This window comes from Puma concolor, chromosome A2 (genome assembly GCF_028749965.1).
Source record: "Puma concolor isolate L17-30 chromosome A2, mPumCon1.1.hap2, whole genome shotgun sequence".
Taxonomy (NCBI): Eukaryota; Metazoa; Chordata; class Mammalia; order Carnivora; family Felidae; genus Puma; species Puma concolor.
The window spans coordinates 137,691,731-138,252,702 of record NC_141668.1 but is presented as its reverse complement, the minus strand read 5'-3'; the positions used below and the strand labels follow the sequence as shown (position 1 = coordinate 138,252,702).

Here is a 560,972-nt window from a genome sequence, read left to right as displayed (position 1 = left end):
TGAACCTTGGGATCAGGACCTGAGCCGAAATCAAGAGTCTGACCCTCGGCGTGTCTGACTTGGGCTCAAGTCATGATCTTGTAGTTTGCGACTTTGAGCCCTGCGTGGGGCTCTCTACTGTCAGCACAGAACTCGCTAGCAGTCCTGTGTCCTCCTCTCTCTCTGCCCCTCCCCCCCAAATAAATAAACATAAAAAAAAAAAAGAGTCCGACCCCCATTGACTGAACCACCCAGGCGCCCCAAGGCAACATTTTAACTACACACTTTAACTTATTGTGTATACTTCCTTTGAGATTCTGTACATAGATCTCCCTTTTTGTGTACAAAATGCTGTTGCGTGCTGTCAGCCTCTTGCTCAGAAATATATCCCAGGGTTTGTTCCATATCAGGAAAATATTTGAGCTGCTTCTTAAATATGGCAACATGGCTAGGATTTTTTTTTTTTTTTTCATTTCATTGCTACCTGCAAACAGGCGGAGTAATTAGGTTTGTTTAGTCAGTGTCGTAAAGCGACAGCAGCAAACCTTCACAGGCTTCTGAGGAAAACCATTTACAATTACTAAACAGCTCCAAACTATTCCATGTTTTTGGTTCTCTAATTTATTTAACCAAGCTCCTACAGAGAGTTATTTAGGCTGTGACCTTTAGCTGTCTTACACAAAGCTGCAACAAATTTTGCTATGTATGCTCCTTTGTTTGAAAGCTGTGTAAAATGTTCTCAACGACAGGCTATATAAATCTAGGCTGTTGAACCAAAAGTTTTAAATTTGGGACCCTGAGCAAAAGAATTCAAAATCTGGTTGTTGTGGGCTTTTTTCCCTCTTTCTTTCTTTTATTTTTGGCATTTAACCCTCCCCCCCCCCCCCCCCCCCCATAGATGACCTCCTCTTTTTCATTCGTTGGCTCATCCGTTCGTTTATTCAACAAATACTTAGTAAGCACTCGCTATTTGCCCGGGAATATTTTGGGTCCTCACCTCAAAGCCCTAACATAACATGTTCATTTAAGAAGAAGGTGGAAGGAGCAATGAATATACAATCCTCTGTGGTTATTGAGACATAATAATATCTAAGGGATTTGGGTCGTTAACGGCTTCACACTTCAGTACAAACCAACTCATTCTTGGACCTGCATCAGAAGGCGTCATTTCTGTGCTAGATTATTCAGTATTTCTAAGAAAAAAGGCAAGGAAGCAGCAGTGCCTTTCTAAACAGAGCCTTCCACGTGATCCCTCCCTGCAAAACAACAGCCCCAGGCCATTCATTAAGCTTGAATGCCCTTGAGGCTTCTCTGTAGCTCTAGCTCTCTGGCCAAGGCTGATTGGATCAGGGGAAAGCACAGGACCTAAGGGCAGCCACTTTATAGGTTGGCTGGTGGCCCTTGAGCCGGCCCGGCTCTAGAGCTTTGTCCAATAGGAATGGTGGTAACAACATTGCACCAATCAGATTCTCTCTTTGAGTTGAGCTACGGAGAAAACAGAATAAATGTTTAGCTAAGGAAGCAAAACCCCGAAGAGAGTAGTGACCAATCAGGTGACTGTTGAGGTCCTGTAGTCAAGGTTTTCAAACCCAGTCGTTGCCCAAAACTAACCAGAGCAGGTGTCTGCCTTAATTCTAGGGCAATAGTTCTCACACTTGAGCAGGTCAGCCTTGAGTCCGGACTATTCCATTAACTAAGCCCGTGTGTTCTGTTTATTGTTTCAATGGAAACTTGTGGCTGGGAGCCAAATCATCCAGTGTGGTAAGGTTGATGGAAATCCAGAAACAATTTTCTGTCCTCACCTGGAGGGCCTGTTAAAACACAGGGCCTGTTCCACCACCGAAATTTCTCACTCAGTGGATCTAGGGGTTGATGCCGAGAATTTACATTTCCACCAAATTCCTGATTGGTGCTGATGCTGGTGATCCAAGGACCACACTCTGAGAACCACTGCTCCATAGAAAAACTTCCATCCGTTTAAGTCTCTGTAAAGTATATGGGTCCTGTTCTTACCGCTAGGCCAGAGCATTCCATGCTCTGGATTTCTGTTATATCATTGTCCCACAGAGCTGAAATTCCTGATTGCCTTATTTTTTTTTGCAGGTCCTTAAAACATCTCCACATTATCTGAGCTAATATGAGTGAATCCTTACCACGATATGAGCCGAACACCTAGAATATAGTAACAGTTATCATTTATTGAGTCCTAACTCTGTACACACAGAAATCATTCCATAAATGATAACTAAATGTTCTCTCAGGAATCGCAATGAGTCCTATAAATATTTTGTCTCTAAATTCATTATTGCACTGTTATTTATTTTGTACTTAAAAATGTTTAATTTCCTCTTGATTCTTACCATCAAGTACATAAGAAGCAATTTTGTCTCACCATTTGCAATTTTCTCTACACGTGCAATGTTCCATTCCATCATATCCTCAGAAAATATTAAAACTCGGAGAAAATAAGAAGCAATGATAACAAAATGACACTGAATTCTTCAAAATGAATTCAAAATGAGACCTAGATACACTGTTTCCGACAATAAGTATGTTATTAAAATGTCTTACCAATGAGGAAATCTGAGATCACATTTATTACAAACAGTAGGAGGAAGATTTATCAGAAGTTAGTTGATATCAGGCCTCATCCTTATGATCCCAGGTATCATCATTTACTTTCTGTGTATGTTTTTTGTCAAACTTGAAAGGGGAATGTTTGGGGGCACTGGGATGGCTCAGTTGGTTAGGCATCTGACTCTTGGTTTTGGCTCAGGTCATGGTCTCACAGCTATGTGGGTTCGAGCCCCACATTGGGCTCTGTGCTGAGAGTATGGAGCCTGCTGGGGATTCTCTCTCTCCCTCTCTCTCTGCCCCTCCTCCACTTATGCTGTCTCTGTCTCTCTCAAATAAATGAAGTAAAAAAAAATTTAAAAAATGAAAGGAAATACTTATTTTATGATTATTTCTTGTATTTTTCCCTCCCCTGGACTTGGAACTTCATGAGATCAGCAAGAAGGTCCATTTGTCTGTCAGGTTTTTTTCTCAGTGCCTCAAACACATGACAGGTATACAATAAATATTGGTAGATGTTATGGACTCAGTGTTTGTGTTCTCTCAAAATCCTAACTCCCAATGTCATGGAATTCAGAGGTGAAAACTTTGGGAGGTAATTAGGTCATGGGGTAGAGCCCCCATGAGTGGAATTAGTGTCCTTGTAAGAGGCCAGATTGCTCCCATGCCTACTTTTTACCATGTGCAAGATACCATGAGAAGAGAGCAGTCTACAACCTAGAAGGGGGCACTCACCAGAACCCAACCATGCTGGCACTCTGATCTTGGACGCCCAGGTTCCAAGACTCTGAGAAATAAATTTCTGTTGTTTATAAGCCACCCGGTTATGGTACTTTGTTTCAGCAGCCCAAGCAAGACTAAGACTGGAATTGAATTCATCCAGCCATATATCTATTATGAAAATGTACTAAGGCAGGAATAGCAAAGTAGTAAAACAATGACATGAAAATAATTAAACTAAATTAATAAATTGAAAATTAGAGGCTCCTGGGTGGCTCAGTCGGTTAAGCGTCCAACTTCAGCTCAGGTCACGATCTCACAGTTTGTGAGTTCAGGCTCTGTGTCCGGCTCTGTGCTGACAGCTCAGAGCCTGGAGCCTGCTTTGGATTCTGTGTCCTCCTCTCTGCCCCCTCCCCCACCACCACCCCCCAAAATAAATATTAAAAAATTTTTTTAAAGAAAATTAAAAAGATCATTTAGTAATGATTGGATTTAGTAATCCAATGAAAACGAAGGAGAAGCAACATGGCAAGGAATTTATTATTATTATTATTATTTTTTTAATGTTTATTCATTTTTGAGAGAGAGACAGAGCACGAACAGGGGAGGGTCAGAGAGAGGGAGACACAGAATCTGAAACAGGCTCCAGGCTCTGAGCTGCCAGCACAGAGCCCGATGCAGGGCTCGAACTCATGGACCACGAGATCATGACCTGAGCTTAAGTCAGCTGCTTAACCGACTGAGCCACCCAGGCGCCCCAAGGAATTTCTTTATTCATTCTGTTGATAGGAATACTACCTGTGGTCAAGGGCAAATTATTTGGTTTGTTTAATCAGTTGAAGTAAGGCAGCCACCTTCACAGACTTCTGTGGAAACAATACATTTAAAATGATTGTGTTCTATATCCTATAAAAGAAATCTAAGAGAGCCCATAATAAAAATGACAGTCTGATACACCAAAATGGCTCCTTTCATCTAAAGACCTTGAGGTATTTTGCAAATGATAATTATCTCTTACATCATCCCCTCTGAGGTAAGAATTATTTTCCCCATTTATAACTGAGCTACATAAAATTATTTCTCCCAGACGCCCAAGTCATGACGGCTCTTTGAATCCTTTACCTCCTGAGATATGTGTAAGTTAGCCCATAAATCACATTGGTAAAGAAAACTTTAAATCAGGGCAAAGCTAATGTTTGCACTATCAAGAGACTAAGCTCATTAGGGATTTTAGATTTCAAGTAAAAATTCCCAGTGCCGAGTGGAAATGGGAATGGACTGGCAGAATTTCAAGGCAAAAATCGTTTTAGTTCTTCATATTTTAATGACATTTTCAATATTTGGATGGCCTAAGAGATGAATGGACTTCAAAACACATTCTGAAATTGTGGGTGACCTGGAGCCAACATAAAGAATATCTGACCAAGTATACATTCTCAAAGGAATGATAATAAAATCCTAGACTGGGAGAATGTGCCATTTTCTTGCCCAAATCCAGAGAAATTCACCATGGCGGATCAAACTTTTAATATCTGGTCACAACAGGACATCATTCTTAATGATACCCAGCTGCCGAGAGTATGTGCTTGGAATTTACATCCTTACCTTTGTGCTGTGACAGACGCTACGATTTAGATTTGTAAAATTTTAAATTTTATTTGCAAAGAAATACAACTGTCAAGAAAAAGTCTTAAGGATATACAAAAAACTTCACACATCCCTTCCCTAGATTCACCAATTGTTCATGTTTTGACCATTTATTTGGTCATTTTCATTTCTATAATTTTCTCCCTCGCCATTTGCAAGTAAGTTGCATTCATCATGTTCTCTTACCCTTAAATTCTTCAGTATGTGTTTTCTAAGAACAAGGACATTCTCTTACATAACCCACTACAGCTATGTACTTCATGTAATTAAATATTGATCAATACTTTTATTTAATCCACTGTCTATATTCCAATTTTTGTTGACTGGTCCAATATACGAATCATTATTGCATTTTTTTTCCCTCCAGTGCAGTATTCAGACCAAAACTGCATGTTACATTTTGTTATTATGTCTTGTTTAATTTTGATCAGTTCTTCCGCCTTTCTTGTCTTTCGTGACAATGACATTTTTGAAGAACACAGGTCCATTTTTTATTAATGTTTATTTATCTTTGAGAAATAGAGTGTGAGCTGGGGAGGGGCAGAGAGAGAGGGAGACACAGAATCTGAAGCAGGCTCCACGCTCTGAGCTGTCAGCACAGAGCCAGATTCAGGGCTCGAACCCACAAACAGCGAGATCATGACCTGAGCCGAAGTCGGACGCTTAACCGACTGAGCCACCCAGGTGCCCCAACACAGGTCCATTTTAAAATATATTACATAGAAAAAATTTTTTCAGCAATGTAGCTTTTGCAGTTCTTACTACTATTTTCTTTGTTCATTCCTTCTCTCCACAATATCGGATACTGAAAACTCATTAACTTAAATTCTGCTAAATTGAAATTTGTGACGTTTTTGAAATGTTCTCTGTCATCTCAATGCACTAAGCAAATTTTTAAAAACTAGAGAGTTGTAAGGGTGCCCATTTACCTTACTTAAGGAAATCAATAGTACCTTGCTTAGGCACTATTTATATACAAGGGATGGGTTCATTGCAAATAGCTGCATATTATTTATTTAGTTATTTAGTTAAATGTAGGGGATTGTGTTTCTGTTTACTTGTTGTTATCCCCACACAACCACGTTTCAGCTGCAGACAAGGTGACTGATGCTCATGGAGAAGGAATTAGCCCCCAGTCACACAGCTATTAAGTGGCACAGCAGGGATTTGAATCTGTCTCTAAGTTTCACCTTGACTAGGCTACCGTGTGCCAGACTGGTTTGCATGGTATGCGTCCTTACAGTGCCGAATTTCTGGTAGGCAAAATAAACGTAGTCAGACCCAAGCAAATCAGCTTCTCTAAAAAAAAATCTTTAAGTATTAAAAAAATGCTATTTCAAGGAAATCAGCAATGCAGTATTTGTGGGGAAAGTAGAACTTTGGACTTCTTTTCACTTGCCTTTTAAGGTTGTTTTTATTTTGAAATGCTAGATGGGGTGTGGGATGGAGCCTTCATAATCTTTCCTATCCTCGAAGCCTCTTAAAATTCTAAATCCAGCCCTGAGTCCTTTAAAGGTAAGAAAACATCATTTCATTTAAAAGTATTCTTCTTATTATTTTAAACTTTTTAAAAGTTTGTTTATTTATTTTGAGAGAGAAAGCACAATTGGGGAAGGGCAGAAAGAGAGTGAGCGAGAGAGAGAATCCCCAGCCGGATCTGTACTGTCAGGGCAGAGCCAGATGCGGGGCTCAAACCCACGAACAGTGAGATCCTGACCTGTGCTGAAGTCAGACACTCAACTGACTAACTCACCTAGGCACCCCACTTTTTATTGTTTTAGAGAAAACTTCCCTCACGCTGAGTTAATGAACTTTTCCTGCAAAATACAGTTGTGAGAGAATTTGCTTTAGAATTATCCAACTCAGAGCACATACTGAATGTATGTACATTCCTAAGATAAAAGGAATTGCCTAATAGAAAATACACACGTTTCTGTTATGAGAAAGTTACAATGGAGATTGTAGGGTAGCATCCCTTTCTGATGTGTCATTGTTTTTCTTTGGTCAGCTAAGGATTAAATTCTTTCTTCATATCCTGATGAAGTGCCCATCTGAACACTTAATAGCCCACTCTACTTACAGTTGATTTTTATTTCCTTAAATACTTTTTTATGTTTTGTTTTATATTGGGGTCCATAGAGGGATGATAGTTTTGGGAAGGGTCTGTTAAGAGTATGAAAGGAATTGTATTAACTTGCTTAAAGGAAGAATCATGAAATTGTCCAGCCACTCATATTTTTTTTTTAAATCTTTAAAAAATGTTTGTTTATTTTTGAGAGAGAGAGAGAAACAGAGCATGAGTGGGGGAGGGTCAGAGAGAGAGGGAGACACAGAATCCGAAGCAGGCTCCAGGCTCTGGGCTGTCAACACAGAGCCCGATGCGGGGCTTGAACTCATGGACTGGGATATCATGACCTGAGCTGAAGTCGGAAGCTTAAGTGACTGAGCCACCCAGGCACCAAGCCACTCGTATTTTAAATATTCCTTTCACATGTGTGATTTAAGTGTTCATAAGTACAATTGGTTTCATTTAAGTTACATGCATTTTCACCCAATTGTCCTGGACTCAAAACTTATGGGAAAGAAAAGAAAAGAAAATGTCAAACTCCTTTTGCACTTTATATAAACGGATGAGTGTGGTATAACAAACGTGCGTGTTTGCAATAACTGGCATGAAGTTGTGCTAAGTGGCTGCCTGGTGGACGGGGTAAGTGGTATTAGTAAGTACAGCTAATAAGTATTGCCCTATTGCTATTTGTGGGCACAGAGGGAAGCAATTCACTTTCACTTAATCCCCACCTGAAACCTCCCAGGCAGTGACTATTATGATCAGGTTTTTAAAAAATATTTTATTTACTCTTTTTGAGTAAAGCCTTGCCCAGTATGGGGCGTAAATGTACGACCCTGAGATCAGGAGTCACATGCTCTACTGGGCGAGCCAGCCAGGCGTCCCTGCTATGATCAGTTTTATAGACGAAGACAGTGAGCCTCAGAAAGGCTGAGAATGATTGAAAGCTCCACAGCTAATGATCCCCTTCAGTGTGACTCTAGAGGCCACACTTGGCTGTGGACAGATCTCACTGGCAGTTGTCAGCAGGGGAAAGTGGAAGGGCATAGAATGGATTCAGCAAACTAGAGAAGGAATGGTCCAGGTAAGAGGTAATGGTAGTTGGTGCTAGACTTTTTTTTTTTTAGTTTTTTTTGAATGTTTATTTATTTTTGAGAGAGATTGAGAGCATGAGTGGGGAAGGGGCAGAGAGAGGGGGGATACAGAACATCTGAAGCGGGCTCTGTACTGGCAACAGAGAGTCCGATGCAGGACTCAAACTCACGAACTATGAGATCATGACCTGAGCCGAAGTCGGATGCTTAATGGAACTAGAATTTTTAAGTTTCTTTTTTCTTTTTCTTAACCCATTTTTCCCACCCTCCACCCCTTACCTCTCACAACCACCATTTTGTTCTTTGTATTTATGAGCCTGGTGTGCGTGCGTGTGTGTGTGTGTGTGTGTGTGTGTGTGTGTGTGTGTGTGTTTTAGACTCCATATATAAAAGAGATAATATGGTATTTGTCTTTCTCTGCCAGACTTATTTCACTTCCCATAATGCCCTCGAGGTCCATGCATGTCATTGCAAATGTCAAGGCTTCATTCTTCTTTATGGATGCATAATATTCCATTGTAGAAATATACCATGTCTTCTCTATTCATTCATCCTACAATGGACACTTAGGCTGTTTCTATATCTTGGCACTGCAACGAGATAGGAATGTTTTGTATCGTAATTCTGCAGTGAGCAGGGGGATGCATATTTTTTTTAGTGTTTTTGATTTCTTCAGATTAATACCCAGAAGTGAAATTGCTGGATCATATGGTAGTTCTATTTTTAATTTTGAGGGACCCTCCATACTGGTTTCCAGAGTGGCTGCAAAAGTTTTTTGCATTCTCACCAATAGTGAGTAGGGGTTGCCTTTTCTCCACATCCTCACCAACATTTGTTATTTCTTGCCTCTTTGATACTAGCCATTATTTTTAATTTTTTAAATGTTTCTTTATTTTTGAGAGAGACACAGAGTGTGAGCAGCAGAGGGCCAGAGAGAGAGAGGGAGACACAGAATCCGAAACAGGCTCCAGGTTACCAGCTGTCAGCATAGAGCCTGATGCAGGGCTCGAACTCAAGGATCACAAGACCATGTTTTGTTCTTTTGTCAAGATTGCTTCGGCTATTTGGGGTCTTTTGTGGCTCCATAGGAATTTTAGGATTATTTGTTCTGTTTCTTTGACAAATGCCATTGGATTTTTGATAGGGATTACAATGAATCTGGAGATTGCTTTGGGCAGTATGGAGATTTTAGCAATATTCTTTCAACCTCTGAGCACAGAATATCTTTTTATTAATTTGTGTCTTCTTAAATTTCTTTCGTGAATGTCTTATAGTTTTCAATATATAGATTTTTACCTCCTTTGTTAAATGTATTCCTATTCCTATTCATGATACAATTTTATTTTATTTTTTTTTTTCAACGTTTATTTATTTTTTTGGGACAGAGAGAGACAGAGCATGAATGGGGGAGGGGCAGAGAGAGAGGGAGACACAGAATCGGAAACAGGCTCCAGGCTCTGAGCCATCAGCCCAGAGCCCGACGCGGGGCTCGAACTCACGGACCGCGAGATCGTGACCTGGCTGAAGTCAGACGCTCAACCGACTACGCCACCCAGGCGCCCCATGATGCAATTTTAAATGGGATTGTTTTCTTAACTTCTCTTTCTGATAGTTCATTATTAGGGTATAGAAACACAACTGATTTTGCATATTGGTTTTGTATCCTGCAACTTTACTGAATTCATTTATTAGTTCTAACAGGTTTTTTTTTTTAATGGAATCTTTACAGTTTTCTATACATAGTGACGTCATCTGCAAATAGTGATGGTTTTACTTTTTTCTTTCCAATTTGGATGCTTTTTATTTCTTTTTCTTGCCCAATTGCTCTGGCTAAGACTCCCAACACTAAATTGAATAAAAGTGAGAGTAGGCATTGTTGTCTTTTTCTGGATCTTAGAGGAAAAGCTTTCATTTTTTTCACCATTGAGTTTGATGTTAGATGTGGGTTTGTCATTCATATGAGGCCTTTATTATGTTGAATTATGTTCCTTCTGTATGCACTTTGTGGAAGGTTTTTATCATAAGTGGATGTTAGGGACTAGAATTTAGAGGGTGAAAATAGAAGAAAGTGGATGGAGATGGTCAGGTCTTAGTGGATTTGTTAGGTACATGCAGGAGAGGGTAGTATTGAAAATAAACCCCGAATTTTTCCCTGGCATGGTGTGAACTATATATTTGGCCTTTTCCCCTGTTTCTGGCTCAGAGCTTCTAAAACTTTCAGTATTTCCTAAGTGATGAGAACAAACAAAGGTGTCTTGTTATATTTAAGAGATGATTTTTGGACCCACCTAAGGATGAGGTCTAGTTGCTAGGGGAGCCAACCACGTGACTAGAGAGTTGGAACTTTCAGTCCCATCCCCTGACCTCTAGGGATGCAAGAGGCTGAATCCATTGCCAATGGCCAGTGATTTTAGTCGATCGTGACTATCATGACACCCCAAAAGGATGGTGTTCAGAAAGCTTCTGGATTAGTGAACACATGGGAGGTGCTGAGAAAGTGGTGTTCCTAGAGAAGGCCTGGAAACTCCCCATGCTTTCCCCGGGCCTTGCCCTGTGCATATCTTCCATCTGGCTGTTCCTGAGTTATATCCTGTTAAAATAAGCCTGTATTCTCGTAAGTAAAATGTTTCTCTGGGTTCTGTGGCCATCTCTAGCAAATTAATCTAATTCAAGGAAGAGATCATGGGAATCTCTGACTTAGGCCAGTTGGTCCATAGTACAGGTAACAACCTGGACTTTGGCATCCTGAACTGGAGGGCATCATTAGAACCTCCATTCTGGCCAGTAAGAAGCACAGGTTTGTGGCTGGCATCTGAAGTGGAGGAGAGGTGGGCAGTCCTGGGGGACTGAATCCTTAACTTGTGGAACCGATGCTATCTCCTGATAGATACTGTCAGAATTGAGTTGCAGTTTTTAAAAAAATGTGTTTAATGTTTATTTCTTGAGAGAGAGACAGAGCATGAGCAGGGAAGGGGAGAGAGAGGCGGAGACACAGAATCTGAAGCAGGCTCCAGGCTCTGAGCTGTCTGCACGGAGCCTGACACGGGGCTCAAACCCACGAAAGGCAAGATCATGACCTGAGTGGAAGCCGGAAGCTCAACTGACTGAGCCACCCAGGTGCCCCAGAATTGGGTTGAATTTTAAGGCACCCAGCTGGTGTCCAGGAAATGCTTGGTAGTATGGGGGACCCTCCTCTCTAAACACACACCCATACATTGGAATTGGTCCAGGAACTCAAAAATACATGGCGATTATAGGTGGTCTAGGAGCAACTCTGGAGGAAAAGATCCATCAAACCCTAGTCATCTGACTCCTTGTCAGAGGAAAGCCAGTCAGAATTAGTGGAAGGTCAGAATGATGAAATATTTTAAAGGAAACAGATTCAGTGTTTTCAGGAAGTAGAACCAGGTTTTAGAATTTTTCCCTTGTCCGCCGCAAGCACTTGTTTAATAAATAAATAGAAATAGTTTGTGATTCACAAATTGGTTGGGCTGCAAATGGTGCTGCTCAAGTGTTTGAAGGTGATTAAAAGCAGTTTGTTTTGGGGGCGCCTGGGTGGCGCAGTCGGTTAAGCGTCTGACTTCAGCCAGGTCACGATCTCACGGTCTGTGAGTTCGAGCCCCGCGTCGGGCTCTGGGCTGATGGCTCGGAGTCTGGAGCCTGTTTCCGATTCTGTGTCTCCCTCTCTCTCTGCCCCTCCCCCATTCATGCTCTGTCTCTCTCTGTCCCAAAAATAAATAAAACGTTGAAAAAAAAAAAAGCAGTTTGTTTTTCTAAGTAGTTTAAATATTCCCTCTGGAAATCTTGTTAAACTCTTCATTTGCTTTCCAAACTCTTTCTGTTTAAAAAGAGGAAAACACAAACTTCTGTTGAGCCTCTGTCCCAATTAATGATGCTTTACTCAATTAGGAAACATTGACCTGCTGCATTAGCCTGTGTCTTCCTCTGTGGTCAATAGAGGCACTTTACACGAAGTGCTTAAGCCTTAGCTGGCTGGTGTTAGAGATTATTTTAACGACCACTTCAGTTAGCATTTTGCATTCTGCCAAACTGACCGATAAGGGCTGGGGTGGGGATACGGTGCAGGGTCTCCTAGCATGCCTTGCCTGGGAACCAAATGCCAGATCATGGAACTAGGGAGTGGTGGAACGCTTTTTCTCTAATCTCTGTAGAATACCTACGCATGCCAGGCTTCCACATACACCATCTTCTTTAGTCCTCACAACTACCAGACATGGAATATTTTATTCTGTCCATTTCGCAAATGACAGAACCAAAACTTTACATCCAACAGCCTGCGGCCATATATCCATATATCCATATCCTGGGATATCCATATATCCCAGGAGTAGCTACCCAAACAACTCATTCTTTTCCCCACCTGCTCCTTTTATTGGTATCGATAGGGGGCACCTGGGTGGCTCAGTCGGTTGAGCAACCGACTTTCGCTCAGGTCAGGATCTCAGGGCGAGGGCTTTGGAGCCCTGCCTGGGGTGCTGTGCTGACAGCTCAGAGCTGGAGCCTACTTCAGATTCCTGTCCACCTCTTTCTCTGCCCCTCCCTGACTCATGCTGTCTCTCTCCCTCTCAAAAATAAATAAACATTAAACAAAATTGTAATTGGTATCAATGCTATCCATCTATGATTAGAAATCTAGACTCATCTTGGGGTGCCTGGGTGGCTCAGTCGGTTAAGCATCCGACTTCAGCTCAAGGTCATGATCTCATGGTTTCTGGGCTTGAGCCCCGTGTTGGGCTCTGTGCTGACAGCTCAGAGCCTGGAACCTGCTTGGGATTCTGTGTCTCCCTCTCTCTCTGCCCCTCCCCTGCTCATGCTCTGTCTCTCAAAAATAAATAAACTTAAAAAAATTTTTTTTGCTATTTTTATTTATTTTTTGTTAACATTTATTTTTGAGAGAGACAGACAGACAGACAGAGAATCCAAAGCAGGCTCCTGGCTCTGAGCTGTCAGCACAGAGCCAGATGTGGGGCTCAAACTCATGAACTGTGAGATCATGACCTGAGCCAAAGTTGGAGCACTTAACCAACTAGCCACCCAGGCGCCCCTAAAAAAATTTTTTTTAAAAAGAAATTTGGACTCATCTTGATTCCTCCTTCTCTCTCCCTTTTTTTATTCTACCTTGTATATCCTGTCACTTACCAAATCCTAATGTTTTCACATCTACATATTTCTGTATTCGTTTTTTTAATAAGATTTTCTTTTTATTATTTTTAAGTAGCTCTATGCCCCAAGAAGGGCTCAAACTTACAACCCCTCAATCAAGAGTCACATGCTCTACTGGCTGAGCCAGCCAGGCACCTCTGTATTAGTTTCTTACCTGCTGTAGCAGATAACAACAAATAAAAAAATTAGTGGCTTAAAACAACACAAAAGTATTCTCTTATAATTCTGGAGATCAGAAATCTGAAATGAGGCTTCTAGGTCTAAAATCAAGGTGCCAGGGGGCTGGCTCATTTGGTGGAGCATGTGACTCTTGATCTCGGGGTTGAGTTCAAGTCTCATGTTGGGTGTAGAGATTACTTAAAAATAAAATCTTTTAAACAAAATTAAAAAAAAAAAAATCAAGTTGCCAGTGGTTGCTTCGGGAGGTTCTAGGATGGAGTCCATTCCCTGCCTTGTCTAGTTTCAGGAAGACCCCTGCGTTACTTGGCTTATGGCTGCTTCCTCCAAGGCCATTACCTTTTCTCCTCCTACATCCATAGTCATGTTGTCTTCCTCCCTGTTCTGAAGTTAAATCTCCTTCCCCTTCCCTGGTGAAGGTATACTGTGATTACATTTAGGACACACCCAGATAAACCAAGTTCATCTCCCCCCCCGTCAACATCCTTAATCACACCTGCAGAGTCCTTTCGACCACCTTGGGTAACACTCAAAGGTTCAGGGATTAGAACATGCAAATCTGAGGAGGCTTTCAGTCCATCACACCCTCCTACCTCATCTGTGTCCTCATCTCTTACCACCGAGCTGATCTTTTCACCTTTAGTTTAACCCATCCCCCTTCCCTGCCACCCAGGACTTAGTGCACTGGTTCTCAAAAGCGGGTAATCTGAGTCTCAGGAAAGTTGTTAAACATAGAGATGCCTGGGCTCTATCCTTGGAGATTCTGATTCAGATAGATTCAGGACAACTAGTGGATCTGTATTTTATAAATGCACTACTGTAGTGACTTAAATAAGTCAATGAGCAAAGATGGATGTTTTGATGACAGCTCCAAATTTTCTAAGCTGGGGGAACTCAGGGTAGGAGTTGGTTTGGGGCAGTGAGGCCCTGAGGCAATTCCCTGAGCATGTGTTTGCACAATAAGCTGATGCTTTTCATTGACTCCCAATCACACATCAATGAAAATAGCAAAATTCCTGACTGTCCAGGATCTGGCCCACGTCACTGGGCAAGATACTAGAGGGATGAAAGAATAGGCCCTGAATTCATGTTCTAGTTGGGTAGAAAAGGCACAGGCAACCTCTTGAGACTGTGACAAAGAATTCAGTACAAATTCACTTGTCCCCTGAAGTCTTAAGAACTTAAGGAGAGCAAGTGACTTGTTTAAGGTCATGCTAATAAATGGCAGTTCAGACTGGAATCTATGTGTGTCTGAGACTAAATCCAAGTAGTTGGAATTGTGATGAGGCTTTCTAAAGTAAATGTCAAGACAAGGTATCGCAAGGACACTTTATTAAATCTCAGGCTGAGAAAAGCCCGCTATTATTATTTTTTATTATAAAATTTAATAATTTTTATTAAATTTACTAAGTTGTATAATTAGCACCAAAATGCAATCTAGAACATTCTCGTCACCCCGCTAAGATCTCCCATTCCCATTTACAGTTAATTTCCATTTCTGCCCTCAGCCATGGACAACCACTAGTCTACCTTCTGTCTTTATAGGTTTGCTTTTTTCTGGAAATTTCACATAAATGGAATCACACAACATATGATCTTTTGTGTTGGCTTTCTTGTAGCATAATGTTTCTTTAGCTTTATCCACAGTGCAGCATTCATTAGTACTTCTTGCCTTTTTACAGCTGAATAATATTCCACTGTAGGTCTATACTACATTGCGTTTATCCACTTACCAGTTGATTAATCTTTGGCTGTTTTCTGCTTTTTTGCTCTTATGAATAATGTTGGTATGAACATTCATGTACAAGGTTTTGTGTAGACATATGTTTTCATTTGCCTTGGTCACATGCCTGGAAATGTAATTGCTCCGTTGTATGGTAAGTTTATTTAATTTTGCTTATGCTTAATTTTCAAGAAACTATGGCCTGACGTTTAAGCCAAGATCAGATGGCTAAAAAAAGAAAGAGCCAAAGGAGAGGGAAGGGACAGTGTTATAGGCAGTGGGAAAAGCACTAATTTCTTTGTTCCATATGTGGTACCTATAAGGTAACAATTATTATTTTTTGTATCTTAAACCCAAGGGGGAAACTGTCAGTTTCTTGAAGGTAATAAATGTGCCTGCATCATAGCAAAGTTGCCTTTTCTCAGTTGTTTTTTTTTTTTTTTTAAAGATTTTAGACATTTATTTTAAGTACAATCTGGTACAGTCTGCCCCCCCCCCCCCGCACCAATGTGGGGCTCGAACTCGCAACCCCAAGATCAAGAGTCACATGCTCTATCAACCAAGACAGCCAGGTGCCCTAATCCTTTCTTAGTTTGAATTGAACTGTAAGAAAACTCTCTTCCTCCCTCTCTCCCTCCCTCTCTCTCTCTCCCTTTCTCTCTCTCTTCCTCTCTCTCTCTTTCTCTCTCTTTCTCCCTCTGTCTCTGTCTCTGTCTCTCTCTCTGTCTCTCTCTCTCTTACACACACGTGCACCAAACAAAGAAAACACCCTAACTAAAAACAAAACAAAGCAAGCAAAAACGCAAAGAGCCAAACTCTGGCTCTGATAATCTGGTAATATGAGAAGGGCATATGCCAAAACAATGTATTTTTGCTATTCCTTACATTCTGTCCTTTTCGATGTTTCAGCTAGTTAATCTCTTCACATGCACAGCACTAATATTTGCAAAGCTTGAAAGTCACGGCTCTGTTTGCACTGCTTCCCAGAAGACAAATGGTGTTCAGCAAAATGCGGGAAAATAATCATACCCGAGCCATATTTCTCCAATATTCTTTCTTCCTTTTTTGTCAGATTTAGTCAAAGTTGTTTTTGAGTGAGTGTGTGTTTTCCCGGGCTGTGTGCTTTTCGGTGCAAGACAGAGCCAGTATTCATGACTCCAGCAGTTTGGCCAATCAGAGCACAGGACACATAGGTTAATTCAAGGTGACCTGCTGGTTTCAACTTTGTTTGCAAAGGCAGCTGCCGTAGAACCAGGGAGGCAATTATGACATTACAAAAAAGTTGGAGAGATGATTTCTAAAAGGCCCAAAGAGAGTTTTTACTTCTTAGGCTTATGACCAGAAGTTCATGGCACATTAAGTTTTCCATCTGAAAGCTAAGAAAATCCCCTGCCACAGCTTCTAACTTCTAAAAGCGATCAGAGGGAGAAAATGTCAGGATTTCTCCCGATGAAAGTATTCTCCAAGTGTGATAGAACACCAGCTTTCTCTCTGTACCTTAAGTCTGAGTAGGAGGTGGGGCACCTGGGTGGCGCAGTCGGTTGAACATCCGACTTCAGCTCAGGTCATGATCTCACAGTTCGTGAGTTCGAGCCCCACGTCAGGCTCTGTGCTGACAGCTCAGAGCCTGGAGCCTGCTTTGGGTTCTGTGTCTCCCTCTCTCTCTGACCCTCCCCTGCTCTTGCTCTGTCTCATTCTCTCTCTCAAAAATAAATAAACATTTAAAAAAATTTTTTTTAAAAGAGAGATTGAGTAGGAAATAGGGATTGGTGGTATATCTGGACAGAGGTCATAAGTGGCCATTTTTCCCCTTGTCTACTCAACATTCTTGCCCCTAACTTTTGGAAATGACCCCTATATTTTCCTTTGTGAAATAATGTCATTCTCAGGTTCATGTAGTTTGGTTGATCTGACACCATCTATCTCTCTTTTCCAGGGGGGTAGGCACATGATCCAAACTTGCCCAGTGGAGCAGTGCTTACCCCTGGTCACGGTGATTGGCTCAGGAATGGGCATGTGACCCAAGCAGGGATAATGAGAAGCCTGGTACTTTTGCTGAAACGATCAGGAAAGAGGTGCCCTCTTTCCTCTGGGTTGTTAGGCTAGGAGAATTTGGGTCTACAGGTGCTGCTGAATTAATCTCTTCTCTGGCTGCAAAGAGGGTTCCTGTCTACAACAGAAGAGAATGAAGTCAACAGAGAGGAAAGTTGAACCCAGAAATGGAGGAAGACAAGTTATCATAGCATGGTCTCAGCACCCAGAGCTGGCTACCCTGAAACCTATACGGACCCCAGCTGAATCCACTCACTTGAACCATTAGTTTCTTTTCTTTCTTTTTTTTTTTTTTCAACGTTTATTTATATTTGGGACAGAGAGAGACAGAGCATGAACAGGGGAGGGGCAGAGAGAGAGGGAGACACAGAATCGGAAACAGGCTCCAGGCTCTGAGCCATCAGCCCAGAGCCTGACGCGGGGCTCGAACTCACGGACCGCGAGATCGTGACCTGGCTGAAGTCGGATGCCCAACCGACTGCGCCACCCAGGCGCCCCCATTAGTTTCTTTTCTGTGTCTTTGGATGGAAGGAGGATTTTGCTGCATGTGATCAAAAGAATTGTTCTGATTGATTTAGGGGCCACCCAAGGCTGTGTTTTTAGTACTGGAGGAAAACGGATTTTTCTCCCTTTAACCCAACTCTGAATCAACATAGAAATTTGAAAATAGTCTCAGCACATGAAGATGGTTTGGGCATATATTGCTTTATCTTTATACAGGTGCCATCCATGAAAATCTCAGCAAGTTAAGACTGGAAGAAACCTGGAATGTTTGTGACCTAAAGGAGGTGAAGTGACCATCCCAGGGCCATATGTTGTACATACGTACATATGTACAACTGTGTGTAGTACAGTTGAAGTGCCATGGTGTCTGAGTCTTTCAGTCTCTTTCGTTACCTTTTAGTGAAATGAATTTCAAAATATAAGATCTTACACATAAGTGGATGTAATAATACCAGTTTACTGGGTAAGGGTCAGCTATTTAAAAAAAATTTTTTTAATGTTTATTCAGTTTTGAGAGAGAGAGAGAGCACGAGAAGGAGAGGGGCAGGGAGAGAGGGAGACACAGAATCTGAAGCAGGCTCCAGGCTCTGAGCTGTCAGCCCAGAGCCTGACACAGAGCTGGAACCCATGAGGACATGAGCTGAAGTCAGACACTTAACTGACTGAGCCACCCAGGCATCCCGAGGTCAGCTTTTTAAAATAAATGAAATAGAATAATAACATCAGAATACGTCACATATAAGAAGGACAGATAATACTTTGTGAAGTTTTATCTCAGTTGCATATAACAATAAATATATATCCACATATACATAAAATCAGGGTAGAGAGTCTGACATGAACTATGTACGTTTACTGCGTGGTTCTTGGTCAGTTTGAAAGCCTCTTTACTGCATGCTTAGCTTTCTTTTTATTTTTTCTTCCTTTCTCTATTTTTTTTAACGTTTGTTTATTTTTGAGACAGAAACAAAGCATGAATGGGGGAGGGTCAGAGAGAGAGGGAGACAGAATCCGAAGCAGGCTCCAGGCTCTGAGCTGTCAGCACAGAGCCCGACGTGGGACTCGAACTCACAAACAGTGAGATCATGACCTGAGCTGAAGTCATCGCCTAACTGACTGAGCCACCCAGGCTCCCCCTTACATTTCTTTTATGAGCCCATTTACATGTGAAAGTGTGTGTGTGTGTGTGTGTGTGTGTGTGTGTGTGTGTGTGTATTTTTTCATAACGGGAGAGGGTCACCTGGCATCCCTTCTGGCTGGCAGAGATTCTAATGACGGTTCTGAGCCTAAGTTACAAATACATTTTCCCTGTTTGTCTTCCACATCACTGAGCTACCAGTAACAAGAGCATGCTTTTGGAATTCTTTGGGGGATGAAAGTGCTGCATAAAATCAAGTCTGGTCTGTTTATGGATGTAATTCCCTGTGCCCAGAGATCAGGACGAGCACTGCAGTCGGAATTACACTGCATCTGATTCTCATTAACTGCTCGTGATTTCCCCCCTGGATCTGGCCGCCCTGCCCTCTCTGAATGACTGCGCACATGGCTGGCTTCTGCAGATTGCTCGGCCCCGGTCATCTGCAATCGAGTCCGCTGCTCTGTTACAACCCACACTGCAATTTGAGTGGACCCATATCAGGAATCTCATAGACATAAAAATTCAGTCTAATGATTAAAGAAACTCCCTGAGCTGAATGCTGCTGACTTTACAGAATTTATGACCAAAGACTGTAGAGAAGGGGTAGATTTGATTCCTTAGGCTTAGAGAAAGAAAACTGGGCAATAAATGTTTATTACCAAAACTTGGCCAGCAAACGAAGCCCATGTCAATCCCTTTTTAGCACTAGAAGAGTGCAGTGCCCATCTCCTTCACCTAATAAATACTGATGTAGTGCCTCCTGTGTGCCAGGCATGTATGTCCTCCAGGCTTAACAGTTGTTAACTCATGAAACTTTGTTACAACTGTGGATCAGGGCAAGCTAAGTTATGCCGCAGTAATAAACAGCTCTCAGATCTCAGCATTTACAACTGCAGGTGTTTATTTCTCCCTCACACTTAGGTCTTCCTTGGGTGGGTGTGTGTCTGTCCAGAGGGCTCTGCTCCCCGTAGTCCACTCTCAGGAGCCGTGACCACACCTCGAAAATAGCAGGCCACTGCGGCAGGGGAACGGAGGTCAGCAAACTAGGCGCAACGCATCCGTTTTTGTTTTGTAATTTGTAAAATGTCCCCGATCGGCTCAATTTTATTATTAGGCACCAGTTCTTAAAGGCTTCTACTTGGAAGCGGTACATTCCTTCTGCTCACTTTTCGGTGGCTACATCAAGGGTAGGCCTCACCTAGCTTGAGGACAAAGAAGTGTTATCCTGTTATCCTTTCACGTCTCTGGAAGGAAGAGAAGCAGACTTAGTTCTTGAACAACAACAACAAAATGTCTACTGCAGGCCACCGGGCTGGCTCAGTCGGTGAAGTGTGCGATTCTTGATCTCAGGACTGTGAGTTCAAGCCCCATGTTGGTCATGGAGCCTACTTAAAAAGTAAATAAATAGGGACACCGGGGTGGCTCAGTCACTTAAGCGTTCAACTCTTGACTTGAGTTCAACTCATGATCTCACAGTTCATGAGTTCAAGTCCCACATTGGGCTCTCTGCTGTCAGCGTGGAGTCAGCCTTGGATCTTCTCTCTCTCTCTCTCTCTCTCTCTCTCCCCCCCCCCCGCCTCTCAAAAATAAATAAGCATTTAAAAAAAGTCAATAAGTAAAAATTGAAATAAATAAATACTTGTTTAAAATGACAGTTGAAACTGTCCCCTGAAGACTGTGCGTTTACAATTCCTATTTTATGGGTGAGAAAACCAAAACACAGAGAGGTTACATAAATTGCCCTATGTCACAAAACTAGTCAATGGAGTAGGGATGCCATGTTTAGCAAAGAAAAATACAGGATGCTCAGTTAAATTTGAATTTCAGACATACGCATAGTTTTTAGAATAAATATATTGGATACGCAGATTTGGAACATATTTTTGCTCAAAATGTATTTGTGATGCATCTGAAATTTAAATGTAACTAGGTGTCCTGTGTTTTATCTGGCCACCCTAAAATGGAGCAGTCAGGATTTGAACCCAACTCCTCTGGCTCCAGAGAGGAGTATTCTATTCATGCCAGTCTCCTGCTTCTGTGACTTTCTGTTGTTACTCTGCCAGTGTTCATTTTTTTCCCCTTAGCCATATGAATAAGGCTGATAATAAATTCGAAGACTTCTCTAACAAAGAAGTAACAGCATTCTAGAAATGTTATTTCTCTGGTAGTTTTGCTAGAGTCCTAGGGACGGAGGGGGTGGGGGTGGCGAATAAAGGTGGGCAGAGACAGAAGGGGGAGGTGCAGGAGAATAAGAGGGAATGAGAATCTGCTGTAAAAATGAATCTGTCCAGAGGCACCTGGCTGGGTCAGTTAAGCATCTGGCTTCAGCTCAGGTCATGATCTTGCAGTTCATGAGTTGGAGCCCCCCATCAGGCTCTGAGTGGACAGCTCAGAGCCTGGAGCCCCCTTTGGATTCTGTCTCCCTCTCTGTCTCTCCCCCATTTGCTCTCTTTCTCTCTCTCTCTCTAAAAAGAAATAAACATCAAGAAGAAAAAAAAAAATCTGTCCACTTTCAGACATATCTAGTGATCTGCCCCCTGATGTTCTTAGCTAATGGAAGGGGAAATGTGGGCAGGAAATCAAAATAACGGCCAATCCCCAAAAGTTTCCTGGGTGACTTTGAAATGTGGCATATTGCCTTTTTAATTATGAAGCACTTAGGCTGATAATGAAATTAGTTTGCATTTTCCAACCACAGTAATTAAGGATACAGGCTTGAGGAGTTGGATTCCCACCAGTGGTAGCGGGCTTATGGTGGTGCGTGTGGGTGGGTGTGGGTTTGGGAGGGGAGTAGAAGCCAGCCTAAAACTCCAAACTTTTCAGACACTTCCCACAAGATGGATACTTGGTATGCAAATCATTAAGCATGGATTATAACAATAGCCAACACGTGATTGGCTTTTAATAAATGCTTACTAATTGCCTGGCATATAATTAAAATTATATGTCTGTTGAATCAGTAAACGATTGAGTCCCTAATAAAATAGATGCCTTTGCTTGCCTTATTTTAGAAATGAGGGAGTGAAAGTTTAGAGGAGCTCAATGACCATCGATTAAAGTCAGGCCACTTTGTGTTTTTTTGTTTTTTTTTTTTTCAACGTTTATTTATTTTTGGGACAGAGAGAGACAGAGCATGAACGGGGGAGGGGCAGAGAGAGAGGGAGACACAGAATCGGAAACAGGCTCCAGGCTCTGAGCCATCAGCCCAGAGCCTGACGCGGGGCTCGAACTCACGGACCGCGAGATCGTGACCTGGCTGAAGTCGGACGCTTAACCGACTGCGCCACCCAGGCGCCCCAAAGTCAGGTCACTTTGTGAAGAGCTTTTGGGCTAGGCAAGAGCTTTGACTTTACAGATAGTTTTGCAAAGCTCCACATTACTACTCCCTTTGATATCATCTGGCCTTCTAAGGCCTTGTGGCAAGCAGCTGAACTTGGTGACTCATGGCTCCTATTAGGAGTAATGACAAACAAACAATTAGGAAGTGTTGATGAGTTTGCCTGAGCCCTTGGATTAAAAAAAAAAAAAAAAAAAAAAAAAGCCAAGTGCAGAAGATTAGCATTTCCTGGCTGGTAAATGGTCTGAGTTTCCCTCTCTTAATCCCCTGCAAAAGGAAACAAAATCTTTCCCTAGGCAAGGTTTTAAACCAAGATTTCTTGTGGTTTGATGATCTCACCAACTGAGCTACCTTTCTTTAAATCTTGTCTCGGGAAGACGCAACCTAAGTGTTCCTTGGTCTAAGAAAAGCTGCTGGTGTGCAAGAACACATAGTGCTTTGTTTAAATCTTGCTACCTCGCTTGCTGTTCAAAGAAGCTACCTGCTCAGGGAGGCCTATCCCGCTAATCTCAGTTCTGAGCAATGGACAGACCCCTCCGTATCCTCTGATTCTGTGCCTTGGTGTAGGAGCCAGGGAAAAGGAAAGTAAAATGCAAGTCTGAGGAATTGGTTCTTGATCGGGAAACTACTCAATATCGATGCGTATCCTGGGCTATTTACCACAATTGGGCTGGGCACTAGGGGAATATCAATAAGCTGGAACACATGTACCTTAAAGACCTCACTAGGGGGAGCGTCTGGGTGACTCGGTTGGGCATCCATCTTCGGCTCAGGTCATGACCTTGCGATCATGGCTTTACGCATCAGGCTCTGTGCTAACAACTCAGAGCCTGGAGCCTGCTTCAGATTCTGTGTCTGGCTCTCTCTCTCTCTGCCCTTCTCCTGCTTGCGCTCTCTGTCTCAAAAATAAATAAAAACATTAAAAATTAAAAAAAAAAACACTTCACTAGTGTAAACAGGAAATAACACTCAACATTAATTTCTGTGGAGAATACTGACTTGTATTTTATCATTACTGTGTCCCAGGCCCTGTCCTATGTTCTTTATCATGACTGTATTTTACCCTCAAAACAGTCTGATGGAATATTCTAACGCTGCTGATGGGTATTCAGCTTGGTAAAGCCACTTTGGAAAGCTCTCTGGCAGTATCTCCCAAGCTGCACACATGTAAACCCTATGACCCAACGATTGTGCTTCTCAGTGTGTACCCAACACAAGTGTGTACGTGTGTTTACCTAGAATGTTGACAGTGGCCCTGTTAATAATAGTCCCGAGGTAGGAACTACCCAAATGCCCATCAACTTCTCACTGAGTAAATTAATTGTGCTGTATTCACACCTGACACCGTGCAAATGAACCATCTGCAACCACATGCAGAAGAATGAGTGTATTTTACGAACAAAGTTGAGCCAAAGAAGGCAGACACAAGAGACATACTGTGTGATTCTATTTTTATAAAGTTCAAAATTAGGGAAAACTCCTCTGATGGACATCAGACACTGGTTTCCTGCAGAGGAGGGTATGGTGGGCAGAATCCTAAGGTAGCCACATCATTTCTGCCAGTGGTGTCTCTCCCTCGTATGATTGCTGCCCCCTGAATACAAGTGGAGCCTGTGACTGGATGGAATATTACTCCTGTAATTAGGAGCTCTGATCACTTAGATTGTGCTGGTTGTGCCTGACCTAATCAGATGAGCTCTTGAAAGAGCATTTAGAGGTCAAGAGACAGAAGTCAGAGAGCCCAAGCAATGGATGGGCTAGAAGGACGCAGTAGTGTGAACTGCCCATGGAGGCCATGTGGCCAGAACTATGGGGAGCCTATAGGAGCTGAGAGTGGGGTCTGGCCGACAAGTAGCAAAAACTGGGGACCTCAGTTACATGGCCATAAGGAACTGAATGAGCTTAAGCCGCAGATGAGACCTGAGTCTTAGCTGACACCTTGATGGCCACCTTGTGAGATCTGAGCAGAGAATCTAGCCGAGCTATGCTCAGACTCCCGACCTATGGAAGCCGAGACAATAAATCCGTATTGTTTTAATCCACTAAGTTTGTTTGAGGCATACAGATGGTAGGTGATGAGGGAAACAAAGGCAAGAGAAATGTGACGTAAACTAAATATCCTTACAGCTTGCAGCCCACTGCTAGACGCCTGAAACATACAGAGCGTGACCTTGTTCAAGGAACTCATGGCTGCCTTACTTCCTTTATTTTTTATGTTATTAAAGACTTAAAGTAACTTTATCTTAACAGCAGCTAGCTCCTCAAGGTCCTGCAAGCCTTGCTTTCAAATTCCTTAGAGACTTATGCTATCCCTAACCCCCCACTAACTTACAAGTATATAATCAGTCACTCCTTATGACCCCAGTGCAGCTCTCTCTGCCCACAGGTCCTGTCCCTGTGCTTTAATAAAATCACCCTTTGCACCAAAGATGTTTCAAGAATTCTTTCTTAGCCTTTTGCTCAAGAACCCCATCAGTAGGGACTACAAGGAAACTACTGAGACACCTGATATAGGTGATGCTATATTTATATCTCTATATCTATACCTATATCTATATCTATATCTATATCTATATCTATATATCTATATCTATATCTATATCTATCTATCTATCTATCTATCTATCTATCTATCTATCTATCTATCTATAGAGAAGAAGCAGGAGGGGAGGACAGAGAGGGACACAGAGAATCCCAAGCAGGCACCATGCTGTCAGCACAGAGCCTGATGCAAGGCTCAATCCCATGAACCATGAGATCATGACCAGAGCCCAAGAGTCAGATACCTAACCAACTGAGCCACCCAAACATCCCGGCGATGCTATATTTTTAATTTGTAAAGATTCACTGTCCTTTACACTTAGGATATATGCATTTTTTCTCTTTTTAAAAAAAAATTTTTTTAATGTTTATTTATTTTTGAGAAGAGAGAGACAGAGCATTGGGGGGGAAGAGAGAGAAAGAGGGAGACACAGAATCTGAAACAGGCTCCAGGCTCTGAGCTGTCAGCACAGAGCCCGACGCGGGGCTCAAAGTCACAGACCACGAGATGGTGACCTGAGCTGAAGTCGGATGCTTAACTGACTGAGCAACCCAGGTGCCCCTGTGCTTTTTCTCTTGTATAGGATGCTTGATACAAAATTGTCAACTCAGTATTATGAAGTATTCACAAGATTATAATACAGTCTTATGAAGTAAGTTGTATATTATGATTTCTACTTTACGGGTGAGGAAATGGAAGCCCAGAGACACATATATCCAGGCCCACCTGATTACTCTGTGCTACAATGTCTACACTGCAGCCTGTCCTTCTCGTTGACGAGCAGGCAATGAAAATATCCTCTTGCTGGCACTGCCACAAAAGGGGGGTGGGGAGAGGAGAAGTAATTCTTTAGAATCAGTCACACCTTTGAGATGTGTCATGTTGATTATTCAGAGAAGCTTGATGATAATTCCAGTCACTGATCTCTGACAAGTGTGTGCTTTTAAGGACATCTCACTGCCAGTCCTTCTTCCAGGGATGAGCAAAAGTCAGAACTATTGGAGATTCTGACTCTTGACCTCTCCTGTCAACCGTGGAGAATGAAAGACATAAGGACGAGAGGTAAGGGTTCACTCAAGTTGTGCTTGTTCAGAAAAAGGCATTTTTTTTTATAGTATTTTATTTTATTTTATTTTCTAAGTAGGCTCCATGCCCAATGTGGGGCTTGAACTGATGACCCTGAGATCAAGAATCATATGCTCTATTGACTTAGCTAACCAGGCACCCCAAAAATGCATCCCTTAGAGCAGTGGTTTCTTGAAACAAAACCCCCAACAACAGTCTTTTAAAGATTACTGATAGAAAACACAATCATTGTAAGAGAATGAAATAACTTTCGAAATTAAAAACCTGTAGGGGCACCTGGGTGGCTCAGTCAGTTAAGCGGCCGACTTCGGCTCAGGTCATGATCTTGCGGTCCGTGAGTTCAAGCCCCGCGTCGGGCTCTGTGCTGACAGCTCGGAGCCTGGAGCCTGTTTCAGATTCTGTGTCTCCCTCTCTCTGACCCTCCCCAGTTCATACTTTGTCTCTCCCGGTCTCAAAAATAAATAAATGTTATAAAAATAAATTAAAAAAAAAAAGAAATTAAAAACCTGTAAATTAAACACTCTCTTCCTGAAAATAACCACTGTTAACTTTTGGCCATGTCTTTCCTTTGCTTTTTGTTTTTTGTTGCTGCTGTTAAATGATTTAAGGATCTGTCTGACCTAAAAAAGTAAGTGGAAAGTTACCCCAAAACAGAATTGGCTACCCTATTATTATGCAGAAAGATGGCACACGGGTATCTGAAACCACACTGTCCAATACAGTTAGTCACAAGCCATATTGAAATGTGCTATGTAAAATATACAGAGGATTTCAAAGAGAAAAAAAAAAGAGAATGTAAATATCACAGTGGTATTATATTGATTATATGTTAAAATTAGAATCTTTTGGATATATTGGGTTAAGTAAAATGTATTTTTACTAGAATAATTTTTCCCTTATTTTGTTTGAGTACAGTAAAACACTAGAATAAAATTTTATCTTTGGTTCATATTCTATTCCTTTGGATAGGCTAATCTAGCACATTATAGCTTCTCACAAATTTACCTATAAAGGAAAAGACTGCAGATTTAATCCCATGGCATCAGTATTTGTTTCTTTTTATTTTTTTTAAGTTTATTTATTTGTAAGTAATTTCTATACCCAACTTGGAGCCCAAACTCATGACCCCGAGATCAAGAGTCACATGCCAGCCAAGGTGCCCCCATTTGTTTCCTAATAATCTTTTTTTTTCTGATTATAAAGGCACCATAATACAGTTTTTAAGAGAATCAGATATACAGAATATGCATATATACAGAATAATATAGTTTTTAAGAGAGTCAGATATACAGAAAAGAATTAGTCTGAATCATCATTTTTGTTAACATTATATCTTATACCCTTACAGACTGTATTTAGTCTGTTCTGTAAACATTTTTTCACTTACTCTATGATGGACTTCTTTACATAATAATATATAGGTAGATATTTTGCTCTGTGAATGTACCACAAGATTAATGTTCAATACGATACATTTTTCATGGGAAAAAATTTAGCGTCATCTACTAGAACTCTAATAGTACTTTTATTATTAATTCATAGCAGTTTTAGGGTGTTAACTATTTTTATTTAAAATTTTTTTTAAGTTTATTATTTTGACAGAGAGAGAGAAAGAGTAAGTGAGCAGGGGAGGGGCAGAGAGAGAGAGAGAGAGGGAGAGAAAGAGTCCCAAGCAGGCTCCGCACAGTCAGTGTAGAGCCCGATACAGGGCTCAGTTTCACAAACCACAAGATCATGACCGGAGCTGAGATCAAGAGTCAGACACTTAGCCCACTGAGCCACCCAGGCGCCCCTGTTTGAATCTCTTTAAAGGATCCCATTCTGAAGAAGAGTGCGGGCGAGTGGCAGTATGGGCTGTACCACCATAACAGGTCGTGGGGTGTGTGTGGGGGGGAGGGGGCAATCACATAAGCTGTGGGTGGACCAAGGAAATAGGACACTGTCGTAAGTTCCTAGTTTTGGGGCAGGAAAGGAGGAAGGGAGTCTCTAAAGAACATGAAACAGCCCCATAAGAGAAGGAGCCAGTGTTTGGGATTTTCTGTCACCAGTTCTATAAGACCATATTGTCCCCTTCCCTAAGTTCTTCTCTCTATCCCTGCCCCAGCCCTATGGGGTTCAGAAGTAGCCCAAAGGAGTGACAATTGGAGGCAGCACAGAGAAACAAGAAATCATTCTGCTGTCCCACCTGGAGTGAGGTCTGAGCTGCTGGTGAGAAAAGTTTGAACTGGATGAGAAACTGAAGTTTTGATATTAAAACTACATTGGACATTTAATACCTAAAAATGAGATTGTTCATACCTGAAGATTCCTAAACAAGCCATGGAATCTGCCCTAGGTAATGCCTTGAAGTAGCGGAGAAAGAAAAAAAAAGATGGAGAAAACGGGAAGATAGCAGTGGGAAAAATGAATTTGCTTCCCTCTGTGTCTTACCAAATCCAATTTATTTCCTTAGATGGTTTTCCCCCTAAATCTTCACTCCTGTATGAACTGTGTCTCAGTTTTTAACAACCCGAGATAACCTGATTGACACAAGGGTCATATGTGACTTGTTAGTAGGGGCTCCGGTGAAGATTCTCCACCGGAACCAGATGGTTCTCTTTTGACTAAACAGAGGACTGATCCACGGATCAGCAGCATTAATGCCACCTGGGAGCAGTTAGAAATGCAGAAATGCAGGCTCCATCTCAGACACAGGTAATAGGAATCTGTCTTTAACAAGATCCCCAGGTGATTCATATGCACATTTACAGTTTGAGAAGCATTGATTAGAGGGCTCAGTATGTTTTGGATTATCTGCTAGACAGGGAATTGCTCATTTTGATCTCAGGGTTGTGGGATAATGAGTTAGAAGGAGCTTAGAATTATGAGACCCGGCCCTAGCTCCTTTACCCTGGGCATATCATTTCTAGCACTCTCCTGCTTTCTCATAGTTGTTTGATCAGATGTATTGTAAGGTCCCATCTGGCTCTGACAGTCTGTAAATCTGAGAATTTTCAGTTGAAGCCAAAGAAAAAAAATAAAACCCCGTTGAAATGTAATAAACGTTGTAATACGTTGATTAAAGAGCCCCTGCTGCCTTTCCATGTTGTTGTGTAACAGTGATGGAGGGTATCGTCCATGCATCTAAGCTTGTCACACAGTCCTTTGTGCTAGCCCACACAAAAAGTAATTTCCTGTTTAATAACAATTATCCCTTCTTCACTGAAGAGGAAGCATATTTGATGGGAAAAGAAGATTCTTGCTAAAACAAAATGATATTTAGAGTGGCAGGCTGCCAGGAGCTTCTGAATCATTTGTATTGGAATGATTAGTAAATTCTTTATTTGAAAAACAGAGCTAATTAGGATCATTTTGGTGTGTACGGGTTTCTTTTGAAGAAAAGAAGAACGACTCTGGTGAGAAACAGAACAGAACCACATATGCACACGCACACACACAAAACAAGCTCGTACTTGACTTTCTGAGTGCAAGTTACGTGGCTGTAGATAGAGGTCAGTCCTGGGGTTCAGGACTTAGGAATGTGTTTGAGGTCCATAGTCCCTTCACTGTGGGACCATGGCAATCTCCTTCCCCTTCTGTGATTCAGTCCTGTTATCTGTAAAGTGACTGGATGGAACTATTCTATCCCACACGTTCATTGCTGCTACTTAATAGAAGTTGCCTAGAACTTTGGGCTGAAAAGTACAGCAAGACCTCAAGCAAGCTCAGTGGGAAAGAGTTGGTCAATTGGTAATGTCTGCTATGGGTGAGGGGTCAGGCAGAGGCCGAGTAAGTTCCCTTTGTCTGCAAATTCCTTAGCTAGTGGCTCTCTGAGGATATTGACAATTTTAAATATTTCCTCCTGAAAACATTTCTAAAAAGATCTTATTATAAGAAAACAAAAGAGAAATCGAATGATTACTAGGTTTGCTATTGCTGTCTTGGAGTCTTTTAAGAGCTCGAAGTGTGTGTGTGTGTGTTTTTGGTCTTGACAACAACATGCGGGTCAACCTCTGAGGAAAAGAAAAGTAGGGCTGGATTTAAAAGACATTCAGTGTGAGATATGTGATAGGTTGGAAGTGATTTATGAAATGAGTCCTCTGTTTTGTTAGAATATGGATTGTTGTTTCATACAGGGTCCTTTATATGAAACAGATGCCCAATCTATAAATCAGGCACCCTGGAGTAGGGAGATGGCATTTTTGTATAAATTATTGTGGATCCAGGAAGTAAAAAGTGTGGATGAACAAATTTTTATTGGTTTCTTGGCATACAAGTCATTTTATCAGTCATCTGTCTGGGGTGATCAACCCCCACCCCCATTCTGCCTAGGGAGTTGGTGAAGGAAAGGGTTCAAAGTTCTGGGGAGAAACGTGTTCTTTGACCTAACAGGTTTGACATGTTGGGGTAGCTAACTGCCTCTTTCCCAGCCTGTTGAGCGAACTTTGGTGTTGTATTTGGCTTTCAGTTTCAAATGTAAATCCCCCAAAGGAAGCTGGATCAAAGTATTCCATGGAGTTCAGAGAAGAAATACATTTATAGTTCTCTTCCCCACCTCCCCCCCCCCCCCTTTTTTAGGTCACTGAGCTCTTATTTCAGTGGTCTTTCTGTTTCCTATTCTTACAATGAAAATTTCATTGTTTTCCTGTCATCCCTTGGTTCTTGGATAGTATTTGGTAGAGTCAGCTAATGATCATTCTTTCCATACTTGAAAGCAGCAAGCTCATTCATTTATTGATGGGTTCAGGTAAAAATCATGCATTTAACTCTCTGTCTGAGGTATGATACACAGCCACGTAGGTTACAGTGCTGCCTAAGACGTGTCCTGTCCTCAAGGTTCACAACCCAGCATGGGGCCATAAATATATTCAAGATGACAGAGAATCCAAGTATGGGTTCTAACCGATTTTGGAAGTGCTTATTCGTTTTAAAAGATGTTAATTATTTTCTTTATTCTGAGTGTATTCTTTGAATTGGTCATTGGTTCACATGGCTCGAAAATAAAAATAAAATTTAAAAAAGTCTTGTTCTAATTCCTAATCCCACCTACCCACTCTCGCACCTTTACCCTTCTTTGTGTAATTTATTGTTAACTTCTTATATCACCCACTGTTGTTTACTTTCAGGCAAATATAAACAACAATAAATATAATCTTATTTCCCCCATTCTTACAGAGAAATTGGGATACTATATAGATGATTTTGCATTCTAACTTTTTCACTTAAGAGATTCCCTGAGGTTTTTCCACAGCGCATGGAGAACGCCATTCTCTTTTTCACAGCTGTGTAATATTGTGTGGAAGTGCCATGGTTTATTTATCCGTTCCTCTCAAGACGGACACTTGGGTATTTCCAGCCTCTTGCTCATGCATGCGCACAGCGCTGCAATCAATAATGGAGTTTATCTGTCACTTTACTTCACGCTGGCTTAAGTGTAGCTGTAAAAATAATTCTCAGGAGTGAAATTGCCGAGTAAAAAAGTAAATGCATTTATAATTTTGATAGGGATTGCCAATGAGCTCCCCAAAGGGTTGTACCATTTTGTGCTCTTGCCAGCAATGTAGGAGAGTGCCTAATTCCACTATTTATTACAGAGCATGTTGTAAAATTTTTGAATTGGACCTTTGCCAACTTGATAGGTGAAAAATGACATCCTTGTGCAGTTTTGACTTGCATTTTTCTTATTACAAGTGAGGTCAAACTTCTTTTCATATGGGTAAGAGCCATTTATATTTATTTTTCTGTGACCTATCTGTTAATGTTTCTTGTTCACATTTCTGTTGCACTATTGATATTTTTCCCCACAATTTCTGGGTGGAAACTTTATTTCTATTCATGAACATGTATTCTAACGATCTGAGCTAAGTCTTCTTTATAGACACACTTATTTAATCCTTACAGCAAGCCTGGGAGTTGGGTATTGCCACCTCATTTTCAAAATGAGGAAACTGAGGTTCAGAATTGCTAAGTAACTGACTGCAGGCCGTACAGCCAGTAAGAAGCAAAGTGATGTTGAGATCCAAGTTTGTCTTACTGCTCAAGTCTTTCCTCTTCATTACACAGTATTACTATTTTTCTTAGGCAGAGACCAGTCAGTCAATTTAAACGGACTTTCATTTCCCAGGAACACAAGATGACAGAGGAGGGTTTTGCTGAGATCATCCTGGGTGGGATGTGAAAGCCCAGCTGGGATTAGATACATGCCCTGTATCAATCCCCCCAGTGAATAATCCGCAGGGAGATTGATTGTATGCCACCCTCCCCGCCTTCCCACAAAGCCTTGCCATGATGCGTCTGAAGCCAAGAGGAACCAGGAAAAAGTGGCTGAAATTACCCAGGAAAAGGATTGCACTGAGTTAGACATCAAAGAGTATGTGTGGCCACTGTGACCCACGAACACAAAACAAACTTTACCAAGAATGACTTTCCATTAGGAATCCAGAAAAAAATTTTTTTAATGTTTATTTATTTATTTTTGAGAGAGAGAGGGAGAGAGAGTGAGCACGAGTGGGGGAGGGCCAGAGAGAGAGAGAGAGGCTTCAGGGAATCTTGGGTTATATATAGGCTGTGTCTGAAGCCCCTTGCCTAGTTCTTTCTCAAACAGCTGGGCCAGCGCTGGGAGCTCAGGACTTCTCGAGAAGGACAATTTCCCTTCCCACCTGTCCTCTCTGTTTAAAGTTGCTGGGACTGTGGACGAACAATAGAGCTGGCCCCAAGAGAAAAAAAAAAAAAAAAAAAAAAAAGATAAAACTGTGGTTCATTTATGGCATTTGACAAATCTGCAAGATTCACTGAAAGCACATTACCAAATGATTAAAACCCTGGGCTCTCCCCTCGGAGAATATGTGTGTGAGGACATCACATTACTCGTTGAATAATGTAATCACTGCAGTTTCCTGCCAGTTCAAGAATATAGCCAAGATGCTCTTTTTCACTCTATTTACCAATTGCATTCTAAAAACCATCTTCCTCACGGCAAGTTTCCCCATGTTCGTTCACTTTAGTTTATTGTGACTTGATAGAACATGAATCCAGTGAATTTAAACTTAATTAAAGCTACAGTCATGTTTTTAAGCCAAGTAGCAGGCGCACGAGGGGAGGGCGGGCACTAACATGGCTCAGCAGGTGCCTCCTGGTACATAGACTGCTCATTCGTGCACGGCAGGGGGTCCAAGTGGCTTTGTTTGTGCTAAGCATTTTTTTTTCTTCTGTTTTAAATTTGAGTGTACTTGGCACACAATGTTACGTTCGTTTCAGGTGTAAAACGTAGCTATTCAACAAGTTTGTACTTTATGTGGTTTTGCTGAGTATTTGATTCAAGTTTTCATTAGGATACAGAGGTCTGGCATTTGCCTTGAATGTGTATGTTCACAAGTAGAAAAAAAATCCTGGAAATGGATTTTTTGTGTGTTCTTACCGATGTTTTCAAGCCAGGTAATCACTGGCTTTACTGTCATAGGAGAGCTGGTACCATGTAACTAGGAGATCTGTGAGTGGTAGCTACACCATAGAGCAGAGTTTGGCCAACTTTTCCATAGAGAACCAGATAGTAAATACTTAAGGCATTTTTTTAAAGTTTTTAGAATTTTATTTTATTTAAAAAAATTTTGTTTTTTAGCATTTATTTATTGTTGAGAGACAGAGCGCAAGTGGGGGAGGGGCAGAGAGAGAAGGAGACACAGAATCCGAAGCAGGCTCCAGGCTCTGAGATGTCAGCACAGAGCCCAACCCGGTGCCCGAACCCATGAACCGTGAGTTCATGACCTGAGCAGAAGTTGGACATTTAACCGACTGAGCCACCCAGGTGCCCCTAGAATTTTATTTTAGAGAAAGAGACAGCCTGAGCAGGTGAGAGGGGCAGACAGAGAAAGAGAGAATCTCAAGCAGGCTCAGGGTGGACACCCATGCTGGGCTTGATCCCACAACCCTAGGATCATGACCTGAACTGAAATCAAGAGTCAAGCACTCAAGTGACTAAGCCACCCAAGGTGCCCCAAGTACTTAAGGCTACTCACCTTTGCCATTGAAGTGCAGAAGCAGCCATAGTAACACATAAATGAAAGGAGTGGCTGTGTGCCAATAAAACTTTATTTAAAAAAAAAAAAAAGCAGACAGTGGGCAAGACTTGGCCCTAGAGCCATACCTAAGTTTGCCATAGAGCAAAGCATTAGTACTTTCTTCCCTAACTAGGGAATCCCACTCTGGGCAGTGCTTTCAGGTTATAAAAATGTGTAAATATGATTGCCTCCAGCCCCCAAAATAGAAATAGACACTACCAAGAGGGCCATGGAGGTGGATCTTCTACCAATTCTTTATTTTCATCATTCTTCTTGTTCTTGTCTCTATTTATTCATAAACCATTTATTTAACAGGGCTTCCTGTCATATGTGTCTCTGTCTTTTCTGTTTACTTTCCCCACTTTCCCACTGACCTTAAAGATAGTTTGAGGAAGGGGTTGGGGATTTGGGCTAGTGGCTTGCTCATAGCTGGGTTTAAATCTTGGCTATCATGTTTTTGAGCAAGTACTTGACTACCGGGTTTGTTTGTTTGTCTTTTGAATGAGAGTTGAAGTAGATAATCCATAAAGTTACTGTAATGTTTATAAATGAGTATAAAGGAAGCTTCACAAATTAGAACACAATAAGTACTTTTAAAAAATATTTATAGGGGCGCCTGGGTGGCTCAGTCAGTCAAGTATCTGATTTTGGCTCAGGTCATGATTTCGCGGTTCGTGGGTTTGAGCCCTGTGACAGGCTCTGTGCTGACAGCTCAGAGCCTGGAGCATCCTTCGGATTCTGTGTGTCTCTCTCTGCCCCTCCCCAGTCGCACTCTGTCTCTCTCTCTCTCTCTGAAAAACAAACATTTTAAAAAATTAAATAAAAAATATATAAAATACACACATTTTTACAGGTTCGTCGTCTCTGCCATTTTGTCTGTAGTCTCTATTCGTTCTCTCTTTCATGAATCAAATCCTGAATTTCTTCCAGACTTCCATGTTAATAAGGCTGAAAGCAGAAATGTTGTCAGAAGAGAGTGAGTAATGATGTTGGTTACTATGAAAATTGGCTAGGGGCGCCTGGGTGGCTCAGTCGGTTAAGCGTCCAACTTCAGCTCAGGTCACGATCTTGCAGTCCGTAAGTTCGAGCCCCGCGTCGGGCTCTGGGCTGATGGCTCAGAGCCTGGAGCCTGCTTCCGATTCTGTGTCTCCCTCTCTCTCTGACCCTCCCCTGTTCATGCTCTGTCTCTCTCTGTCTCAAAAAACAAACAAAAAAAAACACATTAAAAAAAAAAAAGAAAATTGGCTATCAGCGACACAAAAACACAAAATAACAGTGGCTTATGCGGGACCAGCTGGTGCCGAGTGGACCCTAGGATCCAGGCCCCTTCCAGCTTGTGCCCCTGGCTTCTGTGCTATTATCCAATGTGGCTACTCTGGCCCTGTCAGGAGTTCAGCAGTCAGAAAGGTCAGGGCAGAAAGGGCAAGGAGCAGGAGGCTTTGCAAAATCAATCGCGGCTTCCTCAGGTCCTCCAGATCACATAAACCTCCTTTCCTTTCTCCATTAACTCTAAACATCTTGTGTCTTTGTGTCATGGTTGTTTATTGTCTGTTTCCTCCCAATAGAATATAAACCTCAGGAGTTTGGGGACTTAGTTTTATTTGCCACTGTTTCCCCCACACCTGATACAATGGCTGGCACGTTGTAGATGTACATCGAGTATCTTTAGAATGAATTCCAGAGTAAAATGGTTTCATTTGGACACGCCGAAAGGATTAATCTTTGTATCCCTCAGAGTGCTTTGTGCATAGCAGGTCCTCCGCAGAAATACCTGGAGTGAACACTTGAACAATAAATAGAATATCAGTCAGCTTGGATTCGTGCTACCTCATTTACCTCCTTAAAACCCAAGGTATTAGGTGGTGGTATTATGGTGGTAGTCGTCTCATTTTAATGATAAGGAAAGCAGATTTCAAGGACGTTAAATAAGTTGCCCAAGGTCATGTCACTGAAAATGACAGAGCCAGGACCCGACCCTGGTGTATCAGATTTGAAGGTTTGTAGCCTTAAGCACCAGATCCTATTGGTCACAGAGGAGTGAGCTAACTCCGTGTATATTTTGAGATGATCTCAGGCTTCCGGGACTAATTGGAATAAGACAAGTCTGAGGTGCCGTAGACCCATCTCTAATACGTGTGGCAGAGAGATACAAAAAAAGCACTTCACGAAGGAATTAATTAGTCATTATCCGTTGACTTGACCATGAGTCTGTCTGAACTTGTTCTATTATTTTATTATGATTAGTGAAAGGCATTCAACTTAAATTCAAGGGAAAGTTAATGAAGTGAAGTCCAAAAGCTAGCAAAAGGAGAAAAACGAATCAACGGATAAAAAGCTCAACTCGAAGGATCTCTTCCAAACCTCTGAAGTCACATTTCTTCATTGAACAGTTAAGAGGCCAAACTTTTCTTTAATTAGGCTTTTTTTTTTTTTAATTTGATTGAATACAGCTAAAAATCGTGACCACCTACAGGCTTTAACAACGATAACTACAAAATGACTTAGAATTCATTTTTTTAAAACTACAAGTCCAAATCGTCCTATTTGAGGCGGTCCTAGGCTCAGTAGTAGACACACATGGCTTTGAAATGCTGGCATTGCAGTTTCTACCTGGTTTTCCAGTTTGGGCTGGTTGTGAGGAAGACTGCGTTGGTCCTTCTCTTGCATGTGCATGCACACATCTCTCTTGGAATTCCCAGGAGCAAAACTCTGAGGTCACAGGAGAAGTTTTGCTTTCGTAGAGCCTATCAGAGTCTCCAAGTGTTTGTACCCATTTACACTCATGTATGAGACTGCCAGTCGTTCCACAGCCTGACAGCATTTGATCCTGTCTGTCTTTTAAGCTGCCTTAAAAGTAAAGAAAGGAAAAAAGAAAAACCTGGCATGACATAAGTTCTTCTTCTTGAGTCTCAGGAGCAACTTCCAAAGGAAGGGAAAGGCAAAGGAAAAGGAAAAAAAAAGAAAACAAAAGAATAGGAAGAATAAAGAAAGGAAGAAGGAAAGAAGGAAAAGAAAGAAGGAAAAAAGCAGTTCCATTTTCCAACATACTAACAACTTATTCATAGTGGTGATGAATGATTCAGTTGGATAGAAACATCTAAAAAAGCAATTACTAGTCTAGATTCAGTGTAGCTGACAGTTGTCTACTCAAAAGCCATGTTCCGGGGCGCCTGGGTGGCTCAGTCAGTTAAGTGTCCAACTCTTTTTTTTTTTTACGTTTACTTCAAGAGAAAGAGCGCACGTGTGTGCACATGAGCAGGGGAGGGGCAGAGAGAGGGAGAAAGAGAATCCCAAGCAGGCTCTGTGCTGTCAGCTGGGGCTCCATCCCATGACGCTGTAATCATGACCTGAGGGGAAATCAAGAGTTGGACACTTAACCCACTGAGCCACCCAGGCGCCCCAAGAGTTCAGCTCTTGATTTCAGCTCAGGACATGATCTCAAGGGGTCATGAGATCAAGCACCACGTGGGGCTCTGCACTAACTGCACGGAGTTGGGATTCTCTCTCCCTCCCTCTCTCTCTCTCTGCCCACCCCTCCCCACCCCGCTCACATGCTCTCTCTTGCTTTCTCTCCCTAAATAAATAAATGAACATGTTCTCTCTTCCTCCACACCAACAGGGCTTCAGTTTTGCTCAGCACCCATCCTTCAGGGAAGGTGAACCTATTTCCAGCTCAAGAGGGAATTCTGATTGATCAGTCTCAGCTAATCATGGTTTCTCTATTCCTCTCATCAAGTAATTAGCTAAAGACTGGACATGTGAGCCGGGTCTAGCCAATGAGACATTGGTAAGAGGACAGCTCTTAGGACAGGTTTTCTTACTGTCAACGAGATTCCAGAAGAAATGGTCCCTTTTTGCTTTTGGATGTGGTATATCTGGATGGATATGGAACTGTACCAGCTAGCTCACTGACTGCCAGGCTGAAGATGAAGCATCCACACGAAAGAATTACAGAAAATGGAGATGGAGCCTGTATTCTGGAACCTGCTCTAAGTTTATGTAAAGCCATAAATTCATTTATTGTTGGGGCACCTGGGTGGCTCAGTCGGTTGAGCGTCCAACCTCAGCTCAGGTCGTGATCTCACGGTCCATGGGTTCGAGCCCCACATCAGGCTCTGTGCTGACAGCTCAGGGCCTGGAGCCTGCTTCGGATTCTGTGTCTCCCTCTCTCTCTGCCCCTTCCCCATTCATGCTCTGTCTCTCTCTGTCGCAAAAATAAATAAATGTTGAAAAAAAAATTAAAAAAAAAAATTTTTTTTTAATTCATTTATTACTTAAGACCATTTGGGCTAGGTTTTTCGGTTACTGACCACTGTAACTAATAATCCTGATATTGGACTGTGTTCAGATAACAAAGGGGAAACCGAGCTCTTATTCGTCCCTTATGTATAACAACCTCCTCTTTTTTTCTAGACCAGTGGTTCTCAGTCTTTAGAGTACATTAGGATCACCTGGAGGACTCATTAAAATGGGCTGCTGGGATCCACTAAAAAAGTGTCTGATTCAGCAGTCCTGGGGTGGAGTCAGGAATCTGCATTTTCCCAAGTGATGCTGATGCTGCTGGCCACTTTGAGAACACCACTGTCCTAGAATATAGGTACCATCTTAGTCTCCAGAAACACACTTTTAAAAAGCTCACATGGGGCGCCTGGGTGGCTCAGTCGGTTGGGCGGCTGACTTCACCTCAGGTCATGATCTCGCGGTCCGTGAGTTTGAGCCCCGCGTCGGTCGGGCTCTGTGCTGACAGCTCAGAGCCTGGAGCCTGTTTCAGATTCTGTGTCTCCCTCTCTCTGACCCTCCCCCGTTCATGCTCTGTCTCAAAAATAAATAAATGTTAAAAAAATTTTTTTAAACAATTTTTTTTTTAAATAAAAAGTTCACATCTTGGGGCACCTGGGTGGCTCAGTGGCTCAGTCGGTTACGTGTCTGACTTTGGTTCAGGTCATGATCTCACGGTTTGTGAGTTTGAGGTCCACGTTGGACTCTGTGCTGACAGCTCAGAGTCTGGAGCCTGCTTCGGATTCTGTGTGTGTCTCTCTCTGCCCCTCCTCCCCTTTCTCTCAAAAAGAAATAAACATTAAAAAATTTTTTAAAAAATCCTTGCTTTAAAAAAATAAAAATAAAAAGCTCACATCTTGGGGAGCCTGGGGGCTCAGTTGGTTGAGAGTGTGACGCTTCATCTCAGCTCAGGTCATGATCTCACAGTGGTGAGATCAAGCCCCACATCAGACTGTGCATTGGGCATGGAGCCTGCTTAAGATTCTCTCTGTCTCTATCTGCCCCTTTCCCTCCCTCTCTCTCTCTCTCTAACATAAAATAAAAATAAAAAGCTTACATCTTTCAGGGACTCCTTTCTCATGTTAAGAAATACAAACCTTTTTTCATCATTTCAAGTGACTACCTAGTATTGTATCACAAATATACACCAGGATTTGCAAAGCCACATTACAAACCATCGGGTATTTGGGGGTTTTGTAATATCACATTAACACAAACAATCCTGCCATAAACAGCACTTTATGGTAAGCCTGACTAACCATTTAGTAATGTCCTCAAGGTAAATTCCTAGAAGTACAATTGCTGATCAAAGGGAGATGTCTGGATTTTTTCCCTTCTCATAACATGTTCACAATCCTTCTAATCTTTACTTCCAGACACATTGTCCTTAGGTTTAGGTATTTTGCCGGAGGACTTTGGGTTGATCCTGCCTCAGCAGGGCAAGACCTTAGCCATTTGCCTTGTAGTGCTCTGTCTTTCATGTTAAAGGGCTTTGAACAGAAAAGGCCATGGCAATGCCTGGCACAGGCTATTACATCCCTAAGGGTTAATTTACTAATTTTTCCTAGGGGAAGTGAGTGGAAGCCTGAGAGCTTCTTAAGCCTTTTTGTCTTTCTCTATACCCTGATAATTTGAGCATGCTTTTTATCTTTGTCGTATCTTTATTTGAGAATAAAGGAAACCAGCGCTCACTGCTCCAAAGATCGATGCCTGCGTTTGGATGTCATCTGTCAATCATCTTAGAACATAAAAGATGGTCACCCTGCAAGGGGAAAACCTGGCTCCAAGTTTTGGCCGTGATGCCTGGCCGTGGAAGCATTTAATTTCAGATGTAAATGCCTTCCTAAGTCTGAGTAGCACCTTTACAGTTCAGCCAGGACATTTAGTATAATTCAAGGCAAGAGGGCTCACCAGAACATACCTGGCAAACTAAATGCAGATAATACCTGATTATTACTGGTCTCAGCTTAAGTTCTTTAGAAAGTAGAGCTTGAGGCAAAGATGGAAGCATCTAATGCATTTTAACTTTATGTATAGAAATTTATTCCTCTCTCCCTTGAAAACTCAGTGATAGATGGTTCTATAGTGGCATGGTAGGTCATTGATTTGTAGGCTCCAAAATTACCCCAATTATCGCTACTTCCCACCCAGTGTGGGGGGAGGGAGGAAGGATGATGGAAATCAGAGAGAGGAAGAGGGGAGGAAGGGAAGTGTGTACTCAGTTGTTTTAAGTGCAAGTATGGTATTTCGGGTATATACCACTTCCGCTCACATTCCGTTGGGAAAAACAGATGGCCACACCCAGCTCCAAGGGTTTGGTCTTTAGCTGTACACCCATGTGTAAGGCACTGAAACTCTGATTTGGGAGGTTCAAACCCAGGGAGGTGATGGTGAGGGAAAAGGAAGCCAGGCAAAGAAAGATGGGAAATCACGCGATGCTTTATCTTATGTGCCAGTCAGAAAGAGACATGTGGACTACACACCAGGCTTGTTTGCTTTGTACGCGGTACTTTTCTGCTAGGATTGCAAGGAAGAAGTGTCCCTAGAAGTAGCCCATGGAAGAGGGAAAGGAAGGGAAATTTGTCTTTCCCGCTCTCTCCCAGCTCCTGTTCCCATTGGTGAAAGCTTACCCTGCCAGGGCCAAGGGTGGCATAATTCTCTTCTCTTTATGTTATATAATCCAACCCCTTGGCAATTGCACAAGAAGCAGATCCCCTGCCCCAGAAGTAGAAGGCTGACCCCATGGGAGTGAGGCGCTGACCAGAGAGGAAGTCTCAGTCAGGAGAATCTGACAGCATGTACAAGATCTGTGTCCCAACACATTACTCACTGGGATTTTGAATGGAAGGTAATAGGGGCTTTGTTGAAAATTTAGCTCTAACTGAACTCTCTTGAAGTTCTGAGTCTGTTGGTCAGTACCTTACAAAATGAGCTCATTGGTCAGAGACTGGTAGGGAGAAGGGAGTTTCTCTTCATCTTTGACCAAGAATTCTAATATAACGATGTTTTTCACAGGCATCTCAGAAACCTGATGGAGGATTTCCTCTCGCTGCTTCCCCCCACCCCAGGGATGTTGATTAGGACACTGTGAGAGTTTTTCCCCTTTCCTTCCCCCTTCCTTCCTCCCTTCCCCCCTTCTGGCTGGCCTTCCTTCCTTCCTTCCTTCCTTCCTTCCTTCCTTCCTTCCTTCTTTCCTTCCAGAAGGGAGATTTATTATGATTATCTTTGTTTTGTTAAGAAGTTTAAATTCCATCCTGGCTTTTCTCCTGAAAAAAAAAAAAAAAAAAAAAAAAACAGTAAAATTCAAATGGCATGAAACATGAACAATTAGCCAGCCAAATTAGTATATACTTTAGGTTGTCTTTGAGCTTGACATGTTTGTTTACTGTGAATCTGTGAATTTAGAAATACAACCTAATCGAAACATAATTGAAAGAACCCCTTCTCCAGGAAGAAACAGGCTCAGTGGATTTTGAAACACCTAAGTCTGTTTTTAGAGGATCTTTAAAACCAGGAGTCTGATCCTATTGGCACAAATGCTCTTTAACAGACAGTGCTTACGTTCACTTCCTCTAGAATCAGAAGATTTATAATTAAGTATCTTGGTGACCTCGGACATACTTAGAATTCTTAGACTCTTAGTTTTATTTTCTGTACAATGGGGATCATCTAGTATCCTAACAGTGTCTATTCGTATACTACTATCTACCTCACAGGGATATCATCATAACCAAATGAGGTAAAACTTGTCAAGCTCCTGGCACATAATGTGCTCTCAATAAGTGGCAGAAGCTGTCACGTCATCACTGGCATCATCACCATCATCATCATTGTATTGTATGATGATGCTCCGTTTGTTGACAAATTGTCCTATATTGATGACATATAAGGGTTTTTTTAAATTTTTTTTATTTAAAAAAATTTTTTTAAGTTTATTTATTTTTGAGACAGAGAGAGACAGAGCATGAACGGGGGAGGGGCAGAGAGAGAGGGAGACACAGAATCGGAAGCAGGCTCCAGGCTCTGAGCCATCAGCCCAGAGCCCGACACAGGGCTCAAACTCACGGACCGCGAGATCGTGACCCGAGTTGAAGTCGGACGCTTAACCGACTGAGCCACCCAGGTGCCCCGACATATAAGGGTTTTTAGTGACCCTCCATTTCAGTAAAGGGTTAATGACAGTTGTCATAAGGCATGAAGCCAAGTAAGGGTGGTGCTTGAGTGTCTCTCCTTCAATTGTTGGTTTGTTACAGATTATACAGCCATCGTGTTAAACTTCCTTTTATTTTTTATTTTATTTATTTATTTATTTTTTATTATTTATTTTTGGGACAGAGCATGAACGGGGGAGGGGCAGAGAGAGAGGGAGACACAGAATCGGAAACAGGCTCCAGGCTCCGAGCCATCAGCCCAGAGCCTGACGCGGGGCTCGAACTCACGGACCGCGAGATCGTGACCTGGCTGAAGTCGGACGCTTAACCGACTGCGCCACCCAGGCGCCCCTAAACTTCCTTTTAAAGTCGTTTTAACTCTCACATTAAAGGGCAAGTGTATCTACCTCATTTATCTCCCATTGTCTTCATAGGAAGCCTTACAAATTGTGCTTGGGATAGTTGAAAACCCTGTGGAGAGTCCTCATCTTACCTGCACATGGAAAGGTTTTCCTTGTCAATGGAAGCTCTTTAAAATATTTTTTTAATTTTTAAAAATAATCTCTACCCCCATCGTGAGGCTTGAGCTCATGACCCCAAGGTCAAGAGTCACATGCTCCACCCACTAAGCCAGCCAGGTGGCCCTTGATGGAAGGTTTCTGATGCTCTGGTTCTAAAGGATCACATGTATCATTCAAATTCCATCCTTTGTCTTACTGAAAAAAACAAATAAAACAAAAAACCTCTACCTCACGTTAACAGAGTTTGTTAGGGTAATAATCCAGTGGACTTTCTAATTGCTACCAAGCATCGTTAATCAATTCGTTTACACTTGGCTTACTGTGATTTGGCACTTATAAAGTCTATTCACTGGTTTCTAATAGAAACCAAGAGCTTATCCCAAAAATCCGGCAGCTGTGGAACTAAGAACATTAGGGTTCTCCCTTCATATTTCAGAGCATATATCAGCACAGTGGCTCCGCAACCCCTCCACTCCACAATAGATGTATTACCGGTGGAGTGTATGTCCCATAAAGCAAAGTGTCATATTTTCTTGACTCAGCAATTCTTAGCTGCAAAGAAAATACTTCATCTGGTCAATGCCAACCTCCAAATGAGAAGGAAGAAAAGAAAGAGCATTAGGAAGATTCATCCATAAACTCTCTCTTATCATCTCTTCAACAAGCCTTTGGATCTGGCCTTTCTAGCTCTCAACCCTCAAAGAAAACAAAAGTGAAACCAGAGCGAGTCCTTGAAAAGGATCCTGGGGAAGATGAGGTCAGAGAAGGAGGCAGCTACGGACAAATGAACATGCTTTTGCTTCTCTTGGCTCATGCAGTTCCTTCCCCACCCCCCGCCCCCTTCCAGTCCATCCACGCTGATCTTACGATTCCTCCAATATGCAAGTTCTTCCAAGATTCTAGAAGGTCAGAGCAGAAAGAAATGTTAAGATAGAGTCAAGTGGGGTTTTTGGGGTTTTTTTGCTTTTTTGTCTTGGCTTTCTGGAGTTCCGGGGTTTTCTTGGAGGCCCCCTTGGAATTTCACAGTGGTAGAGGACAATAGCGAGGAAAGCGAGGCTGAATTGACAGGAATCAAGACCCTCCTCCTCTAAATTAGTCAGATCATCTCCATCTTGTGCTTTCCATATTGTTTCAGAAGCTAGTTATCTGTTGCTCCGTAGTCATCCCGTTTCTTCCTTCCTGCATCTTGATTTTGTGTGCAGTGGCAACGGGCCCCACTCCAAGCTGTGGCCTATGATCAAAGTCATTCACAACAACGCTGTCCCTCAATTTCCCAGTCTTGTTGGCAGTTGTGGCCTGGCATATGACCCATTGTTGTCCCATGACACACGAGAAGTCCCTGACGCTCAAAGTTTTGTGAAACTTTGATTCCCTTATTAAAAACACGCTTACGTGGCTGGTACTGACCTTCCCTTTCTTCCTCCCTTCAATGCCGGTGTCATGTCAGTAACCTTGCGACCATGAGCATGATGGGAATGTCTGAAATCATTGGAAACATTGGATCAGACCTCGAGGAGCCACTGAACCAAATCTAGCAACCATCTAGCCCCAGAATTCTTGCCACATATGGAAAGGAAACTACTATTGCTTAAACTATTTTAATTGGGTTTTTGTCACTTGCATCCAAAAAAAAGCATTCTTAGCAGATACATACATATTATGCTTCTAGATAAAATTTTGTTTAGATCGAGGATTTTGAGGCTAAGAAGAATTTGTGAGGGGCACCTGAGTGGCTCAGTCAGTTAAGTGTCCGACTCTTGATATTGGCTCAGGTCATGATCTCACAGTTTGTGAGATTGAGCCCTGTTTGGGGCTCTGGACCGAGGGCGTGGATCCTGCTCGGGATGCTGTCCATCTCTCTCTGTCTCTCTCTCTTCCCCTCCCTAACTTGTGTGCATACAAATACACACATGGACTCTCTCTCAACATCAATAAATAAGCATAAAAAACAAAAATAAATAAATAAAAATAAAAAGAATTTGTGATATCATGATCTTGTCCCATCATCTCATTTTCAAGAAAATAAAAAGGTTTTAAAAAATATTTATTTATTTTGAGAGAGAGGGAGAGCATGCGTATGTGCAAACGGGGGAGGGGCAGAGAGAGCGGGAGAGACAGAATCCCAAGCAGGCTCCGTGCTGTCAGCACAGAGTCTGACGTGGGGCTTGATCTACTGAACCCTGAGATCATGACCTGACCTGAAATCCAGGGATACGTCGCTGACGGAGACACCCAGGTGCCCGAAAATAGAAGCGGTTGTAATTGTCTATTGCCGTGTAAATAACTACCTCAAAACACAGTGGCTTAAAACAACAGCCTTTTTGTTATCTCTTCCAATTCTGTGAGTGGCCTGGGCTCAGACAGGCAGGACTTCTGTCCTCTGTGGTCTACCCTGGTGCTGCAGGTATCTGCAGGCTCGACAGGTTCTCTTGCCTAATGCCTGGCAGGAACGGCTGGAAGGCTGGGCTGGGCTGGCATACTTGGCCTTTCTCTCTCTCTCTCTCTCTCTCTCTCTCTCTCTCTTTCTGTCCCTCACTCCATCTCTGTCTCTCCCCACCGCCCTGTCTCTCTGATTGTCTGTCTGTCTCTCTGTAATTTCAGAGCCTCTCCTTGTCCATATGTCCTTTCCACGTAGCCTCTCTATTTGGTCTCCTTAGCCAGGTAGTTGACTTCTTGTCTTACACGGCACCTCAGAGCTGTCCAACGCACCCAAGCAGAAGCCCCCAGGCTCTCCTCAGCCAGAGCGTCACGTTGGTGACATTCCACGGGTTAGAGTGAGTCACAGCGCCGTTGAGATTCAAGAGTGGAGGACTGCATGAGGGTGTGAATACCAGGAGGTGTGCCTCATGGGTGGCAATCTTCGCAGATTAGCTGCTTCAGAAACCCACACCCGGACTGTGAAAGCTAGTTGTCTAAGTTGCTAGAGCCGTAACTGTTTAATTCAGATCATTGCAGCGAAGAGAGATCCACATGGGATGCGGTTGAGGGGTGGAGATAGGGAAAGAAGGTACTTACCCCTGGCCCAGGATTTTTCACTCTCAGCACCCTTGACATTTGGGGCCAGGTGATTCTTTGTCGTGGGGGCCGTTCTTTGTATTATAGGATGTTTAGCAGCGTCCCTGGCCTCTACCCACTAAGCACTGCTCGCACCCCCCACCCCGAGTTGTGACAATCAAGAATGTGTCCAGACATTGCCAAATGTCCCTGGAGACAAAAGAGCCCTAGCTGAGAACAATGGCCCTAACCTTCTTTAGAGGTTCTGTTACTTCCCAGAAATCCAGCTGGGCTGGACAGCCTGCTCTTACATGTGGGCCAGCAGAGCACATTTGCATTCTTAAATTCTTCCAGTGGGAAATATCTCTACGTAGTAGAAAAAGATAGGATAATCAATTTCACACTCTGGGCCACTTGTTCTATGTAGAGTCTTTACTTTGGATAAAGGCTGTTTAATTTCTGCTCTAAGTTCACCAAAGAGTGCTTTAAAGATTGTGCCCCCAAGTGAAATCTGAACTAGTACCCTCCTTCACTGCCATTGCACAGTACTAAGCAATTCCCTTGCTGTTTTTTTCTTTTGTTTTTTCCAAGAGTTGTGCATAAAGAGGTAGATTTTAAAGCCATGGGACAAGGTGAGATCAGCTGGAGAAATAGGTAAATGAAAAAAGAAGAAAAGACAGTTGTCTAGGCCAGTCCCTTCACCATTTAGAGGAAGACAGAAAAGGAAGAAATGTTACGCACACACACACACATATACAAATGTACAACTGGGGCCGGGGCGCCTGGCTGGCTCAGTAAGTAAAGGCATGTAACTCTTAATCTCGAGTTCAAGTCCCATATTGGGCATGAAGATTACTTAAAAAAATAAATAAATGCAATTAAAACCACACACACACAAATATATAACTAGGGACCACCCTTATAGCTCAAACCCTAAGAAATTATTCAAATTTGGCAATCCTAAACTATTTACCCTGCCCTGCCCTGCTTTCCCTGCAGAAAGCACTGTAAAAGCTCTGGCCTAGATTTCCCCCCATCTTCCTGTCTCCTTCCCCTGACCAAAACCTGGTGTTCCTCATATGGCCCTGTGTGGCCTGTCACACTTCCTGCTTCTAGGATCTCTGAGCATAATAAACCTTGTTTTTCTGAGCTTTTCCTGTGTCTCTTCTGGCGGCCACCCCTGACTGCCCATCACATAAAAGAACACAGATCATGGATACATTCTGATGGTACAGCCAACAGGATTTCCTGGTGGATAGGGTATGGAAAGTGAGACAAAGAGAGAAGGCGAGGATGAATCTAGGGTTTTTGGCGAGAGCAATTGAACAGAGGGAGTTGACACTTGGTGGGCTACAGGAGACTGCCTATAGAACAAGCCGTGCAGGCGTGGAATGACATGAGTGAAGTGTAGCCACGTTAATGCCAACATTTCCCCTAGATGTCCCCAAATTGAGTAAGTGGTTGAATAAGTAGACAAAAGTCTGGGCTAGAGAGAGGATTTGGGAGTGATCGGTGTATGACGATGTTTAAGGACATGGAACTGAAGTAATTGCCGGGGGAGGGAGGGGTGCCTGGCTGACTCAGTCAGTAGAACGTGAAACTCTTGATCTCAGGGTAATGAGTTCAAGTCCCATGTTGGGTGTACGGCTTACTTAAAAATAATAATAATAATTACCAGGGCAGAGAGCATTTATCAGAGAGCAGAGGACCAAGGACTGAGCCCTGGAACCACCAAACTTGAAAGCAAAAAGCTGGTCTAATGGTTTTTTAAGATTCATTTGCATTGCCTAATTCTGTGATCCTCAGGGGGTAATAAGTTTCCCGGTCTTTCCCCAAACCTACAAATTCAGTGGATTTCCTTTTAATTATTCATCATTTGAATCAAATTGTTACTGTTCCACTTCTCCATTTGCATAACAAACTTCACTGAAACACCATGCCATGAAATACCAACATTATATGATATCTCCTGATTTGTGGGTACAGAGTGTGGGCTGGGCTGTGTGATTCTTCAGACCCATTTGGAATAACTGGAAGTTTAGCAGTGGTATTCAGCTACTGGATGTACTAATACAGTTGCCTCTTGAACAACATGGGGGTTAGGAGTTAGTCAAAAATCCGTGTATAAATTTTTGTCTCCCCTGAAACTTACCCATTAATTGCTTGCCGTTGACCAGAATCCTTACTGATACAGAAACAGTCGATTAACACATATTTTGTTTTTTACATGTATTATATACACTGTATTGTTACGATAAAGTAAGGCAAAGAAAAGAACATGTTAAGGAAATTGTAAGGAAAACACACTTATATTACTGCAGTGTATTTATTGAAAATAACCCATGTGCAGGTGGACCCGTGTAATGCAAACCCGGGTTGTTCTAGGGTTAACTGTATATTCAGTGAGGAGAGATGTGAACTGAATCTTGCAGCCAAGGGTCTAAGAGCAGGTGGGAGAAGTTACACTGTGTTGCACAGGAAGAGAGGGTTGGGTATTCCTGGGGAGCAGCCTTCAGCCTTCTCAGCCCCCCAGGCTATTGCAGAAGTTGAGGGGAAAGAGGCGAGGAGTTTGGTAAATTGCAGAGTAAATAAGAAGCGACAACTTTACTAGTGTACAGAGAAAACAGAATCCCATCAGAGCGTGAGCTTTCCTCTAGCTCATGGCTCTCATTTCATCTAAGACTTGAGCCTTGACCTCATGAGTGACGGATCTTTGTGCTGGAAGCTGCTGTTCTACACACGTCTCCGGGAATGCTTTCCAGACTCCTCCAGGCACAAATGCTCATGTTGTCGGCTGTGTTCTTGCCGTGGTTTGCACCCGCGGGAGGTCCTCACCATCTGAGGAAAACTGGCACTGGATAAAGGCCGGGAACAAGGAGCAACCTCGGTGCATAGGGTGGATGTGTGTTTGGAGCAAGAAATGACCTTGGCAGAAAATGAAAACATTATAAAATCATAAAAAGAAATCATTTCTTATTCAAGAGAATGTTACTATTGCAACTACACGCAAGAGGCAAGGAATGAACCAAGTGTTTATTGTTTGGTTTGGCATAAAGCTTAATAAATAAAAACTTTATGATAAACAGCATGAGAAGGAATCGTCTTTTACTTAGGCATCACTTCTTTGGCCTAATGAAAAAAGATCCGGGGTGCTTGGGTGGCTTAGTCAGTTGGGCATCCATCTCTTGTTTTTGGCTCAGGTCATGAGCTCATGGTTCATGGGGTTGAGCCCTGCATTGAGCTCTGTGCTGAATGTGGAGCCTGCTTGAGATTCTCTCTCTCTCTCTCTCTCTCTCTCTCTCTTTCCCTCTTCTCTGCCCCTCCTCCACTCATGCTCACGCTCTCTCTGTCAAAATAAATAAATAAACTTTTAAAAAAAGATCTGGTTTTTTCATTTATATATACATACCTGTTGTGTGTATGTATGTATAATGTTCTGAAGCTTCAGCATGTAAAATATTCTTTCAGTATATTTACTGTATATTTAAGTAAACTTAAAACTCCTTTAAGTTTATTTGTTTTGAGAGAGAGAGCGAGCACACACACACAAGTGGGGAAGGGACAGAATGAGAGAGAGAGAGAGAGAGAGAGAGAGAGAGAGAGAGAAAACCCCAAGCAGGCTGTACAGAGCCCTGTGCAGGGCTTGAACTCATGAACTATGAGATCATGACCTGAGCTGAAGCCAGACACTTAACCGACTAAGCCAACCAGGTGCCCTAGTATTTAAAAATTTTTTTAATGTTTATTTATTCATTTATTTTCAACGTTTTTTATTTATTTTTGGGACAGAGAGAGACAGAGCATGAACGGGGGAGGGGCAGAGAGAGAGGGAGACACAGAATCGGAAACAGGCTCCAGGCTCTGAGCCATCAGCCCAGAGCCTGACGTGGGGCTGGAACTCACGGACCGTGAGATCGTGACCTGGCTGAAGTTGGACGCTTAACCAACTGTGCCACCCAGGCGCCCCTATTTATTCATTTTGAGAGAGACAGCATAAGTGGGGGAAAGAGCAGAGAGAGAGGGTGAGAGAGAATCCCAAACTGACAGCATGGAGCCCAAAGCAGGACTCAATCCCCAACCCTGGGATCAAGACCTCTGCTGAAATCAAGAGTCAGACACTCAACTGACTGAGCTATCCAGGTGCCCCAGTATTTAAAATTTTTTGATCTATAATATCCTTACAGAAAAGTGCACAACTCAGAAGCGTGCTGTTCAATAAATCGCCATTTTCATAAATTGCTCACACCCAGGTGCTCAGCACCTAGCTTCAGAAACAGAACATTGTCGACACCTGGATGTTCTTCTCTTGCCCAGACCCAGTTATTATCCATCCCTTCCCCAAGTCGTAACTCTCCTGACTTCTAACAGCATAGATGGGTTTTGCTTATTCTTGAACTTCCTATAAAGAGAATTATATTTTGATTGTGGCTTCTTTTTCTCCATGATGTGTCAGTGAGGTTTATATATGTTGTTGCTTGTGCTGGCTTATTCATTTTCATTGCTGTGTACTCCATGGTATGTGCCTGCCAAAATGTATCCATTCTACTACTGATGGGTATTTGGGAAGTTTCCAGTTTGAGGCTCTTGGTGATAGGGTTACTATGCACGTTCTATTCTTTTTTTTTTTTTTTTAAGTAGGCTTCATGGTCAGTGTGGAGCCCAACACAGGGCTTGAACTCACAACCCTGAGATCGAGACCTGAGCTGAGATCAAGAGTCGGACCCTACCCACCTGAGCCACCCAGACACTCCTTTATTCTTTTTTTTTTAACTATTAACATTGTGTGTTTGTTTTTTTTTTTTTTTTAATGTTCATCTTTGAGCGAGAGAGAGGCAGACAGAGAGAGAGGGAGACAGAGGATCCAAAGTGGGCTCTGTGCTGACAGCAATGAGCCCAATGTGGGGCTTAAACTCACAAACCGTGAGATCATGACCTAAGCTGAAGTCAGATACTCAACGGACTGGGTCAACCAGGTGCCTCTCAACTATGAACATTCTAGCACATGAGTGTTGGTGCACACGTGTATTCCTTTCTGTTAGGTCATGATTGTTCTCACCTGTGAATCTGTTAACTTGGTCATACCTGTTCAACATTGTTGTTTCCAGAACATTTTGCACTTTGTTGGAGTTATACGTGTGGGATTTAAGTGACATTTGATATACTTTATGAAAGAGTACACAATGATTCAGCATTGAACTGAAAAGTCATTATATCCACACTTTGTGGATGCAGAAACAGAGTAGCAGGGTGCAAATGATATTATTGAAACAGATATTCGTCGAGGGAGGAACACATCAATTCTTCTAAACGTTTGTGGAAGGAACCTCAGAAGACGAGGCATCCTCAAGGAAATGAAGCTGCCAATTATTCTTGACTTCACACTGTTTCTCAGATACGCATAAAAGTACTTCTGATCACAACATCAAGCCATGCAGCTGAAGGAGGGAGAAATGGCCAAATGCCTTGAAACAGACGAAAGAGATTTCAGAAAAGCGAGACACTGATATGTCTTATTCATGCGTCATGCAGGACTGTCATTAAGGCCTAGTGTCCTACTTCAATTGCATTTTTTTAAATTTTTCCTTGGAGGGAGATAAATAACAACGGATTACTAACACGAGAGTCTTCCATTTGATGAAATATGGTAATTAGAATGATAATATTACAGCTGTAATTTATTGGTCCAAGCATTGCACTCAGCAATTTACAAACATTCTTTCATTTAATTTGGTCTTCACGGCAGCTCTACCCGGGAGGTAATATTTTTAGCCCTGGAGAAATGAGGCACCTTGTGCAAAGCTACATTAGCAGTAAGCAGGGGGAGCTGGGACTCAGACCCAGGTGTGGGTAACTTCCTGAGTGCTGAGTCTGCCCAGTGCTGGGCACTGTGAGGTTTTCCAGCTCTCTACTAGGAGGATAAATTCATTCGAGGTGAACAGGGACAAGAAGATAATTTTGGCACTGTGTCTAGGCAGTGTTCTTCGCTCCAGCTTTAACAAAAGCTACTGTTCCGATGCAAGCTCTCATCATCTATTACCTGCATCCGTTGGAAGAATTTCCTAAGTCTTCCTGCTTCAACATTATCCCCCTACAATCTGTTCTCAACACAGCAGCTGGAGCGAGCATTCAAAACGTAAGTCAGAGCGCGTCACTCCACCGCAAACCCTCCCCTCCGTTGGCGGCACATCTCACTTGGGGTGAGAGATGAAATCTCCAGCATCCCACGGGCTTTGTGCTCCGTGACCTCATGTCACAATGTGACTTCCTGCCTTCCCACTCCCCTCCCCCTCTCTCCAGCCCTCAGCTACAGCAATGCTGGCCTCCTGACACGCCCCTCTCAGTTCGTGTCCCCCCCCCCCCCCCCCCCCCAGGAATAGACTTGGAGAAGAGGATTTTGAATGTCAATCATTTGTCTGGAAAGTGAAGGAAATACCCCTGGGTCATTGGGAAGGGAAACAGGAAGGGGGAGGCTCCTAATAAAGGTGTGCTACCACACCAGCTACCACTCTGGGCCCCTGATATCAATTCTGGGAGCCAAACTCAGGGAGCCAGTGGACAACGTGCACCTCGGCGTTCGCCCTCCAGAGAGGCCCGGGGCCTGGGGTGTTTATACACCAGCAACTCCTGTCTCCACTCAGCGTTAATCTTAACACTACCAGCCAGCTGTATGCGTGGGCAGAGCAGGCTTCAGTGCCCAGAGAAAACCCTCTGGCAAAAAAGATGTGGATGCTGGTAATTGACATCTGACGTCAGGCTGGCACTGAGATGGTGAAGCCCGAGGCGCACGTTAAGTGTCCACTCCAGGCCTGTGCATTTGCCCGTTCCCCTGCCTGGGACTCGACTCCCTCTGATATTCGCGTGTGACTCTTTTAGGTCTATGCTCGGATGACGCCTCAGGGAGGCCTTTTCTGATCACCTTCTTTATTGTTTTTATTACTTTTTAATTTTTTTTTTTAATTTTTTTTCAACGTTTATTTATATTTTGGGACAGAGAGAGACAGAGCATGAACGGGGGAGGGGCAGAGAGCAAGGGAGACACAGAATCGGAAACAGGCTCCAGGCTCCGAGCCATCAGCCCAGAGCCTGACGCGGGGCTCGAACTCACGGACCGCGAGATCGTGACCTGGCTGAAGTCGGACACTTAACCGACTGCGCCACCCAGGCGCCCTATTTTTTAAGTTTTTAAAAAGATGTTTATTTATTTTTGAGAGAGAGAGCGCGAGAGAGCGCTCAGGGGAAGGGCAGAGAGAGAGGGAGACAGAGAACCTGAATGAGGCTCTCCACTGACAGCAGACAGTCGATGCGGAGCTTGAACTCACAAACCATGAAATGGTGAGCTGAGTCGAAATCGGATACTTAACTGACTGAGCCACCCAGGAGCCCCTCTGATCACTTTCTTTAAATTGCTCCCCAACTTCTAACATGGATACATATGTTGTTTATTGCCTTTCTTCCCTGACCAAATAAAGGCACCAGGAGGGCAGGGATTTGGTTCTGCTTGTTGCTTTATCCCCAATTCCCAGCATGATGTCTAGCACATAGTAGGAGCTCAAGAAATATTGAGTGAATACACGAAGGGTCATTTTATTTTATTTTATTTGCTTTTTAAAATTTATTTATTTTTAAATCTACATCCAAGTTAGCATATAGTGCAACAATGATTTCAGGAGTAGATTCCTTAATGCTTGTTACCCATTTAGCCCATCCCCCCTCCCCACAACTCCTCCAGCAACCCTCTGTTTATTCTCCATATTTAAGAGTCTCTTATGTTTTGTCCCTCTCCCAGTTTTTATATTATTTTTGCTTGATGAAGGGTCATTTAAAAAAAAAGTCTCTATCTTCTGTGTCTGTTTGTCAATTGACTTAACAATCCTCAGGGTTGAAAAATACGATTAATTGGCATCTACAAAGGCAAACACAGTCGTGTTAGGACCTGATAGGATGGCTTTAAATGGCCCACCTTCTCTTCCTTTCATAAAGCTTGAATGTCTACCATGTGCCAGGCACTGTTCAAAGTATACTGGGAGCATTATTGTATATCACTAGGAATGACTTTTGGCAGGAAGTGACCGAAACATCAAACGCGATGGCTTACACCAAGTAAGGGTTTTATTTTTCTCACATAATTAGAAGTCTAGACATAGGCAGTGCATTGCTCATACAGTGGCTCCAAGAGGCCATCAGGGACCCTGTCTGCTTCTACCTTTGTGGTCCCAAGCTTGCTGCTCCCTCTCAAGCAGTGTCTGCATTCCAGGCAGGAAGGGGGGAATGACAAAAGGAAAAATGTGTGTTCCAGAGGACTCCTCACCCGATGACCATGCTTTGCTGAAAAGCTCCACTCAGCAATTCCTGTCTCTCTGTCCCCACGGTGTCTTGGCTGCCTAGCAGCAAGGGAGCTAAGAAATGTAACGGTTTTTGTTTATTTGTTTTCTTGGGTGTGCCTCTTGCTTCCATAAAACAAAATTAGGAAGAAGGGCACAATTAAATGCATCCCTTGAGTAAGCAACGTGGGGTACCTGCTGCCCTGAGACTCAAAAGGACTGTGCTCTGGGAGTGTCACTGTTGTCGGAGCAAATAGAAAGCAAACACACACCCACTCACTATGCGCACATACCCACTTGCCAAAAATGACAAATAGCCAAGAGTGCTGTGCAAAGTAGCAAAAGAAGGGGAGGAGTTAGGGGCACCTGGGTGGTTCAGTCGGTTAAGCTCCGACTTTGGCTCATGTCACCATCTCACGGTTTCATGGGTTTGAGCCCCCCGTGGGGCTCTGTGCTGACAGCTCGGAGCCCGGAGCCTGCTTTGAATTCTGTGTCTCCCTCTCTCTCTGCTCCTCCCCCACTCATGCTCTGTCTCTGTCTCTGTCTCTCAAAAAAAAAAAAAAAGTTAAAAAAAAGAAGAGGACGAGTTAGTGACGCAGATTCTGTATTATACCTAGAAGTCAGGGAAGCAACTCTCCTGAGAAGCTCAACTCTGAATGACAAAACAGAAGCAATCTTGCCAAGATCAATTGCAATTTTACTGATCCTTTGTTGGTTATAATTTAATCCAGGACAAGAAAGCAGTATAATCATGTCTGCCCAGTTCTATAACATCCAGTTTTCAAGATTTGGGATAAATCTTATTTTTCCTAAACATTCTCTCCAAGCTGTGATGAGGGCCTTTTCTTCTTCTGAGACTTCTGGGTTTTTTGGGTTTTTTTTGGGTTTTTTTTTGTTGTTGTTTTTTTCCCCTTCTGTCCTCTCCTCTCCCTCACGCATGGCAAAAGTTGACATGGTTCCTTGGCTTTAAGGGTAAATGATCATGGGATGGAGCAGTGGGAGGGAGTTTTGGGTTTTTTTTTAAGCCTGGCAAAGCTGAATGGCAGAAAAAAAAATTTTTCAGCAAAATAAGCCAGATGTGGGCAATTTATAAGAGGGGAACTAATTCTAGAGAAATTCTCTCCAACCCATAAGCCAGTCTGGTGAATGTCGGTGTTATTAAAGAAGATGCATTTTTTAAATGTGTGTTTTTAATTAATTAATTTATTTATTTATTTATTTTGAGAAAGAGGGAGAGAGAGAGAGAGAGAGAGAGAACACTAGCAGGGGAGGGGCAGAGAGAGAGAGGGAGACACAGATTCTGAAGCAGGCTCCAGGCTCTGAGCACAGAGCCTGACGAGGGGCTTGAACTCACCAGTCGGCTGCTTAACCAGCTGAGCCACCCAGGCACCCCAAAGAAGATGCATTTTGAGAGTTCCATGCTTTGTCTTTAAGAAGCCAGCTGTGGTGTTGGGCCAAACTGTGTACATTACATTCTACTTCACACACAGCCTTAGAAGGGTTCCCGTCTGCTCCCATGTTGTAAGTCGGTTATTAAGTACAAATGTGATTTTTTACATCTAGGAGGTTTGCTCGTCTCAGTAAGGGATTCAGATGTCATTGGATTTGTTTTTTCTTGAGACTCTGCTGGTACATGGTCTCTTGCTGCCAGTTTTTTCCCCCCAGTACCTTTATGCTAAAATTATCTACTTTATCTACTTTATCTACTATGTGCTACAGAGGAGACATTGATACAAGTTGACAACTACAGGCTCCAAAAAATCCTGGCTAGACTCATACAGCAGCTGTATTCAAGTCCACCCCCAAGAAAATCAAGGGAGGAGGTTGGGAAAATGTCAGTGAACATTGTGGATACAACCTGGATATAACGTACTATCTTACGTTCCATTTACAAGTAACTTTTCATGTTCCAGGTAGAAATGGTTAAAACATCTTCTGGCACATGTCATTTTTAGGTTGTGTTGTTTTATGGTTTTCCTCCTGTTATTTTAAAGATAGAGTACTCAGGGGCGCCTGGGTGGCTCAGTCGGTTAAGCGTTTGGCTTCGGCTCAGGTCATGATCTTGAGGTCCGTGAGTTCAAGCCCCACATTGGGCTCTGTGCTGACAGCTCAGTTGGAGCCTGTTTCAGATTCTGTGTCTTCCTCTCTCTTTGACCCTCCCCTGTTCATGGTCTGTCTCTCTCTGTCTCAAAAATAAATAAACGTTAAAAAAAATTAAAAAAAAAAAAAGAGAGTAAGGATGCCTGGGTGGCTTAGTCAGATAAGCATCCAACTTTGCAGTCAGATGCTCTACCACTGAGCTATACCCCCATAAGCAACTGACTTTGGGCCAGGTCATGATCTTACAATTCTTGAGTTCGAGCCCAACACTGACTGTCTTCATTACACATAATTTTTTTGGTAATGATCTTCTCTATGTAGGGAGTCCCTGCTGCCTACACTGTTGCCCTTGCAACTGATGATGAAAAAAACTATGTTCTTAATTTTTGAATTCTATCACTTGTTTCTGTAATAATTCCACTTATGGAATAAGCATCTAAGATGAAAGATTTTGATAACCAAAATTGTATTAAAATGTTACTCGAAGAGTTTAACTGGTACATCAATATAAAGGACTCATTTGCAATGACCAGCAGCCATGTTGTTAAATTTTTTTGTAATGTTTATTTATTTTTGAGAGAGACAGAGCATGAGTGGGGCAAAGGCAGAGAGAGAGGGCCACAGAATCTGAAGTAGGCTCCAGGTTCTGAGCTGTCCCCAGAGCCCGAAGCTGGGCTCGGAATCACGAACCGTGAGGCCATGACCTGAGCCCAAGTCAGACACTTAACAGACGGAGCCATCCAGGTGTCAGCAGCCATATTCTTAAAACAGTTGATAAGAAATTGTCGTCGGGGTGCCTGGGTAGCTCAGTCAGTTAAGCATCAGACTTTGGCTCAGGTCACGATCTTGCAGTTTCTTGAGTCCAAGCCCCGCATTGGGCTCTGTGCGTTGACAATGCAGGTAGAGCCTACTTGGGATTCTCTCTCTCTCTCTGCCCTTCCCCACTCGCACTCTGTGTCTCTCAAAAATAAATAAATAATTTAAAAAAAAAGGAAATGACATTAATATGTTGAATAAAAATAAGAAAGATACAGAAACATGTAATTCCTGGATGATTCCAACTTTGTTAAATTGCATTAAAAAAATGTAAAACACTGTATCTAAAAATTAACTGCTATATGGTGGGCATTTGAATAATTTTTACTTTCTTATTTTGCATTTTACCATATAGTTTGAATAATTTTTAGAATGAACCTGTAAAATCAATCTTAAAAGGAATACAAAATTATTTTTCAGTTAGAAGGCAAGGCACAAGGGAGAAAGAACATCAGCTTAGGAACGGAATCGATGTGGGTTCCAATCCAACTGACCGTTTATTACATATGCAGCCTAAACCTCTCTAAGGTCCAGTGTCTTTCATCTGTAAGTGAAAGAGACAGAGAGGGATGAGTGGTTCTCCAAAGACATGCCACTTTCAAAATATAGCTGAAGCATTGTTAGGGGTGCCTGGCTGGCTCAGTCAGTACAGCATGCAACTCTTGATCTCAGGGTTGTGGGTTCAAGCCCCATGTTGGGTGTAGGGATTACTTAAAAATAAAATCTTTTTTTTTTTTTTTAAAGAAATGATGGTAATTGGAATCACCATAGACAATGGGGGAATCTGTGAGAAAGCAGATCATGAGATGAGAGGCATAGAGATGGTCAAAGTGAAGCCTTGCTGACATACATGTTCCCCAAACAGCCATCAACACAGGCTCATTGGCCCTGTTTCCAGAAGCTTCTAGAGCCTCAGTACCGTCTTTCTCTAAGTTGGGAGTGAAAATGTGTGCCAAAGATGGATCAGGAGAAGATGCCAGTAAAATATTACACATTGCAGGTACTCACATAAAATAGTTACACTCTCGTGTTGGCCTCTGTCCCTCAGAATTGGAAGGAAAGAAGGAATCCGGACATTAAATGGACTGTCTGTGCTGAGATTGCAGCTTTAGACATTTAGAAGTCTATTTCAGCAGACTTCCCTCCAGCTGGAAAACAAAACAGGGATAGCTGGCTTGACTTTGTCTCTTTATCTCTTTCCATTTAAACACAGATATCCTGTTGTGATAACCTTTGACACTTTATTACATGGCTATGGTAAATAACAACTGCCCCGTTTTGTAATGTCTTTCTGGTTAACCAGTGCCATTAATTTACTGAACATAAAAGTTGAAGTTTTTGTGAATAGAAGGAAATGTCGTTGGGATTCCTTTGCTTTGCTCACTAAATTTATTTGAGGGTTTGGGTGGTTTAAATAGCGAAGAGACAAACACTCAGTTGTTGAGCTGTCGCTGAGAACTGCCCCTCTACTGACAATAAGAACCAACTAATTTGGGGGCAGCAGGGAAATGTCAAAAGACTTACGACCTTCCCTGTTCCGTCTTTGCCATGAATGAGATGATTACTGGAACGCTGGTGATAATTTGTCTTATTTTTTTATTTTTATTTACTTATTTTTTAAAGTTTATTTACCTATTTTGAGAGCGAGTGAGAGGGGGAGGGGCAGAAAGAAAGGCAGAGAGAAAATCACAAGCAGGCTCTGCTCTATCTTTGTGGAGCCTGATGCAGGGCTCGAGCTCACAAACCGTGAAATCATGACCTGAGCCCAAATCAAGAGTCAGACGCTTAACTGACTGAGTCACCCAGGAGCCCCTAAAAGATTTCTTTTTGGGGGCACCTGTGTGGCTCCGTGGATTAAATGGCTGACTCTTGATTTCAGCTCAGGTCATGAACTCACAGTCATGAGATCAAGCCCCACATCAGGGTCTGTGCTAAGCGTGCAGCCTGCTGAAGATTCTCTCTCTCTCTTCTCTGCCCCTCCCCTGCTCGCACACTCTCTCTCTCTCAAAAAAAAAATTTCTTCTTCACGTTGCAGTTGTTACTGATGTTGCAAAGTAATGATTTGTTATCCAAAAAACAAAAACAAAAAAACATATTCCCATAATCTTGAGATTCATGGTTGCAAAATTAGATTTATATCATCTTTGACCTCAGTCTTGTCTTCTAACTGCTAGGTTTCCCTGTTCTACTTTGGCTGGAGTATTCATCTTGTTTTGAATCACGTAATCATATTTCTGAAAGCCCTGATTGGTGTCATGTAAGGTATTCATTAAATTGCATACATAGGTCCTCCTTTCCTTTGAGTCCTGGTGCAGACCTTCTGATTACGTGCAGAGGACCTCAGTGAGGTGCTAGTGTGTCTTTAACATATCTCTCATACTTGCTGCTCTGCTTTTTTTTTTTTTTTTTTTTTAATTTTTTTTTCAACGTTTATTTATTTTTGGGACAGAGAGAGACAGAGCATGAACGGGGGAGGGGCAGAGAGAGAGGGAGACACAGAATCGGAAACAGGCTCCAGGCTCTGAGCCATCAGCCCAGAGCCCGATGCGGGGCTCGAACTCACGGACCGCGAGATCGTGACCTGGCTGAAGTCGGACGCTTAACCGACTGTGCCACCCAGGCGCCCCCGCTTTTTATCACAAAAGAGAGAGCTTCAGAGCCTTCCCAGCAAAGTCAGCAAATAATTTGTTTTTACTGTGCTTATTTAATGCTTATCTTTTATTTATGGATAATAATTCCAATTTGCATTTACGTTAGTGGTATAAAGCTTCTTTTAAGATAAATTTCAGTTGGGATTCCTGGCTGGCTTAGTTGGAAGAGTATGCAACTCTTGATCTTGGGGTCATGAGTTCGAGCCCCATGTTGGGTATAGAGATTACCAAAAAAAAAAAAATAATAATAATAATAAACTTAAAAGAAAGATAAATTTCATTTCAAGATATGTTGATATAAAGAAAAGATTAAATAACTCACATAATAGTTATGAGCTAGCAGATGGCAAAAATTATGACTCTTATTGATGACTCAAATTTGGGAAGGAGGAGAATCTTTGGAAGTGAAAATCCAGGGCAATTCCAGTCAGCTATGTAATAGTTAAGTGGCCCGGGGTCACTTACCTATGGGAACTTACCTGTCAAACTCAAGAGAATACTGTCTGTCTCAGGGTCATATGAACAATACAAGTCATTGGACAGACAATAAGGACATAAGATGGTGTAAGTGACTATAAGCTTCCTGAGGTCATGGAATAATAGCTAGCCAAATAGCTTCTCTCTTCTCTTACAGCTTCTCACATAGTCCTTAGCACATAGGATTCAATAAGAACTCACTTTCTTCTTTCCTTCTGGGGTGCTACTTAGTGTGGTCACATGAACATTTCCCATGGGATTATAAAGAAGAGAGTATTCTACACAAGCACAGAAAGTATACATAAGCATTTACAATCTTTTATTTTTCACTGTGACTATAAAGCTGTATATATTCAATTATATACTGCATACAGCATATACATTTGAAATATAGAAATACATGATAAAGCATAAAACATGGCGGTCGGTAGGTCAGGTGACTCTTGGTCTTGGGGTGGTGAGTTCAAGACCCATGTTGGGTGTACAGCTTACTTAAAAAAAAATGGCAAGAAACAAAATCATCCCTCACATCCCACATCCCCAGGCACACACATCATGCCTCAAATTCAACCATTGTTAATTTTAACAGCTTCTATTTTTTCCTATGATTAAAAAAAAAAAAAAAAAAAAAAGCTCTGGGGCACCTGGCTGGCTAAGTCACTAGAGCATGCAATCCCATTTGCAGGGATACAATTTACTTAAAAATAAAAAAAAATGGGGCACCTGGGTGGCTCAGTCGGTCAAGCGTCCAACTTCGGCTCAGGTCATGATCTCGCGGTTTGTGAATTCGAGCCCCGCGTTAGGCTCTGTGCTGACAGCTCAGAGCCTGAAGCCTGCTTAGGGTTCTGTGTCTCCCTCTCTTTGCACCTCCCCCGCTTGTGTTCTGTGTTTCTCTGTGTCTCAAAAATAAATAAATGTAAATAAAAAATGTCAAAAAACAAAACAAAACAGAAAACTCGGGGGTAGCCCCTTGGTGGCTTAGTCTGTTAAGCGTCTGACTCTTGGTTTTGGCTCAGGTCATGATCTCATGGTTCCTGAGAATGAGTCCCACGTCCGGCTCCACACTGACAGCAAGGAGCCTGGTTGGGATTCTCTCTCTCTCTGCTTTTCTCTCTGCTCCTCCCCACTCACTCACTCCCTCTCTCAAAATAAATAAAATAAACTTCAGAAAAAACAAAGTCTGGAAAAACAAGCTTTATATACCCCAGATACGACTACATGTGCAGTTGTGTAACTTGGTGTTTTCACTTACCATTAGATCTGAAGCATTCAAAATTCTTTCATTCAGCATGGTTTTTAACGTTTGACCCACTTTGGGGCATGCCTCATCCCTCATGGAATCTGCCAACAAGAATGTCAACCTGTAAACTCTTCAGTAAAATGTTTCCAAATGACCAGACAATTTGGGTAGGAGGAGCAGGGCTGTGCAGGGGCAGATAGGAAAAGAGAAGCAGATGAAGGGAGGTGGGTAGGGAAAGAGGCAATGGGGACAGTCACCTTCACGCACCGGATTGGGAGGTCCCGAACACGGAGGATGGTTCTCTTGGTAGATCCTGGAACCCACCCATTAATCTCGAACTCCCTCTGCTGGCTTTGCCGGAAACACATCCACGGCATGATTAACGTGGACAGTGGCTACAGAGGAGCCGAGCCCATTGACACCACCTGAGACGGACAGAAAAGAGACGCAGCACCCTTTCTGCGATTTTTATAAGACCAAAGTTTACATCAACATTGCCAGAGTGATTGGTTGGTCATGCTTACTCAGTTGAAACAAATCAGCCTTCCCCGCCCTTGTCGCGTTGTTTTTCTTGATCCAGGAGAATGAAATTCTAAAGGTCTCAGCTGTTCTTTTCAAGATGCTTCTTCCTCTCCTTCCAGGTCTCTGGTGATCTCCTTGGTTGTTTCCCTGAACTGTATCTTGCGGTGGCTTTCTCTCCTTGCGCACAGTCTGTGCCTTGCTGGTGCCGTTCATGAATGAAAGCGTAATGGTAAAACCCTGCCTTTCCCTTGCAGAGCAGTGCTGTTAGCGCCTCTGATTATGCAGCCTCTTACTTCTTCATTTGTGCTTAATTCAAAGCTGTAAAAAGCTTTTCAAAATAGGTGTATGCTCTGCTTGACGGTTGTGATAAAACAATGCCTCCAATAAAGAGAAAGCAAGACGCATTGGCAATTTCCTCTTCCATAATTTATAGTGATTTAGCTCTCCCCCCCCCCCCCCATCAGGAGGTAAGAATTTCTTTGGGAACAGTTTTCTTTTAATAGCACCATCTGAGGCAGCAAACATTTCTCGTGCAGTCATTAGAGCTCCTAGCCTACGAAACAGTGACTGAAGATTGAATTAGGATTTAGAGAGAGGCTGCCTGCATCATATAAATAAACAATGAGGGCCCCCGCCTTTTTATTATGGAACTTAAATAAGCAGTACAGACTGTCAGCTGCAGCACGGCACATGCATAACCTCTTTAAAAGAGCACGTTACAGGGTCAGAGGCATTAATGTACTCGCAGTGCCGTTCATTTACTCTACTTGAGATTCCTCCTTTACCCTAAGCATCAGAGCCGTGGGTCAGGCAAATTATTGCAGGCGGTAGTTCAGATGAACGAGAAGATGAGAAAATTGCTGAATGATGAGAGGACAAATAATAAATTCGCTTAAGGATTTATGGCCCCACGTGTAACCTAGTAAATGTTATTTGCCACTGATCCTTCTCACTGAGGTCCAAGTGACAAGCCATGCATAAATAAATAAACAAACTCAGATTCATTTAGGTACACACAAAAAGTAGTTTATCCTCTTATTAGTTCATGTGATTGGTAAGTTCAGAGCTTCAGGTATAGCTGGTTCAAGATGCTCATGTAGAACTGTCAGGTCTTCTCTCTTCCATGTTGGCTTCATATACAGCATGCTTGCCCTGCTGGTGTTCACTGATGCTCTCTGTCTTCAGATGAGTACTTTCAAGTCCATTGGAAAAGTACCCTTTGTCCTAATCATTCTGGCAAGAGATCAGGGATTACATCTCTGTGACCAGTTTTGAGTGTGTATATTTTCTGAACTAATTGTTTTGTCCACAGGGATGGAATGTGTTGATTGAGTCATGGGCTCATCCTGTGAGCCATGAGTGTGTGTTGGGGGTTGGGGGGAGGTGGGAGGTTTATGGATAGCACCACCAAAGCAACTAGATCAGGAGAGGAGATGAGCAGCCCCCCAAAGGGAAATGTACATGCCAATAGTAGAAGATGGTGGGATGGATGCCAAGTAGGCAAAAATGAGATGTCTAATCCTTCAACCAATATCATTTAGAAAAGAGTATTCACTAGAATCTTCAAATGAACTCATAATTAACACACAAAAGACCCTACAGTAAGCACTGAAAGTGTCTTTATGTCTGTTAGTTCTCCTGAGGTTCTAGTTCCAATTACATATTAGCAGGCTGAACTAACAAGTTTTATTCGTAACTAAAAACAAACTAATTGGCATCTTTTTTAGGCTACCACTCAATGTTTGTCAACTTTTATGTTGCCTATTTTCTCAAATGACAGAATAAAGTCTTACTGTACCGCGTCCCTCAGATTGTTGAACTGAACAGAATACTGCAGCCCTTCTAAGAACCATGGTGCTGAAAGGGTCAAGTGTATATAAAAGGCATGGTTGAACTAACAGGTTCCAGACTGCTAAGCCCCTGCCACTACTTTAGAAATACTTCTTTCTTTTAACTTGTATTTGGAACCATTTACTTGTGGTTACTCTGGTGGTGCCACAATCTCTCTGGAATTCTTACTAGATAACAGACTACAGTACTAAAAGGAACTATTGTTCTACTTCAATATGAAAGCAGGACACACACACACACACACACACACACACACACACACACACAAATGAGTACATGTAAAACCACTGAAATCTGATGGAGTTAGATGGATTATTTTCAATGTCAGTTTCCTGGTTGTGATGCTATCCTCTAGCTTTGCAAGATGGTACCATTGGGGGAAACTGGGGAGAAAGGAACACGGGATCTCTCTGTATACTTTTTTACAACGGCACATGCATCTACAACTATCTCAAAAATATTTTTTTTAATAAAAATAGCATGAGACCAACAAACGAAAACAATACCCAAAGAAGTAGTCATAGGGTTAGCGTTATGATAATAATAATGTCCTGTGTCACCTTGTTGGAAGCAAATGTTTCAAATGTTTTTCCAAATAATGGTGTAAATGTGTTCTTATCTTCATACAGACTCAAAGCTTTGAACTGAAATTGTTGAAGCCCCAGACTAGGTTAAGAATACTCTGGGCTTAGTCATGGAAAGAGTTCTGAAACAAGTTTTGTAGTTTTGTAACTTTCTTTTTCAGTCTTCTTTTTTTTAAATTGAGGTAAAATTTATACAACATAAAATTAATCATTTTTAAACACATAATGAGCCATTTTATTTTATTTTTCAAAGTTTTATTTATTTAAGTAATCTCTACATCCAACATGGACTCGAACTCATAACCCCAAGATCAAGAGTCACTTGTTCCCCCGACTGAGCCAGCTAGGCGCTCCATAATTAACCATTTTAGAGTGAATGATTCAGCAGCATTTAATATATTCCCACTGTTGTGCAACCACCATCGCTATCCAGTTCCAAGCAGCAGTAGCACCCCAAAATAAAATTCCATATACATTAAGCAGCCTCTTCTTCCTCTTTTGCCCCTCCCAGCCTCTGGCAGCCACCAGTTTGATTCCTATCTTTAGGAATTTTGCCTGTGCTGGTTATTTCATAAAAGCAGAATTATATAACATGTCACCTTTTGTGTCTGACTTATTTAACATAATATTTTAACTAAGGCAAATGTTCATCTGTGTTGTAGCATGTATCAGTACTTCATTCCTTTTCATGGCTGAATAATATTCCATTGTATGGCCATACCACATTTTGTTTGTCCCCTCATCAGTTGATGGACATTCATGTTGTTTCCACCTTCGGGTTATGGTAAATAGTGCCACTCTAAGACTTGTGTACAAGTGTTTGAGCACCTGTTTTCAATTCTCTTGGTTATATACCTGGGAATAAAATAGCTGGGTCATATGATAATCGCATGGTTAACTTTTTAACACATATTTATTGGGCACCTGTGATATTCCCTACAGTGCTGGTAACACAATATGGAAGCAAAGAGAGAAGATCCCTGTTCTCCTAGGGCGTATACTCTATTAGCAAAGAAACAGTGAGGAAAAAAAAAAGCATTTTGTACCTAATTTTTTTTTTAATTTTTTTTTTCAACGTTTATTTATTTTTGGGACAGAGAGAGACAGAGCATGAACAGGGGAGGGGCAGAGAGAGAGGGAGACACAGAATCGGAAACAGGCTCCAGGCTCCGAGCCATCAGCCCAGAGCCCGACGCGGGGCTCGAACTCACGGACTGCGAGATCGTGACCTGGCTGAAGTCGGACACTTAACCGACTGCACCACCCAGGTGCCCCTTAATTTTTTTTTTTTAACGTTTATTTATTTTTGAGACAGAGAGAGACAGAGCATGAACAGGGGAGGGGCAGAGAGAGAGGGAGACACAGAATCAGAAGCAGGCTCCAGGATCTGAGCCATCAGCCCAGAGCCCGACGTGGGGCTTGAACTCACAGACCGTGAGATCATGATCTGAGCTGAAGTCGGACGCTTAACCGACTGAGCCACCCAGGCGCCCCAGCATTTTGTACCTAAGATGCAAAATGAAAATGCAGGTCTCCAGGGGAAGATAAAAACCATTAAAAATTTCATGATGGCAACAGGAGAGCATTAAACCCCATGGAGCGTGCTTCAAAGTGTGGAGATGTGAGAGACTACATGTTACTCACCCTGAAACCAACCTTAACAGTAAGCATATAAATATGGTAACTTGCCAAGCACCCACAGATACACAAAATGGGGCAACATGCCAGAGAGCAACTGGAAATGCATGAGGTACTTCGGACAGGTGGTTGGGAAGGTCATGTTCAAACTCAGACCTGGATGATACAAGAGAAACAGCAATATCAAGATCTATGGGGAGGGTATCCAAGTAGCGTGGACAGTTTGAGCAAAGCCTCTGGGACGTGAATGCACTTGGTGTGGTCGAGAAACCAAAACAGTGAAACCAGGCTAGTGTGGCGGGAGCCTAGTTATCCATTCTAACGTTCTAACAGAAGGCACCAAGTTTTTACACCGCTAATCAGTATGAATTTCGGTCTGTTCTTTGGAATGAAGCTGGTAAAACTGTCTCGGTAACTTCAGGCTCTGGACCCGTGGTTCTCAACGAGCAGGACATGGCACGCTGGGGTTCCCCAGGTACTTCTCAGGTGGGCCCCAGATATGCCTAACGTGTACAATTTATTCTGCTTCGATGGAGAACATACCCGTGGGAACAGTGTAGTAGAAATAGGAATATGAAGAGTATCTGTAGCAATGCTGAGCTGCAGGATGGCCGGATGTGGTGTGTGTGGAGGGCAGCTCGATGCTAACAAATGATAAGAAGCATACCATCATGTCAACACAGTGCCAAAGGCTGTCTTCTGGGATCTGCGGAGAATGTGGGTTTCTGAGAGCAAAGTCCCGGAAGTAAAGGGGGCTGACGTGAGGCCAGGAGGATAGAAGGATTTTTGTGCACACTCTCATGGATACCACCAGAGAGTGTTCAACTGGAGTGGACTCTGCACTGTCCTCACTGCTAACTGTTCCAGCATCTTTTCATCACTTTAAGAAAATCTTCAAGAGCTCTAATATTCTGTAAGTTCTGGCAACCGGAAAAACTGTGGACGACCCTGCTCCAGCCAGCGTTCACAAAGACCGTGGAGATTCGAGAGTCAGACGTCTGGCTGACCTAGCAGTTCTGTTTGCAGCTGGGAAAGGCCAACGCCAAGAAGGAGGGTTTACAACATGCCAACACTTGTCTGGAGCCATGAGGTGACTGACAGGGATGATGCAGTCTGGAAGGAATCCCCTAGGATTTACTATAAAGTCAACGATTTAGAAAACTGAATTAATGAGCATGGAGACAACTGTCTCTTAGCAAGGGAGAAAAATCTGTATTTTCTGTGTCTTCCCTAAACAGTATTAGAAACTATGAGAGATGGGCAATCAATTTCACCTTAAAGAAGAAGGTGAAGATACCAGATCATGGAAATGGTTGAGTGTGAATTTGAATGCTCCAGAAGGTTTGTATGAGTAAATGTTTACCACAAATGTGGTCATATTCCTTTTAAAGGACATTATCTTAGTCATTTGGGGCTGCTGTAATGAACTGCCACAGATGGGGCAGCTTAAATGACGAATATTTATTTCTCACAGTTCTGGAGTTCTGGAGTGTGAGACCAGGGTACCAGCATGGTTGGTTCTGGTGCGGACCCTTTTCCAGGCTGCAGAGAGCCAGCTTCTCATTGTACCCTCACATGGCAAAGAGACAGCAAGAGAGATCTCAGGGGTCCCTTTTATAAGGGCATGAATCCCATTCCCCAGGGCTCCACCCTCTTGAACTAATTACCTCTCAAAGCCCCCCACCTAATACCATCACGTTGAGGGTTAGGATTTCAACATATGAATCTTGGGGGTCGCAAACATTCATTCCACTGCAGCCCGTGTCGGGTTCTGATGTGGCCTTCCTCTTCATTGCATCTGAGGAACTACCAGTTGGTGAGGACATTTGTGAGTGGTATCAGCCATGCCTGGGGGCCAGCTATAGGACAGATTTTGGCAGGGTACAGAGGCCCAAATCCTTCCTGTTTAATAGGCATTGCCGAATCAGCATTCCATTCAGATTGTGCAGTATGTAACTTTTGTGTTTTTAAAATTACTCATCATCATGGGGTGCCTGGGTGGCTCAGTTGGTTAAGTGTTCAACTCTTGATTTTGGCTCGTGATCTCACTGTTTGTGGGTTCGAGCCCCACACCGGGCTCTGTGCTGACAGCATGGATCCTGCTTTGAATTCTCTTTCTCTCACTCTCTCTCTGCCTTTCCCCCACTCTCTCTCTCTGCCCTTCCCCTGCTCTCTCTCTCTTAAAATGAAATAAAATAAAATAAAAATAAAAATAAAATAAAATAAAATAAAATAAAATAAAATAAAAACTCATCGTTACTGGGAAAATTTTTTTATTCTTCCAAAGTGAAATACCTAGGGAGAATGTTATACGCTATTTAAAGCTAAATATAACAACTACAGATGGAAATAGGAATTAGAAAATGTCCCATTTCCTTTCAATTCTTCCTTTTTTTTCTCTACTATGATAGCATGAGAAATTCACAGAAACGTAGTCAAATCAAAAAATATTCCCCACATTGAATTTTCCCAGCCTGAGTAAAATTTGAAAGTTCAGGCACTTCTTTATGAGAGAGAACTCTCAAAATACAGTTGTTTTGAAAAAGGTGAAATTATAATCATCACCATAAAATTCTACAGCCATTAAGTTAATTTTTAAATGATTGAAGTTGAATCTGAAAACATTACCTTCCTAATTACCTGTTTTAACAGGAAAGGAAGCTATTTTACACTCTTTTTTTGCTTTTGAGATTTTTTTCATTTAAACATCTAACCATCACTGCACTTCTGTTAAAAAAAAATCTGTATTTAAGATGCAAAGAATAAAATATGAAAGGGTATATCCCAAAATGTAATTGTCACATCTAGGGGTAAGATTAGGTATAAATTTTCTTTTCTTTTTTGTATTTTCATATTCTGCAATGACATATATTTGTATAATAATATGGGAGGGGTGAGAGAGGACAAATGAAGGCAAACTATGAGAGTCTTGGCTGTAAACAGATGGCATGCCCAAGAGTTGAATCAAGTTGAGTCACTTTGTGGAGAGGAGTTGGGCAGGGTTACTGAACCAACAGGGCCTGGGAAGCACCCACACACTAGCACAGTGGGAAGCTGTTAGCAGTCTTACAAAAGGCCAAAGGGATGTGAACATGATTCCGGAGCCTGGAGAGAGCTTGAGACTCACAGGACTTTGGCAAGGCAGACCGTAGGGGAGACAGTCACCTTAATCTTGCTTTCTTCCCCCACTCAGTCTGAGCCCAGTGGAGCCCAGGTGAGGCACTCCTGAGAGATGGGTCTCAAGACCCAGAGCAGCTCTCAGAGCAGAGGATAATGGGTGTGCTGCAGCAAAGGGGGGAAGCGGCTGTAGTTCCTGGAGGTTTCCACCATGGTGGAAAAAAAGTTATTTTTCTTTTTAGCCATTATTTTCTTCTCCTTGGCTCTTCATGGAATGGAAATAAATTTTGTGTGCTCTGTCAGAGGCCATGATGGAGCCATGAATCAAGGGCAAGGGCACCTGTTTCCCTTACTGTGTGGTGGACATGTGACCCCGGGCAGGCCATTAGGCATGCTTCCTGTCCCTGGACGTGGGGATAAGTGGGCCCACGGTTGGGGCCGCTCAGATTCCTTTTCCAAAGACTGGTGTGAACACGGGGAGACAGAAGATCTTTCTCCTTCTCAAATCAAAAACTCCAGGGGTGCCTGGGTGGCTCAGTCAGTTAAGTGTCCGACTTCAGCTCAGGTCATGATATCATGGTTCATGAGTTCGAGCCTTGCATCAGGTTCTGTGATGACAGCTTGGAGCTTAGAGCCTGCTTTGGATTCTCTGTCTCCCTCTCTGTCTGTCCCTCCCTCCCTCACTCTCTGTCTTTCTCTCTCTCTTGAAAATAAATAAATATTACACACACACACACACACACACACAAGTACCTGAACCCCTGCAGCACCTGAAGCTAGGAACCCCCCGGACAGCTCAGTTTTATGTTTAGCTTTTCTTTTCAGCTTATTTTACTTTGAGGTGTATTTCCCACACTTGAAACTCAAACATAGCCTGGAAAATAGTCTCCAATGACAAAGATGAGGGGGGGGATAACAGCCTCTGTTCATTGTGTTCTTGCCTATATTTTCATTTATTCCTATAATGACTCTTTGAGGAAAATATTATCATTGCCATTTTCTGCTTAAACAGAGGTACAGAGAGGTTCAGTAACTTGCTAACAACACTCAGGGACTAAATTATCATTCAAATCCTAGTTGGTTTAACCGCAAAACCCATGTTTGTTTGTTTGTTTGTTTAAGATTTATTTTTTTAAGTAATTTCTCTACCCAACACAGGGCTTGAACTCACAAACCTGAGATCACGAGTCTCATGCTGTACGGATTGAGCCAGCCAGGCATCCTGCAAAACCCATGTTCTTAATGAAACAACTATGTAATTTATCAGCTGTGTCAGGGCATTTTTATAGTGACACTAGAATAATCCACAGAAAACGAGGACTGTCCCAGGCAAACCGGGGCACCTACTTCCTTACCTTTCTACCATGACTCTTCTGATCCCTCCTGGACCGCGGAGGAAACTGACATGTAGACTGGTTAAGTAATTTATCCAAGGTCACATACTAGCACATGTTAGAGCTCTGGGGTGGGGAGGAGAAGGATTAGGGAAGGTGACAATCAGCCACAACTGTGACTAGGCTGTGACCCCTCTCCCCCACCACGAGGCTTTCCAAGGTCCATAGACACCTCATTCACACATCAGTACAAAGGCACAGGAGACCAAAGTTCAGCCTTTGACCAAGGCGTGTCTCTAAAGCAGAGGAACTTGAAGTACGAAGGTGAATTTGTTAAAAAAGTAGGTACTGAGTTGCTTGAACAATAAAGGTATGAACTTTAAAAAATATATGGTATGGGGGCGCCTGGGTGGCGCAGTCGGTTAAGCGTCCGACTTCAGCCAGGTCACGATCTCGCGGTCCGTGAGTTCGAGCCCCGCGTCAGGCTCTGGGCTGATGGCTCAGAGCCTGGGGCCTGTTTCCGATTCTGTGTCTCCCTCTCTCTCTGCCCCTCCCCCATTCATGCTCTGTCTCCCTCTGTCCCAAAAAATAAATAAACGTTGAAAAAAAAAAAATTTTAAAAAAAATATATGGTATGGCACCTAGAAGAGTAACAATTAACAGGATGAATTTGAGACTGTCTCAGAAACTTTGAGATAGTAGTAAATAAGGACATCTCCTTTTCTCCATCACTCACAACACCACCTGGATTGTTCAGTAGTTATTTGATATTTAATAGACCCCTTGTTTTATTTATTTATTTATTTATTTATTTATTTATTTATTTATTTATCTATTTATTTATTTACTTATTTTAAAAGTTCATTTCTTTATTTATTTTAAGTAATCTCTACACCCAACATGGGGTTCGAACTCAAGACCCCAAGGTCAAGAGTCTCATAGTCTTCTGGCTGAGCCAGCCTGGCGTCCCCAGACCCTTTGTTTTAAATTGCGATAGCTGGTGGTGGGAACCAGCAGGTCACACTGTCTCCCTTTTGGAATCCCTTTTGGGTGTGTGTGTATGTTTGTGTGTGTGTGTGTGTGTGTGTGTGAGAGAGAGAGAGAGAGACGTGTGTGCACGTGCATGCGTGTGGGCCAGGTAGGGGAAACCTAGCATGTGTTTTGCACTGTACTTGTAGGGTCACCTCTCTCACAAATCCCTTGGAAGCTGTTTTTATCATCCCATTTTACCTGAGCTGGGCCATTCATCCAACAGGTATTTATTACTCCCTTCTCTGGGCCAGGGTGTCCGGTAGAGTGCTGGAGTCCTGATGACAGCGTGGTCACTGCCATTGTGGCATGCAAAGCCAAGAAGATGTGGAAACTGGTTTAATCCAAGTCAGCCGACCCATTGCTCCATTCTGCCTGTCAGCCCCACTTAATAAGCGTGGTGTGAACATGCCACGCTGTGGTGGTCTACTCTGCTGGGCTATGAGGAAAGAGAAAAAAGATGAGCAAAAGGTGTTGGGAGAAGATTGTAGATTATTCTCAACCAATGAGCTGTGCCATGCTGGAAAGTGCTATATTGAAGAAGTGTCAGTGACCATCTGCAGAGCAAGGAAACCACCAACAGAGTCAAAAAGTATTCTATGGAATGGGAAAAAGTATTGCAAACCATATATCCATTGAGAGTTTAATCTCTAAAATATATAGGGAACTCCTACAACTCAATGGCAAAAAAAAAAAAAAAAAAAACCCAAAACAACTAATAACCTGATTAAATGCATAAAGGTCTTGAAAAGACCTTTCTCCAAAGAGGACAAAGGGCTGAGAACTGTATGAAAAATGCTCAGCCTTACTATTTATTAGCAACATGCTACTCAAGACCGCAATAAGATACTACCTCACGCTTGTCAAGATGGCTGGTATCAGAAAAGACAACAAGGGGAAGTGAAGACATGGAAACATTGGAACCTTTGTGCATTGTTAATGGAAAATGGTGTGGAGGTTCCTCAAAAGATTAAAAATAAAGCTGCCCTGTGATCCAGCAGTCCCGCTTCTGGGTACGTATCCAAAAGAATTGCAGTGAGGATGTGGAAGAGATATTAGTGTTCCCATGTTCACTGCGGGATTATTCACTATAGCCAAGTTGTGACAACAATCTGAATGTCCGCTGACAGATGAACGAATAAAGAAAACGTGGTAGATGTACACAATGGAATACTAAACAACCTTACACAAGAACTAAATCCTGCAACATGCCACAATGTGGATGGAGCTTGAGGACATTACTGTAGTGAAATAAGCCAGTCACAGGAAGACAAATACTACACGATTCTGCTTATATGAGGTGTCTAAAATAGTCAGATTCAAATCAAATAAAGAGTGGAATAGCGGTTGCCAGGAGCTAGAGGGAGAGTGAAAAGGGGAGGTACTAATCAAGGGGCATAACGTGTCAGTTAAAGAAGATGAATACGCTCTAGAGATCTGCTGTATAATATCGTCAACATACAGTCAACGATAACAAATTGTACACTAAAAAAATTTATTCACTAAGATAAAACACAATTTAAAATAAAGTAAAATGCACTAGTGGCTTTCTGTTGCTTGAGGATCGAGGGGGAAAACTCCCCAACATGGGTTTTAAACTGTTATATGGCCTGGCCATTGGCCACCTCTCCATGCTCACTATGAACCTCTCTGTTCCCAGCAGCTCTCTTTCCTGGGATTTCTATCCTCTGGCAGCTCATTGAGTTCACCCTGCTTCTTCCCACATGGACTGGCTTATGCATTGTCCTTTCCTTTCGTTTTGGGTATTCGCTTTACCCGTCCCTCCTTCTCAACTCACTCTTCAGATGTCTTTAGGGCATCCTTGCCACATCACATGATCAGATCAAATCTCCCCCATGTACCTCTCCAGGGTAGTACTTACATAACTGGCACCTTATCATCTTTTGTATGATTAGGTAATATCTGTGTTCTCAAATAGATGAGTTGCTTAAGGGCAGAGACTGCCTCCTCTCTCTTCTTCGCTCACTTTTTAATATTTTTGTTAAATTTCTAGACATGGTGCTAAATAAATATTTGTTGATTGGATAAAAGGATGAATGAATCAATGAAGTTGAGGTGTTGGGTAGTATAAAACAGGGCATCTAACCTACTCTGAGAAGCCCAGTAACCTTGCTTGTTTTTTGCTTTTCATTGTCTCTCTATCACCTTGCCCAGTGCTTTGGAGATCAGTTATCTAAGCCAGTGATTTATTTATTTATTTATTTATTTATTTATTTATTTATTTTTTATTATTTTATTTTATTTTATTTTATTTTGAGAGAGATTGAGAGCATGAATGGCTGGGGGAGGATCAAAGAGAGAAGGAGAGAGAGAGAGTTCCAAGCAGGCTCCACCCTTAGCATAGAGCCTGATGTGGGGCTCAATCCCACGAACCGTGAGATCATGACCTGAGCTGAAAACAAGAGTCGGACACTTAACCGACTAAGCCATCCAAGCACCCTGCTTAAGAATCTTTTTCTTGGATTGTCTCTTTTTTTTTTTTCCTTTGCTCATTTGTTTGGTTTCTTAAATTCCACACATGAGTGAAATCCTGTGGTATTTGTCTTTCTCTGACTGATTTGTTTTACTTAGCATAATATACTCTAACTCCATCATGTCGTTTCACATGGCAAGATTTCATTCTTTTTCGTGGCTGAATAATATTCCAGTGTGTGTGTGTGTGTGTGTGTATACTACATCTTTTTTCTTAAGTTTATTTATTTTGAGAGAGACAGAGACAGTGCAAGTGGGGCAGGGCAGAGAGAGAGAGCGAGAGAAAGAGAGAGAGAGAGAGAGATAGGGAATCCCAAGCAGGTCCCGTGCTGCCAGTGCAGAGCTCCATGCAGGGCTTGAATTCACAGACTGTGAGATCATGATCTGAGCCAAAACCAGGAGTCGGATGCTTAACTGACTGAGCCAACCAGGCGACCCTATACCACATCTTCTTGATCCATTCATCATTTGTTGGACACTCGGGCAGCTTCCATATCTTTGCTATTGTAAATAATGCTGCAATAAACATAGGAGTGCATGTATCCCCTTGAATTAGTGTTTTCGTATCCCTTGGGTAAACAGCCGGTATCCTACCTGAAATATTGATTCATCCGGTTTGGAGTGGGGCCTAGTCGTCTCGTCTTAACAATTATTTTGATACAGTTGATTTGAATGCAGGTGTTTCACAGGCCATGCTTTGAGAAACACAGTCACAGAATGCACACTTAATGTTGTGCTCTCAGCCGGGAGCCCGGGCTGAGTGTAGAAACAGCCTCATGAAAGGTGATGGCTGTGACCTGTGAGTAATGTGAGGTAAGAAGGGAGGAAAATAAGACCCTCACGGTGGGGTGGGGGGGACAGTTTAGTTGAGTCCTTGAATGCAATTGTGATGAGCCTTATTGGAGTGTCAGTGCGTATCGTCGTCTCCCTGTGGTGCCTAAACACGCAGCCGGGCTCCCAGACCCTGAGACGTTTGGGGAAGGGACTGCCTCATAAACTTGAGCCTAGGGGGCCCCCCCCCCCCGGGGCTCTATCGGGTCTGGCGCTGCAAGCAGACCCGCTAAGATCCCCTCTGTAGCAGCTTCAGCAGAGAGAGCTGACTTCTCTCTTTGCCTCTTCTCTTTGCTGCTTGCATTGTTTTGGCAGAGTTTATCCTAAAAATAGTACCGCTGAGCCCCGCCCGGAGGCCTTGTGCCCTGAGTTTCTGCAGGGCTATACAGTGTGTTTGGTTCTTGCACACTTGCCGTCTCACAGAAGAGGCAACATTTTGTAGGAGGGCAAAAAGGAAAAACACAGAGTTGTGGGGACAGAAGACAGCAGTTAATAATCTGCCTCTGCCTCTGACTAGTCTCACTGACTTTAAGTCACTTAACCCTTTTGGGGCTCAGTTGTAGAGACTTGCCTGTAAGACAGGCATCTTCTAAGACGAATCTCATGGAAGCAGCCTGAGGGTCCAATCAGATAGAATATGTGTCACTTTTTGCTAAAGGACAATATGAGGGTTCTTCCTTCCGAGTGGACTGTGGTCCCCTTAATATCAACGATGACTTAGGTGTCTGCATAACCCAGCGCCATTCCTGATATATACCAGTCAGGGTCTGATGTCAAGTTGAACTCACTGTTCCTCTCCTTGTCTTCATTCTATTAATTGCCGTCTCCTTGCCAGAATCCCACAAGGGCAGGGGCGGTGTCTACTTTTTGCACACCTGTTTGCCTCTGTCTTCTAGCCCAGTACCTGGCTCAATAAATACGTGTCGAGTAAGTGAGTAAATGAATAAGTGGAAAATGAATTTATGTCAACGGAGGGTTTGAGGATGCCTCCTATATGCTAGGACTTTGCAGTCAGGAATGGTTTGTGTGCAAGAAATAGAACCCCAGCCAAACTAATTGTGAACTGAAAGAAATAACCAAGGCTGTGACTGAGGAAGTACAGCCAGGTCTCCAGGGACTAGGTGAGCACTGAAAAGTCAGCACATTCGGATCAGCCAGTCCACCTGCCCGGACTCTGTCTCCTTCTGTCTCTACTGCCATCCTCTCTCATCTCCTCACTTCCTCTCTGCGGGTAGTTTTATCCTCTTTGCTGCATACTGGCTCCTTCTGCTTTGATCAGACTTGAGACCAGAACACTCCAGCCTCTCATTGTAAGCACCAACTCTTATTAAAAAGAGTCTCTGAGTGCCAAACCCAAATTTCCAAGAAAGAAATGGTGAGTGTCTTAGTTAGGGACGGAGTCTACTCCAGTTGCGGTCAGCTATGATATCATGAGGTGGTGTCAGAGAGAGAGAGACCTTCCAGCTCGTCCCGCATTGTGCAGGGGCCTCAGAAGCAGGTGCTGATGGGGGGGGGGGCATGGACAGGTTCCCCCAGAAGGGGAGAATGGAGACTGAGAGATTATCACCGGTAGAGGCCTGTCGAGAACAGAGGCACTATGCCGAGTGCTGGGGTGAACACCATTTACTTATTCCAGAACTATTCACTGGATGCTTATTTTTTTGTGCTAGGCACTGTTCCAGGTGCTGAGGATACAGCAGTGACAAGAAGGACAAGAACCATGCCCTCCTGGAAGCCTCGTTCTACATACAAAAATTCTACGTCCCAGCAAACAAGAACATGAGCAAGAGAACTTCAGATAGTGGTAAGTGCGCAGAGAAATTGGCAATTCGATACACGGTGATGGGTCAAATGGCGGGAAAGTTATTTTCAATTGCCATTTAGAGTGTCCTATTCTGTCATACTGGCCAAAAATACCAAAAATAGTGCCCAGATCTAGTTGTTCTGTTTATAAAGGAGGAAGTGAAATAGAGTTCAGGATGTTCTTTGCAGTTCTCTCTCTGCTTGTCATGTTGTGGGGGACGAATGGGGACACAGCATCTAGCTTGGGCCGGATTAGGGACAGCCAGGCCCTGGAGTCACCCTCCCTGACCCTCTTTTGCAACTTACTAATGCAGCCCCGAGAGGCTCAGGACATGCCACATTCCAAGAGCCACCTGCCTCTGCTTGAGTTGGGGGCTTGCCCAAAACAGGCTTCAGGGGGAGTACAGGGAATGTAGTGGGAGAGCAAGGTCACCTCATTACCTCAATGTCAAGCCTCTTGGACTTTCCCCAACAGTCTTCCACGGAAAGGATACAGCAAAAGGTAGGGCTGTTCTCTAGCCAGTTGTAGAAATAACAACAAGCTGAGGCTTATTGAACACTTAGCATACGCCAGACATGTTCTAAAAGCTCTGTGGGTGTGCACTTACTGAATTTCTGCAGTGATCCTGTGAGGTAGGTACTGCTAGTATCCCTCTATTACGGGTGAGGACATCAAGGCCAGAAAGTTTATAGAACTTGCTTAAAGTCACGTGGTAGAACTAGACTTCAAGTTGTGGCGTTCTGGCTTCCCAAATTCATGGTTTTTATGAACAATGCGTGGGCCTAGCCAACTCAGATACTTGTCTCTGGCTTCTCTCAAAGTAAGTATTAAATCAACTAAGCGACTACGTCATGCTCACTATTTTCATCGAATTTTCTACTAAATAAGAGCCACATGCGTATCCGAGATCTTTCAAAGCTCCTATTCAAATGTAGAATAGGAGAGCGAAAAATCTGGGATTTCAGGTCAAACGTAGAATGATTTGTGTAGGCGTGTTTTCTTTTGTTTTGTTTTTGCAACCTTTCCATCAAACCATTATCGTTGGATACCCAGTGAGGGGGTAAGTACTGTTTTATGCTTATCTTCATTTAGAGACAAGATTGGTCCCACAGATGGCTTCACAAATGTGGAGAGCAGGAAAGTATTAAGATACTCAGATGAAAAGAAGCTCCACGGAATTGTTTCAGGCATCAGCAAGCAGGTGGGGGAAGTATGTGGGGGCAGGCCAGCTTTTTGAAGCTTTTAACTGCAGTCCTCAGTAAGGATAGTGGAATGTATCAGCTCAGCCCAGGTCCGATTTTGCTAGAAGGAATTGGGGAGCTGGTGACTCTTTTTTCCGATTCCTCAGCTTTAAAAAATCTTTTCAAATTGAGATGTCACTCACATACTATAAAATGAACATTTCAGAGCATAGAATATTCACAACGTTTACCAACCATCACCACTCTCTAATTCCAGAACATTCTCTTCACCCCAAAAAGATACCCATACCTATTAGTCATTCCCTATTCCCCCTTCCCTTAATCCCTGGTGACTACCAATCTACTTTCTGGCTCTATGAATTTACCTATTCTGGACATTTCAAGTGAATGGAATCAGACAGTATGTGTCTTTGTGCTTCTCTCACTGAACACAGTATGTTTATGGTTCATCCATGTTGTAGCGTGTTTCTGTATGTACTTCATTGCTTTTTATAGGTTAATAAAATTCTCTTGTATAGCTATACCTTATTTTATGTATCCATTCATCATTTGATGGGCATTTGGGTTGCTTTTATTACTTGAGTATTATGAATAATGTTGCTATCAACATGACTGTACTAGCTTTTGTGTGGATTTTTAATTATTTTTATTATTATTTTAATTTAGTTATTTAATTCTCTCAAGTACATACCTAGGATGGAATTGCTGGGTCATGTGGTAACTCCGTGTTTAATATTTTAGGAAATGCCAAACTCTTTCCCAAAGTGGCTGTACCATTTTACATTTACAGTAGTGTGTGAGGGTTCCAGTTTCCCCACAACCTCACCAACACTTGTGGCCATCCCTCTTTTTGGTTATAGTCTGGAGATTCTTGTAGATATTTGGTTCATAAATGGTTCTATTAGGTGACTTTGTTTTTTTTGCTTTTTGTTTTTTTAATTTTTATTTATTTATTTATTTATTTATTTATTTATTTATTTATTGAGAGAGGGAAAGAGACAGTGGGGAAGGGGAGAGGGAGAGAGAGTCTTAAGCAGGCTCAACATCCAGCCTGGAGCCCAAAACAAGGCTCGATCTCACAACCAGGAGATCATGACCTGGGCCAAAATCAAGAGTCAGGGGCTTAATCAGCTGAGCCACCCAGGCACCCCTAGGTGGCTTTGGTTGTACTGGCTGAAGGAAAGTGAGGATTTATTTATGTATTTGTGTGTGGAGAGGCAGGGGAAAATGGGGAGACATGCACAATAGAGAGTTTTGTCACCCAACCTTGTCTAGTGAATTTATCTTGAGACTCAGGGAAGAGAGGAGACAACTCAGAGCCCAAGAAGTTCCTGAAAGAGCTTCTAAGACTCTGTACACCAGCAGGATACTTTGGGACCCAGGGACCAGGTTCATGAGTGTAGGGACTTTTCCCCATTGACTGATGCTGGAATGTGGGACAGCATAGGGGCGGGGGTGCTGAGGGACACGAGCCCATTGTTGGCAGAGTGGTCAATGTTCACTAAGGGCGCTGGGGAGGAAGCAGGGTCTGAAAGCCATCCTCACACAGCTGATGGCAGTGGCTTCCATGAGGAGACCAGGGTACAAAAACATACCGTGACATGGTGAGTCAAGTCCTGCCTTAGAAGGTCAGAGTCAACATGACCTGGGAGTGAAACTGAGCCACAGGCTGGCAAACTCGGGTACCATGTACCTACTGCCCTGCCTCAGAGGCCCTATACAAACCCACACCTTTTTACTTTTTTGCCTTCTAGGGAATTCTAGGCCTGACAGGTATCAGTAGCTTTGACCCTAACAAAGAAAAGGAAGACAGAAACATCCATGACCTTTTAAATCCTCAAATCCTCATTTTTCTGCCCAGCCTGGTGTTTCTCATTACCATTTTACAGACTGGAAGGAAATAGATTTTGTGCCATGTAAATTATTTTGAGTTTATGGTCTCTGGCTGGAAAGCCAGGGTTGATTCCTCAGAGGATGTTTTATGCCAGCCCATTAGCGTGAGCTTCTTATTGACGAACCAATAAAGCATGACCTGCCTGAGCCTGGTAATGGAATCTCCCAACTCATAATTAATATTCAGGTAAAGTGCCGCCACATTAATCCACTTTCCCTCCCATGGTAATTGGTGTTTAATTTCTATTTTATTAACCAGGATTGGTAAATCTTGGGAAGTTCTGGTTCCAGGCATTTACTGTAAGAGGCTTCTATGTTCTTCACAGATACTTTCTGGTACACACAGAAGCCTGTAATGCCTTAACTTGTGGTGTACATTAAACTTTAAGAAGCCCTTCTACAATCTCACTTGGGCCCCATGCCAATTCTGGACGGTAGAGTGAGGTAGAGATCACAAAGCCCCATTTTAATGCATGAGGAAACTGAGGTTCGAGAATGGTCCTAAATGGCAAAAAAAAAAGAATCTTGATTCTCTCAGCTCTATACAAGTCCTGTGCTGCATTTATAAAGTTTTAATAATGAAACTTATAAGCTGGCTTTATTGACTTGATTTATCAAATCAGTTCTGTCTTCCATTTCTCCGGGTATAATACTTCAGAAGCTAATGCTTGGAGCTAAAACGCTGTCAGGATGACTGATGTATTCAGTTAAAATAAAATAAAGTTCTGCCCCAGCAAAACAATTTTAAAAATCAGATACAAATGTTTAAGGAGATGCGTTTATTTCCCAAAACACTTGGCCTCTCCTCCCCTCCAATGCCGTACAATGGATTCTCCTACATGCACAATAATCTGTGACAAACTTGAATTGGCATATTGGGTTAATAAACTGTTATGAAAATCAATAGTAATTAAAGGGAACACTTGACTGACAAAGTTGAGAAAACTGAATGTATTTGTGAGCTCTTAATTTTCTTTTCCCCTTTAATTGTTCCCTCTGGCTGTCATGGCTTTCAGTTGTTTGCTATCCAAATACCAAAAAAACTGAGCTAGCCTGGGTATTACTGGGTAATTTCAATTACTAAAAGCACGAATTGGTATTCCACTGGAAAAAAAATTTTTTTTAATTTATTTTTGAGAGAGACAGAGTGCAAGCAGGGGAGGGGCAAAGAGAGAGGCAGAATCTGAAGCAGGATCCTGGCTCTGAGCTGTCAGCACAGAGCCTGACGCGGGGCTCAAATGCACGCCCCGTGAGATCATGACCTGAGCTGAAATCGGATGCTGAGCCGACTGAGCCATCCAGCCGCCCCTGATATTCCACTTTTTAAAAGAACTTCTCTAATCTCGAACTTACGCCTTTAAACTCTGTCAGTGTGCACTATGATTGATGGTTACATGGAAAATGGTGATGAGCTCCTTTCCTGTGGAATTAGTATAAATGGATTGAGCTTGTAGGAGGTACCAACTTTAGTTACTTGACAGTTTCCTAATTGTGGATTCCTAATTACTCAAAGAATCTTTCTTATCTCTTCTATCTTCCCCATCCTGACTCCTATGGGGAGTGTGATACAGAAATGGTGAGACACAGAACCAAGATACGTAATGGAAAACCCACCAGAAAATTTCCTTTCACTACTAACAGTTCTAGGACTATGACATCATAGGTCCAGTGAGGTGTAGATACTTTGATTAGAAGTTAGGGAATTTAGGTAAACCGCCAAGAAAAACGCAGCTCTAAATCCGTGCCTGGTCTTCAATGAGCATTTTCGTTTGCCTAAATCATCTGGAAAACTGACAGGATATTTTTTCATTCATTTCCATCCACCTATGGAAAACATACTCCATGTCTCCTATATGCATCTGGGCAATCCGGTCGGTCTTGATGATGCAGAGACACGTGATCCCTGACCTCAAGACCTTTAGTCATCTACCTACTCCTCAAGACATTTCATCAACCAACAGAAACCCACCCACCTTAAAAGGACGATGGAACAGAGAGGCTGTAGCAGCTGAGCTCTACCCACCTTCGAGTGCGGCAAGTAGGAGGAAGCTAATTGCAGTGAGTGGCGAGGAGGACATGGTGATTGGCCTCCTGCTGGGCGGCACAGAGGAGCTTAACAAGAGCCATCATCCTAATTCCCTGGTGGTGGAGAAGGACACAAGCATCAGTGAGATCAAAGACGCTTGCCAGCAGTTTCTAACTGGGATGACAACATGGCCTCATGTTCATCCACCAGTACCTCCCAGAGATGGTGTGGTAATGTGCTGGACACCTGCCAGTGCATCATTCCAGCTGTAATGGGCATCCTGTCCGAGGGGCACCCCCATGACACTGCCGAGGACTCCATGCTCTGCAGGGCCAGGGGCATGTTCACAGCCAAAGACCTGTGCGAGGGCCCTGCCCACAGCGACGCAGCCTCTCCTCAGGCTTACCATCAGCCCTTCTCTAAGTGTTGAGCCTCAGATTTCCACTTCCCTGCCCCTTCCCCCTCCATCGAGAGGCTAGGTGCGGTGCCACCAGGTTGCTGGGGCCCTGCCGTTCAAGTCAAGGCTGGTTAGGGAACAGGAAGCCTGAGTGTCTTGTCTCCACTACCTTTCCTGTGCTGTTACACAGGTCATTGTTGATGTTGAATTAAAGTAACGTTCTTGTTTCTCTCCCCTCACACACAAAAAAGGGGGGGAGCTAGAATGTAAAAAGGAGATAAGTCCATATGATAAGTGTTTTTTTCAAATGTCGATTTATTTCTTGACAGAGAGACAGAGTACAAGCGTGGGAGGGGCAGGGAGAGAGGGAGACACAAAATCTGCAGCAGGCTCCAGGCTCTGAGCTGTCAGCACAGAGCCTGACGCAGGGCTCGAACTCACAAACTGTGAGATCATGACCTGAGCCAAAGTTAGACACACTTAACCGACTGAGCCGCCCAGGCGCCCCTTGAATTATCCATTTCAAAGCCCTGTCTCCAAACACATTCTGAGGTACTGGGGGTTAGGGCTTCTACGTACGGATCTGAACGGGGACACAATTTAGCCCACAACACAAGGGAAGTGAATTTCAAACTGGGACTTGAAGAAAAAGTAGGATTTAGTCAAGTCAGGAGCTGGGGAAGAGGGAGAATTTTCTGTGCCAAAGGTGCTCATGCCTCAGGTCTTGGAAGCCAGAGGAAGTCACGTATGCAGCACACGGCAGGCACTGTGGGATGGCCCCAGCCTAGACGGAACATGCAAAGCACCATGATCGGAGGCTGAGGATGAGGAGGGCTGGATTGTCGCGGTCCCTGCCATCCAAGTTATGGCTGGGACAAGGGGGCTCTTGGAAGAACTTTAAGCAAGAGATTGAGGATCAGATGTGCATTAACCCAATACCTAAAGGCCCCTGATGGGCGCATGAACACATAGCACGAGCCCTCCATAAGCCAGCAGTAGACTTTTGACCCCTCACAGAGAGATGGGAGTTGTGGAGGTCATGAGGATAACCATCCTTGCGGATCCTGGTGCAGTTAAGGAAGCTCTTTCTTGTAGATGACCTTTTGTGATCCTGCCAACTCCAAGCTGGGAAAACGAGGGCTCAGAGAGGCGAAGGGCGCTGCCTGAGGAAGGTCACAGAGCTTAGCACGGGGCGAGTCTGGATCGGAGCTCCATCCTTTCACGTCTTTGCTGCAGCCCTTTTGAGGAAATCAGCGTCCTTTCTGAGTGATGAACGGCATTCTCTAGCCTCTCTACCAAGAAAAGCCCTGCAGCACATAGTTCTTTGTGGTCTACTTGACATCCTTGTTAAAACGCTCACTCTTCTAAGGAGGGAAAAAAGCTGTCATTTGAGAGGCATTTACTGCCATAATTACAGCCACCGTTTGGTGAAGTTGAGCGAGAAAACCCCAGTGACTTAAAAGGCAAACCACCATATGCCACAATCTGTCAGGGGCCAGCATTTGACAGAAAACAGTTTGATGGAAACTTTTCTGTTGTATTTTCAAAAGAGACAGGCACGGTACAGAGAACCACCCTGATACATTCATACAGTTTTCTCAGCATTGGGTTGTGGGTTTCCAACCTTTATGTGCTATCTTCTCATCCCACCCTATCCTTTATCAAACTCTTTGCCCCAAAGGGCTACAGCCTCCCTGAGCTCTCTGGGTACCACTGGCAAGATCACATTTCTTTCTTTTCTTCATTGTCATCTGGCTCTCTGTGGTCCCCAGGAATGTTTTGCCTAAGACACAGTCAAAGAAACTTTTCTCATTATGCTCCAATAACTTCTCCATACCAAAAAGGACCAGAAGAGGAGGGTGGTCATGTTTATCCCTGCCAGCTTCAGACCCAGCTGAGATTTCTAGGGTGGCCACCTCCCTCCTCTTCCTTTGTCCTTGGGATCCCATGTAGCCTTCTCAGGGTCTCACCGTCCTCAAGGCCTCTCTGCCGTGACTACAGTTTGGACCCCATGATGAACCTGAAGTTTTGCATAATAAGTAATCTTCACTAGAAATTAATATCCTAAGAATCAGGATATAAGAATTAGACTAGTGGTTCTCAACCCAGAAGTGATTTTTGTCCCTCAGGGAATATTTGAAAATGTTTGGGAACATTTTTGTTTATCGCAACGTGGAGGAAGGTGTGTAAGCAACATCTAGTGGGTGAAGGCAAGGGATGCTGCTGAACATCCTCCTACAACGCACAGGACAGGCCCCCTAAGACAAGAAGTTATCTGGCCCCAAATGTCAATAGTGCTGGAGTAGAGAAACTATGACCTAGACAACCACCAATACTTAAGGCTTTATTCTATGGCAGATCTGAGAGTAGAAATAGGGATTCTGTGAGAATCATAGATTTTGACCCCTCAAAACTCAGTCTAGAGGGGCACCTGGGTGGCTCAGTCAGTTAAGCAGCTGACTTCAGCTCAGGTCATGATCTCACGGCTCATGGGTTCAAGCCCCGCATTGGGCCTCTGTGCTGAGAGCTCACAGCCTGGAGCCTGCTTCAGATTCTGTGTCTCCCTCTCTCTCTGCTTCTCACTGCTCATTCTCTCTCTCTCTCTCTCTCTCTCTCTCTCAAAAATTAACATTAAAAAACAAACCTCAGTCTAGAGGGGGGTATATATAATTTAGAATGTTCTCAGTTACAAGTGACAAAATTCCCAAAGAAGGCCTTAAAGATAGTTGCACGTTTCTCATGTAACAAAACTCTGGGAGTAGACTGTTTTGGGATTAGTCAAGTGAACAGTTCAACAATGTCAGGTGTCTGGGTCAGCTTCTCCAGAACACTTTTGGCTTACCCCTCATGGTGGCAAAATGGCTGTCACACAGCCATTCTCACCAGATAGCCCTCAAGGCAGGATGGATGAAAGGTGTAAGGGATCTCCTCTCATGTATCCATTCTTATGAGGGAGCAAAATTATTTCCAGAAGCCCCCCAATGTCCAGTACCTTTTTTTTGTACCCTTCATGTCAAAATTGGGACCTGCCTGATTTATTTTATTTTATTTTTTTTTAAATTTTTTTTTCAACATTTATTTATTTTTGGGACAGAGAGAGACAGAGCATGAACGGGGGAGGGGCAGAGAGAGAGGGAGACACAGAATTGGAAACAGGCTCCAGGCTCCGAGCTATCAGCCCAGAGCCTGACGCGGGGCTCGAACTCATGGACCGCGAGATCATGACCTGGCTGAAGTCGGACGCTCAACCGACTGCGCCACCCAGGCGCCCCTGGGACCTGCCTGATTTAAACTCTGCAGAGAAAGTTGGGAATGGGGTTACCATGGGTAACTTAGACCAGGGCTTAGCATACATTTTTGGTAAAGTACCGTGTAGCAAGTATTTTAGGCTTTGTGTACAATATGATCTATGTTGTACATTCTTCTTTTAATTTTTATAACCTTTAAAAATGTTAAAACTATTCTGAGCTCAGGGTTGCACAAAACAGGCCATGGACCACAGTTTGCTGATGCCTGGAAAAAGTGCTTTCCAATACCTGCTCAAAGTCAGGATTCTATTAGCAAGGAGAATGGGGATAATGGCTGTTGGTAGGCAGATAACTGTATCTGCCACAGCATAGTGCGAATAAAATGTAATTTCCCTAAATGTTTATTTTTTGAGAGAGACAGAGTATGAGAGCAGGGGAGGAGCAGAGAAAGAGGGAGACCCAGAATCTGAAGCAGGCGCCAGGCTCTGAGCTGTCAGTACAGAGCCAGATGCAGGGCTTGAACCCACGAATCATGAGATTGTGACCTGAGCCAAAGTCGGACGCTTAATCGACTGAGCCACCCAGGCGCCCCTAAAATGTAATTAGAATACAGTGGTTCAAGTGCTGTGAGAATGCACACAAGCGGCTGTGGGAGCCAGCCTCACAGATGGCCCTCAATGGTCCGTGCCTCCTGGTATTCACACTCTTGTGCCAGCTTAGTTTGCTGGGCTGATGCAAGTGATAGTGTATGACTTTAGAGGCTAAGTCATAAAAGACATTGTCATTTCTACCTTAGTCTCTTGGAGTGGCCATTCCGGGGGAAGTCAGCTGCTACATTTTAAGATACTCGACTGTTGAGAGGCCCACATAGTGAGCTGAGGCTTTCCACCCACCACCAACACCAGCTCGCCTGCCATGTGATGAACCACCTTGCCAACGGTCCTGGCCCCAAACAATCCTCCAGTTGACTGAAGCTTGGGCTGATACCTTTACTGCAACCGCATGAGAGAGGCTGAGCCAGAACTTCTCAGCTCATCTCCTTCTGAATTCCCAACTCACAGGAACTGTTAAATAGTACATATTGGTTTTAGGTCCCTTAGTTTGGGGCTGATTTATTATGCAGATGCAGACAACAAATACACAGGCATCTAAGAGGGGTGGCCATGCCTTGGCCTTACGACTCTTAGAATGGAATTTTCAAATATCAGTGACACAGTAAGGTGTGTGAGGGAGGGCAGAGGAGGGAAGGATGCACCAGATGAGGATTTAGGAAACCTGGGACCTCTGGTTCATTTGGGAACTTGGGGCAAATCGATTCACTTCTTTGGACAGCATAAGCAAATCCTGGGGAGGAAAGGGTAAATGTCAGACATATGAGAGAACGATCAAAAGTTTTTGATGCAAGGCTCACTTCTGTTTTCTCTGAGGTAGTAAATAACATATCTTTTCCCCCATCCATCTTGAAAATAAACATACAGGAAAACCCACTGCAGCAGGAGAGAGTGGGCAGGATTGCAAGTGTCCAACATCACGAAAAGAGACTCTGTGGGGAGTAGTGGTTCAGAACCAAGGACAGTAGCCTACATACCTCTACTGCTTCCCCCCACAGAACACTTAGGGCTTGCTATGCATTTTATGGCATCCATTCTTTGATATATAAAATTAGAAGAGTTGAATCATATGCTATTTAAAACTCAGCTCTAATCTGTAAATTCATGATTCCAGGTTATGTGCACTGCTTTCAAATCCCTGTCAAATCCTCTGCTCAGTTGCTGCCAATGCAGAAGGTCAGTCTTGTCTCTCAGATGGACATAGCATTAAAGGTGATATATTGAACTCACATCAATTTACCGAGGAAATGAGGACAAGCAAAGGGTGTTAATTTATTTCTCTTTATTCAGCTCACATTTACTGCTATTTGCTATCATTTGCCAAGCCCTGCAGGGGATAAAGGAGGGAAGTCACAGATTCTTTCTTCAAGAAGTCTGCAGTCTAGAGGGGAAATGACAAGGACTCAAATAACTTTCCTTTCTGCATTTCTCCTTCCTCCTTTATATATACACTGTGCTCATCTCCTTAAATAAGACTGACTCTCAGAGAACGATCTTATAACATTTTTGCTTTCATGTGGGTTTAACTCACTGTGTTACTGTGCACTTTAAACCTCATCTATCTCATGGAATGGAAGATTTAATCTTCTGGTAAAGAAATTTGAGGCCATCATTGGCAGACTTTTTTAATTTGGTCAAGTCCACGGTTAAAATTCCTTAATCTGCAAAATGGAGCTAACAATATTGACACTGACTATTTGCATCTTTTGTCAGCTTAGCACTCCTCTTCATTCCACTGCTGAGATAGGAGCCCCAACCCCGATTCCATGTGGCTGTGGCTGGGCTTTCAATCAAAACCACTGGCTGGCCACTGGAGTAGCCTTAGCTCCATTCTTCATAGAGATTGGTTCAAGGGATGGGTACATGGCCTAAGCAGGGCCATTAAAAATCTCTACACATGGTCTGATTTCTGCTTCATCTGGAATTGCAACCTACAAGGATGATGTAAGCTTTAGCTGTTTGTACGAAGCCGTCTACAATAAGAGAAGATGCTGCTGACATGTTGGAAAAATGAAGCCAAGATACAGAGAGGGAAGGGGCAAGAGAGAATGAAAGAGACTAATGAGAGAGGTAGAGAGAGGTTGTTTGGTCTCTGGACCTAGACAGGCCTGAACGTAGCACATTTTACATAAGCCAATACATTCTCTTTCATGCTTACGCGTATTTAAGATATGTGTCTTTCATTTATAGCCTACAAGAATCCTAACATGCTGATTATAAGCGTTATTATGAGGATCAAGTAAAATGTTTGAAAGCCCTTTGTCAAACACAAAATATAAAAACTGCAGTAACGTTCTCTGGAGCTAACCCTTTAATCTCGCCATATGTTTCCAAATGCTTAATAGATACTATTCCATTCAGTTCCGTCCTGCAGCCTTGATGCAGTGATGATGGGGCAGATCTTCAATTCTTCTTCCTTTGATATCAAGCTAATGTGTTTCATTTATTAAATTTCTCCATGAACTAAATAATAACCTGAAAAGATCTCTGTGTTCTTTCAATACAGGTTAAAAATGCAGAGCTACTCAAAGTTAAGTGCAACCAGCTTTTGGCATTACTTTATAACAAGAACCTTCAGGGACTCACTGCTCCCTTGATGTTTTGCTTAAATTGCAGTGAAATGGCTGCTGCTCTGGGTGATAGAATTCTCCACCATCCACTGCCCTTGATTTCATCTGTGCTAAGAGGAATCCATCACAGTGACATTCCTGAAATTCTGAGGCAGGGCAAAAACTTCGGCAGATGTTTTCTCCAGTTAAGTTCCTATTTCTCTCTCTCTCTCTCTCTCTCTCTCTCTCTCTCTCCTGTGGGGGCACAATCTCTTTAGAAAAACCTTAACCTTGGGACACCTGGGTGGTTTAGCCAGTTAACCGTCCGACCTCGGCTCAGGTCATGATCTTATGGTTCATGAGTTCAAACCCCATGTCAGATTCTGTGCTGACAGCTCAGAGCCTGGAGCCTGCTTCAGATTCTGTGTGTGTGTGTGTGTGTCTCTCTCTGCCCCTCCCCTGCTCACGCTCTGCCTCTCAAAAATAAATAAACATTAAAAAAAATTAAAAAGATGGGGCGCCTGGGTGGCGCAGTCAGTTGAGCGTCCGACTTCAGCCAGGTCACGATCTCGCGGTCCGGGAGTTCGAGCCCCGCGTCAGGCTCTGGGCTGATGGCTCAGAGCCTGGAGCCTGTTTCCGATTCTGTGTCTCCCTCTTTCTCTGCCCCTCCCCCGTTCATGCTCTGTCTCTCTCTGTCCCAAAAATAAATAAACGTTGAAAAAAAAATTTAAAAAAAAAAAGAAGAAAAGAAAAATCTTCACCTTTCTAAAGTACTTGTAGGAAGTCCTTTTGGAGCTTTGACTTATAGTCAGAACTGTAATTTTATTTTTGCTCCCAAACTGGAATGATATCTGCTGGACACATGGGACTTGGCCTTTTCTCCCAAAGTAGGTAGGTACATATTTGGAAATCATTCAGACATGTTAAATATTTGAGGGTTGAAGTAAAAGTAGGCATTGAAGTGGGGGGTCTCAGAGGTTGACGGGTCTGAGCTTCCCCCCAATAGGGGTGGTTTTGAGCCCACCAGGAGCCATCTAGCTCAGCAATTCCTAAAACTTGATCTGTAGCCCATAGGTCTTCCTGATACGGTGTTTAATAATTGAAAAAAAAGTGCTGGTTTTCTAGATTTTCATGATTACACACAGTCTCTTCCTAAAAACCCCTTAGTTACTAAGTAATTATTGATGCTTATTCACATTTGACACCCAGAATCTAGACTTAGTGCACTGTCACAGTTACTGAGGCCTCAAATTCAGTGTTAACCCTGTGCCAGCTACTCCCGTCCTGTCTCTATTCCTCCTTATTCCAGTAAGGCCAACTTCATGACCTACTTTGGGCCTTTGCACTTGTTATTTCCTCTGCCTTGGAATGCAGCTTCTTAATTTTCCACACAGTTGGCTCTGTGTGGGCACTCAGGTATCAGCCCCGATGACTCCTCAGGGATATCTTCCCTGCTCACCTGATTAAAATAGCCACCCACCAGTCACTCCTGGTCACCTTATCCTATTTCGTTTCATACCTTGCCTTTTATATTCATTGTCAGTCTCATCCCTGGAATCTCCCTGAGAACAAGGGCCTTGTTCTTCTTGTTCACATCTATATCACCAGCTTCTAGAAACGATGCCCAAATGCATGGTGGACACTCCATAAGTATTTGCTGGATGAAAAAATGTGGTTTCCACGCAAGTTTACATAGTAGCAAGCAGATATTCGATTCCTTCTGGACCACTGGGAGGTGGTACAGGTGGATTATGGTGTTTTTTTTGCTGCACTAAAAAAATGACAGCAGGCTATTTATTTATTTATTTATTTATTTATTTATTTATTTATTTATAATCTCTACACCCAAGGTGGGGCTTGAATTCACAACCCCAAGATCATGCTCCACTGACTAAGGCCAGCCAGGCACCCTGACTGCAGGCTTTTTAAAAGGTTTGGAGACACTGATCAAGAAGGGTTCTTCACCTGGAATTCAGAAATGGGGTCTAGTGGCCTATGAACCCTCTGAAATTTTATACACATTTTTCTGGGAAGAAAGGCAATAATGTTCTTCATGTTCCCAGTGGGATGGGCAGCACTGGCCGAAGCTGACTTGTCACTAATCTAGACAGGGTCCAACGCGATTCTGCTGCACCAAAGCACATACCTGTGTGAAGAGCATTTCTGCCTCTCCAGCTCAGACATTCTGCGTTCAGCCTCCAAGCAACTTGCAAACTGATTACTTTTATTGACCTTTATGAGCTTTAAAACTTTTTATAATTTTTTAATGTTTATTTATTTTTGATTGGGACAGGAGGGGCAGAGAGAGAGGGAGACACAGAATCCAAAGCAGGTTCCAGGTTCTGAGCTGTCAGCACAGAGCCCGATGCGGGGCCCGAACCCACAAACCATGAGATCATGACCTGAGCCGAAGTTGGATGCTTAACTGAGCCACCCACATGCCCCTAAAACAATTTTGAGTTTATGTATTTAGAGAGAGACAGAGACAGCTGAGCGGGGGAGGGGCAGAGAGAGAGGGAGAAGAGAGAGAATCCCAAGCAGGCTCTGTGTTGCCAGGTCGAGCCCAAGTCAGAGGGTGGAGTGAGGGGGGCTGGAACTCAGGAAACCACGATATCATGACCTGAGCTGAAATGAAGAATCAGATGCTTAACGGACTGAACCACTCAGGTGCCCCTGCCTTTATGGGCTTTTAAAAATTGATCGTATCTGAAAGAAATACTTAAAACTACTGAAGTTCCAGGGGTACCTGGGTGACTCAGTCGGTCAAGTGTCCCACTCTTGATTTCGGCTGGGATCATGATTCCACGGTTCATGAGTCTAGCCCTCCACTGGGCTGTGAACTGATTCCACTGAACCTGCTTGGGATTCTCTATCTCCCTCTCTGACTCTCTTTCTCTCTTTCTCAAAATAAATAAATGAACTTTAAAAAAAATTTAAAAATACTACTGAAGTTCCTAAGAACTTGGTGAACAGATGTGCAAAACTAAGCAGAAAATATGTTTTGAAAACTCTGATAATTTCTTTGTTGCCCCCAATTCTCTGTGCTTTTATACCATAGGTATAACTGAAGCACTTCAACATAGTTTGCTTCTACTGTCAATCTTGTGAATGTCTAGGATTTCAGGCTCTGGAGTCAGATGTACTTCTGTTCCAGTGCGGACTCAACCACTCTGTGTCATCACGCACAGGTTACACTTTGGTTTCCGCATCACAAAATGGCACATCAGCCTTGTAGAATTGGGATGGGGGTATTATATGCCTAGCATCTTTCTAGCTACTTTATATACATTAGTTCAGCAAGATAAGATAAGAAATCCTCCTAAGAATCTGTAAAGTAGGTCATTTAAAAATCATTGCCACGGGGCGCCTGGGTGGCGCAGTCGGTTGAGCGTCCGACTTCAGCCAGGTCACGATCTCGCGGTCCGTGAGTTCGAGCCCCGCGTCGGGCTCTGGGCTGATGGCTCAGAGCCTGGAGCCTGTTTCCGATTCTGTGTCTCCCTCTCTCTCTGCCCCTCCCCCGTTCATGCTCTGTCTCTCTCTCTGTCCCAAAAATAAATAAACGTTGAAAAAAAAAAAATCATTGCCACTTTATAGACTGGGAGACTGAGGCACAGAGGAGGTAAGGAACTTGACCAAAGACACACAGCTATTAAACGTCCCATACACATACGATCCCACAGTGCCTGACACATTGTGCGCGTATCATAGCGTCTCTGGAGTTGCTGGAATGACTAAATGGGAAGAGGAATGTCTTACATGGAGCCCAGCACAAAGCAAGCATGTAATCGATGTTACTGTTTCCTTGAAAGCCGTCCTCCTTGTTGGAATCACTGGCAGCAGAAGTACCCCACATGTAGCCCAGTCCCTGAAGACATTGTGAATATTTGCTTTTGTGGACCACAGTGTATGGGCAAACCCAGCGTGAGCTGCGAAGTGTCTGTAGAACATTTCTCTGTCCTTGGTGACAAGTGACACCTGTAGCCCAGAGTGTGATGCGCAGTATTCAGGGCAGCGGCTGCACAGTCCTCTCACATCTCGTTGTGCACACGGTTTCGATTATGGTCTGGCTGCTTGTTTCAGTCAGGTTCTCTGGGAAGCCCTGCAATCACTTGGTTTATGTAATATTCTTGGAATAACCTTTGCGCCAACTTCTTTTTGTCAACCGTGTTCTATTGCTTATCACTCAGGATGCTTGAGATTTTCATTGCATTTGTTCATCAAGCATTTAAAAAAAATTTTTTTTTAATGTTTATTTATTTTTGGGACAGAGAGAGACAGAGCATAAATAGGGGAGGGGCAGAGAGAGAGGGAGACACAGCACCGGAAGCAGGCTCCAGGCTCCGAGCCGTCAGCCCAGAGGCCGACGCGGGGCTCGAACTCACGGACCGCGAGATCGTGACCCGAGCTGAAGTCGGACGCTTAACCGACTGCGCCACCCAGGCGCCCCTGTTCATCAAACATTTATAGAGCTGCTACTATCTGACAGGCACTGGGCACAGTGAGAGGCATATAGAAACTTTTCTGCTCTCAAAGGAGCTTCTGTGAAAATAGCCTTACTCTTCGTTTCCTTCCTTTCTGCAAGTGGTCATTCTGCTGGTAAAATAGCCCCAGCCTCCTTCAATCTTTCCTAGGTAACAAGTTTTAGTTCTATCACCATCCTGGTCCCCATCCCTCATGCTCTGTAAGTTGACGGAGTATTTGTGAGGAATCTTCCATAGCAAGTGCCAGAAACTCAATCAAATTGGATTAAGGAAAAAAAAAAAATACACACACACACACACACACACACACACACACACACACACACACATTGGTTCAGGAAACTGAAAATTCCAGGGTGAATTAACTTCAGGCTGGTCGGTGACTCTGTACTGATATTGTCTGTGTTTTGGAGGCTAGAAGTTCTGGAGGAAGGTGTGGGCAGGATTGGGTTGTTGCCCTCTGAGACGGTGAGAGAGAATGTGTTCCATGCCTCTCTCCTAGCTTCTGGTGGTTTGCTGGCCATCTTTGGCATTCCTTGAAATGAACCTGCTTAAGATATTAAGTAGCAGAGAACAGACAGTATGCCTCATTCAGTAGTCCACAAAATGAGACTTATTTAATTCTTCCATGATAGAAGGTTCCTGGCTGATGAACGGCTCTCCTCAGAAAACAGGGTCTCCTTAGTCTCCTCATTAGAAATAAGCAATAGTTCCCGAAGATGCACCTAAGTTACGGAGCCCAGAGCACTCACGCCTCCCCACTTTAGCATTTATATCCACATTTCCATTTTGAACCAAACTTTCTGGAAGCTCACTCACTCATGTGACAAGGCTCTCACAAGAAAAGACACTGTGCCTTGAGCGCTTATTAATATTCATCATTATTTCTAAATGAAGACCAAAATGAGATGATGTTGTCAGGCTTATAAAAATGCCTTATGAAAAGTCACCAAATATTGCTATGCAGAGGACGCCGCCTAAAGCTTTAAAGATATACTCAGCACTGGGGTGCCAGCGTGGCTCAGTTGGTAAAGTGTCCGACTCTTGATTTCAGCTCAGATCATGACCTCACCCATCTACGGTGACAGCAAGGAGCCTGATGAGAATTCTCTCTCCCCTCTCTCTGCCCCTCCCCCCCACTTGTGCACTCTCTCGCTGAAAATAAACAAACATTAAAAAAAAAAAAGATAGATCAGTACATTCCAGTCTACCTCGAATCACACTTTGGTTAATCCAGAAAGTGGGTAGATTGCATGTGGGTTAATTTTATTTTATTTTTATTTTTTTTAATATTTATTTATTTTTGAGAGAGAGAGAGAGAGAGAGAAACTGTGAGTGAGGGAGGGGTAGAGAGAGAGGGAGACACAGAGTCCGAAGCAGGCTCCAGGCTCCGTGCCGTCAGCAGAGAGCCCGACGCAAGGCTCAAACCCACGAACTGTGATATCATGACTTGAGCTGTAGTCGGGCCCTTAACCGACTGAGCCACCCAGGTGCCCTGAATTGTTTTTAATCTTGAAACACATACCCTATCATGCTGCAAAAGGAGTGTTTCGTTGTATATTTAGTCTGCAGTAGAAGAGTAAGTTATGCCTCTAAGTAACTGTTTTGAAATCCATCTATGTATACATACAGTGCAGAGTTCTTTAAGAAAAAAACTGGAGCAAATATTCTGGCATCTTCCATGGAAACTGAGAGAAGTGTTGAGATGTTATATAAGCATAAAGGACTAGGGATGATGGACGCTGTTACAGCCAGAAGGGGAAAAACAGAGGGAGTTTGTGGATGGTGGCGTCCTTTACAAGTGACAGTCCTGGTTTCCTACACTATGCCGCTGTAATATAAATTCAGAGGACGTCTTGGAGCCTAGTAAATCAAAAATACATTTGAACCTTATTGATTAAATAAAAAAATCAAATCAGTCTTCTCCTGAAACCTATTTGCAGTTACAGGATATTACCTGAATTTTGAGGCCATTGAGGGAAAAAATGCCAACTAAAAACACGATGTTAGAATTTAGAAAGTAGTAGACTTTTGTATTTACTTGACTCACCTTTTCAAAGTCTAACATCACATTAACCTAACCAACAAAGTAAGTGTTATCACTGGGGGGACAGGAATCAAAGGATACCTGACACTGTCCTTTTTCTTAAGGACCCCTCATAATTTTGGAGGATCTGACGAGCATTTCATTTTTGGTTGCCTTAATTGGGGAGGAGTAAAAGGTGATGAGATGGGCTGAAAGGGAACATGGTAGGAGATCTGTCCCCCTTACCCACGAAGTATGAGAGGGAAGAGGTGTCTGGTCTCTTTTTATACCACACACTTGACCCTCTTATTCTTATGATTAATGACCCGAGATTTCTTTCTAGCCCTGTAATTTTGTAATTCCAAGAATAAAGTCTCTCTTTAGCTATCAAGGCAATTAAGGTAAGCCTCACACTCAGGCAAAAGTGAGATTATGGCCAGAGTGATCCAGATACTTATCATAATCCTCTGCTTCCTTTTGTCATTGGCAGCCTGGTATGTTTAATCGAAAGAAAGGCCCTCGGGTGCCTGGGGGGCTCAGCCGTGGAGCGTCTGACTCTTGGTTTCACCTCAGGTCGGGATCTCACATTTTGTGAGTTTGAGTCCTACATCGGGCTCTGTGCTGATAGTGCCAAATCTGCTTGGGATTGTCTCTCTCTCTCCCTCTCAAAATAGTAAATAAATGAGAAGGAAAGGAAGGAAGGAAGGAAGGAAGGAAGGAAGGAAGGAAGGAAGGAAGGAAGGAAGGAAGGAAGGAAGGAAGGGCAAGCAAAGCCAAGCCAGGCCCCCTTGAGTGACCAAATGGATGGTTAGTTGGGCTCACTGAGAACTGCAGATACCCTGGGTACCACAGCAAATGTTAGCTGATATGGTCTCTGCCCCGCAGAATTTGCAAAGTGCTCATGTAGCTGGACTGAACACAGTAGAGAGTCTTGGAGGTTTGGGCAATCTTAATGATAATGGAAAGTAACAAGAAGGTTCTGAAGAAAGAAGTTATTCCAAAAGCCACTGGAATACATTGCCTTTGCACGTAAGGAGAAACATAGTGGGTGCCTAGCAAAATTGTGAAGACACAGAAAATTCTGTCCAGCCACAATTTACAACTTTCTTAGTTTCACCCTCTTTCCTTTTGAGCTACTCTCTTCCCTTGCAAGCATCTCTTCTTCCCTCCAACTCACCCTGAATCCCTGCTCTTGCCTTTTGCCCTATGAGGAACCTATACTATGACCCCTTCTTTCTCAGATGTGTCCATCCTCTCTCCTAGGACTGCCCAGGGGACATGAATGAGTAGGGTCACCTGGAGAACTGGATGGTGTCTAAAAGCCCCTCAGATTATGGACTCATCCCTTGAAGAGTAATGCTAAGGAAAGCTGGAATTTTAGGCACAAGGTGAGGTCCACAGTTCCCAGTCATTTACTGAGTATCTACTGTGTGCTAGAGTTTCACAGATACCGGTGGCCCATTCTTTTTCACTGTAGTCTGGTACAGGCCAGTGAGGAAACTGTGGTTGACTTTGTCACACTACAGGGCAGCATTTTCTCATTCTAAGCATGGGGAGGAAAGTGGTGAAGTAGGGTGGTGTAGACAGTTGATGTTTCGGGTTGCCTTTAGGCTATAGGACATGGGTGACTTCAGTGATGGTGACTGCTCCTTTGGAATTTTCTGACGGAGACAACTCTTGAGGACTGCCTTTCCTGTCATTTGCTGAATTTGAGGAACCAAGCCAAGCCCATTCTGTGTAGTCAGATTGGATTCATTTGTAAGAAAGAAAGAGGCCTGCCAATAGCTCTTGTGTAGCCAATATGGCCCCAGCTGGAGGCCAAGAGGTCCGGGTGAGCTCAGATCCACCCCAGCTGGCCATGTCCCACTCAAGTGCGCACTGTGGACCCTTCTTTTCTGCTTTGGATCCTTTTCTGATGCCCTCATGGCCCGCGGATGGTATAGCCCAAAATTGTGGGTGAGACTAATCCCCTGGGGGCCATCTCCATCCAATGGGGCAGTGGAGCTTATAGATGAATCTTCCAGCCTGCCTTCCTTTTAGGCAGACAGTTCTGGGCAGCATTTCATGTGCTTTTCAAGACGTCCTGGTGGAACAGAGCCCCTGTTGCTTCCTCCCCACCAACGGCAGTTTCTCTAATGCACAGTTATGCTGGCTTTCTGACCCCCACACTTCGTTACTCTTTGCTTCCTGGTTTTCTCCCAATAGATTAATTACACTCAAGTCCTTGTCTTAGGGGTTCCCCAAGAAAGAAATAAGGGGAGTGGCATTTTCTAATAATATTCTGTGCAGTGTTGGGACTGTAGGTATCCCTCAAATACTTGAACGTAATTAGAGTTATGATATGTCTTATCCTGCTAATTAAAGTCAAAAATGTAAATTTTTTTTTTTTTTAATTTTTTTTTTCAACGTTTATTTTTGGGACAGAGAGAGACAGAGCATGAACGGGGGAGGGGCAGAGAGAGAGGGAGACACAGAATCGGAAACAGGCTCCAGGCTCTGAGCCATCAGCCCAGAGCCTGACGTGGGGCTCGAACTCCCAGACCGCGAGATCGTGACCTGGCTGAAGTCGGACGCTTAACTGACTGCGCCACCCAGGCGCCCCAAAAATGTAAATTTTTAAAGAAGCAATAAATATTTTTTAAATGCCAGCAAGTAACACAGGAGGAAAGCTTTCAAGAAAGCATGATGAGATGAAAAATTAAGTTGAAGAATGATTCATTAAGATTCTTACATAACTGTTTAAAGTCACACAAAATAACATCTTATGTAATTGATGGCTACTTATATTTGTGGCTGAAGGACACATTCCAATTTGTGGTGGTAGGAAGTTAACCAGAGAATGGGGCTTCCAAGGAGTACACAGAGGATTTCAACTCTGTTACTTTTGTCATATGTTTTATTTTTTTATTTACTTATTTTTGAAGATTTTTTTTAAAGTAATCTCTACACCCAATGTGGGGCTCGAAATCACAACCCCGAGATCAAGAGTCACATGCTCATCCGACCGAGCAGGCCAGGCGCCCCTGTCATATATTTTATTTTTTTTTTTTAATTTTTTTTTCAATGTTTTTTATTTATTTTTGGGACAGAGAGAGACAGAGCATGAACGGGGGAGGGGCAGAGAGAGAGGGAGACACAGAATCGGACACAGGCTCCAGGCTCCGAGCCATCAGCCCAGAGCCTGACGCGGGGCTCGAACTCACGGACCGCGAGATCGTGACCTGGTTGAAGTCGGACGCTTAACCGACTGCGCCACCCAGGCGCCCCATGTCATATATTTTAAAGAAAATAGTTGAAGAGAAGTTTACAAAATGTTAACATTTGTTCACTTGGGGTGGAAAGTACACAAGCATTTGTTATATTTTTCTCTATCACACATTTAAAATTTTTCCCAAATTCAAAAGTTAAGGCAGTTTTAAATTTTCTAATGAAATTCAGTGAATGCAAACCCTTGGAAAAGAACAAAGATGACCATACAAACTCGATCCCAAACCATAACAGGTATTGCCAATTTGAAATATGTTCCTCCAGGTGTTTTGTTTTTTTTTTTCCCTAAGTTAATATCATTGACTTAAAATGCAACTTTTAGTCTTGTTGTCCTCAGAAGCTCAGACCTTCTATTGCTGACTATGGTGACCAGGGAGAAAGCATTGATAACAGAGGAATTTTAAAAATTTATTCATTTCTTTCCCAAAAAATGTGAGATTAGCCCTATGAGATTAACTGTCACAGCCCTATGGGATGTGACATTTCATGGTCACACAGAGAAGGTTCCCAGTGTAAAGAATGTTTGTTTTTGCCCCACATGGCTGAATACCCAATCCAGAATTTTTATCAGGAATAAATCAAGTTCCACCCTATTTCTATCTTTCCTCTGCCACCCATCTATAGAAACAATTCCATACAAGCTTTATTCTGTCTTCCAGAAGAACTTCCGGTTCCTGGGCTGTTTTTTTTTGTTTTTTTTTTTTTTGTCTTTTTATGATTACAAATAGCCTCCACTAAATTTGCAAACCAAACCTACAGAATCTCGTGCATGGCTGCCACTTGGTATTATTTAGTATTATTTTTATTAATACATGTGTTGGGAGACAAGAGAACATTTTGATAAATACTCATGAAATGTGCCAGATCGATGCATATTTAGACCATCTATTTGCACAAAGCAATAATGTGAACATATGGCTCACAAGTTCTGACGCCTGATACTGTTAGAGAGATTGATGCTGGTAATTTATCATGTACTGTTAGAAGCAGAGGGATGAATTGTAAAACCCTTTAATGGCTTCTGGCATCCAGGCCACAAACCTTTCTGGCCTTTCCGTCTGTGCCCTCAGACTCATCAGTATCTCTGTGTAGGAGGATTCAGGGATGAAGTCAGTATGAAACTTTTCCTCTAAGTTTTCAGGAACAGACCAAGGACTCGGTTATGAACAGACCTAAACACAAAACACCAGAGGAATCAAACCACAATTCATTTTCCTCTGAGGCTTTATAAGGAGACTTACGCCTTTGCGTGCTGCAAATCTTTCTCTTTGTTTCTCCTCTCCCCAGACCCTGACCGGGGAACCAGGAATAATAGTTTCTAATGCCTGGTAGGGAGCACCCGGCAAGGGTAGGGAAGTGATTTGAAAACTCTTGACTCTTTCAGACCCTCCAGGGCCAGAAACTATAAATAGGAATGCTTGGCAAGAGGGGAAGAAGGGACAGAACTTTCACTTCTTCAGAATGCTCTCGAGCAGGAGGGAGACAGTGGGAACATTTTAAATATTTTGTACAAAACCCACCTCATTCCTTTACGGGAGAGCTGCTTGGCCTTATGGGAGAGTAATCGTCTCAGCAGGATTCAGAGCAGAGAAATTTTGCTGCAGTGGCTGCTGTTGACCTGATGGGATTTTTAAAAACCCTTCTTTGAGGGAGAAAAAGTAAACAACTTTTTTTATTTTGGGGAGTATTTGTCAATGACATGCGTGTTGGTGACTGAATTATGCCCCTCCCGCAGTTCACATATTGATACTCTATTCCCCGCCCCCCCCCCCCCCCCCCCCAGCAATGTGAGATAGGGCTTTAAAGGAGGTGAATTAGTGTTAAAAGAGCTCCTAAGGGTGAGGCCCTTATAAGAAGAGGAAGAGACAGCAGAGATCGCGCTCTCTTACCTCAAGCACAGGGAAAAAGCCATGTGAAGACACAGCAAGAAGCAGCGGGAAGAGAGGCCACCCCAGACACTAACCCTACCAGGACCTTAATCTGGGACTTCTAGCCTCAGAACTGTGAGAAAAGACATTTCTGCTATTTAAGCCATCCAGTCTGTGGTTTTCAGTCATGGCAGACAATGTTGCTTAACACGGGGAGGCAGATTTCGTTTCGTTTCCATCTATGAAAGTCACTGGATACATATCAAGGTCTGAGCGGGAGCAGAGTGCTTAAGAGAATTGGCTGTTGGGGGGCTTGGGTGGCTCAGAGGGTGAAGAGTCTGACGTTTGATCTCAGCAGGTCATGATCTCAGGGTCGTGAGTTCAAGCTCCGTGTTGAGCCCTGCACTGGGCGTGAAGCCTACTTAAATTAAGAGAGAGAGAAAGAGGAGAGAGGAGAGAGAGAGAATTGGCTGTTGTACTCCAGCAGGCCTTGTTCAAATCCCATTACTAGGTGTGTGACCTCTAGCAAATGACTGGCCCTCAGTAGGTTTCTTCACGTGTAGAAGAGGAATAATATCTTCTACTGCAAGATTGTCGAGAGGTTAAGTCCTTCCATGCACGTAGAGCGTGCCATAGCGGCTGGCAGCCAGCACTCTGCAGAATGCTAGCTCTCACCCTGGTGCTGGGGGCCTCACTTGTGCATAGTATGTTCCACTTGCAAAGTACTTACATCACCATCATTACATTTGATTTTGACAGCAATCTTAGGAGATTCGTTGGGAAGGAAACATTACACCCACTTGAGGGAAGAGGAAACCCAAATTCAGAGAGGCCAAGAAACTTGCCCAAGCTCAAGTTCCTAATAAATCTAATAAGTCAAGGAGAGCTAGCCTTCAAATGAAGGTCCCCTGACTCTCCATTCAGTGCTTTCCTCATCAATTTCCTGTCTCTCTCAACTCCTCCCTTCCCCCCAGTTCCCTTTCTTCTTATCTTCTTTTCCCTTTACCAAACACTCATCAAGTTTCTAGCATGTTCTAGGCATTTCCCCTTCTTCCCCAGGATTCCTGTGTTGCTTTTCTCTTTATTCATTTCGACCTGGATGCTATATGTGTGTGTCCCTGCATGGCTGTGTGCAGGAGTGCGCCTGCGTGCCCACACTCCTGCGTCCTGGGCTGTCATTCTCACTGGGGATGACCCTCTGCCTTGTGTCTCCTCTCCTTACCTGCCAGTTTTTTCAGCTCAAAGAAGTCAGCACTCAGCCTTCAAGGACATATTATAAATAGAGCCTTAACAGCCAACTCTCCTTCCTTATCTGAAAACTGACACCAAGCACAGGCAACCAGGACAAAAAGAAAGGCAACAGGGTCAGTGGTGGAGCAGATAATCAATATCTTTAAGTGATATGAGAGCAGAGATTCCCAAAGGGGAGGTGGGGAGAGACCTGAAAATGACAGCCTGAGAAAGCCTGCTGGGCTCTCCCAGGGAGGGGGCGGGGGCAGGCATTGTTTCCAACAGCAGACTCCATGTTACATTTTTTTTTAATTAAAAAATCTAATTGGTTTTATTCAGTGATTCATGAACTGGGCGGCATCCCATCTAACAAACAGAAGGGTGCTCCCCATATTACAATTCTTATATTTGGCGGTGGGGGGGGGGACCCAAAATCTCTTATTCTCACAGTACAAATGACTGAAATTGCAACTCTGCAGAATCTTGACCTCTGGAGCTGTGTAGAGTTGTAGCAGGTCCCAATGGGACAGGAGGTGGGCTCTGAATTCTGAGGTGAGATCATTACCCTGCAGTTTTGGCCATTTGAGACATGAATTCTAAAAGCAGAGAAATGCTTTAATGCAGAGTCTTCAGAAGAGAAGTAGGGCCAGGCAGTTGGAAGGAGTCAGTGCCCAAAAGGTTCCCATAGAGTTTAAAAAGACCATCAAATCCAACCCTTCTGTTTTTCTGTTTTACAGACAAGGCAGCTGAGGCACAGAGAGAAGTCACTGGCATGAGGGCTAATAGGGCCATACCCAGCACTTGCTTTGCCTTGAAGGTGGGGGGGTATAATGAAAGATCAGGCACTCTCTGAGAAATCATCTTCTAATTCTAATAGAGAATTAAAACTTGCCTTTAGGAGGCTGGGACCAACCCCAGGGTGCTGGCTCAACAGGCTTGAAGGAAGAGACAGGGAAGGCTACAAGGAACACAAAAGCAGATTCCTCCTGCTGTTCTTTGTGGCTTCTATGTGGTTCCTCAAGTAGGTCCTTCCAAAGACCTGAGGTAGTGGGTTAGACAGGAAGGGATGTGGGGAATCCCAAAGCAGCTGTTGGCTTCCGTGCAAATAAAACAACCCCCCTCTAGGGAATAGAGTTTTTATCGATCCTACACAATAAAACACACCAACAGTGATGGTAACCTTCATTCTCACACTTCTGTCATCTCTGACCCACACCCTGACCTTTAGCCTGAAGCTGAACCTCATCCTTTCTTTGGCCCTGACCCTAAACCTGCCTCTGATCTTTACCATGTCTCTGAGCCTGACACGCTCACCCTCATCGAGAACATGGCCCTGATTATGAGCCTCACATTGAATGAGATCCTCAACCTGACTTTGACTCTGGTTTTCACTCTGACAGAACATGACCCAGTCCTTCACCCTGTCCTGACACTACCTTGCGCCTTAGCCTGATGCTTGCCCAGACTTTGGCTCTAACTGACATTGACATGGACTGACTCTCATCTTTACCCTCATATTAAAATTGTCCTCTATACTGACTCTGATACTGAGGCTGAGCCTAATCTTGATCCCACAAATGACCTGACCCCCAACTTTCTCCCTGACCCTCACCATATTCCTGCACCTGACTACAGCCCTCACACTGACACTGATCCTTAACCTGGTGATGATTCTAAATATTTCCTCATATTCCCTCTGAATCTGATCCTAATCTTCACTCTGATGCTCACAAAGACTCAGATTCTGAACCTGACCCTCACCAAGATCCTAACCCTAACCTTGATACTCCCAGATACTCAACCAAACTCTTTTCATGACTGAATCTGACCCTTAACTTGAATGTCACATTGACTCTTATCATAACTCCAAGTCTGACCCTGAACCTGATTCTGAATAAGCTCCTGACCTTAAACCCAGCTCTCACCCTGACCCTACTTTCATCTTGACCTTCATCCTCACCCTGTCTCTGAACCTTACTTTGAACCTGACACTGATCTAACCTTGATCATAGCCTTCATTTTGACCGTGACTCTTACCTAGACCCTATTAAGACTCTTATCTTGATTCAAATCCTTATACTCACTCTAACTCTGACACTGACCTTCCTTTTCGCTTTGACCCTGATTTTGACCCATACCCTTACCATGATCCTTACTCTACATTTCACAGTGATCTTGAACTTGACCCTGAATCTTACCCTCACTTTGACCCTAATATTGATCCTAACTCTGACCATCACCCTAATCTTTACTCCAAAAAATTCACCCTGAATCTCTCTCTAACCTTTGACCCTGTTTGTTTGTTTATTTATTTATTTATTTATTTATTTAAATTTACATCCAAGTTACTTAGCATATAGTGCAACAATGATTTCAGGAGTAGATTCCTTAATGCCCCTTACTCATTTAGCCCATCCCCCCTCCCACCACCCCTGTAATAACCCTCTGTTTGTTCTCCATGTTTACGAGTCTCTTATGTTTTGTCCCCCTCCCTGTTTTTATATTATTTTTGCTTCCCTTCCCTTATGTTCATCTACTTTGTATCTTAAATTCCCCATATGAGTGAAGTCGTATGATTTTTGTCTTTCTCTGACTAATTTTGCTTAGCAAATACTCTCTAGTTCCATCCACGTAGTTGCAAATGGCAAGATTTCATTCTTTTTCATTGCCAAGTAACACTCTATTGTATATATATACCACATCTTCTTTACAGCATTCATCTGTTGATGGACATTTGGGCTCTTTCCATACTTTGGCTATTGTTGATAGTGCTGCTATAAACAATGGGGTGCATGTGCCCCCTTCAAAACAGCATACCTGCATCCCTTGGATAAATACCTAGTAGTGCAATTGCTGTGACCCTAATTATAACAATGGCAATGTCACTGACCCTCATTCTTTCATATAACTTAACTCTGACCATAACCCTCACCCTCATATACATTCTGAACCTGACCTTTACCGTGGTCCTTACCTCCTATTCTTGGTACCCTGACTGGTCACCTTTATACTTTTATGAACTTATACTAAACATTATCCTGACCCTGATCTTAATCCTAAGTCTCACAATTACCTTGTCCCAAAAGCTTACCTGACAATGACCCTCAACCTGACCATCACCATGAACCTCATCTCAAACTCTCCATGATCATCTCCCCAAACTGACTCTGATGTCACCCTAACACTGGTTTTGACTTTCTCACCCCTGACCTTTACTTGAACTTGATTCTCACCTGGCTTCTACCTTTAACATGACCCCAATTATCACCCTACATTGAAAGCCCTGAACCAATAATCCTGAAGCAGACCCTGACCAAGACACTACTCTCACACTGACTCAGATCCTGAACTTGACCCTAAGCCTTACCTTATTCTAAACTTTACCCTGATTTTCACTATGTTTTCAATCTGACAGTGATTATGACCATCAAACTCACCCTTACTCTGACCAGTTACTTCTGTAATTTGCCCTTAGCCCTTACTCTGACTTAACCCTTAACCCTGACCCTCTCCCTGAATTCTTATTCTCACCATGTTTACATCCTTGTCCTTTACCCACACATGTACACAGAACCTTCCCTTCATTAAACAGACACTAAGTCTCTACTTGACCCTGACCTTCCCTTATTCTGATCTGACCCTGACTCTGACCCTAATATTGACATTTACCCTGTTCCAGACCCTCATTCTAAGCATGCACTTGACTTTGACCCTCACTTTAGAGTGAATCTCATCCATACAATCACCTGACTCTGACCCTAACACCTTGCCTGACATTGATTCCAACCTCACTTTTATCTTTTTTTTCAATCTCACTTTAAACCTTAATTAAACCTCACTCTAATTCTGAAGATTAACCTGACCATGATTGTCACCCCGACACTGATCATTATCCTGACTCTCACATAATGCTAACCAACCCTGATTGACTTTGACCCTGAAATTGACTCTTACCTTGACTGTCACCTTGATTATGTTAACCTGTCCCTGAGACTTATCCTGCCCATGACCCTTACATTGACCCTCACCCTAAATGTGACTGTCATCTTGACACTGACTGGACTTTAGCTGAACCAACTGTGAACATCACCATGACCCAACTCTCACCTTCACCCTGAACCTATCCCTCACCATATGCCTGATGCTGTGGCCCTAACAATGACCCAGACCCTTATGCTGTCTCTGACCCTCACTATTACCATGACTTTGACCTTGACCTAGAACTTTACTTTCATGACTGAATTTGAGCCTGAAACTCATATGACCCCAACTTTCAGTATTAGCCTGATCCTATCCTTCACCATAATCTTGATGGTGACTCTCACCTGCACCCTTAAACCTTATTCTGATCCTCACCATGTCCCTGATCCTGCACTTGACCTTGATTTTCACTGGGAACTTGAACCTCAGTCTCAACATGACCATCACCCTTATTCTGATTTGGATGCTCACCTTGACATGAAATCTGATTCTTACTCCTACCTTGACACTTCCCAGATAGTGACCTTCACTTCTGCCCTGTCCCTGAGGTTGACCATGACTGTTAATACCATGACACTCTGATTCTGACTTCTACTTTGATCCATACCTTGACCCAGACTGTCATCTTGTTCTTGACCCTATGAAGCTGACATGATGCTGACCCTCACCCTGGCTGTCTTTAACTGTGACTATGACTCTGCATCCGACTTTGAATCTGACCCTCACTCTGATCCTTATGCTCATTATTTACCTTCTTCACAACACTTATCCTCAATGTGACATTAACTTTGATGTTACCCTGACACTGTATCTGACTTCCTTATTCCTCGAATATTACACTGTCCTCAATGATCAACCTGACCCTGAGTCTGTTCATCATTCTGAAACTAACCAACACCCTGACTTTGACCCTTACATTACTCTCACCCTGAGAGCGAATCTGATTAGAATCCTCACCCTGACCGAGATCCTCATGCCATCACTCCCCTAAACAATGACTATTACCCTGAGCCTCATCTTTACTTTCACCTTGACCCTGATCCTAACTTTCACCGGGACCCGGAACTTCTTTCAGATGTTTGTCCTCACTCTTGACATGACCCATACATGGAATCTCACCCTGACTCTGACAGTGACCTTGATCCTCAACCTGACCCTCACCCTGACCATCGCCTTGACACTGATCCTTAAATCTACACTCACTGTCACTTGGCCCTATATCAGACCTTCTCTTCTCCCTCATCCTAACAATAATCCCTTCCCTGACCATGACCCTCAAGTTGGTCCCAACATACAATCTGACCCAGATCTTTTTTTTAAGATTTTATTTTTAAGTAATCTCTACACCCAACATGGAGCTCAAATCCACAACCCGAAGATCAAAAGTCGCATGCTCCACTAACTGAGCCAGACAGGTGCCCCTCACTCTGACCCAGATCTTGATCCTAACACTGATCCTGACCCCACCATGATCCTAGAACTCACTGTCATCATGACCCTGACCCTCAATCTCACCCTATGACTATCTCTCTGATCTTCAATATGATCCTGACTCTCATAATGGTTCTTATCATGGTTCTGACATTAAAAATGACCTAAGCATTACCACATTGAGTTTGAACATGAAATTTTGTACATTTACATGCTAGTTTCAACTAGATTTCTTACAACTAGTGTATTGCTATACTTTTGAAATCTACATATAATTCTGAACTTGTTTATACTTGTACAGCATGTTTTTAAACATGCTGTGTTGACTGGTCTTCATATGGTCTACCTCAAAGTAAGAAAGTGTCTGAGAACATGTGGTTCTCATTGATCTGCCTCATCGATCTGCCTCAGATAAAGCATGGGTTAATTTTAGCCATCAATAAAAAGTTTCTGGGGGCGCCTGGGTGGCGCAGTCGGTTAAGCGTCCGGCTTCAGCCAGGTCACGATCTCGCGGTCCGTGATTTCGAGCCCCGCGTCAGGCTCTGGGCTGATGGCTCGGAGCCTGGAGCCTGTTTCCGATTCTGTGTCTCCCTCTCTCTCTGCCCCTCCCCCGTTCGTGCTCCGTCTCTCTCTGTCCCAACAATAAATAAAAACGTTGAAAAAAAAAATTTAAAAAAAAAAAAGTTTCTGGAGAGACTAATGTCTGATTTCTTCTTTACTGTTAGTCTGTTCATGCAAATATGATTTTCAATGATGTTTGCTTTAACTCACAATTAGAAGTTACTGTGTGAAGAATACCGTGTAAATCTGGCCTCCTTTTCACATATATGGCTTGAGTTCCTCTTGTTCTAACTCACAGGAAGAAAATGCAGTGAATGTGCAGATGAATGCAGATAAATGTAAGTGTCTGAGGTTTCTCGGGTCATGCCATACACACATCTCTGTGTAGGCAAACAGAAGTGGAACTGAAAAACATGTGTGTTAGAGCAAAGAGGCTTCATCTCAAGATATTTCTCTCAAAATAAAGTCCTTAGTGCTTCTTAGAGTACATGGAGATGAACAGAGGCATGGATGAATGTGTGCCTTTCATCTCCAAGGCACAGCCTTACTGTGAGGTTACAGCAAGCAAGGAAGAGTCCAGGAGTGGTAGTGAAAAGAATCTGTACTGATATAGACAACCTCAGTGTCAGACTTCCCTCTCAAAAATAAACCCTTATTGCATCTCAGAGTAAAGCAAGATAAACACAAGGACAGAAAACACATTTCAAAACACATTATTCTTAAAAAGAGAAAAATAGATAAAAACATAGTTTTAATTGACTCTTTGTTCTTAAAATATCTGTGGACTGGCAAAATATGCAAATGACTTTGGGTAGTAATACATATGAAGTTGTATTTGCCTTCTCAAAGCTTTATTATTTATTTAAATAATCTTTATACCCAATGTGGGGCTTGAACTCACAACGCCAAGATCAAGAGTTAAACACTCTGCCGACTAAGCCAGCCCTTCAAAGCTTTTGATTAATGTGAAATAAATGCTCATAAAAATTACCTGGTGGTTTTTAACCTTTTGTACTCTAGGTGTCTCTTGTGTCTAGAGAAAAAAAAAATGGTTAAAAAAAGTGTTTGCTGTAGGTAGTTGATTATTCTGGGTACAAACACTACAGAGAGATACAGGTCTAAGTACAGGATTTGATTTTCTGTTTCTTTTTAACAGTTATGCAGTTCACCCACATAATAAATTTCAGATGATATACTGCTTTATTTATGAGACTGACAACTGTATTTTAAAGCTATAGTTTAAGGGGCACCTGGCGGGCTCAGTCCATGGGCATGCAACTCTTGATCTTGGGGTTGTGGGTTTGAGCCCCATGTTGGGTGTGGAGGTTGCTTAAAAATAAAATCTTAGGGGTGCCTGGGTGGCTCAGTCGGTTGAGCGGCCGACTTCGGCTCAGGTCATGATCTCGTGGTCCGTGAGTTCAAGCCCCGCGTCGGGCTCTGTGCTGACAGCTCAGAGCCTGGAGCCTATTTCAGATTCTGTGTCTCCCTCTCTCTGATCCTCCCCCGTTCATGCTGTGTCTCTCTCTGTCTCAAAAATAAATAAACATTAAAAAAAAAATTAAAAAAAAATTAAATCTTAAAAAAAATAAAGCTATAGTTTAAATTATCTATATGTCTTATATCTATATATGTCTTTTTTTAGGTAAGCTCTTTACCCACTGTGGGGCTTAAACTCACAACCTCAAGGTCAAGCACTGCATGCTCTACTGACTGAACCAGCCAAGTACCCCACATATCTATATATGTCTGGAGGCAGACAATTTGTTACATAAGTAATGTACCAAAAGAGTAAAATTAGGATTTGAGGCTTTTGTGTAAAATGACTTATTTTATGCCCAGATCAGAAGTTCCTTTTTGTCACCAGCTATTAATTATTGGTTAATATTAATGCTCATGCTTTTTGCATACTCTTTAATCATTTTCTTAGTGATTCAGATACTCTTAATCAAATTTTATTTAATAAAAAGATTTTTTTTTAATATTTATTATTTTTGAGAGACAGAGACAGAGCACGAGGGGCGGAGGGGCAGAGAGAGAGAGGGAGACACAGATTCCGAAGCAGGCTCCAGGCTCCTGAGCTGTCAGCACAGAGCCCAGGGCAGGGCTCAAACCCACAAACCATGAGATCATGACCTGAGCTGACGTCTGACACTTAACTGATTGAGCGACCCAGGCATCCCTAATTTTATGTTTTTAAAGTTGAAAATGTTATCACATAGTTAAGTTCACCCTTTGGACATAGACAAATTCCAGAAATTAAGTCACTTCAGGTGACTAGCATAAATCCCCTTACCGGGGGTTGCCAGGTTACAAAAAATAAAAGTACAAATATTTATACTGATTGAAAATGTGCTTTTGAGGTAGTCCACAAATTCAGAAATCCGATATAAATTGGGCATTAAAGAACTTTTAGAAAATTTGCTATGACCTAAGAAAAGAGCTATAATAAAAATAAAAGGTCAAAGCTAAAGACCAGTATTCTCACAGTAATTCTCTGTCTGACCACTACGTTAGTGTTAACCCAGATAGATACCTTATAAACAAATGGACAAGACAAGTCTTGGAGAAATTCAAAGAGGCTGTTACTAACTGTCAGAAAGAAGTCTCCAACTCAGTTTCAGGTATTCATTGCATCTCAGGATGGCTGATTATACCAAGACACTTGAAAATGGAGTTTAACAAAAGTTCTTCATGATGTTACTCCTAAAACAAAGGTAAATCAGCAACAATATTCAGCTAACACTGGTGGCCTCGTTTTAGGTGTAGATGCCAAAGATGTTTCCAAAGCAAGTCTTACCTGGCAACTGCACAGTCCTGACAAAATAATCAAGGTGGGTCATGGACAGGAACCAAGGGCCCTATGGTCTTATGAACACCTCCACATGGACTTCATACAAATACTTTTTGCAGTGTATTAGAAATTGTTCCATTTATTGTGTATTTATTCTCAGCGCGCAATGAAGTTTTACCTTGCTGGAAAGCTACACCCATACATGGGGTGAGGGGTGTAGGGGATGGCTTGGTTTTGCTTTCGCACCTGGCAAATTCTCACTCACAGGGGAGGGGCAGAGAGAGAGGCAGACACAGATTCCGAAGCAGGCTCCAGGCTCTGAGTTGTTAGCACAAAGCCCGGCGCCGGGCTCAAACTCACAAACCGTGAGATCATCACCTAAGCAAGTCTGACGCTTAACCGACTGAGCCACCCAGGTGCCCCGATTAAGTACTTTTTACATAGAAACTTCACTGTCCCTGGTATCTCCAAGTTCTCAAGAATTATAGAGAGAACAGAATTTTAAAGTAAAATCAACAAAGCTCTCAGAAATCCTCAAAATCCCACCACCCCAACTCCCATGAGCTTTCCAATCTGTGAGATCAACCCCTTCCGGGATCCACACATTTTCTCCTTATTCTGCAGGGGCGAAACTTCCTCAAAGGGTCAAGTGGTTGGGCCCATTCCTCTCTTGGGTGGAAGGGAGCAAGCAGCAACAGATCTCTGCTTGCTTCTTTCCCACTTCCTTTACCTGTGGCCCAGTGACAGATTGCAAGTTTTACACCATCCAACGTCCTTTTGCAGTTTAATTTTTGTGGGCCTCCACGCATGCTCGCTGGCAGGAAGTACCACTGTTGGCAAAGTTTGCAGAGAGGAGCAGCAGCCCCTGCACGCTCCTCAGAACCCCGGGCGGTCAGCACTCACTGTTGCTAGGGAACGCGCGCGGCAATCCCCTTGACCCTGTCAATTACTGACCTTTGGGGAAAAGCCGCCTGGCTGACTATCAAGCATGCTCCGACTACTCCGGGTGCTTTGGCTGCCAGATTGCTGTTCTGGAAGAGGGAGAGCTAGGGAGAGCCGTCAGCACCCGCCAGGACCGCCTGCTGCGGCGGCCGGGGGAGCACAGGGGTTAGTGGGGAGGTCTGTTGCATCCCCCTCTTTCCTCAAAAGGAAGAACGACACAGGAGGCCGTGGCGGGACTCAGATAAACATCGGATTCCACTTGCTCCTTCAAGAAAGTGCGCTTGCGCTGGGCAGGCCCCTAGGCACGCGCTGAAACCAAGGGCAGCGGGGCCGGAGCGCCGGCTCGGAGTCTCCACCTGCTGGTGATGTGGTCCGTATTTCAGGGTGAACCGATGTCTCTGATGGCATTTTAGAATAGGAACAAATAAAACTAGGTCAGGGCTATCCCAGGGAGTCGTAAAAGAATAGTTAAAAGGTATGTAAACCGCATGATAATTCGGTGACAAAAGGAACTTCTATTGATCTGGGCATAAAATAACTCAGTAATTTTTACATGAAAAACCTAAATCCTAATTTATTCTTTTGGCACATTATTTATGTAACAAATTTTAGGAGATGATCTATTGATATGCATTTGTTTGTATGAATTTAGGAATTCATTCATATACAAACATAAATAGGTGATAATTTAGTTTTTGATTTTGACTTTAAAATACATTTATCCCGAAATCTCTATCAAAATAACACCAGCATTCTTCACGGAGCTGGAACAGACAATCCTCAAATTGCTATGGAACCAGAAAAGACCCCGAAGAGCCAAAGCAATCTTGAAAAAGAAAACCAAAGCTGGAGACATCACAATCCCAGACTTCAAGATGTATTACAAAGCTGTAATCATCAAGACAGAATGGTCCTGGCACAAAAACAGACACTCAGATCAATGGAACAGAATAGAAAACCCAGAAATGGACCCACAAACATATGGCCAACTAATCTTTGACAAAGTAGGAAAGACTATTCAACGGACTAAAGACAGTCTCTTCAGCAAATGGTGCTGGGAAAACTGGACAGCGACATGCAGAAAAATGAACCTGGACCACTTTCCTATACCATACACAAAAATAAACTCATAATGGATGAAAGACCTGCACGTAAGACAGGAAGCCATCAAAATCCTAGAGGAGAAAGCAGGCAAAAAACCTCTTTGACCTCAATCGCAGCAACTTCTTATTCAACGTGTCTCCAGAGGCAAGGGAAACAAAAGCGAAAATGAACTATTGGGACCTCATCAAAAGAAAAAGCTTCTGCACAGTGAAGGAAACAATCAGCAAAACTAAAAGGCAACTGACAGAATGGGACAAGATATTTGCAAAAGACATATCAGATAATGGGTTAGTATCCAAAATCTGTGAAGAACTTATCAAACTCAACACCCAAAACAAAATAATCCAGTGAAGAAATGGGCAAAAGACATGAATAGACACTTCTCCAAAGAAGACATCCAGAGGGCCAACAGACACATGAAAAGATGCTCAACATCACTCATCATCAGGGAAATACAAATCAAAACCACAATGAGATACCACCTCACACCTGTCAGAATGGCAAACATTAACAACTCAGGCAACAACAGATGGTGAGGATGTGGAGAAAGTGGACGGCCCTCTTTTGCATTGCTGGTGGGAATGCAAAGTGGTGCAGCCACTCTGGAGAACAGTATGGAGGTTCCTCAACAAATTAAAGATAGAACTACCCTACGACCCAGCAATTGCACTACTAGGTATTTATCCAAGGGACACAGGTGTGCTGTTTCGGAGGGGCACATGCACCCCCATGTTCATAGCAGTGCTATCTACAATAGCCAAAGTATGGAAAAAGCCCAAATGTCTATCGATGGATGAATGGATAAAGAAGAAGATGTGGTATATATATATATATATATATATATATATATATATATATATATATATACACACACACACACACACACACACACACACACACACATACATACACACACACAATGGAGTATTACTTGGCAATCAGAAAGAATGAAATCTTGCCATGTGCAACATGGATGGAACTAGAGGGTATTATGCTAAGTGAAATTAGTCAGAGAAAGACAAATATCACAAGACTTCACTCATATGAGGAATTTAAGATACAAAACAGATGAACATAAGGGAAGCAAAAATAATGTAAAAACAGGAAGGAGGACAAAATATAAAAGACTCTTAAATGCAGAGAACAAACATAGGGTTGCTGGAGGGGTTGTGGGAGTGGGGGATGGGCTAAATGGGTAAGGGGCATTAAGGAAGCTACTCCTGAAATCATTATTGCGCTATATGCTAACTAACTTGGATGTAAATTAAAAAATAAATTGATTTATTAATTTAAAAAACACAATTATCCTCAGGTGCCTGGGTGGCTCACTCAGTTGGGCTTCTGACTTTGGCTTAGGTCATGATCTCACAGTTGGTGAGTTTGAGCCCCGCATCAGGCTCTGTGCTGGGAGCCTGGAGCCAGCTTCAAATTTTGTGTCTCCTCTCTCTGCCCCTTCCCCGCTCAGGCTCTCTCTCTCTCTCTCTCAAAAATAAATTAACATTAAAAAAAATTAAAATACAATAATCCTATACATAGGCCTGTGTATCTCTGCAATCCTTATAGCTACTATGAATAACATTTATATTAATTAGGACCTTTAATTAATCAACCCTCCTTTTGTTCCCCCTATAGACATAAAACCACCCAGAGAAGAGAAATTTTAAAACCATCCAATGTTTTATTACTTTAAAATTTGAAAAGGTAAAAACAAGGTATTCTAAGCCTGGCCAAGCTGACTCCACAGGTTCTGTGCCCATGTGTGCATTTGACTTGTCAGTGCCTTTGAGCCAGACTCTGGGAAGATACCTGTGATTGAATACATTGGGCTTGTGACTGGTTGCATTGGGGGAGAATGCACCCACTGGGAACCAAAGGGTGTCACATCAAGAGGGTGTTAGAAAGTACTTATTATAAAATTTAGTCTTTAACTGGGTAATTTTAAGAAGGCCTAAGGAAATGAGTGTTTGCTCTAGACTGAGTGTTGTTATAAAGTGAGGCCAATTCTGTGATGGAGTACTTTGTGTATACACCAACACATACCTAATAATTTAAAGTTTTGGGGGCATCTGGGTGACTCAGTCAGTTGAGCATCCGACTCTTCCTTCTGACTCGGGTCATGATCTCAGGATCTTGGGATCGAACCCCGGGCTGGGCCCCACGCTCAGCGTGGAGCCTGCTTAAGATTCTCTTTCCCTCTGTCCCTCTCCCCTGCTCACACACTTTCCCTCTCTTTCTCTAAAATTAATAAAATAAATAGTTTTTAAGTATAAAGCTTTAAAGTATAGTTTGTCAGTATATTAAATAAAACAATATATATCATCTTAAATTTACAATGTGAACACACTCCAGCAACTTTCTAAAATAAAGAAGCAGAAAATCAAGGAGAAGCTCTCCCTAATTTTTGTACCCACTATAATCAACTGTCTGTGTTAATTATCTTTAATTGAAGAAATCATTCTTTCTTTTTCTCTAGACATAAGTGACACCTAGAGGACAGAAAGCTAAAAACCATCCAGGTAATTTTTTTGTGAGCACTATCTCATATTAATTAAACGTTTTGAGGAGGTAAGTACAAACATATATGTAGTGTCATCCAGAGACATTTGCAGATTTTAATTCACTGATATTTTAAGAAAGAAGGGGGTCAATTAAAATTACAGTTGGTAAACAGCGTTTTATGTCCTCTTTTTTTCTGCAAGCAAGAATGTGCCTTTGAAATGAACGTGTTTTGCTGTCTTTAGGCTTATTTCAGTTTAAGGAGCAATAAAGACTTTCTTACGAAAGGGATGTCAGAGGCTGAGCCAGTTTGGACGAATGTGAATTGTTTGCAATGCTACTTCTTGTTTGTGTAAACTGAGACATACGCATGATTTCTGTGAGTAGAAAAACCCCCAAACTCACAAACACACTTCCTCTCAAGTTCTCTGTCTTCCTAGGAGTTTCAACAAGGTGAGGGTAATCTACTCTGTATATATGAAAATGAGCTCATAGTTACACGTTTTTCATACTCTTTGCCAATTAAAGCCAAAACAGTTGAAAAATTGTATGTATGTGTTACAGACAAGCAGTAAAGAAGAAACCAAGCTCAGAACTGAACTATCGAACCTCAAAATCAAGAGTTGCATGCTCTCCTGACTGAGCCAGGCAGTCACTCCTAAGGAGAATTCTTTTTTTCTTAATGTTTATTTTTGAGAGAAAGAACACGAGTGGGAAAGGGAAAGAGAGAAAGGGAGAGACAGAATCCAAAGCCAGGTCCAGGCTCTGAGCTGTCAACACAGAGCCTGAAACGGGGACCAAACCCATGAACCGTGAGATCATGACCTGAGCCAAAGTTGGATGCTTAACTGACTGAGCCACCCAGGTAGTTAAAATTAACTGTTAGTGTTGAACCTATGCTTTACCTGAGGTAAATCAATGGGAACCACACGTTTGTCTCAACTGTACTTTCTTACTTTGAGGTGGACCGCATGAACACAAATCAGAGCAGCATATTTAAAAACATACAGTACAAGTGTAAGTTCAGAAGTATTCACAGTTCTCAACAGTACTTTCCTATCATGAGTTACTAAAGAATCTAGATGAGGGGCGCCTGGGTGGCGCAGTCGGTTGAGCGTCCGACTTCAGCCAGGTCACGATCCCGCGGTCCGTGAGTTCGAGCCCCGCATCAGGCTCTGGGCTGATGGCTCAGAGCCTGGAGCCTATTTCTGATTCTGTGTCTCCCTCTCTCTCTGCCCCTCCCCTGTTCATGCTCTGTCTCTCTCTGTCCCAAAAATAAATAAACGTTGAAAAAAAAATTTTTTTTTAATAAAAAAATAAAAAAGAATCTAGATGAAACTAGAGTATAAGAGTATGAGATTTCATATTCAGACTCATCTTGGTGATGGCGAGGCTCATGTCAGAGCCAGAGGTCAGGGTCAGTATCAGGGTCAGTGTTAGGCTGTGGTCAGGGTCAGGATATTGATCCAGTATTCCGTGACGATAGGGAGTGTCAAACTGGATAGGGTAGGGTTCAAGTCAGGGTGAGGATATTGGTGAAGGTAAGAGCCAAGCTTTGTGTCAGGGAGAAAGTAATGGACAGGTGGAGGATGATCATCAAGGGTCAGTGTCATGTTGAACATGAGCTTCATGGTCACAGTAAGGGTCAGAATCAGGGTAAAAGTGTGTGTCAGGATCAAAATAAGGGTCACAGTCAGTGAAGGGTATATTGTCACAGTGAGGGTCAAGGGATAGTCAGGTACAATGTCAGAGTTAGTATTAGAGTGAAGGTAATGTCAGAGGCAGGGTAAGGGTGTGTATACTATTATGGCAGGTGTCCAAGTGATAGAGTCACATTAAGAATCAAGGTTATTCTTAGTGTCATTGTAAGAGTTGGGGTCAGAGTGAGGGCCAAGTGAGGGCCAAATTATGGGTAAAGATGACTTCGGTTTCAGAAACAAGGGGAGTATTAAGATCAAGGTGAAAATATGGAGTCAGTGGCTAGAAGAGTCAAGGTGAGAGTCACAGTCATTTTCAGTATCAAGGTGAGTATTAAGATCAAGGTGAAAATGTAGAGTCAATGTTTAGGAGAGAGTCAAGGTGAGAGTCACAGTCCTTTTCAGTATCAATGTGAGATAAGGGTCAAGGTATAATCAGAGTCAGGGTCAGAGTCAAGGTAAGGTGAGGGTCAGATGCAGAGTAAGCATCAAAATCAGGGCCAAGATCTGGTGTTGGTTAGGGTCAGGGTCAGGTTGAATATCAGTCAAGTAAGGTCCAAGGGATGAAGAGGTCAGAGACAGTGTCAGGGCAGTGTCAGGATCAGAGTCAGATTGAGCCTGAGGTATTGGAGAGGGTAAAGGTGAGGGTCAGGGTGAGGGTCTGATGCAGGGTCATGGTCAGGGTGAAGGTCAGATCATGAAAAGGGGAAGGGTTACGTTGAGAGTCAGTGTCAAGTTAGTTCAGGATGAGTGTCAAGGTTAGGGTGACGATCAGGTTCAGATGACGGTCAAAGTAGGAATCACAATCAGGAAGAGGTTCAATGAGGGTCAGAGTGAAGGGAGAATGAAGGTAAGGGTCAGTGTCAAAATGTGCTGTTGTGAAAACAAGAGTGTTAGCATCAGGGTAAGGGTGAGAGTCAGTTTCAGCTTCAGGATTAGCAACTGGGCAAAAGTGAGGGTCATGATTAAGATGAAGTTCAAGGAAAAGGACTAGAATAAGTAAAGGATCAAGTTGAATTTGAGGTTCAGGGTCAAATGCAGAGTCAGGGACTAATAAGGGTAAGAATGAAGTTGAGGGTGTATGCGGTGGTCAGTGTCAGGAAAATGGAAAGGAATAGAATCAACGTGAGAGTGAGGGTCAAGTGAGTTTTAAGGCCAAGTGTCAGGCCAGAATGAACGCGATAGTAAAGTTCTAGGTTAGGATCAAGGTCATGTGAGGTAATTGAGGTAATTGTGAGGAGCACTGGAAAGGTCTGGTACACAGCGCGTATCAGATTCAGATTCAGAGTAAAGGTTAGTGTAAGGGTAGGCATCAGGGACACAGTGAGGAATAAGGTCAGGGTAAAGGTGAGGATGTTATGGTTAGGCCTTGGTGAATTTCAGGGTCAGGTTTAGTATAATGGTCACCATCAAGTTGAGATATTGTAACAGTCAGGGTCATTGTGAGTCATTGTAAGGGGCAGTATAAAGGGGTCAGGATTAGGATAAGTCTCAGGGTTAGCTTCAGGGTCAGATCAATACCAGGTGCAGTATCAGGGAGGATCAGTTAGGGTTAGTTTCAGGTTAAGGAGAATAGCTGAAATCATTGTCAGAATGAGCAATATAATCAAGGTCAACGTGAGGGTAGGTTTCAGACTTGGATGAGGGCCAAAGTCAGATGTAGGGTGAGGTAAGTGTCTGAGTTAGGGAAAGGAAGGCCAGAGTCAGTGTGAGTGTCAATGTCATTTCATTATTCAGAGATAAGGTCAGTGTGAGGTTGAAGATCAGGGTCAGTGTCAAGTACAGGATGGGGTTATTGTGAGATAAGGGGGGGATTCTGCATTAGTGTTTCTGTGAGGGTAAGGGAAAAGGTTATAGAAATGGTGAGTTTGAGACTGAAATTCAGGGAGATCAGAGTCAGATTCATGATGAAGGTCAGGTCTAAGCATGAGGATCAGAATAAGGGTCAAGGTCAGGTGATGGACATGGATAGGGTTATGTTCAGATAGAGGGTGATCGTCAGTGTCAGGATAAGGGTGAGTATATATTTCAGGAAAAGAGCTTGAGAGTCATGGTCAATATGTGGTTGAGGGTCAAGGTCAGAGCTAATGTTACAGTGAAAGTCAGAGTGAGAGTTAGGGTCAAGTAAGGTTTAGAGTCAAGTTTAGGATCAGGGTCAACATCAGGGTGTTTTCAGCATAGGGTGATAATCAAAGTTAGGGCATGGTCAGGGTCAGGCTAATCTTCACACTGAACCCAACACTCAGTCTGACCTTTACCATGTCTATGAATATGATTCTCACCTGTTTGTGACTCTCATCCTTATCAAGGCACCGCAAATTCACACCGACTCTCAAATTCACATTTACTTTTACCTTGACCATGAACTTTTAGACTCCCCTTTGATCTCACTCTCACCCTGATATGACCCTCATCCTGAAACTAATCCTGATGTGACTTTTACCCTGACCTTGCCTTAACCCTCATCCTGACCCCCACATCTGAAGTTTAACCTCAACCTGACCCTTAACCTGACTTTGACCTTCACCAGACACTATCACCCTCACCTACACTCCGACACTTATCCTGACCCGACCTTGAATCTGACGCTCACTCTCACACTTTCTCTGACTTGTTACTCTACACCTCACCCTCTCTCTAACCCTTGCCTTCACTCCATGATGATCATCATGCTGACTCTCATCATGACCCTGACCCTTATCCTGATCCCCAACTAACGGATACATTCACACTGACTGTAAACCTGACTCCAACATTCAACTGACCACGACACTAAGTGCGGGTTAGACCTTCATCCTCACATTCACACAATACAGAGCCTGAATGTTACTCTTCCCCTACCTTGACCCTGACTCTGATCCTGACACTCTGACTGTCCCTAATGCTCACATTTATCTTGACTCTGATTCTTCCTCTCACACTGACCCGTTTCATGAAATAGATCTAGAACTCCACCTGACCTTACTTTCACCCTGACACTGAACTTGACACTCAACTTTATCCTTATCATGGTCCTTACCCTGAACATGTCCTCACTCCGACCTTCACCTTAGCTATGACATTGACCCTGAATCTCACTAGGTCCTAATCCTCACTTCTTTCCTCACAAGGGTCCTGCCTATGATCTTTACACTTACCCTGGCATTCGTGCAGACCTTTGTGATGACTCTGGCTTTGAACCTGATGCCAAACTTGACCCTGCCCCTAGTCTCAAACTGACTCTGACCCTCACTGTCATTCTGATCCTGGCCTGAATCAGGTTCTGAAACTGACCTTACCTTGTCTGTGACCCTCTTATTCACCCTTTAAAACACCCCACCCTTCAAAATGCCTCTGTCATCCTGACACTCTCTGATCTCCCCACCCATGAGAAGTTACCCTGAAATTGACCTTTAACCTAATCCCAGTACTGGCCCTGATTTAATCCCTGGTTGACATCCTAAACTTGGCTTTGAGGTGTTCTTAACCTTTATACTTCTTTGTCTTTGACCCTGTCCTGAAACTTACCCTGCACAGAGCTTCATCCTAATCTTCACGTAGTCTTTACCCTCAAACAATGCTGACCTGCACCAGGATCCTCACCCTTTCCCTTAATCTGATCTCTCACCCTAAACCTTACCCTGAATCTGAATCTGAAATTCACCCTGACCCTCATCTGAATGTAACCCTGATCTTCACCTCAGGTTGAATCTCCTTGACTTTCACCCTGAACCAGACCTTTACCCTAACCCTGATTCTTATCCTCACCCTAAACCTGGCCTGTACCCAGCAGCCACTCTGCTCTGAATGTGATTTACACTGTAGACTACCCTTACATTGATTCTGATCCTGAACTTGACACTGAAACTTACCCAAATCTAACCTTTTCCCTCACCTTCGGCATGACCCTGACTCTTACCTTGCAACCTGACCATCAGCCTGACCATCAACTTAACCCTTTCCTTGAAATGTACACACACACTTACCCTGATACTGACCATCATTTCTCTCGGATTCTGACTCTGTCCATCACACTTACCGTGACACTCAAGCTGAATTTGACCTTGACCTTCTGAACTTCATTCCCATCCTTACCCTCTACTCTCACCATGTTTACAACCTTTATCTTTTTTTTTTTTTTTTTTTTTTTTTTTTTACAAACTTGATCTTTATCCACGCATCTACACTGACCCAGAACTGGCCCCCATCTCAAAATGACTATTCATTGGACACTTAACCCTGAACTTCAACCTCATACTCACCTTATCTGTCACCAGGAACCTGATATTGACCCTCACTCTCCCCATGGCTCTCATCCTTCAACCAGACCATTGCCTTTACCCTGCACTCAACTCTGACGTTCACCATCATCTGAATTTCATTCTCATGTGAGAATGACTCTCCCCCGATGTTCATCTTGGTACTGATTCCAACCCTTACCTGTATCCTTTAAAAAATTTTTTTTAAATGTTTATTTATTTTTGAGAGAGACAGAGTGTGAATGGGGGAGGGGCAGAGAGAAAGGGAGACACCGAATACGAAGCAGGCTCCAGGCTCTGAGCTGTCAGCATGGAGCCTGCTTTGGATTCTCTCTCTCCTCCCTCTATCTCTGCCCCTCTCCTGCTCTCTCTGTCTAAATAAATAAATAAATAAATAAATAAATAAATAAATAAATAAACTTAAAAAAAAAAAGAACTTAGTTTCTGGGTCACAGTTTGCAGCTATGAACCTAAATGCTATGACCATTGCAATGGATCTTTTAGGATCCTATTTATTACACTCTGCAAACACACTTCCATAGAGAATGATAATACACACATCAGTCATGCCTAACAAGACCAAGGAGATCAATGATCAGTGTACTTTCATAACCTTTTGCAAGGGAAAAAACAAATCAACCTATGCTTATGTTTTTAGGAGGTATTTTTATCAAAGTTAATTGGCTTTATAGGTTACAGAACTATGTATCTTATAAAATACAACCAGAGATTACTTTTAGAGGTGGCACAAACCTTTGAGAGTTCCTATTGGATAAAGTTTCCATTGAGAACTTTCCAGTAAGAAAATGTCAGTGAACATAGTGTGGGAGAAAATATCTTAAGACTACAGAATCATTCTGGGATGTCTGGGTGGCTCAGCTGGTTAAGCATCTGCCTTCTGGGCTCAGGTCATGATCTCATGGTTCATGGGTTCAAGTCCTGCATCGGGCTCTCTGCTGTCAGGACAGAGCTCACTTCGGATCCTCTGTCTTCCTCTCTCTCTGCCCCTCCCCTTCTCTCTCTCTCTCTCTCTCTCTCTTTCAAGAATAAACATTAAAAATTTTTACATAAAAAAAACAGTACAGAATACTTCCTATGTGCCGGACATAGCCCAGGGTGCTATGACCACAAAGGGGTTAGTCTAGTATAATCATTAAGTTAAAAAGACTCTGATATTACTACTTTTTTTTTTTTTTAATTTTTTTTCAACATTTATTTATTTTTCGGACAGAGAGAGACAGAGCATGAATGGGGGAGGGGCAGAGAGAGAGGGAGACACAGAATCGGAAACAGGCTCCAGGCTCTGAGCCATCAGCCCAGAGCCCGACGCGGGGCTCGAACTCACGGACCGCGAGATCGTGACCTGGCTGAAGTCGGACGCTCAACCGACTGCGCCACCCAGGCGCCCCTCTGATATTACTACTTTGTAGCCAATAACCTGGCAGTTCACTGGAGCAGCCACTGGTCCAGGCAGAAGAATGACAACTGGATATTTTTCTGACTACACTCCTCTTTCTTACCAGAAGAAAATTAGAGAAGTAAAGCAAAAGTCCAGATATTAGGAAGAAAAGGGAAAAATGGCCACGGCTTACTTTAAAAAATAGAGCATTTTCTTGATCAAACAATCTTTTTTCAACTTGCCAAGCAGTTCGTTGTTTTTAATCCTTCACTATAAACCCAGTACCTCCATGTTGCGGATGAAGAACTGATCTTGTCATGTCACTTCTAACTTGGTTTGTAAGCTGCATCATCAACATCATGATGAATATTTCTTATATAACCACAGACACCATATCCCTGAATGGACAAGGCAGATGGCTATGCTATTAAACAATCAAAACTTAAGAAACACAGCCCATATTTTACACTGCAGGAGAGTAAAAGTAACTGCTCTAAAGCTATTAGCTTCCTATAAAAGCTTATTTAAGGGAGAAAAAAAAATATTGGCCAAGTTTACTTCAGTAAAGGTACTGGAGTGTCCCAAACTTGTGGCGCCCTGAGAATGACCCCAGAACCATCTTCACCAGTTAGGACTCCTACGCTCCTTCCTCCTGAAGTTCTAATTTCAGCCCATGGGATTGTACATATCACCAGGCTTCAGAAAAACCATTATCTTGAGAAGAGAAACGGCACAAACGAAAGACAGAATTCTGCTAAATTAGCTGGCTTTCCTATTTAAATAATTTTATTGGTAAGTATTTGAGTGGCAATCCTGAAACCTCTACATCGTTCAGTTTCTAACAGTTTGTTGCCCATAAAAAAACACAAAACGTTAGTGTGATATTTTGCTTTGTTCAAGACCAAGGTTAAATTGACAATTAAAAATATATATATATTGGGGCACTTGGGTGGTTCAGTCGGCTCAACAACCAACTCATGATCTTGGCTCAGGTCATGATCTCACGGTGTGCGAGTTCTAGCCCCACGCTGGCAGCACAGAGCCTTCTTGGAATTCTCTCTCCCTCTCCTTCTGCCCCTATCAACTCGTGCATACTGTCTCTCTGTCACAAAATAAATAAATAAAGTTTTAAAAAATTAGAAAAATAATATCTATATTAAATTGTATTTAGCTAACGTAATAGTGGATGTTTCCTTAAATGGTTTAGTTTTATAAAATTTTTATAGTGCAACTCATAAAGATACAATATGTCAACTCAACTGTGATTTCTGATTCTTAACTAACTTCAAAAGCTTAATTAATAAATAAGTAATTTGATAATATTTAATATTTAATTAATTTTTAAATGCATGTAATTTCTAAAGGAGAAATGCAAAAACTGCTAACTAGATAGAATTTTAATTTCCCTTTATTTCTTAAAATGTCACTAGATTAATAAAATATGAAAATGCTTTTAGATGATAATACATATAATTGGTTTTGCCTTTTTAAAACTTTTAAATAGTAGGAGATAAGTGCTCATACAAAGTTACCAGGATTTTTAAAATTCAGTGTATTTAAACTAAAGAAAACAATGGGTGCCTAGGTGGCTTAGTTGGTTAAGTGTCTGACTTTGGCTCAGGTCATGATCTCATGGTTTGTGGGTTTGAGTCCCACATCAGGCTCTGTGGTGACAGCTTGGAGCCTGGAGCCTGCCTCGGATTCTCTATCTCCCTCTCTCTGCCCCTTCCCTTCCACCCACCCCCCCAATCTCTCTCTCTCTCTCAAAAATAAAATAAACATTAAAAAAAAAGAAAGAAAACAAAAACAATCCATCTATTTCTTCCATCACCCCAATCCCCCACCTCTGGCAACAACTGACTTGTTCTCTATATCCATGAGATTATGTATTTATTTCTATTTTTATATATATTAATATTCCATATATAAGAAAGGTCATACTGTATTTGTCTTTGTTTGACTTATTTCACTTAGCATAATGCCCTCAAGGTCCATCCTTATTGTCACAAATGGCAGGATTTCATTTTTTATGGCTAAATAATATTCCATTATGTGTGTGTGTGTGTGTGTGTGTGTGTGTGTGTGTGTGTGTGTATACTATACATTCTTTATCCATTCATCCATCAGTGGACATTTATGTTGTTCAGATATCTTGGCTATTATAAATAATGCTGCCATGAATATGGGAGTGCATATATCTTTTTCTTCCTCCCTCCTCCTGTGGGTGTATATATCTTTTCATATTAGTGTTTTATTTTCTTCAGATAAGTACCCATAAGCAGAATTCCTTGATCATAGGGTGGTTCTATTTTGAATTTTTTTGAGGAAACTCCATACTGTTTTCCATAGTGGGTGCACCAATTTATATTCCCACCAACAATGTATGAGGGTACCCTTTTCTCCATATCCTCACCAACACTTATTTTTAGTCTTTTTTATTTTTAACATTTTTTAAATGTTTATTTATTTTTTAAGGAGAGAGAGGCAGAGAGTGATTGGGGGAAGAGCAGAGAGAGGGAGACACAGAATCCGAAGCAGGCTCCAGGCTCTGAGCTGTCAGCACAGAGCTTGATGCGGGACTCGAACTCACAAACCGTGAGATCATGACCTGAGCCAAAGTCGGACATTCAACCAACTGAGCCACCCAGGCGCCCCACAGTTTTAGTCTTTTTGATACTAGCCATTCTGATAGGTGTGAGGTGATACCTCATTTGGTTTTGAAATCCATTTTTGCTGATGATTAATGATGTAGAGCATCTTTTCACATACCTGTTGGATATCTGTGGTCTTCTTCTTTTTTAATGTTTTATTTATTTTAGAGAGAGCGCACGCAAGTAGAGGGGCAGAGCGAGGGAGACAGAGGATCTGAAGTGGGCTCTGCGCTGAGAGCAGAGATCCTGATGGGGGGCTCAAACTCATGAACTGTAAGATCATGACATGAGCCAAAGTTGGATGTTCACCCAACTGAGCCACCCAGGTGCCCCATGGGTAGTCCCTTTAAAAAAAAGTTTGTTCAGATCTTCTGCCCATTGTTTAACCAGGTTTTTTTTTTTCTATTGAGTTATATGAGGTCTTTATATATTTTGGATACCAGTCCCTTATCACATGTTTTGATTCAGTAGATTGTTTTTCCATTTTGTTGATGGTTTTCTTTGCTATGAAGAAGCCTTTTAGTTTGAGGTAGTTCTACTTATTTTTGCTTTTGGTATCAGATTTTAAAAAATCATTGCCAAGACCTATGTCAAGGAGCTTACCACCTGTGTTTTCTTCTAGGAGTTTCATGGTTTCAGGACTTCCATTTAAGTCTTTAATCCATTTTGAGTTAATTTTGGGGTATGGTGTAAAGTAGGGGTCCAGTTTCTTTCTTTCTTTTTTTTTTTGCATGTGGCTGTCCAGTTTTCCCAACACTATTTGTTGCAGAGGCTGTCCTTCTTTCCCTCGTTGTATATTCTTGATTCTCTTGTTGTAAATTAACTGACCCATGTAAGCATGGATTTATGTCTGGGCCCTCTATTCTGTTCCATTGATCTATATGTTTTGATGCCAATCTCACATTGTTTTTGTTACTATAGCTTTGTAATTTAGTTTGAAATCAGGGACCAGGACAGGTTTTAACTTTCTGTCTTCTGGGTGTTTCTTAGATCTAGAGAAAAGAAAATGTCAATTACTTTAAAGATGGCATTGTTTGGTGTGTGGTGGTGTTGATACAAGTAGTTTACTATTTTGAGAGCATTTGGTGCAACAGTTCCACAGTGGATCAATTACACTCAAGGGTGGGCTTGGTTTGCTAATAGAGTGAGCTCGGGCCCTGGTGGTTCACAGCACTACTCTGAGTTCATCTATATATGTTTCCATACCCCTCGTTGTGCCAGGAGCATTACAATGGCAGAGAATGAAACCCAATCATACGTGTATCCCCATATCTAATTTAGAACCTAGCACAAAATAATCATGCAGCATGTTGTAAAGAAGAGGAGAAAGGAACACTCTACCTAGTTTAATTTCCTTGTTCCCCTCTCTCTGAATTTTTATCAAAAATGAGATAATTTGGGGCACCTGGGTGGCTCAGTTCATTGAACGTCTGACTTTGGCTCGGGTCATGAGCTCATGGGTTCATGAGTTTGAGCCCTGTATCAGGCTCACCACTGTCAACACAGAGCCACATGTCTCTGCCTCTCCCCAATTCTCACTCTTTCTCTCTGAAAAAAAAAAAAAAAAGTTGACCTAATGATGCAATGCTAGAATTCCTGGCCTTACAGCTGGAAGCTTACATGAAAATATCAAGAAGAGTTATTTGATGGAGCTTGCGGCCAAAAATACCCATACTGTTTATTCCTGAAGGTTCATCTTTTTGGATTTCCAGAGTTTTCTGTTTTTACGAGAACTTACTAAAATGCTGATAGCCCAGGACGAGCTAGGATATTGTCTGTTGTGTTCACCATCGTACCATGTCATCAAAGACATTGCTTTTCATTTTATATTCATGGTCAGACCAGTGCTTAGAATGCAATAGGAGTTCAGGATAGTTGCGTTGAAGAAATGACTTTCTTGTACCAGCTCTGGTCTCTGCTGGCTGTTGCTTTAAAGGGCCTGATGGTGTTTCAGCACTAGATTAGCAGTGTCCGCCTGCACAGTCAGGCAAAGTCAGGGCTTTTGTAACATTTTCTTCCTACCTTAGCTGTCAGCTAACACTTTAGACAGTTGGCAACAAAGAGGAAGACTGTGGTACTAGAAGGTGGGAAAGCGTACTGACGAGCAGGACTAAAAGGGCTCTGAGATGGAAACGAGAATCCTGGAGAACAGATTCTGCAGCTTCTATTTTGGCTGACTACCTTGGTGGAAAGGGAGAATTTCAAGCTTTTCTTATTTGCCAGTTTTTTGTTTGTTTGTTTGTTTTAGTTCTCCCACAAATTAGAAGGGTAGGTTGTACAATGCAAATAGTGTTTTAACATTTTAGTAATTGAATGAAGGCAGTGATGCACAACCACAAGGTCTTCACATTTATTTACTGAGATTGTGCATGCCCTGTGTTAATTTCACACTCTTTGCAAATATATTCCTCCTTGCATTAGAGAGAGACAAAATGCCTTGTTGAGGCTCAGAGATAAAGGAGTGATGTTAAAGAACAAAGAAACGGATTTATAATTCCCTGTCCTCAGAGCCTCATATCTTTCTCTGGTTAGGAAGCAGGTGCTGTCATAATTTTTTCTAAAGCCAGATTATCTCAACGCTTTGTGTCCAAAATCAGAATGGGGATATTTGCAGGTTTTTTTTTTTTTTAATTAAGAGCTTGAAGAGAATTTGAGGGGTAGAGGAGACATTGTATGGCATAAACACAAAGGTTCTTATACTTCTCCTCACTCAAAGTTACAATATGAATGTTATCACTGCTGTCTGAAACCCCACGAATTTGCATTTGGAATGGGGTATGCTTTGTTGCATTCGTGAAGGGCAGTTTCTTGTCACATTGCCACACGTGCAGTCTGAGGTACGAGAACTCAGTGCTTCACTTGTTCTTCCTTCCCACCTTCCTGATCAATGGAGGCAGCCCACGGCCTCATGCAAGAATCATTCGTTCATTCACTCAACAAATATTTAGCCCTGGGTCAGCACTCAAGTTACAAAATCAGCTAATGGCATTTGTTTCAAGTCGTCATGGCGGGTTATTGGGAAAAGTTTTCAATTAGCAATAATCGCGCCTTGGATAAACCTCAGTGGCTACGATACTGCCACTGTGCAAAGCTTAATGGCCTTTGTTTCTAAAAGCATCTGTCTCAGTCTGGGTTTCTTGTAAAATAGACCCTGACCCAGAGACTTGGGTTCAGGTAGTTTTTTGGGAGAGACACTTCCTGGAAACACAAAGAAGAGGAAAAAGTGAGACAGGAAAGGACAAAAAGTTACAAGGTTGACATAAAATAGCTGTAGGCAGTGGGGCCGAATTCTCCTGGGGAACCTCTGGGAAACATCAGAGCGAAGGCTGGGGCATTTCTTTATCCATTTATCTTGATCGTGCCTGCAAATCTCCTGTGGTGCCAAAGAGAAGACTCGGGGAGAGGATAAGAGACTGTGATTCCTGAGTTGGTGTATTGTCAGGGACTGTCGAACTTAGAGAGCCAAGGACATATGGGGCGGTGCATCACTAGCACTGACTACCAAATCCTTGCCTTCTCTACTAGGTTCATTTTGGAACTAACAAACTTAAGACTGCGGTATAGGTCAGTGCCACCATATGTGGTTGTGTAGGATGTGCACTGTACAACTCCAGGGGTTGTCACTCATATAGAATGCAGCGTAACTTTTGTCCCCCAGAGCTGGGCAATGAAAAAACTCTGTAAGACATTCACATGAATTACAGTGTAACTGGTATCCCTTGGAACCTGTAGTGCACAATCTGGAAAGCCGTGCACGTGGTTTCTCTTATAAGAACATCTTCCTGTGAAGGGTAGATATTATTTTTGAGATCGAAAAAATTAGTATAGGGGCACCTGGGTGGCTCAGTCGGTTGAGCATCTGACTTCAGCTCAGGTCATGATCTCGCGTCCGTGAGTTCGAGCCCCGTGTCGGGCTCTGGGCTGATGGCTCAGAGCCTGGAGCCTGCTTCCGATTCTGTGTCTCCCTCTCTTTCTGCCCCTCCCCTGCTCATGCTCTGTCTCTCTCTGTCTCAAAAATAAATAAATGTTAAAAAAAAATTAGTATAAAGCATTTCTGGTTTTTGTTTGTTTATTTGTTTGTTTGTTTTAAACATTTCTGAATAAAATAGACTTCAGTTAACATATTTGCAGCAGCCCAGCAGTAGTTACAGGTTCTAAATGGCATTTAGGCTCCAGAGACCCCCGTAGGCTTTAAATTAACACCGTTTGCCTAGTTGTTTAGGTGGACGGATATAGGACCACATGCAGAGCAGCTGTGCCTCATTGGGAAGGCCAACTGCTACTCAGATTCCCAGCTCTGTGACCTTCCTCACCTACACAGGACATGTACAGCTGCCACACGTACAAGATATGAGTGTGTCCCCTTAGCACAGAGGGGCTGCAGCCTCAGTTTCCCACCACTCCCTGAGACCACGCTAGTCTAGTTCAAGGCTCTTCCATTCGCAGTGTGGTCCCCACAGTTAGAGGTTTTACTGTAAACGAGGCAGATATAACCTTCCCTATTGTCTCTTAATTTGTCGTTTGTAATGAGACAGTTCTATCGGAAAATAGTCTCTGAATTTGTTTTAAAGGCACATCTGGGTTCAGCCCAGGGCCTGATGTTGACATTTCACTCGAAATACTCTCCATGATTCTTTGATGAATGAGAACATAGTGCATACACAACAATTCCTCTAATCTCTAAATTCTTGCCCAAGGCAATTGGCATATGTTGTGAATTTCCATGTAAATAAATCCATAGTTAAGACCAAGTTGTAAAAAAAATTACAAACAAGTCTCATTGTTAATTATAGAGTATTCGAAAAGAAGATAAACACACAATATGGATTTTAGAAATATATTTCTCAACTTAATCTTAAATCTTGATCACAAGTCCTGTCCCAATTTTCTTGTTCACCTAAGCTGTCTTTTCGACTATTTTATTTTATTTTAAAAAGGTGTATTTATTTATTATGAGAGAGACAGAGACAGCATGAGTGGGTGAGAGGCAGAAGAGGGAGAGAGAGAATCCCAAGCAGGCTCTGAGATGCCAGTGCAGAGCCCTACACCCCTGAAACATGAGGTCATGACCTGAGCCGATACCAAGAGTCAGATGTTTAACCTACTGAGCCACCCAGGAGCCCCAGAGGACTATTTTAGAAGTTGAGTAGGAACAGAGGCAGAAAAGAAGGGCACAATAGATCACCTACTACTGCCATTGATCAGTTGTTCCACGACAGAAGTAGTTCTACCTGGTTTTCATGAACTAAAAATTCATTCTTTGTAGGCGTGAAGTAAGCATACTATGGGTGTTTGGTTAAGCACAGGATTCTCTGAGCACTTACTGAGGATAACTTACATATCGCATGGGAAAAGACTATAATTGAAACACTATGGAAACATTACTTCTAAGGGATTTGTTAAAGGTATTCTTAGATTTTTGAGAGTTATTTTAAATCATTCTTTTCCCAGGGGCGCCTGGGTGGCTCAGCTGGTTGAGCATCCAACTTCAGCTCAGGTTATGATTTCGTGGTTTGTGCGTTCATGCCCCGCGTCCGGCTCTGTGCTGACATCTCAGAGCCTGGAACCTGCTTCAGATTCTGTGTCTCCCTCTCTCTCTGCCCCTACCCCACTCATGCTCTGTCTGCCTCTCTCTCAGAATAAATAAACATTAAAAAAATTGTTTTAAATCACTCTTTCCCCAGATTTACTATGACAAAAACCTAGGTTTTTCTTTGATCTTCTCATTTCTGCAAGCAACATATGATGTCATGGATGACCATCATGTCTTTTAAAGTTTTTTTTTTAATGTTTATTTTATTTATTTTGAGGGGGGCGGGAAATGAGTAGAGGAGGGGCAGAAAGAGGGAGCTTGAACTCAACAAACGGAGATCATGACCTGAGCAAAAATCAAGAGTCGGGCACTTAACCAACTAAGCCACTGAGGCATCCTGACCGTCACGGCTTTTAAAAGAGAGGTGCTCGTCTGCTGTTGTGAAATGGCCAACCTATTGTCCACAATGACACTACAGAACTAGTTTCTCATCCCCCTGATTGGATTCACCTGTGTTTTTGAGCGAACTCATTTCTTGAGAGGAAATCATGGCAGGCCATTGGTAGTGAACTCTGGGAGAAGCAGGGATCAGGGAAATCAGCATAAAGATTGCTCCATGGGTTCTACATGCTCTCTTCTTGCCAGCAACACATACTCCAAATTGACATCCTTCATTTTCCTACTATCTTCCACGAAGAATAGTTCTCGGGGGCAGGGCAAGAGGAGAAGAGGATCCTGAAGATTTCTTTTTTTTTTTTTTTTTTCAACGTTTATTTATTTTTGGGACAGAGAGAGACAGAGCATGAACGGGGGAGGGGCAGAGAGAGAGGGAGACACAGAATCGGAAACAGGCTCCAGGCTCCGAGCCATCAGCCCAGAGCCTGACGCGGGGCTCGAACTCACAGACCGTGAGATCGTGACCTGGCTGAAGTCGGACGCTTAACCGACTGCGCCACCCAGGCGCCCCTGAAGATTTCAATAGCGTTACTAATCCTCCAGTATTGGTCTCCAGGACCGTTTGGTGCCCACTGCCCCTTCTCAATGCACATTAGCCTTGTTACAGTACTGAAGATGCACTTGGGTCAGACATTTCCTTAACTCCCTTCCCTCATTTCTCTCTCCTTTCTTCCCTTCATTCCAACGTTTGAGCTCAACTGTGTATCTGGCACTGAGTACACAGTTGCGGACTTGATAAACATTGTCCTCATGTCAATGGATTTTATAATCTCGTGTGGGAGAAAGGTGTTAAGTGAGCACACAAATATAGGATTACAAGTTATGACAAGTGCTGGGGAAAAAGTATGACACTCTGGGAGAAAACTGGTGGGAGCTGGGTGACGTGAAGAGAAGACAGCCTCTAAGGAAACCTCATTAACTGAGCCCTCATTGAAGGTCACATGAGAAGGAGAAATGTAGGCATGGGGGTTAGGCATGTGCGAAGGCCCTGAGACTGAAGATACGAACAGGATCAACTCATCTGAGGCACCAAAAGCCCTCAGGGTTGCTAAAGCTTCATTAGCAAAGAAAATGGACTGGCAGGCCATGAAGTTGAAGCACTAGCTAGAGGCCAGATCATATAGGCTAAAGGGAAAAATAGAAAATGTCTGCCCAGAAATACAACTTGGAAGAGGAAAAAAGTAAACATTAACAAAGGATGTGGGACTGCATTTGAGCGACACATTACTCTGCAGGTAGTACTGTGTTCTTTTGTAATTATTTAGGGGAACTGTGGCCGTTTTGCAATGTTAGCAGCATTGAACTTGAGAAATGAATGACAAAGGTATAAGCTCCCTTTTTTCAAGATCCTTTGAACTCTAAGCAGGTTCACCTGAGAAAGATCAAAAAGATTGCTGTTTGGCCTGTAGCATTAAGCCTAGAATGTTCCTTTAGGACACATGCTGCTAGCTCCAAAGAATAAAAGGTTGTGCCCTTTTGAACACAGGACTGTTGTTTGTTTGGCAGAAGGTAACGAAGAAAAAGACCACGGTGCCACAGAGCTGTTTGAAAAGCTTGCAATGAGGAAGGTATAAATTGGTAAACTGAGTCGAGATAGGTATGTGAGGAGAGAGTTGGTGAATGGAAATTTGAAACAATAGATATTATTTAAAAAATTTTTTAATGTTTATTTGTTCTTGAGAGAGAGAGTACGCGCGCGAGTGGGGGAGGGGCAGAGAGAGAGGGAGCCACAGAATTCAAAGCAGGCTCCAGGCTCTGCGCTGTCAGCACAGAGCCCGACAGGGGGCTCAAACTCACAAATCGTGATTTCATGACCTGAGTGGAAGTCGGACACTTAACCTACCGACCCACCCAGGTGCCCCAATAGTATTCTTTAAAAATTTCCCGGGGCGCCTGGGTGGCGCAGTCGGTTAAGCGTCCGACTTCAGCCAGGTCACGATCTCGCGGTTCGTGAGTTCGAGCCCCGCGTCGGGCTCTGGGCTGATGGCTCGGAGCCTGGAGCCTGTTTCCGATTCTGTGTCTCCCTCTCTCTCTGCCCCTCCCCTGTTCATGCTGTGTCTCTCTCTGTCCCAAAAATAAATAAAAACGTTGAAAAAAAAATTTAAAAATTTCCCAGTGAATGCTCAGGGGCTCTGTGTTGTGTAATGGAGCGATCCCCTCATGGCTGTCTCCCTGTCTCCTTCTTTCTAGCAACTCTGACCTATGAGCCAAAATGGCATTGAAGGGATAGGGAGAACTTTGGTGATTGGTTGATTAAAAAATGTGGTGCCTCAGGTTTGTTTTTTTTTTTTGTGAGACTGAGATGCATTTCACCTTTGAAATGGAATATATTAAAGATATTCTACCTCCTATGAGGAAAAGGTGTCTTGCTTATGGTGGTTATATATACATAACATAAAAATGACCCTTTTAACCATTTTAAGTGAATACTTCACTGGCAGTAAGTACATCCACACAGTTGTGCAACCATCACTGCCATCCATCTCTAGAACTTTTTCATCTTCCCCACCTGAAATTATGTACCCATTAAACACTAACTAACCATCTCCCTCTGCCCCCTCCTGGCTCTTGGCAACCAACAGTCTACTTTCTGTCTATCAATTTGACTATTCTAGGCACCTCCTGTAAGCAGAAGAATATAGTATTTGTTCTTTTGTAACTGGCTTATTTCATTTAACATAACATCTTCAAGGCCATCTATGCTGTGCCATGTGTCAGAATTTCCTTCCTTTTTAAGGCTAAATAAAATATCATTGTATGTTTACACCACATATTGTTTATCCACAATTGTCGACATTTGGGTTGGAGAAAAAGTGTCTTAATATCAACATGATTTTTTTTTCTTACATTATCTCACTTTTCTTCTTTTCCTTTCTCTGACCTTTCCCTTGCCTTCTCTTGCCTTCCCTTCCCTTCCTTTTTCCTTTCCTTTCCTCCCTGTCTCTCTCCTTGGCTATAAGGAAGATAGAATGTGACTAAAGGTTATTATCATCAGGAATCTCAAAGACTAGTACAATGACTTCCTTTTTTATTTTATTTTTTAAGTTTATTTATTTATTTTGAGAAACAGAGAGCAGGGGAGGGGCAGAGAAAGGGAGAGAGAGAGAATCCCAAGCAGGCTCCATGCTGTCAGCCCAGAGCCCAATGTGGGGCTCAATCTCATGAACCATGAGACCATGACCTCAACTGAAATCAAGAGACAGATGCTTAACTGACTGAGTCACCTTTTTTAAAAAAAATTATTATTATAGTAGACTTTTTTTTTTTTAGACGAGTTTAGGTTCATAGGAAAATTGAGCAAAAAGTACAGAGTTCCCATATATTCCCCATACCTCTCCCCAGCCCATCCCCACTGGAGTGGTAAAATTGCTAAAATTGATGAACCTTCACTGAAACATCACGATCATCCCAAATCCATAGTCTATATAGGGTCAATCCCTCTTGTCATTGTATATTCTCTGGGTTTGAAAAAATGTATTATGATTTGCATCCATCATTACCTTATCATACTAATTTATTTCACGGCCCTAAAAATCCTCTGCACTCAGTCCATTCATTCCTCCCTCTTCCTATCCTCTGGTAACCACCGATCTTTTACTGCTCCATAGTTTTGCCTTTTGCAGAATGTCATATAGTCGTTGGAATCATATAGTATGCAGCCTTCTTGGATTGACTTCACTCACTTAATAGTCATTTAAGGTTTCTGCATGTCTTTTCATGGCTTAACAACTCATTTATTTTTACTGCTGAATAGTATTCCATTGTCTGGATAGACCACAGGTTATTTATCCGTTCACTTACTAAAGGACATCTTGGTTTTTCCAAGTTTTGGCACTTGTGAATAAAGCTGATGTAAACATTCATGTGCAGGTTTTTGGGTGAACACGAGTTTTCAACTAATTTCAGTAAATATGAAGCAGTGTAATTACCAGATCAAATGTTAAGACTATGTTTAGCTTTTTTTTTTTTAATTTTTTTTAATGTCTATTTATTATTGAGAGACTGAGAGACACAGAGAGTGAGCAGGGGAGGGGTAGAGAGAGGGGGAGACGTAGAATCCGAGGCAGGCTCCAGGCTCTGAGCTGTCAGCACAGAGCCCGATGCGGGGCTTGAACTCACAAACTGCGAGATCATGACCTGAGACGAAGTCGGTCGCTCAACCGACTGAGCCACCCAGGCGCCCCAAGACTATGTTTAGCTTTGTAAGAGACGGCCAAACTGTTTTCTGAGGTGGCCATGAATTCCTTTTGGGTTTTGTTGTTTTTCTTTAAGAAACCAGGAGTCCAGGCTCAATTATAATACCTACATCACAGGTGACAGCTTGGATTAAGTGGGAAAGTAAGTGGGGAAATGGCCAGTCATCTCATAGGGCCTGATATAAAGTGATTGCAATTTCTTTTACTCATGCAGAGCTGTCCAGGTGAACTGGACAGGGGGTTATGGAGTCAGCAGGAGGTTTATATGACTGGTTCAGCCATTCATTATCTAAGATATAATTTTGAAGATGTTTTGCAGAGATAAAGGAGAGGAAGGTAGAGGAGGGGTGTTTTTTTTTTTTTTTATTTTTTTAACGTTTATTTATTTTTTAAGACAGAGAGAGACAGAGCATGAATGGGGGAGGGTCAGAGAGAGGGAGACACAGAATCTGAAACAGGCTCCAGGCTCTGAGCTGTCAGCACAGAGCCTGATGCGGGGCTCAAACTCACGGACCGCGAGATCATGACCTGAGCCGAAGTCAGCTGCTTAACGGACTGAGCCACCCAGGCGCCCCGAGGAGGGGTGTTTTTGAAGGTAATGGTTTGCTTCAAAGATAAATGAGAAATTAAAAGGCAAGCTTCATAAACTAGCATGTTGTAAGAATCATGGAACTTTGATAAAAAAAAAAATGAAACTGGTAGGGTAAGATATTTATATGAGAAAAAGGGGATTATGGACACCCAGTAGGTGCTTATTTAGCACTTGCTGATTGAATTAATTTGAGGAATAATAAAGTTGTGCTTATTATGTGGTTTAATGGTGACATTTCTCTTTAAGTTTCCTATAATGGGAAGATCATGAACCCCATTTATGTTTTCCCATTATCCTCTACTGTAAAGAAAAAAAACAGCTCAATTTGCCCTTGAATATAACAATAGTGAGTGACTGAGAAAAATCATTTGCTGTCCCCATCTGTGTCACAAGGGTGACCTGTAACTATTTGTTGCCACTTCAACAGAGGGGAGTGATTACACCAAGGGCACTTCTGTATTATATTTCAGTGTGACAGGCTTGCCAAACTGATGGGCAGTAAATGCACAAGGCATAAGGTTTGAAGATAATTTCCACGTCTGATAGGGTGGAGCTCTTTGTCAGAGAATGCAAAAATTAGCTGAACAAATTTCATCCTGATTATTTTTGTACATATCTTGGAAACCTAGCTATAGCTTCCCGTTGGGTCAAATATGGAACAAAATCCAATTATGACAGATAATTTATTCACTCTTTCTAAAGTCTAGACAGGTTTATATCAACTTGCTCATGGAAAAAGGTAAAGAAATTAAGCAATGTCAAGTGAGGGGCTGTCACAGCTAGAGACAGGTTAGCAACAAGAGATTCAAATGATGATAGCAGTCACAGCAGTAGTAATTATTCATTAGACATGAACAGTAATGCAAAGAGAAAACAGAAAGATCATTTTTAATGTACCCAAAGATAATCAACGATCATGCAGATTTTTTCATGTGCATTTGCAAATTATATTTTGCCTCTAAGATTGCCGCCAATGATTCCTCCTGCCTCTGTTCATTTCCTTTTGTAATCCCCTCCCCCTGAGTGTGGGCTGGTAAAGTTTACAGGATGTCAACTCAGAGGTCAGATGACCAAGTTTGCGGCTTCTAGCCTGGGTGTTCTCTTTCAGTCTTGCTTGCTTGCTCCCTCTGATGAGAGCCAGGGGCCATGTTGCAAGCTCCTATATGGAAACACAAATGTGGCAAGGAACTGAGGAAGGCCTCCAGTCGGTAGACAGTGAAGACTTGAGCCCTTCAATCCCATATCCTGCAGGGAACTGGCTCCTGCCAACACCCACATGAGTGAGCTTGGAAGTGGATCCTCCCCCACTTGAGCCATCGGATGGAATTGCAGCCCTGGTGGCAGAATGACAGCAGTCTCATGAGAGACTTTGAGCCAGCCTATGTATAGCTGGGTAATATTCAGATATTGGACCCAAAGAAATTCTGAGATCATAAATGTTTGTTGTTTTAAGCCGCCAAGGGTTGGGGTAGTTTGTTATGTAGCAACAGATAATTAATACATGTAAGTTTACAAAAATTGGATTGGGGCACCTAGGTGGCTCAGTTGATTAAGCATCTGATTCTTGCTTTTGGCTCAGGTCATGATCTCATAGTTTGAGAGTTTTAGCCCCACATTAGGCTCTCTGCTGCCAACACAGAGTCTGCTTCGGATCCTCTGCCACCCCCTCCCTCTGCTCCTCTCCCACATATGTGTGTGCGAGTGTGCACACATGTTCTCTCTCTCTCAAAAATAAGCAGGAAAAAAATTGGATCACATTGTCTTTCATCAGCCAGAGTTTTATCAGCAAAAAGAGGGCACCCAATTGGGATTTTTGAGCAGAACTGTGCACCATGTTAAGAATATCAGTTAGGTATGAAAGAAGCAGCCAGGGCTTATAACATTATGAAAAATCCATTATCATCCATAGACCTGAAGAAGGAAGGGAAGGAAACTGTGTTAGAAGAGGCCAAAAAAAAGGGGAGCCACAGAGGGAAAGTTGTCTTACAGGAGATTTGTCCAGGGACACACCACCTGTCAGAGTTGGGTCAAGGCAGGGAGCAAGCAGAGAAGAAATACCCTGGCATCGTTCTTTTGCCATCCTCAGATTGCCCATGACTGTTACTGGCCAAACCCAGCTGGAAACCAGAGGGCAGTTCCTAGGGGTCAGCGCCCTAGGACAGAAGACAAGGCAGAGAAGGCAGAGAATAGATCTGCTGAGGCATAAAGAGAAAAACCAGCGTACGCCCATGGTCTGGGGCAATTATTTTTATGTTTATCATCTTTCTGTATCATTAACAATTCGTCTCCATTATGGTTTTATTTATTTAAATTTTTTTTCTTTTTAATGTTTATTTATTTTTGAGAGAGAGAGAGACAGAGCACAAGCAGGGGAGGAGCACAGAGAGAGGGAGACACAGAATCCAAAGCAGGCTCCAGGCTCTGAGCTGTCAGCACAGAGCCTGACATGGGGCTTGAACTCACAAACTATGAGATCATGACCCGAGCTGAAGTCAGACGCCCAACCCACTGAGCCACCCTGGTGCCCCTACGTCATGCTTTTAAATAGCTACACATGGGACCTATTACAAATTATCTCAGCCACATACGGATGAACATTTTTAGATGTATAAAAAAATTCTCCTTTTGCTATGGTAAGCAGCGAAGTGAATATCCTTATAGTTCTATTTCTATGGATTAAAAAAAAGTTCCTTCGAGCACAATGCAAGAAGTAGAAATAATTAAGGACAAAGAACATTTTTAAAAGGATTTTGATACATCTTGCCATATTACTCACCAGAAAATCTACTATACTCTCCCTCTGGGAAAAAAATCTTTGCCTATTTGATAAGATTTTAAAAATAGGCTTTATTGGGCAGTCTGGTTGTTTTAGTAGGTAGAACATGTGACTCTTGATCTCAGGGTTGTAAGTTCAAGCCCCACGTTGGCTGTAAAGACTACTTAAAAAAAAATCTTGGGGCACCTGGGTGGCTCAGTCGACTAAACTTCGAATTCTTGATTTTGGCTCAGGTCATGATCTCATGGCTCATGGGATCGAGCCCTGAGTCAGGCTCTGCGCTGATGGCATGGAGCCTGCTTGGGAGTCTCTCTCTCCCTCTCTCTTTCTCTTCCTCCCCTGCTTTTGCTCTCTCTCTCTCTCTCTCTCTCAAAATAAATAAATAAACATTAAAAGAATAAAATAAATCTTTACCCGAAAAATGCTTTATTGTTTTTTAATTTTCATTTTGGTACTACCAGTAAATTTAAAATACTTTCCACATGTTCATTAGCCACTTGTATTTCTTCCTTTATGAAACTTGCCCATTTTTTCCATTTATATTAGTCTTTCTCTTATTGATTTATAGGAGGTATTTAATGTTAAGGATTCATTGTTGTCATATATACTGTAAATATTTTCCTTAGTATAAAAAAAAGTCATGCATAGAACCTGTTTCTTTACCTAAATAATATTAAATATTAAATATTTAATTTAATAATATTAAAATGTTTACCTTTTTAAAACATATCTCAATAGTTTAATTATGTCAAGTAAAAGTTTTAAGCCATTTGGAACAGTATTTGGAGGTAAAGCATGAAGCAAGGATGAAAAATTATTTTCTTCTAAATGCGTGCTTGACTGTCCCCGCACCGTTTATTGAGAGGACCATCTTTTTTTTTTTTTTTTTTCTCACTGATTTGAAATGGAAAGACAAAGCCACATGGCAAGTATACTCTTTTTTTTTCAATATATGAAATTTATTGTCAAGTCGGTTTCCATACAACACCCAGTAGTATACTCTTGATTCTACTGCTTAAAGGAAAACAGGCTTTTAAAATGAGCCTTTTTGCATTTTTCATTGGACTTCCTTTCCATTACATATATTTGCTATCCTTTGCAGATGGGTTAAAATACCTCCATGGATACTTTTACTGAACGTGATTCTATGACCTCATTTAAAAAAAAAAAATTTTTTTTTTAATGTTTATTTATTTTTGAGACAGAGAGACAGAGCATGAACGGGGGAGGGTCAGAGAGAGGGAGACACAGAATCTGAAACAGGCTCCAGGCTCTGAGCTGTGAGCACAGAGCTCGACGCGGGGCTCGAACTCACGGACTGCGAGATCATGAGCTGAGCCGAAGTCGGCCGCTTAACCGACTGAGCCACCCAGGCGCCCCTGACCTCATTTTTTAATAAAGATCCGCAACAGTGGCCTGGAGATTGGGCCTAGTGCTGCCTGAACATTATGTCCTTCGTCTCCCAAGTTAGGCCTAATGTGTTTTTTGAGGTATGTTTTTTGACTTACTGCAAATTCTTATAAATGCTATTGAGATTTGAGAACTTGTTTAAAAGTAAACTTGGCTTATGGTGGTAGATTTAATTAAAGAAGACAGTGTTATCATGTAATTTCTCATGCTTAATGCAAATCAGCGCTTACCTAATTTCCAGTGTCTCTTCACATTGAAGATTTGAGGACATATCATATCTGCAGGGTGGCGACAATGATGATGCATTGAAATACTCCATTTAAAAGGTATGTTCAAGGGGTGACAGATATTTCTTTCTTTTTTTTTAATTTTATTTTTAGAGAGAGAGCACCCATGTGCTTGCATGTGAGCAGGTAGGGGCAGAAGGAGAGGGAGAATAATTTCAAGCGGGCTCCATGCCCAGTGCAGGGCCCATGACCCTGGGATCATGACCTAAGATAAAATCAAGGGTCAGATGTTCTATCAACTGAGCTACCTGGGCACTCTGGTGACATATTTTTCTGCTAGCATTTTATGAAAAGGAGGTCCCGGGTCATGTTGTAAGATCCGTGTCTCCAAGAGGGCTTCTAGTGGCATCATGAAATACTTGGCGAAGCTTTTACCTTTGTACAAAAGGAGAGAATGTCACATTTCTTCTTGATTCTAGAAGGCATCCAATGCATTGTATTACCTTCGAAGTTACCAGAAAATGGCATCAACATAATTTCTTCCTACATAGTTGAAGACAGTCATCACATTGAAGAGGAAAAGAGTTTCTCCTTAATTTTAGAACCAAAGAAGTACTGTCTCAAAATTAAAATCAACAGTCTGGGTTAAATTCTTTCTTAGGGGAAGAGTTGCATCTAAGACTTCCAAAATCATTAGTAACTGGAAAGAACATCTGTTTTCTCTTAGGGAGGTATGATAGCGTGTATCACAAAGTGCATGTGCACCTCAATAATTTATCAATCTCTCATTCATAACATTCAGACTCTATAACATCAATGGGAAAATACTGAATAAATTTAATTTTTTCTACAAGCCAGGCAGTGGACTCAGTCCTTTCCATGAATCTATTATTAAAAAATCTCCAACCAGGTAGACAAATATGTTATTTTAGTCAATGTTATTGAGGTATAACCTACATACAGTAAAACGCATCCATTTAACTCATGTAATTAAAAACAATAAATTGTGCAATTCAATGCATTTTTGTAAATGTATTCCATATATAAAACATATACCCAAGCAGTGGCCACCACAATAATGATACAGAATATCTCTATCACCAAAAAGTACTCTTTGGTGTCTCCTTTGGAACCCGTTCCTTGCCTCCACTCCAGGGCCTTGAAACCTCTAGTCTGTTTTGTTGCTATAATTTTATCTCTTCTGGAATTTCATATAAGTGTGATGGACACATGTTTTCATTTCTCTTGTGTAAATACCTAAGAGGCACATTGGAAAGGTAGGGGGTGGGGGACAAAAAGCACTTGGGGAGGTAGAAAATTATAGGTGGAAATTAAAAAAAAAAAATGGGAAGAGAGAGAAAGGATCTCCTCAGGACCTCAGACTGGCCTCACAGAAGCCACTCTTTCCTGGAGTCATGCAACAGGTCCTGGGTGGGTTACTGCTGCCGTGCAGGTCAGGGGACCATCAACCTTCTCGGGCTGTTTGCAGGCATTTGCTGCCATCGGAGATTACAATGAACATATCAGTCTGGATGTTAACTGCTCTAAGGAGGTAGCCACTGCCATCCATGGGGCCATCATCCTGGCCATGTTTTCTGTTGTCCCCGTGTGGCGAGGCTCCTGGGGGAACAAGACTGGCAAGCCCCACACTGTCCCATGCAAGGTGACCGGCCGCTGTGGCTCTGTGCTAGTTCCCCTCATCCTCATCCCCAGAGGCCCTGGCATTACCTCAGCCCCTATGCCCAAGAAGCTGATGCTGATGGCTGGCATTGAAGACTGCTACACCTCAGCCAGGAGCTGCATTGCCACGCTGGGCAACTTCACCACGGTCACTTTTGGTGCCATTCCCAAGACCTACATCTATCTCCCTCCCACCTCTGGAAAGAGACTGAGTTCACCAAGTCTCTCTATCAGGAATCCACCGACCGTCTTGTAAAGATCCACATCCCGGTCTCCACGCAGGGGTACGGCCACCACCTAGTTTTATACAAGAAAAATGAAGTGAATTAGAGCTTGTGGGGAAAAAAAATGCAACAAAAACATATACAAAACAATAAGAGGGGCATTGGTTTCTGTAGTGGTCGTACCATATTACATTCCTAGCATGTATGAGATGCTCTTCATTCTTGCCACAATACTTGGCCTTTTGGGGCTTTCTGATTGTTGTCACTGTATTGAGTAGGTCCCTGGATCTCAGTAGAATCTTCACTTTCATGTCTCTGATGCGGTATTCAGCTTCCATCGTGACACTCCATGATTCTCACCTGCTGGTATTCATTCATGTCTCTGTTTAGTACAATCCCATAAAAAGTAGGGATGGCCTGTGGTAACAAATAGCTATTGCAGGGGCATCTGGGTGGCTCAGTCGGTTAAGTGTCTGACTTCAGCTCAGGTCGTGATCTTGCAGTTTGTGAGTTCGAGCCCTGCTTTGTTCTCTGTGCTGACAGCTTGAGCCTGGAGCCTGCTTTGGTTTCTGTGTCTCCCACTCTCTGCCTCTCTCTCTCTCTCAAAAATAAACATTAAAACACACACACACACACACACACACACACACACACACACACACACACACAAATAGGCTATTGCAGGTATGACCACTGAGTGACTTCTCTGATCATGGAAAACATTTTAGTTTCTTTGTTGTTCTCCCTTAGATCACTCACTCTGGGGAAAACCAGCTGCCATATTATCACGACACTCAAGCAACCCTATGGAGAAGTTTCTGTCACAAGGAACTGGGCCACTTGCCAAAAGCTGGCACTAATTTGCCAGTCATGGGAGTGAGCCATTTTGTAAGTGGATCCTCCAGTTCCAGTCAAAGCTTCAGCTATATCCCCAGCTGATAACTTGACTGTAGACCCATGAGGGACACCCTAAGACCAAACCCCTCAGCTGAGGCATTCTTGGATACCTGTCCTACAGAAATTGTGTGAGGTAATAAAGGTTTACTGTTCTAAGTTTTGGGATAGTTTGTTACTCACCAATAGACAACCAGTACAGATTTTGGTACCTAAAAAAAATTTTTTTAAACGTTTATTTATTATTAAGAGACAGAGACAGAACATGAGTATGGGAGGGGCAGAGAGAGGAGGAGACACAGAATCTGAAGCAGGCTCCAGGCTCTGAGCTGCCAGCACAGAGCCTGACACGGGAATCGCACTCGTGAACCTCCAGATCATGACCTGAGCCGAAGTCAGAAGCTTAACCGATTGAGCCACCCAGGCTCCCCTTTAAAAAAAATTTTTTTTTTTTAAATGAGGTTTTGGTACTTAAAAATGGGCTGCTGCTGTATCAAACATTCAAACTCTAGGAGTGGCTTTGTCACCAGGCAGTAGATTAAAAAATGGAAGGACTTTGAGGACAGCATTAGTGGAAGCTTACTGATCAAACCTTGATGGCCTTGGAGGAGTCTGCCAGCAAGGGCTTATGGGTAAATGTGGTTGGCATAATTCTAAGATGGTTCTAAACATTCCTGCCCTGTTAATTCATACGTTTTGTACAATCACATCCCTTGAGTGTGATTAGAACCTGCTAGCGTGATGAAATATAACTTCCGTGATTATGTTGCAAAAAAAGATTTTGCATATGTAATTAAGGTCCCTAATCATTTGAATTAATCAAAAGAGAGCTTATGGAGGGCAGGGGTGGGTAGGGCTGACCTCATAGTATAAGCCCTTAAAAGAGATAAACAACAGCGTAAGAGGTCCTCCTGCTGGCCCCGGGGTGGGGATGGGGGGGGTAGGGACGGGGGTGGGGGGTGAGGAGGGGGGGTGAGGACGGGGGGAGGGGGTGAGGACGGGGGGGGGGGTAAGGACGGGGGGGGGTGAGGACGGGGGGGGGCGGGTGGGTTGGGGGGGGCGGGTGGGTTGGGGGAGGGAAGTGAGCCAGCATATTTTGAGATGGCCTATGGACTGTGACATGTGGCAAACAGGAGAGGACCAATGTTCTGCAGGCAGCATAGGGAAAGGTATTGGTAGAGGCAACAACATGGGTAAGATGGGAGAGCTTGAAAGTGTATAGTCTGTGAGTAGTCTAGCCAGTGGGAAGAGTGACAGAAGACACCATCTGGGAGGTGAGTACCATGATAAGGAGCTGGACTATTTCACATGCGCAGCAAAAGAGAGTAATTTAAATAAGGAAAGTGATGTAACCATCATCGTTAGAGAATACTTCCCGTGCACCAAGAACTAAGTTGAAAACGTGCATGCGTTACCTCACTGAATCTGTAATAGTACCAAAAGAAGTTACTCTCAGTATCCCAAGTTCACAAGGGAGGAAACTCCATCTTGGAGAAGTTATGCGCAAACCTAGTAGGCAAAGCTTGGAATTTGAAACTTAAAGGTATGCTGGCTAATTATTTCTAGATCACACATCTAGATGAGAATAAAGAATGGTATGAACATCGATTAAAGAAAGGCAGACGAGGAGCCTGCTAAGGCTACTGCAAAGGTTTTGAGGGGAGATGCGCACTAAGAAAAATTTCAAGCCTGGCTCTGTTATGTTCCCTGTAGCTTTTGGTTGGGACTTCTGGATGTGCGCACTCGTACCACAGCGAACAGAATGAGCAATTCTGCAAATAGATAATTTAAAAAGTAAATACTATTAGATGCAGTAACTGTAAGAGGTGGAGGATGCTAATTTTTACCTGGAGTAAGGAACCTTTTAAAGCCTTTTTCTATATCTTTAATAATCGTCTGAAATTGAGTCTGTTTTATACAAATTCAGACAAAATTGGTTCAAACTGAGCTAAGAGAAAAATTAAAAAGAACTGGAAACTAAAAGCCTCGTCCCTTAAGCTAGTCCCGCCCCTTCATTGCCCCGCCTTCCACCAAGCCGCGCCTCTTTGGGGCTAACTCTAGCTTTCCCCAGCCTTCACCCGGCGACTCTCAGTTCCAGGATCCCGCCCAGCTTCATTTGCTCGCGAGAGTTTCTTCATCTAGCCGAATCACAAGGCTGCTGCAGGAAACGGAAGCAGAGAAGAGTCGCGAGACTTGGCTAGACCGCATGCCTCCCCAGACCCCTCCCCTCCCTCCAGGCGCACCTTCTGGCCCAGCTTTCTCGGTTGCACGTGTAGTTGTTTTGGCTCAATCTCACGTGGCCGCGGAAGTGCCGGCGCTGCAAGTCCGCCCCCAAGATGGCGGCACCCAGTGAATGGGGTCGCGATCCGCTTCTGCTCAGTCTCGAAGTATAGCCTTTGCGGTGTCTGCGGGGCCATGGAGCGGCCTGGGTTCATGGCTTCGCTGGTGGTGAGTGCTGGACGGTAGGGTGGGGCGCTCGGGGTGCCAGAGTCGCGCAGTGGAGCCCGTAGTAGTTTTTGTCCCCTGGCACTTCCGGTTTCGCGCGTTGACCCGTCTTCAGGTCAGTGGTCATCTGGCAGGTCCCGGAGGGAACGCCGGTTTCCTGGGCCACCGCCGGGCCTCGTGTCAAGGCTGTGCCTTTCCTACCTGGAAAACAGAAGGACACGGGGGTGGGGTGCTTGACAGTTTTCCTCAAAATGGAAAGAAAAAAGAAGTTGAAATTATATAGTGTGACCACATTCTGGAGAACTTGGGAATTAAGTATATGTAACAACAATTCGCCCCCCCCCCCCCCCCGCCAAAAAAAAAATACCCACAACGAAACAAAAACGCTTGCATCGCTCAGATTCTTCCTGTCCAGGACTATGTTTTTTATTTACCTGTATTTGTTTTCACTCTCATAAAATGACCTGTTCATTCAATATGTAATTAATCTGTTTATTTAAAGTGTTCTTGTAGGCTTTGGGTATATTGATAAGTGTAAATAATTACGGAGCCAATAAGATAGTAGTGTGTAGAAACCTACCAGAATTAACAGGTTTGAACATCAAAAACAACCCAAGAACCAAAACGTCTGTAATATTTTGAAGTCTCTGTTACGGCAGGTCCAGTAGGGATACCGGATACAGCAGTGAACAAGACAGATTGGCTGCTTGTGTGTGTTTTCATTGTGGAAGAGTAGGAAGAAACAGTAAAAAACAAAAAACAAACACAAAACACAACCTTTGAAAAAGCTTCCACTGGGGTAATGGAGGCTCAGTAGAATTTCATTTAATTATTGTTTGTTGTTGCAGGTGTTAGGGATAATATGGTGAACAAGACAGACCTCACGTGGGTCAGGTGGTGGAGACAGAATAGTAAAATGACTGTTAGGAAAAACGGCAATGATCTGAGGGCTGGTTTCATAGTGTTACGGAGGATGTGCAAGGGAGTGCCTTAGCCTCACTTGTGGGATCATGTTTTAAATCTAAGTCTATTGAGACTTGTGTAAACTAGGTTTTAAGGATACAAAGAAATACACCATTTTGAAGTTTTCCACTCTAGTGAGATAAAAGTAGTAGCTTTGACAATTAAGATTCCTTTGCTGGGAACTGGGGTAAGCTCTTTACATACATTGATTTTTCAAGTTCTGACAATCAGTTAAGTCTTTTTTATTTATTTATTTTTATTTTTAAAAATTATTTTTAATTTTATTTTTTAAAATTTACACCCAAATTAGCATATAGTGCAACAATGATTTCAGGAGTAGATTCCTTAGTGCCCCTTACCCATTTAGCCCATCCCCCTCCCACACCCCCTCCAGTAACCCTCAGTTTGTTCTCCATATTTATGAGTCTCTTATGTTTTGTCCCCCTCCCTGTTTTTATATTATTTTTGTTTCCCTTCCCTTATGTTCATCTGTTTTGTCTCTTAAAGTCCTCATATGAGTGAAGTCATATGATATTTGTCTTTCTCTGAGTGACTAATTTCAGTTAGCATAATACTCTCCAGTCGCATCCACTTAGTTGCAAATGGCAAGGTTTCATTCTTTTTGATTGCCAAGTAATACTCCATTGTCTATATACCACATCTTCTTTATCCATTCATCCATTGATGGACATGTGGGCTCTTTCCATACTTTGGCTATTGTTGGTAACACTGCTATAAACATTGGGGTGCACGTGTCCCTTCTAAACAGCACACCTGTATCCCTTGGATAATACCTAGTAGTGCCATTGCTGGGTTGTAGGGTAGTTCTATGTTTAGCTTTTTGAGGAACCTCCATACTGTTTTCCAGAGTGCCTGCACCAGGTTGCATTCCCATGACAATCAGTTAAGTCTCATCTTAGTTTTCCAAATGAGGAACTGAGGTACAGAGAGGTTAGGTAACTTCTCCAGAGTCACACAAGTGATATCTGTTTCATGTGTGTAAGTGTCAGAGCTCAGATTCCAACCAGGCAGCGTAACATGGGATTTCATGCTCACAAACACTCCTTGATACTCTCCCTGAAGTCAGCAGCAGTAGCTAGCCATTGCTAAAAACAGGTGAGTGCCAGAGTTAACAAATGAATGGTAGTTTTGAAATTTATTAAAATAGGATACAAAGGCCAAAAGATACTTTTTTTTTCACCGCAGTTACAGAAGGCATAATTAGGATCAATAAGTAGAAGTTTCGAGGAGGTTAGATTTCATTCCAGCTAAAGAGGAATGATTTTATTAAGCACACACAGTTTATCGGCCATGTGTTCTGTCCACCAGGCACTCTGGACACTAGCCCTTGGAGGTATGGTGGTGAACCAACCAAACTCATAAGTACCGTTTAAAAAATGAACTGAGGTGGGCTGGAGATAGAACAATATTGGAGAACCTTCTTGAGATTCTTGGAATGACCAAGAAAGCCCCCGAGGAGGTAACATCAAGCTAAGACATGAAAGGTAGGAAAGGGAAAGACACTTCCAGGAGCAGAGGAGAAAATTGAAAGGGAGCAGTGTGAACGAAAACCCTCAGGTGGAAGGAATTGAGGATGGTAAAGTGGTGGCTAAGGCCTAGTGGGTAAGGGTAGTGTGGCAGGGGGTCGTGTATCAGAGGTGAGTCTTTGTGGGCCATGGAAAGGAATTTGGATTTTTCTCTTCTTTTTTTAAATGTTTATTTATTTTGAGAGAAAGAGCACGAGCATGAGAGAGGCAGAAAGAGAGGGAGAGAGAGGATCCCATGCTGGCTCTGAGTCATGGGCTGGGAGTCCACTGTGGTGCTCAAACTCTGGAACCATGAGCTCAAATCAAGAGTCAGATGCTTAACTGTCTGAGCCACCCAGGTGCCCCAGGACTTTGGATTTCATTTGAAGCATAATGGAAGTCATTAGAAAGTTCTATTATCAAAGTAGTTCAGCAGTGGAATGGCCTCCCCCCACCCCCCCACCCCTGCTCAGGTTGGGAGTATCTTTGAGGTAGGCTAGGTGCTCCTGGGGGAGTTGTGTTTTGCTTGTCGCTGTGCTGCCAGGGCCTGGCATTTTGTAGGTACTCAGTCTTACTTACTGAAAGAATGAATGAGAGATAGGTGTAAATGATTGCCGGTCTTGAAGCTCAGGTTCTAAGTATTGAATGAGAGAATGTTAGCTACGCAGTACAGAGCCTGACATGTAGCAGTCATTTAAATACTTGCTTCCTAAAGCTTCACGAGGAGGATTGAAGGGTCGTAGAGTGGAAGGGAAGAGCCCCTGGGATGTTAGTGTTCATTTGGAGCAGAGTAGGCTGTTGAGAAGGAAAAAAACCTCAGAGCACAGTGACCGATTCATACTTTTAGGAAAGCAGTTGGAACCAAGTATTAGCAACCTAAAGATGTTCATAACATTTTAATTCAGTGAAGAAATAGAAAGCCACTTAAACGTGACACAAGAGAGAAGTGGTTAGGTAAACGGTAATAGATGCATTTCATGAGCGATTCATGGGCCATTAACAACAGTGCTGGTGAAGAGTGTGTGCTATAACATGGAAAATACTTGTAAAAGAAAAAAATACAAGACTGCACGTAGATATATCTGCTCATGCCTGATTAAAACTATAAAAATATGATCTGTTCATGAAAAAAGGACTATTGAAATTTCCCAAGATAATACAAAATAATTTTGATAATAGCATTACTTTTTCTCTAGGTTTTTTTTAAGATACAAAAAGTACTTTTTTTTTTTTTTTAAATAAATACCGCACCCTGTATTACGTCTCTTTTCCTGCCTGCCTCTTCTCTCCCCTTCAGTACTTAACGATTTCACGGTCCTTGTAGTTCATGAATTCATCTGGCTTGTTACTTGAATGAGACACCCAAAACATCCTGCTGTCATTACTGTGAACCAGTCCTCGGTTCAGGGAAAAGAAGCTTGGCAAGTGTGGGCACTGTGCAGTGTGAAGTAAAGGCAGTCCTTTGGGTGGTTGCCTGGGTTATCAAAGTAGCCTTGAGAACTGATGAGAAAAGGTATGATTATTTAATGACCTCTAAAAACTCTTGTCACTGTTAAATGACAGACTCTTGCTGTTGATGTAAATGTGTAAGGAAATGAAAAAAATAGTAAGGCTGATATTTAACTGTAATTTACAACATGAGAGACACAGAGTTTCTTTGTGAAAGTGTGTCAGAAGGAATTTGAACAGTGCTTATCTTCTTTCTTTTAAATTTTTTTTAGCATTTATTTATCTTTGAGAGAGACAGAGTGTGAGTGGGGGGAGGAGACACAGAATCTGAAGCAGGCTCCAGGCTCTGGGCTGTCAGCACAGACAGAGCCAGATACGGGGCTCCAACTGGGAACGGCGAGATTGTCACCTAGGTGGAAGTTGGAGACTTAATGGACTGAGCCCCGTAGGTGCCCCAAACAGTGCTTATCTTCTAGTCACATAACTTACATAGAACTAGCATCTTTGTTATGCCTCGGCAAAGTGTCACACAGCTTCGGGTCCACTTCCAACATTTTATCCTGTGCTTTCCATGTTAGAAAGAATGTCAGAATTCTTTGATGGGAAGACTTTTGCTGGCGTCCTTTCCTCTGGGACACTTCATCCTTTTGGTGATAGCCGCTTTCCTCACTTAGGTTGATAAGTTGGCCTTTGCTAATTGCCTCTCTGCATATCTAGATTTCAGTGTTCCCACTTTTCAGTTATTTGCTGCAGTTTGATCTTTGTTGGCCAGCTCCCTCTATTGATTTTCTACTTTTGGAAAATGTCACTCTGTTTACTGTAATATGAACCATGGTGTTGGATGTCTTGTGTTACTTGTACTTGGAATTCATGCCTCCTCTTCCTGTGTAAGGCATAGGCTGTTTCCTTGACTGTTCTTTTATTTTTAAATTGTTTTCTTAGGTGGTTCTGAAAAAGTTCTTTCATGATACTGGTGTCTTCTCCCTGGACCTGACCTTTGGCTGAGAACCACTGGCAGAATGTGACTTGAGGGGAATGACAGGGGTTGTGTTGCTATGGCTTCTTCGGTGGGTGAGCAAACAGAGTGAAAAGAGAGGATGAAGTACTGGACATACTTTGAAGGGAAGTTTTCCATGTTCTTTGCCATGTATTTTTCTTTCCTTGAAGGTTGCCTCCTAATTTTCAATCTGGTGTAAAGGGATGTTAGTATCTTATGATGAAATATTATCTCCAGATCTATAAGGAGTTGGGAATGATGCTTCCACATTCTCTAGGTTGCTTCGTGTGACTTTTTCTCTTTTGGCATTTTAAGTCAAAGTGAGCAGATCGTTTTTGCTTGTTTTGATGTTGAGCTATACCCTGGACACAAGTGTATTCTGAATTTTGATCAGTCACTGGAGCCTGCAAGGTCCCCTCAGAGACCCTTGGTCATCTAGGACCACAGTTGAGAACCAGTGTTGGTGGACGCCTTTTTTCTGTGTCTCACGTACTGGGAGATGGGACCGCTTTTCCTTTCTCATTTTTCTTTAGGCATAAGAGGGGGTTGGAGGAATGTTTTAGTATTTGATAATTGCAAAAGACTTGTTAATGTGATGTTTTGTTACCACTGCTGAAAGAAATGCTACCTGTTGAAATAAAAATTTAGTAGTGAAAATTTATATGATACAGAATTTGAGTAGCACTAATGAAATGTCAAATAGAGAAAAGGAAAAAACTGCACCCAGGCCTTTTTCACCTCCACAAATCAGGCATCTTTTACCTGTTCAACGAGACATATATGTTAGCCTTTGCTCTGGTAGTGGATAAGAGTGCTTCAAACGTAAGGCCCCTGCCCTCGTGCTTTATAGTCCAGTAGGAGACAGATGTTAAAAAGAAAATGAAACAAAAATTAGCCATGCAGTAGCAAATGTGATGAAAAGTAGCCATTTACTGAGCACTTTAACATGTGCCTGTGCACATTTTTCACAGCAAGTCTTATAGTTACAGTTTTGTATTTTTTTTTAAGTTTATTTATTTTGAGAGAGAGAGCGAGTGAGCAGGGAAGGGGCAGAGAGAGAGGGAGAGAGAATCTAAGCAGGTTCCCTATTGCCAACATGGAGCCTGATGTGGGCTCGAACTCACTAACCGTGAGATCATGACCTGAGCCAAAAAATGAGAGTTGGACCCTTAACTGAGCCACCCAGGGGCCCTTTGTATTCTGCTTCTAAAAAATTAACCCATAAATTCAAATCTAACGGTTATAAAGGAATTTGAACGTATGTATTTCTCAAGTTTTTTAGTTGATGCTGAATTGTTCCTGCCATGCATCACATGATTTGGCTTTGTGTGGAGTGTGTCCATAGGTGATTCTTGTCCAGGAGGCAGAATTTGAGGAGAAATTTAAATTCATTATTACTAATAAAAGACTTGAATTTATGTATTTTATATATGCATTTATTAAATTTAATATATGAATGTAATCTTCAATCTTTATCACCTAAGTCTTTTCATGGCCTTTAATAGTCATGTCAGAAATACTGCATCCAGGAAACTTTGAAGGATATTTATAGTAACATACTAAAAATAATAATTTTTATTTACTGATAAGTGATAAAGGCTGGCATTTTGCAGTTTTTTACTGGCGTTTCCAGCTTTTTATTCTATACAAGCGTGTAACAGGCTCACGTAATTGTATTTAATTCTCATTTAATCTCCCTTTCCCTCGGCTGCAGTGACTTCTTAACTTGACATGTCTCTGAAGGCAAGGAAAATAAAAGCAAAAATGAACTATTGGGACCTCATTAAGATAAAAAGCTTCTGCACAGGAAAGGGAGCACTCGGTAAAACTAAAAGGTAACCAACGGAATGGGACAAGATATTTGCAAATGACATGTCAGATATAGGGTTAGTATCCAAAATCTGTGAAGAACTTACCAAACTCAACACCCGAGAAACAAATAATCCAGTGAAGAAATGGGCAGAAGACATGAATAGACACTTTCCCAAAGAAGACATCCAGATGGCTAACAGACAGATGAAAAAATGCTCCACATTGCTCATCATCAGGGAAATACAAATCAAAACCATGTTGAGATATCACTTCACAGTGGTCAGAGTGGCTAAAATTAGCAACTCAGGAAACAACTTCTATTGGAGATGATGTGGAGAAAGGGGAACACTCTTGCACTGTTGGTGGGAATGCACACTGGTGCAGCCGCTCTGGAAAACAATGTGGACATTTCTCAGAAATTAAAAATAGAATTACCCTATGACCCAGCAATAGAACAACTAGGAATTTATCCCAAGGAAACAGGAGTGCCGATTTGTAGGGGCGCATGTACCCCAATGTTTATAGCAGCACTATTGACAATAGCCAAACTATGGAGAGAGACCAAATGTCCATCACCTAATGAATGGATAAAGAAGATGTCTGTATATACAATGAAATACTACTTGGCAATGAAAAAACAATGAAATCTTGCCATGTACAACAATGTGGATGGAACTGGAGAGTATTATGCTAAGTGAAATAAGTGAGTCAGAAAAAGACATAGATATATTTTCACTCATGTGGAATTTGAGAAACTTAGCAGAAGACCATAGGGAAAGGGAAGGAAAGATAAAAACAGAGGGAGGGAAAGCATAAGAGACTCAAATACTGAGAAAAAATGAGAGAACCAATGGGGTTGATGGGGGTGCGGGGAAAATGAGTGATGGGCATTGAGGAGGGCACTTGTTGGGATGAGCACTGGCTGTTGTATGTAAATGATGAATCACGGGAATCTACCCCGAAGCCAAGACTACACTGTGCAGACGTTAGCTAACTTGACAATAAACTGTTAAAAAATATAATCTCAATTTTGAAAAACTCTGTGAAGTAAGGTACTATTATTTTCCCCATTTCATGTATGAAGAAATAGAAGCTTAGAGAGGGTTAAATAGCTTTCCTAAGGAGACCCAGTTGAGATTGAAGCCAGGTCTGTCTGTCTGATGTCAAAGCTCTGTTCTTAGGCGATAGTTAATCTGAAAGAATTTCTGGAGAAATCGAAGGGTACTCAAAACATTACTGTGTTCTTGAGAATAGCCTCACTAAACAAAACAACCTACGTGGCCTTTTCCTTTGGGAAGTGATGATCAGCAGAATTTCTGGAGAAGTCACCCTAAATAGATCACAAAGCTATCTGTTTAAATGGAATGCTAAGAAGTATAGTAGCAGACAGATGGCACTGGCTTTCAGCTATCACAAGTGCTCTGGCAAACCACAATTGGGACAAAGAGTGACTTACTCTTTTTATTCTGAACATTTAATCTTTTTATAAAGTGTTTTCTCATCATCTCCCATATCCATTTGATTCAGACCAGCAAACTAGTGCTGAAGCCCTGCTACATATGAGGCTCCGGGTTAGATACTTAGGAGAGCAAAGGTGACTGACCTGGCTTCTGTTCTGAAGGATCATAATGTCAGGTCAGATGTAATGATTACTTAGTACTGAAAGGGAAATCTAAATGGGGTTATGTTGGGGAGTCAAGGAAGTAGCATTTAATTCTCACCGGGAGCTTGGGAAGGACTTTAGGAAGCTCATGGCATTTGGTCACAGCCTTAACAGTGGATAGGATTTTGGCAGATGTGTGTGTGTGTGTGTGTGTATGTATGTATGGTGGCAGGGGAGTAGGTAGCCTTCTGTAAAGGGGAGACAGAGGGCAAAGAGAGGACATTCCACACTGAAAACTAAAGCAGGAGGGCAGAAGTGAGAAGTTGTAGGTCATGTTCGGGAAACAGGTTCCTGAGACTCACCGACCATAAGAGTATGCAAAATGAAGCTGGGTAGGTATGAACATGGGTAAGGGTTCTTAGTTACCTCTAAGTGCCAACTCAATACCACATGCAATCAGTGAATTAGGATTTTTTTTTTTGGTGGAGCAGTATTATTTGAAATCTTTACTTTTATAAGTTTATAATGCTCATTATAAAACTGGAACAATACAAAAATTAGCAAGATGGTAAAAATACTACTCATTCCCAGTCTCTTGCGACAGAGGTAATAACTTGGAGGAATTCAGTGTGTATGCTTCCAAAGTTCAAGTTAGGCATATGTATAGATCCATACACATTTCTTTGTAAGGTGGGATTATATGGCATATATGCTTCTATGGCTTATTTAATTAATGAATATAACATATTTCTGTGCCAGTGAGTTCAGATTGACTTCTTTCTTTTAAATTTTTTTTTTTCAACGTTTATTTATTTTTGGGACAGAGAGAGACAGAGCATGAACGGGGGAGGGGCAGAGAGAGAGGGAGACACAGAATCGGAAACAGGCTCCAGGCTCCGAGCCATCAGCCCAGAGCCCGACGCGGGGCTCGAACTCCCGGACCGCGAGATCGTGACCTGGCTGAAGTCGGACGCTCAACCGACTGCGCCACCCAGGCGCCCCTGACTTCTTTCTTTTAAAGGCTGTGTAGCATTCTGTTACTCAGATAGAATTTATTTAACAAGATCCCAAGGATGGACCTTTAGACTACTGCAAGTTTTTTACTGTTATAAATAATTGCTGTAGTAAACCGTCTTGTATATTTATGCACTTATTTCTGTGGAAGAAATGTTTGGAAATAAAATCACAGGTCAAGGGCTTTATAAATGAAAATTTTCATTTTGCCAAATTGTACTTCACAAGATTATAATAATTTGTTTCCCCTAATAGTGCCCATAATCATTCTTCATATTTTTAACCTTTTTAATTTATGGGGAAATTGTTTTGATTTGTTTTATTTGATCATTAATGATAGGGAAGCACACATTCATAATTTGGTTGGCTGTTTATATTTTTCTTTTGGATATTGCATGGTCCTTTGTTTTGTAGTTTGTTTTTATTTTTATTTATTTTTTTGTAGTTTGTTTTTAATTCAATGTACCTTTTTAAGGTTGATTTGTAGTACCTTCTAACATATGGGTAGTAACTTTTTATTAGGGCCATTGATTCATTCATTCTTCAGATGGTTATTGAGTGCCTCATGTGCTGGTGCTGGGAACTTATTGGTAAATGGAACAGGTCTGAACCTTACAGTCTGGTGGGATCAACAGACATCACATCAAAGGTCAGATGCTCAACTATAGAACTAAAACTGTGATCAGCATGTGCAAACAAGAGGGTCTAAACCTAGACTGGGAGATTGGGGAGCACGTGTACACAGTCCTAGACATGAGGAGGGTCAGGTGACATGGAGGCAAAGAGAATCAGATGACATGGAGGAAAAGAGAGAGCAAGGGGGCGGGAAGGTGCCAAGCAATGGGCAGCAGTGGGCAGTGGTGGTAGAGCCAAGGGGGAGTTGGGGACCAGAACTTCCAGAGTTGTAGGCTGTGCGGTGATTTCGTTCTTCATCCTAAGGGCTCTTGGAAAGGTTGGGAGACTTACAGGCTGGAGAGTGGCAAGATGAGATTGAAATTTGCATTTCATAGAGATGCTGCTGCCATGAGTGTAGACAGTCCAGGAGCTCAGCAGGGAGGAGGAGTGGTGGTGGGGAAGAGAACTCGTATCCCAGGAGGGTGAAGTCGGCAGTGGCTCCTTTGTTGTGGAGAAACCCGAGGAGGGGTGTTCTCTAGGAGAGCCATGTACATGGTGTGACTGGTTCCTCCTAGCTGTGGTATAGTCCTGCGGCCAGTGACGATTCTGCTTAGTTAAATTAGACAGGCGGTTTGGTTTTGTCCCGTAGTTGAGCAGCAGTGACATTTTTCTGGTATTGTGCCGGCCTCCGTTTGAGAAATAAAGGTTTTATAGCACGTGATCTTGAATTTTTTTCAACTCTCAGTGTAATTTCCAAGCGCTCATTAGATACTTCTTCTCTACAGCCTGTCACACTTTATTAAGTTAGAGGCCTATTTTATGTTAAGTTCTCAATACATTGGTGTGTTGTAGTGAGGCTTACTGGTTACATGGGTTATGTTGTGTATATTTGGATTTTGTCAGGTTCTTTTTTCTTTCAGTGTTTTTATTTATTTGATAGAGAGTGTGCACACATGAGCGTAAGCAGGGGAGGGGCAGAGAGAATCCCAAGCAGGCTCTGCTCTGTCAGCACAAAGCCCGACACAGGGCTTGATGCCATGAACTGTGACATCATGAGTGAGCCACACAGGTGCCCCGAATTTTGTCTAGTTCTTAACTTGAAGTTTTCAGTGTCAGCTACCACAGATCTTGAAACTAGTCGTTTGCCTGATAACCTTTTTGATAAATGATCATAAATAAAACAATTTCTCTGACTAAAGAATGAAAGAATTTAATAGAGTTCTTTATATTCAACTGATATTGGCATGGGCATTTTGTACATAATTTTTTTTTTTTTTTTTTTAGTTTTATTTATTTTTGAGAGAGACAGAGACGGTGTGAGTGGAGGAGGGGTAGAGAGGAAGAATCCCAAACAGGCTCTGTGCTATCAGAGGCTTGAACTTGTGATAGGAGGCTTGAACTTGTGAAACCGTGAGATCATGACCTGAGCTGAAACCAAGAGTTGGATGCCTAACCAGCTGATTCACCCAGGCACCCTTTGTACATAATTATGTACAAGACAGTATTAATGTAAAGTTATAAGCACTCCCTAAAGTTTTTATTTAAATTTTAAATCTGTTGCTGTGTGGCTAAATACATAGGTATTTTTATTCTTTTTTTCTATTCTCTGTTAGCTGTTTTTTTTTTTTCAGTCTCATGAATTTAAATGACATTTGACTTATAGAAGTTTGAAATCTCCAGAAGCAATTAGTAACTTTTGATTCATGTTTTACTAGCTAAACAGATTGAATCTGGTTATTTTATTCTCTGAAGATAAGAATTCTGATGAAAGAAGCATTAGAGAATCAATGCATGCAGAGTAGCCAAATAGATTGAAAGACTAATTAACTTACTGATTAAAACTTAGCAGTAGATGGCAAGCATCTCTCCGAACCCTCTCCTAGGATTAAAGAGAAAATCAGAATGAAGTAGAGAATGTTTTTAAAGAATCTAGTCTGAGCAGACATTCCCACCAGGATTTTCATTTTCCTTGTGTTTTAAGAAAATGAAGAACATGCAAAATATTTTATTTATGTACTGAATCTTAAAAAACCCTTTAAAAATAATTGAGAAGAATGTTGGAAGAGATTGGCTCCTTTTTTTACTGGCCTACATTACTTATGAACATACTCCTATGACTTAGAAAAGGCCACCTTTATTTCCAGAAAGAAAGCCCAGCTTTTTGTCATTCTTTTACTGCCTCTTGTGGTTTTCTTCTGGCACATCTCTGTAATGTTTTAGTGACCTCATTTTAGGTCATTTGCAGAGTAGACCTTCATGATCTACGAGATTCAGTCATGTTTCTTAGGCTGATCATATAGTACAGTATTAATGTTTATGGTAATGAGCTTATCTGTTTCTCTTAAAATTTTTAATAATTTACCTATGCTAGTTAATGACTGGATTTCTCATGAGAGTAATTTCATTTTTGCAGTGAACTCTTTATTGGTTTTATGGTGAGTGGTAAGTAGAGCAGACAGTGTTTTTTATGTACTGAGGTTTGTACCATCTGAGCATTTCGTATACCCAAAGGATGGAGAAACTCATCATTTTGAATTTTCCTCTATGTTTGAATAATACTGATTTTTCTTTTTCTGCATCTTAGTTTTTAATGTATAGTTTTTTTAAAAGTATATTTCTACCTTCTGATAGGTAATATATCCATGTGGTTCAAAATCTGGAGGATAAGAAAAGTTAATGATTCGTTTTAAAAATTACTATGTAGCAACCGTATTGAAAGTCTTTTTTTCCTCCTTGTAATTCTTCTGTCTGCCCATGGGAAACAGGTTTCGATTCACATTTTAAAAAAATGTTTATTTTGAGACAAAGAGTGTGAGTGGGGCAGGGACAGAGAGAGAGTGGGGAGGAGAGAGAATCCTAAGCAGGCTCTGTACTGTCAGTGCATAGCTCGACATGGGGCTCGACCCCATGACCCTGGGATCAGGACCTGAGCCAAAATCAAGAGTCGGACGCTTCACCAACTGAGCCACCCAGATGCCCCTGATTCACATTTTTAAATGATGCCCTAAGACTTTGTGTATTGACCTTTAAAAAAAAAAAAAAATTCTACATATACTCCACTGTAATCATTAGGTGAAAACTTAGTTTTTAAAGTGCACCTTTCTAAAGCAACATGATGTCTCTTGGGAGATGACTAGTTAGGACCTGGTTTTAATATTCTCTAGGAATTTAGCTCCCCCGCCCTGCTTTTATTTACTTAATTAAAAAATTATCAAGGAATTTTTAAATATAAAGGAGAGAGAATACTACGGGAATCCTTAGATGTATGAATCTTAAAATAACAGATCTAGTTCCCAAGGACCATTACCTATTTATTTATTAGACAGCGAGAGCGAGCGAGCAGGGCAGAGGGGCAGACAGGGAGAGAAAAAGAAAAGCAGGCTCTCCATGCTTAGTGCATAGCCCGATGCAGGGCTCCATCCCATCCTGAGCCTAAATCAAGAGTCCAATGCTCAACCGACTGAGCCACCCAGGCACCTCCCCATTACCTATTTTAAAATGACAGTCTCCCTCCAAAAGTCTTACTTCGGTTTTACTACTCATTTATTAAAAAGACAAAAATATAAATTTGGTCTGATATGGAAAGATCAGCAAGATAAATTAAGTGATAAAAGTAAGGTGTGGTGCACTGCATATTGTATATATCTTTTTCAAAAAAAAGGAAAATACATATTCATGTTTGCTTGTATATACCTAAAGTAACTTCAGAAGGATCCAATAGGCAAACAGCAGAAGTGGGTATCTGAGTTATTAGACAAGGGAAGGAGGCTTTGGACTCTTAACCTTTCTGAGATTGTTTGCTTGTTTACTTTTTGAACCATGTGAAAGTATTAAAAATGAATTTAGGGGCGCCTGGGTGGCGCAGTCGGTTAAGCGTCCGACTTCAGCCAGGTCACGATCTCGCGGTCAGTGAGTTCGAGCCCCGCGTCAGGCTCTGGGCTGATGGCTCAGAGCCTGGAGCCTGTTTCCGATTCTGTGTCTCCCTCTCTCTCTGCCCCTCCCCCGTTCATGCTGTCTCTCTCTGTCCCAAAAATAAATAAACGTTGAAAAAAAAAAATTAAAAAAAATAAAAAAAATATTGAAAAATTACAAGTTAAGAATATAGCACAATAATCATTATTTCCCCAGGAAAATTTATAAATTCAGGTAGAAGGTCTTTTGTTTGACTATACCAAATAAGTTGTGGATCAACAGGTATGAAAAATGTGCTTTAAAGATTACCTTTTTCTTATCCCTACCCCCCAAATGTCAGGGTAACCTTTGATTGTAACCTTATTTTCCTTTCTCTCTCTCTCTCTTTTTTTTTTTAAAGGCTGGTGGGGTAGCAGGTGTCTCTGTTGACTTGATATTATACCCTCTGGATACCATTAAAACCAGGCTGCAGAGTCCACAAGGATTTAATAAGGCTGGTGGTTTTCGTGGAATATATGCTGGCGTTCCCTCTGCTGCTATTGGATCTTTTCCTAATGGTAAAATTTATGTTGATATTCTTGTCCCTGCTAGAAAGCCAACATAATGATAATGAGATTTATTTTTCGGATGGTATGTGGTGTCACCCTGTGTAGAATCGCTCATGTGTTGTAGCTTATCTTCTGAATTTGTTTTCTATTCATTAACCCATTGCTTTTGAATCGCTAGTGTGAGATCCTGTTCCACTCTACTTGTAATAGAAGTACAATGGTTTTTAAATGTTTTTTCCTGTTAAAATCCCCAGTTAGAAGCTTGAAAATGTTACTCTAATATTGGTTGTCATACCGTAGAGTAGTGGTTCTCAACCTTGCCTGCGTATTGGAATCTCTTGGGAAGCTTTAAAAAATACTGATGCCTATGTCACCCCGGTAAATTTAATTGGTCTGGGTTTTGCCTGGGTGTCAGGAGGTTTAGTAGCTTCCTAGGTGATTCCAATGTGAAGCTGAGTTTAATAACTACTGCCTTGGAGATTCTTTTGGAGCAGGTGAACCTAAGAGGCCTTAAACCTTTTCTGTCTTAACTAAATTCCGCTTGTATGATGCAGCCATTTCCCACTAACCTTCTCCTGGATACTCCCCTTCAAATGTCTTTGCTTTTGTTGTAGCTTTGGAGTCACATTATGTGATTTATGGCCTTATTTTGTAATCAATATAATCTGTTTTATTTAATCCACTTGTTAGTATACTTACTATTTTAATTGTTTACTGATGGTTTCAGTGGTACTCAAGCAAACCAAGCAAACAAAACCCTCCCCCATCCCCCAATCCCCGGTTACAGAACCTCAGCTCTAGGAGATTCCTAACCTGTAGAGTCTGGTTTCTTTTTTCTCAGGATAATTCATGAGCAATTCTTTCCTGGTAACCTGGCATTTAAATGTCCATCTGTGTTCATCTGGAGCACAGTATTCACATAAAGATTGGTAGTGCAGAGAGAAATTCCTGTTTTGGTCCTTTGGTTTCTTCCCCCAGCAGCCCTTAGAATAGCCAACTGTTTTTGAGGTTATCCTTGAATTTTATTTGTCTTACTACTTTTAGTAATTGACTGTAGCAAGTCATTAGCACCCACTCCCTGCCAAGTCCAGTTCTATATGTGGAAGAGAGACAGTGGTTCCTAAATTTGACCACAGTACAATCACCCAATCACCTGAAGACATTAAAAAAGTATGGACACTGGTGTCTCACTTCCAGAGATGTGATTTCATTGGGCTCAGGTGTGCCCTTGGCATTGATGCTTAAAGTCTGTTTTTATACTATTCGTTGTTCTAAAGTTTTTTTTTCTCATACATATTGCACCGAGGAATTAGTATTGGTAGTATTACCAGTAGTCCAAGGAGTCCATGGTGTTTTAGGCTCATGGGACTTATTTTAAATTCTTGCCACTAGGACTTTAGCTACATGTGGTTTTGAACTTTTGCACGTGTGAGAAAATGTTTTTCTTGCCGTACTTTTTTTGTTTTTTCACCATCTCCTGAACAGCAATGGATGAGTGATGCTGGGTAGATAGTGCCTGCGTTTCAGAAATGGCCTTTTTGTTCTTCTGGGAGTTTTTGGTGACTTGAAGTTTTCTATCTGGCATCTTTTTTTTTTTTTTTTCTTGTACTATTTAAGTTAAGGTTATAGTTTAGGTTGTAATCTGAGTACCATACACCAATGTAATAGTCAGTGTTTGTAGACTTTTCTGAGAACATACAGTGGTCCTCCTTATCCGTGGTTTTGCTTTCAGTGGTTCATTTACCTGTAGTGAACCGTACTCCAGAAGTAGATGATCCTCCTCCTGATGCATCATCAGAAGGTCATTAGTAGTGTAAAGCTATGTCACAGTGTGTACGCCATTCATCTTACTTGATCTCATCGTGTAGGCATTTTTATCATGTTACATTATCACAAGAAGAGAGGTGAGTACAATATAGGTATTTTTTTTTAAGTTTATTTATTTTAAGAGGGAGCACACGCAGGCGAGGGACAGAGAGCGAGAATCCCAAGCAGGCTCCATGCCGCGAGCCCAGTGCCCAAAGTGGGGCTCAGACCCACAAACTGCGAGATCATGACCTGAGCCAAAATCAAGAGTCAGCCACTCAACCGACTGAGCCACCCAAATGCCCCCAGTATAGGTATTTTTGAGAGAGAGCCCACATTCACATAACTTTTATTACAGCGTGTTGTTATAGTTCTATTTTATTATTGTTGTATTGTCTATTGTATTATTATTGTTTATTTTTATCATCGCTTACCATGCCTAATTAATAGGTTACACCTTAGCACAGATAGGTATGTACAGGAAAAATATATATATAGGGTCTGGTACTATCCATCATTTCGGGCACACACTTGGGGGCTTGGAAGAAATTCCCTGTGGATAAGGGAGGACTGTAATATTCTGCAGGGGTCAGGAGTTAGGGATGAAGAGAACTGAGGGTTGAAAGAAGAGGCAGAAGACCCCTCTTCAGGATCCTTACTCTTATTTAGAGGGGAACTTAGGGGACACGCCTGGGTGGCTCAGTCAGTTAAGCATCCAACTCTTGATTTTGGCTCCGGCCATGATCTCATGGTTCATGAATTGGAGCTTTGAGTTGGGCTCTGTGCTGGGCCTGGAGCCTCCTTCTGCCCCTCTCCCCCTTGTTCGTTCTCATTTTCTCTCTCTCTCTCTCTCTCTCTTTCAAAAAAAAAAAAAATTAAAAGGGAACACAAAACCATAGGTTTTTGTTTTTAATTTTTTTTTTTAACGTTTATTTATTTTTGAGACAGAGAGAGACAGAGCATGAACAGGGGAGGAGCAGAGAGAGAGGGAGACACAGAATCTGAAACAGGCTCCAGGCTCTGAGCTGTCAGCACAGAGCCCAATGCGGGGCTCGAACTCACCGACCGAGAGATCATGACCTGAGCCAAAGTCGGACGCTTAACCGACTAAGCCACCCAGGCGCCCCGGATTTTGTTTTTAAAGAGCTAGCAGACTCTGTAGGTGTTAGCCCAACCCCTGTTCTTTGTTGTAACTTGTCCATAGCCTCACTTGGAACCTTGTGACATCATTTGCAATTAGTGGGGCTTTCTTGGGTGTCACACAGGAGAGTTGTGGGATTTATATTTCTTTTTTGGATTTACATTTCTAAAGAATTTTGTCTATCACAAAAGTAGCGATACAGTCTGACTAGGTTGAGGTGGTTAACCAGGTAAACGTAGAAACTTGTGGCACTTTCTCCTTTGCCTGGAGGTGAAAGGAGAAGGGTGAAATGTGCAGCAGGTGCAACTTACAGCTGAATGCGGTTGCAGATATTCTAGCTGTACGTGTAGTGTGCTAAAGTAGAAAAAGCCTTATTGAGAACTACTGTGGGAATAGGGACCTAGGTTAATCGTATAGAACTGTTTGCATTGGGACAGTGTGCCTCCTCATTTGGCCTCGTGTTTATTTGTTAGCAGCCTGAGGAGAGTTTAAAAGCCTGTTGATTTTAACTGTGGAGAACTGGTTTTCATTATCAAGCTCTTTTTTTGAGCGTTTTAGACTTGAATGTGATTGTGTTCAGATGTCCTTCAGAAGATGAATTTGTCGTTCATTTATCTTTCAGGCCTTATCTTTTATGGAAGCGATAGACATCTTTTGATTAACAGTACATGGCAGGTTTTAAAGCCCTCTTATATAGCTAAGATTAGTTCCTGGTGATAGGTAGCTTTTTTGAGATTTTGATTTACAGTTGGAATTAAATAGTTGATTGTTTCCTTGATGTAAAGGTGAGTTGATGTAGTAAAAGGTAGCCATGGTTATTTTGAGTGAACAGAAATAAAACTTACCAAATAGATGCTTTATTTAATGTGTATGTTTCCAATCTTAACCTGTCTATAAATCAATGTAGCTCATTATTTTATTACTATATGTAAAGATATTTTGGATCACAGAAATTCGTATCTCATTCTAGAAAGCTTACTAAAAAATATCAAGTGACTTGATACAAAATGGTGAATGCTGGGTTAGCTGTCAGGCTCCCTCAGGGCTGGGATCATGTCTTGTACATTTTCATAAGTCTGGGATTGGCTTTATAACATGGGTTCAGTAGATTCTGCAAGAGTGGGGCAGGAAGGAAGAATACATGTTAAATTATTATCTTTATCTGTTACCTTGTAATTTAATAATTAGAGTTTAATTTTTTTGAGAAACTTATTTCTTAACAGTTTGAATATATATTTAAACTTTGTGAAAGACTGGCTTGTTTTAAATTTCAGCTGCTGCTTTTTTTATCACCTATGAATATGTGAAATGGTTTTTACATATTGATTCGTCTTCATATTTGATGCCCGTGAAGCATATGTTGGCTGCCTCTGCTGGAGAAGTGGTAAGTAACAAGTTATGCATGTAAAATACTTAAGGAATGCAAACCGTGCCTATATCTTTGATACAGATAATACTTCATTTCATTTTTTTTTTTTAATTTTTTTTTTTTTTAACATTTATTTATTTTTGAGACAGAGAGAGACAGAGCATGAACGGGGGGAGGGTCAGAGAGAGAGGGAGACACAGAATCGGAAGCAGGCTCCAGGCTCTGGGCCATCATCAGCCCAGAGCCCGACGCGGGGCTCGAACTCACAGACCGTGAGATCGTGACCTGAGCTGAAGTCGGACGCTTAACCGACTGCGCCACCCAGGCGCCCCTTCATTTCATTTTTAAAAGACAGTTCATTTTTAAGTTATGAAAGTCATAAACTCCAATAAATGTAAATGGATTAAACACGATAGTTAAAACATAGAGTCTAGGTCGGAGGAAAGAAGAATCCAGTGATGTGCTGTTTTCAAAAGACATGCCTAAAATGTAATTGTACAAAGAATAAAATTAAAGAGATGGAAGAAGATATCCATGGAAATTGTGGTGGCTTTGTGTTGTGTCAACATAAATGAGCTGGAACTCCATTTCTTAGAACTCCCTTTCCAGGATGGGTCCAGGTTAGGCTGGCTGTGAGAGAAACTTGTACAAGAGTCATAAGTTGGACATGAAGCAACAGTTGTGTCGGTGCTCAGAAGGTTGGTGTTAGAGTCAGGCACTGTTGCAGTTTATGAACCTCCTCTCTGGTCTCCAGCCTCTCCAGTTCCTACTGGATCTTCTCTGTCAGCTTCTCTAGATTCTGAGTCAAATGTGTTGTCTGTGCAGTGAAGGATGCCAGCTTATACTGCAGGTAACCTGTATCATGAAGGTTGATGAGAAACCAGTGTGGCGGTTTGTCCTTGCTCTTCCCCATTTCACACCATTTCATCCACCCTATTGCCTGCTCTCTGATTTCTTTCCTAACGCTGGATGTGGAAGCAACAATTCTATGTAACCTGCTTAATCAACTCCCATAAATACTGTTCACACCTTTAATAACTCTTTATTTATTTTTTTTTTTAAGTTTATTTATTTTGAGAGAGTGAGAGTGCAAGCTGGGGAGGGGCAGAGAGAGAGGGAAAGAGAGAATCTGAAGCAAGTTTTGTGCTATTGGCACAGAGCCCAACATGGGGCTTGATCCCGCTAACTGTGAGATCGTGACCTGACCCAAAATCAAGAGTTGAATACTTAACTGACTAAGCCACCTAGGCACCCCAATAACTCTTCATTTTTATCATTTATAGTGGTTCTACTTCTCTGATCAACTCTGATACAGAAATACAAACTGAAAAAGAGCTGATAGAATAATGTCAATATCAGGCAAAAAAGACTGAAAGTAAAAAAACAAAGAGACCGTTGTACAGTGATACAGTGAACAGTTATCTTGGGAGATGTGATAAACCTGGACCTGGCGTAAATAATACAGTCTCAAAATAAAGCAGAGATGGGCAGAATTATAAGGAGAAATGAATAGAACCGTAATCTTTAAAAACTTAATTTAACTTTTTTTTTTCATAAGTGTACTCTCTAATCCCCATCATCTCTTTCACTCATTCACCCTACCCACCAGACATATAATCTTTGTTGGAGATACTCACTTCTATTTGTAAAAGTCTTAAGACTAGGCAGACATGAACGTTTATTGAGACCATAGAAGATTTAAAAATGAAAATGGCAAGATTGGGCTAATGGATATATATTGAGCTCTGCAACCGAGACTTAAAGATGATTCAGGTCTTTTTTTTTTTTTTTTAATTTTTTTAATGTTTTTAATTTCTGAGAGAGAGGGAGAGACAGAGCATGAGCAGGGAAGGGGCAGAGAGATAGGGAGGCACAGAATCCGAAGCAGGCTTCAGGCTCTGAGCTGTCAGCACAGAGCCTGACGTGGGGCTTGAACCCATGAACTGTGAGATCATGACCTGAGTCGAAATCAGATGCCCAACCTATTGAGCCACCCAGGCACCCCTATTCAGGTGTTTTGTTTTTTTTTTTAAGCATTCTTGAAACGTTAATGAAAATGTATGACCCAGTAGTACAACAATGCAAATTTCAACGAGTAGTAAAGAGGCAATGTCATACAGATCATTTGGTATCTGATGGAGTAAAATTGGAAAGCAGTGACAAGATAGGCAGTCCATCTCTACCATGTGTTTTAAACAATTATTTGTCTCTTGTAAATAATTCATTACCAAAGTGAAATCATGATGTAGGTGATAAACTATTTGTAATTAAAAAATAATACAGATATTTTTTCCACCCAAACTAACACAGAGAAAGTTACAATACCAATAAAAGTTCCCCACTGCCCTCACCCACTCAGCTTTCTTCGAACCCCTCCTACTCAGTACTAACAGACATCCTTTAATAAAATATTTTCGTGTATCCATCCAGAAGTTGTCTGTTCTTTACTGTTGTTATTTTCAAATTACATGGTCTGGTGTTTATGCAGTCTTACTAAACCCAGAACCTTGTTATGGGCAGGGCACATTAACAAGAATGGACGACAAAGTGAAGAGAAGGGTCTTAGTATATAAGCCTGTTATCATTTCATCCATTTATATGATTTTTCTGTTTAGAAAAGTAGTGGTATATGTTTACATGAGGAAATTTGAAAAGTGAATCAGGCTTCATAAGATTTACATTAAATATGTGATACATTGTGGTTTTGTATTCTATGCAGTATTTTTTTTTTTAGAAAAGTTGGATGAGAATCTAGAAACTATTTTGTAATCTAATTTTTTACTTGAAAATACAGTGAATGGGGAAAGCAGAGATCATGATAGAAAAGTAAAAGTACAGATTAACTTTAAGAAGACAATTAAAAATAACAGATTTATTGTAATGTAATTCACAACCTATATAACTCATTTGGAGGTATAATCAAAAGTTTTTTTTTTTTAGTATGTTCAGAGTTGTGCAACCATCACCATGGACAATTTTAGGACATTGTCATCTCTTCAGAAAGAAAGATCATACCTGTTAGCAGTTACTCCTCGTTACCTCAACCTTCCCACCACGAATCTACTTTTTGTCTTTATAGATTTTCCTATGCTGGACATTTCGTATAAATGGAAGCCTCAACATGTGGTCTTTTATGACTGGCTTCTTTGGCTTAGCATGATATTTTCAAGGTTTTATCCATGTTGTAGCATTGTCAGGGCTTCATTCCTTTAATTGCCAATTAATATTCCGTGTGGCTTGAATATTTGCGTTATTTTATGGACACTTAGGTTGTTTGCACTTTGGGGCTGTTATGCTAATGTTCCTTTCATGAACATTTTTGTGCAAGTCTTTTTGTTGATGTATGTGTTCATTTCTCTTGGATGTACACGTAGGAGTGGAATTATTGGTCAAAGTGGCTGTGCAATTTTACATTCCCAGTAGCAGTGCATAAGGGTTCTAGTTTCTGCACATTCTTACCATGACTTGGTATCTGTCTTATAAATTATAGTCCACAAATAGATGTTTGGTGGCATCTTACTGTGATTTTGATTTATATTTCTCTGATAACTAATGATTTTGAGCCTCTTTTCATGTACTTAGGAGATATTTGCTTATCTTCTTTGGAGACATATCTATTCAGATCCTTTGTTCTTTTTTTTTTTTTTTTAAATTTTTTTTTTTTTTAACGTTTATTTATTTTTTTGGGACAGAGAGAGACAGAGCATGAACGGGGGAGGGGCAGAGAGAGAGGGAGACACAGAATCAGAAACAGGCTCCAGGCTCCGAGCCATCAGCCCAGAGCCCGACGCGGGGCTCGAACTCCCGGACCGCGAGATCGTGACCTGGCTGAAGTCGGACGCTCAACCGACTGCGCCACCCAGGCGCCCCGATCCTTTGTTCTTTAATTGGGTTGTCTTGTTACTGAGTTGTGGAAATTCTTTATATATTCTAGATACAAGTCCATTATGAGGCCTATGATTTGTAAAATTTTTTTACCATATTGTGCTTTGTCTTTCCATTTTCTTAGTAACTTGCCATTTTCTTCACTTTGAAGCATAAATTAAAAATTTTTTATTTTACCTGTTTTATTTTACTTAATGCTTATGGTTTGGTGTTACATCTTTGAAACCATTGCCTGATTTGAGATCATGAAGATTTATACCTGTGCTTTCTTTCCAGAATTTTAGTTTTAACTCTTACTTTTAGGTCTTTGATCCATTTTGAGTAATTTTGTATCTGCTGTGAGGTAGTCAAACTTCAGAATTTTGCATGTGGATATCCAGTTGACCCAGCCCCATTTGTTAAAAGACTATTCTCCACCCATTAAAGGGCTTTGGCACCCTTCTCAAAACATAATAGATTGTAAATGTGAGGGTTTGTTTGTAGATTCTCAGTTCTGTTCTGTTGATCTCTGTATCTGTCCTTGTGCTGGTATCACACAGACTTGATTAAGTGTAGCTTTGTGGTAAGTTTTGAAATCAGTAACTACAAGTCCTCCAACTTAGTTCTTCTCTGTCAAGATTGTTTTGCCTATTCTGCGTCTCTTGCATTTTCACATGAAGTTTAGAATCAGCTGCTCAACTTCTGGAAAAAAGGCAACTTAGATTTTGATAGGGATTGCACTGACTCTGCAAATCAATTTGGAGACTGTTGCTATCTTAAAAATATTAAACTTTGTGATCTATAAATATGTGATGTCTTTCCATTTATTTAGGTCTTATTTTCTTTCAACAGTGTCGTACAGTTTCAGAGTATAAGTTTTGCGCCTGTCTCGGTAATTTATTCTTTTTAAAAAAAATTTTTTTTGCTTTATTTATTTTGGAGGGAGGGAGGGGGAGAGAGAGAGAGAGAGAGAGAGAAAGAGAGAGAGAGAACAAGTGGGGGAGGAGCAGAGAGAGAGGGAGACACAAAATCTGAAGCAGGCTCCAGGCTCTGAGCTATCAGCACAGAGCCTGACAAGGGTCTCGAACTCGTGAACCACAAGATTGTGACCTGAGCCGGAGTTGGATGCTTAACTGACTGAGCCACCCAGGCGCCCCGTTTTTTCTTAAGTAATTTATTCTTTTTGATGTTATTCTAAATGGAAATTTTTAAAAATTTCATTTTCAGTTAGTTCATTGCTAATTATAGAAATACATTCATTTTCATATATTGATCTTGTATTGTGCAACTTTATGCAACTCAATCAGTTCTAAAGTGGTTTAGTGGATCCCTTAGGATTTTCTGTACATAAAATCTGTACACTCTATTTGTATGTGCAAATAGGGGTTGTTCTATGTCTTTCTTTTCTATTTCATTTTCTTGCCTTAATTGACCTGGCTGAAGCTTTAGTACAGTGTAGAAATAGGAGTGACAAGAGTGGACATCCTTACCTTTTTTCTGAACTCAGGAAGAAAGTTAGTGTGCCACTATTAACTATGATGTTAACTGTGAGGTTTTCATAAATGTTCTTGATCAAGTTGAAGAAGTTGCCTTCTATTCCTAGTTTGTTGGATGAAGTTTTTTTAATTTTTGAAGGGCTAAATTTTGTCCATGATTCTGTTCATCCATTGAGATAATCGTAAGGTTTTTGTTTTTTATTTTGCTGATATGGTGTATTACATTAACTGGTTTTCAGACATTTTCAGATCACTCTTGCATTACTGGGATAAACCTCATTTGATCATGGTATATAATACTTTTTATTTAGTGCTAGGTTTGTTTACTAGTATTTTGTTGAGGACTCTGTTCATAGGAGATACAAGTCTGTAGTTAACTTTTTTTGTGCCTTTCTGGTTTTGGTATCAAGATAAAACTGGTCTCATAGAACGAGTTGGGAAGTATTAGGACAATTTAAAAGAAAGTTATTTTTAAGGGAATGTAGTCAAATTAATTACATCATTTAGGGACAAAGATGATCTTTGGTCTTTGGTATTTTTGCATCTTAAAAATTTATTTTGTATATCTGGGATATATGAAACTATACTTTTCCATTTCTATAAAATGAATTTCTTTAAAAAAATTTTATTTTAGTATAGTTAACATACGTGTCATATTAGTTTCAGGTGTACAGTATAGTGATTCAACAATTGTATATATTACTCTGTGCTCATCATCCATGTCACGTATCCCGCCCCCACCCCCACCCCCACCCAGCTGCCCTCTGGTAACCGTCCATTTGTACTCTGTAGTTAGGAGTCTGTTTTTTGGTTTGTCTCTCTGTGGTTTTTGTTTGTTTGCTTATTTTTTTTTTTTTTTTTTAACTTTGTTCATGTCTGTTGTTTCTTAAATTCTACATGTGAATAAAATCATATGGTATTTGTCTTTCTCTGACTGGCTTAATTCACTTAGCATTACAGTCTTTAGGTCCATCCAGGTTGTTGCAAATGGCAAGATCTCACATCAATGAATTTCTTGATGTGAGAAATCTGTTGTATGGTTCCTTGAAGAAAATGTTGAAATTAGCCTAAGAAACACTAAATTCACTAAAGTTGATTTTATAAAACTTGCTTTGATATTGTTTTAAAAATGATTTTGCAGGACCCAAGTCCCAAGTTAACTCTGGAATTTTTTAAAAGAAAAATTGCCTTCATGATTTACCGAAGTTAGAAAAGTGATGAGACTAGCAGTAGGAAGCAACACAAAGTAGTAACTCCTTTATGAGCTGCAGACCCCTTTAGGGCTCTAATGAAACCTGTGAACGTCTCTCCAGGAAATGAACATGAGGACATTTTGCATAGAATTTCTGGGCATTTTTGTTCCCTCTGCTCTTACCCAAAGTAAGAATTCCGGTGCTTGAATTGTACTGGAAAATTAGTTTAAACTGCAATTTAAAACCAATTTATACTTCATTTAAAAAGAAAAAAAATTTAAGCTGTTACCCAAGGTTCAGATTGTTTTTTGTGATTATGTTCTGGCTTTAGAACCTCTTTACATGCAGTAATTTTTGAGTATATATACTAAAGAATAACAAGTTGTGTGTGAGAGTTTTATTGTCTCAGGTTGTGAGAGTTTGTTCTTATGACAGCCCTTGCTTCACATTATTTTAGAATTGTGTATTGCTCTAACCTTAAATATTCTCATAAACTCAGTATTTGGTTTATATTTTATATTTTATAGTATGTTGTTGAGAACAAGCAGCAAAAAGAACTTGGCCACACAGGGATCTCTTGCCTGAAAACTAATTTGCCATGTTGAAGGACAGGTTTTCTTCAATTTAAGAATTTTCTGTCTCTTCAACTTAGCAGCCATATGTAACGTAATACGTAATTAGGGCAAATGATAGTTGCTAGATTAATCATGTTAATGGCATATCTTTTCATATCTAAAAAATACTTCATATTTTAATACACTCTGTAACTGACATTTAAAAAATATTGGAACCTTTGTTGTTGTATTCCATGTGAACTCTTGCACGTGGGAGGTGGTGTAGGTGGATGTTAGTAGGAAACAAGTGTCCATAACACAGGAGATAAACAATTCTGGGACAGTCATACCTTTATTGTGTCTCTTAGGATTTCCATGGTCCCATAAGTGTCAGGTGTCTTTTTATATTTCTTGTGATGCTTGGAGAACTTTGGAAGGAGAATTGATCAGTAGTGGGTATAGAGATTGACCTCACAGGTGAAACATAGCTTGATGTTGACCTTTGATTGATTTTAAATTTGGTTACAGTTTCATATGTTGAAGAGATTTTTAGGGTTTGTGGAAATGCTGGTTTTGACACTCCAGATATCTCGGCACTTTCTTTCTTTTCTTTCTTTTTTTTTTTTTTTTTAAAGTTTGCATACATATTTTTATTGCAAACATTGATGAAAGAGTGAACATCACAAGATTTTTAAGCATAAAAATTAATATGTAGGAAAATGGACCAACTTCAAGGAGACAAAGCAATAATGTTAAATTTGTTACAGTTATGGAAATCTTGTTCATGTATTTTTTTTTAAATTTTTTTTAGCTAGGACTTTTTTATTGTATTTTTAATTAATTTCTAAATTTACATCCAAGTTAGCATATAGTGCAACACTGATTTCAGGGGTAGGTTCCTTAATGCCTCTTACCCATTTAGCACATCACCCCTCCCACAACCCTCCAGTAACCCTCCGTTCTCCATATTTAATAGTCTCTTATGTGTTGTCTCTCTCCCTGTTTTTATATTATTTTTGCTTCCCTTCCCTTATGTTCATCTGTTTTGTATCTTAAATTCCTCATATGAGTGAAGTCACATGATACTCGTCTTTCTCTGACTAATTTCACTTAGCATAATACCCTCTAGTTCTGTCCACATAGTTGCACATGGTAAGATTTCATTCTTTTTGATTGCTGGGTAGTATTCCATTGTATCCATCTTTATCCATTCATCTGTCGTGGACATTTGGGCTCTTTCCACACTTTGGCTTTTATCGATACCACTGCTATAAACATTGGGGTGCATCTGCCCCTTTGAAACAGCACATCTGTATCCCTTTGATAAGTACTTAGTAGTACAATTGTAGGGTAGTTCTATCTTTAATTTGTTGAGGAACCTCCATACTGTTCTCCAGAGTGGCTGCACCACTTTGCATTCCCACCAGCAATGCAAAAGAGGGCCGTCCTCTTTCTCCACATCCTCACCATCTGTTGTTGCCTGAGTTGTTAATGTTTGCCATTCTGACAGGTGTGAGGTGGTATCCCATTGTGGTTTTGATTTGTATTTCCCTGATGATGAGTGATGTTGAGCATCTTTTCATGTGTCTGTTGGCCCTCTGGATGTCTTCTTTGGAGAAGTGTCTATTCATGTCTTTTGCCCATTTCTTCACTGGATTATTTTGTTTTGGGTGTTGAGTTTGATAAGTTCTTTATAGATTTTGGATACTAACCCATTATCTGATATGTCTTTTGCAAATATCTTGTCCCATTCTGTCGGTTGCCTTTTAGTTTTGCTGATTGTTTCCTTTTTGATTGTGATGAGGTGCCTATAGTTCATTTTTGCTTTTGTTTCCCTTGCCTCTGGAGACTTGTTGAATAAGAAGTTGCTGTGACTGAGGTCAAAGAGGTTTTTTGCCTGCTTTTTTCTTTAGGATTTTGATGCCTTCCTGTCTTACGTGTAGGTCTTCCATCTATTTTGAGTTTCTTTTGTGTATGGTGAAAGAAAGTGGTCTAGGTTCATTTTTCTGCATGTCGCTGTCCAGTTTTCCCAGCACCATTTGCTGAGGAGACTGTCTTTAGTCCATTGAATATTCTTTCCTGCTTTGTCAAAGATTAGTTGGCCATGTGTTTGTGGGTCCATTTCTGGGTTTTCTATTCTGTTCCATTGATCTGAGTGTCTGTTTTTGTGCCACTACCATTCTGTCTTGATGATTACAGCTTTGTAATACATCTTGAAGTCCGGGATTGTGATGCCTACAGCTTTGGTTTTCTTTTTCAGGATTGCTTTGGCTATTCGGGGTCTTTTCTGGTTCCATAGAAATTTGAGGATTGTTTGTTCCAGCTCCGTGAAGAATGCTGGTGTTATTTTGATAGAGATTGCTATCTTGGCACTTTATTAAACCAGCTTTCCAAAGCCATTCAGTATCCATTTTCTCAATAAATGCCTGAGAAATGTATATACCGCCTTTTTATTTTAGTAACTTATATCAGTTTCATAGAGCATAAACTTTTGGTTTCAGATTCATACAGCTGTGGTTTCCAAAAGTGACAGAAAGAAAGGGGTGAATGTAGGAGAAGCAAATTTTCATTGGTAAGGTAAAAAGAAATGGAAAACAAAAACATTTATAGCTGTCATTGGTCAGAAAGGAATAGAGATCTAGAGAAAATAAGAAATAGTTTGGTGATTTTCTGTAACGTTTATTTTGATAGAAGATTATTAGGTTGCAGACAGATTCCTTAGAAACAATAACGTATTTTGTTGGTATCCAGTGTGTCCAGAATTACTTTATCGTAGCAACTCTAAGTGTATGAAAGAGACAGAAGCATGCTGCCATAATAACCTTTCCCTGCAGCTGCGCCTTGATTAAAACTTAATGACGAATCAATAGAACCATAATTACCACTTCTACCTTATGTTTGTAATTTGGAATACAGTAAAATCGATCAAATAAGATTTAATATGTAACAACAGTTAGAGTCTTGTTTGTGCCACTTTTATTAGGAAGGTGGCTGTACCAAATCTCTAAATCCCTACCTCAATTATTTTACAGCTCAGCTTTCATCAGACACAGAAGAAGTCCTGTGAGAAGTAGAATCTGTAATTAGATCAGAAGGGTTGGGCAGGTTTACTTTAATACAACAGATGCTGTAACGTTACAGTAATAGTGGTTTGTTTTTAGTGTTTAAGATTTAACTTTTCCTGGGTCTTATTCTACTTTTGGCTTAGATTCATGTTGTTTTCAGAAACGAAAGATCCTTGAAATTTCTTTGTAGCCTAAGGCAGCCACTCTGAATTTAATGTATGCATGGGTGACGTGTGGATGTCCTTATACACGTAGGTGCTGGTTGATTATCCTTTTGGTCCCATTCTAATTTGGAATTGAGAAAGCTAGGAAATAAATTTTATCATATTTTGTAGTTGCTTTTCTGAGAACCTCTAACAGTAATTCTCCAGGCGTAGTCCAAAGAGCACCTAGACACCGTTGCCCGGGCAGCTGGTTACAGATGAAGATTTTTGGACATGGCACCAGGAGCCCTGCTTTTTAAACACAATTCCTGGGTGGTTCTGGTGCTCAGTGATATTTAAACACCACTGATTTAGAGTTATCAAAAATTTAAGGGGCACCTTGGCGGCTCAGTCAGTTGAGTCTCTGACTTCAGCTCAGGGCATGATCTTGAGGTTGGTGAGTTTGAGCCCTGCGTCAGACTCGCTGCTGTCAGTCTGTCGGCACAGAGCTCACTTGAGATCCTCTGTCCCCTTCTCTCTGTCGTTCCCCTGCTTGCACTTTCTGAAAAATAAATATTACAAAAATGTAAATGTCTATCCCACTACTCAATTTTTATACTGTATTGGTTCAGCAGTCCCATCCTTACGAATATGTCAGTGGGTGCTGAACACGAGGAGTGCCACATGCTGACCAGAAGTGCCATCCCTTTCGTCTGCCTCAGAATTGCAAATTTGCAGACCCACTGAGGGATCTCGTTTAGTGACAACTGACTGGTTCTGAGGGTGGCAGCTTACTTGGACATGTTGATTCAGATTTGGAAGATAGAGTGAGGTTTGCAGCTACATCTGACATTTTCTTCAAGGCCTGTGCCATCCCAGACCCTTGAAAACGAAGACAGTTTATGCTGTTGTGTAGCTCATCTACCACACCTTTGTTGTGCTGTCGTCCATTCGGGGCTTATGGGTTAGCAGCATATGGATTAGGTGAGTTGTTAGCACATCCTCTTTCTTCGGCTTCCCCACTGAATTGGCTCCTTGGAGGATTCACAGGCCTTGAAGCAGTCTAGCGTCTGTCAGGAGCAAAGCACAGCGCGCGTGTTGGTCACCATTGTGTTTTCCCTGGGGGAGATTTAAGCCATTTTTGATGGTGTTGTGAGTAGCTTTTAAAATGTCTGTTTAGGGGCGCCTGGCAGGCTCACTTGGTAGAGCTTGCGACTCTTGATCTTGGGGTTGTGAGTTCGAACCACTTCGCAGGTAGGGATTACTTGAAAAAAATCTATTTAGTGTTTTTCGTGGTCTTTACTGGCCTTTTTTCTTTTTCTTTTACAGAAGACCACTGAACAAGATGATAAGATAATAGAAGGAGGTTGACAACTTTAGAAACGTGTTTTATCTTTTGAAATAATCCTAATAGATTTTGAAATACCCATAAATTCTTGGAGAGTCACTTTGGTTTGCAGTTGTAGTATTATTTTGCCAGACCTGTGTGTGGTTGTGTGACCGAGCCATGGAGACAGGGTGAGCAGGAAGGAAGATGACTGTGCCCGAAGTGTGGTTATTAACTCAGGCAGCAGCTCCGCGAGGCTGCGGACGGAACTGGTTGTGTCTATAAAGGTGGAGGCGGCATGCATGTACGGGTGTTGCTTGGAGATTTGTTGGACAATTAGAAGCTGAAACTGGACTGTCACATGCTTCGCTACTCTCAAACAAGGGCTTCTGTTTTTGATGCTTTTAAGCACCCGCATCATGGGGATGTGCTAAGGCATCCTTTTACCCTATTCTGTTTATTAGGTAGTGTTTCTGGGAACCGTTTTTTTTTTTCTTATTTTGAATGTTTTTGAGAGAGAGTGAGGGTGAGTGCCTGCGCTCACGTATGAGTGGAGGAGGGGCAGAGAGAGAGAGAGAGAATCCCAAGCAGGCTGTGCGTATGGAGCCTGATGTGGGGCTTGAGCCCACAAACTGTGAGGTCGTGATCAGAGCCTAAATCAAGAGTCAGATGCTGAACCAACTGAGCCACCCAGGTGCCCCTAAAAATTTTACATTTTTAAGTAATCTCTATGCCCAGCGTGGGGTTCATAGTCAGGACCCCACGATCAGGAGTCACATGTTCTACCAACTGAGCCAGTCAGGTATCCCTGGGAACCTTTTTTCACTTTAGGGCCTTAAGCACATTAGGAACAGACTTTTTTTCTTTTTTCTTTTTTTCATTTAAGAGAGAGAGAGAGGCATGCACAAGCAGGGGGAGGGGCAGAAGGAGAGAGAATCCCAAGCAGGCTCCACAGTGAGTAGAGCCCTGATCCAGGGGCTCCATCCCGTGACTCTGGGATCATGACCTGAGCCAAGAGCAAAGAGTCAGGTGCTCAACCCACTGAGCCACCCAGGCACCCCAAGGAACCCAGACTTTTTAATAGCTTCCCAAGAATCCTAAAGTATAAGAATTACACAAAAAATTATCTCAAGAATGTAGAAATAACTTGCTTTCCACCGTCATCCTTTAAACCCTGTCCTTTTCGTGTCCATTCCTCACTTGGACATCTTTGATTCCTGGTACGTAGGCTGCTTTCCTTCAGCTCCTCCATTTACCCTGCAGGTGCAGATTTAGATGGAAAGTCCTTACTAGGTTCTAGGCATTGGGGATAAAACGACAAGATAATACACTGCCTTGGAAAGGCTTGCCATCTGAGGTGGAGATGGACGTTTAAGGTGTAAGTACACTAAAGGGTTACAGGTATTTTAAGTAACGTGAGTACAAGATACACTGAGAGCCTGATAAGAAAAGGAATGGTTTTGTCTCGATGGTGTTGATTCAGGAAAGGCCTGATAGAACAGCTAACCCTTGAGCCACATTTTAGGGTATGATTGTTAGGTGGGAGGGTGCCAGCATGGGTATTGAGTTTGTGGAAAGTCCTTATTAGACATTTTCAAGTTCTAGATGGAGCATAGGCATGACTGGGCCATCATGAAATGAAGCAGGGCAGGGGGTGCTGGAGGGCTTTGCCTGCTGGGGGAAGGACTTTGGCTGTTATCTTTTGAATGGCTGTGTAGGAGGGCACCATTGGTGGGGATTTTAGGAACCTGCCCTCATAGCTGTGTGGGGGTGGATGTGGTGTTTGAACGGAACACAGGAGACTACTCCAGAACCCCCCAGAGAGAGAGAGATGAGCAGAGCCTCAACTAAGGCAGAGGCATGGGGTTCACAGGGAGAAGGTGAATTTGAGTGATAAGAGAATTGGCATAAGGATGGTAATTCTTTCATTTTTAAAAAAAGTTTATTCATTTTGAGAGAGAGACAGCATGAGTTGGGGAGGGATAGAGAGACAGGGGGAGAGAGAGAATCCCAAGCAGGCTCTGTGCTGCTAGCACAGAGCCAGATGCAGGACTTGAACTGACAAAACTGTGAAATCGTAACCTGAGTCAAAACCATGAATTGGACCCTTAACTGACTGAGTCACCCAGGCACCCCAAGATGGTCGTTCTTTCAAAAGCACTTGCAACAGCATTCCTCCAATGCATATCGCTTCATGGATACCTTTGTTAGTATGGGGTGGGGGTGGGGGTGGGGGGGTGCATAAGCTTAAACTGTGCAGTGGAGTCTTCTGAGCTAAGTCAGCAAGCACGTCCTGTTTCGCAGTTGTCCCAGCCATCTGAGCCTGAGCGAATGTGCAGAAGGGCCAGGGAGACCCTCTGGGCTTGGTGCGACCGATGTCTGCTGATGACCCCACTTTGAGTACAAGCATGGATGTGCAGAGAGGTTTTTCAGGGAGGCTTTTTGTAAAGGACCAGTTTGCCCCACCACCCCTCCAATTTCTTGATGATTTCCTCCTTTAACACATTTCAGATTATTTTCTGTTTTATGGATTTGCTTGTCTCTCCCTAGTGTAGTATGCAGCATTGATTCAGACCGTATTGATTCTTGATCTAGGACAGTGCGTTTCATTGACTATCTTGTTTACTTACTGGACAAGAGGGAAGGGAAGCTCTGTGTTGGCTTTTTATTTAAGAGCACTGTCAGGTTTTGGAACACAGTTAAGTTCAATTTTATAGAAACAGTGAACAAGATTTTCATGTAAGATGATGAAGTTGAAATCGTTTCAAGCCACAGGAATATTTGGTCAGTTAGCGCCACTACATTTTAAATGGAAAAGCCAAACACTTGTCTCCCCAAGGACCAAACTACTGATTAGCCACTTCTCTGTAAGTCTGCACTTTGTCAGTGATAAACCTTTACTTTCTCACATGCTCTTTGGTTAAGATTAGGGTTCTTACTAGCATAATGAATTAAATCCCACTGTCATAGAATTGCTCTAATTTGTAATTGTATACTTTTCAATATTTGAATGCCTATTCTCTAACACTGTGATTGATGCTAAAAAAACATAGAGTAACACATTTTTATCCCTGTCCTTGAGGAGTGTATGAATAATAAATTGGATGAATTTATTAAGTAGCTGGAGAATATATTGACTGCCTCTGTAAGGAGACAGTATAAGGGTCATACCTGTCCAGTAACATAGATCAGGCTTGGAACTCTGACTTGTTACGCACCCTGTTTGCTATGTGTGTCCGTAGGCCATATACCTAACTTCACTGAGCTGCTTATTTTCCTCATCTTGAAAAACAGGGTTAATGCTACCCAACTCACAGTTCTTATAAGAATTAAGTAGGGGCACCTGGGTGGCTTAGTCGGTTAAACGTCCAACTTCAGCTCAGGTCATGATCTCACAGTTCGTGAGTTTGAGCCCCGCGTCGGGCTCTGTGCTGACAGCTCAGAGCCTGGAGCCTGCTTTGGATTCTGTGTCTCCCTCTCTCTCTGCCCCTCTCCTGCTCATGCTCTGTCTCTCTCTCAAAAATAAATAAAAACATTTAAAAAATTTTTTAAAAAGAATTAAGTAGTACATCGCTTAAAAAGTGCTCAGCCTAGCATCTGATCTGTAAAGTCCAATTTTCCAGTGCATGTCACACAAAGTGCTTTATGTAGCACATTTTCAGAATTACATATTTTTTGGAGAAAATCATTTCAGAAGAAGACATTGAAATTGACAGAGTTTCAGTGACTTGTTCAAGGTTCCACAGCTGCTGTGGACAGTTAAAACACCATTGGAGAATGAATAGTTAAGACGAACATTTCTCTGTGTAGTTTTTACTTTTGATGTAATATTTTAAAAATGGCAGAAGTGGTGCAAAAGTGGAGATGAGAGGTGTATTACTTGGGTAATATTATGAACTCTGATTGCTGTGGGTTTCTTAAAATAAGAAAAGGTTGGAGTTCTAAAATATGCTGTTGGTTACAATGGTAGGCAGAATAATGGCCCTTTAAAGATTTCTTAGTCCCTAAAACCTGTGACTATGTTACCTAACATGGCAAAAGGGGCTTTGCAGATAAGGTAAAGTTAAGGATCTCGAGGACAAGATTTTCTGGGATTATCTAGGTGAGCCCAAGGTCCTCATAAGTGGAACGCAGGAGTGTCAGAAGTTTTATGATGCTGTGCTCCGTCTTGAAGAGAGAAGAAGGGACCACAAACCACAGAATGCAGTGGGCTATAAAAACAAGGAAATAGATGCTCCTTTAGAAACTCCAGAAGGAATACCAACTGGCTGACAATTTGATTTTAACTCAGTAAGACTTAGTTTGGAATTCTGACCTCCAGGATTCTGAGAGATTAATTTGTGTTATTTTAAGCCACTGAGTATGTGGTACTTTGTTAGAGCAGCCATAAGAAACTGATACAGTTACCGTGACATTACAGTCTCCTCCACTTTCAGATTTTCTATGAGTTGGTATGTATGCATCTGTCCACAGGGCTTTGTCACCTTCTGGGAAATCATGGCTCCTTTCTGTTACAGAAAGGAACAAAAGTGAAAAAGCCATTTACAACTTAAGTCTTATGTAACATTCTGTGAACAGCCTTTAGAAACAAAGCCTACACAATGATATAATTTTTGTTGGGAGGACTATTAAGTTTCTGTTGGAGTCTGGATTATCAAGAACAGTAATTTTGTCAGGTAGGAGAAGACTAATATCTACAAAAATTAAATATTTTCTTCTAATGACTTTTGGCTGTTTATGTAGGTGGAAGGAGCTAATAAGTAAGAAAGGTATGACGAACTTGTGTCCCCATATCAGTGGATAAAATTTAAATCCCAAGGATGATAAATTAGGAGTTAGAAATTGCTGCTAGGATGGTTTTATCAATAGCTGTGATTCCATTTGTAACCAGAAGATGGCAGAATTGACACACAGATGAACTTACAGTTAACAGGTTTTTGATTTTAAACGATGGTTCAGAAAGATATGTTAGATTTGGAAACGTGTGTTCCAGAAAGAATTTTGAGAATTACACGAAGAATGTGAAATAAAATACAAGTAAGTAACTTGCACGTTGCAAAATTTTTCAGAGTGTCATAAGGTTTTTCTCCCTCTTACTAATTTGCCACACTGGAGTTTACTCTGCAAAGTCCAAAGCAGCCCTTGCTCTGAATATGATTAAACTTTGGCTGTATTCAGTTTATTTAGGTTTCTGTGGAACTGACAAAGATTTACCTGTCTAAACATGAAGAATCAGCCGAACTAAACTTTGAAACTTTAAGTTCATTAGATGCGTGTTGATATATCTTTGATGGGAAATAATTCTGGAGACAGTCATCAAAAGATGTGGGTTTCATCCTAACTTCCTAAGCCAGGTAGTGCTCTGACCTTCAGTAGCTTCTGTCTCAGGCTGGTATGTATTTAACGTGCTGACAATTGGCTTCTAATATCAGAGGCACATTTATGGGTCATTGATGAAGTTTCCTTTAGAAAAATGAAAATCAGGTAAATGATCGTGAGCTGTGTTAAAACAATTGGGGAAATGATGTAATGTTAATGGAAGGTACTTTTGGTGGTGCCCAGTGGCCTCAAAGAGCATTTCAAGAGTGACAGGACAGAGGTGAGGCCGTAACAGGCTGGCAGCGAGGTGTGGAGGTGTGGGGCGTGGCCGTGGCAGCGAAAGGACCAGAGGTTCCTCTTCTCTGCCTTCACTCATTTTACCAAGTGGGAGGTTGAAGTTGACAGTAGTTTTTTCCCTTTCACACACTTAGTCTTAGAACTTGTAGTGTTTGTGTCTTGGGGTTTAATAAATACTAAAGGGAGACATTTCAGTTTCCATTGCAAAAATAAATTTAAAAAAACATATCAGGGTAGGTTGTTTTTTTTAACGTTAAAGAAAAATCTTGGCAGCAGCTTTATTATTATTATCAATTTTTAATCTAAACTTTATCTTATTTTTGGCATGTTTAATTCTGATGAAGCCAGTATTGTATTTTAATGTGGCTTAAAGATGGGGACGTATATTATCTTTATGTTTTATTTTTTGGTAGACCCTCAACATATAAGACGCTCTTGGTTATAATGAAAATGCCACCATTTCTGTGTCATGGATTCATACCGAACCCCAGATTTATGAGGAAGGAATTCTCTAGAGAACGGATTTACCAAGAGACCACGGATGACATTATCTTGATCCCCTTTCATGGAATCACAATACTGTAACGTGTTTTTGTTCTTGTGCAGTGAAATACTCTGTTGTAGCTCAGATTCAAATCTAAGAAAGATCAGAGTTAATAGAAAACCAAATCGAAGGCATTGGAGTTACTGGAGGAAATAGAGGCGTTCCTTTGTGGCCTCTCTCTCATGCCAAAATTGCCACGCCACGGAAGTCAAGAAGCCTTGCTGGGCACTTTGTACCTCTTCCGTTAGTGAGATTGTTTTTCATCTAAGGACCTTTTCAAAGTTTTTGTTTTGCTTCTGTATTTTTAAGAAATAAAAACATAATGTAAGAACATGAAGGGTTATGAAGCATGAAGTTCCATAAATATTTATGCCAAGTCGCAAAAGTAGACCATTCCTATTTTCTTGACATATTGAGGTCATATTTCACTCTTGACCTCTTGAATTGAAAAATACAAGGAGTTAGTGAACCTTTTTCTTTCTTTTCTCTTTCCTTATTTATTTATTTTCATTTCTTTAATGAGTTTTAGAGGCTGGGGGCTATCCTTTTAGGTTCATGTAAGTTTCAGCGGACCTTGTTTTCTGTCCTGGCTTATAAGTATGGATTTAAAAGTTTGCACACTTATGAAGAGTAACACGATTTATACCCAATTTTAGGCCTTAGTGATTAGCAGGTGTTTAATCTGTTTTTTGTGTGTGTCCTTATCTGTAAAAATTGGTATTTGTCAACGTTAATAATAAGTAGGGTTGCATTGGAAACCACATTAAAAAAATTTGTTTTTAATGTTTGTTTATTTTTGAGAGAGACAGAGCGTGAGCAGGGGAGGGCAGAGAGAGGGAGACACAGAATCCGAAGCAGGCTTCAGGCTGTGAGCCGTCAGCACAGAGCCCGACGCAGGGCTTGAACTCATGGACCACGAGATCATGACCTGAGCTGAAGTCGGATGCCTAACCGACTGAGCCATCTAGGTGCCCCAAAAAAGCACATTTTAAATTGGCCCTTTCATTTTATTTTCTCCCTCATTTAAAATCTTTGGTCCATAACATATTTGTGCTCTTTGATATTATGTTAATGAAACTTACCAAGTAATAATGCCTGTTCATGATAGAGAATTTAGACATGTGGGTAGGCAGAAAAGGAGAAACATTACTTGTAATCCCATTTTGTTTTTTCAAGTCTTTAATATAGGTAATCTGATGTTAAGTACAAAGAAAAACAATATCTTAAAAATTCTGGAGTATTGGTTGTTGACCTGTCAGATGTGATTACGGTCTGTTTAGGACCTGTGTCAACTTGAATGCTGGAGCAGGACCCAAGAGTACCTGGAGTTTCTCCTCCGTTGTTGCATGGTGGTGTGGTGATAGGGTCTAGGGTGCTGGGGTTGGGAGCTAGTTGAGGCTGGGGTGGGGAGTGGGACAGATGACTAGGTGTAGCCAGCTGCTGATCAGTCTTGCTTCTGTTGATGTATGCATTATTTACAGTAGAGCAAAAGCCCTTTTGGTTCATTCTTTCAGCCTGTTTGAAATGACTGGCATGTGAACACTAGGTGATGCTGTTCTAGGTGCTGGGGGTTCAGAATAAGTCAGTGTGTTTCTTGCCATTGAGGGACTTCTAGACAGATGGGTCTGGAACAAGATGGCAGGAGGTGTGAGGATATCTATAAGCACAAGGGAGATAAGTTTCTGGGCTGACAAAACAATGCATGTCCGTTAAGGGTCTGAGGCTTTTAGGTTGAAAAAATGCCTTTGGACATGTTGCAGTGACCCTTTATATTATTCCTTTTTGACTGTCTTTTTTTGATTATGAAAATAATTTCAATTTTCATAGCAGTTACTTCTTTTTTAAGATGTAATTAATTAAATTATATATTTTAGGTTGCCTGTCTGATTCGTGTTCCTTCGGAAGTGGTTAAGCAGAGGGCACAGGTGTCTTCCTCTTCAAGAACATTTCAGATTTTCTCTAACGTCTTATATCAAGAGGTGAGATATGTTTTTAAACTCTTTCTTTATTGAGAAAGATTTTATTAAAAAAATTTTGTTTTAATGTTTCTTTTTGAGGGAGACAGAGACAGAGTGTGAGCAGGGGAGGAGCAGAGAGAGGGAGACACAGAATCTGAAGCTGTCTTCAGGCTCAGAGCTGTCAGCACAGAGCCTGACACGGGGCTCGAACTCATGAACCGCGAGATTGTGACCTGAGCTGAAGTTGGATGCCAACTGACTGAGCCACCCAGGTGCCCCGAGAGAGATTGTATAATAGCTAATATGAACACTGTGGTTCTCATCCCAGGGGCCTTAGAAGAGACCATGAAGATAAATTTAATGCTCAATCATAGCAGCTTTTTATGCCAAGATTATCTTTGCTTTTTTATTTGTTTTCAAATTTTAATTTTAATATTTTTTCTCCAAATTTCTAAACAACACGTACTGAGTGCCCCCACTGTGTACATGTCCTACATTGTCATTGTCCTGTAGTAGTTTCAGAATCAGACATGGAATAAATCATAAAAATGTGAAGTGCATAAAGATACCATGTTAGAATGTTACCATAGAATTTGGGGACCCATGGAAGAGGAGTACAGTAATGGGCATAGTGACCAGCATCATTATGTTTATATTAAAATTAATTCCGGGGGCGCCTGGGTGGCTCAGTCAGTTAAGTGTTCACCTTTGGCTCAGGTCATGATCTTACGGTTCATGAATTCGAGCCCCACATTGGGCTTTTCACCTGCTTCGGATCCTGTCTCTGTCTCTCTCTGTCCCTCCCCCAACCACATGCTCTCTCTCTCAAAAAGAAATAAATGTTAAAAAAAATTAATTTCTTTTTTACTTGTTAATGTTCCACTGTGGATCAGAGGTCATTCTTGCTGGCCACGTCACTAGGGACCATCAAGCTGCTTTTCTTTGTATTTTTTTGCAGAAGCCCCCTCCTCCCGTGTTTTAAAAACCGTATTCAGTCGCATGGAAATTTCAATGGGTCTAGGTTTTAGAAAAGTTACTCTTAATAGTTTTTTTGTCACTTAGGTGAGGAAATAACTGAGTATTTGATCAGAGGATCATGAGATCAATCCAGTAAAGAGACCCTATTGTGAATCATGTGGACAGTTGAATAAACCAAGGCTTGTCCAGAGATATTTATCACCTTGGAGGATTATTAATGAATTTCTGATATCTTCTGTTTGAAACTATGAAATATAATTCTGTTTTTATAGGAAAGGATGGTTGGCGTTTTGTGTGCATTTGAATTTGGAAATACATACTGAAATCGTCTCAAGTATTGTTTTCAGGAGCAGAAATTTTGAAAGTGACTGAAGTAGTCAGTTTGATTATTTTAGACATGTTCCCATTTTTGACCCGAGCTTTATATATTTTAGGCCAGTTTATAACCTTTAACCTCTTATAGAGTGTGGTCATTGTGCAAGCTTTAAAACTCAGACTTCAGCAACTCTGCTTTACTCAGAGTATCATTCAGATCTCTGTGCTGTTCTAACTTACTGAGCTCTCGGCCTTTTGTTTGTTTCAGGGCATCCGAGGATTGTATCGAGGCTACACAAGCACAGTTTTAAGAGAGGTAACTCACTTAATTCCCAGTACTGAAGTGCAAAAGAATGATGTGCTTTGTTCAGCAAATTCACTCAGAGAAACTGGTTGAAAAAATTAAAAAGGGATACTTTGATCACCTTTGAAACACCGTTTAGTCTTATCCTGGTTCGTATAGCTGACGAATGGGCCAAATAGGTTCGCTAAAAGAGCAATCCCACTGGTCAGAATGGCACCCACGCTTTGGCTTCATTGGTGCTAGGTTGGTTAAATGTCCGTTTTGGCTGAAATCGTAAGAAACAACCACTGAGGTTAAGATACCAAGTTAATTACCAGAAGACACAGAATTAATGAGAAATTGGTAATGAAAGCAACGTGCTAAGAGACAAGTGTCTCAAAAGTCTGTATCATGCGGTGTGCTGTTGTCTTCCCGATGGCCATCGCAAGGTACGGTGAGCCCCGGACCGCTGGCCCTGCAGGTGGCTGGCCGTGCAGCGTGCCCCCAGGCAGCCGCTTTGCCTTCTGAGACTTCTGACTCGAAAATGCTGGGATTCAGTATTTTTCTTCTTCTTTTGGTTGAAAAAGCAAAGTGATTTCAGTATATTGCTTGTAGGAAGTATGTTTCTAATTTTTGCCTCACATAGAGGACAATATTTTGAAGTTCAAAGGGTGATTTACATAAGATTTAAGACCAGTCTTTGGTTTGGGACGTAATCATAATTTTCTTTCTTCCTTTTTTTTTCTTTTTAAGAGTTTAATTCCTAGGATTTTTTTCAGCTGTATTGAGATATTGTTGACAGGTACAATTGTATTTAAAGTGTACGTTGTGATGATTTGGTCTATATATCCCTTGTGAAAGGGGTTGGGACATAATTTTCTATTAAAGAAAACAGGAGAATCTGCATGCATACCTGTGCTCTCTATCCTTTTTTCTATTTGAAGTTCCTTGGTCAGTAACATGTTTGCATTTACAAAAATGTTTTTAATTTAAATAGATGTTGTCATTAATTAGCAAAACTTTGAAATGATTTGAAATCTCTAATTTTATTTCCAGGTAGTTTTTGATTACGTTTTGTTTTTACTATAGATTACAATCTTCTTTATGAAATACAAGCACCGTCACATGTTTTATAAAGCTTTGATTTCTGCAAGATAACAACCTTAATGTAGTGTGGTGTAGTTGATGTAGATCTTTTAAAAAACTTCTTTTGAAGGAAAACTGAATGTTGTAAAGTCAGTTTGTTTGTGTGATGATGACTTCTGTCTTTCAAAAATATCACCCACGCTGTCTCTTGGTTCTTACTTATTTTCTGACTCACTAAACACGTGTGATTTAGTCAGCTTTCCCCTGGGTGCAGCAAACCCGGGGCCGGGGGGGAGGGGTGGGGGCAGTGAACCTCCTTTATTTTTCTGAGAGATGCCGAATAAATGAATATATTTACATGCCCGACAATACTGGTTTTGCATACAAACAGATAGAGAAAACACATGGTTACACCTGCTTTCTATTCTTGTAAAAATTTGTTTTGACATATGTCACACTAGTAATTAATTTCTGGGCTGCAGTTTTTGCACATCATGTGACCCTACTGAGATGACTTTGTTTACTCAAAATGGCAGTGCTTTGTTGGAAATTTAATTGGGGTCTTCTGCATTATGCGTTTTCATAAAAGATCCTTCAGATCTGATTTTAGTTGAAATATTGCTTTTGTACAGATTCTCTGCGAGAACGAGAGAAGAATTACTGCTGAATGAAACAGCTTCTTTTCACAATGAGAAAAATAAGTAGTGATATGTCTGCTTTAAACAAAATTTTTGCATTATAGTTTCAAGTTCTTACATTATTCTGACACCAATATCGAATCTTTTTGCCAAGAGCTTGTTTGATTATTTCAAAAAGAAAATACATTGAAGCCTTAGTGAGAATCACCAGGAAACTTACATGTTTATTCTGTGTACAATTTTTTCTTTAAAACAAGTTTTATCTCCCTGGCCCATTAGAATGAGATTGGAGTTTGAATCCATGCAGTATAGGAGATTATGTGTGTTCTTTAGATTTGGTGAATGCCATCCCGTGTTTTCCGCTGCGTTTGATGTTTGTGGAGATTGTGTCTTATCCCTTATGTTCTCTGCAATTATTTTAGTTGCTCTCAACTTTAGACTGAGTGTAAGCAAGGTCAACAGATTATACTGTATGCCTCACCCCTTCCGTATTCATTTTTCTTTTGCTCTGGACCAAACATTGTGGTGCAGTGCTGTTATTGTAGTAAGATGGAAATGGGGAGCGAGTCCACAGCTGCCCTCCCAGCCAGGCCAATTTCCCAGCGTCCATTGCCCTGAAAGTTCTGTGGAGAGCAGCCTCATGATCTTCTACGTAGGTTAGAAGGACTTCTAAAGAGGACGAAAGCTGAGAAAGGCACTTTGTTGCAAAAGAAGTAGGTATAAGTTAAGCTCAGCAAATAGGCTTTATCCACAGATTCTTCTTCACAGTCATTTTAAGAGTGCCTCCTGTGTGTTGGGCACCACGTGAAACGTTTCTGCACGGATCCTCAAGGATTCGTGTTCTTACAGGAAAACAGGGGGGAGTAGGCATTTCACAGTGCTGTAACGATATGTAGGTACTAGATGCGGCTGAGATGGTAGGGGAAGCAGTGCTTGGGTGGTACCCAATTAGCATTTGTTGCATTAAAAAACATGAAATGTTGACTTAATTCTCGAAGGAGTGGTAGTTAGAAATAACCAAGGAGACAGGAGTTGTAACATCAGGAGCAAAGGCACGAGGCTGTAAAAGCACGCGTGTACCTCACTTATTAGCTCAGCAGAATTGGAATTTTTATGCGTAGAGAAGAGGCAAGAATGATCTCCCTCTATGTCAGGCCAAGTGGGGATGCTGCAGGCAGGTGTTCAGCCAAGTGGAGTGTTTGCCAGGAGGAGACATTGAACCTCTCCCCCTGGCTGGGTGCTTGCCAGGAGACTAGGGGACAGCACATGGGAGAAGGCCTTTGAAGAGCCAGGCATGCGTTCCCTGGTATTTGGAGGATAAATGACTGGCATCTGACTCTTCTCTGCATAAATCTGATGGCAAGATGGTGGTTGGCTCTGCCTCAGTGGAAGGACGTTGCCATTGTGGTCAGGGATAACTCCGGCTTCTTTTTGGTTGATGAGAGATGTGAGATGGATGAGGATGATGTCTCCCTGTCTCCACAGCTCTGCCACCAGGCTTCACCGAAAGCAGTCCTCCCACCAAATTCTGTCACACATGCTGTCAAAGTCAAGCAGGGCAGACAAGTCCCTCAGCCTGTCTTTAAGTTCATCGAAGCCTTGGATCTCTCCTTTTAGGGCCCCAAATCCTCACTGATTGAAAAGTTCACTCGCAGGTAGGCATGGCAGCCTTTCAAACTTAGTTCCCCTTATTGTCTGTTTTAGACCATAGAGACCCCCCCCCCCCCCATGCAGTGGCTGCAGGTGAGACCTTTTAGGAATCAAGCCTTAGGGATGTCCTTCAGCTCTGTTGTCTGTCCCCTCAGTTCCTGTGCCCCTGCAACTCCTTAGGTTGTATAACTCTCTTGTGTGTTTTTCCAGAGATACCCTGTCTTAGGTGTTTGACCTCTTGTTTGTTTCTTCAGCCCCAATTTTTTTTAATCTCTTCATAAAGATCTTCCTTCCATTTTTATGATGGCATAGTACTCCATGGTAGACACGACCTATTCATTATTTAACCAGGTCCTTGTTGGTGGACATTACAAACGTGCTGCAGTGGATATTACTGCTCTTAGGTCCTTTTGTACCTGGTTGAGGATGCTTGTAGGGTTACTAACAGAAGTGAGATTGCTTGGCTAAAGGAGTGTGGCATTTATCATTTTGATTTTTTTTTAATGTTTCTTTTTGAGGGAGAGTGGGGGAAGGGCAGAGAGAGAGGGAGACAGAATCCGAAGCAGGCTCCAGGCTCTCAGCTGTCAGCACAGAGCCCCACACGGGGCTCGAACCCATGAATCGCGAGATCATGACCTTAGCTGAAGTCGTTTACCGGATTGAGCCCCCAGGCGCCCTAGCATTTGTAATTTGCTACATACGGCCAAAGTGCCCTTCGTGGAAAATACCAGTCGACCCCTGTGCCAGCATTGCAGGCCTTCTTTTCCTCTGCCTCACCGACTTTACCAGCCATCTGAGAGGTGATCTCACTGTCGTTTTCATTCCGACACTGGGCATAAGAACATACATCTCAGAACTTTTTGATTCCCTTTACTGTGAACTGTGCTGTGTTAAACTTTGTGCTGTGTTAAAGTTCTTGTGAGAATGGCATGGGGAGATTGTGTGAAGGGCTGAGCCCGCCATGTGGGATGTGTTTAGTATGCGCAGAACTGCAAAGGTTTTTGACAGGAAATAACACCTAAGTGTGAATCGCAACTCTGCCCCGTACCAGCTGTCTGCTCTTGGCAACTTACTTAACCCCTCTGAGCCCACATTGGCCCATCTGTGCTAGGAACTTTGCATAGACCGTTGTCCTTGAAATCTCACGGCAGTCTTAAGAGAGAAGGATTAGAGCAGTGTGGTCTGCCAGGGGACTCAGAAATGAAGAAGCCTCCCTCTAGGTTGTTGGGGTCCTTGAACTGCTGTGCAACCTTGATCGGTCTGTGTTTAAGCATCTGAATGCCATTTCATGATGATGAGTAACAATTGTGTTTGAATTACAGGCCAGCTGTTGGTATTACTTGTAAAGTGTCTCAGCTACAATTGGAGGGTGTGTTATCTGAATGTCTTGTAGAGAGGAATTTTGTATTCGTTTAACATACTGCCACCTGCAACTGATTTTGTATTCACTGGCTACTTCTGTAGGAGAAACCACATACTGGTGGTAAAGATGTCAGAGTTGCCCCAATAATTGGTGGTTGAGTTGGTCAAAAATCGTAATGTAAATATGTTAGAAAAATTTTTTGATGATTCTCTTTTGGGTCCCATTGATAGTTTACTGGAATTTAATTCCCAAGTAAGATGACCCATTTAGAGGAAGGCTTTTCCTACTGACATTGCGACCCTTGAATGTTTTTCTTTGAAAGATATTTTAGAGCAACTGTAGCTAGAACCTCTGTTACTTATTTGCCATCTTTCCGCCTGTGTACTATTTCCTGCACTTGTGAGAGTGGAAAGAGAAAAAACTGCGCTGATGAGAAAAGATTTTTTTCTCTTGGTGTCACTGCTGTATATCTTTATGTTCTATGAAATGGTTTTCTTTGATTTGCTTCTTTCTCTTTTGGTTTGTCCTTACCTTTCAGTTCTATTCAGCTACATGTAATGATGCTGACTAAAGAGTCAGACACCATATGATTTGCCTTCAAAACAGCTCTTGGATTTTTCCCTCTCCATAGCATGTGCAGACTCTAGCATAATGCCTTCCCCAGAGTTAGCACTCACAAAATATTTATCGGTTTTTTTATTCCTTTAAGTGTGATTAATTTTTGTTCAGATGCTGCTAGACACAGCGTCCCCTTCAGAATGCTGAGGGAGCTCGAGCGGGACTGGGAATTAGGCGGGGGGGGGGGGGGGGGGGGGTGGCTCAGCCTTGGGCTCCACTCCACTCCAAGACCTTTGCGTTTTAGACAGCTAATGAAGCACCAAGGAGTATATGATTTTCTAAGATTTCATTCTTCTTAAACCTTGAAAAGATAGTTTCTGTAAGCCTGGTTTCATCAGAAAAGTGCTAATTGCTGTAATAATTCCCTTATTTTCCCCCTCCTAGTAATTCCACTGAAAAGGAAAAAGGTGATTATAAACCTTTCCAAACTTTTAATGTGAAACTATTTCTCGCTTAAACTCCCAATGCAAACATATTGAACCCTGTTTTAATCCTCCATAATTCATTTTATTAACTGTGACCAAATAGAACATCTGTTAAAATTCCATAATGTTAGCTTCATGGGAAAAGAAAAAAAAATGTGTTTGCTTTTGGAATTTTTCCATTGTTTTATTGTCCAGGCTTTCAGTAAATGTGTAACGGGACATTCTTATTAATGGGAGTATTAAACAAATGAAAATGAACTATCCCCTTTAATCACAGAGGTTTATAAAATGAGTCACTTAATTGCATTTACATTATGATAACTTCATACTGTAGAGATGTTCTATGAAAAATGAGTGATAGCTCATCCTTTAATTGGAGAACCTAAAATTATTACTCCTCAAATACAGATTTTAGCCTGCAGTTTTTCATCATCTCTTAAATAAACAAGCGTTTTTAGAAAGAAAGATTTAGTAAAATAATCTTCATATAGAAAAATTACTTTAGCCCTCCAGTGCACATTTCCTCATGTTTTGTTTACAAGAAACCAGCTGCTATTTACTTTTCTCATTCTCTGGACACGTTTCATTTGCTCTCTGCAGTTTTGAAAACGCTGCCTGTTTCCATTGTCGCATGGTGGCCAGGCTATCCTGAAGGGACACCAGTTCCTGTGCACAGAGTTGACCGGCATGTAAGTGCGGTGTCCTGACTCTGCCATGCACACGCACCAGAAAGCTGCTGGTTGAAGGTGGAAAAGGTCTCTTAATTCTTCTTCATTTCAGTTAACATCAGAAACCGTCAGGTTGAAGTACCTTTCTCTTTGTTGTTTGTGCTTTTCATCCCATGCGAAGTACTGTCTTCCTTCATCTTTGTGTGTCACTGTAGACTGCGTTTAGGCAGCACATAGCAGAAAATCTGACTGTATCGGCTGTAGCAGATAAGGGTCACTCACCGCCCCCCACCCCCACCCAGTAACAAGAAGCCTATAGATAGTCAGTCTGAGGCTGGTGTACTAGCTAAATGAAAGCATACAGGATCTAGGCACTTTAATTCCATGTGGTTAACCTTAATACTCTGCATGATTTACTCATGGTCACAAAATGGCTTCACCATTTTAGGCCTCACAGCCTCCTTCTAAGCATGACGAATGGGGAAGGGCCAGAGGCAGTACGAGCCCGTCACTCTGTGTACAGAAAACAGAGCTTTTTTGGGCCAGGTATCTTAGTGCCTTCTTGAGTTGAATGGGGAGTGGGGAGTTGAGTATGTAGCTTTTCAGTGTAGGAGGTGAAGCCAGGCAAAGAGGGGGTTGGATCTGATGTTACTGAGTTGCCCTACAGTGTCTGCCGTGTTCTGTCTCTTCATGTTTTTCTAGCTCAAGTTCCATTTCTGCAGAAAGGAAACCCCATTTCATCCATCTTTCACTTCATCCCATACGTGGGTACTTGGGATGTTAAGAGCATCCAGAGCACTTATCTGGACCACAGTTTTGGACATTTAGTTCTACTCTGTAAACGGGGATGTCTGTTCTTAATCTTTCTTTGTTACCTTTGGTTTTTTGGGCACCAGTTGGGAAGCCTTTCTTTAAAAATCATTTGGCACTCTCTTTTAATTCTAAATTGTAATTATTCTGAAAACAAGAGTTGACTTCGAAGTTACTTATTTTGTATACAGTTTTGATTTCAAAGTTAAGATCTCAGAATACCCCTGTTGGTACATTCATACGTAGACAACTTTCCTTAAAAATATATATAAATCACAATTGAAATACTAGCTAATGCTTGCTAAGTACTCAACGCTGTTCCATTTTGCAGTACTAAGTTTTATATGTGCAGTGTTTCATATAATCTTCCCAGTAACCTGAAACACCCCTGCTTTATAGAAACTGAGCTTTTGTAAGGTTGTGGTTCACTCAAGAGTCTTTGATCCAGTAGGGGAGAGAACTGAGGACTTCAGAACCCATGATCTTAACCTTGTGGTCAGCTGTATATTTTGCATTTTATAGGCAGATACATTTTTCTAGGAAGGAAAATAAAGATTTCAAATTAATAGTACATTCTTTGATTCGTACACCTTTAAGTAGGCTCTAGTGCTAGGAGTTTGGGGAAAATATGTTCTCAGCAACTGACTTTAAAAGAACAGTTAGAGGACTTAAGCCTAGAGCATTTGCTTTGGTAGGGATGTTAGTGAGGGTTGGTGGTTTGCAAGTCTGGATTATACATATAATCCCGTATGTCCGTGTGACTTGCTCTTACCCAGCAGGTGTTAGTTGTCATGTCCCTTCTCCGAGGGGCCTACTGTGACCACTCTACCTAAAATACACCTACCCCAGCCCCGAGCACTCAGTTGTTACCCTAGTTTGCACCATTATCTGAAATAATCTTCTTGTTTATAAACTTATTACCTGCCACCCTCCCCCAACAAAAGTATATGCACTGTGAAGGCAAGTGCCTATTGGTTGTTTTGTTCCCTCTGTTAACTCTGTACCTAGAAGAGGGCTTGACAGGTAGCACACTCAGAAAATGTTTAATGGACAAATCAGTGACTTCATCGTACTTGCTTCTTAGACCAGTTTTAAAGTACTTAGATACTTGTAATCTCCAGCAGGTGCTTAGGCTAAGACGCATTTGGCAAGAATGATGGAATCCTCACTTAATTCCCAGGGAGGGTAGTAGTTTTGTGCCATAGAAACTTTATGCACTGAAAATGAGGTTTTCTCCTTGTCTTTTACCATATTTCCTGGTATTCCTGTGCCTTCCACAAATAGCCTTTATTTTAATTTTGTCATTTCTAGTTAAGGGCTCTTCCTACAAATCTGTCATGTATTTAAAACACTTTTCGAAATGACATAAGAAAACAGTAAATGAGTTATTCATGAAGAAAATCCTTCCATTAGTTACAGGCAAATGATATATCCTGAACACAAGGGGTCAAAAATTACTCTGGAGATTCTGAGTACTGTACAGTATCTTACTGCCAGAACAAACATTATCTTGTAAGGAGTATTAAGAAACTATTAACATAGTTTAATATAGAATTATTAGTATTAATATTATTACTTATTGTTACTAATTATTAGTATTATAATTTATAATAATTATTGTTAATGTAGAATTAATATAGAAACCCAGGTTTAAAGAAAATCTGGAATTTTTACGTGTAATTCAAGTATTGTGGTTGAAGGGAATCGTTTAAAGAACCTCTTGAAAATGGGCATTGGGCTACCTGGTTGTCTCTTATCTTGGGATCATATAATGGTACTAGTGACAGTTTGAATTTTGATCATTCACATGTATTTTTCTAAGCTTCAGATAAAACTAAGATGTTAACCTTGTCTGATAGATCATCAGGCTGAGGCTTGGGAAGGGTAAGCAGCACGGGTAGTATGTGGCAGGACTAGAAGCTCAGGCTGGGCCTGTGTGATCCAAAGCCTGTGTTTGTTACACTTTGCTTCCTGCTCGTGTCTTGCAGTGGAATTCACTGTTCATTCTTCTTGGAATTTTTCAGTAAATCAGATCAAATCTGTTGACTTGAAGCAGAGCACAATTTCTGAGGATTAGCATTCTGAAAGGTAGAATTGGGACCGTATATACAGGCAGAACACAACCAGGTGCTTTTAAATTAGACATTAATTTGATTTCAACATCCTCTGCCCAGCCTCTGTTAAGATGGCTTGAAAATGTTTTGACTGACTTTGGACTTTGTCTTCTTTTCTTCTCTGGGCTTCAGCATGTGTTCAGAGAAACAACACAATAGTAGGGAAAAGTTGAGTGTTTTTGGCATTGAAATGTTTTTGTGTTTAGCTGAGTGATTAACAGATATCATATTGACTAGTAGAGAAGCAGAAAGAGGTGAGAGAGAATCTGGCTGTTACTTTTCTTTTGTGAAAATACTCTGCTTTTTAAATTCAGTTTGTCGATACAGAAGTCTTGTCATAGAATAACCCACTAGAGGGCGCACAATGCCTGTGTTTTGAATATTGGTGGCAGTAACTTAGTCACATGAACCTGGGAGCTCTTGAGGTGATTGGTTTGATACCTTTGAAATGATTCAAATCAAGAAATGAAAATATAAGCATAATAAGTACTGTTTTCCAATCCGAAATTCCTAAATAAATACAGTTGTTTTATCTTTTGATCTACGTATGCACAGATTTTACTTGGGTTCTAGTTTTTAAAATTTCTATCATGGAAACATTTAAAGATACACAAAAATAAGTTAGTAAAATGAATCTCTTTGAGCCCATCACTCAGCTTCAACAGTTATCAACTCTTGGCCAATATTGTTTGATCTGTACTCAGACTGGCACCCCTTGCTTAAGTTATTTTGAAGCGAATGTTACACATTATCTTACTTGATCCCAAAATACCTCATTGTGCATCTCAAAAAAAAAAAAAAAAAAAGTACTGGTAGACTGGTAGGTACATGTAACTTAGCAAAAATTAAAGTCTGTCTCAAAGTGTTTCTCCCAAGGTATCTACCAGCTGCAAAGGAAAAAATAATAACTTTACAGTTGGAAAAACTGACAGATGCTACCTTATTCAAGTGACCAAGGTTCACATCACCAGTAATAAGATGTGTTGACACCCTGCACCCCCAATGTGACGCACCAAGAAGAACACAATATCACTTTTTTGGTCTTCTTGCCAAAAAATGCATCATCTCAGTCTGATCATGAGAAAACACCAGACAAACTGAAATTGAGAGACTTTGTACCCAATTGTCAAGATCATGAAACAGAAAGAAAGGTGAAAGAACTGTCACATCCAGCAGGAGACTGAGGAGACCCAACAAGCAAGTGCAATGCGAAATGGTGAACTGGATTCTGGAGGAGAAAGGGTATTAGGGAGAAGAACCGGTGAAATTCAAGGAAGGTGTGTAGGTTACCTACTTGTGTTGCTGCTAATACTTAGTAGCTGGTTTTGATGATGAGTCTGGTTATTTAAGTTGTTAACATGAGGGAAAGCTGGGTGTAGCATGTATATAACAGGTGTACCATGTTAGTAACTTTTATGAAAGTCTATAAATTATTTAAAAAATAGAAAGCTGAAAAACCAAGAATGCTAGAAGCCTTTGGATGAAATACTTTATTTTTATTTTTTTTTAATTTTTTTTTTTTTTTAACATTTATTTATTTTTGGGACACAGAGAGACAGAGCATGAACGGGGGAGGGGCAGAGAGAGAGGGAGACACAGAATCGGAAACAGGCTCCAGGCTCCGAGCCATGAGCCCAGAGCCCGACACGGGGCTCGAACTCACGGACCGCGAGATCGTGACCTGGCTGAAGTCGGGCGCTTAACCGACTGCGCCACCCAGGCGCCCCGAAATACTTTATTTTTAAATGACCATCTAAAATAATGATAAGTTAAACTTAAAACTTATTACTTTATTTTTAATTTTATCAAAGTAAAGCTTCATGGATCTGTCGACATGTCATATGGTATAGAACATATGATGAGAAGCAACAGTGTCCTGTGTTCTTCCTCCATTCCATTCTCACTCTCTGGAGATAATGTCTTCTAACTGTTTCTGCATTTAGTTCATCTTATTACATCCATATTTCTGGATAATATATTTTAACATCTGTTTCTTAATTTGTCAACCTTAGATACAATCTGCTGAAGCTTTGGAATGAAATAAGTGGTTTAGCTCACTTTATGCTCCTCGCAAGCATACCTCACCCTAGCATTCCAGTTACATAAATTTTATTCCTTTGGTTATTTTGGAAATTTTAAGTCATGTATTTTTGTCTTGGTTTTTTATCCTACAAACTTGCATCTTGTAACTTTATGAGTTGAGGCTGTTGCTTCTTTTTGCCACCTTACACTCTTTGACTTTCAAATCCCACTGTCTGGAATGACTCTCAGGTGCACGTCACTCCAGTTTGTCAAGTTGCCTGTCAGTTTCACCCTGTCCATCATCCACAGTCACTTCTTCCATGTCTTTTTCTGGATTGATTTTAAAAGTTGAAAACTGTGAACTAGTGTTTGTATTGAGTCTTCACAAATGATCAGCCGGACAAGTAGTGTGCTAGGGTTTTACAGTTGACCTTCAGATGTACGTGGGTGTTAAGAGCGCTGTTGCACTGTGCAATGGAAAATGTGCATTTTGTCTCCCCTCCAAGTTCAACTACTAGTAGCCTGTAGTTGACCAGGAGCCTTACTGATGACATAAACAGCCGATTAACACATATATTTTATGTGTTTTATACACTATATTTTTATGATAAAGTAAGCTAGAGAAAAAATGTTTTTAAGAAAATTTTAAGAGTGAGCAGATACATTTAAAGTACCATATTGAAAAAAAATCTGCACATAAGTGGGACCAATGATGCACTTAAAAAAATTTTTTTAATGTTTATTTATGAGAGACACAGAGAAACAGAACATGAGCAGGGGAGGGACAGAGAGAGAGGGAAACACAGAATCCGAAGTAGGCTCCAGGCTCCGAGCTGTCAGCACAGAGCCCGACGCAGGGCTCGAACTCACGAGCCATGAGATCGCGACCTGAGCTGAAGTCGGAAGCCTAACCGACTGACTCACCCAGGCGCCCCCCCCCAATGACGCACTTTAGACCTGTGTTCCAGGGTCAGCTGCATTTCCTTTCGTATGCGCCCTGTGTCACCCTGAAAGAGAGGTTTCAAATAGACTTTCTTCTTGCACTCCATTAGTTGCTAAAGTTGATCTCATATTTTAATTTGCTGAACATTTGAGGCATGAACTTTGTTATTTTTCTTCTTCAAGTTTCTAATTGCTCTTTGGGGGGGGTGCATTATTTACCTTTTTTCATATATTTGAGCGTGACAACCTTAGAACCTTTTTGTTTTTTTGTACTGACTTTGTTTTTCCCTTGGCAATCTTGGAATCTTCCATCATTCTCTTCTCATCTGGTGTGGTCACTCGCTGTGTCTGCACGTTGCACTGCCTTCTTTGGGTTGGATTTGCTGCTTCCTGGAGGTCTTAGAGCATAGTGGTTTGGGGCTTGGGCTTTGCAGCCAGACTGCATGGATTCTGTTCTTCTGTTTTTATCACAGCTCTGCCTTTGACACGGTTACATCGCTGATGCCATACTGCCCTCCTCTAGTGAAAACGTTTTTAGGCACAATAAATTAAGGATATAGCTCATTTATTTAAGGCTTTTTTTGTATCCTGATTTTTTTTTTGTCATGTGACAGTCTGTCTCTAGTGCATAATGAAATTTTATAAGGGTTCTTACTAACAGCATTTGATGATAACTGTTCATAAGGATTCTTCGACCTCGAGTGTGTTTACTTGATTTTTTAGGTAAGCAGGAATTATATCAATGAATTATGACTCTTAGAGAAGCGTTTTGATCTTATCAGTTTAGTGTGCCTCCTAATTGTATTTGAGAAATAAATGATTACATTTGTGTGCAGGAGTCTTTTAAACTGATAACCAAGTTTTCTGATAAAGCTCCCTTTGACCTTGGTCCACATGTTATGAGTCTTCTCTGTTGTTTATCCATGAATTATTCCCCACCTCTCTTTGGGAGAATAGAGTGATGACCAAGTTAAAAATCACTTGGGAATGAAGTTTATTGTTCTTTAGAGGGTAAACTAAGTATATCTTTGGCCTGATAGAAGATAATCAATAATGCCTGTGCTTCGAGGAGACTGGTATGTCTTCTGTTGAGCAACCAAGATCTTATGAAAGTTACACTCTGTGCCATTTATCTGTTGGTTTACACAATTGTTTACAAAAGTTCTTTTCTTCATCCTTAAAGAAATTTAAGGGGCGCCTGGGTGGCGCAGTCGGTTAAGCGTCCGACTTCAGCCAGGTCACGATCTCGCGGTCCGTGAGTTCGAGCCCCGCGTCGGGCTCTGGGCTGATGGCTCAGAGCCTGGAGCCTGTTTCCGATTCTGTGTCTCCCTCTCTCTCTGCCCCTCGCCCGTTCATGCTCTGTCTCTCTCTGTCCCAAAAATAAATAAACGTTGAAAAAAAAAAATTTTTAAAAAAGAAATTTAATATGAATTTGAAAAAAAATTGTATGTTATGTACATAACACATCTCAACCATTAAGTTTTGAGCTAGTTTTGATCAAGTAAAAACATGGAAGGGCCTGGCATATATATAGTAAGCTCTTGGTGTGTGGTAAGTTGCACTATCTTGTAAACCATTTTATGAAATAACAGTTATTTTCCTATTTAAAACCACTGAGAAAACTGACAGTGGTGTAAGTAACTTGATTTCTATAAAACAATATAGTTCATAGAGGGCAGAGTTGGACTCTGAATTCTTTGAACTCTTACGTTCTTTTCATAACAATGTACATACATTTTTTGCTTTCTGGGGGCTATGAGTGAGTAGGTTTTAAAGCGAATAGTAGCACCTTCTTTTTCTTCTTTGCCTCCCACTTTTTCCTTTGAAAAACTAATTTTACAGAAAAGATAAAATATGTATTATTTTCCCAAGATTCAGTGATGAACATTTTGCCTTGTCTGCTTTATCCTTCTTTTTCTCTATTTTTTCCTGAAACATTTTAACTAGGTAGCAGATATTTGATACTTAATATTAAATATTTATATGTCTCCTCTAATAATGGAGTCATGCTTCTTGTAATTACCATACCTTATCATACCCAAGACATTTAACGTTAATATGTTAGTTATTATCTAATTTGTTACCTAATGTATGGTCATTTTTGTAATGTTTGCTATTATCCCAATAATAAAAGCTTTATAACTTTTTTTCCTCTCTCCAGTATCCTATAAAGAATCACACATTGATTTGGTTGTTAAGTTTCCCCAACCTTCTCCCACCCCCCCTCCTGACGTTGATGTTCTTGTATTTGCTTAAAAACAGTCCCATAATTTGCATTGTCTTGTTTCCTCGTGATGAGACTCTGGTTGAAGATGTGTACGTATGTACATGGATACTACATGGGTGACATTGGGTACTTCATCTTGCATTACACGAAAAGACATACAATGTCCCCCTGTTGGCAAAGCCTAAGTTTAGTCATTTGATGAAGTTGGTGTTTTCCATATTTCTTTACTCAATTCTCTCTCTCTCTCTCTCTTTTTTTTTAATGTTTATTTCTTTTTGAGAGAGAGAGACAGAGCATGAATGGGGGGGGGGGAGCAGAGAGGGAGAGGAGGACACACAAACCGAAGCAGGCTCCAGGCTCTGAGCTGTCAGCACAAAGCCAGATGCGGGGTTCGAACTCAAGGAGCTGTGAGATCATGACCCGAGCTGAAGTCGAACGCTTGAGCCACCCAGGCGCCCCATCAGTTCTCTTTTGTTACTAAGAAGTAATCTCTGGGGTGATATTTTGAGACTATGTGATTATCCTGTTGCCCAGTAATCTTTTACCCAATAGTTGGAACATCTGTAGATGCTTCTTGCTTGAAGCATTCATTACATTGGTGATTGCAAAATGATGATTTTCCTAATACTGTCATTTTTCTCTGAATTTGTTAACTGGCGGTCTTCTGTAATGGAGCTTTCCTCTTCTACTCTGTTACCTCCCACTCCAGCTCCATCACCTGTTTAAAATAGCCATACAGACTCATGGAGTCATTTTTTTTGGTTTTGTTTTTTTTTAAACAGTTTGATTGAGATGTCACGTGTACCATTTAAGTCACTCATTTAAAGTGAAACAAACCATCATTACAGTCGGGGGCTCTTTCTTATTTAATAACTAGAAGCCATTAGCATTATTCTTCCTGATGCTCAAACTGTCTCAAATTTGGCCATGGGGAGCCTCTTTAAGCCTACTGCACTATTTGCAGGACATTTTCCCCATTAATCTTGAAGAACTTCCTTATTGTTTTAACAGGGTATCCTGGTCCTGTAATCAGCCCCTCTCCAAGGAGCCCTTGATTGTTTTTGGTAGGGAGTGATACTTAGAAACGGAGATGTTGACTTGAGGTGTATCACTGCCTCTAGGCTCATTGATTGTACTGAAAGGTTTTTTTTTTAATGAAATATGTTTTTATTAATGCTTATTTAGAGAGAGAGGGGGTGAGAGACCGTGAGGGAGGGGCAGAGAAAGAGGGAGAGAGAGAATTCCAAGCTGGCAGTACAGAGCCCCATGTGGGGCTCATTCTCATGAACTGTGAGATCATGACCTGAGCCTAAATCAAGAGCTGGACTCTTAACTGACCGAGCCACCCAGACTCTCTGAAATACATTGTTTTTATACTTCATTCCCACTGCCTTATATTTATTTCAGGCAAGAGCAACAAATAGTTACTGTTTATTTTATTTTTAAAATTACCATATTGTTAAAATTGACTTTTTTTGGTGTACAGAGCTATGAATTTGAAAACATTTGTCCATTTGTATAACCACCAGCACAATCAGGGTGCAGAGCATTTCCATAATCCCTAAAAGTCCCTTATCTTATTCCTTTTTGGTGGTTCTATCCATGTCCCTGCTTGTGACTGCTGTCAATGACCTCTTTTCCATCACTGTAGTTTTTTCTTGGTGAGAATGTTATTTAAATGGAATCATACGATATACAACATTTGAGACTAGTTTCTGTCACTCAGCATGATGGGTTTGAGGTTCAACCCAGTCATCGCATGTATCGATCGTTTGTTCATTTTCCATTGACCCATCCAAGGACGCTTGAATTGTTTCCAGTTTGGAGTCATTATGAAAAGAAGTATTGCAAGTATTCTTGTGTAGGTTTTTGTTTGTACATAAGTTTCCTTTCTCTAGGGCAGATGGGAATGCAATGTATGGTATTTTGGGGGGTAACTTGATAAGAAACTGCCTAACTCTTTTCTCTAGTGGCTGTATGATTTTGCATTCCCACTAGTCATACATGCTCTGCATCACCTGCACTTGTTCCGGGCAGGATTTGAGCCATTCCATTAGGTGTGCAATGGTATCTCATATGATGGTTTTAATTTTCCTTTCCCTACTGGGTAGTCATGACAAACATCTTTTTTTTTTTTTTTCAACGTTTTTATTTATTTTTGGGACAGAGAGAGACAGAGCATGAACGGGGGAGGGGCAGAGAGAGGGAGACACAGAATCGGAAACAGGCTCCAGGCTCTGAGCCGTCAGCCCAGAGCCTGACGCGGGGCTCGAACTCACGGACTGCGAGATCGTGACCTGGCTGAAGTCGGACGCCCAACCGACTGCGCCACCCAGGCGCCCCGACAAACATCTTTTCATGTGCATATTTGCTGTCCTTACGTATTTTTTTTTTTTTTAAGTTTATTCATTTTGAAAGAGGCGGTGATGGCTTGAACAGGGAAGGGGCAGAGAGAGGTGGGTACAGAGGATCCGAACAAAGTGGACCCTGCTGCCAGTGCAGAGCTCAGTGCGGGGCTCGAACTCAGGAACCGTGAGATCATGACCTGAGCTGAAACCAAGAGTGGGACGCTTAACTGCCTGAGGCACCCAGGCGCCCCTGTCCTTGTGTATTCTTTGGTGAAGTACCTTTTCAGGTGTTTTGCCCATTTTTTAAATTGGGTTGTTTCTTAATGTAGTGTTTGAAAGTACTTTATGTTTGGGATGCTTGTCGTTTGTCACTTAGGTTATCTGTAGCTTGAATTTTCCTTCCCTGAGCAGTATTATTCATAAAATAAAAGCTTTATGTTTTGGCAAAGTCCAATTTATTAACTTTTCTTTCACGAATTGTACTTTGGATGTCAGGTCTGGGAACTTTCCCCAAACTCCCAAGTCATGAAGGTTTCTCTTTGTGTTTTTTTTGTTTGTTTGTTTGTTTGTTTGTTTGTTTGTTTTTTACAAGTTTTGTAGTTTTATATTTGACATTGACATCTATGATCCATTTTGAGGCGATTTTTAAGGGGTGAGGTTTAGGGCAGTGTTTGTTATTCTGCATATGGATGTCCTGTTCCAGCAGCACGTATTGAAAATATCCTTTTCTCCACTGAAAGCTTTTGCACCTTTGTGAAAAATCTATTGGCCATATTTGTGTGGGTCTGTATGTGGGACAAATTTGTATTGGTTCCTTGCAATGTGTCAGCAAACTCTTTGGTTTTCTTTCCCTACTCAGGGATTTGTGTTCATATTTCTGACCATCAGTCTTAAAAGATGGTGTCTTGATTTCTCTTTGTTTCTTTCTTTAACTGAGAGGAAGAGCTAAGAAAACCCCCCAAAACTACATGCCTTGCTTTCCACAGTGTTTTTTTTCTTCCTAAAACATCTCTTAAAAAAGAAAAAAAAGAACTGTTCAGAAGGACTAAGAACGTTCTCAAGCGTAGGAGTCTTTTACCTTTTTCTTCCGTTTTTCTAAGAACGACCTACTTTCTGTGGAATTACTCTACCTTTAGTATGTATGCGTCAGTGGAATGGAAGTTTCTTTAACTTTGACTCACGGTGAAGTTCATGTCACTTCCTTTTATAGATTGGGTCACTTGTTTTTTTTTTTTTTTTTTTTTGTTAATTGCTGTTACATTGCCAGGTAGTATAAATAATCATGACATTTATGACTTGAAGAAGGCAGAGGTGTTGTGTATTTATTTTATCCCAGCATGAAGCATCTTTCTTTGAGAGTTGTCCTCTTGGGGCACCTGGGTGGCTCAGTCGATTAACTGTCCGACTCTTGATTTCAGCTTGGGTCATGATCTCTAGCCCTGTATTGGGCTCTGCTCTGACAGCCTGGGGCCTGCTTGGGATTCTTTCTCTCCCTGTCTCTCTGCCTCTCCCCTGCTCATGAGTAGTGCTCTTGTGCGTGCTCTCTCTCTCTCTCTCTCTCCCCCTCAAAATAAATATTAAAAAAAAAAAGAGAGAGTTGCTCTTTTCACAATGTCCTGTAAAATGCAAGACCTCAAATGACTTACTAAGATCATTCTGCTCATTTGAAGATAAAACCTAGAATTGGATTATGTGGCTCTTAATCTAGCACTGCCTTCCTGGAATGGCAGGTCTGCAAACTTCAGAGTTAATGTGAAACTTTTTTTTTTTAATGTTTGTTTATTTTGAGAGAGAAAGAGAAAGAAAGAGAGTAAGCATGGGGAGGTACAGAGAAAGAGAGAGGGAGAGAGAATCCCAAGCCGGCTCTACACTGTCAGCGAGGAGCCTGATGCAAGGCTCGAACTCACGAACTGTGAGATCATGATGAGCCAAAATCAAGAGTCTGATGCTTAACTGACTACGCCACCTCAAACTCCCCTAATGTGAAACTTTTAGTGCAAAAGACATCATGTAAATTTTCTTTGTACCCTTTAGCTCAAAAGAAGTTCATTGTGTTGTGAGAAAAATACTGTGACTGAGGTGGTGACCCAGTGTTTTTTAGCTCACCTGAAAACATTTATAGAGTGAGTGTGAGGTACAGAGCTATGGAGTTAGCAGTGTGTGGATAAGACAGAGGAGATCAAAGATTCTGCCCTCAGAGAACTCCAGTTATTATACAAGGGCATGTATATGTATTTGTGAAGCAGTTCATCAGTAGTTGAAAATTACTGAAATTGCTTAAGTACTCACAAGTGTAGAAATAAATGAATAGTCAGGGAGTGGATCCCTCTCTGGATGAGTTCAGTTTTGGATAATCCTTTTATAAAACTTAGGAAAAGGAAGAGGAGAGTAATGGAATTGATAGGTCAGTATGGGGAAGCATTTAAATAAAAAGTGTGCTAACTGCCTTGTAAAGAATACTTTTTTATCTTTTACCCAAGTGGTATAAAAACAGTGAGTTTGGACTTGTAATCACATGTGGTGAACCCTGTTTGGGGTTGGGATCTTTGTTCATTTTCCCCCTCCCCCCCTTTTTTTTTTCCTTCGTGCCTAACTCTTGCTTAAGTTAGAAGGCAAAAAATAAAAGTGCAAGCCAAGGTGGAATTCACACGAAAGGCTCTGTGTACCGTTCTCATGTAAATTCCAGGAATGGATCTTCTTGGAGCATCAACATTGTTGAATAGAAGAATTAAAAAATGTCAATCTGGTGGTAGACCCAAAAAAAAAAAAAAAGGAAAAGGAAAAGAAAAGACAACAACCATGGAGGCATTAGCTAATTAACAGTCTCCATTTAGTACTTAGTACCCTATTTACTGTGGGTTTTTCATGGAGTATCCGAAGTAAATGTTAGGCAAATGGGTAGCAAATTGTGGTAGCAAATGTCTCCACGAGGCTCAAGTGTGTGAATAGTAAAGACATATGCTTTGCTCTTGGCCGTTAGGTGTGGGATTTCACTTGAAAGACCTTGAATAAATCTCTCATCGTGGTTAGAAAAAATAGAACGCTCATCTCTTATCAGGAACACTTCACTATGATTCCTGATGTGGAAGTAAAGTTAGATGTATGCTGAATCTCTTAAAACATGACTGGATACAGAAAAAAATGTTGTGGAATTCATTTCATGCAAATCAAAACCCAAAAATCATTTACAGCCCATTTGATAGCTTAGAATTAAATAAGTGTCACTCATATTTGGGACTTTTTGAGGCATTGTTCAACCTTATGTGACTTTGTTAGCTTGGACTAGGCTTTGCATTTTCCCAGATCTGCTTGTTGTGCATTTTTTTTTTTTTTAAACTAGTTTTAATATTCTGGTTCTTAAAGAATTGGAGGCATCAAAGTTGGCAAGCATTAAGCATGCTAATTAGTTCAACATACTGACCAATTTTTCTGAATTATTAGTTCAAAGAAGCATGTGGACAGGGATGAAATTAGATTTGGGCATTTTTCACTCTAGTTGTTTTAGGATACTCAGGGTTGCTTTGATCTGTAAATAACAGATGCTTTTTCACGCATGGTTCAGGATACATCAAACATGTCTGAAACTTTGTCTCAGATTTAAGACTCATCGTTCTTATCCTGAATTGGATATACATACTTGTAAGTGTACGGCAACTTTAGAAAAGCTTTTTTTGACTTTGTGTTTGATAGTTAAAGCTAAAATATTTTATTTTTCATAATATGTATGCACAGGCTTTACTGTTTTTTTATAAACTGGCGTAAGTTGTAATTAGACAATGCATAAAACTTACGTTGTTGCTAACATAGATTCCCTTACTCAGATGTCACTTTTAGGAGTAAAAGCTTGACAGTTATGAAAGCATAAAAAGTATGTATATGTGTGTGTGCATACACAATAAAGTGTGTGCATATGGTAAAGTATATTGCTTATTTGTGTATGTATGTATATACACATAATGAGATATGCTGAGTTATCTTTGGTAAAGATAAGCATGTTTGCTTTATTTTTGTTAGCTAAATAATTCTGTTTAACCTTAATAACTAACAACTAGAATTGAGAGCAAGCGTAATAGTCTGCACAAAACATCGTTTTTAACTTAGGTTTCATAACTTACTCCTTCTTTTTTGGCTTTTATATGAGAAAATTTTAATACCATTGGGGACAATTTTTGAGAGGTATAATGGCATTCACTGAATGGAGGATAGGATGAGAAATGTGAAAGACTGAGATGGTGAGCCTTGAGAGAGTCTGGTGTCCCCATTTCCCACAGTCCCTGACCGGAGGGCTGGCTCGCAGGCCCCGCTGGTGCCCGGTGTAAGACGCAGGGGCGCGATGTGACCGGTCCAGGGAGTGCCCTCCACTGTGTAAGCCTCTTGTTTAGAAAAAGTATTAGAAATAGTAAATGATAATGTCTTGTATTAATCAGATAGTATTAAATACATTCTTTTGTTTAGTAAAGTCATTTTTGTTTTCCATTTTGGTCATTAAACAGCATAAAGTTTTACAAGACATTTTATTTGTGGCTTTTGCCAAAATAATACCCTAACAGCTTCTTTACTGTATCAAGCATTAGGATGCCCAAGTTCTGGTTGCGGTTGTGCCACTTGCCATCTTGTGCCTTTTGAAGTTGTGTAACCTCCCTGGGCTTTGGTTTTCTCATTTTTAAAATGGTTGGGAAAGTTGTAGGCCAAGTCTGGACCACAGCCTGTTTTTGTAATAACGTTTCATTGGCACACAGCCATTCTCGTTCATGTATGTCGCATCTGCGGCTGCTTTCACACTATAATGGCAGGGTTGAGTATTCTGACAGAGTTTGTATGGTCCACAAAGCCTAAGGTATTAATTATCTGGCTCTTCACAGGATCTTGAACTGGATCATCTGTAATCTGCCTGGCTTACATTTTCTTTATGCCGACTTCTTTTTGATCCTAAGGACTAACAGTCTTGTCTTTTTTTTTTTTTAATTTTTTAAATGTTTGTTTATTTTTGGGGCGCCTGGGTGGCGCAGTCGGTTAAGCGTCCGACTTCAGCCAGGTCACGATCTCGCGGGTCCGTGAGTTCGAGCCCCGCGTCAGGCTCTGGGCTGATGGCTCAGAGCCTGGAGCCTGTTTCCGATTCTGTGTCTCCCTCTCTCTCTGCCCCTCCCCCGTTCATGCTCTGTCTCTCTCTGTCCCAAAAATGAATAAACGTTGAAAAAAAAATTAAAAAAAAAAGTTTGTTTATTTTTGAGAGAGGGAGAGAGAGAGTACAAGTGGGAGAGGGGCGGAGAGAGAGGGAGACACAGAATCCAAAGCACCTCCAGGCTCTGAACTGTCAGCACAGAGCTCGACGTGGGGTTCGAACCCATGAACCACGAGACCATGACCTGAGCCCAAATCAGGTGCCCAACCGACTGAGCCACCCAGCTGTCCCTGAAAGTCTTTTCTATTAAAGATACAGTATACTATATACCATTTTCCAGTATGTTTTTCCCCTTCACCCACTTAGCTAATTCTCAAGGTAGAAAATACTGGCTGTATCCTTGGTTCTCAGAGTAGGGGTTCCTGTCCTGGCAGCAGCAACAACATTACCTGGGAGATGTTTAGAAATGCAAATTCTAGGGGTGCCTGGGAAGCTCAGTCGGTTGAGTGTCTTTGGCTCACTGTTCAGTTGAGTCAGCTTCGGCTCAGGTCATGATCTCACGGTTTGTGAGTTCCAGCCCTGCGTCAGGCTCTCTGCTGTCAGCATGGAGCCTGCTTTGGATCTTTGTCCCCCTCTCTCTCTGCCCCTTCCCTCCTCTCCCTCTCTTTCAAAAATAAAAGAAATTAGGGGCGCCTGGGTGGCGCAGTCGGTTAAGCGTCCGACTTCAGCCAGGTCACGATCTTGTGGTCCGTGAGTTCGAGCCCCCCGTCGGGCTCTGGGCTGGTGGCTCGACTTCAGCCAGGTCACGATCTTGTGGTCCGTGAGTTCGAGCCCCGCGTCGGGCTCTGGGCTGGTGGCTCGGAGCCTGGAGCCTGTTTCCGATTCTGTGTCTCCCTCTCTCTCTGCCCCTCCCCCGTTCATGCTCTGTCTCTCTCTGTTCCAAAAATAAATAAAAACGTTGAAAAAAAAAATTTAAAAAAAAAAAAAATAAAAAAAAAAAATAAAAGAAATTAAAAATGAAATACAAATTCTAAGAACTGAATTTCAGGCGTTCGGGCCTCCAGGTGATTCGGATGCTCACTGAGGTGTGAGAACACTGGACTGGGTGTTAACTTGGCTTAAAAGATTTTCTTGATCTATTTTGAAGTGAAGAAAAACTTAAATTCTGTAGCTGATTGGTAAGTCAGGAGAAGAATGAAATGTTGGATATTACTACAGAAACCAATGGCTAATATTTATTTTCCTCCAGTAAAACCTTTTGTCATAAATTGTGTAGAAATTTTTAATATAATGAAAAATTTATTAAAGATAGGTCATAATAGGTCACGTTCAGCATGATTTTTTGACATGATAAAGTAAACAATGTCATTGATTTCTTTATGGGATTTTCTCTTTTAGGTGGGGGATTGAGGTATTTTAAAAGTAATGTTTTGAAATAAACAGTTTGCAGAATAAAAGAAATCCATCAACAGTTGTTTTGTTTGTAAGTTAACACTTCAAGAAAAGCGTATCTAGGGGGTATAGTAGCCTGTCTGCTCTGGCTGCCTTTCTTACTCATTTTAAGCGAGATCATTGTTAAATTGACTTTTTCCTCATTGAGAAAAAGCACTAAAAATGAGCACCAATCAGATACTCATCTACGTTAGGAAAGATCACAAACATAGTGCTTTGTATTAAATCTCAAAGAGAGGAGTAGCAAAATTGCACATGTCAAGAAAGCATTACAGGATGACGCTGTTATTTGGAGAATGGCTTTCATCTTTGAGATATCTCACACCTGCTTCATTTGGCACAGAATGTTCCATCTCATGAAAAACAGCCTTTTTCCTCCCCCCGCCCCCAATCCCAAAGTACTTAGATAAAGCATGGTAAAAGACACAACTTTTAATGTAAAAACTCACTTAAAGGTCCTATCTAAAATTTCAGGGAATATAGCTGAACTTCCTCTAAACTAACTTCATTTTGTTGAAAAGAGACCTGTGGTCTTCTGTGTGTGTGTGTGTGTGTGTGTGTGTGTGTGTGTGTATGTGTGTGTATGCACGTGTGCAACATACAGACATGCATGCTATATATATTTATACACTTATAGACAATTTATTTGGTATGTGTGTAATTACATATAAACACATTTGTTATGTATATATATCTAAAACCATGCATACAACAGATTTCACATATATAATTCCTTAATACTATTTTTTAACTTCTAAAATCTCTCAACCCTTGGACACTGATACACTTATATAGGCTGAATTTACTGTGCTGGTTACTTTTACTTTTCTCCTTTTTAAGTGCACCAAAAATATGAAGTAATTGGGGTGGACAGAAGGGGTGTGTGTGTGTGTGTGTGTACACGTACATATTCAGCCATCCTTTGTTAATAGAGTAAAATATCTCCAAATTGTAAAATGGTAAATTCTGTGAAGTCTTCTTTTCTTCACATAAAGATTTGGTTTGTTAGGTTACAGGTGTTTTTTGTTTTTGTTCTTTTATTAAAATTGTCCTTGTTTGAATGTCTTATAACTCCTTGACCGCCTTTCTCTTGCTAGCAGTTTTTGATGAGGGGAATATTTATTTGCTTCAGTTTTTCAAGCGGGTGGAATCAGACTTCTTTTTCACATTTTATAGATGACACATTTGGCTGTCCCTGGGCAAAATCTAGTTAAAAAATAATAGCATTTAATATTTAATAAACTACCAGGCTTTTCGAACCATCTGGAACTTTATTTTCTTTGCACGCAGCATCTGAGTTTCAGCTGTTAGCATTTCTCCTTTGCTCTGGGAAGGGTCAATTGCTTTTAAAGTCTTTGATGCTTGCTGTGTCAGCCCTTTTCATATTTTCAAAATGCCCGTGTAAAAGGGCTTTTCATCCATTCATGCTGATAATTCTTTTGAACTTGAAGTTTCAACCAAACTAATCAAATTTAATTATAGCTCAAATCCTGTTACAGTGAACTCCAGTAGACTCCTAGCTTAGGTTAAATTTTTTGTTTGTTTGTTACACTGTAGTTGGCCATTACCAGCATCACTTGGAATGGGCTGTTGACTGTAGTTTGGGCCACCTTTTGTAAAGCCGAGAATTTTGTTCTGTTGACATTGGTGATAGGATTTGAGCTTTATTATTTTCTAAAGGAAATAGTGAATTAGTCTCAAGAAAAATTTCTCTTGCTTTGTGTGTATTTCCGGTGATCTCTTCTTGTTGGTCTTTAACAGTTCAAACAATTGTAATCTAAAAACTACTTTCTTAAAGATTCTGCCGTTTTGTTGTTGCTGATGCTTGTTTTTTGTTTGCTTCAAATATCCATGACTGAGGATTTAATTATATCCTCCTGGGAGTTATCCTCCCGCCCCCTCCCCACCCCCCACCCCCCACCCCCCACCCCCGGCCATGATTTCTACATATTTGCCTGGTGTTCCCCAGAGATTGTTTTTTTATTTCTTTTTGTTTCATTAGAAAAGTTTGAGCAGTATTATTTACTAGAGAGCAAGTAGGAAATATGAGTGAATGAAGACTCGTATGAGTGAGACTGAAGTATATATTCAAGGGAGGTAGACTAGTAATGATTTCTTTAGTGCCTTCTTCACAATGATTGCTAACACATGCCTATTGTATTTTAGCATCTTGTTAAATTCACTTGTTACTTTGTATTTACACACTGCTGAATGTGCAGAGTTCTTTTTCTCTACAGTTTAAATTTCTATTTTTAAATTAGATTTTATTTGGATTTCCAAGCAGATTTGGGAGTAATGACATTGAAGATCCTTTAAGTCCCTTTTCATCTCGAAATAAAATCTATACATTTTTATAATGTTGGACCAGTTTGTGATCTGTAAGAGTAAAATGACAGAACTCACTCTTGCAAGCTTTTGATTCCGAAATGGGAAATTGGGTTCATCAAGAAGAGCAAATTGTAGAATTCCTCCTGTTAAAGATGAAAATGGAATTTTCTTTTTTAAAATTCATCTCAGAATTACCAGTTTCCCAGACTTTGTTATCACAAGTGCTAGTGTTTTGTAATGAAGTGAAATGTGAAGTTAATTTGCATCCTAACTGCTTTGAAGTGTAATTTTGCTTCCTAAGTTGTTAGGGATTTCCGATACTTAAATTTACAGGAATTTTAGTGATGATGCTGTCATTTGTGGCATCTGTGCAGTTGGCCGTGTGTAGGACAAGTTCACTGCATAAATCTTTGGTGGGTTTTAGAGTTGTCTGCCATAGTTCTCAGTCTGGTCAGAGAGCGTGGCCACTTCTCGCACGCCTTTTGATTTGAGTGCCGGAGAGTGGGACGTGTACATGTGTTTGTCCGTATTCTTTTTTTTTTTTTTTTTTAATTTTTTTTTTTTTTCAACGTTTATTTATTTTTGGGACAGAGAGAGACAGAGCATGAACGGGCGAGGGGCAGAGAGAGAGGGAGACACAGAATCGGAAACAGGCTCCAGGCTCTGAGCCATCAGCCCAGAGCCCGACGCGGGGCTCGAACTCACGGACCGCGAGATCGTGACCTGGCTGAAGTCGGACGCTTAACCGACTGCACCACCCAGGCGCCCCGAGTTTGTCCGTATTCTTAAGTAAACGGAAGCCCACACTGTCATTAGGAAAGTACAGCTTCCAACTAACAAGGACTCAGTCTTGCTAGACCTACGTAATCTCTAGAGAGTAGGGGTTTAACATTTTCATTTTTAGAAAAAGTGCTGCTACTTCCATACGTGTTTAGACAGTACACTGCGCATTGTTTTGGCCTTATCTAAGTGTTGCCATTAAGCACTTAGATTGATGAAATCTATTTATCTACAGGTACAGATGGTGACAGATACAGTGTTTAGTGCCTGCAGACATAAACACGGGAATCCCGATAGAGGAGATGGGTGAGAGCGTGGCCTCTGCAGGTCGCCTGTCTGGGTTCAGCTCTCAGCTCCAGTGCCTACCACTTCTGTGTCCTTCGGCACGTTATTTAATCTCACCTCATTTTCTCCATCTGCCAAGATGAGGGTAATAATAATACCCCCTCATTGATTGTTGAGATTACGTGTTTGTACCTTTAAGGTGCTTAGGAGAGTGTCTGAAATACACCCTATAGAGTTGTTGTGATGTTTTTGTTACTGCTGTCCTCGTGATGTTGTCATCATTATTAGGGCCGTCCTGAAACTTACGGGCCTCTTCCCAGCTCGTTATCATTGAGCTTCATCCTGAGTGTGGCTAGTAGTCCATGTCATGTACTGAGTATACCCTGGATTTGATCTTTTTGGAGCCTCTTCGGTTGCCCTCGTTATAATTTCTAGACCATAAATTTCAAAGAGGCGGTCCAAAATGTTGGAGCCATGAAGTTTTTTTTAAACTATAAGCCAACATCTTAAAATTGGTTTTAAACACAATTCTAGATATCCAACTTTTCTTGGAAAAATCAGAATATCTGGCAGCATCTAGTCTACATACCGACACGGTGGCAGCACTTGGCTTGAGCTCAGTAGCAGCCGCGTCCTTAGGCAGAAGCTGTGCCCCCAGGTCACCAGAACCTTTACCCCTCCCTGGTATCTCTGACACTTTTCCTCACTGCAGCCATTTGTATCATCTGCTTTGGCTACGTAATATTTATTTGCTGCCGGTAGTATAGACACACTCACGTTTCCCTGACCCTTCACTGGTATAGGTTGCCAAATTTTGATCAGTGCATAAAATATGAATTTGGTAAAATCAGGTGTACGCGATAGTATTTTGATTTTGTCTGTCAGATGGAACGTTGTGCTGTGCAGGTGGGTCTGTGCTTGAACAGGGTACAACTTGCTGAAAAAAAACAGATGAGAAATACAGCATGTGTTTAAGCTCAAGCCAAAGAAAAAGTGACTGAGGGCCAAGCCACAGAAAATTGGGATATGGAAGAATTTTGCCCTGAGTGTGTAAGGGGGCACAGTTGATATAAGTCACAGTGCCACGGGGTCAACAGGAGTAAAAGGAACAACTGTGATGCCTTAAAACAGGCCTTCTCAGCCTGTGCACAGTTGACATTTTGAGCCTCATAAATTATTTGCTGCAGGGGCTGTTCTGTGCAGTACAGGAGGTTTAGCAGCATCCCTGGCCTCCACCCACTAGATACCAGAAGCACCTCCACTCATCCCCTAGTAGTGACAACCATATGTCCCCTGGGGGCAGAATTGTTTGTGTTTGAGAACCACTGCTTTAAAGATACAGAAGACATTATTATAACCCAGTAGTTACTGTTCTCTGGTTACCTTTGACATCTCTGGTGCTGCTTTTAGTCTTTGAGTCTTCTAGTATCTGCTTTAAAATCTTTCTAAAGCATGCAGTGTTTATTCTGCAGGCATTTAAATGTAATAGAGAGAGGAGATAATTCTTGGTCTCTCCACCCTCTACAGTCAGGCCCATGATTAATCTTTAACAGGAGGCCACCTGATAGACTTCTGAGGGAATACCTTTGTGTGTTGAAGATCGGGGCTCTCGCCCTTCTCCCCTGCTCAGGAGCTCAGTGAGCCTGGGGAAGTCCCTGCCCTCGCTTTATGTAGCTAGTCTGTAAATGAGGTGGTTGTATCAGATAGTGATCAAGATGCCTTCTGGATAAAATTTAGACTGCAAGTCAGAAAAAACTATAAGATCCTGACACGTGAAGTGTATATGTGTGTCTGTATATATTTTAGCTATTCCCTCATCTGAGGTCAGACATTAATAGTCAAGATCATTGAGCCAGAATATCCCCCAGTTTTGACTCTGTTAAAATAAAGGACTTCAGTAAGAGGTCGTGTCCCATCAAAATGACTTGGGGGAACATTGGAGGTGCTTTAGAGGACTGTGTTGGTTTTCTATAGCTGTAATAAATCAGCTCAAACTTAGTGGCTTAAAACAACACACACTTAGCCATTCCTTAGAGCATCCTGGCATTGTGGCTAGGTTCTCTGCTTAGGATCTCACAGAGCAGCAGTCAAGGTGTCAGCTAGGGCTGTGATCTCATCTGACGCCGTGGGGCGTCTCCCAAGCTCACATGGCCATTGGCAGATTTCTTTCCTCCTGGCTCTCTTGATACATTAGGATCAGGAAGTTGATCATGACATGTATTAGGATTTTTTTGAGTTAAAAAGACCTGGTAGACTCACCAACATTTTACTCCATAATGTTAAACTTGAGAGGTTTTGTCACTAAAAAGTGTATCTTGTTTTTGTTTTTTAATTTTTAAAAAATGTTTATTTTTGACAGAGAGAGACAGAGTGTGAGCAGAGGACGCACAGAGAGAGAGAGGAGAGAGCAGAGGACAGGCAGGGAGAGAGGGACACACGGAATGTGAAGCAGGCTCCAGGCCCTGAGCTGTCGGCACAGAGCCGAGCGTGAGACTCGAACTCAGGAACTGCAAGATCATGACCTGAGTTGAAGTTGGACACCTAACTGGCTGAGCCACCCAGGCAACCCTATAAAGTACATCTTGTTTTTGTTAACAGTGGTGTCAGTTGTTAGAATCCTGGAATTTTTTATTAAGCAACTAACAATATTCTGGGACATAAATTTTACACTTGCAGCTGTCAAAAGCCAAAGCTATTCCCAAATGATCTTTATCCCCTTCCCCCAGAATAATAATTCACAAGCTTGTTAAGTTTCTTGGGTTCTCATGAATGTGAGAAGTTTGGAGAAGCAGTGTCTAGATATGGGGGATGGAGTTCTTTTCCATTATTAACTATTGCTGTAATTTACAGACAGAGGAGAACATAGCTTTTTTCTCAGGTAGATCTGAGTATTTTTCTCCTCGGGTGGTTCTCTGAGAGTAACGTGACTGAATAATTTAGCCAGTGGTATAACAACAGGGAGTCCTGGTTAGGATTTTAAGATGATGTTAACAGACACCAAGTTTATAGCTTAAGGTTAGGATATTTAGATTCATAAATTCGAGTGATCCTCACCATTCCCCACCCGTTGTGATGCACACTCTACGTACTTATAAACTTTCACACAATACAGATATATTATCTTACGCCAAAGGCTGTGAATATAAGAAGGCAGAGTCACAGCCATGCTCAAGGAGCTCACAGAATATCATTTAAACAGAAGTTGTAGAATCAAAGTTAGTGAAGTACGAACGTGTGTTAAGTATACAGCTTATTAGAAATTTCCTATATAGCAGAAGCCATATTACATCAATTTGAACCTAATGAAATTATTTATTTATGTATTTATTTTTTTTTTAAGTACCAAAAGTAGTGAAAGAAACAAGTGAGGGATGCCAGAAGCAAGTGAGACTATATACAACTGCAAATTTGTCTTATGGCTAAGCAAGTAAAAATTACGGTCACAGATAACATTCTGATACATAACGCATCCTGCTGCATATTTATCGAAACACTTTATGTGTTTTCACTAGGCAGTTCATTTTTCATAGGATTTTGGGAAAACGAAATTAGATAATTTTTTAAAAACGTTTTTTGATTTATTAGAGAGAGAGGGGGAGAGAGAGAGAGAATGAATGGAGGAGGGGCAGAGAGAGGGAAACACAGAATCCAAAGCAGGCTCCAGGCTCTGAGCTGTCAGCACAGAGCATGACAGGCATCTTGAACTCACGAACCATGAGATCATGACCTGAGCCAAAGTCAGACAGTTAACCGACTGAGCCACCCAAGGCTCAGTCCCTGAAATTAGGTAATTTTTATATGAAACGAGAGTCAACGGCATTCTTGTACCTTCCTGGCCTCCGATTTGTGAGCTAGTTCTTAGTAACTGTTACTGTCTTTCACAGCTTACTTGACTAAATTTCATTAAAACTGGTGTCTGGTTTTCCATAAGTAAGTTTTCTTAGCATGTAAGTACTGTAGACAAAATTAAGCCAGTAATGGCATGTCTTTATAACTTAAGTGCTCAGCTAAACTGAAATCAAACTACTGATGCCAGCAATTTAATTTCCATTGGGTTTTTAGGGCACTAATTGACCTTTGAACTTTTTTTTGGTAGTAAAAAGTATCTATAACAAACTTGGCCATTGTAACCATTTTTAAGTGTACAATTCAGTAGCATAAATTACTTTCATAGTGTTATGCAACCGTTACTCCTGTCTATTTCCAAAACTTTGTCATCATCCCAAACATGAACTCTATGACCATTAAGCAATAACTCCTCATTCCCTCCCCCAATCTTTAAATTTTTTTTTAATGTTTATTTATTTTTGACAGAGCATGAGTGGGGGAGTGGTAGAGACAGAAGGAGACACAGAATCTGAACAGGCTCCAGGCTCCGAGCTGTCAGCACAGAGCCCAGCCATGGGGCTTGAACTCATGGACAGGGAGATCATGACCTGCGCTGAAGTCAGATGCTCAACCAACTGAGCCACTTAGGTGCCCCCCACCCACCCCTAATCTTTAGTAAGCTCCAGTCTACTTTTTGTGTCTATGTATTTGCTTATCTTAGATATCTCACATAAGTTCCTTATAAAATATTTGTCTTATGTGTTTGATTTATTTCACTTAACACAGTGTTTTCAAGCTTTATTCAGATGTGGTTTGTATATCAAAACTTAAAAAAAAAATTTTTTTTAAACGTTTATTCATTTTTGAGAGACAGAGAGAGACAGAGTGTGAGTGGGGAAGGGGCAGAGAGAGAGGGAAACACAGAATCCGAAGCAGGCTCCAGGCTCCGAGCTGTCAGCACAGACCTCAACGCAGGGCTCAAACTCACAAACCGCAAGATCGTGACCTGAGCCGAAGTCGGACGCTCAACCAACTGAGCCGCCCAAGCGCCCCTCAAAACTTCTTTTTGAGGCTGAATAATATTCCATTTTATGGATTAGCATATTTTGTTCATCCCTTTCCCTGTTAATGAACATGCTTCCACCTTCTGGCTGGTGCGAACAGTGCTGCCGTGTCTTAGTCCATTAGGGCTGTCGTAACAAATATCACAGACTGGTGGCTCGTCAGCAGCAGAAATGTATTGCTCGCAGCTCTGGAGGCTGGAAATCCAAGAGCAGAGTACCAGCCTGGTCAGGTGAGAGCTTCCTTCTGGGTAGCAGACTTCTCATCCTCACCTGCAAGAAGGGGTAGGGAGTACTGTGGACTGACTCTTACAAGAGCACTAATCCCATTCATGAGGGCCCCATTCTCGCTACCTCATCACCTTCCATAGGCCCCACCTTCTAACACCATCACGTTGGGCGTTAGGATTCCAACATAGGAATCTTGAGGGAACACAAACATGTAAATGGAACATGCAGTGAACATGGGTGTACAAGTTTCTGAGTCCCTGCTTTCTCTTCTTTTGGGTTTATACCTAAGAGTGGAATTATTGGGTGATGTTAGTAATTCTGTTTAGCTTTTTGATCAACTGCCAGCTTTCCACAGTGGGTGCATCATTTTATATTCTCAACATATGAGGGCTTCTATTTCTCTGCAACACTTACTATTTTCCATTTTTGATTATACGCATCCTGGTAAGTATGAAGTGGTTTAAGCCACTTGAGTGTTTTGAAGTAAATTTATGATAATTTATTTACGACAGTTTGAAACTTTGTTTAAAAATACCTTGAGGGGCGCCTGGGTGACTCAGTCGGTTGAGCATAGACTTGAGCTCAGGTCATGATCTTGTGGCTTGTGAGTTTGAGCCCTATGTCGGGCTCTGTGCTGACCGCTCAGAGCCTGGAACCTGCTTCAGATCCTGTGTCTTCCTCTCTCTCTGCCCCTCCCCCACTCATGCTCTGTGTCTCTCTCGCAAAAATAAACATTAAAAAAAAAATACCCTGAATTTAAATATTTTAAAGAAATTGTATTCTAAAATATTTTACATAATCAAAAAATTTGTTAGATCTCATTTTTATTCCAGTTGTCAAGATCTTTAAAGTGTTTTTAGCCTAACTAAAAAGGAAAAGAAAAGGAAACTAATGAAATGTAAACATTCTTTGTGGAGAAAAAGGAATTCATTACACATTAATGCAAACTGTATTCCAACCACAGGGAACTAGTTGGGAATCGGTAAACAGACCAGGTACATCTGCTTATACCAGTGGTTCTCAAAGTGTGGTCCACTGACGATCAGCATCTCTTGGGAATTGGATATAAATGCAAATTCTCAGGCCCTCCCTAAATCAGAAACCTGGCAACAGGGCTCGGAGAATGTGCTTTAACAAGGCCTGCAGATGATTATGATGCATGCTACATTGTGTCACTCCCCCCTGTCCTTTATAGCATGTAAAGAGTCTGTGCATCTACTGCGAAGACTTTCCTTCTCAACCCAGCCACTGCTGCTGGCTCTGGGTTTCCAGAGTGCTCTGCTGTGAATTCTCATAGTTTGTGGGGTATCCCTTCCAGTTTGGGAAGCCCTTTACTGTAAGGATTTGTATCTCTTTGATTTGTTTACCTATTATAATGCCTAGCAAATTGTCGAGGCTCTTTAAAGCTTTCTTCATTTGAATTGTGTGCCCAGCACAGGTCTGTAGAGATTGCCGGGAATATTTGACTGAGGGGGTAGTGGAAAGCATGACAAAATATGGATTTAATAAAGTTTTTTTTTTTTTTTAATTTTTTTTTCAACGTTTATTTATTTTTGGGACAGAGAGAGACAGAGCATGAACGGGCGAGGGGCAGAGAGAGAGGGAGACACAGAATCGGAAACAGGCTCCAGGCTCTGAGCCATCAGCCCAGAGCCCGACGCGGGGCTCGAACTCACGGACCGCGAGATCGTGACCTGGCTGAAGTCGGACGCTTAACCGACTGCGCCACCCAGGCGCCCCAATAAAGTTTTTTTTTAATTATTCCTTGTGGGGTTTTATTATACTTCCTTGTTGCTTAGCTTTCTTAGATTCCTTTACCTCATTGCCTTTTGCCTTATTTAAAAGAAGTTTTTTGAATGTTTATTTACTTTTGGGACAGAACAAGTGGGGGAGAGGCAGAGAGAGAGAGGGAGACAGAAAATCTGAAGAAGTCTCTGAGCTGTCAGCACAAAGCCTTGACGCAAGGCTCCAACGCATGAATTGTGAGATCGTGACCTGAGCCGAAGTTGGACGCTCAACCAACTTTGCCTTATTTTAGTAGTGGTATGCTGTTTAGAGTTCAGAATTATCAGGAGGAACTTGCGTTAAAATACACGTGGCTGTCTGAAATGAATTTTGAAAGGAGTTCTATGAGGAAGCGGATCCTGAGATGATTGTGTTTTATTTTTTTTTAATTTTTATTTTAGAGCATGAGTGGGGAGAGAGGCAGAGGCGGGGATAGAGAGAATCCCAGGCAGGCTCTGCACTGACACGGGGCTCGATCCCACGACCCTGGGATCATGACCTGAGCTGAAATAAAAAAATCAGATGCTTAACCACTGAGCCACCCAGGCACTCCTGTTTTCGTCTTTAGTGTACGGCAAAGTGTCTTTTAAGGAAGTTCTTTTTATTAGTATTATTTTACTAGTTCGATAACATGCTTTAGTTTTTTGTTTGTTTTTTTAAAGGACGTTTTTACCCGGCAGAATTTGAATACACGACTAGGTGAAGACATCATTCAAATTTCTGGCACGCATTCTCTCATTAAATACTGGGCTCTGTGTTTTCTGCTTTCTGGGTTAAAAATAATTAACTTGGACAGTGGCTTCAGCCTCGCTTTCACTACAGCTGCGGTAGAGTTTCCTTATTAAGACAAACCTGTTTTCACTCATGGATGGGCTTTTTAGCTTAGGCTTCACAAAGCCTCCTAACTGATCTTGCGTTGAAGTTGAGTGTCTTGCCTTTAACAGACTTGTAGGGCTCTGTTTGTTTCCCACAATTTTCTGCATGTTTGTCTCAAATGAACCATAAAATGGTTCAGTGCCAACATGTGGTTTTAATAACAAAAAAGCACAGGCAAATGAATGTTGCATTAGAATTGGAAGTTTTATATGTATACCATGACTTTAACTTCTAAGTCAGTTTACAGCCCAGTTCTTAGTGTGAAGTAATTTATCAGTTAGTATTTGAAATTTTTCATCCCATGCATCAATTGTTTGGACTGTCTGTTGATGATAGAAAATTACACATTTTTTAGTGAGAAATTTTCTGCAAGTTTTTCATAGTATATTTCTAGTCAAGTTTTATGGTTACATGGGATGGGAATAAATTTCCTCCTGAGCTCTTTTTTTACCTTCTTGATTTTTAATTATTGTGGTTTATATTGCAAAAAAATGACCATTTCAGATACAATTTCATATTATAAAACGCACTTCTTTACAAAAGTTCCTTTTGATAAATGAAGCTTTCTAAGTGGGCATTTACACTAGTAGCTGCTTTAAGCATCAGGATCAGGTGTGAGTGGAGGTTCCTTCTTTCTCCCCCCTCTGGTGGAACAGCATGAAGTAGAGTCCGTGTAAGTGTGTCTGTTCCTTTAGATGGGCCATGAGCTGGGAGTGAGGGGCACAGAAGGGTGGCAGGACAAAGAGAATTAACACAAGGCACACGGAATTGAGTCTTTTGCCTTTAACAAGTTTTTGGCATATCTACAACTAATTTTCCAATCTGCTTTACTGTAATGAAAATGATATTCTGATCTAAAAATAAATAATGCATTGTATTTAAAAAGATGTTTTCAGTTTTTAAAGTTCGTTTATAGCTCAGTTTTGTTTCTTTTGCTTTACATTTTGTATCTTTTTTTGGTAAATTCTGGGACTAATACTTTATTTTTACCTAATGATTCAGTCTCTTCAAAGCAGTTGTTCCTTTCAGATCGCTTTTATAGAGCCACCATTTGCCTATAATATGTCCATTTTAAGCACACAGTTGAGTATGTTTTGACATACTCCTATAACCTTGTAACCTATCATCCCAAGTAAGGTAGAGATAAGGAGCAGGTGGCAGCAAATTTTTTGTGTAAAGCGTTAGATAATAAATATCTTAGACTTTGTGGGCCATAAAATCTGTGTTGCAACTACTCAACTCTGCCCTTATAGCGTAAAAGCAGTCAGAGACAACACATAATTAATGGGCACGGCTGTGTTCCAGTAAAACTTGATTTACCAAAAGAGGCAGCCAGCCTGCACATTGTAGTTAGCCCGTCCCTATGTAGAACGCTTTCCTCACCCCAGAAAAGTGCCTTTGTGTCCTTTTCAGTCAAATCTCCATCCTCAGCCTCAGCCCTGTGCAACTGCTGCTAATCAGCTCCCCAGCACTTTAGAGCCAGTGTATGTTTTAAAGATCTTAAAATAAATGAAACCATGCAGTATGGACTCTGGCGTCTAGCTTCCTTTGCTTCGCAGAATGTTTTTGAAGTTCATCCATGTTGCAGCATGTATTGGGGTTCGTTCTTTTTTGTTGCATGGTATTCAGTTGTGTAAATACATCATGATGAGTTTATCTGTTCTCCTGTAGATCGACATGTGGTTTGTCAGTTTGGGACTATTAAAAAAATGATCACCTGGAGCATTCTTATGCATGTCTTTGTGTGGGTATTTGTTTTAACTTATTTTGGGCAGATACCTGCAAGTGGAATAGACGGGCCATATGATATGTATTTTAACTTTTAAAGCAACTGCCAAATCGTTTTCCAGAGGGCTTGTACCGTATTACATTTCTCCCATCTCCGGCTGAGAGTCACATTTGCTCCGTCTCCTTGCCAACACTTGGTACCGTCAGTCATCTTACTTTTTTACTCACCTGTTCCAATATGCATTCTTCTTGTTTCCTTACCTTACGTACTGGCTAGACCTTGGAATAAAATGTTAGATAGAAGTGGCAGCCGTGGACCCCCTTGCTGTTTTCCCAGTCTCAGGCAGGGGGAAGCATGCTGTCTTTTGCCAGTGAGTAGGGTGTCGGCTCTACGCTGTTTATAGCTGCTCTGCCACAGGTTGGAAAAGTTGCCTCCTGTTGCTAGTTTGTTTTTGTTTTTGTTTTATAACTGGTGGTTAATTTTTCAAAAGCTTTTCCTGAATCCCTTGAGATGATCATGACTTTTCTTCTTTTTTCTATCAAAGTAGCAAATTATATTGATTTTAGAATGGTGAAACAACCTTGTATTCCTGGAATAGAGCTCACTTATGTTGCATTATTATCATTTTTATGTATTTCTGGATTCACCTTACTAATACTTTGTTAAGGATTCCTTCATGAGGAATATTGATCTGTAGATTTATCTTGAAATATCTTTGGTTTTGGTGTCAAGGTAATTCAAGCCTCTTAAAATGTGTTAGGAAATACTCTCTTTTACTTTCTAAAAGTGTGGATGTAACATTGGTATTCCTCCTTATTGTTTGGTAGAATTGAACAGTGAAACCATCCGGGCCTACTAGGTTTTCTTTGTGAGAAGGCTTTTAATAAATGTACTATGTTGGACAGATACAGAGCTGTTAAGGTATTCTGTTTTGTGTCAGCTTTACTTTTGTGCCAGCTTTTCAAGGAATTTGTCCATTTCATCTAAGTTTGTCTTGTCCTTTTACTGTGATGCCTCCTTCATTCCCAGTATTGGTAATTCGTGTCTTTTTTCTTCTTGGTCAGTATAACTGGAGATTTGTAAATTTATTGATCCTATTCAAAGAGCCAGAGCGAGCAAGCAGGGGAGGGGCAGAGACAGAGAATCCCAAGCAGGCTCCTATTAGCGGGAAGCCCGATGTGGGGCTTGAACCCACGAACCGTGAGATCATGACCTGAGCTGAAACCAAGAGTTGGACACTCAACCAACTGAGCCACCTAGGCACCCTCAAAGAAATCAATTTTTTAAAATTGATTTTATTCAATTTTGTTATTTCTGTGTCCTTGCTTTCTGCTTTTATTTTTATTATTTCCTTTCTCCTATTACTTTGGTTTATTTTGCTGTTCTCTTTCCAGTTTTATAAGTTAGAAGCTTAGGTATTTTTTTTCCTCATGTAAGCATTTAAATTTATAAATTTTCCTCTAAGAGCCAGATTAGCTGAATCTCCCAAATTAGGATATGTTGTGTTTTCATTTCCATTCATAGCATAATGTTTTCTTTCTTTTTTAAAAATTAAAGTGTAGTTGATGATATCCAGTGTTAAATTAATTTCAGGGGTACAACAGTGATTCAACAATTCTGTACCTTATGCTATGCTTACTGTGATAAGTGTAGTTACTGTTAGCATACAGCATATAGAGTCATTACAGTATTATTGATTACATTTCCTTTTTGCTGTACTGTCCATCCCAGTGACTTACGGGGAAGTTTGTACCTCTTAATCCCTTTCACCTATTTCTGTACCCCCTCCCACCCCCACCCTCTGGCATCCATCAGTTTGCTCTCTTGTTTTTATGAGTCTCTTTCTGTGTTTGTTTATTTCACAATATTTTCTGAAATGAAGTGACAGTATTTTCCTCGGGATGTATAGTGTCACAAGGAGATAATATATAAAATAACAGTACTTTTTCTTGAGCCCATCGTAGAGCTGAGATTGCAAGGCACCCAAGGAAACTGAATTACGGAGGGTCACAAGCCCTTGTCTCCAAGAAGAGACAGGGCACACAACTGTTTTCACCTTTGGTAGATGGGAAGAGGTGTAGCCAAAGAGGGTGTAACAAGGACATACCTGAAATACTAACATCCTTTGGAAGGCTCAGTGTGGTCTTTGTGAGAGCTTAAAATTCCTTCAAGTCTCAAGGACCAGGAGTATCTGCACCCATTTAGCTCATTTCTTACGTTACTCTGCAAGAAGGATTTTGGGGGTGGGGTCGAAGACCTGACAGAGTCCCCTTGTGGTATAGAATCCCAGGATGGAGCAGGAGTACCCAGAAAAGCCTGTCTGTTCTTTGGATCCTACGTGAGTACGAGGTGTTGATCAGGAGAACAGGCACAAAACTCACCTGTATTCCAGGCCAAGGTTGGCTGTGGCTAGTGGAGGAAAGATAGAAATCCTTTCTCGGTTTGGTAATTATACCAGGAAAGTGCCATCTGCCACTAGGAGAGTGCTGGAAAATAAAGCGGAAGTATTGTATTTCTGCACCTTGTTTTGAGGAAGTGACTGAATGCATGTAGAATAGCTGGTGGGCTTCTGACTGACTGATGGGGGGCCTCGTTGCAGGACATGTTCACCTGGCGCACTTACTTAGCTTGAGATTACTGCTGGTGTTTCTTTTGAGAATTTCTGGTCGACATCCTTTGTTAATTTTATGTTTGAGATGTACTTAATCTTCTGTGTACTCAGATGTACTTAGATGTACTTAAATTGTGAAGTACAGGGGTGCCTGGGTGGCTCAGTCAGTTAAGCGTCCGACTTTAGCTCAGGTCATGATCTCACAGTCCATGAGTTCGAGCCCCGCGTCGGGCTCTGTGCTGACAGCTCGGAGCCTGGTGTCTGCTTCAGTTTCTGTGTCTCCCTCTCTCTGACCCTCCCCCGTTCATGTTCTGTCTCTCTCTGTCTCAAAAAAAAAAAAAAAAAAAAAAATCAAAAAAAAATTGTGAGGTACATATTTGGGATATCAATCTTTGGTCACGTACATTGTAAATATATGCCCAGCTATGTCGGTTGTCTTTTATTTTTCTCCAAGGCTTTTATCTTTTGTGTTCCATATGGAAGTTTTATATTATTATGTAGACACTTTGTATCCCCTTCCATCATTATTTCTTCCTTTGCTTTTAGGAAAAGGCCTGTATTGGTTTATTTTCCCGAGGCATAATTTATATATTTTCAAGTGGATAGGTCTTCAATGTATAGCTCAGTGTGTTGTGCATAATATGTGTCTCCATAACCACCACCCAGGTGAAGATAAAAAACTTATTCCTCACCCAGAAGCTCTTGGGGTCTTCCCATTTCGTGTTTACATCCTCTCTCCCCTAGAGTTAACCACTGTTGCGACTTTCCTCATTAAAGATGTTTTATCTGTTCCTGGCCTTCGTGTGAATAGAATCACATGCTGTGTTTTGTGTCAGCCTTCCTTTGTTGAGATTCAGGCATGTTCTGTGTATAATAATTTTTATTTTTATTTTTATTTTTTACAGTATATACCACCATTTGTATGCCACTTGTTCTGTTGATAGATATTTGGGTTGTCAGCAGGTTTTGGTATCATGAATAGAGCTGTCACGAACACTCTAGAACGTGACTCTTGTGAGTTTAGGTACTCCTTTCTCTTGGGTATATACATAGGGGGAGAACTGCTGTGTCACAGGGTAAAATATAGATTTAGCTTCATAGATGCTGCCAAACTCTTAGCCAAAGTGGTTCAACCATTTTGCAACTCCCAGAAAAGTAATTTAGCCATTATTCTTCTCTTGTTGGAAATACTCTTTTTATTTTACATGTTTCTAGTGAAAATTCTATTTTTAGTTCCTCTTCAAACTGTAACATGCACTGTGAGAAATACTGTTTATATAATTGAGTGACAAAAAACAGCTCTGTGAAACATGACAATAGGTCAGGCCTAGGACCCCTAGCATATCTAAGTATTCTTAAAAAACCATTGTTTAGGAAAAGCACTTACTCCTTTTCAAAGTCAATACATACCTTGAACAACATTGTATTAGCTCACGTAAATTCTTTAGGTGGGATAGACGGTGTTTGGCAAAATTTTGTTGTGGTTTTATTTAAGTGTCCTGGTGTAGAGGAGACTTTTTGTGAATGTTATTTAATTGATTATATTTAAATGAAAACAAACAAAAATGGTTTATTCTTTCTTTAAGGATGTAGGAGAGTCTGTTGTCCCTAAGTTCCTCTTTGGCTTGGAAATCTGGAAATCTCATTCTTAATGTATTTGAGACCCTCAAGGCTGTTTGAGTTTTCTACTGACTCCTGTAAAAAGAAAGCTCTTCCAATGTTCACATCGTGTGTACTTGGCTTGATAAGTGAAATGGTATGATTAGAAAATCTGTGTCACAGGGAAAGAGGTTTGGCTGTTATCACTTACAGAATGGTTGAAGTCCTTAGAAAACATTCAGATATCACATGGAGCCTGGGATTCTCCAAAGATGGGACCACTGTCTCTAGTACTTACTCACTTGGGATTGTTATCATGCTGGTTCAGACTCCGTAAACAAGTTAGCCCCACCAGGGGTCTCCTTCCCCAGGCCTCCATTTTGCTCAGTGGTTTCTGTGCATTTGTCCCTATGTTCATAAAGACATTCTGTGTGGGAATTTCTCATGTTCCCCTTTCTCACTCTTGGACATGCTGGCACTGACTCCTTACCAAGTGAGGTGGCAAGAATAGCAAGAAGGAGCAAACTCTGTTCCTGCTTCACAGTGCCTGCACATCCACTGGCCCATAACACAGATGCTGTAGCTGTCCCTGGTTCCTTACCATGAATCCAAACTTTGCTTGTTCTCTTCTGTTTGTTTGTTTGTTTGTTTTTTAATGTTTATTTTTGAGAGAGAGCGAGCACCTTGTTCAGGTGAAAGGTAATGGTAGTTTGGACTAGGGTTGCAATGGAAGGAGATAGGCAGGTTGGGGAGATATTTAGGAGAGCAAATTGACAGGATAGGATTGGCTCCTAGCTTGTGAATGCAGTGATGGTGCCAAGTACAACCCATGGGTCCCTAACACAGTCACCTGGATATATAGTGTCCATGTTCACCAAGATAGGGAACTCGGGAGGATGGGCTTTGAAGGTTGAAACACTAGATCACAAGAGTTACTGAGTTGAAGTGAGTTGCCTGTGTGATAGTCAAGTGGAGATGCTGAGAGAGTAGTTGAACATATGGATCAGGAGCTAGAGGACCTGTCTGGGCCAGCGAGAGAAATTTCAGATGGGTTTTTGAAGAAAACATGTGTTTGTTGACCAACAACTTTGTGAGTCCCATAAGTGTTACTGGAATGTCCACTATTACAGAAATTAGCAAATGCCACAGATTATTTTAATAAAATCTTTTCTCCTTAAAAAAATATCTTAAAGACAGCAGCAGTGAGGTAAAGTAGCGAGATTAAAAAACCTTGAAATAAGGTTGACTGTAGAACCACGTGTAGGGAAGCTACCATTCATTGAATACCCACTGGCAGCCAAATGTGATACCCAGCTCTTCTATCTCTCATCTTCCCAGTTAGTGCTTCTCTTTGATGGCTTCAGTATTGAGGTCGAGAGACACTGAGTGACTTGCTCAAGGTCATTTGGCAGATCTGGATTCAAACAAGACTGTTTGACTTTATAGCTTTTTCTCTTTACACTAACCTTGTTGCAACCCAGAACACAATTAAAATAATCTTCAGTCAATTTTTTTTTTTATTAAAAAAAATTTTTTTTCAACGTTTTTTATTTTATTTTTTGGGACAGAGAAAGACAGAGCATGAACGGGGGAGGGGCAGAGAGAGAGGGAGACACAGAATCAGAAACTGGCTCCAGGCTCTGAGCCATCAGCCCAGAGCCTGACGCGGGGCTCGAACTCACGGAGCGTGAGATCGTGACCTGGCTGAAGTCGGAGGCTTAACCGACTGCGCCACCCAGGCGCCCCGATCTTCAGTCAATTTTAAACTCATTTTTTGAAGCATCTGTGGTCCCACTGATAGGTGGAATGCCTTCTATTTGCATAGCATCCTCTTAACTTCCCTGCTTGTCTCTTGTAGTAGAGCTCTCTCAGCCATCCAAACTTAATATCTTGGAACCTTAGGGTGCTAAAACTGTAATATGGGCAGGGACTTGAGAGATCTTAGAATCTAATAGGCTTGCTTTATAGGTCAGGAAACATAGACCTCTGGGTCACAGATCATGTTAATGGGAAAGGCAGACTATAGCACAGACATCACACTCTGTGTTCCCTCTTCACTAGCAGACCCTGCTGTTCTCTTTGACTTCTGTCAGCACTCACATTCAATTGCCAAAGCTTCATCATCTGTTCTTCTTCAACACTTCTCATCCTTGCTTCTATCTCCTGATTTCTACTCCTTCTAGCCTGGTTTAGTCCCCCATGCCCTGTTTACTTCCACCCTGTCGCAGGAACCTCCTAACTGGTCTTTGTCTCAAGCACCACTGTGTTTATGTCCCTCTTTTTTGGGTTTATTTTTCTCTTAGTTGGGAATGAATTTTTACATTGATTGACATGTTATATAGCTGTGCATTTATTACACTATCACTGATTTTTAAAAATCATTTACACTGAAAAGATCATTTGAAATAGGGTTCCACTGAATATTTTCCTCATTAAAAAAATAATACAGGGGCACCTGGGTGGCTCAGTTGGTTGAGTGTCCTACTCTTGATTTCGGCTCAGGTCACGATCTCACAGTTGCTGGAATCAAGTCCCATGCAGGCTCCTCACTGACTGATGACAGCACTGAGCCTGCTTGGGATTCTTTCTTCTGTCTGTCTGCATCCCTCACCCTCTGCTCATGCATGTGCCTTCTCTCTCTCTGTCTTTCAAAATAAACATTCAAAACAAAACAAATTCTTGGTTAGTTTTGCATGTTCAGCCCAGCTTTGTAGCTTATACAAGTAAAAAATGGATATTTCATCCTGTCTGTATCACAGCAATATGTCTTAAAGGGTTTTGAATTTTTGGCAATTGACAGTATTATTCTCACATAAATAATTATGACTTTGGTATATATGTATATGGTATATACATACGGGTATATATACACACACCAGCTAATATGTATATCTCTTGTCCCTACCTGTCCCCTTTTCCTCTTTCTGTAAACTGTTTTCAATGTTACTTGTTTGTGAATTCTCCTATTTTTTGGATCAAAGTTGAATGGAGTTACTAAACCCTTCAGTGCTAATGACCCAGTTTCTTTTTTACCTAGTACAGAGGTAATTGCAGATGTGCAGGCCAAACCAGTTCTCCTCCTTGTTATTAAACTAGTAGCTGAAGGAGGCTGGTTATCCTTCCTCTGATTCAGATTATGACTCTTCTTATCAAGGGGTACCACAGAACTGGTCCCCCGAGAAGAACCTTCTTGAAATAAGGAGTTGCTTCTGCAGCTGTGTCTGGGAGCGGGTATCCACAGAACTTCAGTATCTATCCATCTTCCTGTTTTTTTCCGCCCTGGAATTTGAGAAGGATCAGCTTGTAAGAAGGAAAGTCAGCTGGCCCCCACCTGTATGCTTTGTGCCTTTTCTTGCCACTTCCATCTAGGCTCTCATTCAGTTCAACTGCCTTAGTGGTCAGGCCCTGTGATATTCGTGGGATGTGGAGCCTGTCACTTATATCCAGGAGAGTAACATCTGGTATAGTTAGCTCTTTCTTTTTTTAAAATAAATATATATATATATACACATATATGTATATGTATATATATATATGTATATATATATACACGTATATATATACGTATACACGTATATATATATATATATATATATATATATATATATACGTATATATATATATGGAGAGAGAGACAGAGACAGAGAAGCATCAGGGAGGGGGTGAAGAGAAAGGGAGAGACAGAATCTCAAGCAGGCTCCACACAGTCATCACAGAGCCTGACAGGGGGCTTGAACCCATGAACCATGTTCTTAACCTGAACCGAAACCAAGTCGGAGCCTCAAGCAGCTGAGCCACCCAGGCACCCCTGGTATAGTTAGTTCTTAAAACATTTTTAAGACCGGTAGATTGTCGTCTCCTTGAGGCTAAAGACCTTTTATTGATCATCCTTGTATTCCCAGGGTCTGTATTCGTTCTGGATGCTTAATGGGCCTTCAGTCGAGACTGAATTAAACTAAGACATATGATTTCACTGTTTATTTTAATTATGCTGATCTTTCTTAGTATTGTGATGATTTTGTATTCTTTCCACACAATTAATAGAATAGAATGAAAAGTCCTATTGAGATGCAAATTCAAAAAATGGATTACTTCATTAAAAAAGTATTTCTTTTTAGTTGGACCTCAATGCCTTTTCCTCTGAAATTTTATTTGATAGGAAAAACTGCTTCTGTGAGGCACTCCTTGTGTGAATCAGTGTTAGGCCCTCATGGTCTTAAACTTGGTGCGTGTGGTCTAAGGCATTACCTGCCAAGAAGTAGGAGTTCAGCTGTGGCTTATGTATTTCTGAAGAGCTCCCCTATTTTCAGATGTTTGGTTGTTATCCTGTTACCATTAACAATGGCATTCTTAAAACTTTGCCATCTGACCCACGTCTGTCTCCTGTTTAACAATCCTTCATTCTTCTAGACCTCCTAAAGTCATCTACTGTATTATAAAAGTTTTACTTGAAAGAAAGCTTGGTGTTCAAGAAATAGCTTTAAGTGTATTTTATTAAGAGTATTACACATTCTCTAATAAGTAAAAATTGTGTGTCAGTAAAACACACACAATTATGTTTTATTTAGGTTTCTCCTTTCAAGGTATTCTTTTGTAATTGTTTGCATTTATATTTGTATCCTTAATTTTCCTTTTGTCTAAATGGCACCATTTCAAAATGTTTTAAGAAAACATTATCATTTCCTTATTAGATTATGAGAAAAGACTATCTTTAAGGAAAAATTACCCTGTAAACAGGTGATTTACAGTAGTACTTTTGGCTAATTTCTGTTGAAATCCAGAATATCTGCTGGTTATTTTTGAGTTGAATTAGAATTAGTTACATATTATACCTGTTTGTAATGTAAAGTGCTTCAAACGGTGCCTGGCACATAGTGAGAGCACTAAGAGTTTGCCTTATTATTCTTGATTTTAAAGATGGAAAAGAAGTGAAATGCCTTTTTTTGATTTTGCATTGAAATTCCATGTTGCCATAGTTCATTCTGATAAATTTATAGTATATGCAAGTTGTCAAAGATTTTCTATCTTCAAATTTAATTTGTATTTAATTTGTTTGTACACATTTCCTCCTTTGGAGTTTTTCTATAGTTGTTTTTTTTTTTTTTTTAAGTTTATTTTATTTTGAAGGAGAGAGTGTGAACATAGGAGGGACAGATAGAGAGGGGGAGAATCGCAAGCAGGCTCCACGCTGCCAGCTCGGAGTCTGACATGGGGCTGGAACTAATGGAACCATGAGATCATGACTTGAGCCCATATCCAGAGTCAGATGCTCATCTGACTGAGTCACGCAGGTGCCCCAGTTTTTCTGTAGTTTTTAAAAATACGTATCATATTTAAGAACCTCTTCATTTTTAAAAAATTCTGCATGCTTCTGTTAACCAAACCATTTAGAAAGCATTCAAATTCTGTGAATCTCAGTGGTAGTGACTGCAAAGCAAAGGATTGTTTTCTGTAGGAACAAGCCATATTGTATGCTGTTCTAATAAGGCAGAACTTTGCAGTAAATTTGCTTTAAAAAAAAAAATCTCCCTGTTTTTTCCATTTACCCCTACTCCTAACTACTCCTAAGGATGAATGTAAATGTTAGGCAAAATTGAAGTGAGTTTCCATTAAGGCTTTTGAAGGAATTTTTCATTTTAAAAATTGGATATTTATTACGTTTTGAAATATAAGTGAAATGAAAGAAGAAAACCACTAAAAGACAGTCAGTTTTAATATTTTGTGGCAGATTGTTCATCTTTTTTCTCCACTTTAATATTGATTTAGATGATGATAAGTCAGCTCCTAGAATTAATAGCTTCTAGAATAAGACATTTTATTCTTCTGTTTCATATGTTTTTTTCTGAGATGTACTAACTTATTTAAGAAATATTTAATAAGAACCCGTTATATGCCAAATGATCTAGGAGCTTTGATTCATTAAGACAGTGTACCCCACCCCAACCCACCCATCTCCCAGTCTTCTCCACTCCAGACTTGAGGAGTTTCCAGTAGGTTGGCCTGAAAGACAGGATGTGGTTTGTTAAGGAAGAAGGAGTGGTCCAATTTTCTGAGAGTTTTTGTGAGAATGTTTGTATCTCAGTCAATATTTTAAATTTACTGTATTATAATCTAGAGTTTCAGTATATGGAACATATTAAGGGGAAAAGTCTCCTTTAATATGCTTTTATTGTTTCAGTTTTTGTACTTATAGATAATTCAGTGGTATTTTACTATTCTGTAACTTTATTGTCATAAGGGTTTTCATTTTGAGCACTATTAGAAGCAGCTTTTACATGTTTAACTGTTAGTCATTTTTTTCACTCATTTTGTAGCTGTGTAGGTTCAACATATGTCCCTATTTTATATAGGAAACTACTTGATAAAAATGTTATCATAATTACAATATGAAATAGAATTATCAAATAATATACTTCTCATTTAGGGATGTCTTCCACAGGGGGCAATAAAATGATGACTCCTAGGCTTATAGCTTTTAGCATATGTTTGAGGGGCTTCATCTTTATTATTTGAGAAGAGAAAATGTAGATTTTCCCCCCCTCTGGTTATGATTGTGCTCCAGAAAGCAAATAAAATTGTAACAACCTTTATATCTTCATAATCTTCAACCTTTCTCTTTTTATGCAAGGATATTTTTCAAAGTATAATTTGTATACCATTATGACTCCTCATTTTAAGTATACAAAGCAATGATTTTTAGTGTAATTACAGAGTTGTAATTTATAAAACAATCTAATTCTTGTCACTCCCAAATTATGTGCATTTATGGTGCTCTCCTGGGATAATTTATTTTTTTTTTTTTATTTTTAAAAAATGTTTATTTTTGAGAGAGAGAGAGAGTGTGTGTGTGTACGAGCTGGGGAGGGTGTAGAGAGAGAGAGAGAGAGGGAGACACAGAATCTGAAGCAGGCTCCAGGCTCTGAGCTGTCAGCACAGAACCTGATGTGGAGCCGTGAGATCATGACCTGAGCTGAAGTCAGACGTTTAACCAAGTGAGCCACCCAGGTGCCCCAATTTGATTTATTTACTTATTTAAAAAAAAAAAAAACACGTATTTTAAAAGAAAGTAGGGGTAGAGGCGGCATACCTCAAGATCATAAAGGCATATATGAAAGACCCGTAGCTAATGTCATCCTCAGTGGGGAAAAAGTGAGAACTTTACCCTTAAGGTCAGGAACCATGACAGGGATGTCCCACCCTCATCACTGTTATTTCTTCCAAAGTGTTGGAATTCCTAGCCTCAGCAGTCAGACAGCATAAAGAAATAAAAGGCATCCAAATCAGCAAGGAAGAAGTCGAACTTTGACTCTTCGCAGATGACATGATACTGTATGTGGTTAACCCAAAAGACTCCACCAAAAAACTGCTAGAACTGATACATGAATTAGGTAAAGTCGCAGGATATAAAATCAACGCGTTTAGTTGCATTTCTACACACAAGTGTTTGGTGTGTAGAAATGAAGCAGCAGAAGGAGAAACCAAGGAATAGATCCCATTTACAATTGCGCCAAAACCCATAAAATACCTAGGCATACACCTAACCAAAGAGGTAAAAGATCTGTATGCTGAAAACTGTAGAAAGCTTATGAAAGAAATTGAAGAAGACCCAAAGAAATGGAAAAACATTCCATGCTCTTGGATTGGAAGAACAAATACTGTTAAAATGCAAATCTACATACCCAAAGCAATGTACATATTCAGTGCAATCCCTATCAAAATAACACCAGCCTTCTTCACAGAGCTAGAACAAGTAATTCTAAAATTTGTATAGAACCAGCAAAGACCTCAAATAGCCAAAGTAATATTGACAAAGAAAAGCGAAGCTGGAGGTATTACATTTCCAGATTTCAAGTGATAATTTACAAAGCTGTAATCATCAAGGCAGTATGGTGCTGACATAAAAACAGACCCATAGATCAATCGAACAGAATAGAGAACCCAGAAATGGACCCACCAACGTATGGCCCACTAATCTTGCACAAAGCAGAGAAGAATATCCAATGGAAAAAAGTCTCTTCAGCAAATGGTGTTGGGAAAACTGGACAGTGACACGCAGACGAATGAACCTGGACCACTTTCTTACACCATACATAAAAATAAACGCAAAATGGATGAAAGACCTAAATGTAAGACAGGAAACCATGAAAATCTTAGAGGAGAAAACAGGCAACAGCCTTTTTGACTTTGGCCGTAGCAACGTCTTACTCGATACGTCTCCGGAGGTAAGGGAAACAAAAGCAAAAATGAACTATTGGGATCTCATCAAGATAAATAGCTTCTGCACAGCAAAGGAAGCAGTCCACAAAACTAAAAGGCAACTGATGGAATGGGAGAAGATACTTGCAAATGACATATCGGATCAAAGGTTAGTATCCAAAATCTAAAAAGAACTTATCAAACTGAACACCCAAAAAACAAATAATCCATTGAAGAAATGGGCAAAAGACATGAACCCTTTTTGAAAGAAGAAATCCAAATGGCTAACTGACACATGAAAAGATGCTCAACATCACTCATCATCAGGGAAATACAAATCATAACCACAGTGGGATACCATCTCACACCAGCTTCAGTAGCTAAAATTCACTCAGGAAACAACAGATGTTGGCAAGGATGTGGAGAAGGGGGAACACTTTTGCAATGTTGGTGGGAATGCAAGTTGGTGCAACCACTCTGGAAAACAGTATGAAAGTTTTTCAAGAAATTAAAAATAGAGCTACCCTACAACCCGGCGATTGCACTACTAGGAAATTATCCAAAGGATCTAAAAATGCTGATTTGAAGGTACGCATGCATCTCGATGTTTATAGCAGCGCTATCAACAACAGCCAAATTATGCAAAGAGCCCAAATGTCCATTGACTGATGAATGGATAAAGAAGATGTGGTATATATATGTGTGTGTGTGTGTGTGTGTGTGTGTGTGTGTGTGTGTGTGTGTGTGTGTATATATATATACACATACACACACACACACAGTAGAATACTACTCAGTGATCAGAAAGCATGAAATCTTGCCATTTGCAACAACATGGGTGGAACTAGAGTGTATCAGGCTAAGCAAATTCAGTCAGTCAGAGAAAGATAAATAGCATATAATTTCACTCTTGGGAAATTTAAGAAACAACAGGTGAACATAGGGGAAGGGAAGGAAAAATAAGATAAAAACAGGGAAGCAAACCATAAGAGACTCTTAAATACAAGAACAAACTGAGGGCTGCTGGAGGGGTGTTGGGTAGGTGGACGGGCTAAATAGGTGATGGGTATTAAGGAGGGCACTTGTTGGGATGAGCACTGGCTGTTATATGTAAAGGATGAATCACTAAGTTCTACTTCTGAAACCATTAAAAAAAACACAAACTACAAATTCTCCCCCCCTCCAAAAAAGGTGTCCATTTAGCACATAGTTTAATGGCTAAATATGTAAGTTCTTGTTTAACATATTCTAAATTATTAAAAATTTATGTTATTTCTATATTATGAATATTTCAATTAATATTGTAATTTATTTTTTTATGTTTAGTTTTGAGAGAGAACGAGAGCAAGCAAGCAGGGGTGGGGCAGAGAGAGAGAGGGAGAGAGACAATCCCAAGCAGGCTCTGCACTATCAGCACAGAGCCTGATGTGGGGCTCAAACTCAAAAACCATGAGATCATGACCTGAGCTGAAACCAGTAGTTGGAGGTCTTAATCAACTGAGCCACCCAGGGGCCCCTTAATTAATTTTAATTTAAAATTTAATTTAATTTAAATTAATTAAATTATTTTAATTTTTAACTATTAAATTGTTAATTAAATTATTTTAATTAATATTTTAATCTTGTAGCTAATCCTCCTTGTTAAGAAATTTCAAGTATATTTTCAGAGTATCTTTTTAAAGTATAAAAATCTGGAGCAAAGGTATACATATTTTTTCAGCTTTTCAAACATACCACCCAACTTGTAGTTTGGGTTTCATTTTTTTCTTCTTTTAAATTATAAGCAAAGTAAAAAAAACTAAATATTTATGTACAATTTATATTATATATTGTAATAATTTCATGTAAATTCTCTTGTTAAACTTGTAAAATATCTTTAAAAACTTATTTGAGTGCTTCTTTGTTTTTTAATAAACTTTATTTTTGAGAACTGTTTTCAGTTTAGAGTATTATAATACAAGATAATACAGAGTTACCATATTCTCTATACCCTATTCCCCCGTTATTAATATCTTACTCAGTATGATACATCTGTTACAATTAAGGAGCCAATATTGATACATTGTAACAAACCACAGTCTTTAGTTTACTCAGATTTCCTTGGTTTTAATGTCTTTTTTCTTTTCTGGGATCCCATCTAGGATATCACATACTTGGTTGTCATGTGTCCGTAGGCTCTTCTAGATTGTTTCCCAGACTTTGTTTTTGATGACCTTGACAGGTTGGGAGTTCTGGTCATCACCTCTGGTTGTAGAATGTTTTTTTGTTGGAATGTATCTGGTGTCTATCTCATGAATAGACTGATGTTAGGGTTCATACTATCAATACTAGTTATCACTATTAATATCGGTCTTGATCACCTGGCTGAGGTAGTGCTTGTCAGGTGTCTATACTATAGAGTTACTCTTTCCCCCCTTCCATACTCTCCTATTTGCAAGGAAATCACTGTGTGCAGCCCACATTTAAGGAGTGAACAGGTGTGCTTTATCTTTTCTGCATGAATTATTTGGAATTCTTTTGTAGAGCTTTGTCACTTCTCCCTAATTTAATCATTTATTCAATCATTAAATTAGTGTGATTCATGGATATTTATTTTATACTTTGGATTATCATTCAGTACTACTTTATTTGGTTGCTTGAATTGTTCCATTTGGGTCATTGGATATCTTTCAGTTGGCTCTTGTGTCCCTTGGACATAACCCCCATCGATGTGAGTGTTGGTTTTGTTTCTGTTTGTTTGATTTTGAGTGTTGCCTTAATTATTGGCTGTACAAGAGGCTCATCTTCTAAATTGCCTGCCCTCTTTCTAGAATCAGCCCTTTGTACAAGAAGCACAGGTTCTCCTTCCCTCTGCTTTTTTGCCCCTCTCATTCTGTATGAGGACATTTTGAATGTACATTATGTGCTTGCCACTGGTGGTAGGCACTGTGGCTCTAGGGTGACAGAGGATAAGTTCCATACTGTTTTTCTGACATCTCAGACTTTCTAAAATTCTGTCCTGGTGTATCTTTCTAGCTTTCTCTTTTCTTTTTAAATTCTATAATGTTTCTTTTTTTCACATATTCATATAAATAAATAATAGTGCCTAAGAATGATAATGTCCTCCCTGCTCTGTGTTGTGTTAAAAATTATTTTTTTGGTTTTGCCTTTTTCTCCGCTTCCCCTCCCCCTTTTTACCCTCCATAACGCATATTAGTAACAATAAATATTGTGTTTGCATATCATTTTGCTGTTGATTTCACAGTATGATAATCATATCCAAATAATTTTTGTTTTATGCTTTGTAAAACATGGCTGATTTGATACATAGTTTTCTGCATTTTGTTTTTCTGTCTTAATACCTATAGAGGTCTCTTCATGTCACCTGTTACAGTTCTGATTCATTTGTATAAATGACTCATCTATGGTAGATGTTGTTTTAATGTACCCAATGATTTCCGTATTAATGACACCCATATACTTTGTCTCTAGGCATCAGCCACTATAAATTCCTTAGAGTGGGTTTTCTGTATCTAAAGATAATGTTTGTAAGATAGAGGTTTCTAGATTGTAACATTCTTTCTTTTTTACATAGAGAGAAAGAGAGAAACTATAATTTAATTTCTTTCAGGCACACACAAGCAGGGGAGAGGGGCCGAGGGAGAGAGAGACAAGGAGAGAATCTTAAGCAGACTCCATGCTTAGCATGGAGCCCAACGTGGGGCTCGATCCCATGACCCTGGGATCATGATCTGAACCAAAATCAAGAGTCAGAAGCTCAACCACCTGAGCCACCCAGGCACCTCTGTTACATGTTTTAACTTGTGGTTTCTTGTCCCTTTTCTTAATTTTGCTGATTTAAGTTATTTTCGTTTTTGTTTTTGTTTTTGTTTTTTTTTAACTTTTGTTACTTTGGAGTTTTTGCTGTGCCTTTCCATTCCATTAATTATCTTTTATATCCCTTTCTTCATTTCTCTGTATATTTGAGTATCCATACATCTTTCCCCTCTATGTGCCAGGTGTAGAGTTTGAGCATCTGCTTTTCTCTCAGTAGTTGTTAGGACCATTGCTCTAGCTTCTGACATTGCAAGTGAGAAGTCTGGTAGCCCTCTGAGCTTTCCCCTCTGTAAGGAATATGTTCTTTCCACCTGCACGCTCGTAAGTTTTTTTCTTACAGAATTGAGGCATTTACTAGGTTATGCCTAGGTCTGTGTCTAGAATAAAGTAAGCTCTGTTAGTCTACAGATTGAAGTCCTTCTTTGGCCCAAGTAAATTCTCTTCTGTTATGTATTTTGTTATTGCCTCACTACTATCTGTTCATCTTTCTTCTGCTGGAACTGCTGTTCATCTCATTAGTTCTGTCCTCCAAGTCTCTTATCTCTTCTATCGTGATTTCTCTTTTGCTGCTTTGAGCCATTTTTTCCATTTGATCTTTCAGACCACAAATTTGGACCTTTGCCATGATCCATTCCTTCCTTCCTTTTAATCTGCTGTATGGTTTATTTGGAAAATTGTGTTTTTAGATGCAGGAAGATTTCTCTCTGCTGTAGTTAAATCTCACTAAGTTTGCTTATTATTTTTCTGATCCATAAGGGCCTCTTACTCTTCAGATAGCTCTCTTCACTTGTGGGTTTGCTTCCTTTGCCCTGACTGGTAACTGTCTTTCTAGATGCACAACCTTGTTATGTGTTGTCATATTTTCCTTGTCAGCTCATAAGGGTCCAGTTCTCACCTTGGCCTCGAATGATTTAGGGGGACCTGCCCCCCTCCCCAAGGGTCTTCAGATCTCCACAGTCCATTCTTTTTCTAGAATCCTTAGTTTACAGTCATTGTTTCAGGGTTCCAAGAGGCTAGTCTCTGAGCACTTGTCCAGCTCCTAGAAAAAAATTAGAAGTACACATCCCAGTCTCCTGTTCTGCAATCCAAAGGGCCTAAGCCTTCAATGCCATTTACTATTCTACAGACATCAGGCCTGTTTATCTGTTGCAGCAGATGGATTGAAAATAGTAATAGGGGGTCACGTGAGGGAGGTGGAGGTGTTAGGCTCGTGTCATCATCTTCCTGGAATCTTCTTTGACCCTGGATATTTCATTTTATCTTTCTCCTAATGGTTGTGGATGTAATTTGGCCTAGAGTTAACCAACGGTGAGGAGAAAAGTATCGGACACGGAAGTTGGAAGATCTGTGGGAAAATTATATTATAATTCTCCTTTCTTTGCTTCTTTCCTTGTAAGAGGATCAATTATACTTACCTGCCTGTGGTTAAGTGATTTGCACTGTCTCCCTGTCCTGTAGTCAGGCTTGGCACTATGATTTGTTTTGGTCTGTGGAAGGTATGTGGAAACCAGAGTGTTCTCTCTAGTTCTGGAAAGAGCCCTAAGAGGTGTAGCAGCTTACTCTCAGTTTCTACCTTTTCCCTGGAGAATGGTATGTCTCGGACACGGTCTGTTGCTTCTGACTGGGCCTTGGAATCAGAGAACACCTGGAACAAAAGCCACTGGCTCAAGGCAGCCATGGCCAGCCTATAGCTGACCTGCAGTGTGAATGGGAAGAACAAGTTTGTTGATGCCCCTAAGATTTGAGAGTTTTTTGGTCATGCATCAAAGCTAACTGATAAAATCTGGCTTAATTTCTTGTTCCTCCTTTTATTAGATAATATTTATTTTTACACATCATTAAAAAAAAATCTGTATCAGATCCTAAAGTTTATTTCCTGTCTCTCCAGCTATTCTCTTAGTGGCTCACATGCATACAGTAGTATCATGGTTGTGGTCAAACGCCAGCTGTGGAGAGTGTTCACAATTAAATAATAGGACCCAACCCATGTAGCACAACTGAGGATAAAGAAACCAGAAAAATGCGGGCACTGTCTCGTGGCAGTTGATTACACTCATTTATCTAATGCCCTAAACTCCATACAGGTTACTCTTCTGAAAGCATGGCTTCTATTTGATGGTACAAAGTAGGTTGTTTATGGTTCTTGCCATCTGGGTTTTAAAGCTGTTTTCTGTTAGAAGTAAATAAGCGTTCATTGGAGGTATATTTATAACGTGGCTGTCCAAAGCTTTTATTTCATGGGATGTGGAGACGGTATGTGCATTTTCATCTGACTTTTGACTTAACTAACAAATGAAATGAATGGGATATGTTTTTGTATTTTATTCCTTTTGCATATGATTGATATTTTCCCCCTTATTAATCAGCTCTCAGAACATCGTTCTAAGAAGTATCTGTAAATCACTAGTTCATAAACGGAAAGAGCATTAAGTGAGCTCTGAGCCAAAAGACCTGGATTCTCCTCTAATTCTGCCACCCGCCCTAGCACCTGCCTTCCCTTCCTCCGTTCCTTCGCTTTGCCTCATTCACTCGTGTGATCGTTAGTGAGCCCTCTGTGCTGCCAAGCCCTGGGGTGCAGTGAGGAGTAAGCCAGACCCCTCTCCCTTCGTGCCCTTAGCGAGCCGCTGCTCTTTTGTCTTTGGCTCCTCAGCCCCTTCTTCTTTCTTCTGACCGTGCTGTGAACTGGTCAGCGCCACACTGCTGCTCAGCCTCCTTGTCATTTTATGTTCGTGGGGCATCTTCACTTATGCTTTTAGTCCCACTGCATCATTCCGCTGAGGCTGGGGTGGGGGGGGGAGCGGTCCTGAGAGAGGAAGGTAGGTGAGTGGGGGAGGCGGTCAGGGAGCAAGTGAGCCACCCATGTGGCCCAACCCCTATCCAGACCTATTTTTATTTTTTTTATGATTCTTTTCAAGTTGTAATTCTGCATTAATGCCCAAAGAATGTAGCTATACAGATGATTTGGATATTTGGTGAGATTATTGCTCCTGGCTGGTCTTTTAAATTTTATTTATTTTATTTGTATTCCTTAGAGTTTGGGAGACCATTAATTAGAACATCTTTATTTCCGAAAAACGGATTGCTTCAGAAATGGGGAGAACCTGGGTAAATAAGCGTGTACCTCCGTGAACAAGGACATTTGGTAGAATAATAAGAAAAATCATCTACTTTCTCTTGTAGGACTTCTTGAGGGGTTGGTTACTCCTTTTTCCTCCCCCTCTCTTACGCTTGCTGAGGAAAGTGCTAAGCGTGGTGGCTGAATGGGCTGAATGTAATCCTAGGTGAGAAAGCCGAGTGACTACGTGCAAACGCCCGCTCTCGCTCGCACACAAAAATCTGAAGAACAACCTGGTTATGTTTTGTAAGGGATTCCCGTTGCTTGAGATTCCAACTGAAAACATCTGTTTCCTGACCCTGTGCCAGAGTTCTAACATCTTGACAGGAATTCTGGTTGTGAAATTTCTCAAGCACCTCCCTCAGCTATATACATACTCTCTGGCTGTTTTCTTAGAAGGCTTAAGTCAACACAACCTAACATATTGGAAACGACACTGAAGAACTGAAAATGAACTTCTTCGTTTGCTTCTTACACAGCGGAAGAAAAGCTCAGGTTTTGTTAACAAGTATGACACTCGTTGCTGAGTGACTATTGTAGGAATTTTGGGGTGATCCACAGTTCATTAAAGAAGCCAGTGAAAATAAATGCATCAGTATGTGTGTGTGTGTGTGTGTGTGTGTGTGCGCGCGCGCGCATATGTGTGTGTCTTTATATAAAGATAGATTTTTTTAAACTTTATTACACAAAATGCAAACTTTTAAAAGTATTTCCAACTTTATTTTTTAAGAATCCCAACTGACAAAAATAGTTCATCATTTTAGGTAGGGCACAACTTCTATCTACTTGGGACCTCACAGTTACATTCTGCTCAGTCATACATGCATTGGTTATCCTCGATACCATAATTCCCCCATGTAAGTACTGTGTGCAGAGCCCTGGAAGCAGGATTAAATCTTAATGCAAGTGTTAAACATTTGCTAGGAGTTAGTGTTGAATGGTGTGTTAGAATCCGTTACTTGTTGGGGCACCTGGGTGGCGCAGTCGGTTAAGCGTCTGACTTCAGCCAGGTCACGATCTCACGGTCCGTGAGTTCGAGCCCCGCGTCAGGCTCTGGGCTGATGGCTCAGAGCCTGGAGCCTGTTTCCGATTCTGTGTCTCCCTCTCTCTCTGCCCCTCCCCCGTTCATGCTCTGTCTCTCTCTGTCCCAAAAATAAATAAACGTTGAAAAAAAAATTAAAAAAAAAAAAAAAAAAGAATCAGTTACTTGTGGCGTAAAAGCCGGTGTGATTTTGTGATTTTTTTCATTTTGAATGATTTGGTAAATTAAACTTGATACCTAAAAGATGCTTTCTTTGCATTTTGATAGACCTGAATATTTTTTTTCCATGTAATTTATTGTCAAGTTGGCTAACATACAGTGTATACAGTGTGCTCTTGGCTTTGGGGGTAGATTCCCATGATTCATTGCTTACATACCACATCCAGTGCTCATCCCAACAGGTGCCCTCCTCACTGCCCATCACCCATCCCCTCCCCCACCCCATCAACCCTCTGTTCTCTGTATTTAAGAGTCTCTTATTGGGGCGTCTGGGTGGCTCAGTCGGTTGAGCATCCGACTTCGGCTCAGGTCATGATCTCACAATTCATGGGTTCGAGCCTCACGTCTGGCTCTGTGCCGACAGCTCAGAGCCTGGAGCCTGCCTCCGATTTTCTGTCTCCCTCTCTCTCTGCCCCTCCCCCATTCACACTCTGTCTCTCTCTCCTTCAAAAATAAATAAACATTAAAAAAAAAAAAAAGAGTCTCTTATGGTTTGCTTCCCTCCTTCTGTGTTTGTAACTATTTTTCCCCCTTCCCTTCCCCCATGGTCTTCTGTTAAGTTTCTCAAGTTCCACATATGAGTGACAACTTACAGTATCTGTCTTTCTCTCTGACTGCCTTATTTCACTTAGCATAATACCCTCCACTTCCATCCACGTTGCTGTAAATGGCAGGATTTCATTCTTTCTTATTGCCAAGCAGTATTCCATTGTATATATAAACCACATCTTTATTCATCAGTTGATGGACATTTGGGCTCTTTCCATAACTTGACTATTGTTGAAAGCAGTGGTATAAACATTGAGGTACGTGTGCCCCTAAGAGGCAGAGGGGATCTCAAGCAGGTTCTGCACTCTCAGCAAGGGAGCCTGACATGACAAACCCACGAACCATGAGATGACTTGGGGCGAAAGCAAGAGTTGGATGCTTAGCCGACTGAGCCACCCACACGCCCCTATGCAGTATTTGTCTTTTTGTTACTGGCTTATTTTACTGGTTATAATGTCCCCAGGGTTCATCCATTCTGTAGTATTTGTCAGAATTTCCTTCTTTTTAAGGCTCATATTCCATTGTGTGTGTGTGTACACACATACCATATTTTGTTTATTTATTGATGGACAGGTGGACACTTAGGTTGCTTCCACCTTTGGGTTGTGGTGGAACCACATAGGCTGCTTTGAACATAAATGTTCAAATACCTCTCTGAGACCTTGCTTTCAGTCCTTTTGGGTGTATACCCAGAAATGGAATTGCTGGATCATATGAAATTCTATTTTGCCCTATTGTTTTCCAAATGGCTCTGTCATTGTACATTCCCACCAAGAGTGTGCAAAGGGCTCAGTTTCTCCATATCCTTGCCCATACTTGTTCCTTTCTTTTCTTTTTTTTTTTTTTCTTTGATGGTAGTTTCCTAATGGGTGTGAGGTGATATTTCACTGTGGTTTTGATTTGCATTTCTGTAATGATTAGTACTGTTGAACATCTTTTCACACGATTCTGGGCTGTTTGTAAAACTTTTCAAGAGAAATGTCCATTGAAATCTTTGCCCATTTAGAAATTAGGTTTTTGTTGTTGTTGAGCTGTAGGAGTTTTTTAACTCCTCAATCTTAACCTTATATTCTGAATCTTAATCTCTTATCAAATACTTGATATACAGATCTTTTTTTGTCATTCTGTAGGTTGCCTTTTAATCTAGTGATTGTGTACTCTGATGTACAAAAGTTTTAAATTTTGGTGTAGTCGCGTTTGTCTAGTTTTACTTTTGTTGCCTGTGCTTTCAGTGTCCTATCCCAGAAAGCATTGCCAAATACACTGTCACGAAAGTTCTCCCCTATGTTTTCTTTAATGAGTTTTATAGTTTTATGTCTTGCATTTGGATGTTTGATCCATTTTGAGTTAATTTTTTATATGGTGTAATGTAAGGGTCCAACTTTATTCTTTTGCATGTGTATATCTAGTTTTCTTAGCACTATGTTTTAAAGATAATTTTTTTTTAATGTTTGTTTTAGAGAGAGAGAGAGAGAGAGAGAGAGCGAGGGCAGGGGATGGCGGAGAGAGGGAGACACAAAATCCGAAGCAGGCTCCAGGCTCTGAGCTCTCAGCACAGAGCCCCATACAGGGCTCAGACTCACCAAGTGTGAGATCATGACCTGAGCTGAAGTCAGACGCTTAACCGACTGAGCCACCCAGATGCCCCAGCACTATTTGTTGAAGAGAACACCCTCCCGCTGTCCTGGCACCCTTGTCAAAGACCATTTGATTATGTATATGCTAGGGGTCATTTCTTGGCTCTCTGTTCCATTCATTTGTATGTCTTGATGCTACTGCCACATCGTTTTGCTTACTGTGGCTTTGTACTATGAAATCATGAAATATGAGACTTTAACTTCCTTGTTTTTTTAAAGACAATGACTTTTGGCTACTTGGAGTCTCTTGACAATTCATATGAATTTTAGAATGAATTTTATTGATGATACAGATGTCATTGGGATTTTTCGTAGTAGCACCTTTTTTTTTTTTTTTTTTTCAACATTTATTTTTGGGACAGAGAGAGACAGCATGAACGGGGGAGGGGCAGAGAGAGAGGGAGACACAGAATCGGAAACAGGCTCCAGGCTCTGAGCCATCAGCCCAGAGCCTGACGCGGGGCTCGAACTCACGGACCGTGAGATCGTGACCTGGCTGAAGTCGGACGCTTAACCGGCTGCGCCACCCAGGCGCCCCGAGTAGCACCTTTTGATAAGCAAAAGTTTTAAAATTTGATGTAATCTGATTTTTCAGTTTTGAGAAATTTTATGATTATTGCTTCTTATGTTCTAAGAAATCTCCTCTTACTTCCAGGTCGCCAAGATATTCTGGTCTGTTTTCTTTTAAAAGTTTTATAGGTTTAGCTTTTATTTTTAAGTCAGTTGTTCATCCTGCATTAATTTGTGTATATGGTTATGAGGTTGGGGGTCACGTTTCATTTTTATGCATATAGATATCTAGCTGTTCCAGAATTATTTATTGAAAATACTGTTTTTGAACTGTTTTCTGTTGTTTGGTCTGTGCTTAAGCCTGTTGTCCTGATGATTATCCTGATTACTGTGTCTTTATAGTACTTCTTGAAATCAAATTGTGTTGGTCTCCTAGGATTTGGTGTGATTTTTCAATATTAGCTATTCTTGGTCTTTGGCATTGTCAGGTAACTTTTAGAATCAGCTTGTCTGTTGTTGTTTTTTTGTTTGTTTGTTTTTTTAAAGAAAACCTGCTGGGATTATATTTGGGATTTCATTGAAATTATAGATTATTTGGCAGATGATAGATATTTTAGCAATATTGAGTCCCCTAGTCCATTGACAATGTATTCTTTTTTTTTTTATTTTTCTTTAATTTCTCATAAAAATATTTGGTCACTTAAGTACATAGGTCCTACAAGTCTTCTGTTAACTTTTTTCCTCAGTTGAATTTTAATTCACCTTTAAACAGATTTTTTTTTTTAACATTTGTTTTTCACTAATTTGCTGCTAGCATTTAGGGATTTTGTTGCTTTATTTTCTTTCTTCTTCTTCTTCTTCTTCTTCTTCTTCTTTTTTTTTTTTTGTATATTGATTCCTTAAGATTCTTCAGAATTTTCAGCATGTCTAATCATGTCATTTTGATAGTGACAGCTTCCTTCCAATTTTTCTGCTTTTTTTCTTTTTCTTGCCAGTTATACTGACTAGAACCTCCAGTGTAGTGTTGAACAGAAGTGAGAACAGACATCTTTGCTGTGTTCATGATCTTAAGAGGAAAGCATTCAGTCTTTCACCACAAAGAACGGTGTTTGTGTGTGTATGTATACATATATATATATATATATACACGTATATACACGTGTATATATATATATATATGTATACATATATGTATACATATATACACATATATACATATATACATATATATGTATACATATATGTATACATATATATGTATACATATATATACATATGTATATATACACGTGTATATATATGTATACATATGTATGTATATATGTGTGTATATACATATGTGTGTGTGTATATATATATATGTGTATATATATATATATATGTATAGGAGGATTCTGTAGAAAGCAGAGAAAGAACACATAATCACTACCTTCAGTGCCAAAATTCACTAAGGATATGCTGTGCCTAGCACATGGAGTTAATGATTGGTGATATCCTCAAAGCTCCTGGCTGAGTTCTAAAAGATTTACTTAAGAATCAAACTGCTCACATGCATCTCCTTTTCTTTATTAGATTTTGATGCCCTTTTGTCCACTTTGTGCTTTTTTGGAAAGATGTTTTAGGACTTACAGGATCTCTTATAAACCTCAGGAATAATTCACTTAAAATTTTTCCTAATTTTAGGTTAATTTCCTTTATTAGGTAGATGTTCTATTCTCTATATACAGTGCACATAAGTCGATAATGGCTGTTCAGTTGAAAAATCAATGTGTGTTTACTGTTAGAATTCGTTGCTGTCAAATGCTAGTTAGCACTAGACCAGCTTTAAATGGCTCTCACTTTTTTTGTTTAATTTAAAAATTTGGAACAATAGTTACTTTGAGGCACAAGGTTTCTTCAGCTTGATTTGTCTTTTGTCACCCTTGGGGTGAATGGTAAAAGGCACAGCCTATTTAAGAGGAGAATGGCTTCGTTAGCACTGCAACACTGAAGTGGAAAACCCTAAATCAGTCACAAAAATTTGGACATTGTCACACAGCCAAAAGGAGAATCTCTTTGGGTCACTTGGAGGGTCCCTTGAAAATCGGAATGGGCCAGTTCTTGGACCCATTGTGATATCCATAGCAGGCCTACCAATCCCATGCTGTATGAATCGTTCTAATTTGAGATCTTAGCAAAAAGTTTAATTTTTTTGTTTGTTTTATTGCTAGAGAATTTGGGGTTATTTCTGCCAAGGTACAATAGCTTTCACAGCTTTTAAAACATACTTTTTATTCTTATGATTCCTAGATCATTCATAATAGTAATGTAATCATTGTAGCTTATAATCAAGTCTTATATTTAAGAAAGTGTTATGCTGATACGACCTTTCCACGGAAAAATAGAATTTTGGTGGTAAATAATACCTTAGATATCATTATCTTTGTATCACCTTGGTTTGTTATAAATCACTTCATTACTTTTTAAGGACCATAAGATGAGGGACACTTGTTTTAAGATCACAAGGCTCAAAGCATTGATTGGCTTCAGTGATGATTCTAGTCCACTACTTAATCAGAGGTGAAGCGTGTTCGTAATGTAATTTTGTACATTCTCTATTTCATTAGTAATGGCCAACACTTCTTCCCCTGCTCACCACACTTATATTTGATTTTGTCTACTTCACCTGGAATCCTCACATGCTCTCTTGTATAGAATTATTACTGTGCTTATTACTGAGTGGAGTCCATGTCAAATTTTAGCAGGTTTCTCTCTCTCTGCATCTGCCTCTTTGATGGGAGCTGAGTTTACTGCCACTCGCTTATTAGTGCCCTGGGTCGTAACAACCTTATTCAAACAAAACATCTTAAATGGAGGCATTAAAAAGGTCACAACAGTGAGGCATTTTGTAACTTGCAGAGCAATAAAATGAGTATGTTGTGTTTTGGAATATAAGACCTCTGAGTGCAGCTATTCATTTTCTACATCTATAAAACGTTTCGGAATAACAGCTTACATCTGTTTGGGGTTTAAAATTCCACGTTTTGAAGAAACATCACTGTTATGTAACTCCAAACCAGATTTGGGGAGGGAGTGAGCTCTTTGACAGGCCCGTGTTCTTGGGCAGCCTGGAGAAGTGTTTGTTTTAGCCGTGGAGCACTGTTTGCTGGCGGCCCTCCTTCCGCATGCATGCAGCACATTTTCATTGTTTGTTCCTCTCGTAAACGACTGAAAGCATTCGATAGGATCTTGACTTGAAGAATATTTGAAAAATTTTTACACGTCAGGAGTTGATCTTACAAGGGATATTTCACTACCAGAAACCAGAAATAAATTTAATTATTTAAGCGTTTACAGCACATTTAATCACCTTAGGCTGTCAGTTAATCTTGTTTTAGAGAGTAAATTGGGGTTTACTGTCGGCTCACTTTTTAAGGTAAATACCCAGTGGAATAGTTTGGCCATTCCAACTGTATGACTTTTACATTACTTCTTTAAATTTGAAGGAACAATTTAATGAATAACATTTAATAGAGGAAAATGGGAAAAATGTGCATCAACAGGATTCAAAATCTATTATTATTTTTTTAAATACCAAAAAAGTGCCGGTAACATACAATGAAGTTTTACAGGTTATTTTAATCAAGAAGTAAAGAATGCTACCATGGACCATTACAATAAGTTGTAAGGCCTTTTTTTCTTCTTATTAATGTGGAATATTTACATTCTTATTAAAATGTGAAATATTTACATTAGGGAGGGGAGAGTACAAAGAAGAAAATTAAAGTCATTATCATCCTAGTACCTGTTACAGCCGCCTTGCGTGTTTTATTACACACTATAAATTTTTTTGAAATTTAGAAAAGCTTTTAGAAAACTAATATGTAGTCAGTTTGGGTGGGGGGGCTTGATAGTTAATTGAAAATACAGCACTTTAGTTTCAGAATGGACGTTTTGTCAGGTGCTTTCACATTTTGGTGACAACAAAAACTAAACTAAATGTCACCCCTGTTGTGGAATTTTGACATCCAGGGTGGGGTGCTGCTTACTCTGAAGACAGCCAACTTCTCTGAGATTCTACTCTGTCAGCCTAGACTGTTGCCGTCATTTTTTTTTTCTTACTGCCATTTCCTGCCTGAGCAGAAGATAGATCTTTTTTTCTGTGTCCACTCTGAAACTCAGGGCCATCATTTACTCCAGCAGAGTAAAGGCAAATGATATTAGACTTGTAATTTGTGATTAAATGGAAATACTTCAGAAGTAATTTAATGCCTTCGATTCGTGTGAAGGTAACTGTCCGTTAATGCCTTCAGAATCGTGGTCTCTACCACACACACCCTTCACAGACTCACACACCCATATGCATATTGACACTGTCCAAAGTCCACGTTTTACTCTCTCCTTTCAAGTGAGTACAGAAAACAGTACTGGGGCCATGCCTTTTTGGCCAGTGATGGGATGTCATCAAGACTAGTGGGTGGTGTTCACTGGAATTGAGGTATTTTTGTCTTAGGAAATAGGGAGGTGTGGTTCTGTTTTCCAATTTTAGAAAATGTCATTGAAAGCAAACAGGTTGTGCTGTGGGTGAATTTATGTGCAGTAAATGCACTGAGAGGTGTTTCAGGCAGAGTAGCAGACGGGGCTGTGGAGTCAGATTGTCTTGGCTTCTTAGGGTGTCTTCAGTCAAGTTATACAGCATCCCCGAACGTCCTCTTCACCTGTAACATGGGGAGAGTAATAATACCTACCCGTCTCACAGGGTTGTTGTGATGTGTGAAATAAAGCTTAGGAAGTGCTTATTAGCACAGTGCCTGATACATGAGAAGTGCTTGGTCATTCTAGCGCGTATTGCTGTCCACATGACTGCAAACACTCACTGTGAGTGCGCTGGTTGTCTTCAGTGTCACGCTTGGCTACTGCAGATGACTCCTCTCCCTGCCTCCCATGGGGACTGGCCGGCCCTCAGGCCCAGTTGTGCTCTTGGGCCCCTGCACTGCTGACATGCTGTGCTTTCCCACCGCCACACTGGCCTGTTCCTCCTTCCCTGTTTCTCCACTTCCTCCTGTAAGTGGCTCTGTGGCCTCCTCTCTGGTTTCCTGCCTGCTCTTTCCCTCCGCCTGCCTCCCCTCTCTACCTACCCCTTTGTACTCTCCTGCTCCTCCTCCCCTTCCCTCTCCCTCTCTTCCTTTCTTCTCCTCTCTCTCTGGGCCTCTCCTTCTCTCCCTTTTCACCTCTCTTCTCCTCTCCCCTTCTTTTCTTCCCTTCCCTTCCTTTTCTCTCCCATCCTGCTCTGCCCTCCACCCCCCCCCCGTCTCCTCCTCCCCCAGTCTTGCTCCCTCTCCCTGTTTGTGTGTTTTTTTAAGTTTTTAAATGTTTTTATTTAATTTTGACAGAGTGAGCGAGGCGGTGGGGGGGAGGGGTAGAGAGAGAGGGAATCTGAAGCAGGCTCCAGGCTCCCAGCTGTCGGCCTAGAGCCCAGCGTGGGGCTTGAACTCATGAACTGTGAGATCGTGACCTGATCGGACACTCAACTGACTCAGCCACCCAGGCGCACCTCCCTGTTTCTATTTTAAACCCCAACATTTGGCCCGCTAAGGAGTAGACAGCTCTGGTTCTGCAGAAGAATGTCAAGTCTTTAAAGTCCTTATTGCTTGTGATAGGAAATATTTGTTTTGTCAGTTCAGTAGCCAGATCTCTGTACTGTGTTTCTCTTTCTGTTTCAAAAGGGTTTCACACCATCATTTTATGTCCCTTGGGTTCAAAAAGTTAGTAGAACTCTACAGGCAGTTACAGCTTAACTCTTTTTCTGAAAACTGTATATACTGCACCTATAAATTTAATGTTAGTTTTGTTATACACATAAAGTTAAAATGAACTAAGGCTTATAAATAATAATTATAGGTTCATATAGTAGGGCTAGGCAAACTCTGATCTTTCCCGCCTAATTTATTTGATTGTTTTTTTTTTTTCTCTTCAGATTCCTTTCTCATTGGTCCAGTTTCCCTTGTGGGAGTCCTTAAAAGTAAGTTTTCCAATCTTCGTATAAAATTTCTGCCTGATTCACACACATGCCCACCATTTTCAGTGTGGAATAGTACAATAGAATATTGACTGGCAGTTTAAAAACTCAAAATTGTTGATAGTTGAAAATACTTTTTGTGTGTGATTTATATGCCAGTTCAGCCTTTTAAACTTGTTCTCTCTGTGATACTGGAAAATCAGCACAGCAGGCATGACTGAAATCCATGGATGTTAAGAAAAAACTTGGCTTTACTTCCTTCTCTCCTGCAACCCTTTTTCTACCTGGTGGAATTCTGTTTCATTCCGTGTGTGCGTGCATGTGTGTAGAGGCCAAGGAATAACAAGGTGGGTAAATGGACAGAAATAAAGGTCCCGAGTATTTGCAGCAGAGGCCTGGATTCTGAAGGTCCGTTCCATCTCTGCCATTCACCCCAGCCAGCTGGGGACCCCGAGGGAGAACAGAGTGTGGTGAGTTGTGAGTCAGCCTCAGGGAAGGTCACTCATGTGTTTAAAGACAAATAGGTGAATTTTTAAAAGCCTGTGTTTAAAACAGGCAAAAATGTTAATGAGGTTTTTTTTCCCCCATCTTCTGGGGCGATGATTTTGAAAATTGTGTGTCATGATATGGATTGTGTGGCTATTTGACAGCACTTTAAGGACTCTAAGTGAAAGGAAATATTAGAGAACATCTCATGGTAAGCGTAAGTCTTATTTCGTACAACCTCAGTGTTGCTTGCACACGCACACACACCTCTCTCTCTCGGGTTGCGACGGAAAATGTGCATAATGGTCAAAAGAATTTGAAAGCCCTTGTTCAACTGAAAATGGCGTATAGCAGACCAAACTGTAAAATGGCAAACTTTCTAGGTGGGCATTTCATAATACAAAGGGTAAAATCATTACTCTCATAATTGTATGGAATTAGTAATCAAAGCATGCTCATACAAAATGTGTTTTGAAAAATAAAAAATAGATATATTTGAACTCTGAGGTTGTATGCTAAGGATAATAAGATGAGGTAAAACATGACTCGTAAAAAAGACAGTCTGGAATATTAAATATTGAGAAATATTTCTTAGGAGTGATCTGCTTTTAAATAGCACAGCTTAGTTTATATCTATGTACTTTGTATAATCGTTTCTTGGGTCTTTTGTTGTCATTTTTGTTTTTACCGTTTTCTGCGTGGTGCGTGCTGAGAATGGGTTCTTGGGCAGTGTTTCTGGGCATGACGTAACAGCTGTCCATTGAGAAGGCCACATTCCATGAGCATAAGAGCTCTCCTCTTCTGTTTCTGACGGAAGAGCAGTGGAGCCGACAGCTGTCCAGGAAACAAGACTCACTTTATTAGCGCCTCAATAACCAGCATTCACACAGCACACTCACACCCGTACAGCCCTATCTTTGCATAGGAATGTTTTGAGGCCCAAAGAGGGAAAAAGCATGAGGTTTATTTCTTTTCAGTATTAAGGACATTTGTAGTATTCTAGCTAGTTAAGAAATGTCTAGAATTTTTCAGAGTAATCATAGATAATAAAGTTACACCTTAACAGTTGTCTTTGAGCAAATGTTAAAATGCTATCTTTTTCTTTTTTCTTTTAAAGTTTGGTTTATTGAGTAATTTTGATACCGGAAAATTCACCCTTTGTGAATGTACATTTTTATGCATTTTGACAAATGGCTTGTGACTACCACCGTAACCCAAATTCAGAATATTTGTAGTTTTCCCTTTTCCAGAATATTTTATAAATACAGTCGTACTATGTAGCCTTTTGTGCCTTGTCTTATTTCACTGAATATGCTTTTGAGGCGCGTTCATATTTTTGCTGTACCAGAAGTTACTTCCTTTGCGTCACTGAGTAGTATCCCGTTGTGTGGAGGTCTGCAGTAGGCTTTGTTTACCTGTGCACTGGGTGATACACATTTCCGTTTCCAGGTTTGTGATTACGAGTAAAGCTGCTATGAATTTGCATGCAGATACTTGCATGGGGACATATGTTTTTGTTTCTCTTGGGTAGGTCCCTCGGAGTGAGGTCATAGGGAAAATACAAGTTTAATTTGGTAAGACACTGTCCGAGGTGGAGGTTGCCCCATTTTGCAGCAGTGTGTAATGAGAGTCCCGGTTGCTCTGCACCTGTGTCACTTCTTGTTAAATCATTAGATTAGAAACATGGTTTTTTAGCTATTCTCATAGTATGTTGCTATCTCCTTGTGGTTTTAATTTGCAGTTCTCTCATGGCTAGACAATATAGAATATCTTTTTCCGTCACAATATTATTTTGTTTAAATGTCCAAATGTGAACTCACAGTGCTTCGTAGGAGACCGTTTTGGCCACTTCTTTTATTTTTGTAAATAAAATTTTTACAATTTTGTAAATAAATTAAAAATTTTTCAATTTTGTAAATAAATTTTATTATGTAAAAGCAAATCCATTCACATTTGCTTTTGTACCCATAGAGAGATTAAAATACGTGAGGGGCGCCTGGGTGGCGCAGTCGGTTAGGCGTCCGACTTCAGCCAGGTCACGATCTCGCGGTCCGTGGGTTCGAGCCCCGCGTCAGGCTCTGGGCTGATGGCTCAGAGCCTGGAGCCTGTTTCCGTTTCTGTGTCTCCCTCTCTCTCTGCCCCTCCCCCGTTCATGCTCTGTCTCTCTCTGTCCCAAAAATAAAGAAAGGGTGAAAAAAAAAAATTAAAAAAAAAAAATACGTGCAAGAACTTTTCTGTTATGTTTATGTGAGAATACTAAGGAAAATTCTTCCCCACAAGGACTTGAGCAGATCTCGTATGTGTTGTGCTGCAAGGGCGGGGCAGTGGGGGAGCGGTCTCGAAACAGAGAGTGGCCACTGTGATCTGAAGCCTCTTCTGCCTGCAGTTAAAGGTACCACCTTTTTGTCGAATCACTTCCTCCTGCTGCCTTCATTTCTCTTGAGCATACTGCTCGTCTCCTGACCCATTGGTCTCAAACCCTGGGTTATAATTTCATGGTCTCTTTCTCTGTCTGTAGCACATCACTCAGCAAGTCTGGGTGGACTCTGACTTTGTGGACCCTGTGGCCTCCTTCTTATCAGATTCTTATTAACTTAAAAGACGCAGTCGTGACACTTTCTCTTCTCTCTTATCCATTCTACACATTGAATTTATGTGATCTTCATTCAACATCTCTTTGAAGTTCTCAGCGGTTTGTAACTTTCTGAAACTCTAAAACCTAAAGTTGTTGGCACTCATGGATGTCCGCTCTGTGTCTTCACAGTTTTTTTCAGCTCCCTTCTCCCTGTACTTCGTTGTTCAAAATCTTTTCCCTCTAGCCAGAATAGACTCCTTCCTGCTTCTGTTTTTTGGCTGCTTTCTGACATATGCTTCCACACCTCCAGACACTGTGCATCTTCCAAGACCGGTTGAGTTTTGTTGTTTTTTCCCCTCCTTGAAGTCTTCCAACCCAGGCCTTGAAGATTTATCGAAACTTACCTCACGTTTGTGTGCATTCCTTACTGGTATTTAATCACACACTGTCCTTTGTTTAAAACAACTGAGAACTGAGCTTTAAAATACTGGAGCAAGGCCTCAGTCCCTTGCATTTACAAATGGGTGACAGATGGTGTGAGGGTACATGTATTGTCTGTGCACTCTGAGCTGGACGTTGGCCCATTTCACAGCAGTGCAAAGATGAATAAGAGGGTTAATGCCTTTGAGGAGCTCGGGGTCGTTCGGAGAAGCACAACACCCCCACATAACGTTCAGCTGATGTGTCTGTAATTGTACACTCTGCAAGGAGATGTGGGGGCCAGTCCTCCTGACTCCCCCAGGGATGTCACTACGCTGCCTCATTTCTTCTGTTTTCCCTTTCTCGTTGTACATAAAATAAAATTTTTACAATTTTGTAAATAAATAAATTTTGTTTATGTTTGCAAGAAAGAAGACTGACACCGTAAAGAAGAGGAAAAGTAAAAGGGGTAGATTATCATGTCCAGAATTCCTAAGAAGAAAATTTTCCTTTAAGATTTATGTTGTGTTTGGAACTTTCTGGCAACCCAACCAGAAGTGAAACATGATAGATGATGTGGTTGTTATTACCTGACAAAGACCCATCCCTTATTATTTCACCTTGTCACTTGGCTTTGACTGCTGTCCTTACAGCTCTCTCATGGACCACCTCCTCTCGTGTACGGCCTCTTGTGACCAGATTCCTAGTTGACGTCCTCACTCAAGATGTCTCAGGCGAACCAGTTCATATATTTGGGGGCTCCTGTATTCGGCACATAGACATTTATAATTGTTAGCTCTTCCTGATGAATAGACCCTGTGATTATTATATAATGCCCTTCTTCATCTCTTGTTACAGCCTTTAATTTAAAGTCTAGTTTGTCTGATATAAGTATGGCTACTCCAGCTTTCTTTTGACTTCTAGTAGCATGATAGATAGTTCTCCATCCCCTCCCTTTCAATCTGAAGGTGTCCTCAGGTCTAAAACGAGTCTCTTGTAGACAGCAAATAGATGGGTCTTGTTTTTTTATCCATTCTGATACCCTATGTCTTTTGGTTGGCACACTTACTCCATTCACATTCAGTGTTGTTATAGAAAGATACAGGGTTTAGAGTCATTGTGATGTCCTTAGGTTTCATGCTTGTAGTGATGTCTCTTGTACTTTGTCTCACAGGATCCCCCTTAGGATCTCTTGTAGGGCTGGTTTAGTGGTGAAGCATTCCTTCAGTTTTTGTTTGTTTGGGAAGACCTTTATCTCTCCTTCTATTCTAAATGACAGACTTGCTGGATAAAGGATTCTCGGCTGCATCTTTTTTCTGTTCATCACATTGAAGATCTCCTGCCATTCCTTTCTGGCCTGCCAAGTTTCAGTAGAGAGATCGGTCACGAGTCTTATAGGTCTCCCTTTATATGTTAGAGCACGTTTATCTCTAGCTGCTTTCAGAATTTTCTCTTTATCCTTGTATTTTGCCAGTTTCACTATGATAAGTCGTGCAGAAGATCGATTCAAGTTACGTCTGAAGGGAGTTCTCTGTGCCTCTTGGACTTCAATGCCTTTTTCCTTCCCCAGATCTGGGAAGTTCTCAGCTATTATTTCTTCAAGTACACCTTCAGCACCTTTCCCTCTCTCTTCCTCCTCTGGAATACCAATTATGCGTATATTATTTCTCTTTAGTGCATCACTTAGTTCTCTAATTTTCCCCTCATACTCCTGGGTTTTTTTATCTTTTTCCATAATTTTATCTTCTAGTTCACCTATTCTCTCCTCTGCCTCTTCAATCCGAGCCGTGGTTGTCTCCATTTTATTTTGCAATTCGTTGATAGCATTTTTTAGCTCCTCCTGGCTGTTCCTTAGTCCCTTGATCTCTGTAGCAAGAGATTCTCTGCTGTCCTTTATACTGTTTTCAAGCCCAGCGATTCATTTTATGACTATTATTCTAAATTCACTTTCTGTTATATTTAAATCATTTTTGATCAGTTCGTTAGCTGTTGTTATTTCCTGGACGTTTTTCTGAGGGGAATTCTTCCATTTCGTCATTTTGGCTAGTCCCTGGAGTGGTGCGGGACTGCGGGGCACTTCCCCTGTGCTGTCTTGAGTAACTAGCGTTGGTGGGCGGGGTCGCAGTCAGACCTGATGTCTTCCCCCAGCCCACCGCTGGGGCCACAGTCAGACTGGTGTGTGCCTTCTCTTTCCCTCTCCTAGGGGTGGGATTCACTGTGGGGTGGCGTGGCCCGTCTGGGCTACTTGCACCCTGCCAGGCTTGTGGTGCTGGGGATCTGGCGTATTAGCCGGGGTGGATCGGCAAGGTGCACAGGGGCGGGAGGGGCAAGCTCAGCTTGCTTTTCCTTCGGAGATCCGCTTCGGGAGGGGCCCTGCAGCACCGGGAGGGAGTCAGACCCGCCAGAGGGATGGATCCGCACAAGCACAGCTTTGGGTATTTGCGCGGTGCAAGCAAGTTCCCTGGCAGGAACCGGTTCCCTTTGGGATTTTGGCTGGGGGATGGGCGAGGGAGATGGCACTGGCGAGCACCTTTGTTCCCCGCCAAGCTGAGCTCTGTTGTCCGGGGCTCAACAACTCTCCCTCCCAGCCCTCCAGTTCTCTGAGCAGAGCTGTTAGCTTATAACCTTCCAGATGTCAAGTCCCGCTTGCTGTCGGAACACACTCCGTCCGGCCCCTCTGCTTTTGCCAGCTAGACTCGGGGGCTCTGCTTGGCCGGCGGGCCGCCCCTCCACCCCGGCTCCCTCCCGCCAGTCCGTGTAGCTTGCACCGCCTCGCCGCCCTTCCTACCCTCTTCCGTGGGCCACTCGTCTGAGCTTGGCTCCGGAGACTCCGTTCTGCTAGTCTTCTGCGGTTTTCTAGGTTATTTAGGCAGGTGTGGGTGGATTCTAAGTGATCGGCAGGATGCACGGTGAGCCCAGCGTCCTCCTACGCCACCATCTTCCCAGGATCCTCTCAGGCGAACCAGTTCAGAACAGAACTTTTGGCTTTCATTCTGCTTGTCTCTAGCCAGTCTTCCTGTGTTGACCCCCTCTCAGTAAATGGCACAAGTATCTGCTGCTAGCTAAAGTAGAAAGCTGGGAGTTAGTCCATAGTTCTCCGTTCCTCCCATCCCGATAACCCAGCCCGTCAACAAGTCCACTGCTCTCACTGAGGCCTTGGACTCGCCTTTTGTCTCATTTGGCACTTTGGCTCCTCAGAAGGTCCCCCTGATTCCATTCTTGCTTCTCTAAAATGTGTTCTTTTCACAGCAGCCAGGGTGATCTTTTAAAGAAATCAATCAAGTCATACCACTGTCCCTTAAACCCATCGGTGGCATCTCTTTGAAAGAAGAATAAGATCTAGAGTTGAAGCTATGGCTGACACTGTTCCTGTGTCCTCTGGCCCCCTCCTGTGTCACCCACCTCCTGCCACCCACCCACTAACCACACTGCAGCCACAGTGTCTCCACTTACTGCTGGCCTTCCTTTGGTTCTTTGTGGGCTCCTCAACTGGGGTGTTGCTTAACCCTTACATTTGTTGTGCCCTCTGCCATAAACGCTCTTCTAACATCGTCACTGAGCACTACTCAGTAGTAGTGAGCCTGCTGCATGTCAGGAACTTCTCGGCTTGGGGATAGCATGGTAAAGAGGACAGATGACAGTCCCTTTTCCTCACTGAGCTTCCATTCTAGGTCCTTCCCTAGGCTTTTCTCCTGGCCAGCTCCTTCTCCTTCCCCAGGCCTTAGGCCATATGTCACCAGAGAGAGGACTTCCCTTTCCACCCCTCTTTGGAGGAAGACCTTCTCATCTTCCCTCCTCAGGAACCATAGCCCCTGTTTATTCCCTTCCTAGCACTTTAATAAAATTTGTTCAGTTAGGACCTTGTATCACCTGAATACTTAAAAAACATATCTGTTGTGTGTTGAGCAGATACTATGTGCCAGGCACTGGGCTAAGTAAGCACTACACGTTCATTAGCATCTGATTCACATCACCCACAACCTGGGGTGGGAGGCCTTGTCATCTGCATTAAGACAAGGAAAGGGGCTCAGAGAGGTTGTCTTCATCTGTAATCCAAGTCTCAGTTTCCTGTCCAGCACCCTTTTACTGTGTTAACATTGTTAATGATAGTAACTGTAGTAACAGCATAATACCCAACATTTCTCTAAGTTACAATGCACCAGGAGCCATGATAACCACTTTCCACAGATTATCTCCTATTCAAATTGCATTGATTCCTTAACTTGATAGTATAAAGATTAAAAACACTGGCTGGCATATTTCTTAGATAGACTCTCCCAAGCATCTGTGGTTCTCCTGTCCTTGGGCAGGGATTCAACAGTGTTCGCTTCAGGAGTCAGCCCTGTGACCGGCCAAGGGTGAGCACAGGTAGTTTATGGTAATGAGAAAAGCCAGACCACATTTTTCTGTGTGTTTGTGTTTAATTTCTTGTAGTTCTTCGCTTATTGGAGGAAGGAATTTTGTCTTCTGATTGTTTATATATATGTTTATATTGTTAATAGTTCTTTTACACAGCAGGTGTCTGTAACGATTTACTAATTGAAGTTTGGCATTCTTTCTTTTTCCAATTCAGTGCAGAGTTGGATAATATATATTAACTGTTTCATTTATAATGAGTTTCTTTTAGAAGTATGTCCACCACTATAGCATACGGGTTTACTCTTACTGAGCTTTAGGTCAACAATAAGCATATTTTGGAAGGATATGATAAAATTCCCTGTAAGAATGTCACATTTTTTGTATTAACTGAATATTTAACAGAAGTAGCAGTGTAGTTTAGAGGATTGTTAAGAATGTGGTCTGGTCTAAACAGGCTTCTAGCCACAAGGTGTTACAAAGTTGCAAAGCACTAACTAGAAGAAATGCAAGCTTTAAGTTCAGATGCAACTGTTGAAGTAAAATGAAAATAAAATAATTTTGGTTATGTAAGACTGTGACACCATGCTGATGATTTTGTAAGCTGAAGTCTTAGCTTTGTGTTAGAAATCAGGTCAGGGGATTATTCTTTGAGTTATAGTACAATGTATAAAGTCATCACTTAGATTTTTGATGTATACTTCAAGTGTTTTTAGAAGTTAGTACTTTAGAAAAACCTGGTTTTATTCAAGTGGAAGAGTAAATAACTTGTTTATTCTTGATTCTTATTTTGATAACACTTAAAATGTCTATCACCATATTCCAACCCACGACAGAATTCTACACCTTTTAACTATCTGAGTAATGGTTTAGGGGAGCCTGGGTGGCTCATTCATTAAGTGTGCAACTTTGGCTGAGGTCATGATCTCCCAGTTCGTGAGTTCGAGCCCCATGTCAGGTTCTGTGCTGACAGTTCAGAGCCTGGAGCCTGCTTCAGATTCTGTGTTTCCCTCTCTCTGTGCCCCTACCCCGCTCGGGCTCGGGCTCTGTCTCTGTCTCTGTCTCTGTCTCTCTCTCTCTCTCTCTCAAAAATAAACATTTAAAAAATTTAAAAAAATAATAGTAGTTTAGAAGATGCTCAGTGCTCATTGTCCTCATGTACACACTTTCATTTCTAGTGTCGTAATGGACATGTTTGGTCAAAACATAGATTGCTAATAAAGGCATGCTAAAGATTGAGAAGGGACGGATAACAGATTTTGTTCTGTTTTACGTGTGTGTGTGTGTGTGTGTGTGTGTGTGTGTGTGTGTGTGTGTGTGTGAGATTTTTGCTACAAGCTTAGGGTAAGCTTGTACCCTAAATTAAATATATCAGTGTGGAAGAAAACACCTGAAAATAAGACCAAAGTATTTGTTGTGTGTCCAGACCACCAGTTGAGTCAGAATGTAAGCAGCTGATAAGGATTTTAGCAAAATCGCAGAATGAAGCAGGCATCTTTGAACAATTCAAAAACTACAAGAACATCTGAATTCTTAATTCGCATCCTGGAAGATAAGAGACACTTTGTGCAAAAAAAAAAAAAAAAAAAAAAAAAATCTTAGTGCCCTTTCATTCAATTTATAAAAGTAATAGGTGACATTTTCTTGTTTCTAGGGCCACTCAGGTAGAGGGAGAGAGAGAGATCCCGTAATATGGGAGTTAGGAAAATAAAAACTTCCTCCTACTTTCAGGTGGGATTCCGTTTGTAAGCAAAATGTTTTGTAAGTTGTTGTTTTGTGTGGTTTGGCCAAGGCAGAGAGTGAAAAAGAGATGTCCAGGAACACTAAGTAGGGTGGAGGACTGGCCTCTTTAGCAGGGGCCCTCAGACGGTAGCTGGCAAGGTCGTGGCTTCTGGAGCTCTGACTTCCTCCCCCAGCCCTCCTGTGACCTGGACACCCAGCTGCCCATCCATGGTAGCTGCAGCGAGAGGCCACAGTGATGACGACACCACGCAGTTCCGTTCCTGAAGGTCAGATTTAAGCCTGCCTCATCAGTGGGACATCTTAGAGGGTAGGGGGTTAGGGTCCTTGGTCAAAAACAGTAAAAACCAAGGCAGGATTCTTCCTTTGTCTTCTTTCTTTTTTACATTGATCTCCTCCCTGGGCAAGTTAGTGACTGTAAGGAGATAAAGAGAATCAGTCCCTTAGAAGATGACTGTGTTGAGTCACGTTGCCTTTTTTGCTGAGACAAAGTGTGAGAAAAGAGTCAAGTTGCCCATGCTTTAGTTTCATCAGATTATCAAACACAGTACTTTAAAAATGCCTAGGGGCATGCATCCGGCTTCTGTTCAGGTCCTGATCTTGCAGTTTTGTGAGCCCGAGCCCCACATGGAGCTTTGTGCCGACAGCTCGGAGCCTGGAGCCTGCTTCAGATTCTGTGTCTCCCTCTCTCTCTCTACCTGCCCTCTCTCCCTGCTCATGACCTGTCTCTGTCTCTCATAAATAAACATTAAAAAAAAATTTTTTTTTAAATGCCTATAATGATTCCAGTTTCTTGGGAGTTTATATACCTTGCCAGTAGTTGACTTCAGAGGACCCGTGTGTAGGTTCACATGAAGTCTCCTTTGAAAAATGAGAAAAAAGGAGGGAGCTTTGTTTTTGTTTTTTAAATTTGCTCTCTGGTTATTTGCGAGCATTTTTGGTGCTTGTTTAGTCTGTCTGGCTTCAGTACGCACTGGGATGGCGTTGCTGCTGCTCCGGTGTCTCTCTCGGCGGCCGTGCCCTGTTGATCAGAGCCCTGCGTTCAGCTGACCCTAAACAGAACCTTTGACCCACATAACAGCTCGTCGGAAAGCCTTGTCCACCTCCGTCACTTGGGAGTCCTGGAGGTGGAAACTGTTTGCCGTTCCCGGTCTATGTGGTTCTCTGCTGGGCCGAGAATGAAAACTTGGGATTGTGATGTTTGGCCAGTTCTTGTCTTCCCCTGCTCTTTACACAGAGGTGAAGTTATCAAACACTAGGTTGTCGCTCTTCATCTAGGGAGCAGGCATTTGCCAGCCTTCTGTAAGGAACAGGGCAGGGCCTGTGGGGAAGACAGTGAGGTTTCTCTCCTAGAGAGTTAGGGGTGAGATGAGACTGCTCATGAAGGTCCGTGAAAACAGTGACTCCTTACTGTGTATATTTTTCTGGTGCTGTTGAGGAAGGAGGCTTGCCAGTATATTTGTTTCCAGCTACATGGGGCTTAGCAGTGCAGTCCCTCCGTTCTTTCATTTCACCCATAAAAATCTTTCAAAAATATTGTTCCTTAAATATAGTAAGCCAGGTGTGCATTTGCAGGCAGAATTATTATTTTTTTTTTCCAACGTTTATTTATTTTTTGGGACAGAGAGAGACAGAGCATGAACGGGGGAGGGGCAGAGAGAGAGGGAGACACAGAATCGGAAACAGGCTCCAGGCTCCGAGCCATCAGCCCAGAGCCTGACGCGGGGCTCGAACTCACAGACCGCGAGATCGTGACCTGGTTGAAGTCGGACGCTTAACCGACTGCGCCACCCAGGCGCCCCAAGGCAGAATTATTAAAAATAATCATACCTGCTTTTGTCGACTCCCAGTCAATATCATGAGCATGAGTTACCGTAATTTGTTTTATTTTAACTGTTACTCAGTGATATGTCTAGATATTGTTAACAGAACAGGACCCCTTTTCCCTACCCAAAACTGACAAGACATCCAGAGCCAGAAAACTCCAAGAGCACCCAATCGGAAGAAATGCCTCTCTAGTAAAACTTAGCCACATTTACCCCAAATTAATACTTTTTAACTATAAAACTTCAATATTAATAAGCAACTCAGCATTTGAGCCCATCTTGATTTTGCTCAAGAATAATAAATAAGTTATTTATTACCTTTAATTACCACCACAGTCATTCATTAAAGACTTTGTTACAAATTCTTTGTATCTTCACCACCTTAACTTGTCTAGAAGTCAAGTATCTCAGTATCCCAACGAACCAAATACAGTTTCACCAAAAACGAGTTTACATACCAGCCCACACAAAGTTGGTGCTTTGACACATCCATGCAGCTGCCATTATAGCTATAATTAGCCTGTGTATTATAAATGATTCCTAATCATCAGTTAGGTACATCCACCTTCAGTTAGGAAAACTACTGTAGCCATTTGATGATGTTGCCAGAGCCATAGTATGGCAGAAGTGAGAGCTTGACTGTGGTCTCAATTGTATTTAGTAATGTTTTCGGTTTAAAACTTTGCTTTGGAGATCTCTTTTGAAGACATGTTGGTATATGACTACTTACAGAGAGATGATTCATTTAATTGGATAATAACAGGGTGCCTGGGTGGCTCAGTCGGTTGAGCATCCGACTTCGGCTCAGGACATGATCTCACAGTTTGTGGGTTTGAGCCCCGCATCAGGCTCTGTGCTGACAGCTCAGGGCCTGGAGCCTGCTTCAGATTCTGTGTCTCCTTGTCTCTCTCTGCCCCTCCCCCGCTCATGCTCTGTCTCTCAAAAATAAATAAATGTTAAAAAAATTTTAATTGGATAATAATATTTTGAGCAGCTGTTGCTTTGTTTTTTAAAGTGTATGTTCCACAGTGGCCCTATCAGCTACAGTCTGGAGAGCGTTAGCGCATCTCTGCTGTCTCCACAACATTCTGGTGGTGGACTCACAACACTAAGGCCTGCACAGAGGATTGTCTTTTGTTTCGTCTAAATACATTGTCACCTGAGGTTATTAATGTGGACTCAAGGAGATGATCCTGTACGCGTGCCTGTCCTTGTACCCCCAAAAGCATTGGCAAAGTTTCATAAGCCTGCAGTGCTGGAAGCTGCGTAACTGCTTTTGAGTATGACAGCTGAGGTCCCAAACTGGGAGTTTTCCTGCACTAAAGCCAGAACACTTCTTTCGATTTGTTACTCATTTCTAGGACAATAGTGTACGTTCGGGTGGGTCTTTTGAAGTGAAAAACAAAGCCTTCTCTTCATGCTTCCTACTATTATGCTCTAATAGAAAACACCTGACCCAGGCCTGCCCTCCTAGCCGTTTAATAGCACTGAACTTGGTGTTTGCTTTCTATCCTTTGAATGAATACTCAGGCTAGTAGCTGTTACTCTGGGGTTAGTGGCGGGGGGTGGGGAATGCTTGGGAAAGCCAAATTACGTCATGCCGCTCTTCCTCTCATAGGCCTTGAGCCGTGAGTGAAGAATTGCTTGGGAAAGTAAGACGACCTACTTGTTTTCTTGTGCTACCAATAGGTATTCAGGATTCCTCGTGATATCCTAATGGATGATAGAAATAATGTTAATTTTAAAAAAGCTCATGTTACGGGCGCCTGGGTGGCTCAGTCGGTTAAGCCTCTGACTTCAGCTCAGGTCATGATTTCACAGTTAGTGAGTTCGAGCCCCGCATCAGGCTCTGTGGTGACAGCTCAGAGCCTGGATCCTGCTTCGGATTCTGTCTCCCTCTCTCTCTGCTCCTCCCCTGCTCGTGCTCACTCTCTCTCTCTTTCTCTCTCTCTCTCTCTCTCTCTCTCTCTCTCTCTCTCCTTCAAAAATAAAAAAGCTCATGTTAAAAATTGCGTATCTTTATAAACAGTATGAATGATGAAATTCGAAGTCTGTATGTGAGTAGTATTGTACCTACTTTAATCTCCTGTATTTCGTTGTACTATAGTCATTTAAGATGTCAACATTAGGGGAAGCTGGGTGAACGGTATATGGGAACCATACTATTTTTGCAACTTTTCTGTAAGGGTAAAATTTCTTCGAAGTGAAGTATCTAAGCTCTTGGAAATATTTTGTAATCAAGCTATGTTATGGAAACTTAATAAAAGTTATAGACACTAAGCTGTGAACCAGACTCCAGGCAGCTGTGAGGATAATAGTGAGCAAAGGAGATGTTTTGCTCTTATGTAGAATCTTGTAGTTCTGCCATGAACATGCCTACCTGTTGTCACTTACCTTCCTAATCAGGAAACAACCATGTAAGCAACATTAAGAGTAATTTCTGCCTGTCTCATTACTTCCACTTGAAATTTCTCATTGACCTGAAATGGTAACAAATATGCATGGGTTCATCTGAAAATTTCAGTTTTTATTTGAAAAAGAAACAGGACATTGAATTGGGATAAATGAGCCAATATTAGGTAAAGGATGCCATCTGCTTTTTTAGTTTTACTTATTTTCGTTCGCATCCTCTATCATAGGAGTTGAGATTCCCAATACTATGGTTTTTCACATTTGGGCTCACTTTCTGCCCTCATCCCTACACTCCCTAGTCATTTATCTGCCTGCACGGTAACCATTAGACCTCCATGGAGGTGGAAGTACTTACTTAGGTTGAAAAATTATGGCAATTTAAATGTTTTGGTGTTCAGATAGGTCCTTAAAAAAATCCTCCATTACAAACCCACATTATTTGAACAACTTGTACAGACATCACAATATTTTAATAACTTACATATTGTAATGTAGTTGTATTAGAAGGTGAGCTGTGTATGGTAGTGAGGAATCTTACAATGATGCATATATATTATCTTGTCTACAAGACACATGGCTTTGCGGGGAGCCACCAACCAGCTTCAGCTGTCTTGCTTACGGTCTCTCTGACCTTTGGCCAATTCCTTACAGTCATTTAGCACCGCCCCCATACCTGTGTTTGCAGATCATAACATTTTCTAAAACTAAATAAGAAATATAAAATCTTTAGCATAGCTCCTGGAACATGCTAGGTGCTCAGCAAGTGGCAACTACTCTTGTCACCAGTAATCATTCCTACTGTTGCCTGCACTGTGTTTTTATTCCATTTTCCAGTCTACTCAAATTATTGAGAAGTCACTAGCAATAATATTTACGTTTCCACTGACTAACCTTTCCTGTCTTCCCAGCCAGTTTTTTGTGGATCTCAACCTCGTCGTCCCTGCACATTGATGAACAAATTTGTCATTTCACAGTACTTTGGTAATTCATATGCAGTACTTTCTACCAGTCAGGTTTTTGTTGTTACTAGTGGTGGTTGGTGGTGCTTAGGAATTTTAAAGTAGTTCCCAAGTGAAACATTTGTACATAAATTGATCTTTTTAGCTTGGTCTCAGTATTTTCCAAAGTTTTGTTGTTGTTTTTTTTTCTTTTGAGACAATTCCTCATGAAAAAAAAAATGCACTCCTCTTATGTAAAGCAAGTTGTTTTGGGCAGTGACAGAGTTTGTTCATTCACTTGGGTATTTGAATAGCATTCCGGAAAAAATTATGGTCTGTATGTGGAAGTAAGGTGTCTTACAAATACCCTTCTGTTGTCCAGACAGCTCTAACTTGCAGGTTCAAGGCCTCTTCTTTCTATTCTGTACAAGAATGTCTCACCCGTTCCAGTTCTGCTGTTGTCTGTTTTTTTTTTTTTTTTTTTTTTTTCAACGTTTATTTTATTTTTTGGGACAGAGAGAGACAGAGCATGAACGGGGGAGGGGCAGAGAGAGAGGGAGACACAGCATCAGAAACAGGCTCCAGGCTCTGAGCCATCAGCCCAGAGCCCGACGCGGGGCTCGAACTCACGGAGCGCGAGATCGTGACCTGGCTGAAGTCGGACGCTTAACCGACTGCGCCACCCAGGCGCCCCTGCTGTTGTCTGTTTAAACGTTGGCTAGTTACTTAACTTCTCTGAGCCTCAACTTCCTTGTCTGTAAAATGAGGATAAAAAGGCACATCCCTCAGAAGAGTTGGAGGTAACGAGAGTTCATGTATGTAAAGTTCTCAGTGCGTGGAGCGTAAACAAGTTCCATGCAAGTGTTTGTAATTGTTCTTTCTGTCCTGTTCTGTGTCTGCCACTGAAACTTCTCACTGGATTCTAAACCCTCTGGCTCTAGAGATTTTTTTTTTTTTCAAATACAAAATGATTTCTTTATATGTTCTTAGACTAAATTATTCTGGCCAGGTGATAATGGAAAGTTATGCTTATCTGTGGAGATTCTATTTTTAAATTGTGTCTTCAGCCATCTGAGTCTATTTTGGGCAAGTGCCCCCCCCCCTGCCGTTGCCCCAACACAATTTTTTTCCTCCTAGATTAGAGCAGACAATTCTGTGAAGCCTTCTGCATCACCTGCCTTCTCTCTCTTAGAACCCTTTTCTGCCCACACTGTGCCCCTGTCAAATGTTAGACCTAGGGACTGCTCTTCTGTTTTCCTTTGAAAAAAGTGCCTGATAGTCAGTTGCTACTCCGTAAATGTTGAATTTATGAATTACATAACATTTTTGGTTTTTTTCCTTCTTCTGTATGACCTGTAATTCACATCTTATTATTTGTCCTTTATTATTGGTTATAAAGTCAGCATTATTAGTGTATTTTCGGTTTGTTTTGAGTAAACTTCTGCTCTTTGGAGCTCTTGAAGATACCAGTAGATTAATTGAGGATGACCTTCAGTCATCACTAAAGTCCAATTTATGTTTAATTTTCCTGTTCTAAAAAGTCAGCAAATTAAATCATGGTGTTAAAACTGGCTTTTGCCTGATAAAATGCTCATTCTTCCACCTCTAAAGTAAAAAGATAATAGAGGCGCCTGGCTGGCTCAGTCGGTTAAGCGTCTGACTTCGGCTCAGGTCATGATCTCGCAGTTTGTGAGTTCGAGCCCCTCGTCAGGCTCTGTGCTGACAGCTCAGAGCCTGGAGCCTGCTTTGGATTCTGTTGTCTCTCTCTCTCTCTGCCCCTCCCCTGCTCACAGTCTGTCTCTGTCTCAAAAATAAGTAAACATTAAAAATTAAAAAAAAAAAAATCTTTTTTTTTTGTTTCTTCTGCTGCCACCAGTGCTTGTATGAATTATGGAGAAAATAATGCTTTCCACAGAAGCACAGAGATATTCACAAACATTAAAGCATTTACTGGAAAAGTACCAAGTATTACACTCAGAGGCAAGGCTATCTTCAGAAAGCTACATGTGATAAAATATTTTTTAGCGTCTGTTTCCATGAGAAGTTTACAAAAATCTATTTGACAGCTGTGCCCTTAGGCTAGTGAATTTAATAGATACACTTTTTAAGTAATCATTCTCATTAAGCGGAAGGAAATGTTGGGAGCCCTCCGATACCACACATTGTTATATATTTAATTAAGTAATTTGCATACTTAAGCATGTGACTTAAAAGTTGTTACCTGATTTCAGACTATATTACAAAGCTATAGTAATTAAAACAACAAGATATTGGCATAAAACCTGTGTGTGTGTGTGTGTGTGTGTGTGTGTGTGTGTGTGTGTGTGTGTAATTTATGACAAGGCAAGAATATACAATGGGGCAAGGACAGTGTCTTCAATAAATGGTGCTGGGAAAACTGGTTAGCCACATGCACAAGAATGAAACTGGACCACTTTCTTAAATCATACACAAAAATGAACTCAAAATGGATTAAGGACTTGAACATAAGGCCTGAAACCATAAGACTCCTAGAAGAAAATGTAAGCTCCTTTAACATAGATCTTGGCAGTGGTTTTTTGAATCTGACCCCAAAAGCAAAAGCAATAAAGGCAAATGTAAACAAGCGGGATTACATCAAACTAAAAAGATTCTGCAAGCAGAGGACATAGGCAACCTACTGAATAGGAGAAATTATTTGCAAATCATATCTGTTAAGGGGATAGTATCAAAATACATAAATAATTCATAAAGCTCAACAGCAAACAATCCATTTGATTTAAAAATGGGTGAAAGATCTGAATAGACATTTTTCCAAAGAAGACATACATGACCAACAGGTACATGAAAAGGTGTTCAGCATCACTAATAGTAATCTTCATGGAAATGAAAGAACCACAATGAGATATCACCTTACACCTGTCAGAGTGGCTGTCATCAAAAAGATAAGAAATAACAAGTGTTGGCAAGGATGTGGAAAAAAGGGAGCCCTTGTGCACTGTTGCTGGGAACGTAAATTGGTGCAGCTCCTGTAGAAAACTGTATGGAGATGTCTCAAAAAATTAAAAATAGAACTCCCATGTCATCCAGCAATCCCACTTCTGGGTACTTACGTTAAGGAAGTAAAAACACCAACTTGAAAAGATATCTACATCCCTGTGTTCGGTGCAGCATTGTTTATTATAGTAAAGATAGGAAACACTCTAAGCATCCATTGACAGGTGAATGGATAAAGAAATTAGGATATACATACACACAATGGAGTATCATTCAGCCATCAAAAAGTATGAAATCTTGCCATTTGTGACAGCATGTATGGACCTTCAGGGAAGTATGCTAAGTGAAATAAATATGAGAAAGACAAATACTGCATGATCTCTCTCTCTCTCTTTTTAATATTTATTTTTGAGAGAGAGACAGAGAGTGTGTGTGTGTGAGCAGGGGAGGGGCAGAGAGAGAGGGAGAGACAGAATCTGAAGCAGGCTCCAGGCTCTGAGCTGCCCACAGAGAGCCCAATGTGGGGCTTGAATTCACGAACTGCAAGATCATGACCTCAGCCAAAGTCAGATGCATAAGTGACTGAGCCACCCAGGCATCCTTGTATGTATGATCTCTTTCATGTGGAGTCTAAAAAACATATATATATTCATAGGTATGGTGAACAGCTGGATGGTTGGTAGGGGTGGGGGATTACTGAATGAAAGGGATCCAGAGCATAAAAGAAAAAGAGCATGAATCACACATAAAAATTGTTGAAATTGACCAAATAGGGCCATATATGTCTTTATTTATTTATATGGCATCTTCCCCATTTCTGTAGCAGCCTTCTCAATATTCTAGATATAACATCACTGGGGAAATATTGAGAGTAGGAAATTAGTACCAACTTTGGTGTTTTTCTTTCAATTGTGATATATTTGATTGTCTCTAAAAATGTCATGCCACCATCACTTGGTCATTTATATTATTCTAATTATTTTAATAAATATATTCAAGAAATCTTTTTTCTAATATTTGTCATCATTACTGAATTGCATACCAGTAGGTTAGAGTTCCTACCCAGTGCATTAAGGCAAGAAAAAGAAATAGAAGGCAGTAATCCATATTGGAAAGAAGAAGTGAAATTATGTTTATTCACAGATGATACAGTAATGGATGTAGAAAATTTGAGGAAATCTACAGAGAAGCTATTAGAATGGATAAATTTAGCAAGGTGGCAGTATACAAAATCACTACATAAAAATCAATTTATTTCTCCATATTAGCAGCAATCAGAAGCTGAAGTTCCTAAGGCAGTACCATTTACAAGAGTGTCAAAATATTAAATACTTACGGATACTTGGGGATAAACCTCAAAATACAAGTCCAAAACATATATACTGAAAATTATAAAAACACTTTTGAGAGAAAATAATGGAGACATAAGTAAATGGAGAGATATGCCATAAATATTTATGGTCAGAAACTCACTTTTACCAATACCTCCATTCTCCAAAATGATCTGTATATTTAATGCAATTCAGTTCCAAATCTCAGCAGACTGTTTTGTAGAAATTGATAAGCTGATTCTCAAATTCATATGGAAATGTAAAGAACCTGGAATAATAAGAACAGTTTTGAAAAAGAACAATACTGGAGAGTATTCCGTGATCTCAAGATTTACTGAACACCTCTAGTAGTAAAGGTAGTATCCAGTTGGTGTTAAAATAGATCTATAGATTGGAGCAGAATACAGTCTAGAAGTAGACTCACACATAAACGGACAACAGATTTTTGAAAAAAGTGGGAAATTAGTTAATTGGAGAAAGGATAGTCTTCTTGCTGGAACAATTAAATACTCATAGGTTAAAAACACAACAAAGGAACCTCAATCCTTACCTTGCAGCATACATAAAAACTAACTCAAAGTGAATGGTAGATCTAAAAGTAAAACCTAAAGACCAAACATTTCTAGGAGAAAACATAGGTGAAGTATCTTTGTGGCCTGAGTTAGACAAAGATTTCTTATATGTGTCACCAAAACGTGATCTAGGTCTAGGAGAAAATATTTGCAAATGGCTTTTATCTGGAATGTATAAAGAACTCTCAAAACTCAGTAATTAAAAAACCCAGACAATTCACTGAAAATGTGCAAAACATTTGAACAGACACTTCACGAAAGGAGATTGAGGGGTGGCATAAATGTACATGAAAAGAAGCTCAACATCATTAGTCATTGGGAAAATATGAATTAAGACTACAGTGACATACTTCTTAAAATTTTAAAATACCAGTAATACTGTGGGTAAGGATGTGGAGAAATTGGAACTGGTCAGAATGTAAAATGGTACAAGCAACTTGGAAAGTGATTTTGTAGTTTCTTAGCATGTTAAATGTATTCTTAGAATGAGATCCAGCTATTGTACCCCTAAGTATTTCCCCAGGAGAAATGAAGGCATGTGTCTGTATAGAGCCATACATATAAATGTATGGCTTTTATTTTAGCCATCATAATGGCTTTATTTATAATAGCTAACAGTTACAAAAATCCCAAATGTGCTTCAGTAAGCAGAAACCTATTGTAGCTGTATAATGCAATATTATTTAGGAGTTAAACAGGAATGAAGTATTGATGTACACAATAACATGGATGAATCTTACAAAAATTCTGAAGATAAGAATCCAGGTTAAAAAAAAATGAATGTCCAATTACCTTTACATAAAATTCTAGAAAAAGCAAACTAATCTAGAACGACATCACATTGTGTAGGGGGTGGCAAGGAAAGTCAGGAAAGAGGAATGGCAGAGAAAGCTTTTGGGGGTGATGGACATATTCACTATCTAATTATGGCAGTGTGTGTGTGCGCACATGTGCGTGTCAGAGAAAGAAAACAAGTTGCATACTGTAAATATGTGTAGCTTGTTGGATACCTACTTAAAACTCCGTAAAGTAAAACAAAAGCAAAAAGAAAGAACAGAATGCAGGCTGTGCTGTTACAAAGCCTAAGTAAAAGGCGGGTAGTAAGTAACAGGGCCCAACTGTTAAGGTTGTTGTGAGGAGTATTAACACATGTTCAGAGATGAGACCAGTGCCTGATTCATCCGATGTGTGTTCTCCATCCGATGTGACTGCATCTTGTCTCTACTGGATCATCAGCTCTTGGTGAGCAAGGTACCATGTCTCTGCCATCATTTTGCCTAGTTTGAAACTTGGAATGAGTGTTTATTTGTATAATCTTCAATTTATTTCATGAAAAGTGCAAACAATGTTTTGATGAATTTAAAATCCCTGCATAAGTAACAATTCACATCCTTCAGACATGGGCAATATGGATAAAGACTGAGAGAAAAACCCGGAGGAATATGGCAGACAGACACTGCTGTGGACTCATTTGTGAATTATGTTATTTATATGTTGAGAATCAGAGGGTAAATATTTAAAATGTTACCTTGTCTTAGAGATCTATCTTTATTTTTATTTGTACTCGTATACACAAATGTGTGTAGATCATGCACATTTCCTGAAAATTGTTTCCTTTGAGCACTCAAGTGTAGCTGTCACCCTTTTTTCTTTGACTTTTTTTTTTTTTTTTTTAGAATGCAGTTAAGTCCTTGGGAAAATCGCTTATGTCATCAGTAAGGAATGTCACCAAAATAGCTTCTCACTTAAGTTCCCATCCCCAGAGCTAACCCACGGGAGGGTCTGATAAATTCAAATATTTAATAACTTGTCTTTTTCTTTCTCCTTAAACACAGGCCCTCTGGTCCTGGAGGCAGGATCACGTGGTGGATTGTTGGCAGTCAGCAGTCTGTGGAGCTTTTGCAGGTGCAAGGGATTATATTATACTGGGAAAGACCAAAGTGGGGAGAAAAATGTGAAAATATTAACTATGCAAAAACAACATTCTTTAGAAATTCCAGATTGTTTAGATGAAGAGAGTTCCACTAGTTGTTTGAGAAAAGAGAGTGACTTCGGGGGCGGGGTGGAAACAAACCCTGCTAAAAAGGTGTCTGCTTGAAAGACAACCAATTTGTTTTTGACAAATTTTTCTTTCTCTTTTTATCTTTATTAAAGCCTTCACTCAGGCCCTTGGATTATCTCAAAGATGATTTATAAAGTCCTCTCTGGGAAGAGACTTGTGTGCAGCTGTCTGCCTTGAGCAGTGCTTTGGGGGTTTCAGTGATTCCTGCAGAAGGCAATGATTCACGGTTCGTGTGACATGTTTGACAGCACCACAGATTAACTAGTGTCAGGAGGGCCGAGGCTGCTCAGCAAACTTACCGAAGGCTCAACTGCTCTGTGGAGAAAATACGGAGATCTAAACATCTGGCCATTTTCCAGGCATTAAACCAAGAGCAAAGTGACAGTGTGCAATAATAGTGTGTTATCCATCACTAAGTCATGTGAATTTTCCAGTGAGGCTGTAATGAGGACTCGGGTGCTTTACAGAATTGAAGAAGTGATAGGCTTAGCAGTCTAAGAGAGAAGTGCATCTTGCTGTTGCACATAAAGGTGAATTAGAATTACGGTTGAAATAAAGCAAAGTGGAGATGCGCCAGAAAACGTAAACTGCTAGTTTTGATGTGTAGCCAGTAAAGAGATAAGTAGTTTTAGGATGTCAGCTTTATTAGGAAATGATTCTTTTGCCATTTGTGTAATGGTTGTTGGATTGGGTTTTGGTTGTGGTGATTAGGAAAACAGAAAGCATGTATTTCATAGGATTCTTTATTAATAATTGGACCCATTTGACGTGTAGAATTGATAATCAAAAATAAGAATCTTACCTCTAGACATGAAACTGCCTCAAATGGATTATGATGGGTAATTGTTTCCACATGACCCTTCGTCATTAGCTGTGTTAAATGACTAGGTGGTCTTGATTCACTTTCCAGAGGTCAAGAGTCTTTACTCCCCAGTCCTTAAGTGAAATGTGTGGGGTTTTTTTGACTCCCTCCAGGGGACAAAGTAAGCATTATGGAACTTTGGTCATCCTGGATAAGGAAGGGCACTTCTTAAATTTAGCGCTTCCATAAAACCTCCACGTGTTGAAGTAAGAAGGGTATATTCTCCGGTCCCATTTCCGAAGTAGCTCATTCAAAGATTTGCTTACAAATGCACTGTTTCTAGTAAGGAAATTTACATTCACTACAATGCCTTTTTCCAATTAATGCTTTGTAATGAGTGCTAAGCAGTTAGATTAGTCAGAAGCGGGGAGGGAAGAACTAGTTATCAGCCATCTGCTGTGCGGTAGGATCCTTTCGGCCGGGCCCTTTCAGTCTGGGGGCTCCCCGGCGGAGTGTGGCCCAGCAGTCCTGTGCTCCGGTGACTGATGGACGCTTCATTGTGAAGCAGGGAAAGGACTTGGCCGGAGCAACATACCTGGTGTGGGCCAGCTTGCTGGACTTAAGAGAATTGTCAGGTCTCAGCTCTGCCCCCAGTTCCCTTCCTGTTACAGACGCGCCCCTCCCGGCCTTAGCGGGGGGATTACGGCAGGGCTAGGTGAGATCACGTGGGTGTTAGTACTTGTGATCTATGACACCGAGCTGATTGATGAGAGGTATTATTTCTACTGCAGTAGAAACACCATATACCCAGAAAATGAAAAGCTGTCATCACATCGATTCCTATTCACCACTGCATAGAGAGAATAATATGTTGATAGAGTTTCTATACATAATTATCTCTAATAGCATGTGGATTTAAAAACTCCTCCAATTCAGTTGCCTTATTTCTTGTGCTGAGGTTCTGTAAGTGAAGGAGTTTGTCAGGTTCTGCAAAAATCCACCGAGGGTAGATCCACGTGCGTTTCTCTCCAGAAGGTAAAATGAGTGTATTTTTGTTTATATCTCTTTTGTTTTGAAATTTCAGTTGGTGTGCTGTGACAGATACAGTTACTATTTTAAAAACTTTGTGAAAGATAAACATCATTTAAAAAGTACCGTAACTTGCGAAGAAGCGATCCCCTGTAGGAGTCTGTAGTGACATGGTGCATTGCACACCACAGAGGAATGAATAACGCCTGGTCGCCCGGGGCCGCCCCTTGCAGGCCTGCGCGCTCAGACTCCCCAGCCTCACGCGGCCACAAAAGCAGTGATGTGAGACTTGCCCGTAAGTCAGAAATTAGATTACTCCTCCTTGGGCACGTTTCTGGTTTTAAACTGGTTAAATCATCACGGATGAACCACTCTGGCCCATGTTTGGCGCTCTTCTGTGCCCGTGCTTGTTGTATAAACTACTTGGCACAAATATCCAAAAATGTCCCTTGAGATTGGAGGTGTTGATGGCTTGTCATGCCAGAAATTCCCTTGGCTTGTGGTCAGGGGTTAAACGAGGGGAAAAAAAGGACTTTGCCAACTTCCTGCCTTCAAGTTAACTTCTAAACATACAGCCATAATTCAGTCTAAGTAATTATGACATTTGCTACTCTAGTGATACGTGCTTTGATAATCTAGTGTTCTTTGGTCAGTTTCTCATAATTAACATCTACTTACATTTTCTAAGAGAGAAGGAGTGAGACTGACAGGGTCGGAGGGAAGGAAAGAGAGAGCTTCCCATGGCTTGAAATCCCAGAATAGGGTGAAGGATTTGTCTGGGTAAGACATGGGAAGGCATGACGCCAGCTTTAAACAGAAACACCCTTCTGTTGTTGTCGAAGCCCTCCGTGTCTGGCCACTTGTTTGGAGAGCATATGCAAAGGAGGTGCGTGGACGTGCTGTTCTTGCTGTGAGCCTCATCAGGAGATGGGAGGCCGGCCGGGAAGGGACAGCGCATGGCGGCCCTGCGCAGTCCTGTCCCCACCACCGCTTTCACAGCTTGTTGTGAGGAAGGTGGCCCCTTTGTCCAGAGTGCTAAAGAATCTGCAGTTGTTCAAGGACACGCGACATGTCATTTCACTGTAAACGTCCCGTTTCCCCCGAACCTGGTGCCTGAAAGCAGTTAGCCCGACATCCTGTAAAAGTCTAACTCTAGTGGAGCCCGTAGAAAATGGTTTCATGCGTGATGTGCTGCACCAAGTAATTATTTCCTGTCTAATATGTTAGCATGTTCCTTGTATTTATTACCAGCAGTTTACAGTTCCCTTAAGTAAAATGTAGAAAATAACTACATTTTAACTAAAAGCATAGGTCCCCAGTGCCCTCCCTGTTGTGACCCGTCATTCCATTACGCGATCTTCACAGGGCCTTCTTTGCAGCCTCATTAGAAATATTGTGAGGGCTGTGTATCACAGCAGTCGTTGACATTTGAAGACATTAAAATTGGTTTAATAATTTGCATAAAATACAGGTACCATCGTGGCTGTAAAATTAGGAGCCATTTAAGCATATTGTTGGTTTTTGTCTTTGACTTCTCTTCGTATTACCTGTATCAAGCAGCAGTCTCTGAGAATATGTCACCAAGCACCCAAAGTCGAGGGGCAGGGACCTTCTCACAGCCAAGACGAGCTTGACGCACAGTACCTGCATTTACTAGAAGGCAAGGAGTTTTCAGTGTAAGTGACTCAGGAGAGCTTGAGTCGTCAGACAGGGGGCGAGCGAGGTCCTTCCCAACTTTTAGGTCTTTGAAGTTGGTTTAGGAAACTTTGTGAACATTTTCAAATAGGATAATGGTGTATGCACTTCAGAGTTTTAACACTCGGATGCGATTTAGTGTCTTACCACACATGAGACTGATTACGTAGTGAAAGAGCCCTACTTGTGGAGCTGAGATGCACGTGCCTTTGAGTCCCAGCTCCATGCTACTGTGTGGCCCTGAGCAAGCTGTCTGTAAAATGGGATAGTAAGACCCACGCAAATGAAACAGAATTAGTGGCCATACCTAGTACAGGCGCAGCATGCCAGGTACAGAGTAAGCAGAAATATTGGCTCCGAGCTTCCCCTCCCTCCTCTCTTTCAGAGGACGGGTTGGAATCTTGGGTTTATAAGACCCTTGTCCAGGGTACCCAGCAAGCGTTTGTGAGTGTCTGCTGTGTGTGTGGGGGCTAGAGACATGAAGGAAAATCGCAGATTATCTCTTCCCATGCAGAAAAGACCCAGTTCCTAGCCAGTTCCTTTGAGCTCTGGTGTGCACCAGGCACTGTCCTAGACACTTTGCACAGACCCACGTAGTCCTAGATCCTGCTGCTGTCTGTGTCTTAGAGACGAGCAAACCGAGGCCACCATGCACCCAGTGGCTGTGAGCCCACATTCTGGAGTCAGTAAAGTTCAGGTCTTAGCTCTTCACTAAGTAAAACCTTCTGTGAGTTCTAGAAGCTCTCTGAGCTTCAGTTTCCCCACCCATAGTGGGAGGTTGCAGTGACAGAAGTACCTGTCTCCGGTGCTTGACCTAGAGAGTAAGTGTGGTCCCTAAGGCCAGTCCGCTAGTAGAGTAGGGATTTAGTTTAAGGGTTGGTCTTTCTGACCCTGAAAGAGTCTTTCAGACTGGGCCCTGCTAACTCTTGCAGCCAGAGAGGGAAACGAAGTCGATTTGGGGTGGGGGGTTTGGACAGTACAGGTCACCTGAAGTTGAATAAAGTACTACCTAAATTTCAGGCAGCTTTTCAATCTGGAAAAAAGTGTTTCACCTGTTTGTAACACAGAAGTGGCTACAGCAAAAGGGGACTCTAATATTCGTGTAATTGGTAATATTCAGTCCTCAGATACGTGTCCTTTGTGGATAATCAAATACGGAACACAAAAGCACAAATGGATACATCTTTCAAAATGTCATTGTCCTAATACATGCTACCGAAGGGAGGAGGTTCCGTGAGGATCCTATTTCAGCAACATGTTTAGAAAGATATTTGGCAGAGATCAAATGACCTTCACAATTGTCCCCATGCCACAAAATTCAGAGGGGGAGGTGCTATTTCTGGAGCATCCTTCATGCATGTGCTCTGTTCACCTAGCTCACATAAGCTGAATCTTTAGAAAACCCTTTTGTGTTTATTAATTCTGTCTCCTTAGGGCCTCTTCAGCTTTAAAATACATCTTTGTATTTCTCTTAATAAAATATCGACATCATCTACTGTGGTTTCTGTTGAAAAAAAAAATTCTCCAATTCCTCTGTCCACAGATATGGATATTAAAATAATCAGTTTGGCAGTCATGGTATTCCGTGGAAGAGAAGGTGGGAAGGAAGCTGTAGGAGGATTGCCTGTTGAATCAGCACCTACTGACAGGATGCAGAAAGGGCTAGAAATGTCATTGCTCTGCTTGGCCCGTTATCTGAAGCCTGGAGATACAGAAAGCTTTACTCTTATAACTCAGAAGAATTTAGCCATTAATACCGAGAGTCCCTACAGCAATCTGCATACCTCTGTTTGCCCATTTTGTCCGAGACCAGAAAAGATAGAGGCGTTTCGGAGTCCCATTAAACAAGAGTGTTCCGTAGAAGGTGGGGGCCCCGTGAGAAGCGCAGCGAGCGGCGAGCCTCTCATACTGACGGCGGGTGTGTGAACACAGGCACACAACCTTATGCACACGTAGGTCTGCTGCTGCACCCACGAGCAAGGTGAATTACGGGGCCTTGTTTTTGTTTTTATCCCTGAGCGCGTAGAGCGTTCTCCTGTCACCTCTCTTATGTGTGGTTCAGCATCACTGCAAAAGCAGTGGAGCGTGTGCAGTTTGCACGCGTGCATCCTCTTCTGGAATCAGTCAGGTGGACACAATGACAAAGAAGTGATTTGGGCAGAGCTTCGAGGGATTAGAAAGTACAAGTTCTGCCATCCACGTGACATAGTTAACAATACCTCCTTTGCGTGCCGGGTATTTTTATACGCACAGGTGGATTTGCAGCTGTGGTCACCACGCCTCTGGATGTGGCAAAAACAAGGATCATGTTGGCAAAGGTGAGTGTAAAATGTAACATAGACACAGCAGATGTTTGTGTGTATTAGCACCAGGGCTCACGTGTATGTAAGTGGCCAAGAGCGGGGTAACCCTGATCTAGAACAGCAGCCTTATGCTGCCCTGCCGAGGCACGAATGACTGACGTTGACTGTACAGTGTCCACAGTCGTCACTATGACCGGTGTCGCCACAGCTTTTGACCTTTAGGAAAACATTCTCACTGATGTTCTGTGAGAAGCATCAGAGCTGGGCCTCTGCCTGGTAATACTGCTTTCCAGTGACCTCTGTTTTTACGGGCGACAGACCTGAGGCTCCCAGAGTTGACTGGCTTCACGCCAATGCCGCAGGTAAGCTAGAGGCTCTGAACTCAGATGATGCTTGGCCTTAACCGTCTGGATCAGGACAGTTGTCAGAATTGTTTGAAAAGTTTTCATTGAAAAGAAACATTGTTAGAAAGCAGTCTGGACCGAGGTTCATGGAATGCCATGCACATAACCTATCTGGGGCCAAACAATAGAAAAGAAAGAGGCAAACATACCCTTAGGGAAAAGTGCAGCCATAAGGGCGGAAATCTAGTATGGAGGTTGACAAGGCCAAACCTGAGTATCGGTCCTGTTTTAAATTGAACTTGCTAGTACTCTTCGTTAAATGTGGTCATTAGCTGCTCCGATAAGTTCATAATTGGGCCACTTACACTGATACTCCCCTCTCTTCTCAGATAAGTTACTGTTGCTTTCTGTCTTTTTCCTGTCAAACAGTTGTTGGTGAGTTATCTAGATGAGGCCTGGCTCCAACCTAGAAATGCAGCTTCCTGTCAGTCAGTGCCTACCTGTGGGCTTGAGTGGAGGGGCTTCTGGTCTGGTGAGGTCCTGGGGTCCTGATTGCAAAGAAGCTCCCCAGTCTACTTCAAACTGTCCTAGAAGACACTGGTTGGGGGCCAGGCATCTGAGGACGTCATTTGGGGGATTTCATACGATAATGGCCTGTTGTCCTGTCGTGCAGGTTGGTTCCAGCACCGCTAGTGGGAATGTGCTCTCTGCCCTGCACGGGGTCTGGCGGACACAGGGGCTGGCGGGGTAAGTGCAAGATGGAATGTTCGACTGCCTTCCTGCCTCTCTTCCCAGCTCTTCCTCCTTTAGCCTGAGCAGGAACCACTCTGCATCCTTCTGCCCGTCCTGGTTGGGTCTCTGTTCACATTGCACAAAGCCCGTTTGATGGTGCCTGTGTGAGATGACAGTGTGCCCTTGAGTCGATGCGGCATCTAGCAAGTGATTGCCGGCCTTGGCTATCTTGATACTGGAGCGCCTCGGCAGGCTCGGCCCCCTCTCGGTTCTTCCGGGCTGCAGCTCTGAGCAGATGGGCTCAGGTGATGCAGGAATGCACGTGAGCCAGCGTAACATTTAGAAGAAAGCAGTTGGGGTTGGGGCTACTTTTAACTGCTGTCAGTCACAAATTACTTTCAATGCCCCAGTGTGTGGCTCCTCACTTGCAACCCTCTCTCTTTTCCCCTCAGTGCCTCACCCTGCAAGCATCACGTCCTAAGATGGCTTCCTTTGCAAAGCTTGCTTTCACCTTGCTTTTGCAGTCTGTAAACATGTCTAAACGTTGGGATCCGTACAGTCTGTGAAATTACCATGTTCTCTTTGGAATGACCTACGAGGGGTTTTCCTGAGAGAGCACAGCTTGCGGCCGCCTCTTGCAGGGCCAGGAGTGAGCCTGTTGACAGGGTGTGGCCGGTGGGGACAGCCCATCCGTGGCAGCGCCACCTCCTCATCGTAGTGCCATGTGGGTGACTCTATCTGATCGCCGTGTTGTGTGCATTCGACAGGCTTTTCTTTCGGCTAGTTGATAGTTGAGGAAAGTGGGGCACATAGGTCAGGCCCCAGGTAAGGTTTTTGCAGGAGAACGGCCCCTTTCTCTTCAAAATTTGCAACCGTTAGTTGCAAAAGTAGGTCCTGTTGGGTGGTTTTTTGTATGCGGTGGCCCTGAGGGACCGATGCTGGTTGCCTGACAGACTTCCGGGTTCTGAGAGGAGGACTGGGTTTACCAGAAAGGAACGCTTGAGGGCGACCAAGGGCATGGCAGAGCGGTGGCTTGTGCGCCACAGGCCGGCCGTTTACAGCTAACGTGGCGCGAGGAGGGGAGAACGCGATTGCTCGCGGCGCAGACACCCCGGTCCCGACACACATCTCACACGGACACCCAAGTGGCGTGGGAGGAGAAAGCTCTGGAGCAGCCTTTCAGTTAGCGGGTGAAAGATTCTCAGGGTTCCAGGTAGTTGTGGGCCACACAGAGATGGTGCTCGCAATGGCTCTGTTGAATCTAAAGTCACAGCGCTCGAGTTCACTGCCCCGCTTTGTTTCCCGTGTGGCTCACACTGGATTCTGTGGCAACCGCTGGTCACACCTCTGCTCTGTGGAGTTGGTATCGAGCTGCAGGTGTGTCCGCCTTTCTTGAGAAAGCGGTGACATGTGGGTGTGGTGTGGTCGGCAAAACCCTGGCCACCGGGAGCCTGAGAGGCAGGAGCTCCCTTGAGCAGATGACTGAAACGAATCCCTCCCTGTCCCAGTGCTGGTGTCTACTTGCTGTCATGTGACCCGGCAGCGCCAGAATTCCGGCAGAGGATGGGTGTCGCGAGCCTTCCTTTCCGGGGCCCTGGAAAGGTAATTTGGAATTTTGCTTACTTCTTAAGCCTTGGGCTCTCATTAGCATACACACTGTGGTCCTTGGCAGCCCGTTTCAAGCAGCCACGCTCGTCATTTAAGAAATGATAGTTTTATTAGCTTCCTAGTAAGACGATAGAAGGCAACGAATAATTAGACAAAAGATTTTAACTGAACGCAAACAAAGCAAATCCCTGCCCACGTGGGCAGCTGCCCTCCCAGCGGCCCTGGGCGTCCTCAGCCCCGACGGGGTCTCGGCCTGCCTCTTCTGTCCCGCTCCGACACAGCCCTGCGGGCCCTTCCTGCTGCCTCTGAACACACCTGCTGCATTCCTGAGTGTTCTGGATCCTGGCAGGTAGCTTCCCTGGCGGCCGTGAGGCCCTGCTGGCGTCTCAGGGTGAAGTGGGGGCGCTTTTTGATCTCTGTGTCGGTTCACACAGGGGAAGGCTGTGTTCTGGCACAGAGTTGGAATATAGGCTCTAGGGCAAACTGGTTTCTCCAAAATAAAAACACCACATGCTCATTCAGTCCAACAGCCGGAAAGTAGACGGGACGCCCGTTTGTGCCGCATCGTTCATTCCTACTCGTCCTGTTAATAAGCAGCCGGCTTTTCGTGTTTCCTGACTGTACCCTTTATGTCTTAACTGCTGCTGCCCCGTGTGCACCCCCTCCGAGCCCCGTGCTCTGCCCAGTACGTTTGTTACCTCGTTTGATCTGTGGTCCCCAGAACACAGCCGCGCTCCACTCAAGTCTCTGCCTCCTCATCTGGTTGGGGCGCTCACTGTACAAATTACTTTGCTTTAAGGCTATAATTATGTTAATGAATTCAATTGTCATCTGGTGAGACCATAAACTGCTTCCATCTGCCTCTTGCCAGAAGCAGGTGAGTTCATTAGCAGCAAAAGCTGCACCAAGACACAGGTTTCAGAAGTCAGATCGTGAGGGAGGATATCGTGGCCTAAGTGGTCTCCTATCTCAGCTTCTGCTGACTTCCCTCCCGGCACCCTTCTCTTTGTAGGCGGGGCGACAGGAGTAATCCCTGTTTGGGGCCACAAGGTCCCAGTGGCCTCCGTGTGGTAATGGAGGAGTTTTGTCTTCACCTACCACCTTCTGCAAGAACGATCTGCATCATGCTGAGGCAGACAACTTTTTTCCTTGTATAGTTTTCATGGTTGCTTCTAGAGAAGAGGTTCTCGTTTTCATCTGTGGGATTTTACTTCATGATTTAAATCCTTACTCAGCTAACAAAAGTAAGGGCCTCCTAATGCTCAGTCCCATTTTCCTCAGAAGTGCTAAGCACGCCATTCAGAGGGCAGGCCAACTGACCTCTCCCAGCAGGTGTGCAGAAACCGGGCGGTGGGGGCTTTGTCTCCTGTCCACCGTCTTGGCCAGTCACCATTGTCCACCATTGTGGACATTTTTTCCTGTTTAAAAGGTTATGTCCTTTTCACATAACCTGACCTGTATGTTCGGGCCCTGACCTGGGCCCGAGCCAAAGTCTTCTCACTAGAAGTCTGCTAGTTCTGATTTTTTCTGCTTACAAAAGTAAATGCTTTTGGTAAGAAGACTCAGTCATTCGAGAAAGATAGGGGGGGTTTCCTCTAATCCTGCCTCCGGGAGAGAGTTTAGGGCCCATCCCTGCCGCAGAATCAGATGACACACACGGCTTTGGGACTTTTGTCAGAACCTGTTGGATTTTCAGTCGTGGATCCCAGGGCCTACCTCATTTTTACCGGCTGCGTAGTGTCCCCCCGTGTGGACATGGCACCAGAATTTGTGTAACCAGCGGGGGTTTGCCGTTTCTCTGGTACCAGCAATGCCAGGATGAACACCTCTGAACGGTTACCGGGGCGCAGCTACAGGATGGCTCTTAAAGAGTGAAGCTCCACTTCACACCCCCAGTAACATTCTTTGACTTGGCCTTTCTTGGTTCCAAAGTCGTGCCACCGACGGGCCTCGTGTGCGTGGGGACAGAACCTGGGGGGACGTGCACTCTGCCTATCCCGTTCACCTTTCTTGTCCTTCCTCAGAGGAGAAGACAAATAGGGACTCCATGGAGATTGGCCTCCCTGTTCTGGTGTCACATCCGTGGGCCTCTAAGGACCAAATGCAACTGAGTCACTGGGAGGGGGGTGGGCAGAGTCGTGGGGAAGATCTCCAACACCCGAGCCCACCTTCCATCGCTGTGGCTGGCCGCGCCCACCCGAGGAGTCAGGCCTTTGACTCCTTTACAAAAGTCTGTCTCTCGGGGCGCCTGGGTGGCGCAGTCGGTTAAGCGTCCGACTTCAGCCAGGTCACGATCTCGCGGTCCGTGAGTTCGAGCCCCGCGTCGGGCTCTGGGCTGATGGCTCGGAGCCTGGAGCCTGTTTCCGATTCTGTGTCTCCCTCTCTCTCTGCCCCTCCCCCGTTCATGCTCTGTCTCTCTCTGTCCCAAAAATAAACGTTGAAAAAAAAAAAAAAACAAAAGTCTGTTTCTCCATCTCTCAAAGAGCCAGTCTGGAAGTTTTCCGCAGGACTGCTGTGGGGACAGAGTTCTTGTTTCTTGGCTAATTACTGGACCTAATTGCGAGGCTCCCAAATAAGCTGTTTGGTACTGAGCCACGTTAGCCAGCAAACAGCTGGGCCCAGACTTCAACAAGTCTACTTGGGAATGTAATTTAGTGCCATTCTGAAAGGCAAAAGCACACGTTTTAAGTGCTGTGTGGGGTTTAATGATCCTGGTGTGTTGAGTTGAGCAAGCTGTGGGTGTTGGAATTTAACCTTTCTAACACACACCAATTTAAAAAAAAATCTTTCCTGCTTTTTCCCTTCCCTAGATTATTTGCAGGTGTCTTCCCTCGAACGGCAGCCATCAGTCTGGGAGGCTTCATCTTTCTTGGTGCTTATGACCAAACCCGCAGCTTGTTATTGGAACTTGGCAGAGGGAGCCCCTGAATCCAGGACGGCCCCACATGCACTTCTGTCCAGAAAGGGGGCTGCTGTGCGCACGGGCTCCCTTCTGGCGAGCAGCTGCTCACCCATCTGAACCGCCCGCACCGCGCCCCTGTGTGTGAGGATAGGACCTTGAGGATGTCTTGCCTGCTCCAGGCTGGCTGGAACGTCGACTGCCGCCTGTCTGCCACATCGCCAAGAGGACCGTGTCCACAGTGGTACTTGCGACCATTTTCTCAGAACCCATTAATAAATAAGTTTGGTGATGCCGAGTCCAGGCTGCTCAGAGCCGTCATTTGATCTGTATCTGATCTTGAGCTTCCTGCCACCTGCCAGTGGACGCAGCAGAAGGCAGAGAGGGTTCTCCTTCCGAAAGGATGGCTAGACCGGGAACAGGAAGGAGACTCAGGAGAAGTGCACGTGGGTGGGTTTCTCTCTATTGTGAGAGCTTAGGGCTTTGTTTAAAAAGCATGAACTGCAGGTGCATAGCCGGCATTCTATTAGGCAACTGGGCTGCTGCTCTTAATTACCCTCAGATTTCCCCCCAAAACACACAGTTGTATTATTTTACAGAGTTTACAGAGAAGGATTCACCGGCCGGCGTGGTGTGTGTGAAAGCAAGTCGGTAGTTGCAGCTCCAGGGACGAGGTGGGCCCGGTGCGTCCGCGGAGGGTGCTGAGCCCCACCCCTGCTCCTCGTGAGCCCACCCCCCCCCCCCCAGGGGCCTGGGCTGGCTGGGGAACAGAGCAGGGTTTCTTCGTTCCTAATCGGAAAGGTTTATTGTCTGCAGTTAGAAGGGGAGGTCACCATTTCAGAGCTTGACTAATAAGCTCCAGGTGTTAGAAAAATTCAGAGAGAAATCTCAGGAATCTAGTGGTGGTGTATCCTCCCTGGGGCTAAAGTATAGGATCTTGCTTCGCATAAAAAAAACTCCCCCCTTTCTGGGGGGAAAAAAAGATAATTAAAGGCAGAATAAGTGCATTTGGTTTGTGAATTTCTGGAATGGAACATACTGCTTACAATGTCACTAGACAAATGACCCCAGCCACCCAATGACCGTTTATAAATGAACCTTTATTAAAGACACTGCAACACCGTTTGTTAGACACTTCAATATTTTACATGTTTTTCAATGTACATTGTACCAAAATTTCTATAAATAAATAACTTTGTACATAAAAGTAATACTTCCTCTTTCACATTGCCTCTCAGAAGCAGCAAATTCACATATTTTGTGGAAGTAACATGAATCAGTTGACTGTTGAGAACACAATTCTAAATGTGCTTACCTTCTGCAACAGTGATGACATCAGACAGTGAAATTTAACAACCCTTTTGTCAATCTCTGCCTTCAGCCTTTTCGCTAAAGGAACTTGCTTTCCGAGATCTTAAGGACCTTGTTTCAATGTCCGTTTTCCTGAACTACACATTGGTACAAGATGGTTAGCTTCGGGTCTCAAAAGTGCAAGTATACCCAGGTGCGGGGCCTAACCTCGTACAGTCCCAGCCCGGGTCGGCTATGGGAGGGAAGGGTGTGGACAGACATGCCCCGGATCCTCAGTAGAGAGAAGCTAGCCCTGAAAAGTAAGGACTCGATCCTTTTCCTCCCCCGCGGTCAACACAGTATTAAGGATATTGGCAGAACTAAAACAGCACTATTGAAAAAATCCACAGGTACCAACACCAGCAGCCTCTATCTTATTAAAAAGCCTCAAATGACAATCGGGTGATACAACCACCACATTTGCTTTTCTCACGGAAGGAAGAAAGGCGGTGCTCAGTTGTTTGGAACAAACGCTTGTGGTGGGTTCACCCCCCTTCTGCTTGGCGAGGAACTTACAAGAAAAAAGTCACATATGGCAAAGGTACGTGACACGGGCGTCTCGGGACTCTGCGGGGGGGTGGGGGGGCGGTGAGCTCCAACAGCCTCCACACAGGAGCAATACTGACGGGAAGTTCATTCCCACGCAGACGACGGCTGTGGTGGGAAAGCAGGCTAGGGGGTCTGTCCTGTGAAGTGCAATACGAATCCAAGGACTTTCCATCCTTCCCACCCACCAGAAACTCCTGGGAGCAAATGTGGTTTTTAGCTTCTAGAAATTCCATCCATGCATTAAGGCACCAGAACCATCCCCCCTCCCCAAATTAAACAGCAACCTGATAGGAAAAATAATATTGTCAAAATTGTATGATTTCTTTGTTAACCATGCACTAAAGATTAAAATAGCCTCTGCAAAAGATATATAATATATATGAAATCTCTGAAAACTCTTATGTACAATGGTATCAAATACTTTTCTGTTTTGTACACAACAGCCTCTGGCAGTTCTGTGCTGTGGCTGCAAGTCCTTTACACTACGGATACTCCACATGGAAGTTTAAAACCTATGTACACATCAGTGACGCTTGAACCCAAGCTTCCTCACAGCCTCTCCTACCTCTTTCCTGTAGAGACGGACACAAGAGCTGAGGTAGACAAAGCCTAGATTTTCGGTGCAAAGAGCAGGGGCACGCCCCGTTTCCCGGGTGGCTGTCCTGTCAGTGGTGGGTACTCGGGACTGGAGTCACATGCTTTGGGGAGGTGTCCATTGTAAAGAAGCAAGTGCTGGCCTTCGCCGGGGATGTCGGGACAGCCCGAGGAGGCTTCTGTGAGCTCAGGACTGCCTGGAGTTAATGTCAAGGGAGGCTGGAGGTCCACGGAGTCTGACTCACACAACCTTGCTAAAGTCCAAGAAGACGCCCCTGTGAGAAAGGAGAGGACGCGTCAGAGCCTCCAGTCTGGCTGCTGCCCTGCCCCCACCCACCTGCCGGGAACTCCCTGGAAGACACTGAACATCTACCTTTTCCATCCAGAGGTGCTGTGGGCTTTTTCTTCAAGGAGGTTGGCATTCTGTCGTGGTTACTGGGGTAGAGGGACCCCCTGCAGTCGGCGTGGGACCCGTCAACAGTCCCACCGGTCACATGGTGCGGAGAATGTTCTCGGTCACTCTGACTGGGCTCCGGGCCGCTTAGCGTACCTGCCTGTGTATGGTCTCTGGGCACAGGCTGAGGACGGGACGCTTGTTCCTTGCAACTGCTGTCCGGGTTAGTGGTGTAGTCACCGCACACAACCGGGCCGCTGTGCTCTGCAGGGCCAAGCCAGAGCCGGATTAGAGCCATGGCCACCGAAGTGTGCGTCCCCACACAGGAGAGGGAGCTGAAGTCCCCTGCTGTGAGGCTGCAGCCCTGCTTAGACCAACGCTGTGGAAGTCCTCTCTCTCCCAATTGTGGTCACAGAAAAAGGCCTGGGCAAACAGGAAGTCATTAACGAAGAGGGGGGGGTCCTCCACGTTTCAACATTTCAGATTAATTTCTGTATCCGAGCGAGTGGCCTTACTGTTATGACATACCATGTAGGGGCAGGAGGCACCTTGATCAGAAATACCCTGGTGAAAAGGTTCTTCGGTTTGGGCCATGCCCTTTACTCAAATTGCTCGTAAATCTGGAAACTTCACGCCCAGGATCACCATACCACAGACTGATGTAAGACACCTCCTACTCCAGAATTATGAGAGCCAGACCACAGCTTCCTGTTTACACACTGAATACCAAATTCTGAGACCATTAATTCCTCTTTCCCTTTCATTTAATGAACAAGTCAACCCAAATTTTAAGAACCAAAGACTATTCCGGATAAAAGCATCTCTTACCCATCTTCTGTGGGCCAGGTCTCCGCTGGGCTTTCTCAGTCACGGCCCAGGGCTCCTTGTTATAACCAGCACAGGGCTTCGGCTGCCTGCACGTCATGCCATGAGTGTCCACCTCTGAAAAGAGGCTTGTGTCTCTTGGATAGACACCTGTAGTAGATTCCCACAGTTAGACATGCCAGACTTACCTTTTCAGAGTAAGCTTTAGGAGAACAATGGGCAAGGCTACCAGAATAGTCCTTCTTACAATGTTCTTGACAGAGGTAGGTGCCTGGGCGGACCAGCAAGAAACATTTTGTATCAGGCTTCCCAGCAGTCAGGCCTTCCAGTGTGCAGAGCCATGGTGGTGAGCAATTCTAAGAATAAACTTGTCCCCAACAAACAGTCTCCCCTGTGGAGGAGGCTCACCTGGCAGACCACTCTAGTAGCAGGGACCGGACTACAGCGCAGGCCTGGGCCCTTTCCCTATGGGTTGGTTTCAGGCCCTGTAATGTCCTGTTGGACCTCTTCTTTCAATCCTACCCTATCCCGACTAGGAGATCCTGAGCCCCTTATAAAGCAACCTCCTGCGGTCTGGACTTTTAAAACCCTGCAAAACTTACACAGGGAAGAGCCAACAAAGATGTAACAGAAGGCTGGAGTCTGCCAGCCTTCTAGGTCAGCTGTGCTCAACCTAAGGCCACACACCTGCCCCGGGAAGGGGCCAGAGGCCACCTCCAGCTCCTGAGGACAAGATCACATCAGGCTTAGAGCCCTTACCGTTGCTCTCGATGTGCCCATTGGCCTGATGGCCACCCTCAGTCCTGATCACAGTTTCCTGTCGGTCAGAAAGAGTCCCCTGAGAAGACAGGTAGCTTGGAACATCTGGTGGCACAATGGTTTCATCTGCGAGGAGACAGGACAGTCAGATACCAGGTGTCCCAATCCTTCGTGGGGATAGGAAATGAAACACTTGTTCAGTATCAAGCCCAGACACAGCACGGCCACCAGCAGCGGCCCAGGCTGTGCAGAGAGACTGTCTGCAGGGCTCAGCTTAGCCTTCCTTTCCACCTGGGTGTAAAAACAGTGTGGCAGTCGGAGGCCTGAGGCCACCAGAGAGAGCAATGATGCCAAGAGAACCACAACACCATCAGGTCACTGCAGCAACAAGCCACCACGTGGCCACCATGCAATGGGGCGCCTCTGGACCCGGCCTCCTCCACAGTGATCCCTGCTTTTCTCCTGCCCTGAAAATGAACTCAGTCAGCAGTGGCTAACCTGTGTTGGTGACACTGTATTCCTCACTCTTCTTCCTGGTCTGGTAGATGATGCACACCCAGACCAGGGACGTCAGGACAATACTGCACACCACAGCGATGGTGAAGATGCCCACGGTGGTCCCATCCTTCCTGCAGCCAGGAGTGGGCAAGATGCTCAGCTGGCTGTGGGCGCGCTCCGTGCCGAGGGCATTGGACATCTCGCAGGTGTACTGGCCCGCGTCCTCCACCACCACGTTCTGAACCACCAGCAGCTGGTTGCCGGGGGTGAAGTGGTGGCGTTCGGTGAGGCTCAGAGGGCGGTTCCCCTTGAACCAGGTGATGCGGGGCGCAGGGCTCCCGGTCGCCTTGCACTGGAGAGCCACCGTTTCTCCCATGGACACCACACGGTCTTCCAGAGGCACCACCAAGGACGGGGTTTCTGCAGGAAGTTAGAGGAAGCCTTCCGGTTATTCTACGGGCCTGCCTTGTCTTCTGGGCAAAGAACAGTCCAGCATGTCAATGAAATGCCCTATGAGATCGTTATCAGACTGGCAAGCTTTTCAGAAGACCTACCACAGTAACTAAATCTTTCCCATTGTGGGGGGTGGCTCCCACAAGGAGGAGGAAGTAACCTTGAGCCACAGGAGCCCCTACTGTCCCCCACCTGCCCTGTGCCACACTTCTGCTTCTAAAGCAGGCCACACCCAGCCAGCGTAAGGGCAGTTCTAGAATGTTCCATATCAAAGCCCTATACTCTAATTCACTGTGGATCTTAAACAAAAAAAAAAACAGAAAAAAAACAAAACCACTTGAAGAGACTATTAGAAAGCAACTCAAAATTTGAAACCAACAGAACCAGCACACCACACGCCGCTCCACACCGTAGGCTCCACCCTCGGAGAACCTGGCCTCTAGGTGTCTGGCACCTGAGGCCCCTCTTCCACACCCACACCCACGTGCCCTTATGTACTCAGCACATGAGCGGTCGGACCTAAGACTGTCAGAGTGGCATTGGCTGAAACGGTGCCGGCCGAGTTCTGGGCGGTGCAGCTGTAAACCCCCATGTCATCTATTTTCACGTCCGTGATGAAAAACACGTCGTCATCGGGCATGACGTGCATGCGTCGTTCGCGAGCAGCGGGGAAATCTGTGCCTCCGTCCTTCTGCCAAGCGATCTGGGGGTTGGGGTGGCCAGTGGCAGCACACTCAAGGCGGGCCATCGTGCCCGTCCGGATGGCGATGTCGTGGGGTATTTTGGTGAATGATGGCAACACTGCAAAATACATAATGATGTACGGTCAGGCTCGCGTCATGGGAAAGCCGGATGCAAAGGCCAGGACGACCCTCTGCCAAGAAGACCTCTTGCTCTGTGTCCGCGTGTCCCCTGGGCACCCTTCGTGCCAATGTCTGCTTAGAACCACTCGTGCCATCTTTGAGCGAAGAGCAGCAGGCTTCCCCAAACTGCCCGCCTCTCCCTTCCGTGGGCCTCCCTTGTTCACCTGAACCTGGCTGTCGTCCCCTCAAATGAAGACTTCATGAAGCGTTGGGCCTTTTGTTTCTCACATGGCTGTCGATGCGGGGACACTCGGTAAATACTAGGGTCTGACACATGACTGCCTTAATTAAGCAACAGAACAGAGCCTGGGAAATACAAATGATCTGCTCCGGCAAGACACGATTACGGCAGGGAGAGTGACATGCCCTCAACCTGGGCAGAGCGACAGGATGGCATGTCCCTCCCAAAGACACCTGTGGTGGAGACTTGGTGTTGGGGCCACAGCACTGCACCCACGCGAGCTCAAGTATACACCAGCTTATTTCAGCCAAGACTTCCCTGACACGGGGAAACATCCAGCCACACGCCAGGCATCGCTGCCGTTCCCATCGAGGTTACTTTGCTGGAAAAGTCTAACAGTTCACTGAGTTTTTGATAAAGAACACTCCTTCAGAATAAGCCAAGACAACAGGCCACAGTGGGGTAAAGAATGTGTTTTCTTGTGGTCTGTGAGGGCTTAAAGACAGTGGTTCCAGCACTTCTTAACTGGAGGCTTAATAATCAGGAAAACCTTACCAGGTTACTTTGGGGGGGCAGTGCTTAACTACTCCAGCTATTAACTTCTCTTCTTCTGCCCTAAACTCACTGCAACAATAGCCCTGAAATAAGCCCTGAAAAAAGCCAGCTTGATAGGCTCTAAAGCTGGTTACAGAGTAAAAACTCCTCATCAAACACCCCAGGGCCATCCTATCGGGCTGGCAGTCCACAGGCTCCGTGGCCATCTACTCAGAGGGCAGGAGCTTCCCCACAATCAGGGCACATGCTTGGAACCTGGACCCCAAACATCATGGGTGGTGGAGAACAAATGTATAAAAATGCAAGGATGGGGCCCCTCGTGTCACTTAGCAACCGGATAAAAAAGTCACCAAAACAGACAATTCACTGAGAATAACTTCAATCTAAAAAACCCGCTCTGGGGCCGACTGGACAGTAATATCCCAGTGAAGCTTAGGCGTCTCCCATCTGCATCCTTCCTGTGTGGATGTGCAGGACTCTTACACCAGGGCAAAGAGCACTTCCTCACCATTCACAATGAGCCTGGCCTTGTGTGAGTAGGTGGAGCCGAAGTGGTTGGTGATGACACACTGATAGCGGCCCTCGTGCCCGAAAGTGACACGGCGCAGGTGCAGGATCGTGGTGTACTCCATCACCACCCCATCCTGCGCTCGCACGTGGGCAAAGTTCTCCATGTCGGCATTGGCCAGGACCTCGTTGTCCTTCTTCCAGGCAAAGGTCATCGGGGAGCTGCTGCTGCTGGCTGCCGAGCACGTGAAGCGGATGTCCTTGCCGACCACGGCCATGGTGGGCTCTGGCTGGGTGATGATCTGTGGCTTCGGTAGGTCGTCTGGGGAGAGAAGAACCAAATTTAAGGCTCCCCAACCCAGGCTCTCAGGACACACGGGGACCTCATCTATCAGTGTCCCTGCACAGCCTCCCACACTGTAAAGGCCAGGAAAATCCATGGATATCTGGCTTTATCCAGTTATAAACCCATGAGCAGTGATCACCTCTGTGACCACATTCCTTGATTACAAGGCATCTGCTATTACTCATGTACCAAAAGCATCGATTTTAGGAGTTTCCACGAGAATACTACACTTGGCTTCACTTGCTTACCTTAACACAAAACACACTAACAGACAGGAACCACCCGCCATGACTGCACAGACCTTACCATAAACTTTACTCCAAAAGAAGTGGGGTAGAAAGCACTTCCAGAATGTGAGAAGAGCTCTTCCAAAACTGCACTTCTTTAATGTAGGGAGAACACTAGCAAAAATGGTTGTAATCAACGGTTTCAGAATTCTGGAAAATAACCAAAGGCTGTAACAGCCCATGAAGGACGGACTCAAGAACACGTCTGAATCTCAGGAAGAAAAGTGAGCTTTGTGGCATTCTAACTTACATCCCATCCCTCTCTCCCCTAGCCTTAAAACCCAGCAGCGTAGTAACCACTGAGAGGGGCAAAGTAGGTTTGGAGCCCCCGCCACCCCCCACCCAAAAGCCCCATCCTCTGGGCTGGCGTGACTGGATCTGATGTAGTTTGCTGAGCAGGGAAGCCCTCCCCCTGGGCTTCCATTTGATGAAAACAGTCAGCAGGCACTGATGAAGCACTTTCAGCTGGAGCCAACAAGACACTGGCCAAAAAACTAAAAAGGAAAAGTAGTGCGTGAAATGTTGACGGTGGGCTTTGAAAAGGTCTACCGTGTTCCTGAGGATGTAGAAGGCCACATGCATGTGCAGCACCGTATGCTTGCCCAAGAAAGGCCTGAGAGGATCCTAATTTCTTACCTGTGATTAGGGATCAGCGCAAACAGGAAGTGGTGGCACACCCCCCAGCACACAACGTGGATGCTGGACAAAGGATGGGAGACTTTCTGAAGTGATCTAAGGACTGTCTGTCCAGGTAGTAGCTAACCAGGGCTACTGGTTACTGGCGACATCCAATAGACTTTAAAGTATTTGTCCAGAAATTGTAGTAACACAGAGAACAACAACAAACCAAGGGGAAGACAGAGAGGGAATCTGATGCCCAGAGTTGCCACATTATTTTAAAGACTCAGTTTCCAACAAAAAACTATAAAACTAGATAAACAGGAAAAAAAGCAGTCAGTGGAAACTGAAGGAAGCCCAGATCTTGGACTTTTAAAGACCTTAAAGTGGCTTTATAAATATGTTCAAAGAATGAAAGGAAATCATGTCGAAAAAAATTAAAGGACAGTATGTGAATATTTCCCACCAAAGAACACCAATAAACAACTAGAAATTATAGAAGTAAACAAAACGTAAATTTTGGAGGTTAGAAGTATAACTGAAATGAAAAATTCACTCGAGGGGCTCAGTAGCCCAAGTGAGCAGGCAGAATTGGTGAAATTGAGACTATCCAATCTAAGAAACAAACAAACAAAAAAAAATGAAGGATAATGAACATTCACAGAGACCAATGGGACAGCATCAAGTGTAACAACGTAAAAATAATGGGAATCTAAGAAGGAGAAGAAACAAAAACAAGCCATTTCTAGAAATAATAGCCCCAGACTTCCCAAACTTGATGAATAGGCATCTACACATCCAAGAAGCTCAAAGAACCCAAATAAACTCAAAGCCCTCACCTGGAAGCTTCACAGTCACACTTTCAGAAGTCAAAGACAAATGAATCTTGAAAGAAACACAAGAGCTGCAACCCATCACACAGAAGGAATCCTCAATGACATGACAGCTGATTTGTCATCAGAAACCATGGAAGGCAGTAGGAAGGCATACTCAAAGTCCTGAAACAGACTGTCAACTAAGAATTCTGTATCCAGCAAAACTAACCTTCCCAAGTAAGGGAGAAATTAAATCACTCTCAGATTTACAGACAAATCACCCAGTGGAAATCACTGCTACCAGACCTGTCCTACAAGAAATACTAAAGGGAATCCTTCAGGCTGAAATGAAAAGACACAACAGTAACTGAAATTCACACAAAGAAATAAAACACACCATTAAAAGTAAACACACAGGTCAGTATGCAAGGACAGTTTAAGTGTATTTTTGTAACATTCTTCTCTTCCTGATTTAGAAGGCAACTACAAAGAGCAATAATCAAAAAGTGTTGATCAGGCTTATGATGCATAAAGATGTAATTTATATGACAACAGTAACACAAAGGAGGAGTTCCACAAATGGAGCTTAGTAGGAGCAAAATTTTGCATACTACTAAAGTTATTAATCTGAACTAGATTGTTTTAAGGTGTTAATTATAATCCCCACAGCAACCATTAAAAAAAAAAAATCAAAAAAGGCAGGGATTACCAAAATGGATAAAAACCCATGGCCCAGCCATTCACTATCTCTAAGAGACACACTTTAGATTCAAAGTCACATATATCAAAAGAGAGCTACAGTGTCCACACTGATGTCAGATAAAATAGACTTTAAGGCAGAAATGGTGGGGCGCCTGGGTGGCTCAGTTGGTTAAGCGGCTGACTTCGGCTCAGGTCATGATCTTGGGGTCCGTGGGTTCGAGCCCCGCATTGGGCTCTGTGCTGAAGGCTCAGAGCCTGGAGCCTGTTTCAGATTCTGTGTCTCCCTCTTTCTCTGACCCTCCCCTGTTCATGCACTCTCTCTCTATATCTCAAAAATAAATAAATGTTAAAAAAAAAAAAAAGACAGAAATGGTTACTAGAGACAAAGTAACTCTTTATAATGTAAAACAATCCATCAGGAAGACATAAACATCATAAACATATATGAACCTAATAGAGCTCCACAAAACATGAAGCAAAAACTAACTAAAGAAATGGACAGTGCAACAGTAAGTTTGTAGAATTCAATACTCCGTGTTCAATGATGGTTAGAACCACTAGGCAGATGATCAACAAAAAAGTACAAGACTTGAATAACACTATAAGCCAAATAGACCTAGCAGACATCTATAGAACTTTCCACCCCCACAAGAGCAGAATAAACATTAATTTCAAGCACACATGGAATACCCTCGAACAGAGACCATATGTTATACTGAAAAACAAATTTCAGTACATGAAAAAAGAGAAATCCTACCCAGTGTCTTCAATGACAATGGAATGAAGCCAGAAATCACTATCAAAAGCAACACTGGGAGTCTAATTTGTGGAAATCAAACTGAACTTCTGTAAGTCAAAGAAGAACTCATAAAGGAAATTAGAAAATACTTTGAGTGAAAATGAAAACCCAGATACAAAAACTTAAATGTTGCAGCTAAAACAGTGCTTATAGGAGAGATGGAGAGCTGTCTACATTAAGGAAGACCTCAAATTTATAACCTCACCTTCCTCATTAAGAAATCGGAAAAACCAGCTATCCCCAAACCAAGCAGAAGACATAATTATAGAGCAGAAATAAGAGAAAAAAGGGGGGAAAAATCAATGAAAAGTTAGTTCTTTGAAAATACTAATGAAATTGAAAAATCTGTAGACTAGCAGAATGGGGAGGTGGGGAGAAGACACCAAATACTAAAATTAGGAACAAAACTTACCAACTAACCTCACAGCAGCAAACGGGAATACTATGAATAATTTGTATGGCAACAAATCAGATAAGCTGATAGATGCACAAATTCTAAAAAAGAAAAATTACCAACACTGACTCAAGAAGAAACAAAATCTGAATAGATTTTAACAAGTAAAGAAATAGGATAATTTTGGTGTGCCTGGCTGGCTCAGTTGGTTAAGCATCTGACTTCGGCTCAGGTCATGATCTCATGGTTTGTGATTTCAAGTCCTGCATCGGGCTCTATGCTGACAGCTCAGAGCCTGAAGCCTGCTTCGGATTCTGTGTCTCCCTCTCTCTCTTTCTCTGCCCTCCCCTGTTTGCACTCTGTCTTTCTCTCTCTCAAAAATAAACATTAAAAAAATTTTTTTTTAATAATTTAAGAACTCACCAACAAAAAGCCAGACCTAAATGGCTACACTGATAAATTTTCCCCAAATTTAAAGAATAATTATCACTAATCCTTCAGAAATTCTTGCAAAAAACAGATGAGTGAACATCTCACTCCACTGTAGGAGTCAAATATTCCCAGACAACAAAATCATACAGAAACCCAACTATACACCTGAGTACAGATGCAAAAATCTTCTACCGATATACCGGCAAAGCAAATCCCACAACATATAAAAAGGATTATACACCACGACCAAGTTGGATTTATCCCAGGAATGCAAGGTTGGTTTAACACCCAAAAATCAATGTACCATATCAATAAAGGTTGGGGGTGGGGCACATTATCCTTCAACAGATGCAGAAAAAAGCATTTGACAAAATTCAACACCCTATCATGAAAGAAATACACAACAATATAGAAATAGAAGGGGAATTCCTCAACCAGGTAAAGGTCATCTACGGAAAACTTACAACTAATACCATATCCAACAGTGAAGGACTGAATGCTTTTGCCCAAATCAGGAAAGACAAGGAAGTCTGCTCTCACCACTTCTAGCCAACACTGGAGGCTCTACCCAGGGCAATTAGGCAAGAAAAAAAGAAAAAACAAAGAAGCTATCGAGACTGGAAAGGACGAAGTACAAGTGTCTTTTTGCAAATAACATAACGATCAAATATAAAAATCCTAAGCAATTCAGTGAAAAACTACTAGAATTAATAAATGATTTCAATACAGATGCAGGATGCACTCATTCACTATTACTGGGAGTAGGCAGTGGTGCGGCTACTGATGAACAGTCTGGCAAGTGTTCAAAAAGTTGAACAGTTCCTGTATGACCCACAATGACATTCCTAAGAACCACGCAAGAGAATTCACAAAAACTTATATATGAACGTTCACAGAATTATTTAGAATTACCAAGAAATCCAAACAACCGAAATGTCCATCACCTAATGAACAGCTAAATACATGTATATCCATACAATGTCATATTGCATTCAAAAAAAATAATGAATACATAGTAACACATTCTGCTAGGTTAAAAAAAACCTAGTCACAAAAGATCATTATTATAGGATTCCATTTATATGAAGGTCCTCAGGGACAGGGGACAGTGCAGTGACTGCTGTGAACATGGAGTTTGTTTTACGGATGATGAAAATGTTCTAAAATTAGGTGGTAGTGAGGGTCACGCGGCTTCCCAATACTCTAAACACTACTGACTGGTACACCTGAAACAGGTGAATGTTACAGTGAGTAAATGATACAACCATCATCACAGTCCCTGAAAGTAATTTAATCTCCCTAAAAAGAAACTCCCTACCTTTCAGCTATCATCCTTTCTCCCTCCACTCTAAGCCACCAGTAATCACTCACCCTCCTACCACCCCTGGAGTGGCCCTTAGATGGGATCCTATTCTGGACATTACGTTCATTCATTCTGGACATGTCATGTGGATGGAATCATACAGTGTATGGTCCTGTGTGACGAGCTTCTTTCACTTCAAGGGTTTCAAGGTTCATCTGTTGTGTGAACAATTGCTGTTTATGGCCTGATGATATCCCACCGCCTGGCTCTACCATGTTTTATTTATCCACTCCGGGAGTGGTGAGCATTCGGGTTATTTCCACCCTTTGGCTGTTACGAGTAATGCTGCCACGAGCATTTGTGGCCAGGTTTTATGTAGATACGTTTTTGTTTCTCCCCAGCATATAGCTGGGAGTGGGTCACGGCTTAACTATGTTTAATTGTCTGAGAAATTTCCCAACTTTTCCAAAGGGGCTGCACCACAGTGCACTCCCACCAGCACTGTAGGAGGGTTCAGACTCCACCCTCCTCACCGACACTTGTTGTTGCCTGACTTTTTGATTCTAGCGATGCTGGTGGGTGCGAAGCAGTTTTATTTTCCTTTTATAAAGAAGGAGGTGGAGACTCCCACACAGCTTAAAACTTTGACCTCCTGCCAAGTGTTTTCCTGATGCCCATTCTTACGTGACGACGGGTCTGGCATCCTGCGCTGCCATGTGGAGGTGGGCTAACGAGTGTGAACTGCCGCGGGACGTGCCCGGGCCACCGGCCGGAGGGTGGGCACAGCAGGTCACAAGTCCGACCCTGGCTCATCCAAAGGGCAAGATTATGCCCTGTGACAGGAAAAGGGAGGAAGGCGCAGGAAGCCCCACTTCAGGGCAGCTAGTTAACAAATTAACGGTCAGGGCCCAGGTACGTGGTGAACAATGGACGGTACAGTCATCGTGTGCTACTTGGAACATGAGGCGTGCACAGCCCGACATTGTGCACGGACGTTCCCAGAAGACTGACCACTAAGAAAACACCGGATGCTTTTAAGGCTTCTCGCTGGACTGGATCAGCACAAAGGAGGGCGAGCCTGCTGGCAGAAGTGGTGGTGGGTGGATGATGGAAGGGGGCACTCGTATCCTGAGGTCAGCAGGCACACTGGCTCTTGCCGTGCCCAAGGAGGAGGCTGGAGAAGTGGACCGCAGGGTTGCCCGCACTGCTCCGGGTGCTCCTGGTTAGGATCATCAGTCACACCCAGGGCACAGGGGCAGACCGGGGAGGACAGAAGGCACTCACAGGAGTTCCGGTCACGCCCGGGAAGCCCACCCTCGCTCCCGCTTAAAGCAGAGACCGGAAACCCTCCAAGATTCGTCTCGTTCTCTGACCACGTCTTACTGACCACGAGGCTGTGCATTACCACGTGATGCGGCGTATGGCACGCAGCGTGTGCACAGCCTCCAGTCATTCAGCATCTTCTGTACCGTTTGCAACCAAACCCGGATCGTGACCACCCCCGGTCCAAAAGATGGCAAGACCCACGCTCCTACAGTCAGAAGGAGAAGAGAGCTCATAGCTACAAGTGCAGATTTCAGTGGTTTGGAGAAACAGCGAGAGTGCAAGTCAACAACAAGGAATTATTTTTACGACACTAACTGTTCTCCTGAGACTTGTTCTTCCTGTATTTAGCCTTCCATTCTTGGGGCTGGAAAGAAACACACATCAAAACCCCAGCCTCAGACACGGAGTAAATTCACAGCTAAACCCAGGCACCAGAGCCGTCTTGAGATGACACAACTTTCGTCCAGTAACCGGTTCTCCTGATTTGTAACCGAACCAAGTCCTGCTCCCTTTTCATTAAATGCATGCACTCCAGGAACCACATAATGAGGTGACTCCACAGTAAGTACTACGTGTGGTTTCAGCGGGAAAGAACTTGCATCCAGCAGCTGATTGGGAACCATGGATTGGGGTTGACTCTGATCACAGAAATCACTCCCATAATGAGGACTTCCTCCTGGCCTCCCTGCCCTTCAGGAAAGAAAATCACAGGGACGGCCTTACCACACACGAAACTCTCCGGCGGCACAGAGAAAATGCTCTGGCCCTTCAGGGATTCCGGGTGGGCACAGGTGGCTGTCACGAAGGGCTGCAGCATCCGGCCCAGTAACCACGGGGGCAGCCACTTCAGCTGGCAGTCGCACAGGAAGCTATCACTGCTGATGTGGCTGAAAGGGAAACAAAAGGGACATGTGAGGTGTGACCTCCAGAAAGGGATATTCCCTCGGCACACAGACTCCTCCCCCAGTCACCGCTGATCAGCTTCTGTCCTCAACACCAGCCATCTGGGAAGGGAAGAGATTTTTCTCCGTTCCTCTTCAGTGACCCAGAGCAGCACATATAATCTACCTGGAGATTTTGATAAAACGATGCTCTGGCTCAGAAGGCTCGGGGTGGAACCCAAGATGCGGCACTTCTGACAAGCTCCCGGGTGATGTGGATACCGCCAGCCTCAACAACACCGCGGCATACCAACAGCCCGCAGTTCACACGCGTCCCAAGACGGGCACACACTGCTCCTGTGTGACCCTGGGGGCACCATCTGACCTCCTCCAGACTCTGTCCACCCGACAGAGCTGAGGAGCACTGTGCCCTCTCTGCTTTTTCCCACCCTCCTGATAAGCTACGTGGAGCTTCCAGATTCATCTGCAACTTAGCTCTCGACTCTCAGGTCCTGAGGAGGGCTGTTTTTCTATATTGCTGTTAGTTTTCATTTGGCCAAGCTCCATGTTTTCTTACGTCCAGACGTAAGCCCTGCCAACGCGGCCCCCTCTTGTTTGTGGATCTCTACAGCACCGCTCAGGAGGCCGGCAGAATTCGGCTCCGCTCCCTAAATAGTGATTGTTAGTTAATTGCCACTGCCCAGGGAGCATGAGAATGCAACACTGGTTTTGTGAGGCTCCAACCAAAACAGAGAATATTTTCTTTTTCATTTCTCAGCAACTGAGGATCAGCTTTTTAAACAGAAATCGGAATCACCATCTCAGCGGACATTCCTTCCTGAGGAGTCACTCGAAGATAAGTCAGCCGAAGAGTCTAGCTGCCCTGTTCCTGGAAGAGACCTCAAGGCTGTGAGCTAACAGAGGTCAGCGCATGGCAAGGGTGAAGGCACGCGGTCTCCCCTGTCATGAATCGCCTCTGGTACCAGGTACAAAGTACACGGTGACAGAAGGGGTGCTGAAGTGTACTTAGATATTCCACAAGGGGCACCCGGGTGGCTCAGCTGGTTAAGTGTTTGACTTCGGCTCAGGTCATGATCTCACGGTCCGTGAGTTCGAGCCCCGCGTCGGGCTCTGTGCTGACAGCTCAGAGCCTGGCGCCTGCTTTGTGTGTCTCCCTCTCTCTCTGCCTCTCCCCCACTCACACTCTGTCTCTCTCTCAAAAAAAATATGTTAAAAAAAAAAATTCCACAAGCATCGCATGGGCCAGGATCCTAGCAATAGCCTCCACCACCCACCATTTCCCTCAGAAATCTGCTCTTCCTTCCTGTTCCTCATGGTACCAGATTAGCCATCTTATTAAAATTACTTTTGGAAAGTGCTTTTTCAAAGACTGAAATAATTGATCTCAAAGCCATGCTAACTGGGATGGCTGCCCACATCAGACCTTTAAAGGTCAGCATTTGGCTTCTACTCTTAATTTTTTAATTTTTGTATCTTTATTTGACAGGCAGGTAGCTGTGTGCTTAGAGCTATCTCCCGGAGGGCTGTCGCACTGTGGAGTTACCCAGGTAGCATGAGGGCTCCCCCAGCTGAGCCTGAGAAGTGGCTGGTTCCGGCCCAGTACCTGGGGGGCTACTCCGGGCCGGCTGTGGTGGCGGGTGGACCGGCTGCCGCCAGGTACCACACTGAGCTTCAGTGACAGAGGGTCAGGAATTCTGTCAGAAGCGCTGTCACGAGCTCCCCATCAAGCCAGTGTTGGGCGCGACTGCCCCTTTCTGGGTTGGCAGCAGGAAAGCCTGAGTAGAGTCTAGAGGAAGACGCTGGGCTATCGCTGTGAGGCTTCAGGCACTTGTGTGGAGGACGGTCACAGGAGCAAACTAAGGAAGGCCAAGTTGACAGTGATCCTTGGTCACAGATGTGTGTGGGAAGGGTTACTCCTTACACCACGAGTGTAGGCCTGGCTGGCTTAAAGATGTCCTACCTCTCCCACAACGAGGCCCACCTCACACAGAGGAGACCAGACCTCAGAAAGAGGTACTAAGGGTGTAGAGATAGCTTTCCTGAAGAGCGAGTCAGGACCAACAAGACAGACAGTGAGGACACTGACCCCCTGACCTCCCTCCACATGCACACATGGCTTTAAGGACAAAGGTGAGGTTGAAAGGCTGGACCAGGAATTGCCAGCAACCCCAGGGCTTTGCAGATTTCCGCTACTCTTCCTGCTGGTCAGCTGCTCAGGGGTGCGGCTCTTCACGACTCCCGCCTCCGGCCATCCCATCACTCTGCTGGCTTACGGTGCATTTTCATGATTCCAACTCAAAGTGTGTTTCTAATCATTGCTTGTGGAAATTTACCCAGAGCATGACTAAGTGCACGGTACAACCTGCCTTGATCAGATGGAGGAAGAAAATGACCAAGTGGAATTAACTGTTTCTCCCAGCAGAGGACTGGGCCCAGGGCCAGCCACGGCTGGGTACGTGCAGCGAGCGACAGGAAACCCAGGCAGGGGCCAAGGCTGAGCCTCCAGAACCACGCCGAAGCAGATTTTGGGGGTGGGGTGTGGTGGAGGGTCCCAGTTGCCTAGAAGGGTCCAGTCCTTCCCAACTAGGAAAGTATCTCAGAAAACCTCAATTGTTAAGGAGAAGCAGTCTTCTCTCCCTGTCCTTCCCTCTTTCTCTTATACCCTCTTCCCATCTAATGAGATTACTTCCAACATTATATTTGAAAAGTTGCAAACACAGAGAAGTTGAAAGAAATGCACAGTGAACACTTAACCATTCTAAGACCGTGACCCTTTGGAGAAGGCAGTTCTACTCAACAGGCCTGAATCTCACAGCTAAGTAAATGCTATGAGGCAGGTGCCTAAAACACCTCCTCTCTCCTCACCCAGAGGAATATCACCAGGGGCCTGCTTTGCTTTTAAAGTACGGGGACTGCGCCTCCCTCCTCCCCCATTTCTCCCGAAGGCCACCAAGAGTGGCCTCAGGAATGAGGATGAGTTCAGGATGCACAGATGGCCGTCCTCTGTCGTCTGCCCTCCGTCAGCACTTCTGAGAACCAAAAGCCACATCTTTCAGGGACTAGTATTACAGCTAGACTTTGCGGCAGCAGAGTCAGATTAATGCACAGGAAGAAGAAAGGATGCTTGGGTGTTGCTACCTGCACACCCTGACGAGCTCCTCTGCCAGAGACTACGGCACAGGCGAGCTCTTCCAACCCTGTGACCCGGGGGCCCATGGTGAACATCTATGGTGGCGGCACCACCACCTATGAACCGCTGTGGGGGCCTCGGAACAGATGTGGGCTGGGCGCCACATCACTAGTCCACAGTCGCCTGTGACCACCCCCCAGATATCTCTGCCTCACTCACAGGCCACCAAACGCGGCAAAGAAGCCACTCTCAGTATAGGTCCTCCATTTTAGGCAGACCTAAATGATGAAAACTTGCCCTGACATCATTTCACGAATGATCGCCCATTTTCTAGAAGAAAGTTCATGTCCCCTAGAGCAGCAGTCAGCTACAGCCTGCCCTGCCAGCCTGTTTTTTAATAATAACTGACTGGCACACAGCCGTGCCCGCCTATTTGTGTATTATTTATGGCCCCTTTCTGCTACAACAAGGGAGTCTACTTGCTAATGACACAAACCCTATGGCCCACAAAGTTGAAAATTCCACGTGACCCTTTAAGAAAAGGTGTGCTGAGGGGCGCCTGGGTGGCTCAGTCGGTTGAGCGGCCGACTTCGGCTCAGGTCATGATCTCGCGGTCTGTGAGTTCAAGCCCTGCGTCGGGCTCTAAGGGAGCCCGTTTCAGATTCTGTGTCTCCCTCTCTCCGACCCTCCCCCGTTCATGCTCTGTCTCTCTCTGTCTCAAAAATAAATAAACGTAAAAAAAAAAAAAAAAAAAAGAAGAAAAGGTGTGCTGACCCTGATCCAGAATAAGCCCCCAGGGGGCATTGCTTTTCTAAAAGACAGCTTACACGCAAATGCTAACAGCCCCATCTGTTACATATATTGACACATCACGGAATCAAGGCGTTTCTGACTCCAAATTCTCTAGTCATATTAACCAGGACCCTGGAACCCCGGGTACTTACAGCTCTTTGAGATTCTTCATTTTCACAAAGGCATCAGACTGGACAGATCTGACTGCATTCTCTCCGAGGTTCCTGCAAAAGAACACTTTTCAAGTACGGACACACACTCCAGGCGCCCTTCAGGTCAGCCACCTGTTTGAGCCAAGAGGCTCAGGTGGCTTCCGGGAGAGTCCCGGTTTCCCCAGTGTGCTGGCCGTGGCTGTCACCTCCCAGACACTGGCACAAGCACACGGAACAACCTTGGAACCAAGCCAGCCTGAAGGGCAGCATCAAAGCTAACGGTGAGGCCGGCTCAGCAAGTCAACAAGCAAAGCTTTACCAACAGAATTCAGGTCCACCTTGATTCCAAGGCCAAAGAGACTAAGAATCAAGCACTAGAGGCATCTGCCCTCGATGGTGACCACACAAATGTGTCCAGGCTGGCATCACCCTCGTCCTCCCGGGCTCTCAGGGACAACCAGGCCAGAACACCTCCCGGCTGAGCCCAGCATGTGCTCGGCCCCGTGAAGCTGCTTCAGTGGGGCCGGGAGCCTGCGCCAGGAACGCGCGCTCTCACAGAGGTGAAAGGGAGGCCGGGGCCTGTGGAGGAGCCAGCGCCAGGGGGAGACAGGGTTGGAGGACGGGGGAGGGTATCCAGTCGGCAGCCGCATTCGTTAGGAACTCACCGACCGGCCATGTGTTCTCTAACTGTTCCTGGCATAGGCAAAATAAAGGCCAAAGTTGAAGCTGACTTATAACGAGAAGGAAGCAGCTGGCGTTTCCAAATAGGCTGTTTCTCAGTTTACAAAGATGTGATTAAATTGCTAGCAGACTTCCCCGGCAGCCGCATTTGGCAGGCCTGTGGGTCAGGGAAGGTCTGGTGAGATACTCACAGGTGCTCCAGGCCCTCCAGCCCCGAGAAGGCTCTCTTAGCCACGGACTTGATCTTGTTTCCAAACAGAGTTCTGCCATTTCCAAACATCATCCAGAGACAGGGAAAAAACAAAACGCAGAACCGGAGGGGAAGAGACAAGGGAGGAACGGGAGAAAGAGAACACACAGTTAGGCCAGTGCCATGTGATAAGTCTGTCCAGTGAGGGGCAGGTGGAAATCTGACCTACGTGGAGACTACGGGTCCGAAGTATGCAGGCCTTGCCCTTCTGGAATGAAATGCTTTGATCTTTATTAGAATTTAACGTGATGACAAGATGTACCATCTCGCCTGAAAAGGCTCCTTGCGATGTTGGTGGAAATGCCCTCGTCCAGCCCGGGCTGTGCCCAAGGACCCAAGGGCCTCGTGAGAAGGAGGGGACTCATCACTGTTCCCGTGAGAGGAAGCAGAGTCATGGAACGTAATGAAAACTGGAACTAAAATCCACCACCCTCTTCTGAAAAGTGGGGGCGAAGGTTCCCCGAGCAGGCAAGAAAAGGGCAGGAGAACCGGCCTCCATCAAGACGGCTCCCCAGCGATTTGCACCGAGACATACCCGAGCAGCCAGGACGTGGCCACAGGGAGCTGCGCCCCCGCCTCTGGGAAGGCCACTCGGGGTGTGCAGGGCATGCCCTGGCACCGTGGCCTCTTAGCAAGAGCCCAGATCTTAAATGATGCCCATGGGCCCAAGGTTCTTTAAATCGCAGACGCGTCCTAAAAGGTCAACCTCTGAGGTTATCTAATACCCAGACCCGTGGACTGCCTACCCACGAGAAAGGGCTCCTACTTCCCGGCACTTGCAATCACAACTTCAACGGCAACTCCTAAGAGTTTTCTCAGAAACCAAGTTCTCGTCCCCTGCAGTGCACATGGAAGAAATGAAGGCTTCCTCCAATGGGCTACATAAGCCAACGGACTCTCCGGTCTGTTTGGGGAATGAGGGGTGGGGGGGGGCACCCAGAATGCCTGGACACTGGGAACGAAAAGCATCCGTGTTCCAGTTTTCCCTCCCCTGACAACAGCCGACTGGGGCACTCCCTCTACCTCCTGTAGGTGCGGGCAGCCGTGAGCCCCTGAGAGTCATGCTGACAGACACATGGGCTCTTCAACGTGACGTCCAGCCAGACTACCTGAAGGGCTAGTCAGGAACAGGGAATGCTGGGAGCCAACTCCTGCCACATCTCACCCGCTCTGGGAGGGGGCTTCGTAAGGGGGCACTGCAGACAGCCTCCGGAGAGCAGCGGTCTCGTCTGGGATCCCACCGAGACCCGTGTTAAGATGGGGGTCCCCCGAGGGAAAACATCAAGTACCAGCCCCTCCCTGAAAAGGGCCAGGAAAGCAACAGGAGCCTCGAAGAAAACCAAAGATGGCAGGGCGGCCCAGGCGGCACCTGCCACATGGGCCCTGAGCGTCACCCCCCCCCCCCCCCCCCCCCCGCTGCCTAGGGCTCCCGGCACCACCTACACAAACCCTAGGATGCCGCCTTCGGGAAGATGGGGTCACATGCAGACAGACCAGGCCAGTGCCACAAACCACAGGAGGTGCTCCCCGCCCCGCCCCACTGCCCTCCAGGGCACCGAAAGCCTGAGGGGAACCTGCAGGGCAACCACAGGAGCTTCCGGGTACCCCCACTTGATCACGAACAGACCCCTCCTCTCGGAGCCTGCAGCCTTCGGACAAAGCCAGCACCTCCTGCTTCAGGGAAGATGGAGCGGTCCGAGACCACTCTGACTGCTCCTTCTCTCGGAGGCAATCTGCGTATTTCCACTCTCTCTCCATCTGAAGCTTTGATGCTCAAACACACAGCCCAAACACGCAGGAGTCCGGTGGCCACACTAACTCTCTTCCCCTAACCACACAACTAGCCCAGCAAACACCAGCACACGGCACCAAACCCAAGTATCTCCAAGAGCCTGCCAACTTCTCACTTACTCAGATCCCCCAGGCCGGGTCACTGTGCTCCAGGCCCTAGTAAAATGTATTAACTGTTTAGTGAAATCTCCCGTAAACCAGATCCAGGAAAAAGCTGTGCTTTATTTCATGCATTACGTATTAGTCACACTGACCTCTTTTACCATGAGGGCAGACTGTTATTTCTAATGGTAACAATAGCAATAAAACAAATTCTCAATTACGTAGGGGCTAATCATCCTGCTGCGGGATTAAAATAGCCCCTTACTTTCTCTAGGCGGACGTCTGGGGGCTGGGGCTCAAGCTGGCAGATTGGGACAGTTTCAATAAAGGCAGCCGTGCGCAGAACGGATGGCCGGGGCCGCGGGCCGGGTGGTGCTCATTCTGTCCACATGACAGCGGGCAGCTGAGACTCCACTGTCCCAGATCAGGGGCTCCCAGAGAAGGGACCGCAGGGCCAATGTGCCTCACACCCCTGCCTCGGTGCGGACAGCGACCCTGGAAGTCAGCCGTCCACTCCTTCGTGCATCTCTAGTGCTCCCCGAGGCCTTTCGGCTGTTGCTAACACCGCCCGGCAGACGCCAGGGGAGGCCTGGTCCAGCTCACGTTCACCTCCCCACCTCTCCTCCACCTGAGACACTGAACAGCACTCCGTGGGCCCTGCCATCGCTCTGTGAACACACGGGCGAGGGCGATCTTGCCCAGGCTGGGGGGCAGCACCCACCCAGGCCCACCTCACGGGAGAGGCTTGGCCTCGTGGTCCAATTCCAGGTTTCCTCTAACGCTTCCCTTCGCGCACGTCATGGCCCCGCCCCAAAGAAAGCCATGGAAAGAGCTGGAACCACGGGGCAGGCACTCACACCACCCCTCGTACACACGTGGTTAACTGCTCCTCTCTCTGCTAATCTGTGTTCCAGAAAGCCTCCCTCCCTGCTCACATACTAGGACGCTGTGCACACTTCCCAGGAGGTCTTCCACCAACATGATGACGGGGGCCCCAGTGGGAGGTGAGCATACTGACCACAGGTGAGCAGGTAACACTTGCCCCGCCAGGAAGCTCCGGTTTGAAGAGCTGTCCACATGGCTGTGTTCAGCAGGCAGAAACATTACGGGCAGGACAGCACCCACCACGGCTGCCCAGGGAAGCCTTTTAAGGCTCTGCTGCTCCCGTGTTCCCTTCTCGGCAAAGATTTTAATTTAGGTCTGGCCTCTTCTGTGACAGGAAGGTCCTCGAATGGGTGAAGGCAAGACTTTCTCCCTTCCCATTCTCAGGTCCCTGAAGACCTGACCCCAAGGGCTTCAAAGGCAGGCCCCACCAGGTCCAAGGGACCCAGCACCGACCGCAGCCCCACTGCATGAATGAGTCCACGTGACGTGACCGCTCTCGAGAGGCAGCCCTTCCCTGTGCTCACACGCTGCCCTTTTCTAATGGATCCCGACACGCTTGCCACCGGGCCGCTCAGTAAGGCAGGGAGGTGTGAGGGCCACATTTCCCAGCCACGGCCACGCAAGAGAGCGTCCGGGCAGCGCGTGGGGGAGGTGGGCGGGGCGGAGAGCCAGGCAGCACCGGTCCCTTCCTTCGCTCTGCCGTTAACCGTTTACTCAACACCTTCCATACACCCGGGGGAGTGGTTTTTACCCAAGCTACGCGCCACGATCACGGCGAAGCGTGGGCTTTCCTTTCCTCCCCTTTCCCGGGGAGGACACCGCACACCACAGGCAGGTGGGGGAGCATCGCGACCCCCACGGGTGCCTGCTTCGTCACCCAGGGGTGCTGGTACTACTTCACCTCTGTCCGCTGCCCCTTCCCCAGCCCCACGGGCTGAACGGGAACCCAAGTCACGGGCATCACAGCATTTGTTTTTCCATCCGGGAAGAGGATTCTTTTTTTCTCTTGCGACGTAACCACAGTACCGTTCCGCCTAAACAACTATATATATTTAATCAGATTAAGCAACTACTATCCCCATTCCCCCAACTGTGTGTGTCCTCCCTTTATTTTGGAAACTGCCAGCCCCACAATTTTGGTCAGTGAGGCTGGGGGGGGGGGGGGGGGTGGAGGAGGCTGGAGGTATCGTATTTCAACAAGGTCCCTGGAGTCTCAGGACCGGGTTGGTGCGGTACCCGCGCTGCCTTCCGGGAGCCTGTGTCAAACAGCACAGAGCAAGGGAGGCCCGCGGACTTAGGATCTCAGGCAGAGCTGCTGACCTTGGTCCGGCGGGTAAAAGGACGAGAGAACACAGGGGAACAGGCGGCAGCATCGGGCTGGACTCCGCAGAACCAGGAGTCCCCGCACAGGCACCCCTGCCCCTGCAGGGCAGAGCCTCTGGAGACACGTCCACCCCCACCCCCCCCCAAGCCCCCTGTGCACACACTCACACCTGGCCAGGCAGGCCCCGGAGAGCAAGGCCTCCGCCCCAGGGGCACAGCCGCTGTCCCGTCCCAGCGCTTGCCGGGCAAACTGACTAGGAGGTGGGGAGGAGAGGGTGTTTTTTTAGGGAAGAGAAAGGAAGACAGAGACATGCTGGAGAAGAGTGAGAATCCTGAGACAGCCAAGAGAGCTAATCTTACTCTGAACTCTGAGTATAAATGGTGTGAAAAACCACACTTTTCAAAACCACCTCTACAGAAAGACATCCACCCCACCCCCGACAGGCTGTTCCGGAACCTTCCACCCCGCGGCTGCTTTCAGAGTATCTGCTTGACACTCGTACTGTGCTCAGCTCGCGGTCACCCGAGCAGGCCCGGGGAGGTTGAGCGGTGACTGCCTCTTTCTGTCTGCCCCGGACCCTCCCTCGGACTCCCCTGCCCCGTCCCAGAGGCTCCTGCGGTGGCCCACTCAGGGGGAACAGTGTGGGCTCCAGAGCCAGACTGGCCGGTCCCGACCCTCCACGGCGTGTGGTCTTGGGCAAAGGCCCTGCACCCGCGTTTCCTCAACGACAAAAAAGGTTGCATAACAGAGCCTAACTCACGAGGTTGTTGGTTGTTAGATACAACACATGTACACAAATGCCTTGCACAGTAACTGACAGCTCCAGGAGCCTTAAAAAAAATAAAAACATCAGAAACCGGGAATAAAAACGAGTCATTTCATTACCTGTCGTAATGACTGTTTCTGTGTGACGTTATGACTGACCACAGAAGTACTGACCAAAGACTCAAAACCGTCGATGGCACTTGGCTTTAGACATCTCACACAATTTCTAGGAATCGAGTAACAGGGCAAGACTCCTTTGTGCAAAGCAGGACAAAAAACTCTGCCGTTTCCCGGTCAGTCACAAATTCAGCGGGACAGAAAATCCAACAGGCCTCTGAACACCGGATCTTCGGCCCCAAAGGAACCAACGCCCAGGGCAGTGATGAGACCACTGGCCACAGAGAAGCTGGGACATCTTGGCTCTCTTAGTCAGACTTTGCTTCCCAAACAAAGGAACATAAATGGGAGCCAGCCCTTCTCCAGCTGGGCCCACGAAAGAGGCGGCACGGGGGAGCCTGAGAAGCACTGTGCACCCCCTCCACAGAAAGGCCAACGCCGAGACACTCACAGCTTGCTGAGACTGTCAAGCCCGGTAAAGGCGCCACTCGTGTCCTCTATTGTGCCCGAAATCTCGTTATGGTCCAGATCCCTAGGGAGGAGACAGAGAGAAGGCTCACCATCCAGCCTGAGTTCTCGACCCTCTTTAACACGAAGCGGGAAAATAGACAGACACCCGCTCTGTCACCCGATGCCCAGCTGTAACGTACGGCCAACACGAGTGTGGCCACTGGGCCACATGAACCCCGTTCTGCACGCCTTGCGGTGTAGCCTGGCCTTCTCAGCCTTCCCACAAAGCCAAGGCACGCCTCAAACTCACAGCCACCCCAGCTCCGTGGGCTGCTCCCCAGTTGGGTAGGGCAGGGCCCTGGGGTAAGGACAGGGTGCGGACAGCACATGGGAAACCCCCCAAGAGCAGGCATCTGACCACTGGCACTGGGAATGAGCCCGAGAGGTTTTTTGAGGCTCCTGTCTGCTCTCACACCAGCCAGAGTCCCTTTCCTAGGCTTGACTGAGAAACTGCCGAAGGCACATGGAGCAAAGAGCGAAGAAGAGGCCCCCACACGGGGTCCTCCCTGGGGCCACTCCATGCTGGCAAGTGGGTTCGGAGGCCCGAGTCGCCCCTCCTCACAGGGCCTGCACAGGCGCGGACTCGGAGCCAGGGACGACATCTGGGCGCTGAGTCAGACTTGTGACCCACTTGCCAGGGTTGGCGGATGAGGCCAACTTTTCAGCCCAGTCTCCTCCAACAATGCAGATCACAAGGCGGATGACTCAGCTACCCTCCCCCCGGCTTCCAGGGCAGAGGACAGCGCCAGGCGATGCTCCCACCTGGCGACCAAGCCCCCCTCTCTGCCCCCACCAGCAGCCCCTCCAACTCCCCCCCCCCCCCCCCCACGGTTCTTGGCTCCTACCCCTTCCTCCGCCAAACCCTGGCTGAGGCAGGCCAGGAAGAGAAAGGGACACTGCTCTTGGCCCCGTGGGAGCCTTCACAAGGAATGAGCACTGCCAGGAGGGAGGGGGGCCCCCGGCTGAGAGGCACAGTGCTCCTTCTGACCTTGATCTTACAGCAGAAGGCTCGGAGCCCCGAGATTCTGCTGCTGGAAGGGACCTCTCCTTTCAGCGGGTCTCTCCTTATTATCTTCACACTGAAAGCCGGGACCCAGGGCTGCCGCTCTGTGTGCCTGTCTCCCAGCTCCTCACCCTGGCTGCCAAAGCTTTTCTCTTCTTTCTGGCTCAATCTGAATGTCCCCGGCCTTGTTATTCAGGCCGTGCAAGCGCGAAGGCTGGCTGACCTCGGCTTCAATAGCCTGGCATCCGGGCTGTTTCACACTCCCCAACAACGGCCCAGCACTGAAGCCCGCTCTGCCCTCCCCGCCAGGTGCAAGTGCACAGGGCCTCCTGTCACACTGGAACAGGCCCTCCGGGCAGCGGGGCACGCTGGGAAGGCAGCTTCAGATCTACTACGACTGTCCGTGGAAAGCCATACACCCCTCTCTGGGGGCCTGGAAGTTCTCCAGAGCCAACAAAAGACAAATCTTAACTCCCAGGAAAACATCCTGAAGCAACTTCTGGCAACCCCACCTAATAAGGAATTTGAAAGAAAATGACATGAGTGCCTCTATTTTTTCAATGGCCCTACTGAAGTTCAAGGGAAGACAGAGGAGGCCCTAGATACCTCTCTTGAAATTGGGCCTCCTGGACACGGGTTGTGAAAGCACATGGGGAAGATTCGAGACTAGACAGACGGACCACACGGCTGCTCCCAACAAGGGGACCCCGGCATCCCAGCGAGGGCATGGCAGAATTACCGCTTGGTAACGGCAGGGTTTTGAGTCGTCGCCTCTATCGGCACCACCCTCGGGGGGACCGAGAGACGTTTCTCTGCCTCACTAGTTCTTTGCTTGACCCTCTGCACAAATCTGACTGCACAGCAACGAGAAGGGAACTCGGCAAGGTGGCATGTTTGCTCTATCCCGCTTTCCCAGCAGGGAACCCCTTCGTTCTGTCGACCCCACGATGAACGACGTACAAGACACGCAGGTTTTTGAGTCCCTTGAAGGCGCCTTCTGCGATGTGGCTGATGGAATTGTGGCTGAGGCGCAGGATGCTCAAGCTACTCAGGTCTGCCAGGCTCTCCTCGTCCAGCCGGGTGAGATTATTGAAGGACAAAACCCTGGGGAAGGGAGGGGGAAGCAAACGTCACCAACGCGGCACAGGCTCATGCGAGGCCCAAGGGCCAGAGTGGTCGTGCAGCCAGAAACCCAGCAGGGCCCCACACCCACACAGTTAGGCTCCTGGAATACTCGTGACAGCCACGGAGACCGGACAGCAGATCAGGCTGTGAGGACGACGCAAGGTCATACAACACCAGAACCCTAGGGTTCCAATCTCTCATGCTGGGGTCCGTGCGGGGGTCCTGACTCAGGCCATCAAAGACCACTCACGACAGTGGCCCGAGACCCTGGACGGGGAGCCCAGGAGGTTCTGACGGTGAGCAAGGGAGCCCAGCGAGAGTCCCGACATCGGCCAGCAGAGGGCGCCACCAGCCGCTGCGTGGAGCCTTCCTCCCACAACAGTGCATCCGACCTGGGCGGCAGTCTCCGGTCCCCTTGCCCCCATCCAGGCCAGCCTATAAGCGTAACATTCTGTAAACAGCACAGGGAACACCCCCCCCCCCCCCAATCACACATCTTCCCCGAGCATCAGAATCAGACCTTCCTCCCAGCACGCCCTCATGGCACCTTGACACCACACGGCCCTGGGTTGTTACTTAGTAGTCCTCCACCGTTGAAAAATGGGAAGTTTGGGTTGGGACAGGAAGAAGCCAAATAAACTCGGAGAAGATTTATGAGTTTTTAAAGGCAGCAGGAAGTAACATTCTTTCCCTCCTGGAGAAGTCAGGCCTGGTGTCTACCAGTCACAAAGACCTGGCAAGTGATCAAAATTACATCCTCACCTGCAATTAAAGCATTTAGCTTAAAGGAAGGGCCAGAAACGCTGGAAAGCAATCCTAAATCTGGCTCCGAGATTACCAGACGCCGGGAAAACTGACAGGCTGGTCAAGGCATTTCCATGACCTCTCTGCCCCTTGTGAAGGGGAAAGACAGCTCCACATGGGCCACCTGCCAGAGAGGGGCACTGGGAACACTCCCTCACCAGCTGCCTCAAAACCTGGGGTGCACATAGCCTCCTCACTTAGCCACTGGCCTGGCTCAGGCCCGGGCAGCAACCCCGGAGATCAGTCCTGGGAGTTCGTGGGGGTGGGGGAGGTAGGGGGGCGGCGGGGGGGGGGGGGCAGCGGGAGGGCGGGCGCATGGCCTGAGGCAGGAGATGGTCAGAAGCCATTCATTCAATACCACTTGAGAAGAGCAAGCCGCACTGCCCCGAAGGTCTGGAAGCTAAATCTCAAGGGTTAACACTAACGCACACACTCACAAAATCCAAGGAGGGTACGTTCAAGGAAAGAGACAGGACTATGGGTTTTTGCCTGAGGTAATCACGGGTTCAGTGACATACAAACTCCAGGTCAGTGTGCAGCAGGTGTGGGGAGGAGGAAGGGGGAGAAGAGGGAAAGACAGACAAAAACACCACCTGCAGAAGACTCAACACTGAGCTTAAAGCACCCCCTTGCTGGCTGGGTGAAGTCAAGACAGACACAAGACACAAGCTTGGCACTTTTAACAGCCGGTCATTTCCGTGGGTGACTCTTTGCCTACAGTCAAGCCTAGAAAAGAAAATCCACCCAGATCCTCTTAAAAAAAAAAAAAAGCCCACAACCACAGTGGGGTAAATTGGAACTGAGAAACCTGGAGCGTGTTAAAGGGAAAGAGCCCACATGGTAAGGATCGACTTTTTCCCTCTAAGACCACCTGTCTTCTGCACATGTTGAGAAACAGGGGGACACCGGCACATCCAGCAGGGGGCCGGCGGCGCCACTGTCGCGGTCAATGACCCAGTGACGCGGCACAAGGCCCGGGCTCCGAGCGCCCGCGCCGGCCGGGCCCCTGGAGGCCGCCGTGCCTCGGGCCCGGGGCCGCCCGCTCCGGAGGGTCGCCCACAGGCTCGGGCTCCCAGAGTCGCCGTGCACAGGGCCGAGGCGGGACACTTACAACTCCTGCAGCCTCTGGCAGAAGCTCCAGCCGTCACGGCTGATTCGGGCGATGGAGTTGCCGCTCAGGTGGAGCTGCTGCAGGGCCGACAGGCCGTAGAGCGAGCCGCTGTTCACCTCCACCAGGCTGTTGGACTCCAGGTGCCTGCAATGACAGGGCACGGGGGTGAGGGCGGCCCCTCGGCCTCAGACACGGGCGCGGGAGACGACGGGCAAACCCGACGGGGGGCCGCCAGCGTCCAGGTGGACTCGGGGTTCAGAGGGCAAGGAGACCCTGTTAGCCCACTCCAAGGGACCCAGGTGCGCACGCGGGCACACAGCACCCGGCAGCAGCAGAGCCCATTAAAGGAAGAGAAGAAGACAGAATGGTGGGGGGGAGGGACCTCTTATCCCCATCTGACAGGTAACGTGACACTGAGGCAGGGAGGAGCGAGGTATGACTTCCAAGATTCGGTCCCCAGCTCAGTGGGCAGCGAGGGGCCAGAATCCGAACCCAGGTCTGGTGCCCAGAGACACCTTCGCTCTGGGGTCAGGCTACTCGGATCGATATCCTAGTTTTGCCACTTTGCTGGCTGAATGAGGCGGGAACATCTATATAATACGAAGAGACCCGAGGTGGCAACTTCACAGGGCTGATACGAGAAGCAGAGAGAACGCACGTCACAATTTCAGCACAGTGCCCAGCACTTAGGCCCCACCGGGTCGGTCAGGTGAGGACGTTCTTACCCTGCTTCTCGACCCTGCACACCCTAGCCCAGGACGACCGTCCTGGACTGGCCTCTTGCATAAAACATAGTAATTCCAATGTTGCCCCACGTTATCACAAGGTCTTTGGGCAACGGGGTTCCGCCCTGTCTATCTCACTTTCCACCACTGCCCAAAAGGTGAGCACGTTTATAAATAACCTCTCGGGCAACTCATCCCCCCGCACGGGATGAATCTGCTCAAACTAAAAACCAAATGGGATGTGCTAACTCCATTTTCTTCTGAGACTTCTCTTTGAACGTCGGCATACCCAGCACATAAGCACCTGGGATTCCAAGTTCAAAACGACAGTTGTAAGCACGTCAAGGGCAAGTGTTTCTGAACAGATACAGAGCTGAGGCCAATCAAAGGACCTCTGGGAAGAAGGGGACCAGCAAGATGGCACCGCTAATGTGAATGCCCCCACCCCACAACGTGTGTGGGTCTGGGGGTGGGCGGGAAGAGGCGCTCATCAGAGACGCTTCGGGTAAACGAGCAGGGTGCAGAGCCCATGAAACCGGATATGGGGTTTTTGTTCTCTGTCTCAGCTGCAAAGATAACAAAGGATGTGAACACAGTGATGTAACTGGTAAGACTGGAAAGGAGGGGGCAGGGGGCGGGGTCCTGAGCAAATTACATCGCTGACCACAACCCAAGAAATCTCCCGTTGACAAACGTAGACACAGTGGGATACGTCCCGGAACGTGGAAATAACCACGAACAAAACTCCACACAGAAAGACCAACAAGGAGGGGTGCCCCTGGCTGGCTCAGTCGGTGGAGCGTGCCACTCTTAATGTCACAGTTCTAAGTTCAAGCCCCATGTTGTCTGCAGAGATTAGTTAAACATAAAATAATAAAAAAAAGAGAAAAGAAAAACCAACCGGGAAAGGACTGTAAGTGACCGCCCCTTGGGAGCAGAACTGGGGGGAAGAGGACAGGGGAAGGGGACCCCCGGCTGCTTTTTTACCCTCATTTTACTCAGTTACGAGTGTATGTTACTTCCCGTTGAAAATAAACTAATTTAAATGTTTAAAAATGGAAGATCAGAGCCGCCTTTCCTGCCCTTCTCCATATGTCTTCCTGCCGTGGTTTTACGTGACTCGGCGCACAAGCGAGCTCTGGGGCCGCGCATCTGTCTGGAGAGCGCGCTCCCTGGATAAAAGCAGAACATCTGCGCCGAGCGACTTGATTAGCTCACGAAACATAAATAAATCTCCCAGGATGAACTATACATTTTAGGCCCACCTGCACATCAAGACAGACGGTCAAATCCCCAACAGGGAGACAGGGAACTTCCTGCAGCACGGGGGAGAGGGGAGGGTGTGGGGTGGGGGCCCACTCTGCACCCCGCTGCTCACGGAGGATGCGGGGTGGGGGGGGGGGTGAGCCCAGCAAAACGGCTCCCTCTCCCACCTTCACCAAGCTGCTTCCCTGACCAAACCCTGGGAGAAGACGACGCTCAGCTGGGGCAGAGTCCCCGAAGACAGGGAGCCGTGCCCGGCCAGAGGCCACACGGCGGGGGCCCGGGGCAGGCTGAAGTCCGACGTGACCCCTCCGGGCAGGGGGCCGAAGGAACACACACAGGCCCGTGGCGCCCGGAACCCGGCGTCGCGCTTACAGCACGTGTATCCTGGACAGGCCCCAGAAGGCCCCGTCAGTGAGCTTGCTGATGTTGTTTCGCTGCAGCTTCAGCACCTCCAAACTCTCGAGCCCCTGGAACGTCAGGCCCTCGATGAGCCGGATCCGGTTCCTGTTGAGGTCCCTGAGGAGATGAAGACCGCGGGTTCAGAGGGCTCGCGGCACGCACCCTGCCGACGCCTCCCACCGTTCCCACGCAGGCCCACCGGGAGAATCGCGGCGAGGATGGCCCAGCGGGGCTGCGACGTGTCTCACGGACACTCCTGCCCGCCACGCAGGCCCGGACGCTGACCGGGCCACAGCTGGTGGAGGAAGGAGCGCACGGGGCTCCCCAGATGCTGGCCCCACCGCGTCCCCACGTGAGCAAATGCTCCACTTCCTCCCCAACTCTCCATGGCTCTGTAGTGAGGAGGTGGGTGTGACTCAGGATGTGAGCGTCTGAGGTGAGGTGTCTGTCAGCTCAGCAACAGAAATCCGTACCGGACGCCTCACCCCGGGAAAAACCGATCCACTGGGTGCCAAGTGGCAAGGACGCTTCCCACTGAAGGCACGAATGGGGTCCCTACTGATGGAGAGAAGGCAGTGCCCTTGGGCGAGGAGGGGGCTGAGCACCAGTGAAGCCCACACATTCGGCTTCCGACGCCAGTGTGACAAAACCTCAGTTGCCCGAAAGATTTCAGGAATCTGGGTGGGCTGGATCCATTAGTAACACTGGGGGAAGGGGCGGGGAGAACACAGAGCTAACCAGAAAGCCCTTGGTTTTCCCCAAATACTTCTGCAGTGTCTCATGACTCTGTCCCCCACACAGCCTCCTGAGCATCAAGAGACCTTCTCCAGAGCTGAAGAGAGCAGAGTCAGAGCCTGGATCTAATGAGGTGTGTGTGTGTGTGTGTGTGTGTGCGCACGCGTGCACAACACAGGCAGTGAGAGCTCGGGGGGGGGGGGGGGGGGGGGCACACCGTCTTGCTACCAAATCATCTGGCCCCGAACAACCGGTGCATTCTGTTTAAACCCAGTCTCCAATATCAGCTTCTTTTCCTGAAACGGTCTCTTCTAATACAAAGAGAATACAGGAAAATGAAAAACCAGGGAACAAACGGTCCACTGGGCTCTGGAAAACAGGTTTTCTTGAATCCAACCCTGTGCCATCTTAGGAGAGCATTCGGCCTCAGATATCAAAGAACTAAACAAATAAATGCTTTCTTCAAAAAAAAAAAATCAACTACCTCATAAGATGTAGCAGATGGAGATGGTCCATCTCAGTCTACACTAACTTCCTCTGAGACTGCTCAAAAAGTGTGGGACACCGTAACGTCCACGGTACAGATTTTTTAATTTGAGAGAGAGCGCACATGTGCAAGCGAGGAAGAGGGACAGAAGGGGAGAGAGAGTGAATCCCAAGTAGACCCCACAGTCAGTGTGAAACCCAGTGCGGGGCTCGATCCCAAGACCGTGAGATCATGACCTGATCTGAAATCAGGAGTCAGACACTCAACCGACTGAGCCACCACGGTACAGATTTTATGGGTACTTTAAAAAAAACCAACACAGAAAACCCCAAGATAAATAACCCAAGCCACACAGCCTAAGCATTAGCCAGGATCAGCTCACCAGCAGGACTCCTCATTTCATTTTGCAAAGTGCCAATGAGGACAAGCATATATATCCTCAGTGGATCTTTTTCTCAGCAACCTGAGGCAGCCCACAGGCACCAGACCCGGCTTCTAATTTGCTTTTATTAGGTGTCGCCACAAGGCCATTAATGACGGCGTATGTAAAGCCTGACGGGGAGTGAGGAAGGGGTCGCATTTGAAATGAGGTCCGTGGGGAACGCTGGCCTCCACAGAGTTTGGCTAACCTTAATTAAAGTGCAGGTTTCTATACTCACAGTTGCGTCAGCCTGGGTAACTTGAATGCTTTCACAGGAAGCTGGGTGATCCTGTTTTTGCTCAAGCGAAGCATTACCAGCGACCGGGACAGGCCATCAAATGCTCCCGACTCCAGGCTGCCAATGCGATTGCTTGCCAGGTTGCTGGAAGGACAGAGGACAGAAAGTGAAATGGTCAGAAGGAGGCTTCCCTCACCCCGTTACAGACACCAGAGTTGCCTGGGGTGGGGAGAAGCCAAAGCAACACCCAGAGGGGTGGGTTTCCAGGGACACATCGGTCACCTAAACTCCCGGATGGGGGAGCCAGGAGACTTGGGTGTCAGCACCCTCCACTTCAGGCCCTGGTGGAAGTGTCATTTCAGCCCCCCAACGCGCTGTGCTTGTGGCCAGGGCCTTCCGCTGGAGGGCCGGGGGGTCAACGTCAGTCACCTCCACCCCAACACCCTCGCACCCCAGCCTGGCCGAGCACCGGCCGTCTCCAGAGCTACCTGCAGGAGTCCCTCAACACCCCCCAACCAAGAGTTGGGGTTCAAGGTTGGTGAGAAAAGCCCTAGGAATCAGAATGTCAACTTCCAGGCGAAGGGCAGAATGGATTTACTAATTTAGACAAATAGTCTTACATGTTAAAGTGGGTCTCACCACACAACTTGATATGTATACAGATACATTTATACGTTTATATACACACCCACGCACACACACTTACAAATGTGTCTTAACTGATTCATTTTAATCGTTTGAAACGGTATCCAGAGAAACACTAGTGAAGGAGACCTGCACAGGATCCCTTCAATTCTGCAACGGGACGTCCACTTAGCGGATTATGTATGTAAAGGGCACCTCCCCTCACACCACACTACAATATACTAGGTTGCATCCGGGCTTTCCACGGTGCACAAATTCTATCAATAAAAAAGAAAAAAAAAAAGAAAAAACAGAAAGGGAAGGAATGATACACTATTCCTATCAGAAGTCACTGCCATTGGGGCACCAGGGTGGCTCAGTCGGTTAAGCATCTGACTTCGGCTCAGGTCACGATCTCGCGGTTTGTGAGTTCGAGCCCCGCATCGGGCTCTGTGCTGATAGCCTGGACTGCTTCAGATTCCGTGCGTCTCTTTCTCTCTGCCCCTCCCTCGCTCATGCTCTCTCTCTCTCTCTCAAAAATAAATAAAAATTAAAAAAAATTTTTTTTTTAAGTTACCGTTACTACTTCTCCTTCCGCCTTCCCTGGACAAATGCTGCTTTTGGTAGCGCAAGGAAAAAGACCAGAGAGAGTCTGCTCCACCAGAGAAGGGAAGAGAAGCAGGCATTTCTTGCCTCCCCACCCGGCCGTGGCCCAGGCCAGGGCACAAGAGGATTCTGTGCAAATGGGGCTGGACTGTGTGTTCTTAACACTCCCCATTACAGAAGAACAGTCTGTGGGATGAAGATACACACCGGCCAGTAGCTACCAAAATAGTCCCTCCTGCTTTTGTGCAGACGGAGCTCAATGTGATTCAGTTGAGCAGTTGTTGGTTCCTTCGTCCCAAGCGAGGGAATGCCAGGCGGTGGCTGGACACTTTCGCAAAGCCCTGAGTGGGGGCTGAGCACGGTCGCACGGGCTTAACAGAGGCCAGGGCCCCCCCACCGTTTCCAAATCTGGTGCCTTGAGGCAGCCTTAGAAAGAAATCACGCCCCCTCCTGGGGGTCTTGGAAAATCCCTGTGCCAAGCCCTGGCCTCCCTGAGCTTAGGGGTCATAACGACCCCTAAACCAGCCTCATGGACGATCTCCAAAACGACTCAGGATCAGTAAAAGAGCACAGGAAATGAAAACTCGTGTCATTTGAAGACCTCTCCGGAGCCTGGGTTTTCGTTTCTTCCCCGAAGCACCATTTTTCTACCAACAAGCAGCAAGCTCAACGGGCTTTCACGGTTTTTCCTGCCTTCTACCATCCACTGGGTGTGAGAAGGGCCAGGACGATGGGCGGACGAGACACAGACCAGCAAAGAGGACAGGGCCGGGGAAGCCGCAGAAGGGAGTCAGCGCCTGCTCGAAGAGACCTCACGCCAGGCTTCGGGGGTCAGTGCCGCAGGGGCCAGCACCCACTGCTTCAGCCTCGGCAGGGAGGTCTCCCCGCAGTGCTGTTTTGTAAGTGCCCCCCAGCCTTCTCCCCAAGCTCTCCTGGGAGGCAGCCCGGGAAAGGACAAAGAACACAGGCCCTCTATCAAGACAGACCCGTGTCTGAGGGCCAGACCCTCCCCTCAGCTGGTGGGTGTGAGAGGCCCCTTGCCAAGCTCTCCCTGGGCCCACCTCCACCCCTGCTGTCAGAGAAATGCCGCTCCTTAGGAAATGCTCTACACCTGTGCCCACGGGAGATAAGGAACCCGGACGCCCTGCCAAGGGAAGCCAGAGGGGCACGCCCAAGCCCGGAGTCTCAGGCAGGCCACGCGGGGGGAGAAGGACACGTGCACCCCGCGTGCACGCGGGTGCTGACGGAGGGGGGAGGGGGGCACGGGCACTTACAGCTCCCGGATGTGCAGCCCCTGCGGAAAGCAGGCGCTCCGGATCTCCGTGATGTTGTTCGAGCTCAGGTCCAGCACTTCCAAGGAAAGGTAAGCCTTCAGCTGACTCCCCTCCACGCTGCGAATCTTATTGTGTTGCCTAAAACACACAAACGGACAAGGGGACCTGAGCATGTCTTTCTGCAAGGGAACCATTATTCCCCCTACCTGCCCCCCCACCCCCGGCCTCTTTTCACACATCTTCCTCCCTGTTTTGCTCATTCAGAAAATTATAAAAGTGGTGTCACGTTTTCTTAGCGTTTATTTATTTTTGAGACAGAGAGGAAGAGCATGAGCAGGAAAGGGGGAGAGAGGGAGATCCAGAATCTGAAGCAGGCTCTCCAAGTTCTGAGCTGTCAGCACAGAGCCCGATGTGGGGCTTGAACCCACAAACCGCGAGATCATGGCCTGAGCCAGAGTCGGACGCTTAACCGACTGAGCCACCCAGGTGGTGCACCTGCCCTCCTTTAAAAAAAAAATTTTTTTTTAATGGTGGTAGCATTCTTAAAATGAGCTCTCCCATTCTTCTTGCTGTGACCTTACCACCTGCTGGCTGGCTGCTACGGTATTGAATTCTCTGTCGATGACAAGTCTGTCCACCCAAACTCAAAGCCTAGGTTCTCCCCAAGGAGAAGCCCGCAGGAGAAATGTGGAAGGCCGCCATGCAAAGAGCAGCGAGACTGCAACTCAGAACTGACCAGGGTGCTTTCCCAGAAGGAATGTGGCCGGTGGAACCAGCCAGCTCCTGGTGTGGTTCTCACTTAGCATCTTCAGAACGCAGCCCAGCCCCATCACTTAGGAGGCTCCGAGGACCGAGTTCAGGTCTCATCTAACTTAATCCATCGCCATGCCCCACACGTTTTGCTAGGTGTGAAGACAGGCACGAGAGATTTTTTTCTTTTTTTTTTTAAATGACACGATTCTGACAACCTCAGGGCAACAGGAACTGGGCGCTCAGTCTAGCTGGAATTGAATCCTCCGATCTTTCCGACTCGACCCCCTTGACAGTTTTGTTCCTCGGTTTCTTCGTATGCAAGATAGGGCCACCACCCCTTATTTCAGGCATACGGGAGACCCACTAAAGCAGACGTTAACCCAAGCGTTTGGAGTGTTTAACCCCTGCCCAAGGAAGGCAGTCTACCACCGTGACTCACTCGCACGTGTCGTCCTCCTGAAAAACCCACGGTCTAACCAACCGGCCAGTACCGGTTGATCAGGAGAAAGACAAGAAACATGGACAACGGCTGCAGGACCCGGGGTGGCCCCCACCGTGGATTTGGCTCCGTGGGGCAGATTCAAACCCCAGCAGCCCTCATCCCAATATTCAGATACTTCAAAATCTGCTGGGGTTGTGCTGGTTCCAGGCCCTCACTCGGGCCAGTTTCTGAGTGAACAGTGTCAGGGGCCCCGGCCAATCAAAGCATTCTTGAACACAACACGAGTAAGCCAGGCGTCGCGTACCCAGTGGCATCTCTTTTAAACACACGCTTGGCCAAATCGGTTCCAACAGGCATAAACGAGGCTCTCTCTCCCAGAAGCCCTGGGGCTTCTTGTCCGCTCCTTTGTGTTTTCACAACTCTCCCAGGCCCTGAACCCAACACCCATTTACAGGGGCACAACTCCAGACACGGGGAAGTCTCCCCAGAATGAAAGGCCGCTTTTCCCTTCGTGTCTCCTCCCCACCCCCCAGAAGCTATTTCCTTTGAGTTCTTTACAATGTGTCTAATAGAGATGGTCTCTTCAGTTTTCTGACTCCAAAAGAAAAAGAAAAAAAGAAAAGAAAACCTTTATTATGTTAAGTATGGGAAAGAAAGAACAAGAAATAAAGGCAGCAGAGCTGAGCCTCGTCCAGAAACTGTGAATGCAGGACCAAGGAGCCAGGAAGAGACGATGTGAAAGCAGGCAAGGAGCCCCAGTGCGGCCCCGAAGTGGGGCAGAAAGGGACCGTGCACACAGCAAGGGCCCACGGGACAGCTGCGAGCCCCCCGACATTTCTCTCACTGCGCCTCGTCTCTCAGTCTCTGCCTTTCATCTTACACCTGTCTTTGTCTTTCTTGCCAGTCTGTTTATTTAGCGACTCCAGCACGTTCTGTGGGGCACCAGCCCCACTCTGGAGGAAGGCTACTGTAATGAGGATGGGGCTCTTTCACACGCTGTAGACAGCTCCCCAGTTGGCCCAAGGGGCAGCCATGCGGATGAGACACAACAGAGCATGGGAGTGAGGGTGTCGGAGGCAAGGTGGACGAAATGTGCCAGGAGCCGTGCTGAATTCTGCCAGACCAGCATGCGGGGTCCAGCTCTGGGGGCAGGACTGGACACTGGGGACAGACAGCACACCAGGCGAGGGCCCCCAGGCCACCCTGGGGAGCAGGGACTCCACGTGCCCGTGGTCGAGGAGACACGGGGCAGCAACACAGACACAGACGCAAGAGAAGAGGATGAGAGGGGCCCACGGGAGCCGGAGATGACAGCTGGAGGCTGCATCAGTGATACTAAATATTCTGGTTTGCAAATATTAAAATACCCTGGTTAGGCCAGTGGCTATGCCTTCCATCCTTGTCCACATAATGGACCACTCCCAACCCAGTAACCACAGAGATCCTTTAAGGCATCCCAAGAAATGGGGGGAAAACATTTGAAAATCATATATCTGACAAGGGATTAGTATCGAGAATATACAAAGAACTCCTACAATTCAACAACCAAAAAACCCCAACAACCTGATTAAAAAATGGGCGAAGGACTTGAACAGATATTTCTCCGAAGATGGACGAGTGCATGGCCACTGAGCACGGGAAAAGACGCTCAATAGCACTAATCATTAGGGCAACGCAATGAGAAACCACCTCACACCCATACGATGGCTACAAGCATGTAGGGAAAGAGGAACCACAACAAAGTGCTGAAGAAAATGCCAGGGTGGAGGCTCGAAACATTAAAGAACTATTACATGATCGAGCAGTGTTACTTCTGGTTATATATCCCAAAGAACTGAAAGCACATCTCAAAGACACATGCAGGGGCTCCTGGGGGGCTCAGTCGGTTAAGCGACCGACTTCAGCTCAGGTCATGATCTCGTGGTTCATGGGTTCGAGCCCCGCGTCGGGCTCTGTGCTGACAGCTCAGAGCCTGAAGCCTGCTTCGGGTTCTGTGTCTCCCTCTCTCTCTCTGCCCCTCCCCCATGCTCATGTGTTCTCTCTCTCAAAAGTAAACAAACATTTAAAAAAATTGAAAAAAATGAAAGACTTACACACACAGCCATGTTCAGAGCAACATTACACACAATACCCAGAAGGGGAAGCAGCCCAAATGTGCCTGGAGGGATGAGTGGATGAACACAGGGCCCCATACATGGACCACGGACTACTGTTCAGCCTTAAAAGGGAAATTCTGACCTGAGCTACAACATGGATGAATCCGGAGGGCATTGTCAAGTGAAACCAAAAAAAGCCAATCACAGAAAGACAAATGCTGTTTGGTTCCACATCTGTGAGTTTCCTGGAGGAGTCAGATTCACTGGAGCAGAAAGTAGAGTAGTTCTTGCCCGGGCTGGAGGAGGCAGGAAAGGGGAGGTGTTCAATGGGTACAGAGGTTTAGTTTTGCAAGAGGGAAAAAGCCCTGGAAATTAGCTGCACAAAGTGAGCGTGCTTCGCATTACTGAGCTTAAAAAAGGATTCCGATGGTAAATATTATCACGATATAAAAACCAAACCGAAAAACAAAGTCAGTTTACAAGAATCCACTGCCTACAACTCAAAAGGTGGCTCCTGCATCTCATTTAGGACTAAGTCCTCACAACGGTCTCCAAAGCCCACGTGATTGCCACACAGCGCCCTGTTGTCTCTGCACTGTTCCTCACACCCTGCCCCACATGGACCCTCTCCCACGCAGGCACACACCTGTCTCAGGACCTTTGCACTTGCCCTTCTCTCTGCATAGAATGCTCCTCCCCGCCCCCCCCCCACCCGAGACCCACAGATGGTATCCCCTTACGCCTTTCCCATCTTATTCAAATGTCCTTGGCCATGTTGTCTAAACCCACAGGCTCCTCCACCCCATCTCTCTCTCACAAACACACACACACTTTCCACTACACTTCCTACGGTATTTTTCCCAAAAGCTCTAATTATCACCTAATATATCCAGCAATATGCTTATTTCCAGTTTAACATCTTCCCTCCCACCAGGATGTGGCTCAAAGAAGGCAGAGCTATCAGTCGGTTTTGTCCACCAATGTGTCTCCAACCACTGGAATGGCGTGAGGCACATAACAGGTGCTCAATAAATATGTGGTGAAAAAAAATGAATACAGGTTAAATTTCTGAATCCCACAGATCTGGGGCTCGCCGGCATTTCAACAGAAGAAAAGCCTGCAAGCAGATGAGTTCAGTTAGGGAACATGAAGGAAAGAAAGGGTGTCAACTGGCCTGTGGCAGCACGGCCCAGACAACACAAGAGACGTGGCCCGCAGCAGCTCCAGGGGTCCTCAGGGCCTAAACACCCATGTTCCCAGCTGCCAAGGATGCACTGCCCTCGCCCCGCTGGACTAGGCTCTCTGCTCCACACTCTTTTTTGTTTTTAATTTTCACTTACTCATTTTGAGAGAGAGAGAGCGCGCGCGAGAGAGAGAGAGAGCGGGGGAGGGGCAGAGAGAGAGGGAGACACAGAATCCGAAACAGGCTCCAGGCTCTGAGATGTCAGCACAGAGCCCAATGCAGGGCTCAAACTCACAAACTGTGAGATCATGACCTGAGCCGAAACCAAAGGCTGGATGCTCAACTGACTGAGTCACCCAGGCGCCCCTCTCTGCTCCACACTCTAGCCCAGAGCCCTGATCACATCCTTCCTGAACTCCGTGTACTCTGCAAAACTGACCACACAGTTCTGCGTTCCTGTGGACTCTGCCTCCCCTCCTTCTCAAAACAAGGATCCCAGCGGGTGAGAGGTCTCCGTGGACCGTGGCAACTCCACCCACGGCCAGGAGTTCTTCCTGGGCTGGGACTTGGCACAGCACAGAACATGCCGAGAGCACTGCCCTGCCTGAGTTCAAACCCCAGTTACACAACTTCCAGGCGTGAACTTCAAGAGGAGCCTCATCTATAAAGCAACGTGTCAAGTTCCTATGCCCCATGGGTGATGTGACCTGACACATAGCAGTTGCTCAATAAAACCGGTTCTTGTTTTTATTAGTCATATTTGTATCCTCAGAGCCAGGCTCAGGACCTAGTTAGCGGGAGGTGCTCTGGCAAGAGAATGAATAAAACGAATGAATGACTGGATCCTGTCTACTCCTCTGCCCTTTTGGTGCGAGGAGGCAGGCCTGACTCCTCTACCAGCAGCGAAGCGTTGACTCAGAGCTCTGCCTCTTAGCTGTGTGCATGAAACAAGCGTGCTCCGGCTGGAGAGCATCACACCCAGCCACAGGGAGACCGGGCCATCTTGGGGAGCTGTGCCTCAAAGTAAATCCCAGACGAAAGCTTCTGCAGGACTCCATGGCTAGAACCCCGATGGATCCCCAACCAGCTGCATCACACCCCCTCCTCGCTCCTGCAGCAAAAGCATAGCTTATGTGCACACCCCTGACCCCAGCCCACCAAACTCTACCCTGCCCGCCCCCTATCCCGGGGGAAGTTGGCCTGTCCAAGCCACCCCCCTCCACGCACCCATCCATAAAGGCTCGAGCCAATAGCCAGTATTCAGGGGAAGCCCTCCTACCTCCTTGAGCGTAGACAGTTGGGAAAATGTGGTTGCTGCCCTGATTCCATCAGGTGGTCTACTTTCAAGCAACTGTCCGTGCTTTTTAATGCCACGTGCAAACATGGAAGCGGTCACCAGGTGACTCCTTTACCTAACTTCCCAGTTCCCAAGTAAGTCCACACTCATCTAATTTCTGGGTCCCTGTTCAAGTTCCTTTTAGCAAGAGCTGGCCAATACCTCAACACCTATAGGCAGCAGGCCCTGGGCGAAAGCCTCAGGGAAATCACACAGCGATTAAAGACGAAGGTACCGTTATTTTCTGTGCATTACAGTGGAAGAAACTGAGGCTTGGAGATCCTGCTGGGATTCTCCTGAGGTCTCACACAGCTGAGAGACGAGGAGAACCAGAACGCAAACTCAGGGGAGCAGGACTCTCCAGCATGCCATCTGAGAGGCTCTCCCAGCAGAATTTTAAGAACCTCGTCCTGGATTCAATCCATAAACCTTCAGCAAAGCTTGGCTAGATCTGAATGCTAGCCGGCTACTTCCTGGTCACCTCAGACTGCTCTGGGTAATTAACTGGCCGCGGCGAGGCCCAGCTTTTGTACCAGCTTCCCGGAGACCTGCGTGAGCAGCAAATCTGCAGAGGGCTTTGTGCGGGGGGGCCCCATCTCCGCGCACAACGCAGAGGAAGGGAAAGCGCTTATGCAGGACATTCTGCGTAAGAAAAGAAGAGAACAGTTGCTTTGAGACCATGTCTTTAGGGACCTGTATGTGCGAATGGCTACCTTTATTCTTAGGGAATGGAGAGCTGGGGAGGGATGCCCAGCCTGTCTCTGCCACTAAACCAAATTAGGACGGTTCTGAGGTTGTGCGGCCGGCGAAGGGTGAAGGGCCCAACATTTGCCTCCACCCTGTGGCGGTTTACCCCTCAGGCTGCCCTCTGGGGCGAGGAGAACTTAATACAGCAGAAGTCTATTAAACCAACACCTGTTAAAGGCTTCAAAATAAAATCAGTCTTCAAAGGCAGAGAGCAGGCAAGATAAGCCCTCTCCACTTGGCTACGTTTTCAGAGCTGATGTTAAATTGGACGGTAAAACAGACAGAGGCATTTGAAACCAACATTTAAAACTTTTTATCATAAGTGACTGCTCCACTATGGTTCTGTGAAAGCCTGGTTTATAAGGTATTCCCCTTGGTGGTGGAAAAGATCTCGTGTCACTAACAACAGCCACAAGAAAGGGCAAGGAGATCAAAGGAGGCAGGGTCAAGGTGGGGCAAATGGATTGCAGCTGGTTCCTGAAGTTATGCACCTATTGTCTACACCACGGGTCAACAAACGTCTTCTAGAATAGACCTGATGGTAAATATTTTAGGCTTGTGCATCATGTATGCTCTGTCACAAGTGCTCAACTCTGATGCTAGAGTGTAATAGGACAATGGGTAAATGAATAAGTGTGACTGCTCCAAGAAAACTTTATTTACAAAAATAAGCTGAGGGCCACATGTGGCCCACTACCTATAGTTTACTGTCCCCTGGTCGACACTATAACAACTACTGTGCGTCGGTGTGGGGAGTCCCCCAGATTCCATTTCCAGCTCCGAGGCAGCTTAGCAACTCATTTTGGTAAATCGCTGTCGGCATCTGGTTTAACTGCCTACAAAATGGCAGTAAATGCCTCCCTACAGCGAAGAACCCTCCTATTGTTCCTCCAGGGCTCATGTCAGACATCACTAATTAGAATCTTTCCCACTGATGTCTTTTCTACCTCTTCAGGAAGTTGAGTGGGACCTAAGTCTTCATCATTATTATATTCCTCCAAAGACAACCCGGGATCCTGCCTGGAGCCAGTGGAGACAGATAGGTGCAAAGGGTGATCTGAGAGAGAATAGCGATCCTCAGTTTATCCTTACTCTAATTCTTCCAATTAGGCAGACACATTGAAGCTGGCCAATGCAAAGTCCTCACATTTAAGCAGGCACACCCTTCTGCTCTTCCAGAGAATGATGGTGACTCCCAGAAATCCACACTGACAACTCCCAGAGTATGAATTCTCACTGGTGACAACACATCTTCCGTGTTATCTCAGTCATCAAACTCTCCGTACGTCTTACTTAACAGAATCAGCAAAATTCAAATTCCAGATCTCTCTCCGTTTGAACTTCTGGCTAAGAAATAGTTTCACACAATCTAGCCCCGAAATGGGGGGGCAGAGTCCCGCACCTGCCAGCACTGCCCCCACCCCGCACTCGCCACCAGGATCCCGGCTGGATGCTCCCACTCCACACCCTGCAGGCTCTGAGCACGAGAAGCACCCTGCACCCGGCCCACCCCATGGTGCCACAGAACTCATGCTCTGGCTCTGCACCACCGTACCTCCGGCCCCCGCACAGGCACATACCCTCGGTGCCGCGGGGGTGGGGGGCTGCCATAGTATTTTACAGCCCATACATGGAACCCACAGAAGACAAGACAGTTAGTGACCTCATCACCGATTTAGTGTAAAACCCAGCACGGGCCAGAGAGGCCCTGATGCCTGCCTGTGGGGGTTGGCCGCACTATGGCAAGCACCAGAAGATGCGAATCATTTCAGGAACGTGGATGAAGAGGGTAATTTCTCCTTTGTTGAAAACTACAGCACTACCCAACAGACCATATGGCCCAGTGGTGGCAGCTGTCCTATTTGTTTGTAAACGTTTTTATGGCAACCGCACGGGCATGCGGAGAAGTGCGTAAATTCCAAGCGCAGAGCTCGATGTGTTTTTACCAGGGCGTTCACCCGTGTGCCAACCACTCACATCGAGATACAGAATGTGTGCGGCCTCCTTCCTGTCACTCTCCTAGTGGCTATTCTTCCCAGAGGGAACAGCTCTGTTCTACCACCGGGGACTAATTTTGCCTACTTTGGGGCTTTATTAGGCATGGAATCATTCCAGATATGTTCTTCAGTGTCCAGCCTTCACTCAACATTATGTTCATGGGATCCGTCCTTGCCTTAGTAGGAAATTCCTTTTCGTCACTGTGTGATAGGTCTATAGAGAGAGTACACAGCGATTTATATTTTCTTCTACCGTTGGTGGGCACTGAGTGATTTCCAGGGTGGGCTACTGCAAAAATCCCAGCTGTGAACACAGCTTTTGCATGTATCTTTGGTGCACACTGGCATGCGTTTCTGGCAAGCATCAATGTCCAGGAGTGGCGCTGTGGCACAGTCACAGGGCATGCAAATGTCGTTCCCCCTTATCAAACACTGACAGTTTTCTTTTCTTTACCACCCCCCCCCCCCCCCGCTTTTTCGGTAGTCTTCTTTTAAACCAAATCCTCCACAGTTGAAATGTGTCCGAAAAGTCATTTCATCCAAATGCCCTGTTGCATGCTGCTTCATTCAGCCACACTGTCAGATGGCAACCACCCTCACGTGCCCCCCTGCCTGCACCTGTCCCCCACAAAAAGCCTCAAGAATACAGCCTGGGGCCACAGAGCAGGGCCAAGCCCAATCGAATCTTGTTCAGGTGTCAGAATGATTTTAAGTGGGCACCTAATGAGCACCAAAAAAGCAAAGAAGAGAAAATAATTCTGAGTCCCAAGTTGGCAAGAAGTAATGTTATGCGAAGTACTGGGAAGAACACCACAAGCCACTTGAAATCAGAAGGTAAGGAGGTTCCAAAAAGAACAAGTGAGTGCAGAAGAGGTTTCCAGGCCAGTGTGGAGAAGTTTCTCCTCTCGGAATGAAGGTCCAAAGCATCGCCCTCTCACCAGCCTGCTTTACATTCACCTTAAGAATGAAAACCAAACCATCTGCATAATAAATCTACTGCATAAACTGACCATTTGCTCTAAGAAACGAGCGACGCCTAAGAAACAGCCCAGCCTAGAGTGTTTGCTGGACAGGAAATGAGAGTCAGAATAAGCAGGTTTCTCTCTCTCTCTCTCTCTCTCTCTCTCTCTCTCTCTCTCTCTTCTTCTCACTACCCCCGCCGCCGCTGCTGGTGAATCATCAGTTCCCTGGGGAATTCTGGCAGATTCTCAGCCTGGCTGGAGATGACGTTCCCGATCTGTTTATTCAGGTGGAGATCGGATAAAAAACAAGAGTGGCCCAGTGGCGGGATAAACAGCCTCCGCCAGGCGGGGTCAACCCTTCCGAAGGCAGGACTAGGCTGTGTCAACTATCCTCCTGACCCCTTCACTTCCTTTAGGGTCACTGTCCCCTTAGGGTCTTCAACGAACTGTTTTAACTCCTCGCAAAGGAAACCTGATGTCCCATCCCCATGGGAGTGGGTGGCCCCAGGCACTTCGATGCAGGAGACCCCACTTGGTCCCCCCACCCTGACACACAATCAAGCTGGAAGTCTAAGATCTGAAAGGAGGTAAGTTAGGCACGGCCAAGAGTCAGCGACCACAGTCCTGTAGAGTCTAGAGTGACCCACTCCATAAATGACTGTAAGTCATGAGGATCCCCATCCCAACTACTTCCGCCTTCCATTTTTACATGTGCAAACAAACACAAGAAAACCTCCTAAGGAAATGGACATGGTTGAGCGAATGGAGCTAATCAAAAAAGGCTATCTTGGAATTTACGATTCCAATATAGGATATTCTAGAAAAGGCAAAACTATGGGGCCAATAAAAAGATCAGGACTTGCCACAGGTTATGGAGAGAGAAGGATGGACAGGTGGAAACACAGGGGATTTTCAGGGCAGTGAAACTACTCTGAATAAGTGTAAATGGTGAATACAGGCCGTGAAACATTTACGGAAGCCCACAGAACATAGAACAGCGGGCCCTAATGTCAACCAGAGGTCTACTTCATCATGTATCAATACTGGCCCATCCATTCTAACAAATTTACCACACTAAGGCAGAATGTTAACAGCAGAAACCAGAGGAGGAGGTATATAGGAAGTCTCCATACTCTCGATTCAATTTTTCTATAAACCTAAAAGTGCTCTAAGAGTCTATTAATTATAAACAGATTAAAACAAAGCTTCCTAAGGTATTAAGTAGTCCCATGGTCAACACATCATTAGAAAGGAATTAGAATTTTTAGCCCAACTTCTTTAGTGCTATATCCTTTGCACCCAGTCCCATGCTTGGAACATAAATGGTGCTCAATAAATATTTATTGAATAAAAAAATGAATTACAGCTTTAGATCAGTCTCCTACATTCACCATCACAGACCTGAACAAAAAAAAAACGTTATTAGGTAAAAAACACTGAGGCAAGACCAACTATCCAATTAAGAAAATTTTTTCAAGAAATTAAAGGTGTAACCTGGAATTACCTTTATTAGATAGAAAAGCCGTCATATTTAAAAAGAAAACGCCTAATAAAATGGACTTTGGGGTTAACTGCACTTCCCCCAGTTTAACCCCAAGCACAGACATTCGCTGATCAGCCAGGGCTGCTAAAGGGGGAACAGCTCTATTGATGGTGCAGCGGCCAACGGTCCATCCGTCTGTCCGTCCTTCCCGCATCCGGCAGCGGTGAGGAGCAACTCTACCCACATTCCCCATCGTCCCTGGGCCACAGGGGGAAGGGTGATGAGGAACTCAAGTAGGGGTTCTTTCCGGGTCAAGGCCAACATGGCTGCTCAATTCTTTCAGCTTTCTTCTCACACGTCCAACCCACACGTCCAACCCAACCCACACGTCCCTTGATTTCTTCTCCTTTTCCCCCTTGCCTTGGCAGCCTGCCGCCCTGCACACGGGTGGTGTTCCTCTCCGGCACCCTGGAGCCCTCACGGGGGAGGCGCCCTGCCTGCAAGTGCACAGAGCGTCAGGCTGTGGGTCCCTGTTCCGTGGAAGCACAAACCCTGGCACAGCAGGGAGCCTGTGGGGGCCGCAGGAACGTTCTGGGCTCACCTGAGTTACTCTCATCACCCCTGTCAAGGCCCATGTGTCTGGGCCTGTGTGCAACTGGCTCTGTCCCTCAAGGACAGTAGGGAGGGAAACCAGTGCCCCTCACAAGGGGCTCCTGGCACAGACTGTTCCAGAATGGAGGGGCTGGCCAAGAAAGGTGGGCAAGGCGGAGAGATGGTGGCAGTGAGGAGCACGTGGTCAGAGAACCCCCCCTGAGGCCAGGCTCAGATCCCAGAAACTCTCGCCAAGGGGAGTCCCCCTAGCTCCTCGTGGACGGTGTCAAGAAGCCATGGGGCGCCTGGGTGGCGCAGTCGGTTAAGCGTCCGACTTCAGCCAGGTCACGATCTCGCGGTCCGGGAGTTCGAGCCCCGCGTCAGGCTCTGGGCTGATGGCTCAGAGCCTGGAGCCTGTTTCCGATTCTGTGTCTCCCTCTCTCTCTGCCCCTCCCCCGTTCATGCTGTGTCTCTCTCTGTCCCAAAAATAACTAAACATTGAAAAAAAAAAAAAAAAAAAAAAAGAAGCCACAAGGGGTGAATCTCCTCAAACTGAGCTCTCAACACCAAGAGGGTGGGGTGGAAACATCCCCCAGTCCCTGCCCTGTGACAGGGTACAGCTGCTACACCACACAGAGCAAGCGCCTCTCCCCACACTCAATGCTGGTGAGCAGCAGGGAAGGGGGTGTGGGCACAGGGGTCACCTGGAAATCTACAACCAGCAACAGCCTTTGTCTTCGGCTACAGCGGTTTCTGTCCCTGGGGGTCCTCACCAACCAGGACTTGAACACAGGTTCGTTTTGAGGAAAGACGGACAGACCTTAGCACCTGCTTTTGCAAACTGACAGAAACCGAAAGAGGACTTCTGCTGCAACGCAAGGAGAAGTGCTTTTTTGCTTTATACCATTTTGGCTTACAAAAGGTTTCACAGGAACACTCTTCTTCCAGACAGCAGGGGAAACCTGTGAACCCCACCGTCCTCACAATTTCCAAACAAAACTTAATGTTCTCGTGGCTGCCCTCCCACGTCAGCCCTGGACACTCAGGATTCTGCCCATACCGTAATCTAGAGCAAAAGGCAGGGTGCACTGGTAAGTGATTCCCATGACCGCCACTTTCCCAAAGAAGCCAGCAGAAAAAGGATGGGAAATACCCTAGAACGTTTCTCTTGTACATAGCAGGATGACCATGGAATTTTTCCCATCCTCTCTTTTGCATATTATTTTCATGTGCTTTTTTATGTAAGTAAATTAAACTGCTATTTGACAAAGCTGTGAACACAACCTTAGACACCGGACTCTGGGACTTGATCCTTAAGTGTAGAAACGCTGGGCCTGCCTGACTGTCCGAGGCAGAGGGCCTTCAGGGGGGAACACGCCGAGGGGCCGGCCTCAGCGGTAGAGGCCTTTCTTCCCTGCGGGCCAGCAGGGCGGGGGCCCCACCCATTCATCTCCAGGCCGGGATGGTGCTGGGTTCCAGAGTCTCCTCTCGACCCCGTGAATCCTGACAGTCTCGGGGCACAGAGCCTGCTCCAGGTGGTAAAAACTTCAAAGGGCCTTTGTAGTTGAAGCCTGGAATGGTGCCCTGGGGCCTCTGCAGCCTCCCGGAAACGGTTCCAATGCTCGACTGGGCTGCCGTTCACCCACCAAGAAGGCACACCACACTTCTTTGTGCAAACGGAGCAGTAGCAGGGGCCATAACAGCAGGAAGAGGGGTCTCAAATGTAACAGCGTGTGAGAGCTTACCAGGAGCAGGCTCTGGCTAGCTCATTTAATCCTCACGACAAACCAAAGAATGGATACTGCTACGGTCCCCGTTTCACAGACGGGGACGATGAGGCACGGGAACATGGCAGGAAGCAGCACAGCTAGGACGGGAGCCCAGTCGTGAGTCCTTGTCCCGCATTCCTCCTCCGTATGTGGTACTGCCTCATAATGGAAGCAGGTGGAAGAGGGCTTCCCTGGACAGTCCCCCGGGCCACTCACCTCCTCTCGGCACACTACAACCCCACGACTGTGATTCCATCAGAGGCAGACCCAACTGTGCGCGCTCGGAGGGGGCTCGCGCCCCTGCCCCTCCACAGGCACACGTCAGCACACGGCTGCTGCCGGGCCTAGCCAGCCCTCTGCTACTTATACTCAAGAAGACTGGAGTGGTCCCTAAATGGGTGAGCCAAGCTCTTGACAGTATGACAGGACAACACTGGGCCTTCTCCAAGAAGCAGAAACTTGTTCACCCCCTGCTCTCTACCAGGCCACAGAAGGCACCAGTTGAACCAGGTTCAGAGACGTCAGGCTCTGGGTCTGGGGCCACCCAGCTCACCAGCAGGCAAGCACGGGTCTCTTCTGACTCCAGGCTGTGCGGCTGTCTCAAGAGGAGAAGCACACAAGTTTTATCAGCCAGCCTGAGGTTAAGAGGACAGAAGACGGGTGTGTGGGTGCCAGGGTGGTCCTGCAATCCCTGGGAGGGTGGGGGGCACAGAAGGAGCCTCCTGGGCGCTTCCTTCCCATGCCAGCTTCCCGGCGGCTCGGGGGTTCCAGAAGAGGAGGAAGCGGCTTCTGCATTTGGCTGCACTTTCCAAGACAAGTCCCTCTCCCCTCTGGGAGTGATACCACTGATGTGCCTTTAAAAATAAAGCCAGGCCCGCTTCCTGCCCCATCTGGAAGCCTTTTGATCTCCCAGTCAAATGACTTAGGGTATCTCTTAACCACGCAATTCCCCAGGCCTTCAGTGTAGGATCCGACTGTACTTGGGGAGGGTTCAGGACGGGTACGCGTACGATTAGAGTTGGCCTTTGTAGGTTAGTCCTCATCTACCCTGAAGATGGTGAGCCCCGTTACAGCATCAACGCGGCCCCCCCTCCGGTGGTCCTGCTCTGTACCTACAACCACGCCATCCCCTCGTCTTGCCTGTTACAGCTTCCTGCAGGAGCCTGCACTTGCTGTGTCTTTCTTGAAACCACAGGCTTCCAGTTTCTTCTTTGCTTCAGGTTGTTGTTTTGTTTTGTTTTTTTTTTAATTTATCATCACAGACCCAAATGTGAGATGTAAACTACAAACTTTTAGAGAAAACACAGCAGAAAATCTTTGGGATCTAAAGCTAGGTAGGGGTGCCTGGGTGGTTCAATTGGTTAAGCATTTGACTCTTGATCAGCTCAGGTCGTGATCTCGAGGTTCGTGGGATCGAGCCCCGTGCTGGGCTCCTCACTGTGAGTGAGGATTTTCTCTCTCTTTCTCTCTGCCCCTGCTCCACTCACGCGGTCTCTCTCTCAAATAAATAAAAGTTAAAAAAAAAAAAAAAAAAAGCGACACCACCAAATGCTGGCCACGATGCAGAGAACTGAATCATTCGTTCCTCACTGATGGGAATTTAAGATGGTACATTCGTGCTGGAGAAGTGTGGTGGTTTCTTAAAGAACTAAACATACAAATATCACACAATGCAGCAATTGGGCTCTACAGCATGGGTCCCAGGAAAGTGAAAATTTACATGCACTCAAAACCTGTACATGAATGCTCACACCGGCTTTATTCTGAACAGCCCAAATGTGGAAACACCCCAGATGTCCCTCGACAGGTGAATGGGTCAACGAAGTGCGGTGCATCCGTATCATGGGGTACTATTCTGTGATAACAGAAGTCACCTATTGATACATGCGACAACCTAGATGGATCTCCAGGGAACTGTGCTTCCAGACAAGAAGTCAGTCCCAAAAGGGTACAGGCTGTATAAACCCACTCGTATCCCATTCTTTAAATGAGACTCATATACAGAGAACAAATTAGACACTGCCAAGGGCGTGGGGGCAGAAGGGAAATGGGGAAGCTTCCAAAGGCAAAACGAGGGATCATTCTGGGGATGGAGATGTTCTGTATCTTGACTATATCAAGGTCAATATTCTAGTTATAAAAAGCTTTCTACAATGTTACCACTGGGGGTAACTGGGTTAGGATATAAGAGGATCTTTCTACACTATTTTTTGTTACAACTGCATGTGAATCTGTAATTATCTCAAAAGTAAAAGGTTTAAAACACCAAAGAAACATGTCACGATCTGCCTTGTGGAATCAGATAGAGGCCTCGGCAGAATTCACGGTGGAATCAGACAGCCAATCTGCTACCTCACTGGGTAGCTATTCCTACAAACCAGCAGAAACTTACTTCCTATGACTCCATTCAGAAAGCCTAACACTGCTGGGCACTGCGGGATTTCTGAAACATTTCATATGGGTAAGCATGAAATGTTTAATTATTTCCCACTGTTCAGGAAAGGACAAGGGGGCCTGGTCTCCTGGTGAGAAGGGAGATGTTGACAAAGCCTGTTAGAAGACCGCATGGCCCTTGGGGGTGGGCATCAGGAGTGACCACCCAGTCCTGTGCCCTCTACTTCAGCCGAGGCCCCAACACTGCCTGGCCGGGCAGGAGGGCTCGCTAGGTGGCCACACCTTGACCCAGGTCAGACTTGGACGGCCACACCGGAGATTCCCAAAGCACCATTCCTGAAACACTAGCTTTGGAGGGGTTCCATCAAACGGCTGTGGAATGTCTGCACACATCCGCCCCGTGGGTCCTTGCTGACCCCCCGAAGCAGGCCAGCCACAGGAAGGTACTGACGAGGACTCCGATAAAGATACCTTTCGTTCTGCTTGATTCTGCAGTTTGTAAGTTTACGTGGCGCCACTCATCCCACACAACACAGGCTCGCTGAAGGTGGGAAACACCAAGCTCCATCCCCTCATTAGTAAAGGCTCTGACACATCCCGCAGCCAAGAAAACCGCTTATCTATAACTCTGGGTTTTCTCAAGTTTCTTAGACAAGTAGTCAGGACGGGCTGGATGCATGCACAGACCGGCTGTGATTCTCCAGCTTCACTGTGGAGAAAGTCTTTCCCCAAACCATCTGGTGGCCCCTCACGGGTGAGCAGATGCCCGCAGGCCAGGGTAAGGGCAATTTCTTACCTAAAAAGCAGCCAGGTAAAGATTCAAACCTACACCAGGGCCCACAGGGCCCACACTCCTCCCTCGAAGCCACACGGCCTGCCACGCAGTAGTTTCCACTACATCCTTCTCTCCCGTAATCCTCGGCCCAGCCGGCCAACACATCGGGGAAAAGCTAGTCCTATATCTGGGCTGGAAAGAGCCATGCCTGCTGGAGGTCCCAACAGACCATTTCTGTTATCACTTGTCCCGAGGTGGTCCCGTCATCTTGATGATAAAGGTCTGGAACCACCCAGTATCTGCCCCGTGTTCCACGATCGCTTACTTTTCTACTGACCGATTTAGTGCTTTAATTTTTCGAACATGCCTACTATGTGCAGCTGCCGTAAAAAATAAAAATAAAAAAAAGGCATATTTGACAGCAACACCGTCGTCCTCCTTACCCCACCCCTCATGCCCCAAACACGCACGGTGGAGTCGAGGAGGAAAACACAGATGTGACAGGTGCGTTGACAGGTGGGGACTCGAGGGTGTGGGGGAGCAGGCTGGGAGGAGAACAGCCATATCGGACCACGGAGACACCACGAACGAGACACAGAATCCAAGACACGGCTTTCCCCACGTGCAGTTTCGTGCAAAGATCAGGGCAGGAAGTGGTGACAGGGAGAAAGAAACGGAATCGGGACAAACGCGCAAGAGCGGAGACCTCATCTCGCAGGTAACGGGGAAGCCACAAAGGGATCCTTCGCTCTTTTCCTCAACAAATACAGACTGCAGGGCAATCACAAAGCAGGCAGTTCCCTGGGTGGTGAGCGTGGAATGTGGACTGAGGCTGGGGCTCCCTGGGTGTCTCGTGGGGAGGGAACAGCTGAGTCCGAGCACCTTTGGGACCGAGGCCAGGAGGAGCCCCTGGAGAGACGGGGCAGACCGCAAAAACTGGCTACGTGCTACCCTCTGCGTCATTTAACCAGACTTCTCAACACCGTGCCCCACCGGACAGATCTCGGCACCATCCAAGCCTCTACGAGGACCCCAGGGTCCCACAGCCAGGTCCCACAGGCTGACCGGAGAGGACGCAGCCACGTGCATTCTGGACACTGCTCAAACGTGGCTGATACAGCACCAGCTCCTTTCCTTACTGATGAGGGAACAGCAGCTCAAGAAAGGCGCAGTGACTTGTGGAAGACCTTGCAGCAGGGTCTCTGGGCAGAGTCAGGGCTGGAAGCCAAGAGGCTGGACACTGGTTCCTCTCTGAAGGGTACCGGTGCTGACAAGGGGGAGGCCATGTGCACCAGGAGAAAGGATGCTTCCTCCCCGCCCCTCGGAGGCAAGCACCTCTCACTGCAGGATGGCTTGCATTCTGGGGTCCAGAGGTAGGATGTGCTCTGATGGGTGATGTCCAGACGAGAGAGGCAGGTGGGGTCCTCGCCCGCCTGCGTTCTCTTCCCGGAGATGACCCAGGAAGCCACCAGGGCAGGGAGAGGATGCACCTTGGTCTCACTCAGGAAACCGACCTGATTACGTCCACACTGCACTGTATTCTGCTTGCTGAATCCATCTGCTTGGACGATTTACTGAGTCTCTCAGAAGCTGGAGCTCTTCTTCAGGGATCGGGGCACAGCGAAGACAGGCAGTGGACTCTTACGTGGAACCGCACAATGGCTGCAGAACTGTTAACACACACTGGAGAATGAGGGAGGGGGCAGGGCCAGCCTGGTCTGCGAGGAGCCCTCGGGGGCTAAAGGGGGGGATCACGCTACCGCCTGCGAGGGCAGGAGGAGTGGGGGCTCCTGGGACGGCCGGTCCTCACTCTGACTCCCAGAACCCAATAAAAATTACGAGGCAGAAAAACTTCGCTATGTGTGCCGATAACCACTGTTTTTCTCCTTATAAAAAAGAACACGCTGGATTTGGAACAAACACCACATTCTAAGAAGTCTCAGGCAATCTTTTCCCATCATTTCCAAAATTCTAGTTACTCTTTCCAACCTACGGAAGGGCCTGATTCCAAACCCAGCCCTCACAAACCCCCATCACATACATCACGTGATCATCAAAAATCAACGTTAGCGCTAGACTCCTGCTGTATCCCACCAAGTATTTAAAAAAAAAAAAAAAGAACAGTCTTACTTTTGGAATTATGAAGAACAAGGTTTTTGAAAAGAATGAATTAAGTTGTGCCTGTCATTTTACCATGAAGAGGGCTTTCCCCCCATCGTCAGGAAGGTTCTTCTCTGACTTACAGGTGGCATCCACCTGACAGATGGTATAGTAAACCAGCTTTCAGGGCGAAGAAATGACCTGGATTAGGCAGCGACCCACAGTCAAGCTCGGTGATCACCAAATGAGGTAGGCATGTCCAACAGACCCCAAGGCCCGCCCCTGCGCACCCCAAAGGCAAGGCAGTTTCCTAGTAAGTGGATCACTTCACAGTGTCTTCCAGATAAATCAGTAGTAACAACCTCAGACAGGGTCCCCAGGATCCTAAGTGCTAATCTGAAGGTCAGTCTTACCACTTACTTCCCCTCCGCCTGGAACAGAAAAAGAAAAAGGAGAGGACAGGAAGGTGGGGGAACCTGGCTACTCTCAGTGACAGGTATAAGAGGGAAGCAGAGAGGGGAAGACAATACCTTTCACTTGCGATTACCCAGCTTGGGCTCATCAAAACTTGGGCAGCGCATCGAAATGACCTCCAGAGAGCTTTAAGAAACTACCAGTGCCTGTGCCCAGGGTCCCTTCCTCCGCAGCCCCCCAGTCCAACGTTTTGATTTACACCGTCTGGGATGGAGCCTGGGCATCTAGGGTTTTTGTCTGTTTTTGGTTTTCAAGCTCCCCTGGTCATTCTACTGTTCAGCCAAGGATGACAGCCACTGCTTAGGTGTTTGCTTAGTGTTTCACGGGCTTGCTGCACCCAGCCCAGGTAAAGAAACAGCCAACAAGAGGAAAAAAACCAATGCTACCAATTCACCACTGAGCTCTTGTAATAGGAATTCACCTATGAGAAAGCTAAGGACCCCCCCCCCCCCCACCACCACCACCACACAAATATGGGGATGGTCTATAAACTTCCACTAGGTCGCAAGAGAGGGAGCCATAATGGGTATCTGCAAGTGAGGTCCCTTTTTTAGGGATGCAAACAACCTCTGCGCCAGTCTGGCACCAACCCCCTCGGAACACAGCAGCAAGATCGGGCCAGCTCCACCTACACCGGAGGGAGCTCAGTAGACAGGGTCCGTCTAAAATAGTATCTAGCAGGGGGAGCCTCGGCGGCTCAGTCGGTTAAGCGTCCAACTTCAGCCCAGGTCACGATCTCTCAGTGCGCAAGTTTGAGCCCCGCTTCGGGCTCTGTGCTGACAGCTCGGAGCCTGGAGCCTGCTTCCGATTCTGTGTCCATACCCCCTCTCTCTGTCCCTCTCGGAAATAAACGTTAAAAATTTAAAATAGCATCCAGCACTTGGTACACGTTCATTATACACCACACACTGTATCCAGCACGTGGTATTCAGTGAATCCTCACAGCCTGCTGTATCGGAAACTACCTCTGTCTGGGGAAGTAAACTGAGGCCCAGAGAACACGGCAAAGGCGAGGATGAAGACAGGCTTAAGCAGAGATCGTTTTGAGCCAGAGGCTTCTTTAACCACCATGCAGAGCAGCCCCTCCCCATAACGCCCTATGATGCAGTCATTGATGGAAGCTGATAACACCCACTGCACCTACCTTTTGCTTCAGTTACTTGGGGGAGGGAGCCTTGGACTCTACAAGCTTATCTGACAGCAGCCCAGCCATGTCCTTGCCCAACAATACAATGTCTCTTAGCCCGCAAAGAGACTCTCCACCCACACAGCTGGGCAGAGACCAGTGGCCTCGAGGGAGGACACCTCATGCATGCCATAGAGCTGCCTGCTACCAGCCTTCACACACGCTGTTCGAGCTCCGGGTTGAAGGAGTTGAGGAGAAAGCACCACAGATTGGCACCTTTATCTCAGCTGTTTGGGCTTGAAAGGCATCCAGGAAGTGAGGAAAGGGTGCGGGAATTTGCCTGGAAGCTGTGTGTTCCAGGCAGGTGGCCGCCATCCGACAGGCTAATGGAACATGTGCACTATCCATCCACGGAGACCTGACAACAGAATTGTTTTCCTTCTCGGCGCCCTTAAAACATGGGCAACCGTAATCGGCTCAGAATAACTAACGTGCGGGTGTGATCAGGTGGTGAGGGGAGGGGCAGCCTGTTGTTCGGGACAGGAGAAGGATTTCCTGTGACTCCACATCCGCTAATGAAAATCACCGAGGGGCTGCTGAGAGTCGGATCACCTGACAGCAATGTGGCAGAGGCCAGCACTCGGCTTTAAGAGAGGCCTCTGCCCTGGGTCGAGCATCTCATCTGCACTGCTGAGCAGCCTGGCTGCAGTCCCCAGGCCTCTCCCTCCTGACACAATTTGATAGGTCGACACGTGACATTGCAACACCCTACCAGGCTCCCAGACCACATACTTCCATGTATACAGGGAGTGCAAAACCCAAAGGTGGACAGAAGAGAACTCAAGATCCACCTGTGCCACTTACTGTGTGACCTCAGGCAACTTTCTTGCCCTCTCTGTGCCTCAGGTGCCTCATCGGTAAAATGTGCTTAGAACAGACCCTATGCTGTCTCCAGGGACTGCAGAGGCAATATAATGCGAGGAGGCCTGTGAAGGCACCTGGAGCAGGGCCCTCCGTCAGGGAACCACGCAGACTGAGTTTCATCTCGGAAGGTGGAACCCTAAGAGATGGCTGATGTTTTTTGATCACTTCCGAATGGCAAAGAAACAGCGATTTTGTATGACTCCATGTAATGAGTAAAAACTCTTCTACCTTGAAGAACCCCTGCCTTTGGATAAGCAGGGTGAATCTAATATTCCCTCCATAACGCCCAACAATGACAGACCTTATGAAAGGAAGGCCCAGCATAAACGCAAACACATTTCTTCCACTTGGGCTATAAAAGCTGAAAATGGCTCCCAGGTGTGAGCAGACACAATAGGCCCTGCCTTCTCTGCAAGGTCACCACGCGGGTCAAAGTCAAGCCAGCCATTTTCGGATTAACTGCACACGCTCATGAGGCTTCCCCAGCGGTAAGTGGATTACAGAAGCCACCTGCAGGAAGTGGGCGAGAGGGAGGAGGAGGAGGAGGAAATGGTCCCAGTTGGAAACAGACTGTTGATACGGCCTGCTCCTTTCACACGGGAGAGAGGGGGGACTCTCGTGCAACCCCGGAAAGCGGCTCGCCTCCAGGCTGGGGCTCACGGAGCCCTGGAGGGCGTTCAGCGCCCACCGCGGCGAGGACAGGCACTTCCCTGCAAGAGCCTGCACACCTCCCCAGCTTCCTCGTGCTCCCTGGATCTCACGCCCTACCGAGAGCTTACTGGTCATGAGAGAAAATGAGAAAGGAGAGCGGAGCCAAACACACAATAAAAGCCAGCTCTGAACAACAGAACCTACGCTACTGAGTTCCCAAAAAAGAAGTGACCTCCATGGCCACACTCCTATTTCACCGGCCTCCCCTTCCTCGGCTCCCCAGACCCACAGCTGGTGTTCGCTTCACTTTCTCAGCAAATGACTTGCAGATGACCGCTCATCTGGCTGACTCACTACCCCCACTCACAAAGAAATCAAAAAAAAAAAAAAAAAGGAAGAAAAGACAGAAGGAAAATGACAAGTCATGACTGTGTGTAATTTGGCAGGCGTGCGGGGAGGGGGGGGAGCCGGAGCTCCTTTCCCAGAGAAAGGCTCCCTTGGACTGGGGGCAAGAGGCAGCCTGCACGACAGAACCCCTGGGAAGTTTCCGGGACAGAGGGCTGCTCTCCCTTGTAAAGTGCGTGTTTAATTTTCTATCCGGAGGCTCACTGGTGGTTTCCAGCCGCTGCAGGGTCTGCGGTTCTAAGAACCGAGGGTCCTGCTCTGCCTTCCAACAGAAGCGTGCTGGCCCTTCACAGCAGCCTGCCTGCTGACAAAGGCAAACACGGGAATGGGGCGGACTGGCCTTAAAATGGAACTAGCCATGTCCCATTCGTCCTCCCCGAAGCACCCCACACGTTGGGCGTCGGTCCAGCTTGCCAGGTGCTCCATCTGACGCCTGTAACTTACACTCTCTTGTGGGGGGAGAGAAAGGAGATCCACGTAAGGAGGAGCCTCAGCTAAAATGTCTGGGGAACTTCCCCCTCTTACACCAACCGTGTCTGTGTCAGCAGGGAAAAGCCCTCCTTACGGGCCTCCCCAGCCCTCGCTTGCATTATGGCTGTGCCCCCAGCTTTCTCTGCAGCTGGCCTGCGGGTTCCTCGAGGGCAGAAGCCCCAGCCTGGGAGACATGTGTGGTCACACTGGGCTTCACCTCACGGGAGCCCCTGCCGCACTGCACGCGAGCCCCTGGTCTCTCTCCATCCTGAACCCCCCTAAGCTTCCTCCCCGGTCATGTCTTTTGCTCGCTGATGAGCAGGATGATGGCCTGGCCATAGCAGAAGACAGGGAAACCAGGAGGTGAGTAACCGGGGAGGGGGGTGGGGTGCGGGGCAGCTGTGGGCCCTGGGTTTTGATCCCCCCCTTTAGGGCAGGGGACGACTGCCCACCTCTCGGACCCTCCCTCTCACTTCCACCTGGAACCATTCCTGACTTAGGCGGGGGCCAAGATTCATCTGGAGGCAGTGCCTGAATCGGCAGGAAGGTCAGTGCTAAGAGCACCTGCCGGCACCAGCTCTTCCTGCCCAGGGCGGCGGGGTGCTACGCTGAGCCGAGCGGTTCCTACCCGCACGCGGAGGCAGAAACAGGTCTCCCACCAGGCTGTTCACTCAGCACTGCGTGCCTCTGTGGTAACTGGGGAAGGTTGGCTGGGAGACCACAGCCATCACCAATACATAGCGAATTAAGTGACAGACTTCTAACAGCCAGAGCCGTTCTGCCCCTGCTCAGTCATTGTCCACCACCCCCAGCACCGTGGTCAGAAGTAAATGCCTAACCAGGATTGTGAGCCCCACTGTTCCAAACAAATGCCTTTGCCACACCTGCAACATGAGGAAGTTGTCTAACTGGCCTACTGCCCTCCAAAAGTTAAGCAGCTTTGTAACGACTCCACACGTGAGTCTTGGAGGGCTGCTCCCCCCGCCCCATCCCTGTGTGAGCCCAGGCCTTCTAGGTGATTCTGACAGGTGGCTCAGTTTGAGAATCACACAAGTGATGGGGAAGCCACCATCTCCCAGGGGAATGGCTGTGATGTTTCATCCAGAGCAAAGATTCAGTTCACACCAACAATCTCAGGGCAAACAAGGCAGAAAGTGAGCATGTCTCTGAAGACACAGGAGAGGAAGCACAGCCCCCTTTCTATACATAATGTGTTTTCTGACTAGGGCTATAGCTTCCCTTTAGTGTCTGGGAAATAACAGGCTGCAGACTGCTCAAGGAACAAGGACAGTCACTTAAACTCAACTTGGGACTTTTTTTTTTTTTTTTGAGAGACAGAATGAGAGAGACTGAGCACACACATGTGATAGAACATGAATGGGGCGGGGCAGAGAGAGCGGGAAAGAGAATCCCCCACAGGCTCTGCACTATCAACACAGAGCCCAACAGGGGGCTCAATCTCACGAACCGTGAGATCATGACCTGAGCCCAAATCAAGCGTCGAATGCTCAACCAACTGAGCCACCCAGATGCCCCATCGACTTGGGACTTTTACACACAACTTTGTTCAGTTCTTGCCGAAAGTGTCTCAGTCACTGTGAACTCCACACTCCTGATGAGAATGCATGAAAAGACACCAATGACCCAGACAGGGTATCCTTTTACACCAAAACCAAAACCGACTGGCCTTCCTTCACCAGCCCGGCTGAAGGGTATTCTCAGGTGGAGGGCGCATCTCTGAAGCAGAATGGGGAAAGAGAGACCCAATTCTACAGTTTCTAAGAAACCTGATTAAGTCCGCTCTTAACCTCATGATTTGTGGACACTTCAGCAAATTCCTCTACAGGAAGGGTGATGATCCCTCCCCTTCAGGAGAACAGCTACCCCCCACCTCACCTCACGCACACACACCTGCAGTCCCCCGTCCCCATGGGTCCAGCTACGATCAGTACCCAAAGAGTTTCACAGTCCTAGATTACCACTCAACATTTCTAGATCAACTATTATTTCTGACTTCTGGTGATAAACATGATACGTAAAAAGAAAACATTTTAACATCAATTCTCTGTTATGTCTGCAGATGATGATGACCTTCCTCAAGATGAGGCAATATGGAAAAGTTTAAAAAAATTTTTTTAATGTTTCTTTTTGAGAGAGAGAGAGACAGTGTGAGTGGGGGAGGGGCAGAGAGTGGAGGGAGACACAGAATCTGAAACAGGCTCCGGGCTCTGAGCTGTCAGCACAGAGCCCAACGAGGGGCCTGAACTCATGAACCATGAGATCATGACCTAAGCCGAAGTCGGATGCTCAACCGATGGAACCACCCAGGTGCCCAAGGGTTTCCTTTTTTTTTTTAATAAATTTTTTTAATGTCTATTTATTTTTGAGAGAGAGACAGAGCATGAGCAGGGGAGGGGGGGAGAGAGAGGGAGACACAGAATCCGAAGCAGGCTCCAGGCTTCAAGCTGTCAGCACAGAGCCTGACGCGGGGCTGGAACCCACGAACCATGGTGAGATCATGACCTGAGCTGAAGTCAGACACTTAATCAACTGAGCCACCCACACACCCCAAGAGAAAGTTTTAAAGGCAGCTAATTGAAGAGAGAGACAAGAGGCCTCATCCCAACTCACTAGATGGAGACTCTCTCTCTCTCTCTCTCTCTCTCTCCCACACACACACACACACACACACACACACTTCTAGGAGCCCCAGCCAACTACGTATTACGCAGCGTAATGTCACTTGTACTGTACCCCTGATCACTAACAACCTGGCTTAAATCTCCAAGAGGAGCCTCACTTCTGAAGCTGAGTTCTGATTCCCTTTCTCCATGGCTTCTAAGCCCTCTGAGAGAGTAATTCCTCCCCTCCGCGCTGAGCGACCATGGCCTCCGAATCCTCATCACCGCCTCCCCAGGGAGGCCTGCTCTTTAATTACACTTTAATGTGAATTGATCTTTGCTTTAATGAGCCTGTAAAGAAGATTGATCTGGGGCCTCTTTTTTCCTAGAGGTTTACCAGGCAGGCACGTGGAGAGTTAAGTACTACTATTGATTTGACTTCCCCAGAAGAATCAGCAGAGAAGAGCCAGCCCTCCATCCTTCACGGCCTCAGGCTCACTCAGCTCCACCCAGGGCTCCTACCACTTAACTGGCTCTGAGTGGGGTCACAGATAGGACACCAGGTTTCATTTGTGCCAGGTTCTATTCTCCAAAAGTTACAATAAAGAAATGTTAAATACACCATCCCTGTTATTTAATCAATTCTTCTTTAGCTAAGAAGAGGTCGCAACAAAATGTGTAACTGTGGAGATTTACACCCACCTCCGGTATTTTTATTTATTCACATTGTAAGTCTTCCAGATACACTTGCTAACATGAGAGAAAAATACTTTTCTCAAAAACAAGTTAGTTTTTAGATTAGTGACTGCAATCTAAGGAGATGAGGGAAATCACTGCCTAAAGGGCATGAGGTTTGTTTTCAAGGTAATGAGAATATTCTGGAATTAGAAATTGGTTGGGGTGCCGGTTAAGTGTCTGACTTCGGCTCAGGTCATGAATTCGCGGTTCCTAGGTTCAAGCCCCATGTAGGGCTCTGCTGAGAGTTCAGAGCCTGGAGCCTGCTTCAGATTCTGTGTCTCCCTCTCTCTCTGCTCCTCCCCTGCTCTCCCTCTCTCTCTCTCTCTCTCTCTCTCTCTCTCTCTCTCTCTCTCAAAATAAGCATTAAAAATTAAAAAAAAAAACTGGTGATAGCTAACACTGAGAATGTACTAAAAAGCCGCTCTAAAGTGCTTAAAGCAGAGGGTTTTACATTATGATAATTTTATCTCAATAAAAAAATTGTTCTCACAAAAAATTTTTTCAAGAGAAGTAAAAGGTGTTTCGATGTGTTTTCAAATACAACAGAAACCTAAGGGATTTTAAAAGTACTATTACAGGGCCGCCTGGGTGGCTCAGTCGGTTGAGCCTGTGACTTTGGCTCAGGTCATGATCTCACTCACGGTTCGTGAGTTCGAGCCCCGCGTCATTGAGCTCTGTGCAGACAGCTCAGAGCCTGAAGCCTGCTTTGGATTCTGCGTCTCCCTCTCTTTCTGCCCCTTGCCCATTTATACACTCTCTCTTGATAATAAATAAACATTAAAAAAAAAAAAGTTCTATTACAGAGTCCCAAGCAATTGTGTGCAACTAATCTCCACCTAGCTCTCCGGTCTGACCTAGGCCAAAGGTGGAGGAAAATGAATGAAAACACATGTTTAAGGGACAAGGTCTAAAATATACATCAACTGGGGGACACTTGGCTGGCTCAGTCGGCAGAGGATGCGACTCTCAGTCTCAGGGTTATGAGTTCGAGCCCCATGTTGGGGAGAGAGATTAGTTAAAAAAGCAAACAAAAAACAACTACACACACACACACACACACACACACACACACACACACACACACACACACACACACACACTCCAACTGGAAAAGAAGTCACCTGGACAAAGCCCAGGGCTGAATGGGAAACATGTTACAGCTGACACGCATGAGACAAAGAGCTGCCTGCTTTAAAGCTAATGTCGATTTCACAGCAAGCTTTTTACTCCCAGGACTGAAAAAAGTCCAACTGCTTTGACTGTAACCAATCTTCTCAATGATACAAGTGCAGTAACACCACAGGAAAAGCGGAAATTTTTCTTCACCAGAAATGTCACTTATGCATCAGACAAAATTACTGTTGCCGTGGGAATCGTAACATGAGTTTCCTGGACCTCAAATTAAAAAAAAAAAAAAAAAAAAAAAATCCAAAAAACAGACACATAAAAATCTACCAGCAGATTTTGCCCCCGTTTAACAAAACTCTGTTTCTTTTTCTGAGAACTGTTTTATCAAATTAGCTCCCTCACTCCCCAACCCAATCCTATTAACAGCTTTTCTTGAGTTTCATGCTTTTTTGTTATTAAGAACAAATGGCTTTGGCATTACCCTCAGAACGCAACACAAATAAATCTGCTCTCTGACAAATACTTTAATTGAATTAGATTCCATTAATCAGAAAGTATTAACCAACTGAAATTATACTCAGCGACTTCAGTTCCCAAAACTCCGCAAAAGTTTGTTTTGAGGCTCCGATAGTAAAGCCAGATGAAAACAAACCTTTTCCCGTGACGCCCTCCCAACCGTGACCCCTGGGAAGGAGGCCCCGAAGTCGGGGGCCGCCGAGCACCGTCGTGTGAGCGAGGAGCCGGGTTGCGGGTGTGGATGCGAGACACTGGAAACCAAGCATGGAGATGATGAGCTCGTTTGCAGAGGCAAACAAAATCCGGAGGCAAAAGTAATCACAGACATCGGAGCTGCAAACCCCAAACCCAGACTTCTGCTGAAAGCCAGAGGGCTGCACGAGTGGTTATAGGATGCCAGTCCTGGTCGTTTCTCTTGTGGCGTTACTGCCCCTGCTCCCAGTTTCCGGGTCACAGACGGACTACGGAAGCTGCAAGTGGTCCTTGTATCATCTGTCTCAGCCCCTTCATTCAACACACGAACAGAAGCGACCTGTCCCAGGTCACAACATCAGCCGGAGCTCGGCATATGCCTGGTCCGTCCTTTCTCTGATGCACCTACCTATGAGCGTGTCCCAAGAAAGCTGTGCTGGCTTCTCTACCTCGGGTGGCCTCGGCCATCTGGTCCCTTCGTGCATTTTTATTATTTTTCAGATCCTCTGCCTGCCCGCAAAGGGAAGGCGAGATGGAAATAAGAATGTGGGGACCGGGGATATTAAATGAGAAACTTACTGACCTCCGTGACCTGCGCCATTTTCACACACTATGTCAGGGGCTTCCCAGACAGAACAGCATTGAATCCTCGTGAGGTCCCTCTCTGATGGCATCTGGGCCCCAACGCTGGGGCACAGAAGGTACCTACTACGTGTCTGCTGAACGTATGACACTTTTTAATTCAGTGTTTCTAAAGAGCCACAGACACACCAGCAAAACAGGCTCTTCAAGGCCTGACAGACTGGAATTATCATGTGAACAGAGGTGCTAAGGGCTTCACAGGCCAGGTGCTCGCTGCTTACTTTCTCCCCTGTCCTTTGCTTGGTCCCCTTGACAAACAGCAAGGCATGAAGGACGGAAGCAAAACTATCTACGCAGATGGCATGCTGTGAACCCAGCTTTGCAGGCACTAAACCCAGGGAACACAGGCCCCCCCCAGAGAAAAGGAAGATAAAGACCCTTCAGTTTCTGTAGTTCCAGAGAAATCATTGACCAAGTCAGATGGAGACCAGCTTCAGGCCAAAGAAGCGGCTGCCAATACTAACCGGCATTTTCCAAACTCCATTGAAACCAGGAGGGAGTCTTTATTTTTTTCCCCTGCTTTACAAAGTTTAACGCTGTCTAATTGGAATAGCAGGAACGAGGCCAACCGGCCCCACTGGCTCCAGGCACTTGGGCCAAGGAACAGAAATGTATTTTTAGTCAGCAGAGCAAAGCGTGATTCAAAGTGCACCAGGCCCTCGGGGCACGCTGGGGGCCCTGCCCGTCTCTGGCACAGGGAGGCACAGAGTCACCTGCCACACACTGGCACCCAGCGCACGGGGGCAGATGAAGGAAAAGAGCACGGGCTCCAGCATCGGTGTCCAGTCTCAGTCCCACCTCTCGACTGTGCAACTTACAGGAACTCAGGGAGCCGTGGTCTCCTGTCGGTGACAGGAAGATGTTCTGTGTCCCTGGTTTCCTCACCAAGCGAAGAGCAAGGGGCCTGAAGGCAGTGTGTCTCACACTTGGATGAGTGTGCAAAGGGCCAGGATTCCAGCAGGGCAGGGCTAGGATGGGGCGTGAGATTCTGCATTTCTAACGAGCTCAGTGCCGACGGCACATTGCTGGCCCAGGAACCACGCTTTAAGTAGCAAGAAGTTAAAAGCACCATCTAGTGCTTTGCTCTATGAATATACAAGCGAGCATCACACCCTTAATTCGCCTCAGGTATGGGTAACTTAGGGTATTTAGCCCACAGGTAAACACTTTCCAGATGCTGGACGCACAGGCAAATGGGTCCAAAGACAGAGTTAGACCCTTGCCCGTCCGTCTTGGGCCAGAAGGCCACAATCTTCTTTCTGTCACGTCACAGAAATGAGGACTGACTCACACATCCTGTGGCCCTACAGGTAAGATCATGCCAACGTCCAAGGGGCTATGTGACAAGTAGCCACAAGCCAGAACCAGCAGCCCCCATCCGTCTAACACCTGCTATGTTTGTGCACGACGCCTGAATTGTATATACTACACTGCACTTCTCCCCAACCTCTGGCTCACTTTCCCCATGTGTACAATGGGTTAAGGAAATTTTCTGCCAACGAGGAACATGAGGTCTGGAGGGAGAGAGCGGTTGGTCAGGACATGGAGCTGGGGCCACAATTCTAACCCCTTGCTCTCTCAACCCTGCAAGGCCTTGAATAGGGGTAAGCCCAAGACCACATCTTGTAAGGACAGAGCACCTCCTGATCACAGGGCCTGCTGCGAGCAGAAACCTGACACCTGTGAGCTCCAACAGCCATCATACGGATGATGTCTTCCCAAGTCCCTCTGCTCCGCCTGTCAAGCCTTGGTGTCGAGAAAAGGTACTTGCAGGTGAGCAAACGAGTTGTATATAATACCAGCAAAATCAAAACCAAAGGAAAATGGGGCTGGAACAGAAAAAGGAAATTCAGTGTGAAGACAGCAGTGCTCCGCTGAGGAAGCTGCCCACAGAATCTGGTGGAAAAATTGCTGGACTCACAATGGGTTCATCTGGAAAGACCCCCTGGCCAGGCGTCAAGCAAGCAAGCACCTGTAGCGGAGGGCTAGAGTGGGCGTACCTCCCGGGCAAAGGCTCCTAGCGGCTCACACAGTAACACGCTCCCACAGCATCCCTCCTTTCTCTTCCATTCCAGTCCCTTTACAGCCTTTCTCTTTTCCAGTGTGTTGTCTAACGCTTGACCACGTCGACTACTTCCGTACTTCCAGGCTGATTTCAGACGCCTGGGGGGATTCTCTTTTTGAAAGCGGTACAAGTGAACTGGGTCACGTTCCCGGATTTTGTGCCACAAACAGAAGCTCACTGTCTTGTAATTCACATGGCTTCCTTTAATCATAGTTCGTTCACTCTAAGTTACAGTTTAACCACTAGGACCAAGAAATTTCCTAATTCTATGTACCTCTGCCCATGGGTAAGACCAATTTCCCACCCCCGTCCCCACATTTGGTGAGGCAAATCCTCCAGGTTTTAGTTCTGCAAACCCCACAAGAGCATGCAAGGCATTTGTCATGAGCATTAGGGCTATGTGAAGAAAGGCTGTTCTCCACCAGTGAGCACGGGGACCCAAGTGTTCCTGCCACCAAACATCAGCAAGAGAACGCCACGGCCTCACGAGCCCAGGGCTCCCCGTGTGGCACCACTTACAGAAAGAGAGAGACGACGTGGGATGAAGCAGCACCCAGGGACGGTATCGCTGTCAGCTCATTGTTATTGAGGTACCTGTGAAAACAATAAGAAATTCATCATTTAAATTAGCCAGAAATTTCCTACATGCAAAGTAAATAAAAAAACAGTGCCGAGTTGGCTACTGTGAGACGATATTGCAATGTTCGATACAAGATAAAGAATTTTAAAAGGACTTTTGAAAGGTAGAGAAGTCCCGTGAGGTCACAAAACCTAACTACGTGTCACACCCACGGTTTAGCGATAAACACTCAGGGGAAGTTACCTGTCTTCCAGATTCTCATCTAGCTCAGAAATCGGCACTAGCAAACAAGGATGCAGGACAAGAGCACAGAGACCGTCGACGAGAATGCTCCTTGTGGGCTCAGTCAGCAAAGGCCTTGGAGAGAAAGACCATCCCTCCCTGATTGTTTTTACATGTCTGTGACATGGAGCTCTGTGAATTTCAGCTCTACCCTCAGCCAAGGGCAGACACCTCGCACCCAGAGCTGCCTCCTCACCCATGTTTGGAGTTCCCAGGAGCGTGGGACACGCGGGCCAGTTATCCCAGTGCCTCAGCTGTGCAATAAATAACAAGGAAGCTGGACTCGTGCAGTCTCATCTACTTGTGATTCCGGCCTCCCTGAACTCTGATGAAGCCTCCAAGCACGTTTTCCAGGAAACGAAGACGTTTTGAAAATCCTCCACAGACCAGACGTGCTCTCCAAGACCCTTTCCGGCTCCAACAGTGTAAATCTGTGTTTCCAGAGTTCTTACCTCTTAAAAAACGGGAAAGCCCGCAAACCCAAAACACAGTTCGCTGGGTCTGCCCCCCGCCCCAGAGCCTTTGCAATCCAGCCTCCTTACGTGGACATGTATTTCCAAATCTGGGAAGACCCAAAATCAGACTTGCAAAGTGAACCCAAAAATCCTTAAAGAAGCCAGAGCACAGTGATCCAGCTTTCTGCCGGGTGACAGGCTGGAAAGAAACTGTATCTGAGATGCAGAATCAAACGGGTAAGGCTGAGTTATCTTCTATTTTGTTTAAGGGTGTGTCTTACATGGACCATCTTGTTACCATTTGAAGACAAGGCCACTGAAACGGCAGCTGCACTCATACAAGTATACAACTAGCCTTTGCTTGAATAGAATAGTCTGGTTTTCTGCCATCTTCTATAGATATGAATGGGAAGGGGAAAAAAAAAAAAAAAGGAAAAGGCCTTGAATCATCCCATTTGCTTTCTGCAGTGCCAGAGCCGGTCAGAGATGAGGCTTGGCAATTACTGGGCCGTGGGACACAGAATGTCTGTTTCAATAGCTTCATGACTGAAGCATCTGGCAGAGAGAAAGCAGATCCGTATCATGTGGCAAATCCCTTCTTCACTTAAAGGGCCCTTGTCTGTGTATTGAAGTAGACAATTAATTACTTTAACAGCCTCTTATCTGACTGCCCCCGGAATCAGATGGTTTCTACTTCACCTCTTTGCTCCTCCAATGATGCAGCGATCCATTTCCTAGCTTGATGCAGGGATGATGAACACTCTCCACTGCTTTTAATCTCTCCTGATACCTTTTCACGGTATCATCCACACACTTATTACTAGAGGAGACCCTCAGATCTTCACAGAGCAAGAAAAACTAAGGTCAGGGCCTGCTGCCAATAAGGTAGCGTGCATAAGACCTCTTCAGTGCCTAGAGATCTGTTCTACAACCCAGGTGATGGGGCATAATAATACTAATGTTGGTAGCAGCTAACCCACAGAGGGGCTCTTATGTGCCAGGCATGGCTCTAAGAGCTCTTCAGTGTATTAACTCATCTTTAGACCCTGAGGGGGTAAGTCCATGCACATTCCTGTCGCACCAAAGGGGAAATGGAAATGCTGAAATGTCGAATAATTTGACGGTCATCTGCATTAAGTGGAGGGGCCCAGGAAGTGTAGCGGTCAAGTTTAGGTCCTTAACCACTCAGTACCCTTTATTTCTTTGTAATTACAATAGCAACTCCCCGTGCATGATGCAACTTCATCATTACAACTCTGAGTTAGGTACCAGGTTCCACGACTGATCCCTCCCCTACAGCTACATGCTGTAAGTCAGGTTCCGGTTGCCATCATGAGGCCAAGGCCACACAAATAGTGGCGCAGAGAAGAGCTGAACCCAGGAATGACTACAAATCAGAGGAGAGCAATGAGTGGAAACGCCGACAGGACACGAGGCTAAGCCCTCAGGTAACATGTGGTTGTGCTTCACTCTGCTGGAACAAACAGTAGGGACCCTCTCTGCAGGAGCACGTGTGCTCAACGAGATCCGTCTAGGCCAGCCCCACTGCACACATGACAGACTGCTCCGCCCAATTTCACAGAAAGCAATGAATGAGGAAAAGAGGGAGCATTGACTCAACTGCTGAAAATGGAGTGCACAGTGACAGTGGACCAGTGCTACAGATAAAGGGGGCCCTGTAGATCTAGAGTGGCGGCTCCGAGCGAACAGATTTAGGCAGAGATCATCGGCTGTCTCTCAACAGGGCCGTGCCATTTACACAGCGGACAGTTGGAGCCCCAAGGAGAGGAATGGCATGGCACGTGTGCCCCTCCATCAGTCCTAAGAACTGCGAGTTGGATGGAAGCCCATCGGCGTCACCGGTGCTGGCTTTCTCTCTGTGCGCTCATGCCCTGTAGGCATGACGACAGTATCCTCAGAAGGCAGCGAAGACTGCACTCACTCTGAGACACGACCGACTTGCCAGATGGAAATAGAGACTGGTCAAAAATAGCATGGCCAGAGCTCGGACGGAAAGTTTAGCACAGTCTCCACGAATAAGCAAACTGGAGGAATTTAGGACAGGGCTTGATGAAGTCTTCTGAGTATGTAGGGTTGTGCAGTTCGCTACCCTGCACACTCCCCCCACATTTGCTCCCAGCCAAGGCCCTAAAAATTATCCTCAAAAGTCTGGCTTCTTGAACTGCCTTTTCCTGATGATCCAGGGACCAAGAAGTCCCTCACTCAGGTGCTTTTGGACCACGAATCGTGGCCCAAGCCTGGAGCTGGAACAGGTGTAAAGAAGGTAAATGGAGCTACAAGGACTGCCTGACCCTGGACAGAACCTGGAGGTGGGCCTTTGCCACCTCAGCCATCATAAGGTCTGCAGAGGCCTTCTGGGCTCTTACTGAAATTTCCAGTTACTGGGCTTGCTGAAAGATGCAAAACGTTAAAGAGGGCATTCATTTCAGAGTACTTTAATTATTGTTATTAACTCATTCAAATGAGGCTTCAACAAACAATGAAAAACAAAGCCAAGAGGTGACTGTGGATTACAGTGCTTTTTGGCCTTTGTGTATTGCTGTATTATTTACTGAATCGCTAATATACGCACACAGAGAAAGTTTCAAACTGTTTCAAAAAAAAAAAAAAAAACCACCAGGAATATCCAGTAAAAAACGAAGCTTCCTTGCAATTCAGTCCCCTGGTCTGCCTCCAAGAGGAAGCGCCCGCCACTAGTTCCTAAAGACCGTGCACGTGTTTTTCTTTTACAAAGATACGCGTGAACCATACGGACCGGTCTGCACCACCCTTTTCCTGAGTCATGTATCTTGCAGACCTCCATCATTCTTCGCCACCTGCTGAGAACTCCTCTGTTGGCATCAACGAACTATCATTTATTTAGCCAATCCACTATTGGCTGTTTCCAAACACAAAGAGAGCTGCAATTAATAACAAAGTTGGGCAGGAGGCTGAAATTTCAGTTAGCCTTGCTTCTTCAAAGGGAAGGAGTCCTCCCTAGCAGGTAGGTGTACAGACTTTGGAGGCAGACCACTTCATCAATAACTACTATCAGGGCTTTTAGCTACTTGAGAATTAGGTACACTAAATTATGACTCCGCCAAGACTTCATGATGTAGAGTTTCTATCTCAGATGGCCAGATGTTTTTTTTTTTTTTTTGTATAGTGCTTGAGGATATAATCACTGTAAGTTAACAATTATAAGCAATAAGGGTGAACTCTGTGCACCGGGCTCTCTTCTGAATGCTTTACAAGCACTATCTCACTGAGTAACATGTCAATCCTTTAAGGAAGGTACTAAATGATCACCCTACCTTAAAAGATGAAACTGAGGCACAGTTACAGAGCAGCCAAGTGTGGATAATTAGGAGGGAATTTTACAGCTAAGATTTTCTTTTTTAATACTTATGCATTTATCTGGAGAGAGAGGGAGCATGTGTGTGCACTCCAGTGGGAAGGGGAAGAGAGAGAGCGAGAGAGAGAGAGAGAGAGCGCGCGCGACGGAGAGAGAATCCCAGGCAAGTTCTACACTGTCCCCGCAGAGCCCAACGCGGGACTCGAACTCATGAACCCCTAGCCAAAATCAAGAGAGTCGGACCCTTAACCGACTGAGTCACCCAGGCGCCCCTACAGCTCAGATTTTCAAATCGGACAACCCTGGGTTTATTCAACCTCAGTCCTACCCTTTAGCAACTGAATGGCTTCCAGCATGCTCCTTAACCTAACTGTGCCTTAGTTTCCTCTTCGAAAAAATGTAAACAGCACAAGTATCAACTTCATAGGGTTGTGGCAGGACCTGGCTGAAATAATTAAACCTAGCGGCTTCGACAGAGCCAGAAATAGAGTAAATGCTTAACAGGTGGTGGTAATTCACAGCCAAGTAGCAGTGCCTCAAAAAGCTAGCCCTCGTTATTTCCCTCCTCCCTCCCACACACTGAGGGGTGACACATCAGAGGGTGAGCCCTAAGTACCCAAAGGCAGGGCACACTCAGGCTCCCTGGCCGCCCTGAGGAACACTTCAGGTCGACGGCCCTGGAAAGCACACAGCAGCGCCCACAGGGAGCACCGGCGGGCCAGGCGGCGGTCATGTGACCTACATGCAGTTCTTAAAGAGGACGGTATAAATAGCCCCTCTTATTAATAGAGAAGCCTGGCCGCCCAGGCCCCCTGGCTGGAGGCCCTCCGGGTGGGTTTTCCTCAGAGCTGTGGGCAGTGAAGGCTGTGTGGCTTGGCAGCAGCTGCTCGAGTGTCCCTGCGGCCTCTAGGGGCCTCCAACAGGCTTGCTTTCTCGCTCCAAGCGGCCAGCGATGGACTGTGGTTCCGGGCCTCCAAAATAAAACCACTGCTAAACCACCGCCTGCTTGCTTGGCCAGCCTGTGGTTCCCCTCTTGCTGAGGTTTCCAGACTCAGAGGGCTGTGCAGGGGTTAGGAGAGCTGACAGCTCCCGGGAAAGCCTCGAACCCAGTTAGTTTAGAAGCAATTGTAGTCCAACTAGAGCTTTTTGCCTTACTTCCAAGTCGTCTCCCACCTCCCCACCCCTCCCCTCCTCACAGCCCCTTGACTGTCTGCTTCCAGGATGGATTAGAACTCCCTCCGGCAAACGCCTGGATCCTTATCAGCGACAAGTTCCACTGCTCTGGGCTCCAGGGAACCCGCCTACTAGTCCATCCCAGTGTGACACCAGGGACAGCAGGTGGTCACGGTGGTAGAAGGCTCAACCAACTGGCCCTTCGGGGTTTGGTTCTTAATAATGCACCAAGCTTGGGGGTTGTGTGGCTCCCAAAGTAGCAGAAGGGAAACGACACAGTACCTCCCCATGTGCGAGGCCTTGGACCTCACTTGCAATGAACAACTACAGTACTATCGATAACATGCTCACATACATCCATGCTGCAGAAAGGGAAAAGCAGCAATGAGCTGCTAGGTAACTTGTCGAGGGACGCAGACCGGTGAGGGGCAAAGCCAGAACTCAAACCCAGGTCTGACTGCTACTAAAACGTGCGTCTTTCCCACTAGATCACATGGTATCCAAGAGATGCAGTCTGTCTTTATGACTACCTGCAGGAAGGTAGTGTTGCCACACAAAGCACGGGACAGGCGTCCGCCTAGGGGAGCGCAGGCCCTGCTTACCACTTGCTATGCAATTCCAGCCAAGCCCCCACACTTCGGTTCCTTCAACTGAAGTCCTGCAAAGGTGGCAAGTGACAGCAAGGAGCAGAGCAGCGCTTAGGCCGATGACTAGCAAAGGTCCACCCTCACGAGCGCATTCGCGGGACGGAGGAGGACAGTCACACAGATGACAAACAGCACAGGACGCGGGTAGGAGCCTCACGCTGCTCACAAATGGCGACAGCCGTTCTGAGGAGGGAGAAAAGTGCGGCCGGAGGGAGAAGAGGCTGGACAAGGAGGACAGTGCACGGGGGACAAGGGGTCCGGAGGAGTAAGAGGAAGCAGTCTGGACCTAGAAAGAGAAGACTGGCAAAGAAATCGAGTGATACCAGGAGATAAACACTGGATTTTCGGTCTTTCAAATCTTCAGGGGAAGGCTGCAGGTTAAGCGAGGCGTGCGGGAAGTTAGGGCAGCACGCTCCGGCGTTCCACTTAAGCGCAGGTCTGGGGCTCAAACGGACTGGAGTTCAACTCTCAGCTTCACCACCCTTCCAACACTGTGCAGGTTTATTTAGCCTCTCTGAGCTTCTGTTTCCTCCTCTGTTAAGTGGAGGAAGTCACTGTGAAGAAAGTAATTTGTGTCACAGAGGTGGTACAGGGACTGCATGAGGTAGCACTCACCCAGGGGTTCGTCTCAGGCGCGGCTACGATGGCTGGACTGTTGCCAGGCAAGAAAATTATTTTTAAGACTCATAACCAGCACCCCCAGTGAAGGAAACAGGTGGAAGTCCGATGCTCTCAGTTCCAGATCTGGGTGGGGTGTAAGTTCCAAAAAGCACCAAGCAGAAGGGAACGAAAAGCCAGAGGTCAAGGGATCCAAAGCAAAAGTGGAAAGCCCACGTGGGGAAGGAAGAAATGCAACAAGAGAGCTGGAGAGAGAACGACATGGAAAATGTTCGCTGGAGCATCCGGCACAAGTCCAGTTGATGGCGGTCTCCCATGATGGTTCCAACTGTAACCCAATACAGCCCTCCAGGACCCAAGCCCTGGTCACAGCCCCTCCTGTCATGCATGCCAGGCACGGTCTCTGGTCCTGTTCCTTCCTGGAGCCCTGAATTTATATTTCCTCTAGACTGCATCATTCACATCAGTTCAGTTGTGACCCTCCTGACCACCCGCGCTCCATTACCACACCTCCGTAATTTTAAAAGAAAAGCGCCTCCTATGACCCTGTCCCCTATTCTCCCCTTAACACTTACCACCGGTACATCTTACTATTTCCTTGTCCAGCATATGTCTTCCCCCACCTTAACGTAAGCTCTGTGAGAGGAGAGATTTGTCAGTAGGGCTGGGACTGGGTCAAGGGGGGCAGGACACACAGCGGGGCATGCCCAAAACCTCAGTGGCCAGGATCAAAGATATTTTAACGCAGTGTTCTTAAAACATCAAAATGAATGCAAAACAAAATCCACGACAAAGTATCAAGGTTTTCACATCAAGACAGGGTCATATCACTGACAGTGCTGTGTCAATTCGTGCTAGAGACTGGAGCCAAAGGAAAGATCAGGAATGCTGATCCTGACTTTACTTAAACCGTGTGTTTTATTCACCAAAGATTTTGTCTTGCCTTTGTGTTGAAATTTTTATTTATTTGCTTATTTTCTTTGAATGTTTCTTTTTGAGAGTGCGTGTGTGTCAGTGGGGGAGGGGCAGAGAGAGGGAGAGAGAGAATCCCAAGCAGGCTCTGTGTTGTCGGCACAGAGCCCAACTCCAGGCCCGAACTCTCGCACTGTGAGATCATGACCTGAGGTGGAATCAAGAGTGGGATACTTAACTGACCACGTATTGGTATTTTAAATACTGTATTAAAACATTCTTGGGGCGCCTGGGTGGCTCAGTCGGTTAAGCGTCCAACTTCAGCTCAGGTCACGATCTTGCAGTCCGTGAGTTCGAGCCCCGCGTCGGGCTCTGGGCTGATGGCTCGGAGCCTGGAGCCTGCTTCCGATTCTGTGTCTCCCTCTCTCTCTGCCACTCCCCCGTTCATGCTCTGTCTCTCTCTGTCTCAAAAATAAATAAACGTTAAAAAAAAATTAAAAAAAGAAAAAAAACCATTCTTCACCTCGGATGCGGAGTTTGTGGCATCCCCCTAACTGTGAGCACCTGACATCAACACCTCGCTTGCTTCACCCCAGTCGTAGCCCCTATCTGTCTGCCCTACTTGTTCCTGTACCCCCAGCGCCCAGAGGAGTGCCTGGCACACAGGAAGTACTCAAGTCAAGGTTAAATGAAAGCTTAAATGACGCCAAGAGAAACACCCCAATTTCAATTTTGTCCAATTCTAAAAGAAAATCTCTACACTTTGAGACTTAACACACAGAGTCAAATATCCTAACCACGAACGGTAAAGACAGCCTAGGTCCAGAAAAGGCACTGGCTCCTTGATGGACTGGGTTAATCACGCTGGGCGACCGTGATGGGCTCAAGTGTGTCTCCTTAAAATCCCTATTTTGAAGTCCTAGCCCTCAACACCTCAGAATGTGACTATATTGGGAGACGGAGCCTTTAAAGAACTTGCTAAGGTAAAATGAGGTCATATGGATGGGCCCTGACCCAATAAGACTGTGTGTCCTTTTAAGAAGAGGACATTTGGACACACAAAAGAGGCACCAGGGACACACCCATCTGAAGGAAATGCCACAAGGGGAGGCGACGAGGAGGGGGCCATCACAAGCCCAGGAAAGAGCCTCGCAGGAAACCAACCTGCCAGGACCTTCATCTTGGTCCTCCAGCCTCCACAACTGGGAGAAAATAAGTTTCTGTTGCTTACATAACAGTAGTCTGTTGTATTTAATTACGGTAAATTAGTGCAGTGACCTACCTCAGACTTCTTTGCTCCCTCCAACGGCTGTTGACCTTATAGGAAAATTAAGGTCCTGGACAGAGTATTCCCAAGGGCTCCTTCCAACTATGAAGTTCTTTTACTTTGGAAGTTTAAACATTTTTTTAAAGAGACATAGAAGTCATAAACACAATTTGGACAATGTGGACACGGGGGTTGGGGGTAGCTGCACCAGCTAATGAAATTAAATTTCCTCTAGATAAATCACCCAGCAATGAAATCAAAGAATAATAAACAAGGGCTTTTATCACTCACACATAATGACCAAAGTGTGTAAAGCACTTATCTAATAAGATCCACTGAAAATACCTGACAATAAAAGCACTGGGTGAATAATTTACGGACTATCCATGTGTAGTAGTTTTACATAAAAATTAAAATGAGACAGTTTTAATATTTTAACGTACAGGATGAAGTAGTCACAAAAGTAAGCGTAAGTCTTTACATATTGTGCTAGTTTCTAAATTTTCTGCAGTAGTTATGCATGACTTATGTAGAAGTTTCTCAAAAGTCCCTGTGGAACTGAAATTCCTGATAACACTGACATCTACTTTACAAGCAGAATTCTTTAGTCGAGAAGAAGGAAAGAGTGATGGCTGATTTAAAGGGCACTGCACGGAGGCCGGGGGCTGAGAGCTACAAAGGCAGTAGTAATGCCTAGCTCTGTTTGGAGATGGGAGGGGAAGAGCGAGCCTCTGTTGTCCACTCTTCTCTACCTGTTTCCTGGGATGCAGAAGGGGTGGGCTGGCCCATATGCACCTGCTGAGCGGGCTGCTCTACCTCCCTGGCAAATGCAGGGAAGTACCAGTGAGGTGTGCCAACACAGCTGGTCCACAAGGTTTCCCACAAAGGAGGGGACCCTCCTAGACACCCACCATGCTCCGCGATTGCTCATGGATTGTAGCACACCCATCGCCGACTGCCTAGGAAGAGAGAGAGGCTGCAGCCAAGGAGCTCAGTAAGCCGTACAATCTGTCACCAACAGCCGGTACGCAAACGTTCTTTCCAACAAGGTTAGACCGCTGATCCCAGGAAGTGAGCAACATGGCAACAGGAGAGGGTTTCCCAAGGAGCTCTGAGTCCCCCACACCCAACCGCAGGTTTAGAAGAAAATACTCACACTTCCTGTAGATTCGGCAAGTCCTCAAAGCCCGCAGGATCAATCTCAGAAAGTCTGTTGTAACTCAGGTTTCTGGTCAAGGAAGAGCATTAAAAAAAGAAAGAAAGAAAGTTAAATCAGCATGCAGCATTACACCCCAAATTCAGCAATCTTTCTACTCCGTGCCCACAGGCCCTCTCCCTTAGAATTGCTACTATCCCGTACATGACTGTAAGTCACCTTATCAGTAGCGACACTGACAGACCTTGCTTCTCCTCACTTGCAACCATCAACAAGTCACTGTGAAAATCTCAATCAATGAGGCTGGCTAAACCCAAATGGATTTCAATCTGTATCATTTCACCATTTGGCAACTTTTTTGATTTTTTTAAATGACTTGGACATTTGCCCTTTAAAAATTTTTTTTGACCACCTTACCTCTTACTCTCTTTTTCTTAAGTTTATTTATTTTGAGAGAGAGAGAACAAGGTGGGGGGGGGTAGAGAGAGTAGAGGACAGAGGATACAGAGTGGGCTCTGTGTTGAGAGCAGAAAGCCCAATGTGGGGCTCAAACTCACCAACTGTGAGATCATGACCTGAGCCGAAGCCAGATGCTTAACCAACTGAGCCACCCCAGCACCCCTCCACCAGGCAACTTTTTTTTTTTAAGTTTATTTATTTGTTTTGAGAGAGAGAAACAGAGAGACAGAAGGGGAGAAACAGAGAGACGGGGAGGGCGGGGGGGAATCCCACATAGGCTCCACGCCATCAAAACAAAGCCCAACGCAGGGCTGGAACTCACAAACTGCAAGATCATCACCTGAGCCAAAACCGAGAGTCTGACACTTAACCAACTGATCCACCTAGGCGCCCCTCTGTTTGGCAACTTTTAAAGAAATTCTAAAGTAAGCCAGACCTCTACCTACGTTAGAGTGTGCCGATCCTAACGTCCAAGGCTAGATCAGATCCAAAGCTATTCTAAATGGCATTTTAAAAATTAATATTTTACTCAAGCATCAAATATCAAGCAATAGTAAAGAAAAAAAAGAGGCGTCAGGAACTGACCCTTTACTGTCTACAATCAGTGCCTCTCAACCAGGGATGACATTTGGCAATATCTGGAGACATTTTTAGTTGTCACAACTGCAGGAAAAAGGGGGGTGGGAGGCTTGCTACACACATCCAGTGCGTGGAAACCAAGGATACTGCTCAACATCCTACGATGGACAGGGCAGCCCCTGACAATTATCCAGCTCTAAGTGTTCATGGTAATTATTCACCGGTTGAGAAACCCCTGGTCTAAGCAAGAACTTGCAACTAAAAATTGTTAAGATGCATACTCCAAGTTGAAGGACTGTTTTGAAAGTGGACACCTTTCAAGTCCCTAATCATAAGACTATCCATGAACACACGGCATGCCTATCATCAATGAGTAAATACTGCGAGGGACAGTCACACAGGAGATTCATGGCCAGTTTGAACAAAAGGCAGTGAAAACCTCACACACGAGCAGCTTTCTGGAGAAGACGGCATCTGCCACGATCATTCAGGAAGTGCATCTCTCCGCTGTCATCCCCCAGGTCTACCCTGAGAGGTGCACACGGAGCAAGCTGACCTGTGTTGGCTCAGCAGAGCTCTCGGGTCAGCCCTCAGCCCACACCAGCCTGATCTTTCAGAAGCAGAGATCCACGGAGACGTGGTCCAAATGGGAACTTGGTGCACGTTACGCCTGCTCCCTGCCACCGAAATACGCCCAATCCCATGTATGCCGAGCAGGTCAACGTTTTTCATCTCAGCTATTAATTCCACTGGCATCACTGCCAATTAACAGTACTGAGAATCATGAGTTTCCGGTCTATCATCTACACGGCACGTAAGTGGCAACTGGCTTTTAAACTCACTCCCTCCAGAGACATTCCAATCAATGCTAACCTAGAGCTGATGGCCATTTCTCTGACAACTCAAGACATTCATCTAAATAAAAATCAGACGGCACTTGAAATTAATGGTACATCTGTGTTCAGGGCACAGCCTGAATTAAAAGCAATTTGTCCAGAGATTATGTTACTATAAAAACTGAAGGTGGTAATTTTTTAAACCACATACTGAAGTCAAGCGTGAGCTTGTCTGTGCTTGGGGGTATTTATGATCGGGTTCACAGAAATCAACAGGTTAGACTTGAAAGAGAAAATCCACAAATGGAGAGAACCCCCCCCCCCATCAGAGGGGGACAGACTGAAATTTTATTCTATTTTGAGCACATTATCATCAACAAGGGGGGTGGAAATACTTTTTCTGGGTTTGGAGATAACGTGAGTTTACAATGTCCACAACGTTTGTATCATCTGAGCTGAAGGAGACATCAAGGGAAGACTCAGAAATCACAAAGGCCGGAGGCCTAGAAGGCAAGTAAGTCACAAGGACGGCCACCCTGCCAGGTGTGCAAAGAAGCTTGACACAACAGTGCCGGCTTGCCCTTCAACGGGGGCGTTTGCTCCGGTGTCCAGACACGAGGGCAATGCAGACCAGTCTTCTCCACTTCCAAGAGAAGCTTAAATTCTGAATTGTTAGGTGAAATCTTTTTAATTCTTACAAAACAGAAAAAAGAAACTAACTCGGGATGGGCCAAACATAACGTACCTGCAGGCCTTATCTGGACTAATGACCACAGTTGTTAACCTCACATCTGGGCCACTGACTCTTCAGGCAATTAGGTTCAAAAGGAATGTCTTGCTTCTGGCTTATATACATGGCCAGGGGGGAAACCAGTCTCAGGCAATCAACTGGGAAACTATCTGGAATGAAATTACTTCCCTTATGTCCACATTCTTCACCAACTTGGTATTAGAAGAAAACCATTTTTATAATGTTTATTTTGAGACAGAGAGAGACAGCATGCGTGCAAGGGGCAGAGACGGAGAGGGAGAGAGGGAGAGAATCCCACACAAGCACCACACTGTCAGTGCAGAGCCCGATGTGGGGTTCTACCTCACAAACCCTGAGATTGTAACCCAAGTTGAAATGAGACGCTTAACTGACTGAGACACCCAGGAGCCCCAGAATAAAACCATTTTTAAAGCATGACACCGCTTGGTCCATCATTCTTCTAAAGAGCAGACAACACTTATTTAAACTTCAATAATGTGTAAATTCTGCTTTTTAGACAAGGCTACTTGCAAAAGGGTCTTCTGTAAGCTAGCCTTATGAAGAAGCTGAATGGTGTCGAGACCTCGTGTTGAGATTCTGGTAAACAGCAGGGAAGATGAAGACGCCAGTAAGTGGAAATTTAAGCTCTCACTTGGGTCAGCCTGGATGAGGCCACTTTTTTGACTTTCACTGAACTAGAAAAGCCATGTTATCAACAAGTGAGAGTCAGCAGACTGGTTCTCAAGGGGAATTCTCTCAGAGGGTCTCTGAGCAGTTACAGAGAGAAGACAGGGTGAAGCTCAGGTCCCCTGGAAGGGCTTCCCCTTTTGGACACAGAGCTGCCTAGCTTTGAGGTCTGAGAAGTGACGGGTCCTGAAACCTGTGACACGCTGTTGATCTTCACCTGTTTTATCAGGAGATGGGCAAAGTGTTTACTGGAGCCTCCTTGACCAACATCATCTGCAACAAAATCTTCAGAGACATTTTCTGGTTTGCTCGTCTCAGCCAGACACACTCTCAGCATGTTTTGTTTTGTTTTGACTGTGGTAAAATACACAAAATGTTACCATCTTAACCACTTTTAAGTGTGCGGCTCAGGGGCATGAAGTGCAGTCACACTGTTGTAGAACCATCACCAGCATCCGTCTCCAGAACCTTGTCATCTCCAACTGCAACTCAGCACCTCGTAAACAACGGACTCCCCACGCTCCCCTCCCCGCGACGCTGGCACCTCGCTTCTACTTTCTGTCTCTCTGAATTGGACAACTCTGGATACACGTAAGTGGAACTCTACAGTATTTGTCCTTTTGTGTCTGGCTTACTTCACTTAGCATAAGGTCCTGAAGGTTTGTCCATGTTGTAGCATGTGTCAGAATTTCCTTCCTTTTTAGGGCTGAATATTATTCTATTTTGTGTGTATCTACAGACACATAGCCTGTATTTTGTTTATCCGTTCAACAGCTAATGGACATCTGAGTTGTTTCAGATGGGCTACTTGGGCTATTATCAAGAATGCTGCTATCAGGACTGGGTTGGGTTTTTTTTCCCCCCTCCCACTATAATTTTTTATTGAGACATCATCGACATGTACCATTACATTAGTTTCAGGTACACAACATAATGATTTGATATCTCAGCATAATATTTAAATAGAATTTTTTTAACCCTTAGACTGCTATGTTCATTAACATCACTCATTTCTCAACAATTGAAGAAATGCACTTATTCAGCCCAAGGATTGTGCAGAGAAGGGTCTGAATTCTCATCTCGGATCAGAAGAACAATCAAAGGGTTAATGGGGGGGGGGATCTTTCATGAGGTCTCTCTTTCAGGTGGCAGCTGACAGGCACACAAATCTAAAGCATCTCACTTATTTCTCCAAACACGATCGCCCCTTACCAGGCCCGGCATGTGAATGTGTCTTCAGTTGAAGGTTTCAGATTCTCCTGTCAAAACAATTCATCTGTCAGCAGGACAGATGCTGTCAAAAGCATTTCTGCACCTTTCAGTAGCAAAGAGGACTGGAAAGAAACCTCAGGGAATTTAGTTACTGCCAATTGCAGCTTTCACTAAACATTTTGTCAGCCATTGTCATAACAGAAATGTTCCCTGTTCTGGTACAAAGGGTGCGCAGATCTACCAACAATTGAGCCGAGCCGTAGATATTCTTCAGCTAATCCGCTGAAAGATGACCGTCCGGCCCACCGTCTGGAGAACACACAAGAGGCACCTCTGCAAAGAACAGCTCAAGTTGTAGCCCGGTTTTATCTGGGTCTGAGAAGCAAACTGTTTTAACAGTGCCCGGCAACAATCTGCTTGAGGAACATTTCTCCTGACAAAGGACCCCCACCCCCCCGACCCCACTGATTTAGAAGCACTAAGTCTTTAAACAGCTGAGCAATCCCCACCATTATGGAAACCTGTGCAGTCCAGTTCGGGAGCCACTAGCCACGCGGCTACTGACATTTACACTGAAAGTGATTAAGAGCACACAAAATGAAGAATTCAGTTCCTCAGTCACGCTACCTATACTCCAAGTGTGCAACCACCACGTATGGCTACTGGCTACTGAAAGGGCACAATGCAGACAGAGGGCATTTCCATCAAGGCTGAGATTTCCGTTAAACTGTGCTACAATGAAATCATGGCAGGAATTAATGCATATTTCAAGTGAACTGGCACTGACAGAAGAAACTTGGATTTCAAAAATAAATTTGAATTTCCCAATAATTCAAGAGCTTGGGTGGGGCGGGGAAGGGGCGGTGCGCCTGGGTGGTTCAGTCAGTTAAGCGTCTGACTCTTGATCTCAGCTCAGGTCTTAATCCTGATCAAGGTCATGAGTTCAAGTCTCGTGTTGGGCTTTGCATGGGGTTCCATGTTGGGCACAAAGCCTACGTTAAAAAAAAAAAATTGCAGTGGGGGGATGGACACGGATGTTAGCAGACACCTTTTGGGCACACCAAGTTCTTAACCATCCCAACAGAGGACAGGGCCTTTGAAAATTCAATTCACGAGGAAGACACTCTTAATAAAAATGCCCCTTGAGTGTAATTCTATAGGCTTAATCAGTATTTACATAATCTGGCCAGCATCTTCCTGGATTACAACCAGAACCATGTATTACAAACGTGGCAAACCCTATTCAAAGCTGGAGAACAATAATTCATTGACTTGTTGGAAGTTGAGCGATTACAAGTTCCGTTTGCTTGTGAAGGAGCCATGGTGAGACCTGAGCCCAACGACATTGCTAGCACTTCATGGTCAAATACAGGCGCTGCTCACCGGCCACTGACAACACACACACACAACCTCCAGCTCGGAAGGGCAGCACAGCCAGCGCACGGCTGTATTCTTCAACATTAAGGCGAGTCGTAACTCACAGTAGAAGGAACTGGTCCTAAATCTGGGACAAGCACTCCCTGGGGAGTGAGGTTTTCCTGTTCAGTTTGGTTGTCAGGCCAGCCTATTTGCCATTACTCAACCCCGTCTGGCCTCCTGAACGTCGCGGTACTTTGCGTATTTTGAGCCTTCAGATGTTTGCTAAACCAAATAACAGCCTGGAAGACAAGTGTGAAGCGATCCAATGAGCTATCTAAGGGCGCACCGCGGGGGCGCCCAGGACTCACCTGGAAACCCCTTGTTTGTCCGGAAACCTGGGCCCCAGTGGTACATCTCTGCTCACCTCAAAAACTGCACTGCTTGCTACCTATTAGTCACCTGGGGCGCCTGGGTGGCTCATTCAGTTAAGCGGCCAACTCTGGATTTCAGTTCGGGTCATGATCTCCTGGCTCGTGGGTTCGAGCCCCATGTCGGGCTCCTTCCTGACAGTGCGTAGCCTGCTTGTGATTCTCGCCCTCCCTCCCTCTGCCCTTCCCCCACTGGTGCTCACACTCTCTTTCAAAATAAAAAAATAAACTTAAAAAAAAAATAAGCGAGAGAGTCTCCTACTTAGAACTCCCTGGGAAAAACTGATGGGTCCTTTCAAATTTCAAGGGGTGTGAGTGAGGAAGAACATACAACTTGTGAAAGTTACTTAATCCCTTAAGCTTTTAAGGCCATGTCTGCTGCATTTTTACCTTCTGAGAAATTCCGTGTGGTACACATCAAGTTCCAATGAGATCACATTATGTTCCCTAGACCCACGTTATAAGGTTTTATGAGACTAAGTGATTTCTTTTTCAATCTGCAATGTTGAATGCTCATTCTATCTTTTTTTCTGTTATGATGCTTCCAAAAGCCACAACTGAATAGGCTGATTATATGCATTAAAGGCTTATACTGAGAATAATTAAAATTGCATCTCAAATTAGAATTTTTTCCTCTGGCATCCTCACCCAAGAATTGTCTCTCTTCAGTAAGCTAAGTAGCCCCATAGTCCCTAAACTGAGGCCTGGAAAAAGAAACACATTCTGCACACAATCAAATGCACTATCATTCAGCTATCAACTCACTACATATGCTCATTTTGGTTTTTTGGGTTTTTTTTTTTTTAATGTTTATGTTTAAGAGAGACAGACAGAGCACGAGTGGGGGAGGGGCAGAGAGAGAGGGAGACACAGGATTGGAAGCAGGCTCCAGGCTCTGAGCTGTCAGCACAGAGCCTGACGTGGGGCTTGATCTCATGAACCATGAGATCATGACCTGAGCTGAAGCCAGACATTTAACCAACTGAGCCACCCAGGTGCCCCGACATATGCTCGTTTTGTAAGCTTTTGGTCAAGAATGAATCAGTAATGAATCACTTCAATTTCTGAAAATGTTACACTGATAATTCTCTATGCACATGAGGCTTGCACGCAACTGAAGAGATAATACACTCTAGCCACATAAGGACCCCGCAATGAGTGACTGCTTTTACTCCTTAAAATCAGCAACAGAAACCAGTGTGAACCTCTGAATTCTAATGCTTAAGACATTACCTGAGAGAAGTCACCTCTGCCTGCTTCTGTTATCCCACAGGACTTACGTGACCTTCTCTATCTTAAAGGTCCATACATCTTACCCGTGGATAATTCGAATACAGGTCTAAGTCTTGGTCCTGTAGCACCCAACAGATGTCAAGTTCAACAAGTATTCACTGAATGTCTGTGTATAATGTATACTGCACTGTGCTAAGTTCTGATACCAATTGGGATAAGATCCAGTTCGTGACCTTATGGAATTTACAGCCGAGGGGTCAGATGAGACTGTGAACCAAATAATTACGGCCAAAGGCTCTAATATGACAAGCATCTTGGGAATGATGCCAATTGGTGGCTCTTGGGCCAAGGCAGATCTGCAGGGAAATTTGTTGGTTTCTGACTGAAGGGTATTTGGAGAAAAAGTTTCATCAAAAAAATTAAAATGGCAGTTTCTCTTGAAAATAATTACTGGGCCAGCATGCCTGATAGCTATCAGCTACATTTATTTTGCAGGTACTCCAAATGACCACAGACCTCACCACTCTTATTGTCTCACCCAAGACCTCTTGACTCATTTACACTATCTGCCTGTTCCCGGGGGGAGTAATGTCATCTTCGGTATGGATACCACCGGGTCCAGATGGTGCTCAAAGCAGGGAAGATCAGCTGTGAGGAGGAAGGTTAATCAGGAAATGCAAGGCCTTAATGAACCCTGGAAGAAGACTAGAAAAGGAGCATGGTTTTTGAGGAAGAATACTGGGAAATAAGGCCCGCAAAGTAAAGTAAGCTGTGCTAAGTATGAAACTAGATGAACAAAAGGCCAAAAAGGCAGAACCTCCTAGAAAGGAGAAGGGCAAAACGTGAACAGTTTCAGGGCAAAGTAGCGAAAAGTAGCCCATGTCGTCGGATCACAACCCACCAGTTATGTCAAGGGTTACATAAACCTAAACAAAGCCCAGAGCCAGGCCCCTCGTGACCATTAATCTACAGGGCCATTTAAAGTTGATTTCCAGAGTAGCTGCTCACCTACTCAAAAGTTTTGATCAAAAGAATCAAGAGCCCCACCTCCTCTGAAAGTAATCAGCATGAGCTTTCTATAACATCCCTTAAAGCAGCAGATCTGAGGATCTATTTCTCCTACCCAAATCTTGGTTTGGCTGAAGAGACAAAATAATTGAGTCTATTTCGTCTCATGCTTGGTTGTGGCGGTGGTCCTGGAGGGGAAGCCCACAAACAGCCCGTAACGCTCTCTTGGTACATTTGGTATGTGCATCATTAATCCCTAAAGATTAATTAATTTAATTAAGAGGAGGTACTCTGGCCTCACCAGCTCTGCAGTTGGTGGGTATTTCACAAACAAAGGGAATTTGAGCAGGAAATAGCTGCTGGCCACAGGCTGACCCTCCCACAAACCCGTCACGTAGGGAACGCCACCCATGACCACCCCAGCAGGGAAGAGGTCGCTACAGCCACCATTTGGTTTTGCTATCACAGAAGTGGCTTTGCAGAGACTTGGAAATGGGGAGGCGAGGAGAGAGGTCGAGAGTCTGGTCACCTACTTTATATTTTATCGTCTCTGAAAAGGGGTCACAAATTTGCCCTCTCAGAGAGTCCTTCAGCTCTCCAGGACTTTCCACACTCATCGCGCCCACAATAGGACCGGTGCACCCTTGCCTCATCAATCTCTTGTCCAACGTGGCCCTCATGTCCTGAGGCACCAGGCGGTCCAGTGCGAGCAGTAGGCTCATCAATCAGGAACCAGAGGAGAAGGAAATGAAGCCAGAGCCGTAGTCACCTTTGGCAGCACACTTAGGGGCCGGAGCTCACGCAGTGAAAGGACGGAGGGGGACTCTCCTCAATGAAAACCTTGCTCTACTGAAGCAGGAAACAGAGACTTTTGCTTCTGTACAGTTAAAACAAGTCCGTCAAAGGGACAGGAAGTGAGGGACACATGAATCTAGGGGATAAATGGGGACTCCTTGCTTCACCAAGAGCTCTGTGAAGTGGACCAGTGCCCTCTGGTCATGGATTAGGGTTTTCCTTTCCTAACACCTCCACCTGAAGCCCTCGGCTCTGACACACATCTGCAGGAAGATTAGCTTCCTGTAGAACCACCAGTGCAAAATGTAAGGTGTTTACTAAAAGCATGACGCGGCTTTAAAATTCATGAACTTTGGTTTCACGTACGAAAGATGCAAACTAGCCATGTCCTATAAACCCTCCTTCGATTGAATGCGTCACGCAACAGAATTGTGTAAACGTTGGCCCAACCACCAACTCTAAGTGACACTGTGATCGATTTCCTTTCCCAACACACTGAAATGATTCTCCACTTAACACTGAGTGATTTCACACACTTCGTGCCCTCACTCAAGGGCTCTCGGAGGGGAAAATAACTGTTTTAACACAGCCCCATAAAATAGCACTCTTGGTCACAAGAACAGGGTGGTCAAATTCCAAGCCTGTCTTTCTGGCAGAAGGTACGGCCGAGGATTTCACCGGGATAAAGGGATCAGGAAATTCTATACCAGTGACTCTGGATTCTTCAGAAATGAAACCTCTAATACTCCAATAACATATTACTTCCCGAGCACTACAGACACACATTAAAACATTCAAAACAAACAAAAAAACTCCTTCCCTCCATCTGAGTCATTACACACCCTCTCAACCATCTTGTTTAGGAGTTTCCCAGAACCAGGAAAGTATCGAGGCATTTGGTGGCTTTCTGAACCCCCATTTCTGACAACGTACTCTCTAACATGAAGCCAGTCAATGAAAATAATACTACACAAACCTCATGTTACAGAAGCACATGCCAAAAATAAAAAATAAAACTGCAGTAACTCACCTCTGGACATGTAATGACCCGGGTTTGTTGTTGTTAACGAGAGTACAGTTGATCACGGAAAAACAAGGATTTGAACTGTGTCGATCCACTTATACACAGATTTTTTTGCAGATCTTATACACAGATTTCCCCTTTCTTATGATTTTCTTCATAACATTTTCTTTTCTCTAGTTGACTTTATTGTAAAAATAGGGTATGTGATACACACATAATACACAAAATATGTGTTCATCAACTGTTTATGTGATCGGTAAGGGTTCTGGTCAACAGTCAGCTATTAGTAGTTAAGTTTTGGGGGAGTCAAAAATTATACACAGATTTTTCAACTGTGCGGTCGCGGTGGGGGAGGTGGTACCCCTTACCTCCTCCTCCACTGTTCAAGGGTCAACCGTATTTAGGAGGGTGATTTTAGGCAAATATACTTTGGGGTTACAAAAGAGCAATATATAGTAAGTTGCCTAACTGTCTCCCTTAAAGCAGAGGAAAAAGGAAATGAAAGCTTTCTGTTTTAAGCAAATACATCTGTCCAAACAACAGCTTACCTTACTGTTATCAGCATCTCTTTCCTCCCCTGCCCACACACACAGAAAACTTAAGGGACAAATGACATAAGCGAGTGTAACTACCTTCCCAGGCTAGAGCTACTCATAAGGAAAATCCTTCTGGGAAGCAAGACATTCCCAAGGGTATGCACTGGAGTCCTCAATCAGCTTCCCCTGGGATGGACGTGCATGTTTCATTTTTCCGACTGAAATCACACCCACTACTTACTAACGTCTGACATCTCTTCAGGCCTGTGTGAAGCCAGAGCATCCAAAATCTATAAACCAAATAAGAAATCTAGGGGTACTTGTACTTATCACGACACTCAACATTATCAACAGGTTAAGTGCAAAGTTCCTTCAAATATTACCAATGCAATATCCTCTAAGCTTTCAACATCATCTTCTAGATTTCAAATATTCAGAAGTTACCTTCTGGGTTCATCCTCCCTTCCTTTCCCAGCTACCTCAAAACTTAAAAATGAAGATCCGGGGCGCCTGGGTGGCTCAGTCGGTTGGGCGGCCGACTTCGGCTCAGGTCACGATCTCGCGGTCCGTGAGTTCGAGCCCCGCGTCGGGCTCTGTGCTGACAGCTCGGAGCCTGGAGCCTGTTTCAGATTCTGTGTCTCCCTCTGTCTCTGACCCTCCCCCGTTCATGCTCTGTCTCTCTCTGTCTCAAAAATAAATAAACGTTAAAAAAAAAAAAAAAAAAATGAAGATCCCTCAGATACAGAGAACAGATCCCTGGTATTAAGTCAGCCAAAGTCAAAAACTCAATTTACCCACAACTTTTCAAGAATACATCCCGTTGTATTACAGGGAGGCATGAGAGTGTCTCTAGCTAAGTATTTTAAAGAAAATGCAGTTTTACTAGGTCAGCCTTGTGAGTAACAGTTAAGTCGCTGACTTTATTAGCCAGCTTATCAACTTGGGCTCTCATTCTGTCAATTTTTCCGTTGGGCTTTTTAAAGTTTATGTGTGTCATGAAATGCCTGGCCGAAGCCAAAAGGCAAAGTTTTTCTTTCAACGATACAAAGATGTCATGAAACGCAGTAAACTTAAAAGCCCATCTACACGGTTTTCCTGGGGCTGCGAAAATTTCTCTGGCCCTGGTTGCTGAATGGCTGAGAAGACACAAGGTCAAAGTGCAACAACCACACAGTATTGCAACATGCATTATCTTACACAGACTGCTTTCTGCTAATAAAATACGGCACTTCCTTTTCACTGAAATTACAAGCACAAAGAATCAGATGCATGGGACTTCCATCCTTTAACATATAAAAGTTTTACTGTGGCAAATGGCAAGCTGGCTGTGAAAATGACGGAGTCATAATATGCTTCCATTTCTGCTGCTTTTTTAAAATCATTCACCAAGGCCTCTAAAAAGATGCCTCACCTCTTCCACATGGGCCAGTTACATTCAGTGAGGCCCAGTGCATCATCACACGCAGAGGCCCTCATGTAGGTGCCCTTCTCCCCTCCTCCCTGTCCCAGGCCAGTCTGCAGTTCCAGGTCACTGACTTCCAAAGGTGTGTCTTAAAGGGTGGGTCCTAACGGTAAATTCCGCTTGCTAAGCTATACATTAACCAAATAACAAATACTGGCACCTATGGGATGGGAGTCTGTTTTTCAAGTAAATCACCACCAAAGTTGATGAAAGCCCTACCGGTAACCAACCGTAAGGGACTCCCTTTGGAGCCCCAGGTTCAGGCTGGGGAAACCTCAGTAACACCAGGTGTGGACATTCCGTGTGGATACTCTGTATCATCTCCGTGTGCTAGGGAGAAGTAAGAGCCATTCAATTCCCACCTCAGCAGGACATCAAGGCCCACAGGCCCCACCAAACCCAGACAGCAGCCACCTAAGGCAGCTGCCCTATGAGCAGCTGGGACATCTTTGAGTTACAACGCTGGTTATCCAATGAACCCACAGGCAGCCCCCACCCCTGCTTCCACAATCACTCCTTTTTAAAGATGATATAATCAAAGCGGACTTGGTTACAAGTATCTGTTCAGCTTCCCTTAGTCAAATAAGTACAGCTCGGCCTCCTTCTAATAAGCTCACTACCTTTCCTCGACGGGGTAGGGGGAATCTCAGAGGAGGGGTTGAGGCTCCCTGCATAGGGCACACTAACAAAACTGGCATCGCTATGCCTCTTCGGTTAGAGGGCAGTCTGGTTCCGTGCCACGAGATACAGGAGATCAAATAAAGGATGGCTGGAGGTGTGGCACAGTCGGCTCTGTAAGGCACGGAGCTTCGATGGCCAACCTGTCTTCCAGCTAAGACTCCTCCAGACGACTCCCTTCTCCTCACTCCCCCCCCCGCCCTGCCCCCCTGCACCCCTTCTAAAAGACCCTCCGGGCCCAGGTCTGCCCCACATGGCCACACAAGCATGACTCTGCAAAACTGCGCTGGCAACTTCCTTTGCCTGCTGCGCACTCGATGGGGATCGATAAACCAGAGCGGGTTTGGATTCGGTTAGATTTAAGCTTGCACAAGCACAAAGAGAAAACCACCCACTCTCAAACCCAGAGAGCTACTGCAGAAAGCACCTGCACAAACCTGTCAGGGTGGTTTATAAGGTCACAAGCGCCTCAGAAAAGATCTTTTATTCCTAGGGCCATGAGACCAATGGTCGGCCTGCCACACTGCTGGTGTCAATATTTATCTAAGGCCTAGGTATTCATGATGGTATAAACCAGGCACTTTTTCAACTTATTCATTCACGTAATTTACCACTACAAAGCCCCAAAACAGAGATGCATTTACAGCTTGAATTTCTTTTCTTCCATTTCCATACAAGGAGGCTGGCTGCGGGGGCCCATGGTCTATGTCAGCAGAATCCCGGCAGTTTGAGAATAAGTATTCTCAATGTATTTGAGAACTGCCCGTATCAAATGTCATTGCACCTGAGGACAATAAAGAGAGGGAAAAGGGAAACAAAGCGCCAGCTCTGTCCCCTCCCTTGGCATGCATGTTTTCTGCACTGCAAATGAGCAAAGCCTAGGCCTTGAAGTAACCAAACCCCTAGAACCACACCCAGGCATTTCTAAGTGTGACTTACACTGCAGGCTTAATCCAGCAACCAATATCCAAAGGTATGTAATGCTCAAAGGAAGACATGTGCTATTTATTCAACAGCCCTGTCTGGTCAGTTCCAATCTCCCTCCTCTTCAATCCTTTATGGAGTCTTCTTCCCTTCACCTGCAAATAAAGGTCTATATACAATGCCCCTTGCTAGGTAAAAGTCAGAAGGGATAACTAGTTTTACTAATGTGACCTTCAGAACTCTGAAAATAGCTGTGCATTGTAGAAACGAGGTTCACACGTGGGTTCCTCCAATCTCTCCCCCATCAAAGTCCTCAAATCTCCTCTCTGCCATGGATGCTAATTGAAGCTCCCTCCATCAGCTATGCTGGCTTCTTCCAAGGAGACGCACTGCTGTGCTCCCATGGCAGGAGCGACGGGGGGGTGGCAACTTCAGGTTTTCACGCCAAGGAAATTGAGGCACGGGACAAAGATGGCTCTCTCTCCAGAGAAAAATTAAAGAACCTGAAAGCTCTCTTGCAAAGCAGCTGGGAAGTGACAGACTTCTGGAGCCAGCTACCTGTGATGCACTAAATCTACTTTTCTGATACAATATACACAATTCTTCCCAAGTAGACAGGTATCCCTACCAACCCCCTCACCAGGACTCTGTATACTCCGTGTAGCCCAATAAAGATGATCATACTGATAGCTGCCAACAGGTTGCAAATCACTTCAGTTCCTTCCTAAGCAAAATTACGATGGCAAGTGATGAGCTATGATATATGATCCACGTGTGGCCTGTGAGGGGCCAACATTCCTACCTCTGCTTTAAATATGCCTGTGGAGTGAAAGCAGGCAAGCACGGAGCCCAAAATGGTAGCAGCTGAGGGTGTGGTCAGTTTTATTTTTTTCTTACATAAAAATATACACGACACTTAAGCAGCCAGTATTTCCTCACATACACTTACGTTAATAATTCACAAACCAACTGACATTCATCAAGGATCAGAAAACTTAAAGGTGGTTTGTGCAAACACTCATGTTCCTGCTCTTACTTAACAGCTGGTTTATTCAACTGATGGCTTCTGTTGCCCTTAGGGGCAGGTAGTACCTCAAAATGTTATTTGTGAAGGCAGTTATACACTACCCAGGTCACTCAGCTTCTGAGTTTCACAGTATCTAAACTCCAGTAATCATTTTCCCCTCAGAGGGAACAGGTAGACAGTGATAGTAAGGCAAAGAGAGAGGACCCACTTTGCTGGTAACACTTTATTGTAATCATGCTCCCTCATTTCTAATCTGGTCCCTCCTAATGGACAATCCCCAAAGATGCCAAAACAATGCCGGAGCAGTAGATATGGATGGAATAGCGCTCATCTTAGAGGAAGGCTCTAGATCTCAGACCAGACGTCCTTTTCTACATAAGGCATGCCTCTCTGCCTCAGCTGCCCTCTAAAACCGAGGGCCTGATTCCCTCTGCCCTCAGACCTTATGCTCCCCACCTCTCTTTCTTTTCTCTTTTTTCTGTGTGTGTGTGTGTGTGTGTGTGTGTGTGTGTGTGTGTGTGTGTGTGTATGAAAGTATCAGTTTATTCTTACAGGCATGAAAACTACCAAGTGAGATTGATATTACAAAGAGAGAAACAAATTTAGGCACAATTTTTTCCCTCTTTTTGGAAAATACAGTTCTAAACATAATTTAACAGTTTGAGAAGTCATGAAATAACGCATTTTATTTATTTGGGTAATAATGAGACATTCTTATAGCCATTCTCTTGATTTTTTTTTTTACTTCATATGATACTGAGAATTTTTTTTAATTCTATTTTTTTTTATTATTTTTTTAATTTACATCCAAATTAGCATACAGCGCAACAATGATTTCAGGCAGAATTTTTTTTTTTTTTTAACTAGTTGACACATAATCCTCTCTTTTTTGATCTCACTTGGTTTCACTCTCTCTAAAATCCTGCCTATGTGTTGAGAATAGGGGCAGGGAGAAGGAACCTAAGGAGCCTTTGCCAACCACTATTTGAGTGTCTCCATCCTGGTGCAGGATAGAAGGATTCTCAGTTGTTGGTTATGTTAGTTTTTCAACCACAGGAAGTTCAACCTTGGAGGTGTGAATGGCAAAGCTCTGAACCCTCTACAAACACACGACCCACAGGGCAGTCTATGAATCCATGATAGCTGCACAGCCATATGCACACCCATGAACCTTGTAAAAGAGGTTACACATTAACTACCACACATCTCAAGGAAGATCCTATCACCTCCACCATCTCCACACCTGTGATATCCCACCTTTGAAAGGGCTTTCTGGAAATTGCTACCACGAAGTTTAAAATAAATGCATACAGGTCCATTTTCTAATTTTTGTTTTTAAGAAATGGCTCCTTTCAGCAGGTACAGATGATCCCTCAAAGGCATCAAGTGAACCCCCAGGAGGCAGAAAGTAACACCACACCCAAAAGATGTGTAGGACGGCCAACCGGTGGTTATTTCTACAAGTGTGTGTAGACAGATGTTTCAGGGACACAGAGGAACAGTGCCTGGGATAATTCACACAGCAGAAAAGCCAGTGGTCACTCACACTTGGTCTGGAAATTAACGAACACACATATGCTTATTAAGCACCGGCTGTATGCCAGGAATGGCTCTGGGTTCTAAGACCATGCTGCAGAAGCTGGCCTCTACCCACAAAAAGTTCACAGTCAGGAGGGGAAGACAGACGCTGAGGAGGTAACCAGAGATGTACTCTCAATACTATCCCAGAATAAGACAGCAGCCACTCTTGCCTGCGTGTTCTAGGAAAGCCCTCTGAGGAAATGTTTAACCTCAGACCGGAAGAGAAAGATGAGTCAGGGAGGATGAGACCACAGGCAAAGGCTTCCAGGGAGGAAAAAGCTCAGCTGGGGAAGGAACTACCTCGTCCTATCTGGGCCAGAGCTCAGAAAGCCCCGGGTACCGAGTGACCAGAGGAGGGCAGGAGGAAAGGGTTCTGGGGCTTGGAGTCAAAGGGACATGTAGCTGAGCCTCAAAGAGCCTGCAGTCCAGGCTAATGGCTCTCACACTAAGACTCCAAAGCCAAGTCCCCTTCGGTATTAAAATGCAGAGTCCGAGGCCTCGTGACACAAATTCAGACTCTAAGGTCAATGGAGGAGTTAGAAAATGCCTATTGGCTAACTAGAGGACTAACAGGGGGCCACCATATAATCCCTATTTCACTTGTTGAGAGATGGCCCACGGGCCTGTCTACCTACATTGGTGGATGGCCGAAGGTGGGGCTGTATGTTCACAAGCTGTACCTGTAGGCCTTCTCTCAGGGTCCCTTCAACCACCTGGAATCCCCACCTCTACCTATGTACTCGGCTCATCTAGAATGGGACTCAAGAGTAGGAAATTCCAAACAAAAACACAGAGAATCCTATCCTCTACATCCAAGCCTAAGGCTCTAAATGCTTACAGAGATTCAGCACTAGCCCCTGAATAACTCAATGAGCCCCTCTCCCTCTCATTTCTTGTTGTAAAGGAAACCGTTGCAAGGCCTCAGCTTCCTTTCCCATTAAAAGCCACCAGGGCCAGCGTTTTCAATTAGCTGTGTCAGCCCACCGGCCAAAGCCGTCCAAGTTCAATTTGTCTTCCCTCCCCCAGCTTCCGGTTGCCACCAAGCACTTCACACCTCCCTATTGTAAACCCGTCCAGAGCAATTACCCTGCCTGCCTTTGGACAGCCTCAGTGCTGCATTTCTGCCTAATTTATAGCTGCAAAGCTCTGTCAGCAAAGGCAGGCTTGCCCTGGAGCAGAGGAAATGCAGAGAAAATAGTCAGACCTGGCTATAAATGTATATGCACACCAAGTTTCCTGAGGTTACAGGTGAGCAAATCCCCTCATTCTCCTGGTAGAGAACACTGTGTAATGAGCTCCCACACAGACCCTTGAATCTGGATTCGTGGCAAGAATAATCACTGCTCTGTTCTCTAACATTTCCTCCTCTGCCTGGGATTACAAACTGGTAGGGGGGCGGGGGGGGGGGGGGTGGTAAGTAAACCAAATAAGCCTGGTAAGTACTGCCCATTCTATTTCTACCTGAAGATCTGGTCTTTAAAAAAAAAAAAATACCCAAAACCTTCAAAATGAAGTTCTTCTCTCCCTAAGTAAAACAGACAAAAGCATGTCTACCTGGGGAAAACCCCAAACCATTCAAAACTGTCTAACCTATCTCTTTTTTTAATGACAGGTAAAAACTGGGCAAAGAATTGACATTCCTCCAAAGAAGATCTAAAAATGGCCAATAAGCACATGAAAAAATGCCCTGCCTCAGCAGTCATTAGGAAGATACAAACCCAAACCACAAGGTGATACCACTCCACCCCACTAGGATGGTTACCATTGAAAAGAACAGACAATAACAACTACTGGTGACACTGGGGACAGAGAGGAAACTTCATATGCCTGCTGGAAGACAGTCTAACAGCTCCTCAAAAAGCTGAACACATTTACCCTATGACCCAGCACATCCACCTTAGGCACATGCATACCCCAAGACAAAGGAAAGCATACATTTGCAGAAAAAGTTGCACACCAACGTCACGGCAGCATTACACAGAAGAGCCAAACGTGGAAACAACCCAAAGTTCACTAACTCATCAACAGATACACAAAATGTGGTATATCCAAACAATGGAATATTAGGCAGCCATAGAAAGGAAAAGCACTGATGCCTGCTACAACACGCAAGGACTGTGAAAATATTTTGCTAAGTAAAAGAAGCCAGACCCAAAAGGCTGGTATTATATGATAGGATTTACATGAAATATCCAGAATAGGCAAATCCATAGAAAGAAGAAGTCGATGTGGCCAAGGGAGGGGAGGGAGAAAGCAGGGAGGGGCAGCTAGTGGGTTCGGGATTTAATTCTGGGGTGATGAACATGTTCTGGAATTAGTGACGATGGCTATACAACTCTGTGAATATACTGAAAACCCTGGATTTCTTTAAAAGGATTTTTTTTTTTTTTTTATGGAATTTGAATTATATCCCAATAAAGCTCTTGTTTTTTTTAAGGGAAAAAAAAAAAAAAACTGCTGCCTTACCAGGCTCTCAAAATTCTAAACTGAAAATGCCAACTATCTACTTCTGTACCACAAACATGCAAGAATACTTTTCCAAACGCTAGTAAACAAATGGAGAGCAGGCAAAATACCCAGATTCTGAGTGGTAAAGTCATGACCCCTCCTTCCAAAGTCCCTCTTCCTAGTTAGTCCTCCCTGTGTCCTACACTCACTGCCACAGCTCTGCTCGTGAAGACATCCAAGTGGAAAACCTCAGTTGGAGCATACCTTCCCACAGAAAACAAATTCTCGGGATTTCAAAAGTGCATTTTTCTCTTCTTTTGAGTAATTATTTGACGAGGCTGTGGAAAGCAGGGTTCCCAATGCCAGCGATTCAAAAAATAGGAACACGCCAGAACGCAGGAGAAATGTCACCACAGCGGGGAAAATAAATTAGTCAGATTAAGATGAAGATCTAATTGATTAAGATCTACGTCCAGGCAGATTTTAGAATCAATGTGCTATTTCTGGAAGGCTAGAGACTATACATTTCCATTTTACAATGTTTTTTTTTACGTTTATTTATTTTTCAGAGACAGAGACAGGGTGCAAGCCGGGGAGGGGCAGAGAGAGAGAGAGGGAGACACAGAATCAGAAACAGGCTCCAGGCTCTGAGCTGTCAGCACGGAGCCTAACAAGAGACTCGAACCCACAAACTGTGAGATCATGACCTGAGGTGAAGTCAGACGCTTAACTGACTGAGCCACATTTCCATTTTAGACTAAAATTCGTTTAAGTTCACTGAAAGCAGATATAAATGCCCAATGCCTCCCACGCTCCACCCCTGCACAGGTATGCTGGTCGTTCTTGGCCAAGAGCGTGTGCCCTAGCCCTCCAAATGCTGTCCTCGCCAGCAAAGAGGCAGTTAACTGGGAAGTCCGAAAGTCTAATGGGGCCTGGATGCTAACCAACATCAAAGAGATTCCAGTTGCTCCCCTTGTGCAATAAACTTCTTTCACCCAACATCATTCACACTTCGAAAGTGCAAAGTTCACTCTGATATTGGTGGCTTTCTCACTTTGTAGCTTTTTTGGCAAGTGCCCCTTGGCCTGGTTGTTCATTAATATATAATCAGAACATTAAAAGCATTGTTTCACCTTCTAGGGAGTCTATGGCCAATTTAATAAAGCTGACATTGTGCCCAGCACGGGGGAACCACCTTGCAACGGGCAGAGAATTCAAAGATGCACAGACTGGAAGATATATACATGTATATCCACACACACAGACACGGTTATTTCACAAGATGTTTTTGGTATTCCCACATGGCAAAGGGATAAGATTAAAATGCTTATCTTACCACAGAGATTGACCTGGCACTTCTTTCCTTTCAGTCAGTCCTTTCAACACCAACTTGCTTCTTACCTTTAAACCCCTCCCAGGAAGTAGTGATAGCTGTGGCAACAAAGACCTGTGAGTGAGAAGCGTAGGGTCACACGCCCATCAGACAGGCTGTGAGAACACTGGTTAGCGCGCTTTTACTTTTCCGATCCGACACTCGCAATGACAACTCACTTTCAAGACCGTGTTTACTCTGCTGAAAGCCACATTCTAAACACGGCCTCGTCTGTAGAGGGGAGGCAGCTTACAGTCCAACCTTGTTTATGCTCCAAGGAGGTTTGACAGAAAAACCACATCAATTTGTTTTAAAATAATTTCCATTTGCTGGAAGCTGTTCCTGAAGGGTTCTCCGCCACGCTAATCTGCTCTGATTCCTACCAGCTGTAGGTACCAGGCACGCCAGCCACAGACAGGGCGGCTTGGGCACAGCCAGGCAGGCTGGCTGTGCGGGGGCTATGGCAGTCCAGGGCTGCTTCTGGGCATCAGCAGAGCCATGCGAAGTTCCCCTCGACAACACATAATCGACTTTGGCTTAAGAAGAACACAAAGACATTTCCTAGTTGAGAGTCAAAAATCTGTGACGTGCCCGCACAGAGCACGGTTTTCTAAGCAGCAACACTTGGGAGAAAGAGGCTTTTCAGACTCTCAGAATCACATCACCTCTAGTTATCAGGGCTATGTATCTGCGTTCAAGCCCAAAGTTTACAGCCGGGGGCATGAAGATAATTTATTTGGCTAACTAAGCATCAGAAAAAGAAGGAAGTTAAAAAAGGAAACGTCTATGAGTAACACATATAAAGATCTTCACCCTCATTATCCAAAGAAATACACATTAAAATAATCCAATGTCACTGCCATGTATTAAACTGGTATATGGTTACAGAAAAAACAAAAAGTAACATCTAACGTTCATGAGGGTGTGGGGAAAATTTCGTATGTAAATTGGTGGCCTCTCGGAAGTAGCAGCACCAAAAATCTTAAGAAGTTGTGTATCCAGAGCAATCTGAATTTAATAACTCAGCCTACGGAAACATGAATGCATAAACATATATTTATAAGGATGTTTACTTCAGTTTAGGAAAAAACTTAGATGCCCAATATCAGAGAAGGTTGAATTATGACTTAAACTGTAGTTTTTAAATTTTTATTTATTTATTTTGAGAAAGGGAGAGAGTGCAAGAGAAGGGCAGAGAGGGAGAGAGGGAGAAACAGAATCCCAAGCAGGCTCCGTGCTGTCAGTGCAAAGCCTGGGGCAGGGCTCAATCTCACTAACAGTGAGATCATGACCTGGGCTGATATCAAGAGTCAGATGCTTAACCAATGGAGCCCCCAGGCGCCCCTTAAACTCTATTTTTAAAAATGTTTTAAGTTGGAGAAAATATGGTATCGAGTAAAAAAAAAAAAAAAAAAAAAAAAAAAAAAAAAAAAAAAAAGCAGAGTTACAAATGTATAGTGGCCTGAATTTTGTATTAAAAAACAGGACTCACAGTAGGTATTCAACCACAGACATCATATTCATACACCACAGTAATAATATTTAGCACTGGATAATGAGATCAATTATTCTTTTTTTTATTTTGTAGTTTCCTCTTTATTCAATAAACATGACTACCATGTGTCACCAGAAAATTAAAAGTAATTAAAATATATGCACAGTAACTAGACTACAAGTCAACAGCACAAAACCCCATTAACATGAATTCATGGTCCTTGACCTATCACAACTTACTGGGTATAAAAGGGCCTTCCTGCAGAATGCACAGCCTAAGATCTCGATACCACCAGGATAAACATTTGAGGCAGAGCTCACCGGGCTGAACAGAGCTCTCCCACTACCTCTTGTTGCCATCTCTAGGACACTGCCCACACCTGAGATCCAAGCAGAAAGGGGCCAGATTTAGAAATCTATCTGTCCAAAGTCTCCTGCCATGGAAGTTTCTATAAACCTAAGTTGCTAGTTTGGACTGAACCACTGAGGACAAGGTAACCTGCCTTTAGTGTTCTTACAACTTGCTCCGGTCAAGAAGAGCAGCCTTTTCCTCTGCCAGCAGAGACGGAGAAAAACGACGTTGGCCTGACCATCCTTTTTGTGAAAGTAGAGGCCTTAGGAAAGTAAAGAAGAGCCAAGCAACCCAGACCAGCTGCCTGGCCAGGGCTCAGCATAAACTGAGCAGAATAACCACAAGGGGAAAGGTGTCTAGACAGCCTCAGTCTAGGTAAGAAACAACTCTTCCCTGCAGGGTCAACCCTCAATAAAACAGACGCCGAACACCAGCTCCAGCAACAGAGCAGATGAGAGTTGGGAAATGCACTGTGGGCTCCCTCACCAAACACAACATGAAGGAGAGCAGCCGGGTCCGGCCCAGCTGCCAAGGAGAGCCACCGGAGATCCAAGAGGGAAGCGACACGAGGGACCCCATGTGGGAGACAGGTCACACACAGTGCTTACAACGAACAAGAGTTTCAGTAACAACACTTGGATATGGGATTTAAGAGCCACCTTCCCACAACAGAGGGACAAACAACACGGTCAGCTCTTAATGTGGCTGGGAAATTGCCTATCATCTTGCAAATCCAACTATTTGTTTCTTATTCCTTTCCATTCTTCTAAGTCTCTCAACACTAATATTTGGTGGGAAACAGAGGAAACTATCAAACAGACAAGGTACGTTTAGAAAATGTACAGACAGATGAGCCCCCGGGGGGCCTAAATTATCCTAAGTACTTAGAAAATGTCTTTCTATTGAATTAATAGGACCACACAGAATGAACACCAATGGCTCTATCGACATCGACATCGAGAGAATGTGGGCCAGATTCTTGATGTACAATTGTATGGTTAGACACAAAACCAATCCCTGCTTTCAGGGAGCTTACAGACGAATGCGGGAGTCAGAGAGCGGTCGACTCATCACTTCCGCAACGAGCACTGCAGAGTTCTCAAGGCAGACTTCTAACCCAGCAGGGAAGGTTGGGAATGGTTTCCAAGAGAAGGGATGGCTAAGGGGTGATGAGTAGGAGGGAAGAATATTTCTCCAGGCAGAGGGAAGAGGATGTGAGGGACGTGACACAGGCAGTATTATAAGGGCATGGAAAAAGTCCCACGTGGTGGCCGGGGCACAGGGATCCACGGAGGAAGAAACAATGAACGCTGGAGATGTGGGTGGACAGCCAAAGCTTTAGGCGGTAGGAGTCATGTTCCAATCTGTGACTCTGCAGAGACCCTGTAGCTGGCGGGGGTTCGGGGCGTGGTTGGCCAAACAGGTAGGAGAAAAACCTCCCCCGTGCCCCCTAAAACCCATATGCCTTAATGAAACAATAGAGAAGAAAAGCTGAATATGAAATTTATCATACAAAACCACTGAGGAATTCTCCCTTTCTTCCTTCCAGCTCTCTGCTGGATCTTTTTTTTTTCTTTTAAGGTGAAGGGTGGGGGCCAGTGGACCACTGGTGGCTACCACACTCTCCCAGGACCACATATGTATCTCCCAGGGCTGCAGGACTCAAGGCATGCCAAGGATTTCAGGCAGAGTATAAACTCCAACGGCAGGCTAAACTGTTTATATGTTCTTGAGTTAAAAATACACCACTCAGGTCAGCGTTAACACCAGGGCCTTATCACCAAGGCTGTTTGTAAGCTGGTTACACAAGGCCAGCCTATGACTCGCCTGACTTTTACATGTGCCTCAGTCTACAAATTGTCTCACGATACATCAGTGAGATTATCATAAAGCCACCAAATATACATGCATTTGAGAAAAACACTTTCCAAACCCAAGGATACTTTACTGTTTATAAATAGTTTACTTTTTTGATCCCCGAGCATATAATATTCGCAGTTGCTCCAGAAACCAAAGAAACACGGAACGGGAACACAAACCACAACCTAACAGAAACAATAAACAACAGATGGTGAGACATATGTGCCTGCTACCACCCCCTTCACCAAAGGGGCACACCAAAAATGGATTCTGACACACAAGTCTGCCAATGAAGAAGCACGCTCTTCAAGATCACTGTCAAGACACCATTTAGGCCGCACTGGCCGGAACTGGGCTACGTGCTGTAGGCCCCAAGAGTTGCAGGACCTATCCCTGGCCTCAAAGAATTCACAGAAAGGGAAGCAAGGGCAAACACAAGAAAACCGACAGTACCAGTTCTTACCGTATTCTTTCGAAACACCAGCACGGAGAGGCAGGTTTGAGTTCTAGCTTTGGCAATCGCTAGACCCTGGGCTAGTCACGCAGCCCCTCCCGGACTCGTGTATCATGCAGAGGGGCACGTATTTCACAGACCTAACATGATAATTACGTTACAGGACACGATTCCTGCTGCAAAAATGTGAACTACAATTACTGCAGTGGTTGTGACAGTGACAGCTCACCTTTCTTAAGCTTTTGCGATGTGTCAGACTCTCCTCTGAAAGTTATACGTCATTTCAATTTCGCCCTCAGAGCAAAGTTAGCGCTACAATTACCCTCATTTAACACAAGAGGAAGTCGAGTCAGAGGGAAGCTAACTGTCCAAGATCACCCAGGCAGCTGGGACTCCAGAGCCACCCCTCTGACCCCTGTGTCCCCTAACAACATGGCTGCTTCATCCCCACTACAACCACGCGTGTGGAACAAAGGGGGCTCTGTAGACAAAGGGGACGCGTCGTTATCTTCCCCAGCAGACCGTGGAACGCTGCACTGTTCTGGGCCTTTTGCTGCTGAACGTGGCTTGAGCTTACTTGAAGTGTTCAAGACAAATGCATCAATAAATTCAGACTCAAGTCCCATTTGCCTTCACTAATGATTCTAATTAGCTGATGTTTACATTTTTTTTTTAAATCTCATGGGTCTCAAAACAAAGAGGAGGGGTCCCCATTAATAAGCGTGGCTGTCACGTTGCTTTCCATACATGGGCATGTCTATTTTAGGTATCACAAGCTCATGTCCAGCGATTCTGCCAATTTCACCTCAATGCTTTTTTTTTTTTTAAACTCTGACTAGAATTTTCCAACTACACTGTAACTTTAAGCTTTTGTGTTTCTTCTGCATTTAAAAAGAATGCCATTTCCCAATATATAACTCCCAGATGTAGAATTCACAGATGATTCATCTCGCAGAACAAGTGTTCGGAGACATCAGCTCCAAATAGAGGAAAAACTTGGAATTCCCTTCTCCCTCAAAATAAGAACTCGCCTGGATCTACTCGGCTCAACAAAGTTTGTTTTCAATTATATTTCCAAATTCTTTTAACAATAACTGCATGGCGTCTGGCACCAACACATCTGATGCTTTGAAGTGGTTCTCAAGCAGAAAGGAGAAAATAAGGGGAAAGGAAGGGAGGACCATCCATAATTTTTGTTCTAGGTCAACATTTTCTCCAAAAGTTCACCCTGCCACAGAAAATCAGACAAACCAGGGGCGCCTGGGTGGCTCAGTCAGTGAAGCGTCTGACTCTTGATTTCAGCTCAGGTCATGATCTCAGGGTTCCTGAGAATGAGTCCCACGTCCGGCTCTGCACTGACACCGTGGATCCTGCCTGGGATTCTCTCTCTCCCTCTCTCTCTCTGCCCCTCCTCCACTCACACGCTCTCTCTCAAAATAAACAGTTTTTAAAAATTCAGACAAAACCCAAGCTATGATTTTTCACAGAAGGTCTGCAAGGAGCACTCGCCTCTGAAACTGTCCCTTTACACGTCAGCTAATGCTGGATAGGAAAACAGATCCTCAACACAAAGAAAATGGCCTTTGACTCCTTGCATCTAAAATCTCAAAACACTTAAGTCCTCCACACAGGTCAATCAGGAGGAATCACACTTTGGAGGTAAACATCAGAAGCCCTTTACGAAACAATGGTAACATGGGATCCTTTCTGCTCAGAAAAGATGCACCAAGCCCCAAGAAGGAAAGTCACAGGTCAATAAACAAATAATTACCAGGAGCCCCTTGGTACATGAAACTCAACAATCCCCGAGGCTTTCAAATCTAACTGGAGGAAGAAGACAGCGATGTGTGAAAACTTACTAACCTGAGAGACTCTGAGAATCCTGAGAGAGGACCAGATATGTAAATAATGAGTGAATGAGGTCAAGTGAAAAACAGAGAATGTCTGACATTAACAAAAGAGGCTCAGAAGGATGGGAAGATTATTTGGTCTATTTTGATCTCCGAAAGCACATGAAAAAAGGCCATTTTTAAGTCTTAAAAGGGGAATGCTTTAAAAAAAAATTCTAGTTCTTTGGATTATTTCCTTTAGTCCTAAAGTAGTCCCCTAATTCCTGTTAAACTTCCTGTCAAGAAGTTCCAAACCACTAATTGTACCTCCCAACTTCACTGCATTTTAGCTGTATCCCCAAACAAGGTTCCACATTCCAAGGATTTGTTCTAAAGAAAAAAAGAGAAAAAAAATCCAAAGGTTCCATCTCATGACAATTTACATGACAAAGAATGAGTGGAAGAAAGAGAAAAGCCCAAGACGGTTCACTGAAAGCAGTAATAAACTCCATGTGGAAGAAAGGGAGATGGCCACGACACAGAAGATAAAAACTTCTAGATTCTGCACGATACATAAAGTCTTTTAAGGAGTCCAATGGTGACAGGCTCACAATTTTCAAGAACAGCATCTGACCAAGAGGAAACTGATGACACAGGCAGATGGGTGGCTTTGGTATTAACCCAACCAAAATAAAGAGTGAGAGACAGACTTTGAAATCGGGGAAACCAAGCCACGGGACTCTAGATATTAGGCCATTGGGTTTCTACCCTGAAAGATACACACAAACCATCTCTCTTGGTAAGAGTTAAAAGCTGCTCTGATACCCACCATGTTCCCACCGCGACGAACCGGCTCAGAAAAGACAGACAAGGTGGTGTTTCACTGCCTTTCCTTTGGCGATTACTACTTAAATCTGTCACAGATGGCCCATCTAGAAATTTAAGGCAGTACCCTCACTTACAACTTCACTCATCCCAAGTATGCACGGAAGGCCTGCTTGAGATGCTGCGGCCCCGAGAAAAGCAGAGATAAGCAACTCTTCGGAAAACCGTACCATTAATTTCTGTGCCTTTTTTTATCTAAATCTTAAAAAGCTCAATCAAAGATGTAAAATAGGTCTGCATTAGCTTCCATAGTTTTCTTGGGGTTTTCCAAAGGGAAAAAAGAGGCAATGGTCAAAGAAAGAAATACCGTGGAATATTTGCTCTGCTTCGATAAAACCTAAAGGCTTACTCATTGAAGTGTCTCCATGCACACAGCCTTTGCTGCCCTGTGTATGCATCTGAGGATTCCACTCAGAATCCCCAAACAGGCAAAGATCACTTGTAAGTAAGTACGTTATACACACACATCCATTTTCTAATACTTGCCATCGGATGAACAGTAAGCTTATTTATTCCCTCTTTGCTTCAATTAGGATGGAATCATAAACCTGAAAATAAGGACTCATAGAAGTCGTACATCCCTTCATAGCAAGGAAATTAATTATTTAGCCCAAGGTCACACTGTGAATCAGGGGCAGGGCTGGAACAAAACCCCAAGGTCTCCTGATACGCAGCCATGGGCTATTTTTCAGCCTACTACATTTCTGCCTTCAGAATTTAAGAAAATTAATGTTTCCTTTCAGTTCAATAGTTTTTATCCCTCTTTGGTAAGGAACCCCTTTATGAAGCTTCATGAAATGTAGCCTTTCTGTCCAGAAAGATGTACTGAATTCCAAGATTTCACATATACTGAATTTCCCTCCCCCTCCCCCCAGCAAATAATATTTGAGGTCAGCCAGTCTTATTTTAGGACAGTCTGGAATTCAATATAATTTAATCGTTTCTGAGTACGGTTTCAAAGGAACTTGTGAAAGCACCCAAAAATGTCCACAGAAGGGTTCCGGATTTTTCTCCTGGGCAAAGCACAGCCCTCGGTGAGGTCAAACGCCCGTGGCCAACAGTCCTACACAGACACCATCTCTGAGGAAATGTTCAGAGGAATTTGGGATGAGGCAGGCTTTCACAGCTACAGAACATTTCAGTTTGCTTTCTGGACCTCCTGTCCTCCCAAGGCAGAAGGCAACCCCATCCCCACCAAGCTGCAGCTTCTGCATCATCAACCAACTTCCTGGGAGCAATGAGTTCCTCTGGCTGTTTATAAGTTTTGCAAGCACTGGGAGCCCGTGTGCCAGAAACTCACACCAGCCCAGGTGGAGAGGAGAAATCACTGAGCAGCCCCCAAATTAAAAGTAAAATGCAAACTAAAACCTAGGCAAGACGCATGGTCATGGACCGAGGTACCGCGCTGCTGAAACCGGATAAAAGAATGTAGTTATTCCAATTTGCAAAACAGAAATTAAATGCATAGTCGAAATTTCTCAATTGTCAGTTTTCTACCACCCATAGATTTTTCTTAAACCCTTTGGCATGTGCTTCCACTTTTCTAAAAGTAGAATTCGCTGTAAGATGGTATCTAATCAAATATCATATGAATTTAATTAAGCCTAATATATCCATGAGTTTAACCGGACCACACTGGACAGCTTTAAAAACCACGGACCACTCCATAATCGAAATTGAATTCAATTTTCACAAATAGGGAAATAATTCCATAAACCACGATAAGCGAACAGAACTTGGGGAACAACATAACTCCCATTCAGATTCCTAAGGAAGTGATGCTCAGCGTTAAAACCTGAAAGGGTCTCCCAAATAAAAACGGCAGCGAAGGCTAAGGAGAAATTAAACTATGGACTTAAAACAAAACAAAACAAAACCATTCTGCAGCTACTTGAAGAAAAGCATTTTCAAGTCTGTGTGAAGCTGAAATCAAGCACAGAGGGTTCCAGGAACCGAGTTCTTCGCTTTTGGAGGATTTTCTTATAGGGTGCCTCTAACTCTATTTAAAGCAGCCTCAAGTAGCCACAGCTGGAGGGTCAGGCCTTGCAAAGTAAACAACAGTTAACTCAATTCTGACTCAAGACTTAACTACAACCAACAGTTAATTACCCCTCTGTTAACCAACAATATCTGAAATATCACTTTTTAAATTACACTTTTGAAATCATGTTTGTTCACTAATGGCTTCCAATCAGCAATTAATAGCACAGTTGAAACATCCCAATAAAGAGCTACATGGGGAGTGAGCAGAGTTCATCAGAATTGCACACCTCCGGCAAAGGACGCTAGGCCAAAAGAACTTTCTAAGCACCTCCCACAAGAAGGAAAAAAAAAAAACCCACCTCTATTCCAAGAACATATAAATGCAGAGCACACACAGTATGTGCTCAATAAACATTCTGTAAATATAACTTAACCACAATTCCTTTCAGAAGAACACTTAAATGATTTCTTTCAAATATTGTTCAAATTCACATTTCTTAAAAACCGCCCTAAAATAAGAGGCAAGTTATTTGAATGACAGATTATAAATTGGTACAAGGAACAAAGGACAGGGAGTGGGTGGGGTAGGGGGAGCACTTGCCTCCAGTATCTGCACCTCATTTCTCAACATCTAGATAATTCTGCTTGCTGGACAGACCCTCCCTCATTTCTTCCTAATAATGAGACCTTGAGGAAACAAAACAAAACAAAACCCTGCAGATTTTAGATTGGAGATCTATGCACCACAAAAGTTGAAAGAAAAATCAATGCAAAGTGCTGAAAAAGAGACAGGCCATGCTTTCTTTAAACTCTCTGAATGCCACCTTTTGCCAAAACAAACTGAACAAGCAGTGATTGGAACCTGCATCCTGGTTCATAAGGAAACCAAGATGTATTAGGACTTGCAGAGATGAACGGATTGGTTGTTCACACAATGGGCTTTACCGGTTATGCTAGATTAAATAGTAATGAAGACGCCAACAATCGCAGCCGTTCATGTGGGCAAGGCTGTGAATTGTGGCCATTCACTGGGGAAGGGACGCAGGTACAGGTGCAGGAGGATCAACAGCAAATGTCTTTTCAGATAGCATCCTTGCCAGATTCCTCAAATGACCCTGTGCTCACCACCCATGTCCCCGTACAATACAACTGCAGACAAACCCAAACACATGAAAAATGTCAGAGTTCTCCAGCTCTCTGCATACAACCCAACAATCACCTCCCCTCGCCCCTCCTCCACCCTCAAACATTTCCAAAGAGAAATGGGTACAGCGCAGGATTCAGCTGGCCCCAAAATCTGTAACCTAACCCCTGTCTGGAGGAGTGCACCTGCATTTTTCCGAGCCATTGACTAAGAGGCGCGACCTGCGTCTCAGTAGGGCTCAGTTTCAATGAAACCAGGGAAATAATAGGATAAAATTATTAGTTTAAGGGCCTCTCAGTTCTCGGTCTCCTTCGCACACCCACCTCCCAAAGGATAATGCTAAACTGACAGAAGTATTTGCACAACTGGAATACATTTATAAACCACCTCAATAATTTTTGCTAATTGCATAATTTGTTAATTTGCTGCAACTGTTCACAGCTTCCCGCCAGGTTGCTCCGCGATTCCCAAGGGCACATGAAGTTTTACTTGTTTCACGTTCTACAAATCACCAAAAACTTCATGAGAGAAGGCCAAGTGGGATGTGAGCCCTGCCAACTGCCCACTCCAAAACAAGCCCTTCAGATAGGAAAAGGGAACTTTTCCTAGGAAGCCTCTGTCACCAGGAAATCTGACGTGGAGGGCCTGGCCATGAGAAGATGCAAAATTTGAGTTACTACCAAGGCTTTAACCTTCGAGCTGTGCTCCGCAATCACCAGCGAGTTGACAGACTCACATCGACGAAGTGGGCTAAACCCATGTGTTTTCTGTCTTCATAGTACCTGCACATAGAATATTAGGATCCCCTTTGTAGAAACAAGGAGATTTGCCCCAAATCACATGTTAGCTCTGGGGTGGTGGACCCAGGGATGGTCCCTACAAATAATTTCAAGCTTAACACTATTCCCTAGAGAAGGGTATGTGCTGGGTGTGATCACCAGGGATGAAGGCATCCACATATCTAACAGAGTGAGAGAGAAGAAAGCTTCACCCTCGCCCAATCTCTTCCCCACCAATAACCCACCCCAAGACCCAGGGTCCAGCTGAGTGGGGAACACTCATTTTGAGGACAAAGAGAACAACTAAAGGCAGGACACAGAGAGCATGAGCATGAAACCCAGGGAAATGGAGCAACAGCTTTTTTTTTTTTAATGTTTATTTACTTTTTAGAGAGAGCAGTATCAGGGGAGGGGCAGAGAGAGACGGAGACCCAGAATCTGAGCAGGCTCCAGGCTCTGAGCTGTCAGCACAGAGCCTGACCCAGGGCTCAAACCCAGGAACTGTGAGATCATGACCTGAGCCGAAGTCTAGCGCTTAACCGACTGAGCCCCCCACCACCCACCCACCAGGCGCCCCTAGGGGAACAGCTTTTTAAGAAACCGAGTAACTTTTGTAAGCAGTTAGGCTTATGGCTTGTGTCTCAGAAGACTACGCATAACATACTTGGATAAGAACCACCTATTAAAAATTAGATTATATAATATAGAAATACAAAGGCAAAAACCCTTTGGATAAGAAAAATTCATAAGCATACCCCCCTCCAAAAACAAACAAAAACTAGGATACAAATTGGCAACTTCCAATTATACCATACACAAATCACAATATTCTTTCTTTTTTTTTTTTTTTGACAATCCTGATTTATCTATTCATTTCGCTTCATGACAACAATGGTCACGTATAAAGTTTTTCAGTAGAAACTTTATTAGCCACAGTCACAGAATTGGCCAATTAACTGGTGAGTCTGTACTATTAAACCCTATAGATAGATAGACAGATAGATAGATAGATAGACAGACAGACAGACAGACAGACAGATAGATAGTGCAGGTTCCAAGAGGGTAAATGGTTGTGAAAATTTTAACCTCTGGTCTTTAAAGTCCTACTTCTTTGCATGGGGAGATACAAACAGATCTGAGCTTCTTGTTCATTCTCACACTTCAACTTGATACAAAAGCAGAAGACAATCACATCACTGACACACAACATGAACCGAAACCATGAGGTAGATGGACTAGACCCCATAGACTCAATGTCATGCTTAAGATATTAAAACAAAAAACAAACCACCAAACACTACTAACAGTCCCTGAATTTCCCACAGGTCAAGGAACATTGGGGATTTTTAGATATTTCCCCTCCTCTGCCTGGGAATTTTTCTTCCCCCCCCTCCTCCCTCCTGTCTCAAGACAATGCCTTCAGCCTTTGAAACTGCATCCATTGTAAACAGCTCTGAATATTAACACAGCCCAGAGTCCTGTTGGGTTTTAAAAGACCCCCAGGGTTTCAAATTGCAGTTGCTGAGGAGGGGGAAGGTCCCCAGAGAACAAATGTCACCAAGCTCATTCAAAAGGAGTTGAAAATTAGGCTTGCTCATGAAACTTACAGTTCTTCAACCCATGGGGTAAGTCAGAAGAATCCTTTTGAGTTTTACACAAATGAGAAAAAAAGAAAAGACAAGACCCTGGTACAACCAACATCCATTATTACTTATAGACTTTGAATTCAATGAATCCCTTTTCCAGATTCTCTCTCGTTTGGATGTCACTTTTAAAATAACCATAGGCTATGTTAAACAACTTCCCCGTCCTTGGCTCATAGGCCTTCAGGGCTTTAGCAGGTGCACAGAACTGGGCCAGGTGCATTGTTAAGTGACAAAAAAAAAAAAAAAAAAAAAAAAACCCTAGTGGCTCTCTCGCATTCCTGTCCGCCCTGAAAGGGAGGATGCTGAAAAGCCTTTGCACCAAGGAGACACTTCTACAGAATGGGGGAGAGGCCCTTTCATTGTGAGCACGGTGTCTCAGGGAGAAAAGGTCAGCCAGAGGCCATCCCAACGTGCTCAGGGAAGGCTGCGTGGGGAACCCAGGCAAAGAAATGAACACTGCAGGGAGAGAAACCCTTAACTGAACGATCGGAGCTAGAGGACCGGGGCGTCAGGACATCCAGGAGGAACGAGCTCTTATTACATTGCATTGAATCGTCTTCTCTTTTGGAGATGATGAATTATTCCTGACAACACATTCCAAAGCCCAAACCCTGTGAAATCTAGCGACCAAATGTGATTCTGGAAAGAGAGGAGCACATCTCTTTTTAAAATAGTCCCTGGGAAAGAGGCCACGAACAGTTCTGACATATCCTAAAGGCAAGGGGCAACTGTGTGCCAACACAGTTCACTTCTATGGGGACGTGGGAGTCTCTGTACAATTCGTAATTTAACAGTATTCAAAAATTACATTTGATGCTTATAATTTCACGTCAGAGGGACTTAAATAGTGTGCATTTCTCTCAAGGCACCCAATTTTATTTGCCAGATTCCCTTACGCAAAAAACAGGTATCGGAGATCTAGTAACAGACAAGTGCTTCACCACGGAGGGGAAGTGAGGCCAGGCCACGCTTCTGACACTTGTTGCAAAGACAAGGACCTGAGCCCAAACTAATTATTCCTCAAACTCGGAGAGCACTTGCACCTTCCAGATTTTCTGCCATTAACCTGTGTTTCTGAGGTTCCCTATTCCAAACAACCGCTGCCCATCTTCATAAATCACAAGATGGCGAAGGTCTGCTGAGTTCTCCAGTTTTACATACAGCCACAAAAAGGATAACGGGCAGAAGGGAAGACCTCAGGGCAACCCTGACAATAATCAACTTCTCAAAACACACACACTCATACACACACACACACACACACACACACGCGAATCTTAGCTGAGGTTCATGGAACAATGTGGTCATCGTTACTTTAAACCTAATTTGCATAAACAGGATGGGAAGTATTTTCCAAATCCTTAATTCACAACACTCTGCACACCTGGCCCTTCCAGCACAGCTGTAAAATTTGAAAGACAAAGGCCCTCTTTGCTTCACAACTACAATGGCAACCTGGGCTGGTGCTTATTTTCTAATGCAATCCTGAGCACCACTTTGGAGCCAAAACCCACAAGGTTAGATTTAAGCCCCTGGCTTGGTCCTGCACTGGCATAAGGAGACCTAACACAAAGAGACCCAAATCAATACACTCATCTTAACGTGGCTCAGGATAACCCCACTCGGAGTCCTTGAGTGAAAGTCCTTACTTTAAAAAGCTCTGCCTTGTCTTCCCTCCACAAAAAAGACCACTGAAAACCCGGATTTGTTCCTCCAGGGCCTGCCCTCCTTCCTATCCCAATGCCATGAGCCACCATGCAGCCCCCAGAACAGTTAAACTAGCAACCTACTGTGCTCAACTTCATGGCACAGGTAAGAGTCTAAGGTAAGTTGTATTTAATACTGCTTAAACAGCTTCTGAAGCCATGCTCTCAAAAATAATTTCAAAGAAAGCAAACATCTAAGTTCTAAGAAGTTCAACTTCTTCTAAAGTTCTGGGAAGTTGGAATAAGGCTTGGCAGTGCTTGGTGCTATTTATGAATGTGCTGGTCGGGCTATGCCAATCTCACCTACGTCATGGGATGGCAGACTCAGTTATGGCTCAACTACTACAACCATAAGTTATTGTGCTGAATAAGTTATCCTGAGGCCCCAGGAATGAATGTATTTTCCCTTCTACCAGTGCCATTCCATTTTTTCTTTTTTTTTTTTTAATTTTTTTTTTCAACATTTATTTATTTTTGGGACAGAGAGAGACAGAGCATGAACGGGGGAGGGGCAGAGAGAGAGGGAGACACAGAATCGGAAACAGGCTCCAGGCTCTGAGCCATCAGCCCAGAGCCCGACGCGGGGCTCGAACTCCCGGACCGCGAGATCGTGACCTGGCTGAAGTCGGACGCTTAACCGACTGTGCCACCCAGGCGCCCCGCCATTCCATTTTTTCTATTCAAACTGCATTTACGTTCACTAGTAAGAAACTTTACTTTGCCTACGCTAAGCCTAGGAGCAACTCCAAAATTAGATGCACTGTTTACAAAAGCAAAAAACAAAACAACAAAAACTTCCATAAAACCACAGGTCCCCTTCTATCTCAAACCCACAGCCTGAAATTGTTTGAACTAGCTGCAGTAAATCTAGTTCATGGGGTTATAAATGAGCTCAAAGCAATTTTCTAGACACAATGGATTAAGGGTATAAACTTGGTGAAACTACAAGATATTTTATTTTATTATACACAGAGACTTTCTCTCCTAAAGTCTTGCTGAATCACAGCCAGGAATATAAACCATATAACTATCCTGATAGAAAACTCAGAATAAGACTAATGATTTAAATGGAGAAATCTGGTCTAGAAAACACACACACACACACACACACACACACTACAACACACTTCATTTTTCTATAACCAGAAAAATAACTTTACAAATATTTTCCAAAAGATACCCACTTTGTAGTGAACATGGTATTAACACATACTAATCAGAAATCACTATTCACATCTCAAAATCTAATCAGTTAACACCATAATCAGCATAATCACATCGACTGAAGCTCAAAATACCCACTTAGGTATTTACTGGTCATCAAATGTGTGAGTGAAAGAGACAAGACTGCAATTTAAAAGGTATTTATGTCATGTGAAACGTCACTCCCAAGCAACAGGAAGCCAAAAAAACGGCCAGTAGTTTTGCTCCAAAAATTAAAGGACAAGGCAAAGTGGATCCTGTGACCACAGGAAAGTGCCAATAACAGGACACCCTATGCTGTCTGCAAAGTCACTACTTCTGAGCTAAGTGCCTTCCCCACAATGCCATGAACATATGGCATTGGTAGTCATTCTTCCAACAGGTGAACACTCAAGAAGTTATTCTGATTCTGCCCACGTGATTTGATTTGAAAAACTATCCTAAGAAAACGTAAAGGAAAAACCACAATACCTCAGACTGCCCCAAGTAAATGAAATACTACCTACCGGCAAGGCTGGGCTCTATCTCCTACTACTTAACAGCCACTGCCTCTATTAAACCCCCCACTATGACCACTGGTCTTCACTAAGTCACCGAATCACATAGAAAAAGCAGAAAATTGCAGGGGAAAAGCTAACCATAACAAAAGTCCAGCCTCAGAACTCTGAAGAACTTGATCCTTAGGCAATATGTAGCAAGACGCGAGTTAAAGATCTGCACCCCGTTTTCAGAGGCACCGGCTCTTCACGTGAGAAAGGAACCAACTTTTCTTCTTTCCCCTTCACAGCAGCCAGATACCCAGACCACTTTTTCTTAGCTCAAGCCACAGGTGTTGGTTAAAAGTTATGTCATCAGTTGTCCCTTCTTCAAACATTGAATGTCCTGTCTGAGGACACTCCTGTGCCCCTCTACATTCTAGGAAAGACGTCCAATTATCCAACTAAAAAGCAGATGACTCAAGCTAGGCCTTTTCTGGAAGGTACTCATAGTTCTGCATAGATGCTAATTACCTATAACTCGATAGGATTTGACTCAGGACCATATTTCTTAAAAGTAGAAAAAAGGCTATTATACTCTACCATATTTAGTGAAGTCTAATGCAGTTTTTTCCTGCCAACTCTCCTCTAAGAAGGGTCCCACTAAGTCCTGATAGGCCAAAACTGTGACAACACAGAACAGAACGTCTTTCAGGTGAAACAAACAGCTTAAATCAAGCAAGTCCCTGGCACCCTCTCCTGAAGTAACACAACTCCAAAACTAATTTGCACCCTTTACAGGGGATAAATGCTCAAGTGTGGGCTCCACCCTACTGGACCATCAAATCCAAAAGGAAGGGTCTGGAAACACAGCTCCCTAATGCCCATCAGGTGGAAAGAGACCAGCACCCCCAGCAATCACAGATCCAGGAACTCTCCAAGTCCCCTAACTCAGGGCTGCTCCGGGGAAGGCAACCTTCCACCGTGGCCACAGCCAAGTCAGGCCACGGGGTCCTGGGGGAGGAGAAGGCTGCTACACGCGCACTCTCGCTAATAAATAATGTAAATGGAAGACTGGAGCCAAGAGTCACCTTCATTCATTACCCACTGGAAGGCCAAGGAGCTCAGACACCAAAGAGTTGGGTTACAGGAGAGGAAAAAAAGAAACACACACCCGCAGACCCCAGACAGACTTCCTCACACTCTCGCCTCCAGATGTTTCCCACTCCACCCACACACATACGCACAAACACCCTCGCCTCCACACTCTTCACTCACACTCCCTCACCTTCAGACTCTACCTCCCAGATCGCCCTCAGGCCCCGGGCGCAATCACCTCCACACCCTAAAACCTATGCTCGCTCACCTCCAGACCCCACGAGGCAGCCTTTTCTCCCATGGAGCCGCATCACCCACGTTCTCACCTCTACACCCCAAAACCTATGCTCACTCACCTCCAAACGCCACGAGGCACACTCTTTTCTCCCCGGGACCCTCACCACCCACGTTCTCACTTCCACACCCCCATCTGGCACGCTCTTCCCCTCCGGACCCCCATGTACGATCTCACCACCGCGACACACACACACAGGCACGCCCCTCAATCCGCACGCCCTTCCCGGGTAAGCACCCCAGCCTCCCCGTCCCCAAGTGACAGCGCCCCGGGGCTCAGGGGAAGGGCGGCACTTACAGGCTCCGCGTCCAGGCGGGCAGGTCCGGAGGCAGCGCTGCTAGCCCGCGCCCGCCGCAGTCCAGCGAGTCCCCCGCGCAAGTGCAGGCGGCGGCGCAGGGTGGTCGCGGGCCGGCCGCAGCCGTCGCCGGCCCCAGCCGAAGCAGCAGCAGCAGCCACAGGAGAGGACAGGGCGAGCGGCGCGGGGCCCCGAAAGCTCCCCGGACCGGCCGCGCCATCTTGTCTGGAACGCGCGGCGAACTCGGGGCGCGGGGGCTGCGAGGTCCCGGACGACCGCAGGCACCGGCTGGTCCGCGGGGGCTCCGCTCGGCACTAGGCTCCGCGCCGGGGCATGGCCGCCCGCACAAGTTTCCCCCGCTGCCGCGGCTCCGGCGCTCAGCGGGCCCCCGGTGCCCGGACCGCTCCGCAGCGCCCGGCTGGGGCCGCGAGCCCCGCGCCCATCCGGGCCGACCCGGCTGTGCTCGCTGCGAAGCCCACGGATCCGGGCAAGAGCTGCTCGGCCGGCTCTCCTCGTCCTCCCGCCGCGCTCCTGGCCGGATCTTGAGCCCCCGCGCACGCCAACTGCCGCCGCCGCCGGCCGAGGGCAGTGCGGCTGCCTCTGCTGCACAGAAAGCGCTCAGCCTCGCAGCCTGAGCTGTGCGCCCGAATGCATCTTCCTCTCGGCTCGGAGCGCCCGGCAGCCGACTCCGGGCTGGACGGCACGGTCACCCCCGCACTGCTTCGAGGGCCCCGTGCGCCTGGCTGTCCCAACGCCTTAAGCAGAGCGCGCGCGCGCAGTTCCGGGCTGTGCGCGGCTCCTCAGCGAGGCGAGAGCCCAGCCGACCTCGCGGCGGAACAATCAGTCGCTTGCCTCTCGCCTCCCCGCGGCCCAGCCCCGACGGGTCCCCGAGGCTCCACCCCCGGCCGCTCGCCCTCACACACCCCCTGGGCTCCGCGCCCCGCGGCCTTCTGCGGGCCCACGTTGGATGCTTTGCAACAGCGCCCCGCCACGCCCCCTGCCTGCTGCTCATTGGCTGCTGGAGACCAGGACGACCAGCCTGGAGAGCCATTGGTGCGCTCACCATGATCCCGCCCCTCCGACCACCCCGCCCCACTCTCTTTTCCCACCCAAGGTGTGAAGGGCGGGGGACTGGGAGGAGAAAGGGTGAGGCGTCCTCCGAGTCTTAAAGGGGACTTGCAGTCTGGTAGTGGAAAAGCGGGATGCAGACTGGAGAGAAGAGGAAAGACATGCCCTCTGGGGCTAGGGGAGGAGAGAAAGTTGATAAAGAGGGTAACGCCTCCACTTTGCAGTAGTCTGACCAAAAAGTTTCTTCTCTTCTTCCCTGGCTGTAAATAGAGCCAAGGATATAGAGCAAATCTACACTCGTTTTCCAGGTGCCCTCTAGGAGCATAGACACAGATTTAAAACTCCGCAAATTTCCTACCTATTGAGGCATCTTTACTTATTTCATTAGGGGTAGCCGCCTTCCTCATCTCACAACTTGAAGCTCCTTTCTGCTCCTGACTTGTTCTTGACCTCTTACACCCAGCAAGATGTCCTGGATTACCAAAATGAATGTGTGCTGCAGAAACCAAGTCTCAAAGGTGCACACACTTCCACCCCCAACCCCACCCTGGTTAAAGGGTACTTCTGAAAATGATCCAGCCTTCGAAAAAGGGGTTGCTTTGTTTGCTCCTTTGTTTAAATCAGGTCCTTTTAAGCCAGTTTTCAAGTACTCCTAGGAGACAGTGAGAAAAATAGTAGTTGTTACAAATCTTCTAACTTTAGCCCTTACAAGTCCGAACATAGTAGCCATGTGTTACGACAGCGCATCCAAAACGTAAGAGCGGGCGGGTGCGCGCGCGCGCGCGCGCGCACACACACACACACACACACACACACACACACACACACACTGAGAAAGGGAAAAGATTAGCCCGGTAATATATAGCTGCCCCTCTGGGCGTTTTGGTTTGCTGGTGTCTCATGTCCCTTGCCAAATGTATGCAAGTTTCTAACTTGACTGCACACATTGTCAGGAAAATTAAGCAAGTCAAGTCTGTTGAAAAACATTTGCTCTAGCAAATGAAATCTGACTTGTGTTTTATGGAACCGGAGGAGAGGAGACATTTCTCAGGGAAAAAAAGCAAAAACAGTTTTAAAGGGTTTTGTTCCATGTTTGAAGTATTCTAAGGGGGTTGTTTGAATTGAGATGTTAAACTTTTCCTCAACCAGAAGAGCTTTTCTTTAAGTGAAATTGGGTTTGGGCTTGGTTGTCTGATGGTTACTGGTTTCCTTCTTATTCCCTCCTCCCCCCCCCCCCCTTTTTTCTCCTCTCCCTTCATCTGATTAAGTATGCTATCAGATAATGGTGCTCACTTCTCTCTCTCTCTCTCTCTCTCTCTCTCTCTCTCTCTCCCTCTCTCTCTCTGTCTCTTTGCATGATCTCAGCAATGATGCCCAAAGCAATGTGTGTAAATCAATCCAAATATGATTCCCAAGAAACATTATCAGAAAAATGCTGCACCTGACCCTTCTACCCAGGGCTTTCACCAGCTTTTATATTTCATTTGTAATTCACATAAACACACACCTTCCATTTGGACAAGAAGAAATGTATCTCTTTGTTATAATGCCTTAGTAATAGTAATAGTAATAAGCCAAGGAATGGAATTTGAAGGACCCCCAAATATAAGAGGTCCTGTATGTCAATGTTTCTTAAACTTTTCAAGACCAAGGAACACAAAACAGTAATTTAATGCAGAATACCCATGAACATTTCCTTCAAGAAAACCATCAGATCCTCCTAGCCTGACCCCCACCTCAAAACGAAACAATATACACAGCAAAAAGAAATTGAACTCATTGAACCTCTTGAGCTGCTGACCTAGACTTATCTTTCAGGGCTGTTCCATTAGAAGTACTGTAAAATGGATATTTCTTATCAGATGTTTTCCAAATGCTTGTGGGTGTACCTGTGCCATGCTGTTTTGGGACATCAAAATTTTGAAGGCTGGGTTTGAGAATCTACAAGGGAAGGGTGTGCCCACAAATCTAAAGCATCCCCTGTGGTCTAGTTACCATGCAGCCAGAGAGAAGGATTCCAACACCAGGGAACACTTGGGGGGACTGGGCGCCTGAGCCTTGGCAATTCCTCTCGTCTACAGCAGAGCATGAAGTCATGTCTGCTCCCCATACCATGTATGGAAGTTTGCCCACATACTAGCAACCTGCTTGTGATTGAAAGGAGAGTGTGGGCTTGGAGAGCAGCGATGTCGGGCTCAGGAGAGAATTCATCTGCGGCCGCAACCTGGGATCGGGAGACCTGAATGGCAACAACAATGGCAAATTTCTAAGGGAGTCCATGTCCCTGCTCCTCAAAGAGCAAGTCTTGGCGCACTCAGCATGGAGCAACAGTTGATTTGGATACTCTGGGTCCTCATTTTCCTCCACTGCCCTTTTCACAAGTTTAAATATTTTTTTATTCCTTGAAGGGGACATCCAGGCTTTTCGGTTTTCTAGTTCATTTTAATTCACCGAAGAGCAAACTCCAGGCATAAATCCCCCATGAGAATCACAGCAGGTCTCTTTTTTTTTTTTAATTGTTTTTTATTATTTATTTTTGGGAGACAGAGAGAGTACAAGGAGGGGAGGGGCAGAGAGAGAGGGAGACACAGAATCCAAAGGAAGCTTCAGGCTGCGACCTGTCAGCACAGAGTCTGACACGGGGCTCGAACCCACAAAGCACGGGATCATGACCTGGGCCAAAGTCGGATACTTAACTGACTGAGCCACCCAGGCGCCCCGCAGGTCTCTCTTGAATACAGAAGCCCTAGTAATTGATCATTTTCAACCCATTGAAAAAGAGGAACCCAAAATCTAAATAGCCTAAAATCACCAAGTGGGGAGAGAAGCAAATGATAAAATCAAAACAAAGCAGGTTAATCATGGGAATTTCTTTTTAAACACAAATTCCGTAGGACCGAATCATGGCAGTTTGTTACAGTTCTAGGTGGTGATAATTGGCGGTTTTATGGAACCCTGAGATTCAGAAGTCCTGTCTCACTGTTAGAAGAGGCTTTATATCATGTTCAGTACCTCAGAAGAGCACAGGGCAGCAGTCAGAAGACATGGCCTCTAGCCAGGCCTCATTACCATGAAGCCTTTCCTTAAACCTCGGTTTTTTCAAATGGAGAACAAGGATAATGGTACTTCTGACCTGAGTGCTAAGACAGTTAAGGAAGGGTCTGCTTTGAAAGAAGACACACAAGGGCCTGTATAAACTGCTTAGGGCTACCAACATCCAAGGCTGATCTTCAAGGTTATTGAATTTTTACACTGAAGAAATTGAGATTCCATATACATAGCATAGATGGAAATTTTTAGTAGGTGTTTTCAGCATAGAGTGTTCTCCCCACCCCCAGGAATGCCACAAAGGGTTAATAATTACCTTTAAAACCCCTGAAGACTTGCTGGGTGATGACAGCCCAGCTCTGAGCCTGTTTTGTATCTCTCTCCCAAGGAAAAGAAAGCTGTATACTCATTAACTCCTTCCTCACAATAATCTTGTCAAGGAGGTAGATCATCCAGAGAAGGTAAGAGAAGAAGCTAGTGAGTTCAGGGATGGAATATGAGAAGAGTCAATCTTGAGATTCCTCTGTCCCCCATTCCAACATTTTTCTTTGGCAGAGGTGGGAAAAGGTTATGTTCTGTTGAGCAACCTCTGGCTATTGGAATACTGGTTCATGCCCAAATGGTGCCAAGCTTTCATTATAAAAAGAATGCTCAACTTGGGGCACCTGGATGGCTCAGTCGGCTGAGCATCTGATTCTTGGTTTCAGCTCAGGCCATGATCTCATGGTGCATGGGATCCAGCCCCACATGGGGCTCTGAACTGACAATGTGGAGCCTGCTTGGGATTCTGTCTCTCCCTCTGTCTCTCTGCCCATCCCCAACTCACACCTGCTCACTCCCTTTCAAAATAAATAAACTAAAAAAAGGAAAAACGAAAGAATGCTCAACTCCCTGCCCTCTTCTACAGAGCAGAAGCAACCAGGGACCCAAACCAGCAGTCTACCTTCTACCAGAAACAAACCTTCACCCACATTCTTGCCTTGTGGATTTGTGATTTTAACCGGTTTGCTGAATGGATAAGGAAAAATTTTATGAAAGCTATCAGCATTTCAAAATCCTGAGAGTCTGGAATGAGGGTCGATATAAGAAGCAGCCTCTTAGGGGCACCTGGGTGGCTCAGTTGGTGAACTGTCTAACTCTTGGTTTCGGGCCCGGTCATGATCTCACAGTTTGTGAGATTGAGCCCCACGCTGGGCTCCAGGCTGATGGTGTGGAGCCTGCTTGGGAGTCTCTCTCTCTCTCTCTCTCTCTCTCTCTCTCTCTCTCTCTGTCTCTCTCTCTCTCCACCCCTCCACTCCCCAAAATAAATAAATAAACATTTTTTTTTTAATTTTTTTTTCAACGTTTATTTATTTTTGGGACAGAGAGAGACAGAGCATGAACGGGCGAGGGGCAGAGAGAGAGGGAGACACAGAATCGGAAACAGGCTCCAGGCTCTGAGCCATCAGCCCAGAGCCCGACGCGGGGCTCGAACTCACGGACCGTGAGATCGTGACCTGGTTGAAGTTGGACGCTTAACCGACTGCGCCACCCAGGCGCCCCAATAAACATTTTTTTAAAAAGCAGCCTCTTAGCTTCAATGATGAAGAGATGTGCTAATTCCATCATCAACAGGGACTACACCCCTCACCCTCCATTGGCTGCCTTTCCAAATGTCACTTGGAACAGCACGTGAAAGGGGAGGGGGATGGAAAATCACAGTTTATACCTTACTGCCAACACCTAAGTAGCAACACTATGATGTATATAAAGAACAGCACATTTATCATAACTTATAATAATAATCTCCGTGAAGTCATGTACGTTATATTTTTCCAAGTAATTCATGTCATAACAACAGCTATCACTTACTGAGCACTTATTATGTGTCTGTCACTTGGCTGAGTGTTTTACATACTTTTTTCATTGAGGTTGATGTCGAGAAAAACGCCGAAGGCCACCCAAGCTAATAAGTGACAAGCCCGAGATTCTAAGCCAGCTCTGTGGACACCAAAGATCCACTATGATATTTGAGCCTCACAAATTTTGAATATGACAGTTGTTATTGTTCCCACCTCGTAGATGAGAAGGCTGAGGTTAAGTGATAGCGTCAAGGTCACACAGGATCAAGAATCAATAGAACCTTAAATCAAAGTTCCATCTCAACCATCACCACACATGCTTTATAGTCAATACACATCTTAAGAGATGCTTCATGATGCTTATTTCTCAAGGATTTTGTGGACATAATTGCTTTCCTCTTCCATACTTGCTAATGGCTTTCCAGATTTTCCTCTACGATTAAAAAGCTAAAAATTTTAGGATAAATATATTGGCCTTCACCACCGCAAACACAGGAACGCTGTATAGTAATAATGGTTAATATTTACTGAGCTCTTCCTATACACTAGACCTTATTTCACAGGAAGGCTTAATTTCGGCAAAGTCGCATAAGGATTCTATGGGATAGGCACCATAAAGTTCAACTCATAATGACGATACCGCGACTCTGGTCAATCCAATTACCCGAGCCACACCCTAGTTAGGGGTTGGGTCAGGACCCCAAGCCTGTGCTAGAAGTCACCCAGCCACTCTCTTCTCACTTTTCTATTTGAATTATTTTGTGTGTTTATTTCTCCTTCTAGACTGTCCGCTCATTACGTTCAGAGCCTGAGGCTCAGCTCTGTCTTGCTAGTCCTGTTGTCTAGCACAATTTCAGGCACAGGGTAGACAGAGAGGCAACACTTGCTGCCTGAGCCCCACCTGGTCTGCAAGGAAGGACACTTACCAAGCACCCCCTCTCCACATCTTAAGCAAGCTTGCCGTCCAAATGCATGCACCAACGGCAACAACATCACCTAAAGCTTGTCAGAAATGTGAATCTCAGGTCGCATCCCAGACCCACAGGATCCGGATCTGCCTTTTACAGGCCCCCAGAGGATCCATTTGCCCACTTAAAATTAAGAAGCACAGGAAAAATTTTATGAAAGCTATCAGCATTTCAAAATCCTGAGAGTCTGGAATGAGGGTCGATATAAGAAGCAGCCTCTTAGGGGCACCTGGGTGGCTTCATGGTGCCTATCTCATAGAATCCTATGTACCCCAAATGCACGTCTCCTGTGACTGTCTCCCCAAACACTTCCTGCCACAAAGATAGACTCTTTGCACTTTATGTGTTTTGAAAAATTTTTTAAAGTATTTATTTTTGAGAGAGAGAGAGAGAATAAGCCAGGGAGGGGCAGAGAGAGAGAGAGACATAGAAGCTAAAGCAGGCTCCAGGCTCTGAGCTGTCAGCACAGATCCCAACACAGGGCTGGAACTCACAGACCGCAGGATCATGACTGGAGCTGAAATCAGATGCTTAAGTGACCGAGCCACCCAGGCACCCCTGCACTTTATGTATTTTTATGTGCACTTGTGCATGCTTACATTTTCCACATTTTCACAGAGCCCTTAATAAAATAATTTCAAAAACATAAGCATGTGGTTGGCATTACTGCCCCTTCACTGAGAGCATTCGAAACATCCGCTGCCCATGACACTTTGGTAAAGTCCTCTCGTGCCGTTCAACTCTCTTGTTCTTTGAGATGCATTCAGACTAATTAGAAGCATTTGAGAATTTTATGGACTGTTATTTTTGTTTTTAAAAGGATAGTTGGGGTTTTGACACTTTTCAAATTTATCATGAACATATAGACTGACACATATTATGTGCTTTTCACCGTCATTTTTATCCATGAGCTACATTCTTTACGTAAGCATTTAAAACTTTTTTTTTTTTTTCCAACGTTTATTTATTTTTGGGACAGAGAGAGACAGAGCATGAACGGGGGAGGGGCAGAGAGAGAGGGAGACACAGAATCGGAAACAGGCTCCAGGCTCTGAGCCATCAGCCCAGAGCCTGACGCGGGGCTCGAACTCACGGACCGCAAGATCGTGACCTGGCTGAAGTCGGACGCTTAACCGACTGCGCCACCCAGGCGCCCCTACGTAAGCATTTAAATATCCTTATTTCCATGGGGGAGTTCTGACACTCTTCTTGAGTTTAGATGGTATAAATCAAAGAAACATCTTTGTCTTGTCGCTAGCGACTCCCATCCTCACCACCCCCACCTAAAAACCACTATCCTTTCCTATTTGAAGAAGTGCACTAGGATGTAGAGAAGATATGAGTGTAGACTGATGACCTCCAGAGATGGCCACCAACAACTTCTCCCATCAAGAGGTGGAATACATTCACCTCTCTCCTTGAACCCAGGAGGGCTTGTGACTTGTTTGACCAATAGAATGCGGTAGAAGGGACATCTCTGGTTCTGAGCCCAACAGCTTCCATTCCTGCCCTCTTCCTACCCTGAGCTGCCATGGAAAGAAATCCAGGTTCCCTACTAAAACATAAAGGCCCTGGAGGATAAGAGGCCATGAGGAGAGGCTGTGAGAGAAAACAAAACCAGGCAGCTCAGCCAACAGCCAGCACCATAACCCCAACACCAGAGGGAAGCCATTTTGGACCTGTCAGCCCAGGGTAGCCTCCAGCTAAATGCAACCAGGTGGGCATACCACAGAGCAGACACAAGCCATCCCTACTGAGCCTTGCCCAAACACCAGCCCTCCAAAATGGAGACCAATAAAAATGGACCTTGTTTTAAGCCACAACATTTGGGGATAACTTGTTCTGCAGCCATAGAAACCTGAGGCAACAAGTGTGGCTGAGCAGACATGCAGTAAAATACGAGTAAATTCTTTTGTTTTTTAATTTTTTATAATGTTTTATTTATTTTTGGGACAGAGAGAGACAGAGCATGAGCAGGGGAGGGGCAGAGAGAGAGGGAGACACAGAATCCAAAAGCAGGCAGGCTCCACGCTCTGAGCTGTCAGCACAGAGCCCGACACGGGGCTTGAACTCACAAACTGCGAGATCATGACCTGAGCCGAAGTCAGATGCTTAACCAACTGAGCTACCCAGGCGCCCCAAACATGAGTAGATTCTTTAAGGGAATGGAGTCTAATCACATAAACCTGTCATTAGGAGTGTCAAAAAAAAATTAGTGTTATCAGTTGACCTTCCTGACACTTTTGTCAGGATCCTCGATGGAATGCAACAGGCCAGGCAGCCCATGTAGTTGAACAAAGCTTCATGGATAATAAATGTTCTGGTTCTTCAGCAACCTGCAGAGTGAGCTCCCTTCCTTTCCTCCCCTCCTAGAAATAGGTATGACAGAAACACAGGGCATCCACTTATTAAAAAGGTAGGTTCTCCCATGTATATAGCTAGCAGCAAAGTGAAATAACTGCTTGAAAGGATGAAATAATTGAAGTCCTATTATATTCTTCCTAAAACTATCAGGTAGGGTTTAAAGGGTTTACCCTATTTTTCACAAGAGACACAGGGATGAATCTCAAGAAATGGAATCCCAGCCATAAAACAGACATTGAGATATGAATGCAGCTGGGGGGGGGGGGGGGGGCAGGGGGAGGAGGGTGTGTTGGTAGAGGGTGAGGGTGGTAAGGGTTGTATCTCTTGGACACAGACTAGCTCACTTACCCAACAGCTTTGTGCTTGCCTTTAAGGTCTGCAAAGCATAGCTTCCTGCTTCCCTATATATTATCTTGCACACTATCCCAGCTCTCACTTGTCAAGAGCCTTCACTGTGCATGGCATGGGGCGGGACAGGGCAAGTGCAGGGGCACAAAGTAAGTTAGCTGAGTCCCTGCCATCAAGGAGTTTACAATTCTTTGATTCTGTCGACTGCCAGATCCCCAGCATCTAGAACAGCACCTGACCCATAGGAGGTGTTGAATAAATACTGTTGAATGAATAAATGACTGAATGAATGATGCTTTTCGGCACATGAACCTCACCTTCCCATAAAGCAGGTCACAGGAAGAAGTCATAGAATCACAGATGAGTAGAAGACAAAGGGACTTAGTGGTCATGTAGAGTAGTGGGTCAGGACCACCCCAAACCTGCTGGATCAGAAACTCCAGGGTGGGGTCCGGCATTCCACAGTCTGTAAGAGGGGGCTTTCGTGCACGATAAAGCTTGGGAACCACCCATCTCCTCTATACTCTTCATTTTACAGATCCAGAGGGAGGGATAAGATGGCCTCAAAGGAACAAAGCTAGTTAGTAGCTGGAAGTTGAACGAACCTGACCACAAACTGAGGGGCTTTCCCAGGTCACAAGACTTCCAGCGCTAATACAGAGTAAGTTCTGGGCAAACCAGGAGAAGTTGGTCACCTTAATCAGAACCCTAGTTACCACATTCACATCTAGAATCCTTTGTCCACCATAGAGCGAACCTATGTAAGAACCAACTGTGTGCCAGGGAATGACTTGGGTTCTTTAAATGCATCGACTCACTTAATCCTCTCACTAGCCCTATGAGGTAGGAACTATTATTATCTTCATTTTTAAAAACAGAACACTGAGGCACAGAAAGGTTGCATAGTCTACCTTATCCATGAGAGACACCTTCCAAGACCCCCGGTGGATGTCGGAAACCACAGATACCACCAAGCCCTCTACATACTGTTTTTTTCCCATGTATACATACCTATGATAAGTTTTAATTTATAATTTAGGCACAGTAAGAGATTAACAACAATAACCACTAATAAAAGAGAAAAATTATAACAATGTACCATAACAAAAGTTATGTGAATGCGGTCTCTCCCTCTCTCTCTCTCTCAAACTATTTTGTGGTGTTCACCCAACTTCCTGTGACGATGTGAGATGAAAATGCCCATGTGATGAGATGGGGATGAATGGCATACGCACTGTGATGTAGCATTAGACTACCATTGACCTTCTGATGACACATCAGGAGGATCATCTGCGTCCACACCAAGGTTGACTGCGGGGTCAGGTGGTGGGGGGGGGAGATTACTCAAACCCCAAAAACCAAAACCCCCAAAACTGTGGATAAAGGGACACCACTATAACTTGCCTAAGGTCACTGAGCCAGGAAATTAGACTTCAGAACCCGAGCTCTCAACCATCACTCTTACAGACCTTCTATTTATTATAGTAGATATATACATATCTACTTTTTTTTATTACACTTTTGATAGCTTGCAGTTATTTCCACAATTTGTCAGTCTGTTCTGTACCTCGCTCTCTCTAACAGTAGAAACAGAGCCCGAGGGAAAGGACCACCACCGTACCAGGCACAGCTCCCGCCATGGAGGGGGCTGGGGGCAGATGTGTTGAATGAATGTTGCGAGCATCCAAGCACCCCCTGCATGACTGGTTGACGTCAGTTTTCAAAAGAAGGGGAATCTAATATTAACCACGTACCTGCCGTGTTTCAGCCACCATCCAGGTCAAAAAGGGCGCCAAACTTGGCTTTCAGGCAGGATTTATTTGCCCCGGTGGGTTAGTTTTCAAAATTTGAATTTGACCTACCTTTAGGAGTAAGCATCTGCCGACTGTCTTAATTTATAATTTCTGCCTGTCTACCTTGGCAGGCATTTGTTTTCGACTATGATCCTAGGCTTTCTCTAACATGAATTCATTTATTCTTTACAACAAATCTATGCAGTGGGTATTCTCATCTACACTTTATAAATGAAAAAACCTGAGACTTTGGAGTATCGGTAACACGGCCAAGCTTATAAGCTCATAAGTGGCAGAATAGGCTGCCCCCTAAGCCACTGGGTTTCTCTAGGCATCATGAGAACAAGAAGGCCAGCTTGTCTCAGGTACAGGGTCTGTTTGACAAGGGTGAGACTTCCACCGAAGGAGTCCTACGTTCAATATCCAAATGAATTCTGGAGGTCTTCTAGATGGTTCTTTCCCACAGCTCAGACCCCTCTCTCCTCCAGGAGAACATCGTGCTCTGGGAGCTACGTGGAAGAAACAGTCAACTGCAGCAAGTACTTTTGGAAGGTCAGGGTGAGAAGTGCAACCTCAGCGTTGGATTTTGCAAAAAAACATTTCATTTTTGACCTTGATGAGAGCACTCTTTGGGGAGTGTAGGTAACAAAACGCATGATTAGAGCTTTCAAGAGAGAGCCAAAAATAAATGTTGGACACAATGAGGACAGAGAGCCCTTTTGAGGAGCTGAGCTTTAAAGGGGAACAGAGAGGGGCGCCTGGGTGGCGCAGTCGGTTAAGCGTCCGACTTCAGCCAGGTCACGATCTCGCGGTCCAGGAGTTCGAGCCCCGCGTCAGGCTCTGGGCTGATGGCTCAGAGCCTGGAGCCTGTTTCCGATTCTGTGTCTCCCTCTCTCTCTGCCCCTCCCCCGTTCATGCTCTGTCTCTCTCTGTCCCAAAAATAAATAAACGTTGAAAAAAAAAAAATTTAAAGGGGAACAGAGAAATGAACGGTAGCCGGAGAGGGAAGCCGCGTCAGAGAATTTGTTTCATTTTGTTTACTTTGAGATGGGAGAAATAACATGACAGGTGTAATGATGGAGATGTTGTTATATAAAATGGAAGAACCAGTAACGCACTAAGGGAAGGGGAGAAATGTAAGAGCAATATTCTTGAATAGGCAAGAGAGAATGGAGTCTAGGGCACAGGTGGCGAGGTTGATCTCAGGGAGAGGCACAGAACCTTAAAGCTGGAGGGCAGGGAAGGCAGAGTGCATGGCAAAGAAGCAGGTGACTATGGTGGGTGGGGAGTTTTGGATGTTCTCTTCTAATCGTTTCCTCTCCTGAGTGACAAAGGAGGCAAGATCATTGAGAGAGAGAATAAGGATGAAGAAATTGGCGGTTTCATGAGCTATGAGAAGGTATGAATCATCACCTATGACAGTGGGAGTGAGGGAAAAGGAGTAAGATTACCAGGGGGCATAAATATCCATAGGGGGCCAGAGGGCATGAGTTAAAGTGAAACCAATCAGCTGGGTTGTATGTTTCTCTTCAGGCAAGGGCTTGTGCTCAGGTGCAGGTAATCAAACTGGACATAACCAGGACTGAGGTTTTGCCCCAAGAGCATGATGAAGCAACGAAGGAGCAAGAGGACTTGACGATACATGCTAGGGAGTCAGGCCAGCACAAGGCCAGAGAGCAAGAAAGGGGCGAGAGGCCGTGAAAAGGTAGGGGCAGCAACGGAATAGATCCCACGGGAGTTGGAAGTGATTGCAGTCAGACTGCTACATGAAGTGAGCTGGGAGGCTGGATGGGGCCAGGGTTGCCCTGCTTGACAAAGGCAAGGTTGCGGTTGACCACGGGAGTAAGTAGCTAAGAGAGTGGGCAGGAGGGAGGCCTGGCGTTTCCTAGTCACTGACTATTGAATGAAAGCGAAATCACCGAAGATAATCAGACTCAAGACCTGATGTGATGGAAAGATCACTTATGCAAACGGTTTTGAAAAGTACTAAGAATTATGATGGGAAGGTTATTGACAGAGTGGCCGTGAGCCAGCAGCTAAAAGTTTCACGGATCTGTTGATGACTGCCACAAGGAGGGTGCAGTGGATGGGAAAATCAAAAATCATGCACTTCAGGGTTGCAGGAGTTTGAGGAGGGAGAAAGGAGAAGAGTCTAGAAGTGGCAGTAAGGAATCAGGAAAAAATCTCCTGGCTCAGTAATGTAAGAGGTATGAGAGAAGAGAAACAACAAGAGCCATCAACCATTAACTTTCCCTGGAATTAATATAAACAGATATTTGGCTAGACAGTCATTAATACCACCGGTCAACAAACTTTCTCGACAAAGGGCCACATAGCAAATATTTTCAGTTTTGTGGGCCATAGATTCATTGTTGCAACTACTCTACTCTGCCCCCCATAGCTCAAAAGTAGCTGAAGATAATATGTAAATGAACAGGTGTAACTGCATTCCAAAATATTTTTAATTTACAAAAACAGGGTGGGGCGCCTGGGTGGCTCAGTCCGTGAAGCACCCGACTTCGGCTTTTGCAGTTTGTGAGTTTGAGACCTGCATCCGGCTCTGTGCTGACTGCTCAGAGCCTGGAGCCTGCTTCGGATTCTGTGTCTCCCCTTCTCTCTGCCCCTCCCATGCTCATGCTCTGTCTCTCTCTGGCCCTCAATAATCAGATTGTGTCTGCAGGTAAAAATCTGCTAACCCCTGATAAATGTTGCTGAATAAAACACAACTAGAAAAAGGTCTAATGAACAAAAACAAGACCTATTTATCTCAGAACCAAAGGCTTCAAAGGATGTGAATTTAGGATATTGGTTCCAAGTAGAACAGCCAGGTATAGTTGTGAAGGTTGTACACTGGACAAAGTCAAGGGGCACTATTCACATAGACTTCAATGTCACTGACTGCCCTAAAGTGCTGCAGGCCATACTCTTTTTGGCCACATATGATAATTCTAGTTGCAAGAATAGTAACTGCAAAGAGTTTACTACAATGAAATAGTTGAGGGAATAGCCCAGCTTGAGAGTATATCCTACTATTTCTAGAAGAGCAATAATTACTTTTTAAAAACTTTATTTATTTTTGAGAGAGAGAGAGAGAGAGAGAGAGCAGAGGAGGGGCAGAGATGGTCAGGGGGACAGAGAATCCGAAGTAGGGTCCACCCTGACAGCAGACAGCCTGATGCGGGGCTTGAACTCACAAACGGTGAGATCACGACCTGAGCTGAAGTCAGACTGAGCCACCCAGGCCCTTAGAAGAACAGTAATTACTTTTATTGGGCATTTGCTATACATCATTCACAATACATGGGAATATATAAATATTACCTCATATAAACCTCCTAGTGACCCTGAAGGTATATATTTTCCCCATTTTACTTTGAGGTTCAGAAAGGCTAAGTAATTTGCCCAAAGCACCCAGCTAGTAAATATCTGAACTAAGGTTTGTCTGGCTTCCAAGTCTGTATTCTTTCTATTCCCCTCTCCTTTCTGACTGGTTACAAGGTTCTTTAATGATGACCTGGTAAAACATGTATTAAGAAAATTTCTTCTGGAGACCTAATTAAAAATAATTACATACCTTAAAAGACACTAAAAATATAGCAGGCATGCCAACGAGGAAGACAGTTGTTATTTTATCAATGTCTTTATGGATTTGGATTCTGTTCAGAAAAGCTCACTCAAAATGTAATTGCTGGCAGCATGCAAAATCCATCAACCCGTAATTAACATATGACAATTATTCTAATTGCCTCAAACAACATTTCTGTTTTTAATTGTAGAGCAATTTGCCAATCGCATCATTAATTGGCAATTCGTATTTTAAACATGCAAAAGACAAGGAGTCTTTATTTCCTCAGAGGCAACTGGATATGCATTAATTGAATTTTTAAGATACATTTTCTTCTCTTCTCTGACCACAGGACCCCCTTCAGATGGTTCTGATTGCAGTTTCTTCTGGCCAAAGTGTGTTTTCTCTGGGTAACTTAATCTTACTTTAGTACTTTAATACATTTTCCTAGCAGTTCACTTCGACCAGATCCTCGTTTCTCTCTAGACACCCTGAGCAAGGCTCCCATTGACTTCAAAGGGAAAATAGTGGGTGCAGGGAAAACTAGGAATCTGGTTCCTTGGTTCAAAAACCGTCCACACACTATAAAAACTCATTGGTGTCTTCCTGTGTGTTAAGGGCCAATTAATATACGTGAGTGAAGCCTTTGTATGAAACCACCCTGGCAACTCACGAACTTGCTTAGAAAGCCCGGCAGCTAATGGAAAACAAAGTTTAGTGGACCCATTCCCCTACAGACCACCCCCCCCCCCATTTGCTCACAGGGAGGGAGGAAGAATTGCCTCAACAGGCAAAAGGGCAGGAAAGACAGCTTCTGACTCATTCTCTCTCTCCATTCCTTCTCTAGGCATGGAGAGCCCACCTTGGGCCAAACCAGGTGACAAGTATCAAAAATTAAAAAAGAATTCTTTAGCAGCACCTGGGTGGCTCAGTCAATTAAGCGTCCGACTCTGGTTCAGGTCACGATCTCACGGTTCGTGGGTTCGAACCCCGTGTCAGGCTCTGTGCTGACAGCTCAGAGCCTGGAGCCTGCTTCGGATTTCTCTCTCTCTGCCTCTCCCCCACTCATGCTCTGTCTCTCTCTGTCCCTCAAAAATAAATAAATGTTATAAAAATGTTTTTAAAGAATTCTTCACTCAGGCATCACCCCCCCTCCCCCACAACGACCTTTAAGGATCACTTTCCCCTGGAATGTTTGGGAAAGAGGTGTTATGCCTTACCTCTGCAGCTAAGGCAGCCTGACACATCTCTGTGTTGCAGAATCTTCCCTCTGGGCCCCTGTCACCTGCTTCTCTGCGTCACCTTTAGTGGGGGAGAATAGGAGGAGGAGTGACACATCTTCCCCTTGTCCCTTATTTCCCGGACAGAACGCATACCTACCACCAGCACGTCATAAAGCTGTACTAGGCTTTGAGAATTTTTTTTTTTAATTTTTTTTAACGTTTATTTATTTTTGAGGCAGAGAGAGACCGAGCATGAACGGGGGAGGGGCAGAGAGAGATGGAGACACAGAATCGGAAGCAGGCTCCAGGCTCTGGGCCATCAGCCCAGAGCCCGACGCGGGGCTCGAACTCACGGACCGCGAGATCGTGACCTGAGCTGAAGTCGGACGCTTAACCGACTGAGCCACCCAGGCGCCCCTAGGCTTTGAGAATTTAGCGAACACCTGCCACTCTCTGCTGCAAACTGGAAGCCAAAAACTTAATAACGTCAAACTCTTCCCAACTGTCTACGTGGCTGTTCCCCATAGACCAAGGGGGTCAGCACAGAAAGTTAATACCATGATAGGGGTTTCTGGCCTGGCTTTGTTGTTCAGACTTCTGGGCACCCTGTTCCCAAGACTTCTTTCTCCAAACATACCCCTTTGGTCTTGCCTTGCACAGTGGAGCTCAACTCTGACTACCTATTCCCTGGGCAGCCCCCCTGCCCCCCAGCCCCCAGCCCGATTACAACACACCCTTTGGATACGGAGCCTGAGCATGGGCATATACTTCTTCTCTCCCCAGGTGATTTTAACGGGTAGCTAAGGTTGAGATTCGCTGCCCTGGGACACAGATCCTGTCCGTACACCAGGCCACAGGGTGGGGTGGGAGTCGGGGTACAGGTCCCAAGGCTTGAATTAGTCAGTCTAGACCAGAGTTTGCAAATTGGAGGCCCACCCACAGGCTGGATCCAGCCAGAGGATTTGTTTTGTTTGGCCCATATGGGGTTTAAAATTTTTTTTTGAATTACTTGCCAATGTTTATTAATGGGAATATATTGCATAAAAATCTGGATATCTGGCTTCTTTTCGAAGAGAAGGAATTTCTGGCCATTCTCAGACTACATTCCTGTGTGACCACAATTGGCTGGAGGGGTGGGGGTGGGGGAGCAGCTAGTCCCATAGGTGCAGCACGGGCTCTCTGATTGACCACAGTCCACACCACTCTCTATTGCCTCACACCGGTCCCACCTCCCTCATTTACCCTCCTGGCCCCCGTCCCTGATGAAAGAGGGGAAAATAGGAAGCCTGTCTCCCTTTGTAGTGTCTCCCCAGGAAGTGCAGTACAAGGCCACTAACCGTCATCCACGGGACAAGAATGGAAATAAACACACAAGAGACTGCTGGATTCACAGAACTTTCTATGCCCAACTTAACCCGCACAGGCTCCTGCCTGCAATGTGAGAGCACTTAACATGATTCGCACAGAGTGGGGTTGGTGTGAGGTCTACCCCACCCCCATCCTTACCTCCACCTCCACTTGTTTGTTCACACTCAGGCTTGGGCTTGCATAGGAAAAAAAAAAAAAAAAAAATCCCGCCCCCAAAACTCTCTACGCATTCAACGATACATAGTTACTGTTTATCAGTGCCTTAGGCCAGGTCACGTTGCCAGGCCAGATGGCCGCACACCTGTCTTCCTGGGGCAGTATTTCTCAACGTGGGGTTCACACTGCTGTGCCCCACCCTAGACTGACTAAATCTGGTTCTCTCAGGGCGGGGCCGGCTCGTCACATTTACCAAGTGGCATTTCTGCTCAGTAATAATAGCAGCGGCCGCTAATCCGAGCGCTTACCATCATCTCATTTAATTTAAAACTTCACAGAAATCCTTAAATTAGGTAGTAGTAGCTACAAGAGGAATTGGCGGCCCGGGAGAAGTCAATTCACTCGTTCAAGTTCACACAGCCAGTAAACAGCAGAGCTGGGATTCAGATCATCTCTTGTAGCTGGTAAACCGCTGCTCCGAGCCAAAGGGAGGCAAGAGGAAGGTTTAGGAGTTCCCGGGTCACACCGGTCAAGGAGGGTGGGGTCGAATGCCGTCCATTGTAACTATACAACTTTGGCTTTGCTCTCAGTTAGTGGGACCTGTTTGGCGTAGTGACTAGACAAAAGCATACTGCCTATGTCACAGGTTGCATATGATTAGATGACAAAAACGCCCTGTGCCCCCCAAATCTGGCCTCCACGAGTCTATCAGGCATTCCAGCCTCCCTGCTGTCCACCAGGTCTCTGTCCCGGGACTTAGCACATGTTCTTCCCTCTGTCTGAATGATCCTCTCCTATCAGGGCTCAGCAAACTTCCTCCTAACCAGATGGCTTTGGGGGCCACGCGGTCTCTGTTACAACTACTCGACTCTGTGACTCTAAACAAATGGTCTTGGCTTTGTCCCAACAAACCTTGACAGACCCTGAAATTTGAATTTTATATCATTTTTTATGTGTCACAAAATATTTCCTACCTTAGATTTGTTTTCCGCCACTGAAATATGTAAACCGTAATGTTGGCTTGCAGGGCGTGCCAAAAACCGGGGTCGGCTGGCGTCTGGGGACGGGCCATCGTCTGCCACCCTCTGCCTTCGGTCTCCTCCTGGGGACTGCTTCCTTGTGCCCCAGGCGCAACTCAACTCTTGGCTTCTCAGAGAGGCTTTTCCAGATGCCTGTAGCTGAAGTTGCTTCCACCCTCCTTCTATTCATTTCTCTCCCATCGACTTTTAAAATTACGTGGTCACACTTCTTGCTATTCTAAGATTTTTGTGTTCATATGTTAGCTTACGTGTGTCTTATGGGCTTTCTCCTCTGCGAAGTTGCAAGTTCCATGCGAGCAGGGAGCTTCTCTGTGTGCTTTGCTGTTTCCTCTGTGTCTGAACAGCAACTGGCACATCGTAGGGTCAATACTTGGATAAACGAACAGACAAAACTCTCCGGTGGTACATCTCACATTTCCTTAGATTAGCGTCTTGCAAACTTTCCATTATATCAGCTCAGGGGCGACAGAGATAAAAATATTATCCGGCCACAGCCCATAGGAGTTTTGAGTCATAGAAAACAAAAACAAAAACAAGCCAACAATAACCTGATTTCTCTTGTCTAGAACAGAATACTGGTTTCCGAAATAGCCAGGACTTGAATGGGATATGAATTAGGAGGGCTACAAGTGAATAATGCACATAGTTCTAGGAGTTAGGCATGCTTATTATTCAGAGAGCAAAAATACCATCTTGGGCTAAACGAAGGGTTTCTACACTTCCTTACGTAAAGCTTAAGCAACGAGGGCTCTTTATTTTCTCTTACGTACACAAATAAGACATCGAGGCAGCTCTTAAATGCTGTACCTTGTCAGGGTGTGAAGAAAGCAGACTCCTTACGGACCGACACTGGCACAGACAACAGAGAACAAAAAGGGGCTGTTTAAACTTTTGGGAGCAGTGGCCTCCGGCTCCAGGGTAACAGGAGAAGGTTCCCCTAAGGCCCTCAGGGTCAGACAAACAGCGTGGATGGGGCAAACACGGATGCTCATCTACTTGAGGGAAGCCTTCCTTGAGCCACACTGTAAAAAGAAACAGTCCTCCATTTCCACTGAGGACCTACGTAAGGGGCTTCTGTCCCCGCCCCGGTTGCAGACTGAAGTTTCCATGAGAGCAGATTTCCGCGTCTCGGGGTGTGCAGCCCTAGAAACCCTACAGGCCTGGTGGAGTCCCTGAATGATCTCCAAATCCAGGTGGTGTCAGTCCCATGGGGACCTCACCACACCGATGGCCCAGGCTGGAGTGAGTTTTGTCAGGAGAAAAGACAGCCACAATTCTCAGAGGCCTGAAGCCTGAGGCAGATGCTGCGTCCTCTGCGCGTCTAAGTCGGATGACAAAGCCCCAAAGGGCCCTGTGGGGCATCAGGGCAAAAAGCAGCAAGGTCTAAAATGCCAGATTCCACAGTTAAGACCTGCTGCTGCCTCTCTGACAGCGAGCCCTGCTTTCCTCAAAGCATGAACTATGTTTCACTCACCCCATTAATTATCGGTCATTAAAATGACCCGAAGATCCCTTTTTTTTGTCCCTCAGGGCCTGGAGCTTTCATTGAGCTTCTCGTGAACGTGTACTCCACACAAGGCATTGGGCGGCTGGGTGAGGGGACTGGGTGGGACTGAAATATAAAGATGACCACGGGCGTGGGCGTTACCATGTCGGAGGTCCCTGTATGGGCTGGACATTGTACTCAGATATTTTGATACTTAGAATTGGGAAGTTTGTTTATTTGCTTGCTTGCTTATTTATTTATTTATTTATTTATTTATTTAAAGTTTATTTTGAGAGAGAGCGTGCACAAGTGACTGCATGTGTATGAGTGGGGGAGGGGCAGAGAGAGCGAGAAGAGAGAGAATCCCAAGCAGGCTCTAGGCTGTCAGTGCACAGCCCGAGGAAAAGGGGCTCAAACTCATTAACTGCAAGATAATGAGCAACGGCCTGAGCTGAAACCAAGAGTTGGATGCTTAGCCAACTAAGCCACCCGGGCACCCCAAGAGTTAGGGATTTTAAAACTTGAGCCACCAGGTGCCTGGGTGGCTCAGTCGGTTAAGTGTGCGACTTTTGGCTCAGCTTGTGGGTTCAAGCCCCCTGTCAGGCTTTGTGCTGACAGCTCAGAGCCTGGAGCCTGTTTCAGATTCTGTCTCTCCCTCTCTCTCTGCCCCTCCCCTGCTCACGGTCTCTCTCTCTCTCAAAAATAAATAAACATTTAAAAAAAAATTTTTTTAATAATAAAATAAATAAATAAATAAATAAATAAATAAATAAATAAAACTTAAGTTTCCTCATCCCTGGAAAAAAAAATCAACTAAGCTACACTGACTGGCTATCGGAAGCTATCACTCATTGAGTACACAGTATGTGTCTTAGCTCATTTGATTCTCATAGGCCACCAGTGAAGTAGATTCTCTTTTTGCCCCATTTTATAGATGAGGCAACCAAGGATCAGAGTAGTTAAAGAAACATGCAAGTTCACACAGCTGACATAAGGCTAAGCAGGGGATCAAATGGGGATCTATCTGAAGTCCAAATATCTGACCACTAAGCCTCTTCTGATAGTGCCTTCCTGGCTTGGCCTAACCCTTAGGTAAGGATGACACTCTTTACTCACTGTGATTAGAAGGGCCATCCGTGAAGCATCTTCTTTCCTAACTCCATCTGGCAGTCTTACGTCTGAGAGCTCCAATTTTACCATTAGAGATTCATTCCTTTGGGGGGAAACTCTAGATCTCTTACTAAATTGCAAAGATTCTCTCAGAGGAGCAACACATTATGGCTTTATCCTTTATGAACTGCTCAGTGTCATACTGAAAAGGGGAGGCAAAGAAAGGGTGGTCCAGGAGGTACCAGAAATGTCCACTGTCCACTGAAACCTTTAACAAGAGTTTGATACTATTTTTGTAGTTTATTAGTTTGATACTAACAAGAGTTTGATACTATTAGCTCTGGTTTGTGGATGAGAAGAAAAAAGCTCTGAGCAATTAGGCAATTGGCGTGCTTTCTTCAAGCCCATGCTTTCTTATTCTTCACATTGCCTTCTCATAAATTTCTCTTTATAAAATGGATGGCCTTATTATTATGATTATTACTATTACTAAATTTTTAAAAAATTTTTCTGCAAAACCTTTCCAACACTCTTCTTAGAAAAAAAAGGAAGGTAGTGGTTTTTCTTTTTTTTTTCTTTTTTTATTTTTTTTATTTTTTTATTTTTTTTTATTATTATTTAAAAAAAAATTTTTTTTTCAACGTTTATTTATTTTTGGGACAGACAGAGACAGAGCATGAACGGGGGAGGGGCAGAGAGAGAGGGAGACACAGAATCGGAAGCAGGCTCCAGGCTCTGAGCCATCAGCCCAGAGCCCGACGTGGGGCTCGAACTCACGGACCGCGAGATCGTGACCTGGCTGAAGTCGGACGCTTAACCGACTGCGCCACCCAGGCGCCCCGGTAGTGGTTTTTCATGATACAAGTTGGAAGGGAAGCTGCTAAATCCATTTTGGCGGGAAAATTGTATGTTTAAGATTTAAGAAATTTTAATAATTGTATATTTTATTTTATTATTTTTTATTAAAAATTTTTTTTTAATGTTTATTTATTTTTGAGACAGAGAGAGACAGAGCATGAACGGGAAGGGTCAGAGAGAGGGAGACACAGAATCTGAAACAGGCTCCAGGCTCTAAGCTGTCAGCACAGAGCCTGACGCGGGGCTTGAACTCACTGACCGCGATATCATGACCTGAGCCGAAGTCGGCCGCTTAACCGACTGAGCCACCCAGGTGCCCCTATTTTTTATTTCAGAGAGGGGGGGCGGAGAGGGGCAGATGGAGAGAGAGAAAGAATCTTAAGCAGGCTACACAGCGAAGAGCCCAACGCAGGGGCTCAATCCCACAACCTTGGCATCACAACCTGAGCTGAAGTCAAGAGTTGGACGCTCAAATGACTGAGCCACCCAGATGCCCCAAATTTTTAAGTAATCTCTACACTCACATCGGGACTCGACCTTACAACCTCAAGGTCAAGACTTGCACACCCTATGGACTTGCACACCCTATGGACTGAGTTAGACAGGTGCCCTGAAAATTGTATATTTAGACAAAAGGTTTTTAATTTCTAAAACTGATCCGACCTAATCTCAGAGCAGAGAGCTGATGAAAACAATTTTATGGCAAGCACATCAACTATTTGGCTATTACAGATTTAAATTCTGATTGAATCAGCAAAACAAACTATTAAGCAGCATTGAAAATCGATGTGAAATGGCTTTCTATGTGACTTACCCACTCATGAGCTGGAGTTGGACAGAAAGCAGGTGCTTCATTGGAATCCGATTAGAAAGATTGGTTCATACAACCCTGAAATGATTACCCATAATTCACGTCATAAATACTATACCTCACACCCACGGTCTGCCCTCCAAAGAACATGGCCATCTATTTTATATATACATTTTCAAAATCCTTTAGGTGGCCTTATAAAAAAAAGAATTGTAGTTCCCCACCCCCATCTTTGTTCACTCCATAGAATGTAGAATTAGGTGTAGTTATATTCAGCAAGAACCTGCTGAACGCATTTATTCATGAATACAGCGAAATTTACTGCATTCCTGTTATGGGCAAAGTACTGTGCCAGGCACCATGGCAGCTACTAAATGAATCACACTCTAGTCCTAGAGAAAAGAACTGGCATGTATCAAAGTCCCTAGAAAATGATTTGTGTTCTTTGAAAGAGGTTCTTTGGGGGCGCCTGGGTGGCGCAGTCGGTTAAGCGTCCGACTTCAGCCAGGTCACGATCTCGCGGTCCGTGAGTTCGAGCCCCGCGTCGGGCTCTGGGCTGATGGCTCGGAGCCTGGAGCCTGTTTCCGATTCTGTGTCTCCCTCTCTCTCTGCCCCTCCCCCGTTCATGCTCGGTCTCTCTCTGTCCCAAAAATAAATAAACGTTGAAAAAAAAAAAAGAAAGAAAGAAAGAAAGAAAAAGAAAGAGGTTGTTTGAAAATCATTTGAAAATGATTTGTGTTCTTTGATACTCTTCCCCTAGGATAGTGGAGGTCCACTTCTCCTTCCTCCGAATTTGATGTGTGATGGCTTTGGGCGATGAAGTAGGGCAAAGTGATGCTATGCTAGGTCCGCGCCTGCCTTTGCAGGGACTGGAAGCTTCCATTTTGGTCTACTGCAGCCCTGAGCTGCCTCGTAAACATCCCAAATACCTGAGGCCACCATGCTGTGAGGAAGTCCAAGCTAAGCATGTTGGAAAAGCTCTGTGGAGACAGTGAGTAAGAGAGACACCCAAGTCAACTCAGCCACGTTCCAGAAATCATGGAATGAAGATCCGCCACACCTGCTACGCTCTGACCAAACTTCTGACCCAGAGAATCATGAAATATAATAACAATAGACAGTAGATTCAAGCCACAAAGTTTCAGCATAGTTTGTCGGGTAGCGATGGGAACTAGAACCTGCTTAGTGTCAATAAAAAGGGGGACACGAGAGCCATGAGGCATCAGAGGGAATTTTATTTCCAGCCTTAACGATGGTGGGAAGAAACAGCGAAGGCTTCCAGGAAGTGGTGACATTTGAGTTGAGTCTGGAAAAGTTCAGGATCAGGAAATTCAGAGATGAGGATTTGAATAAGGACAGTCCAGGCAGAGAAAATAGCGCAGGGAAAGGCACAGAAGTAAGAGACTGTCTGATGCATGTGGGAGAAGACAGAAGGGTCCGTTTTGGCAGAAGAAAACAGGCTACAGGAGCAATGTGTCGTGAGATGAACAAAAGAGAGGCTTGAACGCTGGAGTGAGGAGCTTGATTCAGTTAAGCGCACAAGGAAGAGCCATCCACTATTTTGAACAGAGAAGGGAAGTTCGCTTTGTGCCTTGGGGGATATTAATCCCGTGGGAATGAAAAGGGGCGTTAACAGAAGGCGCCAGCCGGTTATGAAAGTCCAGCAATTGGACATCTGGAGATTCACCCTGATTTCTCTTCTGGGTAGGAGTGGGCTCCGAGAAGGACTGGCCTGGCTGGCGGTAAAATGGCCCCCAGAAATATCCAGGTCCTAATCCCTGGGATCTGTGAATATGTTAGTCTATGTGGAAAGGGGACTTTGCAGATGTGATTAATGGGAAGGACTCTGAGATGGAAAGGTCATTTAGTATTATCCAGATGGGCCCAATTTAATCACAGGCATGCTTGAAAAAAATGGAGATCATTTCCCAGGTGTGGTCATTTCCCAGGAGAGGGATGTGAACACGGAGGAAGAAGGGTCAGGGAGATGGATGTGGCCAGGACTTGAGCTGCCGTTGCTTTGAAGACAGAGGAAAGGGTCTAGAAGCCAAGGAATGCAGCCAACCCGAGAGGCTGGGCAGGGCCCTCAGTTTCAGTCAGCAAAAAAATCTGGAACCTTGGTCCTACACCTGCAAAGAACTCTATTCTGCCAACAACCTAGAAAAGCAAACAATTGAATCCTCCCCCAGAACCTCTAGAAAGGAACACAGCCCCGCCGATGCCTTGAGCCTAGCCTGATGAGACCTGTGTCAGACTTCTGACCCTGAGAACGGTAGGATAACAGACGTGTGCTGTTTAAGCTGCTACATGTGTGGCAAGTAAAAAAAAAAAAAAAAATTAGGGGCGCCTGGGTGGCTCAGTCGGTTAAGCGTCCGACTTCGGCTCAGGTCATGATCTCACAGTTTGTGAGTTCAAGCCCTGCGTTGGGCTCTGTGCTGACAACACATAGCCTGGAGCCCACTTTGAGTTCTGTGTCTCTCCCTCTCTCTCTGCCCCTCCCCTGCCCCTGCTCACACACACTCTCTCTCTCTCTCTCTCTCAAAAATACATAAACATTAAAAAAATTTTTTTAAATTAACGTTTATGTATTTTTGAGAGAGAGAGACAGAGTGCAAGTGGGGGAGGGGCAGACAGAGAGGGAGACACAGAATCTGAAGTAGGTTCCAGGCTCTGAGCTGTCAGCACAGAATCTGACATGGGGCTTGAACTCACGAACCGTGAGATCATGACCTGAGCCGAAGTCCTTCACTTAACCAGTTGAGCCACCCGGGCGCCCCTGTGTGGCAATCTGTTACAGCAGTAATAGAAAATGAGTACAGAGCTCAATTAGCGAATGATACGTGTTTTGAACACCACTGCACGGTGTCGTCAGGAAAACAGTGACTTTTTGTTTCAGAATGGTCTCTACCCACCTGGAGAACCTGATCAAGTCCCCTGAGCCTCCAGAGCTTTAGTTTCCTCATCTGTTAAATAAGGGGATTGTGGGGCGCCTGGGTGGCGCAGTCGGTTAAGCGTCCGACTTCAGCCAGGTCACGATCTCGCGGTCCGTGAGTTCGAGCCCCGCGTCGGGCTCTGGGCTGATGGCTCGGAGCCTGGAGCCTGTTTCCGATTCTGTGTCTCCCTCTCTCTCTGCCCCTCCCCCGTTCATGCTCTGTCTCTCTCTGTCCCAAAAATAAATAAACGTTGAAAAAAAAAAATTTAAAAAAAAAAAAAAAAATAAGGGGATTGAATACGAGTGGCGGCTCCAAACACTGTATTTTCCATCATGACATGCTTGATGGAGCATGTTCCCATGTGCGAAGCATCAGTGGGTATCATCTAGGTCTGGGGAAATTTCTGCTGTTCTCCTGATAGCATTCTTTCCTCTCCCCGTCAAGATACAAGTGATGTTCTGACAAGGATCACTTTCCACGTATTCCAATTTATTGAGCTTAGATGCAAGGCTTGAAAATTTACGTATTTATGTTCTAATTTCATAAAAGCCACAGAATTTTATTATTATAAAGCCTGATGAGAAATATATCACACATTATAAATGTCAGCAGTGAATTATTGCTGTTAGTGCCACAAAGCTAACTATAGTGGGGATGCTGATTTAGATGGTGGCCATGTTCTTCCCAGCACTGAAATTAAATCATTTTAGGAATTGAAGACCGGCCTGAATTCGTTGACGGTGCACCACTTGCAGCTAAGAAGGTGGAAAGAAGGTGAAGGGGGAAAAATGTTTTTTAAACCTTAAAAAAAGAAATCAATCTCTCCCCCATTCCGTGGCCTACACCATTGGACCAAACCACCGGAACCAAATCTTCATGTGGTAATATGTTATTATACTTGTAATTATTTAATTAGGAAGTAACACACAAAACTCCATCCTAACTCTGTGCAGGGAGCAAGCGTCCAGGGTCACCTAGTAATTCTTAATGACCTTCCTATTGAATAAAAGCAAAAAAAAAAAAAAAAAAAAAGTCAACAAGGAAACCGATCGATATTGATAACAGCCCCGCCTGAGTCATCTATTTGATGACCCAAGAGCTGTTTTGCGTTAAACAGCTGTGCCAGGAAAATAGTTCTATATCTGCACATTTCAATATCTTCAAGGCAGGACGATTTGAGTTAGGCATCCTGGCACAAAGCATGTGAATTTCTAGGAAATGAGACAGTGTGTTGTTGAAAGAGAAATCCTTACATAGGGGCAATGGAGCAGCATTGGCTAAGGCCGTGGGTTCTGGGATCACACATCCCTGGGCATATGTCCCAGCTCTGTCACTTACTATGGGTCTGACACCAGGCAAGGTACTTACCCTCTCCCAACTTCAGTAACCTCTTCTGTAAAACGATGGCCCATAGTGCCTTCTTCCCATTCCCCCGGTTTAGGCCGATACCTGGTGGGGAGTAAGGACCCGATGTCAGCTCTGGCTACTGTTAATAAAACCACAGACACCTCGAGGAAAAAACCTACCAAGTGGACCAGAGTGTTTCTTGCCATGCAGCATTTTAATCAAATTCCGTGCTTACTTTGTAAGCTCATAGTGCATTTCTACACAAAATTTCAAACCCTGCATCTAGGCTTTGAATTATCTTTTTGGAATTCTGTATAGTTTGACTTTCATGTCATTTCCTTCTTTCAATTCCGATCTTTGGAATTTTTTAATTGAATCAGACTTTTTGAGGACAGGTTTAGACTAGGCCCTCCTGGCCCAGAGTTCAAAGCAAGGGATGTGTTTGTCATTGGGATTCTCAGGTGTCCAGGGTAGAAAGGAAGACCTTCCCTCCCAGTCTGCAGTGACCTGAGAGGTACACAATGAAGAATACAGATACACAGCAGGGGAATTGCTTTTGTTTTCAGGCTCATGATATTGGTAGTTTTAAACAGATAACTGGGCCAGGAGATCACAGAATAACACGAGGGGTCACTGGTCAAATGACTCAAAGTAGTTGCCTCCCTTTCTGTTAGCACCTGCACACAGAACCGGGAAGGCACAGGGACAGGTACTAACTCTTGCTTTGCCACAAATAGGTATATGACCAAGTCATTTGCCCTTCCTGGGCCTCAAATGTCTCCTCTGTCAAATGAAGAAGGCAAGCTAGATCAGTGCTTCCCACTCTAGCAGGCACAAAACACCGGTAGTATGCGACAGAGTTTGGGTAATTTTGTTATGTACGTACTTTAAGATTTGCTTGGAAAATATATTAAGCCTATCAGACCCATGATTTCATGGATGCTATTGCTTAAAACAAGGCTAAAAATGTGTACGTTTACAAAGAAGAAGAAAAATGTACGTTATATCAGGCACTGGTCTGATTTCCTAAGATGTGTATCCCAGCTGATGAGATTGACTGAAGTGAAGTCATGTTATTTTCTATGTTCTGTTTTGCTTTGACATTTAGAGGCCTTGCAGAACCAGGTGGGAACTGCCTCTCCCCAGGTTAGCTAATTCCTAGAAAGAGCAAACAACTTGCCAGAATGCACACCTTTGATATGCAAACCAACTCATTCTGAGTCCAAAACCCCCATTCACTTCCTTTTATCAGTCTTCTGCAGTCAGGGACACTATTCCCCTGTCCTACATCACCCGAGAGGGCATCGTACCAGACAACTAGGGATCACCTTGTAGTCAAGAGGCCCCTGAAATTAGTCACACTATCCAATACTAAACCTGATCAGTTTATCCACCCTGACTTGCCCATTCCTTCCCAAGAAAACAACAATAAGGCTCTGGTCCATGCTTTCCCCTCACTCTCTGCCTCCTGCCCACCTGGGGCTTCCCCAGATAGCCTTGTATGGTGTGGCATGTCTCTTTCTTTTTCTTTCTTTCTTTCTTTCTTTCTTTCTTTCTTTCTTTCTTTCTTCCTTTCTTTCATTGTTTTATTTTTGAGAGCGCGTAAGTGGGGGAGGGGCAGAGAGAAGAGGACAGAGGATCCAAAGCAGGCTCCACGCTGACAGCAGAGAGAGACTGACACAGGGCTCGAACTCACAAACCGTGAGATCATGACCTGAGCCAAAGTCGGATGCTCAACCGACTGAGCCACCCAGGTGCCCCAAACTGTCTTTTCAAGGACACCATATTAGAATACAAACAAAATCCCAGCACACTCTAAAATGTGGTGGAAGAACACCTTTGGTCTACTCTTAACTAGTTTTAAAGAACTTTTAGTTCGTCATCCTGTGGGCTGGCTCCTCCTCTGCCTGAAAAATTGTCCTGTTACAGAAAGCAGATTGCAGAGGATGGGAGAAGGAGGGAATGGGCATGAAGGCTACTGGGTACTGGGATTCTTTTGCGGGGGGGGGGGGGGGTGACTGAATATCGTGCTATGAGATAGTAGTGTTGTTTGCACCACTTTGTAAATATACAGTGAAACCCTGGTTTGCAAGTAACATGTTCTGAGAACGTTCCACAAGATAAGCAAACATCTCTAATCCATTTTAACCTCATATACAAGCGATGCCTTGCAGTACGAGTAGTACGTGCCACCGAATGTCACACGATCACAACTGAGCCAATGGTTCTTGAAATGCGCTTTGATAGCCAAGTGCTTTGGATTACAAGCATGTCGCTGCAATGAATTATGCTCACAAATCAAGGCTTTACTGCATTAAGAAACTGTACCCTTTAAAGGGTTACTTTTGTGGTATGTGAACTACAGCTCAATTTTTTTTTTTTTAGCTCTACTTCATTTCTTTTCAAGTATAAATTAACATACAGTCTTATATTGATTTCAGGTGTACAACACACGGATTTGACAATTCTAGGCATCAGGGCTGACCATGATAAGTGTGGTCACCGACTGTCAGCACACAGTGTTATTTCCGTATTCTGGACTATATTCCCAATGCTGTACTTCCCATTTCTGTGACTGACTTGTTTTATAACTGGCAGTTTGTACCTCTCAGTCCCTTTTATCTATTCTGCCCACCACCAACCCTCTGGCAGCCACCAGTTCTCTGTATTGAGAGTCTGGCGTCTTGTTTCGTTTTGTTTAATTACAGCTCAGTTTTTAAAAATTGCCCTCTTGACCACATTTCCTCTCCTTCTGCCTAATGCGTCTGTGTCCTGCGAGATTCAGTTTCGATGGGGAGTCACCTCCAAAGCTGTCACATGCCTTGCCTTTAGTTACTACAGCTCGTCCTGCTGTGTTTTCATTACCAGTCTATACTGGGGAGCGGGGGAGCGGGGGTGCGGGTTAAGAAAAAGAAACACGTGGGGAGACCCTGCTTGTCGAACTCACTGTGTAACGCTCCCTCCTGCTCTCCTCCTCCCCACTCTGGATCTGAGAAGTTCTCGGCAAATCCTAGTTTAATTTCAGCAAAACGCAATCCCAAATGTGTGATTTTCTGGTGTGACTTTTCCCACACTTTTCTCTGGGCCTTCTAAATTAAACAAACAAACAAACAAACAAACAAACACACAGGAGAGAAGGGACTCTTTGTTTTCCTCTTGGGGGCACTGCTTTTTAAAGATTCAGGGACAGATGAGCCTGGCAGTGAAGCGGGGCTCCAAGTCCTATCTTTTCTTTTAATTTATACTGGAAAAGATGACGCTTTCTTGTTAAAGGGCCTGTGACTTTGGAAAACAGCCCCAATCCACAAGCATCCATCAGAAAGGCCACACTGCGCATTTAAACACTTGAGGCAGATGCTGACTCTTGAAAAAATGAACTGAGAGTTTTGATCGCTGGTTTCATCAGCCTGTTAATTCGTTCCTGAGGAGAGGAACACCAACCTATCTCTACTTATCTGTCCATATCTTGTCTATGCTAATTGTTTGTTATCTTCTTCTTTGAAAGGGTACAGCAAACCCCCTCACGACAGAAATCCTGATTAACTGTAATGGTGCCCCGAAGATAAGACAAGACTCTCCCTAAACTCCCTTTACTGAGGTAAAAAAGAGAGAGAGACAGAGAGAGAGAGAGAGAGAGCACCAAACCACGATCTCCTCGAAGAGCAGGCTCGTTTAGCAGCCTGGCGGGTGGGTAGAGTCCAAGGAGGTGAAGGAGACCTCCAGGGTGTTCACTCTTTCCCCCCAAGGTAGGAAGATTCTAGTGCTTCCCAAACTGTAAAGTGCACGCAAATCACCTGACACGTTGGTAAAATGCAGATTCCAGTACGGCAGATCTGGATAGAGCCTGAGATTCTGCATTTCTTTTCTTTTCAAGTTTATTTATTCATTTTGAGAGAGAGAGAGCGAGCACGCAAGCATGTGAGCCAGTGGGGGAGGGGCAGAGAGAGAGAGAGAGAGAGAGAGAATCCCAGGCAGGCTCTGCACTGTCAGCACAGATCCAAATGTGGCGCTCGATCTCCCGAACCTCAAGATCATGACAGAACTGAAACCAAGATTCGGACGCTTAACCTACCAAGCCGGTCAGGTGTCCCAGAGATTCTGCATTTCTTTTTTTATTTTATTTTATTTTATTTTATTTTATTTTATTTTATTTTATTTTATTTTATTTTATTTTATTTTATTTTACTTTATTTTACTTTATTTTATTTTATTTTTTTCAATATATGAAGTTTATTGTCAAATTGGTTTCCATACAACACCCAGTGCTCATCCCAAAAGGTGCCCTCCTCAATACCCATCACCCACCCCCCCCCTCCCTCCCACCCCCCATCAACCCTCAGTTTGTTCTCAGTTTTTAAGAGTCTCTTATGCTTTGATTCTCTTCCACTCTAACCTCTTTTTTTTTTTCCCCCTTATGTGGATCCTGAGAAACTTAAGAGATTCTGCATTTCTAACAAGCTTCCAGGTGACCTTGATGCCGCTGGTCCAGAGGCCACACTGAGTACCAAGGAGAATCTCTGATTTCCTAAGTATTGTTAAAACCTAGATTCAAAACAAGTTTCTGAAAGATGACTTTCTGGAGTTCTTTCTTGCTGGTCCTCCTAGATAAATATCGACAACAGCAATAGTAATCACCAAAAAAACAGTCTGACATTCACGGAGCACTTAGTGGGTGCAAGCAAGCCTCGTCTGACTGTTACCATCTTGTGAGAGGGCTGTCTGTGGCTTAAAGAAACGAAAGAATTTGTTCGGGTTCTCACTGCTCCTAAGTTACACAGCACTAACTCAAACACTGGCTCTTCAGATGGGCTCTTATATATGACCGTCTCTCATTTTCCAATGTCTTATTGCGGGTTCAGCGGGGTTGAGCATGTAAAGTTTGACCTTTGCTTTCAAAAGGAGTATTTTCCTGGTGCGACAGAACTAAGCCAATAGTGCAAAGCTACCCATGAAATCAGATGGGAGGTGCAGGCAGACAATGAGTGATACGTAGGCAAAAACTCACCCGATAATGACCTGCCGGCTTAGTCTGCACTGATAACAAAATGTTTTCCCCTGTGACTATTTTTTGTACCTTGCAAAGCAGATGCTTAGATTAGGAGAGCATTGCCACCATACTATAGGTTTATCCAAAACTGGTGAAGAGGTAAGAAAAAAATGTACCTATTATATATTTTTAAGTCAAAATTACGTTGTTTTCCTTGAGCACAAATCAAAATGCTTGGATGGGACACTGAAAGAACAGTTGCTAAAAGAACTAGTAGTTTGAACTTGATCAAAAATTAAAAATTTCTACACTTCCGATGGCACAGATGAGCCACAAACCGAAAGAAAATATTTGTAAATCATCTCTCTGGTAAAGGACTCGTATCCTTACAAGTCAATAATAACCCAATTAAATAATGTCCAATACATCTGAATAGACATTTTACCAAAGTAGACCTATGATAACCAATAAGTACATGAAAGGTGTTAATACCATGAAGCATAGGGAAATCCAAGTTAAAACCACAGTGAGATACACATTCACACTCATTAGAGTGGCTGTAATAAAAAAATATAAGTATTGACAAGAGTTTGGAGAAACTCTGACACATTGCTGGTGTGAATGTAAAATGGATCAATTACTTTGGAAAAACAGTTTCAGTCATGCAAAGGATTTTGTTTCCTTATAATTTCCTTGTACATTGAAATGCCATTTTGGTGGTAAATTTCACACGCTGTGTCCTTTTTTTTTTTTTTTTAACAGAGTTCTCTATAGGCCTCGTTTTGTTTTGTTTTGTTGTTGTTTTTAACACTTTTTAAAAAAATGTTAATTTATTTTTGAGAGAGAGACAGAGCACGAGCAGGGGAGGGGCAGAGAGAGAGGGAGACCCAGAATCTGAAGTAGGCTCCAGGCTCTGAGCTGTCAGCACAGTGGGGCTCGAACTTGCAGAATGGGAGATCATGACCTGAGCCAAAGTTGGACACTTACATGACTGAGCCACCCAGGCACCCCTGTTGCTGTTGTTTTAAAAAATTTTTTTTAATGTTTATTAATTTTTGAAGGAGAGAGAGACAGAGTGTGAGTGGAGGTGGGGGCAGAGAGAGAGGGAGACACAGAATCTGAAGCAGACTCCAGGCTCTGAGCTGTCAGCACAGAGCCTGATGCGGGGCTTGAACCCACAAACTGCAAGATCATCACCTGAGTCGAAGTCAGATGCTCAATGGACTGCTGTTGTTGTTTTTAAATGTTTATTTACTTGCGAGAGTGAGCACACATTCACATGCACTAGTGGGGGACTGGCAGAGAGAGAACGAGAGAGAGAATCCCAAGTAGGCTCCTTTCTGTCAGCCCAGAGCCCCATATGGGGCTCGTACTCCCCAGCGTGAGATCATAGCCTGAGCCGAAATCAAGGGTCAGACGCTTACCCAACTGAGCCACCCAGATGCCCTAGTGTCTTTTGATGTAAAGAATTTTTTAATCCAAAATATTTAAAATTCTCTAGTTTATAATAGCCAAATTATGGAAACAGCCCAAGTGTCCAACAACTGATGAATGGATACAGAAGATGCGGTATCTATATACAATGGGATATTACTCAGCCATAAAAAAGAATGAAATCTTGCCATTTGTAATGACATGAATGGATCTAGAGAGTATAATGTGAAATAAGTCAGCCAGAGAAAGATAAATACCATATGATTTCACTCCTATGTGGAATTTAAGAAACAAAACAAACAAAGAAACAAAGAGACAAACCAAAAAACATTCTCTTAACTGTAGAGAACAAACTGGTGGTTACCAGAAGGATTGGGGGTGGGGAGGATGGGTAAAACAGGTGATGGGCATTAAGGCGTGCACTTGTCGTGATGAGCACCGGGTGAAGTGTTGAATCACTATCTCGTGCACCTGAAACTAATATGACACTATGTTAACTATACTGGAATTAAAGTTTAAAAACATATTTTAAGTCCTTTAAAAAGTGAAAAAACTAAACTTAGATCTTTTTTGTTGTTGCACCTTCTGTTAACCTTATTTATCACAAGCATCGGTTCCTACCCCCAAACTCTGAGTAGTTGATTTTAAAAATCAGCTTTTAAAGTTTGTTTTAACCTGTTGATATTTGTTCATTTTAATTTGCACTTTGTCTTTTAAATTTAACAGATTTTTAAAACATTTTAGAATAGAAGCCGTTTGTAAATATTTCAATATTTCATAGTTACTTTGATATCCTTTTGTAGTAAGATGTGTGCATATTTGTATGTGCTTGTGTTTATTAATTTCCCTTCTCTGTCTTCATTCTTTCCTATGTCATTTTTATATAGGATGTGTTGTGCTGGTTAACTTTGCAAGTGAGTGAAGACATTTCATAATAAGATCCAGAAGGACCGGAGGAATAGCCCTCAGCACAAATGAAGTGACTTTCTCTGCTTGCCTCTGGGAAGGGGGTGAATATGCTTGTGGCTGTATGGAATCTGGTTGCATGATGTTAGCTGGAAATCGTTTTTTAAAAATGTAAGTACAAGAAGGGGTGCTGGACAGTGAAAAAAGTGAGATGTAGTAGAGCCTTACTTGTTCGGCGGCTCCTCCCTTTCTGATGGGGGAATGGCCGATGGCACGTGCTCCACCTCCTGCAACAGAGTCAGAGAGAGATGACAGATTGTCCTGCTCTCCTCCCTCTGGACGCCAGAATGATAGCAGGTGAGCCCGGAGCAGCCAATGGGCTTTGAATCGTGATCGAATATCACAAGAAGAGTCTTCGTGTTCATTCACGGCAGTCTGTTCCCTGTCTTAGGGCTGGGGTGCTAACGCTGCTCCCTCTGCCTCTATTGTTCTGTTCCCAGCCCTCTCCGACCTCCTCCTTGACTTTCAGGTCTCTGGTCAGAGGTCACGTCCCTAAAATAACTACTCCATCTGCCTTCTCTGACTCCATTTTTCTCTATGGCATGCATCACTACCTAGAATTATTGTTTATTTTTTTCCTACTAAAATGTATTCTCCATGAGGATATAAACATTCCGACTTGGGGCAGAATGGCTCAGTTGGTTAAGTGGCTCAGTTGGTTAAGTGTCTGACTCTTGCTTTAGGCTCAGATAATATCTCATGGTTCATGGGTCCGAACCCTATGTCGGGCTCTGGGCTGACAGTGTGGAGCCTGATTGGGATTCTCTCTCTCTGTGTGCCTCCCCTGCTTGCTCTCTCTCTCTCTCAAAATATATAAATAAACTTAAAAAAACAAAACAAAACATTCCATCTTGTTCCCCACTTTATCCGCAGGGTCCAGAATAGTACACAGCACAAATGAGTGCCCAGTACCCTTTTGTTAAGTGAATACATAGGAAAACTAGCCTGGTACGTTTGAATGAAACTGGTTAAGCTGCAATGAATTAGTAACAGTTTTCTTGGGGTGATTTGAATCTTGAGTGAGTGACACGAAGGTGAGCGTATGATTGGAGTTCACTCTCCGGCAGTGACGTGATTCCTGTGTTAACTTATGAAGTTAAGTTAGGGAGTTGTTATAAAGCACGAACATTTAGTTGTACAGACTCTAATTCAAAATGGTATCTGCCTGTAGGCTCTACGACAGTATCTGACAACTTCCCCTTAGACGCATCTAAAAACTAAAAAAAAAAAAAAAAAAGATAGACACCAGCCCTGATAGACGATCAGGTGCAGAATGTCAGAGGAATTCTCACCAACTATCAATTAAATGGCGTGCAGTATTGGGAAATCCACTCACGGTTCTCTCATGAAACAGTACCACCTGCTTCCTCAAAAGAAAGGAAGAAACACTTCGTTCGTAATTAATTGACAGAGCAATTAAAAAAGCAAAAATAAAACATATACCTACAAGGAATTGCAGAGAAAAGTTTAGCAATTAAAGGGTGAGTAAAATTTTTCTGGCAAATGTAAACAGAAAGGCTCAGAGATGGCAAAACTATTTTCTGACAATTTAAAATCTGAGACAATGGGGCACCCGGGTGGCTCAGTCTGTTGAGCCTCTGACTTCAGCTCAGGTCATGATCTCACAGTTCTGAGTTGGAGCCCCGCATCAGGCTCAGTGCTGTCAGCACAGAGCCTGCTTTTCTGTCCCCCTCTCTCTCTGCCCCTTCCCTGCTCGCGCTCTCTCTCTGAAAAATAAGAAGACTCAATAAGTCTTTTGTATACAGAAACTATACCCTCCTCTTGGCTATCCATTAATGTTTAAAAAAATTGACCAGGTGTTAGCACACTGAAAAAATAACTTCCCCAAATAAAAATACATCAAGTATCTTGAACATAGTGCGATAAAATTAGAGATAAATAATAAATGTATGTTATAAATCTTAGCAGTAAATAAAAATACTTTCCCCCAGGGGCGCCTGGGTGGCTCCATCAGTTGAGCGTCCGACTTTGGCTCAGGTCATGATTTCACGGTTGGTGAGTTCGAGCCCCGCGTCGGCCTCTGGGCTGTGACTCTGTGACTCTGTGACCCCCCCCTCTACCCCTCCCCCACTTGTGCTCTGTCTCTCAAAAATAAATAAATGTAAAAAAAATTAAAAAAATACTTTCCCCCAAAATATTGAGGTAAAGAAGAAACAAAAAGCACATATTTACTGGCAATTTAGAAATTAACGAGAAGAGAATATCTTCAGAAAACCAGGAAACCCAAACCATTAGCAAAATTATTGACTTAAATATGTTCATCATGAAATAAGAAAGAATAAAAGTAAATGAAGTGAACCAAGTGTTTATAAAAAGGGGGAAAAAATAAGGTGAGTGTTCGCCACAAAAACTTATCAAAATGACAAAACATCCATATTGAAAATAGAAGAAAAGGGGCGCCTGGGTGGCGCAGTCGGTTAAGCGGCCGACTTCAGCCAGGTCACGATCTCGCGGTCCGGGAGTTCGAGCCCCGCGTCGGGCTCTGGGCTGATGGCTCAGAGCCTGGAGCCTGCTTCCGATTCTGTGTCTCCCTCTCTCTCTGCCCCTCCCCCGTTCATGCTCTGTCTCTGTCTGTCCCAAAAATAAATAAACGTTGAAAAAAAAAAAAAAAGAAAGAAAATAGAAGAAAAAATAACAAATACTACAGCAAAAACTGGTGGATTTGGCCAAGAAGAGCCATACAATTGACAAATAATTCTATGGGCTTAAAAATAAAAACAACGCAAAATAGACAAATCTTGGGAAATTTTTACCCAGGACAAAAAGAAGAGAAAATATAACAAATACAATTTCACATGAAAACAGAGCAAAGAAAAAGAGATGCCCTTTCTTTTAAGGTGTTGGCAGATTTCAAAGAAATGAATGTTTTTCTGAGAGAATATCCAATCACCAAATAATCATGAAAAAACAGAACTGTTTGTCAGAAAATTATCTCTAATATAACTTCGGAGGCCAAACAAATGAGGTTTTCAAACTTTCAAGAAATAGATAATTCCTATGTTTAATGCATAAAATTTTCCAGAGTAAGATAGCCACGATTGCCATAACATAATACTACAGACCGAGTGGCTTAAACAATGGAAATTTGTTTTCTGACAGTTGTGAGGGCTGGGAGTCCAAGGTCAAGGTGGTGGCCGTGCTGGTTTCTCTTGAGGCCTCTGTCCTTGGCTTACAGAAGGCCCCCTTCTTACTGTGTCCTCCCCTGGCCCCTTCTCCGTGCCAGACTCCTGGTGTCTCTTTCTCTTCTTACAAACACACTAGTCCTATCTGATTAGGGCCACAACCTTAGGACCTCATTTGACCTTCCTCACCGCCCTAAAGGCCCAGTCTCCAAATACAGTCCCATGGGGGTGAGAGTTTCCATGTACGAATTTTGGGGAAACCCAAGCCAGTCCATAACGGATGGAATTACAGATAAAAAGAGAAAGCTGAAATTTATAGTTCTGTCTTAGAGAGGACATGTATGAACAGTTATGTCATCAGTAGTAACAATGAATATTCTTTAACACTTCGCAGTCCATAAAACTTGCTCATTTATATTATCTCTCGGATCACTCCAGTGTCATCTCATCTGAGGGCTTCTCTGAGTAGCACCTCCCTGGATCCTGTGCTATTAGGTCCGTGTAATAGGGCCATTGCTCTGTAACTCACTTCCTGGATTGATTTTTCTTTTGAACACTTAGCATCATCCACTGTATTTATTTGTGTTGTTAGTTACTGCCTGTCCCTTCCATTAGAAAAGGCTTCCTGAGGGCAGACTGCATCTGTATTGTGCCCTACTGTACCTCCGCACCTAGAACATAGGCGCATAGTAGGTGATCAAAACATTGTTACAGGAAAGAGTAAGTTGTCACGTCACCTCTCAATTAACCATGTGGTTATGTAGGTGGTGCAGGAGCTGTTAACAGATGAGGGACCAGACGTTCACATGAGCATAGGTGAGGGGTTCTGATTTCCTGTCCTGTATATTCTTCCCGTCATCAGACAGGACAGTCTTCACGACTCACATTCTTGTCTGAGATGATTATATAAACGTGTTTTCCTTGGGGAGAAAAGCGTCATTGAGATAGAATTCACATGCCATATCATTCATCCATTTAAAGTATACAATTCACAGGTGCCTGGGTGGCTCAGTCGTTTAAGTGTCCGACTTCGGCTCAGGTCATGGTATCAGTTTGTGGGCCCGAGCCCCACGTCGGGCTCTGTGCTGACAGCTAAGAGCCTGGAGCCTGCTTAGGATTCTGTGTCTCCCTCTCTCTCTGCCCCTTCCCCACTTGCACTCTGTCTGTCTTTCTCTCAAAAATACACATTAAAAAACATTTAAAGTATACAATTTAATGGGTTTTAATACACCCACAGAATCGTGCAAGCGTCACCACAACCAATTTCAGCACATTTTTTTTATCCTGAAAAGAAATACCCTTTTAGGTGGCGCACTTCAATTCCTCCATCAACCAGCTCTAGGCAACCGCTAATGACGAGTTCCCTTCCCTCTGAACTCATCTCTCTCTCTCTGCTCTGGCCACACTGCCCCTCCACTGTCCCTCCTACTTGCTCCCTTCTTCCTGTGATCCTCTCCCCACCTGCTCTAGTCCCGGCTGACTCCTTGTTGTCATCATATCTCAGCTTCCTCTGGGTCTTCTGAGTGTCTTCTAGAAACTGAAAACTGCACAGCCACCCTGCCCGAGCTTCAATCCAAGCTCTGTTAGCCTGACAACTGTCTGACTTTAGGAGAGCCTCCTTCTCTGTTTCAGTTTGTTTTTCTGTACAAGGGGACAATAATGGTGCCTCCGAGGATTAAATGAGCTATTATGTGAAAAGTGCTTAGCACGCTGTCTGGCATATAGTCAGCACTGTGTTCATATCATCACCATTACCACCTCCACTTCCACCGTTGTTATTATTAACCATTTGGCTACAGGTATCAGGGAACTTGCAAGTAAAGTGTATCACTATCGATCCAACGATTCACTTTAAGAAATGTATTCTAGAGGCACCTGGGTGTCTCCGTCGGTTAAGCACCTAACTCTTGGTTGCAGCTCGGGTCATGATCTCACAGTTTGTGGGATCCAGCTTCACGTTGGGCTCCGTGCTGACAGCTTGGAGCCTACTTGGGATTCTCTCTCTCCCTCTCTCTCTGCCTCTCCCCCGATTGCATGTGCACACTTTCTCTCTTCCCCTCTCTCCCAAAATAAATACATAAACTAAAAACAAGGCAACCTAAGTAAACAATTGGACAAGGACATAAGGATTTGTGGGCATCATGGGATTAAAAATATTTTTTAAAAAGAGGAGTGGAAATTTTGAAACAGAGTGCATGTTGGTGAAAAAGCAATGGAATAATACACAGCCTTATTAAGACTTACCTACACCGGGAATTCTCAACCTTTTCTTGTTCTATGGACCTCCCAGCCTGGAGAAACGTAAGGGATACTTTCCTACAATAATGTTTTTAACTGTATAAAACAGAATACACAGGACTGCAAAGAAAACATTTATGTGAAAATAAAGCTATCAGACATTTAAAAACCTATAATATATTAATAAATAGGATTATTTGTATAGAGACAAATAAGATCTAGTAGGTCTAAGAGTTATAATTTTGAACTGCTGGTGAACAAAAATACACCAAGATATATGTGACAAGCTTGAGACAGATTTGCAGGTACAGCTAACATGACTGTGATTTCTTGCCTATATCAATAATTGGAAGAAATGTTAAATTTCAGTTGGAGTCTGTGAAAATAAAGATATAATCTTTTTCCACACCCAAATCCACAAACCCTCAGGTTTAAAAGCCATGATCTAGCTTATGGGTCCCCGGATGGTTTCTACAAAGGTCCAGATAATAAATACTACAGGTGCATCGGCCATACTTTCTTGGTCACAAGTACAGTTGAAGAATGTGGGGAATACGGATGCTGACCCTCCTGCTGTCAAAAATCTGCATATCACTTAAAAAAAACTTTATTATTTTTTTAAATTTTTTAAAAAATGTTTATTTTTGAGACAGAGAGACAGAGTGTAAACAGGGGAGGGGCAGAGAGAGAGGGAGACACAGAATCCGAAGCAGGCTCCAGGCTCTGAGCTGCCAGCACAGAGCCCGATGCGGGGCTTGAACTCACACACAGTAGGATCATGAGCTGAGCCAAAGTTGGATGCTTAACTGACTGAGCCACCCAGGTGCCCCTAAAAGACTTCATTTTTAAGTATTCTCTACACCCAACATGGGGCTCGAACTTACGACCCTGAGATCAAGAGTAGCATGCTCTACTGACTGAGCCAGTCATGTACCCCCAGCATATAACTTTGGACTCCCCAGAAACTTAACTAGTAATAGTCTACTGTTGACTTGAAGCCTTTCTGATAACAGCCGCTTAACACACATTTTGTATGCTATATGTATCCTATACTATGTTTTTCAAATATAGAAAGCTAGAGAAAAGGAATTGTCATTAAGAAAATCATAAGGAGGAAAAATACATTCAGAGTGTTGTACTGTCTAAAAAAAAATTCACATATAAGTGGACTGCACAGTTCAAACCCTCGTTGTTCAAGGGTCAACTGCGCTCAATATTGCCGTTGTAGTGAGAAAGCGATATGTAAACAAATAGGTGTGGTTGTGTTCCGATGAAACTTTATTTCCTCGAACAGGTCGAGGGTCTGCTTTTGGCTTCTGGAACACGGTTTGCTGTCCCCAATCTGGAGTACTATTTTCTGACACAGAAGAATGTTCCTAAACTGCTAAGTGAAAAAAAATCAATAATTTTTATTTGATACATAATTATGCACTGTCCCATTGGTGAAAAAAGCATATCTCTATGTTTGTCTTTGTGCATATGTATGCAGGGAGGTATGCATCTAAATACACAAGTCTGAACGACCAACAAAACTGTTAAGAGTGATTATTTCTGGGTGATGGGAATATGAACAATATTTTTTTTCCTTTATACCTTTCTATAGTCTCTCATTCCCCCCCCCATCAGTATGTATTCATTTTATAATGAGAAAAATAAGAATGCAAAAAGAATTAATTTCAGTGGGCTTTAAAAGCCCAAACTCACAAGGAACAGAAGCTCCCCCTTGGGTCCTCTTCATCACTTCTAAGTCCTTAAAGAGAATGAACTCACTGGCATCCTCTCACTGTCACAAAACAAATGCTAATACTGACAATGTTTTATGTGGTTCAGAACATTACCCTGAGGGGGCTCCTGGGTGGCTCAGTCGGCTGGGTGTCCGACTTTGGCTCAGGTCATGATCTCACCGTCCGTGAGTTCGAGCCCCTCACTGGGCCCTCTGCTGACAGCTCAGAGCCTGGAGCCTGCTTCAGATTCTGTGTCTCCCTCTCTCTCTGCCCCTCCCCCCAGTAGGACTCTGTCTCTCTCTCTCAAAAATAAAATAAAAACATGGGACGCCTGGGTGGCTCAGTTGGTTAAGCGTCTGACTTCGGCTCAGGTCATGATCTCATGGTCCGTGAGTTCGAGCCCCAGCGTCGGGCTCTATGCTGACAGCTCAGAGCCTGGAGCCTGCTTCGGATTCTGTGTGTCCCTCTCTCTCTGACCCTTCCCCATTCATGCTCTGTCTCTCTCTGTCTCAAAAATAAATAAACATTAAAAAAATAAAAATAAAAATAAAAACATTAAAAAAATAAAATAAAACATTATCCTGAGAAGGGGATCCATTAGTTTTCTACAGACTTCCAGAGGGGTCCACGGAACAAGACAAAGTTAGTCTGTCTCCTGTAGGGTCTACACCAAGGATCCTGTTGCAACCCTCTCGGAGTTAAATGGCCCAAGTTTAATGTCTTCACTGCAGCCCTCAAAGGATTACAATCAAAGTCCACACAGACGCCAGCTCAGGACTTGCAACTGGTAGGTCCTCTGTGGTGGTCAATGGGACCTCCACTGCGCTGCGAAGATGGAGATCTTGCCGAATGCTACCTCAGAACCCTGGGGCCCCTCACTCTCCCCTTCAGCACGCTACCCATCAACATCTCTGTGATTTCTTCCGGTCTCCGGTGTCACTCCTGTGCTATTCATCCTAAAGAGGAAGACTACACTCAAGTAACAGTGTACAGAAGTTCCTTCAGCCCTCTCAAACCTAGGGAGACAGAGAGCTTTAATGGGACCGCACCCTCAGCAAGGTGAAGACCTTGGCCCCAGGCAACGCGGCCACAGCCAGCAGGGTAAGGAGCCTCATTTCCCACGATGCCTCTGGGGCTCACTCTTGTCCAATCCCACCTCAACCCCCTCGGCCTATTTCTGACTCCTTGGCTTTGCTCCAGCTCAGCCCTGGCTCAGAAAGCAGTCCCTCCCCCTTTTCTCAGTCATCCACCAAGGATCGGAGATCTCACGTCCTCAGGAGAAACATGTCTACGACCAGTTCATTCCATACAAACTTTTCCCTCTGCTGATGCCTTAAAAATTTTTTTTCTGAGCTTTATTAGAAGCATCTTAAAAATTTTACTTTTAATGTTTATTCATTTTTAAGAGAGAGAGAGAGAGAGAGAGAGAAAGCCAGCAGGGGAGGGGCAGAGAGAGAGGGAGACACAGAATCCGAAGCAGGCTCCAGGCTCTGAGTTGTCAGCACAGAGCCCGACATGGGGCTCGAACCCACGAACCGTGAGATCGTGACCTGAGCCGAAGTCAGAAGCTTAACCGACTGAGCCACCCGGGTGCCCCTATCATAAGCATCTTATTATACATATCTTGATTTATTCGTTACCACTTAACATAAAAAAGCAGACACACAATGTTTTAAAGACTACTCGAAACGGTCCCTGGGGTAGGAAACAGAAGGCTACCACTTACTAGTGACGCAATTTTGTTAAATCCCTCTTGGAGCCTCAAGTTGCTCAGTTCCCACTGCCCAAATGGGCATGATGGCTTGTAGGGTTCTGGAGAGGATTAACACAGATATTCTATGGGAAAATGTTTGTTGTAATTTTCCATAGCAGTTTGGGAAGCCCAATGCCTAAAGGAGTCAGGCAGCTAATGTAAAGGAGGGGAGGAGGCCAGAATGAGGCAGTAGGGGTTGGTGGGGACTACTGTGCTTGGGACAGGTTCTGTCTAAACGGACAGGCGTTGCTCAGCTGTGTCCAATTATGTCTATGCAGGAATGAGGACCCAGTACTGCTGGAGTTTAATTTTCAAAAAAGTTTTTTATGATGTTTATTTTTGACAGAGAGACAGAATGCAAGTAGGGGAGGGGCAGAGAGAGAGAGGGAGACACAAAATACGACTAGGGGTTCAAACCCACGAACCGGGGGATCGTGACCTGAGCCGAAGTCAGATGTTTAACCGACTGAGCCACCCAGGAGACCCTGGGATTTAATTTTCAAAGAGAAATCAGAAATAAAGACTCTTTGGGGCATCTGGGTCACTCAATCAGTTAAGCATGAGACTCCTGATTTCAGCTCAAGTAATGAGCTCATGGTTCATGAGATTGAGCCCCCAGTCAGCTCTGTACTGACAATGAGCGAACTTGCTTGGGATTCTCTCTCTCCATCTCTCACTCTGTCCCTCCCCCATTTGTGTGTGTGTGTGTGTGTGTGTGTGTGTGTGTGTGTGTGTGCACGCACGCACGCACACACACACACACTCTCTCTCTCTCTCAAAATAAATAAACATTTAAAAAAAGAAACTGGGGCACCTAGTTGCTCAGTCAATTAAGTGTCCAATTTCGGCTCAGGTCATGATCTCACGGTCTGTGAGTTCGACACCCACATCGGGCTCTGTGCTGACAGCTTACAGCCTGGAGCCTGGAGCCTGCTTCAGATTCTGTATCTCCCTCTCTCTCTGACCCTCTCTGGCTCACACTCTGCCTCTCTCTCTCTCTCATATAAACAAACACTAAAAAAAAAAGAAATAAAGACTTTTTATGATATTTCTTGAGTTTTGAAACATTGCATTTGCCAAATACAACCCAGAGCCTTTCTTATAGAAAGCCAATTTACAGCTCTGTGCTATGTTTGTGTATGTTGCGTTAAACTAGAACAGACATCTGGATTGGGTCCCTCAGTTATTTTCGCTTCAGTGTTTTCTTCACTATGTGCTCTGTGAGTCTAAGGTGTTTTTTTCTCACCCCTCCTCAATAACATCGTAATGTTCTTGTGGGCAGTTCACATCTCCTGTACTGAAGTATCATTCAAACTGGGTTAATCATCTCGGTAAATAGTACTCGCTTGTTAGTTCTTCATATGGCTCTCTCTTTTTTTTTTTTTTTTTGTGGTGAATATTTCTTTCTTTTTCTTTTTTCTTTTTTTTTAATATGAAATTTATTGTCAAATTGGTTTCCGTACAACACGCATTAAATTTCAGCATGAGTCAGCAACTGCCTGAGCTGCTTGTTAAAAATGCTGATTTGCCTTATCAATTCTTTCCAAGGTATATGCCCAGGAGAAATGTGTACATATATCCATCAAAAGACATGTACAAGAATGTCCATAGCAGCTCAATTCATAATAGCTGGCGACAGACGTCTATCCAATTGTCCGTCAGTGTCAGAATAAATACAAAATAATCATTCACAACAAAAATCTATACGGCAATGAGAATGAATTAACTGCAACCGTGTGCAAGAACGTGGATGGATCTCACAAATGTAATGTTGAACAAAGGAAGCTGGACACCCAAGAATATGCGGAGTGTGTTTCCATTTATGTAAATACAGAAATTGGCAGAACCCAATGTATGGGGTATAAGGAAAATATCAGGATAACTGTTGGAGAGAGGCAGGGACAAAAGGGGACACCAGGCACTTCTGGGGTGCTGGCAGTATTTCTGGTTGCATGGACATGTGACAATTCACTGAGCTGAACATCATTTATGCTTTTCTGTACATTACCACCTCAATGAAAACCTAACATGCTAATTCCAAGGCTGCACCCCACACTGACAGATGGGAGTCCCCAGGCATGACCAGAGCGGGTCATTACATGACTTCCCTTTCGAGAAATACATTGCACTTGGAAGAGCACAGATTTATTCCTCCAAGGGGCTTCTGCAGGCACTCTTGGCTAACCCACCCAGCATGTGCATTTCCCAGCTTCTCCTGTGTATTTCTACATTTTACTGGACGCAAAAAGCGACATAAAATTAAGAGGCGTTATGGGTACATTCAAAGGCACTTGAGGGCATAGAGAGAGACAGCTCTGATAATGTGCCAGCTTATAAAATATGGCTAAATAAAATTAAAAGTTTATAGGGTGACTAAGAAACCATATCCCCGGGGAAAAAGTCAAGCGTTCACCGCCGCTGAAATCCAGCCGAATCCTGGCTTCCCTGGGGAAGGAGATTGGGTGGAGGCCAAGAGGCTCTGGGGCTTTCCTGGAAGGAAAAAAGGGGAGGTTCTCTGACTGAGGTAGGGACAGGGAAGGACCAGCATTGTAGACATTTTGGGAGCTGCACTCTCGAGCTTTGTTTTTGTCAGTGTGGGAATGCTGAAGCTGAGAGATTTATTCAGGTCACATTTATTTACAATTTGTGCTCTTGCATTTAAGAATCCAGAAATAAATTGGATGTCAAAGGGACACCAAAAAGGAATCTTCTAATAAGCTACAGGAAGGTCCAGACTGCATATATGAGCTTCATCTTTGAATCCCCAGCACTTGACACCATGCCTGGCAGATTAAGAATACTCACTAACTTCATTCATTCATTCAGCATCTATTTATGGAGTACTTACTTTAGGTTAGGTACCATTCTTAAGTAGTTGAGACAAATAGAAGTCTCCCACCTCTAGGAGCTTAGAGTCTAAATGATGGGAGATCAGCCAATTCATCAGAGATACAGTATGTTCCACGGTGGGAAGTTCGAAAAAATAAATCAGAAAAGAATAGAGGGTTGGAGGCTTGAGAAATGTTGCAGTTTTACTTGGGGAGGTTGAGGAAGGTCTTACTGAAAATTTGAGCAAGACCCAAGGACAAAGAGTAAGCCATGTGGATATGTGAGGGAAAAGCCTTCTAGGTAGAGGGAACAGCAGATGCAAAGGCCCTGTGGCAGGAGTGTGCCTTGTGTGTTTGAGGATGTCAAAGAGGCTAGAATGGTTGGTAAAGAATGAATGAGAGGAAGGTAGAAAGAAGTGAGATCCAACAGGTGATGGGGCTGCTGGATCATTGGCTGCGAGGATTCTGGCTTTAACTCTGAGTGAGTCAAAAGCCTTTGGAAGATTTTAGATAGAGAAATTACATGATCAGACTAATTACCGATTGAATGATTAAACATGGCACTGTACACACCACAAATGACTTTACTTTAACATACGTTATTATATTTGATCTTCAGAAGGACCGTAAGAGGAAAGAAGAACAGGAATTGTTAGCCACATTTTCCAAGGATTACGTTATGGAAATTAACAGCATGGGCTTTGGAGATACACAGATCTGGGCTTGAATCTTAACCCAGCCACATGAAGATCCAGGACTTTGTGCAAGAGTCAGCCTCAGTTTCCCCATCTCTGCAATGGATAAAATAACGCTATTGGGAGAGAGGATTGGATACAATTACCAATAGACGTGCCTCATTCAGTGTCCAGCACACTTTTTGCTCAGTAAGTGACATTTGTTGCCACCCTGTCCAGCTGGAGGTGGTTGCAGACATCATCCAACTTTGAGGATCTAAGAGATAGTCTCCAGAAACCCGCGTCAGCATTGGCTGGAGTAAATACAGAGATTCCTGGGCCAATGCCAGATCTCCCGAGTCCTAATTCTGTTGCTTTGGAACCTCATTTCAACAATTAAGAACTTAAAGCGAATGTATCAATAGAGCAGAGGAGCATGGAGGTTAAGGTAGCTCTGATATAATAACTGAATAAATTACATAGCTCTTCTAGCTACGAAGAAGGTTCTTAAAATGACATTGTACTTAAAATGAACTCACCATAAAAAAAAAAAATCCATTTGCAATCCTCTGATTAGTGTTTCACTTTAAACAGTCAAAATTTAGTTTAAAAGAAACTCTACATCCAAAAGATTATCGTGCTCACGTCAGCATCACGTATACTAAAACTGGAATGACACAGAGAAGATTTGCATGGACCCTGTGCAAAAAGATGATCTGTGTACCATCCAAGTCACCCTGTGGGCTCCTCGGGGCTACAAGCACCACTTACTCGGAGCATCACTGGAAGGACCACAGGATGTAAAGGAATAATTTGAGCATCATGTCCCGTGCTGACGCTTTTGTCTCAAGGTTAGGGCACGTAAGTAACCGGTTAGCCTAGGGCACAGAAGGGGCAGATGAAGACAGGGTCTGGTTCCTTCCAGGAAGGCTGAAAATAGACACGTCGGTGCCACGCTCTGGAACATTTACACAAGGCAGGAAGCCTCAGTGTGCCCAGGACTACTTTTGCCTAGGGAGACCCAGCAACCGGTTCAAGTGGTTGTCAAGCTGTAGGGCTTGGAGTCTACAAAAAAGAACAGACCTGCAGAGGTTAAGATTTACGCTCTAGGACTGTAGGAGCACCACTTCGAACACACAGTTCATGTGGATTCTTGGCGGACTCCTCCTGGCTTCTATTGCTGTTTCTTTGCCTTCTTGGGCTAAAGTTACTCAAGTATTTATGAAAAGGGAGCCTCACGTGTGGCTGAGGTCCAGCACAGTTCAGTGCAATCAACTTGCAACGCATCCTCAAATATGCTATGAGACTGATTTGGTTACTAAGTATTTGATTGGAGAGAACCAAATGGAATTACTACCACTGGCAACCATTTATCAAGCACCTGCGTTATCTCATGAGCCACGCTAGAGACTTTTACTGGTAGCTTACGCACAGCATTTCTGTAAAAGGGGGCCTCATGAGCCCCATACTTTTAAGTTCACCCATTTATTTTGAGAGAGAGAAAGAGAGACTGTGTGCGAGTGGGGGAGGGGCCGGGAGCGAGGGAGAGAGAGAATCCCCAGCAGGCTCTCTGTGCCCGCAAACCGTGAGATCATGACCTGAGCCGAAATCAAGGGTCGGACACTTAACTGAGTCACCCAGGCGCCCCAGCCCCATTTGAAGAATGATGAAATATAGCGAGGTAAAGTAACCTGCTTGAGGTCACACGGAGACTTAGCCACAGGGCTCAGTTCAAATTCCAGCCCGCTTCGTGCCCAAGTCTCATTATGCAGACGTTCGGACACCAGACGAGGTTTTCACGGCAGAGAGGAAGGCAGCAAGGCTCTGCGGAAGGTCACTCTGTCCAGGCATACGTGGAAGCAAAACGTAATGGTGTCCCGGTATTGGCTTGACTGAATTAAGAACGATTATGAACCAGAAGCGTGGAAGTACTAGATGAACCATCTGAGTCCACACCTTACAGAGCGAGGGGGTTATTAATACCGCAAGACAAGGACACACGTCTCTTACAATGAGCACTTCTGCCAGCAGGTGATATACCCGTAATGGATCTCCTAGCATCATGCTACGGTTGTCCCGGGGGGGGGGGGGGGGTGGGGGGGGGTTCTGCACAAGCCACCTGGGGTGGAATTCAGCAAGACGGGACAGAGTGTGGCTAATCTACTCCCCTATCAGTAGCTCGCAGTTAATGCCCAGTCGGCTGTCAGCTTCAACTTTGAAGACTAGTCACGCAATCAGGTGAGCTACGGATGTGAAAATGGTTGAGCAGACCCTTGGTATTCTCAGATGTCACACTTAATAACAAGGATGTGAACACAGGGCTTAAAGGTGCCAGCCACCGTTCTAAGCAATTTTTACATGTGACAGCTCATTTAGCCTCTGAGGACTCTCATCCCCATTTTACAGACAAAGAAACAGAGAAGTAAACTAACCCAGGATCACACGTTGACTCGGTGGCAGAGCTTGAATTTAAAGTAGGACAGGATGGCTTCGCAATTTTTGGTCTCCATGAGTTAGTCTGAAGATACACAGCATGGAGTCATGTGTCATTCTTCAGCGGCATGCCACGACATTCTTTTGCTAAGAGGGGCTTTGTGCAACAAGCGAGACATTTAGCTAGGGACTGAGCCCAGTTCACTGAGCCATGTCTGAAACCTAGAAAAGTTTTGCTGTTTTCTAGTTAACCTAATGTGGACCTTTCAGGGAAAAATTATATGTCATTGTAGGTGTAATAACTATGATGTTTTTGATTACAAGGAACAAAAATGCCAACTAATAGTAGTTTTAAAACAGAGGCAATTAAGCATTTTCTCATACAATAAGAAGTCTGGAGACAGTGGCTCAAAGATCCTCAGCATGTTGGTGATATCTCTCCTCATGGTCCCAAGATAGTTGCAGCAGTCCCAAGCATCACATCCCCACACCCCCTCATTCCAAAGAGAAAAGAAGGTGAAGGGGGCAAAACAATTCCCTCCTTTCCTGCAGGAAAATTATTTCCTAGACGTTGCCCTACTTCCAGTCACATTTCATTAACAGAACTGTGCCATCTGTCAACTCCTAGACCAGTGTTTCTCAAGCTCATCCCTATCAACATTTTGGGCCAGATTAATTCTCTCTTGTCAGGGGGCCATCCTGGGCATTGAAGGATGCTTATCAGCATCCCTGACCTCTACCCACTAGATGCCGGTAACGTATTTCCAGGTATGACAACCCGAAAATGTCTCCAGGAACTGCCAATGTCCTATGGGGATATGAGTGTGTGTATGTAAACTTGACTGGGTTGAGAAGCATTGCCTTGGATGAATGAGGGGCAAAGAGAAATGGGATAGTCATGACTGGCTTAGACCAATCATAGATCAGCCCCCAAGGCTAAGCACGCTGCTGCCTGAAAAAAGTTCTACCTTAAGGAAAAAGTGTAATGGCCGTGGATTTGGCCATCGTTCCCCATGTTGCTTTTTTGTTTTTAAAATAAATGTTCTTTATTGGAAAGTCCAAGGGGGAGAACTGAGAAGGACATTTTGTCTCTTCTTATAACTAAGAAAGCATTCATGAGGCATATCATTCATGAGGAAGAATCAGGTCATAGAAATGGGAGTTTCGGGGCAGGTGGGTGGCTTAGTCGGTTAAGCTTTCGACTCTTGATCTCAGCTCAGGTGATAATCTTGTGGTGTGTGGGTTCGAGCCCCGTGGCTGGCTCTGTGCTGACAGAGTGGAGCCTCCTTAGAATTCTCTCTCTCTCCCTCTCTCTCTGCCCCTCCCCCACTTGCTCGTGGGTGCACGCTCTGTTTCTCTCTCAAAATAAATAAATAGACTTGAAAAAAAAAAGAAAGAAGTGGGAGTTTCATTGATACCTAATCTGTGGCTTTGGTGGCCACAGGAAAACAATCACGGTTCAGGGCGGCCATTCTTCTTTTTATTCAGAAAACTTACACCAAACTGCCTTTCTTTGAGGGCATTCCTCTTTCTTTTCTTGCCTCACCTCTCTTTAAAAAAAAGATAGGGGCACCAGGGTGGCTCAGTTGGTTGAGCTTCCAACTTTGGCTCAGGTCGTATCTCATGGTCCATGAGTTCGAGCCCCACGTCAGACAGTCTGCTGTCAGCACAGAGCCCGCTTCAGACCTTCTGTTCCCTCTCTCTCTCTGCCCCTCCCTACTCTCAATCTTTCTCTCAAAAATAAACATTAAAAAAAAAAAAAAAAAGATGGGCTCTTGGGTGGCTCAGTAAGTTAAGTGTCTGACTCTGGGTTTCAGCTCAGGTCATCATCTCACAGTTAGTGAGTTTGAGGCCCACAGAGGGCTCCATACTGACAGTGCAGAGCCTGCTTGGGATTCTCTCTCTCTCCCCCTCTCTCTGCTCCCCTGCTTGCTCTCTCTCTCTCTCTCAAAACAAACAAACAAACAAACAGACAAACCTGTAATTGCCCAGGGATAGATATTTGGTAAACAAGGACTTCAGGTGGAAAATTCCTCTATTTGTTCCTTAGTTACATGCTTTGGACATTTAAAAATAAACACCGGTTAAAGTATAATTGGCCATTTTATTCCCAATGTGAGAACAGCTCCCCTCTTGTAAATATGATTATTGGAGGGTGCGACTCTTAGGGACAATAGCCAACTTGTACAGAGCACTATGTTCTGATGCCCCGGGAGATGGCTGGATGTGAATGAAGGCTGTGTGGTAGGTGGCCGGGCTCCGTGTTGCAGAAGAGCCACAGAAGCCCAGTGACGTGCCCCAGTTGCATTGCCAGTAAGAGAAGGGACTAAGCTCTCAGGAAGCTCAGATCTGGGTCCCTTTCTTGTTTTCAAATCACTTTCAAAAACGAAGATTATGGTTGTACCAAGCCAATGTAAAACCAAAAGAAAACCTATCTTCTTCCATTCTTAGTGCTAAAAGATAGTGAAAAAACAAGTGTGTTTTTTTTAGAAAGCAGTAAAGAAGTGCTACCCTACCCTAAAATACACAGTGTGGACTTTTTAATTCGTGTTTTCGTAAGCAAGAGCCTTTAAAACATAACAGTCATCCCAGTGTTTCCATATTTAGAGCAATCTTTTATATTGTTTTTGCTATTTAAATTTTTTCTTATTAAACATGTTTACAAAAACGTAGAGAGGGACTTTGATGAAAACCATGGTCGGAAGAATAGTTCTTTAAAACCCAAAGCCACACCTGCAACCCTTTAAATCCAAGCAATGTTTTCTAGCTGAAAGTTCTGAATCTCATCTTCTACATACAGCTGAAAGTTTAAAAATAGTGTGAGGTTAAAATGACCGTGGGCAGTCAACTGGACAGAATTTACCGATGCTTTTCAAACAAACAATTTGAAAAGTTTGGGGTGGTTTTTGTTTGGTGTATGTGGTGTGTATGTGCATAATCATAAAATAGATTTTTTTTCATTTCATCTCATTTCATTTTTTCACTATCCTTTAGCAACAAGACACAGAGAACACTGAGAATTCTCAAATGGAACCCAGCTTGCATTATTAAAGAGAAAACCCAGGATCAATATGAAATTACTGATCTTAAGGGCTACAGACTCTGATGAAGGCTGAGAACTAATTATAATAAAAGAAAATTCTGCTAGTTTAATCTGCCCTCCAACCCTGGAGGCATAAAAACTTCAGAAATTGATTCATTTTCTTTCACTCAGATACTTTATAATGATTCAGCAAAACAAAGTTATAAATACTTCAGCACTGAGTAACATTAAATTGGGAGCAGATTTGAACCTATTCCCCAAAGCCAGCTTGCCTCGGAAGTCAGCAGTATTAGGATACGCTTCAGTGGAAAAGTTTATCCCGAATTGATTGGAGCAGAGAAAATAAAATCTGATCCATATATTTTTAAACTCCTACTCTTCATCAGGTGCTCCGTGCATCTCCCCCCGCCCTCGTGGCATTTAAAAAAAAAAAAAAAAAAAACCTTTTTCAAAATATTTAAGTTGAAAACACAATCAGATTTTGTAGAACTAAAAAAAAGAATAACCTTAAGGTGAGTATATATGTATATAGAGCCAATTCTCGCTATTCGGGGTACTTTTGCTCTATAAAGTCATAGCAAACACTGAATTAGTGAATAGCGAATCATTGCCCCCAAGGGAACTACAGGGCTCTGTTCCTGCGAGCCTTGGCTGTAACATTTTGTTAAGCGATCAACACATAGTTTTGTTTTATGTGTGTTTCTGCTTAAAGACATCTTACTTAATATATATTGTTGATTCATTAAATTGAACTTGTGGCCAAGAACACTATAACTCACGTCTGAACGACATTTATCTAACACACATATTTTCTTCAAAGGCACGCCACGGCCTTATGCTTAGGAATACCAGAGAGCACTTTAGCGTTCTCCTCGCAGGCCACTGTAAACAGCAAAATCGCCATCGAAAAGCACAAAAATGTGGAAAACGTGGTGCTAAGTAGACTGTGAAAAGGACACTTGTTTAGAGTATGAAAGCTGAAACAAGAAGGCAGAGGGTCACCTTCCTTGACCTCAGCTGGGAACGTGCAACATGCATTACGGAGACTCAAAATTTTTGCCGCTCGGCGCGTGTTGGTGCAAAAGGGCTGCCTCGTATTGAATTTGTGGTTACAAATAAATTTTAGCAAGCAGGTGACAGGACAAATACAGAATGCATGAGAAATGAGGATTCACTGTATGTATAGATATATTTATACATAGATGTATACGTACATACACATATCTTATCTGATGGAGCAAAATATCTGTTCTCTGTTAACTACAGCTAAGTGAAAGGAAGAGAAGCATTCTCTCCACCAGGCCTTTGTATAAAAACCCTCTCGTCAGGACGAAGTGGGCTCTTCAGCCTGGGAAGGTTTGCCAGCAAGGCTGCGGAAGAGACGGCAGGATCGATCTCCTGCCTAAGACACGGAGTCCTTCGAGAGTGGCAGACCGAAACGGCTAACTTGGCAGTTTTTAAGGCACATCTACGGCTTCCAGGTCAGAGACCTACTTACTAGGTGTGTGTACTTGGGCAAAGCCTGTAATTGTTTGATGCCTCAGTTTTCTCAACTATAAAATGGGACTAATTATGGAACACCTCTCTGAGTTGCTGGAAAGATTAAGTGAGATACTCCAGGTAATGATGAAAAAGCACCAATCTTTCTTAGAACAACCAGTCTTTCTTAAGAACAGGATGTGGTAACTCCTGAAGAGGTGCAACGTGTGAAACACACGACCAAGGTATGACGTATTATTGCCCAGAAAGGCTGATCGACGCCCCCAGAGCCAACCAAGGGGGATAGAGGCCCAAGTTCAAGTGCTCTAGGCTTTGGAGGCAATCAGCGAATCCCAGAAAGGTAGGACAGCTGACTTTGTTTTATTCTTGTTTGTTTGGTTTTGTTTCTACGGAAAGTCAAGGGCATGAAAAAAAGAGGGATAAGGGATCTATTTTAGACTATGAGATGGAAGGGACATAACAATCTAGTGTATTTGCAGATGAACCGATTATAAAAAGACACTTTCGAGACAACTAGGGATAGCTGAATTCTGACTGGCTAGTAAATGGTATTAAATAATTCTTGTTAATTTATTTATTTTTTATTAAAAACAATTTTTTTCACATTTATTTATTTTTGAGAGACAGAGAGAGACAGAGCACAAGCAGGGGGCGGGCAGAGAGAGAGGGAGACACAGAATCCGAAGCAGGCTCCAGGCTCTGAGCTGCCAGCACAGAGCCTGACACAGGGCTCGAACCCACGAACCATGAGATTGTGACCTGAGCCGAAGTCGGACGCTTAACTGACTGAGCCACCCAGGTACCCCGAGTCCCACTTGATCTCAGCTCAGGTCATGAGCTCACGGTTTGTGAGTTCAAGCCCCGCGTTGGGCTTTCTGCTGACAGCTCAGAGCCTAATTGGGATTCCATCTCTCCCTCTCTCTGGCCCTCCTCTGCTTGCTCTCTCTCTGCCTCTCTCTCAAAAAAAATAAATAAACTTTAAAAAAAATTATAAAAAATAAAACATTTCAGAAAGAAAAAAGAACAGGACTTGGGGAAAACTGCTACTAAATTAGTTGTTTGACGAAAACAGTACATTTTTTCAGAGCAATTGCTGTCTAAAGTGCTTCTGGATCTGGGGCGCCTGGGTGGCGCAGTCGGTTAAGCAACTGACTTTGGCTCAGGTCAGCATCTCAAGGTTCATGGGTTCGAGCCCCGCATTGGGCTCTGTGCTGACAGTTCAGAGCCTGGAGCCTGCTTCAGATTCTGTGTCTCCCTCTCTCTCTGTCCCTCCCCAACTTGTGTGCACGTGCACGCTCGCTCGCTCTCTCTCTCTCTCTCTCTCTCAAAAATAAATGAACGTTAAAAAAATTTTAATGTACTTCTGGATCTAAGAAGAAAGTGCAGCTCAGTTATTCTACATGGTTGTTACTACTCTGAGTGAACATTTAAGTTTGAGAGAGAGGGAGACAAAGAGAGAGAGAGATGTGTAAGTAAGCAACATTTGCTAAGGAATAGCTCACTCAGCAACAGTCTGGCACCTCTGGGGTGCTTGAGATATTAAAAAATATATATTTATTTCTGAGAGAGCACGAGGAGGGGAGGGGCAGAGAGAGAGGGGGACAGCGGATCCAAAGTGGGCTCCACACTGAGAGCACATTTCCTGATGTGGGGCTTGAACCCTTGGACCACGAGATCATGACCTGAACTGAAGTCAGTCGCTCAGCTGACCAAGCCACCCAGGCACCCCCCCCCACCCCCGAGATCTTTGGAGTGATCTGTGGGTTCAAAACTCTTTTTGTAACAATACTAGGCAGCTGGAGCCTGCTTTGGATTCTGTATCTCCCCCTCTATCTGCCCCTCCCCTGCTCATGCTCTGTCTGTCTCTCTGTCTCTCTCAAAAATAAACATAAAAAAAAAAAAATCTAAGACAGAAGTGGCATCACGGTGGGTTTATAGGCCAATGCTCACTGACACAATATGAGGGCCCTCTCCCTTGTTGGTTTTCACTGTGTTCTGACTTTGAATTAGTCACCGACATAGGGATCTAGATTTGTCTTCTCTTGAACAATGGGGAGATCCCACAATGCTAGTCCTGTATTCTCTCATGGTAACAACTGGCTGAAGTCACGGCTGGCCTTTTTCGGTGATTCAAGAGCATTCCTATTTGCTACACTCTCCACTATTCCCTGGTGCCCCCTTGGCCAACGCACTGATTCACATCACCTGCCTGGTCTTTGCATTCACGCACACAAACCCAGGCCGGGGGCTCCATCCGTGGCCCTCCGTGACCTGGCTTCTCCTGCCTTGTCTCCATCCCATCCTGAACTTTATGCCCTGGCGATAGGAGATGATGGGAGTTTCCCGGAAGACGGTGTACCTTGGCTTCCTTGGAATGCCCCTTACCTTTTTCTCAGTTCTGCAAAGCCATACTGATGCTTCCACTCCCAGTTCAGATATCACCTCTGCCAGGAGGCCTTCCCTGATGCTTAGGAGTGGGTCAGGATCCCTTTATCTCCTTTAGTTGCTTCTGCCCTCTCTAACCTATGATACTGAGGTGATCGGCCTGCCCAGTTCAGAAACCCTCTCACCTGTGCACGTTCTTTCGTGTACCTTAGCACCTAGCGTCGTGCCGGGCACCTTTACAGGCTGCTGTCATAGACAGTCAAAGACCCTGAGCCCGAATGCCTCCAATGGAGAAGGCCTTGGGAATCCCAGACTGGGGAACTTTCCTGGAGTCTACCCCCATTTCTTTGGCCGTTCTTTTCCTTTTCTCCACATATCTGTTCCAAGAGCTCTGGCTGTGTGAAGAAAAAGGCCCTTTAGCTTGGTCTTACTGGGTACTTTGGGTTTTAGAGAGGAGATAATTTCTTAACAATTAAGTCTTTCTGGTTTCTTGCCTCTGCACTCATGGATGAGGTCACTGAGTCACTGAGTTTCCTCTTAGCCCTGTTGCCTTGTGCAATGGAGGAGACCACTCCTCTGGAAAGGTGCCTCTGGCAATTTTGTGGAGGGGGGCACTAATTCAGAGAAGCCAGCTAGAGGCTAGGATGGATTAATAACTATTTTTACTCACTGTGGCTATTAATAACCACCAGTCATTTAGATATGAAGTGATTAATCACCTCTAGTAAGTAGAGATACTCAGTGAGGAATTAAACACCTTGCCCCACGGCCATCCTTGGAATAAGGGCAGGGCACTGTGGTAATCTAATTTAGAGTCTTCTCGATTGTAGGCCAACTCTAGGAGACTCTGGATGATACGATGTTATTAATTACACTGCACAACATCCTCAGAGGGCTTCAAAGGGGAAACTGATAGATATGTATGTGCTCAGGAAGAGCACAGTTTTTCCCCTCGACAGTGGGAGCTATGCGGCTGATCTCATCTCCCTTTTTATGTGAATTGCTAGAAAGCTCAGAGCCGAACTTGTGACTTGCCTGTTGGAGCTTTTATGGATTCATTTTTCGAATAAGCCTCATTCTTAGCGCCTTCCTCTTGGTTTTCTGTCTTTCGGTTTACCTCCGTAACACAAAACCAAACCCTTACCCTGCCCTTTCACGAAAGGAATATGAATTCATGTTTAGAAAATGTAGAAAATACAGGACACAAACATAAAATTAGTAAAGATCAGTCAGTCACATCTGGAGAGAACCACGTTCACGTTCTGGTGGATTTTCTTCCTCCTCCTGCCCCCATTCGTATACACGTGTATTTTGTAAAATGAAATCAATACCGTATATAGTATTTTAGATCAGTCCTCCTTTGACTTCTTACATTCTATCATGCACATCTTTGGTCTTGTAGATGTCTCCATAATTTATTCAACCAATGTAAGATTGTTGAACTTTGGCCTGTTTCTAAATTTTTTTTCTCTTTTTATTTAAAGAAACGTTTTGGTCAACACTCATAACTGAATCTTTATGCATATGATGCTCTTCCAGTTAAAATTCTTAGAAGTTCTAATTGGCTTCTAATGTATGTAATCTGGTTTATTTAATATATCCTGTTGAGCACCCTTACTTTCTGGAACCAGTTGAGGTATAATTAAAGACGGCATGTCAGGCATGCCTAATCTCCTGTCCTCTGCTCAACAGAACCTTCCACCCACAGACTGGGATTAGAAGTGCACATGCCTTTACATTCAGTTTTCTCTAAGGACTCAGGATACAAAGAATAAGAGATGTTCTCTGCCCCCAAGGGGTTTAAAATCTACTAAGAGAAACAGAAGAGCTATAAAAATACCCAAAGTTCCTTTTTTTTTTTTAACTGCTTATTTATCATTGAGAGACAGAGAAAGACAGAGCATGAGCAGGGGAGGGGCAGAGAGGGGGAGGCACAGAATCTGAAGCAGGTTCCAGGCTCTGAGCTGTCAGCACAGAGCCCCACACAGGGCTCGAACTCACAAACCATGAGATCATGACCTGAGCCAAAGTCGGACGCTTAACCAACTGAGCCACCCAGGCGCCCCCAAAACACCGAAAGTTCCAAACACAAGATTGGGGAAGAGTTTCTATCAACTGTGACATAAGGTACCTGAAATGTGTCAAAGGCAACAGGTCAAGGGGGCAGGTTGGGACACTCGGCAAATATTGACTGTGCCAATGCCGCGCGCGAGCACTGGGGGTGCAGTAGAGACAGAGATACAGTCTTTGCCCTCAAGGAGCTCAAGATCTCTAAAAGGTGGATGGGTGAAGGAGGAGGCGTCCTGGAGTACTTAGATCCCTGCAAAACCACACTGGCAAATGTGTTTATGGACACTCGCAGGATCTTCTGGGAGTTTGGAGCCCAGTCTCTTAAAGGGGAAGAGGGGGTCAAACTAGGTTTCCAAGAGTTTAGGCAAAAGAATGAAAAGAGGAAAGTGTTTCAGTAACAAAGTAGACGTTTTGCAGAGAGAAGTGGACTCAGATCTTTGGACTTTTCTTCCCCCTTAAATTCAGTTACAATTTTGATCCAGTAGAGACATGTCTGTGGATACAAGGGAAACAAAAGTTCCCTGTATCGATTCTTTCTTGAATACATGCAAATACTCCTTTACTTTTCACTTTAATTCAGTAAAAAAGAGAAGAAGTGCAATCCACTAAGTCGTTGTTATGACCTACTAGCCTACGATGTGCAGACTGACAGTAGAGGCCCGCACTGGAGGTGGGTTTAGTGTTTGACGAAGCAAAAGTTAAACAGAAAGTGGCTCCGGCTCAGAGTCTCTGGAGGTCAGGATAAAGGCCCTTGAAAAGCCTCTCTTAAGGTGCAAAAGAAAAGCATAAATAGGCTTGCATTGTCTTGGAAAAGAGAAGAAAGAACACCTTTTTGTTCTTTTGAGTGGTTTACCAAAAGCTGCTCCCCTCCTTTGTTATGTAAAGCTGGTGCCTGGAGAGAACTGGCCAGTTTTGTGGAAATGGTTCCCCAATCTCTTTTAGAGAGATCTGGGCTGTTCAGGGTGGCCCTACCAATGACGGGACAGGGCAACGGAGTCCCTAAAATAGTTACCCTGAGGAGAATCATAGGAATGATTGAGTTCAACTCAAAGGGTTGAGAATTCACAGAGGTGAGGCGGTTTTGGCATAGTGGTCGATTGACGATCTGAACTCCCTTGGACCCTGCCATCTTAGCACAGTGGTTGTGCCTCGGTGAAAAGTGCCTGGGTACGTGCACATGAATGGAAAAAAGCTGTAACACTGAAGCCCCAAACAAGGGTTCAAGTGCGCTTCCGCAGGCGCGTGGACCAGTCAGGATGACCCAGTTATTAAGGGCCAAGCGCCAGTGGTGGTGTGGAAGCAGTCTTCAGTGGCGCCCCCGCATGTTCACGAGAAGCAATGCCAATGGTAACTGGTGAGCAGAGTTGCTCTGGCCCGTGGAAGAGGGGTGACTCCTTCCCTACTCAGTATAGTTCTGGAGTTCTTGATGTAAGTGGGGGGATGTTTTAAAAAATGACAGAGCAGGGGCACCTGGGTGGCACAGTCGGTTAAGCGTCCGACTTCAGCCAGGTCACGATCTCGCGGTCCGTGAGTTCGAGCCCCGTGTCAGGCTCTGGGCTGATGGCTCAGAGCCTGGAGCCTGCTTCCGATTCTGTGTCTCCCTCTCTCTCTGCCCCTCCACTGTTCATGCTCTGTCTCTCTCTGTCCCAAAAATAAATAAACATTGAAAAAAAAATTAAAAAAAAAAAAAATGACAGAGCACACCCCGCGGTGAAAACAGAGATTAACTTTAAAGATTTGAATCCTGAGTTTGTAAAGCAGTTGGCACCGTGTGGAATCACTGTCAGGCTAGGGCCGTCTAACTGAGCCCATGTTCTCGAGTACTTCACCAATGGTTCTCGGAGAGGGCTCCCCTCCCACAAGCATCAGCATCACCCAGGAGCCTGTTACAAATGCAAATTCTCAATCCTTCCTCCCCCAGCACCTACTGAATCAAGAACTGTGAGGGTGGGGCCTGGCAACCCAAGGTTGCACAAGCCCTCTGGTGATTCTGAGGATCCACGGACACCTTTTGCGGGTCCACAGTTCTCCTCCTCCTCTGCCTTTCTCTTCTTTAACCACCCTACCCTGTGCCTTGGCTGGCTCTTGAACTTAAGACAACAGTCGACACCAGTAAGTTGATTAGGACGTTGGGAGAGAGATCGCTGAAGACTCTGCCTAAGGGTGGGGGCTTGGTTTGGTGTTGAAAGCTGCTAGACTTTGACCAGGCAGAGAGCAGACAAGAGGGGAATTTAGGTGGAGGAGAAGGGCAGTGTCAGCAGGGGGAGAAATGGACAAGTTTGGTCCAGGGCAGGCAGCCGGCGGGGCTGACAGGTGAGCCTTTCCCGGTCCCCGGGCAATAAAGTTGCAGAGCTCATTTAGAGTCAGACTGAGGCGGGCCTGAATTCTAGGTTTAGATGCTAATGCTGGATCTAGCAGGCAGTAAGGAGGCATGGGAGGTTTTGAGCAAGGGAGTCCTAACCACACTTAATTAATTCGTTAATTAATTTTCCTGGGAGAAAGCAATCTGTAGCTTTGTGTACCAGTCCCTGGGCTACATACACTATCTATCTATCTATCTATCTATCTATCTATCTATCTATCATCTATCTATGCTAATGCACCACCAAGGGAGGGCAGAGAGAGAGGGAGAGAGAAGATCCTGAGCAGTCCCCTTGCAGTCAGCACAAAGCTCCATGAGGGGCTCGAACTCATGAACTGTGAGATCATGACCTGAGCTGAAGTCAGACGCTTAAGGGACTGAGCCACCCAGGTGCCCCTGCATACACTCTTATATGCATCCCTCAATTCATCCTTCCAACAGCCCCGTGAGGCACGAATAGAATCCTTACTCTCCCCGCCCCCATCATGTTTAGCAGTCTTTAATTCCAGTACGAAATTTCAGTACAAGCCATTTGCAGAGCTCGGGGCTTGTTCTTTCAAAAACAAGAATGGAGGAACGCCAACGAAATGGTCTTCCCACTTTTCCTTCAAAAAATTTCAAAAAAAGGGTAGATCATGGGACCATGAAAGAGCCTTTTAGTCATAACCACTTTCTCCCCCTACCAATAATCTTATACCAATTTTGTAATCCTCACGCACATTCCTGAATGAACATTTATAGTGTATCTTTGCTTATATACCCATTTAAAAATACTATGCACCAGCTTCTTATAAGGCCAAATGAATCACATTCCTACTGAAGTAGGAACCTACTTCACGACGCATGTCTGGTGATAGAACTGAACTCAAACTCAGCGGCCCTGCTCTGGAACCCATGCCCGTAACCACGCACATAGTGTTTCTCAAACTTTTCTGGACTGAGTTGCAGAGTCAGAAATATGAATTGCTTTGTGACCCAGGACACATGGACTAGGGAGCGGTATTTCACTGTGTCATGTATGCTGATTTTTTCCCTGTTCTGTTTTCTTCTATTTCATTCTTTAAAAGTTTTGTTATGGCTCACTAAATTGATTTCACATCCCACCAAGAATGGGTTACATCCCGTTGCTTGAAAAAAAAAAAACAACAACAACAGCATAAGAATATACTACTTTGCAAAGAAAAAGCCCACCAATGTGAAAGGGTAAGCATAGAGGACGGGACAGATGGAACTTAAACACCTAATTGTGGGGAATAGGCAGGAAGTGTTATGGTCAAGCATTTGGAAGAGAGAGGGAGGAGACAACTGTTAGGGGTCCAATCACCCTCGAAGACTTCCAAGGAGGAGGAAGACATCGTTCTAAGCCTTGAGAATAAACAGAATTTAGTGAAAAAAGTCAGGGAAGGACATATCTACAAAACACTCCAACAATCTCTAGGCCGTGAGTGATTAGAGTCAGACTTACTCCGTCTCGGAATTATCGTTTGTGAAATGAGTAATAATGGTCATCACCCGAACAAGTTACTTCGGAGCTGGAAGGAAGTAACGCATGGCTCGTGTTTTGCCCCTGGTTGCTTCCTCACTACAGATAAAATGAGAGCCGTGTAAATAAGATTTTCTGGCAGCCACATTTAAAAAAGTAAAAACTGGGGGCGCCTGGGTGGCGCAGTCGGTTAAGCGTCCGACTTCAGCCAGGTCACGATCTCACGGTCCGTGAGTTCGAGCCCCGCGTCGGGCTCTGGGCTGATGGCTCAGAGCCTGGAGCCTGTTTCAGATTCTGTGTCTCCCCCTCTCTCTCTGCCCCTCCCCCGTTCATGCTCTGTCTCTCTCTGTCCCAAAAATAAATAAACGTTGAAAAAAAAATATTTAAAAAAGTAAAAAGTGGTGAAATTGATTTTAATAGTACATTGCAGCCAATCCAATATATGTAAAATATCGTTTCAATACATGATCCACATAAAAATTATTAATGGGGTATTTTACTTTTTTCATACTGTATCTTTGAAATCTGGCGTACAATATTTATGCTTGCAGTGCCTCTCAGTTTTGACTAGCCACATTTCTGGTGAGTTGCCACATGAGGCTAGTGGCTGCCCTAGTGGATGGCACATAAGAAGTGCTGCAGAAATATTATTATTTTTTTTCAAAGTTTATTTATTTTGAGAGAGAGAGAGAGAGCACGCATGTGGGTGAGGGAAGGGCAGAGAGAGAGAGGGAGAGGGAGAGAGAATCCCAAGCAGGCTCCGTATGGTTAGCAACACAGCCCGACACAGGGCTTGAACTCGGGAAGCTGTGAGATCATGACCTGAACAGAAACCAAGAATTGGATACTCAACCTACTGAGCCGCGCAGGCACGCCCAGAAATATTGATATAATTATCACCATCGTTGTTATTCCGTGTTGAGTAACAGGATCAAGGTTTTTTTTTTTTTTTTTTTTTTTTTTGTAGGAGAGGATGGTTGTGTAGAGTAGAGCAGAGGAATATCCCATTCTCCTATCTTCCAGAAGGCTTGCTGGGATTTCAGCGCAGCTAAGGCCTGGAGCCAGTTATGTCCATGGGTCCTAGAGTGTGGCCAAGCGGGGCCCTTGGTGTGATGTACAGACTGTGTAAGGATCAATGTTTATAATACGACCGTGTTTATACTTATGTTTCTGGTATGAATTAATTACTTATGATATTTAATAAAAACCAGACATCACCTCATTGGTGTTTAAACAAAAACAGTGCTATTCATTTTGTTAATTCTGCTGAGGTCATCTGCGGCTGAGTTCACCGGGTGGTGGGTGGGGGTGGGCAGGCAGCCTACGGGGCCTTGGGCCCCCGAGGATCAGCTTCTCATTCAGGGGCACCTCTGGTGGGCACTAATGAAGAAAGGATAACGGAATCGGGCTGTGGAATCAGGGCCCTGGCTGGGAAAGCCCGTGGGTGTGCACACCCAAGAAAGCGGATGCTAGTATGTGGCTCAGAGTGAGGGTTTGATGGGAGACAGCTTGAGCCTGTCTCTTTGGAAGGGTGTCTAACGAGACAGTCTCTGCTCTTCCCCAGTTTGGTATGCGGCAACCCCCTCGCTGGACCTTTCTTACCAGAGCCACGTTCCCCTTGATGCGGCTGTCTCCTGATTTTGGTGGCTGACTACTGAGTCTGGCATGAAGCCTGGTCCAACTGTTTTCTCCTTGGTGAACAGAAACTATTATCCTAAGCGATGTGAACAGGTGTGAGAGTGCTAGGGAATCCAGGTGCCCGCGCTCTCAGGGAGAGGGAGTGAGAGGTTGGGTTCTGGCCCCTCCTCATTCTGCCAAAGGCCAGTGGCATCTCTGGTGTCAGGAGTGTGAGGGCGAGTCGATTTCATTTTCAGGATGCGGACATCCTATCGCTCGGGGTGCCCCAGCCACACTCTTCTCTCTTTGTTTTCTTGAATTTGCCAAGCTCTTCCCTGTCTCTGTGTCTTTGAGCTCACTCTCTTTTCCCAGCTGGGAATGTCCCCTCTTAATGTCCCCTCTTCTTCCCCAGCCACCTTGCCTGACCACCCCAGATAACCCACTCTCTATCACCGCACTGAGTTTGGGTCTGGTCATTTATCGCATCCTATTTGTTGGGTGACGTGTTGACTGACTGCCATGGTGACCACGGTAACTGGTAAACTCTGTTAGGGTAGAGAGCACATCACGTTGGGTTATCCATGAACTCCCCACGCCCGGCACAATGTCTGGCCCCGAACAGACTCTCAGTAAATATTTTTCACACAAAAGAAGAAGTCGGGACAGAAATGCTTCAAGCAAGATTCATGCCCACTCTGTGAACTTGGGTAAATTCCTTCCCTCCCTGGGTCTCAGTTATCTCATCTGTGAAATGGCCTGGAGATGACCTCTGAGCTTTCTTCCAGCTCTGAAATTCCACAGCTCTCTGATCTGACAGTGGAGGCTGCCCAGCCCCACCCCGTTCAGTTATTTTGCCTTTTATCGCTGGAGTACTTCCTTAGCAAAGGAGGTGGGGATGTTCTCGTAAACCCTTAATTCCTTTCGGAGCATTGGGCAATTTTCCAATTCTAACAATTGAGTTGGAAACTGGCAAAGTTAACCGAGTTATTGATTCTTGAGTTTTGAGTCTCTGCTGGTGAGACCAAACCCAGAAGCTGGCGGCTTGGTAATCTTTCCTTTTCTTTCTTTCCTTTCCCCCACCTCCCCCCACCCCTTTCTTCTTCTCTCTCTCTCTCTCTTTTTTTTCTCTGTAATGTTGTGAGATTACAGGCTAGTCCCTGAATCAACAGTTCTTTCGCTCTATAATAAAGTTGTATTTTCAAATTTTGCTTTTGACTTTAATTGCAGCCAGGCATGAAACGAGAGAACGAGGGTGCTGTTCCAGATGAGTGCACATTCAAAATCATTCAAACTCTACTTGGAAGAGGAGAGGAAAATTAATAATGAGAACAAACAGGCCTTTGGAAACAGGGTCCCCCCCTCCTCCCTTCTTTGTAAAATGGAATCCTTCTCCTAACAGAGTAAATGGTAAAAACACCAGCGCAAACAAACAGGGGGAGGTGCGTATAGAGTTGGTTTTTTTGGTCTGTGCAGACCCAGATAAAATGCAGACGGAACTGTGCACGTGACAGAGCCAGATAATTCAAGGCTCATTCATTCATTCTTTCATCCGACAAGGGTTCACGGACCAACTATTCTGTGCCAGACATTGGGCTGGCTATGGGAATAGCACAGTGAATAAGCCCGATCAAATCTCTATCCTAATACAATAACCTATTCAGGATTATAATTATTGTTATTCATACTTACTATGTGTTTGCCACAGTGTAAGTGCTTTGGATGAAATTTCTCATTTAGTCCTCCCAATACCTTTATGAAGCAGGCACTATTATAAGCCCTATTTTACAGATGAGGAAACCGAGGCACAGGGGCATGAAATGAGTTGTTCCGGATTCCCACGGCTGGGAAGTGGAGAAGCAGGGATGGCTCTAGCCCAGTAGAGCAAGCAGGCGGGTAAGTGGGTGACTTCAAGGCGGTTTCAGACGTGAGAAGAACAAACACGGACAGAGGGTTGTCTTGAGAGGCTGAAGAAGGGTTTGGGCAAGAGAGGGTGGTGAGGCTGGGATCTGAGGGGTGAGAAAGAACGGGCAGACAAAGACTGCAGGGCATCTGGAAGAGCTCAGCATATTCTAGAAAACAGAGAAGTAGAAGAAGGATACAGGAGAAAGGGAGATGGACCTGGCAGCATAGACAGGAGGCCGGATCACAGAAGGTCCGGAAGGCCAGGCTAGGACCTTCATGTCCTGCCCACGGATGAAGGCCCTGAAGTGGCAATGTCATATTCACATCTTGCAGGGGTTGCAATGGTTGCAAAGGTTGGAGACAAATCAGTTCCAGGGAGAGCTGATCATAAGGCCGATGGTGAAAAAGAGGAATGTACTGGTTTGAGAGCGTTACGGGACGAGACGGGATTTGGTGATCACTCAAATCTCTATGCTTCAAATCAGGGAGGAGACTTACATCAACAACTTTGGTAGCCTACAACAACTGATGAATCTCCACTTCACTTGTGCTGTACAGACAGGGTTACCTGGGAGAACCGGGGAGCCCTGTATCATTAGCTTTCCTCAAAGACCCAAAGCCGATGTGAAGGACGTACCTGCATCCGTGTAACGAGCAGTCTTTGCCATTGTTTCTACTGTTTTTAAGTTTATTTATTTTTGAGACAGAGAGAGACAGAGCATGAACGGGGGAGGGTCAGAGAGAGAGGGAGACACAGAATCGGAAGCAGGCTCCAGGCTCCGAGCCATCAGCCCAGAGCCCGACGCGGGGCTCGAGCTCACGGACTGCGAGATCGTGACCTGAGCCGAAGTCGGACGCTCAACCGACTGAGCCACCCTGGCGCCTCATGTTTCTACTGTTTTTAAAGTCACTCAGATGAGGCCCTCTGCTAATTTATAACAAAGATCTAATGTTTTTCCTTTTACCTGGTGGAACGTAGTTTGGTCCGCCATGTTTAATCTTGCCATGCCTCCCAAGAAGTTCAGGGTGAACTTTATACTCCTAATAAATATATTAGTCTAGGGGCTTGACCTGTATGTTTTCCCTTCTTTAATTTAGATAGTTTTACACCTGTCTTTTTTTTTAGAGTCATACGTGGCCTCCAATATTGTTTGGAAGAAGCGATGTATAAAATAATAAATACGGATTGCCTGAGAATGAGCTCCCAGCTTCTATGCCAACTCCCTTCTCACCCGTCACGGGTCCTGGCTTCCCCCACTGGACTCACTCTTTCGTGTCAGGGCATTGTCTTCACAAGACCCCTGAGAAGCACACGTATATTGTTTCGGAGGGTAACTTTTCTGACTCATGAGTAAGGTACAAGTGACTCGTGTACTGAATGTAGCGTCTGCCACTGAGGAGGGTGTAGGCCTTGAAAGGGGTGGGAACTCGGGTAGGGAAATCTTGGTGGAGCTTTGCCCAGTAGGAACACTTTGGAGGCTGGAGCTTTGTGAAGTAGCCCCAGGACAAATCCCAGTAGGAGGCCCGGGAAGGACTATTCCAAAGGAGGGCAAGAGACTGGAAGGCCCCAAATCTGGTCAGAGTATGCTTTGTTCATCGAGCCTCGTTTTCCACCGCTGTGTTGACACAAGGCAAGTAAGTCACGCCTTCCACTGCCTTGAACAGCAAATTCAAAATACAGTAGTCCCCCCTTACCTGGGGGATATATGTGCCAAGTCCCCCCAGTGGATGCCCGAAACTACAGACAGACCTGAACCCTATGTATACTAAGGTTTTTCCTATATGTATACACCTGAGATACAGTTTAATATGTAAACTAGGCACAGGAAGACATTAACAAGAGGAAAACAGAAAAATTAAGACAATATACTGTAATAAAAGAGACGGGGATGGGGTCGTTCTCTCTCCACATGTGAGTGTACCGTCCTCTCCCTTCTCGTGATGACACGAGATGATCAAGTGCCCTGTGACAAGATGAAATAAGATGAATGACGTTGGTGTTGTGACCTAGCCTTATGCTACTACAGACCTTCTGATGATTTATCAGGAGGATCATCCGCCTCCGCCTGTGGCTGACGGTGGGTAACGGAAACCGTGGAATGCAAAACCGTGGATAAGGGGGGTCCCTCTACCACGATCAGGTGCCTGCCCCTGTGGAAAGATGCTTAGGAGGCTTGGAAGGAGGTTCCTGCTTTCTCTGGTCCAAAGATCTTTATTAACATTTCGCTCGTTGCATCAAATCATTGCCATTTCAGGAAGTCTCTGCTAAAATGTGAATGTAACAAGGATGAAACTGTAGAAACACAGGCCTGTGAGTTGGAAGGGGTCTGGGAGATAACCCATCGCAACTCTCATGTACACGATAGCTGGAGAAACTTCACAGGGAGGCCAAACTAATCAGAGCGAAGTCACTAAGCCACTGGAGTGGCAAAACCTGGATTAGAACGCAGGTCTCTGGCTTCTGGTAGAAGCTCTTTCTATAACAGGATTAGAGGCCAATCTACATCCAATTCTTTTCCAAAGTGACAGCTAAAGGAAAGGGAACAACGTCCAGGATGAGCAGGTTTTGATACGAAGAGATAAGAGAGACCCATAGTAATTAGGTAGACCTGCTTACGGAGATTTGAGCCATTTTTGTGAACAGATGTTGTGTCTGGAGAGAATTGTTCTTTATCCACCCTACAGGATTCCGGTGGGTCCATCTGTAAAAAAAGCCTAAAGTTGCCCCTTCCCCATCTCTCTGTATAGGAGAGAGCACATGACTAAGCCTGGCCAATCAGAGTTTTCCATGCCTGTTTTGTAGCAATTGGGACAAGCAAGGGGCAACCTCCAGATCCAACCAGAGTCCCTCCACGAAATGGGATGTATAGAAGTCTCACTTCCTCTGTATAGACTATTTTGTCTGGAACTGCGAGGGGCCATCTTTCTCATGGCGTGTGAAACACACTGCCTGAGAATAAAGCCAACACTGAGGAAGCCCAAAACAAGAGTTAAAAAGCAAGAATGAGAAGAAAGTAGGGAGAGGAGTAGGGAGAAACAGATTGAGAGAGCGATGAAGAGACCGAGACAGAGAATCTAAGAGCGAGCAAGCATCTGGAAGAAATAATATGAGTAACTGGATCCAGCCACGCCTGAAGCCAGATGCACTCCAGAACTTAACAGCTTACGGGAGCCAGTAAGTATGCTTTATTTTTTTCTTTTTAAACTAGACTTGAGGTTTTCCTATTTAACTGTAAAGATACTGTTTATAATATAACCTTCTTAAATATAAATTGTCCCACGTGATTCCCTCAACCACCCTGAGAGACAGATATTATTAGGATCACCATTTGTAAATGTGGCAAATGAACCTTAGGGATGTTGAGTCATTGGCCTGAGGTTATAGAGCTTTGTGAAAGCAGCCTGTATCACTCTTCACTAGAACCTTTCTGCTCACCTGCTAACCCGTCCTTGTTCACGGGTTTAGGCTGAGCCGCCTGGGTACCGGCCTGGTCCTTCTGTGGCCTGGGGAGGAGCTGGCTGTCTTCTCTGCAGACTGTTTTTCCTACCGTGCTGTGTTCACGCATCATTAGCCGCCCAGAGGATGCCAGCTAGATAAGGTAACCACACTCGGCCACACGAATCTGGGCCTGGACCGCTCACCCGGCAGAGGCGGCTCGTCTCCAGCCCTGTGCCGGGGGAGGCGGCCGCCTCCTCCCCGGGAACCACAGCAAGCCTCCGTGGGAAGTACGACCACGAGCCACTCTCCTCGTGGCGCAAGCGGTGCGGCCGGAAGTCTGCGGTCAGCACGCGGCAACCCAAATAATACACTTCCCCTGTGTGAGAAAGCCACAACTCAGCCCGGAGGAAACAATTCGCCGGAACTCTCTACCTCACGTCTGCCGGGCAGGATGGCCGCAGCTGGGATGCGCGCCATGCCTCCGAGGTTCCCAGTACGTCCTCCCCGGAGAACCGTGTTAAAAGACAGGTGTGCTGTGACACAAGCTTAAAAGGCCTGGCTGCCCTCGTCTGGTTTATTTCCTCCAGCACCGGGGCTGGATGAGAACCCACAGGCACATGGCTTCACTTCTGGGGCTTCTATCCTTTCCCTCAGAGATCAGGCCAAGGTCTGCACCTCCCTAATGAAGACGCCCAGCCATCTGGGGGGTGACAGGGTTGTGTCTTTGGATCCGTTCCTCGGATAACTTGGTGCGTCCACCTCGGTTTTTCTTCCCTGCTCCCGGAGAAGGAGCGATCCTGTGAGCCATGTGGTCTCGCACCACAGGAAGAAAAGTCTGGGAGTTACCGTTCGTCCGACATTCTGCTGTCTTCTTCCTGAATGCCTTTCGGCTTTACTCTTCTGATTCTTTCTCTCCCATCTGGTTTCTATCTGACCCGAGCAGCTGTTTTTTCCATTTAAAATAACACACTCACCTCTTTCTTCTTTACATGCCGTGTTTTCAGTCTTAAAATGCTTTCTCATATGGACTGAAACAGATTGTTTTGTTTTTCTTCTTCTTCTTCTTCTTCTGCAAGAAAAGATGGACCTGTGTTTTGACTTGGTTGTGTGCAAATTCTTTTTTTTTTTTTTTTTGGTTATGTGCAAATTCTTTAAGCAGACCCACGGAACAACTGCAATGAACGCTCTGCCCCCTTGGTCAGGATGCTATTCCACACACCCACACTCACCGGGCTCAGCGCGCAGGAAGACTTTAAGCCATGACTAATATTAGCAAGGCACAGTATATATAACATGGCCAGTCGTGTATCATAAATATTTACGAAGACCATAGGAACCTCTCTCATAATGCGTTGGATGTTTTTGGAAAATGATGAATAGATGACCTTTTTTCCAAATGACAAAATGCTCTCCCCCCCATCCCCAAAACCTCTTGAATTTTAAAGATAGCTGGGAAAGCAAAGCCCTGGAATTTTCTCTACTGATTGAAGAGTGGGGCGGAATACTTTGCCATCAGCGATGGAAGAATTTATTCCCATTTTAAGTAATGTTTACACTATCCAGCCACACCATGAGGAATGGAATACAGGGAGACTTTGAACAAGAGTGAGGTTCCATATTCAAGACACTGGCTGTTTAAATGAGAGACAAGGCACTGGGCTCGGAAGGAGCATCAAATCCTGACTCGCTCTCCGCCAGCTTGGTGATCTTTGTGTTCCTGGATTTCCCTTCTTCCTCAGGGTCTTTGCACATGCTGTTCCCTCTGTGTAACACTCTTCCCCTTGTTTTGCATGGTAGTGCCTTCAGTGCTCTGTTTCAATGTCACCTCCTCAGAGAGGGCTTCCCTGATCACCCCACCAGCGCAGGCCCAGCCAATTGCCTTGTTTGTTTCCTTCCTTCACTGCAGGGAACCCCAGCTCTTCCATGGCCTTGTTTCTTTGCTTTTATCTGTCTCGCCCTCTTGAAGTCTTCATGATGGCAGGAGCTATGGTCTCTCTTCCTTGTAAACAACAAAGAAACAAATAAACAAAAACAACCCAAAACAACCGACTTTATTTATTTATTTAGAGCAACTTTGGGTTTGCAAAAAATTAACTGGAAAGTACAGAGACTTCCCACATACCCCATCATGCCCTCCTTTCCCTAAAGGCCTCTTGTTATTAACATCTTCCATTGGCTGGCACATTTGTTACAACTGGTGAGCCAATGTTGATACATTGTTAACTGAAGTTTAGGGCTTGCCTCAGGGTTCACCCTGGGTGTTGGATATTCAGCAACTGGTGTTTAGTGACAAGTATCTACTACGTTAATATCATACAGCATCGTTTCACTGCCCGAAACCTCCCCTGTAAGGCCACCTCTTCATCCCTCCCTCCCTGCAACACCAGGGAACCGTTGATCTTTTCACTGTCCCCACAGGTTTGCCTTTTGCAAAAATGTCACGTGGTTGGAATGAAACAATATGTAACCTTTTTCAGATTGGCTTCTTGCATTTAGCAGTTCTGTCTCTGCCACATTTTTAATCCTGTGTTCCAGCGGCCCTGAGGTAGGAAGTACCCAGTGAATTTTTATGGAACAGAGAAATAAACGAGCCTTAAATCGTCCTAATTTGTAAAGGGGTCTACTTCATAGACTTGGGAGGATTCACAAAGGGAACCTATGGGCAGGTTTGCTCGGTGTATGGCTGCTGGTAAGCCCTTAGAGCGGTGGTGGCTATTTTTCACATTCTGGGGGGGGGGGCATCCTCCTGACGTTAGTGATGCTGGTGTTCATATGGGGTATGTGTAGGGGCTGAGTGTGTGTTTAGGAAACTCACGGTCTTTTCTAAGCTCTGGCTGGTGACGCTACAATTTCTCCATCAGCCTCTCTGTCTGCGGACAGCTGCCCCTTAACATCACAGCGCCTTTGGGAAGTCTTGGTGAGCGGCTGATAGGGTGTCTCTGGCCACTGTTTTCGGTGCAAAATATTTCCACTGCTTGCAATTCTTTTGAGAGATGCTTCTTTTCAAAGCGGTTCTGGGGCTCTGTACGTGAACTGTCCTTAATTCTTTTCTCCTACATGCTGTTTAGTAACCCTAGCTTTTCTGGAAGGAACTCCTCACGTGGTGTTTCCAGCTCTACTTCCTTTTGCCACGAAGTGGAAATTCTGATGGCTTTCCCAGCGAGGACTTGACGAGACTGGCCTGGGTGGAAAAGTGTGACCTGTATGTGTAAAGTCTCCGTATCCTTAAACTCTTCAGTCTTCCGAAGATTTCATATTGCGGAAGCAACTTCTGAAATGGGAAACTTGTAAAGCATTTCACAAGAGCTCCTATTCCTGGATTGTTTAAAATGCTTTGAGAAATGGAACATTTCTGTGTCCCTTTGAGGCCAAGATAGAAATTGTGTCTTCAGCTCCAATGTTTTGCCTATCTGATGCCATATATCCTGGGCCAGGTGACTTGCATGAATGCTCTGGCATTTTCTGGACTGTCAGAATTACTACTGTCTTACAAAAATAATGTGCAACTTTTTAGATTTTTTTTTTTAAATGGCTGGGCCAGAACTGGCCACAAAAATGTAAAAGCCTTTGTCATTTTAATCGGAGGGGAAAAAAAAAAAAAATCCCTCTTTTTGCTCCAGAAAGAGGAAAGTGTGACATTCAAATTAACAGCCTGCAAAATTTTAAAATAAATTTCCTTCATGGAATAAGCTCATAATCTTTATAGGCTATTGGTTTCAATAATTTAAAATGCTACTTGTAGTTTTGGAACTTTAGACATAAATTGGGGCTCTTCTTGGGACTCGGCTTGCCTGAAAGTCAGATGAAACCCAAAGGTGACACCAGCTGGCTATGAGTCAGAGCAGGGGTTACCAGACACGATTGCCCGTGGGGATCACTGGGGCATGGGGTGCTCATTAAAAATGCAAATGCCACTCCCCACCCGGATTCTGACTTAATTGTCTGGGTTATGAGATGAAGTTCAAAAGTTTTCATGCATATTTGGACCAGAAATGTAGTGAGTTAGTGCTGTGTAAACTTCTATGTATAGAGCACTGTTCTTTCTAATTTTTTTTTAATGTTTATTTATTTTTGAGAGACAGAGCACAAGTGGGGAAGGAGCAAAGAGAGAGGGAGACACAGAATCCGAAGCAGGCTCCAGGCTCCGAGCTGTCAGCACAGAGCCCGATATGGGGCTTGAACTCATGGACGGCAAGATCATGACCTGAGCCCAAGTCAGATGCTTAATTGACTGATCCACCCAGGCGCCCTATACAGAGCACTGTTCTAAGAGCTTTGCATGTATCCATTTATCTAATTCTCATGACACCCCTAGGAAATGGGTATCTTTATTATCCTTACGCCACAGGGAAAGGACCAATGCAGAGGAGTTCAGCAGCTCACCCAAGTTCACACCTAGCCAGAGCAGAGCTGCCCTCACACTCTACCACCAGAGTCCACGCTTTTCACCATGGGTTATCGCTGCTTCCTCACTTTGAATTTGGATAGACTCTGTTTTTCAGTTTTTGCCTGAATGAAAATTTACATCTATCTGCAAGTAGTTCAGCCACCTTAAATAGAGCCATGTGTTGATTGTATCAAGATGACTAGGCAAATAGACATAGGATCACTTAAAAAGAAACGTACATAGCCATTAGCATGGTTAATAATAAGCGTTCGCGAGGCTGTGGAGACACTGGAACCCTGGTGCATCACTGGTGGGAATGTGAAAAGGTGTGGCCGGTGGCGGAAAACTATTTGGCAGGTCCTTAAAAAGTTAAACGTAGAATTGCTATTATGATCCAGCAATTCCATTCCTAGATATATATCCAAAAGACCTGAAAGCAGGGACTCAAACCGAGTCTTATATGTTCACAGCAGCATCATTTACAAGAGCTAATAGGAAAAATCCAAACAACTACCAGTGGATGAATCGACAAACTAAATGTGGGATATCTACGACACAAGGGAATATTATTCAGCCCCCAAAAGGGAAAGGCAATTCTGACACACGTTACAACAAGGATGAACCTTGAAAACATAAGTGAAATAAACCAGACACAAAAGGAGAAGCCATGATTCCACTTCTATGGGCACAGCTTGGAGACTTGGCAGGTTTGGCTCCAGACCACTGGAATGAAGCACATAATGCAAAAAGGTGAGCCAGATGAACTGTTTGGTTTCCCAATAGATATAAAAATTATGTTGACACTATACTGTAGTCTTTACAAAAAAAACCTTTTAATGGTTATTTTTGAAGGAGAGAGAGACACAGCATGGGCAGGGGAGGGGCAGGGAGAGAGGGAGACACAGAATCCAAAGCAGGCTCCATGTTCTGAGCTGTCAGCACAGAGACTGACACGGGGCTCAAACCCACCAGCTATGAGATCATGACCTGAGCTGAAGTCGGACGCTTAACCGACTGAGCCACCCAGGTGCCCCTATGCTGTAGTCTATTAAATGTGCAATGGCATTGTGTCTAAAAAAAAACCGCAAAACAATGTAACTGTAATTAAAAATATTTTGTTGCTGTATGTCGACTATACTTCAATAAAAAATACCTTATCGCTAAAAAAATGCTAACTGTTAACTTCACTTCAGCGAGTCCTAATGGTTTTGCTGTCGGGAGGAGGGTTTCGCCTTGATATTGATGGTGCTGACTGATCAGGGTGGTGGTTGCTGAAGGCTGGGGCAGCTGTGGCCATTTCTTAAAATGAGACAACAGTGAAGTCTGCCGCATGGAAGGACTCCTCCTTTCGCCAACGATTTCTCTGCAGCGTGCCATGCTGTGTGATAGCATTTGACCTACAGAACTTCTTTCAAAATTGGAGTCTGTCCTCTCAACTCCTGCCACTGCTTCACCAGCTGGGTTGATGTAATATTCTAAATCCTTTGTGGTCACGTCAACAATCTTCACTAGGCATATATGCCATCACAAGAAACCACTTTCTTGGCTTATTCATAAAAAGCAACTCCTTATCCACTCAAGCGTTCTCACGAGATTGTAGCAATTCAGTCCCACCTTCAGGCTCCACTTCTAATTCTAGTTCTCTTGCTCTTTCCATGGAAGTCTTGGACCCCTCAAAGTCATCCATAAAGGTTGCAATCAACTTCTTCCAAACTCCCAACAATACTGACATGGTGACCTCTTCCCATGAATCACCAATGTTCTTTTTTTTTTTTTTTAAGTTTATTTTTATTTATTTTGAGAGAGAGATAGAGAGCAAGTGGGGGAGGGCAGACAGAGAGAGGGAGACAGAATCCCAAGCAGGCTCCGTGCTGTCAGCACAGAGCCCAATGCAGGGCTCGAACTCGTGAACCATGAGATCATAACCTGAGCTCAAACCAACAGTCAGATGCTCAACTGACTGAGCCACCCAGGCGCCCTAGATCACGAGCATTCTTAATGGCATTTAGAATGGTGAATCTTTTCCAGCAGGTTTTGAATGTACTTTGTCCAGAACCATCATAGGAATCACGGTCTGTGGAAGCTATAGCCTTCTGAAATGTATTTCTTTTTAAAAATTTTTAATTTATTTTGAGAGAGGAAGAGAGCACGTGAGCAGGGGAGGGGCAGAGAGTGGGAGAGACAGAATCCCAAGCAGGCTCTGTGCTGTAAACACAGAGCCTGATATGGGGCCCGAAACCACAAACCGTGAGATCACGACCTCAGCCAACACCAAGAGTTGGATGCTTAACCAACGGAGCCACCCAGGTTTCCCATGAAATGCATTTCTTAAATGATAACATTGGAAACTCAAAATGACTCCTTGATCCACGGCTGCAGAGTGGACGTGGTGTTAGCAGGCATGAAAACAACATCATTCTCATTGTCCGCCTCCATCAGAACCCTTGGTGACCAGGTGCGTGGTCCATGAGTAGTAATATTTCGGAAAGAATTCTTTTTCTGAGCAGGAGTCAAGGGTGGGCTTAAAATATTCAGTAAGCCATGTTGTAAACAGATGTGCTGTCATCCAGGCTTTGTTGCTTCACTGGACAAACACAGGCAGAGTAGCTTGAGCATGGTTCTTTAGGGCCCTAGGATTTTCAGAACGGCCAATGAACACTGACTCCAACTTGACGTCACCAGGCGCAAGAGCTCTTCATAAGAGAGCCAGCCTGTCCTTTGAAGCTCTGAAGGCAGGCATTGACTTCTCTCTAGCTATCAAAGTCCTAGATGGCATTTCCTTCCACTAGAAGGCTGTTTCACCTACAGGGGAAATCTGTTTACTGCAGCCACCTTCGTTATATTGTCCTAGTCGGCTTTTTCTGGAGAACGTGCCACAGCTTGTTCATGTGTACGGGCCGCTTCGCCTAACACTTTTGTTGCAGAGATGGAGTCCTTCCAAATGTCAAGAACCTACCCCCGCTAGCTTCAAGCTTCTCTCCCTGCTTCCTCATGTCCCTCGGCCTTCAGAGAACTGAAGAGTCAGGGGCCTTGCTCTGGATTAGGCTTTGGCTTAAGGGAATGTTGGGGCTGGTTTGATCTTCGATGCAGACCACTCAGACCCTCACCGTATCAGCATGAAGGCTGCCTCACTTTCTTATCATTCATGTGTTCACTGGAGCGGTACCTTTACTTTCCTTCAAGAACTTTTCTTTCATTATGGCAACTTGGCTAACTGTTTGGCACAACAGGCCTAGCTTTCTGCCTGTCTCGGCTTTAGACGTGCCTTCCTTGCTAAGCTTAACCACTTGTAGATTTGATGTGGAGTGAGAAACATACAATTGTTCCTTTCACTTGAACACTTAGAGGCTGTCGTGGTGTTATTAATTGGCCTAATATCAATATTGTGTTTCAGGGAATAGGGAGGCCCGAGAGAGGGAGAGAGGTGAGGAAGAGCTGTTCACACACACACAACATTTATTAATTCGCTGTCTTATATGAGCTCGGTTCATGGCATCCCCCCTGAATTACAATAGTAACATTGGAGGTCGTGGATTGCAGGCCACCATAACAAACACTATAATAACAAAAAAGTCTGAAATAAATGTGCCATAGAGACATGAAGTGAGTGAATGGTGTTGTAAAAATGGCACCGATTGGGGCCCCTGGCTGGCTGAGTTGGTGGAGTGTGTGACTCTTGATCTCGGGGTTGTAAGTTTGAGCCCCATATTGGGTATGAGATTATTTAAAAATAAAACCTTAGGGGGCACCTGGGTGGCTCAGTCGGTTGAGCGTCCGACTTCGGCTCAGGCCACGATCTCATAGTCTGTGAGTTCGAGCCCCGCATCAGGCTCTGTACTGACAGCTCAGAGCCTGGAGCCTGCTTCAGATTCTGGGTCTCCCTCTCTCTCTGACCCTCCCCCGTTCATGCTCTGTCTCTCCATGTCTCAAAAATAAATAAACATTTAAAAAAAATTAAAAATAAAACCTTAAAAAAAAAAAAAAGAAAACGGCACTGGTAGATATGCTTGACTACAGGTTGCTACAAATCTCCAATTTGTAAAACACACTAAATCTGTGAAATGCACCTAGGCAAAGTGCAATAAAATGGAACACAATAGAATGAGGTTTGCCCTTAATCAGGTACCTGGAGTAGGCAAGTTCATAGAGATGGAAAGTAGAACAGGGGTAACCAGGAGCTTGGGAGAAAGAGGAAAATGGAATGCGGTTTCTGTATGTGGTAATGGGAAAGTTCTGGAAACACAGATAGTGATGATGGCTGCACACCCAATGTGAATATAGTTGATGCCACTGAACTGTGTACTTAAAAATGGTTAAAATGTTAAACTTTACGTTATGTCAATTTTACCGCATTCAAAAAAAGAGAGAGCCACCAGCCACGTGAGAAGATGCAGTGAGGCAAAGGGACTTTGGATTTGATTCAGATTCTTATCTCAGCTCTTGGCATTTTATCCAGAAAATTGTCCTCATTGTTATCCATTTCAGTGTGTGCATAGACACAGCTGGGATAACTTTAGAGAGACATCATGGAAATCCATCAAATGTTTACCTTCCCATATGGAATAAAAGTGTTATTCATGCTAAAAAAAAATACAAACCATTAAAACTATTTTGAAACATTAACCTTCTAACAAGTCCTAAGCAATATAACACATTAAAATGAAGAAAGTCCCCTGGTTCTTGTAGGGGGTGGTTTACCACACTGTGGCTATGACTAGTGGGTGTTGTAATGACCCATTCACAAAGATGGGCACCCCAGCTATTGGCTCATCCCAGGCATGTGTTCTTGGAAACAGGGTATGCAACCGTCACCTCCAGAGTGATGAGCCCTTGCCAACTCAACTGAAAGAGCAACTTGTAGGCTGTATCCAGCGAAGGGCTGTGGTTGAGCAAAGACAAACATCACATAGAGCAGAGTCTGTTGTTCAACCCTGCCGAGGGTGAGTAAAGTTCACAAGAGCTTGGTTCAACATGTGTAACCAGATATGGACACCAAAGAATTAATAGGGACCAGGCAACAGTATGTTACTGTGCATGGGGATGTAATTCATCATGAGCCATGATGCTCTGAAGACAGACTTCATGACTCAGGAATGAGGGAGTGGCTTCTGGTTGACAAGGAAATAATTGCACTTGAGAAAGATCAAAATTGCATGCTGGTAGGGCTATTATGAAGGATACTAAAGCTTACAGTGACCTCTCGTAAGTGCTTTCTACAACATGGTAGATAAATAAACACACAGGGTCTCTATCTTCTTATACAGGGCACTTGTAGAGTTTTCAACAAGTCAGTTGCATGAGCAATGTGCTAAAAACTGAGTTAGTTTATGACTTCTTAATGCCAGTGTCAACAGCTAAGCACCTAGTATCTACCACTTAACAGTGTGCTGAGAACAGTTAATCAGAATAATTTAGGAAACAAGGGGCACCTAGGCAGTTCAGCCCATTAAACGTCTGACCCTTGATTTTGGCTCAGGCCATGATCTCACGGTTCCCGAGACTGAGCCCCACGTCGGGCTCTGAGCACACAGTGCAGAGTCAGCTAGGGATTCTCTCTCCCCCTCTCTGTCCCTCCCGTGCTCAAGCTCTTGCTCTCAAAATAAATTTAAAAACTTAAAAAAAAAAAAAAGAATAATTTAGGAAAATCTTCCCCCTAAAAAAATACTATATAGATATGAATTCCTTTATGTGGTTAACGAAATGGACAACCTCAAAGCTGTTGCCTACTTCTGTTGGTGGTTGTGCCTACGGTCTCCGTGTTCAGGATACAGGGATTGTGGAATGATCTTCGTTTCTCAACTCCCGCAAACTAGTCATATCTCTCTAACCCCCACCGTCACCCAAGCCGCCCTCAACGCTCAGCTGGGCTACTGCAGCTGTCTCCTACCTGGTCTCCTTGAGACCATGCTTGCTGCCCTCAACTCATCTCCGGTCTCTCAACTGAGATATCTCATCATTTCACTTAAAACCATCATCGAATAGCATCCCATTCATTGTGCGTGCAGGATTTAGTCCCTTCCTAGCATTCGGTGCCTGGTACCTGGTCTTGTTCTCGGCCATGCAGCTTGTCGCCATCCCTCCACCCCATCCTGCTAGCCACAGTCCTCGCAGCCTTCCTCCAGTTCTCTGAGCTCACCCAACAATTTCCAGCCTCAGAGCCTTTGCCAGTGTGAGTCCTTCCGCCCGGAATATCCTTGCCATCAGCTTTGAATTGGCTACTTCTTACTTTATAACCCTACTGGTGTTGTCACTTTCTCAGAGAGGCTTTTCTAGGGCACCCCATCAAAATTAGATCCTTTGTGTGTTTTTTCTCTCTCGTAGATCCCTTCCCTAGCACTCGTTATATTTGTTACTAGATTTTTATCTGAGTGTTTATATATTATATGCTTAATGTCGGCCACCCCCTGCACTATAAGCAGGAAGGGGGGCACCGTGTATCTTATATATTAACAAATTTTCAGAATCTAGCAGGTAGATAACCTGGCACAGAGCAGTTTTTCGATAAATACTTGTTGAATGAGAAGCACTGAATCATAACATGCTCTCTGCGGTCAGAAGGAAGACGTTAGGTGGAGACGAATTACAAACAAACCACATGCATTTTATCGGACCCTGGGTCGGTTTCGTTAATGTCCAGATATCTAGTTAAATTTAAAAATCACGACAATTGGGGTGAAAATCCGATTAATCATTTAACTCTCATTTATGTTTAATGGGACTTTCCCAAACAGATGGGGAGCCACGCCTGCCCTGTAAATAGATTTATAAAATGTGCATGGTCAAAATGCACACAAAGCAATTCCATCACCACCCCCCGCCCACTTCTGCTTTTATTATTCTTCCACTTCTCATGACCAAGAATCAGGCAAGGACTTGGCAACAGGAGGTGTGGAAATGAACTGGGGACATGAGCAGCAATTGACATGGACCCCCTCGGAGCTCCCCTTAGACCCACATTCTCAGGAAAGCCAATGCAAGAAGTGTAGCAAGGAAAGCTGGTGAAAAGAAAGGTCTTTTCTTAAGCATTGCTTAATGTTTTTCGATCCACCTTGAGCAGGGCAGCCAGAACCGTTTTAAAAAATGACCCACTTTATTCTTAAAGCTCTCCAAGAGAAAGAAATGCCACACTCTCCATCGGGATGAGGTAAAGATTAAATCAGATAATCCATGGAAACGATTTGGCAAAGTGGTGGCCACAATAGCAAGCGTTCAATCGCAGTGTCGGCGGGGATTATTAGTATTCAGCAATGCTGGGAGAGTCTCTTTCGAATCGCTACTCTTGGAGCCTGTACTGATTACCTTAAAACTCTTGTGGTCAAAAGGTTTTCGATAAACCAAATCGAGAGTCCCCTCCCCACCATTCAACAGTCCTCGGTACCATTTACTATTGCCTCTGCCTCAAATGTGAAATTTAGAAAGTGATCGCTAACTATTTGATGATGACAACGTCTGAGGGAGTCGTGGTGAATCTCAGGATCATAGCAATTAGCCAAAGAGCCGAGCCTAGATTTCCCCCCTCCTTTCTATCGTATCCCTCGTTGTTTGGATAACCGCATCAATTCTACACTTCGTTTTGCCTGTATCCCCAGCGTCTCAGCTGTGCAAAAAGGGACGTCCTTTAATGATTTCCTTTGAATGGCTTTCCATCCAGGGAGGAAGAGGGCCCCTCTTGTTCAAATACAAAGGAACCATCCATTCACCAAGACCTTTCTTCTCTGTTAAGTGTCTCTTGAATTTCAAAGGAGGTCTTGGAATTTCTCAGTCTCAAACAGAAACTGCAGCTCCAGAACTGGAGTTTATTTTCTTTGTCCCTTTAAGACCAGAAAACACTACAGGGCGGTGAAATAACTGTTCTTATTTTTCTTGGGTTCAAAACAGGACCAGATTCCAACCTGCTAATGCTTACCATTCACAGTAACCGAGCAGTTTAGGATAATCGGCTCGAGAGTACACTTTCCGTCCAAACAAGGCTATGGCGACCAGCGGCAACAGCTGTATTTTGCTCGTCAATCCTCATGTTAAAGATTTACAGTTTTAAATTCTGTCACTTGGTTTGCCAACTGTTCCTCTTCCTGGGGCTGCCCAGTTGTTTCTGAGGAACCTTGAAGTGGTTTCTTAGCTATTTCAACTCCCCCTGAATGACAATGTGCTCTTGGAGTCCCAGCGAAGAATGAATTCCCTGTTTATATCCACAAGGCTTCTCTGGCTCTCCTTCTTTTAAACATATGCAGAGTCATCGCAGAAACTGGAACCAGATTAAAAGAAACGCAGGCTTTTAAGGCTGAGTTTGAAAAACGTAAAGCTGGAAGCCGGCTTCGCGCTCGCTCCCTGGTCCCCTCGCCGTGTTATGTGATTCATCTGCTCTAATCCATCCCGATTCATCATGCTCGTCCATCAGCATCTTCAAAGCAAAACCCGGCAGCTGCTTTTGCCATTTATCAGTGGGAAATAAAAGAGAAAGGGGGAGGAGGTGGGTGGGAAGTAAGGAAAGGCCATCACCACGTTCAGGGGCTTGGGATGATGGGTGTGAAAAAAGGGTGGAGGGTAAAAGCTTATCTAATGAAACCCAGGGCCTTTTCCCCCCCAGGATGTGACTTCTCCAACAAAGGACTGTAACCCAGAGCAGGACCAGCAGCTGGTCTGCAACAGTCTCAGGAATACAACCTGGTGGAAACCAAAGGGTAGTGGGAGAACTAGAAGAATGTGTCCAGAACCGTATCCACTCTAGAGGAGTTTACTCCCTCACAATATTCGTAGAAATCCGCTGTTCTCTGTGACCAGTCTGTGTGGGTGGGAAGCTGGTATTTGACCTGACTGCCCTTCCTGACAGCCCCGGGGCGGGGGGGGGGGGGGGGGGGGGAATGGCTGAGGTGGTAATTCACAGTTCTTATTCTCTTAAGGGGCCTTGCAAATCACCTGCCATTTAAACGTGGCTTTGGGGTGTCTCAGTCTCAAATTTGTGATGCACCAAGGCTTGCTCTCAGGTTTGGAAGCCAAAAAAGCAAGAACTAGGACTCGGTGATCTCCATTCTTGGAATTCTGCCTGTATGTTTGTAATCCATGTGACATGCTGTCCGGAGAGGTTAATCTCTGCGATAGCAGAAGGTAGAAACAGCCGAAATGTTCATCGATAACGATATACTGTGCGCTTCATAGGAAGGATAAGGAGGGGGGAAATAAACTGTGGAAATGCTGTGGGATATATTCTGTTATGTATATCGTGAGTATGGATTATATGCTGAGTGTATTGATACTCAGCGGTAAGAAAGAACGGATTGCTGATTCGTGCAATGACATGCATGAAGCTAAAAAACAAGAGTACCTACTGTATGATTGCATTTATAGGAAACTCTAGACAGGCAAGGCTATTTTATGGTAGGAAAAGAATAGTTGCCGTATCTGAGGATAAAAGAGTGGGAACTGTCTGATTAAGAACGTGAGGATAGTTTCTGGGGGCGATGCTCATATTCCACATCCTGATAGGAGTTTATAGGGTATGCAAACGTATTCATTTTCATAAGTCAGTGGGGTGGACCCAAGACTTGTCGAAATTCAGAATATTCACTTAAGATGTGCACGTTTTCTCATACGTATATCGTCCATAAAAAGAAAAAAAACCGTAAACAAATGTTAAATTGCAGCTAATGACACTGGCTGAAGTACAATGTGAACGTGTATGGAAGTCTGTGATTTAGTTTGAAGTGAATCAAGAAAGAGTATGGAGGGGCGCCTGGGTGGCGCAGTCGGTTAAGCGTCCGACTTCAGCCAGGTCACGATCTCGCGGTCCGTGAGTTCGAGCCCCGCGTCAGGCTCTGGGCTGATGGCTCGGAGCCTGGAGCCTGTTTCCGATTCTGTGTCTCCCTCTCTCTCTGCCCCTCCCCCGTTCATGCTCTGTCTCTCTCTGTCCCAAAAATAAATAAACGTTTGGAAAAAAAAAAATTAAAAAAAAAAATAAAATGTTCGTGGGGCGCCCGGGTGGCTCAGTTGGGTAAGCGTCCCCCTTCGGCTCAGGTCATGATCTGGTGGTTGTGGGCTCGAGCCCCGCGTTGGGCTCTGCACTGACTGCTCAGAGACTGGAGCCTGCTTCGGATTCTGTGTCTCCCCCTCTCTCCCTGCCCTTCCCCCGCTCTCTCTCAAATAAATAAACATTAAAAATAAAAAAATAAATAAAATAAATAAAATGTTCATAAAGCATCAGGAAAAGAAGATTGAGCAAGCTTTTATGCCCCGATAAAGACTTATCCCCGGTTTTACTAAGTGAAAAAAGGAATAGCATTTGCGGAATGCTACCGGGTGTAGAAAAAAAAAAGAATGGATGCGTAGAGACCCTAGAAATGAATTGTCACAGAGACGAGTTCCATCAGAGGAGGGGAGGTGGAGATGAGAGGGCACATTTTATACCGCATAAGGTAAATAATTTCATTCCTTTGGTTTTTGTATATGTGACTACAGTACCTGTTTAAAGAAAAAAACCAGAACAAAAGGATATATGCCTGAGCCATCACAAGTATCTGCAACTGACTTTCTTTGCGTGGCTGACACTTGGAATTTTTTTTTAATACCCATTTATTTACCCAATATTAGCTAATCTCTGTGCCAGGCATTGTACCAGACCCCGGGGAGGCAGGGTAAGGAACCAAAGCCAGAGGCGGTCCTTGCCCTCATGGAGCCTCCTGACTGGTGGACCTAATTAAAGTCCAGGTAGGCATCCTATGGTGACTGAGCCTAGTCTGGGGGTGGGGATGCACCGTGGGGATTCTGCAGTGGTGTGGGGGTGGGGGGAGAGCACAGTGGTTTAAGTCTCTGAAAGAAGCCCAGGATTGAGGATCCCAGAGGACACAGAGGGCTGAGGGAGGAGACGACAGGATACCAGTGGGGACCAAATACACAGGATGTGGATCTTGGTCCTGGTTTTTAACATCGTAACTTACTTTCTGACAACCCATCTCTGTTTTTGCACGTTAAAAAAAATAATACGTCCTGGGGCACCTGGGTGGTTGGTGTCGTCGGTTAAGCATCTGACGTCGACTCAGGTCACGATGTCGCGGTTTGTGGGCTCGAGCCCCACAGAGGGCTACGCACTGATAGCTGGGAGCCTGGAGCCTGCTTCAGATTCTGTGTCTCCCTCTCTCTCTCTGCCCCCTACACCCCCACCCCGCCCGTGCTCTCTCTCTGTCAAAAATAAATAAACTTAAAAAAAAAAATCTAAGTTCTAAGAGGACATCAGAGCAGAACTTGTTACAGCCCTTTCCCGGAGAAAGGAAGCACCTCATTAAACCTTCTGCACGTTGGCTTGTCCTTTCCACGTCAGGACACAGTGCCCTGACCGCCAAAGAGCCAGGGCCTGCCCGTCTTTGCCTGAGGGCTTTCTCTGGCTGCTAGAGGGTCCTCCTTGCCCATGAGGCCGGCAGAGGGTGTCTCCTGGGAAGTCAAACCCCTGATGAGTTGGTATATTCCGGTTCCGGCTTATCCACATTTCATGGGCCTCTCTCCCCTTCCTCAATGGGAACTGTGAACAGAGGGGGTTTTGATGATTTCAGCTGCAGAATCTAGATGTGGTGAAGATTCCAGATCTTTTGACCTCCAAGCCCTGGTGTCATCAGAGGACCATGTATTTATTGCTTGTCATATTTTCTTCTCCAGAACACAACTTGGATTTCTTTGATTTTTTTTTTTTTTTTGTCTTCGCTCAAAATAATCAGAGAAGATACATTCATTTGAAAACTGTACTGGATTCCATTTTCTATTAAAATAAATGTCTAACTTATACTTCTGGTATACCTGTCCACGATTCTCCTAAAGGCACCAAAACCAATATTCTTGAAATTATCAAGACCCAAATAAACAGATGCCAAGTGGTCTGGTTGGAACAAAGATATTACTTTATTTGAGTACTTCTGAGGGGCTTTAACCTTTAAACCTTCCAACTAACATACATGCTTGGGACAGCTAATTCTCTACATCCTGTCTTCTGCATTCTTGACCCGTTAGTTCTGAAAAAGGAGTGGAATATTTTGCAGAGATCAGATGTGAAGAAATCGATGGCAAGGTGAAATTTTCTGCTCCGGATGCTGCCTTTCTATTAAGGTGTCACTTCCCCTCCTTCAGAAGAATGAGGCTGTTTCAGGGTGGGTCTCTACGAATGACTCAAACCAAAACCCTTTTAATTTGGGAAGTCCAAGTACCCAGATAATTTTCACGCTGGGATTAGTTGTCCAGATGGTTTGAGTGTGATTTTCTTGGCACGCTTGCAAGAACACAGGAATTTTCAGGGGGAAACCAGAGAACATAGTAGGGGGAGTGCAAGCTGTGCCTGAGAAGTCAGAGAAAAGTTTTGGATTCCACAAAATGGCACTGGCCAGCTGAACTGGAGTCAGTCCTGGTTACGCTTGGCAACGGTCTCCTTCTCCCTTCTCTTCTTCCCCTCTTCACAGTGGGAATTACCTGGCTGTCCAAACAGAGACCGGAGGAAGGAAGGACCAAATGGGAATTCACAGAGCTGATGGAGACAGTAACAGAGCAGCACGAGGCATCCACACCAGGAAACGCGTGGTCAAGTCCTGTATGCCTGCACGGGGCGCAGAGCTGGGGGACGCGGGGGTAGGAGGCCTGTCATGGGAGATGTCATGGCAAAGAGCTGTGTTAGACCTGGGAACACAGCATGGGCAGGGAGCTCTCTCGGACAGCCTCAGCAGCCACCGTTTAAAAACGGGAATAGGTGTGGAAGAATGCTGAGACAGCCCCCAAGACTCCCTTGGTGTCCGTGTAACTTTTTCCAGTTATTCAATCAATCAGTGTCCTAGGCACTGCTGGAAAAGCATCTTGCAGAGGTAACTAAGGTCTCAAATCAGTGGGCCTTAAGATAGGGTGTTGATCCAGGTGGATCACAGGAGTCCCTTAAGAACAGAGACGGAAAAGGAGGAAGGGGGCCAGAGGGAGGTGTTTCTGCTGACCCGGAAGAAAGCAGAGACGTCTACGGAGGCCATGTGGCAAGGACCTGTCTACAGGAGCGGAGGGTGGTTCCTGGCTGAAAACTGGCCGGAAAACGCGCACCTCAGTCCTACAGCCGCAAGGAAGTGGATTCTGCCAACAACCAGTCTGCTCGGAGGAGGGCACCCAGCCCCAGAGGGCAACTGCAGTCCTGGCTGACATCTTGATTTCAACCCAATGAGACCCTGAGCAGCCAATCTAGCCGCGCTGTGACCAGACACCTCACCTCCAGGAACTGGGAGATGATAAACTGGTGTGGCTTGAAGCTGCTAAATGTGCGGCAGTTTGGCAATCACAGAGAACAGGATGCCTAAGACGAACGTTAGAGTCATAGCCAGAGGGCTGTGGATCGTGGCAATCCAGAGGATGTGCTCTTTCCTTGAACTTCCCTGATGAAATCCTGGCTCCATCGCTTACTAGCTGCGTGATTTCTTTAAAAAAATTTTTAATGTTTATTTAGTTCTGAGAGAGACAGAGTGTGAGCCGGGGGAGGGGCAGAGAGAGAGGAAGACACAGAATCCGAAGCAGGGTCAGCTCAGAGCCTCACGCGGGGCTCAAACTCGCGAGCTGCGAGATCACAACCTGAGCGGAAGTCGGACGCTCAACCGACTGAGCCACCCAGGCGCCCCAGGAGCTGCGTGATTTTGAACAGATTCCCTAATCTCTCACAGTCTCAGTTTCCTCAGGTGTAAAACAAGATGGCAATATTGGATAAGGTGAGAAGAAGCTCATGAAGATTAAGCGAACGAATGTGTATCAAGTTCTAGGCGTGATGCCTCGCGGTCAAAAACTAAGAGCCGCCGCAGCAGCCACGATTCGTGCAACACGGAGCACAAGTTCGTTGCTGTGCAAGCAGCTTTACAGAACTCATCTTCACTGGAACCCTGTGAGCGTGGAATCGTGACACCCGTTTTACAGATGGGGAAACTGACGCTCAGAGAGGTCCAATAACTTGCTGAGGTTATGCAACCGGTAAGTGGAAGGGGCAGAACTAAATTAACAGCGCTCTGTGACCCTGGATCCCATCTGCCAAACCTCTCAATCTTAAGCTCTCTTCGTGGGGAAGAAGTCCCAACTCTTGATCCTTCTTTGGAGGAGAACCAGGGTGACAGGTCGAGATTCTGGCCTGCCAATTCTCTCAAAATGGAGCCCAAATGATCCGCAGTGCTCCAGCCATTGGTTTTTGATCCCTGGATGCTCTCCCCGGGGTCCCCCTTGTTTATGGACCTCGGCTGCAATATCACTTCTGTAAGAAGGCCTTCTCTGACCCCAGAGACTGGACCAGGCGTACTCAACACATTCGCACAAAGTCCTCTCCTTTGTAATCGCTCTCCCGTTTTACCATTATGTACAGTGGTTCTCATCTGGGGGCAATTTTGTCTCCCAGGGAAAATATGTCTGTGTCTGGGGACATTCACGGTTGGTGCAGCTGGACACGGGTGCTAATACCAGGAATCTATCACGGAGGGCTGCTAAACATCCTACAACATACAGGGCGGCCCCCACAGCAAAAATTATCTGCCCCCAAATGTCAATTGTACCAAGGTTGAGAAACCCCATCCTGTAACTACTTACATTTTTAGGATAAAAATGAGATCACATGTGTACGTATGCTTCGTATCACTTGTGTTTTCAAGTCAAGAAATAATTCTGCACTTTAATATTACTAGTTCCCTTCTAGTGTGTTGGTACATACAGGGGAGAAAGAATAATTTCATGCCAGCATGTAATTTTCTACAGCGGCATTTTTTATGACTACATGTCATTAATGTCAAATGGCTGCACAAAAATTCGTTCAAACAATACTCTATTGTGGGACATTTACACTGCTCCTTATCCCCTTTGTCCTCCCTTTCCTTTTTTTTGTTTTTTTCCTTTCCTTTCTTTTCCCTCCCTCCCTCCCTTCTTCCTTCCTTTCCTTCCTTCCCTCCTTTCCTTCTTCTTCTCTCTCCCTCTCCCTTCCTCCTTCCCTTCCTCCCTCCCTCCTTCCATTTCCTTCCTTCCTTCCTTCCTTCCTTCCTTCCTTCCTTCCTTCCTTCCTTCCTTCCTTCCTTCTTTCCTCCTTCCTTCTGTCCTCCCTTCCTCCCTCCTTCCCTTTCTCTCTCTCTCTCTCTCTCTCTCTCTCTCTTCTTTTCCTTCCATAGACATCACTATCATGAACATCTCTGTGGCTCACTCTTTACACACCTCCCTGATGACTTCTTCAAAATCAGTTTGGCCCTAACTGCTTTGGAAATCACTTTGTGTCACTGAATGTAACTGAGATTACATGGCCAATAGCAAACCACAAACACTTCAAGCAAAAAAATGCAAGTGTCTGCTCTCTCCTAATAACCCTGACAGGAGAGCCAAGGTTGTAAGAGAAGCAAGGCAGTACAGCCAATTCTCACTAGAGACATGGTTTTCACATTGCCTAAACCTGCTGGGGCAGGCCAGCCTTTGGCAGGGAGTAACTTTATAATCTCTTTGGCCAGAGACTTCCGAAAATCCTAAACTTCTTTTTGAGTTTCCAGTGAAGATTCTTGACATTCACAGAGAGTTAAAGAAGAAAAAGACGTGCTCGGGGACAAATTAAAAGAGCAAATGCCAACTGTCTGGAAGTCATCTTTTCTGTGTGTGTCTGTGGAAGGTGGGGAGCCAGTCAAAGCCCTAAGTAAACAGCCTACAGAGACAAAAGACAAGGTGTTTTCTTTTCGGAGCACTGGAAATTCAGGAACAACTTGCGTCAGATTTTGCAACCTTCGCAAGAGTTTGGGTATCGTAACATAATAACCTTACTCCTGGAACGGATGCAAAACCAATTACCAGGTTTCTTGGACTGAAAGCCAAAAATGGCCATGGAATCAGCTCATACCAGGTTAGGTTTGGGGGACTAGAAGGGAGAGAACTAGGGTTGGAATGAACGTTTTGGAGACAACAGGGTATATTTGTAAAGATACCAAAATCATTCCCACTGTCAACTCAGACAAAAGCTCGGCTCTCTGGTGACACACTGAACTTGAATTATTCTCCAGGTGAGCACAGGACAAAGGCAAAAAGGGAGGAAGGATGTGTTCCGGTGAAATACGGAATATACCATGTAAGTGTGCAAGGTGATTGCTCGCATCAGGCTCTCAGGACATAAGGGGAAGAAGCCCCCCAACCCAAAGGTAATTAAAGTCGTGTGGTTTTCCTGGCATAAAGCACAGGAAAGAGTCCAGGGGAAGGGAAGAATGTTTTGTTCCTAAAACATAAAGCTAAGCAAACAGTGCAGGTTGGAAAGGAATTGTAGTTTTTTCATATTAGGCAAAAGAATAGATGATAAATCCATTTAGAATTGACAGGAGCGGAGTGTGAATGATCCAAAAAGCATCGCTCCAAGTCCTGGGAAGGAGTAATGTGGTGTCTTGCCCCAGCATACTGCTTTCTAAGTGAGTTTCCTGCACGTGGCCGCTAACATGAATGAGCATCCCCTGAGTGGCTGGGGAAAGGTGAGCTGTGTATCGGGCAGCACGTAGAAAACCTTCCTGGGGTCAAAACGTTCCTGTGGAGAACTCAGGCGAGCCTCAGGGAGCACCGCCTGCGTGCTCTCTTGTCTGGGACGTTTTTCGAGTTACAAAACCCCTTGAATCCCGTCCTGTCCATCGATGCTTTGGCTGTGGTTATTCTATGCCGTGTGCCGTGCTAACTACTGGGGTGACATTCTCTGATCTACAGTACCTGCACTGTCCCTTGTCACCTGGTTTATTTTCTTATTTTATTCCCTTTAGCTGGAATTGCATTATTTAATTTTAATTTGTAAACACTTAAAGCAGCACATAAGCTGTGAGGCCCAGGGGCTCCTGTGTTCTGTTCACTGGAGAATTCTCTAGGCCTATGCAGGCATATCTCCTTTTACTGTGGCTGGCTTTATTGCACTCTGCAGATACTGAGTTTTTTTGTTTTGTCTCACATATGAAAGGTGGGTGGCAACCCCGTGTGGGGCAAATCTACCAGCACCATTTTTTTTTTTTTTTCCCCAGGTTCCTTGGACGGAAAGCCCAAACCGGCCACGGCCAACATCATTTGCTCACTTTGTGCCTCTGTGTCTCAGAGTATTTCAGACCTTTTCATTATCATCACCTTTGTTATGAAGATCCATGCTCAGTGATGAGGACTCCCCGAAAACTCAGATGATGGCTGACAACTTTCAGCCATGAACTAGTTTGGAATCAAGGCCTTTACAGTGTTGTTTCAGACCGAACGCGACTGCACGCTTAACAGACCGGTACTGTGTCAACACAACTTTTATAGGCACTGGGACACCAAATAACTCCTCGGACTCTCCTTACTGCAATATCCACTCCAGCGTCATAGCTAGTCACTTGCCTCTGGTGGTGGGAACCAAGCCCTACAATCTCTGTGAGGTAGGTCTACAGTATTGGGCACGTCGTAGGAGTTCAGAAAAACCTCTGCTCACTCGACAACGGCTGCATGTGACGCTTTCTAAGGAAGAGTTCAGGCTTCTCTGAAGACTCAAGGCTAGCTGAAGTCCTCGGACTGATCTGCCTGCCTCCCTCCCCTCCTCTTTCTTTTTTGCCTTGTTAAAAAATGAAGATATCAGTTACAAGCAGTCAAATCCACCTAAGTATACAGCTGTGCAAGTTTTGACAAACGCCTACGGTCGTGGAACCACCACGATCAAGGTATGGAAAAGTTCCACTACCCCCCAAATTCCCTGGGCTACTGAGTAATTAACCCCTCCCTGCCACCAGGCCTCAAGCAACCACGGATCTGATTTTTGCCCATAGAGTCGCAAGCCTTTGACTCCGGCCTCTTTGACTTAGCATCATGCATTTGAGAGTCATAGTGTTGGATCATTAATTCCTTCCTTCCAAGTGCTGAGTAGTGCTCCGCTGTATGGACGTACCACAGTCAGTTACTCAATCCCCCCTCGGGGGACATGCCCTCACACGGGACAGTCGTGCTCTCCTAGTGGCTAAGAGCACAGGCTTTGGGGCAGCTGGACATGGGAGTGAATTCTAGCCCTGACGCTCCTAGTGGTGTGACCTTTGAGCAAGTTAGTGAAATACTAGGACTCATTTTCTTTAGGAAGAGTAGCAGACATCATTTAGATAACATATGTAGCACAAGGGCTGGCAAATAATAAATGCACAATAAACGATAGCTCTACTCTCCAGGGGAGTGGGGAGGGGTCCCGCTCATATTTCCCTTCCTCTGATACCTCACCAATTTTTACTCTGTCAATCGGTATTGAACTGGTCTGAACCTCAGTTTCTTGAACTGAAAAATGGGGGTAATAACACTAACTTCCTAGAGGCGCTCTGCAGACTAAGCCGGCTAATCTATGTTACTCTCCCTTCAGGCCGGTGCCTGGCCCAGAGGAGGTACTCGAGAAATGGCGGTTAGGGCACAAATCTGAGAGCACTAAGCTAATAGGAATCTCTCACCATCTTCAGGGCCGGCACGAATCAGAAGGAAGCGCCCAGCGTTCTTCAGGGGGGAGGGGAGCGGAAGGCATGCTCGGGAGTCAGACTGCCTGCGTTTGATTCACTGCTCTGCTCCCTCCTGGCTGAGTGACCCTGGACAAGTTACTTAACCTCTCTGTGTCAGTTTCCTAATATGAAGCAAGGGGATAGTAATACCTACCTGTAGGGTTGTTTGGGGGATTACACGAGATAACCGTGTCAAAAGCTTAGAACAGAGCCCAGGGCATAGAGTTCAAGAAACGTCAGCTGTGAAAATGCACGTTTCTGACTCTGCGAGATCACCTGAGCTCTAGTCATCTCTCTGCTGCCATGGAACAGCCCGGCTCGAGGCACCGTGTGGGAGTCGAGTGCATGCTTGTTGACCTGAATTAATGTGGATCTCCCTTTGGGTCACACTGCGATCTCAAATATTATTATATATTGAGATGCAATGCAAAGTGATTTCTCAAAGGACATGTTCTGCAAAAGTCATCGGAGAGAAAATTCGGAAAAGCAGTTACGGATACATACTTCCCTTATAAGAGGCCTTCGTTATGATGATCACGTAAAAAATTTCACGTGGGCATTTCTTTCGAAGAATTTCATCTTTGATTCTTCTGAAAGAGCCTTCGACAGTACACTTGTATTTTCCTCCACAGAAGAACAAATTGAGTTTTTGCAAAGGCTTGGTAGGCTTTGCAAATCAGATGTTTTCTGTTTTCTGATTCCCGGACTAGCCTGCTGTGGGACTCCAGATAAAGTGATTGCCTTCTCTGGGTCATAGGTGCTGCCTCAGCCACCTCTGTGCGTTGCAGAGTTAAATCTATAGTTCTTGCAAGAGTTGCTTGATATCTATAAACGTGGTAGGTGTGTGCTGGGGGTAGGGGTAAGCACTGTAAAAGTCACTGCCATTTATCACAAAGAAGTAAGGAGTTTCAGACATTACGTGGTAAGAAGATAGCCTTGTATTGACAATAGTCCTCAGGTACACCGAGTTACTAAGCCCTATTGAATTCGGTTTATTCGTTTATTTTATACTCATCAGGCACCTACTCTATTGCTTAGTTATCAGTCGGACAGTCTGCCTCCTGGGTGGGGCGTAAGGCAGGTTTCACATCACGTTCTGCTCTGGCCCCTGTGAATAGCCAGGGGATGCTTAGCATCAAAACTGGTCCAGTTGGAGCAAATTTCTAGCCTCTGGTGGAAACTACCAGAAAAGGGGCTCCATGTTTCCTCCTGGGCCCGAAATTGGAAGCAGCTGCTTCTGGCCATCCTGCCACCCCAAGAGAGACTGTCCAAGGATGGGACCAATACAGAGGAAGATCCCTTAGGAACAGGGAGAGAGAAAGGAGAGCCAGTGACAGAGTCCCAGGGCCTCGCTCCAAGCATATCTGAAAGCCACACTTTCTGTCCATGTGTCTTTCTACTGATGTGTCTGTTGATGATGTTTTCAATTTTGTGAGCCATTTAGTCTCCCTCTCCTACCTTTTCTTGGCGTGGCCAGGTTTGGGTTTTAATTTAATTTAATTTAATTTAATTTAATTTAATTTAATTTAATTTAATTTTGTCTTATGTATTAGAGAGAGAGCACAAGAGCAGGGGAGAGGGGCAGAGGGAGAGAGAGGGAGAGAGAAAGAAGCCCAAGCAGGCTCCACACTCAGTGTGGTGGAACCCGACATAGGGCTCGATCCCACGACCCTGGGATCATGAGCTGAACCGAAATCAAGAGTTGGACACTCACCTGACTGAGCCACCCAGGCGCCCCTGGGGTGGGTTTTCTAAGGCTTGTAATAGGAAAAGCCCTATTTAATATTATAACCATTTGCTTGTCATGAGACCTTGGAGTTACTTAACCACTCGGAGCTTCAATTTCTCCATTTGTAAAATGGGGATTATAATTTATAACGTGTGGTTTGCTGTGAGAATTAGAAATAATATTAGTATATAGCGCTCCACGAAGAGACAAGTCTTTCGGTCCAATGTTATCCTCCCTGGGAAGACTGCCGGATCCTCCTGTGAGAAACGCCCAGGCCTTAGCACTCCCCATCTCGCTAGGCCTGCCTCATTTCTGTAGTTGTCTTTTCTGTCGAGGACAAAGTGATTTATGCAATTGTCCCACCCAATGGCCTCTTTGCACCTGCATCTTTTGTCCTGCCGTTTTGTAGCTCCCTGTCACTCTGAGTTTAGACTCTGTCTTATAACTTTCTTTGATCGATGGGATGTTCATAGCTATGATGTAAACAGACCCTTGCATCGCAGGTGCACATCGCCATTTTCCCTCCTGCGGGACGGGGCTGTTCACCTTTGCATGTCTGCCTGGCCACGAGAACATGCCTGCGCCAGCCCGCTGGACGGATGGGAAAGCCGCAGGAGCCAGAACGGCCTGGTTTGCTCCAGCTGACCTTGGATGACCAAGTTCTCAGCTGCGAGCCAGCCAGCTGCCTCCCAGACCTGTGAGTGGCCCCGGCTGAGATGAGAAGAGCCACTCGGCCTGAATAGCTGATCCACAGAATCAGGAGATAAAGAAACGGTTATAGTTTTAAGCCATTGAGATTGGGGGTGGCTTGTTATGCAGCAAAAGCTACCTGATACACTGACATGGCTTACTTAATTGCTATGTGTACTCTCCCTCTTCCCCGACTCGTCTTTTTTTTTTTTTTTTTGAGGGCCATGTCCTATGTCTAGAACAGAGCCTGGTGGACAGTGGGTACTTGACAAATGTTTGTCGAAATGAAATAACATACTAAGTACCCTGTGTAGTGGCACTTGAATTGATGTTTAACAAATGGTAGCTGTTACAGTGATAACGTTAAATATTTTTAGGCTAGAGTCAACATGGTTTTCTCCCTCAAGGTCTTCTGTTGTTTTTCCCACAGATATTGTTCAAAATCTAGAAGAGCAGAGATGAGTCCCCTTCGGGTATATGACGGGGGAGGAGGGCTGGCAATAATGCAATAATGACACGTAACAAGCTTAATTTCTTTTCTTTCCAAAATGACTCGGGGTTGTGGGTGTGACGGAGACACGGCCTCAGGCATTTCATCTGTTAGCTTTGTGTGCCCCACGCTAGCAGCCCTTGGGAGGGGTTGGTGTGATGTGTGTAAGTGGAGCAAAAGAGAGTTTTGCGGCCAGAAGTCCAGAAGGTAGACCTACGGCATAGATCATTGTCTTTCAAAGTCATCATCACATCTGAAGTAATTCATTAGCTACTGGACTGTCTGTTTAATTGATCTCTTCTCTCCCAGGCTGTGAGCTCCGTGAAAGAAGGGGCCCCTTTCTACTTTGTTCGCCATTATACCTGCACCCACAATCCGGGCGCAGGAGTTCAAGTCTATCCGCTGAGGGAACGAATCATGGACCTTGTTCATTGGAAGAGCATCGGCTTCTCGAACCAAAGGACTTCATCATTCCACAAATGCGGGGCGAGCATGATACTAGGGTAGCTCTTTGGAAGGCTGCGGTCACTTTCATCATGGGGCAAATAGTAACAAGTACATTTTATTGAGACATTACTGTGTGCCAGGCACTGTTGTAAGCGTGTGATACGTGGATTCACTGTGGAAGGAGGTGCTAGGATAAGCCCCATTTTCCTGATGAGGAATGAGAACCACGGGGAGCCTCTTTGGGAATACTGAGACCCACCTTGAGCAGGTCACAGTTCCTTCGAATCTCTGCCCCTCACTGGTAACTTCTGGCATTCAGTTTAGAGCAAAGTTTCCGATGCCCTCCAAGGAGAACTATAAATCAGATGTTCTGGGAGAAAAAGACAGACTTTTGTGGTAAGCAAACTTGTGTGCCACACCACATCCCCCTGGCCCACCTCATTCCAGTGTAGCTGTGTGGAAACTTCCACGCACGTTGCCAAGGTTCGTGTCAAGTGTTTCCCTCCGCGTCTCTTCCCTTTGCTGCCTCGGAGCATTGCCGAGAGCCGTAGGGGGCTGCTCTGCCGGCTTGCAGGTGCAACCCCGGGATGTGCGGGAGACCTAAACCCCCAGGCGCAACCTTCAACCAGGGGGAAACGGAGCTCAGGTAGCTTTGACCTTTAGGGGGATGATTTTGAGGCATGTTTTTTACGGTTCTTCAGAGGTTCTCCGGCAACACCGAGTTCCAATCGATCACGTTTCTAATCAGCTTGTTAACACATCTTTGTTGCTTTTGGTTCTTTCTCTGGCTTATGTGGCTCACTACTTCATTATGATCGCTGGCATCAACTCCTAATCAAGCTGTACTTGAACCCAAGCCTTCATCTCTGCTTTTGGGAGAATTCAAACTAAGACACACGGCCCAATAATTTGAGAAAACACTGCATGCTATGTTCCTCACTCAGACACTTAAAATGCACATTAGCATATTCAAGGTTCTGACAAGTCCTGCTGCAAAGAGATCCATGCAAATTTCTCTGCCTCAAGGTTTCCCAACTCAGTGCTACAGAACTTTTTACTCTTAAGATCTTTTAAGGCTCCCCAGAATAAGTGTTCCATGGAATATGCTTTTGAGAAATGCTGGTCTGTAGAATCTCCAGGAGGTTCTTCCTCACTGGTATTTGTTAAGTTCATGGGTGTATCTAGTGGCCTCAGCTGCCATTCCCGGGCACGGGGCCAACAGCCAAATAGAACTCCCAGGACGGGAGATTTCTCTCGATGCCAGGGAGCAGAACCTTCAGACAGGCCTCCCCAGAAACTGCCTCTTCCCTCTTTTTCCTTATAAATGGGAGAGTCAGCCTGCGGGTGAGGCCAGGAATGTTTGGCTGACGGGGCTGGGAATGCAGCTGTGGGCACCCTGAGAAAAAGCTTCACTTGCTGATGAAGCAGGAGCCCAGATGAGATGAACAGGAAACGGATGCCAACAAGCCCGCCTCCCCACACTCTTCCCTAACAAGCAGCCATGGGAGAATGGAATTGGCACGACGCCAGAGGGGATAATTATTTCCTACGGGGGTGCACAGAAGGGCACTCAGGAGACCCAGCGATTGCGGGGTAAGGAGGACGTGCGCAGCCTCCCAGGGGGGGCTGGGTGGTGGGAGTCGAGGGGGTGACCAACAGCACATCCATGTTCCTTCACCCCTCAAAGGCTGGCATTCAAGGAGCAACATGTGGGTTCGCGGATGAGGTCAGATGCCGCGGATCAGGTTATGGCTATTTGAGAGAAAAGTCTGAAAGTGTGTATCATTCTCTTGTCTCATAAAAGTGAAACCAGTGAAAATAATAACAACAGTAACAATTCGGAATTCTCTGTTGAAGGATGTATACATCCAGCCTTTTAGCAGATCCTTTACGCTCAATGACTAGTCGTTGAGCCTTTCAGCCTCAGACTATTGGCGTTTGGGGCTGGGCGTTCTCTGGTGGGGAGGCTGTCCTGTGCACTGCAGGATGTTCACCGGCATCCCTGGTCTCTACTCACGAGAGGCCAGCAGCACCTTCCTCCCCCCAAACTGTGACAACCACACATATTTCCAGACATCGCCAAAGGTTCCCGCAGGGGCAAAATCAGTCACAGATGGAAGCTACCGGTCTACGTTAAAAGTGGAGTAGAACGTAATGGTTAAAGCATAGGTTTCCAGCCACGATGTCTTGGTCCCAATTCTAGATCTATCATTTATTAGTTTTGTGACTTCGGGCACATTACTTAACCTCTCGGCGCCTCGGTTTCCTCTTCTGTACAATGGGGATAATAATAACACCTACCTGATACGGTTATCGTAAAGATTAAATAGTAAGTATATATAGACGTATGTAAGTATTTATAAAGTGTTCAGGATAGACTGGCACATAAAATCTCTCAATAAATGCAAGCTGTTAGTACTATAATCATTATTTTTTTTTTTGCCTTTCCTTCCTAGACTGTAAACCTTTTGAGCACAGAGACAAGCTTTCTTGTTTTTAAATTCATGATGTCTACCACAGGTGCACAATAAGGACAGAGAAAGAAAGGAGGGAAGGAGGGGAGGAAGGAAAGGAGAAACCGAGCGGTGGAACATCCAACCTGAAGCCAGGAGAGGGGAAGATCTAGAACCTTCCCCACATAGCTGTCCTGTGCCCCAGAGCCTGGGGCTGGAGCTCTTGGTCTCAGAACGGACCCTCTGGTGGGAGAAGGGCAAATGAGAGAGTCCACACAAAGCACCAGGAAGTGTGTAAGAGGATCTAAATGTACAGCTCAAGTGGCTAAACAGATGTATGCGGGCTGGCTTGAAACTTCCTGGGGCTCTGCGCTAAGTAGAAGCGATCACTACAGCCCGGAAGAAGAAAAGTAGGATGTATGTTGTCTGCTTCTGCCTCAAGAAGGACTGAAGTATGGCTAACCACGTAGTATTTACTTGTCTATCCACAAGCCTCGTGAAGTTCATTCCTGGTAGACATCTGACACAGAGGGTTGAAACACTACAGCAGAAGGGGACAAGGCTTCCGCTGGCCGCCCAGAACACTGTCCACATCTAAGCGCCAGGATGAGGTTGGGCAAGAGAACCACAGTGTACAGCTGAGCTTTCTGTAGACACAGAAGCGTTCTGTGTCTGTTGTCCAATATGGTAGCCACTAGCCACATGTAGCTATGGAGCCTTGAATTATGGCTAGCGTGACCGAGGAACTGAAATTTAAGTTAAGTATAATTTAGATTTAAATAGCCACAAGTGGCTAGGCCTACCATATTGGAGAGTACAGGTCTGGAAGAAACCACACGTCTCCGGGCACCTGGGTGGCTCAGTCGGTTAAGAGTCAGACTTTGGCTCAGGTCATGATTTCCTAGTTCGTGGGTTCGAGCCCCACATCAGGCTCTGTGCTGACAGTGTGGAGCCTGCTTGGGATGTTCTCCACTGTCTCTGTCCCTGCCCTACTCGTGCTTTCTCTCTCCCAACAAACAAACAAACAAACTTAAAAAAAAAAAAAAAAGAGAAACCACATGTCTCTGGATATTCCAAGCTCTCTGAGGACACACTCAAAGAGGGCGGGCTCACTGATTTCAAAGGAGAAGGATGAGGCATAAATCCCTATGACTCCCCATCCATATCCACCTGCTAGACACGAGAAATACTGTCCTGTTCTGGACCATTCCACATTCCTGGGCCGCAAGTAGCCTGGTGTGTGTGAGGGAAGAGAAAGAGAGACAGAGGCCACAGCAACAATAAAGACAACGACCATACTCCTATTACTGCTACAACCATGAACAACACTCGTGGAGTACTCAGTATGTTCTCAATACCTTCCTAGCATCTCACATGGACCATCTCTCATTGGGTAGGTCTACTCAATACCCGGTTTTACAGACACAGAAACTGGGGTACCAAGACGTTACCCATCAGTAGACAGTGGTTAGACTTTGCAATTAGGCAAAGTGAATCCAAAACTAACTCAGATTCTTTTCTGGGGAGGGATCTATAAGAGAGGGTTAATGTTGGCTACTTTTGCAAAGAAGGTCTGGGGTTGAGGAGATTTTTTTTTTTTTCCTTTTTCTGTATTTATGTCTTTACGGATCATATGAAAAAAATTTACTGGTACATGCATGGCTTTCAGTTAAGTAAAAATACATCCGCAGGGCTGACATTGGCATTATGGATCTTTTTATTTTTGTATTTTCTGCCCTAAAGCAGTCAAATTATTTTAAGATGGAGAGAAACCGTTTTGCACATGAGGGCAACGGTGGGTAAAGCCCAGGGCTCCTCATTGTTTTGTGGGTTTGCGTTTCTCTCTCTGAAGATGGGGCTTGATGGGGAACCTATGGCTGACAATCCCACTGATGCCACAGCAGGTGCCTGGGTTGTTGACTTTGGAAGTGGGGTGGCAAAGTCTCCTAGTCTGCACAGGACTGAGGGGTTCCTGAGATGTGGGACGTTCAGTGCTCACTGGAGAAGTCCCAGGCAAACCAGGACAGGTTGATGACTATACTTGCAAGAGGGAGAAAGATGAGCCTGTAGGAGTCTTTGATCCACACAGCTCCTGCAGGGAGAAAACAGCTTCCCAGCAGGCCACTATTCAGTGGAAGAAGGGATTGCCAAACCAGGGATATGACTTATGTCCCTGGCATTGCTTGTTTCACACTTAGAAGTTCAAAGACACAGCCTCTTGAGGAAGCCATCGATTCCAGGAAGGTCTGCATTTTGATTCCCATGGGCATTGTGTATTTTTGCCTTTCTGGGTCCCTTCCCCCTCGAACAGACGTTAACAATTATATTTAAGATTGCATTTGTATAAGGATAAATATAATCTGGGTGGGATTCATTATTATACACCTATTATTATTACATTCTTTGTTTTCTACGGATTTTATTTTTATTTATTAAAAAATTTGTTTTAATGTTTACTTATATTTGAGACAGAGGTGGGGGGGGGTGGTAGAATGCAAGCAGGGGAGAGGGAGAGAGAGACACACACACACAGAATCCGAAGCAGGCTCCAGGCTCTGAGCTGTCAGCATAGAGCCTGATGAGGGGCTCAAACTCATGGACCGTGAGATCATGACCTGAGCCAAAGTCAGACGCTTAACCAACTAGGCCACCCAGGTGCCCCTGTTTTCCACTAATTTTAAAAGAAATTAAAATGAAAAACATTTTAATGAACGCTTGTAAGTCTCGGGGGCCCTCGGCTTTGTGTCTACTGTGCCTAATGGGCAAGGTGGCCCTGGTTCTAGAGCTTGAAAGAGAAGATGGGGAAAGAGGGAGGTTTGGAGGCATCTTGGCCAGGGCTTCCCAACTTAGATAAACCTGGATGGGAAAAAAAACCGCATGTCAATTTTCAACCTCCTCTAGCTGAAATTTAACATTTCCGTGTGTTAAAACATAGACAATAAACCATACCCTCAGCATGGCAGTACGTGGTTCTCTCCTACCTGTAAAAATCACAGGAATTTTCAGATCATATTCCAGTTGTGGTGCGTGCACTGAAATAGCATTTTCTCTCATTTCTTCTTCAAAATCCTGGAGGTTATGAGACTGGCTTCTAGATCACGTGATTTAATGTGTTGCTAAAGAAGCTCATGTATTATTTGAATACAACTTTTCAATTGAAACACTGTGTCTTCGCATCATTGTTTCTTTTATAATCCAACGTATTTTGTTTTCTGCACTAAAAACAGGTTTTTTTTAAATGTTTATTTATTTTTGAGACAGAGAGAGACAGAGCATGAACCGGGGAAGGTCAGAGAGAGGGAGACACAGAATCCGAAGCAGGCTCCAGGCTCCGAGCTGTCACACAGAGCCCGACATGGGGCTCGAACTCAAGGACTGTGAGATCATGACCTGAGCCGAAATCAAGAGGAGGACACTCAACTGACCGAGCCACCCAGGTGCCCCTGAGTGTGAAAACCTTATTCTGAGAAGGTGTCCTTGGGCTTCAGCAGGTTGCCAAAAGGTCCATGTCAAAGAGCAGATGAAGAGCTCTACGCTAAGTTCCGTAGTTCACGAATTTAGCCCTTTCCGTGGCTTTCTCTCTCCGGGGAAGACACTCTTACTCAGCTGTGCCTTCTCATAGAAAAATCCAGGACAGGGTTAAAGACTGGCTGGCAGAAGATAAAGTCACACCCCAGGTGCGCAGCCTAATAAGGTGTTAATTGGGAACCAACCGAGCTGGAAGAGGAAGCCCAGACAGGTTGCATGGGATGTTTTGTTCTTGTGGTTTGCTTGTTGACAGAACATCACCAGCCCCTCCCGGGTGGAAACAGGTTGAATGCCTCCCTTTGGAAGGCTTCCTTTGCCGAAAATTCTACTGTTGTGGTCTTGGGGTAGGCCCCAAATTTTCTTCACTTAAGATGCCTCATTGATTTATTTGTTTTAAACCTCCATCGAGCACTTCCTGTGTGCCATGCAATTTGCTAAGTGCTTTACATGCATTATCTCATCCGGGTCTCACAACAACTCCATGGGGAAGGCACTCTTATTATTTCTATTTTTACATATGAGGCAATAGGGGAAGGCTCAAAGGAGCGGGGCAACTTGCCTGAATCCACACAGGCCACACGTGGTAGGCTGGGGTCTGAACTCGGACAAGCTCCTCTGAAAGTCTCTTCCCTTTGAAGTTTTGGATTATTTGCTTTTTTGTTTTGACTCGATGGAGCTTTCTGAGAGAGACAGAGAGACACAGAGAGCGAGCGAGCTGGGAAGAGGCGCAGACAGAGTGAGAGAGAGTCCCAAGCAGCACAGAGACCGATGACGCGTAGCTCAATCCCACCACCCCGGGATCATGCCTTGAGCCCAAATCAAGAGTGGGACGCTCAGCCGACCGAGCCACCCAGGTGTCCCAGTGCTTCCCTTAATTTTAAGGACACAGCGCACCTCAGGCGTATCAGTGGATAGGCAGTGAGCCCAGAAGCAGCGGGAGAGGCCAACAATAAGGTAGGATGTGGTCACCTTCACTGGGGACCTTCTTGGAGCTCTGAGCCCCCTGGAGTGAAGCACAATTTATGTCACACCCAAACTTCACTGCTCTGTGATAATCACAGAGGCTGAAAGCAGATGGGTCTTGTGCGTGCATGTGTGTGCTGAGGCTCAGAGAAAGCTATCCTCTTTTTTCTCTGAAACTTTTTTTTTCATGTTTGTTTATTTTTGAGAGAGAGAGGGGGAGAGAGAGGGAGAGAGCAAGCAAGGGAGGGGCAGAGAGGGAGACACAGAATCGGAAGCAGGCTCCGTGCTGTCAGCATAGAACCCGACGTGCGGCTAGAACTCAGGAACCTCAAGTTCGTGACCTGAGCTGAAGTCGGACACTTAATGGGCTGAGCCACCCAGGCGCCCCATAAAAAGCTATCCTCTTATGTTGAAATAAAGGTCATACAACGCTTTCATTTTTTTTTTTTTTTTTTTTTTTAATTTTTAAAGTAGGCCACAGGCCTAGAGTGGAGCCCCACAAGGGGCTTGAACTCGTGATCCTGAGATCAAGACCTGAGCCGAGATTGAGAGCTGGACGCTCACCTGACTGAGCCAGTCAGGTGCCCCCATATCCTTGATTTTTCATTAAAAAGTCAAGGGGAGTCAAAAGGTACAAACCTCCAGATATAAGATAGATAGGTCACAGGCGTGTCATGTACAGCCTGGTGACGATAGTTAATAATACTGTTTGCATTTCTGGAAGCTGCCCAGAGAGTGGATCTTCAAAGTTCTCATCCAAGCAAAGACCTTCTGTAACTATGTATAATGACAGATTCCAAGCAGACTTGCTGTGGTGATCACTTTGCGGTACGTACGAACATTGAATCCCTGTGTTGTACCCCTAAAATGAATAGAATGTGATGTGTCCGTTACACCTCAAGGAAAAAAAAACAAACCTTAACGAAAAAAAAGCCACCTCTCTGTTCCTCCGTTCCCTTTACCCAGTCAGGTTCAAGTCTTCCACTGCTGGGACTTTAAGAGAGGTGGTCGGTTTTCTCTGGCCACGGTAGGATGGGTGGGTTTGCCATCGGAGTTGCTCTATGCTGGCTCTGGGGGCAGCTTTTGTCGGCCTTCAAGCGCCCAGCAGTGCTGGTACTCAGATGCAGTGACTCCACAAGTCACCTATCCTTTGTCACTGTCTGTTTACATCCCAAAGAAAGATGTGATGTTGCAAAACACTAAAACTTGGAGTTAAGCGGAGTGGGGAACAATCCATTCCTTTTTAATCAAGTTGTCATAATCCAAAGGCAAGCTCCAACTTTAATAACAAACACCCAGTGTTATGACATTTTACCTTTTCCAAATATTTATGTAGGCACAAATATTGTGTTTAAATTTTAAACTACACGGTTAACATAAAACAGTCCACTTACTTAAATACAGTAAAAATAAAACGAGTTAGGCCAATTTTGCTTCTCGTTTAGCCCTCATTCTTTGCAGCTGTCCACTGGGTGCTCAGTGTCAGAGACTGTGCTTGGCACAACATCTCCTATAACGAACCAGAAACAGTCCTCGCAATCCGCGCAGGGAAGCGGTAAGAATGGGATGGGGTTCCTTTTACACAGATGTGTGCTTTTCCATCTCTAACATCTCGAAAAAGAGACACCAGAAATTATTTGCTTTCCCTTTTTACTCTCTACCAAGCTCTGTCCCCTGAAACCAAGCTGTACGGGGGTTCAAACGCTTGGGGTGCAGGTTTTCAGCGGTTTCCCGAAGTTCATCGGTGAAACACGGGCGTAAAAGTGACGGAGAAAGCAGCATTTCACGGTCGCCCAAAGAAAGATAAAATGTGTGATGCTTAGGAATTGACATCCTGACTCTTCATCCCACACTCAGATGGCAATTGGATTTTAACAAGGAGTGGGGTTTGTGGTTTGGGAAATACGGCATTTTTACTGCCTTGGGTCATATTTGAAATATTTGCAGGCGTTTAAAATAGCGTAATGTTATTTTTTCCCTTGTCTTCAAAACAAACCCAGAAAGCTTTTATAAGTCATAACAACAAGCATAAAATTGGGACATTGGAAAACCCATGGGCAGGGCTTTGGAAAATCCATTCTCCCTCAGGAGAAGTATTTGGATTGGGGTGCAGAGGACCATGAGCTTCCTGGGGACCCATGTGACCTTGAATGACCTTGAGATCCTGAAGGAAGGGGGAAGGGCTCCAGGGGCAATACAGCTGGGAGGTCCCACCCATTCTTCAGTGCAACGATAGAAGTATGCAACAGGGGCTTTGGGACTTTCCTTCCAGCCAACATGTCCTGTTTTTTACTCTGGAAATTTCTTTGAAAGAAAAAATAAAAATAATCCAGAGACTCATATTTATTTAAGCGACCAATTCCCCAAACCCTACAGTTCTGTCCTGGGAGCCACACCGTCTGGGGCCTTAGGTGGGCGGTAAATGTTAAAACCAAGAAGCGACTTGGCCTCGAATGCAAGGGCACCCAGCTTTCTGTTTTAGAACAATGAAGGGTAACCAGTTTTTGCCCAGGAGGAAATATATACATTAATACATACTTATATATTAATGTAGAGTAAATGCATAGTTATATAGTAAACATGTAAGTTAACGTGTTCCAATTAATCATCATAACAATTCTATAAAAATGTGTGCTATTTTGGGGGCAGGCACCTGGGTGGCTGAGTTAATCCTCCAACCCTTGATTTCAGCTCGGGTTGCCATCTCACGAAGTGAGTTTGAGCCCCACATCGGGCTCTATGCGGACAGTGTGGAGCCTGCTTGGAATTCTCTCTTTCTCCCTGTCTCCCTCTCTCTCTGTCCCTCCCACTCTCTCACAGGCTCTCTCTCTTTCTCAAAATAAATAAAGCTTAAAAAAAAATGTGTGCTATTCTTACTTTAATTCTATTCACACAGAAAGCTGATGTACAGTGAGCTTAAGTAACCTGCTCAAGGTCACACAGTTAGGAGGCAGTAGAATTGGGACTTGGGTCTAGGCATCTGGCTGCAGGGACCAGACTGAGCACTCCTCAATTCACGTTGCCATTACTCCCCTGGGGCTTGTCTGTCAAGGCCAAATTTAAACAAATCCCTATCAGGGCACCCGGGTGGCTCAGTTGGTTAAGTGTCCAACCCTTGGTTTCTGCTCCGGTCGTGATCTCACGGTTCATGAGTTCGAGCCCCGCGCTGGGCTCTGCGCCGACAGGGCAGAGCCTGCCTGGGATTCTCTCTTTCCCTCTCTCTCTGCTTCTCTCTCTCAAAATAAAGAAAGAAACTTAAATAAATAAACAAACATCAATCAATCAATCAATCAATCCCCATCTCAGGTGTCTGACACTTTGAAAACCTGGTGGCAAAGGAAAGCGTTTGGTGGTTTTCCTTTTGATTTTAAGTATTGAAAAAAGATAAGCACGATTCTCAGGTTATGTGGAAGATGTAAGGCGAGCAAACAAATCAAGAGTGAATTCAAACAGGGTTCCCCTCTCTCAACCCTAACCATTATCCTCTCCCAAAGAGCAATCGCTACTTTTGGGGATTATCTTTTCTTTTTTTTTTAAATTTTTTTTTTTTCAACGTTTATTTATTTTTGGGACAGAGAGAGACAGAGCATGAACGGGGGAGGGGCAGAGAGAGAGGGAGACACAGAATCGGAAACAGGCTCCAGGCTCTGAGCCATCAGCCCAGAGCCTGACGCGGGGCTCGAACTCACGGACCGCGAGATCGTGACCTGGCTGAAGTCGGGCGCTTAACCGACTGCGCCACCCAGGCGCCCCAAGGGGATTATCTTTTCAAAGTGTTGAATTCCTGGTCTTGGGAATGTAAGAGGAGGAGGAGGAAGACGAGGAAGACGAGGAAGACGAGGAGGAGGAGGACACAGCATAAAACCGCTTTCGAAGCTGAGTAGGTAGCAGCGGCCTGCAGCCAGCAGTGAAAGGCTGGGGCCAGCCGCTGGAGGCCTCGGGGCTGTGGGAGAGTCCTCTCTGGAAGGAGGACACGGGAATGCTTTCAGCATCCTGGGATAAAAGCCTCGAGAAGAAAGGCAGCCCTCAATGAATGGTGCTCAAAACAGGGGAATGGCTGGACAACAGGAGAAACGGCCCCCGCAATAAAAAGCCGCGGAAGTGCCCTTTTTGTTGATCCCCTCACTGTGAAGTGTGGCTCCCCCTTCCTCCTTGACCCCTTCCCCAGCTCATCTCTTTGGGCGCAGAGAAAAGGCTTCTTGTTGTAATCCCCTCTGCCTGCTGCTCATCGACATTCTTTTATCTCTGCCCAGGGCCTGGCAGACGGGCCCGGGTTTCAGCTGCCAGAAATTTTGGGTTTCACATTGACTATTCCCAAGATGGGCATCTGAGAAATGTCAGTTTACATCAAAATTGCCTTCACTAACGAACAGCCAGAAAGTTTTCTTTCCCGAGCAAGGTCAGGAAATAATTCTCTCTTCAAGACCATGCCAATACAAACTCCAATCCACATTTGGGATATTTGACTTAAAGGGACAGGGACCACTTTGGTTTTACGCTAAAAAAAAAAGAAAAAAGAAGTTAATTTGAAAATGGAATTAGAGATGGAAAATCGGTGATGTTTCCTCAACAGCGTTTGCGGGGACAAGGAAGAGTGCGCTGTAACAAATTCTTAAGAACAGGGTTGGTGTCTACGGTTAGAGAGAGGAATTTGCAGGGATGTTAAAAAATCACCAATAGATAACAGCTTGCGTGGTTGGCACATAAAAGATCAGGGGAGTAAGGGTGGAGCTAAGAGGATAAAGGAGAGAGAGAAGAGCCTCGTACAGAAATTACAGTGACCTAACTTCGTGGTAGAACGCGCAAAAGAAATTGGGAGAGACTTTGATTTGTTAACCCTGCAGGACATCTCTGTTCGAAACGGTGATGAAGCATGGGTGCGTTTATCCCAAAGATACCACAGGATTCGTGCTTTCTTGCAGGGGAAAATTCAGGCATAGGGCTGGGGCCGAACCTTCTGGACTCTGCAGTAAGGGTGTCCACAATGAACGCTGCTGCTCATTAGTTCCGGGCCGGGATCCCGAGCGAGGCATGGAAGGCAATAAAGGACCCAGCCCTGCCCCCTTCCATGGTGTCCTTTGTTAGCGGCATTTTTATCTAGGGGTGGGTCTGGGAGGCAGAGGGGGAAAGGGGGAGGTGGACGGTTGAGAGGGCTGGGGGTTGGAGGGTGTGTGTGTGTGTGTGTGTGTGTGTAAACAACGGAATGAGGGCTGGCTGTGGCTGGGTGCGGCCATCCCAAGTGCGACGGGAGGGTGATGGCTTGGAGTTTACCACAAAGACTCTGTTCGGTTTTGAGGTCCTTGGCAGCCTTCTCTCCACTCCCATTTTTTTTTCTCCCTTTTGTGGAGAATAAGCAAATACCTTCAGGTCAGCTTATTTTCCCTTTCAACAAGAGCTCTAATCTAGAATAAACATGAGACGCTAAGGGTCCAGCTAAAAACCCTGCAAAGGATCACCCGTTGTCCTCAGGAGAAGGTGCTGTCCTCTCCACGGCTCAGATGTAGGGGGACTATTTAAGGGATCATCCGAACAAGGACATTTCTGGACGTGACGGTGAGTGCCTTGAAAATGCCAGGAGACGGGCTCTATGCAGACGCTGTCCCAGACACAGAAAGACATGTCGTCGCTCACTCGGTCCGGCCCCTGCCTGCCTCCTCAGCCTTCTCCCTCCCCCTCTGCGACACCGTGCTGGATTCCTGGATGTTCCAGGTGCCCTGTGTCACTCCAGGGCCTCGCTGCCTCCTGCCTGGCACATCCTTTCGTGTCCATCTCACTGCCTGGTGTCCGTTCATCTCTCCCTCAGAGTCTATCTCTGCCCAGGGAGGCTCTCTGAGGCTACCCTGACCATACTGAGGCTCGCTCACGGATCCCCAAAGACCAAGGGGTACAACCAAAATGTGTAACCACTGCGGGATACCATGAACGGATGGATAAATTAATAATAATCTCTTTGCCTTTTCTAAGGCTGCCGAACCAAAATAGCATACTCGGCGGCTTGGGCAACAGAAATTTATCTTCTCACAGTTCTGGAGTCTGGACATCCGAGAGGTCAGGGTGCCAGAATGGGTTCTGGTGAAAAGGTCCTCTTCCTGGCTTACAGATCGCTGCCTTCTCGCTGTGTCCCCACATGCTGAGAAAGTTCTCAAGTGTCTCCTCATAAAGGCACTAATCCTGTCATGGAGGCCCATCCTCATGACTGCACCTAAACCTTAATCCCTTCCAAAGGTCCCATTTCCAAAGACCTTACACTGGGGGTTAGGGCTTCAACATGTGAATTTTGAGGGGGACACAGTTCATTCCATAGCTTTTTTTTTTTTTTTTTTTTTTGAGAGAGAGAGAAAGAGAGAGAGTGTGAGCAGGGCAGGGGGAGAGAGAGGGAGACAGAATCTGAGGGAGGCTCCAGGTCCCGAGCTGTCGGCACAGAACCCGACGCGGGGCTCGAACCCACAAATGGTGAGATCATGACCTGGGCAAAAGTCAGATGCTTAACTGACTGAGCCACCCAGGTGACTGTTTTTTGTTTTTTTTTTTTAAGTTTATTTATTTATTTTGAGAAAGACAGAGACAGTGCAAGTGGGGGAGAGGCAGAGAGAAGGGAGACAGAATCCCAAGCAGGATCCAGACTCTGAGCTGTCAGTGCAGAGCCTGATGTGGGGCTCGAACCCATAAACCGTGAGATCACGATCCGAGCCGACTGAGCCAACCAGGCGTCCCAAGTGGGAATCTTTTTTTTTTTTTTTTGTGGATAGCTTATTAAATCCAAACTGACTTCTCTTAGGAAATTCTTCATTTATTTCCCCAAAGAGGCTTTCCTCTCCAATTCCGCTAGAATTTTTTTTTTAAATCAAGAAAGAAGGGAACGTGTCAGCACTCACTAGTCTGAATGGCTCAGTTACGGTGTCCACAGCATCTCCTCTTTACTATTTAGAAATAAGCACGGGATGCAGCTACGTGAATGGAACTGGAGGGTATGATGCTAAGCAAAACTAGTCCGTCAGAGAAAGACAAATATCATATGACTTCACTCGTATGAGGACTTTGAGACACAGAACAGATGGACATAAGGGAAGGGAAGCAAAAATAATATAAAAACAGGGAGGGGGACAAAACAGAAGAGACTCATAAAAATGGAGAACAAACAGAGGGTTGCTGGAGGGGTGGCGGGAGGGGGGATGGGCTAAATGGGTAAGGGGCACTGAGGAATCTACTCCTGAAATCATTGTTGAACTAGATGCTAACTAACTTGGATATAAACTAAAAAAATAAAATTACTAAAAAATTAAAAGAAAAAAAGGAAGAAGCCCAGGAAATTACGTAAATTGGCAGTAGGAGTCCAACAGTTGGGACCGGGAGGTATGCCTATCTGCTCCCCCACCTCGTGAACACACGGCGCTTTGACCCTCTGTGTGTTTTCAACGCGTGTCAGAGATAAGTGTTCCAACAAGCTGGAAGTAACAGGTTGAGTGTGTTTCCCCTTTATTTCATCTGAAGTGGCTTCAAGCAGGCTTCGGACCCAAGGGAGAGACAACACAAACCCCCACCGCACTAGACCTTCTCAGAAAGTTGGGGACTCCTGCCCTCTCTAAAAGTCATTTGTTCTAGAAATCTTCACTGAGTTGCGGGGCTGGATTAGGTGAACCTCCTCGCCCCCAGCTTCCTGAGTTGACCTCTCATGGCAGGGAACACACTGTACTGGAATTGAGTGTTTTCTGGTCTGTCGCCCACATCAGACCGTAAGCCTGAAAGAGGCTAGAGCCGTATTTGTTTTCTTCCCTACCTTGTCCCAGCATCTGGCTTCATATCTGACCCAGGACAGGGGCTCAGTAGTTATTTGTGAGATGAATGAACACAGGAGAAGGGAAAGAAGAGCGTTAACCACAGTTCTGTGACAGTCGCGAGTCATCTGCACATTTGACACCTATGTTTGCTCTGGATCTGATTGCAACAATCACCAGAGACCATTGTTGTGATTCCTACAACTCAGTGGTTCTCCACTTCATTGGCATTAGAATCACCCGGAAGGATTTGTTAAAGTACAGATGGATGGGCCCTCTGCCCACAGTTTCTGACTCAGTTTGTCAGAGTTACTGCCTGAGAGCTGCATTTCTAGCACATTTCCAGGGGAGGCTGATGTCGCTGTGCCATGACCCGTTTGAGAACCACTTTGACAACGAACACAGGAATTGCATTATGAGGGGATTTCTCTTAACTCTGGGATTTACTGGCAGCTTTAAAAAAATGGCAGCGTTACTGTTAACTTTTTGTTGATGTCACTGTTGATGTAAACAGCTGTTTACCGTCGATGTAAATAACTGTTACTGTTGATGTAAAATCAGCATTATTATTTCTCAAAGTTTATTTATTTTGAGAGAGGGAGAGAGTGCGCGTGTGTGAGAGTGGGGGAAGGGCAGAGAAAGAGGGAGAGACAATCCCAGGCACTGACGGGACAGAGCGGGCTCAAACTCACAACTGCTGAGCTGAAACCAAGGGTAGGACACTTAACCGACCGAGCCACCCAGGTGCTCCCAAATCGTCATTATTAATTAAAGTGTGACTTAAGGAAGTTAGGAATCTGTAGCATTGACTTTGTGGGAGAAAAATAGAGGGGCTTTTCATGCATGTGAATGCCATATTTGAAAGGCACATGGAAGAAAGATCATGGGCTCTGGAACCAGTGACATTTGACTCTGTATTTCACTTCACTGTTGAGGGGCAAGGGAGCCTTGGGTAAGTTACTTGCTCTCTTAGGTTCTCAGACAGGCGACAGTAAAAGACTTCACAGTAATGGTAAAACACCAAAAATATCCCTTCCTTATCAAAGATGAATTGATTTATGAGATCAAAAGTAGTGAATTTCCATAGCAAGGAATATAGTGTTTTCTGAAACTGTTCGGCACCCGAATTTTAGGTAACAAAGATTTTAGAGGAAAATTCATTTCCGTGTATTTTGTGACTGAGCTTAGCTAGTAAGAGTTTGGATAGAGGGGGAAATTTGTACCAGTAAAGTGACTTGTTACGGACCGGAAGCTCAGTAAGTGATGGTGCAATAGAAAAACTGAATGCAAGAGAACAATGTGTGCGTAAGAAAGGTGGATACATCGTACGGGGGAGGCCATCATTACCTGAGTATTTGTTATTTGAGTACCTGCAGGTGGCAGCTGTGAAGAGAGGCTGAGATCACGGCAACATGGAAAATACCCAGCAACGACAAGACTATCTCAAAGTTCTTACTCAAATCTTTCCTTGGTTAGCACCTGCTTTGCACATCAGTTCACACTCTATTTGGGTCCCCCCTCACCCCCGTCTTGCTGTCCATTGGATGCCTACTCAGCAAACACACAATCCCCATGAAACCGACTTGAACGTGAACAGCACATTTGACAAATGCCACAGGATTTCATACCGTTGATGGAAAGATGGAGAACTGTTTTAGTTACGTGGAAACAGGGATCTAGCAAGGTTAGATAAATTTACACCTGAAGAAGAGAAAATCCAGAAGGATGATGTGTTAAGAGTTTCAAAAGAAAACTACCTGGCTCTCAAGGGAGAGTGGGAGACCCTGAGACAAGTGACGGGGCCTAGTGTTGTACAGTTGACTCTCTTTGATAAAACTGCTAACACCACACAGGGAGGGGTGGTATTGTATTGTGTTAGCACACATTTTGGCAGAAACACTATGTTCAAAACCCACACGATTCTTGCTTTTTCTAAGAATTAGTATCCCTTGGGGCGCCTGGGTGGCGCAGTCGGTTAAGCGTCCGACTTCAGCCAGGTCACAATCTCGCGGTCCGTGAGTTCGAGCCCCGCGTCGGGCTCTGGGCTGATGGCTCAGAGCCTGGAGCCTGTTTCCGATTCTGTGTCTCCCTCTCTCTCTGCCCCTCCCCCGTTCATGCTCTGTCTCTCTCTGTCCCAAAAATAAATAAACGTTGAAAAAAAAAATTAAAAAAAAAAAAAAAAAAAGAATTAGTATCCCTTACAGTTATGACCCAATTAAGGGTGGCAAACTACAGCCTAATGGCCAAAGCTAGCCAGCCACCCGATTTTGTAAATAAATCTGTACTGGAACCAGCTACACTCACTCATTTCCTTCCTGTCCATGGCGGCTTCTATACCGCCTCTCGAGGCTTCTGTAGTTACAAGAGAGATTTTATTGTCCACAAAGCCAAAAATATTTACCATCTGGCCCTTTACAGAAAAAAAAAAAAAAACAACAAAAAAACAAAACTGGTTGATTCCTGACCTAACTTTAAAAAAAATAAACTTTTCTTCTTTATTAAAACATTTTGTAGGAAGACTTCGTTCTAACAAAAGCGTTTTTTCCTTCATTATTTACATTTGTATTTAGATTTCCATTTTAAGTTTGATGTATTCTAGGTGACGCCTGTCTCCCTCTTCTTCCTCCCCAAATTATCCTCAGCTGATGGGGCCTTCCTGTACTTCAGGACAAAACACGACTGTTCCTAACGATGGATTCTTGCTGGTTCCCACTTTAAGGGATACTGACAGTGTTTGTATCCTGGCATTGCTACTTCCTAGCTGACTGCCGGCCAAGTGCTTAACCTCTCTGGGTCTCAGTTTCCCCTTCTGTCAAATGGGGATAACAGCATTGACCTTGCCCAGTTAGTGAACTAAATCAAGATAATGAAGGTCAAGTCCTGACCTCGGTCACTGGTGCACCATACACACAGACAGTGGTAGCGGTCGTAATTTCTCTTTCCTTATTTCTATTTGGATTGGAATGGTAGCTTACACTGCCCGGATTCTGGCCCCTAAGCTCCCCTGGGCTTTCCCTGAGTTGCCCACTCTCGGGCTCTTCTCTACCAGGATGGTTTATAAAGCCCTACTTAACCCAACTAACCAGACCACTCTGTTTGAAAAGTCAGGGATGCATTAAGAATTGGTCTTCACTGTTAAAGGCGTTTCCTTTAGTGAGTTGATGTCCTAAGTATCTGCAGCAGCAGCAATGAGGAAACTCACAACCGTCGGACTCCAGCAGGGAGATGGAGCCCAACCCAGCTTGCATATAAATGTTCCCAGATGCTCCAACTTCCAAAGGGGCGGTGTGTTGTCATCAGAACCAGTGGACAAACGCGACGGGTGGCCGGGCGGTGATTGTAACGAGGGTGGTAATCAGCAGGCCAGGGGAGAGCGCGATGATTTCCTGACTCGATCGTGGACGAGGAACAATACTGGCTTTCTTCCCCCAGACCTTGTCCTGGTTCCCAACACTCACAGGAACAATTCTCATTAAGCTCCCCTGATAGGCGGTTTCTAAATGGGCCCCAATGATCCCGCCTCTTTGAATTCATGCCTTGTGTAATCCCCCACCCTCGATCGAGTATGGACTGGACCTAGTGACTTAACTTCTAATCAACAGAAATGGCAGAGGTGATGGAATGTCACTTCTGAGACTAGGTTACAAACATGTCGAACTTGCCAGCAGATTCCGTTACTGCTTTCTTGACTTGCTAGTTTTCACGAAACAGGCTGCCACTGGGAGAGACCCAGATGTCAAGGGGCTAAGCCCCAACAATCCTTAGTGAACCTGCCAACAACATGACCAACTGCCCTCCCCCAGGCAAGATTGCAGATGAACCTGTTGCCCCGACTGATGTCTTCATTCTAGCTGGTGAGTGACCTTGAAGAGAGGACCCAAGTGACTCATGCTCAGATTCCTGACCCATACCAACCGTGAGATAATTAATGTGTGTTGTGTTAAGCCACTAAGTTTTGGGCTAATTGGTTATGCAGCAATAGGTAACTAATACACATTTCTTCCTTAAAGTTAAAAAGCAGAGGAAAGGCCTGTATTTCTGCTGGGAGCGGTGTTCAGTTAGAGAGTCACTTATTTGGTTTTCTGTCAGTTCTTCCTCATCTGATACTGTGCTACATTTAACGACAACACACTGCTGACAGACCTGCCTAACACAACTTCTGATACCACCAGACCCTATTTCAAAATCTTTCCTGGGGGCGCCTGGGTGGCTCAGTCGGTTGGGCGTCCGACTTCGGCTCAGGTCATGATCTTGTGGTTCGTGAGTTCGAGCCCCGCGTCGGGCTCTGTGCTGACAGCTCAGAGCCTGGAGCCTGTTTCAGATTCTGTGTCTCCCTCTCTCTCTGACCTTCCCCCATTCATGCTCTGTCTCTCTCTGTCTCAAAAATGAATAAACGTTAAAAAAAAAAAAAAAAAAAAAAAAACCTTTCCTGGCTCACATTGGCTGAAGGAAAGAAGCTCAACTTTTCCGTTTGGTGAGCAAGGCTCTCGTAGATGTCGATGTTCTCCCAGCTGCTAGAACGATCTTCCTAAAACACCCGTCAGCACATGACACGGTTGTACTTAGAAGTCTTGGTTGGAGTCCGGCTACCAACTAAACTAAATCTGTGCCCTGCAGCAGGGCCATCAGATTCTGCCACGATCCGGCTCCTCTGCCTTTCTGCCTCACACTTAATGTGTCTGCAACACAGAAGAGCTTGTCCTACGCACCTAACCTGTGTCGTTAAGATGCATGCTTCCTCTCGGCCTCCACTGCCTTCTTCTTCCCGTCATTGCCCAAATCCCCTTCTCTGGAAAATCCATACTTCAAAGATTCAGCCCAGATCATCGTGTAATAAAAAGGAAAAACAAAGAACCCCAAACACACTCATGTATTTGGATCAGCATAGACCATCTCTGGAAGGATCCAGAAGAAACCAATGGCATCGGTTATCTCTAGGGAATGATACTGGACAGTGGGCACAAGGGACAGACGTTGGGAGAGAGGATTTTCACCGTGAACCCTTTTTGACTTTTATAATTTTCCAACATATGAACGTATTTACCTATTTAAACACTAAATGAAACAATTACAGGGGCACCTGGGTGGCTCGGTCGGTTGAGCATCTGACTTCGGCTTAGGTCGTGATCTTGTGGTTCGTGAGTTTGAGCCCCGCGTCGGGCTCTGTGCTGACAGCTCGGAACCTGGAGCCTGTTTCAGATTCTGGGTCTCCCTCTCTCTCTGCCCCTCCCCCACCCGTGCTTTGTCTCTCTGCTGTCAAAAATAAATAAAAGAGAAGAAAAGAAACAGTTACAATGAAGGGAAAAAAGTTAATTTTTTGACTCACCTTTGCTAGGAAGACTTCTCTGACTCTCACACACTGAGTGGACCGTGTGATGACTTAGGCGTATGTATCTGTCAGACCCTCTGGTGTCTGAGGTCACAGAGATCAGGGCTCAACCCTTATTCGCCCCTCATTCCGTCCCCCGCTGTTCAGCACAGCGCCTGCTACTACACGGGCCCTCAAAATCTCTGAGGCATAAAAAGCTACAGTTCCTCAGCCCTCCTCAGCCAGACTGGCTCTCCTACTTATTTTCCAGGTCCTTATTGACACAGGGTATTCCCTGACCACCTAACCCAGTTAGGTACCACCGTTGGTCTCTGTTGCAACACCGTGCGTTCCTGAATGGCACATACTGTAAGCTATCATTACGGCGATTTGTCCAATGGTCTCTCTCTCTCCTCCTGGAGCATGAGCTCCTTGAGGGCAGGGGCTGTCCTATCTAGTTTTCCGCCGTTTCTGCAACGTCTTGAGCAAGGTCTATCCCACGCGGGGTAAATACTGGAGGAAATACGATTTACTGGCCGACTAAACAGATGAACGAATGGCTGCCACTGCGTCTCCACCAGAGTGACCATCTGAGTGTCTAACAGGCACTCAAAACTGTTTGTTGAATGAATGAATAATGTAAGAGAGGCCGTTTAATCGTGATAATGCCGATAACTGAAAGTAACTCATTACATGGTTCCCTCGACCCTTCAGTATCAGCTCATGGAAAAGAATAGCTTCCTTCAGCTCCGTTTAAATTATTCAGAATAAAGGAAAGGAAGTAGGCTCTCGAGGGACGTGCTAGAATATCCTTCTCCAATTGTGTGTGTGTGTGTGTGTGTGTGTGTGTGTGTGTGAGCGAGAGAGAGAGAGGTGGATCAGCTGCTGTCCATGGACTTGGGGGACAGAGGAATGGACTAGTTCTGTGGTCCTTGGTGCAAATATGCTGCCAGTGAACCATGAAGTCTGTTTTTTTTTTTTTTTTTTTTTTTTTTCCTCAAAACCAGGAGTTTACAGGCTGGAATCCTTACTTAACATGCTTTTTAGAGCAATACTGTTTTGGATGACAAAACTGATGCATGCATTGCAAAGAATTTCAAAGCTAAAGAAAATGTACATAAGAAAATAAAAGTTACCCTTAATCTCACCATTATGGCTGCCTCTTTTTTTTTTCTTACCTATATGTGTTTTAGATTCATTCTTTCTCTCTCACCCCCTTCCTCCCTCCCTCCTCCCTTCCCTCTGTTTAACACATTTGTAATCCCTTTATGTTCTGTCCCGAACACTGTCCCGTAACATTAAATGTGTTTTGACAATCACATTTTCAAGAACTGTATATTATTCCAGTGAATTTGCCCCAATCCCTTGTATCAGTTCTTTTCTGTCTATTGCTACTATCGTTCTACCATTAACTAATATACAGTTAAAGGGTGAACAAATTTGACTTTAACTTTGCATTTCCTTTAACTAGAATTATAGAGAGGGCATTATTGGCTAAAAGAGTACGGAATTTTAAATTACGTTTACAGGAATGGCCAAATTGCGTGGGTATGATATAGATTCCATGGATCTAGATATATGATATAGAGTGCTATAGTTCCATGGTCCTCATCCATAGTGTTTGTTTGATATTACCCTCCCCATAGATTTTCATCGATACTCTTACATTGTTCTCATGTAATACTGTTATATTTAATTAGAAAGGCCCAATTAGAATATGTTCATCATTTATATCTCTTCTTCTGCAAATTGATTTTCCTTATTCACGTATCTCTCTTTTTAAAAATTTTTCTTAACATTTAGTTATTATTGAGAGACAGAGAGAGACAGAGCGTGAGCAGGGGAGGGGCAGAGAGAGAGGGAGACACAGAATCCGAAGCAGGCTCCAGGCTCTGAGCTGTCAGCACAGAGCCCGACGCAGTGCTCAAACTCACAAACCGCGAGATCATGACCTGAGACAAAGTCTGATGCTTAACCAACTGAGCCACCCAGGCGCCCCTCGTGCATCTCTTCTGGAGCCTAAATATTTAAAAATTCAGGGGCGCCTGGGTGGTTCAGTCGATTAAGTGTCTGACTTCAGCTCAGGTCATGATCTCATGGTTTATGAGCTGGAGTCTCATGACATGGGCTCTGCGATGACAATGTGGAGCCCGCCTGGGATTCTTTCTTTCTCTTTCTCTCTGCCCTTCCCCATCTCTCCTCTCTCTCTCAATCTCTCTCTCTCTCTCTCAATCTCTCTCTCTCTCTCTCAAGGTAAATAAACTTAAAGAAAAAACAAAAGAATAAAAATTCAATTAAACTTACATATTAATGTTGTCTTTGTGCTTGATTCGACTACCAATTAAAATCGATATTGTAAGTATAATATATAGAGTCATTTGATGTAAATAATCAGCCCGGAATAAACTACAAACATAAAAATGTTGCGCATTGACAGCTCACTTACCTTCAGCTGACTTGTGATTCCATGTGAACCCTTTGGAATTTCGAGTACCTGAACAGAAACAAAAGAATGGATTTGAGCAGCTCAGATCGGGATGCAAGATCACACTCTGAGGCAGCGACGCTCAAAGTAAGGCCCCAGGACAAAAGTCAACACAGTCACCTGGCGGGGACCGAACCCCGTGTGCTGGGCTTTCTCCCACACTCACCAAATTAGATTATCCTGTGGGCCAGGGCTGGGAATTTGGATGTTACCAAGGATCCTGCAGTTTAGGGATGGCTATGGACTTCCTTCTGGCCGTGGACTCTACTGTGCTTTACTCACAATGCAGCTGGCCTGATAGGGTGCCCGTGCCCTGAGGGAGACGGCCCTCATTCAAACAGAACCGTGACCAGGGGCCACCTGCCACAGGGCAAGTTTCTCCTCTTTGGATATGGGATCTTGAGGACACTCAGACAGGGGCCACGTGTTCTAGGGATCTATGTATAATAAGTGCAATACTCAGGAGACGATCTTGAATTTGAGTATCTACGGGGATGATCTGGGAGCCTTTCCCGCCAAGGGGTGAGCTGGTCTTTGACGTTGGGGGTGAGGCGACAGAGGGACGAGGGTAGGGCGAGTGTGATGGGTGAGTGGGGCTCCCAAAGCAAGGTGGAGAGGGACCCTGGACAGGAAGCAAAAGGTTTGCCCTAGAAAACAGGAGGCAAAGCCTCAGAGAAATACTGTGAGTAATACCCGTGAGGGAGCGTCTTCCTTAGCAGTGTTCTTCCAACGCCCATGGCTCTTGCGGCTCCCACAAAATTTTTGAAAACCTATTTATTCCTCACATTTTAAAATGGAAGGCTAACCTATCTTATCATACGGTTATATCGTTGGTTAATTTCTAGCACACTTTAATGTTGACGCTGTAAAATAAAACCAGTGTTATTCGCTCTTTTAAATGCATACATGAGAAGCTAAATATTATGGAGACTTGACACATTGCTCTTTTTTCTGTTTCCATTCCAGTCCCTGCACAGAATTTACTACAACGTCATGTATTTTAACGCTTGAGAGGCTTTTTTATTGATCCCTCTGTTACAATTTTCTGGATCAGGTTTCCGTACAAAGTTAAGCTTTGAAACCTTTAATATCTTCTGTGAATTTGATGCTGTAAATGTTAAACAGTTTCCTCTGGGGGCGCCTGGGTGGCGCAGTCGGTTAAGCATCCGACTTCAGCCAGGTCACGATCTTGCGGTCCGTGAGTTCGAGCCCCGCGTCGGGCTCTGGGCTGATGGCTCAGAGCCTGGAGCCTGTTTCAGATTCTGTGTCTCCCTTTCTCTCTGCCCCTCCCCCATTCATGCTCTGTCTCTCTCTGTCCCAAAAATAAATAAACGTTGAAAAAAAAAAATTAAAAAAAAAAAAAACAGTTTCCTCTGTGTTGGGTTATCATTACAACTATTTTTATTTGTACTTCATTGCTCAAAACAACAAATACGTTATGCATTTTGATAAATAACTATGAAACATGGGAAGCACAATTTTATTGGAAGCGTATATCTGAAATGAGAGGGGGACTTTTCCCTTCTATTAACTCCTGAATATTTCGTATTGTCTAAAAGAGATAGAGTCCAGGATCAGTTTTATTCCTTTTTTCCCCCGTTAGTCATACTTGCAAACACTGAAAAACTTTGTTCACATAAGTGGTGGGAAAGGACAGAGTTTCCTTATAGCAACATCACTCAATTCTTTAAACTCTTCCGGGGTATTTGCCAAAAAATCATATGGCGATCTATCATCAAAAATTATTTTTAATGATCTACTAACTGACAACTCCATCAGATCCTTCTTCAATTTTGTTGAAAGCAAAGAGTTGAAAAGGATTTGTAACCCAATCATTAGAATCATTCACTTTCTCAACACTAACAGCTAGATTCTGAATCACCCCTTTGTTTGGAGTCCCGGATTGTCTGTAGCCTGGGGGACTGCACCACAGTAAGATTCAGGGACTGGGTGAGAGGTAGGCCTTTCTTTTGTAAAACGGGACAAGAGGCAGCTCTCAAAGGGAGGTTGGAGAGGGGACCAGCTGGGGCATCCGTCCCTTTGTGTTTGTGGAGTCCTGCAGGAAGGACACCCTGAAGTTGTGCCCCCCTCCCCCCACCAAAGGAGAACCAGCCTGGTCTCAGAGAGCAGTTTTAGAATCATCTAGAGGGGAGCCGACAATCTGGAAACTATTCCTTTAAAACCATTCATGCCAAAGTCACCCTTAACAGAATTTCGTGGCAAAGCTATGAGAGTAATAACAGATTCAGACGAGAATCATCAGCAGAGGCCAGAAGTGCTGGGGCATAGTCCGATGAGGAACGGGGCAGCTACAGGATCTCAAAACGTTTCTCCGTAAAACACGGATTAATTACTCATTAATTTCCAAATACAAAATACTTGTAAATAAATTAACTTTACCACGGAGACGCTAGCAGATGCTCCATATGGACAGACACTATATATGGGTGGGTACCGACCGAGAGGATGCACTGAGAAAAACATACTAGCGTTTTCTGCTAGTTCTGCCTAAAAAAGCAAAACCTGCATCTAATCGTGGGGAAACACGTTGAGATAGATACACCCAAACTGAGGAATGTTCTGCAAAGTAACTGGCCTGTATTCTTCAAAAATGTCCAGCTACGGAAAGCGAGAGAATTTGACAGCTAAATGCCACATGTGGCTGGGGTTGGAGCTGACCTGTAAAGGACCTTATTGGGATAATTCGTGAAATGCTAGGGAAATCTGCAGATCAGAAGCTATTGTTTCATGGCTGTACTCTGGCTATGTAAGGAAACATAAGCTAGAATATTAAGGGGTAATGGGGTATCATCTCTGCAAGTTACTTTAACATTTTTTCTTTTAATGTTTATTTATTTTTGAGAGAGAGAGAGAGACGGAGCGCAAGCAGGGGAGGGGCAGAGAGGGAGGGAGACACAGAATCCGAAGTAGGCGCCAGGCTCCGAGCTGTCAGCACAGAGCCCGACACAGGGCTCAAAGTCAGGAACCGTGAGATCATGACCTGAGACAAAGTTGGACACGCAACCAACGGAGCCACTCAGGCGCCCCTGCGAGGTACTTTTAAATGGCTCAGGAAAACAAATATAAGTATACATATTAAGAGGGTAATAAGGGAGAGGCGCCTGGGTGGCTCTGTCGGTTGAGGGTCAGACTTCGGCTCAGGTCACGATCTCACAGTTTGTGGGTTTGAGCCCGTGTCGGGCTCTGTGCTGACAGCTCAGAGCCAGGAGCCTGCTTCACATTCTGCGTCTCCCTCTCTCTCTGCCCCTCCCCTGCTCGCGCTCTGTCTCTCTCTCAAAAATAAACATTTAAAAACATTTAAAAAGAGGATAATAAGGGAAATATGAAGAGTCTGAGTGAAGAGTACACAGGAACTCGTGCTATTACTGAAGTTTTTCTGAATGTGGCTCAGTCAGTTAAGCGCTTGACTCTTCATTTCCGCTCAGGTCATAATCTCGTGGTTCTGTGCTGACATTACAGAGCCTGTTTGGGATTCTCTCTCTCCCTCTCTCTCTATGCCTCTCCCCCCTCTTGTGCTCGACCTCTTTCTCCCCTAAATAAATAAATAAACATTAAATAAAAAAGAATGAGAAGGTCCTCACTTTGTAATACTAATAAAAACATGGAGAGATATGTGAGTGACTGTCAAAGAAGGGAATGGAGAAGTTCCTTGGCAGCTGGATAATGAGCTTTTTTTTATATTTATGCAAAGGGAGGGTGGATGAAGGAAGGTTGAGTAACACTACCACAGACAAGAGAGGGAAACCCCCAAATCTGAGACAGGCATAAGAAGACACATAAGGATAGGCCATGGCATCTGATGTTCAAATTTGGTACTTTTCATTGAGAAAAATGATGATGACTCTTGTTCAGTGTAGCCAAGGGGATAACCCCTGTACCAGGCAAGACTGGATTCTTCTCACCTGTGTCCAACCATATATGATCCCATCTCCTTTGGGCTCTTGCATGCTGTGATACATATCTCTCAATTCAAGGTCCTTACTGTGAAATATTTGTCTTCAAGCCTCGATCAGTTGATTTCTGCTACAGGCTTTGCTTCCTTCCCACTGACTTGGCAGATGATGGCTATTGTTGTGTCATGTTGCAGATCTGCTTCCAGCTGGTGCCCCCGTCTCTGTCCAGATTCTTGACCTAAGTATTTTCCCCCCAACAAGTACTTGGAATGGTTATTGTGTAAGGAGGAGAAGGCAAACTGGCCTTACCTCACCAACTGGTTGGTAATGGGCCTCCATTGGAGTCCTCCATTAAGCAGGATCTGGAAGCCATTTTGGGGCTCAGCGGAAGCCATTTTGGGGCTCAGCGGTTGAGAGTGCCATGACGGATTAGTGAGGTTTGCTACGGCCCTGGGAACAATGATGATAAAATGCTTGGTATACGGGGGCAAGCAGCCTCTGTGGTGGCCCTTAGGCATCCCCTTCTTGGTATTCTTCCCGTCGAGTGTAGGCAAGACTTAGTGACTTGCTTGGAATCAACAGAATACAGAAAAAGTGAAAGAACGTCACCTCTGTGATTAGGTTTCAAAAGACTGTGACTTCCATCTTGCTAGCAGATTCTCTCTCTCTTTCTCTCTCTCCATGGCTTTCATGAAGCAAGCTGCCTTTTTGGAGAGGCTCACGTAACAAGGAACTGAGAGTGGCCTCCAGACAATAGCTGGCAAGAAAGTGATGCTCTCAGTCCAACATTCCTTGAGGAACGGAGTCCTGCCTTCAGATGAGACCCCAGCCTGGCCGGATGCCTCGAGGGTATACGGCCATGCCAGACAGCCTGAAGTAGAGGGTCCAGCTCAGCGTGCTCGATTCCCGACCCCCACACACTGTACAATAATTTGTTACGCAGTAATAGATAAAGAACATACCATGTATTTGCCATCCTCAGTTTCACCACTTCACATGCACCTTACTGCAGTACAAAAAATAGTAGGAGCGGCACCACACATCTAGCAAGCAGCAAGAAACTATAGGCGAATTTAAAGAAGATAAAGTTACCAGGATCAATCACAAGAACTCAAGACACAGAAATCAGATGCCAGTTAGTGGCAAACAGTCCTGGAGAACTTAGCCAACTTTGAGTTCAACTGGTTTTGATGCTCGGTCCAGTGTAGTTCTTGAGTTTTTATTTTATTTTATTTTATTTTATTTTTATTTATTTTTATTTTTATTTATTCTTGGGGGGAAGAGTGCAAGCCGGGGAGGGGCACAGAGAGGGGGACAGAGGATCTGAAGCGGGCTCTGCACTAACAGGCTGACAGCAGCGAGCCCGATGCGGGGCTTGAACTCACGAACTGTGAGATGGTGACCCGAGCCAAAGTCGAATGCTCAACCGACTGAGCTGCCCACGTGGGCCCTTAAGTCTTTGCTGCTCCTATCCGAGCACTCCAGCACGATTCCTTGTTTCTCTCTCTTCTCCCCCCAAACATAGGTTTCATAAGGGCAGGGACTCTGTCCACTCATGTTATATTGCCCACGTCTGGCATAGTACCTGGTACATACTAGGATTCACTAAGTATTTATTGAATGAATAAATATGTTTCAGAGAATGTCAACAGGTCACAAAAGTTTGCCACACGTTTAAAAAACAAAAGAACCAGGAGCGCCTGGGTGGCGCAGTCGGTTGAGCGTCCGACTTCAGCCAGGTCACAATCTCGCGGTCCGTGAGTTGGAGCCCCGCGTCGGGCTCTGGGCTGATGGCTCCGAGCCTGGGGCCTGTTTCCGATTCTGTGTTTCCCTCTCTCTCTGCCCCTCCCCCGTTCATATTCTGTCTCTCTCTGTCCCAAAAATAAATAAACGTTGAAAAAATAAATAAATAAAAAACAAAAGAACCAGAAATGGTTACAAAAAAGATTTGTGTGTGTGTGTGCAAAAAGGGGGCAAGTCTTCCTATCTGGCCAATTCACTCATTTAGGGCATCTAATTCCCTGATAATGTCAGTTAAGTGGGGCATCACTGTAGTAAGTACCATTAATTATTCATTGCTAACACAGTGTTCAAGGTCAAATGAAATCTGATGGAAAATCTCTTCACTGTGGCAAAAAAAAAAAAAAATCACTTGCTGATTGTTATCACAACTTTTGCTGCTGCTGTATAGAACTTATCTCCTTCCAACATGTTCAGGAGGGACAGGAGCCACTAAATTCATTTTATGGAAAATAAGTCAATTTCATTTACCCGATTGCACATTTCTCTGCTGTTAGGAATTTCCTTAATTTGTAAATAATATTATTTTTGTTTTGAACTATTAATTTTTTTAAAGGAATTTTCTTTTTTAAGTTTTGTTTTATTTACTTTGAGGGAGAGAGAGAGAGAGAGCATGAGCAGGGGGGAGAGGGGAGAGAGAGAGGATCCCAAGCAGGTTCTGTGTGGCAGCGAAGAACCCAACATAGGACTTGAACCCACAACCTGCGAGATCATGACCTGAGCTGAAATCAAGAGTCAGAGGCTTAACTGACTGAGCCACCCAGGCACTCCTGTTCTGAACTACTAGAAAGAGAGAGAAGGAAATAAGCTATGGTAGGATAGAGGCAGAATAAAAGAAAAACAAAAAAGATGATTTATGTGACAGAGAAACATGGAGAGCAAGTATCACCAAGCTTTGCAGATCAACCCCTCAACTGCCAAGTATTAAGTTACCCGGGAACAAATCCACAACTTACACTAAAGCGATTAATTGAGCATTTGCTTAGCTGGCAAAATGGCAAATGGGTGTTGATGCTTTTACTCAGGAAGAACCAGAAATGCCACTGAGGCTTGTCTGGTTGTTCTGTGTTAAGAAGGATTCTGAGGCCTAGCGTAGGAGCACCATAACTGACTAACGAGGGCACAGAGCCTAGAGTGAATGTATTAATCAGTGAGTTTATGAGCCTTAGATTTCTCTAATGTAATACAGTTAGTCAATTTCAGGGTCATATGTAACTCAATGGAATCCAATTATGATTTATTTTCTGTATTGCAAGAGTATGACCAGACATGTCTCTAGATTTAAGGAACTTTCAGAAAAAAAAAAAAATTCTCTGCTCTTCTAGCCTAGACTTGGTTTACACTTACCTTCAACAGGTTATTTTAGCTTAGGGAAGGATTTCAGGCTCTGAAATGCTATCAGGTTACCCATGAGTGAAAAACAAAGCCCATAAAAAAAAAAAATAAATCATTTTTCAAAGATGACAGAATCCACTGATGCCTCTGGCTTACGTGTTTGTATTTCACCATAAAGCAATAACTATATGTCCACTGGTGATGTGCTTTAATCTTAAAATAAATAAGACCCGTTGGCACAGAAACTGGGAGTGGGGTGGTCAGAGGATAAACAGTACGGCCAGTACTTTCTTCTCACGTTGTACACGATTTCCTTGGGGGCTCCAGCCCCTTTGCTAACCTCGATTAGCACACCAAGCCTTTAAAAAAACGTATATTAAGACCCAAGGAGGGGCGCCCGGGTGGCTCAGTTGGTTGAGCCTCTGACTTCAGCTCACGTCACAGTCTCACGGTTCGTGACTCGGAGCCCAGTGTCTGGCTCGTTTCTGTCAGCGCAGAGCCCTCTTCGGATCCTCTCTCCCCCTCTCTCTGCCCTCCCTCACTTGCGCTCTCTCAAAAATAAACATTAAAAAAAAAAAAAAAAAGACAAAGGAGCTGAAAACACTTTACAACACGGTCATCGAACTTGGAATATGTAGATCGCGTAAAGACAGTGAGTATTTTTAGACACCCTCAGCCTGTAAAACCCTTTTTTGTCGCATTCACTATGACACCTGCCACCCTGATGGCAGGACCACAGATTCCTTCCATTTGGCGGCTGGATACTTGGCTGCATGTAGCTTTCTGCACAGTGTCCACTAGATTCACCAGCTGCACGCAGTTGCCTTCTCACTCCCCTCAAATGTAAGGTGTGGAGCAAGTACCTTCTCCAAGGACCCACCGTCTCTTTATCACCGGATACTAGTTCCCCATCATGCTGGTCTTGCATCCATCCATTCATTTGCTTACAGGTAAGTTTAATAAGAATGTACTGAGAGCCTCGTCATGCCAGCTGGGTGCTAAAGTTAGAAAGGTAAAGAGGAGGGGCGCCTGGGTGGCTCAGTCGGTTAAGCGACCGACTTCGGCTCAGGTCATGATCTCACAGCTTGTGAGTTCGAGCCCCCGCGTCGGGCTCTGTGCGGACAGCTCAGAGCCTGGAGCCTGTTTCAGATTCTGTGTCTCCCTCTCTCTGACCCTCCCCTGTTCATGCTCTGTCTCTCCCTGTCTCAAAAGTACATAAAACGTTAAAAAAAAATAAAAAAAAAAAGAAAGGTAAAGAGGAGACCAAGTGTACATGCATGATACACTGTAGTGAGAAAGACCGAACGTAAACAGGTAAACACATAACGATAAATTGTGTGTTACAAAGGAAATAAATAAGAGACTGAGAAACAGAAAAATCAGGGAGGGATTTCTGGTTTTTGTTAAAAAATAGTAAGACACTAAAAAACAAACAAAAAACATGGTTGCCTGGACAGGAGGGGATGAGAATTCTGTGGAGGCCAGAAATGACCAGAAAGCAAAATGATCAGGGGAGAGCTAACTCTGGAGTTAGCATTTGGTGTAGGGTAAATCTTGCCTCCAGCAGCCTAAATCCTGGGTTTTAATCAGCCACATTTAGGGGACAAGAGGCGGGACATAAGATTGGATTGATGAACCTTTACATAAATCCAGAAGCAAAAGGTCAACAGTCCTAGTGAGTGAACTAAAAAAAACAAAACAAAACAAAACAAAACACCAAACCCTCGCCATGGAGGACACTGGGGGTATAATGTCTGACTCAACCTTTGGGTGAAGAAAAAAGAGAACAGAATTCCTTGAGAATTCCTTATCATAAACCCATGGTAAAGGCAATTGGCAGGTTTGGGATTGGATCCACACTATTAACAGAGGACCTCATACCAAAAATGGAACTTTAGGGGTAAGGTGGCGGGTAGAAGGAAAAGCTCAAATCTGTGTAGAAACACAATCTGGTTTCAACCCAATTCTCAGAAAATATCCGGAAATAACATTCACAGTCAAAACCACTACAACATTAGGAAACAAAGTTGCCATAAATGAGAGGAGAAACAAAATAAAATTCCCAAGCTGGTGGAGAGGACAAGATGTGATTAAGAAAGTTCCCCTCCACCCCCGCCCCCATCTGAAGTGGAATGTGTTCAACTGAAAGCTTAAAAGATCATAGGAATAAGCCCAAATATATCAGTAGTCACAATCAAATAAATAAAAAAGAAACTGAACATTTCAGGAAGAAATCAGACCTTATTAGGTGACACCAAAACAGTCCAGCAATACAAAAAGATTGAAAACGAAAGGGTGACTAACCTAAAGAAATATGGGAGCCTGTACTTGTAGAAATAACGCTTCCAGGGATAAAGAGGGTCAGTATATTTTGACAAAAGTTTCAATTCATAAGAAAGAAACAAGAATTCTAAACTTATGTTTCCAATAATATAACTTGAAAATATCTAAAGCAAGAGGTTCAAGACCACAAAGATAAATGAATAAGTCCCTTACTACAGTGAGTAAAAACTTAAAAAAAAACTCTTTTAAGTTCATTCATTTTGAAAGAGACAGAGACAGTGCAATGGGGTAGGAGCAGAGACAGAGGGAGAGAGAGAGAATCCCAGTGCAGAGCTTGATGTGGGGCTCGAACTCACGAAACCATGAGATCATAACCAGAGTGGAAACCAACAGTCAAGGCTTAACTGACTGAGCCACCCAGGCGCCCCAAGGAGTAAAAATATTTACTTATTTTTGAGAGAGAGAGAGAGAGAGAGAGAGAGAGAGAGAGAGCGCGCGCGCACGCGCGCGCGCATGGTGCACGAGTGGGGGAGGGGCAGAGAGCGAGGGGGAGACACAGAATCTGAAACGGGCTCCAGCCTCCGAGCTGTCAGCACAGAGCCTGATATGGGGCTGGAACTCACCAGCCGTGAGATCATGACCGGAGCCGAAGTCAGATGCTCAACCAACTGAGCCACCCAGGTGCCCCAAAACTTCTTAATCAATAATTGATAAAGGTAGATAGTAGAAATAAAAAATATAATAAAGGAATTTCAAACATGCATATAGAATAGCGGAGACTACTCTGGTGAACGCGCAGAGTATTAGTACTAGCAACTAGAATAAGCCTTTCTTTGTGCGCATACAGGCAACATATGTAACATTTGGCTGTGTGCTGGGGCCCAGAGCAAGTATCAACACATTCCAAGCTGTTGGTATCATATGGACAATAGCATGCTGGTAAACTACCTCTGTGGGGCGGGGAGGGGGGGGGCCTGCTTTGTAATGTTTCCAGATTTCTGTCCTATAGATATTCCCACTACAGCTGATTTCAGGCTATCAATGTGTTAACAATAGGTTTGAAAAATTCCTGAATCTCTAACAATCACATCTTGTGTGTCACTGCAAGTTGGCTGCAGCACTGTCTACGAAAAGTAAAGCCACAGGGCATCCGGGTGGCTCCGTTAGTTAAGTGTCCAACGCTTGATCTCAGTTCAGGTCTTGATCTCAGGGTCGTGAATTTGTTCCCGGCATTGGGCTCCACACCGGGCATGGAGTTTTTAAAAAAAAAAAAAAAAAGCTAGGATGCCTGGGTGACTCAGTTGGTTAAGTGTCTGATTTCAGCTTGGGTCATGATGCCATGGTCTGCGAGATAGAGCCCTGCATCAGGCTCTGCACTGACAGTGCAGAGCCTGCTTGGGATTCTCTCTCTCTTCCACTCTCTCCACCCCTCCCTGACTTGCACTTTCTCTCTCTCTCAAAATAAATAAATAAACTTAAAAAAAAAAGTAAAGTTAGCGGTTAATAACAAAAGTGTAACCCTTCATTCATTTAGATATTAAAAACCCACTTCTCAATGGTGCATATGTCAAAGAAGAAAAGACAAGGGGAATTCAAGCGGACTGATAATGAAAATACTGCATGTGAAACTTGTATGATGCAGCTAAAGTGTTCTTTGTAGCTCTTTATGACATCTTTGCAGTCTTCAATGATTCTATTTAAAAATAGGCTGGGGCACCTGGGTGGCGCAGTCGGTTAAGCGTCCGACTTCAGCCAGGTCACAATCTCGCGGTCCGTGAGTTCGAGCCCCGCGTCAGGCTCTGGGCTGATGGCTCGGAGCCTGGAGCCTGTTTCCGATTCTGTGTCTCCCTCTCTCTCTGCCCCTTCCCCATTCATGCTCTGTCTCTCTCTGTCCCAAAAATAAAAAAAATAAAAAAAAAAATAGGAAAGGCTGCAAACAGATGAACTAACACACACCTCAGAAAAAACAACACAAACAAACAAAAACAGAAAAAAGCCAGAGAAAGTTGAGTGAGGGACATAATAACAAAAAGACAGACACTAATGAATGGTAACACAAATATACAATAGAGATGATGGCCACACAGAGATATTGGTTGACTTATTAAAGTGATAAAACTGAGAGTCTCTTACAAGATGGATAAAATAAAAAGAAAACCCAAACAAAACAATTACAAGGGGGGAAATGATGAATGCAAGAAAAAATGAAAATAGGAGACTTGTGTGAATAATTTCATGTCAATAAATTGTAAAAAGTTCAGGTGAGATGGATGTGTTCTTAGAAAAGTAGAAATTATCCAAATGGACTCAAGAAACAAAAAAATGTGACTGGTGCCACCCATGAGTAATCTACAAACCGCCCTACCGCTCCATGACTTAAATAAGTACGTGTTATTGCTCAGAAGTCCATGAGTTAGCTGAGTTGTTCCTGTGGTCTTGGCTAGGCTTACTCATACGTCTTTGGCCAGCCGCAGACTGGGTAGGTATGGCTACCAATTGAGGTTGAACTCTCTCTCACACATGTTTTAAGGGCAGCTGGCTACAGGATGCTATGGTGTGGCCTCAGCTGAGATATCGGAACTGCCCTCCACGTGGCCCCCCATCCTCTGACAGGCTTGGCTGAGCTTGTTCATGGGGTTGGGCAGGGTTCTGAGAGAGCGAGCAGACGTGCAAAAGGCCTCTAACACCTGTGTTTGAAAACAGTACGGTAGAAGAACTGTATTCTGTTGGCTAAGAAGCTCACAAAGGCCAGCCCAGATTCTAAAGGTGAGGATATAGGTACTTTCTGTTTGGTGACAGGCCACAGACATAGAGAAGAATGAAGGATTGTGGCCATTTTTGTAATCTATCGTATTCTCACATCATCAAAGAGGTTGATTCAGTTAAAAAGTCTTCTCCCCTGGGCACTTGGGTGGCTCAGTCGGGTAAACGTCTGATTGTTGACTTTGGCTCAGGTAATGATCTGATGGTCATGGAATCGAGCCCCATGTCAGGCTCTGTGCCAAACGTGAAACCTGCTTACGATTCTCTCTCAATCTCCCTCTGCCCCTCCCTCGCTTGCGTGTGCATGTGCGTGGGCAACTTCTTTCTTTCTCTCTCTCTCTCTCTCAAAAAAAAAAAGGTCTTCTCCCCCAACACATCCACTCATACAGGATCTCTTCAAAAACAGGGAAAGAGAGACCACCCCACAACTCATTTTTACGAGGCTTGTAAAACCCAGACACCAAAATTAGACAAAAACAGTGTGAGAGAAGAAAAGTAATAGCCCAAATGCACTGAGGATCATAAACATAATTCTAAGTGGAATCTAAGGAAACAAAATCTGTCAACATATAAAAAGAAATAATGTATCACAATCAAGAAGGAGAGCAAGTTTGGTTCACCCTTGGAAAGTGTACTAAATCACTAAGTCAACAAAACATAGGAAATAAATTCACCCGGTTAAAAAGCATTAAATAAAATTCAGCCAACATTTATGGTAAAAATGCACGGTAAATTTTAAGACTAGAAGGCAACTTTCTTAATTATAAATTTTTTTAACGTTTTTATTTATTTTTGAGACAGAGCATGAATGGGGGAGGGGCAGAGAGAGAGGGAGACACAGAATCAGAAGCAGGCTTCAGGCTCTGAGCCATCAGCCCAGAGCCCGACGCGGGGCTCGAACTCACAGACCGTGAGATCGTGACCTAAGCTGAAGTTGGACGCTTAACTGACTGAGCCACCCAGGCGCCCCAACAACTTTCATAATTAAAAAGAAACACACACACACACACACACACACACACACACACAACAAAACCCCCACAATATCTGCATAAACCTTTAACTGAACATCAGACTCAAAGTTGAAATGTTAAAAAACATTTCTTTTAGGGATGCCAGGGTGGCTTAGTTGGTTGAGCGTCCGACTCTTGATTGTGGCTCAGGTCATGATCCCAGGGTTGTGGGACTGAGCCCTGTGTCAGGCTCTGTGCTAAGCGTGGAGCCTGCTAAGATTTTCTCTCTCTCTCTCTCTCTCTCTCTCTCCTTCTCTCTCTGCCCCTCTACCCTGCTTATGCATGCTCTCTCTCCCAAAACAAAACAAAACAAAACAAGAGAAAACACAAAGCATTTCTTTTGGAACCAAAATCAAGAAAAGAAAGTTATTTTTTTCAACAATGTTTTGGAGGTTCTAGCTTATGAAATAATGTAAGAAAAGTAAATGAGTGTCTAAATACTAGAAAGGAAGAAACCAGACTCACATCATCTACTGATGACAAAAAAAGTCTGTATAGAAAGAAAACACATAAAATAGTCCACAAGTAGCTTAATATGAGAATTGAACAAGTTTGTGGAATATATCTCTATAAAGTTAATGACATCTCTCTGCACTAGCAAAAAACAGGAAATACAACTAAGATTCTATGTGTAATAGCAACATTATCTGTCTCAGAAACAAATGTGATGAAAAGTGTTTAAGATCTGGCAGAGATACATAAAAAGCATTTAACTGAATGACCCAAATAAAAGCAGTGAATGAGTTAAGTAAACGCAGAGTTAACTCCCATTTATGGACAGAAAGACTCAATAGTTAAAAAATGTCAATTCTTCTCAAATTAATGTGTAGACATAAAGTAATTCCAATGAAAATCTCAGAACAAGCTCTTTGTTTTTTAAGTTGCACTTGACAGGCTGTTTCAAAAATTTACATAGAAAAGCAAAAATTGGCAAGACACTCCTTAAGAAATAAGTTAGTAAAGGCAACTTGCCATAACACATGTTAAGACTACACGAAATAGGGGAGCCTGGGTGGCTCAGTCACCTGGGCATCCAACTCTTTGCTTTAGTTCAGGTCATGGTCTCATGTTTTGTGAGATCGAGCCCCAAGTAGGGCTCCACGCTGACAGGATGCTTGGTGTTCTCTCTCTCTCTCTCTCTCTCTCTCTCTCTCTCTCCCTCCCTCCCTCCCTCTCTCTCTTTCTACCCTTTCCCTGTTTGGGCTCTCTTTCTCTTTAAAAAAAAAAAAAAAGGACTATACAAAATAAAGCAGGGTAGTGACTGGCCCAGGGATTGGCTAACAGACCACAGAAACAAGAGTTTCACCTGGGATTAGTGGGAGAAAACTGGACAATTCGATAATTAATGCTAGAACACCTAGCTATCCATACAGAAAAAGATAATCGAGTCCCTTTTCCACAACTTTCAAAGTCAATTCCAGATGCATCAAGGGCTTAAATGTGAGACACAAAACTTTAAAACTTTTAGGAAGAAATACACAAGTTTAACTCCACGCCCTTGGACGTAGAGAATGATTTATTAAACAAGAAACAAAACTTGTTTCTTGTTTAAAAAAGCACAAACTATGGGGCGCCTGGGTGGCGCAGTCGGTTAAGCGTCCGACTTCAGCCAGGTCACGATCTCGCGGTCCGTGAGTTCGAGCCCCGCGTCAGGCTCTGGGCTGATGGCTCAGAGCCTGGAGCCTGCTTCCGATTCTGTGTCTCCCTCTCTCTCTGCCCCTCCCCCATTCATGCTCTGTCTCTCTCTGTCCCAAAAATAAATAACTGTTGAAAAAAAAAAAAAGCACAAACTGTCAAGGAATAGATTGATCAATCTGACTCATTAAAATGAAGAATTTTTGCTCACTAAATGATTCTGTAAAGAAGGTGAAAAGATAAACCAAAAACTGAGAGAAGATATTTGCAATACCCAGAACAGCAAAAAGGATTGACATGTAAAATACTAAGGAAAAACAGAACTCACTTTGATACGTTTGCTACGTTAATCCCGGAAGGCATCTGTGAGGTGGTGACCGGGAAGCAGAGATCACAGGATGAGAAGGAAGATAAGGGAGGAGGAGCATTGCAGCCAGAGGATAAGGCTAAGTTCACAGGCTGGGAAGTGTAGGAAGGAGACCAGTGTGGCTGGAAAGCAGAGGAGAGAGGGGGAGGAGATGGGCTCAGAAGGGTAGGCAGAGGCCAGAGCAAACAGGTTGGTAAAGGGGAGGGCGGGAAAGATTTCACTGAACACACGTGGCTGCTTTGTGAAGCGTGGGTGCAGGTCTACCTTGCTTGTGGGGAGAACATGGGGCCTCCAGAATCTCACAGAGGATCTGACAAAGAGCCCTAGAGAGGCAGCTATGAGGTCTGGGTGAAGACCATACATTTGGAGCCATATTACCTGCGTTCCTGTCCTCGATCTGCTCCTTACATGCCCCTTGACCTTGGGTAAATTAGGATTTCTGTGCCTCAGTCTCCCAGTCTGTGAAAATGGGTTATACCGGTGGTCCTTAGGCTTTCTTAATCTCTTCCATACCTTGAACCCCGTGGCGGTCTGGCGTGGTCTGTGGATCCCTTCTTGGAAAAAAAAAAAAATCTTTCTAAAAGCATAGAATAAAATACACAGGATGCCAAAGGAAACCAAATATGCCAAAATATTGTTATCAAAATATTTAAGCAGATATTTTTAAAATTTAAAAAATTAAATCCCATTCATCCAAGCAGAAAGACGGAGAATTCCAACCACTAAGCCTTTGGACATCTGTGGATCCTTGCGTTAGTCTGTTTAGGCTGCTAGAACGGAATACTCGGGACCGGTTGGCTTCTCAACAACGGTGTATTTCTCACAGTTCTGGAGACGGGAAGTCCAAGACTGAGGTGCCAGCGGATGTGGTGTCTGGTGAGGACCTGCTTCCTGGAACACAGAGAGCTGTCTTCTCAACGTCCTTACTGGGAGGAAGGAGTGTAGGGTCTCTGTGGGGTCTCTTTCATAAGGACGCTAATCCCATTCAGGAAGTCTCCACCATCTTGACGACCTCCTCTCCTAAAGCCCTCACCTCCTACTGCCATCAAATTGGGGATTAGGTTACAACACCTGAATTTTGCGGGGGGGGGGGGTGCACAAATATTGAGTCTCTAGCACCACGGTTCTCGAGAAAGCACTTCCACTAACACGTGGCCCAGAGCAACTCTAGTTATTGTTGTTGCGGTCACTGCCATTATTTCGAGAGGTGGGATGGGTAACAGTGAGGATTTTCTACGACACCAGGGCAGACAGCTCTACCACATTCTAGCTCTGTGACCCGGCCCCCCGCCCCGAGCCTTGAACTGCCATGGCGTCTCTTCTAGAAACGTTGACGGGAGGGCTATGGGAGGGAAGGGAAGCAGAGCAAGAAACTGGCTTCAGGACAGGTCCTGCCAGTTAGCGCTTCAGCCCAACACAATCACTATTTGTCAACTATAACTGCTCGTTCTCTGGGTTTTATTGTTCGTGGAGGGCTGAGTGTGACATCCTTAATTAGAGTCAGGGGTTGGACGCCCAAGGAAGAGGCATGGAGAACATGTGAAATTCTGAACCTAAAATAAAACTCTTCAAACAGATTATTTTTGTAAGAATAAAGCTTTATGTGCTCGTTGGGGGGAAAAAAGAATCTTCTCTTTAAAAAAAATTTTGAGCCCGTGAAGTTTCTTTTGAACCCAATGGTCCCATAATTCACAGGTTTCCTGCGGCCTTGCAAATAGCAGGCTTCTTGGGTTCTACTGGCTGTTTGCACTTATACTGTGAAATACTGTAAATTTATAATACGAAATATTTTCCTACCTGCTATCTCATTACTTTGCTTCGTCCCATAGGGCTTTGGAGCATGTATGGTCACCTTTTGCCCGAGTTAGCCAGCGGAGGGTAATTTTGCAAGCGGTCTACATTTCTTTGCTGCGAGACTTCTCAGAGCTTCTACACATGAATGTGCCCTGGGAACCCCAGGCAGGGGAGGTCAGCATGTGTCCAACTTGTGTGTCCCACTTTCCAGCAGTATCTTGAAAGTCGGGGTGATACGACAGGGCTGAATCTACAGCGGGGACTGAGTTGCCTTAGAAAGACCCCACGGCTTTGAAAAAGACCATCTTGTTTGCCTTACTCATCTTGCGATTGTTCTGAAGACTGAAACGTCATTCCCAGGCGGCATGTGCGGGCTTTGGATCCATCTGCCAGGTCCTGGGTCTTCTCAAACAGCTCAGGACAGATTTCCCTCTTCCAAGGTCTGCCTCCGTGGCTGTGCCCAGGGGCCAGCTCTTAGCTCTTTCTGCTTTCTTCCCGGTTCGTCTTTGACCCCACTCGGCACCCCCTCCCACAGAGGTGCTGTTTGCTGGGATTGTCTGCCTAAACCAGGTGGTCTGAAGGAAAAGCCGACCGGCCAGCCCTGTGGAACAAGGCATGTGGGTGTTAACGTGAGTCATGAGGGGCTGCAGAACATCTGGGCTGTCAGCAACCCAAGGCTCTATCTCTGCGGAACATGAAAGGAAGCGGCCTCAGAACACTTCCCAGATGGGGGAGTTGGCCGGGTGGATCAGGCAGCAGATGAAGAGAATTCTTACTTGGTTTCCCTGCCGAGTGGGTGTCAGCCTGCTTCCCGCTTGCTCAAAGCAAGAAGTCAGGATTTGGAGAACCATCTCTTCATCCATCTGGCCGGCTTTAACCGAGCATCTAGAGCAGTGGGTCTCAAGCAGGGATGGGGGTGCCCCCAGGGGACACGTGGCAATGTCTGGAGACGTTTCTGGTTGTGGCAACGGCGGGTGTGGGGGAGTGGGTGGCGAGCGGGTAACACTTCTGGCGTCTAGCAGGTAGAGGCCAGCAAAGCTGCTAAACATCTTACAATGCACAGGGCAGTTCCCACAACGAGGGACGATCTGACCTCAAACAGTCAGGAGCAGCACCAGGGCCGAAGTTGAGGAGTCCCGCTCCAGAGCACCGTGAGTAACCACACGGGTGCTGGGGTCGGAAATGCCAGGGTTCAAATCCTGACTTCTTCACCTAATGCCTGTGTCGCCTTGGCAGATCACTTAATTCTTTCCTTTGGGAAAGGAAGCTACTAATACCTGCCCGGTAAAGCGCTGGCACGTGAGACGCTAAGATTTTACCATTATGACCCTGTAAAAGGTACTAAAAGACAGGAAGTTGACAGACACAGAGAGAGCCTGACGTGCCCGGCACTGTCGCATGTGGAAGAGATGGTGAGGCGAGTTTGCGGAAGAGAAAGAGTACAGAGACGTGGTCCTAAGTCCCACAGCATCTGGAGCCTTGTTGTCCAATAGGACTTGCTGCAATGATGCAAATGTTCCATGCCTGTTCTCTCTGATATGCTAGCTGCTAGCCACGTGTGGCTTAAGCACCTGAAATTGTGCTACTACTATCAGGGAACTGAAATTTCTTTTTTCCTAATGTTTATTTTTGAGAGGGACAGAGACATAGAGAGAGAGAGAGAGAGTGTGCCTGTGTGCAAGCAGGGGAGGGGCAGAGAGAGAGGGAGACAGAGGATCTGAAGCGGGCTCCCACTGACTGCAAGGAGCCCAGCGCAGGGCTCCAACTCACAAACTGTGAGATCATGGCCTGAGCTGAAGTCGGATGCTTAACCGACTGAGCCACCCAGGAGCCCCTGATTTTTTAAATTTTATTTAACCTTAATTACTTAGAATTAAGATGCTACACATGGGAAGTAGCTCCCATATTGGACAGAGTGGGTCAGAGACAAAGATGAGATTGACATAGACCAAATATTGACATTCACGATACAGTGTGTGTGGGGGTGCACAGCTGTGGAGTGGGAACTAAGGGGCCGAAGGTATGAATTGTGACCAGGCCCCTCTTGGAAGAGACTCATGAAAGGTGGTCCTGCAGGATGGACAGCTTCTTGACAGCAAGAATGGGGGCCACTGAGGGGGCGCAAATTCCAGGCAGAGGAAGCATGTGTACAAAGACTAGGTAGGGAGGTGAACTCAGTATGTGAGTATGGATGGAGGTCAGGCTGTAAGACAAGAATACAGCATCTTCTAAATGCAAAGGATGTGACTTTCGAATGTACAGCACCCTAAACAGACCACATCAAAGGGAGTTAATTTGACAACATATCTTGCATGAAGCCCAGGACACTCAAACACAGAATGGGAAGGGAATGACTTGGAACAAAGAAATGCCATGGTGTGTGCGGACAAATCCTTACTGAATCTAACAGCATGCGGTTAATGCAGGTCTTGAACTCAGGTGTGGGTGACTTTCAATACAATGTCTTCCACTCTACCCCAAGGAGAGCACCAGGTCTGCGTGTGGGCACAGAAGTCGGAGGACTAACACGAGAAGCCAGAAGACTGCCAAGGGCAAATTTGGACAATTTGACGATTTGCCCCAGGCTGTTCCGGTTTCTGGAACCCAGTAGAGGATGGGATGACACGGATGGGCAGAGGATAATTGGTACTCCACAACTGTGTCTCAATCCAATTTTCCTGCAGACATCCAGACACTGCCTAAAACATTTCCTGGAAATCCATTAAGTATCATAACTCAACCAAGTGGTACTTATTTAATAGCTAGTGGGGCGGGACTGAGATCTGCAATTGCTTTGGGGATTTCACTACCAGTCAGGAGACAAGTATCTCATCACATGGGAACTAAGGTTTGCAATTGCGCTGGCTGCTGGAGTAGGCACATTGATCTGTTAACAAAAGGGACACACGCAAAATATGCCGAAGTGTAACGTTCACTCAAGACAAATAAAGAGCCGTCAATAAGGCAAAAGTTTCTTATGACAAGAGAAAAATCATCTTGTGCACACCAAAACTTTACCAGTTTTGGACATTGGTTAGAAACAAGGATTCTTGGGGCATCTGGGTGGCTTAGCCAGTTAAATGTCTGACTTTTGACTTAGGTTTGGGTCATGATCTCATGGATAGTGAGGTCAAGCCCTGCATCGGGCTTTGCACTGTCATTGCTTGGGATTCTCTCTCTTCTCTCTGCCCCTCCCCTTCTCATGCACACTCTCTGTCTCTGTCTCTGTCTCTCTCTCTCTCAAAACAAACACACAAATAAACAAATAAACAAACATTAAAAAAAACAGGGGTGCCTGGGTGGCTCCGTTGGTTGAGCATCTGACTTCGGCTTAGGTCACGATCTCATGGTTTGTGGGTTCGAGCCCCGCGTCGGGCTCTGCGCTGACAGCTCAGAGCCTAGAGCCTGCTTCGGATTCTGTGTCTCCTTCTCTCTCTGCCCCTCCCCGACTCGCGCACTCTCTCTCTCTCAAAAAAAAATAAATGTTAAAACAAATTAAAAAAATTAAAAAATTTTAAAAAACAACAAAAGAAACCAGGATTCTTATATAACCAACAAACAACTATGGCTTCTCAAAGCAGGTGGATTTTTAAAGTTGCATGTCTTAAAATATCTAGCTCAGTGAACAATAAAAAATAATGACAAATAAAATGGAAATAAAAATTTCATAGTCTGTGGACTGCCCATTAATGTTGGAAGGAAAAAAATAACAGAGATAGCTCCAAATAAGTATTTGGATGTTGAGAAAAGAAAGACCGAGGAAGAGATATAAATCTCAAAAAACATCTTTGAAAACTGGGCATGCTGCTCCGAAAAGCCGTCCCACAGAAGAGTTAAAATGTTGGAAAAACAGAAGCTTGATGACATTATCAATCTGTGGCTAGCTTAATTCACGATTTTAGTCATCTGGTATTAATACCATAGTTTCATAACTTAAAGGGAAATTTCAAAATCACTTTCAGGTCTCCTCTTGTGTAGGAGTTCAGGTTTGCAGAGTTTTATTCCGTGTAGAACCCAGGACAAGAAATCCAGGCGACAAGATTGTCATTTTTCACCTCCCTGATTTACAAAGCCCTAGGCCCTTTCTGTGCTCAGACACTTTGGATTAAGTCAGATGTGTTTTCAAACTACTTTGCCTCTTAATTTTTAAACCCTTGTTTATTTTAAATAAAATTTAATCCATATGTTTCTGATTCATTTACACTTAACTCATCAAAATGCTGTTTCATAAAAAGCTCTTTGATGTTCAAATTGCCTTTGGAGCTATTTTTAATAAGTTTTTTTTTTTTTTTTTTAAGCTTCCCTACTTAGAACCAGAAAGTTCCATTTCATTGCTATTTAACAACTAGGGGTCCAAATGGTCGGGTTCAGTTCATTATTTAAATGAAATAATGTATGTAAAATACTTCATAAATTCGAAAGCAATCCATGCCTGTTAGTCATTACAGTTGCTATTGTGGTTATTACGACCACGCAGAGGACATAAGGTTTGAGGTTTCTCCTTCCTACAGTTGGCTGGACTAGATCATCTCGTAGCTCCCTCTTATTTATAACATTTTCTCATTCTATGAATTTCTCATTCTTAGCAACACGTACAATAAACACGTCAAACGACTGGCAAAGTAATAAGGAAGTGTGTCAGACGGAGAGCCACCCACACCAATTGGACCCCTTTTAGTTGAGGTTTTGCTTGGACCTACTGTGTGGAACATAATTTTCACTGGGGGTCAGGGTCTAGTTGGTGCATTATACGTATGAACTGATACTCTCTGACAGAAAAACAGTTCACCGAGAAGGAAGTTTTGTGAGCAGGCACCTGGGGGCAGGAGGGGAATAACTAATGAGAGGCAGGGTCTGTTCCCCAATCCCTTGAATGCGCTGTAAGCCTTAAGGGGAGTTCCATGAAAAGCTGCGGTTGTTTTCAAGGGGGGCTCTGGAAATATGGGCACATCCAGTGTTGCTGAGGGTCATGTGGCAAAATGTGGAGCGGAGCATTCTCCCACTTCCGGGTGGAACCCAGCTCTGTCTTGGGCTCGTGGGATTCTTCGACACTGATGATAGTGTCTCTGGGAACAGTGGGACAATGGTGGCTGAGATTCTACTGCCTGGTAGGAGATGGCAGAGAAGTTTTAGCAATACAGGGCAGTTGCCTGTAACAGCACCATCCAGTTGAAGTTGGCTTAAGAGCAAACGTGTCCCTCCTGGGTTTTCTAGAAACACTCTGATGTCCGTGTGTGGGGGTGTCCCAAGGGGGGTCTCTATGACATCATTCTTAGCATCTGACGAGGCCCGGGGCCATTCGGCTTCCATGTGAAAAGAGCACAACGGCCATTTTGCTTCCCCGGTCTTGACAAATGCGTAGAATGTCTGGACCACTCTAACAAAAGTGAACAGGAAACCTTTGTCTCCTGGAAGTTGACCCCATCTTGTGTGTGAAGCATATACTTTCAGCTTTCGCATGCTCTCCCTATGGCTTGGTCGATTGCGCACCAGGCTGCCTTTAGGAATTTGGAACCAAACATGAAACTCTTTATCACACAATGGAGAGAACATTGCTCTGCCCTTTCACACATCAGTCTTTCCCGGTGAATGGCTTCCTAGCCTTCTGATTCTTGCCGTATGGAACAATTGGCCCCTTCAGTTAACTTGCCAGCAGTAATCAGTTATTTCTCCTAGCCATAAATTTTAACCATTCTTTTTTGAGGGGGAAGAAATTAAAGTAACAAAGGGAGGTGGCTATAAAGAACAGAACTGTCAAAACAGCAAATGCTTGAGTAATTTGTTGGGTCCTTGGTTTAGGGTTGACTGATGTTAGCACTGACTTTTGGTTTGGAGTACTTCTTGGGACACATAATCCTTATTTTAATCCACATCTCCAGCAAAGACTGTGACTGCAAGTGTGGAAAAGCTGGTAAGATAATTTTTTTTTTTTTTTTTTTTTAGGGGAGAACTCTGGTATCTGCTTGGCTATCTCCTTTTTCATGAAACAAACCAGATTTTTGACAACACCGACTGAACGCCGTCCATCACAGACATTGCCCGAGAAACCACCTGGCCCAGCTAAATTGTAATAACTGCTCTGAGCATCTAATTCCACCAGGTCTTGTTTGAAAAAGAGAAATTCCCCAAATGACTAATGCTTTTAGGTCCGGCGGCAGTTTTTCATTGTCCTCAAAGCACCTGGTGTAACCTACTTGCTTTCAATTCTTCTGAGAGCCTGCGGATTGGAAATGAAAAAAGAAAGTAGGATCTCCTAAGTCCACAGGGCAAGGCAATCTGCTTTCATTAAAGAAATCTCCGAATGTTTCCGAACATGTGGCCCACAAAGCTCCCCCGTCAGGCTCAGATTTATGTATTTGCTCTGGAACCAAGATTTTTGTACACTAGGCACAATACTTGGAGTATTTACAGCGTAAGCTATTTTCCTCAAGCAAACAGCTGCACCCCCGGGCTCGGTAAACCCCTCTGTCCCCAGACACAGGAGCCAGAACCTTCTTGGGGAGCAGGTGTGCCTTAACTGGGAGGAGGCCTTCCTTGGGCCCGATTCCCTGAATGTCTGAACATTTCACCCCTTCCAGAGATGCAATCTGATGACTTCTGAGGGCCTATGAATGGCACTTTCCCCCCCCCCCCCTTATTTCCCCCCTGATAAGAAAAACTTAAAAAAGGGTCCAGTTGTTATAGTCTAAAGGGAAGGGCTGGGTAGAGATAGGTGGAGATAAAGTTTGGGCTGTTACAAAGGAACTTTATTTTCTTTTTTCTCTTCCTCTTCCTCCACCTCCTCCTCTTCCCCCTCCTCCTCCGCCTCCTCCTCCTTCTCCTCTCCTCCTTCTTCTTCTTCTTTTAAAAAAAAGATTTCCCTCCCTCTTTTCTGGCAGGGAGGGTGGAGGCCTCGATCAAGAGCAGGAATTTGAAAGGGAAACAAAAGGGAAAACACGAAGCCGCTGTCTGGAATCTCAGTGGTTCTTTTCACTTGGGAGAGCCTCCTAGCTGACCTCTATAGGTGGAGGTGCAAAACCATCCACATTCCTTTAAACAAGGCTTTAAGAAACCACACAGAGGTGGAGTGAGGGGAGGGAGTGATTCATTTACTGACACATCCCATAAATATTTAGTAAGTACCCACTTGGTATTGGGGACTAAGGTTGCTGTCACCATGCAGTTGGATATCACGCCTGCAAGGGATCAAGCAAAGATGTCTCCTTCATTAGCTGACCCAAACCCTGGAAAATCTCCACCCTTCTGGAGAACAGACATGATGGGCAGCTGTGAAAGTAGAGATGCTGTGTGAGGATGGTTGCTATTATTCTATTATATTTAATAATCTTGGTTTGAATTATGGCGTCCAAATGTAACATGCTATCTGGGGGGAATCACACCTGAACAGCCAGGAGTGTGGAGATCTTTTTCTGGCTCTGTTAATAACTAGCTGTGTTACCTGATCACGTGCCAGTGCCTTTCCTTCTCTGGGCCTCAGTTTTTCCAAAGGCCCAATGAGGGGGAAAGGTTTTTGAACTGTCTTCCAGCTTGGTGATTCTACAAGTCTTTAAAGGTTTAAAGCAGTTATCTAGACAAAATGTGATGAGTGGGCTCGGCAGGTGGTCTAATCTGGAAGAAAGAGAGGCAGAAAAGAGGGAGTCCTATGCACAGAGGTGAATGAGGCCCATTAATAACCAATCAAGATAACTGGGGCAGTGGAACGTGGGAGAACCATCACGGGATGTGGAGTCAGGCTTCCTGGGTTTGAATTTTGGTTCTACCAAGATGTAGCCTGAGACCAGTTATCTACATTGTCCAAATCTCATCTCTGTAATGGGTTAATATTAGCACCTACCATATTGAATTGTTGTGGGGACACACAGTTCTCTGCATCGGGGATCCTCCCGTTGTGGTCTGGAGACCCTGGGGAATCTGTCAGGGGGTCTGTGAGGTCAAAATGGTTCTCATGATAATACGAAGATATTTGCCCTTTTCACTCATTAGTTTTCCAGAGGCTTCCGTACATGTGACATCATGACAGATGGAATGTAGAAGCAGTTATTAGAATCCAACTGTCTTCTATTAAGCTAACCGTTAAAAAAAATGAGTAAAAATATAGACTAAGAGTACTCTTCCTTTTTTGTTTTTGAAAATACAGCTATTTCTTATAAAGTATGCATTTTTTTTGGTTAACATGCAGTGAGCTTAGTGTTGCTATTTTAATTTTTTTTTTTTAACGTTTATTTATTTTTGAGACAGAGAGAGACAGAGCATGAATGGGGGAAGGTCAGAGAGAGAGGGAGACACAGAATGTGAAACAGGCTCCAGGCTCTGAGCTGTCAGCACAGAGCCCGACGTGGGGCTCGAACTCACGGACCGCGAGATCATGACCTGAGCCGAAGTCGGACGCCCAACCGACTGAGCCACCCAGGCGCCCCTTAGTGTTGCTATTTTAAATACATTAATTACTTAATACATTCTTAGTCTGAATTTCTAATATGGCAAACAGCAGCAGCTCTAACTCATATACACAAAAGCTACTTGGAGTTGTTTACGAGCGTGGTTTTAAAAATAAAGAAAAAATACATTCTGCATTAGTTTCCAATTGCTGCGTAAATGCTGTAGCAAAACACCATGCACTTAGTGGCTTAGAACAAACACAGATTTATTACCTGAATGTGTGGGAGGTTAGAAGTCTCAAATAGGTCCCCAGGACTAGGTCTCTTCTGGAGGCTCCAGGGGGGAATCTGCTTCCTTGTCCTTTCCAGCTCCCAAGTCTGCCTACATCCATCCCCTGACCTGTGGCAGCCTTTCTCCACCTTCAACCCAGCAGTGGAGTCTCTTCAAACCTCTCCCGGCTTTTGGGCTGATACCATCTATTGTCTCTCTGATCTACTGCCTCCTTCTTATAAGAACCCTTGCTAACTACTGGAATCACCTGAATAATCCAGCACATTCTCTCCCCGCCCCCCCCCCCCCCCGTCAAAATCCTTAACTTAATCACACCTGCAAAGTCCCTTTTGTCGTATAACATAACTTATTCACAGGTTCTGGGAAGTAGGACAAGGCCATCTTGGGGACCATCATTTAGCCTACTACAAGTCCAGTTTTGAGTTATTTACAAATTGGATCCTTAACATACAAACAAAACGACATTGTTAAAATTTATAATGATAGTACCTATAAAGTTGAATGCAGATATATCTTTTGAACTCATTTTGTCAACAAATATTCTTCAAGATCTATATATAAGTCTTTGCCACTCTTTCAACTGCCAGCTTCAGAGTCCCCTCTTTTTGAAAAATTTATTTTTTTTTTGAGAGAGAGAGAGAGAGAGAGAACAAGCAGGGGTGGGCAGAAAGAGAAGAGGACAGAGGATCTGAAGGAGGCTCTGTGCTGACAGCAGAGAGCCCTACGTGGGGCTTGCACTCATGAACCGTGACATCATGAGCTGAGCCGAAGTCGAGCGCTTAACTGACTGAGCCACCCAGGCCCCCCAAGAGTCCCCTCCTTGATGACGTCTTCTTTATTGCCCTCAGGAAGCTTTCTTTTGCTCAACATCTATGCGGAGCCAGCCAGAGTAAGAACTCCGTAATTGTTAGCTGGCATTACTATAATTACTTCTCCATGTTTCTCTCCTCTGTTGGCCTCTAACCTACCATTTCTTAAAGCATGTGCCATTGGGGCGCCTGGGTGGCGCAGTCGGTTAAGCGTCCGACTTCAGCCAGGTCACGATCTCGCGGTCCGTGAGTTCGAGCCCTGCGTCAGGCTCTGGGCTGATGGCTCAGAGCCTGGAGCCTGTTTCCGATTCTGTGTCTCCCTCTCTCTCTGCCCCTCCCCCGTTCATGCTCTGTCTCTCTCTGTCCCAAAAATAAATAAACGTTGAAAAAAAAAAAAAAATTAAAAAAAAAAAAAAAAAAAAAAGCATGTGCCATAAAACACTTGTCCCATGAGATTGTACCACATAAAACAGCTTTATGGTCAAAACATTTCAGGAAACACTGCATATCTTATTTTTCCTCTTGGAGATTCATGGTGCACATCAACATATTAAAGGCTCTGAGAAGTCCTACAGTGTTGATGGGTGGAGATGAGGTTAATTTAACACAACATTTTTCAAGGAATCTCTTTCTCCTATAAAACTGATGCACATCCCATTGTCAGAAACACTGCTCTACATTCTTTGGGGTAAGGACCAAATTGTGTCCTTCTTTGTATTTTCTGGGCGGGCCTGTTGCTGGGCTATTATTGTAAGTACTTGATAAATATATGTTGAGTGAACGCAAGGCCAAGGGGAAATCAAAATTGATAAGATTTCTTCCGTCAAGTTGCTAAATATGAGTAAGACAGATGCATAATTATTTATATAGTAGTAGGTAAATGAAATATGGTCTAACCTAGGATTGTCAATAAGAAGGAGAAAATCAAATCCAAATGCTGAAGACCAACCTAAGAGTTAAACAGAACTGAAGCAGGTAATTCAAGTAGCCCTTTGAACTTTGTGGATTGCCCTTTCTCAAAAAGGAAACAAGAATATTAGATCTGTGTGGCACAGAGCAGAAGAGAAAGAAGTAGCTGTCTTCGGATAAAGAATGAAAATTATTATAGAAAAGATTAAGCTAGGAATAAAACGCCCAAGTCATGGCTCTATTGCATCCCGAATGATGGCTGGGAACCCAGTACTCACATCCAATTGTGCCTATGAATGTGCAGGCGGTCAGTTTGAGGGCAAGAGCCCGGAGCTCGTTGCCAAAGGTTGTGCGTGAGTTTTCCAATCCTAGCTGCCATCATTTATCAGAAACAAAGGTCCTTCTGACATGGACAGCAGTGATGGCTCCACTCAGAATGGCAGCAAAGGCCAGGGCAATCTCTGGTTGAACCAGTCATACCAACAGCTGCTCTGCCGCCATGCTGGGTTCCTCTGCTGGTTGACTCTGAGAGCTAATTCAACCAAGGTCACAAAGGGGCAGGAGCAGTCTTTTCTAAAAAACAAACAAAACTAGGTCATGCAAGGAGAGAAAGAAGTTGGTATGGCTCAGTGGAAAGGGGGCGAATGGTTTTGGGGCCACCAGAACGATCTGGGTTTTAATCCTGATTCTGACACCCTTGGCCATGAGCAAATTACTTAACCTCTATGAGCTTGTGTCTTCAGTTGATGAATTTGCATATAACTTCTGTGTTGGGTTGTTCCAAGTCCCAGAAATAGGTGTTATAATGTGCACAAAGTAGGCATGCAGTAAATAATAGCATAGGATTATATAATAAATAATGTTTGCTAATATATAATAGTATTTATATTAATGTAATAAGATATACTATAGTAAAATATAATAAATTATAAATTTATAATAAGCCATAAATAAGTTATTAATAAATGATGGTGGGATAACATCTGTGAATTTCTAATCTTTGTTCCCTCCATCCCTCTTCCAAAATTTCTTTTTATCCCATAACCATGTTGCTCATTTGGGAAGTTGTACATTCTGGGTTCACTGTCTCAGGAAATAGAGGAAGTAGCAGAAAAGCAGATAAAAAGGAGACTCTTCTGGATTTTGCATTAAAAAAAATTAGGCAATGCAGGAACAGAAAGGAAGACTCATGGCATACACTTGTGTTGACCAATCTGGTAGCCACTAGCCATGTGTGGCTACTGACTGCCTGAAATGTGGTTGCTCTGGTGTTCTAAGTATACAACACAAACAGGGTTTCAAAGACTTAATACAAAAAGGAATGCCAAATACTTCATTACTTATTTAAAAAATTGATTATAGGGGCGCCTGGGTGGCGCAGTCGGTTAAGCGTCCGACTTCAGCCAGGTCACGATCTCGCGGTCTGTGGGTTCGAGCCCCGCGTCAGGCTCTGGGCTGATGGCTCAGAGCCTGGAGCCTGTTTCCGATTCTGTGTCTCCCTCTCTCTCTGCCCCTCCCCCGTTCATGCTCTGTCTCTCTGTCCCAAAAATAAATAAAAAAAATAAAAATAAAACGTTGAAAAAAAAATTAAAAAAAAATTGATTATATGTTGAAATGATAGCATTTTATTGGGTTTAGTAAAATACCTGATTACAATCAATTTCACCAGTTTCCTTTTTTAAAAATAATGGAACTACTAGAAAGTGACATATATGGCTCACCATTTATGGCCCACATTCCATTTCTATTAGACAACATTGATCAAGACAATAAAGGAGAGAGAGGACTCATGATGTGGTCAATAGATTGGGGAGAAAAATCTATTCAGTCAGAGCAAGTCTGTTTGTTTGTTTTTTGTGGGGTTTTTTTTTTGCCCCTGGGATTAGAAAAGAATCCCTGGCCTGGGTAAGGAGGGTCAAAGGCTTGCCATGAGAGCTAAGATACAAGTTTATTCCTTTGTTCAGCATGACCTGTAAGTCTCTAGCCTAAGACTTGAAGAGGGGGTGTCGCTGTCCCCAGATAGGGTTTCGGGATCAAGGATCAAGGATTCCAAACTTTGCCAGGAAGAATTCTGATGTGGCAGCAGGATTCTAGACAAGAGATGACCATAGGTGGTCTCAGCTAACAGGGTCTTAGTGGCCTCATTAGTTTACCCTACTCCAGGATAAGAATTCCCATGCACCCCAATGTGTGTCCCCAGGCACAATAAAGCAACTGTTGGATCTGAAAAGGCTTCATGGTAGGAATGGGGCTAATGCAGCAGTGAGCTGACAGATGGTTAGCCTACTAGACTTGATGTGCTCAGCACAGATTCTTCTACTTGGCTGATCATCTGGACTCCTGGCTCCTAAAGGTGTGTATTGTGGACACCTCACACTTATACCCCTCTAAAGGGGATTGCCCTGCGCTGACTGGACCATTCCTCCCAGAGATTCCCAGACAGTCATGGAGGGCACACTTCCTTTCATAGCTTTGGCACAGTATGATTCTCAACCTTAGAGCTTAGCAGCAACCTTGGGAAAGGAAGACAGATCCTAAATTGGTGGGGAGTAAGTTTCTCCTATCTTTGCTGAAAAAGGATTTGAAATAGTAATTAAGACAGAGTGTAGTAAAATTGAGTTTTATTCCTTGTATACTTGAATCATGAATCGAGATTCAGTCTTTGTTGTCAGATTACTAAGGCACAGCAAGCTAATAAAAAGGTGGGACAAAGTGCATGTGAGAGAAAAAGTACATCTGGTGACAAATACATACAACTTTCTTAAAAAGAAGAAAAAAAGAGTTATATGGTATTCGTCCTGTATGAGCTATTTGTAATGCTGATGAGAAATATTTATATATTCCAGTGGTTACAGGATTCAATGTCCAGGTGGATGTTAAATGTCCTGTGACGAATCTGGAATGATCGTAGCAACACCATAAATATCTCATTAACACAGTGCCGCAACCCATAAAAAGAAAGCGCTTACTGACTTTATTCATGTGGTCACCATATTTTCTCAAGAATTGTACAAACATTTAGATTTGTTTAATTCAAGGGAGAAACAATTTGGTTTTATTGTATTAATCAATTTTTTTTTCAAGCCTGAAGTGGGGCTCAACCTCACAACCCTGGGATCAAGAGTCATATGCTCTACTGACTGAGCCAGCCAGGAACCCCAAGGGGAAAAACAATCTGGACCAGAGGAAGGTGCCAGTAAGCTCCTGGAACTTTGACTTCTTCATGGATATCATTTAATGCGACAGGTTTCTCTGCTTGTATTTGTTTGCCCGATTAATTAGACCAACTCCAGTTTACATGTTTAGCCCATCCAAATTTATAAAGGAGCAAATAAGAACTTAAAAACCCCAAATTCAGAAACAAAAAAAGGGTCAAACTCCCAAGGTTGTGGAAAAAGGACTCATTGTTCCGCCAAGTATTTGTCAGTGTCAAATGTGCTAGTCGACTCTTCCTTCTCTTTCGCCCGCTTTCAACAATTCCTCTGTGTTCCCTACACTACTTTCCCCTTAATTTGATTTGGAACTCGCATGCAGTCTCCACTATGTTGTCCTTAACCATTTTCTGTACAGTTTATCTTATTCTTTTGGGTCACTTATTCATGGAATTCAAGAAATGTTTCCAGAGTTCCTGTCATGTGCCAAGCGCTGTGCTGGGCACCAAGGGTCCGATGGTGACCAAGATAGGTCTTGCTCTCTGCCTTCTTGAAGCTCACAACAAGCAAACTGCCATCCACTGGGCTAAGAGACAACATCAGACCTATGTTTTGTTTTTGTTTTTGTTTTTAACATTTATTTATTTTTGAGAGAGAGAGGCAGAGCATGAGCAGGGGAGGGGCAGAGACAGAGGGAGACATGGAATCCGAAGCAGGCTCCAGGCTCCGAGCTGTCGCCACAGACCCCGATGTGGGGCTCAAACTCACAAACCGTGAGACCATGACCTGAGCTGAAGTCGGACACTTAACTGACTGAGCCACCCAGGTGCTCCTCCAGACCTGCATTTTGAATCTGGTTTCTTTCCAGCAGCTTTTATTCCACCTAATATTTGTAGTTGGTCATAGAAGCAGTGATTAATGTCTATTAACCCAACAGGGCAGGGTACATGTGGCTTTAAAACATGCTAATTCTTTCCTCATCACAACAGCCCAGTTATTCCCATCTCATAGGAGGAAAACTGACTCCGAGTTCACAAAGGAGACCACAACTGGTTCTAACTTCTGTTTTATTGTTCGCCCCTACCCCTGAAATTATTAAGTGGACCATGTGTATGTGATAGCTCATTCCTTCTGGTTTTAGGACCCCTCTGTTCCGGTGGTGTTAACCTCCCTCCTTTATGTTGATGGCACACTGGAAGGGAAGTGATGAATCAATGCCTATTGAAGAATCATGAGGGTACCTAATAAAGAGAGTTGGCGGTCACTGAAAATCTTTCAGTCTAAAGGTATGCATCTCCAACAAAAGGATTTGCAGGTGCTGCAACAAAGGTTGATAGTTTTCCCATAGCTGAATTTGCCCCTTCTGCCTTAATAATGGAACACCCATTCTTTAGCTGAGACCATGACCACCCAAAAGAAAGATGACATTTCCCAGCCTCTCTTGCAGCTATGGTGACCAGGCCATTGAATTTTGGCCAAAGGTATACAAAGGGACTGGTCTGTGCAGCTTCCAAGAAGTGTCCTTAATGGAAAGAAGTGTGATCTTTTATGCCAATTCCTATTGACTGAACACAGATTTGAAGGCTGGGGCTCAAGCAGTCAGGTTGGCACATGAGGTTAAAGTAGCGTATTGAGGCTAATGGACCAGGAAGCTGGAAGATTAGGGAGCACCCCTGCAGACCTGAGCAGCTTACCTTTGAACTTTGCCTATGTAAGAGAGAATAAAACTTCCATCGAGGTATCTATTTCCTTGGGTTTTATGTCACTAGCAACCTAATTTAATCTTATTAAGCAGCCACTGTGGCAGGCTAGCAGGGAAATGAAAGTATAGGCAGCGACTTTCCTGGTATCCTTGAGTCAGGTGGTTACAGAGACTCCCTCCTTAGGGGTTTGTTCATATACCATACTTAAACCAGAATGCAACTTGGTAAGACAACAGTTTGTTAATGATCAGAATGCATTCTGGTAACCATATTTCAGATGACAAAACCCCTGTTCCTGGAGGATCCTGGGGGAGTCACCCACCCCTGAGTCTGGTCTTTGTACAGCCGTCCCTTGGGAAGCCTGTTTGTGATAGGAGCCATCACTTCTATCACCTCAGCCCAGGGAGTCACAAACTGCCCTGACCGCCTCGTACTCAAGATGACTTTGTGAAAAGAAACCCAAAGGACAGAGAACATAGAACAACAGGATCAAATGTATGACTTGGAAATAGTGGTACAGACTGGATTGGAGAGGGAGGGATGTCACATCGGGAACAAGGAGAAAAATTGGTGGGGGATACTGAAATCATCCAGAGGAGAAGTGACAAGAGGTGGAGCTAAGGCATTGCCCATAAGAATGTAAAGGAAGCAACAGTTTAATTTTAATTGCTGTGGGCATGGATTTCATAGTGAGTATTCACGGAGGCAAAAGAGGGGAATATTACCAATGAAGTCCTGCTTAAAAGTGGGCAGAAGAGTGAGAGCCAGCAATGCAAATGGGGAAAATATAACCACCAAGATAGGGAGAAGACCAAGAGAGACAGGCATCACCAAACAGTGTGTGTGTGTGTGTGTGTGTGTGTGTGTGTGTGTGTGTGTGTGTGTGTTTTCTAATGTTTATTTATTTGTGAGAGAGTGCAGATTGGGGAGGGGCACAGAGAGTGGAACAGAGGATCCAAAGCAGGCTCTGCACTGACAGCAGTGAGCCCAGTATGGGGATCAAATTCATGAACCGAAAGATCATGACCTGGGCCGAAGTTGGACGCTCAACCGACCGAGCCACCCAGGTGCCCCGAGAGTGTGTTTTTAAAGAGACGGTGGTAAACAGAGTAAAGAGGACTAAAGAGAGGAAGCAGGATAAGGGGGGAAATGTATCCCTTGGCCTCAGCAACATGGTGTGGCCATTGGGAACTCTATCCTAGGCAGATCTGGTAGACCGATGGACGTGGAAGACAGATTGCAGTTGACTGAGGAGCTAAGCTTCTCCTCCATCCTCCAGTAATGGAAGACATGGGGTGAAGTGCTGTTTCTAAATGGTTTCTCAATACAGAAAGTGTTGGAACACAGACATCAGATGAAGGTAATTCTTACAAGAAGCTTGATTTGATAACATGGAACATTCCAAGGCATACTTATGTTATCTTTGGCACACTGGCAACGGTACGAACACAAAAGCCTCAGCATCGTGACTGCCCTCGACTGTTTTGCACATCTTGACTACTGCCCAGTTGGTCCAAAATCAACGAAGAAATTATGCACATGGGTGCGATAACAATATACCAAATGTTTGTGGCCCACACCAAGAGAGAGTCATGAAAAGTTCTGCTAATTAGGTCCTATTTATATTTCCATTATCATGGCTAATTACCTGTTTTATTTAATGATATGCCTTATTAAGTATCACTAGGGCACTTGTTCCTCAGCATATTTTAAACATCCGACAATGCTTTCTCTATCTGTTGGGTGTCCTTACCAGCCAAGGTTTTGCTTGTATTAGGAAGCAACAGGTAAATGGAACATGGCGTGCCAATTATTGAAGGTACTCCCTCCCTTTGTTCTTTCGCTGTGAACTATGGCCATAGGCTGGTCAGATTTTAGCATCAGAAGCAAAGAAAAAATTATAAATGTTATTTAGGTTAACAGTTTTCACCCCAGGAGTGGGGAGAAGATCTCTTGATGGAATGTGGGAATTTTATTCCACAAGACAAAACTGAAAGTCACCATCTAATGCATTTCTGTAAAACTGCTACAACTTTGTTCCTTAAAACTGTTCACACGTGGCAACTATGACAACAGAATGCCTATAGAATTGTGTTTCTCAGAAAAAAAAAAAGTAGACATTTGGCTTCTATCATGGTAAGTTCCAGGTGTTTGAAACAATGATGGGTGGTCTATAAGATAATGGAGGCAATATCTGCATTTTAATGAATGCGAGAGAATGAAGCCCATAGGGGACAAGGGACTGTCACGGAATTGCCAAGTGTGCAAACAGCAAAGTTAGAACTAGAATTCTCATCTCTTGCTTCTTCCTACTGGCGTCCACCCCATAGTTCATGCTGGAAAGGTAGGTGATGGTTCCTTTTTAAAAAAAATTTTTTTTAACATTTATTTATTTTTGAGAGACAGAGAGAGACAGAGCTTGAGTGGGGGAGGGACAGACAGAGAGGGAGACATAGAATCTGAAGCAGGCTCCAGGCTATCCAGGTTATCAGCACAGACAGAGCCCGATACAGGGCTCGAACTCACAGACTGTGAAATCATGACCTGAGCTGAAGTCAGATGCTTAACTGACTGAGCCACCCAGGCACCTCAGTGATGGTTACCTTTATGTGTGAAATTGAGTGGGCTAAGGGATGCCCAGAGAGCTGGTCCAACATTACTCCTGGATGTGTCTGTGTGGGTGTCTCAGGAAGAGATCAGCATTTAAATCCGTAGATGGAGTAAAGAAGATTGCCCTCACCAGTGTGGGTGAGCAATATCAAATCCGCTGAGGGCCTGAATGGAACAAAAAATCAGAAGGAGGGTGGATTTGCTCTCTTTTTATGGGAGCTGGGACATTAATCTGCTGCCCTTCGACAGAGGCGTTCCTAGTTCTCAGGTCTTGGGACTGAGACAGGAACTTCTACCATTAGTGTCTCTGGTTCTTGAACCTTTGAATTCGACTGAATTACTCCTCTGGCTTTCCTGGGTCTCCAGCTTGTAGATGGCAGATTGTGGAAGTTCTCAGCTTCCATAATTGTGTGAGCCAACCCCTATAATAAGTCTCCTCTATATATGTGTCTATATAATCTTATTTGTTCTATTTCTCTGGAGAACCCTGACCAATACAGCAGCTCAGCTCTGGGGTCACACAGACCTCACTCTGAACGATTCACCCTCTGTCTCATTTGCCTCATCAGGAGAATGGAATCACAGAAGTCACTACTGTGTGATTGTGTTGATGGTGAAACGAAAAAATATACATAGGATGTTCCCACCCAGGACTTGGGACATGGTGATTATCCAGAAAGCATCAGCTACCTTTACTAACACAGACCTAGCTGGCTGGGGCTTTGCTGGGCATATCCCAATCTTAGGAGTATAAGTTTAGAATCCCTATAAATATACTGAAATGCGGTCAGCGTTCACCAGATTCCAATCTGTCTGGTCTTCAGACACTTGGCTGGTGGTCAGTTTCAGCTTAGACCCATCTATCCCATATTCAAACACCAAAGGTATGTGAGAAAAAACATACATACGTTGTTTTCTACCTATGTGTATCTAAGTGAATTGATCAGCGGACAAACACTATACTATCTTGTGACTTAACTGAGGCCACACCTCTGAAGCTGAGCAGAGAAACGAACAATACTGCATTGGGCTTCGGTCCCGTTACCTGAATGCTTTGGGCAAATTACTCAGCCTCTGTGTGCCTCTGTTTACTCATCTACAAAATGGGGATAAAAGAGGACCTACCTCTTAGGTTGTGAGGACAAAATGAGAGGCTGCAAGGGCACCTGGGTAGTCCAGCTGGTTGAGTGCCCGACTCTTGATTTCGGCTCAGGTCATGATCTCACGGTTCCTGGGTTCGAGCCCTGTGTCAGCTCTGCGCTGACATCACGGAGTCTGCTTGGGAGTCTCTCTCTCCCTCTCTCTGCCCCTCCTCCCTTGTTCTCTCCCTCTCTCTCAAAATAAAAATTAAAAAAAAAAATAGACACACAAAGTGCTTAGCCAGAGAGAGTTCATCGTAAGTCCTCAACTACTGGGCCACTGGCATTATTTCTATCTCCCCTGTTGTCCCCATCATCTCATTGTGGAGCTTGGTTCAAACGGGAAACAGGATATACAAACACCACCTGTAATTTAAAGAGCTGTTAATGTGTATTAACAGCATCAGGCAGGCTGAAAGAGGCCCAGCCTTGATCCTCTGCTGCAGCCTATCCCTCTTGCGGCCAAGCAGGTGGGGTGAAACGGGGAGGAGAAACCCTGCATCCAGGATTTCCTGGGCCACTGAGTTCACAGGCTTAGATCACTCACATAAGAGAAGCCTCACGGGACTAGAGCATGACCTGGTCTCTCCTCGCCGTAATTTCCCACCCTCTCTGCTTTCCTTGACTGTTGATAAGAGCTTTCCTTGCTGTCTGATGGTGTGTAAAGATCTCCATTCCGGTTCTGGGTGCCTGTGCTAAAGATGTTGGGGATGACGGGAAGTCACATGCGTGAAGCACCAGTCCAACCTGTATCGTGCACACGGATCACAAGGTGAACTTGGGGGGTACGAGCCCCCAATCTCTGGACTCAGCCAGTTCAGCATAGTAATCTGCTCCTTTCTAAGCACCAGTCCAGATGGTCCAACGTAGGGTCATCCCTGAACCGCACAGTGAGAAAAATGGTTCTAACGCATGCTCACATCAATATTCTCTTGCTTTGAAACTTGTTGCTTAAGTAAGAAAATATTGGCTCTGGCACGCAGGGACTGCTTGTGCTCCATCCATGTTAGGGCACCACCCGTCCCCCACCGCCAAGTCATTTCCTGAGATAGGCTTTAATATCAAGAAGCACTTTTAAAGTCCACTTGAAAAAATCACATTAACTTTTTAGCCAAAGGAAGAAACAGAATCAAGCACAGCATTGGAGAAAAAGGATACAATTAAAACAATTTTTTTTTTAAATCACGATCTTTTGTTTAAAAAAAATTTAAAAAAAAATTTTTTTTTTCAACGTTTAATTATTTTTTTTGGGACAGAGAGAGACAGCGCATGAACGGGGGAGGGGCAGAGAGAGAGGGAGACACAGAATCGGAAACAGGCTCCAGGCTCTGAGCCATCAGCCCAGAGCCTGACGCAGGGCTCGAACTCACGGACTGCGAGATCCTGACCTGGCTGAAGTCAGACGCTTAACCGACTGTGCCACCCAGGCGCCCCTAAATCACGATCTTAAGATGCCAAACTTACTCCTTTGGTTAATGGAAGAAAAGAGGGTATTTTTTCGAAACCCACTGGCCAATTGACGAGGACTTGGATTTATTTTATTTTATTTTTTTTTATTTTTTTTTTTTTAAATGTTTATTTATTTTTGGGACAGAGAGAGACAGAGCATGAACGGGGGAGGGGCAGAGAGAGAGGGAGACACAGAATCGGAAACAGGCTCCAGGCTCTGAGCCATCAGCCCAGAGCCCGACGCGGGGCTCGAACTCACGGACCGCGAGATCGTGACCTGGCTGAAGTCGGACGCTTAACCGACTGCGCCACCCAGGCGCCCCAAGGACTTGGATTTAGAATAGATTCCTGCCATGTGGACCAAACTCCCAAAGGAGAGACGTAGCACGGTGTAACAGAGAGAGCACAGATATTTCTATTGGAAGACTTGTATCTGAATCCTGGTTCTATCAATCCAGTCATGTGACCTTAACCTCTTGGCTTCCCAAGGGGAATAAGGGTATGGTAAACATTAGTGATAATGTGTATCACTTGCTTAGCCCAGCTATTTGTAGTATTCATGATCATTGCTATTGTCATTTATCTTCTCTTCCCTTTGATCAGTAAGGTGGGAAACATAATGGTACTATTTTATAAGTCTGCTATGAGGATTATTAAACTAGATTATTACTAGGCTACACCTTTAGTGCTTATGATGCGCCAGGTACTATTCTAAGCACTTTACATACAGCAACTCACTTAATACTCACAACAACCCTATGAAGTTCTCCCCATTTTACAGATGAGGAAACTGAGGCTCAGAGCTATTGAGTTCATTACTCAAGATCACACAGCCAAAAGGGGTAAAGCAAGACCGTTGTATGTGAAGAGGTCCACTCAGTACCTGGCTCATGGCAGAGTCTCAAAAAAAAACAATATTCATGGTGTTGTGTGGAGACAGTACCTTTCCTAAGGGGCTGCCTTAGGAATATGAGAATCATGGCTGGGTAGAAAGTCCACATTGGTCAGCAAGTTAGTACCGATGGAAGTTCATTCTTTGATGGATGATGGGTTTGGTGTTGCCCTCACTAACAAAAAGAGATACCTCTAAGCTATGAGCTGCAAACAGGGATGCACATGTATTTAAAAAGGGATTGGGTCAAATTCATCCCATGTGGTCCCCAAATTAATAATACCTGTCTACAAAGAAACTCCTACACTGAAACTGTTATACCGAAATTTCCCTGTTTAGTCCTGAGAATATGACCATGTTGCAAAGGAGCAGTTCTTTAGATGCGCTGGGGAAAAAAATCCTCTCTTGTAAGTTATATTTTGATGGGCCAGCATTAGACACAATAAAGGCAGTGATATTTAAGTTGATCAGGGACAGATGTTTAACATATTTTACGTAAGAACTGTAGACACGGTTAACTGCCAAAACAGACTGTTTCCTGAAACATTGGACAGATGGAACCAGGAAGATGTACTCCTGAGGAGTCTGAACTCCTCAAAGTGACCCTAACGTGAAAAAAAAAATTAGTTTTGATCAAAGTACTTCCGTTATTTCGATTCTTTTGTTTCTGTACTTTGTTCACTTTTTCATGGCTACAAAGGTATGTGGGATGTAAAATTTCTCTTTCTCCCTCTGTGTGTGCGCGCGTGTGTGCGTGCGTGCGTGCGTGTGTGTGTGTGTGTGTGTGTGTGTGTGTGTGTTACACATGTGTGAGTATCCCTGGTTTCAAAAGCGTACTTTGTTTTCTTTTCTTTCTATCATTCACTGTGGGAAAACCCAATGTGCAGTACACATTGTTGGCTCCCTCCCCAGCATCTGCTCTCCTATACTCTTGCCAACAGCCCCTGATTTCCATTCGGGGATCTGGGGTCCCAGGGATGTTGACTCCATACCTTGTCACTGCCTGCCTTGTTCCTCCTTAAACATGGCAGGCAGGGTCCCACTCCCTTGCCTTCTCTACCTCTCTGATCTGGTGGAGAACATCTCAGTGAACAAGACAAGCGAAGACCTTGACTGAGTTTAATAGTCTTCCCCCCAATTTCTCTTTTTTGCTCAAAGAAGAAAACTGGCCAGTAAAATCAGATGAATGTTAAGCATTCACCGTTCAATGCTGCACGAGGAGGTTGCACCAACATTCTGCCCTGGTAAGAATTTAAGAGGATGTGTAGGAAGTCCTTCTTGTGTGCATGAAGAACAATGTGCCATTCAGTTGTGGAGAGAAGGCTTTGTTGAAAACAACTGAAAGAGTTATTTTCTGGGTGGGGTTTCGATCTTGCTGCATTTACATAGCACTGGCTAGCCTGCTGATACTTAATGAAACTTAAAAATAAAAACATCTGGAAAGTGTGCCAACCGATGCCGGCCTCACCGGTTCAGCTTTCTGGCTTGCCTCAAGTCATTTTAATAAAGTATGTTAACTCTACCAGGGTCTTGAAGGAATTCTCGTTCTATAATCTGGCCTTCTCTACTGCTACAAGACTTTTGGAAATCGGCCCGTGAATTTAATGAAATACTTAAAATAATACTCTAGGAGACTTAAATCTTGATAATTATGCAAGGAGTTGTACTTCAGGTATATTATATGATCCTAAAATGGCACATTGTGCCTAGAATTCTGATCGTTGCACCTTAAAGGAGCTGCGGTTACCAGGATCAAATTTAAATAGAGTCTTCAATTCGCAGATGACCCAAAATGAAATTCATGCAACTAACAGTAGGGAGACATGGTGCTATACCACTCTCTTGAGTTTGCCTTCTAATGACTCCGTTTAATTTCCTGTTTTAAAGAAAAAACTTGAATGGAATTTCTTCTTAAGGGATTGTTTGGTTTAAATCTGATCCTCCCAAATGCGAAATCCCTCCTAAATCCCTCCTTTGAGGATTTGGACTCCAGACTCACCTGAAGGTATCATTTCAGTTCTTGGACGAGAGACACCCTCTTCATCATTCCAGAGCAATCCGAGAAAGTCCTCTGCCACAAACGGCACCAGCAAATGTACAAAGCTCACTTTGTTCTGTGGGAAATAAAATGGACTTTTAACAGCGCATCCTCGGACGGAACGAGGAAGAGCCTTCACCTGGGCACCACCGCAAGTCAGAATCATTGCTGTTCACAACAACAGCCGTGACTGCCACTCACGCACGTGGTGTTCACTGTCTCTCTGTCTTGTTTCATTCAAGTATCACAATATCTGCATTTTGCTGCCAACTCCAATCTGAACTTTTTGCTATTAAACTTGGCTAGGAACATGAGTAGTTAGTTAGACCAGAGAGCCTAAGAGCAAGGCCTCCAGACTTCTCTGGCCACGGGCAGTTAGTGGAGCGAAAGTCCTCTCAGTCCACCCATCCACGCTCGCCCACTTCCCAGGGGAAAGAAAGGTCACTGATAACATGAAGGGTCAGTGTCGAAGAAAATTATGCTGGAATTATGCATACACCGGCTTTAGCAATTGCCAGGAGGACGACTCGTTTTGAACCACGTCACGAAAGGTACGTGCAAGGTGAACGCATGGGAAGTCATACGCTGGACATACCACTCACACAAATAGGAATTTCTACACATTGTCAAGTTCGGCAAACAAGTCCACAAACTCAGTCACTGGGAGCTTTAACCAAGAGCAATTTAAGATTAAAAAAGACACACCATGAGGAGAATTTGAAAATTACCGTCAAGTAACGTAACACACCACAATGTATTCTAACCCGTTATTTCCTTAGTACCGTTAGGGATTCCAGTGCTCAGCTGGGGGCTATACACACACTAAGGGTTTCAGAGTTCTCTGAAACCTTCAGCAGAAAGATTTCTAAGCAGAACTCAGAAACGAAAGCCAGAGTCATCTTCTAGTTCTAATGAATGAATATCAGGTTTTTGAAAACTCTGAATAATTCACTTTTTGGGTTACTAGGAAGTAGCCCTTAATTATGCATGAAAATAAAAGTCCATGGAATCACCCAGAAGCCCCCAAAGAAATAACATACATTTAAAACATTTTGGCTTTGGGGGATAATTTTAGCTTTCCATTCAGTCGTAAGAAATTATACAGAGAGATCCAGTGTGCCCTTTACCTGGTTTACCGCAATGGTAGTATCTTGTAAACTACGGTCAATATCACAACCACAACACGGACACCAGTATGATCTAGATACAGAACATTTTCATCAACACGAGAATCTCTCATGTTTTCTTTCTATAGACAGACTCCACTCATCGCCCATGGTCACCCTCTTTTGAACCCCAGGCAACCATAACCTGGTATTCATTTCTATGACTTTTTCATTTCGAGAACGTTGTATCAATGGGATGATTCACTATGTGACCTTTTGGGAAGCTGCCACCTTGCTTTCCAGAACGATGGTACCATTTTGTTTTCTCTCCAGAAGTGCAAGAGTGATCCAGTTTGTTTACATCATCTCCAGCATTTGGTGTGGTCTCTATTTTTTATTTTAGCCATTCTGATAGGTGTGGAGTGATATCTTATTGCGGTTTCAATTTGCATTTCCCTAATGGCTGATGATGTTGAATCTGTTATGTGTTTACTTGCCATCAGTATATCCTCTTCAGGGAAATATCTTCTTATGGCTTTTGCTCATTTTCTAGTTGCCCTACCTTTTTTTACAGGCGAGCTTGAGAATTCTTTTGTAGTCTAGATACTAGTCCTTTGTTGGATACGTGCTTTTCTCAGTCTATGCTTATCTTTTCATCCCCTTGCAAGATATTTTGCTGAGCACAAGTTTTTAATTTGGATGAAATCCAACTTATAATTTTTCTTCTTTTATGGAACATACTTTTTGATGTCAAGTCTAAGGATGCTTTGTCTATTCCCAGATCCCAAATATGTTCTACTATGTTTTTTTTAATTGTTTTATGTTTCTACATTTAATTCTGTGGTCCATCTTGCACTTGTTTTTGTATAAGGTGTGAGGTTTATTTGGAAGTTCAGGGTTTTTGCTTATGAATGTCCACTTCCTTCAGCACCATTTGTTGAAAAGCCTCTCTTTTCTCCATCGAATTATTATTCTCTTTTAAATGGTTATTTATTTTGTGTGTGAGAGAAAGAGCTTGAACAGGGTAGGGGGGGGAGAGAGAGCCACACAAAGAGTATCCCAAGCAGGCTCTGTACTGCCAGCATGGAGCCTGATGTGGGTCTTGAAACCCACGAACCATGAGATTGTGACCTGAGCCAAAACCAAGAATTGGAAGCTTAACCAACGGAGCTACCCAGATCCCCTCCATTGAATTGTTTGTAGACCTTTGTCAAAATCAGAGGGGTGTGTTTGTATGGATCTATTTCTGGGTTCTATGTTTGGTGCCATTGATCTATGTGTCTATCCCTCTGCCAATAGCACACAGTCTTGATTACTGTAGATACATAACATGTTCTGAAAATGAGTAGACTGATTGCTCCCACCTCTTCTTTTTCAAAATTATTTTGGACACTTTTAGTTCCTGTACCTTTCCATATAAATTTTAGAATAACCTTGCCTATACCTACAAACAATGTTCTGAGATTTTTTTTTTATTTTTTTAAAAAATTTTTTTTTTTCAACGTTTATTTATTTTTGGGACAGAGAGAGACAGAGCATGAACGGGGGAGGGGCAGAGAGAGAGGGAGACACAGAATCGGAAACAGGCTCCAGGCTCTGAGCCATCAGCCCAGAGCCTGACGCGGGGCTCGAACTCACGGACCGCAAGATCGTGACCTGGCTGAAGTCGGACGCTTAACCGACTGCGCCACCCAGGCGCCCCTAATGTTCTGAGATTTTTATAGAAATTGCATGAAACCTGTATAAAATTGGCGGAAGGGGAGCTCCTGGGTGGCTCACTCAGTTGAGCGTCCGACTTTGGCTCCGGTCATGATCTCACGGTTCTTGGGTTCGAGCCCCACTTTGGGTTCTGTGCTGAC

The 560,972-nt window shown here is 44.2% G+C and overlaps 2 protein-coding genes, 2 non-coding genes and 1 pseudogene across 11 annotated transcripts; 3 read left to right on the top strand and 2 right to left on the bottom strand.

Annotated features, from left to right (window-relative positions):
• Positions 1-81,550: 81,550 nt before the first annotated feature.
• Positions 81,551-82,164, top strand: LOC112852498 (V-type proton ATPase subunit F pseudogene; annotated as a pseudogene).
• Positions 82,165-127,657: 45,493 nt separating this feature from the next.
• On the bottom strand, positions 127,658-127,795 carry LOC112853063 (U4 spliceosomal RNA). Its single transcript, XR_003222875.2, has one exon. It is a non-coding gene; the product is annotated as a U4 spliceosomal RNA (small nuclear RNA).
• Positions 127,796-144,789: 16,994 nt separating this feature from the next.
• Positions 144,790-285,223, top strand: SLC25A26 (solute carrier family 25 member 26). 8 transcript variants are annotated; one of them, XR_015248301.1, is made up of 12 exons: positions 144,797-145,138; positions 159,427-159,583; positions 163,796-163,905; positions 183,567-183,671; positions 185,212-185,259; positions 250,865-250,909; positions 272,374-272,443; positions 278,380-278,444; positions 279,447-279,520; positions 281,014-281,107; positions 283,924-284,256; positions 284,612-285,223. XR_015248301.1 is itself a non-coding variant. In XM_086697637.1 (12 exons), the coding sequence occupies exons 3-12, from the start codon at positions 161,454-161,456 to the stop codon at positions 283,993-283,995; spliced, it is 708 nt and encodes a 235-aa protein (XP_086553763.1). In that variant the 5' UTR covers positions 151,748-152,585; positions 159,427-159,583; positions 161,307-161,453; the 3' UTR covers positions 283,996-284,310. The 8 variants fall into 8 exon arrangements, 7 of the variants coding, with proteins under 7 accessions (XP_086553764.1, XP_086553758.1, XP_086553760.1 ...); XM_086697637.1 differs by lacking the exons at positions 144,797-145,138; positions 284,612-285,223 and adding exons at positions 151,748-152,585; positions 161,307-161,478 and having other exon boundaries at positions 283,924-284,310; XM_086697631.1 differs by lacking the exon at positions 284,612-285,223 and having other exon boundaries at positions 283,924-284,310.
• LRIG1 (leucine rich repeats and immunoglobulin like domains 1) lies at positions 285,092-400,627 on the bottom strand. Its single transcript, XM_086697630.1, has 19 exons — positions 399,708-400,627; positions 361,808-361,879; positions 351,882-351,956; positions 320,782-320,919; positions 318,278-318,421; positions 316,370-316,513; positions 314,007-314,150; positions 311,927-312,070; positions 309,905-309,985; positions 304,411-304,482; positions 303,539-303,610; positions 299,286-299,449; positions 291,542-291,862; positions 289,954-290,235; positions 288,982-289,401; positions 288,484-288,609; positions 287,728-287,874; positions 286,879-287,163; positions 285,092-286,780 (listed from the first exon to the last, which is right to left on the bottom strand). The coding sequence occupies exons 1-19, from the start codon at positions 399,923-399,925 to the stop codon at positions 286,521-286,523; spliced, it is 3,309 nt and encodes a 1,102-aa protein (XP_086553756.1). The 5' UTR covers positions 399,926-400,627; the 3' UTR covers positions 285,092-286,520.
• A 46,789-nt stretch (positions 400,628-447,416) lies between these two features.
• LOC112853083 (U6 spliceosomal RNA) lies at positions 447,417-447,525 on the top strand. The gene has a single exon (XR_003222888.2). It is a non-coding gene; the product is annotated as a U6 spliceosomal RNA (small nuclear RNA).
• Positions 447,526-560,972: the final 113,447 nt, after the last annotated feature.

What these genes read in the sequence shown, in the direction of transcription:
- SLC25A26 (XM_086697631.1), top strand. Translation starts at nt 145,106, where the DNA reads ATGGAGCGGCCTGGGTTCATGGCTTCGCTGGTG. An exon ending in GGTTCATGGCTTCGCTGGTG is followed by an intron (nt 145,139 to 159,426) that starts GTGAGTGCTGGA and finishes TTTTTTTTAAAG; the next exon opens with GCTGGTGGGGTAGCAGGTGT. An exon ending in CCTTGTGGGAGTCCTTAAAA is followed by an intron (nt 250,910 to 272,373) that starts GTAAGTTTTCCA and finishes CCTTAAACACAG; the next exon opens with GCCCTCTGGTCCTGGAGGCA.
- LRIG1 (XM_086697630.1), bottom strand. Translation starts at nt 399,925, where the DNA reads ATGGCGCGGCCGGTCCGGGGAGCTTTCGGGGCCCCGCGCCGCTCGCCC. An exon ending in CCCGCCTGGACGCGGAGCCT is followed by an intron (nt 361,880 to 399,707) that starts GTAAGTGCCGCC and finishes TTCCTTGACCAG; the next exon opens with AAACCTGAGTTACAACAGAC. An exon ending in ACCTGGCCCACAGAAGATGG is followed by an intron (nt 287,164 to 287,727) that starts GTAAGAGATGCT and finishes TTGGCCCTGCAG; the next exon opens with AGCACAGCGGCCCGGTTGTG.